The sequence below is a fragment of the Topomyia yanbarensis genome, chromosome 1 (genome assembly GCF_030247195.1).
Source record: "Topomyia yanbarensis strain Yona2022 chromosome 1, ASM3024719v1, whole genome shotgun sequence".
In the NCBI taxonomy this organism is placed as follows: Eukaryota; Metazoa; Arthropoda; class Insecta; order Diptera; family Culicidae; genus Topomyia; species Topomyia yanbarensis.
In genome coordinates, this window is record NC_080670.1 from 214,709,834 (window position 1) to 215,286,549 (window position 576,716).

At 40.4% G+C, this 576,716-nt stretch overlaps 12 protein-coding genes and 2 long non-coding RNA genes across 37 annotated transcripts in view; 4 read left to right on the top strand and 10 right to left on the bottom strand.

Moving 5' to 3' along the window:
• Positions 1-19,108: 19,108 nt before the first annotated feature.
• On the bottom strand, positions 19,109-32,472 carry LOC131692310 (uncharacterized). The gene is made up of 3 exons (XM_058979296.1): positions 32,083-32,472; positions 19,959-20,082; positions 19,109-19,894 (listed from the first exon to the last, which is right to left on the bottom strand). The coding sequence occupies exons 1-3, from the start codon at positions 32,122-32,124 to the stop codon at positions 19,680-19,682; spliced, it is 381 nt and encodes a 126-aa protein (XP_058835279.1). The 5' UTR covers positions 32,125-32,472; the 3' UTR covers positions 19,109-19,679.
• A 9,021-nt stretch (positions 32,473-41,493) lies between these two features.
• LOC131692321 (uncharacterized) lies at positions 41,494-43,889 on the bottom strand. The gene is made up of 4 exons (XR_009305958.1): positions 43,559-43,889; positions 43,251-43,495; positions 42,991-43,171; positions 41,494-42,935 (listed from the first exon to the last, which is right to left on the bottom strand). It is a non-coding gene; the product is annotated as an uncharacterized LOC131692321 (long non-coding RNA).
• Positions 43,890-68,815: 24,926 nt separating this feature from the next.
• LOC131676233 (uncharacterized) lies at positions 68,816-70,598 on the top strand. The gene is made up of 4 exons (XM_058955353.1): positions 68,816-68,978; positions 69,655-69,825; positions 69,900-70,170; positions 70,274-70,598. The coding sequence occupies exons 1-3, from the start codon at positions 68,816-68,818 to the stop codon at positions 70,118-70,120; spliced, it is 555 nt and encodes a 184-aa protein (XP_058811336.1). The 3' UTR covers positions 70,121-70,170; positions 70,274-70,598.
• Positions 70,599-102,459: 31,861 nt separating this feature from the next.
• On the top strand, positions 102,460-359,672 carry LOC131692291 (neuronal acetylcholine receptor subunit alpha-7-like). Its single transcript, XM_058979263.1, has 13 exons — positions 102,460-104,032; positions 104,389-105,138; positions 171,551-171,690; positions 206,236-206,280; positions 253,858-253,967; positions 270,699-270,879; positions 322,294-322,369; positions 322,933-323,127; positions 343,136-343,222; positions 345,030-345,139; positions 345,203-345,336; positions 345,401-345,716; positions 345,940-359,672. The coding sequence occupies exons 2-13, from the start codon at positions 104,904-104,906 to the stop codon at positions 346,090-346,092; spliced, it is 1,782 nt and encodes a 593-aa protein (XP_058835246.1). The 5' UTR covers positions 102,460-104,032; positions 104,389-104,903; the 3' UTR covers positions 346,093-359,672.
• Positions 315,284-316,412, bottom strand: LOC131692329 (uncharacterized). The gene is made up of 2 exons (XR_009305961.1): positions 316,165-316,412; positions 315,284-316,072 (listed from the first exon to the last, which is right to left on the bottom strand). It is a non-coding gene; the product is annotated as an uncharacterized LOC131692329 (long non-coding RNA).
• Positions 359,673-366,830: 7,158 nt separating the features above from the next.
• On the bottom strand, positions 366,831-399,331 carry LOC131692335 (uncharacterized). Its single transcript, XM_058979320.1, has 2 exons — positions 395,448-399,331; positions 366,831-381,257 (listed from the first exon to the last, which is right to left on the bottom strand). Exons 1-2 carry the CDS (start codon positions 397,613-397,615, stop codon positions 381,254-381,256), a joined length of 2,172 nt encoding a protein of 723 aa, XP_058835303.1. The 5' UTR covers positions 397,616-399,331; the 3' UTR covers positions 366,831-381,253.
• A 584-nt stretch (positions 399,332-399,915) lies between these two features.
• On the bottom strand, positions 399,916-412,482 carry LOC131692344 (uncharacterized). Of its 2 annotated transcripts, XR_009305964.1 has the most exons (6): positions 411,883-412,482; positions 409,820-411,826; positions 409,576-409,754; positions 400,767-400,934; positions 400,269-400,705; positions 399,916-400,209 (listed from the first exon to the last, which is right to left on the bottom strand). XR_009305964.1 is itself a non-coding variant. In XM_058979333.1 (5 exons), exons 1-5 carry the CDS (start codon positions 412,034-412,036, stop codon positions 400,340-400,342), a joined length of 2,874 nt encoding a protein of 957 aa, XP_058835316.1. In that variant the 5' UTR covers positions 412,037-412,482; the 3' UTR covers positions 399,916-400,339. The 2 variants fall into 2 exon arrangements, 1 of the variants encoding a protein (XP_058835316.1); XM_058979333.1 differs by having other exon boundaries at positions 399,916-400,705.
• Positions 412,483-421,352: 8,870 nt separating this feature from the next.
• Positions 421,353-423,751, top strand: LOC131692351 (T-complex protein 1 subunit beta). Its single transcript, XM_058979349.1, has 3 exons — positions 421,353-421,478; positions 421,872-422,669; positions 422,726-423,751. The coding sequence occupies exons 1-3, from the start codon at positions 421,476-421,478 to the stop codon at positions 423,527-423,529; spliced, it is 1,605 nt and encodes a 534-aa protein (XP_058835332.1). The 5' UTR covers positions 421,353-421,475; the 3' UTR covers positions 423,530-423,751.
• Positions 423,752-424,627: 876 nt separating this feature from the next.
• LOC131692358 (probable phosphorylase b kinase regulatory subunit alpha) lies at positions 424,628-435,033 on the bottom strand. 4 transcript variants are annotated; one of them, XM_058979382.1, is made up of 11 exons: positions 434,767-435,033; positions 434,528-434,687; positions 433,038-434,153; positions 432,660-432,983; positions 430,570-430,717; positions 428,660-428,824; positions 428,422-428,589; positions 428,164-428,367; positions 427,926-428,099; positions 426,142-426,314; positions 424,628-426,088 (listed from the first exon to the last, which is right to left on the bottom strand). In XM_058979382.1, the coding sequence occupies exons 2-11, from the start codon at positions 434,654-434,656 to the stop codon at positions 425,042-425,044; spliced, it is 3,648 nt and encodes a 1,215-aa protein (XP_058835365.1). In that variant the 5' UTR covers positions 434,657-434,687; positions 434,767-435,033; the 3' UTR covers positions 424,628-425,041. The 4 variants fall into 4 exon arrangements, with proteins under 4 accessions (XP_058835365.1, XP_058835352.1, XP_058835359.1 ...); XM_058979369.1 differs by having other exon boundaries at positions 426,142-426,356; positions 434,767-435,032; XM_058979376.1 differs by lacking the exon at positions 430,570-430,717 and adding an exon at positions 432,354-432,501 and having other exon boundaries at positions 434,767-435,031.
• A 4,662-nt stretch (positions 435,034-439,695) lies between these two features.
• On the top strand, positions 439,696-441,354 carry LOC131692381 (p21-activated protein kinase-interacting protein 1-like). The gene is made up of 2 exons (XM_058979393.1): positions 439,696-439,915; positions 439,981-441,354. Exons 1-2 carry the CDS (start codon positions 439,841-439,843, stop codon positions 441,190-441,192), a joined length of 1,287 nt encoding a protein of 428 aa, XP_058835376.1. The 5' UTR covers positions 439,696-439,840; the 3' UTR covers positions 441,193-441,354.
• A 1,610-nt stretch (positions 441,355-442,964) lies between these two features.
• Positions 442,965-475,638, bottom strand: LOC131692389 (cyclic AMP response element-binding protein B). Of its 13 annotated transcripts, none has more exons than XM_058979454.1 (6): positions 475,509-475,638; positions 463,353-463,866; positions 455,001-455,147; positions 454,667-454,829; positions 445,044-445,148; positions 442,965-444,635 (listed from the first exon to the last, which is right to left on the bottom strand). In XM_058979454.1, exons 2-6 carry the CDS (start codon positions 463,542-463,544, stop codon positions 444,403-444,405), a joined length of 840 nt encoding a protein of 279 aa, XP_058835437.1. In that variant the 5' UTR covers positions 463,545-463,866; positions 475,509-475,638; the 3' UTR covers positions 442,965-444,402. The 13 variants fall into 13 exon arrangements, with proteins under 13 accessions (XP_058835437.1, XP_058835421.1, XP_058835415.1 ...); XM_058979438.1 differs by lacking the exon at positions 475,509-475,638 and adding an exon at positions 475,291-475,479; XM_058979432.1 differs by lacking the exon at positions 475,509-475,638 and adding an exon at positions 473,918-474,210.
• Positions 475,639-486,667: 11,029 nt separating this feature from the next.
• LOC131692456 (histidine-rich glycoprotein-like) lies at positions 486,668-500,340 on the bottom strand. The gene is made up of 4 exons (XM_058979515.1): positions 500,068-500,340; positions 488,545-488,627; positions 488,254-488,478; positions 486,668-488,196 (listed from the first exon to the last, which is right to left on the bottom strand). Exons 2-4 carry the CDS (start codon positions 488,614-488,616, stop codon positions 487,177-487,179), a joined length of 1,317 nt encoding a protein of 438 aa, XP_058835498.1. The 5' UTR covers positions 488,617-488,627; positions 500,068-500,340; the 3' UTR covers positions 486,668-487,176.
• Positions 500,341-519,086: 18,746 nt separating this feature from the next.
• Positions 519,087-521,971, bottom strand: LOC131692465 (allantoinase). The gene is made up of 3 exons (XM_058979527.1): positions 521,698-521,971; positions 520,227-520,640; positions 519,087-520,168 (listed from the first exon to the last, which is right to left on the bottom strand). Exons 1-3 carry the CDS (start codon positions 521,857-521,859, stop codon positions 519,308-519,310), a joined length of 1,437 nt encoding a protein of 478 aa, XP_058835510.1. The 5' UTR covers positions 521,860-521,971; the 3' UTR covers positions 519,087-519,307.
• A 15,652-nt stretch (positions 521,972-537,623) lies between these two features.
• Positions 537,624-576,716, bottom strand: part of LOC131692473 (partitioning defective 3 homolog) — a 127,155-nt gene continuing 88,062 nt past the window's right edge. For 2 of the 8 annotated variants that reach the window (XM_058979550.1, XM_058979540.1), the window contains exons 2-9: positions 554,868-555,574; positions 546,098-546,870; positions 545,305-546,028; positions 544,608-545,238; positions 544,110-544,551; positions 543,485-544,011; positions 542,821-543,427; positions 537,624-538,747 (exon numbers count right to left, since the gene is read on the bottom strand). In XM_058979550.1, coding sequence (XP_058835533.1) covers positions 538,369-538,747; positions 542,821-543,427; positions 543,485-544,011; positions 544,110-544,551; positions 544,608-545,238; positions 545,305-546,028; positions 546,098-546,870; positions 554,868-555,047 — 4,263 coding nt within the window. In that variant the 5' untranslated portion in view covers positions 555,048-555,574 and the 3' untranslated portion in view covers positions 537,624-538,368. Of the gene's footprint in view, positions 538,748-539,061; positions 539,408-542,607; positions 542,666-542,820; positions 543,428-543,484; positions 544,012-544,109; positions 544,552-544,607; positions 545,239-545,304; positions 546,029-546,097; positions 546,871-554,867; positions 555,575-576,716 lie in introns of those variants that run through there. The other 6 variants (XM_058979558.1, XM_058979567.1, XM_058979581.1 and 3 more) reach the window with 5 other exon arrangements.

Here is a 576,716-nt window from a genome sequence, read left to right on the forward strand (position 1 = left end):
AGGGTCCAAAAAGGTGGTATAGGGAGGGACAGGAAACCAGTCACTCTAAATCATCGCGATAATGGCCTTTCACTACGTCATTCAAACAACACCATCAAGGCCTGCTCCGGTCGGTCAAGTCAGTATCAGCATCGGCAGCAGCAGCAGCATCTATCCGGGCTGCTGCGATTATGCACCCGAACTCGGGTATTTTTTTTTCGTAGGACGCAGGGTTAAAGTATGCCAGGCGGGCAACCTCCGAACTGCGCTGGACAGCCGCCATGCATAGCGCAGTTTACATGTATAGTATAGAACATACGGGAATAACTCGCGATGGAAGCTAGCTATGTACTGCGAAAGTACATGGTTTCTCGCGAAGAAAGAAAGTTAGGGGGTTCGAGTGTAGCTACCGGTCGAAATCAATTTGCATTTACGTTGTTCGCGTTGTTAGGTTGGTTTAGCTTTAGGTACAACTTCCCCCGACCTGCTGAACTAACAGCACACGCGAGAAGAGGTTATTCGTTTGTCGTAAGCAGAGATCCTGGCCGGTTGAAGAATAGGAATGTGGCCTGCTTTGTTCGGTGTAGTTCTGGTTCAACGGTGTAGGGATGATCAATCAAATTTTTTGACAATTCATTTGCTTCTTTTTGTATTTTCGTGGCGTAGTGGGATGCTTTTGTTGGAATTTTATACCCCCAATTCAGAGAAGATTTCATACCTAACTAACTCAGGACTTGTTCTCTTTTTTATGTAGTAGTTCTGTTTTAATTGACATCAGTATTATTTCGTCAATTTTTAGCGTCTTTCGAATCTTATTGCAGTCCTTTTTTGGTCTCGTATAGGTATACAGAAACCATAAGTTTCGAATTTTCCCAAGTAATCAAAAGATCTATATTGCAGGGGAAAAAGTGATTTTCATGTTCATAATAAGTCTATTTTAATTTCCACAGAAACTTTAAAGTTGAACAAAAGTTCGATTTGGATCATTTAGAAACTTCAAAGCAAGTTCCAATGGCAAACTTGTAATTACGGATAGATGCCATTTCTTAAATAATTGCAGATTTATGAAGTTGGTAATCGAATACTAGCGGACTGGAGCTGGTGTAATCAATTTGAGGATTTGAAAATGTTTATTGGGTATACCGTTATTTTGTGTTGGCATTGTATTGTTTAAGGCCACATTTTTTAAATTGGCTAGCCGATATTCTACTGTTTACTCATGCCTTATTTTTCCAATTTTTGACTGTGTTTTTGTCTTTGATTATAATAGCATAATTTTATAGTTCAACGATAGTTTAAAATAAAAGTCTTTCAATACAAAGGAAATCGTTTATGACTTGCCATAGGAAGACTGATAGACACGGAAATGCATTTTAATTCAGCATTCTTACAACTGTGTATTTTTCAACATTGTTCTACAATTTGAAGACTTGAAAAAATTGCGTTTACGGAAGCATCACAGAGATCGGATTAGATTTTTTCAAAGCAAATATTGGTTTAAACGCGATTTTCTGACGATGCCAAAGTGCATGTAATTTTTTTGATTCGAATATTTGGTGCATCGATCATCAACTAAAAATGTTGAATTCAAGTGGTATAAATTTGCTTCGATTAAATTCAGCAAAGCATAAATCACAATCACACTTCTTCGATATTTCTAGAGCTTTCATTCAAAACGACATATCTGCAATGAATGACTCTCTTTGTTTACTTTCTTTTTCGATTTTTACGGCGTCACTTATTTTACATTTTACAGTACAAATCGAAAAACGGTAGTTTTGACTAGCATATTATGCAAAGAGTTGAGACATAAATGTTATAGCGACCGAATTATTAACAGAAGAGAAAGTAAACAATGAGAGCCACTCATTGTAGATATGTCGTTTTGAATAAAATGTCTAGATTTCATCACGCCTTCCAGAACACCCGATTTCGCATGCTCATTTGTCACTTGAACACCGAAGCTCCCCATATTCCAAGGCACACTACGATTGCGATACGGCTTTCAAATTAATTTCAAGGTCATTTGCTTGCGTCTCGAATGCAGCAGCGTCTGGATGGGTGACGCAAAGCAACTCGCTAGAAAGAAGCAAATCGGTTTCACTAACACCAGTGCGCATCGCTATTCGATTCGAAAAACAAACAGATCCGGTTCGGTTCGGCTTGCGTGATGAGCGGGGTGCGTCAGTTTAGTTGAGATCGGTCGCTTATTGGGGAAAGTTTATCCGTGCGTCGCGTGCGTGTTGCAGTTCAACAAAATGGTGGCGATTCCAATAATATTATTGGATGAGTTCTTTTGCAGTGTTTTTATCCAATTATTAGATTGTGAGTGATGATTATATAAGTGAGAATTGTTGTTTTACGTAGGCGTCGTTTATTTTTGCCATCGTTCATTTTGTCAGAAGGCAAATGCGCTCCATTTAAATGATTTGGTTTGATAAGAAGATCTAAGGAAAATAGCAATCAGCGTTAAGTTTCCACGAGAAAAATATCCTGCGTAAATATTTTGTGATAAAAAAAAATGAAGTATTCTGTTTTGTATTTATAGAAAAAAGTGAAAATGGTGTCCGCTTAGCGTCACTTGAAGTTGTGCCGTGGTTTATTTATCACCAAGTGTATCACTCTGCTGTATGCGCGGCTAGACAAAAAGAAGCTTTCGGTGGCGCTGGCGAATGAGATGGTGGCGGTTAGGTGCTTTCTATGCACAAATATGTATATGGGTAGCGTGTGGAAAGTAATTTCGGTCAGTGTTGCTATGAGTGAAGTGATCAAAATAAGGTTTAAATGAATTGGTGTGTGTTTATAAGCTGTTTAGCTTGGCGTTATTAAACGCATTTAGTTTTGAAGAGAAGTGTGCTTTTAATGGAGAGAAATATTGATGTTTCGGCTATGATACGTTTAAAGGGGTATCAGTGAGTATGCTGTTAGAAGAATATTTTATCAGTAAAAGTTACAACATGACATGTTGTGTGCTATGGAAGGAATCAATGTTATTTATGTATAGTTCCTCATTCTAAACAACACAATATCTGGGGCGGGTATAGTGAAGTTGGTGTGTGGCGTGTAATTTCCGCATAAGATAGTGTAGCAGCTACCTAACTGTTAAGCTGCATGAACACTGTTTGGCGTCGACATAGCTGAGTCGACACTCACAGCGACTTCCGCGGAGAAAGAAGCAAACCGCTATTATTCGCGGCTATGGCTTCTTAACGCTGAAGAGGCAAGACGTGCAATTGGGGTCGCCACTGATCGTCACACTGGTTGATTTCCTTATGGCTTAGAAAACTACAGTTGGTAACTGGATTGGCACACAGGTTTTTATAATTCGAAAAAGAGGCTTCTGCACCATTCTAAATAATCTATATAAACAGAATGCCGAGTATCATAGTTTCTAAAATGAATAGAAAGTAAGGACTTCTTGCAAATAGTTGGCGGTTATAGTAGTTTCAATGTTTTGCTCATTCGGTACCTTTGGGTTTTCTTTGGTCTGTTCCAATTGGTTTTTTTTCATTTAGATAATTTTTTTCGTTGAACTTTTTTGACATCTCTTATAGGTTTTGTACTATATTTTTTTTGTTTTTCGGCATGTCTTACCCCTCAACCCCCTGAGTGTAAAACAAGAGTGCATGTAAATTGATGAAATTTTTTAGTATTAGAATGTAAAGCTTCGTGTTTAACGCCAGTTTACTCTGCTCTGCTTTTTGTTTTCAATAGTTTTATTGAGAGGGTTCTTGTCCTTGAACACCATTTGCACGTAGGCGGCATATCCCTCGGTTGCTGTTCCCCCAAAGGCAGAAAGCTTAATGCTGCCAAAACAACACGGAACAATTGTGTTACTTCAGGAAAGAAAGACGGTTTCCAAACACTCGCTCACGTAAATTTTTTGGTGGTGGTTGCAATAAATATATTGCTTTCCAAACCACAGGAACAGATAATCTGCCAAACCAAATATTTTTCAACGAACTCCGACAATTACATCTGCTTGAAAATGTCTATAACTTGCTTTTCATAATTCCAGCCTATGAATTCATAAAAGCATGCAACGATAGGTTGATACTTTGAATCCATCGTGATAGGTATCGAACATACGGTGACTGGCTTATCACAGCACTGGCTTATGTAGCACAACACTAGGTACGGCTTACGGCGAATTGGAAATTCTGCGTGCTTTTTCCATGAAATCGGTGTTATATTCATAACATGATGAAAACGGATAGAGAAACTTTCCATACAATAAATATTCCACTTCCCAAATAGAAGGACTTCATAATATTTAAAAAATACCTTTTCCTTGTGCAGTTTCCTTGGTTTATAGGTAATCGGGCATTTCAGACTTCAGAATAATGAAAAATCGGATTCTTTCACCAATATTTTAGGCGCGTCACAAGGAAGTATCCTGGGTCCCTTACCTGGGTTCGAGTCCCGACCCCGCACATATGGTTAGAAATTTTTCATAAAAGATTTTCCTAACCCGAAGCGGCGAACTACCTTAAGGTTAAAGCCTGTATAATCGAAATAAAAAAATGTTAGCCCTAAGCATCTACTCGGAATGTACTCTATCAGCTTGTTGAGATCTATTTATTCTGAAATCGGGGGTTAGATTCGAAAACTGGGTTACAAACGATTGAAGCGACTATATATAGACAGAAAACGAGATACCGGAAAACAGAACAAACATTATCCAGTTCTTGAAAAACGTCCCAAATGGACCGAAACGTCGAATGTCAGGCGAAATGGGTGTTTTTTATAACTTCATAATAACCCTAAAGTTCATAGAGTCAACTCCCATTCGAAAGCAGATAATTGCTACCAAATTATTTGCAGGTTGCAAGGGGTCCTCATTTGGAGTAATGATTCAGTAGTGGTTTGTTGAGCACGTTCTTGGATCTGCCATTATCACGGCGCAATATCAGTTGCCTCACCCCACTGTCTCGATCACTGACTGTCCGTAGATCGCCCACCCCAATTATCTTTTCAAAATCCGAACTCGATTTTCGACATACCGTGATCGTCCTTTGCAAATGTTGGATACGAGACGAACAATTATTTTCTTTGCAGAATTGGCATGTAAAAGATTGATTCTCTTAGGTTCAAAACGTGATTTGAGCAAAAGGAGTGCTATAGTTCAGAAACATGAAATATGGAGCATAAGATAAGTTTACTAGCTTTGTTTCCAATATCAGAAATCTTAACTAGTTACCAACTGTCAAAGCAGTGGCCTCCATTCAGTAGTTTTTGGACCATATTAAATAATGTGTATAAATATAATGGTTGCCGAATCGATATTCACATATTTTATTTCTTTATATACATACAGTAAGATTCCGTTTTAGGCAACATTGTTGTTGTACATGGAAAATCATTTAAAAATGCCCATTACACATTTTGTTGTAATAATTTATATCACTTTTGACTTTATTTCCAAACATGAGAGTCATATTTACTATATTTTATAGGGGTGGGTATAGCGAATAAAATTAAATTCGCTGATTTTTTTCAGAAATTAACAATATGTCATTGAACTCACAATCGGTTGCGATCAGCATTTAAATAATCAATTTATTTGTATTTTCTTCACCTAGAACACACAATTTCCGCATGTCCGTTTGTCACTTGAACACCGCAGCTCCCTATATTCCAAGGCACACTGCGACCGCGATACGACTTTCAAATTAAATTCAAGGTCGTTCGCTTGTTTCGAGCAATCGCGGCTGCATTGGTGACAAACGGTTGAAATCGAATTAAGTTGCTCGCTTTCACGAACACCACTGCGCATGGCTTTTCGAGACTCGCAAAATCAACTGAATCGGTTCGGCTTGCGTGAATAACGTGGTGCGTCTGCGTGTGTGTGTGTGTATAGTTCAGTTCAGATCGGTCGCTTACTGGTAAAAGTTCACACGTACGTCGCGTGCGTGTCGCTGTTCAACAAAATGGTGGTGATTCTGATTATTATTAATAGTTTTGTTGAAGTGCTTTTTTCGTGAAATTAAATTGCAAGTGATGATTTGTATTTGTAATTATTTTATTTTCAACGTCGTTCCGTCGTCGGTTTTCGCGATCGACGATTGTGGCCGGGAGGCATTAGAAAAGTGTTGATATGAAGAACAAGGAAAAGTGGCAATGAGTGTTGGGTTGCCTGAAAAATAAATCAAGTGTAAATGGTTTGCGATAGTGAAGTGTGGTGTTTTGTATTTGGAAATATAAGATGAAAATTGCGTTTGTTTAGCGTCAGTTCCACTTATGGTGGATGTACGGGTGAAGGTAGGAGCTGATTGCTGTCGAATTAGATGGTGATGATTGCAGGCTTTTGCACTAATGCGTGTACGGGCCGCGTGAGGAAAGGTGATTTCGGTCGCAGACTGCTCATTTTGCTTTTAGTGGGAAGAGTTCAAAATTGTTATAAGTGTTGGTAAACTACTACACAAGTTTTTTAGTTCGGCTTTATTAAATATATTTAGTTTTGAAGAAGTATTTTGTGACGGAAGTAAATATTGATGTTTCCCAGCGTTTCCTTTAATGATAATTTAGAAGAATATTGGTAAGTATGTTGTAACAAGAAAAATCTTAAACTCTAGACAAGTAAAACCTGTTACGTGATCCGATGGCGATCCATATAAATTATATTTTATTTCCCACTCAAAACAACAGAATAAAATCCCAAAATTTTAATTTTTCCTTATTTTGTTTTTCATTTTTTAACTCAGTTTTATTGCTACTCTTTTTACATTTGTCATTTGTGTCACATGAGAAAAGTTTCATACCTGGAAAAATAGGTGGAGTTGAGGTATTAGGACATTTAATGAAAAAAAATGTGGTTTGTAGAGTTAATGTCAAAAAATTTCATGTTTTTGAATTTTAACGCAAACGAATCTATTTTTGTTGTATTTTTAAGAATTTTTCACGTTTAGCAAGGTACAATTTATTAAAATTGAATGAAGAATAATAGAGATATATGCACGAGAAAATGATTAAATTTAACATAATTGACAAAAGGCCCTATAACCCCAACTTCTCGTATTCGGACAAAGGTCTAAAAGGTTCCTTCGATTTCTGAAATTTTTTCACATTAAAAAAAACTGCAAAATATGTATGGTTTGCACCACGGAGCAGAAAAATTAAAAAAAAATAGGGGATTTTGGGGCCAATATGACCCAATACCCCACAATCCCGTATTTTTCTAGGAACAGGAATATCTTCATTCCAATACTAAGGTTATTTCCTTTAAAAAGAGGTATAAATTGTAATTTTCTGATTGCTATTTCAAAAGTTATAGCATTTAATATATTTTTCCTCCACATTTTCCCATAGCACCAATTTCAAAAATTTCAAGCGAAGTGGGCGGGGGTCTAGAATTGTCCAAATGATGTGAAATTTGGCATCTGAGCTTACTTTGACATTTGTCACAATATGAGAGGGGGGGCCTTTAAGAATTCAAAAAATTTTTTTTTTTGCTATGCCCTATTTTGCATCCCTAGACACCCCTAAGATAACCTAGAGTCCATACGAGTAAGCTCGGTTGAAGTAAGATTTAGTTTTTCTCTAGAGAGTCTAAGCGGAACCGAAGAATACCCCTTGCAAGGGTCGTTGAAGGCGTTTTCGGAGATAGGTGGAAGAGCTCTTTTAAGAATTTCTGCATATGAGCATGACGGATCACCTCAGTTTATATGCACGCAATTTGTATGTTGGACATGTCAAAAGGGCATACGGCGGATTCTCCCACAGTATGCACACTTCTCAGCGGTCTTCCTGTAAACATCGTCCGCATGACTTCCCCAAATTTATTGCGGAACAAATCAAGACCCGCGGCACAAGCAAGCGTACAGGTGGACAAGCCCATTCACCTGAAACGTAGCTCGCTAGAGCAGATTCTGCAAAGGTTACGCGAAACGATTCTGAAGGGTGGAATTTCCCAGTTTCTTTAGATATTGAGCGCAAATGCTTGCACTCCGATTTTGAACTGATTGAAGGGCAAGATTCTTGAAGTGACCAATCACACCGTCGATCTTCACGTTGCTTGGAGGAATGCAGACGCGATATTCGTAAAGAAAATACTAGCAATATCGTTGGCTTGTTCTACTAGCCAAGTTTGATTTTTGTGTTTCAAATTCATCTCGTCAGTAACTAGCACCAACTAGGTGTCTAGTGATACGATTATCTAATTTAAGTTAGGTCTTGTGCATTTAATGCGTGAATTGGTTTATTCCAATTTTTCCTTTTGGGGATAAATATTGCATAACGCCAGGCGTCTGGTTCCGTAGCCAAAAAACAAGAGTTCGTTATCACTTTCTCGTCAGCAAACCAGAGATTCTGTATTTGCTTCCCGGGACATCACTCGAGGCAAGCCATTTGCCTTCAGGCGTTCACATGTGTCGTGTGAACTGTTTGGATTTTTCTCGTGTCTAACCAGTGCTATTTTGGGTATTAGTTTAGATACGTCGTCTAACTATACACCTAGTTGCTGCTAGTTACTGACGAGATGAATTCGAAGCACCTAATTCAATTTCTATCCCCTGTTAGCCTCTAGGCCAGAACCCGGTCTTTAGAAATCATTGTCAAAATTGTTCGCAGGTAGCTGGCATCTCTCATTTGGTGAAATTCAGCAATGGTTTCCCAGCTCGTGTTGTTGAACAGGTTTTTAACAACTAATGTTATGAAGGAGCCTCGGCTCTCGATCGCTGTTCGTAGAGATCTTAATTATTTTTTCTAAATCCGAACTGGATCATCAACTTCCCCAGGTACAATGCTGGGTTTGAGCATAAGGAGTGCTATGAGTCAGTATCACGAAAGATGGCTGAGATTGCATTTTCAGCTTACCAGCTTTGTTACCAACATAGGGAGGCTTTGGCAGAAGTATTAGCTTCTGTACCTACCATCTGTCGGGCCTTCATTTAGAAATTTTAGATTCGCCTTTCTGAATATATCCGACCATTCCTGAATTGCCGTTTTCAAAGTAACGCTTTTAATTGCTCCATTTCCATTCTTTTCTCCACTACCATCAGTTTTTCGTGTCCTTGACTTCGAATGACAAACTTATTCATAATTTTACAAAATTTTAGTATTCAACTGATGTTCCATATTGATGGCTCTGTCCGAGATAGGTTATGCGTTGCACTTGAAAATCCATGAAAATCAGTTTTTTCGTCTTTCATAGGTACCATACATATTTTTAAGTCTCATACGAAATTTTTGAGAATGATTAGTGAAAAAAATTGTGTAGTTTCGTTTTATACAATTACTTATGTTAAAAATTTTACACTTTTTCTGATACTTTGAAAAGAGGCCCCTTGTCGAAAGATTAATCGTTAGTAACAACAAAACAATCAAAACAGTTTTGTTTTCTTTTGGAGAAGCATTTCTTGTGCGTTAAAATTCTTTACAGAACAGAGTTAAACTTAAATTATTTCTAATTATTGTTGATTAGTTGTTCTAGATATGCTTTATAATAGTTACTATACTATCTCCTATTTTTCCTAAATTTATTTGAAATTTGACCTTCAAATATTTTAATCAACTCAAAGCTATCTGGTTTCGATTACCATCCTGGTATCGTACACGGATAGTAGCTCAAAGGCAACTTATTACCAAAAATCCTGTCACGTTAAAAAAACGAGGATATCCTAATTGAATTCAAATTTATTTCCATAAACATATTCATAGCTCCCGACCGGGTTGGGAAAAATTTATCGCCTTTCCAACCTCCCTCCCACCAAAAAAAGAGAAAAGAAAACGCCGAAATCCACCCCTTTCTGACAACCCACTCTGACGTCGAAACCTCTCGGCCTACTACCACATGATGTTCGCGTTCCACGCGTGGCGAATTAATCAGAACGTTAAACGATACACTGTGCTGCTGATGCAGGAAATCCTTTCCGTGCGGTTTCGGATTACAGCAGCCCTTGTCTAGTCTAGTGCTATACGTAGTATAGAGTAGGCTGTGAATTCCACGCACTGCTGCACTCACATAAGAGCGAGCGAACCCTCCTCTTCTGTCCATGTTTTTGCCCATCTTCTCATCCAGTGCATCACAGTTGCATCACCAAGCACCACGGACAGTGTTCCACCCGGACAACAGACGAACACGCATACACGCGCACCTTTCGAAAACAGACAGACTTCATACGTTCCGCAGGGATCAGGATGCTAGGAGTTTCTACTATAAACGGGGCACCCGGGCAGTTTTGGCTCTAATGTTTTGTGAAAGAATAATTGGATAGGACGGGGCGAGGGAAGGATGTTTTCCGACGCAAGTGCGTAGATTACGTTGACATTCGGATGGGAAGGGTCGGCGGTCGGCCGGGGGTTGTTTTCATTGTTCAGATATGCAATCTAACTCCACACCTGACCGCCTCTCGGACGGAAGCTTCGCGATATGACGGACAGTCGTCCGGGGATTGTTTTCGGACCGTCTAACACTAACAGAATGATGGAGAAATTTATTGATTTTTATGTGCGTCGTCCATATCTCTTCGCGGATGCAATTTGTGTAGAAACAAGATGGGAGATAATCGAAGACGGCCTTGGCTTGTTCACTTCTGTGCTCATGACAGCGAGGAACAGTCACTCAAGACGAAGGAAGAATTTTCCTAAGAAAGTTAGCGACTACCGAAAGCCTTTCGGTTCCCTGTCACAGGGAAGCTGCATCAACCAGAACAGAACTGTCCTTCAAAAAGCCTACAATCACTACCACTACTACTTCAACTACCAACATTGGGCGGTGCTGCGAATAGTAATCTTCTGTGCGTGCGGGAGTCCACGTGCAATTGTTCGCAGAAGCGAACCAGGCGCTCGCGCCCGGGATCCAAGTAGGCTACTAACGTGTGAATAGGGAAGAGTGCGTTTCAGGCGCGTATCGCGCCTACTCTCTTCACAATGATTACGTGTGTTTGTACGACTCCCACCCACTCACAAACGCAACACGCACACAGAAACGAACCCACCACCGTTGGAATCGAAAAATCACATTTGAAATGTTGCAAATGGAATAAAATAATTGATGAAAAGTTATTGTTGCTCAGTCCATCTCTGTCTCGCGCTTTTGTTCAGCCGGGATAAATTTTTCCACGCGCGCCTGTACTGTGCACCCCTGTGGCAGCGCGCTGGATGTGTCAGCGGTGAAGAGTACTATATACACACACGGCTGGAAGGGGGTCAGCGATAGGCGCGATTCCGCGCACCCGTGCATTTTTCAATAACAATTAAACGCCGTCAATAGATTTCGGCGTCCGGATCATGTTGCCCTGGTGAAAATTCGATTGTAAGACGGTCGTGCTTCTTATTGGCGCTCCGGTAGCTTCTTACGGCGAAGAAGAAAGTCTTGTTATGGTTTCGAAGAAAGTCTTTCCCGTAGGCCAACAGTGCAGAAATTGATTTTCCATACTGGCAAATTGCTATCATCATTGAAGGGAGAATCCTGCAGCAACCAAATAAAAAAAAAGGAAGTAGCTTTTCCTCTGAACAGTGTGTGAGTGAGCGCGTTGCATCCTGCGTTTGCTGCGGTCCTGGTCCAATTTCAAACTTCTTCACACACATTTTCGATCCACGGTTGCATTGGAAACAGGACATTTTTGGTATTTTACCAGAAGAGAGTTCCTCCCAATACTCGTCCTTTTTTTAGCCGAGGCAACCGTTCCAAGCGTAATCGAATGGATCCTATTCCAATTAGAAGAAAAAAGAGGAAGCCCTTTCACACCCATGCCAAATATCTGACATAACGTATGTGTGTGGAAACTTACTGCTTGGCATGGCCTCCTGGTTCGGTTATCATTTGTATACAAAAATTCAGTTTAAATTTTGCTCCCGCTGCGAGAGGTCGTCGATCGAGCAGCGGTTGTCGTTCCGAACCCGGGCGGCTGCGTGTTTATGGCAGGTGCCGAATCTGCAGTCGGGTTTTTGCATTTTTTTTACAATTTAATCCGGGATTGCTTGGATGCAGCATTTTAACTCGTCTCTCGTTTGATCCCAGTAAATTGTACACATTATTTCCAGGGCTTATTTTCTGCACGAGAAGGATTCGCTTCAATGTGTTTGTGGGGGTAATCGGGGAAGTGCTGCCAGTTTAAATGTTTCAACGGTTGTTTGCCATTTTTGACTGATATTTTCAAACACATAACAAATGAGTCGCTACGTTCATCACAGCGAATATTTTAACGTTAACAATTGTACGGCTCTACATCTGGCGATGTATTGAATCTGGGTTAAGAACCAAAAAATTGTTGCGATATTAGCAAGACTAGACAAAACTAGATGGGATAATAGCTGTGAAATGTCTTTTTCATTTGGTAAAAGATGACCAAGTTGATTTTTTATCATTTTTTACAGGCAGGCAGGTTATTCCACTAACTATAAGGGAGATTGATGACTACGTGGGCTTATACGATTGACATCGAAAATCTTGCAATTATTGATACTTTTCTTCGTTGCAACGTAATAAGGGTGCGTTTTGTTTGCACTGATTTTCACTGCTCGTTGAACGGTTGTGTAAATTATAGCAAATGGCTATAGATTACTAATTTATTTTTAGCTAAAGTAAAGTAAGCGATTCTGCCCTTGATTTTCCGACCCTTCGTAACCCGTCTGTATTAGATCAAATGTATTGGGTGGCAGCTGCAGATGTGTGATCTCGCTTTAGGGATAGGGTAGAATCACTGTCGCCAACGCGATAATAATGTGCTCTTTCCGGGACGACATCGTATCCCAGGGATAGCATCAAGGTTTGTGCATTTGGCCGGAGTCCCAAGGGTTGCAGGTTCGAATCCTGTCTCTGGGAAGCTTTTTCACATAATTATTTTCGCTTAACTAATCATATCGATCTGTTTTTCCCGTTGGATACCACCAAAAAACTTTTTGTATTGCTGTACAACAGTACAACGAAATATGCATCTGGAACTGATGTTTTGAATTGCCAGTTTTATTCGAATTGTAATGTAGAATGTAGTAAAGCTTTCAATACGCGAACTTCTGTTCAAAACTTAATTCGGATATGTAGTGTGCCATGTTAAACATTAATTATGCCTGTTTCGCTGAACGACTACTTTAAAAATTAACGTTCCAATTGATAGGAACTGTTCGCAATGGAATAGTTACGCTAGTCACGTCTTCATTGGGTTTGCTGACAGTTCATGGTCAACAAAAGAACAATAGTAGATCATTTTTTATGCTTGGCCAACTAGCGGAGCATACGGAGCGTTAGAGACAACTACGAAGAGCATTAAAAAAAGGATACAGAGGAGAAAAAATGAGAGATCGTGAAGAGAAGATCACTTTATAATTGATTCCGGTCCTACTTTATTTTTATCCCTAAACCAGCTCACATTTTTTGTTTTTGAGCTTAAGATCTAAAAGGCTTGTGCAACATGAGGCCAAACTATGTCGCTATTCGCCTCTGATACCCAACTCCTATCCCTTAGATCCCAGTGGTGTCAACCGGGTACGAGCAACCTTGTACCGTTTCTGCTTTTATCCGAGGCAGGATCGGGTTCTGTCTCCAACCGCTGTCAGTTCACACATTAGGACAGCGGTTCGGTTGGAGCCTAACTCAGTCCCGCTTCAGGCAGGAACTTTATTAGTGATGATATGTGGGCCGTAACGAACGATGCGCGTGTGAAACTGTGCATGTATTTATTATACAAAGTAAAGCTTTCGGTACAGTTAGTGCTCATTTTGGGCCGCTCAAAATTATTTCATATTCTTTTCATAAAAAATCGAGTGTTTTGTTGCAGATTTGGTTTGTTTACTAGCCTCGATTACTATTTTCGAGACAATTTCATTATTTTTTCTGCTAGTTTTGTACTGTTCCGGCCATTGGGAGGCTGCCCGGGTTTTAAGTTACTCGTTTAAAATTCACGGAAAATGATAGGAGGTGTTGCTGATATAATATTGGGTATACAAATCCTTTCCCGTGATGCTCGTAGAGATGCAGAGGTAGTCACGGTTTCTATTGAAAGCGAGTGTCGAATTAACATTCCTTTCCTTCCCTGGTAGAACAAATTTAATTATGGCCGCTGTAGCTATTGCACATTATATGAAAATGATGGATCAGTGAAATATGTACAGTCAGAATGCTCCTTCCTCCTCCTCCTCGTTCGTTGGGCATTTTCACACAGTTCTCACAGTCACTAACTGACGTGACTATAAGATTAGGTTCCCTCATGCCTTAACATAATCCTTTGTGTCCGTAGAAAAATTTGTTTAGGTTTAAAAATCAGCACAAAAATTGATGAGGTTTACAAACCAAAATCTGTAGGTCAGCCGCTACCGATGCAAGAATTTTTTACAGATCAATGATCTTGACTAAATATCAGTCATCCAATCGAGCTAAATTTTTGCCGATTTATTCGATTCCAAAATTTTAAATATTTAAGATGGAAGTCCCTCACAAGGCCCTACCTCACGCTTCCCCGGGTCATATGATTACAACGACCGCCAGCTAAGAGTTGTGTGCTCAGCTGGTAGTGCAGGCTGGGCACTGTTGTCCTTCTGACTTCAGCTAGATTGAGGAGGTACGTCCGAGCGTCTGTTCACCAAGGAGGTGCGGCTCAAACAGCGTCTGTTCTGGCATCCAGCAGCTGAGTATGAAATGCTGATCCACAAGTGATGAATACTACAGAACTTTTCTTCCTCACGATGTTATTACTACTCTTGTCAAAATATTTTTTATCCGTGTTTATTTTCTGTCGACCTCTGTCCGCACTGGGTGCCTATCACCGACTTCAGAGAGGCGACTTCATCTTCTGGACCGTAGATTGCAGATTATCACTTGAACCGGGACCAAACGGCTTCACTTTCTTCTCGAGAGAAGGTGTGACCAGTGCGATTTTTGTCAACATCTTTATTTGCTAATCAATTAGCCGGACAATTGCTGCTCATCTATCTTTCACAGGTTAAGCTAACGGTGAAGCAAGCTACCTATACCTGGAACAGAAGTTATAGGGTCAGTATGAATCCAAATTATAGGTATGTAGTCAGTCGATTATGTGACTGTTTTCTTTATGTTTGAACTTTGTATATTGGTTACTAAGTTTTTTATTTTCAGATTTTTCGGCAAGAGTTTGAATGAAAAAATATACCAGCCATCGATTGAATGTTACCTTCAGAACCATCGGGTAGGATCTTGAAATTATTGAGAAAATATTTGTTCGGAAATTACAACAGCAGTCTGTTGGTTGCTGGTACTACAGAGGTTAGTTGAGGTAAGTAAAATTTAAACAAACATAACTTCTATGTTACTATGTTTTAATTGCCGCAAGGTTCTACTGTCTCCATTTTGTTGGCTATTTTCGGCAAGTTTGAGACTGAAAGAAACGAAAGCAATGAAATTGAAAGACGGATAGGTATTCTAGAGCGAATCAGTTATAAACTTAGAACGGAAAATTAGAACTAGGCAGGCTCTTATGGGTATGATCGAAAGGAAATGTGAAGAATTCTTTGCCTTCTGCAGAGTAGGAGTTGGGCGTTGCACCCAACCACTGTCCTCATAATCCTTATCGATGCTGATATATAAAGATGGATGCTAGAGGAGGATGGTAATGTTCAGATAGCATGAGCTCTGCTGCTGCAACTAAGCCTCCCTTTTTGTCATTACCCTTGCGACTTCCTTAGTATTGTGGAACGATTACGCATTTTCAGCCTCCTTTGAATGTGACATTTTTGTGTGCATAACAACACTTCACTTAATTGCAGCAGTAGGTGCTCGTGTGATCCAGTTATTTGCGATTAGAGCAGCTCTTAATTTTAGGTATGTACACACCGGAAGTTGAAGCTTGCCCAGCAGTTTGTAGTTTGGTAAGGCTGCCCTTGGAATGTCACTATACATGATTTCGAAGGTGCGATAACTTTTGCGTCCCCTGTGCAGAGTGCTTCGATTAACTGTTTCACTTAAAGTATCTTGATCGACGGCAGATTTGGGGTTTCAAAATTGCCCACACTGTTCTTTAAGTCGTCGACAATTGAAGACTCTTCGGTTATTACACCATCTGTTTCGACTACGTTTGCCGAAATGTGCACGTGGTATTCTCTATTAAAGCGTGGATAACCTAAATATGCCAGTTGCGAACATGGAATGATAGAATGAACACAAATAATTTGCATCGTGCAGATTGAGGATCATTCTCAACATACCAACGGAAAAAAAGTATTGCATAAACGTAAACAAATGCTTATCAATAGGAAAGATAGGGTTAAACAAGGTTGCCTCGCCTGGCGTCTCAGTGTGAGGTGCAATGGCATATATTTCTGCTTGAAAAACTGTCGGCCAGTATCCCATGGGAATACTAGTGTTTATTCCTGGTCCTGTAACAGCAGATCCCGTCAAATGGTTCATTTTAGACCCATCTGTGTAGAAAATTACTAAGACTGGACGGAGAATAGGGCCACCTTGTTCCCAGGTTGACCGTTCACACTCATTAATTTTGTAGGGAGTTTCAAAATTCGGCATTACCTGTAGCCAATCTTCGTTTGTAATGACAAGGTTATTTATAGGGAAATCTTTCAGAACCGCAAGGTGTCCTGTTAAGTCTCCAGATAATAATTGTTTATGACGAGTTATTTTCAATGCGCTTTTTACTGCTTCTGATTTTATCGTCTGATGAAGCGGAAGGAGGTGCAGCATTGCATCTAGTGCCTTCGATGGAGTACTACTCATGGCACCGGTTATCGCTCCACAAGCAAGCTTTTGAAGTTTACCTAGCTTTTTTGAGTTGATGTCTCTTTTGTTTTAGGCCACCAAACTAGCGAGGCATATGTTATTCTTGGTTTGACAATTGTGGAGTATAACCAGTAAACCATACTAGGTCTGAGACCCCATTTTTTACCGAATGTTCTACTGCACACCCAAAGAGCACTAGTTGCCTTGCTTATAACCTGCTCAATGTGTGCATTCCAGATACTTTACCTCAGAGGACAATTCAATTACTGTTCCGTTGAGCAAAAGTGTTGATAAAGAATATTTCCTTTTTCGAGTAAATGGGATTATGATTGTTTTGGAGGGATTTATGTTGAGGCCCTCATTTTTACACCACTTCAAAGTGAAGTTCAGTTAATGATTTCAATAGTTCGTGTACAACCAATGACCACAATAAGGGCGATAGAACTCCGCCTTGAGGGCATCCCTTATTCGTTTGCATAGTCAGTGTCGTGTTTCCAAGCGTGCTAGATACTTCACGTTCTATAAGCATCGAGTTGATCCAATTTATTGTGTAGATATCGAACCCATGTTTCCTCATAGCATTCCGCGTTGAGCTGTGAGATGCATTGTCGAAAGCTCCCTCTATGTCGAGAAAGGCAGCCAGTGAAATTTCTTTTGTTTCGATAGAATTCTCCAGTTTTCCGACCAGCATGTGTAACACATCTACTGTTGATTTGTTATTTCGATATGCGAATTGAAACTTGCTCAGTGGAGATTGTATCAAATATTCTGATTTAATATGTTGGTCCATCATTTTCTCCATTATTTTTAGAAATGTGGAGGTCAAGCTGATTGGTCTAAAAGATTTTGGAAGTGATTTATCGCGCTTCCCAGCTCTTGGTATAAATATTACCCTTGTTTGTCTCCAGCTCGTAGGTGCAATGTTAGTAGGACTAAATGCTGGCGTCATAGTTCTTCTCTTTTCTTCTAATACAACAGAACAGTGTAGACTAGAACACTTGTCCGAACATTCCTTCATGTCCATCTAATGAGAGTTATTCAAATTTGTTAATTCTAACTTTCGTAGTAAAAATCTTATGAGTTGCGTTTTGAGTTCTGAAACTTATCAAACTCGTTGATCCTTCCACTTAAATATTCATAATTAGCTTCTGTTCTATACTCATTCCTCAGGGATTTTGCACGAAAGCAGCGGTTGTAATTGTCCAAGCTCGCGGTGATTTGTTCACTGTATGTCTGTGAAAAAGAGTGTCAGTCTCAACCCAAGGAGAGCCGATTTCTTCACGCGGCTGGGCTTAAAATAACTGATGTCTTGTTATTACGATCCTAGCCTTCAATAGTTCTCGCGTATCAAATTATTTCTCTTGTTCGATCTAGAAAAAAAGAAATGGAAAAGGAAAAACGAAAAGGTCCAAAAAATGGAATGGAAGAAGAAGCAGGCAAAAATAAGGGAAAACAAGAGCAAGGAAGCAAGGAAACAGAAAGGGTCAAAGGAAATAAAAGAAAAAGTAAACTCCCTAGATTCAACAGCTATTCTGACTGATAACGGCTGAAGATTTCATCCTCTGAAAGTACATAGCAACCGCGTCGATGTAAACTATTTGTATTGTCAGTGGCGGTTTTTCCCATTAGTTGGGTTCTGATTTACCTGCCTGGCAGACCCTAGATGACAGGGCGGCAAATGTGTTTCTAACTATAATTTTCGTAATACAACAAGCAAAGTTTATTTTCCATTCACAAACAAATTTAATTTTCCGTGTTTATTTTCCCCTTTTACACTCTGCTGTTGCTACTGTTAACCTTCTTTAAAATAATCATCACTTTTGGAAGAGTGAAGTTGTTGGTAATGTATAGCACATTGAAAGAAGATGATTTTCCCATGAAGAAAAATAAACAAATTCATCGGTTTATACAAAATGCGACATAATTAAATCCTTATTCTGGTTTCCAGAGGAAATTGACCTATAATAACTGAACTTAAAAAATCGGACAGGTAAAGACTAACTTAAAAAGATAGATATTCTTCAAACAAATTAAGGTTACTGATGTGTATTGAAATTTTCAATCAATTGTTTTTTACTCGTCCGAATTTTTAAAATTCAAACTAACAAAAATGTAGTTCAGTTTAAAATCTGACATCACCATCGATTCAACACAACTGGCAACGCACGGCCTACTCATCCAATGACGCCATAACACATCCAGACGTGCCCGTTCTCGAATATCCTTCCAAACGCAAGCATATTTTGTTTGTTACACCACACACACGCACACATACTCTCACTCAAACGATGACGCGTGCCAGCATAACTCGGTCCTCCCGTCGTGATGGAATGCGGTGTCCTCCTTATCGATCCTGAACTCCGGTTAACGGTATGAACTTTGAACAAATCTTGTTCGATACGGGTTAGTGTTGTCCCCTCCCCGCTCGTGTCGTTCCCACCCGTGGGTGGGTCGCGGGTGCTTTCTCTGACACATGAAACCATAAACTCTCGTTACATTAAATAAATGTTTATTAAAGTTTCAAAAAAAAAATATATATCTCAAAAATTCAATGATGTTGTACTTGGAAAATGACGAACTGGCGGGGTGGGGGAAGATGTCCTTTCGGTGTTGGATGTTCTCTTATTTTTCTCTGTTTTTTTTGCGCATCGAGAAGGTAAACAAAAGCTCACCAGAATATTGGTGCTGCCATCTGTGTGATTTTTTTATCGGTGGCGCCGGCTAGCGTCCGACACCCGGCAACTATACTCAAAGCTACCGCACATGTTGGTTTTTGTTTAAAAGCTATGACATAGATTTCACACTTAGTCCACTTACATAGTTTCGATTTCAAAGTTTAATTTTTAAAAAGACAAATATTTTTTTTTCTCTTGTGAGTTGTACATAAATATCAATCTTAACAATCTAGCGTCTTATCGTTTTTCTTCTTCTTCTTGTTGTCCTGTAGTTTATAGAAGTTATGAGATTACGACCTCTCTTTATCTCTCGCTGCTGCTCCAAATTTCGATTGTTCATAATGTTTTATTTGGCATTTTATATCGCTATCGCGCGAAACGATCTAATCTCGGAAGGTGAACACAGCATCGAAGAAGAACAGCACCCCATTGATGATGGCCAGCGAACCCTTGGAGATGGCCATTCGCCGGCGGTCGGTTTTGAAGCCACTTTCCCAGGCCTGCAGGATCAGCACACCGGAAGCGATGAACATGGCACAACCGAGCAGGCTGAAGAACAGGTCGATCTTCTTGTTGATCGGATTGCTCAGCAGGTAACCTAGCAGGGTTAGGAAAGGTCATGATCATAATTCGTCAGTTAGTAATTGTAGGTGGGGACTTACCAGCAAAGAGCCCGATTAGGATGATGCTATAGCCGACGAAGGTACCGGCGACCAGCAGGATCGTCAGCTCGTCGGTTTCGCCCAAGCTTTTGTAGTGCAGCACCACACAGCTGATGGTGAGGGCCTGTGGGTGGAAGGTAAATGGGAATGGTTAGATAATCTTATTAACATCCAGGGTTATAGGATTTCATAGCGTAATTTTTAATCGTTTTTGAGTCGTTATAATTCAGAAAGCCTGGCAATCTGACGACAATACGGATGTTCATTTTTGTTATCTCAGTTTCCAAAGTAAACAAATCAACCAATCTTTTATGTTTCTATTGGAAAAAAATAACATAAACAAATTCCCACGAAAAAAAATCGCCAGTTCAAAGCAACAACATAAACAAATCGTAAGGACAGCTATGCAAGGAATGCTTTACGATTTCGCACAAACTCTACTGCAAACGTTTTCCATTTCTTTTTCTTTTTTTTAATTCTGCAAACAAAATACCACATCATCCGTTCTGCATCGCCTACTTTGTTCCGCCGAGCTGCGGTGATGGATGACATCAGCGCTTTAAAATATAAACACATTGCTATGCCGTGAAGCCGTGCTGCCCTGCTGTGCTGAGGATCGGCCTGCCTCGATTAGTGTAATAAATCAATGAATGCGCCGCCGTCGTCGCCGCGGCAGGTGTGGAGCAGATTGGAAACCTAATAGTTTGACTATTAATAGTAAAATTATGACAATTCGAATTCCTCATTTCGCTTGCCACCCCCCGGGAAAATGATTAGTGCCAGCAATGAGGGAGGGGGTTGTGTAATTGTTGTTGTGTGATCATGATTCTTCCTGCTCGTTCAAGCCGGAATGAGATCACATCAATGGCCTCCGAGTCGCATCGGAATTACTCGCGCGCTTCGTTTGAAACATTCGAGCAATTCTACGAACCGGCCGACTGACTCGATGAAGTCATGAAATTGTTAAAATAACATAAACAAGTTGAACTATAACTTAATAAATGGCGAGAGATAAATCGTTCGAGATTAATTCGAAGCTGTCTGGTGTGTTGCTGGGCTGTGTTTGTGTTGCCCCGTCGAAGCCTTGACCTACTCGTAGGGCGGCACAGAGTTCGCTTATGGACATACACACTACTGCCTATTCGTGTAGCAGTTAATTGGTGATCCAGCTAGAAAAGGATCTGCACGATCACAATGCGTGGCACGTTCAGCGAGAATAAATTCCAACCGCAAATTTTCGAGCATTGTTTCGCGACGAAGACGAAGAGGACGTGATATCATCGAATGTGTGTAGCGTTTACATCCATTCGGTGACATCAGTGCAGTGTCTGGAGGCGGATAGCTATCCCCAGTGTGCCATGCCAATTGCTGTGGAATGTCGTGGGTTACTAAGCAGCGCACGTTTGCTGATTTAATTTTGACACATTTCTCGTCAATTGGTTTGTGGTCGTATTTAGCCAAGGGGATGCATGTTTGATTTCAATTATGAATTTCTATAAAATTCAGGTTATCGGATTCAAACAAGCGAATATTATAACTAATACTTCTTAATCCTGTTCTTTGTCTTCCTATAGATAGGAGCAAATTGGGCTTTTTGCATTTGTATTTTTTTTGTTTTTGTAAAAAGTTTATTCATCTAACATATGTCTCAATGAAATTTCCTAAAACTAGTGTGATTAAATTCGTCTTTTAAATCCAGATGCGGTGAGGTGAAACGTTTTTCGGAATTCATCTTTGATTCTTCTGAAGATGTTCATGTTTTATAAGCCCTTTTTCAAAATTTAGAAAAAGGATGTGATAGTTATTGAACATTAAAAACTGACATGGTACTGAACGGAATTGGGTCATTAAATGAAGAATAAAATTCTCCTTTTATTTCAAAAACTGATGGAGCTCATCCTTTCAGATCTAACAATATACATGTTGCACCTTTAAAACTTCAGAATGATTTTTAAACATGTCCTCGTTTGATACAATCGATCTTCCTTGACAGTGAATTTAGCCACATGGGGTAGCATTTTTGACAGTTATCCCAGCAAAAAGATAGGGATCAAGGTAGTGGTCCCGATAATTCAATATTGTAAACAAATTTGTAATTTTGCGTACAAAAAAGTTCGATTAGCGTATCTTTAACGTTAGCTGCATCGGAAAAAAAAATCGAAAACAGGATATGGTTAAACGACCCAATAGCACATTTTTTGAGCTGTTCTGTCGGAAAAAAAACCTTCACCAATTTTGTTTTAAACAGTCTTCCCATGAACATCGACAAGTTTGCACCCGTGTACAAAATTTCGTGCACGCGTTCAACCTCAAACGTGCTTTGCCTTTGTGTACAGGTTTGCATGTGCGTACACGAGAAAGGCATACACAAAACAGAATGCGTCAACGCTAGTGATGATGAGTGAGAGAAAGAGAAAACTAGGGTCAAGATCCTGTGTGTACGAACACCGCGTACGTACATGGGGTTCGGATGTGCAGACGAACATGTGCACGCGTTTTGGTACGCATTAGCGCGTTCGAGTTTGCACACGAAATGTGGGTATAAGATGAGCACAGAACTAGAGCGAACATGGTGTTCGATGTTCACTTGGGAAGACTGGTTTTAAATTATGAAGTAATTGACCCCCATAACTAAAGCAAGAACCAATTTTCGAAACATCTTTTTAAAGCAGCACGGAAAACCCCGAGTTTTTCACCATTCTAACATTTTTTGAAATTTTTAAAAATAAGTTCAGCTCAAATTTACCTGTGTTCTGAAGTGTTGGAAGATGGCAAAAGGAACATTCGTGTACAGCAGAAGACGATTATTAGCAGTAGTTGCAGACGGGCGAACCGATGCTGTATATAGTTTAATAAATTGGAAGCTAATCTCTGGCCCCAATCCGATTTTTTTTTGTCCTGTCAGGCAATTCATTCTAATCCAATTTCCAAAGCATCCGACTGAAGCACGTTCGTAATTGATTGTCGCACATTTCACGAAAACTCCTAACGGTCAGTATCTGCCTAATCAGTTAAGTCTAGGTGTTTGAAGGTGACGAATTTATTCAGGAGACTGTAGATGAAGATCGGTATACTGAGAAGACAATTATTAGGAGCTGTGATCTGGCTGGTACGATCAGTCACGGCACACAGGTTCGGGCCCAGATATTACCCATCCATCTGTTTTCTTGACATTGAAAATGTCTTACGGCACTATCTGGGTCTGGGATTCATTCTAAAATCTATTTCATCGTTAACAACTCTGTTAATTATGGATGGATTTCCTCTTTCTACCACCAAACAACTCGAAAACAACTAAAATTAAGTTTTGTTAGTATATGGTTTTTGTATTCCTTTAGTACACTTTTGAAACGTGAAAACTCCCCGAGTAGAGCCTAGCGACCCAATCAAATACGAAGAGGTTATAGGGTGATGAGCCTATTTTGGCACCATTAGGGAGAGGGTCGCACTATTTTTTGAACAATTTTAAAAGAAGCCATATTATCTATAACCTTTCTCAGCATAAAGTATCAGTGTACTGTTTCTTAAACATCTATATAATGCTTATTTAGCAGAATTGCCTCAATTTTCAGCATAAATGAAAATAAATGTTCCATTCTGTGCATCTATTCCCACCTCAACGATCCAATTATCGCCTCATGGGTGTGCCAATTTCCACCTCATCGAAAAACAATCTAGTTGAAACGCAATGCCTCATATGCCATTTGCGTCGATTCTAACTAGGTATCCAGATCATGGACGCCAACGTGTGATTTGTAAAACGAATCATTCTGCTTTTTTCAGCCGATCAAAACAAACGTAAACATCACGCACATCAATGAAACTCATCAGCTGTTAGTAGAAGAGCGCCCAGAATTGCGCACGCAGAAAAAAACCATTCGAAGGTTAGCAACTGCAATGACAAGTTTCACATCACATTGCTTTCTCCCGATCCGAATTGTATGTGCAGATGAAAATAAAATATCTGCAATCAACAATTAGTTGAATAACTTGAAGTAATTGATTACTTATACCTGAAATTGCATTACATTATATTTACAAGTTCATGTTTTGGTTTGGCCGCACTGGTGATTCTTTTCTGTATGATGGATACAAAAAGTTGGTTTTGATTGTGGTAGTGTATCAGCAAAACATGCCAATAATAGGAACCCCCGTATTTAGTTTTATCCTATTATAACACTAGGCCTATTCTAGTGTTTGACGAGTGATTTTAAAGTGAAATTATCATAAAAAGCTTCTCCAGCTAAAATAAAGGTATGTATCAGTGCAATGTTTAGTATATTTGTGCTGGAATAACGAGATATGAGGCGGTAAATGCTGGCTCGTAAGTGTTTATTTTGCTAAGCGCCGTTGCATCCAGTTTCGGTCCACTACGTGAGTGAGGCGGAATAGTAGATATTTCAATAAGGTGATTTTGTTTTAATTAAAAGTTGGATTTAGAGGATAGTTCTAAATACATATGTGCACAACAAATAAAGAATATAACTTGAGCTTATTTTTTCTCACCTGCTTTAGCCAAATCGATAGTGTCATTATCTCATATGCTTGATTCGAAACCAAGGGGTACGAAATAGGGTCACAATAGGCTCTACTGCCATAATAGGCACATCACCCTACATGGTTTATAAAGTGCGTATGAGCCGTGTCAGCAAAGTTCCATTTGTTTAATAGGATACTCGACCGCGTCACAAGACATAGTAACCGGTCTTATTAGTGCGAATTCATAATGGAAAAAGAATTATAAAAATTCTTCTATTAACTTAATTTACCTGTGTTAATGATCAGATCTATGCCTTTACCGGAAACTCATATATCAACGAATACAATTATATCAACGTTTTTAATTCGTTCAACATTAATTTTGTGCTGAATCGCAATACAAAATCAGTTGCATCAAAATGCGTATCATTGTAAAATTGTTTAATTCATTTGTTCCCTTCCACCGTACATTTTGCCACGCTGATATATGAGTTTCAGGTCAAACAATCTTTTATGTGTGTTAAAAGAACAACAATCCGCAAATATTTCAGATAATCTGGAAGTTTTTTCAAAATCTTTATTATCTGAGAACTCGCTCATGGGTAAGAGTAAAAAGAAGAAAGAGTACAAGAGAAACGGAAGCGGAATGAAGAAAGCCGAAAACAGTGAAAAAAGAGTGAAAAGGAATAACAAAAAGATAGACAGATATTTATCAATGATAAAGTAAAAAAAGCCAAATGAAAAAGTTAGAATAAAACAGGGAAAAGGAGAAAGGATAATCGCAAAGATACTAAAATGCAATGAAAGAAGAAATAAAGAAGGAGCAGAAAGGAAAACAAAAGAGAAAGGATGCTGGGAATCAGAAAGAGTTATAGGAAAAGAAGAAAAAGTAAACTAGTAAAAGGACAAGGAGAAAATTAAAATTAAGGAAAACAACGAAGAAAAACAATAATATAAAAAAAAAATGTTAAACGAAAAAAGAAGGAAAATTTAAACGAGAAAGAAGAGAATTAGAGGACAAAGAGAAAAAAATGACAAAAAAGGAACTATGAAAACGGAAAAAAATGAATAGAAAAGACGAAAACGAAAAGAGAAAAACGTAAAAAAGAAGACGAAAAAAGAAAAAAACTAAACAGAAAAGGACAAGAAAATTTAAAAAAATCCAACCTGAGAATCAAAACATGAAAATAAAGGGAAAATAAAAAAAGGTAAAATGGTAACAAACGAAAACGAAATTGAAAAATCAAGAACAGACGAGAATGGGAAAAACGACAAAAAACGAGTAAAAATGTGAAACGAAAAAGGGAAATTATAAAATTCAAAAAGAAAAAAAGATAAATGTAAAAGAAAACGAAGCAAAAAGGAAAAGAGTAAAGGACGAAAACAAACTTACAAAAAAGAAAAAGGCGGAAATTAAAAAATGAAACAATAAAAAGAGAAATGAACAATGAAAAACGAGAAGGACAATAAAAAAACAGGGGAGAAAGAAAACCAATAAGAACAGTATATATAAAAAATATAAAAACGGCAAAATTTGAGAAAAGGAAAATGGAAAACGGCACAAGGAATCATTAAAAAGAAGCCGTTAGATGAAAGACAGATGAAGAAAGAAGGAAGAACAAAATTGAAAAGCTACGAAAGAACGTGGTAGTCAAAAACGGAAGGAGAAAGAAAACCAATAAGATCAGTAAAAATATCAAAAAGCAAAATTTGAGAAAAGAGAAATGAAAAACGACACAAGCAATCATAAAAAAGAAGTCGTTAGATGAAAGACAGATGAAGAAATGAAGAAGAACAAAATTAAAAAGCGACGAAAGAATATAGTAGCTTAAAACGGAAGAAGACATTAGGAAGGGAACAAAAGTATGTGAGAAGATGTAAAACTAAATTGAGAAAGAAAAATGAAATTAGATGACATGAAGAAAGAAGGGAACGAAAAATATGAAGAGAAAAAAATAGATATAAAATGATGAAATAAAAATATTGAGTTGAAAAAAATACAAAACTAAAAAGTAAGAAAAGGAAAATCATCCAAAAAAAGAGTAAACAACGAAAAGTATGAAATTAATTGAGCACAGAAATAGTCAAAAAACAAATTAAATGAAAATAAATAACAAGTAAAAAAGAAAACAGAAAGAAGAGCATGGAAAATTACATCTAAAAATGAGTAAAATTGCATGCAATAAATAAAATTTACCGTTAAAAATAAAGTAGAAGTGCAAAAAGAAACAAAGATGAAGCGGAATAGAACAAGAAAAAAATTTTACGGACAAATAGAAAGATAAAGAAAACCGGAAAGAGAAGAAGAATAATTAGTAAGAGTAGACAGCAAAAAAATAAATAGGAGAAGATATCGAAAAAAGGAAAAAAAATAGTGAAAAAGGAAAAAATAAGAAGATGAAAATGAAGAACGTTGATGAAAAACCTTGAATCAAAGAGAAAACTACATACATATACATAAGGAAAATGGAAAGACTGACAAAATAATATAAATAACAGGAAAAGTGTACTAGACAAAAATGGCAACCCAACAAACAGAAAAAGATATGAAAAGTTAAATACTATAAAAACCAAAAAAATGTAAATAAAAAGGAAATTTATAAAGAAATCACCAAGGAAAATAAAAAAAGCATTCATAGAATTAAAAAAAAAACAAAAAGTGACAAAAATAAATATCACAAAGAAAGTGTACAACATGATTCGAGTGAAAATTAGAAAAGCGCCTGAAGAAAATGTGAATATAAAGCTGAAAAGTTAATAAGGAAAATGAAGCAAAGAAGAATAAATTAGAAACGAAGAAGAAAATAGAAAAAGCAAAAAAAACATAAAAAGAAAGAATAAAGAAATAGTAGAAAATCCGACGATTTTTATTTCTTTATTCTTTGATTTTTGTTTATATAATGTGTAAAATTCTTAAACTTTGTAAAAAAAAGTGAGAAAAGAAAGCTGTGTCAACAGATTAAATTTAAAAACAGAAGATAAGAGTAAAGAAGATAAAGCAAATTACCAACAAATAAGTGTTAGACAAAATTAAAAGATATGATGAAAATGTAAAAAATGAAGAAAAATTGAAAAAGAAACGGCAGACAGAATCAGGAAAAAGAGAGGGCTTAAGAAAAGAGGAAAAAACATGAAGAATAAAGGAAGAACGAATAAGAAAAAAAACAAGAAATGAAAGACCGGGCATGAAAGATGAAAAGCCAACAAAGAAGGTAAAGCAGAGAAGCCGAGTGGAAAAAGGAAAATGGAAAGTAACAAATGAAATCGACGAATTATGAGAAAAGTAAGTAGAAAAATGAGAAACGAAAACAGGAAAGGTAAGAAAACAAAAGAATGCGAGAATTAAATAAAGAAAAGGATTAATATGGAAGATGGAAAACTAAAGAAGGAAGAGACAAAAATTGAAAGCAGGAAAATGTTACACAAAAGAGAAAGAGGCAAGAGAAAACGGAATTTAAAAACATGTAAAAAGAAGGGAAAGAAAAGTATGAGAAGAAAAGAAAAAAAGGGAAAAATTCATCAACAAAAATATTTAATGGGAAAATAATGAAAACATACATGAAAAGCATAGCCTACTATGGGGAAGGTGGCAGTTTAGTATTTTGTGGTGATATATGACGAGTACGTAGCTCGAAGCATATACAACCGCTCATTCATACACTGTCGACGTCTAACTCATCTGCTGAAAATCACCATTTGAGGTAGTACTGTGCGGTAACCTTGCCTCTGGCTAGCATATCCAAAGCCACTCAATTACTATGAACTTCCTGCTACCTTCCTATCTTACATAGTATAAATGCCAAAACTATCAGAAAAGTAAGTGAACAATTGTATCTACCACTTTGTTGCTTATACACTGCACAAACAATTGGCTACGAAGTCAACAGCCAATAAAGGAACAGCCACAGAAAATAATAGTACCAATACAAGAGGAAAATACAATTTCGATTTACTCATATTAACCTAACAAGCTCACTAGTTGAAGCAGTTACTAAAAGTGAAAATTTATTTCAAGGGTACATAAAAGTCAGGAACACCTCGTTCATAACAGTGCACTAGTAACGTTGAGAAGTTTCGCCCAGGCAGAAAACCTCATTGCGAAATGTAACATTAAATCAAACATGACTAAGTTATAACCAAAATCCCTGTTTACATGGAAGGCGATAAAATCGAAGTACGTTTACGGGATTTAGCAACACTACCAAATAATGCCACTTTAAAAGATTCATGTCGGAACACGGAAATGTGGCACGAGCGATATTCGGATAAGCCTTTTAACAACGGCGTTTACGTGGCTGACCAAACATACGCCGTGAACATCAAGAAAATAGTAGCTACTACTTATAACTACATGGACGTGTGCGATGGCGCGAGAGAAGGCAGACCGATTGACCCAAATTGAAAAGTTTTATCTTTCAACCTAGGGGTTCCTCTTAAAAATTTCGAAGAAAAAGTCGTGTAAGCTTTGGAACGTTTATTGCTTTTTTCTACCTTACATGGAATGAATCAATTTCGTTGACATTTTGTCGAAAACATGCTCACCAATGTTGTATTAAAATTTGGCATGTGTATGACATGCATTAATTACGAAAAAACTGTGTTTTGAAAAATCTTTGGGGACCTACTCGGAAAATTTCAAGCCCATCTCCGTTATAGCCGTCAATATGGTGAACAAATGACGAAAAGTTTTAAATATTGGCCCGCTACAGATTTGATTCTATTATCATTCGTATGGAGCGGTTTGGAGCGAACGCAGCATCTGCTCAAAGGACTGCTCGGTACTGTACCGAGAAGGAAATATTTGTGAGTTGTACAGGAATTGTGGATTGCAATTAATATTGGACATTTTTTTCAGTTTCCGATGCTTTAAAATATCAGACCGAAGCTCGTTCGCTACTGGTTCCCGCCAATTTCACGCATTGAGGTGCAAATCTTGAACGGTAAGAATTGTGATTTCGGACGAATGTTGCTATTCAACCTTGTCAGGTGATCTCTGTTCGGGTCACTGCTTGTCAACATCGGAAGAGGAGATAATTATTAGCATGCGGCCTCCTTCGTTTCCGTGGACTGGCTGCATTATTTAGTTTGTACAGCTCCCCATTTCATTTTTAGGCTTCAATTATAGAGGTTTAAATCTTAGGGTCATTCGCCTCTTTTTTCGGGTTTGAAAAATCACTTTAGAAATATCTCTAGATCTTTGTGCGGGGTTGAAATGTTTAGAGGTAGAAGCTTGAACGAATAACAATAAGCGAACGAAAAAACAGAGTTTCAGCGAATTCGTGCGCTTAGTAAGGTTTGGTTTTAAAATTTGCCGACGCTTCAGCCGTATTTTATAACTAGAAATTTTATGGCGCTTCGTTTTCAAATTTAAAGTTTGCAATATATTTTTTTAAATTCAAAACAAATATTTTACGTTAAAAAAATTTTAGAGTATAAATATTTCCAAAAAATACATCTAAAAAAATTAAATTTTCAAAGGATTCTACTTTTTATTAAATTAGAGAATTCTTTAAATATAGGTCTTAAAGTTTCAAAAAATTAAAATGAACTGGCTGAGAATTTTCGATAATATATGCGGCCTCAAAATAAACCCAACTGTCAATTTCTGTCCACTTTTTCCCTACTTTTCGATCACTATGCTTCTTCCAAAAACAAAACAAAAACCATTTCGCATTTGAAGCCACAAGTGCCAACTAGATGCCGGTTGGTCCCCCTGTTAAACGACACACGCACACAAAAGACAAGCAAACATCTTCCTCGTTCCTATATTTTATGATCTACCATCTTAATTCAAACAATAAAAAATGCCATGGAAAACTGTTCTCCTTGGGGCGCGTCACTACGCATTATTCCCTGTCTGTCCGTCCGCATTTACTTATAATGACCCCCATTTGGATGGAAGCATAGAAGAGGGGGGGATTAGGTACGCGTCTTCTTGGCGCCAACTTTTCCCATCATTTTCTTCCGAAGTCGAATAATATTCCCTACTCCAATCCAATCTACACACAACAGATTGTCGCTTCCTTTGTCCTCGAACTGTTCGAGTTCTCCCCCTCATATATATGCACGTACAATCCATCAGCACTACTTTCGATTGCGAGGGGGGATCGTTTGATCGGAGACAGGAGCAGGAGAAGAAAATGCAATGGATCTCATATTTTCAAACATTGGCGTGGTTTTCGCCTCCCTCCGATGCTGTTGATTATTAGTCATCACGTCACTTACTAGGAACGAAAGAGTCCGTTGCGAGCTGGATGGCTTTTAAACTGAAAATCTCATAAAAATGGGTGTTCTTGATTCAATAATTTGATTGGGATTTTTTTTTGTTTTCATTTCTGCCGAAAACTGAAGACGTTTATTATCTCAGAGCCTGCTAAGTTACATCGGTTTTGGGCGGAGTGTGATGGGTGACTTTCATGCAAGTTGCATTGCGTTCAAGCGTTAGCATCATACACTGGGATAAATTAACACCCTGATTCTTCAAAAGGGTTCATGAAATTTTTTTGAACAAGCTTTTTTCGCTCCTTATTCCGCTGATAACTAAGTGTTAAGCCACTTGGTTTCTCTTCCCAATGGTAATTGAAGAAGTTTTTTTAGTTGGTTTACAGAATTTGTCAATCCTTTTGAAAATTTAGTGTGGAATTAAAGCGTTAACTTTTTTATTTTTCAATAATTTTTTGATCGTACAAAGAGTGTCAATTAGGTTCGTCATAGGTGAATTTCCCATCTCGATCTGAGATATTGACCCTTTAACGCATTAACCGGATCCAGCGGCTGTGCTTCCCTTCCGAAAGAAGACGCTTTCGATGAATAAAAATAATTAAATTAGCATTTTCGACCCATAATTTAAATTTTTTTGTCGTCATTTGCTAAGAATAGTCTTACAGAAAAAAACAACTGCACTGGTTTCTGTAGCAGGAATGATCAAGAGAACCTTGGGTGTAACAGTTGTTTTTGCTTCTTGACAAGAATAGGGGAGGGCAGGGTGAGTCACGGACCATGGGATTGTATGAATCAAAAGTGATATGTGCTTGAACAGAGAAAAATTCAAAACTGATCTTTTAATTTTTACTTGAAGCAATATTTAAAAATCCAGTGTTACGACTCAGTTGAAATTTTATGGCTCTTTTTGGTTGATTTTAATTCTACGTCCAATTACACTTTCGCTGAAAAGATTTTCACACTTTATTTGTATTAATTTAATTTCAACACCGAAATTAACTAATATTGTAACGAAGTGGTAATAATCTAGTAAGATTATTAGTTAACCACAGCTGCTCTATTGTCTTCTCATAAAGACAGAGCCAGCAGTTTCGCATCAATTCACAAAAAACAGTCGTCTTCCCCCGACCACCCAATTCAAGGTGTGTCGCGCTTTCCTATTAAATAACCGGGCAAATAATCCACCATTCTCGTTTTGTTTGTTTAAGGTCTCTATCAGCAGCGGTGGAAAGCCGAACCAGTCGATATATTTACTCAGTGGCTTATCAGCGATTAGAATATATGTCAGTTTCGGCACTTTACTGCTTTGCTATCAATGTAGCTAACCCCCGCCACACACACCTTCTTCCTTTGCGGTAAGCAAACCGCGAAACACAGTCCACATAAAAATGAGAAAAAAACAGCATTTCATTTTGATAATTACCAATTCAAGGAATTTGACGATCGACAATCGGCTAACGGCCATTTTGCGGGATGTGTCGTATGGATAAAAAAACAAACTGAATCAGCAAAAGAATAGACTCCAACAGCACACCCACGGTCTGAGTATGTCGAGATAGTATCTAATGCAACAGATGGCTGACTAAGTAGCGTCAGTAACAACACACAAACACACTATTCATACACTGGTAACAAACGAAACAACTTTATTATAAACCACTCGGAACTGAACTGAACGGATCAACGATTGGCGCGGAACTGAACGCGATGGATGGATTGCAATGCGGTGTCTACTAAAAATAACAAGACGGCGAAGCGACCGACAACGACGACGACGAAGACGGCGACGCTTCAAGTGCTCTGCTCTGTCGGAACTTGGTTGGAAGTCGCGAGATTTACGATTGAGGCACGACCAACCATCCGACCGACTGGTTGCCGCGTCGGTTCGCGGAGTTCTTGTCGTGTATGTGGTTGGAATTAATACGGCGATGAAGGAAGTACAGTGAGAGGGCAGATTTTTGACGCTGGTGGTGGGTGGTTTAGGTGTTATTGTTGATGAATAGAATTTGTTTTGCTATTCTTTTAACTTTGTTGTCATAATTTGAATGGAGCAAAGTTTATACTTTGTGCAACGAATGTATTGATTCGATTTCGGCAATGCGGGATGATTGTAGTGACCGGTTTTTTTTTCAAAACTAATTGTTATTTCGACTTCTATCGTTTGTTTCTCACATTTCCTGTATTCTTCATAACTTATCACTTATCTCCTTTCAATAGTTTTTCTCATTCTTTCTTCACATTCTATTTTGTTGCGTTTTCATTAGTCTTTTCTCCTTTTTGCCCATTTCGTTTTCTTTTAAATTTAATCTATTCTTTCTTTCCATTTTTGTATCACTAATACCTGCTCTTTATAATTTCATTTATGTTCCCAGTTTAGTTATTTTAATTTCAATTGTTTTGTCTAGTATTTCAATAATGTTTCTTGTCGTTTCCATTTATGTTCATATTTCTTATTACTGTAATTTATTCGTGTATTTTCGTTGATCAATTTTACGTTTTCTTCATTCCGCATATCTTCGTTCTTTTTCCAAAATTCTAATAATTGTAGATTTTAGATCTAGTGTATTTGTGACAGTTGGGTCAGGGGATGGATGCAGAACAGGCGTATTTTATTAGTATATCTCTAATATACTCTATCTATACTCATATAGGAACAAACGTACAAACGCTCGTGGCCTTTGCGATAGCACAAACCTGGTTACAAACGCGACCAGGCAATTGCAATCATCTACACATACTTACGCCCGCGATTTCACCAACATGTAAACACCCCGGTAGTTAAGTAAACGTAGCCCCTACAAACTTCCAAACGCGGTCACAAGCATTAACCCACCACTCGCGCGATCATGAAACGGTCACGTCCGGAAGTCTAAACTCTGTCCTAGCAGTCTAGATTATTGCCTTTAGTTGAACCAATCAAAAAAATGACGCTAATTTCCACTAGACAACACCTTCCATGGTGACATGACCTGGAACTGTAGTGATATGGAAGATCCCACTTTCTTCTAGCATCTAAACCGTACACAAAAAATTAAGCATTAGATTCACGGTCCACGCGTGATCATCCAAGAACACACACGAATATGTGAAAGGAGCACGGTTTTAATATAGAATTTATACACATACACGTTAGCACACGCGACATACAAACGCACACGCGATCGAACACGTTAACGTACAAATGCTCGAGTCCTTCGCGATAATACACGCGATCGCGAGTCCCTACGCCCACACATACCTGAACCGTACAATGAATATCGCATTCAGAATCACGGCCCGCTGCAATTACCCTGAAGCAGTGTTTTAGTGGGCGCCATTCGCCTGTCTCATCTGCAATTGTATTGTGTGATTCTGACGGGGAGCTCTTCCGAGAACCTAGCTCCTACAGCTTCAGTAGGACAACGCTCGAAAAAAATTCTAGCTTGCCTTTTCATTTTCTTTTCAGTATTGTTCACTTTTTCCTTGTAAGGTTTTTTTATTGGTTCCTTTTCTGTTTCTACCTTTTCGTTTTGCATTTTTACTTTTTCTTTTGCATGTTTCCTCTCTTCGGTTTGCTCTACTTCCCTTTCCATTTTTTCTTACTATTTCATTCTTCTATTTTAGTTATCATCTCAATTCCGTTATTTTTTTATTTGAGTATCGCTTTCTTTTTGGTGCCCTTGATCTCGCAAGTAAATCATCGTATTTTTTAAGCTGGAGCAGAAAAATTGTCGGAGTATTGAGTTAGCCGTTCTGCAATCTTTTTCATTTGTCTTTAACCATGATTCCTTTTAATGTAGAATACATTTAAGGTTTCAATATAGGGGTCCCGTTTCAAAATATCGGCTGCGGCGCCGCGTCAGATTTTGAACGTTAATAACTTTTATCATACTTAACAGAATGATTTGATTTTTAGACCAATTTGTTGCAAATATGTTCCTCTATGCTGTATTAAAATTTGAAGTATGTATAACATGTACTAATAACAAAAAAATGTGTTTTGAAAAATCTTTCGAAAACGACTCGGAAAAGTGAAAATTTTCAGCCCATCCCGCACAGAGCCGTCGTTATGGTAGACCAACCGAACAATAAAATAATGAAAAGTTTATATATAGGTCCATTACATGTTTGTTCGTATGGTTATTCGCATTGGGTTGCTTGACGAGAGCACTTGGTGGGGGAAAGACGGCATATTCCTTTGGTTAGGCCATTAGAAGCCGGACGGAAAGGAAAGGCTCATGCACGGCACGAGAACGAGCGAGAAAGCGATAGTAGTGCATATTAGCGCGATTATATAAATATCTGTCGGTCGGTTTTTCTCATCATTCGTATTCGTTCAAGCACTAGCAAGCAGCCAGTCCACCGAAGAAAAGCAGTCGGCGATGACGACGGCGGAAAAAGTGCCCCAGCTACTGGTGACTCATCGCAACCCGATCAGGAACTGTCGCCCTGCAAGAATTTCGCCCCAACTAAAGGGCAACAGAGTAGGCTATCGTTCCAGCGTCTGGGTCGTGAGATTGTGCAGGACTGCAAAGTCGAGCTACGCTTACAAAGCTCAGTCGTAATGATGCCCCGAGAAGCCAACGATGCCTACTTGGTCGGTTTGTTCGAGAATGCAAAATAGTGCTTTCTAGCTCACCGTGTCCGCGGGGAGTGCGTCTGAATTATGCTCCCGCAATAAAACAATAAACGGTTCTTTACAGGACCAATTAATTGTGTTCTAATAAGAGTTAAACTGAAATTTACATTTTATGGTGTATAACAAATAATTTTCAGAAAGCAATATAAGAAATACGATGTGTGGAAAGAAAGAAAGAGAATTTAAATTATCCTCTCGCTCGTTTTCGTGCACTGCTTTTCCATTCCTTTCTGCTGCTACTACCATCATAACTAAAACGAATGTGCGTGTTCCCCCACCATCTCATGGCCAGTGTTGCCACAATTGCATGTCGCTATAACAATTTGAATTATTTTATTGATCCTCTCTAGTATTGATAAAATATAGAACATGCAAAGTACACTAGTCGCATGCTTTTATTCGAACTTTTTGGCAGCCTCCGTTGATTAACTGCATAAATCGATTTGTTTGTGCAGCTCCTTGCTAGTAGCAAACTAAATAGCCTTTATCAGCGCTAACAAATAAAACAAAAGAATTTAAATTTGTGAAAATCTTCTCCTTCCTTCTTTTCAAATCTGCAACATTCTTTGAAAATATTGTTGGAATGTTGTTATTGAAAAACTGAACATGCAAGTTTGCTAGCACTGGCCACTAGATTGAAGGCGATGGAAAGACAGAATATTCGTTTTGGTTATGCTAGTATTGGTAGCCGAACGGAAAGGAAAGGCACAGGAATGGCACGAAAACGAGCGGGAGAGCGATAGTAGTGCTTTCTTGTGTTTTCATATATGAATATTGGTCGGTCGGTTTTTCTCATCATTCGTATTCGTTCAAGCACTAGCAAGCAGCCAGTCCACCGGAGGAAAGCAGTTGGCGATGATGACGGTCCGCAAAAGTGCCCCAGCTACTGGTGGCCCATCGCAACCAACTACCGATCAGGAACTGTCGCCATGCTAGTATTTCGCCCCAACTAAAGGGCAACGGAGCAACTAATCCGCTGGCTAACATTCCAGCGTCTGGTTCGTAAGGTTGTGTATTACTTCAAAGTCGAGCTACGCTTACAAAACTCAGCCGTAATGAAGCCACTGATGTCTACTTGGTCGGTTTGTGGGAGTGGGCGTAAATTACAATAAAAGCAACGGTTCTTTTCAGGACCAATCAATTGTGTTCTAGTGAGAGTTAAACTGAAACTTTTATTTTAAGGTGTGTAGCAAATTTTCAACAAGCAACATAATACGTTGGGTGGAAAGAAGTAGCTTGCACACGGAACAAAAATTTAAATTATCCTCTCGCTCGTTTCGTGCACTGCTTTTCCATTCCTTTCTACTGTTATTATCAGTATTACCAAAACGAATGTGTTGTTGCATGTGTTTAAGAGAAACGTTGAAGTCGCATGCTTCTATTCAAGCTTTTTGGCAGCCCCCGTGAACTAACTGCATTAAATGATTTTTTGTGCAGCTCCGTGCTAGTAGCAAACAAAATGGCCCTACCAGTGTCTGATTCGTGAGATTGTGCAGGATTTCAAAGTCGAGCTAAGCTTATAAAGTTCAGCCGTAATGGTACCCGAAGAAGCCAGTCTTGTCGTTTTGTTCGAGGCTACAAAACAGTTCGCCAGGCACGTAACTATCATGCCAAAAATATCCAACGATCCAGCGCATCACCATCAACACCAACGCCGATACCAAAGGTTCTTTTCAGAACCACCATTATTACCATAGAGAATTATTTGAAAATTTCCCATTCAAACGTGATTCTGTTGAATATTATTAGATTTAAATTAACGTCTCGAATTGAAATCACGACGCTCCGGTTCTGTGACAGACATTACCCACCCATCTTTTTTTATTGTGACCACGACACCCCATTTCAATATTTCTGAATGAACAGAAGGTCGAGTTTGGAAAGTTTGTAACTTTCATTGTACTTAACCAAATTACACAATGTTCGCACTAATGATTCAGAAATATGATCAGGAATCTTCTGTTAGATTTGTAAGTATGTATAATTTACATGAATAAAGAAAAATTGATTTTCAGGAATCAATTATTATCTGTTCTTCCATTGGCCAGTACTACGCGACTTCCTCATGCTAACAATTAATTTCATCGTTAGCCATCTCCCTCACCAAGGCCAACAACGCCAACAAAACCGGTCCTTTTCAGGACCACCATCATTTTTGTAAAGAATAATTTGAAATATTCCTCGCCCAAATCACCTTTTGTCCGAAAATTCCAATGAGTATCAACATATTTGAAGAACGTGTTCCTTATGTATTCTACATCTCTCCGGTTATGTCGCAGACATTACCCACCCATCTTTTTTTTATTAATTTTCAATTTTTGTTTTTATTTCTGTTTTTTTCTATTCCTTTTTCTGTTCTACTCTTTTCGTAATTCTTCCACTTATTTTCTTTTCTCTATTATTTTACTGTCATTTTCTTATATTTATTTTATTTTTTGGTTCCTTAAGCTTCCTTTTTTCTCATGTTCTTTTCCGAATTTTGGTTTATTTCTTCATCTGTTTGTTTTCATTCTTTTTATTTTCCTGTTTCTGTTGTCCTTTCCCTTCATTCCCATGTTTTATTTTTATGTTATTTTTTCATGTTGTTTTCTACAATACTTCCTTTCAACTTAAGTTTCTTTAATGGTTTTGGTTTTATTGCTATTTATTTATTGCTTTAACAATTATTTTCGGCTACTTTCCGCTTGTCGTTTTTCTTGTTCCTTTTAATTTTTCCATTTGTATTGTTCACTGTATTTCTTTTTATTTTTCATTCGTTGCGCCTTTTCTTATTCCATTTTGCCTTTTTACATTATTTAATTTATATTCATTTTAAGTTTACGTTTTTCATGTGCACCTTTATCTTCTGTTTGTTTCTTCATTTTTTTGTCATTCTTTCTCGCTTGTAATTTGTTTTTGTTTTTTTGTAGTCTTTTTTGTTATTTCCTTTCGACATTTTATCCATATTTTCACTTGATTTATCTATTTTTATGATTTCTTGACTCGTTTTACATTTCTTCTCGTGCCTCTCTGTTAACTTCCATCATCTTGTTTTTTTTCGATTTACTTTCTGCTTTATTTTTCACACGTTTTTCTTTTTCCTTCTTCTTTCTTTTGTTGGTTTTTGTCATGATTAGGCATTTTTGCCATTTGAACTGATCTTTTCATTATTTTTTTTTCTTTTCTACTCTTGCAATTAACGTTTTTGTCTTACCATTTTGGTTTGATTTTGTTTTTCAAATTTTTAAATACTTTTTGTTTTTAATTTTATCTTTTTCTTTAGTTTCTGCGTGTTTTTCGTTCTCCGTTGATAGAATTACTTTTTTTACTTTTGGAACCATTTCTCTCTCTCACACTCTCACACACACACTCTTTCTTTCTCTTTCTCTCCCCCCCCCCCCTCTCTCTCTCTCTCTTGCGATCTGTGTTCATCTGTGCGTTTTAATTGCGTTTTCTCTTCTTCGTTTTGCATATTTCTTTCTTAATTTTCGTTGTCTTATTCTGCATTTCTTTTAATTTACTTTTCTACAACATTTGCGCTATTTTGCGATCGTTCCGTCACTTCTTTATTTTTTCTTCTTTCCGCATTTTTCTTTTTTATCTTATATTCGTTATATTTTCTTTATCCATTGTTCGATTCAGTTCTTCTTATTTATTCTTTCAATTTTTTCTGTAATGTAAACTTTTTCAGTTTATTGCTTTTTTTTATTTCAATTATATAGGTTTCAACCTTAAGGTCATTCGCCTCGCTAAATCTCTTAGGAAAAATTTCTAACCCTATGTGCTGGGTCGGGACTCGAACCCAGGTGCGCTGCGTACAAGGCAATCGATTTACCAATACGCTACGCCCACTCCCCAGTTTTTTGTTTTAATTTTATCTGTGTCTTTCCTCTTCTGTTTTATTTTGTCGCTATTTTCATTTTTATTGTTGTTTCCGTTGTTTGTTCTATTTCCTGTTTTCTTCTGATTATTGTTTTTATTTGCATCTGTGGGGTTTCCCCTTTTTCTTCTGTTCTTACTTGTTCTTTAATTCCGCTATTATTTCCTCATTCTTTTTTTCTTTTAGCGTTTCTCTGTTTCCCTCGTTCATTTGTTTTATTCTCCTTCCATTTTTGCTTAACCTTTGCTCCTATCATGTACATTTTTTTCGATTTTCTTACTTCTCATTGTTTTTTTTTTTTTAATTTTTTTCTTCTCATGTTTTGGTGTTTCATTTCTTTTAGTTCTTTGTATTTGTTGCCATTTTTTCACATTGTTTTTTTGTTTGTCTGCTTTGATATTTTTTTTTCCTATTTTGAGGCTACTTCTTCATTCCTAGTGTTTGTTCTTTATTTTCGCGTGTTGCCGTCTAGTTTTTTTTATTTTTTTAGGCTTCGTCACGAATATTATTCAAGCCGTCTAGGTTGATGCTAGCTAACTCAACGTGATGGTCGAATTGGCTCAAAATAATATTTGGGCAGCGGTTTGTAGCAATAGCGTCACCTTCTCGTGGAGTTCAACGGGCAAAAGTGAACCACGGGATTCTGGCCGCAGAATGCTTTGCAGTCAACAGATGCACCTTAACTGCAGTAGAAGCATATCTCAAGCGCAGGAAACGAATTGTAGATGGGCTGATACCGGGTTAGGAAGCAGAATGTAACGGTCGAAGCGCAAATCGTACAACAGTAGGAGTTGCCAATGACAATTCCACAAGTATCCTCCGATGGTTAGCGGTAGTTTATTGTCCCAAATCGCAATATTGCCGTCGTCCTCTTTCAAGGTCCAGACAGTGTACATGAAGATTTTGGCAATTGTTTCGATGAGTACGGCAAGTTCAAGTGGATCAACCAAGATTGGGATGTATGACGATGCGAAGCGGATTTTCTTTATCGATGATGGTTTCCAGTGTAGCTCGATGTAGTTAAATAGATCTTTGTATCCCGAGCAGTCTTCCCATAAACATCGACAAGTTTGCACCCGTGTACAAAATTTCGAGCACGCGTTCAACCTCAAACATGCTTTGCCTTTGAGTACAGGTTTGCATCGAACACCAAACCCAAGTGAACGATGTGCAAACTTAGGTTTAAACACCGTGTACGTACACCGTGTGCGTACACAAGAAAAGCATGCACAAAACAGAATGCGTCAACGCTAGTGATGATGAGTGAGAGAAAGAGACAACTAGTGTGAAGATCCTGTGTGTACGAACACCGCGTACGTACATGGGGTTCGGATGTGCAGACGAACACGTGCACGTGTTTTGGTACGCATTAGCGCGTTCGAGTTTGCATACGAAATGTGGGTATAAGATGAGCACAGAACTAGAGCGAACATGGTGTTCGATGTTCATTTGGGAAGACTGATCTCGAGGAAACAAAAACCCCACCATGGTCATGGCCCTAATGCATTTCTATTTCACGATATTTTAGTAGTGTTTAAACCGAGACCAAGCATAAGTATAGTCCAGTAGATCCTATATAAAAACCCTATTTTGATGTATTTATGGCTTATTGAGATCATTTTATGGTGTTTCGATGGTTGTGAAGCATAGCGAGAACGAATATTTTTGGTCTTTTTAATAGAGCTGGTGAATGAGATCATGAGAATTTTCTCGGGTAGTGTACAATTTCCCGGCGAAACTTCCTTTAGTATTGTTGTCCTTTTAAAAACCACCCTTAGGATAACAGCACGTCGAACGGTTGTTTCTGCGTCCACAAGAGAACAGATCATCGACCTAAAAATCCCTACGTAGTACTTCAGCTACTTCCAGGTACTCGTTCCGTGCTTCGCCGGTCAGTTGCTGTAGAAATATCGATCGAGGATATGGTGCGTTGGCTGTACCATACGTCAAGGTCATCAGCTCGAGGGTATTCATGAAAGTGTCGAAGGAAACTCATCGAACGATTCGCTGAAGTGGAGTGTTCTGTTCGTCTACCTGGACTTGTCGGTTCACATCTGCTTGATGTCGGTGATCAACATGACTGGGCTTGTTGCAAGGTTCGTCCAACTAGAACGCTTGGATCCGTCGAAAACTGTCCTCAGTTTTGTCGTCGTGCTATCTTCCGGTACTACAGAGTATTACTGAAGTTGTATCTTTGGCGACGATACTGTCGATAAAAGTCAGGACTACGAGCTAAACAACCCTTCCGGTTGTAGCTTCTTCGGCGGAATAGCAAAAACAATTCCTTCTTCCTAAGACCAACATTGTTCCTTCAGATGATGCACGTCATTGACGGTGTTAACATTTGCTACGGCGATTGCAGTAATCGGCTGACCGCGAGAAGACCTTACCGACGCAGCTCAGCCAAGAACGGATTTCATGAGTACGGGAAGGGTGTCCCCAAACGGAATTAGAGCTTTGAACAAGTCGAAAAATATTTCTGCTCTCGAGATGAGATCAATCGGAACTGCAGAATGACGGATCAGTTAGCTGTATACTCGGCGAAATCTCCCAGGACGAACGATCAACGGGAGTCTACGGTGGGTAGATGGAAATTCTGCGAAGACCCACAAAATCCAAGCTGAATTAGTCAGTACCGGGCCTGTGTCGACGATTGACCAACGCCAGCGATCAAAAGATGGGCTTTCTTAGTTCTCTTTTCTTTTATGGTTCTTTTTCTATTTCCTTAATTTTTAGCTATTTTTTTCTTTTTATTAATTTAATTTTTTATTTTTACCACAATCCTTACCTGTTTCGTGTTATTCATACTTCTTTGTAAACGTTTCTTACTCCGTGTTACTGGTTTATTACTTCTGTTTTTCTTTTCAGTTTTCATAAATTTTCTTGTTCTATTTTCTCTTTCTCCGTTTCTTATTTACTGTTTCATTCATCATTAACACAAACGGCCTCGACTAACACTTCCGCATAGCCAAATCCATTTTGTCCAGATACTTCTTCACTAGTTTGTTCGATTGTTGCGACTTCCCGACTCAAAATGCGGAACGATGATGCCCGCTTTCCATCGGGCTTCTTCTCATCATGCTCGCGCAGCACCCGGCAGGTTTTCCTTCGATGCTCTCACCTTTTTCCAGAAGTGGCAGCATGTTGAAAATGTCGGATCTGTTATGTCCAAATTCTTCGCTTCGGGGTGGAGAAAACAATTCCATCGAGCGTAGTTGATTGACTGTTTTCATCAGGGCTGCTGTAAATCAATTGATAACGCTGTCAATTTTTTTTTCTGTACACAACAGGGTTGCTACGATTGGCGATGCATAGGTGGATTCACCAAGCAGGGTATTGTGCAAATCGGTTCTTTCTTTAATACATGCGTTTAATCCTAATGTTTTCGTGTTATCACCTTTAGAGGTTAGAGGCTACCTAGGGAGACATAGATTGGAGCCATCTAATAACAATTACTATTACCTCTGCTATTTGTGACCCGAAAGATGGTGTTTGAAGACAAAGAGACCATATCCTCTGCCAGCCGTGATCAGCGGGTGGGTGAATTCCATTCTTATAATCAAAGCTTGTTGTTGAACGAATTAATGACAAATCCTCTGTTTGTTAATCAGAATTGCAAAACATAAAAATAGAAGTGACTGACTACTGTACTCGCGTGCTCCTGACTTGGTCAAGGCAGTCAGATACCATACGGAGCGAAAAGTGCGTCAGTTTTTGCTTTAATCAACAGTTGATTGAATGTGCGAAGAATTTGAATAAGGCGTCTGTTAGCCGTATGCTTGAATGGAAACTTAGTTTTCTGTGAGAAAAAAAATGCTACAAGTTACAAAGTTACAAGAAACACAAGAGGTCACCTCCGGTTGTTAGTGAAACTGTTTATGCAGCGTTATAGTTCCGTTTTTTTATCTCATTCAACCATGGACTCAATCAACTGAACTTTCAAACACACCTAAGAATACGTTGACCTCCATAAATAAAATATGGAAGATATACATAATTATACGTAACGGAATTCATGGATGGATGAGGCTTCCCCTGGAAGAACAATTTCCTATTAGCATAATTTTTCTATCCGCAACGCGCGACCATTAAACGCAAAAAACATAAACCTTACCTCAATTCAACAGCGTACACTCTTTCTGCGCATTCTAGTTTCGCCGGAAGGTTACCGATTCTACCATATCTAGGTTACCTTCACACACACCGACAGCGACCGGGGAGAACATTGCGAGCATAATCGTCCGTGACCATGATACCTACATATCCCCTAGAGGCCTTTACTGTAGCGAACGCGAGAGCGTCGCTTGTTTGTTATTTCTGATCGAAATCGTAGCAGGCGTGTTCAAATCAATCCTAAATCTGACATATAAAACGGTTCCCATTATTTTACCAGAACAGATCACAAACACAGATTAAACTGACCTTCGCCGGCGATACAGGAACTAATCATAATCCGACCGAAGGAAGCAACAAAAGCTGACTCATCCAACTCTCCTCCTACCACCGGTGAGGTGAGCGTTCAACTTCCTAGCAAGTCCAAATACTGTAACCGATTCTCATTCAATGATGTCAGCAACCGAAGCCGGTACGAAGAAATCACGCTGACTCCGATTCTGATTGCGATTACGATGTGCGAGAGTCCGGAGGGCATTGATGCTGTCACCATTCGTAATAATAAACAGGTATCTACCTAATGTAGGTATACGTATATTGAAAGACAGTCGGTTGGGATCGTAGCAACCATTGTACTGTGTGGTGTATGGTAGAACCTGTTTTTTCTTTCAAGCCACGCCAAACACGAGCAGACCGCACAAAACGAGCAGTGCGAAAAAAAAAGTTGGTTCATCGTTCATGTAGTAAGCCGGTGATCGCACGCAAGGTAAACAATAACAAAGTGTACGGAAAACCATGACGACGAACGCGAAGCTGATTCGGTTTGAGAGGAATTGAATTCAGTTGTTTTGAACTGATGTTGTTTTCTGATTTTTGTTTTCAATTCAACAAACTTGAAACTTAACAGTATTTTAGTCTCGATTTTCTTTAAAAACATGCGATGGATTTTTTTGTATTACGACACTGCTCTTTCGTTGGTGTTAATCGGTGCTACATTCATTCAAACGAGTTCAATGATTTCATTTTTTATACAACACCAGTCTAATGTGATATTATAACGTGTGACAAAAAATTGGTTTTCTGAGACAACTATCTTCAATCTTCATCCTCATCTTTCCTCAGTCGAAGCTTGACGAAATAAATACATTATACCACTTTCACATTAATATAATTCCATCACCCTTCTATTCTATGTTCAGTCAGTTCTGTTTTTCTATTTCATTTTTTTCCACCACTTGCTTCGATGGGGGAAAAGAATGAAATAAAGTTACGACGCCATCACTCAGGGCGGCTGGTGGTGCACGCATCGGTGAACTGAATATATCGTACCAATATGGAATTATGGTTTGGCACTTTCAGCTCTGAGCAAGCTACATTGCACTACAGGGAAGGGACAGTTTTCATACCCTCGCAAGATTCGTGAAATTTGATAGGTCTTGCAAGGGAAAACCCAAAACGAAGACGAGATTTTTAATTAGAGACATGAAAGAATTTAAAATAATTATTCTTAGAATTATTTTCGCTGCTAAAATTTTCTGGTACTCAAATTTGAATGGCATTGATTGTATTAATCATGGTTTTTGTTGTTTCAGCTACCAGAATAGAGATTCAAATGATAATTATTTGCTGTTTAGAAGTTATTTGAGTTGAAAAGGGGTACATCCGAATCAAAAATAAAACTAACCTTTAGAATGTTTACAACGAAGGGCAAACACTTACAACCGAATCTAAGTTCTTTCCCAATTGGATAGAAGTTAATTGTTTATGTACTGTAAACTGTGTAATTGCATTTTATTGTGAGGGAAAATCTGGAACTGCTTACAAGTCGCGCTTCGAAAAAATTGCGCAAAATCCTGACATCAATAGCTTTAAGAGTACCAAAAATGGATCACAATGTCGAAATTTGCATCACTGTATCTTATTGGGCAGGCAATCTGTACCTGCGGAAAGGGAAGTAAAGTCGTCGTCTCAACAGGTATCATGAATGGTTGAATTTACATAACTAAATCCTCCTTAATTGTCTTATCATTTTAGAAGCGGCACAACGGAAAGAAAAACATTTTTTTAGCCAAGTGTATGGAGACACTAAACTACCCCGAGAAACGTTCAATCGAAAGCTATTCGACCAGGATGAAGCGGGAACTCGGAAAGGCGAATGAGTAAGTAGAGAAAGCAAACGGCATATTTAGGAAATGGAAAAAATTGAGAAAATGGTCCTGTTACGGAAACTTTTGGATTTCTTTTGACCGAAACTAGCGAGTTTTAGTGGATGTGGCTCAACCCTGTCATTGTAATTTTTGTTCATAATCAACGATAGTGATTGTTTTAATTTGTTGGATCATGGAACCTTCTGGCTCTATTATCGATGATGATGTGGGCATTCTGCCAAAATTTCCCCCCTGGATGGTGGTAAACTGTTAATCTTCTGCACCAATTGTTTACTTACTGTGCACGGTTTGAAAAACTAGGAGAGTTTACTATGCCGTAAAAATACGCATCGTTCGGTCTGAGCAGGATGTAAGCTAATGTTTCTTGTTAACCAATTAATGACCTCTGTCATTCGATACTAGCTCTGTGGCTTTCGACTGGCACGATCCATTTCGATGGTACGGACTGATTGGTTGGTGGATGTGATCGCTCGACGAGTCACTTCGACTATTGGAAATAATGAGTCGCTTGCTCAGACCGGTGTTAAAGGGTGCCCCACATCAAATTCGTAAAAATAACCCATTGGGTACTTGGTCTTGAAAATTTGGAAACCATGGCATTTGACTAATACACCAGGCTAGAAGTTGTTTAGAGTGTATTGTTTAGACCCAAAGGTAACAGTAAATTGGCGAAAAAATGGCGTCACGCGAAATGCAACGTTACGAATTGATTTTCCGCAAGCACCTCGAAAATCTTCAACTCTCTCATCGGGACATCGGAAAACAACTCGAAATCGTGCAGTCAACGGTGAATCGTATGATTAAACGTTACTACCAAACTCTGAGCATCGAACGGAAGGAGAATTACTGTCAAAATGGATGTTCTATTAGTGTGTAGTGAACGCGTTAAGGCGGAATCCGGATGGATCGGTCAGGGATGTGGCCAAGAAAGTGAATCTGTCCTAGTCTATGGTTCAGAGAGACAAGGACCGGGAGCGACTTCATACGTACAAAGTGCAGAGGGGTCCAAATTGTGACGAACAGAAAAATACGGTGGGAAAGTCACGGACCTGAAAACTACACCCAGATGATGACGAAGCCTCATTGTCGCATCATGGATGAGACTCACGTGAAGGTCGTCTACCGGCAGCTTCCGGGGCTACTGTTCTTCACCGCCCAGTACAAGCTTGATATTCCGGAGGAAATAAGAAAGCAGAAACTTTAAAAGTTTGCCAAGAAATACATGAATTGGCAAGCGTGTGGATGGTAAATGACTGAGCAATGCGTAATATAGACCCTGTGGTTCATATCCCTACCTCCCCGCGGTGCCAGCTGAGGTGCGAGTAACCGTAGGAAAGATCGGATAACTAACCCAGGTCGGACCATGTTCGCATGCTGACAGGGAAGAGGGGCTCCTCTTTCCGGAGGGTGAGTCCATCCGAGCGTCTGTTCCTCATGTTAGGAGCGGCTCAAAACAGCGTCTGTTCTCCATGTTAATGGGCGGCTGATATATCGTCCTCGTGTCAGCGTGGGACTCTAAACAGAGTTGACACGGTGGTCCTCCGGCGAGACAGGGGGTTGGGGAAGGCCCAACAAGCTGCCCGGGAAAACTAACCGTTACGAACAATGCAGAAGAAAATACGAATCGGAACTGTCGGCAAAGACCTACGCGACGAAATAAGGACTACGATTGGAAACTCGGAACATAGAACTGCAGGTCACTGCTTTCCAGCTTTCGATAGGACGAATCTACGACGAACTTCAACCACGCAACTTTGAAGTCGTAGTATTGCAGGAACTTTGCTTGACAGGACGAAAGGTATGGAAAAGCGGCTACTTTCTACCAGAGCTTTGGCACCACCAACGAGCTGGAAACCGGCTTTGTAGTGCTGGGTAGGATGCGTCAACGCGTAACTGGATGGACTCCGATCAACGCAAGGATGTGTAAGTTGGGGATCAAAGGCCGTTTCCTCAACTACAGCATCATCAACGTACACAGCCCACACGATGGGAGACCCGACGACGAGAAGGAAGCGTTCTATGCGAAGCTGGAGGAGGTGTACGGTGACTGTTCGCAACGGGACGTGAAAATAGTCATCGGTGATATGAGCGCCCAGGTTATATTTAGACCGGAAGTCGGGCCATACAGCTTGCAGACTCCCGTGGTATGGTAGTCCGAAGTACCTTCTTCCCTCGCAAAGATATCCACAAAGCCACCTGGAGATCACCTGACCAACGCACCGAAAACCAAATCGATCACGTTCTAATCGACGGGCGATTCTTCTCTGATATCACCAACGTTCGTACCCACCGCAGTGCGAATATAGATTCGGACCATTACCTAGTTGCAGTATGCATGCGCTCAAAACTCTCGACGGTATACAACACTCGTCGTAGTCGGACGTCAAGGCCCAAAATCGTGCAACTTCAGGACGCCAGGGTTGCCCAAGACTACGCACAGCGGCTGGAAGCAGCACTACCCACGGAAAAAGAGCTGGGCGCAGCTACTCTTGAAGATGGCTGGATGGAGATCCGTTTCGCCATAGGAAGTACTGCTATAGCGGCACTAGGTACAGCTATTCCGAATCGAGGAAACGATTGGTTCGATGATGAATGTAAGCAGTTTATAGAGGAGATGAATGCAGCACGAGCGAGGATGCTGCAGCACGGAACGAGACAGAATGTTGAGCGATACAAACAAGCACGGAAACTTTGGTCCTCCGGAGAAAGAAGCGGTAACAGGAGGAACGAGAAGCTGAACAGTTCGCGCAAAGGCTACGTTCCACAAGCCGATATGTGCAGGGACTTAGACTGCAGCCTTCTTACGAACGAGTAGGAGGTGATTGAGAGGTGGAAGCAGTACTATGACGAGCACCTCAGCGGTGAAGTAGCAGAGGACGAAGGTGGTATGGCAACGGATCTTGGAGTACGCGCGGAAGACGACAAGGCTGCCGGCCCCTGATCTCAAAAAAGTCAAGGAGGAGATCGGTCGGCTGAAAAGCAACAAAGCTACCGGTGTAGATCAACTACCCAACGAGCTATTAAAATACCGTGGTGAAACACTGGCTTGAGCGCTGCGCTGGGTAATCGCCAGAATTTGGGAGGAGGAGATTCTTCCGGAGGAGTGGATAGAGGGTGTCGTTTGCCCAATCTACCAAAAAGGTCTACAAGGTCCTATCCCAAAATCTTTACCGCCGATTGTCACCATTTGCAAGGGAGTTCGTGGGGCACTACCAAGCGGGATTCATGGGTTCCCGCGTCATCACGGACCAAATATTCGCGATTCGGCAGGTTCTGCAGAAGTGCCGCGAATACAACGTGCCCACACATCATCTGTTCATCGATTTCAAATCGGCGTATGACACAATCGATCGAGATCAACTATGGCAGATAATGCACGAGTACGATTTTCCGGATAAGCTAACACGATTAGTCAAAACGACGATGGATCGAGTGATGTGCGTTGTTTCGAGTATCAGGGACACTCTCGAGTCCCTTTGACTCTAGAAGAGGGTTACGGCAAGGTGATGGTCTATCGTGCCTGCTGTGCAACGTCGCGTTAGAAGGTGTAATAAGGAGAGCGGGGATAGACACGATCTTCAGGAAGTCCGTCCAGCTTCTTGGCTTCGCCGACGACATTGACATAATTGCACGGAACTTTGAGGCGATGTCAAAAACGTACATCAGACAGAAGGCTGAAGCTCTAGCAGGATCGGACTTGCCATCAACGTTTCGAAGACAAAATACATGAGAGGAAGAGGTTCTAGATACTACAATGTGGACCTCCCATCCCGAGTTCGGATTGACGGTGACGAAATCGAGATGGTCGACGAGCTCGTGTACTTGGTCTCACTGGTAACCGCCGACAATGATTCCAGCAGGGAAATTCAGAGACGGATCTTGGCGGGAAATCGTGCCTACTTTGGACTCCGGAGGACGCTCCGGTCGAACAAAATTCGCCGTCGCACGAAGTTGATTATCTACAAGACGCTGATTAGACCGGTGGTCCTCTACGTCCACGAGACCCTGGACTATGCCCGTGGAGGACCAACGTACCATCTATGGAGGCGTGCAGATGGAAGACGGAACGAGGCGCAAGCGAATGAACCATGAGTTGCATCAGCTGCTGGAAGAACCATCCATCGCACATGCCGCAAAAATAGGACGCTTGCGATGGGCTGGATACGTCGTAAGAATGTCGGATGACGACCCGGTGAAGATGGTTCTTGAGGGCGACCCTACAGGAACAAGAATACGGGGCACACAGCAAGCACAGTGAATCGACCAGATAGAGGACAACCGGCGGACCCTTTGAAGACTGCTAGGGTGGCAACAAGCAGCATTGGACCGAGTGGAGTGGAGACGACTTCTGCATACAGCAAGAGACAACAAGGCTTTAGCCTGAACGGTAAGGTAAGTAAGGCAAGCGATTTGCTTATGTGGCAAACGGAGTGCGCCGTTCGTGGCTACCGGGACTATAAACGGAGAGAACTACCTCAAGGAATGAACGGAAGCGTCTGCTTTCTCTGTTGAAACGCCATGAGGACTCTACGATCTTCTGGGTCGGATCAAGCTTCGTGCCACTATTCGAATTAAGCCCTGGACTGGTACGAAGCCAACGGGGTACTCTCGCACAGGAACTAAGGCCCATCGAGAAAAACTGGGCAATTATGAAGCAGACACTACGGAAGTATTCTAAGGAGGTCAAATCTGAGGAAGACATGAAGAAAAAGTGGGGTTCCGTACAGAAGAAGCTGAAGCAAGTTGTTGTACAGAACCTAATGAGTGGAGTTAAGCGTAAGGTGCGAGCGAACGGTTATGGTATTGAAGTTGAATGAAAGAAATATGCCAAAAGCTCTAATGGGATATATTTTATTGTCTAAAAGTTTGCAAAGGATCGGTCCACTAGTTAATTTTCTACAGCAATTTTTCAGTGATGCAATTTGATGTGGGACACTCTTTTTCGCAAAATAACCCAACTCTGAGGCGAGGTTAAATTTGACGTTAGTTAAAATGTTTGCCCATGGTGAAGGTACTGTATTATATTTTTTCAATCGAAATTGAAGGAAGAAAGATGGAAACGAAAACATTTTGTGTCAAGATTTATTTCATAATTTGGATGTTCACGACGGCAAAAAAATTAATATTAAAATATCGACAAATGTTCACACCTCTACCAACTCATGGTTTTCGCAGATGCCAATTCTAAATAACTGTCCAAATGTCAACATTTGAAATGAGTTACACTGTCGGTAGGTTTTACCATGTGGGCGAAAATGGCTTTCAAACTGTCGAATTTTAACTAAAAGTTAAAAAATTCGCCAAATCGTTCACAGCCTTAATAACTAACACTATGAAGTTAAATAGGCGACATAAAATAAAAGATTGTAACTTTTCCGTTCGTAATTTTTTTTTATCCAAAATGCGATAGAAGCATAGTCAATAAAGGAAACGACGCACCCACCTCTCCCAAGAGGCTCTCCTTCCAGAGACACACTTCACACTACACCACCCTGACTTGCCGCTTCGCGCCGCGTCGCTACCGGTGACCATAAAAATATGATTCGACGCGTGATTCCATTCGAACAACAAAAAATCGTATAATTACCTCAGTAGGCCATTTATAGTTAGTAGCAACAGTGACCTTGGAAGGCGGAATGCAAACATTCATCATCGTTCAAATCGTCATTCGCGAGCTAAATTAATTGCGGTTCCCTGGAGGGAAGTGATCAGTGCACGCGGCGAGTCCTCCTGCTGGTTTTATGTAAGTGTGAAAAATTAGGCGACAGCCGAAGTGCCGAATTGATTCAATTTTTCGGTTTCATGTACTGCGCTGACCTGACCGCTTCCAAAGATATTTCATTCATGAAAAGCGCTTGTTCTGGAAAGCCATTTTGCCCATCAGTGTTTGGTTTCCACGGATTCTACGGGGAAAGCCGCGGACTGCTGTGATTGATGGAATTATTTTCGTTGTTTCTGTTTTTAACTTGTATTTGTGTACCTATATGTATGGCATTTTTAATTGCTCTCGAAGAAAGTTCGCTTCTGCATTGAAGTTTCTTGAAGTTTACTTCTCGGACAATGAAAAATAACTACGTGAAAGACACCAAGACGTTTCAATGGAAAAGCCCCATCGGTTCGTTACAACAATTTTAATCATACTTCCGGCGCTATACTGAATTCAAAATAATAAGCTTTCTGGATAAAAATCAATCCAAACTTTACACTGCATGTGCGACATGATTTTCGTTATTGCAAACTAGTCGTCACCAGATGGTGCTGCGAGCGTTATTAAGCTTTCATGTTTTCATAGGTCTATGAAGAAAAGACTCGATAGTCGAAGCTTTCTCACTGAAGTACATACTACATAGGATTGAGACTGTACAAATTGTGGGAAGGAAAATCTTTGCAAACATGATTCAAATTGACAGAAATCAACTCTAAAATGTATTGTGCTGTGTTTCAAACATTTCAGCGCAATACTGTGCCGTTTTTCATTTAAGCTGAAACTGACTCAGTGACGGACTTAATTGCAGTCAAACCGTTAGATGAAACTTACCCGGATTTGTTCCTAGTTTCTCAAATGAAAGCGACGTTAGTTTAAAAGAATCCAGATTTTGAATATTTCGTAAATTTCTACAACGAACTGAAGCTTTAGAAACTTTTTTCTGGGTCCCTAAACAGCATCGCAGCAGCAGTCGCGTGAACAACAAACAATGCACCAAAAAAAACATCGCCCCATGCAACCGCGCCCTGTCATCCACCGCTCCAATAGTACTATAAATCTTCATTTTTCTGACGGGTGCCTCCGCCAAAAGACTCCCAAACTAAAACCGGCGGAACCTTGAGGCAATATGCGTTGGGAATCGTTTGACAGCAAATTGCATTACAACAACAGCAGCAGGAAGAATCCTCACAGAGATAGCTTCGGTTGGAAAGGGTTGGTGAAGTAGGCGGCGACCGAGTCGGTTCTGGTTGTCTTTGCTTCTGACAGGAATTTTAATTCGACTTCTTGTGGGAATAACTGGGGAGGAGGGTCCCGATTGGGCAATGTTTCATATTTATGTCGGTTTGTTTGCTTGTTTACAGTTGCTGAAGCTTTGAGCTTGTGGGAAATTGGGTTGCTACTCGCGTGTTTTGGGAGTGCATTGGAAAGCGTCGGGTGACGGGTTCTGCAACAGCATTTTTCGTTTGACATGATTTAATACTGTTTACTGTTCGTTCAGATTCGACGAACTTAAGTTGTTTACATGGATTTGGAGTTTTACATATCGGATGAGAGTCTCTAGACACTATTTACGAAGTTGAACTGCGAAACAAGCCGCAACAGATCGACAAAAAAAAAGTTCAGTGCCAGACGTATTTCCGCATCCGTTGGTGCTGACTTCCCTTTGAAATGCACCAGCAGTTCGACCGCAATATTTGAATTTGAAACAGTTTCTGCATTTGTGTGCATTTGATGCACATCCTATCTAAACACTCTCTGGCTTTGGGGCTTTCCGATGAAAACTTTTTCGGTTGCAAAACAACAACAACAACAACAAAAGTCGCCGCCTGCTCGGATGATGATGCCGCATCCGCTATGCTCTATTTTTCAGCCCCCCAAAGTAAGGCAGAACGAGGACAGAGCCTGCTACGTGACACACCGCAGAGCTATACCGCGTCTGCTTCTTGGGGAATTTATTAGTCACAATTCGCCGGGGGAAAAAGTTTGTTTTGCGCACTTTTGACTTTTGAAAGTGGACCGGTTGGATGATTTTTACCCTTTTATCTAATTGGAATCAAATCGTTTAATGTTTTGAAACACACTGTGCTAACTATTGAAAAACTAGCAACTGTCTGATGTGAGCCTGGATGTAATCTTGCGATCTATCGAATATTTTGAGGACTATGAATCGGAAGTAAGCGATTTTCTGCGAACAGCAAAGTGGAATACTGAGAGAGTTACTACTGAGGAAATGTTAGCTCATGTGTCTGGAGTTTAATAAATATAATCATATTTTGCACCTTTCAGATGGAATTAATTATTTAGCAAATCTTTTATTCATATCGTTATAATCGACGGCAATGGCTAACAAACCAACTTTCGCTTTCATTGTGAAAATGACTTTTTCGATGAATTACTTGACGATGGCTCCAACAAAATGTTTGAGGAAAGTGAACCGAAAAAAACTTGCAAATGAATCAAATAACAATTATGGCTCGCAGTATTCATTTCAATTATAAGCAGGTGAGATTTTGCATAGATTACTTGATATGTAGTGCAAAACTTGCATGTAATATATATTTTTTCAGATGGCGCGTTATTTTCTCGCCGGATCTTCTGTTGGAAGCAATAGACAAGGAGAAATTGTGATAGAAGCGGCACGGAATTTTCGCAGATATGGATTTCATCCTATACTTTTGATTTTGAACCAATACTCAACCCATTGATGACAACGTTACTGTTCACCTTGAGTTCATGTTGAGCACACGTAAAACGAAGTGTTTTTATCTCCTCTCTTCTAGGCACTAGATGAAGACGCGGAATTACCACGTTGCCAGAAATCAACGATTTTGTTGGATTAAGGTTCTTATACGCTTTCGAACAGACTTTTTTTTTCTAATTTCATAAACAAGACGAGTGAAATAGCGTCTCGAAGAATACATCTCATATGATCAGTATTGAGAGGTTGTGTGCAGTATTCTAAAAGCTCGTCAATCAAATTTTGAACTCACTGCTGGTGTGGCAGTTGGGAAAAATAAATTAAAATGGAAATCGTCGCTACACAACAGTATAACGTGGAACACGACGTAAGGCGAAGTGAAAGGGAATATACAGAGAACCACAACTATCATATTCAGCGAAGAAAATTGACCGAAATTGTATTGAGTTTCTAAATGATGAAAACATTTTTGCAGAAGATATTGTTCAGGAAAACAGGGGATATGACTGTCGACCCAGTTATAATCGATCGTTCCAAAAACTTATCCGCTCCCAGACCAACTGATCCACCTAATTGTAATGTATATAACATTTATTAAAACTAGCAACGTTAGTAATACAGTTCATGTTTCCAGGAATCTGGATGACCTTACAAATGAGAAGTTGGCCAGGACATACAAAGATTTTGCAACAGAATAGCTGATTTCGAGCCGAGCAGATCGAGCACGAATGACACGGTGACAACCCATCGTCCAGTGACAACATAAACGCTCTTACGAATTCTACCTGCAATTGCTGCTTCCTGGATCATCAGTGCAAGTAGTTAGAACAGTGGATATATGGAACAGGACTAGAAAATGATGGAATCACTGTGTATCCAGTGGACGAGCGGTATCAACAAAAATGTTGGGAACCCTACGAGAAAGTTTGGAGCCCAGGAGCGGAAAGTTGTTCAGCGTCATCTCGATGCACTGTGGATAACCTGAATAAACTCTGAAGCTCGGCGAGATGGAGAGACAGTGCGACCATCTGCGAGGTATGCCGGCTTCAAGTCAGCTGTTCCACGAAGAAACATCGAGTAACCAGGCTTCTTGATTGGTGCCACCGTATGAATCGTCTCGCCAACAACGAAACTGTCGTGAACGAAGTTAAGCAGCGATTCTATGTGCGAATGTTGAGCGTTCAAATTGACTGTAGAATATTTTGATTATGGCTATGGATAGCTATCGAGGTCGCCGAAATGCTACCGCAACGGCGGCGATAGCAGCCCAGGGAGGCCATACCGAGAACGAGCGGCGACAAACCAATACGGCGTCAAGGAAAGCTAAGGTTTCAGGTGCGCATGCCGAAATCGAGCATTATCCAAGAAGACCAGCAGTTTGAGTTACCTAAATTTGTCACTTTAGGCAAAGGCAAAAAATCGAAGAGCACTCCGAATTCGAAAAAAGTAAGGGCAACGTACACGGACAGATCAGGGATCTGGTGATTAGCATCAAATCCGTCGTAGCAGCAGCCGAACGCGAACAGATGGCGTTACTGGAGAAGGTTGAAAAGGCCGAAAAGACACTGTAGACCATGGAGAGTAAGGAGTAAGGGACACAGCCTATAAAGGTCGATGAAAGACAGTGAAAAAGCCGACAAATGAAGAGTGGATGGCGAACCGCAGAAACCGTAACAGGGAGGAGGAAAAAACAAAGAAAAGGATAAAAAAAAGAAGAAAAAAGACTCGGCCGCGACAGTAGAGGGGAATGCTCTAGTCGTCAAAGCAAACGACGGCGTGATGTACGATGCGATCGTGTGACAGAGGATCCCAAGCTGAAGGAGCTGGTGGAGAACGTAGTAATAACCAGCCGCACTCAGAAAGGTGAAATGCTGTTCGAGCTGAGGAAGGACCCATTGATCAAGAGCTCGACCTATCGGGAACGCACGGCAGAAGCGGTGGGAGTAGAAGCGAACGTGAGAGCTTTAGTTTAGGAAGCAGTGGTCAAGTGCAGAAATCTGGACGAGATCACAACGGAAGACGAAGTGGGGAACGCACTAATAGAGCAATGTACCCTGAAGAAAGAACAGATTTCAATCAGGTTGAGGAAGGCGTATAGTGGCACAGAGCCAGCAGCGATGCGCTTATTGCCAGCCACAGCCAATCAGCTTATGTTGACCGGTAAGATTTAAGTCGGATGGTTGGTGTACTGGTTACAATTGATCCTTAGAGCCACTAAACACAAGAAGGGACGGTATCATATCCTTCCCGATAACAGTAACTGGGTGGTGGATAGTGCAAGTATTGCGGCAGTCCAAGTGTCTCCCTATCCCTGGTGGATAGCCCACACGAAGGCTTCGTGATCGCCAGGATCAACTGCTTATTCGTACACTTTGTCCGTGGAGTGGGGTAGAAGGCTGGCCAACGCAAGAGGCTGCTGCCTATTGGAAGCCCTGGCGAAGCTGGATGTGAGGTTGTGCAACGAAGGTTCTGCTAGAATAGTCCGTGAAGATGATCGGGAACATCGACGTAACATTTTGCAGTGCGTCGCTGATGAACAATATAAATTGGCAGGTTAGTACGTAGCGACCAGTAGGTCATCCACAACATCATTGGTCGGCGGAATTGTACCGTAACGCAGAGAGTGAGAACTGGCAATAGGAAGTGAAAAATAAAGAACTTCGACAATAACGTTTTTGAGGAAGTACTTCGTGCTGATAACCTCGCTCCCATTCCATATGCCGATGAGCTGTTGGAAGCATTTGCGAGGGCGTGTGACGTGACTATACCGAATAAAATGAAGCCGAGGAACTACCAGCGTCCGGCATATTGGTGGAACGAAAGGCTCAGCAACCTCCATGCTGCCTGCCTAAAAGCCAGAAGAAGCGTTCAGAAAGCAAGTCTGAGGCAGTCAGAAAAGAGTCGGGCGCTAGCTCGAGTAAATTCTCAAGTGTACCAACAACATACAATCCCATAAAAATACTATCAAAGCACCATGCAGTGACGGTGAATTTGGACCATGAGCATGGGGACATTATGGGCTTTTCGTTTGCTCGGGAAGGCCGCTTCTAAACGCGAGATAGTGCTTGGTAAGTCCCCCTGGTACAAGGAGCTGTGCAGAGAAGTAGACGCTAACCCCCGAAGCAACGCTTACCGTGTCGTGATGTTTAGGATCAAAGGTTCAACGACGCCAGCTGAAATATGTGCTGACAAATTGAAATTTATACCGGAGGGTCTTTTCCAGAAGCACGACCCAACTGCATGACCGCCTACATCGCACGTTGATGCAGACGGTGGAAGTGCTGGTGACATTTGAGTTATGACGAATTATTTATAGTGGCGTTTCCAGACATGTTCAGGATAGTTCTACAGAAATGCCTGGACAAAGGTTACTTCCCGGATAGATGAAAGATCCAGAAGCTGGAGTGGCTGCCAAAACCGAGAAGATCCAACATCGTATCGGCCTATATGCCTGCTAAATGCTCTTGCTCTTGAAAGTGAGCAGTTTGAACTCCGGATAGGGGTCTCGACGGGGGACACCATCCGCACAGTCATCGCGAGTGCAAAGAAAGCATTGCCCAACGCTCTGGAACGTAATGTACAACGGAGTATAAACACTGCAACTGCCCATGGGAGTCGAGATCGTCGGCTTTGCTTTGGTTTTGACGTTGTTCCGACGATAACCGGCGATACCCTCGAGGAAATGAAGATGTTCACGGCAGAGACTACAGGCATCGTGGAAACCTGGATGGCTGATGTCAAGTTACAGCTGGCTCACTGCAACATGAAAGTTGTGCTGGTAAGCAAATGAAAAAAAAAATCCAACGTGTCGTGATCAGATCACATTGATGCGTGCGCTGAAGCACCTGGGAACGAAGTTGACAAACACGTTATGCGCTAAAATATCGGAACATTTTTTTTCAGAACAGCTGAAGACATAACACTTAGTCCTGCAGCAGAAGACGATTTCGTTCTCCGCATTGCAGAGAGATCCGATTGTTCTGAAATGATGTTATCTATCCACCGCATCAACGGGAACATCACGGGCCACTTTTTCGAGCTCGACGGCAGGTGGCGCATCAGCCGTGAAGACACTGGAGAAGTAGCTGGTAAATAGGGAGCATTTTGTAGCAGTCGTAGTCGCTACTTCGCTTTTGTAGACCATCCTAGACGGAAGAACCGTTTCCAATCTCTTCGAATAAACAAACGTTCAGAAGCCCTTCGGATTTCGTCGTAAATCTTGTTGGAATGCGGTTCAAATATCCTTTGTACAGCAATTTACAGTAACTGCGGTACTCATTACCGGCTTTTGCGAAAAAGCGCTTTAGAATAAGGCATCGATGAAATGTATAAAAGGTCGAACCATTTCATGGATAAAGCCAGGCTCCGAGTTAGCTTCAGAAAACTCGTTAACATAAGGGCTTCGAAATCGCCAAAATCAACGGCGTCGGTTACGCACCTACAAGGTGGATAGTGGAGCAGTTCAGCCTAATGTTGGAATAGTTACCAAAGCGGTTGATCGGCCGGAAGCCAGTAGTCATGTAGTCATGACTTCAATGTCTGGGCTGTGAAGTGGGTAGTAGAGGAAGCTCTAGTGAAGTTAGATATACGATTGTGCAATGAACGTCACATTCTATGGATTCCTTCACTGATGGCGTACATGGACTGGAGAGTGTGCGAGAAGTATACCTATAGCGACCACCAGATGATTCGCTATCACATCGGGCTCCTTGGCCGCTACCGCACGGAAAAGGACGACCAGCGAGCGGTAGTGGAAGGCCTCTTCGTTGAACCAATTCGATCGGACAGAGACTGAGCGCGTTGATGCCGCTGATCTAACAAAGATTGTGGAAACTTATGACGCCACAAGGCCGCGAAAACTGGAGCCACGCAGTAGACGGCGTTCTGATGGATTACCAAACGTGGCGCTGAAAGCTGTGATCCTGGTATATCCGGACATGTTCAGGATGGTGCTGCAGAGGTGTTTAGGTGACTGAAACTTCTCCGAAGTGTGGAAGGTACAGAAGCTGGTGATGCTGTTAAAGCTAGGGAAGTCATCGAACGATTCCGCCTCGTTTAGGACTATATGTCTACTGGCTACACCCTTAAAACTAATCGAGGAACAGTTGAGCTTCAACAACAACGTCGACTATGCCTGCGAAAGGTCGGCGAAGACGACGACCGGGATTGTGAGGATCATGCCAAAGGTCAACGGCACACAAGACGTCTGCTAGCTAGTGTTCCTCATCGATACTGTGATGTGGGGTTCCGGCCTGGAGTGCAGCGCTGAAAACCAAGCGGAACCGCGAAAAGAGTACATTCCGACTGAGATAATTAAAAGCAATCAGTGGTGTCGGTCGCAAAAAAATCAATCGAAGTTCGTTTTTATTTCGCGATATCCCAAGTTCCCTACAAACCCGTTATACTCGCGCGCGATCTCCAGCGGAAGGTGCAGTGGATGCAGAAGAAAGTCCTGATCCAGCAGGTGAAAATAGGAGAAAAGTGTTTCGGAAAGATCCAAAAGTGAGAAGAGTAGCGAAGTGCGTGAACATAAATTTGGTACGAGTCGCCCAGTTGATCTCCATCTGCATCGCCCTGCAGAGGATATCGAGTGCTACAATCGGAGAAACACAAGAAACGTGAGGAAGATGATGAGAATTGATTTAATGGCGGTGTGGCTGCAGGAATGAAACACTACGGAAAAAGTAAGGTGAACCTACCGGCTCAACTTCAACCTATTGACGTGGTTCAATAGAAATAACGCAGTGGTGTACTTCCACCTAACATAACTCCAATCGGGCTACGGCTGCATCAGGAAGTATCTTCATCGGTTTGGGTACGCCACGTCACTGTTGTGTCCGGAGTGTGATAATAGAGGAGACACTGGAGCCCGTGGTCTTGGAATGTCCGCAGTGCGAAGTGATACGAAGCGAGATGCTGGGAGAACCGGGGTCATCAGAGTTGTGCCGCAGATCATGACAGCCTTACAGCGGATATGGCGCAATGAGCTGCGAGCAATGGTTTTGGGAGATCAATCACCACTGGGAAACTCTGCCAGCGTAGGCTAGATCAACCAATTATGATTAGTAGACAGTGACAGAGCACCGGGTATGGGTCGTCGGTGTGCTAGGGAACCGGACTGATCATGACACCCTACCGGTAGCCCCGAGAGAAATATATCGAAAACAGAAGAATCGGTGTCGGGAGAACTTATCCCGCCGGGGAACTCTCTGTCGGCGTAAGCAAGATTCACCATCGGGGACTAGACTGAGTAGATCGCGACGAGACACCACCAGTTGCGGGCCGTCGGGACACCAGCGAATCGAACGCCTTGAAACACCAAAATCACAGGACCGACCTCGGAACCTGGCTGGTTGGCTCGGTTTTAGGAGAACTTCTCACGCGTGGGAATTTTTCGTCGGAATAAGCTAGGTCCATCGTCGAGTACTAGATGGAGTAGTTCGCGAACAAGTCAAGAGCTCAAAGAGAAAGTGGTGCTAAATGAAACAAGAAGGGAGCCAAAGGGCCTAAAGGAATCGCGATGCTAAATGGCACCGGATAGAGAGCCAAAGGGCTCACGAAGTTATGGCGATGAACGGCACAAGGGAGCCGAGGGGCTCAATAAATTAGACATTCTGGAATTTGCCGCCCGGGTTGTCCTCGTAGGGGAAAAGCACTAATTATCTACCCAAGCTAGCTTTCCTACTGCCACAAAGAAGTTGCCACGTTGTGTGTATGGTAAAAAACTGGTAGTGAAAGTCTTTTTCGGTCGTGCCAAAATTCTAGTTCAGCAAAGAACGAAAACTTTCCAATATACACTTGTAGGGTATTAAGAAAAGAATTGCAGAAAAAACAATTTGAGCGTAAAAAAATGGGAAGGAAAACCACTCACGACACGCTACTCGATCTCAGCAAAAAACTTGACGTACGAAATAAGCACAAAAATATGTCATCTGCAATGCTTTCAATAAAACTTCACGAAGTAATTTGAAGAGATAAATGACCGCCGCATCTTCATCATCACTCACATCCGCTGCAGCGTGCCTTCTCGCAAAATTATTCCTCACCGTAAAAGTGCATTTTTATTAGTACAAATTGCTGACAGCTTCCTTACAACCAGCCAACGCTTGCTAGGATTCCGTGATGGCACGTAAAAGTTTCTTCCTCCGTGTGTTAGTATATTAGCATCCCCCATTCGAAGGGCAGCTGCCCAAAGCATAAGCAATTCTAAAACAGTAGCACGCCCCGCACCGAGGTCGAGTCACGTTTGCCCCGATGGTAATGTGATGGTGTTAATTTAATCCTCGAACAATTTAATAGTAAACTTCTTCCCTAGAACCGTCTCTTGGTTGCTGTGTGGGTGTGTGTTCTGTCTTTATAGTCTTCTACATATAGTACGTAATTTACTCCTCCGCGTTCATGTTCTAGAGAGCGTGCTTCACTACCGGATGCAGTGTTACTCCCAGCCAGCCAGAAAGGGAAAGTAAAAATGGTAATGTTCTCCGGAGGCACCGTCTGCGGACGGTCGTGGCAGTATGGTAAGTACCCGGCGAGATAATTAAATTTGTGAACCATTCGCACTAAATCCTAAGCGATTCACTGGGTCCCTGCGTCGGTTCTGAAGATACTGCTGAAATAAGGATCACGGTTGGTAGTAATTATTAAACTGAACTTTACGATCTGATACTTCATCTACATTCCGATAGGGAAGAAAACGTTGTTTATACTAGTTGTGGAACATTTTTTTTCACAAAAAAGCAAGGCTTGCTACAATTTGGCCCATTTCGTAACAGTCCTTGGAGTGCAATAAAAATCGCAATCATGCGCCCCAATCACGAACAAATATACGAAACACGGAGAGATACATCAACCTGCAGAAAAGTTGTTTGCACAATAATTCTGTGCTTTGCTGCATAGCGGAAACTTGTCGAAGGTTGAATCCCACTCAAAAACTTCGCAGGTGCACTTGCTTCATGCAAGCAAGCACTTAGCGTATGTTAGTTTAAAACGAAAAAAAATATCAAAATCAGAACATTTATTTCATCCCGCGAAAAAAAAACCAAGCCTGGGAGGAATCCCCGAAGGGAGGAAGATTGATTTGCTCTGGAATTAAGCAGCGAGCAGCAGTGCCCAATCAAAGCAGGCCAGGCACGAGAAAATGTTGATGAAACAGCTACTACCTACATTGCCGAGCTAAAGATTCAATCCGTTCGAGAAAAAAAAAATCCCATCGCCTACTACGTCCCGAAACCTCGATTGAGAGGAGGCACGCCGTAAAACTGCACATACGTTTTCCACGGAAAGCACGTGTGAACTGCAATCCGGTTTTTTTCTCTCTCCCATTCGTTTGATCAGTTGGTTCCGGCTGGCGTTCCCCCATTTCCTATCCCCTATCGCCCCACAGCTAGTAGAAGCAGGTGTACTCTACTTTTTGCAGCAGCCTCCGGGTGCAAGATTTGAGAAATAGAAAGCATGTTGGAAGCCGTATTTGAGCAGAACAAGACGAACAAACCGAACATTCGTCTTTGAACTTGAGTTCGGGATTCGAGGAAATGGCTGCAGAAAGGCAGATGGAGAACTGGCAATAGTTGTGTGTTTTGGCGCAGGCGATGAATACTAATCAAGACTGGTGTCTTTTGGAGGAAATGTTTCAACAAGAAATGGGGGAAGTGAAAAGTAAGAAATTTCTTACGAACTATTAAATAAGGAAGACGGATGTGGGTGGTAGGCAATTAGCGCGTTTCCATGTTTTATGTTTCAATATTTGTTATAGTGTAACAAAATTTATCAATGCGTAATAAATGGGACTTCTCAATACAAATAGAAGATGAGTAGGATTTTTTTTAATGGCATGAATTAATAAACGAAGAAAGTGAGTCTTAGAGTGCTTCCCTGCGGTACAAAACTATTCCGATTTGCTATAAACCCAAGTAATGTTAAAATTTCAATCAGCGTTATATTTTCAAACATCCCGCGAAACCATCCGCTGATTTAAGCGAAATGTTGCGGTCTCCCCATTTGATCCCGCCAATTTATATTAATTTTTCACTTAATCCCACAATTTGACAAGCGAACATGTTCGAATTACGACATCCACACCGGCACTTATTATGCTACCGTGACCGAATCCGGTCGCTGACACGTCCCGTAACCGAGCCAGATTAATCGCACCCGGGTGAAATTAACGACTCGGCAAAACTACGTGGTCATACTGATATACCTGAACGAACAGCAACCGACAATTGGCTCCCATCACCTGGTCGATGTGGCAGCTCGGTTTCAGGAATATTAGTGACAATTCCTAGAGCTCCGGATCAGTAAAAAACCGGATGGAAACATTTGTCAGTCGAAATTTCTAGCTCATTTTCAGGCACCATTGAAACCCGATAATAATTAAGGGAATAACAACATGTATCGGCGAGTATAGTTTATCGCTTTTACAACAGTTGTCCAAACAAGTCTCGGGCCTGTTCCGGAGTCAGGTTGTTTCGAAAATAAATCTGTGGGTGGGGGAAGGTGGGTCAAACCAGTGGCGATGCCTCTCGTTAGTAGTGGTTTTTGCAGCAGATTTCAAATTGTTGACAGTGGTTTTTACCTCGTCCAAAACACCTATTCGATGAAATAATCAAAACAATTTCATTTTCACTTTTAGTCCACCTTGTGGAATGCAGATCGAATATAAGCACATTGAACGATTAACGATGCTGTATTGTTTGTGCAGTAAATAAGCATCAAAGTGGTAGTTAGAATTGTTCGCTTACTTTACTAATAACTTCTGCTTTTGTTCTGTATTAGATGGGAAGGTAGAATGATTTTTGCAGTTATTTGCTGGCCTTGGATATCCATTTGTACCCAAGTAACCAATAAGAATTATAACTTAGCCTAATATCTGCTTTAGATACACATATAATGCAGTCTTATAGAGCTGTGAAGCCCTAAATACTTATATAATGCTGGTATTATGCCAGAAAAGGCGAAATATAGTGCTATTACTGCGCAGAGATTGACAACTCGTTTCTGCAGTACTAATGCTATTATATAGCACCAGCGCACAAATGTCAAATTTTAAAGCCTTATATTAGCATTACTAATGCTATTAAAAGGGTTCAGCTGGCTGTCATTGTCCGCCATACTTTTAAAACCATTTCTTATATTTCCTTTCGGTATGATGAGCAAAAAGGAAAAAAAATAAAATGTTCTGTTTAAAATCGTAATTGTCTCTCTTCTAAAGCATTGTAATGAATATTCTTAATGGGTTTTCGTTCTGACATGATATGACAATTTTACGAAAATTACCTTTAGTAAGTCTCCAACTGAGGTACCTTACCTCGTCCTTCACGGTAAGTGCGCTGCGTTTGCTCCCAGGACTATATTGCATATGTTCGATTGAAATGAAATATGCCGAATATAATCTTCAAGAAGAGTTGCATAACAAATAAACCCACAGCATTACAATAGCATTATATCGGCTTATTATTGGCTCTATAATGGTATTAAATGCGCTTGTAAAGCTTACATGCTTTAAAGATCCTTGAAGCATGTACGCGTTATATCAGCTTTATATACGCATATAGAGCAAGCGATAATGCTATATGTCGGCTGTGCAGTTATGCATTATTGATGCTAATATAGAGTTTCATTGCATTGTTAATGCTGTAATGGAGTTTCAATGCAACATTAGTGCAAATGTATAGCCAATATAGTGCAATGACTCAATGCTTATGGTTACTTGGGTAGTTACGTGGCATGACATGAACCTCTCCCACCCCCTGTTTGTCGTCACATAACTACGCTGAGGACAAAATTTTCCCTCCTTCGTATGCTACCTCATTTGGGGATGGACCCTTATTTCAATCATTTTATTTATTTTATTTGGATCGTTTACTATTCTATTATCACCTTTAGGCTCTTATTGTGTTTTACATTTCACTTTGAACTTACATTTTTTTGAATCTCCCATATTATTTTTCCCCCTTTCGTCCATTTTCTTTTTTTATATTGAATTTTTTTCTTTCTCTTTTGCCCAATCTTCCTCTTTTCTTCTTTTTCTTCACCTTTTTCTGCTTTCTGTTTTCTTAATTTCTTTGTCACGTTTTTATGTTTCTTTTTTCTCTTTTTTCTCCATTTGCAATTTCATTTGTTAATTCAATTACCATGTTTCATTTTTCGTTCTATCTTTTCCTTTTTACGTTTTCTTTTTCTATTGTTTACTTTATTTTTTATTTGTTCTTTACTTTTTCCATTTTTCTTCCTCCTTTCTTATTTATAGTTTTTCCTTTCTGCTTTCTACTTGCCATTTTTCAGTTTAAATTATTCTTTTTTCCTCCTTTCGTTTTTGTTTTACTAATTTTATTTCGCTCTTTTCTATTTATTTCTATTTTCATTTATCGTTTTTATTTTTATTCTCTTTTCCTTTATTATTTTTTCTTTCCACTTTCATGTTCCTCCGTAAGTGCTTTCTCGTTATTCCTTTATCGTTTTCCTGTTTCCACTTTTCTCATTTACGATTTTTCTACTTCCTTTTTCCTTTTCTACGGTCGCCATTTTTTCCTTCTTTCTCCTTTACTTTTCTCGTTTCTCCTTCCTTAATTTTTCCATTTTCCTTTTATTTTTTTACTGCTTCCCTTTTCCGTTCTTTTCATTTTCTTCTCCGATTTTTCTATCTCTCCTTCCCTAATGCTTATTTTTTTACTTTTCTGCTTTTTTAAATTTTTTCATTTGTCATCTCTTATTTTCTACATTCTATTGTTCATTTCCATTTTCAATTTATTTTATTCAATTGTCTTTTTCATTTTCTTTCTTCTTATACCTTTACTCTATATTCCCCTTTATCGTATCACCTTACCCCTTTTACCTTTTCCGCTGCTTTTATCTTTTTTTATACTTTTATCATTATCACAATTCCCCTTATTGATTTCTAATTTTTCCTTTTTTTCTATTACGGTCCTCTTTTTCCCTGTGTTCCTTTTTTCTGTCCTCTATCGTTTTGCTTTTCTTCCTACTCTCCCCTGCTTTCTGCGCTATTGCTCTAATTTTTTCCCTTCTCTTTTTCATTCTCAATTTATCTTTTAATTTTATATTTTGTTTTTTTTCTTTAACTTTTTTTTTCTAATTCTTTATCGTCTTTCATTTCTTCTTTTTCTGCTGATTTCCGTTTTTGTTTATTAATTTGATTACAGAGGTTTTAACCTTGGGGTCATTCGCTTCTTTTTCTGGTTAGAAAAATTTCCTCAGGAAAATTGAAAACCCTATGTGCGTGATTGGGAATCGACCCCAGGTGAGCTGCGTACAAGGCAATCGATTTATCAACTACACTATGCCCGGCCCCTTTTGCTTTTATCTGTTTTCCTCGGTTTCCATATTCCATTTCTTATATTTAATTTTTCATTTTCGTTTTTCCTTATTTTTTGCCTTTGTTCGTTTTCGCGGTACGTTCTACGTTCTTTTTTTATGCTTTTCTCGCTTCTTTTCACTTTCCTCATTTCTTTCTCCTTCCTTTTTTCCTCTTTCTTTATCTCCTTTCTCCTCCTTTTTTTCTCCACTTTCTTTCCTTTTAATTTTTAATTTTTGTTATTCCATCTGCGATTTTCCATTTATATTTTTTTATTTCCCATTTTAATCCCCCTTTCCCGTTTTTGCTTTAATCTTTATTTTTTTGTTCATTCTTGCTCATTTCTTGTTCATCGTTCAGCTTGTTTGTCAGTTTTCTTCATTTTTACAGTGTTATTCACAATTTGTTGATATTTACTTTTCATGTTTTTTGTTCTTTTTTGTAAATTTTCTATTCATTTGCATAATTTTTTCTTGTTCACGTTTTTTATCGTGTCTGCTTTTACCCTCTTTTTAATTTTTTTTATTTTCTATTTTCTATGTTTCTGTCTCCATTTTTAATCCGCTATCTTTCATTTTAATTTTCAACTAATGGGAAATGGTATCACTTTTTGTTTTCCATTTTTCCCTTCACGTTGTTCTTATTCCTTTTTCCTTTTTTTTTTCTTTGCTGTGTTGTTTCTCTTTTCTCCTAACATTTTTCCTCTTCCTTTGTTCTCAGGTTTCCTTTTTATATTATCTCCTTTTTTCCAGTTTCCTTTTCCATTTTATATACACCGCATTCCATTTTTTTGCTTCCTTTATTTTTTTCCTTCCTTTTTCGTTCTCTTTTCTACGGTTTTCGTATTACCCTGTCATTTTCATTTTTTTTTCCTTGATCCGGCTCCATTCTCCATTTCTTTTCGCCACTCTCCTTTTTCTTTTTGCCGTTTCCAATTTTTTATTCTCCATTATCGTTTTTTACTATTTTTTATTTTATATATTTCATTTTTCTTTTATATTTTCTGTGTTTCTCCCATTTCTTTTTCGTCTACTTGGTCATTTATGTACCCTCTTTTTCGCTCTCCCTATCTTTTATCCTTTCTCTTTTTACCTTTTATACTCTCTTATACTTATGGCTCTTTTTTAATTTTTGATTTTCCAATTCTCATTTTCCATTTTTATAATTCATTTTTTAACTGGTTCTTTTTTAGCTTTTTTCTTGCTCTTTGCTTTCGCTCTTTTTTTACTTTGTGTTTTTCCTTTTATTAGTTTCTTTTTCCTCCCATCATTCTTCTTTTTATTGCCTATTTCATTTTTTCGGGTTCTTCATTTTCCTATATCCATTTCCCATTTAAAATTTCTTTCTGGTTATTAATTTTTCATTAAACTTTGTTGCTATTTCCTTTTTATATTTTTAACTTTCCATTCCATTCCTCCTTTTCTTTCTAGGTTCGTTCTGTTTTTTTCCTTGTTTATTTCTTTTCTTCTTTTTATTCTGTTCCAGGAATCCTGTTAATTTTCTTTTTTAGCTTTTCCCATTTTATTATTTATTCTCCATTCTCCTTGACATTGACTTCTTTCTCCTTCCTTTTTCCTATCTTTTCTCATTGCTTTCTTTTTCCCCTTTCCCTATTTTCCATCTTACTATTTTGCATTTTCCAAATTTTACCGTTAACTTGTTTACTGTTTATTTCTTACTTTTTCTTCTCATTTTTTATTCTGGGTGATTCCGCATTTCCCCCTTCTTCTTACTCCATCGAAAATTATGTCGTGGATATTTGACCTAATTTTCCTTGGATTACAAAGTTTTGGACGTAAAAGCTTTTTTGCACTGCTGTACAACAAAATGAAGTAACAATGAAAGTCTGAATGATAGCGAAGTCTAAGCTGCCCAAGAAATATTTGGTGTGGCAGGTTATCTGCAACAGTGGACGTATCAGCATAAATTAACGCGTCCGCCTACTGCGTTCGTAACCGCATTGATCGTCAAACAGGCAAAACACAGTACATATTCAATTTAGAAAATCGCGAGGATTCAAATCTTAAGTTAATTCTACAAAAATTCTAATTGTTTATAGTTATTAAAATATCCGGACACCGTTGCTACAAAACAGATTGCAGTTTCACTCAAAAGTAGAAGGTCAGTACGGCAAGCATTTCGTTTCCAAACTCGCACGTAGCGATCAATTTATTCCACGACCTTCAACATATCAGCAGCCCGCTGAAAATAGATCCACTTGAAAAACTAACAACTCACGTTGGTTAGAGAAAATGAGATGAAAAAAAAACAAGATAACAAAAATCGTTCAATCCGAAGCGAAAATTCCGATGAAGAGTCAAAATTCATATTCATTGAACCGTCATCATCATCATCATCATCGCCGAACTACTCAAGAGCATATAGACGAACCGCGCCTGCCAAAACGATGAAAACGGGTCTGGAAAGTTTCCCCCTAATTATGAAACCTCAAACTTAAAAAATAAATGTTGAGTCAGATCGGGAGCCTCTGCATCATCCGCTCGATCGGTCCGTCGTCAAACCAGCAGGCAATCGAACAACAAAAAAAAAGTCGTCGCTCAGTTCGAGTGAAAATTTGAATTAATTAAGACGTTTTTCTTTTCGCGCGGGTCGTCGGTTCGTTTGAGAAAACAGAAAAAACACAAATTTCCTGAATCGCCTGGTACTTTATAAGCTGCACGGAATGGTGGAACATAATAATAATAATGGCCCGACCGTCCTTCCAAGAAGCCACACTCTGCAGCAATCGCAGCAACTACCACAGCAGGCTGTGCTGACCTGCCCACACCTGGGCACTCTGTCGTCCATCGTTGGAAGTGCTGGACCCCCCGTCGCCATCACCAGTAGTAGGCCGCCGCTTTCGATAATCAAATTTCTTGAATTGGTACGCGATCTGATTAATTGATTTTGAATGAACTGACAGGCGACAGATGATGGATGTCGGATGCATGGAGCAGGGGGGGAAAGACAGGTTACGGGATTAAATTCCACCCGCATCGTCGTTTGCATTTTAATGTGTGCGACGATCATCCGGTTCGGTGCTGTGCTGTTCCGGGATATAAATTCCTGTTGAAGCGACAGCAGACAAGATTCGTTGGCCATTATCTCGTGGTTTGTGGAGGGATGGGGAGGGGAGGTGGTTTTCCGCAGAAATTGTGAGGTGGTAAAGTGACAAAGAGAGTATCACGTCGGTTTGATCTTAATTTTCACTAGGACAGGATGGGGAGGCGGTCATTTTTCGCCACGGACCACGAATTTCACTTTTGCTACGGTTTTGCTATTACGGCGGTGATAAAAGAGGGAATAGAGATTGCTGATTGCAGGAACTGTTTTGGTGGTGTGCTAAATGGGTTGCTGCGATGGGTGGTGACGTACGTTGAAGTACACTGTTGTGTTGAAAACTGTAATCCCTGAGTTGTAAATCAGTGGGTTGTAAAAAAGACACGTAATCGTAGCTGTTCGAGGTTCCACGCAGTAAACATTTTAAAAGTGCTGATTTTAAATTAATCCTTGACCCTTAAGTGAAGTTGTTGGACTGTCTGACCTTATCCACCTTTATTTTTTCCAAGTGCTTGGCCACAACCTGCACGGTTCTGCACTACTACAGCTTTGACGATGGCGACCTGGTCACAGGATTTCTCGCAACCGGTACATTCTGTGGATTCATCGTCATCCTGACCACAGTAATGATCGGTAAGTTCTAAACCCACATTTTCGCACCCCCCAATTGGTACTTGAACAACCCTTCGCCTCCATCATAACCACAGGCTACCTCATGAAGGCACACATCCACCGCCGATTGAACCTATTCTACAGCCTACTTGGATGCGGTCTGTTTCTTACCTCCGGAGTGTTCATCATCAAAGCCTGGGAGCACGCCTATCGGACGCGAACTCGGGACCTGGCAATCACCAAGGGTTCGGTGGCGCTCATCAACGGGGTTATCTTCCTGATGGATGCCATTTTTACCTTTCGCGACCGGAAGTGACCTGTGGAAAGGGACGGACGCCAACCGTAAATCGCATTAGTGGTTTGAACGTAATTAAAAAGTCCATTTGTCTCTGTCAGCAGAGCAATTAGTCAAAACTCATTTCGATTACAGTTTTAATTTTCCCTTCGCTCTCTCTCGTCTCTCCACTAGACCAGTGCCAAGTTACTAAAAAATTCTCAAACAAAGCCACCAGTTCAATGACCGGAAATCATCACACAGACACACTCTGAAACAATCGTTTTAAATTTAGTCCTCCGAAACAACAATTGGTTCAATTTTCATCGATTGCTCCATCGAAAAAAGATGGGCCACAGGGAGGAGGATGAAGGGATGCAGTAGCGAATCGAATCAAGCAAATTGCATTGGATTGAATTCATTACTTTGGCCCCGACCAACCGCAACCGAACGAGAGTCCCACAGTCATCATAGACAGACATAGGCCACGCTAAACACTGTTCCCAAAACATCAATTCTGTCCCCCGTCAATTTTCATTTTCATGTTAATAAATTTGATTATGTACAAACTATTTGGTTGAGTTATTTGCGGGAGAGGGTGTTTTTTGGCTTCCTACTATTTCACAGGAGTGCGGAAGGGGTTCAGCAAATCAGCGGAAATTTATTGCTATAATAACTACTTCCATGCCGCAAACGTACGCGATTCAATTTAGCTTGAAATACGTTTCAAATAGCGTAGGCTACCGTTTTGATTCGAATTTCGACCTGAATATTTAAATACCTATTTTGGGAAACATAAAATGAGGGGTAAAAGTGAAACAGTTTTTCTTATTGAATGACCCCTTACCAGTCTTCAACTAATTGTCAAAAGTGCTCGAATAATCAGATAGTAGGCTAGGGAAAATAAGTCACCCGGGCGACTAGCATTTTTCTTTCGTGTTTATCATTTTCTCGTGATTCTAGATGATCAATTTATATTAGTACAGTCAAGTGATTCAGATATCGAAAGGACTTATTGCTAAGTGGCATCGAAATCTACTGAATCTTGTGGAGAAAACTGTGTTTAATTGGTTTATTTCAGCACCAAAAAGCGTACGGAATCGAGTCATTGTAAAACAGTGTAAGTAATTTGAATCAGAACACAATTTAGCAGTTTATACACAAATTAATGAACACATTTATCTGGTCTTGGTCAGACCGTTGAAAGTGTTTACATGTAAACTAACTTAAAAAGAAATAAATCGACAAAAGTGTCCGGAATTCGAATGGAGAACGGTACCGAGCTAGGGGGTTTCGAAGTGCAAAACTCATTCATAAAACATTGAAGCCAGCAGCTTTGGCAGGTTGAGCAGCGAGTTTTCACAAATGAGACGCGTGGCGCTTGTGACGACTGAGTGTTGGGGGAAAGGCTTGTTGTCGTGCGGGAGGGGACTGGTTTGCACTGATTTGATCATCGCAATCATTTGGACGTTTGTGTTTAAAGTATTTGGCATTTGAATGAATTTTCTGTGAATTTTGAGGATGGTTTACTGCGGTCGTTCCAGCACCGAAAACTAGAAAAGTATGACATTTAGGAAGTAAAAACAAGAAAGCGAGTAAGTGAGAGAGAAAGATAGTAATAAAGTAAAAGAAAGGGTAACTACAATAATAAAAATGAACAAAAATACGAAAGGTTGAATGCAAAAAAGAAAGAAAAATACCAAAAATAAAAACGTAAAAGAAATAAAAGCACAATTAAATAGATAAGAAAAATAAAGAAAATAAGGCTCAAAAATGAAAAAAGAACATTAAAAGGTAACAATGAATAAATAAAGAGGTTAAAAATGTAAATCAGAAAATAAAATATCAGGAAAGTAGAAAAACTCAAATAAGTATTAAAGTTAAAATTCAAATATATAAAATGAGAAATAGGAAATTGAAAAAATTAAGAATGTAAAATAAAAATGAAATACTAATATGGGAAAGAGGAATAGGAGAAACCAAAAGTGGAACGAAGAAAGGAGAGAGAATTAAAGACACATTATGAAGGAGACAGTATAAAAAAAGAAGATAAAGGAGAAAGGGAGAAATAAAAGGAAAATGGAAAAGGAGGTAAACAGAAGCTGGAACATGGAAAATGTAAAAATGGCAAATGGTGGATGATGAATAGAAATAGAGAAATGAAAAAAATACAAATGGAAAGAGTAAAAAAGAAAAGAAGACAAATGAAATAAGAATAAAAAAGGGGAAAGGATAAAGAAACAAGGAAGAAATGATTAACGTATAATGTAAAGTATAGAAAACAGAAAAACAAAAACTGAAGAGTGTTTCCACTTTTCAGTTTTTGTTTGATATTTAAAGATAAAAAAGAAGAAAAAAATGCAAGTAAACGTTTTTCAAAAAAGAAAAAAAAAGAAAATGGTAGAAAAATATAAAATGATGAGATGAGAGAAAGAATAAAAGAAAAATGGAAAAGAAAAAGTAAGAAAAAAAAGTAAAGAAGAAAAGAAGTTCGTTTAAAAATTGGAAAATGAAAAATAAAATGAAAAGAAAGGAGAAAAAACAAGAAAAACAAAAGGAAAAGAACCGAGACGATAGAGAAATGAAAAATCACGAAGAAAAATAAAAAAATAAGAAAGAAAAGGAAAAAATAAAGAAAACTGTGGAATGAAAACTAGACGACAATCATAGAAAATTAGACAAGGAAATTAAAAAATTAGAAAAGTTAAAATAGACAAGAAAAAATGAAAATAGAGAGAAAAGAATGGAGAATGAGAAGGGGACATAAGAAAAAGCGAGAAGAATAGTAAAAAGAGAAGCAGAATGAATGCAGCAGTTAAGAAATGAACAGTAAAAGAGATAGTTGGAGTACTTTAAAATTTTAAACAATGTGTCAAATTGAAGAATGGAAAGTAAAAGCAAAAAATAAAAGGGACATAAGCAAAAAATAAAAAGAAAACGAATTGTAATGCAAAAAGTAGAAAGTAATAAAGTGACGTGAAAAACTGGAACACTGGAAATTGAGAAAAGTGAAATAAAAAAGGAAATTGAAAAGGCGTAAAAACGTAGAACGAAAAAAGGAGAAAATTGAAAGAAAAATAGAAAAAATGAATACGAACAGGGAAAAGAAAAATGGGAATAATGAAAAATGACAAATGGTGGATGATGAATAGAGAATAAAGACATGAAAAAATACAAATGGAAAGAGTAAAAAAGAAAAGAAGAAAAAAGAAATAAAGAAAAAGGAGAAAGGAACAAGGAAAAAATGATTAACGTAGAATGTAAAGTATAGAAAATAAAAAACAAAAACTGAAAAGTGTTTCCAAGAAGAAGAAAATAAAAACATGCAAGAAAAGGTCATACTAAAAGAAGAAAAAAATGGTTGGAAAATGCAAAATGAGATGAGAAAAGGAAGAAAAGAAAAATGGAAAAGAAAAAGTAAAAAGGAAGAAGTAAAAAAGAAGTTTATTTGAAAATTGGAAAAAGGAAAAAAAACGAAAGAAGGAGAAAAAACAAGAAAAACAAACGGAAGAAAGCCGAGACGATACAGTAAGAAAGAAAAGGAAAAAGTAAAGAAAACCGTGGAATGAAAACTAGACGACAATTATAAAAAATTAAACAAAGAAATTAAAAAATTAGAAAAGTTAAAATCGACAAGGTAAAATTAAAAAAGAGAGAAAAGAATGGAGAATTAGAAGGGGACACAGGAAAAAGCAAGAAGAATAGTAACAAGAGAAGCAGAATGTATGTTGCAAAAAGGGAGAACGGAAGAATGGGAAGTTAAGAAATGAACAGTAAAAACGGTAGGTGGAGCATTTTAAAATTTTAAACAATGTGTCAAATTGAAGAATGGAAAATAAAAGGAAAAAATAAAAGTGACATGGGAAATGAAAAAGAGAAAGAAATCGAATGATAATGCAAAAAGTAGAAAATAATAAAGTGACGTGGAAAGCGGGAACATCGAAAATTGAAAAAATTGAAATAAAAAAGGAAAATGAAAAGGCGTGAAACCGTAGAACGAAAAAAGGAGAAACGCGAAATAAAAATAGAAAAAAAACAAGAAATAGAAAAATGATTACGAACAGGGAAAAGAAAAATGGCAACAATGAATGGAAAAAATGAAGAATTAAAGAGAAGAAATGGAAGACAGGAGAAGAAACAAAAGTTAATGGGGAGAAAAGCAGCTCGGAGAATGAAGAAAAAAATATTTTAAAAATAAGAAAGTTAAAGAAAGAAATAGGAAAAATTGAAAAAGTGAAATAAAATAGAGAAAAACGAAAAAGGAAACAATGAACAAGAAAAAGGAAAAAAGCAAAAATAAACTGCAAAAGAGAAGGGTAAAGTGGAAAGTAAGCGATATGAGATGAAAACAGGAAATAGTAACAAAGTTAAATGAAAAATCAATAATGCGAAAAAAAAACAATTGAAATGGCGATCGGACAAGGCAAAAAAAAGGGAAAAATGGTAAAAATAGGAGAAAGGAAATACAAATTGGAACAAGAGTAAAAAGAAAGAGGGAGAAGGGAAAAAAGTGAATTGAAATAGGAAAAATGGAAAAGAAAAAAGGAAAAAAATGAACAAACAAAAATGAAATAAAGTATAAGAATTGAAAATAAATAATGGCAAATGGAAAATGGGTACAAAAGAGAGTAAAAAAGGAACATAGCGAAAAGCAGGAAAGATAAAGGAGATGGAAAAGGGGAAAGGTAAAATGACAAAGACAAAAAGAACAATAAAAACCACAAATAAAAGAAAAATTACAAATGAAAATAAAAAAAGAACAATGGAAAATAAAAAATTCAAAATGACAAAAAGAAAAGGAGATTGGCAAAAGAGAATGTACACAGGATCAAGGATAAAGGTAAATGGAAAAAAGGGGAAAAGAGAACGAAAAAGACACAAAAAAGGGAAAAGGAAACAAATATGGAATGCAATATATGCTAAATATAAATGGAAGCTGAAAAACAGAAGATATAAAAAAAATAAAGAGCAAAAAGAAAAAGGAAAGAAGAAACGATAGAGTAAACAAAAAATAAGAAAAAATTAAGGAAAAAAAATGGAAAACAAATAGTGATAACATTTCCCATTAAACGAGAATTAAGCATGAAAAATAAAGCATTAAAATGGAGACTGGGAAAATAAAGTATTAAAATGGAGGCATGCAAAATAGAAAATAAAAAAGAGAGAAAAAGAAATGTAAAAAGCAGGTACTATAAAAAAGACGATCAAAAATTATTACAATGCAGAAGATAAAAGCCAAAATTGAACAAGAAAGATGCATATAAATGGAAAATTTCCAAAAAATGGAAGCGAAAAATGGGGATAAGACCGTGAAAAAGAAGAAAACTAATAGATAAGCTAACAAACGAGTGAAAAATTGGAAAAACGGAAAATGCTAATAGGAAAAACAAGAAAAGGCGAAACGATAAAGAAGAAAGACCGAGAAGAAAGGAAAAATGGAAAATGAATACAGCGTAAACAGGAAAGAGATATGGAATATAAAAACTAAAAATGGAAAATCTCAACAGGAAAAATGAAAATGGCAAATAGAAAATTAAAAAGGAAAGGGGAAAAAGGAAAGAAAAAGGTGATACAAGAAAAAAGAAAGGAAGACAGGGGTGGACGTAGCGTAGTTGGTAAATCGATTGCCTTGTACGCAGCGCACCTGGGTTCGAGTCCCGACCCCGTACATAGGGTTAGAAATTTTTCATAAGAGATTTTTCTAACCCGAAGAGGCGAATGACCTTAAGGTTAAAACCTCTATAATCGAAATATAAAAAGAAGAAAGGAAATAAGAGAACGGAAAGTGGAAATCTCCGAAAAAAATTGAATATGGGAGACACGAGAAAATGAAAAAGAGAGTGTGGAACAAAGAAAGAAGAGAAAAAAATAAAGAATGCAAAATGGAAACTGAGGAAGGCAAATAAAGGAAGCAGATTTTGAAATGTTCCTTCACTCCACTCTTTGAGGTTTTTTTCAGTCCCTGCTTATATGGAATTAAGAACCGTCGTAGGTGACCAATGTGGTCAAAGCGACTTTGGTTAATCATTATTGATCTAAACTGCCAAATCAAAGTAATTTTGCGCTCATTTTAGCAAGTTTTGCATCAATTTGATAGCATGGTGGTACCAGTTTATATGGGAGTTTGCTGTGTGGCCGCACTCTTCAACCCGTAACTCCGGAATCGGAAGTCCGATCAATAATAAATTCAATACCAGCCGATGGGAAGGTTGTACCTTTCAGTTGAGATTGGGTTTGTGCAAATAAACTAGCAATTATAGTACGAACAGGCGTCTGGAAAAATCGGATTGATCGGTTTATTGGATGTGGAGATATCGTGATCTTCTCAAGCGCTTCAAAAATATGTTTCGGGCCACGAAAGTCGGAAAAATGATTTGATTCTTGCTTCTCTCTAGCTACGCTACGATGAATAATTCCACTAAAATACTTACAACAAAAAAATATATTCCTTTGTGTCAATTGTTACCCGTAGCTCCCCTATTTCAAGGCACACTACGATGGCTTCTCACAATTAAATTCAAGGTCGTGAACACACGCAGCAAACAGAAACAAGCTGCTCGCTTTCACTAACACACAAGCGCGTATCACTATTCGATTCGTAAAGAAAAGAACCGGTTCGTGCGTTTGTGTGCATAACGGGGCGCGTCTAGGTATATTGTATTCCGTTGAGATCTGACGCTTGCTGTTGGTGAAAGTTCATCCGTTTGTCGCGTGTGTGCCGCGGGTTTAGCAAAATGGGGGCGATTTCGATAATCGTCGGAGCGTTCTTTTGCAGTTGAATTGCAAGTGTGAATAACCGTATTATTTCGACGTGATTCCGTCGTCGGTTTTAGCTATTATCGATTGTGGCAGGAGGCAAATGCTCTCCATGTGGGAGTGTCAAAGTGAGGCTCTAGCATATGTGAACACAAGTGCTGAGTTGCCTGAAGCAATAAATCGAGCTTGGGATTGAGAAAAAATTAAGTGTGGTGTGGTGGCCTTTAGGCACCAATTGATGTGGTAACATTTTTTTTTCGATTTTCTTCAATATATTTCACGCCTTCCAAAACACTAACTTCGTAAGTTCATTTGTCAATCGAAAACCGCAGCTCCCCATATTATTGCACGGCACACTGTGATGAGTTGATGGCTTTCAAATCAATATTCAAGGTCGCTCACTCGCCTCCCGGATAGACGCAGCTAGATAGGCGACGAACGCTAGAAACAAGTGAAACAAGCTACTCGCTTTCACCAACACACAGATGCGCATCGCTATTCGATAGAAAATAACAGAACCGGTTCGGCTTGTGCGAAAAATGGGACGCGCCGTCTACATGCTTCAGTTGAGATCGGTCGCTTACTGGTGAAAGTTCACCCATTCGTCGCGTACGTGCGTTCAACAAAATGGTGATGATTTCGCCTTTGATTTGTAAAGTGTTTTCGGAGTGTATTTTTGCAATTAATTTGCAAGAGGCATGTTTCGGGAACGTGCGAAAATCGCGGCATTTTTTCGCGTCGCGTCGTTCCGCCGTCGGTTTTGTGCGAACACCGATTGTGTCCGGAGGTGAAAGTGTTTCATTTGTAAAGCGTTGATAGAATGATCGTCGCAAAGAGGGCAATGAGTGTTGAAGAAAATATGAAGCTTAAATGGCCTGCGATGAAGAAAAAATAAAGTGTAGTGTTATCTATCACAAAAGAAAAAGTTTGAAGGGGAAAAAATTAAGATGGCGTCCGTTTGGCGTCACTTGATGCGGCAGTGCTTTGGTGATCGTTCTTTGGATGCACTGGAATAGCGTGAAGCTATCGGTGCCCGTTGATTGCTGGCAAATGATATGGTGACGGTTGTGTGTTTTCTTTTTCACACTAATGTGAGTGTGGTCACGTGCGGAAAGCAATTTCGCTATTTAGATTTGCCTTCTTGAATGCATTTAGTTTTGAAGATGTGTGATATGATGAAAAGAAATGTTGTTTTCTAAAGTTGCTGATTATGACAGGTTATAAGGATGTTAGTGAGTACATTACATCATTACTATCATAATTTTGTCTTGAAATATTGATTTGATTTCATTTAAGCCATGGGTTTCTGTATATTTGCAGCATGCTCGATATAAAAAATCATCGCTTCCGCTTCTATCTGTTAAAACAGGTGATATTTGAGGCATAGTGTCGTTGGCAAGTCGATTGTTTTGTATTCAGGTGACCTGAAATCGCCTCCAGCCCCCACACATAGGCTTTGATTTTTTTTCTAACTTAATTATAAAGTCATAATATTTATTCTCACCTTCTGGAAACCCCGTGATGTGGGAGGGTAAGAGGTGGTAGTCCTGCAGAGCCATCAAATATTCCAACTGAGTTTTGCTTCATTCAATCATTTATCAATTTCTCCGATTCCCAAATGCCTTCTCGAAGCCTCTCTCTTCGCAATAAATGAAATTAATTACACACAAATTCCATCCTTATGTTTGAAACAATCGCATTTGCATTAATTAACACCGCGGTTAAATGTCCCAGAAGAGACCCCGCAACGACCGTTAAGCAGATTAAATATTCGATTGGATGGAATCATATGGGAAAACTGTGCATCGGCGGAAGGAAAGCCAGTCACCGATCATTTAAAAAAAGAATCATTGTTCAAGGCTCGGCAGTCGTTCCGAAGGCAGTTGAATAATTTGTCTGAATTATAAATATGTATTTGTTGCATCGGACGCGCTGCTAATGGGAAAAGGGGGGAACCAAGCCTTCGAAACTATAGCGATTCAAACAATAAAACATTTTCCAACACACAATTGTATCGAACCCAAACCAAACTCATAATTGATTGCATTTTTATCGATGTTTCTACTTTTCTGCTCTCCGAATCGTGAAACAACGCAGCAAGAAATTTGCATTCGTGGCAGATTTTTTTTATGGTCCCTCGTAGTTCCGTAGTAGTTTTCCGCGTTCCGACAAATGCACACGAGAGTGCATCAACATGCAAATGGAACGAAGTTAGGAAGGTGATTTATGCTGAGTTTTAGGGAGACCAGCAGGTGATTCCTACCTTCCCCATCTCACCGGGTTTGTTGAAGAAGCACAATACAGCAGTCCTTCATCCTATGTCTCTCCCCTTTCCATCAGACATGGACATGGGTATTGTAATTGACTGTTGTGGGGTTTGGGATGGTGTGGGAAATGGAACACAGGATCATCAACCGCGCACCAAACTGCACTGTTACAACGTGTTATGCTTTCCGACGTTTCGAGCCTCACTAGCGAATGCGCAACGAGCGACCATCCATCGCACGTGACACGGAACCACGACGGATACTCAGCCTGCCTCAACACGCGACGGAAAACGAACGATGCTGACACTCACCAGAGTGGTGAGTGGTGGACGGAGATAGACATGCGCTCTGGGTGCTTCCATTCATTGATTTGTTTTCGTTCTTTCCTTGAAATGGGCTTTTTTGTCGTGTCTCTTTTTGTTTTGTACTCTAGGCTGCGGATGCTGAACCAGGCTCGGTGTGTGCGTGTGTGTGTGTTCGTCCTTGCGTAGGCCGACAATTGTTTTTCAGGATGGATGCAGATTACTGCCGATGCATTGAACTTTGAACTTTGGCTGTCACTCGGATTGGGGTTCTGAATGCGTTTAGAAGGGAGCATCGTTATAAAAGGGATTTCGCTATGGTTGCTTCGATGTTTTGCTTTTTTTGCTTGCGTCAGTTGAGAGATGTATATAATAAGCTTGGTAAATTTCGCACAATTGCAATTCTTCCTGAAACTTAAGATTCAGATTTTGGAAATTAAGTTGCCAATTTCTTACTTCGGGTTTTCTATTATGAAATCCAATTTTCAGATTTATGGTTGAGAATGTCAGATCGTAGGTTTCAAATTAAAAATATCAGATTAAAAATTGTTTATGTGTTGATAATTCTTTCTGAAACATTTTATGCTTTCATTTTTTTTAAATATTCTATTGCAAGAAACAAGTCAAGATTTATATTCCTTTACATAATAAATTCCTTCGGCTATTTGGTCGGTGTTAGGTCGGACCGGACTAAGTGACAGTGCATTGAATTCGAGAAAAACGCGTTTAAAGTTTGAATCGCAGCATCCTTTACATTATAATAGGAAAATAATTTTTACCATAATTCTTGTTTATTGTTTCATATTTCAAATCTGGTAAAAGTAGAATGTAAGCGAAGAAATTCTTTATCCAGTGCTATCATTAACTCATTTTTTGATGTTTTGCGACATGGTCCGGTCTGACTTAACACCGACCATTTGTGAACTAGAGATTAGCGAGTAAAGTACGAATCTCTTTTTACTTTCTCTTTATTCGTTTTTCATTATTTTTAAAGTTCCACCTTTCTGTTTCCTCCTGTTTCTTTTCCTTTCTTTCCTTTGTTACTTTATTTATTTTTAGTTTTATTACGCCTGTTTCCCTCCATTCGTTCTGCAACCGTTCTGTTTTCATTGCTGAGCTCTAGGATAGAGGATCTTCAGCTTCCAGGATTAAATACCCCTAAGTGCCATGATCAGGATCCGTGCATTTTGGGATCCTTGAGTTTCAGCATTCATGATCTAAACTAATAATATCTAACAATGCATTAAACAATCATTGAATCGCTTCGGTCTCTTGTCCACCCGATTTTCTGTTTCGGAAGCTGTTATTTTTTGTATGATTTTTTGTATCGACTTAAGTAATCGACTATCACAAGCAAATAACTCGACTGACGTAATATACTTTCCTATTATTTCTGTTCAACTTTTCTGTAATGTTTTCTAATGTGTTTCATTTTTCGAGTGCTTGTTTCCTATTACTATCTCTTTATTTTTCTTCATTTTTTCGTTTTCTTTTTTTCTGGTTTTGCTTTTACATTTAATTTTGTTTCTGTTTTTTTTCCTTTTATCGTTTTATCTTTGTCTTGGTTCACATATCCTTTTTCCTTTCCACTTGTTGCAGTATCCTTCTATTTTCTTCTTTACCTTCCTCAGAACTTCCTTCTCACTTCTCCTTCTATTGTTTCATTTTGGTTGTTTTTTTTTCTTTGATCGGCTAATCTTTTAGCATGTTCCTCGTCGTTTCTAATTTTTCCATTGTTTTTCTCTTTTAGTTTTCTTTTCCTGTAGTTAATGTTTTTCCACTCCTCTTTTGCCTTTGCTTTTTTCATTTTTGCTTATTACATTAAATGTATATTTTTTTTCTCCCATTTCCTTCCTATTTCTACCATTGATTTTTTCCATTTCCATACGATTCTTCCGTTCTGTGTTTTATACTCTCTTTATAGGTCTTTCTTCGCCGTTCTCACTACTTTCGTAATTCTTTTCCATTTAACATCGCTATTGTTCCTTTTTCCCTCTTTCCTTTTTGATATTTTCTCTCTTTTTTATTGTTTCTAACTTTCTTATTTCGGTTGTACGGCTTTGTTTCGAACGATAATTCAATCGTGTTTGATATGATTAACTATAACGCGATGACTTAGAGTCATGTACCCGCGAATGATCTATCGTATTTCAAATTAAGTTGCATACAAAAACTGATTGCCAGAGTTATCAATATAGAAAATCGACGAAGACATTCGGGACCAACCCTTTATTTGGTCTTTTTTAAATACTTGAGCTGAGACTGGTGCAAAATACCGATCAAATTGACTATATTGTTGAAGGTTGCGGATGAATTTGAGCGGAGGATAGTTGGTAAGCTCATCTAATCATATTATTATTTAAACTGTAAGGTACGTGACCTAAGATTCCAAGAAAATGCAAACAAAACACTGTTGTTATTCGTAATAATACATGACAATATTATCAAGATACATACACATACTATTGACTTGGTAATAATATAAGTTGTATAATTTAGTGCAGCGATTCTCAACCTGGGGTCCGCGGACCCCCAGAAAACCTGGAAGTCTTTGCTGGGGGTCCGCGAAGAGGAAAATCTTTTCTGGGTGAATATTGAAATTTAAAGCTTTTTTTCGTATCAAACTGAAAATAATATATTGACAGCATATAAATCGATGTTAAACCGTGGGGGGTCCGCAACGGCCCAGGGTGGTTTAGAAAGGGGTCCGCGACCGCCCAGGATGATTTAGTTTGTTTTTACTTTAATTTTTGAACAGCATGAGTGATTCAAGCCAAATAAAATGATTTGAAGCGTAATGAATATTTTCGCCAGGGTCAACTTATTGAACGTTATCATGTTCGAACGAGATAAGGGCAACTTCCGTAAGCCTAAGCTCCATTTTCACCTTCGCTGTGTACTGGCTCGGGCAAACGCAGAAGCATACTGAGTATCGTGCCCGGTACCTTTTATGGTGGGAAATCGACGAAGTGTTCACAGCTGGCATTCATACCTTGGAGGACCTAATCTTCTTGGTCTTTTGAGTAATCTTCCAGGTGTAAAATGCCAATCAAATGCCCAAATGATTACTTTGAACCACGTCGCAAAACCGTCTAATATTATTTATTTCGTAGATTAGTCAAAACGCCGGCGAACGATTTATTGATTTTGTTATGCGCCTTCGAAAACAGATGGCAAGGTGTAGCTGTGACGTGATAGTCATCGATCAAGTTATTGATCGTATTATTCAAGAATGCAGCTCTGCAGAATTGCGTATGATATTATTACAGAAAGACAGATCATTGGAAGAGATTATTATTCTGGGAACAAGCATGGCAATCATTTGAGCAACCTAGAAACTTAAACAAGTGATATTTCGTCACGAAGGAGTATAAAGAAGTAAACAATATTTGTCGATTCACATTCTCAACGAGGTTAATTGCAACAATTGTCCAGTAAAATCGAATAAGTGCTAAATGTCACATTACTGGCCATTAGGCGAAAAATTGCTATAATCTAGGACCAAACCAAAAATGTACCTAAAACGCACCTTTTTTTGAACGGCTGGATAAAATGTACCAGGAAAAGGTGGTCCGAAAAATTGATCACCGCACGGTACGCTATCGCGCTCGTTTTGCCCAAATTCCCCTTTTTGTTTGAGTTTCTTTTCAAGAATGAAAACATAACTTGGAAGAATATTGAATGCGGCTGATCAAAGTTAGTATTACTTATATGAAAAAGTCCAGAAAATCGATTGAAGATAGCTATAATAATCTCATGAAACTTATGTACCAATTTTACCCCAATTCTTCGCACAAATTAAGTTTGCAGGTAATGCTGGCTCTATATTTCGGTAAAACACTAAATGCGAAATGATGAAAAATAATAATTTGTATGTAAAAGAGTTCCAGTTATCGTTTGAATACAGTTGGAATGACCGCACAGAACGTGTGCACCCATTTTACTACAATTCCTCTCGCATCTGAAGTATAAAATTAAACATGGCTTTACATTTCAGAAAAAATCTGAACGCGGCTGATAAAAGACATTAATTCTTAGACAATAAAGTCCAGAGGATCGATTGAAGATGGTTAGAATGACCGCATGAAACGTATGTATCCGTTTTACCCCACATCTTCCCATAATAAATGTGTGAAGTTGTACAGACTCAATATTTCAAGAAAGGCTGAAAACGGCTGATCAATAGCAAATTTTCTTATGTAAAGTAGTCCAGGGTATCTATTGAATATACTCAAAATGATCACACGAAGTGTGTGAACCCATTTTACCCCTATTCTTCCCATAATGTAAGTGTGAAGTTGTACCTTGTTAAAAACTTCTGATAAAGGGCTGAAAGTGAAATCAAATCTGAAATAATCTAAATCTTATGTGAAATAGTCTACGGAAGGTAGTTACAATGACCCCACATGAAACATGTGTGCCCGTTTTACCCCTATTCATCTCATAACTCAAGTGTGAAGTTAAATCTGGCTGGACTTCTCAGAAACAGGCTGAATGCGGCTGATCAAAAAACCTTTATGATTTAGCATAAGAATTACTTCTTTGGTTCAGCAGTATTTAACCTCTTCCCGATATGTAAAACCTGGTTTATCTTCAAAATTGAATTATGGAAAGAATAAGGATAAAACGGATTTTAAGAAGAATCGGGGTAGAACGGGTTCATGCGTTTCGTGCGATCATTCTATATATCTACAATCCATTCCTTGGGCTTCCTTTGTATAAGAAACATTACTTTTGATCAGCCGCATTGAGTTTACTTCCGAAATGTTGAGTAAAGCTTAACTAAAAAACCCAATTTTAGCGAGAATTGGGGTAAGACAGTAAAACATTTTATGGGTAAAATAATAACAAACATTTTATGGGTAATGGTTTTTTTACATTTTATGGGTAAAACATTTTATGCAGACAATTCTACTACATTCTATAGAATCTTTGAACTTTTTGCATAAGAAACACCAGATACGGTGGCCCCTATTTAACTTTCGCACAATTTGCATAGTTATTGAAAAATAAACACTAGGAAAAAAGGAATGGAGCGTGATAGCGTACTTTACGGTAATTTTAAATACCTGCAAGCAACTCTCCAGACATTTTACATAAGGAGTACGCATTTTCGATAACCACCCAGATAACCAATAGGCATGCAAAACGTATCTTAACGGCTTCCTGATAAGCATTTAAGTCGTACTAAATTCAATTTAAAAGTCTCCTTTGGCAAAATATACAGCTACATTACTGCTGTGCCATTATAATGCTTTTTCACTGCTGTTGTGCATTCAGAATGCTGCTTACTGACAGGAAGTTTTTAAACAGTTTTTCGAATACTGTTTAACAACAGTTATGCATAAAGAATGCTAATATACAGCAAGAAGCATTTGAAATGCAAATTATATGCTATTTCACTGCATACACTAATGCCTGTTGGTTACCTGGACACGCTTAGCCTTCTATCAAGCCATTGAATGAAGTTGCGTTTTTTCCCACTGTGCAACGGTTGACCATACTAAAGTGGGTTCAACAGAACAGTCAAAATCGTAACGTATTTGAGCAGTAATTCGATTCGAAGATTCGTGGAAGTTGGTCAAGTTATACTTTGCATGCTACGGATCGGAACGTTTCTGTTTTCAAAGTGGGCGGAATCGAAGTTCCGATAACTCGAATGCGAATGCCAAGGCGTATGGAATAAAATGAAGTACGTCAATTGAAATTTTTTCGAATGTTCAAAGCCAAAATCTCTGCCGGCGGGAACAAAGTTAAATTCGTTATGGAATTTGCGTTACGACTTCGTCTCATCAGTATCCGACACTAACTTAGTGACAAAACTTAGCTAGCACCGGATTGACGCTAGCTTCAAAGACGGAGATACAATTTGTGTTCCTGAGCAAACATCTAGTCCAGAATGATGTCCCGCAAGAGAAGATGTTATGTTTAAGCTGATGAGAACAAATGCAGTCGAAACTTGGTTTGGCATCCCGAGCAAATTCTCACGGGCTCAAACACCATACGACCCCTTAAAAAGATCATGAATATGGCCCGTTATAAATTTCACAACCATTAAAATACCATAAAATGGTCTCCATAACCCATGGCGTATTTTTCCTTACTATATACATGGCGTTACACTCGAATGTTTGGTTGGGTTACTGTTGTTTCCTAGACATGTTCAGTTTTTGTTATGATTCTTGTACCTCAAGGGAGCAATTTCGGATCGTTGCTTTTTTCTTTATTTGTCAATGACGTTTGCTATGTTATACTGATGAGAACAATTTCTCGTTGTGCGGTCTATAGAGGATTGTATCGAACTTCAGCGACATTCCAATGCATTCTGTAATTGGTGTAATAGCAGTTTACTGGCTCTCAGAGTGTACAAATGCTCTATCATATCATAATAGAGAAAGTGTCAGTTACCAGAGACCTTAGTGTATTATTTCACTCACAACTGACATTCGGAAACTATTACACTCACGTTATATCACGGGTAAATGCAAAGCTCAGCTTCATTATTCAATTCGCTAAAAAGTTGTGTACTGTTTGTGGGCGTTGTATTTTTCACTTGTTCGTTCTTTCCTGGAAGCTTTATCAGCCATTTGGTGTTCGTATAGGGGCACTTGGACTAACAGAGCTGAACCGGTGTAAGCAAGAATCGGTACATCGTTCATCACTGTCGTCTGTTCGATATGGCAACTCTGGCAAAATGGCGGAAAACATTCATCGTGGTATTGGTCGGGAAAATATTGACGCTTCAGATATTCTCTCACAAATCTGAGCTTTATTGTCACAGCGTTATTTGAAGTTAAAGAATGCCTTGTCTAAGAAAGAGGAAGGATGGAGTAAGGTGGGTTTTACGCTTACTCATAATTCGGTTACACATTTCGATCCAAGCAATGAGAGTTTTGCGAACCAAATTTTTGTTTGAATTTACCTTTGCGTGGATCGGGCGCATGATCCTACTTTGTAGTTTTCATGATACTGGGTGTTCAGAGGACTACCAGGAACCAAAAAGTAGTAGTACAACCCTAGAGCCATAATCAGAAACGGAGGCCGACAAACGATCTAGCAAGATGCTCGAGAAGACGACGCGAAGAGTTGACAATTCCAAAACAGCTATCATCGCCATTGAACCAGGTCTTCGAGAGCGAGTGAACGCACTGCTAACAGAATTCGAGTTGAAAGGGTATCCCCACCGAATTACACAGGAGAAGGCGAAGTCAACGAATATTTGAGATCATGGGAAACCCAGAGCAAATTCGCCCAACATGGAATACAACGAGTGAATGGTATTTCTTTCAATGATATGATTCTGAAGGGCCAGATATACGACTTCGCTATTCTAAGTACTGAGATGATCCAAATTTGGTCGAATATCTCGAATATTAAGTCGTAGGAGTTCGTGTATTAAGAATACGAATGCACGGAACATCGGATCATACTTCCCAAGAGCTACTGAAGGGATCATCAGACTCAGGACAACTGCATGGACAGCGTAGATACGATTGATGAAGCGGTTCAACAAGTGGAAAAAGGGAAGGAGAATTTTACATCCGGGCCCTCTTGTCCAATTCCGCTGAGGTCTTGCTATGACTGAGTGAAACTAAATCGACGATGCTGGAAAACTCGCGGTGAACGTTTTTATTTGCGACGTCCTCTTGAATCTTGTGAAAACGATCTTGTCGGATAGTCCCCGGCGATGAACTTACTCTACTCCGACTGAGAGCTTCCCGACGGAGGAATTTCTCCCGACATCGACACCCGCTTCCTTAGGCCATTTGGCATTATCGAGATTTGCTCGGATAGTATTCGGCGGAGAACTACCCTACCGCGACTGAGAGTTTTCGGGCAGCGGAATTTCTCTCGGTACTCGATACCGGCTGGAGTGGAGTGCTGAAAGCAGTGTAGCTGTTCCGAAAAGAGAACCAGCCAGAGCCGCTTAGTAGTGATGAATTGCACTTTGCGGAGGAGTGCAGAGTGGAGTTCAACAAGACGAATCAGAGCAGAATGTAATAAGAATGATTAGGGGATTTATCAGAAAATGAAAGCTCTCCTCGTCGACACTAATCATCGACGTTTCAAACGTCAAAACCATGATGGCCGAATCTTGTGTACCAATCGACTCAGCTCACTAAATGGGGTCAATGTCTTATCGAAAAAGAAATGTTCTAGACACCACGGATTTTTGCTGCAGTGGTTTGTTGTAGTTAAGCCTACCTAGACTAAGCCTAAACCTCTTGTTTCCAACGCCAACTTTCGCGGTATGCCTGACCAGAGAATGCTAATTTTTCCCTTCAAAACAGTGTATCTCAGGATGCGCTCGAATTATATTGAGATCATAAGTGTTTCTTATGTAAAAATGTCTGAGGAATACGATGGCATTAGAATTTTCAAAATTAAAATATATGTGTTGAGAGAAAAAATATTTTTTTACATTTAACTGAAAAATCTCATAGTTGGCAACACTGCCGCCAAAAATTAATATTTTTTCTAGACTCCTTGAATAATTTTCTTCAAAAACCATCTAGCGCTTTGACTCTAGAGTCAATTAAACCGGAGATATGATCAAAAGAAAATCAAGGGTTTTGGCAGGGGGGTTCAATTGACACAAAAATTTGGGTTTTTATATATTGGCCTTAGATGAACAATTCCTCCAAATTTGGTTCAAATCCGTGAAGGTCGATTTCAAGTTTGCATCTTGTTTTGATCACTTCACGTGGAATGACCCATATGTCGTTTTAATGGTTTTGAATAAAAGCTCTAGATTTCATGATATGAACAACGATTACACTCATATGCTTATGGTATACTAGCACCACTGTCAAATTAGTGGTACAGATAAAAAACAAGCACTTTCTGTCAGATTGTCCCGGGATGGGCCATTGTATGACCCGAATTCCTTCTGGAAAATACGTGAATTACCACGATCATAAGGAATGGATCGTAAAAATATAGTGTGTTATGTTCAAGCCATTAGCGAATTCGTAGATGTTTGGAGTCGTTCCAAGAACTCCTCTGGAGATGTCGAAGCACCTCTACTGACGCGCATGCTGCAATAAATAAATAAGTAAATAGTAATGTAACATCAAAAAACGCGTCAGAAAATTTTGATTGACACCCTTCGACACAAGTTTGACCGTACCAACCAATAACGCGGGTGACGTCGTGTTAACTGTCGAATACGAATTGCCAATTGCTATAGCTATAGATGTAATAAATTATACAAAACTGCTTTTGCAGAAATGGAGGAATGGTTATCGATGAAAAATTCTTAATTTTGGTTAAATACGACGGACAGGTTTGTTTGAAACTGTCATTAATGAGCTTTTTGTTTCCCCTTGAGTTAATCGCCGATTTATCCTGCTTTCTAGTTAAGATATCGACGATTTATCGTTTTCTCAGAACATTACAAATTCGACGTTCAATAACAGTAAATATAAATGCGAATCCCACTCGCCAGTGATTCGATTGTGCCATAGACAGATGCCACTGGACGCGTATTGTGGTACTTCAGGTTCGAGTGATTCTATCATTCTTAGATGAGCCTAGGATCCAGCTTGGGTGCCTAAAATTAGAAATCTATGGACTTTTTGGTTGATTCTCCGTATTAACAAGTTGGGTTCGGATCGGGTTTCCCGAATTTTAGATTTTCGGGCTCGGGTCGGGTTTCAAACTTTAAAATTCTCGGGTTCTAATTCTTCGGCTTTACAAAACTTTCATTCGCGGGTTCTGGTTTTTCAAGTTTAAATTGTTCGGGTTGGGGTCGGGTAAGGGTGTTTCAAATTTTATAATTTCGGATTCGAGTCGGGTTCGGGTTTGAAAAAAATTGAAACCCGACCATCTCTAACCCTAATGTCTCTGACCGATCAGTTATAGCTCTCGTTGTCGATATTAATATCACTAATTGCTTCACAGGTTCTATTCTCGCTCACTCTAGATGCATCAGAAAAGAGACACAGTTCACAGATATTTCGTGCGATTATACTGCCACCTGGATGTAAGTCCACCGGTGAATCGTCAATAAACATAAGTAGGCTATACGGAGAAAAAATTGACAGTTCTATGTGTTGGTTTCCGGCAGCCATGGTGAACACAGTGATGCAACTACGTTCAATTGTTTTTAATTAGTGCCCGTTCCACTTTGTGTTGACTGAAAATAATTAAGCGCCCAAATAAATTTAATATCCTGCCTTTATTGGAGAAAGGTGAGAGCATCTTGCGCAAGCCGGATTCCTGCCGTCTAAAGGTTTTGCGTGACCGGAAGGTGTAGCAAACACTGCAGTGGAAGCCGGACGGTAAAGTGGTCTCTGGCCGGGAGGTGAGTAAGATTGACCAGAGTGTCAAAAAGTATTCGGTTAACATAAATATCGTAATGAGAAAGCGCAAGTGGTCATCCCAATGCAGCGGCTAAAGGTGCTCTATATATAGAAAGGCGTCACTCTATTCGGCGTACTGTTTCCCTTTTTTATTATAATTATCGTAAATTAGATTTAAACGAACAATCACTAACACAATCAATTGCATATGCTCTCATATGCACTCACAATCGCTCATGCCGAACATACTACGAACGCTCGTAGCCTTCGCGATAACACATACCTGGTCACAAACGTGGACATGCAGTCATCCACACATACTTCCGCTCGTGATCTCGCCAACTTTAAAATACCCCAGTAATTAATTGAACGCTTTAGCCCCTATAAATTTACAAACGCGATCTCAAACATTAATCCACCACTCGCGTGATCATGATTCGGTTACGTTCGGAAATCTCTACCTTCAGTCATAGCAGCCAAGGAACATGCTTTCAGTGGGCCAATCAAAAAATGGCGTCAATATTGCGTGGCATGGGGACATGACCGGGAACTAGTGATATGTTAGAACTCACTCTCTTTTAGCATCTGATCCATACATTCAAGAATACAAATATGCGAATGGTCACACGGTTATAAAATCGAATTTATTCACATGAAATTGCATACACGCTAGCACACGCGACATATAAACGTTCACGCGACATACCAACACCCACACGATCGAACACGTTAACTTACAGACGCCCGAACCCTTCGCGATGATACACAAAGACGAACATCGTCAATCGCGATCATCCACGCACAACTACGTCCAAGATTTCGCAAACACACAAACGCCCCGATGATTTGGCGAACACTATAGCACTTATAATCTGACAAATCTGAACCATACATCCAACATCATCATTAGATGCACGGCCTGCTGCTATTTGCATTAAAAAATGTTTTAGTGGGTGACATTTACCGTCTCGTGTGCAATTGTAGTGAGTGATTCTGACGGAGAGCCGTTCTGAAAACCCAGCCTATCGTGAATCGCGCCTAACGTATAGTAGAATGGAGTGAAATAGGTATGCGGGTACAAAAGGTATAAGGCATTATCTTTGCTATGTTAATGCAGAGGTCGCTCATCATATTACCGTGGATCGGCTGTAGTAGCTACGGCGTCGTTTAATTTTGTTGTTCTGCGAAAATCCATTGTTTTTCGTCCTTAGTACACTGCCCATGATCGCATATCAGTCCCATAAAGATAGGAAATCCCATAGAAAACGGGACAACTATGCGATCATGGGTAGTACAGTACATTTAATCAATTTCAAAAAAAGTGAAACGAGTTTTCCTTACGTAAAAATTAATGCAGAACACGACTATTGCGATAGGTCACCCGTTTGGGGCCACGATAGAGCGACGTAAAGCTGCACTTTTCACTGATTTAGTGATGCTGGAGTCTTTATGAGATGAGCAAGCAATCACTGCACAAAAACCGCCTAAGCTAGAAAAAAATATCGCTGCTAAAGAAAATAAAAAGGAGAGGCAGCAAAACAGCAGAAACAGTTGGAAAAAGAACGAAAATTGATCGAAAAAGAAGAAAAAAGAATGGCATGAAGCGCAAACATGGTCGTCCCGCAGCTAAGCACCCACGTAAGCCGGAATGCACAACGTCTATTCCACACTCTGGCGACGACGAAGACATCGAAGAAGTTATTTGCAGAACCAGACGCAACTGCTGAAAAATGCAGATTTTCTTCAACATTTCTCTGCATATTTTCCAGATTTTTCACACCATTGCCACTTCCTCAATTTCTTACCTCAATTACGTCAATAAATGCCATTTATTATTTGTGTTATAAATTTTAAAATATCCGGTATTCATACTCTTCAAATAAAAGTAGAACTGCTGATTTTCTAGGCTTGTACGTTAGACTGGTTCAATTTTTGACTTTTAGCTCCACCAGGCTCTACTGATTCCTTTTATGGCCCTAAGTAATTGTGCAAATTTTGGTACCGATCGGTTGCGTCTACGAACTCAGGGGCACCCTTACGAGGAAGTCTAGGGGAGGCTAACTTTCTCCTCCTCCTGGATTACCCCGGGTTAACAAAAGATGTCCCCGCTTGTGGATCGTACGATTCTTACTCACCATGAGCCAAAAGAGCAAAGGAATTTTCGGAAGGGACAGATGACGAAGCCTTCTTTAGCATTTCTGCATAACAGTGCTTCGAGCGATCTTTAAAGGAGCGCCTAATTTTATCCCCGCACTGCTCATGATTTAAGACAATGCGGCCCCCGCAGTAAATACACTTTTCAGTTTCTCTACCGCAAGCATAATCCTCATGCCATCCCTCGCATTTGCCGCACCGTTTCTTATTGCCACAATAGGTGGCTGTGTGACCCAGCTGCTTGCAATTGCTGCAGTTCATTACCCGCGGTACAAACATGCGAACATGTAGACGAATCTTATCCAAGAGGACATAGTTGGGAAGAGAAGATCCGGAGAAAGTCACCCGAAGCGAGTCTGACAGAGAATAAGTTGTCTTATTATCTTCAGTTTTCGCTGAATACAATTGCTTGCATTCCAGAATCTTCACCTGTTGAGGTGAAGGATCCTTAAAGCAGTCAACCCCGTACTTCAACAGGTCATCGCACTTCAGACCCGGTTCGGCGACGACCCCATCGATCTCCACTGCCCTACAAGGCACATACACCCTGAATTGCTTCGTAAAACGCTCGCAGCGAACAATCTGGTTTGCCTGGTCAAGCACATTCACTATAACGCGTATCTTATTAGCTCGAACACGTGTTATCTGAGCTCCGGACGGGTATTTGGCAGTCACCTCCCGTGAGATCCCTAGAATATTAGGCGATTTCGTGTTGGACCGAAAATAGACCACCCAGGGTCCATTTGAACTGGCTGGGTAGGTTTTAATGCGAGGAGGATTGGGTGAATCAGGGAAAGGAGTAGTTTTGGGAAAAACCACTGGAATTTCAGGGGGTTCAGTGATAAGATTTTAATTATTTTCACCCTCGGCCATTTAGGCACGAGGTTATATAGGGAATGGGATCTATTATGTCGCAGTAACAAAGTGTAAACGTGAAAAAAAAATATAAAACAGAATACTCAGCTTCTCAAGCGACGTCCGTTCGTCTGCACCAGATCAATTCACTTTCACTAACCGGGCCACCGACAAACATAGGCTGTCTCAGGCAAAGGTCGACCTTCACTGTACTTGCACTTGCTATAACACCACTCACAGCGAGAGAAAACGATCTGCTTCGATCGAAAGCGCTGAAACGGGTTTAACGGTATTGCAAACATCAGCAAGCACATTACGTGCATCAGTTTTAAACAACCTCTGACAAACAATTGCTTTAAGATCGTTAATGCATTACGCCATGATAGTGGTGCACCGAGGAGACCGACAGGGTTTATGGGCCTTTTTTATTTTTTGTGTTTCCATGCTCTGCACCTCAGCCCAAGCTAACGTTCATTCAATAAAGATGTGTAAGAGTATAAGCCTATTAGTGTTAGTGTAGTAATAATTGTAGTTTTCAGTAATAGTTTACAATTGTTATGTGATAGTCGTACGTCTATCTGTGTGTATGGTTGTCTGAGTATTTGTGACAGCTGGGTCAGTGAATGGCAGAACTGGCGCATATGATGGAATTGTGGGTAATTGATTATTTCGCGTGCAATGCGAGTCATTTTTTCGGTTTTTTTGGGTTTCACACAAAATTTGGTTAAGCAGCAAATGGAGCTATTCGAGATTCATTCTATTACTGCCTGCCCGAACAGACTCTTCAAACTATTCTAAAACAAAAGGTAGTTATGGTTCTATGTGAAACTTCAACGGGAAAATTTTTGGGCTATGCCAATTTCTGTACATAAGGGCACAATACCTAGCATCGATGTTTTAGTTTTTTTGTGCGTCGCGCAAATACGTACCGAGAGTGTATTCGAAATCCATCATTCGATTAGAAATTAATTCCGAACAGGTCTCTCTATGGTAGGACGCTGTTAATTTCATTTTGATAAGATTGTCGTTTATAGATGTCATTTTCCGTAGCAAATTTCATATCACATCGATGATAGAGTAGACGGTATAAGGTCAGACTCTCCCTGCTGGAGCCAAACTAATAGGCTACTGAACAAATACTATGTTTCCTTTGTTCCTTCAGTTTTGATGTAATTAGCTAAAGACTGGAATCCGATTTGTTCAATATATCTAGTAAATACGCATTGTTTGGTAGAAGTGGAATAATTGTTGATGTTTCATGCTATCAACCAATGGATGATTTTTGATTACATGAGATCTGTAAAGAGTTGAAAACGAGAAGTCATACTTCCTCAAGCGGTATTTTCCCAATACTTGATAATGCGGGTTCATACTTGGCCTGTGGCCTTCGACTGGCGCTGCCCATTCTCATTAGTCCGAATATCATGACTGATGCGTAGATGTTTATTGATATATTTCTTCTTACAAGTGAATTCACCAGTGTTGGACTCTGAACCTTATGTGACATGTTTGGAAATTTGTTTATTAAACTTTTTTGTTCAGTACGACCGGAAGTTTATAACGAATAAAACGCTACTTTTCGGTCGAAATATTGAAAACCACGGAAGTTGGTCTGCACTTCTGCAGGATGCAAACGCATAGACGGCCACGGTTTTTAGTTCCACGATAACGCACACTGTAACGCGTTGTAACGTGCGTGCGAAATCGACCAGCGGACACTCAGACCGAACTCTGTTGTAGCATGTTCACCTTTTTCGTAGTTTTTGTCATTATTCGTTCACTACGCTCACTATGCCAAAACGCATCACATCAAGAAATATTCAGACGCTTGTGTACAAATATTCCCTTGCATGCAATTTTAGCCTATTTCGGATGAACTTTCAAAAAATATTCCGTCTCACCGAAACCCAAATGCGCATTAGAATGAAATGGATAGATACGAATGTGTTAAGAGGAAAGAGTATTCTTAAAATTCAAGCGAGAGAAATGATTGTCGAAAGAGTAGTATTTGTAAAAATACGTACTTCCGACTACGAATACTCGAATCACTTGACGCCTATCTGAGGATCTACAGAACTGCAACTCGTCCATTTCGATCCTGATCGTGGAAGAGGCAGCAGTGTGAAGTTCTTTTTTAGTATCGCGGTGTGTTTTAAAAGGTAGTTTGTCAAAAATGTGAGAAGTTCTTTTAGGATCAAATTTATTAAAAAAGTTCCTTTCCGATAGGCATAGCTAGTGCGGTCAGAGAATTGTGCGGTCAGAAATACAAATTTGAATTCGCTACATTTCGTGCGAACTTGTGTGTGAAAAGGAGGTAAGATTAAATAATTGAGTTGTGTGATAAAAAGCTTCAAAGCGTCGAATAGCCGATCGACGGCTTCTTTTCTTTTATTGCAAAAGTTTGGAGATTTTCCGCCATCCGCGTTCTAGCGACGCATACGCTCGGCACACCGTCCGTCTCGTTTGCCACCCTGCTGACCCCACGTTCCGGCTTCGAAAGTTCCCGACGCTTTTGGCAAAAGGTCGGAAGGAAGCTGCAAAATCATCAACGCGCTTCGTTAGAGCGACGGCCATCTTCATCGTCGGAAAGTTGGCCGAATTCAACACCCAGTAGGCAAAGGCCTAATTAGCGTCATCATTGCGACGCCATTGTAGACGCCGTTCGTCGCCATCGCTGAATAGGTTTGCGATAGGAAGTCGGTGCCGAAGCCACAATACTAGTCGGCACCCAGCTGAGATGCAGCTCTACTAGATCGATGCTGTTCCTGAAATAACACATGTGAGTAAAAATAGATCATTGATCCGTGCACGTAGATCCAACACCCATAAAACTCAAACCTTCGAAAGCTTTCTTTGTCGCTCGAAAGCTAAAGCCGGGCGCGCATTTGTACTGCTCAGCGCAGCTTTATCCGCTAGCAGAAATTTTGACCGCACTTAGGTAGAAGGAAAAGAGGAAAGCTAGAAAGAGAGGGAAGGAACCGGAAAAATGTACAGTTAAATGAATATATAAAACATAGGTTAAGAATAAAATGCCGTATTTTAATCCGTCCAATAAAATGTTTTCCTGTTAGTTAGTGTTACCTGAAATGTTTGTATTTTTTATGTTGATTAGCTTTCCCGTGTAGTGAATTTGGTTCGAGAAGATTTCTCACGTTTCGCGTCGTTTCCGTAGATTTGAATTTTCTTTGTGTTTGTTTTACTCCGATGGGCTATCGGGAATTAGTCCCCACTACTACTTACGAAGCGAGAGGGAAAGAGTGTTCGACTGAGTTCTGCCTGTGATGATAACTGATCGTTTTTTTTAGTGCATGAGCTTTCGAGTTGGTATAACGATCATTTCTCTTGCGTCTTTGCTAAACATAGTAGTGGCTCCATCTATACGCGAAACGGAGTGCATCTTTTCACATTTTGTGTTTACCTACCGTTCCTTTGCGCCATTTCGGGATCAATTTCTATAACCTGCCCTGAGGTTAGGTTTCATGCTGGGCAATTCTAACCTGACGAGTGGTCCTCTTCGGGGGTGGCGCTAAAGCTACTCGTTTAAAACGTCCTGAGGAGCGTTTTGGTAGACGGAAACCGTAAACGGCCATTTGGCCCGCTACATTTTGGCGCCCAACGTAAATTTTGGGGTAATTTTTTTTCCTGTTGCGCGTATCACATTTTGGCATCCAATTTTAAAAAAGGCTAAAATTTTGCGGACTCAGGTAATGCAATTTGCATCTTGAGTTAATCTAGTGTTGGATTTTTTTAGTTGTGTTTTTGGGAACTGCATTTTCTCAAAAAAATACATAACGATTTCGGGTAATTTTTTTTTCGGATTTGTTGAAATCAAAAGCAAAATTGGGCATTTTTATAACGTTTATACTTCTGTTTTTTTTTATATTTGTACATACGTCTTGAATATTGTTGGTCTATAAAAATTCATTTTCTCTAGTTTCTGTACATATATTCTTCCATTCTATGTTAAGCTTAGATTTATGGGTACACAGTTAATTTTTTAAACTTAATATAAACAAGGCATTGAACTAAGTGAGTGAACCTAATCTGAATTGCAAATTGGTTGAATTTAACTTTTGAATTTGGCAAAGAACAATGAAATTTCCAAATCCAAACCATTTACTAAATGTCGAAGTGGACTATGAGCTACTTCTGCGAAATCGTACGACAGACAGACAGAAGACAAGACAGTCGAAATTAAGACTTTTACGTCGACTATTTTTGCAAGATCAGAAGGAAAGCAAAACGTATATGCCTCCTTACAGATTTGAATATGAAATAGATGATATCCTTGATCAAGTTTATCTAATTGAGATGGAATTGCTGGCAGGAGCGAATGCGGAATTGATATCGCGGTTAAGGCATTATTATCTTAGAACCCTTAGGGGAGAACCAAGATATTTTGAAACTGAGAAATCGCGTAGGGAACTTTTGACGAGAATCTGCAAAATTCTTAGAAAAGCTTCCTATGAACTGCAAACTACGTCAGAGGAGGAATCCCAGTCTTCAGCAGACGAAGAGGTAGACAATGCTCAATTAACTAGATTATCTGGCTACGTCGATAAAGTAGAGGCAGTGGAACCTTCATATGAAGATTTGCTGCAGAGGATTATAGAACTCGAAGCTTTGATAAACCAGGTACAAATTAATAGTATTGAGGTCGAGCTAGAAACTAATTGTAGTGTCGAGCTAGAAGGTAGTCGTGAAGTCGAGCTAGAAGTTCGGCCTGACATCCCAGTCATTACGGAAAACTCGCCATGTAATCTTCCTAATGCACACAAAGTAGATGAACAAACCCAAAGTCTCTGCGACAATTATGATACCATGAATTCGGGTATGGAAACATTAGAAGATAGTAATCAAGTTGAAAGCCAACTAGAACATATCAGATGCGAGCAACCCAACCGCGACACTGCAGAAGGCATGTCAATTCTGAATGAAATCGGACATGGCATTAATAGTTTCGATCAAAAGCTTTTGAAAAATAACAGCGAGTCAATAAACTTGCCCAGAGGATTGTCTAATAACGCAATAGAGTTACTCAAAGTCAAAAAGCTGAACGATTCCCTTAAGGTCAAAAATGATTTTGGAAAAAATGATGAATATTATGAGGAAATGCAAAAGTTGCACCTTAACTACAATTGGGACAATTATTTCCGAAATCTAGCACGGTTGGTGTACCGTCCGCTTGATAGAGGAAAACCAATAAATATAAACCTTTCCCGTAAATTAAGATCTCACCGTAGTCAGGAAATTATATATACAAAACACTGCTACGAGCTTGAAGATTCTACTGGGAAGCGACTTGGCGTCTTCTACGGGAACCACCTGAAGAAGATCCACTTGCCCAAGAAGTAAAAGATTCTCAGCTATGAAACTTATCGGAGTGACAAAATGAACTCGTTTCATAATAAAACACCTTCGGGTCAATACTGAAACATTGTTATGAAGTAACAACACTCAATTCTCAGCTATGAAACTCTTCGGAGTGACAAAATGAATCCGTTTCATAACAAAATACCTCAAGGTCAATACTGAAACTGTGTTGTACAATAACAACACCCAACGATTTCCAGCTATGTAGCTCTACGGAGTGACCACATTACACTTCCAAAGAAAACACCTTCGGGTCAGTATTGAAATCGTGTTGTAAAATAAGACCCACTTCTTCCAGCTATGAAGCTCTACGGAGTAACTACATGCACGTCATAATAAAACACCTCCGGGGTCATTATTGAACAATAAAGAACAACACCACCCATTCATTTCCAAGCTATGTATCGTGAGAGACAAGAACTTCAAAAAACACTTCAAGAAAGGAAACCCACGAATACTACTTGAATCATTTGCTTTGAGATAGCCAAAGAGGAATCTGTGCGTTGATTTCAAGCAAGTAGTAGGATTGATGAATGATAAGAACGAGCCAAGGCGATGACCTGTCAACAGTAGTTAACAAACGAATGTTTAAAGTGAGCCTGGCGATGACTTCGAAAAACAAAAAAGTATATGTTTCCTATAAGAGCGAGAATGAGCACGACTCTGAAGCCATCAAAAGTCGATTCTTGGAGTCATTCTCTAGGAAACTTGCTGGCCTTCTTCGATCACAGTAAAACGTGATCAGACCTCACGAGATGGATTTCGAGCTATGTTTACTTCATCTGAAGCAACTAAGAAATTAAAAAAAAATCCATCAAAAAACCCAAGCGGAGAATAATCAATAAACAAAGAGGACTTACTTCCCCATGTAAATACTGTAAATTAGTGATTAGTACGCGCCTAAAGCCCTACGTTAAATGTATTGTTAGTTTAAGTTTCTGTTAGTTAATTGTTCAAAGACTCACGATTAATTCATTGTTTCTTCTAATTTTTTTTATCCAAATCATTTGCCTTCAATTTAGTATTCCCTCTCTTCAGTTTTTTTATCAATATTTTCTCTCCGTTGTATTTATTTTTGTCCATGATTATTTGGTTGCATGTTACGTTTTTTGTAGTAGATGTATTCGCATTTTAACCATCGGTAGAACAATTTCCGGCAAGTTACCTGAAAACACAGAGGAAAAATCGCCGGGTTCCTGGAAAATAATTGCTCAAATAAGCAAAACAACGACACGACACATAAATAAAAAAATACTTCCCTAAGCTTTCGGCTGGATTTTCCGGGGTTTTCCAAAGAAAATTTACGGAAAACCATTCCGCAACCGTCCGGGCACTACAAAAATAAACAAAGCCGCCATCACTGTATTTCATTTTGACATTTGTTTTTCATTTTTGTTCCGTTTGGTTGGCAATGCACTAGGAGTGAATGAGTTACGGGAGTGAGTGACGATTTGCTCCCAGTATGCGTGTGAGTGATTGAGAAGTAAATTGGTATTGTTAGTTTCGTCGAAAATATAATATTTTCGATTTGACGTTTTGTGTTTATGATAAACAGTTTTTCGGATTATTATTTCTGGAGGGTTTTCATAGCGCAAGACGAATTTATTGTGGAAAATGAATGCAATCAGAGTTTCGGAGTATACTCTGGAGGGATTGCCATTCAGGATTCACAGGTTTATTATTATTGTGGAGAGTGAATGCGATCAGTATTTCGGGATTAATTCTGGAGTGATCGTTATTCAGGATTCGCAGGTTTATTTTTATCATTTATAATGTGGAAAACGTATATGATCATTAATTCGGAATTTATTCTGGAGTAGATCATGATTCTGGATCCACAAGTCGCGGTTTATTTTACAGATTATTGTTTTCAGTGGTTCGGCTAATTCATTGCTGAAGTGAAAACAATGTTCTAGTATTGTTATTTTCTGGAATTTTCATAAATTTCAGTAAAGTAATGTTTTTATAATTGTTGAATGAATGTTTTTTGTTGCGTGTTGATGTTTGAATGAGTTTGCTTGTCATATTTATTTTGGAATTTCATTTCAATAGCCAAATTTTTCAATTCAGTAAAATTAAACCCTACGAAAATTTGATTGAATTTTGCAATTCAATCAAATTTTCGTACAATTAGTAGGGGATGATGTAGCATGTTCACCTTTTTCGTAGTTTTTGTCATTATTCGTTCACTACGCTCACTATGCCAAAACGCATCACATCAAGAAATATTCAGACGCTTGTGTACAAATATTCCCTTGCATGCAATTTTAGCCTATTTCGGATGAACTTTCAAAAAATATTCCGTCTCACCGAAACCCAAATGCGCATTAGAATGAAATGGATAGATACGAATGTGTTAAGAGGAAAGAGTATTCTTAAAATTCAAGCGAGAGAAATGATTGTCGAAAGAGTAGTATTTGTAAAAATACGTACTTCCGACTACGAATACTCGAATCACTTGACGCCTATCTGAGGATCTACAGAACTGCAACTCGTCCATTTCGATCCTGATCGTGGAAGAGGCAGCAGTGTGAAGTTCTTTTTTAGTATCGCGGTGTGTTTTAAAAGGTAGTTTGTCAAAAATGTGAGAAGTTCTTTTAGGATCAAATTTATTAAAAAAGTTCCTTTCCGATAGGCATAGCTAGTGCGGTCAGAGAATTGTGCGGTCAGAAATACAAATTTGAATTCGCTACATTTCGTGCGAACTTGTGTGTGAAAAGAAGGTAAGATTAAATAATTGAGTTGTGTGATAAAAAGCTTCAAAGCGTCGAATAGCCGATCGACGGCTTCTTTTCTTTTATTGCAAAAGTTTGGAGATTTTCCGCCATCCGCGTTCTAGCGACGCATACGCTCGGCACACCGTCCGTCTCGTTTGCCACCCTGCTGACCCCACGTTCCGGCTTCGAAAGTTCCCGACGCTTTTGGCAAAAGGTCGGAAGGAAGCTGCAAAATCATCAACGCGCTTCGTTAGAGCGACGGCCATCTTCATCGTCGGAAAGTTGGCCGAATTCAACACCCAGTAGGCAAAGGCCTAATTAGCGTCATCATTGCGACGCCATTGTAGACGCCGTTCGTCGCCATCGCTGAATAGGTTTGCGATAGGAAGTCGGTGCCGAAGCCACAATACTAGTCGGCACCCAGCTGAGATGCAGCTCTACTAGATCGATGCTGTTCCTGAAATAACACATGTGAGTAAAAATAGATCATTGATCCGTGCACGTAGATCCAACACCCATAAAACTCAAACCTTCGAAAGCTTTCTTTGTCGCTCGAAAGCTAAAGCCGGGCGCGCATTTGTACTGCTCAGCGCAGCTTTATCCGCTAGCAGAAATTTTGACCGCACTTAGGTAGAAGGAAAAGAGGAAAGCTAGAAAGAGAGGGAAGGAACCGGAAAAATGTACAGTTAAATGAATATATAAAACATAGGTTAAGAATAAAATGCCGTATTTTAATCCGTCCAATAAAATGTTTTCCTGTTAGTTAGTGTTACCTGAAATGTTTGTATTTTTTATGTTGATTAGCTTTCCCGTGTAGTGAATTTGGTTCGAGAAGATTTCTCACGTTTCGCGTCGTTTCCGTAGATTTGAATTTTCTTTGTGTTTGTTTTACTCCGATGGGCTATCGGGAATTAGTCCCCACTACTACTTACGAAGCGAGAGGGAAAGAGTGTTCGACTGAGTTCTGCCTGTGATGATAACTGATCGTTTTTTTTAGTGCATGAGCTTTCGAGTTGGTATAACGATCATTTCTCTTGCGTCTTTGCTAAACATAGTAGTGGCTCCATCTATACGCGAAACGGAGTGCATCTTTTCACATTTTGTGTTTACCTACCGTTCCTTTGCGCCATTTCGGGATCAATTTCTATAACCTGCCCTGAGGTTAGGTTTCATGCTGGGCAATTCTAACCTGACGAGTGGTCCTCTTCGGGGGTGGCGCTAAAGCTACTCGTTTAAAACGTCCTGAGGAGCGTTTTGGTAGACGGAAACCGTAAACGGCCATTTGGCCCGCTACACTGTAATGAACTCACAGTGCAGTAAATCACGTGTATTGGCCTGGCACTGCACCAAATAAGACGTCATCAATATATATGGGAATGTACGCGAGCGGCAGGCATATGTATCCCACATGCGGAACCATTTTTCATCATCATCCCATTCCGAACGTCATCAATTCCGTCATCATACCAGCAACAACAACAACAACAACAGCAACAAAAACAAACAACGCAGCGAGGAGCGATGAGTGCCCCGATTCTCCCCGCTTAAGTGAGTGTCCCCTTCCCGCACGATTTTCGGCAAGCGTTACGCGAGTGTCCTTTGCAGCATCCGGCAGCAGCATCGACGGATGGCAGGCAAACACCGGAGGACGTTCCAAACAGTTGCAGCTCGAGCATCGGCTCCTTTGCGTCAGTTAATCGTCGTGGTTCGATCCTGCCGGAGTGGTTCATCCTCCTGTTGAAAGCGGAAAGGAAAACAAAATGAAGGAATTCTAAGCCTGGGGAAACGGACGGGGAAGCACGGAACGTGGAACGTTGGGGACAGTGACAAAGTTTTGTGTATTGTTTTTAGTTTTGCAGACCCCCACAAGTAGGCAGTTTGCGCTGCGGTTCGAGGACAACCACCGAATCGATTCTCGAATATAGAAAAAAAAAAAAAGCGAACGTTTGGCCTACTTCGTGAGCGGAATGTGCGGTAGTAGAACAGTGTTGATGGGGCCCGGTTCGGTCGTTACGGTCGACCCCTCGATCCGGTTTAACGATTGGTCACTTTGGCAGGAAGGGTCCTTGACTCGTGCTACAATTCTGACGCAGTGAACAAGAAAACGAGAAAAAAAAAGTACGGCATTATTTTTCCTCATTTGCTCTGTGCGAGAGAGAGAGAGAAGATCGGTTCGGTTTCGGTGACGGGGGCAGCAGAGGACGAGTGGGAAAGGAGGATATTAATAAAAGAAAAATAACGGTGTTCACACATGTGATAAGAGAAAATGGAAAATGCATTCTAGGCTCGAGCAGTAGCAGCATTGGCAGCGATGGCCGGAGGAAGCTGAAGAAGGCAAAATGAGCCAGTGTTGCGGTGTGTATGGATGTTGTGTCATTTTGTGAATGAAAATCGATATCACTGTGTGTAGAGTATCCGCCAGCGGGTACATAGACAGACCGACCGACCGACAGACAGAAGACAGAGGCCGCGCGTTGAGTTCAGCAATCTCCCGGGGCAAAGCCTACTACTGATGAGAATGATGTTGCTGCTGTGGCCGATGTTGTCCGACAGGGTGATGGATATAATAAAATTTGAAGCCTGCTTCGATTGGATTCAAATTCAAGTGACGGCCTAGAGAAGCACATCGGGGATAAACAACAATAAAAAAAATTACAAACAGTGAAAAGTTTACATCCGCCTGACCGGAACTCGATGCCCTACAATCGTCTGCCTGTCTGCCAAGCGTACCGTGTGAATTATTCGTTGTTTCCCTCGATTTTCGTGAATCGTGGTGTAGGTTTTTTTTTGTTTCGTTAGCTGGTCCTCTGAATTATTGATGGTAGCGATTTCGTTTTTTCGTGTTTTCGGAAAATTATTGTGGCTTGAAAATACAATTGCTGGCTGCCCCCCCAAACAACAACACCCCGGATTGGATAACTGAAACGCGCACGTTTCTGTGGTTGTGTTTGTGAGTGCGTATGTGAGCGCGTTTGCGGAAAAGTTTTCTGCCAATTCTGTAACCGCGTATCCGCGTTGAAAGAATCTCTGCGGTCGCCATCGACCGAGGGCAGCAGCGGAATCAATCGAAGGAAGTGGAATTGTTGCAGAGCTGGAATTGGTTTCAAGCGAAAAAAAAAGTGTGGTTTTTGTTTTGTGGAATAAAAAAAAAAACTAGCTTCAAAACCGCGGAATGGCGCTGGGAACTGATCGACTCGTGCCGCTCTCGATCTATCGGCTTGAAAAAGTAAAGTTATGATGCAGTGTGAATTCTAATCTAGTTTAATTTCACGTCCTAAAAAAAACAGAACACAAGCAAACACCTGCCCTTTCAAGAAAACAATCGCACTCTATTCTCTTGCACCTGTCAGAAACTCTGACCGACAGACAGTAACAAACAGTACATCAAAGAAGGCGGCTCAAACTGGTCACCCTTCCCCAGCTGACAGTTTCTACTTACATAACTCTATCTCTTCAAACTTTCGATACAGAAAAAAAAATAAAGAAATATGTCGAATATGGACAGTATCTGTCAAAATTTCCCAGATCACAAAAACAAAACTCTGCTACTCTGTCTTCTGTCTCTTTCTATGTATATTCAAGCTTACAACTAACTATATACAATCACACCACCTCAATAAACAGTTGAGTGTACCGTTAAAGTTTGTTAAACACCAAATAAACAGATAACCACTAATCAAAAAAGCAGTTAAAAATCAAACTAAGCGGAATATTAAACCAAAATAAATACTAGTTACTACCACTATTATTACAATTAAAATCAAGTTGTTCGAAGTAAACAAAATATAGTTAAATCGTTAAACGAAATAAAATCGAATAATCGAAAATAGTTAAAGGAGAAAAAAAAACCGCCTCCAGGTGTAACAACTCAGTAAATCAAAACAAAACAAAGCAAGCCAAAATATTGAATAATATCAACAATCAATATCCAACTCCACCCCCACCTATCCACATCATACACGCACACAGATCGAGTCGGATCGACGCCGCTGCCGCAGCCGCCAACAGCCGCCATCGTATGACCGGTGTCGTACACCACTAGCCACTAGTGCCGCCGCTATAACAACAAAGGAACGACTTCGACGACGACGACTACGATGGAACTGGTCACAACGACAGCCACCCTAGCGCTGATGCTAACCCTGTTGGCCCTGATGCTGTTGCTACCATACCACGGAGTAGCCGCCGCACTAACCTCCGATCTGACCGCCTCGATCAACGGACTGCAGGTGCTGTACCGGTTCGGGGCACTGGCAAGCCGGCGACTGCTGCTAACCCTACCGTCGACGGTGCTGACACTTGCGGTCAGCTGGATGCTGGTACCACTGCCAGGTGAGTGCCAATTTGGTTAGCGTAGCGTTGGTGGGGTTGTTTCGGGTTTTCGAAGATGGGGTTTAGGTAGGATGGGAGTGTGTTCGCGAATGAATGATTCTATTTATGTTTTAGGTGAATTGTTTGGTGCAAAATCTACTCTTAACGGGAGTCTATTGATAGATGGTCAAATTATGATATCTTATTTAACCTTTTTCTGTGGTTTTTCAGGACAATATGTTGCACCTCGCTTTTTGGTCGAAAAATAGACTTTCATAAATTATTTAAATTCCTTCTATCTCAACTACTAAGGTTATCTAGTCTTTGTAGCATTGAACAGACCGGTGTTGTCTACAGATAGTCTCCTAATCCCAAAATGTTTATAATTTCAAGTTGTCCCATTATCTAGCGTCTATCTGGCGATTAACTCTGCCTACCACTATGTTGATGAGACGTGAGTTGAAACGCTAATTCTTAAAACTTCTTAAGAATTTCTGGAAAATTTCGACTTTTTCATTTAAAGAGACAAATCAAAACCACCTTCACTCAGTTGTTGTTGGACTTCGTCTCGTCAGAATCCGACACTAACTTAGTGACAGGACTAAGCTAGCGTCGGATTGACCCCAGCTCCAAAACACGGAGATTCAATTTGCGTTCCTGAGCGAACCCCTAGTCAAGCGTGCTGATTCCATCAGCTTAAATGAGCTCCTTTTATCGCCCGGAGCGAAGCTACATCAAGGGCAGCAGGTAGTACTGATTCGTATTGAATCAATTGTACTGTACCGATTGATGAAAGAGATGAAGATCTATGGCTTTATCGACAATAAATCGTAGCTAACGTTGTTGAATTTGACGTCTAAGGATCTAAGGCGCCGCTGTGCTTGAAATGGATTTGTTGAACGCGGTAGGTAGAACATAGTAATACTGTGTCTACGTGCCCGCACACAAAGTTGAGATCGACGGTGTGATCACCAACGTGAGTAAGATTTGCGTCGATTTGCTGAAGCGTGGATTTAGTTGTTTGTTGTACTGCTCCTATATATGTTGCTTTGAAGCAGTAAAGCTATTAGTTAACTATTATATGGTCGGTATTAAGTCAGACCGGACTAAGTTGCAAAACCCTAAAAAATGAGATAATCAAAATCATAGCGCTGGCTAAAGAATTTCTTCAGCTACATTTGCCTTTTACCAGATTTAAAATAAGTTACAATAGACAAGAATTATAGCAAAAAATAATTTAAAATTATACCGTAAAGGATGCTGCGATTGAAACTTTAAACTCGTTTTACTCGAAATCAATACAATGTCACTTAGTCCGGTCTGACTTAACACCGATCATAGCTTCAAAACCCGTTTCTTTGAGAGTATGGAATTTCCTAAGAAGCGTTTCAACGATATTTAAAGTGGATTTTTCTTAGAAATGATGACAAGATTTGTCTAGTTTTAAGAACCAAGGTCATCTTTCTGAAAGTGTGTTAGGAGCTCTGGGGTCACCAACAAATCTATCGGCTTTCATATCGTGCGACATATCAATCTTCATGGTTCTGAAGAAACAAAGTCGAAACGCAGACACCTGGACTAATTGTTCATGACTTTGCAAAATAAATGCATCGTAAGACAATCGGAGGCATTTTTGTGACCGTGGTGATCCTCTTGAGTAATCAGAGAAATTGGTTCCTACCATGATGAGAATACGTTTCGCCCCGCACTAGAATATTATTTTTACTAAGCAGACTGAACATTGAATGTAGCTAAAAAGATGGAAATGTTCAGACAATTGTCCCCGTCCTTACTCAATCCAGATCAAGGCAACTGATGTACATGGCTTTTCAAGATATTACCTCCCTGTAAAAACGGCTAGCTTCACGCATCTGCCACATCCTACCCGTTTTCTAAATAATAGACTAACAATCTCGTTATTTCCTATAGACTGCTATAAATACTACAAAAGTCGTAGTTGAAATACCAGTATCTGTTTTAAATAGTGAAATGTAAGTGCATTTTTATTATAAAAGGAAGACATCCATAATGAAGGAAATCGAATCGAATAAGCTTCAGGCGTTCTCAGGTGACGCTTAAAATGATCCATCTATTAACGCCGATGGATCCGAGCTAGCTCTGCTGGAACGGGGCCTGGCTAATGAATGTGGAATCTAAGGATCGTAAGAAGGCCCCGTGCTTAAAATGGACTGGTGAAAGGCGGTAAACAAAACGAAAGAATGTAGCGCTTACGTGCCCGCACACAAAGTTGAGATTGACGTCGTTGTCAACGGATCGAGGGTGGCACACATACCGATAATGATATCAAAATAGTGATGAGACGTCAATCTTAACACTAATGCCTCTACTTACGTAACATAAGCAGTCTTCATGACAGGCCCGTAGCTAGGATTTCATTTTGGGAGGGACTACGAAATTGAATGCTTCCTGGGCAGATAGATTTCAGCGTCAGGTTCAAGTTAACCGTTCCAGAGTAGGTTCGAGCGAAGAAAATGTAAATTTTGACCCGATCAGGCGTCCCGCAATTATAATTCGATGATCCTACGAGATTAAAACGCTACTTCAATTACACGTGTGCATGTAAAACTTGTTAAAATTAACTCGAATCTATAAATATGGATGAGCACATTTATTTCTTCATCACATGCTTTCGTCACATGGAAGAGAGCACATCGTGCCAACGTGGCTCTGGATTCTCGTTTGGGGAAAAGATTTGCTTGTTTTAAGATTGCTAATATTTATCGGATTTTTTTGAAACGTAAGGGGGCGTGTGGTCAGCTTTCTAGCTTTTTTTTTCTGGCAAGCATAATAATTCACTCACGCCGAGAAGATGCTTATTCGATGTCCAACTTTTGCAAGATAAGTTAACAATTCTCCGTCTCCACAAACAACGTGAGAATTATTTTTTCGATCTCATGTAATGAGCGTGATAATTTTTTGTCGTGGTAGAAATAAACATGTCAAACAGCCACTACATTAGCAAGAAACTCGAAAACAAAGTAGGATAGACTAGCTTTGTCATGTTTAAGATGGACGCATCAAAGCCAGCGAGCAAAAAAATTAAAGGGAGACGGGGATTAATTCATTCTCCAGTTGATTTATTTGTTCAGATAACATGTGTGGGTGATAATAATTTAGTACGTGAAATGTGAGTTTCATTCCTTTTTAGAAAAGTTTATTGGGAAATAGCACCAATCCAGATTGTTGCGCATAACGCATGGACGAATTACCAATAACGAAGACGTGTTATGTGCTGTCAAAAATGTTGTTTTCTGCTAACCAAAAGAGCTTAATTCCGAATGCTCTTCTATTGAGTGTAAGGAAAATAAGCCTCTTTAGTCGCTCATAATTGATCAATTGTTTTACCTCTATTTTCTCCCTGATTTTTATTATTTTATAACAAACACCAAAAAAAAGATGATATCGTGCGATGCGTTCAATCATCTAAACGTATCGTTGATTTTTAAGGCACGTCGGCTACCTCATACTAAAGAGATGCAATTAAAACGTTAATCTCAACTTGCTTAATTAAAGGTGCAACCAGTCACAACATTTTAGTCGCTTTGCGAATTTGATTGATTGATTGGTTTATCGGTTTTACACCTTCACCTGAACAGATTTGCAATTATAGAGAGCGGCTACAATGCTGTTGCTCCTGTGAACATAGTTTAAGAGCGAAATTTGAGAGCAATAATTAATTCTTTCTAGCTGATAAAAAATTCTTTTTTAGTCACTAGACATAGTCCCATAATCTTTTTGATTATTTAGTACAAATTTCTCTTATGGATTGCCATGTGAGGCTGACAAAATCGGGGGCTGATAAAATTGGATCTTCACTAAAATTGCCTCAGTGTAAAAATAAATTATTCATAATATGGAAGTCGTCGGGAAATACATAGATTGGTCATGTGATCCTATTCCATGTTTTTTTAATTTGATTTTTTTACCTCTACTCTACCTTGAGTACTGTGGCTTCTAATAATAAGAATGTTTCATATCGTCCAGTCCTTTACTAATTGAATATCGTTATAGCGTATGATTTGTATAAATAGTCCCAAAATTGCTTTTGAAGCGGAACATCAACATCACTCGAATGTATAAATAAATCCAGCACAACTCATTCTGGCGTCACTTTACGCGCAAGAAACAATTAGCTCATTGCAAACCAGCTTATCGTCTACTAGAAGCGAGTGCAGAGTTGTGAACAACGCATCAACTCAAATGACAGTGCGACAATAATTGAGGCATTTGGTTCGAATTTTTCTGGTTCACATTTGCTTTATGAGCAGGTGCCGAACGTTGTTGAATCTTTTATGGTCTGCAAACGCAAAGTTTTCTAAAGCAGTATTCAAAACATTTTCGCGATAAAAAAAGTCCCATTAATGTTGACACCAGACGCAATGAAAACAATTCGAGTGCCTCCATCGGTGGATGTTGCTATCATCAGTGCAAATTTGGCGTAGTTCACATAAGCAGTTTGAAATATGGTTAAAGCTGGCAAAACAATTTATATCAGCCACCCTGCAATATATCTTGGTTTTCTTTTCACACTCACCGTCTAAAATGAAAGAGATGTTCGGCTTCTTGAAGAAAGCTACCACATACTAAATAGATAAGATTGAATCGTAAATTCCGACTTACTAACTTAAAGATGCAACCAGTCGCAACATTTTAGTCGCTCTCCGAAATTGCTTTTCAGTCTCTCTTTGTTATTTCGTTGCGTCCTGCGTACACCTTCACCTGAACATAAATTTGCAATTAATGGGGAGCGATTACAATGCTGTTGCTGGTTGCAACATTAAGTGCCTCGTGTGAATATAGTCCTTATCAGCATTGACTCAGTGTCACAATGTAAAAATAATCATCATATGGGAAATTCTTGATAATACTGCATTTAGCAAGAGCGTTTTTAGGCATGACTATTTTGACCGTTCTAGTCTTTACGAATATTTGTGATTTATATATTTTTTGCATATCTTGAACAGTAAACGGTTATGTCGTCGTTGAAATTCCACGCTTTTAAAAATATTCTTTTCTTTGCCTTACCTTGAGTACTATGACTCTTAACAATAGAAATGTTTCATATCGTCCCATCCCTTGCTAATTGAATGTCGTTATAGCATACAGTTAGTGCAAGTAATCTGAAAATTGATTTTGAAACTAAACATCAAAATCATTCGAATCTATAAATGATACCGGCACAACTCATTTCAACGTCAATTGTATGTTACTACCATGGCTCAGGAAATAAGTTACTCATTACAAACCAGCTTATCCTCCACTGCAAGCGTGTGCAGTAGAGTGACAGGAAAAAATGACCACTATCGGCCCATGCCTGAGTCGATTTCTAGTTCCACCAGGAGTATTTGCTCCAAATTTGAAGCAAATCGGACAAGTGCTTGAATGTTGTATATCCCATTTTCGACAATTTACAACAATTGGAGAAAACCCACTAACTCGCATTTTCGCCGCTAGGTGGCACGGTATGCATCGTATTATCACTGTAAGTGAAAATAAGAAATATATTTTAATTGTCTACAACTTTGTCGAAGACTGCAGGTCAATCCGGCTGTGTTAAAAGAGGGCAGAGCGAAATTACCAGACTCTGATACTATCTGATCGATAATATGCGCAACGATTTGCTGTCTGCTTTACCTCTACTTTTCCACGTTTAATGTTTTTCCACGTTTGATGTTTTATCATGTGTTCATTGCTCTGGGCAACCGGTTGCCGAGAATTTGTGGTAGTTTTATCGTTGGTTGAATTCGTTTGAAAAACACATTTTTAATATCTTCTAATAAATTTAATCTATTTGGCAGTATTTTTTCATTTCCTTCGGTCCATGACCACTCGCAAGGGTGAAATATGGCCCCATCAAAGAGGAAGATGCTTGCAACAACACATTGCAAACAGATACTGTCTGACTTTACTGATAACTGAGAAAATAGTGCTCTCCGCGCTCAAATTCTTAAAGCTCCCGTAAGCAGAAACAATCATCTCATTTGCCGCATCTGAGGTTGTTATCGTTTTAAATATGTTGCGTAATTTGACTGATCTGAGAGTCTGTCTTTTGACTGTTCAGTAGTCAAAATCGGAACTGATAAAATTAATATCGTGTCTGTTATTTAGTTTCTGCGGATTCTACTTCTTGTGGCGACATGTGCTTTTTTATTGGTTCGCGGGTGGGCTTCGTCCTGTAGTCGTATCTCTATTTCGCCATCATCCATATATACGGGAATCTTAATACTATCGCTGTAATTTTCATCCACTTGTTTCGGGTTTTTTTTATCTGCAAATCGAAATTTCCTGTTTGGGCTCACGTTTGAATAATATCAGTACTAATTGGCAAATGAATATACGCGACTTCCGTAAGCCTGAGCTCCATTTCCATAATTAGAAAATATTCCACCTTATGAAGACTTGGTCGCATAGAATAAATTTGAAGTCTACGGTCGCGCTGCTGGGTTCATCAACTCAAGACTGCAAGAATTAAGATAATGATTTGTGGTTGTTATAGATACAATGCACACAAATGGTGATTCTAAAAACCATGCATTCATCGTACTGAATCATAGTTGATCCAGAGAAAAAAAATGCATTTTTTTGTTACTTTTAATTTTATTTCTGCACAGCACTTAGAATTATAAATTAGATAGCAAGTGTTGTTATGACTTCGTCTTCTTTCGACCCTAACCTTGAGCCAGGACTAAGCTAGCGCAGGATTTGAAAGCATAGCGCATTCTATGGAATCTTGCTGGAATGCTACCAATCATACCAGAATGTATAGCAGATTTTCAGGCTACTATCAACATTATGTCATTCAATTTTACTGTGTGAATTATTTGACTAGCACAAAGTGTGACAGATTCGGACTTTTCAGCTACGACTCCAAAAAAGGTAAAAAAGCACAAACACAGCAGTTCCCGAAGCTTCAATCAACATCGAAGGCAGTCGGCAGTACTCTACAGACCGGTGCCTTTATTGATGATGGGTCCGAGCAAACTCTGATGGAGCAAGGCCATCAGCAGGCTCTAGTAAGTCCTTGTAGGCCGATGGTACGCGGAAGGTAGCACGAAGGAATACCGTGTCTACGTGCCCGCACGCAAAGTTAAGATCGACGCTGTGGTTACCGGTTCGAGTGTGGCAAGCGTGGATCTGCTGGAGTACAGGCCAGTAAGTAAAACTGACACTGAGGTGATAGAAGTCTCCAATGGGTAACTCATAGCCGTGGTGGAATGTTTAACGGACAGTATCCCCAAAAGTGAGAACCTATGCTATTATCGACGATGGGTCCGAACTAACTATTATGGAGCAAAACCTGACTGATAAATTTTGTGCTGAAGGATCTAAGAAGCCCTTCTACTTAAAGGGGCCCGTTGACATACGAAAAATAGAACGAAGGTATACCGTGTCGACGTGCCCGCACACAAAATTGAGATCGACGGTGTTGTCACCGGTTCGATTGTGGCATGGTGGAAAAACGGGTTGGCAGTTTTAAAGACCGCTATCACAGTAATTGTAAACAGCTCTGATGTGATAGAAGTCAACAACAAGAAAATCGTGGCCGTGGCGAATTGTTTAAATGATATAGCTTTGAGAGCGGCAATCCAGAAATTCTCGGACATGTTAAGGAAGGTGCTCCAAAAATTTCACTCATTCATTCGGAGATCCACACTGTCTTTTCGTCGTAAATACGACCGCGGACATTACTGATCTCCAGCTTGCAGGCGAAATATACGTCGTTGACTGGACTCGAAGAATGCCGCATATCAAGATCAAGATAAACTGGCTAAGCCACTGTTAGAATCCCTAACTGTAACGAATCCGGTCTGCATCTAGAGATCCGATACAGTTCGATTACCGGACAGTGAAGCGTGGGCTTTTAGATGAAGTGTCTCGAAAATCGTATGCGCAAGGATTCAGCTCACGTCAGGAAGCGGATTCCAGAAGTGCTTCAAGCCGGTAAAACATCTCTGTTGTAGATGCTGACTGCTTCACGGAGTTCCGAGTGACATCAGCGAGATGCATCACACAGTGTGGTTAAGAGACGAAGATCAACATTTCCAGTGTTTCACTGGGTACGGAAAGGCGTGGTGGAACAGAACGATAGACCGATTCACTTTCAAAATATTCTACCGTTACGAAGAAAATCTACTGTCGATCGGCTGGCATGATCCTATAGCTGATACGCAATTCGAGAACTTGTTGAGGTGTTTCCGAAAGTGAAATCTGTGGAAGTTCCTAGAGGTTATCGATCGTCGATGATCGTGGAGGCTAAGTTGGCAATGAACACATTTGTATTTGTGGTCGCTATTGAGATCGCGATCGAATGCCCGTTGGTGAGAGCACCAAAAAAAAAAGAAGAGTAGCGCCATTGAAATTCGTTTTGCTTTTTTCCGGTCTAGAGATAAAGCGATTCTGAAGATTTCAGTAAACCAAACAGAAATAAATTTCGAAGGTCCACCCAGATACGCTTAGAAGCGTGGTCGCAAGTCTAAGGCAAGCAAATGACATTGCTGGAGAACAAAATTCTTACGAAGAAATACCGTATCTACGTGCCCGCATACAAAGTCGAGAACGACGATGCGATTACTGATTTGAGTTCGACAAATTTTGGGGCGTCTCTGATGAAATTCCTTTATCTTGAAAAAAGCTTAAGCAAGGAGAGTTAAACTTAGAACAAGTACTGCTATCTTCTAATCCTCCTTTTTATTTCGATTATAAAGATTAATCTTAGGTTCATTCACCTCTTTTTCGAGGACTAGAAAAATCTCTAACCCTACCTCCAAGCCTATCGTTTATCAACTACGCTATGCCCGCCTACTTCAAGCGCCGTTTAAAAATTTCGGTAGTACTAAACTTATTGCAAAAAAATGTTGTCATCCTGAAAAAGACGGTTTGCTTTCTAGTAACGGTGAATCACAGCGATAGATTCAAACTTTTTACTTGGTCTTCTTAGATAGCGGCATCGAACAAAGGCCAGGCATTTTGGTAGTCATTGTTGTTCAAGGATACCCTCAATTTTTATATTAGTGCATTGATAATCATGAAAACAACTGCTCTGTTTCCGATAATTTTGATGGGCCCCTTTGTCCTTTCCCCCTTTTAGTTCTATACGCTTTTTTTAAATCATGATTTTTCTACTTTCACAAATAAAATGCGTGGTAAAATACCCACAATTCGATTAGCGACCAAACGTTTAAATTATTTCCGCCCAGTACCATCATGTTTTCGAAGCTTCGCTGGAGCAGCATCTAAATTGGCTACCATTATTGCACAAACATTCTGCCAATTACTGAATGAGTGGTGCCCACCTAGATAAGCTCAGAATCGTGGCTGCCAAGCAAATGGCGTTGCTGGAGACAAAATTCGTACGAAGGAATGCCGTGGCTACGTACCCGTACACCATGGTGAGATCGACGGTGTGATTATCGACTCGAGTGTGATATTCGTGAATGTACTGAAGCACGGGTTTGGCTGTTTTAAGGATCCCTGTTTCAGTCAGTGATAGAAGTCTCCAGCGAGGAACTCGTAACCGTGGCGGAAAGTTTACAGATGAAGTGTAGGCGACAATCTAGTCATACCCGACAATTCCTGGAAAGTGCCCTAAGGAGGAGATAAACTAATTTTAGGTTCAGCCAATATCAGATTCCAACAGACGACATCTCGCAAGAAAATGGTGGCTTAAAAATTAGAAACAATAGACAGGTCTCCATTGCAAAAAAGTTGGTTTTCCGATTGATTGCATAAAATACTTCTATGAAATAAATTATATTTAAGTCAAATTTTCATTTTAAGAGAATTGAGGTTCTGAAAATATGGCAGCAAAACTTAGGACTTAGTCCATAAACATCTTAGAAGACATCATCATTCTACACATTGTCGGTTTTGTGTTTTTTCGACAAATAAAAATAAACACATCTAGCAAGCCGAGGAACTTTTCAAATGACACTTGTACACAACACGCTTTAAAACCAATGAACCGAGCAGTCGCGGGTGACATCAACTCGAACAATGAAAAACATTTTCTTGACTGGTTCGGAAGGGGGAGGCTAGATCCCATGAATTGAGATTGAAAGTCTACCCAATCTTGACAAATGGCAAATGTGAGGCGCGTCTTTGTAATGAAATTCCTTAACCATGCAAAAAACCTTATGCAAACGGTAACCAGACCAAAATCTTCGAAAATTTCCCCGACGAACTGTTTATTCATACTCGCTTCGTGCGGTTTGGCAAATACACGCTATCAAATCGACATCGTTTTGCTAAACAGCCGACGGTGCGCCAATTTGGGGAGATCAGTTATATTCCACCTTGATCCGCGCTGTCGAGACTAGTTGGGAAAAATCTTCCCACCAAGTCACCGGCAAAACGCGTGATAGCGCTTATCGCCCGCGTCCGGAAGTTGTGGTGACAGTTGGATGCGGAGGGAAGCAGCATCTGGCAACTGTTGGAAGTGAGTACAGCAGTCGTGCACGGTAACATGATTTCCGCACGACCGACGACGACGAGGACAAAAACGCACGCTGGTTGGTGTCGGAACGGGGTACCGCGGTAAACAAATTTCACCGTCGGATTATCGTGAATTGCCTCTACGGTGTGAAGGTGTGCGAGTGCGTGTAAAATGCAGATAGGATTTTAGCGCCTTAAATTCAAATTTTTTCTTCTCACAACAGGCGTAGCAAGCGTTGGATCTTTCAAGCGCACGTGTTTCGTAAAATCGTTAGCGTGGCAATTGGTGAGATGAGGAAATAAACTTAACGAAGAAATGGGTTGCTTGGATCGGAGCATGCGGTGAAATTACTCCTCCATTTGCGCTTTCATTTGCGAACGTGCAAGCAGGCATTCCACCGAATGAAACGCTAACTCACTGATTCTACCAAGCATCACCAATCGAGTGCGAGCGCTGGTACACCAATCGCTCGAATAATCCGAATTTGTTGAACCCGAAAACCCACATTAAAAATGCAGACTGCATCCGCCTGCTCGTCTGCGGGGCGAACCGCCTGCTGTGATGAAATTTGTTCTGCCTCTGCTTGCTTCACGTCGTCGTAGTCGTCATCGTCGTCGTCGGCTGTCATGGGGGGAAGGTGTAACAATCATTCTTATCACACGTGCATTCGGTGTCATAAACGAAGCAGACAAGTGCGCTGAGCGAGACACATTATGTGGTAATGGCAGTCGCTTTAGAGTTTTTCTTGTACGTTGCTTCTGTGAGGTTAGCTCGTTTGAGAAAAAAAATCAGATTTTATTCTCCGAAGTATGATACTGGGTTTCACCGAGAAAGGAACAACCTCCCAAAGGTAAAACGGAGATTATCCGTGGAGCGGCTGCTCCTCTCATGCGGTCCAATTTTCGAAAGTTCCCTTGCGGATTGCAAATTAGCGCTAACTGGAAGTGATGTTCTGTTTTAATAAATTTAAGGTAAACTTACTGCTCCTGGTACTGTTGGTTCGGGTAATAAGTTTGCGCAAGGGGCCAAAGTTGTTGCAAATGGGATTTGGCGTGTTTGGTCTTGTGTGTGTGTTCGCTTTTTCCTTTTGTGGTTCTCCGGTCGGAGGCAACGACGAAGCGATTGCCCCGAGCCGTGGGATTACATGGTAGCCAATTTTGATACTGCTCCAACGAAGTTTCGAGAACATGATGATGCGCGGAGGCGAAGATAATTCAAACTTTTGGTCGCCAATTGAATTGCGGGAGTCTTGGGTTTCCACTCGGGAAGAAGCATAAGGATAAGAGATCGCATGTGGTTGCTACTTCTTCATTGACCAGAATCAATTGAGATTGCAAAATGTGCGTTGGAACAACATGCTTAGAAATAACGTGATGAGCCACTTTGTTCAATCAATATTGCTAATCAATTCCGAAGCCACATTTGAGATCTTCTGGGAAAGGAAGGAATGTTAGTCCGATACATGCCAGCATCTCCACATGTATCACGCGAAGGCGAGATTTATTAGTATGTGTGTCAATAGCATTATCATATAATAATTGCTCTAGGTAGCCGGCTGCCGAGAATTTGGGTAATTTTTCATTTGTTGTATTAATACGACAAATCCATTAAGTGACTTGAACTCCTGATAGCCGACTATGAGGATAAATCGGTTTCATCCACTTTTCTAACACTAGACCGATTTGTGTGCGATTTACTTTTTGATTGTGCCAGGTACTGTATTTGTAATAGCTGTACTACAAGTGCTGATGATAAAATTATGATGAAACTATATTTCAATAAAGGAAGCTTCTATGTTGGAAAGCTACTTAACCCCGTCTTCGTAGCATTCAACGAAAATGGCATGACAAATCCACGTGAAATGCCTCGTGCAAGTATACTTACGAATAGAGCTATTGACGTATGTCTTATATCCGACCTCACAACTCGCGATATTTGTGCTGTCACTGTCCATATGACCGTTGATAACATAAACAAGAAATACGTCTATCGTGCGGTAGACTTGCCGCCTAATAAACCGTACCATTTTGATGATTTCAGAAGGGTTGTATTATCCTGGCGCAGAAATGGGTTTACTTTCATAATCGGCGGTGATGCAAATGCCCACCACATAATTTTAGGCAACATTTGCACGAGTTGGCAGAGAAGAGGTGTTAGATGTAACTCTCTGCTCTGACGATATTACGCATGGGTTGGCAAACTGGCTCGTACCAAACGAACTTGAACCGTCGTTGTCCGATCATAAGTACATCGCATATGATCATTTATCTACGAACTGGAACCTCCATCAAAAGGGTTTGGTGACTAGGTTTCAGGGGTATCTTCCGACGATTGAATCTCCAAGTGACTTCGATGAGGTCGTGGATGAAACAAACTCACTCATAGTGGCAGCATACCAAGAGGTTTGTCCGCTTCAGGTTATGCGTGGAATACTGAACTTGTTCGACTCATAAAGTTATGTAGAAGAGCTTGGAGTGCAATACGTACAGAAATGCCCTTCGATCCTCTGAACGAGGCGGTTGGAAAAGCCACTACACTAGTACAACTAAATAAGTTACTTTCGAAATCGAAATGCTTTCATGGTAGTTCGATTCGCATTGTTAATTTCACCATTCACCATACTCATCTGACGAAGATGTAGTACTTAACTGTCTTTTTGAAACACACTTTCCAGACTGTACACGGAAAAAAATCCGTTCGTGAACTGAACGATTTACGAAAACCGTGACCAAGTTCCTGAAATTATGAGTAATAAACCTCGTATTCCTGAAACTATTTGAGTTTTCTAAAAACCAGTTCGCCCCGAATATATACATGGCGTTACATTAGAATGTTTGGTTGGGTTTGGTGTTGTTCCCTGGACTTGTTTCTGTTTTTGTTGTAATTCTTGTTCATGATTTGGGAATACACAGTAGACAGCCAAACGTCGTTCATGATTTCAAGAGCTTATTCGCGATTCTTGTGATTTCTTATGACGTTAGCAGGATTAATGTTCATGATTTCAAGATCTTAGTCGCGATGTTCGTAATTTCCATTCACGTTATCGTGATATTTTAGTCATGAGTAGAGTGCTTCATGTTCATGATTTCAGGATCTTTGTCGCGATTTTAAATATTTTTGTCACGAGTTGTGTGATTTGTGTTCATGATTTCAGGATCTTAGTCACGATTTTCGTAATTTCTGTTCATGCTATCAGAACATTTTATTTTAGAGCTTACTTTCAAAGAGTAATGTAACTAATGTTCATGATATCAGCAGTTTTATCATTGTATTCGTAAATTCTCTTCGCCTTATCGTGATCTATTTCTTTTTGGTTACTAATGGGTTTTTTACTCGGAATAACATGACAATATGAACTGGATCATTATAATATTACTCATTCGCGATGTCTGGTTCTGTGAACTATATCACGCACACTATTTCGGGTTATCAGTGTACTTTTCGTTTTCTGTCCGGACATCACAATGAACCTTATCAGATAAATAACGATGTTCGAGGTGTTAATAGCTTTTTTATATCTACTGCTCGTACCTATTACTGGTCGCTAGCATATCTATTATTGGATATTTCATAAAAAAAGTGCATGGAACAAAAATGATTCCACGAACAATACTCCAACTTTTGTGATAGAGTTCACGTAAAAATTTCATTATCATGTTGCATGGAATTGTAAATGATTAGGGATATCTTCTAAATATCCACAAGCACGCAAATAGCTACTAGATAGATCGTAAATCATGTACTAGGAATCATGAACCAGTTCACGAATACATGAATAATATTTTATGATTTCGTGAACTTTTTCACGAAAACGAATTATAAGTTGTGACTATTAAACTTGGTATCATGAACCAGTTCACAAATACATGAATAATATTTCATGATTGCGTGAACTATTTCACGAGTACGGATATTGGATCGTGACTAGTATGTTAGGAATCATGAATTAGTTCACGAGGATGAATGGATTCATGAATAAAATTCCGAATTTCGTGTAATAGTTCACGAAAAATAGCCAGAATATTTTGATTTTGTGAACTATTGTTTCTATAGCTATGAAAAAAATTATGAGTCAACCTTTGGTTTTATAACTAATGTTCATAAAGTTGTGAATTAGTTCTCGGCGAAAACCGTGACTGAAGTTCACAAAACAAATCAAATATTTCCACTAATGAAAGCGTTATGCGAGCGTGTTACTGAAGGGAAATTGAACATAATTATAAAAGCCATGATTTTTGATCATGGTCCTGTTTTCGTAACGTAAAAATGTGATTGTTCCAGAATTCATGCCACTTTATTCACGATTTTGGGAACAATTTTTTTTTCGTGTAGTGACTGCCTCTGAGTTCTTGTCAGGTAATTCTAATTCTGGAGCATTGTGGTAACTGTATCGATCAAATGGGCTGTTGAAAGTTTTGCTCCCTACAAGTCTTCGGGAAAAGATGGAATCATTCTAGTTCCACTTCAAAGGGGAAGTGGAAAACAGTTTTTTCTTGTATCCTGTTGCAAACAGGATCAGTTCCATTAGCATGGTGAGAAATAACTGTAATATTTATTCCTAAAGTTGGTCGTGTCACTTATGAGGAGGCAAAGAGCTTTAGACTGATCAGCCTGACCTCCCTTCTTCTCAAAACGGTGGAACGCTTAATCGACCACTACATTCGAGATGTTAGCTTGGGTGAGCACCGTTGCATGCAATGTAACATACATCTAAGCGGGGGAAATCTACTATCGCCCTGTTCGGCAATGTTGTCTACCAGTTTTTTTTTGCTTTTTTGACATGGTTCTTTTGACAACTTGTCTTTCGAATCCGTTCTGGAAGCAGCTCGAGGTCATGGTGTTGAATTGGATACACGCAATGCTTAGCAACCGACATCTGTCAAGTAGGTCAGTTTTATTTGGCGGGCTCGTGCGATGGTACTTCTGCACTGATTTAGACAAACAAGCACTCGTTGGAAAGGTTATACATCTGGCAACGTTTTGGATATAATGAATATTTTTCAGACAATATAGATTGAGGCGAGGGTACTTTTTTTCGACGCTTTAAAAATCTGGGGGTACGATAGGTCACTTTATTCGAGGTTAAACAAAATGATGAACAAACCTAGAAAATCAGCAGTTCTACTTGTATTTAAAGAGTATGAATACTGCAGGCATTTTAAAAATTAGTAACACAAATAGGTATTTATTGACGTAATTCAGGTTAGAAATAGAGGAAGTGGCAAATGATGTGAACAATCATGAAACAAATGAAATTGCAAATGGAGAAAAAAGAGAAAAAAGAAACATAAAAACGTGACAAAGAAATTAAGAAAACAGAAAGCAGAAAAAGGTGAAGAAAAAGAAGAAAAGAGGAAGATTGGGCAAAAGAGAAAGAAAAAAATTCAATATAAAAAAAGAAAATGGACGAAAGGGGGAAAAATAATATGGGAGATTCAAAAAAATGTAAGTTCAAAGTGAAATGTAAAACACAATAAGAGCCTAAAGGTGATAATAGAATAGTAAACGATCCAAATAAAATAAATAAAATGATTGAAATAAGGGTCCATCCCCAAATGAGGTAGCATACGAAGGAGGGAAAATTTTGTCCTCAGCGTAGTTATGTGACGACAAACAGGGGGTGGGAGAGGTTCATGTCATGCCACGTAACTACCCAAGTAACCATAAGCATTAAGTCATTGCACTATATTGGCTATACATTTGCACTAATGTTGCATTGAAACTCCATTACAGCATTAACAACGCAATAAAGCTCTATATTAGCATCAATAATGCATAACTGCACAGCCGATATATAGCATTATCGCTTGCTCTATATGCGTATATAAAGCTGATATAACGCGTACATGCTTCAAGGATCTTTAAAGCATGTAAGCTTTACAAGTGCCTTTAATGCCATTATAGAGCAAATAAAAAGCTGATATAATGCTATTGTAATGCTGTGGGGTTATTTGTTATGCAACTCTTCTTCAAGATTATATTCGGCATATTTCATTTCAATCGAACATATGCAATATAGTCCAGGAAGCAAACGGAGCGCACTTGCCGTGAAGGACGAGGCAAGGTACCACCTCAGTTCGAGACTTACTAAAGGTAATATTAGTAAACATTCATATCATGTGAGAACCAAAACCCATTAAGGATATTCATTACAATGCATTAGAACAGAGTCAATTACGGTTTTAAACAGAACATTTTATTTTAATTTTTTTTCCTTTTTGCTCATCATACCGAAAGGAAACATAAGAAATGTTTTTAAAACCATGGCGGGCAATGACAGCCAACTGAAGCTTTTTAATAGCATTAGTAGTGCTATTATAAGGCTTTCAAATTTGACATCTGTACGCTGGTGCTATATAACAGCATTAGTACTGCAGAAAAGAGCTGTCAATCTCTGCACAGTAATAGCACTATATTTCGCCTTTTCTGGCATAATATCAGCATTATATAAGTATTTAGGGCTTCACGGCTTTTTAGGACAGCTTTATATGTGGATCTAAAGCAGATATTAGGCTACGTTATAATGCTTATTGGTTACTTGGGTAATGACTTCTTCGGTGTCCTCGTCGTCGCCAGAGTGTGGAATAAAAGTTGTGCATTCCGGTTCACGTGGTTGCTTAGCTGGGAGACGACCATGTTTGCGTTTCATAGCAGTTTTTGTTGGATCCTTTTTTCTCTTTTTCGATCAATTTTTGTTCTTTTGTCATCTGTTTCTGCCATTTTGCTGCCTCTCCTTATCCTTTTTTTCAGCGACTATTTCTTTTCTAGCTTCGGCGGTTGTTTTTTTAGCTGTAGCTGCTTGCTCAGCTCGTATAGCATCACTTTATCAGCGAGATGTGCAGCTTTATGTCGCTTTTGACTTCGGTTCGATGGTTTGCGCAGTGGAGTTTTGGAAAATGGCTGAAAGTCTTGAAAATAATTGCTTGACCTATAGTGCCCCCAAACGGATGACGGAAGAAAAAACTTACTCGATACATGTTTTAACATTGGTTAAATGGACTGTATTAAGGACGAAAGACAATGGGTTTTCGCAGAACAACAGCAAAGATAATGCCCTCTAACTATTGTACCCCCATACCCGTTTGACCCCATTCTACTATAGTGATAAGAAATCTGAATGTCTGCGGATCTCCTCAAGGTGGTGTGCTGTCACCACTTCTATGGAACTTTGTCGCTGATGAGCTTGGGTTTCCGACCTATGATTTCACCGATGACTAGACTGGCATACGAGTGCCTTGTTTGGTATCAGAAGGTAGAAGTCACGGAAATCTAATCAAAGGTGCTCTAGAGGCACTCTTGCACATAAAACCACTACATGTGTTTCTGAAAAAGAGGCACTTTTTTGTGCATGCCGTCTTAAAGTTACTTGGCTCTGGAACCAAATGAATCTAGTACTTCTGTGCAACTAGCCTCACAAAACTGTGGCCTCAACTGAGGATGCAGTTGTTCTCAGCGATATTACACCCACACGTAGTTTTCTTTTTAAAACATTAAATGTAAGAATTCCTCCTCGCGAGGAATTGCTGTCTGGCTGGATGGAGCGACTACTTCCAGAATACGTAGTTTGCTATAGTGACGGTTCTTTGTTCGAGGAACGAGCCGGTGCTGGTATCTACTGTCGTGAAATGAGATCAAACCAATCTCATTCGATTGGTAGATACTGTACCGTATTCCGAGCAGAAATCTTCGCGATTCTGTGTGGCGTACAATCGGCACTTCAACAGGAAATTTGCGGTAGAAGAATCCTTTTTTGCTCTGAGAGTCAGGCAGCCCTGAAAGCACTTAGTTCGAGCAAATTGGCATTTCAAATGCTATCTACCTGCTGTGATGGGTACCCAGTCATTCCGGTATTACTGGATAAAACAGAAGATTCGCTCTTGAGCTGCATCCGAACATGCCAACCGTTGGCGTAGCTTGCAAACTTGCGTTCAAACAAAGACTTTTCTGCCGGATGTGAGTCCGAAAATTTCAAGGAATTGGTTGCATTTTCCAAGCACAATTGCAGAATTCACTGACTGGACATTGCAAACTCAATTATCACATGACTACTATTCAGCGTGCTGAGTATTATGCGAGTGATCTTTGTGAATCCGAATACGAAGCTTCATACCATTTGTTCTGTAACTTCCCTGCAGTAATGCAAGGATATGCTATTGTTTTCAAGCCAATGGGATAAATAGTTATACTTTATGCTAATATCTCTTTAGGGGTGTTTTGACATATTCACTCACCGAGCAGTGTCTTTTATTGCCTTGGGTTTAAGGAATATTTCTGGATTGTCTATGTTCTTTATGTCATTATTTTCCTTATTTCTGACCTTGGCACTTCTTTAATCCTTCCCATCAGGAAAATGTGAAAGGACAAATCACGGCAAGTCACAAATCTCCGATCAACATGGGAAAAGTGCTATTTGAGTCAGTCGCTACTGATTCCTGATTGTTTTCAGAAAAGGACTCGGCTCAATATACAAACGAATGAAAATGCTGGCCACCAATTGTCATCTATTAGTATATGTGAAATGTATCATCAATTAAACCACCGAGTTCAATCTTTCTCACAACTTTCGGGTAAAAAAGAAGGGGTTAAAATAAATGTGCAAATCCCCACATAAATAACTCATTCTCCCGATTGCTTCCGACCTACATACACCAACCAGCATTCCACCGCGAATTCCACGAGTGTGCCTGTATCCGGTCCGATATCGAACTACCAGACAACTACCGCCTGCGCCCTTCCTAGCAGCAGCACGCTACAGATAAGGCAAATCGCACAAAAACATTCCAGGATTTATGTTTGTCTCGTACAACAGATTAAATTCCTTGTCAGCAATTCACCACCGCGTGCTCCTGAGGCGTCCGTCGTAGTCTTCGTTCTCGTCGTTGTAGTCATAGTAGGCGACCCCACCTTCAACCCATCAGCGTAATCGTCGCTTCGCCCCATATCGGACCGACATATCCAGTCGTCTGTTGACGATGGTTTTTCACTGGGGCAAGGCAGGTAGTAGGCGGCGGTGAAAACAAGCTTTGCTGAGGTTTTCTCGCAAAAAGGTAATCTATTATATTGTTTTAATTAATCGCTGGAAGTAACTCTTCTTCCGACAGACGCACGAATTTCGGTCAGTACACGGATTTGTGGTTTAGGTTTCTCGTTTTTCTTTCGGCAGATTGCAGGGATATTCAGCTGCGGTAGTCCGTAACTCGTAAATAACAGAAAAAATTCAACCACTTTCCGTGTCGTTGTCGTCGTCGACGACGGTTTTGTCTCGTAGGCCGTTGTGAAACGTGAACATACAGGACGCGCTGGATCCGACAGGCCGGCCGTTGCTGCGTCCCAGATTACATCATCGGTCCGAGGGCCGTTACATTTTCTTCCCGGAAAAGGACCATAATGATAAATTTAATTTTCTCGGTGATGAAGTTTATCCGGTTTTATTGTGGCTTCCCATTCTCGCGGATAGTTATGATGCGATGAATTCGTTTTCGCGAAGTTTTTAAGTTTGTGGCACGATTTTAAACTACCTCGCGTCTCCATAAGTTGAAAAATAATCGAAACATTAAAAGTTGAAGTTTCCTTCTACAAGTTTAGCATGACATACTACGACGATCAACGGGAACACGATTTTTTGCCATCACCAACTTTCGTGATTTTCATTTGTCATCCAGCTGCAATTAAGATGGAATCAGCCAAGTTTCTTGCATTCCGGCATAGGAAAAAGGTCATTCCTTTCCATCAAAGACGCCATCCCCGGTATGTGTTTGCCGTCGATTCTCCGAAATGTGTGCTGCTCACAGGAACATAGATTAAAGCACTTCCAAATGAAACTTTTGCTCATCCGACAAGAAAATCGACAAATAGAAAACTTTGCAATCGTCGACGGTGGATCAGAAACATCAGTCAGTCCCGACAGATAAGTTTATAATTACACTGCAGTCAAAGTGAGCCGTCTCATCAAATGTGCACAGGTAAGAGACTCGATACTTGTTTTGTTAGATTTGGGATAGTTACTCTCGAAAAAACAAAACACAGTCAACAAGTAGGCCATGTCCCACTTGGAGACGAAATGTCAGATAAGGAGGAAAAAAAACTCGGTAACCGACTCGTAGTAGTGGTTGAATTTTAAAGACTTTTCTTCAAATATTTACAGTCTCCCCTTTTTTTCTAAGCTTGTGTACGCTAAATGTTTGTTTGTTTTACGCTCTGATTCCAGGATTCGACAGTGTGTGAGGAAGAGAAAGAGAGAAAAAAATCCCCAGACGTGGTGACACTCAATGAAGCAAGGACTTTTGCCATTTTCCTAGCAGCTTAGTTTCCGCGTGTGGCAATAATTCGCGGGAATGGGGAAAAAAGTTGAGTTGAATATTCATCTCGCTCGGATGGGGCGAAGGTTTGGGAGGAAGCGGATTTCGGGTCGATATGATTTAAAGATGAGCTTCTGACTCCAAAAAGGCTGCTCTGCCTGTGAAGGGTGAAACTTTTTCGACGTTGTAGGAATAATCGAACAAGCCGATATGCCCTGGATTGATAACATATGGATCGGAATAAAAACAGTTGAGAAATTTTTTTGTCTTGCATGATTGATTAAGTTCAGGATTCGATGGTTCAGCAAAGTAAACTATTTTTTATTCATTTTTTACCCTTCGTCTACGGTGAGGTTAGTTTTTTTCAGCCAGACATTTGCGAAAAAAAGCTTTATTTATTATCACTTCATTAATTTTGTTTCCCACACAACAGATCCGAAAGAGATACCCTTTTTTCGGTTGTATACCTTTTTCCATTTTCTGCAATAATAACCCCTTTGTGTTAGAATCCATGATTTCTTTCCAATACACTGTACAGCGAGCTGAGCCATCCACATTCCACATCAACCGCAAATATCTACCGGACCGGTTTTCGGTAGGCTCAAAGTAGCAGATTCACGCTACACCCAAAGGGGATTTTCGATCCAATCATCTCTCGATCTAGGGATACAAATTCGGGAGAAAGTTCAACCCGACTCAATTTGGGCTCCCTTTGTGGTATTTTTTTTCTCTTTCAGCCTATCGAAATGTAATGCGTGCTGGTTTCAACAGGCCCGACAGCCTCCATCAGAACCACACCTGGTTGTGAGTGGGCTGCGTAGAAGAATGTGTAACTTTGCTCAAGAAGATAGAAGGAATTTGCGTGCATCAATCTATGGAAAAATTCAAATATGTTGTATAGTGATTTTTCAACCCTTAAATGCAATGCACCGCTTTCCAGAGCAATTAGAACTTTCTGGGCTTCTTTCCACTGTCATGAGAACGCTCGAGCGGGAAGGCAGTTTTGCATGTCGGAATAACAAAGGGATGTACTATTGAATGGAATACATTTATCCAAGCTAATTCCGAACTAATGATACTCCAAATCACGATTTACAGCAAGTGTTCTAAAAATCTAAGGATAGTTTCAAGTGATTCCTAGATCTAAACCCAACTTCCTGTGCTATAAAATCTATCTTGTGTCCAGGAATTTTGAATTGTCTTACCTACAAATGTCTCTGAATGGCAAGCTCCTCGGCATCTTTTGACAACCTAACGTAATTGAACGCTTTGGTCCTTTTTCTGGACACTAATCTACAAGTAATCTGGTGTCCGGGAAACTAAAATTCACAAATGACTGTAACCGGTTGTAAATGGATGTTTGGCGTGTTTGTTTGCACATTTTAGTGGTTTAACTAATGATTTTCGATTTCAGCCATCCTAGAGCACTAATGGCAATCAACAACATGATTTAGTACAATTGTACTAAAAATCGTATAACTGCTTTCAGTGATTCCTTAACAAGAATAAGCTTGTCCGAATGTGTTACAATGCTTGGAAGTATAAATCACTAGATTTCTCAACGTTCTGGGCTTCCCTCTAGGCTGTAGAAATTGTCTGAGTGACTGGAACCGTTAAAAAATACCTAGTTTCATGATCGCAAACACGTGGAAGTAGCACCGATGAGTCGTACTTCTCAAATAATTTTCCTCTCTGTTGCCTACTCACAGTGACTGTTCAGCATAGTAACCTGTGGGAGTCGGAAGCATGTTTTAGTACAATTGTACTAAAAATCGATAAAGTGCTTTCGGTGAATCTTAAACAATAATTGGCTCTTCCAAAGAAGGTCTAATAATCTTAAATTATCTGATGTTCGGGAAACTCGAATTCTTGAATGACTGGAACCGGTCAAAAACGACCTCATTTCTCCCGAAGTCTCTGAATGGGAAGCTGCTGGACATTCGACAAATTGTCGTGACTGATAGTTATTGTAGTTTTTTACGGTTTCAACCTCAACAGTTTATAGTATGTTTCGCTTAGCAGTGTTTTGGTTTATGAAAAATTCAGCCGACAACTTATTCTTAAATAGTGACTATTCTACAACCACTTTTTGTGTTTCAAGTTTATGAAAAATCATTTCTAAACGCATTATAGTTCAATGGAAAATCAAATGTTCCACTACAATGAGTGTTCTTTAATTGCAACCTTAGAGAAGCCAAATCATATTTTAGAACGACTGTACTAAACATCTTAGAAACACTTGCACCGATTCTTAACGCAAGAAATGCTTATTCGAGAATAGCTCAGGGATCTGGTCCTATGAAACTGAATTCCGGTTTGAAGAGAATAGTTAGATAATTTCTTTATAATGGCTGTCGTTATATCCACATTTTGGCTCCTTTGGAAATTAAATAAATATATATGAGCAATTATGTCAAAAAAACTGAAGTTTGCTGTGAAATCGAGTGCTAAAACACTTATACATCCTGAAATTTACTAATCGATTTTTGATTTTCGATTAGAGCATTACTGGAGATCGAAACCACATTTTAGTACAATTGTACTAAAAGTCGTAGAGCCGATTGCAGTGATGCAAAGGCACAAATCCCCGACTACGTACGGGGAACGTGCCATTCAAGCCAATATAGTCTGATTCCTGATAAACCAAATTCAGTTCGCAGCGGCAATTTTTCAAAACAGCCGTGTAGTCATCAAATTTAGAAACTGATATCTCAGTAAAGTGAGATTTGCTTACTTATTTTCGGTGAAATATGTTCCGAGTATCAGCTATCAAATGTAACTGCTGTTGAGATTTCGGCAAAAGATGCCAAAAAGCTGAGATTCGGCAGAAAAAATTAAGTGTATGGCGGTCTCGAGTGTTAAAACCTACTCATTCAAGCTGGAAACAACTATAACGAATGCATTTCGATTGCAACTACCTCAGGGAACTAATGGGAGCCTAAATAATTTTTAGTACAATTGTACTAAATTATAATATTTTAGTACAATTGTACTAAACACCGAATAACTGCTTACAGCAAAAGATAGGTTCATGTGAATACAACTGAATGACCTAAAAGTACGAATAACTCGCTGGACTCTAGTCTAAACTCCAAACGGAATCTGGTTCGAAGAAACCGTATTCGAATGGAGTGAAACAGTGGATCTAGTTATGTAGGGTATGCAATAGAGTGATAAGAAAAAATGACCTCCAACCCATTTGAAGTTGATGGAACGATGGCTTCAGAACACGGCTTTCTCTGTTTATTAAAATGGGTTATCGGAATCCAATAGAGCTAACACCTACCGAGATGCTTGAATCGCGTTATTTTCGTGAATTAATTAATGGAATCGTCGTTTACCTGTATACCGCAGCCAGATAGTGGGGGTTGGGGTGGTTAATAAACATACAATTAGATTGTTAGATTAGTTGTTACAAATTTGACCGCAACGAGGGCGTCCAAACTAACCTTCAAACGAAGGGAGATAGATAGTTGGTGCCTTCTACAAAGTAGTACATTAAGTATTCATCAGTGATTCTTCTGAAGACTTTAACATTATATATCGCTCCGGTAAAAAAGCCGGCGCTAATCTATTCCGACAAAAAGTTAGTGTCGGTTTCTGATGAGACGAAGTCGAAACGCACTCATGTAAAAAGTAGAGATTTGTGCCCTTCAAAGATAGGTTTTATCAAAAAAAATTTCGTCCTTGTGAGAAATTTTGGTGTTTCCCCAATTTTTCTCCTTAGGGTGAAATATAGCAAAGTACAAAGTTCAAATGGTGACAATTACGACAAAGCTAGCAGAATTTCAAAAAGGTTATTTGGCCTTCCTGGAAGTCTCTGTGCTTCAGAGATGTTCTACGAACTTCAGGAAAATTCTGCGAACTTTAGCGAAGCATTCAGAATGATCCGGCGGAGAACTGTAAAGACCTAGTAAAACGGGGTAATTCAATTCATACAATTCGTTTGAAACTTAAGGAACTCATTCAAACTTTTGCAAGTCATACAACATTCGAAAAAATTCTACATTCAAATGGAAGCCAAAAAAAAACTTCCACAACCCTTACAACCGTTCAGGAATCAGTTCACCTTGAAAAGTGTGATCAGCAACGTTTCAACGTTTCCGGATCAGTGCCTTCTTCAGGGTCTACTTTATAGAACATTTTGAAACTTTTATGTTTGACCCACCTCCTATTTTATGTTAAACAGTTTAATACATTTATGCGGTTCAATTGGTTAAATGTGTTAACGAATGGGAAGGTAGGCTAGGTTATCATAGTTCTTTGGTACATAATGAAGTATTAAAGGTTTAGAAAAAACCTCACGGAATATTTGAGTAATACCGTTTGGCTTCAGAATAGATTACAGAGTGGTACGTCGGTTTTTTAGTTTTCCGAATCCTTTGAATACTCTAAAATTAGTGGCTTCTAAAAACAAACATAATATAAAACCATTCGATTCTACTGATTACTATTTCAGTGGTGTCCACAATGAAATCAAACTAAAATCGTAATTTTTTTTTTGTAATTTTATTGTATTTTTTCTGTAAACTTGGGCCAATCAAATTTTTTTATGAATTTCTAATCAGTGACTGTTTTCTATGGAAATTCCAATCATTGAATTAATTACAATTGTGGAAGACACCGGAAATCCAGTTGATTCTTTTATACACGATATTATGGCGCTGAAAATGCAATTATCCTCTAAAGTCCCTCTCGAGCTAGAGCTTACTAAAGCAAATTAAAATCACTGTTTCCCTGCCAAAACGGATATCCTGCCTGACCCGTGTTAAACCAATCAATCACCCTCCGATGCCGCCATTGTCCGTAGTGAAAATTGAATTACGAGTTTTTCAGAGGAGGCGGTCTGCCGCGCTACCAACAAAACAGACATTTTCATTGATTTTTCCGACCGCCACCGGCGTCGGTGTCATTAAACTTTCGGTTCGAAATGGCTTTCCATGCAAAATGAAATATTGTTTTAATTGAAACCCGCTGTGAAACAAGCAAAACAAAGAGTCTGTCAAATCACGGGTTGGTGCCCCACTGAATTCCAAAGTGGACAAAATCGATACACAAATTGAACTGGTGAAACATAGCAGGCTGATTTTACGACGTCATACAGAAGGCTATAAAACTTTAAGCGAAACGAAATAAGGGTTCGCATTACTTCGACCGTGTAGGAGAAAACCACCGACCAACCAACCAACAAAGCATTCTACCAGACTGACCACTAACTGGAGCAAAATGCCATTCCAGAATTCGCCGGGAAAACAATGTTCCCCCTCATGCCTGACTCCAACTCGCAAACGAACTCAACTATGTTACGCCCAATGTTCAGGATTCTGGCAGTAACTAGTGCAGTAGGCGTTGAAGAAACTGACGTTTCTCACGACCGTTCCAGCCGTAGAATAGTGTGGAGAACTGAAACACGCCTCGTTTTAGGATCTAGGTAGGCATAGCTTCCGGAAAACAGAAAGAAATACACAAATAAGTGCTCTCGGTTCGGTACCAGTGGCTTTAGTAACACCGACACCAACAACAGCAGAGGCAGTATACAACAAACAAGTTGCCCTACAACATTTCTGGTGCGGCGGCGGCGAGGAACTGTACTGCGGATCTTTCCACCACAGTTGTCCTGACTTTTTTTTTGTTATTGTTGTTGTTTGGTTACCAATTCATTCCTAGCATTTCTTGTGCCTCCTGCGTCAACCAGTGAGCGAGCGAACCAGGATATGCAAATTTTTATTCCGCTTGTCTGTGGAGTATCTGGCTGAAGACGATGGCAGAATGCTCTCGAGCAAACGCTAATGGTTGAAATATGTTTCCCAAGGATGCTGCAACTCGCAGTGGTACTTCAACGAGTGGCTTGGGAGCACTCCGGCTCTGGCGAACTGACAGGCTGCGCAGGATAGAATGGAAACAATAAGTCTGCGACGAAGCTCCGTGTGGATGTTGACTGAGGAGTGGATATTTTTCCGACCTCATTGTGATGGGAACGAACGAACGAACGAGGGGTCTCATCCGAAGGGAATTCCCCCTAGGGGCCAATGTCGGCTTCATTGAGCTAGTCGTAAGTCGTTTCTGATGGAAAGAAATGTACCGGCACGTGGGGTTTGTAGGCTAATTAAATTTCACTCTGCTGGCAGTCGATTTAATTTACCACACAAACGCGAGAACGAACTGAACTGAATCGGAAAACCATCGCATGAATCAATCGTCGAGAGCACTGCTGCAAAACAGTCACCCAGGCGATTGCGCAGCCTACTGTGATCCACATGCCGATAATGAATAGCTTTTTGTGTGACCAACACAATAAACAGCAATTAATAATAGCTGACTGCAGCAGCCGTTGTTGTTCGGTCGTCGCCATTTTCTACATGGATGCGGGTTGTGTGCAGCTCTGGCCTGGAAATGAAAGCTTCTTGCTGGATCAGATCAGAGAGGATGCACCGTATCAAGGTTGTAATTATCCGTGAATGAAGGAAAAACGATGGCAAACTGATGGAGCGGGAAATTAGCCATTGCGATGCCGAGGGCGGTCCCGCAGTTCAGGGGGTAAGGCAATAAATGTAACAATGCGTATTAAGCCCGCCTGTTTAATTTGAATTATTCTCTTTACTGTAATAAATTTTAATTTCGAACGATTACGAACCTGTTTAGATGTTGGGCCATTTAATATCTATTTCTTATTAAGAGCGGCCCGAAACAAATTTTTGACCAGTCCATTTAACATTTCCAAATAAATTAACAATCCACTCGTAGAAAGTCTTCTTCCGAGCTTTATGTAATTTACGATTATTGCTCTTCCAACCGCCAGCACCGATCACCCTTCGGCCCTGCCCATAATTTACCCACAAAATGAGTGATTTTCATTACATTTTCTTACCCGAAAAATACCACCAAAATGGATTTGGTATGCGGAAATGAAAATCCTACTCCAGCCCCTGACTTTCCCGGGTATATCTTTCTGTGGCCGGAAAAAAGGACAACCAATTCCTGCTTCTTTCGTTCCACAACGAAAAAAAAACAGAGGTCATCTCGATTGCGAAGGGTGGTAGTTAGGAACTGGTGGCGCCAGCTGCGATGGCTGGTCACTGATACCCGGGATAGCTTACCGTTTTAATCAAGGAAGCAGAAAATTATATCCATAATTTCATGTTTTCGTGGGATTCCACAACGAGGGGCAGTCTCGGCGAGCTTCCAGGTGCCACACCGCAAACTGAGTCGCTGTTGTCTCACGCCGTATAGAAAGAAACACTGGATGGAAAAAGGGACACAATTTGAGCTAACCTCAAACAAGCCCATCTGGACGGTCGGTCGGACGGACGAACGAACGGGTAGAAAAGGGGTTAGAACCGACACAAAATTGAATTTTACATTATGACCCGACCAGACTCCATGACCGGGACCAGAACGGAAAGGTTTTTTTTGTTTGTGTCTCTGCCGACCGACTGCAGCCCCGAGTGCTTCTTCAAAGCCGTGAAAACCTGGACACCGGGACACAGGGACCATCCGCCAAACGGTGAAGCTGAAGGGGGCTCAACGGCAAGCATCAAAGTGGCAAATTCATGCCTCTACGACCGATGGTCCGTCGGTGGCGCATGGCGCTCTGGCACCGTCAAAAGATGCAACGAAGAAGGAATATGTAGGGCATCTGGGAAGCTCCCCCGGTTTTTTTTTTATATTTTATCCCTTATCCTACAGCTGACTCGCTTTGTAGGCACACTGTTCGCTACTTTCCAACGGTTGAGAGGAGCATGTCGTGACTTTACCGTGTTCTACTTAGCATAATTGAAGATTGTAGTACAGATAATGCCGGGAAATCTATGCTCCCCGGGGGTTTAGCTCTTTTGCACTGGGACTGACATCGAGCCGGTTGTTGTACAACGATGCTGTTGAAATTTAGTGGCTCATTTACATTTTCGGTGCGCTTGAAGGGTTGCACAGAGATGCAATCAGGCAGTGTGTTTGGGTGGGTAATTGCAGTTGTTGCAGTAAACGGGCACAGCTCTGATTAGAACGAGGATCTCTCGGATCTGACAGATTGGGCTGGGTTAACATTTTATAGAGAGAAATCTGATTTAAGATTTATGCGGGGGAAATGCGCATGACCATGTCAGGGTGGAAGAAGTGAAGTAATTTTCAACGAATGCATATTTCAAATGTTGATATCTGATGCTAATTGGTAACGCACGTTCGAGTTTAAGTACTGTCAATAAGACATGCGTGCCCCGACTCGAGCTTTTTATCATAGGCCAAAGACGTGCGATCTGTAGATAGCGCACCAGTGACTTCGCCGACATTTTTTTCCCTGTGAACTTTCACCTAAACAGCAACCTACCATACTATCAAATGACGGTATTTAAAATTACCCGCATTCTTTTACAGTATTTGTATTAAAGATACCGAAAGAATGTGTAATAACTGACTCACGAGACTATCGTTTATTTGACATTTGAACGAGCACTATATGTAGTCATCGTATGTCGTAGTTAAACATTTGTTGGTGGTTTAACAAGTGTTTTCAATCGCACCACAGTTTGTGATGGAAATCTCTGTAGTCGGTTTTGGATCACGCGCAATTTTTCGTTGTGGCACGTGGTAGACTGATTGTCATACGTACATAGCGTACCTTGAGCGCAAGCAGAACCAGCTTGCAGGGTCACAAAGGAAGAAATAAGGTGTTTCACCACTTCTAAAAACTAGACAACCATTTCGAATCATTATCGAAAAACAACTCTCCATAGTGCGACATGAATTGGCGGCCAGCACCATCATTTGTATGCGGAGTAAAAGCAAAGTTCTACATTATATTGCGGAGCTTCTATATCAACACACTTCGCTGAAATATATGCCCTTTGTCATAACTGAATTCAATTGCTTGCATTAAAGGATTGCAACCAACTGAAGCAAGAGATTTTCGAATCGGCCAATCCCGGTTCTCAGCAGATTCTCGTAAGTGTGATACTCGACTCGGAAACTACTCCAGCTATTTCCACATAATGAGCTGGAACATAGACGGGGATCTTTTTCATAAAGCGACTATCACAAGCGAGCTCGCTCGCTCCCCCGATGGGCTTAGTAAATATGATAATTACGTTTAATTTTCTTTGCGTCGTTTGTTATCCATGTCGGAGTCAGAAGGGACAAAATTTTCACACCCCCTCTGGGGGTTCAAGAACACTTCGGGCACAAATCAATCACTGACAAAGTGATTCGTACAGGGCGAACAGCTAAAAAACGCGAAATAATGAAAAACATGGCTAAAAAGTCGTATTCACTTCTACAGCTTGTTAAATAATTGTGAATTTTAAAAAATAATCTTGAATTTTGAAAAATAAAAATCAAAATAAAATGTTTAGGTTTTGTCCAAGTCAGAGACACTGTGCATTATCTTCGGTAGCATTTTTTGAGTGATTTTTAATACCCCCCTCCCCCACCGTAGCAATTCGTCGCAAACCTTTAAATACCCCCGTGGTAATTACGTTGCTTGTCACCGCAAAAAAATTAAAAAAAGCCAAAAATCGATTCGGCTTCGCCTCATCAGAAACCGACACTAACACAATATCGGAATAGATTGGCGCTAAGCCAAGACAAGTTTCGGCTTCACTTGTGTCTCATCGGCATAAACAGAACTTCTGCTCGAACGGGACATCACGTTTGATCAGTCGTTTGATTGAAACACATAGTGTGTTTTAGTTTTAAAGGATTTGCGTCAAGCCGGCGCTAATCTATTCCGATATTGTGTTAGTGTCGGTTTCTGATGAGGCGAAGCCGAAACGCAACATAGTATGAAATAAGGATTTGTGCCCTCCTGTACAAAGACTGGTTTTTACCAACAAATTTTTACCCTAGTGAGAAATTTTGGTTTTTACAAAATTTTCCTCCATAGGGTGAAATATAGCATAGCAAAAATCGATGTTATTTAAATGAAACGGGTAAGATTGTCGTGACATCAGGTCAATTCCTATTCCCCTGTCGTCACACATTGTCACAAAAAACAAAACTCCCCCTCCCTCATATAATGCTACGTCATTTATGGATGGACCCTTATACACCTGACTGATAGCTAATTCAAGTCCACAAAATCGGGACACAATTTCTTCTTTCTTTTTCCTAAATCGATGGTGCTAAAATATTGTTTTGTGATAAATCCTAATTAAAGGGGTCTTTTGCGCAAAATTAAAAAAAGAATGTAATTTTTATTTTTGATGTTTTTGTATCTATAAAATATGAAAAATATATTCAAGAAAAGATTTACTCCAATTCGGTTTGTTTCATCTGCTAGATACCATCAGACGGATTTGTTGTGGCGGACAAAATCGAGCCTTCACTTCTAATTAATCCTCTAGCATCCTCGGTTTGTTTCAGTAACTCGTCACAGTCCAAGTCCAAAATCCCCTCCCTCACAAAACAGACGGTCTTACTAGTTTTCACTCTGGTGAATTGATAAAAATCGGAAAAATATTAATTTAACGGAAAGTCACACAATTTTCCATTCTTTAATTCATGAGCTGTTCTTTAAGGCGAATTTTAATTTTCGGCAATAAACCCATCGAAATAATTTCCGTAAATACACAATAGAATTGACATCAATTTCGAAACAGAATAATTTTTGACACCCGTAAGTCGGTGCGTTGGCTTAAATCGTAGAACGAAAATTCAAGGGTTTGGGGTCGCTTTTACGTAAAAGTTGGCATTTTCACACCAATTTTGTATTTGTACTGTTTTTCTTGGGGTCGAAGCAAACATATTCATGGAAATATAGACAAACTGAGTTTCCTCATGCCAAGCATTTAAGCTGCTACTTTTTTATGCAAGGACTACCTTTAGTTTATGCGGTAGCCAGGGTTGCCATTTTTTTTAAAAGAATATCTGGCAGATCAACTAAAAATGTCTGGCAAAATCTGTTAATTGACAGCGACTTCGACGTCATCGAAATTTATCTATCGATTTTTGGTAAATTTGAGAAAATATTATTCAAATTTCCAAAACAACTTCTATGCTCCAAAAAATCTGGCAAAATGAGAGGTTTGTCTTTTTATCTGAAAGCATTCAAAATCTCTGGTTGTGCCAGATAAATCTGGCATAATGGCAGTAGCAGTAAATGTTGATCGTGTATGACCAGCGGAATACTTTACGATAAAAATTGGCAACTCCTACTTGCTTTTGTCGCTACGTTATCCCTCCTGGAAGTCGTTTGATGATGAGATGACGTTGCTGTGGAACGGTACACTCATTTTATAAAATACCTATTGGGTAAGAGAAGCTTTCACCCTACTGGTTTCAGGATAACGTCGCCTCAGTTGGCAGATGCAGTTAACGGGAGTGAGAAGACCATTCCTCTACATGAGTAATTTTTGATCGATGTTTTTTCAATGAAACCTTCAACAAACCGGTGCCAATATATGCATTTTTGGCCTTATAAGTTCATTTTGCAATTTCCATTCCTTCAGTTTATTTTTAAAAACCAAGGAATACTCCATTATTAAGATCAGATTTATTATATTTGTGGGGTTAAATTTGAACAAAAACAATTCAAGAGAACCTTCAAGTAGTATTAGAAACAAACCCATGACTAATTTGAACTAAGGCTATAATAATGGCGAGATAATTAAAAAAATGACACATTTATAAACCGCCAATGTAGCAATTTAAAACTGAAAAAATTACTATATTGTGATTATTAAAACACTATTACAAAAAGTTAATTGTGGTCAAGCCAGAGAAGACGATCATCGACACGAGTCAGATGGTGACGGTCACATCAGTATAAAAGAGACGTCTGGAATATATTTTGTTTTTATTCGGGATCGTTCCTCGACCACAGCAGTCGAATTAAATCCGTTGGAAAGTGTCGATCCGTAAAGTTCGGGCACTCTTGTGTATGGTGTTGGTTAAAAAAAACTCCTGTTGGAAATTTTAAACTGCTTGACTGTTAGACAAAACCGACTACACTAACTGAAAAAAGTTGTTCTCATATCTAAGTATGATTTAGATACGTATATTGGTCCAGTTTTTTGTCGATCTCCGGAGTTTTTTGGAAGTATTTTTTTAATATTTCAATCTGCTTATTATCTTTGTATCGATTGTCAAAAATCACAAATTTAGTACAAAAAATGCATTGTACTAAAATGACCTGCACTAAAAACAAGAGTTCAAAACCTTCATACAAATATTTGAAGTTCAAATTCATTGGAATTGGATTTCAGTACTAACAGTATATTGTACTAAAAATTCAATATGCTGTTCTGAAAAGCCCAAGATTTCCATAAAACTATCTAAAGATATACTTCACAGTAGCTTTTTAGTACAAACAATAGGTTGTACTAAAGAGTTCAATATACTGAACTAAAAATCCACTGCTGTTCAATTTTAGTACAAACAATATATTGTAGTAAAGAGTTCAATATACTGCATTGAAAATTCACTTCCGTTAAATTTTAGTACAAACAATATATTGTGCTAAAAGTGTAATATATTACTGTAAATAAGTGTGATGAATAAAACTCGTAATATTGTCTTAATTTTAATTTCACGAATTCAATTCTAGCACAAACAATATCATGTACTAAAAAGTTTAATAAACAGTTCTAGAAAACCGTTAATGCAAAATCTCCGTAGAACCATCTAACGTTAAAATTCTCTCGTTTCCTTTCTGTAATGGACTATACTAAATTGTACTAATATTTATAGTTCTAAAAATTCATAAAATTATCAAAAGTTTCAATTCACTGCAGTTTAGTTTTAGTACAAGCAACATGTTGGACTAAAACAAACAATAGGTCTCGAAGACTAAAAACCCAAATCTCTTTGACTACCGTGTGCAATTTTAGTACAATGGTTTGTACAAAAATATTTAACACTGTGTGAAAATGGTTTGAATCAAGACTATCTATCTAAACTAATTAATCATCATTCTTTGCACCAACGCTTTTCCACCTTATTCACGGCTACGTTAAGTTACCCAAGCGTCACGTTTTCAGTCCACAGCTGGAGATTGCTTGCCAAACGAGGAACTTACTTCAGGAATTTTAACCACTTTTTTATTTGGCATGGTCTTCTGGGCGCCGCCTTTTCGCCGATTGACTCAAACGTTTTCACCAGAAAGTTCTCACAGATTGCATTGCTGGTTTTCAAATTTGACTTCTCGTTTGCGAGTCCGGAGTTACAAGAATTAATGTTAGGATATATTAGAATGATTTAGACATGCACTAGAATAATTTCACGAGCAGTACAATAGTGTTAGGATTGTATTATAATGATGTAAGGAAAGTACTTGAATGGTTTCAGTTTTGCATTATGATGGCTTCAGGGGTGTACTGGCATGTGCAATAGAATTGTTCTTAAGGCGTGACGATTGATTTTGTGGTGTACTAAAATGGTCGCTCTATATGGTTAAAGATGTACTAGAATTGTTTTGGGAACACCACTGTGGTTTTAGTAGAATGGTTTTAACAGTGTACTTGAATAGTTTCAGATCGAGGTAAGAATGGCTTGAAGGATGTAATGAAGAACGTGCTCTTTTATGATTTTAGTGTGTACAGAGATTAGTCTATAGATGTACGGAATAATTGAGAGACGTACTAGAATGATTTTAAGAGCGCTGTTATGGTTCTAGGGATTTTAGGGATACTTGAATACTTTCAGATTTGTATCAGCATTGTTTCAGTGCTATACTAGAACTAAACAACGGGAATTTAGGCTTACGGAAGTTGCATTTATCCAGTTCCATCATCTACGATATACAGTGTTGAACTTAAACACCAAGTTTCAGTATACAAAACAACCTAAATCACGTGGTTGATTGAGTCAGCGTTGTAATCAAGATCACCGTGTGTATGAAAGGATACAATAGGGGTACCTTATCTTGTAGTAAAAAATGGGAATTGATCAACCTATTCCTATTTCAGTTCTGTTGTCAGACGACACATGAAATACTTCTCCTAAGTAAAATTCTCAAAGCAGATCCGCCGACTATTAGGAGCCTAATCGCCTGACGGGTTCAAACCATCAAACCATTGCTCAAATATCAATGACTGACAGACCAAAAGCAAGAAAAATCGCAAGTCAACCGGGGCCTCATGGATCTCCCAAAAAGTCCAAAGTCATTCGACTGGCAAATGAACTTTCGCTAATCGGTTATTGGTCTTGCCATCAACCCAATCCGCTTCATCGCAGATCATTTACGTTACCCATCGATTGGAGAGGACGTAGCATCACGGAAACTTTTCCCCAAAATTAAATTCCACCATTCCGTCATCGTCGGAGGCGAACGTGCCTCAATTCTGAAGCGACAAGCCCGGAACCGGACGAACGGAGAGTAGCAGGCCAAGGTCGTTTTGTTTGTACCCTCGACACATCGGAGTGGAGAGGGGAAAAGAAGCCACCTCCGTTCAGTAAACAATAGGCGTGGGGAAAAGAGAGATGCTTAGTCGGAAGCTTTATGATTACGGTTTTTTTCCAACGATGTTTTTTTATATCCGCATCCGCACAAGAATATTCGTCTTCAGCGATTTCACAACATACACACACACCCGCAAAACAAAACAAAAGCGGGTGTTCGAGTTACTGCAGACACAAGCGCCTACTAGATGAGACGAAACGACCGCAGCCAAAGAAAGTCAGTCGACGTCTTCTGTTCGCTCGGCTCGACCCGGGAGAAGACGGGAAACTAGAGCTAATAAAATCAGGTGAAATATGTTTATTTTTAATTAAAAATGATATTAAAGCAATTCGCCGGTTTCGTACGATACACGACATTTTGAAGGCGGAAGATGTTGATGGCCGGAACGCAGCTGGGATCCGCCGGTGCCGGAAGATAACGCGGGATTGAATTTTTTACAATGCTGAGAAAAGCTCGGGTAAGAGTGCAAATCATTGCGATCATCTTGATTTGGTTGTAAATGAACGTGTTTGATACTTTTTTTTTGGTAGGAAAAACCATCGGATTGAAGGGTCCGTTTTTCGAACGAAGATTGAAACCTGACAGCTGACGCAATCGAATCTACTTTTCATCGCCTACTGCGACCTGGATGGAAGGCGCAAAGTCCTACCATCGTTGTGCCGATTATCAGTTCATTGTGTTCGTTTTAATTATAATACAATTACAGTTTACGGGTGTTCCGCTCTCTGGTCCCTGTCGTCGGAATAATGTCAACGCAAAAGGACCGTGGAAAAAAATGTCGCCATTCGAGCAATCGCGCTGAGTTTGCGCTATTGTTTTCAAATGAGAGCAGCAGCCTCCGGTTTCTAGGGGGAAGTGGCAAGGAATTTAATTTTGCTGCCTCTGAAGGGAGGGAAGGAGGGAGATTCGCTACTGAGTCTGCATTCAGGCGCTGATTGCATTAATTGTTTCTCGACAGTGTGCCGAGTGGCTTCTGATGGTGAAACAATTCAATTCAATAATTTTGTTAGAATAGCGCAATTTTCCTGTTTGGTTGCGGAGCTAGGAAGCGCATTCCGAAAGCAACCTTTGTAGAGAAATGAACAATAACTGCGTTTCGGTTTACCGAGCTCGACGAAAACAAGCAAAACAATGCGGGTTACGAAATTCAAACCGAAAACACATGTTACATAACCTATACTCACTCCGGTTGTACTGCTCGAGGGGAATCGTAGTAGGCGCTGCGGGTAAGATAAAAGTATTCAAGGGAAAATTGGGAAGGAGAGTAATCGAAACAACACACTAGATCCGTTCGTTCTAGTTTTTTTTGAATCAAAGGAAAAATCGTCTCCTCGAAAAGGTACCTCGACAAAAGAACAAATCGAACGAGACCAACTTGCTGTTGGAAGTTGTACACAAGCTGTAACGGGTGTGCAGTATTGCCATTAATACAGTTTCCTCGGACATGTTCTTTGGGAAAATTTCATTTTGAATTCCACGCATTTCAACTGAGAAAGCATCAGGTAAGAAAACCCGCACTTGGATAAATTGAATAAATATCTTCTGGTTCATAATGCGTTTCTTTCCTTTTCCGACATGTTACACCTTCCCCCTTGTTCGACCATTTCCGTGGAAGACTATAGTGGGGTAGTAATCCGGATCGAACGCTGAAAGTTTCAATTGCTTTGGAGGCTGGTGTGTGGTTTAAATCCTTAACACGGTTCAATGACTATCGGCATCGATCCGATAGCCGATGAAATATAAAAACTAAACTTAAACAGTTGCCACCACTAGCAGTGGAATGGAGTTTAGAAACAATCCTAACCAGGAGGGAGAAAGGATCATTTTATTATTAATTGAATGAATAAATTCAAAGAGTCATGGTTGAAAGACACATAATTTATTTCAAGAAATGATACTTTCTCTTCAAAAAGGTCACAATTGATGACCGAAACGTCAGTGCCAGTTTTCACTTGATTCCACGTCCAATCGATCAACGGTGAAACTTGCTACCCCCTTCTCAATTTGGATAAAATTTTGTGCATATTTTCGGTATGGGAGCTGATATGAATTTCATCAATCGTGGGACCCTTTTGTATCAAGATTAACATTTGAAAAGGGGGTATGTGTTTTAAAACAATGCATTTTTTCCAAAAATCTTGGACTGAAATACGTTGGTTATAATCAATTTTCCTCTGAGAAGAGTCTGTAGAGAATCAACTAAAAGAGCAAAAGTTTTTGAGTTTCCACGGTGCGATGGGTTAAAGAGTTCTTGATTCTTGATGGAGGAATTTTGGATCTGTGGAACGCGGTACTTTTTCTAAAATAATGAGAGATTACAAGATTTGGGGACGCTGGTGTTCAGAGATTTAGGGTTTACGGGTTCCGCGACTCTTGGATACAGTGCTTCTCGATACTCGATTCAGATATCCAAGAATTTCTGGATTCTGGGATATTGGGATTGTGAACTATTATGGTTTTAGAATTAAAGGATTTTAGGGATTAAAATTTCTGGGACTCCATCAGTTGGAGACTTCCAAATCATAGATTGTTAATTATCTATTATTAAACTCTAGAGACATTTGGACTTTCGAGATCCATGAACCTGCACCCTGGGATTTTAGTATGCTCAATTCTCGATTCAGGTTTTCAGAAATTCAGCGATTGAAAGATATAAGGAATAATGGGATTCAAGTACTCCTTAAAAGTATAGAATTATGATTCCGGGGGCCTGGGATTCCAAGACCTCAGGATTATAGTGTTTAAATGGCTGTAACCATCCATTAGAACCGATATGATAGATCGGTTACAAACTGACATCAACACACGTGCACGTTGCTAAAGGAATTCGATTAGCATTTTAAAAGTAATAACTTTATTACTGGTTTTCTTCTCTCAAAGAAGGTTAACCAATCGGGTATCCTGATAATCCACTGTCTCGTCCAATTTTGTCGAGATCCTCACTTGTCAATGGAAGTCGTCAGTCAAAACGTGGATTTCTTTGAGACTTTCTCGCGTGAACTTTGGTATGTTGAACAGAGTATGGAGGGAAAAGTTTGTTGCCGTATCGTGTGCTTGATTACCCTTGATTTGCCAGATACTGGGTCTTTGAGTACCAGAATTAAGAATACTTGAGCTCAAGGATCCTTGAGTTCTTCGAATTCCAGAATCGAAGACCTTTGAGTTCCAGGAGCAAGGTATCTTGAGTTCCACGGTCAAGGATTTTTAAGTACCAGGATTAAGGATCCTTGACTTCCAGAATCCAAGATCTATGAATACAAGCTGCAAGATCAATAAAATCGGGGCCGTTATCCTCAAAGACGGGAGCGCCCAGCCTTCGCCAGAGGAACTACCCTATCACAGAAATACCTCACTATCTGTTATAGTTCCCTGGCGACCGACTGCCTTCTGGTCCGTCCTGTCGGAGCCCCCTTCGACCACTTCACAGTATAAAGAGGCCGATTGGACCTACTTTGGCGAAGTGTTTATCGACCAACAAAAGATCTACACGCTGGATGAGGTTGCGGGAACCATCCACCACACCACCAAGGCCAGTATCTCCCGGAGCATTGGCCACCGAAATCGACAACGTCGGATACTCACTTCTAAGGAACCTCCCACCGGCGCGTGCTACAACCGGATCTGTGGAAGAGTGGGTCTCTTCCGGAGTCGTGGCAAACGGCCCTCGTATTTCCGATCCTCAAAAGGGTTCAAGGGACCCGGACGGCCAAAGACTTTCAACTAATTAGTCTATTCCCCTGCGCCGAAAAGATCCTCGAAAGGATGGTCAACAGAAGTCTAACCACAATGAGAAACGCCAGCTACTGGACCACCGATAATACGCCTTGCGGAAAGGCAAGGGCATCCCTGGGAAAGCTCTAGACCTAGCAGAGCAGGACGGCCCACGCACCGACATCGCCGCATTAGATATAGACAGAACATACAACACCGTATGCCAGAAAAGTGTGCTCCGGCAGCTCGATCGCTGGAGAATCCGTGGAAACCTCGGCTCGTACATAAAACGTTTCTTTGGAAACCGCCGATTCCGGGTCGGAGTTAGCGGAGGCGAATCTGTAATATTCTTAGAGGCGAACGGAATACCACAGGGATCTGTCCTGACGGTCACTCTATTCCTCACTAGTATGGAGACGATATGGGCTGCCCTCCCCAAAGGGATCTTCATATTCATTTACGTGGATGACATCGTGCTGGTCGCGACCGGGAGGACCAAAGGCCATACTCGTATAAAGATGCAGTTGACCAACCTCCGTTGATTTCCGAATATCTACCTCCAAGCGCTGCTACACCCACATGCCCAAGCCACCATCAAGCCACCGACCGGCCGATCCAGATAGCGGATACCTCTGTTTTCTACAAAAGAAACCGAAGATTCTCGGGGTCATAGTGGACAGGAAAGCCTACTTCGCCAATTACTTTCGGAATCCACAGATCCCCGCTGATTGCCGCTGCCCCAGACGATCCGGGCCGGAGGAGTCCCTGAAGTCGCCCGGTCAGCCTACAATCAACTAGTGGAGCGGCGATTCTGGAGTCATACTCGGATCTACACCGAGGGATCCAGGATGGATGGCGAGGTCGGAGTCTCATACCTCCGACTCCCGACAAAGTGCTCGGTCCTTTCCGCCGAAACAGCAGCCCTGGCCCTGTCTCGAAAGCCAGAACACACAGTAACCACGATTTCCACCGACTCTTTCTCGGTACTCCGAGTGATTGTGAGCGGACAGTCCCGACACCCCTTTGTCTAGGCCATCGAGATGAACGCTAATCCGCTCACCAGAATATGTTGGATCTCCGGGCACTGCAGAGTACAGGGAAACACTGAAGCGGACTAGCTGGTAGCGCTGGGTTGGAAGGCCTAGAGGACCCTAACCAAGGAAGCGCCAGCCGTGGACATAATTCAGAATTTCGCCGAAGTCCTTAGCAATAACTTCATTGACCACTGGGCGTCCCAGGATATCTGCGGAGAATTAAGGACGACTGCCTGGACTAGAAGTAACAGAAAGTCCCGTCCCGATCGCGGACTGGACACACGAAGACTACGCGCGCCCACACAACCTCGAATGTTCCATCCCCTATCTGCATCACATGCTGGACCAAGACAACGGTGGACGATATCCTCTCCAACTACCTCGAGCTCCAGGTACTCCGGATACGACTCGACATCCCGCCCTCAATTCGCGACACTAAACTTCCTTAAATCCGCTGGTCTCTTCGACAACATTTAATCAGGAATCCACCACCTCCAAGCTAGCAATGGACACTGCTGAAGAGCTCGCTTTGGCACACCAGACAGCGAGAGTTCCAACCGAGGCACAGTATGGGCCCTCCGCCGCATCCCTGGGATGAGGAGGCCTCCTGAAGCCCCACTAATCCTACCTACATCAGCAACTGGACCCGATGGAATCCCACGAGGGCCCTCCTCCGAGCTTTGGGGAGGCTTCCTGCGGCCCAAGCAGTACGAATTTTAAAGAGCGAATGACCCATCGAGATTAAAGCCCCAATAAAAACACAATACAATACAATCAAAGAATCCTTTAGTTCAAGGATTGAGGATCATTTTTGCCCATTTACTCTCTATCGAAGAGTTTCTAGGGATGTGTCAAAGTGCCCTTTGGTTTCATAAAGGCACTAATCATTCCTCGTCATTTTGAAATGAAAAAAAATTAGTTTTTTCTATTGATGCCGTTCATCAGCCGACGTACAACTTTTTATAGTCACGGTCTCGGCTAGATGATTCCACCACTATTTCATCCGACTAATATATTGCTGGTGACAGTTTTTGCTTCTTTATTGCTTAATACTGTTCTATTGGAGGAAGGCGGGAACAACTTTGTGGATTCAGTTCTTTTGAACTGAACTGGATTTCATTTCCGTTGTTCTTTGCTATAACGGTAACTGGTTAGATCTGGCTAAAACGTAACTGAACCAGCATGGGACTTAATCATGGGTACGTTTCTCCAGGAACTCTGTTTTGTTCCTTTTCGATTTCGTAGTCTTACTCATCATCGGATGCGCTGGTTTTCTTACCACAAAAACAGATCGCTTGCCAAATCATAATGTTTTTTTGTGAGCTAATTTGCGAAAGCAAACTTGAATATGATAGAAACGTAGCGTCGAGCAGGAGTCTTGTAGAATTGGAGTTTGAAATTGATTTTAAGAAGGCACTAATCATTCCTCGTCAGTTTGAAAAAAAATCTCGCCCTTTTCTTTTGATGCCGTTCATCAGCCGGCGTACACCTTTTTACAGTCCCGGTCTTGGCTAGCTGATTCCACCAATTCTTCATCTGACTAATATAGCTGGTGATTATTCCCTTCTTTTTTCAATTTTTGCTTCTTTATCGCTTAGTACTGCTCTATTGGAGGAAGCTGGGAACAACATTGTGGAATCAGTTCTTTTAAACTGAACTGGATTTCATTTTCGTTGTTCCTCTTAGCTCAGTGTTTTTCAACCGGGGGTAAATTCACCCCCAGGGGTACGTCAGATTATGAATTATTCCCGGTAAATTTCGACTTATTTGCCTAATATTTCCATCGAATTATTATCTCTATATTATAGAGTCAATAATTCGATGGAAATATTAGGATAGCAAGTTTAAATTTACCCGGGAAAATTCATAATCTGACGTACCCCTGGGAGTGAATTCACCCCCGGTTGAAAAACATTGTCTTAGCTCTTAGCTCGTCTTTTACGGTAACTGGCTAGAACTGGCCAAAACGTAACTGGACGATCATAGGACTTAAACAAGGGTAAAATAAGTTTTTTTTCGGGAACTCTTGTTTGTTCCTTTTCATATTCGTAGTTTTATCCGTCACCGGATATGCTGATTTTCTTGCCTCAAGAACGGATCGCTTGCCAAATCATAATGTTTTTTTTGTGATCTAATTCGTGAGAGCAAACTTCAATATTAAAGGAACGTAGCGTCGAGCAGAAGTATTGTAGAATTTGAGCTAGAAATTGGATTTCACGTAGGTTTTATCATCGATCAAGAAACATCCACTTAGCTTTGTCAGTTTACCGGCCAAGGTTCTGTCAATTGTTTGTTGAGGTCTCGGTTGGGTTCTGTCATTGCTCGGTAGCTTTTCTCAGAACAGGATTCATCATGTAGTACAGCGGTTGGTATTCAGTTTTTTCATCAATAAATAATCTCAACCCGCAGTTGGCAATACACAGTGCCACTCCGACACTTTGGTTGAGCTTTGTGGAGAGTACGGTGAGATTTCTTCTCATTTTTTAGCACTAGAGCCTCAGTACTGTTAGGGTAATCCAACAGTTTTGCCATCCTCTGAGTTAAAACCGATGCACAGTGGTTTTTTTTCCCAAAATCGTGCGATCTACTAATTGACCTCTTCGGAGAAATTTGTCGACACTATAAGCCCTTTCATATGGTGTTGTTATTTTAATGATTAATCTCCCTGAAAGTGAGATATGTTTATCAACTTTCTTACAAGCGCATATACTAAAATTTGGTCTTCGGCAAAGTTGTACAGCAAGCCAAAGGACCAAAGGAGTGACATTAACCTTCTTAGCACAGTCACTCCCAACGATTTATTATACATATCCCCTTCAAATTGAAACGGTCGGTACGGTTGTCCTCGTTTCTTCCTCTTTTAAGATTCAAAACAATTCGTTAATTAAATTATTCATTAAATGAATAATTTTATTGCCGTCTATTTTTGAAACATCTTCAAACCCAATTCTGCACAGTAGGCCTGGCCGTTTTAATATTTAAGCATATGAAAATATGCTTCAAATATTAATATTGACAAGAAAAAAGAATAACTGAAGTGTTTTCCAGGATGCTTTTCAATACTGGCTGTGCAAGGATTAGAATAGAATAGAATAGAATGAGATTAAGTCAATAGTGTTTTCGGATTACTCATCAAAAATAGAAAGGTTTATCATTTGCTGCTATAATTTTCGTGATTAATCCTCCTATAAGTGATATTTTTCAAAAAAAAATTGGTAATAGAAATGATCTAATGTCTTTGGAAAAGTTGTGTAGATTGCTTTTACAAATATCTTTGCAGAATACAAGAAGTCTCTTTTGTAAATGCTTAAGAAGTTATAGCTCGTTATATTTGGATGTCCCCCAAAAATATTTTTACATTTCTTATAAAAGAAATGTATAGAATTCGCTCAAACTTTCAAGATGTTTTCCGAGGCCCGGAGGGCCGAGTCTTATATACCAATCGACTCAGCTTGACGATTTGGGACAATGTCTGTGTGTGTGTCTGTGTGTCTGTATGTAACGGACAAATTCTCATTCGTGTTTCTCAGCAATGGCTGAACCGATCTTATCCAAACCAATTTTAAATGAAAGAACTAAAAAACAGTATGAACGCTATTAATTTGTTCTTGATTCTGATGTTTAGTTTCCAAGATATGAATGTTTGAATGCGTAAAAATAGCGTTTTTTGCAGTTTTTTTAAATTATCTGCCGAAATTGACAATATAGATTAACAATTTATATGTTTTTAGATAGCTTCAACGAATACCTTTCGAACAAGCTATAGATTGTTGAAATCGGACTATTATCAAAAGAGATATTTAACATTAAATGCGGACGAAAGATTTTTATCATTTCCCATTGCCAGAAATATGACCAAAAACATGTAATCTATTATTAACGCCAAAACGGCTTATTTTAGGTCAATAGTATCTTCGGAGAATTTAATGGAGGCAATATGCCCTTTCCTTTGGCATTGTGCTTTTGCTGATTAGTCCCCCTACGAGTGAGATATTTTCACAAATTTTCTTGGAAGTGATTATATCGAAATGATGCCTTCAGCAAATTTGTAGCTCTTACTTTTGCGAATAACTTTACTGAAGACTTCAAATACCTATTTTGAATACTTTAAAAGTTATGGCTTGTTGTTTGTGTATTACTCTTTGTCGCCTTATTGTTCAATATAGTAATAATCCATTGAAATAAGCCAAACATAATTTCAATAAAACGAATTTTGTATTTCATTTTTCTATCTACAACCGCTAGAAATAATCACCGAACACTTCCAAGTTGTCTGGAAGGAACTTGATAACTTATCAGTGCAAAAATGTTCATTTGTACGAACCTTCTGACTGCAATTTTTCTAACTTATAACCATCGGATCGATCGGAAAAATATCGGAAAATGAAAAGCGAAATAAATAACTACAAGCGTAGCCAAGAGAAAGTTTTGGGGTTTACCACCATACAACACCCCCCCCCCCCCCCCCACCACACCCAACAAAAAATATTGGATTGAAGTTGAAAATTTATTGATGCTGACTGATTTAATTCAATATTAAAATAACAATTATCTTATCCGTAGATTGAAAACCTGTTGTTGTAAACATCATGAGGACTTTTGATAAATTGTCGGAATATGGTCCTGATATGTAACTGACCTATTGGTTTTGATTTCACAGTTGTCTAATTGCATCAATATCAAATTCCTGCCTGAAAACATTCCAATAGAAAATTCCAGAATTCTGTAATCAATCATAATCCTCAGATTTATTTTCAAATTGAGCTCGTTTTTGTAGAGATGCACTGTAATAAGGGTGTTTATTTAATAGGAAGCGAAGTTAAAATTGATTTAATGAAACATAGAACTGCTCACCAAAAAAAAATGCATAACTTTCAACATTTGCTAAAAATGTTCTTGCCTTTCTCATTCACTCTAAAATTCGTCAATCTAATCCCGACCCGGAGGGCCGAGTGTCATATGCCAATCGACTCAGTTCGTCGAGATCGGAAAATGTCTGTGTGTATGTATATGTCTGTATGCGTGTATGTGTATATGTGGAAAAAAAATTGACCTCTGTTTCTCAGAGATGGCTAGACCGATTTGCACAAAGTTAGTCTCAAATGAAAGGTACAACCTTCCCATCGGCTGCTATTAAATTTTCTATTGATTGGACTTCCGGTTCCGGAGTTACGAGTTGAAGAGTGCAATCACACAGCAAATTCCCATATAAACTGAAATGAAAATTTTTCAAAATCAAATTTGTATTTTGGATGCCAAATGACTTTAAAATGCATGAAACATTAAAATGCATGACAAAAATTGACTTTTTTGGACTTTGGATGATACCGGCCCGGAGAGAATATGCAGTGAGGGGTTGCTACTTAAAATTAAAACTAGTTTAAAATTTGTTAACAAGTTGAAAATTTTCGGCAGGACCCGGATCTCCCGGATCTTTCTCCATAATCCGCCGCTGGTTTCAAGCGATGTTTTAGTATCACATAGTTTCTCAAGATCGTGGCTGTCGATCCATTGTATGTATGTGCAAATCGTACTGAACATGTAATATTCATTTCCACCATTGTATTGAACATAACCAGCCATGGAATCGTAGTCTGGACAAATGAGAAAAGCACAATTGCACCACTAGGTGGATTAAAACAGGTTTATATTTTGTGAATGCGTCGAGTTGAGACGAAAACGTAATATGATTAATAACGAGGATAACACTTTCCGAATGTAGAGAGAAATTTATGAAAAATGACGATTTCCATTCGACTCTAGCAGGTTCTGATCGATTTTGATGAGCATTTGATTTTTGTTGTATGACCAATTGTATGTATAGGTCAAATGTTTAAAAACAGTAATTTAAGGTCAAGATAGCATCATTTTGAAACCGCCAATTTCGGAGGTTTAGTATCTTCAATGAGTTTTACAAACGTTAAACAGCGCATCATTTGATAAAATAATTTTGACGGTATATCGTCCAAAAAGTATTTACGGTGAATTTTCTCAGGTTAATATTCATGACTACAATAAAGTCTCAACAAATTCGCTAAAGACACGAACCTTGTTACTATTTTCTGGAAAATAATTCTGCATAATTTTAAAACTTTAAAAATTATGGTTTCGGAATTATGCCGTTTGGACAGTAAGATCGATTTTCACCAAACCCCCACCAAACCGAATTTCTGGCTACGCCGCTGACCGTAGAAACAAAGTCGTTCTACACTCGTTCACAAGAAACTTCTTCGAATGCTGAATATCTATTATAATACATTGACACCCCAATTTTATCAGCCAAATATGATTTTTTTATTGCATCGAACTACAACAACTTTTAGGTAGCTTTCAAGGAGTTATTTTATACACTTCTTCGAAAATTTGGCGAACCTATTCCAATTCGTATACCAATTAATTGGTATATTTAAGGGTTTATATGTTGCAGATAGAGAAAATACTGAAATTTTCAGCTTTTTTCTACACAATAAAGCTTATTAAACAATTTTTCCTAATAAGTTTGTGAAAATTATAAACTATTTGAAATTTTTAAATAGTTTAATTTTTTATTTAACCGTGATTTTTTAATAAATAGTGACCATCGCTTCACAACGTAGTGGCTCGCGGTGAGCACGATCTCTCGAATTGCTGAACTGAAAATTATGGAATAGAAATTAATTTTTAGTATTCTTTGCAGATTTAACTCGCCGCGCAGGTAGCTCTGAATTAGACCCGCTGGTGCCCTAAGACGATTTCGCTAGATTTTCGGAGCACTGTGAACCCAGTGCCTTAACGCAAGTGACGGAAGGCTATCGAAAAGTTTCGTGAAAATTAAAATTCCAGTAATGATGATGATTTCCCCAAACGGTTCGTTTTCGAGAGGTTTTTATTTGTTCTTTGGCATTAGGATTAGCGATAATAATTCAAATCAAGGATACTACTGGGAAGTCACCTTTAAAAATAGTCGATGTCGAAGTAAAATTTGGAACTATGCACGCATGCACTTCAGAGATAGCGTGATATCAGGAGCTGCGATTTCATTTCAACGCTTTTTTGTGAAAAGGGCGATACTCACAAATGTAAACATAAGGCTTTTTTCATACATGCGAATGATTAATAAATAACCCCTTTAGGAAAATTCAGTTTTCCCACCACAATTTAGATATTTCTAGAGAAAATTTGCAATAGGACGTAAGTAACAATGAGAGATTCTCTTTGGGGTCTTTCTCTTCTGTTCATTACTCAGCCCCTTCAACATTTACTATTCTACTCTTTGCATAATATTCTAGTAAAAACCGTCGGCTTTCGATATGTACTGTAAAATTAGTGCAAAGTGTTGTAGTGAGGTCGTAATAAACGAAAGAGAAAGTAAACAAAGAGAGGCTCTCAATGTTACTTACGTCCTATTGAAAATTTTCTCTAGATTTTATTAACAGAGCAATAACAATAATTCGATGGTATGTCTATTTTATGGGCCATTTTTTCGCTTTCCTATTGATTTGGTTTGAGATTTCTAGCACTGATATTGTCCTATGCTGATTTGAGCGATTCTCTGAGTCCTGCCACTATCCCATGTAGTATGTGTTATCAAAAACATCGCGAAGCATCAAGTTCTAAATGTTCTCAAACGATATAATATCCGAAGAGAGTGATAAGAGTTATAAGAAATGTCTCATCACACTGTTAGGTGGATTAAAAGCGTTTTTTAAAATATCTTTTCTATTGTTATTCCTACGGGTTTCATATATTCTACAAAGTTATTTCAATCGATAAAATACACAATTTTTATAAGCGCATAATATTTCTTATCTCGAGTATTTTCGAAGATATTTGACATTTTTTGAAAAACAATAGTTTTTTTTTCAAAACATTAATAACTCTACTACGGTAAATCGATTGCCTTGTACGCAGCGCACCTGGGTTCGAATGCCGACCCCGCACATAGGGTTAGAAATTTTTCATAGGAGATTTTTCTTACGCGAAGAGGCGAATGACCTTAAGGTTAAAACATCTATAATCGAAATAAAAAAATAACTGCTGGAGATAACGAGAGAAGTGATCTCTGGTGAATTTTATAGAGCTGATGTAGCATTTCTAATTGCAATTAGAGCTGGCTGCCCGTTCAAAAGTTATTGGTTTTAAAACTTTTACTAATTTATTTAAAAATTATCCAATAACTTCTAAGTCGCAAGAGATTGAGCAATGATATGTATCTTGTGGAAAGATATGTATCTTGATAAGGTGAACAACTTTCTTGAACATGCTGAAGCTTTATCTACGACACTCAAGAAGTTATGTTGAATAAAAGTTTTTAAGGGGTCATTCACAAACCACGGTTAATAACTTCGAGTGTACTATGAATAGAGATTTTTGGTTTTCAGTAAAGATGTTCGCCAAAACAAGTTCTTCGACATTTCTGAATGCTTTATTTTGTTTTTCCTATGGAAAAATTTGTAGCAAATATCTCACTTCAAGGGGGATTAATCTTGGATCATCATAAAACATCCCAGAAGATATAATTGCTGTACGTACGTTTTCTCGTGAAATTTTTTTCGAGCGTTTTTGGCGAAAATTTTTCGATAGTTTTTGATGAACATACCGGAACCACATTTATTCGAAACTGGGAAAAATAAATCGAACAGAGCTGTTTACAAACGCTCTCAAAAGCTTTTATACTCAACTACTGGGAGCGCTATCACTAAAATTAAGTGCCTCACTCTTATTGATCTAGCCTTTAGTTCTTCGTGATGTATCGAATGGATGGCGGAACTGAGTTAAAAGATTAAAATTCGCTCGATGTAAAGACCATGCAAGCAACTTAGTCCCGAGACGTAGTAGGTGTTAGCTCTAACGATTTTCCAATGGCCCATTACAGAACGACAAAGACCTAGTGGGTACACTCCGCGACTGTTTTCCTGTTGCAATCCCCACTTAGTTAGGATACTATTTAAAACAAAAAAATGAATCGTTCACACAATCTATCTGATAAAGCCAGCAATACACGTTTATAGAGTTCCTTTTACGTAGAAATGCCCGATTGGCAATCTAACGATAACATATTTCCCACAATAAATCACCCCCCAAAACAGCCGAATTGACTCCCGACAGGGCCCGTGTACCGATCTGCTATCAAGATCACTACGCATTCTTATAATTTATCACGTTATGCTCGAGCGAAAAAAATATAACAACTTGCCGTCGCTGGTATCAAAATATGACCCCCGAAACGTAGTCAACCCACTCGTCTATAAATCGCCAATCTATAGCTGATACATATTCATTTATTCAGTCCTTCATTCGGTCGGTCATTCATCCAAGCAACCATTCAAGCAAAAAGTAAAGGCAAGTGACAAGATAATAGCAACATCTGTATGTGTGTGTGTATATTTTTTCCATCAGAATTTAAGATAACCGAACAACCAAGGCGTACAAAGTTGAGACAAAAATAATCGATAGTATCGCTTCTTCACATCCAAGCCGCCCGTCACGGTCAGAAGTGGAAAAGTGCCTCTTCAGCGGTTAACGGCTGGTTAATTTCATTCCCCCCTATTCGCACGACACGACGGTTTTGAAACGATGGCGACGCGTGGTCGTTAGTTGCCAGCATTTCATCGGAATCTAGTTGGCCATTTGTTGAAGCTCGTCAAATCGATTGACAGTTCTAGCGAAGTAAAAAAAAACTTAATGTACAAATGTGAAGGCAGTTCTTATCAGTGCTCAACCGCACCACATCACAGCAATGGAGAAGCGACTAGTAGTGCCGCTTCTCCGCCCGGCAAGTGCTCTCTAGTCCGGTAATAGGAAGGAAGAAGCTGAAAGTGTGTAACGGGGTGGAAATGGTTCCGCAAGTGGATTGCCAGTGCTGTCAGTAGCAGGGTTGAATCGTGGTACGACTGAACGGTAACTATGTCACTAAATCAGTAAATTAGAATGAGCAGAAAAAAATAAGAAACAAGCGAACATAAAAGTAGGGGGTATGATCAGGAACATCAAACAAAACAAAAAAGAATGGAATAATAAAATAGTCTGAAAGCTTTCCGAAGCAGTTTAATGCAACAGAAATAAGCACAAAACATCGGGCACATCATAGGAGGCCGTCCGACCGCACTGACGTAGGAAGCAGCAGTACGCGGGGAAGGGAAAACTTTCAACCAAACAACAAAAAGACGTACAAAACATACGAGCTTCTTTCTGCGCCCAGAGTCTCGTCGGTCGGTCTCTTTAGCGCACCCATTAGTTGAATGTAAAGTGGCTTTCATTTTTATCTTTGTACACCATTTACACTCTCGTGTGTGCCAGCTAGAGTTGTTGCGGCGAAGAAGTGTCAAGTGTGAGGAGGGTGGGGGTTGGATTAAAGATAGATACGTCAGAACGTGGAAGGGCTTCTCATAAACAGTCACTCACAAGCACACCCACACACACACATGCTTTGAAAGGGTACCCTGCTGGGTTTGGTGTTTTTTTCGCTTCTCTCGTATTTCCTCTTGAGCATCATAGTAGGCACTTGTAGTGAAAGCCGGCCGATTGAAACCATTTTTGTTTTCAACTCAGCATTGGGAGAGAAAAAAAAATAGAGCTTTACCGACGGTGTCAATATTGTAGGTGTGGTTTCCGGGGCTGCGGATACTTCTGGGGGATGACAGTTTGGAAAAATACGATTGAACGGGGTGGAGATGAGTGGTTTAATTTTCAGGTGACAACCTGGAATGTTTTACGAATTTTAGAAAAATAGAAATTGTTGAGAAATGTTCAAAGATCTATTTTAAGATTGGTGAAAACTTCCATTAACTTGGAGTACTTTCTGAAGCTTCACCGAACTTTCCTGGGGTTCACTGAACTCTCCTTGTGTTTCGCCGAAATTCCCTGTAATTTACAGGATCATCCAAAATATGCCTACTTTTCCAGAAATTTACTAAACGTTCCTTAAATATTCATTAACATAATGTCACATACTGATGAGATGAAATAGATTGGATAGAGGCCATTCAATGTTATTTTGTAAATTAAAAGTCGAATTTATGAACTATGCCCATGCTTGTAAATCCACAATTTGATTTCTAAATTCTAGGGTTCCATTGAAGCTTCCATGGCACGACACAAATAAATAGCAGTGGCAGTAAAATTAAAATAAACGACCATCCAGTCCTTCTCCCCACACAATCCCAGATGATCCAAGCTGAGCAAACTTGCCCATCTCATCATAATCTGAAGATTTAATGAGACTTGTGGGACGGACAGAAATTTGACAAACCCGCCTCCCAATCCTCAGCATACACAAATCCACCCAAGTCTAGCTATAATTAATCTCCAAAGAATCGTCCCATAGCTTCACCAAGCAGTACAAGACCCCAAACCGCTCTCCGAATTTGCCCCTTACTCCCCCTCCAGTAGGTAGTGCTGCTAGTCGTATGTCACAAGAAGCTGACTCGCCTACTGCTGCTAATCACATTTGTCTTCATCTTCCGAGCAGTTTAGCAAACATCCCACGGTCGTCCTTGCAGTTCCGAAGTGGAGCCGCTTAAGTACTCAACCCGACTCAAGCACTCTTTCGGTCCAAGTAGCATCCTCTGCTGCCACCATCATCATCACCACCATCATCATCATCGTCCCCTGGACCATAATTTATTAAAATTCAATTGCATTCCGTCTCCGTCCGGTCCGGTGGTGGTGGTGAGCACACATACATGTGCTGGCTGACTGACTGCAGCTTTGAAGTGGTCACTCCAATTTGTCAATTTGTAGCACTTTTGTTCTTTTGCCCATGGCCGCGCACATTCTCGTTCGCCAAATCAAAGTTGGCTGTGCTTTGTGCTGTGTGACCACCAGGTGCGAATCGCTAGCGGGCTGACGTTGTGTTTGACCTGTGGGAGTGAAAGCTGCGTCGAACGTTGTGTGGGTTCCGATGGCAAGAAGATGGTCTTTCAATATTGATGGCTATTCAGCCTGACTCGGAGTCAGTTGCACAACGAAAGGATTCGGTCTGTTTGTGGTGTAATACAATATTGCATCCGAAAAGGCTGTCAGCTTGGTTGCCAAGGACGATTCATGGTTTGTTGATTTTTTTTTCCTAGACTACTAGATTACTTCTCGAGTGATAACCAGCTGTCACGGTTCATCCTAACCTAAAAACCAATTTTACTAACGACCGGATAAAGAAAACTTTGATTTTAATTTACTTCTAATGTTCACACCCATCAACCAGATCCCTATCACCATCAGGGCAAAGCCGGCAAAGGTCAGCATAAATTGATTCGAAATAGATTATCTTGCATTAATCAGTTTCTGGTGGGCGAAACTTTTTCCCACTTTCTTTCGACCCCCGGTCCCGATCCTGGTCGGGTCAATGAAGTGATCCCCGGAGCGGCAGCCAGCCAGCGTTCCAGGAAACCAGTACCCCCGATTGATTATATAATCAAGTTGGTTTTTGTTTCGCCCTTTTTTCGGGGTTGAAACATCGAAGAGGTGGAGCGAACGAAAACTGCCAGCGCGGATTTACACAGAAATTCGATTATCGAACACTTACTTACATTTTCCCCGGTACCGCCACTTCGGTTTTGACTCCAATCTGACTAAATCGATCTTGGAAGGCATCCACTTCCCATCGAGCCCTAATGCCCCTTTTATTTTTTCGCCCCTCTTCTAAACCACTCCAGCGCACATTCAACCCCCAGTAAGCAATTCATCACTCCAAACAAGCCCCCGTGCCGAGTTCAGTAACTCACTGCCGCCGATCAGGCGGGAAGATTGTGATGGGTAATCCTTACATCCTCTTGTCTAGCATCTTTTTTTGCAAAGGAAAGTTTTTGCCGGAAGACAAAAAGAAGTGTCTGAGATGGGTAGTAAATGATGGAAATTCTCATTTTCCAGCGAAATCCGTTTGTATATTTGCTTAGAGCTTGAAATCAATATTGGTTTTTGGGGTTGAAGAATTCAACAATTTGAATTTGTTTCCGAAAAAAAACAAAATTTGTTTCCGAGAAAAAACAAAAAAAAAGAGATTGAAAATAAAACATATCCAGCGTAAATATCGTAACAGTAAACTACAGTTAAAACTGTACGAAATTTTTCATCAGCTCATAGAGAGATACAATATCGTTAACGTATGGTTAAAACTGCAGCGGTTCAAGGTTGCTTCCTTGTGGATGATTGTGAAACTGGCCGTTATTCACGAGTTGTGGGTACAGATATGGTAGTTTGGGAGAATTTCGTCGACGGAATCAAGTTCGTGCATCTTCTTGGCAAAATGCTGCCGTTGTATGCGACGAACAAGATTAAGCAGAAAGTTATCAGTATCAAGGAATGTCAACGGACCGATAGCAATTGTCTGGTGATTCCGGCGGTGGTGACGAACCGTAGATTATGTGTCTAGTCTAGTCTAGTCTACACATACACAGCCAATGCACGTAGGGATTCTGGAAAATTGCAGGCGTTCACCTACAATTTTTCTTGTCAGTATTAATGTTTGCGGCACATATGGTACGGGACACAATCATTAAAGCGGCCAGGCCAACTGTGCAGCGTACAAAATGAAGATGGTCCAAAATTATGCGGAAATTAAATTATTCATTTAATGATGAATTCAACCAACGAATCATTTTGAACCCTGAATAAGGAAGAAACGTGGACAACCGTACCGACCGTTTCAATTTGATGCGGGTTTGATAAATCGTTGGAAGTGACTTGGCTAAGAGGGTTAATATCACTTCTTTGGTCCTAGGCTCCTGGGATGGGACAGAGGTATTTGGCTCTGTCCTGGCTAACAGGTCCAGGTTATAGTGCCTTTATTCGCTCTCTGAAATAATGATGGAGAAAATTGGCGAAAACGGTTAATGAGTATTAAACATAAAGCATAAATAAAAATCCAACAATGGATTTTTTTTCAATTTTTTAACACAATTGACGGGAGCGAAAAAATAACTCGTGTCAGACATCTATGGCTACTACGATCAAACTCGTTATATTTTTCATTAGTTGTCTTGGCGAACCGTCGAATAAGTGTGCCAATAAACAGCAGCTGAAGGACTGACATCTGGCGGTTTTTCACTTACAACCGGAAGGGCAATAGTTGACCTGAGTGTGGCTTGGCAACTACGATATACTACGCTCCGCTCCACCACAGAGCATTTGTGAGGAGTTCATCGAACTGCATTCCTCGTGAAGCAAGATTGGCGAGATTGTCTTCGGATGGGACATAATTTCAAACGATGTGAGAGGTTATCTCTTAGATTTTACCAATTATATTTCGATCAAATTATGGATATCCAGTCCCTAACGATAGAAGAATCTATCCACAGATACATGCAGGCGGCGATGTCCGTACTACCTTGAACATGTCGTTGAAGTCTGGACAGGATTTAAGCTGTGCATAGCTTGAGACATGGACTAGTTTGAGTCCCAAACAGAGCGACCTTGGGCTTGCAAATCAACAGCCGAGCTGTACAAGATCCATCGACAGGTATTGACCGTAGACAGATTCATACCCCATAGACAGACTCGGAAGTATCGTTGTACTCGCGATTCTCCAAACGTTCGTAACTCGTGGTGATCATGGAAACTCAAGAAAGTAGTACAAGAAATTGTGTTGAAACAGTTCGTCGATCCGCAGAGATTCGGAACAGATGGATCGGAAGAACAGGATGTAGGACATCGTTTAGCGTAGTACCGGACTTGGACTTTGAGCGACACAATGCAATCGAGGTTCACGATAGCATGCTGTGGAGAGAAATAGCTAATGCGGTTATATGTTTGCTTTATCGGGGTCCATCTCCCGCAATCGTTCCTATCTGACATACTCATGAATGGCATTATATCCGCCGTCTATCCTACGTGCACTGATTTCCGCTACTTGTGTGATTTTTTTCTCGGTAGAAAATCATTGTCTGCTTTGCCCTCAGCCGCTTGTTGAATATTCCGGCTGCCTTTTCCTTCGATTGTGTCGCTAGAGCAGCTTTGGTTTTCACTGTTGAATGTTTCATGCATTTTTGTGTTTCTGAGTGACTCTGGTATAGTTATCCTCTTTTTTGTTCATTTATTCCCTAGGTATGTCAGCTGTTCGTTTAAAGATACTGTGGAATGTTGTTTATATGGCAAATATTTTTCGCTATTATGTTTGCTTGTTTTTTGGGGCTGTGCTAACGTAAGTACTCGATTCACACTGGCTGTTTTATTAGAGTTGTAGTAGATGAATTTTCTTTAGTTGTTTTGGTGCAAGGTTTACCGTAGTGTGCCGTCTGGCTAAAGAACTGGCACGTGGGCTTCTGCTCAGGGTATGTGCACAGCTCTCCAAAGTCAGTAAAGTGGTTGGTTTAGCCACATTCTCATTTCACAAAAAACTGCTGATGTAATCTGTGCTAGTGGGTAGTGTTAAATGGTGTGGGCGAACTTCAGTCATACCGTTGTCCATATTTGACGCCATGTTACATGTTAATCTTCACCACGATACTTTTTGCCTTGGATAAACAATTCAACAATACTAGTAGGGGGGCTATTAAGACCGTGGGGTTAATTCGGATCACCTAGATTTCTCAGAAAATCATCAGACTTTGCGACATGTTCGGTGAAGCACCATTGCAAAACATTAATTTTGACAGATGAATCTCATTCTTCAGTTTTTTTTAGAAAGGAGATACAACGTGTTTCATTTGTTTGCTATTCTCAAAACAAAAATCATTATAAAGGTTAAACCGCGGTTAAAGTAACAACTAAAAGTGAAAATACAAACTGGTAAGTGTTTTGGAAAGCTTGATGCTCCTATTTTATGGAATGATTATTGTTTGGGTGAAAACACGGATATTTTCAACACTTTTGTGCGAAATGAGCGTACGGTAGCCGGACCGCCAATTCCATCAACCACCGTTCAGCGGCTTGCGTCGGGGCACACGATTGTCACACCACAGCAAAGAAAATATATGATGCACCAATTGACAACTGTGACTACTCAGACAGTTTTTTTATTTAAAACGATATGTTTTGCTTTTTGATCGGTTTCTTCAATAAAAAATTTCATAGTTTAACAAAATTCCCTTGTAAAAAAAATATTAAAATATTACGGCCTGAATTGCGCCTACATTGTAAAAGGACGGAAAGACGTAGAGTTGCAAATTGTCGCCATTCACTACCATGGAGTGGTGCAATTGAATGTGTATGGCTCCAAATGTAGTTGAGGTTTCAAACTAACAATTAGGTCCTTTAACCGACTTATTACTTCACATTTACCTACCTAAAAAGGCGATTTTTTTAGGTAGGTCTGAATAGCTCCGGGTTCTTTGTAATATTACGTGTATGATGTAGTTGTATGTGTGGCACTTCTTTAAGCAAAAGCTCCAATTTTATCTTCAGTAACTGTTCCACCAAGCGCACTGTAGGTCTGAGACGGGTCTGCGCAAAGTCAATCGCGATTGTGTTCTCCCATAGTAGGTGTACTTTATTTTGTGGTTTACTCATAGTAGAGGGTAACGGGATGTTGCTGTTTCTACGGTAAATACGCAGCCGATATTGAAGTAATCTTGGTGCACTTTAGAAAGTTTTGCGAAATTCATCTGAACTTCAGAAAATTTGAAAAAATCTACAAGGACGTTCAACTAGTGTAGGACAGTTAAGCAAACATCAAGAAAGATCAGCGAATTTTGAAATCAGGAAGCATTATCGAACTGTGCCGAAGTTCAATAAATTTCAACAATTTTTTATGAGTGTAAGTCGCACTCCAAAAACTTCAGGAAAACAGATATGTTTTGCGACTAACTACCTGGAAGTTTAGATTTGGAAAGTTATGTAAGCTTCTAAGGTCATCTGCAAACCTCTGTGATATTCTGCAGTCTTTGAGGAATTTCTACAAACTGCTGAACATTTCTCAAAACTTGAGAGAAGCACTGCCAACTGCTACGAGTTTTAGAGGAATTAGGTAAATTTGAGAAAAATTCTGCCATCTTCAGAAAAAATCTCCGAAGGTCAGGGAAGCTCTGATAACTACTGGGAAGTTTTGCGAGTCGTGGGAAGGCTTAGAAAATTGATGGACACTCCCAAAAATTTTATAGCGTTCTTCAATCACAATAAATTTCTCCAAAGTCAAGAAAGACCGAATAGATTGGCTCAGTCACTTTCTCACCACACCAAAAACCGTCGAAAATGGCAGGGAAAAAGTTTCTGCAAGTTTCATGTGACACGGATTCCACTTCTCCATATTTCGACCAGAATCTTTTAATATAATTCCTGCGCGGTGCCAAATTTTAGTCATATCGTTAAACGCTGTCATATTCGACGTCGTGTTGCATGTTGACGTTCATTACAAAACTTTATGCCTCCGCTAAACAATTGCACGCTATCAGTACAACATTACGTGCATGATGTAGTTGTACGCGTGACTCTTCTGCATGCATTTCTTTTCTGCCTACTTCGACTTGAATCTTTTAATCAAATCTGTGCAAGTACGCGGTGCTAAATCGTGCAAGAAAATTTCAGTCATATCGTTGTCCATATGCACGGGGATGTTAGTTTTATTCGACGTCGCGTTGCATACTAATCTTCACCACGAAGCTTTCTGCCTCGGTTAAACAATTGAACGTTATCAGTACAATATTACGTGTATGATGTAGTTGTATGTGTGACACTTCTGTAAGCAAAAGCTCCAGCTATTCAAGTTTTCAGATCAAGACTTGGATTACACGATCCTTGCGTTCGCCTACAATTTTTCTTATCATTATTAATGTTTGCGGCACATATGGTAGGTGACACAATCATTAAAGCGGCCAGGCCACCTGTGCAGCGTACAAAATGAAGATGGTTCAAAATTATGCGGCAATTAAATTATTCAGTTAATAATGGATTTAACCAACGAAACATTTTGAACCTTGAATAAGGAAGAAACGTGGACAATCGTACCGACGGTTTCAATTCGATGAGGGTTTGATAAATCGTTGGAAGTGACTTGGCTAAGAGGGTTAATATTACTTCTTTGGTCCTAGGCTCCTGGGATGGGATAGAGGTATTTGGCTCTGTCCTGGCTAACACGCCTAGGTTATAGCGCCTTTATTCGCTCTCTGAAATAATGATAGAGAAAATTGGCGAAAACGGTTAGTTAGTACTAAACATAAAGCATAAATAAAAATCCAACGAAAACGCTTCCATATAAATAATGGATTTTTTTTTCAATTTTTTAACACAATTGACGGGAGCTAAAAAATAGCTCGTGTCAGACATCTATGGCTACTACGATCTAACTCGTTATATTTTTCATTAGTTGTCTTGGCGAACCGTCGAATAAGTGTGCCGATAAACAGTAGCTGAAGGACTGACATCCCACGACCAGAAGGGCAATTCCTCGTGAAGCAAATTCGGTGAGATTGTCTTCGGATGGGGCATAATTTCAAACGATGTGAGAGGTTACTTATTCCGAACTGATGGATTCAAAAACGAAGATCGATCGTGACTAGATTATCCTGGATTGTGGGAACCGGATGTAGGACTTCGTTGAGCCTGGCACCGGACTTCGAGCGGCACGATGCATCGAATGATAATTTATATATCCGCTGTCTATCCTGGGTGCGCTGATTTCGGCTATGTGTGTGGATTTTTTTCTCGATGGAGAATCACTGTCAGCTTTGCCCTCTTCTGCTCCATCTGCCTTCTCCTTCGATCATGTGTCCGCACATGTCGTCGTCGCTAGAGCAGCTTTGGTTTTCACTGTTAAATGTGTAGTGCATTTTGTGGTTTCGAGTAACTCTAGTATACTCGTCTTCTTTTTCGTGTATTGTTTCCTTAACCCTCATAAAGGCAATGGGTCTCACAGGTCCGGCTAGTTACAGTTCTCTAGTTTCAGTGAACTTGTAATTTTAAATTCGAATACGAAGCGTTTTCGGGCTTTCGATTCTCGCACTGATAAATCTACAAAATAATCTACACGGGGATTTTGGTTTTAACGCTGTCATATTCGACGTCGTGTTGCATGTTAATCTTCACCACGAAGCTTTCTGCCTCGGCTATACAATTGAACGTTATCAGTACAATATTACGTGTATGATGTAGTTGTATGCAGGGCCGGCGGAACACTTTTTCCCGAGTTGGTAGTAACATTCGGAGTGATTTTTACCCGTAGTGATGAAAGGTCAGACATGGCGTGTGTAAGTGGAAATCAAAAATTCCGGATAATGGCTGGTGGCTATTTGGAAACACCCTTTGTTAACCCTTTCATGCCCAACTTTTTCTCGTGCATATAGGGTTCCAAAGTTACTTTTTCTTGAAAATATTGGGTTCAAGAAACAGGGAAAATCTTTTTCATACAGATAGGTGCTTCCCTTGCAGTGCTAGACGCTCAATTTTTACATTTCAACACTATACAATTTTCATAGAATTTTCACAGTAGTCCAATTGCGTGAAATACGTAGTCGAAGACAATCTACGTTGAGAGATTTTTCAATAATATTGCAAATTTTTTTCAATAATATTGCAAAATAACGAAGACGTACAAAAATTTCATTTTTCGTCGTCCATCGGTATCCAATCAGATTAATCGCAATAACTTCAGTTCTAGAGCTAATGCTGATAGTGCTTAAAAGAAAGCTAATAATAATTATTTAAAAACGTTGTTGTTCATAAACAACATGGGCATGGAGGGTTGAATGCGCTGTATGACCGACATATCAGCGAAAATGTGTTGATTACTGATGCTACAAATGTTCCACAGTTAAGTCCCAATTACTCCCAATTCTTCTAAATTTCGTTGCAATAATTTCTCGTTCCCTACGCTAAAACTTTCTTTTCGTGGGTACTAAAACCCGCATGATGTTGTTGACTAATGTCATGACTGACGATCGACATTCTCTCTGGCTCAACCAAGGTCGATTTCAATATTTCTCCGATGGCACAAATAATGCCCACATAAGTGTTTGTACATTGGGCCGGAGTCTCAAGGGTTGCAGGTTCGAATCTTGCCTCTGGAGGGATTTTTTCACATAATTGCTTTCGTTCAACTCACTATTTTGATCTGTTTTCCCCGTTGAATACCACCCTGGATGGTGTGCTTTCGAACCGAATATTAGCCATTTAACATCATCGATATATTGCGTGATCTAACGAATCAACACTCGGCCGAGTTTAAGGAAGTATCTTGTCTACGTACCCGCCTGAGAAGTAGAGATTGATGGTGTAGTCTCCAACAGGAGCCATAATTCCGAAGTATGGGGTAGTTTTCTTCTAGAACCCTTTGCATCAGTCGGTGAAAATACTGGTTTGCATGCAATGTGTTCAACAAAATCGAGGAGTATAAGAAAACAACTTATTTCATATCAGCCTCATTCCTCAGCTTTTCGACGGATTAGCTCTTCCAAACTTTTCTTTTCAGCAAGTCTCGTCTACCTGTCTACCTTCTTGTGCCGCGGGGCAGGCCGTCATTGTAAACAATCGGGTCATACAGCTACCCATTGTAGAAATAAGGCACGGTGGAAAATTCAGAGAGAATCATGAAAATTTTCCTACTATGAAGAGGCTCCGCATGAACTTTTGACATATCCCGCATATAAATTATGCGGATAAAATTGTGTATTCGATTCAACTTTCGGTCGGAATACGTGGAACTAAGAATCCTTTTTCGGCGACAACAGCATTCCATATAGACATTCAAACAATAGACGTTTTGCATTGAAAAAATACAATTATATTATAATATATAATCGTAATGATTGTTTCTTAAATACACAAATTTATCTGACAGCAAAGATGCTCGCGCTAAGCTTTGTAGCGCGTTTATCACCCCAACGTTCATCAGATGGTGACAGCTATGCATCGCATGTTTATGTTAACTTTTCTGGCTCCGCTAAACAATTGCACGCTATCAGTACAACATTACGTGCATGATGTAGTTGTACGCGTGACTCTTCTGTAAGCACAAGCTCTAATTTTACCGATTTTTTGCGATTGTAAGGAGCACCCTAAAAACTTCTGGCAAGCAGAGATATTCTGCCATCCAATCTACTGCAAAATTATTTAGACTTTTAGGGACATCTGCAAGCCTCGGCGATGTTTTATAATCTTTAAGGAATTTCTACAAACTGCTGGAAATTTCTGAAAATTTGAGGAGCATTACGTAACTATTGAGAATGCCAGGGAAAAAGTTTCTCCAAGTGTCAGTTGAAACACATTCCTCTTCTGTCTATTTTGACTTGAATTTTTTAATCAAATCTGTGCGCAGTACTAAATCGTGTAAGAGAATTTCAGTCATATCGTTGTCCATATACACGGGATTGTTGGTTTTAACACTGTTTTATTCGACATCGTGTTGCATACTAATCTTCACCACAAAGCTTTCTTCCTCGTTTAAACAATTGAACGTTATCAGTACAACATTGCGTGTATGATGTAGTTGTATGCGTGACACTTCTGTAAGAAAAAGCTCCAATTTCACGCTCATAAACTGTTCCACCTCGTGCACTATAGGCCTGAGATGGGTCTGCGTGAAGAAGTTAATCGTGATTGTGTTCTCCAGTAATCGGTGCGAAATTTATTTTGTGGTTTGTGGTTGCGGTGTTTTTTAGTACTCAAGGGATTTCTACGAATCACTGGACATTTCGGAATGCTTGAGGGAAGCACTGCGTACTGCGAACAAGTTTTAGAGAAATTATACAAATTTGAGAAAAAATCTGCGATCTCCAGGAAAAATTCTTCGAAGTTCAGAGAAGTTATGCGAATTGCAGGGAAGCTTTGCGTTGGAATTTGTCATGGGAAGGTTCAGAAAACTGAAGAACTTTCCCCAAAAAATATAGAGCTTTCGTACAGTACGCAGATCTTCCTGAGATTCGAAGCCTTTCTTATCTTCAGGTTACAGAGTTTACCCAAACTTCCCTCATGCTCACAAAACCTTCCTCAATCTTGTAGAATATCTTTCCAAAAGTTGTCAGAATTTCGTTGAAATTCAAGAATTTGAAATTTTACAGAATATTTCTCAAATTTTCAAAATTTTCCTGGATTTTATCAGTTCACAGATTTTCCCCAACGTTCGACAATTACGTTCCTGAAGTTCACAGATTTCAGAGGCAGTTCGTAGATCTACCTGAAGTTTTGTGGAACTTCTCTAATGGTGTGTAACTTGTGTGAAATTCTATTAAATATTATTTCTCCGAATTTTACAGAGCTTCCCTGAATTTACAACAAAAACATAATCTAGGATTCTTGATTTCAGAATCATAGACCATTGAGAACAAGTATTAAGGATTCTAGAGTCTGAGGACCTTGCGTGACAGGATCAAGAAGCCTTGAGTTCCAGGGTTGATAGCGTTACAAAGATTCCCAAGTTCCAAGGTCAAGATACTTTGAGTTCGCAGATCGAGAATCCTTAAGTTCTAGGATCAAGGATTTTTGAGCTCCATGACCAGATTCAAGGATCCTTGAATTCCATGATCAAGAACTTTCGAAGTTCTAGAAGCAAGGATTTTAAAGTACTAAAATCAAGGATCCGTGAGAATTAATGATCTTTGAGTTTCAGGCTCAGTGATCCTCGAGTCCAGGATTTTTAAGTTGCTAGGTCTAGGAAATTGTATTCCAGAATCAAGAATCTTCATATTTTTGGAGCCAGGAGTGACTAAGGGTTCTCGAGTTTCAGGATCAAACCATCTAGTGTTTAAAAATCAAGAAACCATGTGTGACAGGATCTGTGAGATTCAGAATTGATAGATCCTTGAATTACAAGATCAAGGATCTCAAAGCTGAGCTGAAAGGATAATGAAACTTTGAGTTCCTAGATCGAACATTTTTGAGTTCCATCATCAAGGATCCTTGAGTTCTATTATCAAGAATCCTCGAGTTCCAGAATCAAAAAATTTTTAAGCACTAAGATCAACGATACTTGATCTATAGGATAAATGATCATTGAGTTCAAAGATCAGAGATCTTTTCGATCTAGGATCCAAAATCATTGAATTTCAGGATCAGAGTGGCGCTAGTTCCAGAACCAACGATCCTTGAGAACTAGGATCAAGGATTTTTTAATTCCTGAATTCCTTAATTCCATGATCAAGGCTTCACGATTTCCAGGATCAAAGATCGTTTTTTTCCAGTATCAAAAATCCTTTGATTTCTGGATCAAAGTCCCTTGAATTCCAGGATCAAAGATGCTTGAGGTACAGGTTCAAGGATCTGCGAGTTTCAGAATCAAGGAAAGTTAGAAAGCATTAAGTTCCAGGATTGATTGATCCTTGAGTTACAAGATGAACGATTCCATTCCAGAGCTTGAGAATTCCTGAGTTTCAAGAACAAAGATCATTGAGTAACAAGATAAACGATCCATTAGTTCCAGAATCTAGGATTTTTAAGTTTCTTGATCGAGGGTCCTTGAGTTGACTTCAATGATCCTCGAATTTCATGAGCAAAATTTTTTAGTTACTACAATCAATGAGGAGTTTGAGTGCAAAGATCACAGATCTTTGAATTCTAGGATCGAAGATCCTTGAAGTTCAGGATCAGAGTGAACAAGGTTTTGTGAGCTTCAGGATCCTTCAATTCCATGATAAAGGATCCTCAAGTTTCGGGATCTTTGAGCTTCATAATCGTCGATTTTAAGATTCAAGGTTAACGATCGTTGAGTTTCTGGATCAACGCTTTTTGAATTACAGAACCAAGGAAATTCAAGTTTCCAGATCAAGACTCCTTGGATTACACGATCCTTGGGTCAGGAATCTTTTAATTGTGGAATAAGCGATCCTTGAGTTCCAGGATCAGATATGCTTGGATTTAAAGATTTTCACGATTAGAGATCACGGATCTTTGGGTGCCAGGATCATCTTTTACGAAGTGATTTTCTATTTTTGGAACGAAAAGGTGTCTTTTCGACCTTGCTCTCGTTCATACCTGCCCAGTTCGAATTGGATTCTATTTTTTTTTTTGGTTTTTATGATTAATTTATTTGACACGGTTCAATTCGTGAGCTTAACAGAGCCGCGTATCTTTTAAATATTGACAACAAATAATACAAATCCTCTATAATGTGCTTCCATCGAATTGTTCGCGATTTCTCAGTGCATGTGGAGATTATTTTTTGGTTCTTTTTTGGTATTCTAGCGCATGGTTTTCCGTAGTATGCAGATTGTCAGATTGCATTACCGACAAATCGGAGCCTGATTGTCATAAGTACACAGCGTGATCTGAGCACAGGTAGAACCAGATCGCAGGGTCACGAAGAAAAAAAAGCGAACAGCGTTGTTAAGACTTGGGAAGAAGTTCTTCTAAGAACTTTTCCGACATGAATGACATGAATTTACGAATAGTGCTATCGAGTGTATGCGGAGTTAGATCATGTTGTCATACCTCGATTGCGTTATCTTAATTATATACGAGGATCTTGACCCAAACATTGTCACACTCAACATAGTGACGCATGTTGTTAACGGAAATAAATTTTACGGCTAATAGTACATCATGACGTACATGGTGAAACTGAATAGAAATAACATCAATTTGCTTGAGACACATTTTTTCTTTCTGCCAACATTTCACTTCTGGTTTGGCTGATCTAACTTTAGAATCACAAAAATCCACTACTGTAGCACAAACACGTCGATAAAGGATCCCCTCAGGTGAAGGTCATCTTGATCGATACAATCCTCCCTGTCGGAAAGAGAGTAGCGGTACTTGACTTCTGTAGCTCAGAAATGAGATTTGAATTTCTATGCCACTGTGCTCATGTATCTAAAGCGGCGAATGGTTAACAGTATATTTCTTTCGGTTCGCTATTTGTGATCATTGATGGGGCAGGCATCACCAGGAAGCCACTTGGAGGCACATCTTTGCACATGCTTCATCAATCACGATGCTTTTCTTTTTAAATCGATCACACGAGTTCAGATCGTATTTAATTTCGATTAATGGCCTTTTCTTTCACGCTAGGAAGCTTTTTCTAGCGTTGTATTATTGGAATCCTTCAAAATGAAAATATTAATTTAGTTTAAGTGAAGCGGCAATCTTTCTGGATTTTTTTCTGTGATCTTGTAGATGCTTGTCTATAATTTTTCCTTGTGATTCTTTAACCATAAAATAAAAATTGTGGATTATTATTCTTCCAATCATGAAGGCTGCGATAGATAAACGGATATTGGAAAAAGGTTCCTACAATTTTGAATCAAAATCCATGAAAATGTTTCTTTTCCGATAATCAGATAATCCAAAATCGAACCGTAAATTTTGTCGCTAACTAACTCGAACGTACCGTAGAGCCTAACAGTACTTCATCCTTTATGGTTCCTGCAGGAACCTGTTTTCGGCCTAACCATTTTCGGTGCGGATGTGCTTATCTCCCTGCAGCACATAGCACCAGCCTTCGGTCCTGGTGTTTGTGACTGCGAGCACGGTAGTGTCCCCAAAAAAAACACGTGACTAACCAAAGCCCTCTCCATTATCACCCCGGATCACCATAAAATCCAGTTAAACGGTAGAAAAAGAAGGCATCCAAGCGACATCCAAACGGGTTCGTTTTTTGATGTGACGGTACATTTTTTTTCACAAACTACATTCCACTCAATTGATTGACCGACTAAAATGTGTGACGAAGCGATGCTTTTTCAATCTACTGTCCAAACGATTGAACGCCGATGAACCCTACTGTTCCAGTCCGAGTCGAACCCTTTGACATATTTTTCACTTTCATGTTTTATTGTTGCGGTACTGAAGCTGTGCGTTAACATACCGGCCCCCGTTTTCTACACCGACCGACATGTTTTCATTAGTCACATGCGGCCTATTTCAACCGGACAGATCAGGCCCAACGGACAGTCGCTCCTTTCTGCCCGTTGACGGCGACGATGATCACTATCACACAGTAATAATTACACTCCATATCAAAGCACTTCTGCGTCGTCGTCGTCGTCGGTCCAGTCAGTATCCGTCCTTTTTGCAACTAATGAGCTTGAGGAACGAACAATCAGTACGCTGACATCCTGTCGTGTCAATCGGCTCCGGCCACAAATCGAAGCAGGAGGGAGGTCAGCTTAACCGGCAGCCTAGCCCGTCGTCGTGATGTGAGTGTACATACGTGTATTTATCAGCTTTTGCGTTAGATTAAAACGATAAGCCTATGGCAAACAGATGGCCGGTGCTGGTGGTTCTCTCAATTGCCTCTCGATATCCGTTCGACGACTCCTACTGTGAATAGGCTTTCTATTGGCAGGCGGATAGAACGGACACATACACCCACACGGTAAGGCCGGGTAAGGCAAACATGTAAATATATTTTACATGGCTACACAATTGCTCTGGGATTTTGGGTGGGACCCGCGGGGTAGTCTTTGGATTAGTAACATGTGTGCGTTTGTGTATCACTTTGTCCGTTCGGTGGCAGTCAAATGGTTGTCTGGGTTCCGTTCAAGTGCCGTCCGGCACTGCAGTTGGCTTAAGCATCCGGACAAAGTGGTTCGTGAGTGAATGGGCAAAAGTTTATCCGTTGTTGTAATGGACTGTGTGGTTTGTGATTGTGAATTTCTCTGATGGGAACCTCTCAGTGCTAATCTGGTTGTAAATGGTCAAGCATCGTTTATATTTGTATTCCGCACTTCAATAGTCTAATTTTTTTTTTTTTTTCTCTCTCTATTTTCAGTGGTTCAGGGTGGTTACCACGAAAAGCGTCTACTGCACCATCTGCTGGATAGTTACAATGTACTGGAGCGGCCGGTGGTTAATGAGTCCGATCCACTGCAGCTCAGCTTCGGTTTGACGCTGATGCAGATTATCGATGTGGTGAGTTTTTTTTTGGATAAAAAATCCAAATTCATTATCCAACTGTGAAATCAGTATTATCAGTATCAGGGTTATTTTTGTCCTGGTCTGGGTACGACCAACTCCATTGTTTGCTATTATTGTCCTTATACTCAGACTACTCTAGTTACTTGTGAACATCAGGTCCCAATATGTTTTTATTCTACCACCATGCTTTGTTGGAAAGCAGCTCTTGAAAAAATCCACTTCCGCATGGGAAATAACTAACATAATTTTTTCCTTACGAAAATCACGAACTATATCACTTTCACTTTGTGAATTCTGTTGTAGTTTTTCGCCCTAACAAAAACTTAAATAAAAATGCCAAACACGGCAGCGCATAAAGATTGATTGTTTGTACATCTGAAACTAAAGCTTTTCAGCATTGCCCAGCTGGATCTCGGATAAAAGAAACACATTATCTTATTTACGCCTGACGTTTCGATAGGTTATGAGATCTTCTTTTGGGATTAAGATACATTTACAAATTAGTACAGCAAGGGAAAAAAATAAAACGCAGACTATGAGAGGCACAAACATCCGATCAATATGGGGATTGTGCCATTTCAGCCAGACGCTACTGATGTTCATTTTTCAAGAAAGCAGTGTCGTTTGAAAAAAAATTTTCTTTACATTTAAGAGGGGTAATACAATATACCGGTAACAAGCGAAACACTTTTGCTTCGGAAGGTTTCATTAAGTGCCAGGTTATGTCGTTGGTTCCAGTCAACTGCGACTAATTAGTTGAATGGCGAGTTATCTTTGCCTTGATGCCTATAACGTCAGTATAATTAATCTTTTTTTGTGGGCATGAATCTCAAATTGAAGGTTTATTGTCATTGTTTGTCATATGTTGCATGACAAAGATTGGACACGGATGGAACGTGTGTGAACGAAAGATATAAAATTTGAAAGACGAACTTGACATGTATAGTGGAACGATTCTGTTAAAGAACTAGAACACAAATTTCCGTTCGATCATGTCTAATATGAGCCAGCTCAGCTCTAGTTTACGGCCTGATTTTCATAACCGATTCACTCTAGAATACCTACCCGTCTTTCAATTATCATATTGTTGGTTTCTGTTAGTCACTAAACTATCGAAAATAGTCAACAACATCGATGCAGTTTCAATGAGTTATCAGAGGGTAATAAACAAAAACAGCTGTTTCTCGGCAGCCAGCTGCCAAGAGACAATAACTATCAAATTTTTAAAAAGTGTAACTTATGGGTCATGTATTATATCGATAAAGGATAATGGAACAAATGAATAAGATGGAATTAATTTTGTGAGCAGACTTCCCATGAACATTGACAATTTCAACCTCAAACATGCTTCATCTCGATGTACAGGTTCGCCTCGAACATCGAACCCAAGCGAACGGTATACAAACAAAGTTCAAACATCCGTGTACATAACACCGGGTGTATACACGAGAACGATTTGCGCAAGGCAAAAATTATCAACGTTAGCGATGATGAGAGTGAGAAAGAGAAAACTAGCTCCTCGAACCGACGTGTACACACACCGTGTACGTACATGGGGTTCGGTTGTACATGCGAACATATGCACGTAGTTAGGTACGATTTATCATATCCCTTTCAAACGAAAACGGTTGGTACGGTTGTCCTCGTTTCTTCCTCCTTTAAGATTCGATATGATTCGTTAATCAAATTATGTATTAATTGAATTATTTAATTGTCGTTTAATTTTGAAAGATCTTTAAACCCAACCCTGCACAGTAGGCCTGGCCGTTTTAATATTTGCGATATATGTAAATATATTAATATTGACAAGGAAAACACTAGAATAACTGTAGTGTTTTCCAGGATGTTTTTCAATACTGACTGTGTAAGGGTTAGAATAGAAATAGAATTTTTTTTACAAATCAATACTGTTGATACCAATTTTTCAATGCAGTTTGTTAAAATGCACTAAATTTAGTCCAACTTGAATTAAATTTTTTGCTAACATTGGTTTAAAAACACGTTATAGTCTTTGTACTAAAATTTGTTAATTTAGTACACACATTTGTAAATTTTGTGCTAAAATACTTCACCCTAAACTAAACTGAATCCGTAAAACTTCTGGAGCGAAATTTTGTAAAGATTAGAAAGATTATTATATTTGTGATTAAATTTGTATTAAAACTTGTTCTAATTCCTGTGCTAAAATTTGTTAAAAAATATTGCGAATTTTGCACCAAAAATTTAACAAAAATTGTTAATGTAACACTAAAATAAATTCGTAAATCTTGGTAGATTTTTCGATGTAATTTGTTAAAATGTATTTTATTTAGTACAACTTGTTAATACAAGTTGTACTAAGTTAGTACATTTTAACAAATTACATCGAAAAATCTACCAAGATTTTCGAATTTATTATAATCAATTTAATATTTATGTGAAATCTTATTAGAAAATTTGGTATTCAATTCACATTTGCAAAAAAGTTTAGAAATTTAGTACAAAAATTTGTGAATATTACACTAGATTGTTTTTTTAACCCATATTAAATCCGTAACATTTATGGAACTGAAATTTGTGTGTAGTTTGTAAATTTGTCATACTTGTACCTAAGTTAAGTTAGTAAGTTAGTGCTAAAATTTGTTCTAATATTTGCACTAAAATATGCAAATTTAGCTCAAAAATGTTTTTTTCAACTGAGCTGCTTTTTTGTGAAAAACTACAGTAAAACATACTTATAAAGAAAAAAACAAACAAAAAACAAATCTCGTCAGCCGGCTGCCCAGAGGCTACAACCAATGAAAAACTGGTTGCACAGTTGGTGTAGAAAGCCAACTATAAAGCAGAAATCATCACGGTTGAACAACAAATAGACCTAAAATTTGGTACTAAAGTTTTTTTATTCGTTCACAAAATTCTAAGCATTGCCGCGAATTAAATTAAGGATTAGTGGAATTTGTGCTAAATTCAGAACAAATTGAAATTTTACAGTCGTGCTAGAGTTGATATTAAAATTTGTCTAATCCTTGCCTTATGTTTGTAAATTTGGTGCTACGTTTTGTAAATATTGCACTAAAATTTATACTTAAAGCGTTAGTTCGGTATAGTCGTTGTAGTGTTTATAAATATTGCACATTACTTATTAAATTTTGTTCTAATATTTATTCTAAAATTAGCAATATTGTGTTAAATTAAATTCGTAAAACTTGTACTAAAATGCATAGAAATCATAAAATTTGTGGTACGTGTACTAAATTGAATTAATTTTTTTTAAATATTTGTACTAAAATTGTAAGTTAAAAATTTGTAGACAAGTTTTGCACTATAATTTTTAAAATCTGTACGATTAAATGTACTAAATTTAGTTAAAATTTTAACCATAATATGTGAATTTTACTACAATTTGCAGAACAGTTTGGCAATTTGTACTAAACTTTGTGAAATTCGTGCCTGAGCATTTCCTATTTTTAATGGGAACTCAAATTTTTGAAATTTGTTCTAATACTTATAGCCAAATGTATACTCAATGTTCAAACATTGTTCCTAAAATTTGTCAAATCTGTTAGTAATTTGCGCCGAATTTCGTAAACTTGTGCATGAAATAGTGTTAAAATTGTAAATATTTGTACTAAAATTCGCAGATTGCTCCAAAATAGTATTTTTTTATAATTGCTGTAGACGTCTGTTCTAAAATTAGTCGCACTAAAGTTGTTAATATTTCACGGAATTGAATTCGTGCAATTTGTGAAGATTATTTTTTGCTAAGCTTGATATTTACATTTGTTCTAATATTTATACTAAAGTTTGTAAATTTAGTGCCAACTTTTGTTAATGCTGCACTAAAATAAACATTAAAGTTGTTATTGCTTCACTAGATCGATTTCGTAAAACTTGTACTAAAATTTATAAACAATGCTGAAATTGACATTTAACATGTTTTTAATGTTAATCTAGTGCAACAAAATGTGCCAAATCAAATTCTTAAAACTTGTACACTGCGGAACTTTTACGCGGGGATGCGCACAGCACCATGAATCTGCGTTAGTTTAAAAATCAGCGCACGTTTTCTTTTCTCATTTATTAGGTAGAAAAATAGTTCCTACCGCTAGCATTGTTCACTTTGCAGGCTCTGACAGCCACCTTTTTGAACTTCAAAATGGCGTCAATCATCAATTTTCGTTATCTTCTGACCAGCCTCCTTTCCAGCGACATCCATATTGATGAAGGTTTTCAGTGTTTTGTGGCTACAGGAAACCGTCATCTCAGATTTTAAAATGTCGTTTATCATCAGTTTCCAAGGTAGTAGTTATGATTTGTTGGGCGTCCGGACGGTGTTAAATTAGTGAAATTTCACCACCCACTGTGGCTGTTTCATTTAACTACACACCCGAAAATTAAATTATATTGTTTGAACAGTGGATAAGTAACAAAGTGGTTTTGTTTGCTCACATTACGCATGTGTTTGTACTTTGCAAAATAATAGATAAAATAATCTCCATTTCATGCTACGCTAATTATGGTGCTTTGTAATAAAACTTAAGCTAGATTTTGTACTAAAAATTGGCAATAAAATTTCAAAGAAAATCTTTAAGCTGTTTGTAATAATTTAATTAAAGCTTTTCAATCTTTTTATATTTGATCTGAAGTTTGTAAAAAATGCACCAGAATTGGTTTAATTTATACTAAAAGTTGAACTATCCTGTACTAACGATTGTGTAATTTGTTTGGAAGTTTCTGAAATTTGTGAACTTGTGAAATTTGCACTAAAATCTGTAGTTTGCAGTACTAATTTTGTTATAGATTGTACTAAATTCTGTAAAAATGTAGAACAGACATTTGTAATTTATAAATTTTGCACCATTTTTTAAATCATGCTGTCATTTTAAAAATGCGCTTGTTTGTACTAAAACTTGAAACCTTAAATTGCTTCGAAAATAGGTGAAGTTTGTTATAAACTGTACTAAAATCTGTAAAAAGGGTGCTTAATTTTTTAAATTGTTATTTTTGCGAGACTTCAAACTTAGTTCTAAAATTGAACAAAATATTACTAAATTTGGAAATTTATTCCAAGATGTGTACGTTTGTTAAAAAAGGCGTTTTTTTACTAATCATGTGATTTATAAAATGTGCGCGTAAATTTTAAGAAATGTGCTAACTTTTGAAAAAAATGTAATGGACTTTGCTTTTACTTTGTCCTAAAATTTATAAAATTGGCATATATTGAATTTTTTTGTTCAAAAATTGCGTTAAATTTAGCTCAAAACTGATAAGTTTGGTAATGGAATTTGTAAAAGTTGAGAAGAAAATTTTAGTTTTGAACAAATGGTAGTTCTAGTGAAATTTGTACTAAACATTGTAAAACTGGTACCGAAATCTGTCAGACTTCAACACAAAATGGGAAATATGCACAACAGTCTGTATTTTTTTTAGAATTAGAACCGACATTAAACATTTGTTTTTAAATATATATTGGTCATTTCACGCGAAGTGATCAAAAAAAGATGCAAACTTGAAATCGACCTTCACGGATTTGAACAAAATTTGGAGGAATTGTTCATCTAGGGCCAACATATAAAAACCCAAATTTTTGTGTCAATTGAACCACCCCTCGGGTTATGGGAGCACCCCCGGTTTGGCAAATTGCCAAAACCCTTGATTTTCTTTTGATCATATCTCCGGTTCTATTTACTCTAGAATCAAACCACAAGATGGCTTTTGAAGAAAATTGTTCAAGGAATCTATAAAAAATATTATTTTTTGCCGACAATGTTGCCAACTATGCGATTTTTTCAGTTAAATATTAAAAGTTAATTTTTCTCTCAATACGTATATTTTAGTTTTGAAAATTTTTATACCATCGCGTTTGATACGTCAGGGTCCTACGCTTTGTTCCAGGTACGGAGTTTAATCGGGTGAGATGGACCAAGAACTTCTCTTATTTCAGATGGCGAATCCGTTCCGGTGCAAATATATGCAAACACAGTAAGTTCACAGAACCGAACAGGTGGGCGAAATAAAACAATTTTATTATAAATTTATCTAACACAGAGTAGCTTATAAACCAACCGCCTATGGCGGTGGTCGCGATTTGACTTAAACTATAGCTCAATACATCAACATAAAATCTTACATATAAAATATTCCAATACTGATGGCAACCCGGTTGATCACATTTGATTCTCTATCTCACTTTCCTTTATGGTTGCTCACTGCATGTGATAATCGATCGACGCAGAAAATAGAATACAACTAGAGGGAGCATCCAAAAATGTTGCTGTGCCGCAACAGCGTTCCTCAGACATTTTTACATAAAAAACACTTATCGTCCCAATATAATATGAGCGCATCCTGAGATATACCGTTTTGAAGGGAAAAACTCCGATTTTCTCATATAAAAATCCATTTTTATTGGCCAAAATTGATAAAATCTTCAAACTGTCATAAAAATCGACCCTGATCTGCTAGAAGCAAACCAAATACGTAGTTTTTCATCATTCCTCGTCTACTTCACGAAAAATTATGTTTGAACTCAGAATACTCAAGTTGGTTTTTTAGTGTTGTGCGCTTGCGATTTTATATGGGAAATTGCGGTTTTTTCTCTTCAAAACGGTGTATCTCAGGATGTGCTCATATTATATTGGGATGATAAGTGTTTTTTATGTAAAAATGTCTGAGGAACGCGATGGTATTAAAATTTTCAAAACTAAAATATACGTATTGAGAGAAAAATCAACTTTTAATATTTAACTAAAAAAATTGCATAGTTGGCAACACTGTCGGCAAAAAATAATATTTTTTATAGACCCCTCGAACAATTTTCTTCAAAAGCCATCTTGTGGTTTGATTCTAGAGTAAATAGAACCGGAGATATGATTAAAAAGAAAATCAAGGGTTTTGGCAATTTGCCAAAACGGGGGGTGCTCCCATGACCCGAGGGGTGGTCAATTGTCACAAAAATTTGGGTTTTTATATATTGGCCCTAGATGAACAATTCCTCTAAATTTTGTTCAAATCCGTGGAGGTCGATTACACGTGCCTTGATCACTTCGCATGGAATGACAATTTGTACTAAATTTTACAAATTTTAGAATTTGTGCAAAGTGAAATTTTTATTGAATTTTGAAAATATTTCTTATGTATTCAGCTTGATTATATTTGTTCTAATTTTTTTCTAATGTGAAAAATTTATAATTTTTAACTTAAATTAATGAAATTTGCCCTTGAATTCTTTGTAATATTTGAACCAATTCTCAAACATTCGCAATAAGATGTATAAAGTTCATAAATTTAGGGAATCAGTATTAAAACATTGGTATTAAAATTTGTACAAAAATGCAAAACATTTGCACCAAAAAATTTCCGCAATAAAATTTTTGCCAGAAAATGTACGAATTTTAGTAGAATTAGTACTAAACTAATTAAACTAGTAAAGTTAAAGTTCAAGCAATTTTTAAATTTCGTGAAACTGATAGTAAAATTAAAAACTGGTACTAAAAACTGTACTAAAATGCGTTAAATCTGCACCACCGTATGATTTATCATGTAGAACTTTAGTAAAATTTGTTCCAAGTATTGCACTACTGTTTAAAATATTAGTACACAAAATTGTAAATGTTTCATTAAAATTTTGAAATTTGAACTCAAAATTGTCAACATTTCAAATAAAATTATTACAAATCCTACAGGTTTGAATATTTGATAATATTTGCTCTAAAATTCTGTGTCAAAAATTTTGTACTAAAATTTTTAGAACCTATGGGTTAAAATATGTACTAGAATTTGTAAACCGAAATATATCAAATGTAAGCAATTTGTTCCGAATCTTGTCAATTTGTGCGTGAAATAGTCTTAAAATCGGAAATCTCTGTACTAATATTCACGAAGGTTTGCTTTGAAATAATCAAAAATTTTGTACTAAACTTTGTACTAAAAATAGTAAAATTTTATGAAATTCGCAATGTGCAAGAAAATTGAGAAATTTGAAACTGGCACTATCATCGGTACTAAAATGCGCACAACTTGTACTAAATGTCAAATTTAGTCAAATTTGTTCGTTTCGATGCACTAAATTTGGTGGATCTAAATCTAATTCTAAATGTTGTACTAAAATTATAACACAAATTTGAGAAGCTTATCAAAATTTTCTTCTAAAATTTGTACTAATCTTTGTGAAGTTTGCACCAAAATTTGAATTTGCTTTACAATTTGTATTATTTTTATTGGATTTTATATTATATTTTTTTGAGCAACTACAAAAGCTAACTCTGTTCTCAATAGTCTTGAACAATCCTTCCTACATCGGTCGTTGAAAGAAGGGCAAAGTAAAGCTTTCCCATCAGTCCGCTTCATCGCTTCCAGTTCGTTTTTTTTCTACCAGGGCCATTTCATCGTCCTGGTCCATCGTCGTCATCGTCGAAGGTGTATTTCCATCTTCTCCTTTTCGCTCCGTCGAGCAGGAGGCCAACTTCAGATCGCTTCCGGGCGAGGCAAGCAGAAGAAGAAAAAACGAAAAACCCCTGTGCACCGAAATGCATATTTGAATTGGGCTGTTGTGTAAATATACGGCAAACGAGTACTTTTTCAAGTCTCGCTCGATGCCTCCGAGCGGTAAGTGGCTAGCATTACGAAGCCAGCTTTCTCGAGGATGTTGCGGGTGAAAGAATAAAAAAAAATCGGTGAACCAGTCGAACCAGAATGTACCTTCAGGATCTCTACGATGAGATTACCTATACAATAGAACTGAACTTTCGTTCGTTTCTGGTGAGGTGATTACGTACAGCAGTTGAGGGCCAATTTAACAAAATAGGATTGCGACCTTGGAAATGGTCTGGAAAAGGTTGTCGATGTGGAATTGAGCAAACTATGATGCTAGTATGTTGGGGAAAATTGAGGTATTTCACTGTCAAAAGGCAAAAAAAATATTCTTTAAAAAAATATTCGGTTTGGCAAGCAATTTACACTTGAGCTTAGCTAATGACCCGTTTAGCAATGGTTCTCAATCCAATCAACACTTTCATCTGCTTAGTCTAAATATAATTCAATTTGGCTTAATACTTTCCAGCATCTGCCCGACAGAGAAATGAAAAATGATGCTTCCCGACCAAATCTAATAACAAGAGAATGCTTTCTGGTATTATCATTTCGAAACTTCCCGACCACAACTCGACCGACAACCAGCCGGTGGCGGCAGTGGGTAATCGCCCGCCATAAATATCAAAGGAAAAATTTTATTTAGTCGCTGAAAAATGAACATAAATATTAATAAAATTCCTTTCCGAGACTTCTTCAGTACTCCGACGACGTGGCAGGATTTTTTTGTATTTCGTTGGAAAAGCAAGGCGCATAATGCGGATTTTTGTGCCATATCTGCAACCGGTTCTTGCTACTTTCTCAAGCTGAAATGTCGCCCCCCTTCGAGAAGAAAGAAAGACAAAAAAACGACTGAAGGGTCACGTTTCGTCCGTTTGTTTCGGGAAAGTGTGCTTTCTGTTTTGGCTTTCGGAGCTACCCGCGGCGGGCGACTGCGACAGACCGTTTCCTTCAGGGATGACCATTTTTTTCTTCTAAAGTTTATCTTGAAGAAAGAGTAGGGTGCTTCTACCGAGAGTAATTCAGTCGATGTCGGAACATTTTTTTCCTTTGTTTACGTGTGATCTACTTCCAAGATCATAGCAGGCATGTTTTTTTTATTAAATCCAAAAGCAAAGCCTGCTTATCCACTGGATCAGACCATAATGAGTGCAGAGCGGATTTGGGTGAAAAGTTTCCTGCGAGAAAAGGTAGCCTAGCTCGCTCGCTCGCTTGCCGTTGCAGGTTCGGTTCGTGTCCTTAATTGACCAAGAAGTGGAAAAATGGGACTTTGCACTTCCCCAGTGTGGGAAACTTTTCCAACTCGCCGGCTTTCAAAGTGCTTGAGACTTTACAGGAGAAGAAAAAAAAACTTTCTCACCCCAAAAGAGACAGAGAAAGTGAGTGTATGGTCAGAGTGGATAAGATTTATGGTCGAATGTAACTAAATTAGAAAGATTTACAAGTTCCTTCTCGCTTTCTCGAGTGGTGGTGGTAAGGGCACAAAGGAAACATCCAACTGGGAGCAACTTTTTTGCCTTGAGCCCTAGTCAAGATGCAACTCTATACAGTAGCCATATTTCAAATGGTGTTTTTTTTATTGTTGCCCAAATCTTGTCCTCGCATTTCTTCGTTCTGGTCCTGGCACACAGAAACATGGTAAAACTTTGCACATTGCGGCTGAATCATGTCCCACCAAGATCCAGTCTCTCCAGTTGTCAGAAAAAGAAACAAAACTTATCCTTCCTTAATACTACCGACTGAAAACTAAGGAGGAACTTTACGGTACTTGATGTTGGATTCGCCTACCCTGGACGGGTGTTTGCACCTTTAAATACAGTAGCATGCTGCCTCCAAATGGTGCGATTTTGACAGCTAACGTGGAATTATATTCAATTCAACCCGAGCGTAAGTGTTTTTAAACCGATGCGATGAAGTAGGCGGCGATGGTAACTGCTTGGCACTGTCGGTGCTTAGAGATAACGGAAACAATACGTAACCAGCGTGTTGTTGTGTTGATGTGTTTGTGTGGGTTTGTGTCTTGTTGGTTCGGTAATTATTCCGCCATCTGTGATCTTTCCGACTGGTTTTGTGCTTGCGGAATGATTTCTAGAAGGGGCGAAAACACATGCAGAGTGACTCGCGACTGAGTACAATTGTGTTTTTTTTTAATTTTCTACTCAATTCGTGTCGAAGCAAATGCAATTAAAAACCTAGTCTAATCTGACTCGTTACCTTTGGTTACCTATTACCTAACATTTACAAGTTTAAACAGGGGAATACAAGAAAATCAATGTCACAAATAATCGAAAACAATGGTATTACACATTTTTTGTTTGGAATGGAGAATTCGTCCAAAACAAAACCTATCACGGTCGCCATATAAAAATGTGCCCCAGTGATTAGTGGCAGCTGGCCGGATTCAAAAGATCCGATGCAGCCAATCTGATTTTGTAACTGTTTTTTATCGTATTTTCAGTCGTGGAGTCTTTTTAGGATCTGTTAGAATTGCTATACACATTTTAGATAGAACTTATTCCCAAGAGAGAATGTCAAATGTCTGGTAAAATAGCATATAGCAATGTAATAGAATAGTCAAAATATTAAAAAGTGAAATAGAGAAATTAGATACACTTATTTAGCATTTATAAATTTTAGAACTTTTTCAAACATTAGTGCAAAAAATCAAGAATGTTTACTATTAAATAAATTCTTGCACCATTTTTGTGTTTAGTACAGCGTATTTAATATGTTTGTACTAAAATTACACATTTTAGTACAAATATTAGAACCAATTTTCAAAAATTCTGCACGAATTTTACACACACATCACAAATTTTACAACTTCTTCAAATTTTACCACAATTTTTACAAACTTCTCCAAATTTAGCCTAAAATAAAAAATATTTTCAAGCATTAGTACAATCTATACGAATCAATTCAGTGCAACATTTACAGTTCTTGCCCAATATTTTCAGCTACATTGAAAAAGTTAGTACAAAGATTAGAAAAAATACAAAGCCAATTTTAAAAATGTTTAGTAATTTTTTTAGTACAAATACAACTGATTTTAATCTTTAGTATATTATACAAATCCAAAAGGCAATATCCTAGAGCTTTTTTTTAATTTTTGATATATTTAGAATATATCATATTTCAAAGTTAAAGCACAAGTACTTCAACCCAACCTTCATTCATGGGTAGAGATTGTAAAAATAATAAAACTAGTTGAGAAGGGGAGGGTAGAGTGTAGTTAGTAAATTGATTGCCTTGTACGCAGCTCATCTGTGTTCAATTCCCAGCCCGCCCATATGGTTACATTTTCTTATAATTTTTCTAACCCTAAAAATGAATAACGTTAAGGTTGAAACATCTATAATCGCAATAAAATAAAAATTCGAATAAAAATAGTTGAATTGTAAAAGACTACAATTTTTTCAAATTTAGGTACAAATAAGGAAAAATCAACACTTTAAGATTTCAGTAACATTTTAACTATTACCGCATATTAGTACAGCATTGACAATTTGTTGTACTAAATAGATGAACTTATACTAACAAAGATTTAAAAAAATTTAATTCCTATTTTAACAAATTTCAGCATGTTAACATTTTTTGTTATATTAAAACATTTCTTCAAACTTCTAAGCAGAATTTTAAAAATTTACCGGAATTAATTACAATTTGTACAGAGTTTAGTGACAATGCTTTGAATTTTGGTAATTTTAGTAACAATAACTATTTTACAGCAGGTAAAAGGGGGCGGTTGTGTTTGATCTCGCTTTAGAGGCGGGGTACGATCATTGTCGCCAATGCGATAATCATGTGTTCTTTCTGGGACGTCATCCCAGGGATAGAACAATGGATTGTGCATTGGGCCGGAGTCCCAAGGGTTGCAGGTTCAAAACCTGCCTCTGGGGGGATTTTTTCACATAATTGCGTTAGCTTAAACCACCATTTAGAGCTGTTTCCCCGTTGGATAGCACTAAAAAGTTTTATCTACAGTTTTTTGTATGAATTGGCAAACTTTAGTACAAATATTACTATACAGTTTAGTACAACTTACACAAATTTTTCACATACTTTAAATTTATTTCACTATTTTGGATTTCAAAATTAATTTAAATAAATGGATTGAAAATATATTTGGCACATATTATATTTAGTACACTGTCACACTACCAAATCTAGCATGTTTTCATAGACAAAGTTGATCGATTTAAAAACAAAACTGGAAGCATTAATTGTACACCTTTCAGAAGAAGTTTTACAAAATTTACAAGCTTTCCTACATATTCTACCGAATTTGAATCAAATTTTACGACCAGTTGTAGTAAAAATTTTAGTAAACATTGTTAATATATTCGCAAATAAATTTAGAACAAATATGTTCGCCTAATTTAGTGTACATTTTACGAATTGACGAACAAACTTGACGTATTCTAGTAAATATGCATGAACATGAACGCAAAGCTTTTTCAAAAGTATATTACAAATTTTATGTATTTTAGCACATTCCTACAATTTTAGTATTTTAGTTTTTATTATACGCATTTTAGTACAAATGTATTATCATTTTCCAAATTTGCATAACAAGAAATTTTAGCTGTTTCTTTACCACAAGTCACTTGAAAATATTGCGATTTTCAATGTTTCATTGAATTAACAAAGTTTTATTTCGATAAAATGTATAAAAAAGTGTTATTTGTTGTTATTTTATTTCATTATTTAGACATTTATTTGATAACTTAGTTTATATTAATCAGCACAATGGTCAAAAGTGCCAAAAATGGTCCTGCTTTTTGAGTTCTTATCACAATTTTTTTCGGTCTGATGACCCATTCGGCTTAATGACCCATTCGGCCTATTGACCTATTCGGTCTAATTACATTCGGCCTAATGACCCATTCGGCCTAGTGATCTATTCGGCCTAATGATCTATTCGGCCTAGTGACCTATTCGGCCTAGTGACCTATTCGGCCTAGTGACCTATTCGGCCTAGTGACCTATTCGGCCTAGTGACCTATTCGGCCTAGTGACCTATTCGGCCTAGTGACCTATTCGGCCTAGTGACCTATTCGGCCTAGTGACCTATTCGGCCTAGTGACCTATTCGGCCTAGTGACCTATTCGGCCTAGTGACCTATTCGGCCTAGTGACCTATTCGGCCTAGTGACCTATTCGGCCTAGTGACCTATTCGGCCTAGTGACCTATTCGACCTAGTGACCTATTCGGCCTAGTGACCTATTCGGCCTAGTGACCTATTCGGCCTAGTGACCTATTCGGCCTAGTGACCTATTCGGCCTAGTGACCTATTCGGCCTAGTGACCTATTCGGCCTAGTGACCTATTCGGCCTAGTGACCTATTCGGCCTAGTGACCTATTCGGCCTAGTGACCTATTCGGCCTAGTGACCTATTCGGCCTAGTGACCTATTCGGCCTAGTGACCTATTCGGCCTAGTGACCTATTCGGCCTAGTGACCTATTCGGCCTAATGACCTATTCGGCCTAATGACCTATTCGGCCTAATAACCTATTCGGCCTAATGACCTATTCGGTCTGATGACCTATTCGGCCTAATGACCCATTCATTCTAATGACCCAAATGGCCTAATGACCGTTTCGGCTTAATGACATTCGGCCCAATGATCCATTCGGCCTAATGATCCATTCGACCTAATGGCCATTTTGGCCTAATGACCGTTTTGGCCTAATCCATTCTACCTAATGACTCATTCGGCCCTTGACCCATTTCGGCCTAATTCGTTCTAATGACCCAGCAACGTTTTGGCAAACCTAATGTATCTTTAGCAATTTAAAAAAAACTGCGAATTTCACAATTTTTAGTACAGTTTAGAACAAATTGTAAAACCATTTTAAAATTATCTATCTGGTGGTCAAGTATGTTCTGACAAGTATTTATGGTTCGTTTTAATTGTTTTACTCGACACAATGTGCTAGCTTAGCAGAGCCGTGGTTCTTTTAATCATAAATGCGCCGAAATTAATCGTTGCTAGCATCAAAAGTCAATGATTCGTGTCAAAACCTGAGCCGGAAACCTTCCTTTTCGCTACATTCTTAATAACCCCCCCCCCCCCCCCCCCGAAAATAGGCAAGATTTTGCAACATTTCCACCACCACAGAAACATCGACGTATGGCATCAACTATTCACCTACCCGAGGCCGAACATCATCGTGTTTCGGTTGGTCAAAAATGCCGCACTGCAGACGGAATCGCAATGCACCGCTGCTGCTGCCGCTGCTGGTCCTCTCTCATTTAATCTGGGATTTCCCATTAGAAATAAAAAAAGCTTTTGCGAGATTGAAAATCAAACATACGGACAAGGGAACGATGCAGCAGAATTTGTTCTAGAAGAGAAAAAACTACCACCAGCAGCAGCCCAAATATTTGCTAAACGAACCATGTCTTCCCGGTAGAAATTGCGGTTATGGTATTACGTTAATCTTGGAGAGATACCAAATAGACTGACTCATTACAATTATTGACTGTTTACTTTTTATTAACAATACTCATTGTTGGCCATAAATTTCCATTAGTATTAAGCTGGACAGTCCATGCCACTCAAATTTAAGCGATAAAACATTCAGTAGAATTATTGCTTATTGCTCCGGTACCCCCAGACGTTTAGGTTTAACAACACTTCGGGTAGCCTCTAACCGGCAATGGGATGTGCTCTACTAGCGATAAGACACCCGCCACCCCATTGTACCGGATTTCCAGGCCCGGTATATGCTGACTTTTGTGATGCTTTATTATGAGTTATGTCTTGTGAGCACTCTAACTCTAATCCCCGGTAAGACCACAGCAAACCCGGTCTAACTTGTCCCGAAGTAGGTGAAATAGCTCGGGTGAGCTATCGAGTTTGCAATGTGAACCAAAATAAATAGGGTGTTGCGGCAATGCTTACATACGGGGGCCGGAATGTTAGCCTAGGTTGGTATGCAGCTTGCTGCGTTGATTTCATTGTGAAGAGAAAGCTTGAATCAATTTTCCAAGACTGCATACCATCCTCTAAACTAGAACTATGTCGCTTGCTTTTCTCGAACAAAGCCCCCAACCTCCCCGCCCGTCAGCCCACTTTTGTTTGAAGCAAAGTACACAACATATTTGTACATGTTACCAATTTTGAGACGGTAGAATGAGTTCCACAGCATAAAAGAGCCCACATATTTCCACTGGTTGCCCGGCTGCTTACCTCCGAAATGCCCGAAGAACGTAGCCGGGGGTTGGGACATTGGGTGAAACCTCTTCGACCGGCTACGAAAATTGGGAAATTCTAAAGTTATGATTAAAAACGAGCTTTTACAGTTTTAGTCCGGCTCGTTCGGTGGTTAGGCGGTCTGTCGTTGTATAGTTGGTAGCTCTGTGTGGCTTTGGGGGCTCTATCGCATAGCGCACACCAAACAAACTCACAGCCTGCCTGGATGATTGAGGTTTTGTTCCGAGTGCCGTGTTTGTGGCAGGACGGTGACGCCGGGCAAGGGTTGCAATAAAAAAATTAAATCACCAATTTCTCCCTGTGTGAAACTTGTTTGCTGTGCACACAAGATTCCTGCTACTGAACAAGAGCTTGCTGCTCTATATTACTGAAACATTAAGTGCATTGTCATAATTTGAAAATATATCAACTTGCTCTTTCCGCACAGGCACTAAGTTTCCGGCTTTGTTTGGTGAATGTATACGAGCTCATAAACAATGTTTAGTGGGATGATAAGTTGAAATTTGTACATTGTTGGTTTTAAAGCAAAGAAAAGCGACTCTCAATCAATGCACCTTTTTTGTTTTTCCTCTTTACTTCCAACCTCTCAGTTTCAAATGTTTATAACAACGACAAACTTTATTATTCACTTCGGAATGCTTGAAAGAAAACCCCAACCCTAGCAGGCGATGTTTTTCGCACTTAGCACCGAAGTGTATCACAAACAACGCACTCTTCTTCAATTGCTTCGTGGTTCGTTATAATCCCACCGCTGGCAAGATCCGTTCTACTTTGCGAGAAAAATAAAAAACAATGCAACACCAGCGCAAACAATGCTACACTTCACCGAAGAAATATTGAAAAGTTTTGAAAGTTACGTTCTCCCCGCCTGCTTATCCTATTTTCTCCTTTTTTTTTTTTCAAATGAGCCCATTTCATTCCGGCTTCGCAGTAAAAACTTACTCCCCGGCTGCTATCATAAACAACAAAGGTTCTTCATTAAAATTTCATACTCCTCTCTGGGCAACCCCTTCCTCCGTTTTTTCATCCCCCATCCTGTCCATCGATCGAAGGAAGGTGGAGTGTAACTTTTAAACAAATTTAAGGTTTATGCGAGGGCGGGAAGAACTGCATGTTGCTGCGGCTGCTACCGCCGCTACTGTTGGCTTTGTGGCCGCTCATTTCCGCACCGGGTGCAAACTTGACCGAGTTGGACCAATCCCGGCAAGACAAACAACTTAAGCTGTATGCTCAACACTGTTACACCGTGGATGCTACGTCGCGGCGGTTCTTTTGACCGGATGAGAGAGAGGTTTGCTTTTTGCCTGGGAAAGTGATTTTTGTACCCTTCTGTTGAAAATTGGAAGAATGGGCGAGAAGTTGGTTTTATAGCTCGAGTTTTTAGTGAGAAGCGAGGTTTATCATATTTTCAGTAAACTTATCCTGCTTAGTAATAATTGACCCATCCGAGAGATTCATACTTTGGGTAATATAGAAAAGCCTTACCAGATTTTTATTAACAGTCGCTGCAGTCAGTAACTCTGCTTTCACTGAAAGGGATTCAGGTAGAGGACAAATAAATTCATACTGAGGGGGATACCCTGTTTTGTTTTTTTTTTCTAAATAGGATTTGGATTTCAAAGAATTTTTGTGGGGTAACGTAATACTATGTTCACACTACAGAGTTAAAATACGTTTCTAATAATTGGCAACAAGAAAAATCTCATCAAGATAGTGTATAGTGAAGTCCTAAAATTAAATCAAGTGTTTCACAGTAGAGGCAGTAAGGTAATATTGCGTTAGCATTGCAATGAAATGTTTTCACAAAAATCTATCTCGCGAATGGTATTTTTCTTGCCCAAACTAAAACCATTGTGTGGTTTTTACTTTGGGGCAGGTTTCGAACATAATTCCTCAATGTGGAAAAAGTTAGACCAAACAAAATGGGGGTGGTCGTGTAACCTGTATCCTAAAACAAGGGTACGCAAGTACCGATTCGGCGAGACGGTATCGCGGCTAAATTGCTTCTCATACCCGCAACGAAACGACACATACATTTGAAGGCATACAAAATTCCAAACCCACTGGCCATGGTCGAACTAATGTACAGACATTATAACACCCCGATGATAAAGTGAACCGGCTAGCACATATAAATTTGCAAACGCGGCCTCAAACGTAAACCTAGAAATGCCCGTGTTCGCGCGATCATGAATCGGTCACGTCCGGAAGTCTATACCATCGGTCTTAGAACCAATAAAAAATAACACTGATATCCACTAAACAACACATGGCGACATGACCGGGGAACTCTGATGATACTGGGGAACTCATTCTCTTCAGACATCGGTACCGCACACTGAAAATTAAGTATCATATTCACGGTCCACGCGATCATTCAAGAACACACGCAAATATACAAATGGTCACACGGTTACAAAAGCAAATTTACACACGCTAAATCACATACACGCGCCCTACAAAAGGCCACGCCATCGAGCACGTTAACATAGAAACGCTCGAGCCTTTCGCGACGATACACGCGATCCCTACGTCCGCACACCTGAACCGTACACTCAATATCACATTCAGAATCACGACCCGCTGCATTTGGCCTTAAGCAGTGTTTTAGTGAGTTATATTTCCCGTCTCGTCTGCCATTGTAGTGAGTGATTCTGATAGGGATCCCTTCCGAGAACCCAGCTCTACAGATCTAGTAGGACAACTCTAAAAAATTTGGTTTATATCAAAATTGCATTTATATGTCTGAATTTTAAATTCATATCTCTGACTTCATAATGCAAAAATGTTGATTTTTAAGCCACATTTGCTAAATCTCGGTAACAAAATTTCAGAATCCTAGAAAGTAGTATCTCAGATTCTGAATTAAATTAAATTTTGTGTGAATCTCATTTTTGGAATATTTTCCCCGAATTGTAGCAACATTGCTTTCGATTTTGATAAAATTTGACGACATAATCTAAGCATAAGAGATCGCCCGCGGTTGCTACTCCGTTATTGACCAGAACCAATGAGATTGAAAAATATTCATTGGAACAACACGCTTGGGAATAACACGTTGATCCACATTGTGCAATCAATGTTGATCCCTTACAAAATTTCACGACACAATCTAGTTCAAAACTCAAATTTGGTACAGCCTTAACAAGATTTACCAAATTTAGTGCATCGTTTAAATTTTTCATATTTGAAGAACAAATTTACATGCAAATGCAAATATTACAAATTTTAGTACAAACTTTAACAAATATCGAATATTTTTAGTACATTTTCACTGACATTAAGCCAGTGAAGATTGGCTTAAAAACATTGTTTTTAAGCCAATCTGACAAATTTTAAGCATAAATTTTACACATTTTAATACAAATTTTAGTACCAGCATATAGCAATTGCAAAGCCAATCCTATTGACCACCAAAAATCGTTCTTGGGCGGCCTTAGCCTTTGTACTAAATTTGTTATAATTTGTGCTTAAATTTATGAAAATGCACTTAATTTAGTAAAAATTGTACAGTAACTTGAGAACTTTTGTACTAGAATTAGAAAAATAATCAAAAAAAAAAAATTAGTTAAACTTATTTGTCCGTTTTTTAATTTTGATTATAGAGGTTTTAACCTTCGGGTCATTTGCCTCTTTTCGGGTTAGGGAAATCTCTTTTGGAAAAATCTCTAACCCTATGTGCGGGGTTGGGCATCGAACCCAGGTGAGCTGCGTACAAGGCAATCGATTTACCAACTACGCTATGCCCGTCCCCTTTATTTGTCCTAATATTTGCCAAATTTATGCTAACATTGCACTATTTTTTTGTATTATTATGAATTATGTGAGTTTTAAAATGGTTCAAAGTTGGAAAATTTGCAATGTGAAATGTGTAGTAAAAATTTACAAAATCTGTGCTCAAATTTGTCAAATTTGGCCTAAAGTTTGTTAATATATCTTAAGTTCAGTAGAACTTGTAATATAATTTGTACTAAATCATTTCTACTAAAATAGATAAAAATTGTAAAATGTGAAATCTACGCTGAAATTTTTAGTGTTTTCGAATTGGCATTAAAATTCACTCTAAACTGTACGAAAAAATATGTACTAAAAGCGCTTATATTGTAAACATTTGACAAAATGCATTAGATTTACAAGTGTACTAAAACTATTTTCCAAATTTGAAATGTGTACTAAACTTTTCTAAATGTGCTAAATTTTGTGAAATATTCACTAAAAGTTGTTAAATGTGTTCTAAATTTTTTGAAAGCCGTGCAGCAATATGTTAATTTTGTTCTATATAAATTTAAGAGGAAAATTTGTATCAAAATTGATTGATAAGTTTGCAAAATATGTGAAAATTCTCTATCAAATTTGTTCTATTTCTTAATTCGTTCTAAAATTTGTTCTCAATTGTAAGGTTTGTAAATTAGCACAATTATTTTAAAATTATCCTAGTTTTTATTATTCCTAGAAAATCGTCGGAAATAATATACTAAAGTTTAAATTTTTTATAAAATATTTCGTAAAATTGGTAGTAAAATTTTGGGTGTTTTGATTTGAACTAAATTGATTGGAGTAGTACTAAAATGTGTGAAATTTGTTTTAAAATTTGTGGAATTTATACTGAAAGTACTTACATCTGTAATGTTTGCAAATTTTCTATTTTAAATTGGTTCTAAAACAAGTCCTAAACTGTACTAAAATTGTAAAAATTGCATCAATTGCAAAAAATATTTGCACAACTTGAAAAATATATCTAAAACTGAAAATATTGGTACTAAAATTTGTAACTTTGTGCTGAAATCCAAATTCCTAAACAAATTAAAAATTTGTCAGATGTTCGCTGATTTTTCTTAAATTTGGTACATATTATTTCTAATAAAAAATTGAAAGATTGCAATAGTTGTGAAATTTACACTTAAAGCTGCACTGTGATAAAATTGGTACTAAATGTAAAAGTCGCTATAAAGTAATAAATGGGTGCAATTTGTATTAAAGTTTACCAATATTGTATTATTTTTTTGAAATTCCTGCATAATTTCGTGAAAAGGCACTCAATTCAGCACAAATTTAATTAAAATTTAAGTAGCTTTAGCACTAAAATTAGAAAAAAAGTACCAAAATAATTTAGTTAAAATTTGCCCAATTTGCATTAATATTTGAAAATTTCAGAGATTACCAATTTTGCCCCAAATTTGTACTAAATTTTTTGTATCGATTGATTTGTATTGAAACTAGTGAAATATTTTCTGATTTTTTGTAAATGTTTTCTAACTTTTTCAAAATAAGTACCGAAATAGAGGGGTGGGCGTAGCGTAGTTGGTAAATCAATTGCCTTGTACGCAGCGCACTTGGGATCGAGTCCCGATCCCGCACATAGGGTTAGAAATTTTTCATAAGAGATTTCTCTAACCCGAAGAGGCGAATGACCTAAGGTTAAAACCTCTATAATCGAAATAAAAAAAGTACCGAAATAAGTCAATTTTGTTTTAAATTTTGTGGAATTTATATGAAAATTTGCATCAAAATTTGCAAAGGTGCTAAAATTTTAAATTGGTTCAAAACTTTGTTCCAAATTTTAATAAAGTTTGCAAAGTTGAACTAGATTTTTTATTCCCACTGAATTTGCAAAATTTACTATCATTTAATGCCTGAACATATGAAAACTTGTACTAAAGCTTGAAAAAAATTGTGCAAATTTCTTTTATGTTTAAAAGTTTCAATTTGTACTAAAATTTATTCAATTTGTTCTAAAGTATACTAAACTTTGTACTGTGAAAATAAATATTGCCAAATGTGCGAAACTTTTTCCCAAAACGCATTATTATATTTCAAATTGGTTTTATGATTTTGTACTAAAGTTTGTTAAAGGCGTATTTTTTTTGAAACTCTCCGAAAATTATATTAAGTTTGCAAAAACAAATTTGAAACATTAGATCTAAAATTATAAACGTTAGTACTGTCAAATTGTCAATTTTATGTTGAAAATTATTAAAAAAATTTAATGCTATTTGTACTGGAATTTATACTAAAAATTGTAAAATTTGTGCTGATTGTAACATGTGTGAAATTAACACTAAAATCTGTACTGTTTTTGAATTGATACTAAAATTTGTAAACTTTGCTCTGTTAATATTGTACTAAATTTATGAAAATTATTAGTTTCGTGGACATGCACTTAATTTATTAAAATGTTAATTTGAAAACATTTTATTTTAAAAAATACTAGTTAAAATTTATTTAATTTGTACAAACATTTGCAAAATTTTGTGGAATGCGACAATTTTTGCTAAATTTGTACTAAACTTTTTGCATCAATCGATTGTGAAAACAGTTCTAAACTGTACTAAATCTTTTCATTTTTTTTTTAAATTTTGGACTGCGATTTGTGAAAGTTATACAAATGTTTGACGAATTTCAAAATAAAAAGGATTGGCTAATTTTTTTTTTTCAAATTTGCGGTGAGAATTTGTGAATGTTGTACTTAATTGTTAATTTGTTTATTGTTCGTATTCCATCTGGTAACTAGTGTTGATGAAATGAAATTATTCTATATTGGATTCAATCTCCTGACCCTATTTCGGAATAGGTAGTGGATACATCAAATTCGACTGCAGATTCCACTGATACATATGACGAACCATTCCGCCCATTGATGGGCTATAGTAAGAGGTGGAACATAGTTTTTGATCTAGTAGAACACAGTTGGTCCTCCATTTGGTTCACTCTGCTCAGAGCTGCATCAATAATATGGTAGACGAGTTTTGTCGAGTTTATGGAACGACGAATGCCTGCAGAAGAATACAGTCTTCCACTGAATGCACCACCACATAGACCTTCAGGTCATCGTAATATGCGAGCTCTCACATCTAAAACCCCAAAAAAAATTGCGACGTCGTTGAAAAATACAACAAACAGTAGAGGGCTTGAGTTGCTTCCCTGTGTGACGTCTGATGCGCTCTGTGCTGATCGCCCGAGATATAAGCTCTAATTTATAGAATTTGTTCTAAAATATGTGAAACAATTTTTAATTTCTTTAAATGTGTACTAAATTTGTAAAGTTGGTTTTTAACTAGTATAGTCCAGTTTGAAAAAATAGTACTAATTTTTTTCAAAGTTTAGTACAACCTTTGATAAAATTAGTACTATTTTTTCAAACGCGTACTAAAATTTGTTGAATTTGCGCAAGTAAATGAGACCTAAAATTCAAAACATTGGTACTAGAATTATTATAGATTTTTTTGAAGATCGTTATATTTATAAGTTGGAAAAATTTAAATGTGTACTATTTTATAAATTGGTATTAAAATTTGTAATGTTTAATCTAAACGATACGAAAGTTTTCAATTGTGAAACTATTAAATCTATACTAAAATTTGAAAGAACTGTAAATTTTGATTATAACAATGAGTTAAATTTAAAAAAATTGTATTATTTTAAAGTATTAAAATTTTTACAATATGCTCTAAACTTTTTATTAGATGAGTACTAAATTTGTGTAAATGGTACTACATTTTTTAAAACTACTAATATTTAAAAAATATCTTCCAAATTTGCTCCAAAAATTACTAAAGCCAAAATGATAAAACTTATAATTTTGATAACTTCCATTCCATCTTGATTTTTACCATGGATTCGACCCTACATTAGGCGTTCTCCTAAGAATACGCTTTGTCTAAAATGTATATAATTATATTAACAAATCCTTAAAAGAGTCGTAGATTCAAAAAATAGGAAAAGACAACGCTCCCGACATGCAGACTCGTTCGTAGGTCCAGCAAATCTTTTAAGTTTAAGTTCCATAATCAGTAAACCACATTGCCATATGGCGACCGTAACAGGAACCTAGAACCTCAAATTCATCTGATTCATTCTCAGAATCAGAATCCCAAAATGTCAAATTTTTAGTTTCAAAGCCAGATCCGCGTGTCCCAGGCTGAAAACATCACTCGGATAGTTCCCAAGTTCCCCTGATGATAATTCTCAACTTTCAAGTAGTAGTAATTCTTTTCTCAGCATTTTTGTAGAATTCTTTTTGAATCATGGCAGAAAAATCCTTCATTTTATCCATTGTATGTTCAAGCATGACGTATTTCACTGTAGCAGCAAATACAATTTAATGGATAAAACTTCAAAAGCTTTCACTTCAATTATCATATCCGTAATATCACAAGAAAAGCCGATAGAAATTCTTCAGATAATTACAGAGAAAATTTAATCCTTTTCTGTCAGCTTGCCAGCCACCTTGAAGGTAATCTCTCGTGACGACATATGAAAGAACAACAAAGCAAGCGCCTGAAAAACCCTTTGTTCTGTTTCGTATCTCAACGCAGAACCCCCTGGAAAAAAAACAAACCCCACGCCAACTGTGCCATCATCACCCGAGACTCTCTCGGGTTGTGCCTCCGGGGTCGGGTAATTACTGACTATGCCCATTCGCCTGCCGCCGTCGACACCTCTCTCCTGTGACATGTAAGTATGTCTGCCCAGCCCAGTGAAGCGGAAAATTACTGCGGGAAATGAGCTTTTCTTAGCTTCATCGGTGACGCGGTGAAAGTGCCCCGAAGCCATTTCGGTGCGGGTGTTGATGACGCGTGGCATGGCAACGGAAAAAAAACAAAATCAGGAGCGGATGCCCTCCAGTCTGTTGTTACTGTTACTGTTTCTCTCCACCGACAGGCAAGAAGCTGAAATTAGTTTGCTGTGTCTCGGAGAGAGCGCGACAGAATCGGTAATTCGATACGGCAGCCCGTTAGTGCAGTGCGCTGTCGAAATCGGTGATCCGTGTTTGAACGAGTTTTGGAGTTTTCCTTTTGCTTTTGCATGCGGAACCTGATCCGCGAGGGACTCCGAATTCCGAAAAGATCTTTGCTGTAGATTAAATTTCGCTTACCTACCGTTTGAATTTGAATTACGGATCCTTGAGAAACCCTTGAGTATTGAACACTAACAAATGAATAAAGTTTACGTTTATCTTACGGATTAATTTACCTGTGAGAATAATCATTTTCTGCCAATTTTCTTCGATTTAACAAGCACTTTTGAATACTATTTATGCACACAAATTAACTATTTTACTCACAGTCTCATTTACAGGATTTAAAAATATTTCAAGCTCTTTCTTTCGACTGTTTGAATCGCAAACCAAATAGTAAACACAAAGGAAAAATGCTAGTCGTCTCGATGACATTTTTTTCCCTAGCCTACTACCTGTTTGTTCGAGAGTCAATTGCACTTCTCGATAAACATATGATTACGACCTAAAAGCCAACTGTCAAAATCCACTTTGAATGGAAATTCCGGAAAAACCGTTACTAGTCGAACACAATTCACAAGAGTTTATGATAGAGAAAACTTTTCTCTTTCGTTTACTACCAACATTTGTGATTGGCGTGTAACGGTTTGTCCGGAATTTCCAATCAAAGTGGATTTTGACAGTTGGCTTTTAGGCCGTAATCATATGTTTGTCGAGACTTCATAGTGCGTTAAAGAATGACAAGGGGTCGTTCAGTACGCATTACAGTGTTATGGCATATTCGTTTTTGACAGTGCACTACACCGGTGTAGTCGGTGCTACACTCATTCAAACTTGGGTGTAATCAGTCTATCTCTTTCTTTGCACTACACCGGTGTAGCACCAAAAAAAAACGAAAACGCCATTAGTTTTACTACTCATCCTACGGTTTTCTATTTAGTATTTGGATCTAGCTATCTCTTAGACGGAATTGAATTTACCCTTCAGTTTTTCAAATTAAACATGATCAACCACGCGTCTCCATCGATTCACATTTGACGGAGACGTTCCGCAGTTTATTTCTTCTCGGGAAAACGATTCTCCTTTATTTGTATTTACATCCGTAACCCTTCGCTTCCTGCGCTATCCCTTTCACCCCATCCGCCCGTTCATTTCTTTGATTTATGACCCGCGGTTCATTCCCAACTTAAGCTAGTGTTTGAAAGTTTAAACCAGTCCTGTGTCACTTTCCATCATATAACCCAGTCGGGTGCGTAACCGGGGCTGGCAGCCGAGTGGCGTTTATTGAAAAAGTTTTCGCACATTCATTCGTCTGCGCTGCGACTTCCCAGGGGGAGGGGGGTCTTTCCCCGTGACACCAACCAACCCACAACCCGGCTGATCCTGACCGGGGGTCTCGGTAACGGTTAACAACTACTGTTTGTGTGTGGGTGGATGGGGGAGCAAACTTTATACTTTCCAGTCGCTGCGCTAGTGAGTACGCATAAATTCTCTAAAGTTGTTTGTTTATTTTTCTGAACTTGCGACGGCCTTCGGGGGAAAATCTAGCGGAAATTAGTCAAGGATTCGCGAACTGCTACACTGAATGTAAAGTAGAGGGAAACTTTGACTATCGTGGCACGAAATAACCAACCGCAGTTCTTTTGGGTAGAATTCTTTTCTGCTTGCAAGAAACCGGAATAAATGAGCAGTTGAATTCGTGAAATTTCTTTCAGTCAAACGTTCCTCGACCCCAGTTAAGGACGATAAAAATTCATATCGAATTAAAGAAAACCGAATCCTTTGGTAACGCTGCTGGTTGATGACGGAACTGGTGATTTTTTTATTAGCCGAACTGCGAGGTACTCCATCGCAGATGGTGACTAGTTCTTAATTAGTTTTCTTCTTCAGTGCCAATTTCAATGACAGCAATGATAACTGATTGTAGAAGGTGTAGAGTTCTATCGTAAAAATTTAGTACGAGAAAAGTACGCTTTGATTGTAGTTTTAAAAATAAACACAAGGCAGTCACTGAGGTAATCTAGTCTTTTGATTGTATATCAAACGCGTCAAGTTTAAATTAGCAGGATTCTAACGTTATGCGATGGTAATACGACACAGTAAAACAATAAGACTAGAAACCTGTCAAATTCACGTTTCATTTTCCATATTTCATTTTTCGCTTTTAATTTCCCTTTTTCATTCCTCGTTCTTCATTTTAACTCTTATTTTTTACATTATAAATTCAAATTTTCCATTTTTCTTTATTTTCATGTTTTATGTTCTTTTATTTCAACACGAAAAAATCATTCATGTCTCAGGTTCATGTTCAAACATGAATCATGCTTTCATGTTCAAACATTAATCATATTTTCATGTTCAAACATGAATCATGTTTTCATGTTCACATTATTCATGTTTGAACATGAAAACATGATTCACGTTTGAACATGAAAACACGATTCATGTTTGAACATGAAAACATGATTCATGTTTTCATGTTTGAACATGAAAACATGAAAACATGAATCATGTTCGAACATGAAAACATGATTCATGTTTGAACATGAAAACATGATTCATGTTTGAACATGAAAACATGATTCATGTTTGAACATGAAAACATGATTCATGTTTGAACATGAAAACATGATTCATGTTTGAACATGAAAACACGATTCATGTTTGAACATGAAAACATGATTCATGTTTGAACATGAAAACATGATTCATGTTTGAACATGAAAACATGATTCATGTTTTCATGTTTGAACATGAAAACATGATTCATGTTTTCATGTTTGAACATGAAAACATGAATCATGTTCGAACATGAAAACATGATTCATGTTTGAACATGAAAACATGATTCATGTTTGAACATGAAAACATGATTCATGTTTTCATGTTTGAACATGAAAACATGATTCATGTTTGAACATGAAAACATGATTCATGTTTGAACATGAAAACATGATTCATGTTTGAACATGAAAACATGATTCATGTTTGAACATGAAAACATGATTCATGTTTGAACATGAAAACATGATTCATGTTTGAACATGAAAACATGATTCATGTTTGAACATGAAAACATGATTCATGTTTTCATGTTTGAACATGAAAACATGATTCATGTTTGAACATGAAAACATGATTCATGTTTGAACATGAAAACATGATTCATGTTTGAACATGAAAACATGATTCATGTTTGAACATGAAAACATGATTCATGTTTGAACATGAAAACATGATTCATGTTTGAACATGAAAACATGATTCATGTTTGAACATGAAAACATGATTCATGTTTGAACATGAAAACATGATTCATGTTTGAACATGAAAACATGATTCATGTTTGAACATGAAAACATGATTCATGTTTGAACATGAAAACATGATTCATGTTTGAACATGAAAACATGATTCATGTTCGAACATGAAAACATGATTCATGTTTGAACATGAAAACATGATTCATGTTTGAACATGAAAACATGATTCATGTTTTCATGTTTGAACATGAAAACATGATTCATGTTCGAACATGAATCATGTTTTCATGTTCGAAGATGAAAACATGATTCATGTTTTCATGTTCAAACATGAATAATGTTTGAACATGAAAACATGATTCATGTTTGAACATGAAAACATGATTCATGTTTGAACATGAAAACATGATTCATGTTTGAACATGAAAACATGATTCATGTTTGAACATGAAAACATGATTCATGTTTGAACATGAAAACATGATTCATGTTTGAACATGAAAACATGATTCATGTTTGAACATGAAAACATGATTCATGTTTGAACATGAAAACATGATTCATGTTTGAACATGAAAACATGATTCATGTTTGAACATGAAAACATGATTCATGTTTGAACATGAAAACATGATTCATGTTTGAACATGAAAACATGATTCATGTTTGAACATGAAAACATGATTCATGTTTGAACATGAAAACACGATTCATGTTTGAACATGAAAACATGATTCATGTTTGAACATGAAAACATGATTCATGTCTGAACATGAAAACATGATTCATGTTTGAACATGAAAACATGATTCATGTTTTAACATGAAAACATGATTCATGTTTGAACATGAAAACATGATTCATGTTTGAACATGAAAACATGATTCATGTTTGAACATGAAAACATGTTTCATGTTTGAACATGAAAACATGATTCATGTTTGAACATGAAAACATGATTCATGTTTTCATGTTCGAACATGAAAACATGATTCATGTTTTCATGTTCGAACATGAAAACATGATTCATGTTTTCATGTTCGAACATGAAAACATGATTCATGTTCGAACATGAATCATGTTTTCATGTTCGAACATGAATCATGTTTTCATGTTCGAACATGAAAACATGATTCATGTTTTCATGTTCAAACATGAATAATGTTTGAACATGAAAACATGATTCATGTTTGAACATGAAAACATGATTCATGTTTGAACATGAAAACATGATTCATGTTTGAACATGAAAACATGATTCATGTTTGAACATGAAAACATGATTCATGTTTGAACATGAAAACATGATTCATGTTTGAACATGAAAACATGATTCATGTTTGAACATGAAAACATGATTCATGTTTGAACATGAAAACATGATTCATGTTTGAACATGAAAACATGATTCATGTTCGAACATGAAAACATGATTCATGTTCGAACATGAAAACATGATTCATGTTTGAACATGAAAACATGATTCATGTTTTCATGTTTGAACATGAAAACATGATTCATGTTTTCATGTTTGAACATGAAAACATGATTCATGTTTGAACATGAAAACATGATTCATGTTTGAACATGAAAACATGATTCATGTTCGAACATGAAAACATGATTCATGTTCGAACATGAAAACATGATTCATGTTCGAACATGCAAACATGATTCATGTTTGAACATGAAAACATGATTCATGTTTTCATGTTTGAACATGAAAACATGATTCATGTTTGAACATGAAAACATGATTCATGTTTTCATGTTTGAACATGAAAACATGATTCATGTTTGAACATGAAAACATGATTCATGTTTGAACATGAAAACATGATTCATGTTTTCATGTTTGAACATGAAAACATGATTCATGTTTGAACATGAAAACATGATTCATGTTTGAACATGAAAACATGATTCATGTTTGAACATGAAAACATGATTCATGTTTGAACATGAAAACATGATTCATGTTTTCATGTTTGAACATGAAAACATGATTCATGTTTGAACATGAAAACATGATTCATGTTTGAACATGAAAACATGATTCATGTTTGAACATGAAAACATGATTCATGTTTGATCATGAAAACATGATTCATGTTTGAACATGAAAACATGATTCATGTTTGAACATGAAAACATGATTCATGTTCGAACATGAAAACATGATTCATGTTCGAACATGAAAACATGATTCATGTTCGAACATGCAAACATGATTCATGTTTGAACATGAAAACATGATTCATGTTTTCATGTTTGAACATGAAAACATGATTCATGTTTGAACATGAAAACATGATTCATGTTTTCATGTTTGAACATGAAAACATGATTCATGTTCGAACATGAATCATGTTTTCATGTTCGAACATGAAAACATGATTCATGTTTGAACATGAAAACATGATTCATGTTTTCATGTTTGAACATGAAAACATGATTCATGTTCGAACATGAATCATGTTTTCATGTTCGAACATGAAAACATGATTCATGTTTGAACATGAAAACATGATTCATGTTTGAACATGAAAACATGATTCATGTCTGAACATGAAAACATGATTCATGTTTGAACATGAAAACATGATTCATGTTTGAACATGAAAACATGATTCATGTTTGAACATGAAAACATGATTCATGTTTGAACATGAAAACATGATTCATGTTTGAACATGAAAACATGATTCATGTTTGAACATGAAAACATGATTCATGTTTGAACATGAAAACATGATTCATGTTTGAACATGAAAACATGATTCATGTTTGAACATGAAAACATGATTCATGTTTGAACATGAAAACATGATTCATGTTTGAACATGAAAACATGATTCATGTTTGAACATGAAAACATGATTCATGTTTGAACATGAAAACATGATTCATGTTTGAACATGAAAACATGATTCATGTTTTCATGTTTGAACATGAAAACATGATTCATGTTTCAACATGAAAACATGATTCATGTTCGAACATGAAAACATGATTCATGTTTGAACATGAAAACATGATTCATGTTTGAACATGAAAACATGATTCATGTTTGAACATGAAAACATGATTCATGTTTGAACATGAAAACATGAAAACATGATTCATGTTCGAACATGAAAACATGATTCATGTTCGAACATGAAAACATGATTCATGTTTGAACATGAAAACATGATTCATGTTTGAACATGAAAACATGATTCATGTTCGAACATGAAAACATGATTCATGTTCGAACATGCAAACATGATTCATGTTTGAACATGAAAACATGATTCATGTTTTCATGTTTGAACATGAAAACATGATTCATGTTTGAACATGAAAACATGATTCATGTTTTCATGTTTGAACATGAAAACATGATTCATGTTCGAACATGAATCATGTTTTCATGTTCGAACATGAAAACATGATTCATGTTTGAACATGAAAACATGATTCATGTTTTCATGTTTGAACATGAAAACATGATTCATGTTCGAACATGAATCATGTTTTCATGTTCGAACATGAAAACATGATTCATGTTTGAACATGAAAACATGATTCATGTTTGAACATGAAAACATGATTCATGTCTGAACATGAAAACATGATTCATGTTTGAACATGAAAACATGATTCATGTTTGAACATGAAAACATGATTCATGTTTGAACATGAAAACATGATTCATGTTTGAACATGAAAACATGATTCATGTTTGAACATGAAAACATGAAAACATGATTCATGTTCGAACATGAAAACATGATTCATGTTCGAACATGAAAACATGATTCATGTTCGAACATGAAAACATGATTCATGTTTGAACATGAAAACATGATTCATGTTTGAACATGAAAACATGATTCATGTTTGAACATGAAAACATGATTCATGTTTGAACATGAAAACATGATTCATGTTTGAACATGAAAACATGATTCATGTTTGAACATGAAAACATGATTCATGTTTTCATGTTTGAACATGAAAACATGATTCATGTTTCAACATGAAAACATGATTCATGTTCGAACATGAAAACATGATTCATGTTTGAACATGAAAACATGATTCATGTTCGAACATGAAAACATGATTCATGTTTGAACATGAAAACATGAAAACATGATTCATGTTCGAACATGAAAACATGATTCATGTTCGAACATGAAAACATGATTCATGTTTGAACATGAAAACATGATTCATGTTTGAACATGAAAACATGATTCATGTTTGAACATGAAAACATGATTCATGTTTGAACATGAAAACATGATTCATGTTTGAACATGAAAACATGATTCATGTTTGAACATGAAAACATGATTCATGTTTGAACATGAAAACATGATTCATGTTTGAACATGAAAACATGATTCATGTTTGAACATGAAAACATGATTCATGTTTTCATGTTTGAACATGAAAACATGATTCATGTTTCAACATGAAAACATGATTCATGTTCGAACATGAAAACATGATTCATGTTTGAACATGAAAACATGATTCATGTTTGAACATGAAAACATGATTCATGTTTGAACATGAAAACATGATTCATGTTTTCATGTTTGAACATGAAAACATGATTCATGTTCGAACATGAATCATCTTTTCATGTTCGAACATGAAAACATGATTCATGTTTGAACATGAAAACATGATTCATGTTTTCATGTTTGAACATGAAAACATGATTCATGTTCGAACATGAATCATGTTTTCATGTTCGAACATGAAAACATGATTCATGTTTGAACATGAAAACATGATTCATGTTTGAACATGAAAACATGATTCATGTTTGAACATGAAAACATGATTCATGTTCGAACATGAAAACATGATTCATGTTTGAACATGAAAACATGATTCATGTTTGAACATGAAAACATGATTCATGTTTGAACATGAAAACATGATTCATGTTTGAACATGAAAACATGATTCATGTTCGAACATGAAAACATGATTCATGTTTGAACATGAAAACATGATTCATGTTTCAACATGAAAACATGATTCATGTTCGAACATGAAAACATGATTCATGTTTGAACATGAAAACATGATTCATGTTTGAACATGAAAACATGAATCATGTTTGAACATGAAAACATGATTCATGTTTTCATGTTTGAACATGAAAACATGATTCATGTTCGAACATGAATCATGTTTTCATGTTTGAACATGAAAACATGATTCATGTTTGAACATGAAAACATGATTCATGTTCGAACATGAAAACATGATTCATGTTTGAACATGAAAACATGATTCATGTTTGAACATGAAAACATGATTCATGTTTTCATGTTTGAACATGAAAACATGATTCATGTTCGAACATGAATCATGTTTTCATGTTCGAACATGAAAACATGATTCATGTTTGAACATGAAAACATGATTCATGTTTGAACATGAAAACATGATTCATGTTTGAACATGAAAACATGATTCATGTTTGATCATGAAAACATGATTCATGTTTGAACATGAAAACATGATTCATGTTTGAACATGAAAACATGATTCATGTTCGAACATGAAAACATGATTCATGTTTGAACATGAAAACATGATTCATGTTTGAACATGAAAACATGATTCATGTTTTCATGTTTGAACATGAAAACATGATTCATGTTCGAACATGAATCATGTTTTCATGTTCGAACATGAAAACATGATTCATGTTTGAACATGAAAACATGATTCATGTTTGAACATGAAAACATGGTTCATGTTTGAACATGAAAACATGATTCATGTTTGAACATGAAAACATGATTCATGTTTGAACATGAAAACATGAACATTTTCCCACTTTTCATTTGCCATTTCAAATCTCTGACCAATTTCCAATTTCAAGTACAGTTCCTAGCTACAAATTTCTTGTCTTCAATTTGCAGTTGCCTGTTCTCAATTTCTAGTTCCCAATTTCCAGGCTCCTTGGTTTTCACTTTTCAGTTTCTAGTCTCTGGTTTCCTGGTTTCAATTAATAGTTTTTCGAGTCCTGTTTCCAGCTCCCAATTTTCAGTTTCCAGTTTTCGATTCCCTGTTTACAGTCCCAGTTTTCAATTTTCTGTTTCCCGCTTCCAGTTTTTCAGTTTTCAACTTACAGTGTCCACCTTCCAGCTCCTAAAACTTGAGGACTTCAATTTGCTGTTCAGCACCTTCTTCACTCGTCTCTATTTTAATCAAAGTGAAACTTTATGTACAAAGAACTGTACTCGCAACATTTTCCTACTCACCAAACGCTACAAATCACTTCACTAGCAGCAAAAAGTGGTACTCAGCCAGCCAGCCAGTCAGTCACTGATTGAAGTACCGCTCCAAACCACTCACTCACTCGAGTGAACCGAATTCCACAGACAACCGACGGATGTCGGATTCTTGCCCACCAAAACTGAGCCTTGCTGTGGAATCCCAGTAAAAGCACAGAACGATTCGGCTACTGCAGCTTCTGCAAGAGCTTCTCATTAGGACCAAGCGAACAAGCACTTAATCTTCGTTGTTGGGCCCACGTCTAGTTTTTTCTTCATTTTTCTTCCGGCACAGCTCGCACCCTGCCGCCGAACAAGAGGAACAAGAGAAAAGAACGGACTCAAGAATGACGATGACTGTGGCATTTTTTGAAAAATCACTTTTAATTTACTATATTTCTCGGTCCCCCTTTCCATCAGCATTACTAATTCGCTGTTCTTTTTCTCTCGCTTCACAGGACGAAAAGAATCAACTGCTGATCACCAACATTTGGCTGAAATTGGTAAGTAATTTTTTTTTCATTTTCTGGAGTCGGACCTGGGTAAGGAAAAACTTTGACGTCTGCGAGCGAAAAAAAATGAAACTGTTTACTTCGGAAGGATAGCATAGTAAACTGCGCCCATGAACGATTGGGTGAAGCTGTCAAGTGATTGTTCGGTATTACAATGCCCATCGTAGCAAGCCATGCCGGATGGATGAGAAACTTTGATCGAGAGTAATTGGATGCGAATTTGTGAAATGTAAACAAACTCGTTTATTTCTCGGCCTACTATTTGAAGCAGATGAACTTTTTTTTTACCATTTCCCAACAATAATCTCGTTTCCAATTTAAACCTTCAAACAACGTTTCAAAGCTAATATTCGGCCATCCGGACAGCGCGACCGGCAGTGAAATGTATAATGCAATTCTTCCGTACTATCATGCAGGCAATATTTACAACAACCCACCTCGAGTCAAGTGCAGCGCAAATAGGCAACGCTCATAAATTGCAGACCTCGCGTCGTCCGTTCGTTCGGTCGTTCCCGAATGCAACCGCCATCAACGCACGCCATTCGCAGAACCAGAGTGTGCAGAGGACCATTCCCGGACGCTTATCATTTATGTGCGCTGCCTGAACCGGGAAATGAGCCGTTTTCGCCAGATGGCTATGCTTAACGGCACACATCCGAGGACGCATCGACGACTGTTCTGTTCTATTATGTGAATGTGTGTGTACATGTACGGTCTCAGCTCCAGATGCGAAGAGATCCTTCGCACGCACTTGATATAGTGCAGGATTGGTTATATTCATCTGGTGGATGGCGGTAGCATCTGCAGCAGCAGAAAATGACGGTCTGTTTTGCAAGTGACACGTGACGAAATGTGGCATGTGGGAATGGGTTCTTTTTGCATCTGAACGAATAGAGTTTTCAAACGGATTGAAGCTTTTTCGATAGATGAAATGAACTCTGTTGGTCGGATTGACCCATATTTGGAATTGCAACATCCATTTGGCTGCGATTCAAAACCACAAGGAAGTCAACTGCACCCTTATATTGTACCTTTCTATTTCAACGGCATCGATTTTGACATGGCTTAGACTATTTTCGATATTGTAGAATTCTCTCGCATCACTGCCCGATGTGGCGTAGCGAAACTCAGACGATCGATTATGGTATGCTCCCGAAAGGTTAATCAACTGGTTGAATTTAATATCCCGTTCCAGTAGAAACTTTCCACCTGCGGTGCGCTAACTTTGTTCCTGCTGAACGTCCTTCCCTCGCAAACTCCGTTCCACTATCCGACCAGAAACTCCTCTCGCAACATGAAAACCACATTTCGCGGTACATTAAATTCGAAACGAACGAACAGAACTTACCTGGCATGGTTTGTGAATGCCATCATCTCAAAACCACAACAAACAGCAATCTATTTCCAGCTGAGCTATAGATTTCACAACACAACGAAACTCGTGACTGTACACAACGCTCGGCTGTGTTGCTTTCTGCAGCCGATAGTTCCCTAAAACCATTATTATTGTCGCTGGCTGCCTGACTGGGTTGACTTCTGGCTGATGCGTTGTGTGCAGACAGAGACTGTGATGGGGGGAAGGTGTAACGCGCCAAACACACATTCCCAACATGTCAACCACAATTTTCAATTGTCTACCTATTCGATCCTGCCACTGCTCTGCTGGTTCTGGAATCATATCTATATTTCAGCGCGTTTGCATCCGGTGCAGTTGGAATGAATCGCACAGTCATAAATCCGATTCCGAACCAGCAGAGAAGCGGTAGAGCTGTCAAATGCTGGTACGGGATCTCGATCCAAGCAATCCTAGTAGTCGTCGTCGTCGTCGTTGTCGTTCTGCTCGCTCGTCATCATTATCGTCATCGCTTTATTGCAACTGCTGTTTCTGATGATGCTACTGCTGCTGCTGCTGCTACTGGTGTCGACGAGTTGCAATCGTAGTAGGTGCGCTGTCATTGTCATCCTCGCTTACTGGGTTCGGGAATGGATGGGGTAGCAGTCGGGGCGAAGCGGAGCGGTTCCATGACAGCAACAGCTGAACGAGGAAGGCTGCGTGCAATTTATTATCGAGACACGTCGAATTGAGAATGGGGTTTTTTGTGAAGGGTGATTTTTATTCATTTGATTCGAGCGTCATTTTTCCGTGACAGGTTAAATCATTCTTCGGTTCGCGAGCCGGGGAGCCGGAGGGGTTGTATCCTTTGAAGCTTTGTCGTGTAATCATGTAGTGAATGATTGATGCATTCGGTGTACCTGGAAACGAATGATGTAGGAGAATTTTGTTTTTTAGGCATTGTCATCAATTTTTTATTTAGTAAGTGGGTTGTTTATTATGCCGAATAAATTGTAGTAAACCCGAAAGCAAAAGAGAAGCAGAAGCAAAAGTAAATCCAATGATCTTTTCAGTATCCTTCCTCAATCTATGAAATTTTTCCTTCTTTTATGCATGAGCAGTTCTTTAAAATGAAAGTTAATTATTTTTTGAACGTTTTTAAACTTTATGTTTGATTGTGTCTCTTTTTGAACAATAGCCGATACTTGATTTGATGCTTTGAATTTATTGAATCTTTCAATACGCTAAAACATGCTTCCTTTCTAGGTAGTTTGACTCAAGGGTTTTCGCAATCTTTCCTTGAATAGTCGTTAGAAACCCTCAGGAATCTTCAAACAATTTCGGACGTCTTTAGAAGTCCTAAAAAACTATTAAAAATCTTCAGAAGTTCAGTAGTCTTAAAAGTATTCAGAAATCTCCAGACGTCTTCAGAAATGGCCTGAATTTTCAGAAATCTTCTTGAGTCTTCAGAAATTTTCATCGGTCTAAAAAAGTCTTGAGTCCTAAAAAGTTTTCAAAACGATTATTAATCTTCGGAAATCCTCAGAAATCCTCAAAACTAACCCGGAATATTCAGGCACTTTCAAAAGATACATACATCTTTTGAAATGTCTATACATGTTCTAAAGTTTCCATACATCTTCAGAAGACTTTGGAAAAGTTGTACACAGTCTCCAGAAGTCTTCTGAAATTTAAATAAATTATTCGAATCTTTACAAACTTTCATGCAACTTCAGAGGTCTTCAAAAATCTTCCGAAATCTTCAGAAGTCTCCGGAAATCTTTGGAAGTTTCCAAAAGACTTAAGAAGTCTTCAGAAACCCTAATAAGTTAGATAGAAGTCTTCAAAATTCTTCCGAAATCTTTAGAAGTCTCCCTTAACCTACAGACATCTTCAGAAGTCTGCGAAGTCTTTAAGTTCTAAAAAGTTTTCAGACATAAGTCTTCAGAAGTGTTCTCAGAAGTCCTAATAAGTCTTTAGATGTTTTAGAAGCCTACAGATTACTTCAGAAATCTTCGTAGGTCTACTAAAGTCTTTAGAATCCTTAATACATCTTCAGACGGATAAATATTCAAAAGTCCTTACAGACTCTAGAAGTCCTAAATTTTTTTAGAAGGGTTCGGAAGGATTTTGAAGTTTTCATTCGATTTAGGAAACGTTCGGAAATTCTCAGATGTCTCCATAAATCTTCAGAAGCCTTCAGAAGTTTTCGAAAATCGTCAGTGGTCTTGAAAGATTCTTCACAAGTCTTCAGAAGTCTTAATTGGACTTTATGAGTCTTAAGAAGTCTGCTGCAGTCTTTAGAACTTTTCACACATCTTCAGACGGATAAATAAAGTTTCCGTACATCTGCAGAAGACTTTGGAAAATTTGTACACCGCCTCCAGAAGTCCTATAGTCTTCAGAAGTCTTCAGAAATTTGAATAAATCCTCCGAATATTTACAAACTTCCATGAAACTTCAGAAATCTTTTAAAATCTTCAGAAATCTCCGGAAATCCAGAAATTTTCAAAAGTCTTCAGAAATCCTAATAAATCTTCAAAATTCTTCCGAAATTTTCAGAAGTATCCGGAAACCTACAGACATCTTCAGAAGTCTGCGAAGTCTCTAAATCCTAAAAAGTTTCCAGACATAAGTCTTCAGAAGTGTTCTCAGAAGTCCTAATAAGTCTTTAGATGTTTTAGAAGCCTACAGATTACTTCAGAAATCTTCAGAGGTCTGCTAAAGTCTTTAGAATGCTTTATACATCTTCAGACGGTCAAATATTCAGAAGTCTTAAAAGTCTCTAGAAGTCCTAAATTTTTTAAGAAGTGTTCAGAGAAGCATTTAGAAGTTTTCATTCGATTTAGGAAACGTTCGGAAATTCTCAGAAGTTTGCATAAATCTTCAGAAGCTTTCAGAAGATATCGGAAATCGGTGGTGGTCCTTAAAGATTCTTCACAAGTCTTCAGAAGTCTTAATAGGACTTTATGAGTCTTAAGAAATCTGCTGAAGTCTTTGGAACTCTTCACACATCTTCAGACGGATAAATAAAGTTTCCGTACATCTGCAGAAGACTTTGGAAAATTTGTGCACAGCCTCCAGAAGTCCTATAGTCTTCAGAAGTCTTCAGAAATTTGAATAAATCTTCCGAATCTTTACAAGCTTCCATGTAACTTCAGAAATCTTTTAAAATCTTCTGAAATCTTCTGAAATCTCCAGAAATCTTTGGAACTTTCCAGAAATTTTCAGAAGTCTTCAGAACCCCAAATAAATCTTCGGAAGTTTTCACAAGCTTCCATGCAACGTTAGAAGTCTTCAAAATTCTTCCGAAATCTTCAGAAGTATCTGGAAACCTACAGACTTCTTCAAAGGTCCGCGAAGTCTCTAAATCCTAAAAAGTTTTCAGACGTAAGTCTTCAGAAGTGTTCTCAGAAGTCTTAATAAGTCTTTAGATGTTTTAGAAGCCTACAGATTACTTCAGAAATCTTCAGAGGTCTGCTAAAGTCTTTGGAAACCTTCATACATCTTCTGACGGATAAATATTCAGAAGTCTTAAGAGACTCTAGAAGCCCTAATTTTTTTTAAAAGAGTTCATAAGTATTTAGAAGTTTCCATTCGATTTCGGAAACGTTCGAAAGTTCTCCATAAATCTTCAGAAGCCTTCAGAAGTTTTCGAAAATCGTCGGCGGTCTTTAAAGATCTTCACAAGTCTTCAGAAGTTTAAACAGGCTTTATAAGTCTTAAGAAGTCCGCTGAAGTCTTTAGAACTCTTCGTATATCTTCTGACGGATAAATCTCCAGAAGTCTTAAAAAGTCTCCAGAAGTGCTAAAGTCTTCAGAACCATTCAGAAGCCCTTAGAAGCCTTCATGCGACTTCGGAAATCTTCAGAAGTTCTCAGGAGTCCGTATTGGAAATCCAGCAGTTTTATTAGGTGTTCAGAAATCTTTCGAAACATCCAGGCATCTTCATAAAAGTACAAAACAAATTCAGAAGTCTAGGAAATCTCAAGTCCTAAAAAGCCTTTCTTAAGTCTAGAAATCCTCCTATCCCGAAATCTGCAGACATTTTCAAAGGGTACACATAAGTATTTACAAGCTTCCATTCAATTCCAAACATCTTAGAAAAATCTTCCAAAATATTCAGGAGTCTTCAGAAGTGTTCGGAAATCTTAAGAGGTCTTCAGAATTCTGCGAAGCCTTGAGAAGTTTTAAAAAGTTTTTAGACAAAAGTCTTCAGAAATTCAATCTTCAGAAGTCTTAAGAGTCTCTAGAAGTCCTAAAAATTCTTCAGTAGTCATCAGAAATTTTTAGAAGAGTTCAGAAGCCTTTAAAAGTTTCGATTTGATTTCGGGAACATTCGGAAACTCTCATAAGTCTCCATAAATCTTCAGAAGCCTTTAGCCGTTTTCAGAAATTGTCTGCGGTCTTTAAAAATTTTCACAAGTCTTCAGAAGTCTAAAAAGGGCTTTAAAAGTCTTAATCCTCAAAAAGGCTAGGTAAAATTCTTGTTTCAAGAAGCATCGCTCCATAGTCCCAATGAGGTCAAAAGCCTCTTTTTTTCGTTTTGTCAGTGAGAAAATCGACAGCCCGAAAACGCTTGATCATTTATATTTCAAATTACAAGCTCATTGAAACTAGAGAACTGCAACTAGCCGGTCTGAGACCGTTGCCTTTTTGAGGGTTAAAAAGTCTGCTGAAGTCTTTATAACTTTTCATACATCTTTAAACGGATAAATTTTCATAAATTTTCAGAAATCTTCAGAGGTCTTCGAAAGTCAAACAGAAGACGTCAGAAGTTCTAAAATGTTTTAAGAAAGCATTAGGTATATTAGGAGATCTTTAGAAATCTTCAGAGGCCTTCGGAAGTCTCCATGATTCCCAAGAAGTGCTCAGAAGCTTTCGGAAGCCTGCATACGTCTTTGGAAATCTGTAGAAGTCTTCAGAAGTTTTTAGAAGCCTCCAGGCCACTTCAGATATCTAAATAATCTAAAATAATTAGATATATTGACAATTCCTTGGAAATCTTCAGAGGCCTTCGGAAGTCTTCATGAGTCCCAAAAAGTGCTCAGAAGTTTTCGGAAGCCCCCATACATCTTTGGAAGACTTTGGAAATCTTCAGAAGTCTTCATTAGCAATGAAGTCTTCAGAAGTTTTTTGAGAGCCTCCAGGCGACTTCAAAAATCTTTAAACGTTTTCAGAAATGTTCAAAAGTCTTCAACAATCTTCTGAAGCCTTAAAAAGTCTCCAGAAGTGCCGAAATAACTTAAGTTGGCATCAGAAATCCTCAGAAGATTTCAGAATCCTTCAGAAGCCCTTAAATGTTTTAAGAAGTGATTTGAAATCTTCAGAAGTCTTCAAAGATCTTAATAGCTTTTCAGAAGTCTTTAGAACCCTCCAGGCGTCTTCAAAGGTCTTCAGAAATTTTCAAAAATCTTCGATAGTCTTCAGAAGACTTCTGGATTTAGAATATGTTCTAAGAAATCATTAGCCATACTAAGAAACCTTGAGAACTCTTCAGAGGCCTTCGGAAGTCTTCATGAGTACCAAGAAGTTCTGAGAAGATTTCGGCAGCCTGCAGACGTCTTTAGAAATCTTGAGAAGTCTTCACAAGCCATGATCGTCAGAACTTTTTAGGAGCCTCCAGGTGACTTTAGAAATCTTTAAAAGTTTTCAGAAATGTTCAAAAGTCCTCAGAAGCCTTCATACATCCTCAGAAGTCTTCAAAAATCCTCTGAATTTTAAAGTCTCCAGAAGTCCTGCAAAGACTTCAGTTCAGAAACTTTTATCACCAACATCGCCACTGATAATTCACCGGTTGTTCTCAACGAGTTGTCGTCAGACCAGTTTTTGGTTGGGCTGACGACAAAACTACCATCGTGCCAACGAGGAAGTGCTTCAGTGAGTCGTTGTGTATCAGCGACGATCTACCACTGCATTCTCTGGTGGAAATCGACCTGGCGCTTGAATCCATCGAAAGAGGAATTGTTGTTACCCGAGGCAGTGCGGTACTCATGCCGCAAAATCAGACGGATAAACTTATCCATCTCCGAAATATTCACCGAAGATAATATCAGAGAACTGGCGTCCGGAATAAATTTTGTTATGTACATTTTTCTAACTAGGGTTATCCAGGCGAGAATTATGCACCCCCGTAACAAGTATATTCACAAAATTGATTATTTTAGTCTTTGGAAGCCTTTAAAAATTTTTAGAAGATTTTTGGGGTCTCAACAGCTCTTTAGAGGTCTTCAGAAGTCTTCAGACGTCTTTAAACCATACATCTTCTGAAGTCTATGAGTTTTCAGAAACTCATTGGAAAACTTCTGACCTCAATGGAAATTCTTCGAGGTATTCAGAAGTTTGCTGAAGTCTTCAAAAAAATTCAGACCTAAGTCTCCAAGAGTCTTCAGAAATTTTCAGAAGTCTAAGCAGAGCTTTAGAAGTCTTAAAAAATCTGCTGAAGTCATTGAAACCCTTCATACATCCTCAGACGAATACATTTCCAGCAATCTGTAGAAGTCCTACAAAGTCTTCAGTAGTCATGAGAATTTTTTAGAAGTTTTCGGGAGTCTTTAGAAGTGTCCATACGACTTTGGTAAACTCCAGCAGTTCGCAGAAGTCACCGTAAATCTTCGGTAGCTTTCAGACGTCTTCGGAAATCGTCGGAGGTCTTCAGTAATCTACACAAGTCTCCAGAAGGCTTAATAAGTCTTCAAAAGTTTAAGAAGCCTCCAAAGTGCTTCAGAAATATTCAGAAGTCGTCAGACGGCTTCAGAAATCTTCAGAGTTCAATTGGAGGACAACCTCGAAGACGCTGAGGATAACTGGAATTCATCTAAACAACTGATGGAGATGCTGAAGGCTACCAGCTTCATGGCCAGAAAGTCGAACTCTCGACCGGAATCGGCTCCCTAGAATATTAGGTTTTTTGACGCGTCCAAGCAAGGGGACGGACTCGGTGTCTACGTTGTCTTGTCGTATTGAGCTGGAATACTTCACTCTCGATTACTTACTTTCAAAACTCGAGGAGAGACGACTCCTAGACTGGGACCATGCGTATCCAACTCATCAACTATTTTCGTAGAATAAACGAATATTCTAATCAAGTCACCTGCTAAACTGATTCAACGTGTTAGATCGTTGTCTCAAGTCATGTGGCGCAAATTCAGCGCTTGATCAACGGCTCGCAGTGACGGCATGTATCTCTTCTTAGACACAACATACCTTCAGTACTACTAAGGGTGTTTAGCGTTTCAGTCGGATATACCAGTCTGCTCCCGTTTCCATGTTTCTACCGATTGTATCCACATCGTCAGCAAAGAACACGAGCTGCCCGGACCTCGTTGGAGGCTTCCCTGTATATTGATCCTGGATCTTCCCGTCGAGTGCTATATTAAATAGCAGGCAGGACAACCCATCATTTTGTCTTAGTCCCCTACGAAATTCGAACGGGTTCAAGAAACCTCCCGAAATCTTGACACAAGACCACACTGTTCATCGTCGCCTTACTTAGTCTTCAGGTCACTTCCCGGAGAAGTCACTCTCGTTCAAGATTTATCATGGCATCACCATGTCATATGAAGTCTTCAGAAAATTCTAGGGACCTTCAGGAGTCTTCGAAGGTCATCTGAAGTCTTTAGATGTCTTCTGATACCTCCTGACGTCTTCGGGTGTCCTCATTAGTTTTCAGAGGTCTGCAGAATTGATTTTTGAGTTGTTCAGAAGCCTTAGGAGTTTTTAGAATACTTCAAAAGTCTTCAGAAATCTTTTGATGTAAAAGTGTTCAGAAGTCTTATCAAGTATGCAAAGTATTGAGAAATCTTCAGAAATCTACAGAAGTCTACAGAAGCCCTCAGGTGGCCCCAGAAGTCTTAAAAGTCTTCATAAGTATTTTACGATTTTCTGAAATCTTCAGAACTCAGAAGCGTTTTTGCGATGTTATGAGATTTTTAGGAAACTAAGGAGCCTTGGGTAGTTTTATCAAGTATGCAGAAGTCTTAATAAGTCTTTAGTCATCATACAGTCTTTGGAAGCCTCCACCTGTCTTCGAAAGTCTTCAGAAACCTCCAAACGTTTTCAAAGATCTTCAATAGTTTTCAGACGTCTCCAGAGGTCTTTTGAAGTCTACAGGAAGGAAGGCGTTGTCAAATTTTCTAAATATCCTTTAAATATAGAAGCTTAAAACTTATCTTAATACAACACCCTATTTAATATATCCACAAGTCGTCATTGAAACCATTCGCTAGCCTTCCATGTCGGTTCCCAACTTCAGCCGCAGAATCCCGCTCCCCCGCACCAAACCGGACAAACTCGCTGGCTAGTTTCAATTCGAGACACGGAGTACGTATGAATCGATCGTCCCAGCAGACCTGCATGCAGAAACTACTGTTCGCAATCGCGTCAGCTCAGCACTTTTTCCCCTCCTGCCTTTTCACATGAAAGTGGTAAAGGTAGGGAAGGTGATAGATTTTCCACGAGAAAACTCGGATCGCCTCGGCGTTATTCCTCGAACCCAAACCCGTTTATGCGAACTAGAAAGCATAAATTCTGCGGACAATAAACGAACGCTGTTGTCTCAATAGCTCACTACTGCTGGGGATTACAGGGTTGAAACGTTTCGTTCGGCGGAATTAATTTTGGTTGGAAAAAAGGAAGGAGGCATTTTGGGGGGTTTCATCTACTTATTATTGTTGGGTTATTGAAACTAGAAGGAAGTTTTTTTCAAGGGATCCACTGTTATTTCAACAAAAAAAGGAAATCGCAAGTGCAAATTGCTTGCCAAACCAAACATTTGTCTTCAATTTTAGAAATTCTAAAATTTTTGAGCGAGTGGTGTAGTTCACGTGAAATGGCTCGTGCATGCACCTTTGAGAACATTTCAAATATAGTAACTTGTTCGATAGAAACAACACAGTTTGAAAACCAAAAAATCGAAATGTTTTTGCCACCCCTTCAACACCCGGTTGGAGCTCTCGGCATCGATTTAACACTGTCCCGCATACAAAAGCGATGACGAGATGGCCTCTCTCTCTCTCTCTCTTTCTCGCCGTGGTCACACAGAATGCTCCGTTTCGGATGCCTTCCGGCGATCATCGTCAGCCAACCAACCGACTACCAGAAGCAAAAGGGATAAGCTTTCAGTGTCGCTTTCAGCCACTTCCTCCTCCTTCTCTCCTTCCTAACCAATCCCGCCCTCCCCCAGCCAAGAAGCAAGAGGGAAATGTAATCGAGTTTACAGCGTCGGTCGCTTTTCAAACAGTGTTTTTTTTTCTCAATCCCCGTTCCCAGGCCGTTTCTGTTCTCGTATGGTAGAGGCACACGGAGTCAGAATGACCGACCACCATCAGCACCAAATCGGGAGCGTGGGTCGAACCGGTTCTGAGATTTACGCCATCCCTGGGAGAAGCCAGATTTATTATCGAAAGTTAAATCGATAAGACCATTATTATGTTGACTTTTCGTTGGCTGACTGTCGCCTTCTGGCGGTTTCCGAGCACCGAACCAGTCAATTTTGCAGCTGCTTTCCGGATTCTCCCGCTTTCGCTCTAGGGTGAAACGCAGTATCAGCTTATCATTGTTATTGTTGTTGTTGCCATCGCCATTGGTGTGATAAATTTGCATTTTTATCGGTTCTCACAGCAGCAGCTATCGGGTGAAGTGAGTTACGGTTCTCTTTAGTGTCCTTTGTCACCGGATTGGGCATGTGTTGGCTAATCTGTCAGATGGCGATGAGATTCAAACGATTCACAACTACTGCTGGGATCATAGCAGGCGAGAGGGTATCAAGCTGTTGCGGATCTTGTGTTTATGTTTTATTTCTATGTTTAATCGTGAAAGTTTAAATGAGATTTAGAACCGAAAAAGAAACCTTTTCTTCTTAAAGTGAACTGGAAATTATCCACCCGTAGCGGAATTGAGTCACCCAGCGAAGCCATCCCGCGTCATTTAATCGATTACATCCCAGGTGATTTGACCTTTCATCCAACCTTTTCGTCTAATTTTCTCGCTTTTGTTCTTTTGTTTTCCATCTGGCAAATTTATACGGGCCAGCAATTTCGACAAAGGTCGTCTCAAACCAATGTTCAGCTTTGTTATGGAAAAAATTGGTAGCCCTTTTCCCTACAAGGTGCGACATCTAGACCCCCAGGTGAAACAGCGACCGGAAGATTGAAAATGTCACGGGAAACTTTGTTGTGTACTTCAAACCGCTTGCCATACCAACACTAGATTAAATTTCTCCGCTTGAATCGAGATGTCCACATCGTTTACATCTTCCTCTACGACGCTCTCGTGTAATATTGTGGACCTGGAAGGGTTGTTGAGCATCCTTTCACATTGTCGCATCGTCCATCAAAATACGTGCACCCGGGCCGGTTTTGTTCTGAACTTTGTTTGGCGACTTTCTGAATTTTTAAGGTTTTCAAGTTGTTCCGTTTCTTGATACGTTGGATCATTCCGTCACTCGTTCTCGCTTTATAGGCCAAATCACGTATCGAGATTGATTAATGCGTTCTAATTAGAAATACCGCTTTTTGAATCTATTCCGGGTTGAAAAATATGGTTTTCTGCTTCTTCCTGGCTTGTCCATCCAACAAACTTGTTAATAATAAACTTTATTCTCACATAATGAATTCCAAAGTGCTTCGGCACTGTTCAAAATCTTAATGTTCACTTCATTCTCAAATCGCGACATTTTGGAAGCGCCAATTCTAAACGGTACAAAAAAGTAAACAATCGAAGGATGATAGTCAAACGCACAGCATACTGCGATTAGCACTTTTAAATATCACAAATTCGTCCGTTCAATGTGTATGTGGAGTGTTTGTTTCCGTAACAGTTATTATTTGCGTTCGATCATTTGAAGGAACTTGTCGCTGACGATTCTGGGAAAATCAGCTGCTCTGCCGGAACCAGCCAGACTACTGTGCGATTGCATGGAGCGGGAGAATCAATGACTCTTCAATTTTCGGCGTTGGTTTTGAGCAGTAAATTCGATACAGTGGTTCCAGATTATCGATTAAACCCTCCCAATTGAAACTGGTTATCTCAAGGCCTTAGAACAGGCGTCGGTTGATGTTGGGTGCGGTTCGCATATTTCACCTCGGGCGACACGAACTGATGGTGCGGATCTCTTGACCAAGAATAATGTGACCCCTTACGGCACCGCATTCTCCCCGAAACAGGTTCGATTGGTTTTGGCCAGTCCCTACTCTGAGAGTTAGTCTGCTTGATACAGCTGCCAAGGTTTTCGCGAACACCTCATTGATACAGCTGGTGGAGCACTCCCTCACTCGTTATCGTGCTGTCGTATTATTCGTCGTTCCTTCCATCTTTCCAATGCAGTGGAGGGGACAGATGGGTCGGATGTTATTCGGGCTGCCTGGTTCCCTCGTATTCCCTTTAGGATGGGAATCGTGAGTGCGGTTGTCCAGTTGTCTGCGAAGTGTCTACTTCCCCAGATTCTGTCGAATCCGTCTAGTAGTGCTCGCCTACCAGCGGTTTCTTCGTTTGGTGAGGAGTCCCCAGAAAGAAGGGCGAAACCTTTTTGTCTTCTTTTGCTCGGTGAGGTGGTAAGTGAGTTGAAATGGAACCAGGAAACTATCTCGGGTATTGGCAGGGTCATGTCGATGGTGGTTTTAGAAGAGGGACTTTCAGATATTCGACGTTGGTGCGATGAACTTGCCTTCTAGGACTTTGTTCCCTTGTGGGAAGTTTCGTTAGGGTGACTGTTCTCCAAGGAGTGAAGGGCGACTTTTGGTGGAGCCCGGAGACGGCTTTGCGCAGTTTGGTCATTTCTGCCATGGGCACTTGCAGTTGTTTTTGTTGTTTAGTACAAAGTTCCTCCAGAATTTTTGGGGTTGCTAAATCTATTTGTAGATGAATCAGAGCTCTGCGTCTCTTGGAAAATTGTCCCTCCTCAGTAAATTTGGGACACTTCCTGCTACGAGTCGAGTATCCTTGTCCGTTGTTGATACAATGGTTTGGGTTATTGCAGGGGAACTTTGATGTCCCATGTTGATGGCGAAGCTGTATCATATGCAAGATAACACTCCATTATGTCATTATCCACCTCTGGCACAGAACTTCTATTTCCTGCTGGTTGGTGTACGAACAACCTTAGTAAAGATCAGGTTACCAATCGCGGTGGGATTTTTGGTTATGTGCCGATAGGACATCTGTCCTTCCTGTTAGGAGCGGCTCTAAACAGCGTGTGTTCCAGAACGGGCGGCTGAAGTAGAAATGCGGTTCCTATAGCTAAGCTTTGAAGGCTTATGAAGATAACTAAGAACTACTGAAGCCTTCTGACGGTTTTTGATGACCTGAAGACTGCTGAAATTTTTGTTCAGCCTTCTGTAGTTTGTAGAAGCTTCTGAAGATGCCCCAATTCCCCTGAAGACTTTTAAAGATATTTACGAAACCCCCTGTTAAGGGCTAAATATTTTCATGCGCTTCAGAGGCCTCTAAAGACTTCTGAATCCATCTGAAGACTTCTTAAGAATTATAAAGACTTCGGTAGATCACTTAGGGCTCCTGGAAACTCCTAGAAACTTCTGAAGATTTTTGAAAAGTTTGGAAGAATTTAAAAGCTTTCTGAAGAATTCTGAAGTCATTTTATGGTTTATGACGATTTTTTAGGATTAACCCGTTCATGCCCATGTTGTTTGTGGACAACAACTTGTTAAACAGCTGTAACTTTTGATTGAGGCAAGATTTGCTCACAAAAACAAATAAGGCTAATAAATGTGACTATTGTCTTTCATTTGAGTATTAGCAGTTACAAGGATCAGCTCTAGAACTGACATTATTGCAATTAGTCTGATTGGATTCCGTTGGAGCAGTGCTGCCAGGGACAGTTTACGTTGACGACGGGAAATGAATGTTAAATATATCTTTGTTATGTTGCACTATTATTGAAAACTGACTATCTTTGGCAATATTTTCCAAGCAATTGGACTATTGTAAATATTCTAGGAGAATTGTATTGAGCATTAGAAGGTAAAAATTGAGCAGCTTCTAGCACTGCCAGGGATGCACCTATCTTTATGAAAAAAGGCTTTTCGCGTTTCTTGACCCCAACGTTTTCAAGAAAAAAATAGTTTTGAAACCCTACATGCACAAGAAAAAAGTTGGGCATGAAAGGATTAATGATGTTTTCTAAAATCTTCTGATTACACCCATTCAGTTGTTTTATTTTGGATAAGCGTGTGAAATAATTTATTTTTGTCGAGTAGTTGATAAAAAAATTGAACATTCGGTAGAATATTTAAAAAAAATGCTTTTCCAAACCCATTTTGAGAATTTAACTCTTAAATTAATTAAGTCTTGCTGCTTCCTAGATTTTTGTTTGCAAAAGTAAGTCACAATCCATTTGCTTAATATAAATCTCACTTCAAGGATGCTGAATAATATATTCAAACATAGCCGATTGTCTGACGTCGCTACCGCTCCCTCTATGGACCCTATTTGCGAGTGGACCTAGGTATAATGCAGCATTGTTGGAAAAGGACAGGTAATGATTTCGGCAGTGCAGTCACCGAAAAATTGCATCGATTTTAATCTACCTTCATCGACGTTTCGATCCGTTGTTGGGTTCGACAATATTCGACCATGTCGAGCCGTGAAGAAGATCCCAACCGCGGGTCGAAACGTCAGCAAAGATAAATTAAAATCGACGCAATTTTTCCGTGACTGTGCTGCCGAAATGATTTACCGTTTTAAAATTTCCACAGCCGAAAAGAATCAATTTGTGTTATTAGAATTATTCAAGGTCGAAACGAACAGATCATGTTACAAAGAAGGAAATTATTTCTTCTTCTTTGTAACATGAGCTGTTATTTTTTCATAATGTTATTTAGAAACTTCCCACAATTACCCACCAAAACGGCCCATATAAGAGGGGTGAGGCCAGCTTCAGATGATGTGAACCCCAATTTTTGGACTTACATGTGTTCACTTCTTTTAACCAGTGCTTCTACCTTAGCAACGCTTGACGATTATTATTAAAATTAATCATCAGTCTTTTACTACTGCTTTTCGATGATTTTTTTCTTTCGCTATGCGAAGAAATCAAAATCCCTTTTTTGCAATGGAAGACATTTTCAGCCCAAACTAAAAGTCATGCTTGGATGAACAGAATATGAAAGGTTGGCAGATGCTTCCATGGGCACCATCAAAATTTGCTGTAATAAGTCGATAATCTTCGTACTTGGTCGACTTATTTTCAAATAAGTCAATCACATCACTTCGCGAGGCTGCCCTACTTTCCAGATCAGCTATTGGAGCACCACTACATTAGTCGTCTGTAGCATTTCCACCATGTCCCATTACCATTCAAAAGCGCTGACCGTGTACAGTTAACTTTCCACATCTAGTGATCGACTCGTTTAAAACGACTAGAGTCCAGATCAGTTCCTGGTACGGCGAACGAATGAGAAACTTTTATCCCACGACGTATGCATATTTTAAATTTTGCGGGAAGGGGTGTTTTATTCCGAGAGTTTGTTCCGTTGTACAATTTGCTACGGTCGGACGATTTGTTTTGTTGATAGCGGTGGTGGTTCCTATGACCGTGCATAAAGTTAAATTGTGTTCTCAAAATAGGGTTATCCTCATTCAAACTGACATGAACTTTCAAACGCGAAAATGTATGATGATTTAGTTGTCCAACGAAAGTTAAGCCATTCGCGAAAGAGAAGAAGACGTAAGGTTTAACGATGCCTCCCTGGGAGCTGCACTCAATGGGCGAATGAAAAATCTCGCCAAACTGCATCCGGGAAAAGTCTGTCCAAACAAAAAAAATCAATTCCACCCAAAAGGCTTACCACAAACTTTCCGCCTTGCATCAGCACTTTAAACTTTCTCCCTCTATATACATAATTGGATTTTACGGGATAAAAAAAAACGCGACTCAGTCATGGGTCTGCTTCCGGAATGAAATCCCTCACTTTGCCATTGTACTTTTCGCTTTTGATTCACGGGCTGCCCTCATGACACAAATACCAATATGAGTAAAACAAAGCTGCACTCTCCCGCTTTAACCCTGCTCCAATGCACTCCGATTGCCACGAGAGTGGCTCTTATTCAAACTTCTGCGGCTATTATTTGAAACTTTTATTTCACACTTCTGGCTGCCTTTCTCCTGTATGTGTGAATGTGTGTGTGAATTAGTGTGCATGCGAAAAAATAAAATCTGTTATAAAGCTTCGTCATGCCCCTGCGGGTCCAAAGCGTGTAAAATTTTCCACGGCTTGAAAAAGTTCTCAGATGCCCCTGGCCCTTCCAGTGGAAAGGGGTCGAAAAGCAGGAGAGAGGTCGACTCTATTCTCATTTTAGACTTTGAAACGATATGGCTTATCCGCAGAATCCACGCCGATGAAGAATGGGAGCAACGATAGTGAACCAGTGGAAAAAAATTGCCTTCTAAGCATGCAATATTGGGCGGAAGCAAACAGCCCGCTTCCGGTGGTAATAACCGAACTCGTGTGGCCACGTTTTGATGGTGGAATTTTGAATTAGAGCATTTGGCATTGGCATAGCTTTAGCAACGATTTGAAGCGGGTAATCGCAGCAGGCGGCGACATCAGCTGAAGCGTGTTACACGCTAAACATTTTTTTTTCAATCAAAGCTGTTCCTCGGATTTTAATATGAAACACGCTTGAAAGGTGGCAACAGATTCCAACTCGGAACTAATTAAATAGATAAAAGTTCGTCGGAACATTTGGTCCGTCATTTCGCCGCCTCAGAAGAACATCTTTAATCAATTTTGCAAAGCTTCCCGGTAGTCGAAAATATTTCCATCGTCGACGACGACGTCCTCGTGGTCATGGACAGGACGTGAAGCAAAGTGAAAAACTTTTACGCTAAAGAGGAAGTGATGATAACCACATCAGCAACCAACAGCAGCTGCAGTAGCACGACCGTGCACAAAGTGCCATTCTCCAGGGTGAAAAATGGAGCTCATCATAATAAATATTTAACCGAAAAAATAAAACTGCTGCTGATGTGAGGCGAAACTCAATCGTTTTTTTTTTCTCTCTCTCCCTTTCCTGTTCGTCACCTGCTCGCATCTTATAAAGTTCGGAATCAACAGAGTGAAACGGTGGCCGGGATGTTTGTGGGTGAAATGGCTTCAAATTTATATTATCGTTTTTGTGTGTCTGTGTATACGTGGAAGCGTGTGAAACTTTTCCCATTCTTCCCAAGAAAAACTAATCAATTTTCTATTTTTTGCCATTTAAGAAAAATAACTTTCAATAAATGACTTTGACCGTAAAACTTGGACCACTGGTCAAAGCCGGAGAGAAAGAGAAATGTTCACTCGTTTTTCAGGATTATAACGAACCTAAATTTAACTTTGATCACTTCAAATTTAATTCCATCAGATAATCAAAAAAAAAAAAACATTCCGGCCCCCTTCCATTACAAGCAATCCCGCGTAATTCAATTTCATCAATGACAGCAAATTTCCGAAACGAAATTCCGCGCTCTGATTGCGCTTCTAGGCTCCACGGGTGATGGCTGCAGGAGCAGTCCCGGGCCCAGCGTATGAATAAACCGATGAATCATAATCAGGTACAAGCGTACAACATCGAAATGGCATTAACCCGCTCCTGCTGCGCCTACATTTACCCAACTCGGATTCACAGTGTAGCGGAATGTTCTTGTGACCCTGTGTAGAATATGGAAGCAGGATTCCTATGCTGACGCGGGCGCCACGCACTTTTTCGCATACAACGGGAATCCATCATAGCATGTCATGTTATGCCAACATGCTACGTGAAAGAGAAGTTTCTTTTTTTTTCGCTTCCCATCGGTGACTGTGTGTCGAGGAATGGGTTCGCATGGTTTCGACTGGATCATTTGGGATTTCAACGCGGATCGAAGCTGTCTGTTACAACTCGTGCTAAGTCCGAAGGGTGGCTTTTCGTAGGTCTGCAGATTAACCTCGATATTAGCACCCGTAACTTGCGTGAGATTGGCAAGCGATTTGTACTTGTGGAACAACTTTTGAGTCATAGAAACTCTATTTTTTATCTATTTTAAACTGTTTTGTTAACTATTTGTTTGCGAATAATTTACTGTCAGAGTACCACTGACTTTTAAATCACTGACCATAACCTGTCTCTAGTTGCGTTCTTCTGGGGATGGAAAAGTTTGGAAACGAAAAAAAAGTAATATAATAAAAAGTAGAAACCAAGAACATCGCAGGAGTTCTCAGAACGTCGCTCAAGATTTTGGAACTTCACTGAAGTTCTCAGAACTTCGCTGAGATTCTGAGGACTTCGCTAAAATTTTGAGAACTTTGCTGAAGTTCTCAGAACTTAACTGAAGTTCTCGGAACTTCGCTGAAATTCTCAGAACTTCGCACGAAGTTCTCAGAACTTCGCACGAAGTTCTCAGAACTTCGCATGAAGTTCTCAGAACTTCGCATGAAGTTCTCAGAACTTCGCAAGGAGTTCTCAGAACTTCGCATGAAGTTCTCAGAACTTCTCAGAACTTTGTTGAAGTTCACAGAACTTCACTGAAGCTCTAAGAACTTTGCTCAAGTTCTCAGAACTTTGCTGAAGTTCTCAGAGCTTCCCTGAAGTTCTCAGAACTTGGCTAAAGTTCTCAGAACTTGGCTAAAGCTCTCAGAACTTGGCTAAAGCTCTCAGAACTTGGCTAAAGTTCTCAGAACAACACTGAAGTTCCCAGAATTTCCCTGAAGTTCCTAGAAATTCACTGAAGTTCCCAGAAATTCGCTAAAGTTCTCAGAACTTCGCTGGAGGTCTCGGACCTTCGCTGAAGTTCTCGGAACTTCGCTGAAGTTCTCGGAACTTCGCTGAAGTTTTCAGAGCTCCTCTGAAGTTCTCAGAACTTGGCTGAAGTTCTCAGAACTTCGCTGAAGTTCTCAGAACTTCGTTGAAGTTCTCTGAACTTCACTGAAGCTCTCGAAACCTTGCTCAAGTTCTCAGAACTTTGCTGAAGTTCCCAGAAAATCGCTGAAGTTCACAGAAATGCTGAAGTTTCCAGAAATTCGCTGAGCTTCTCAGAACTTCGCTGAAGTTCTCGGAAGTTCGCTGATGTTCTCAGAATTTCGCTAAAGTTCTCAGAACTTCTCTGGAGTTCTCAGAACTTCTCTGAAGTTCTCAGAACTTCTCTGAAGTTCTCAGAACTTCTGAAGTTCTCAGAACTTGGCGAAGTTCTCAGAACTTGGCTGAAGTTCTCAGGACTTGGCTGAAGTGCTCAGAACTTGGCTGAAGTTCTCAGAACTTCGCTGAAATTTCCAGAAATTCGCTAAAGTTTTCAGAACTTCGCTGAAGTTCTCAGAACTTCGTTGAGCTTCTCAGAACTTCGCTGAGCTTCTCAGAACTTCGCTGAAGTTGTCGGAACTTCTCTGAAGTTCTCAGAACTTCACATGAAATTCTCAGAACTTCGCTGAAGTTCTCAGAACTTTGCTGAAGTTCTCAGAATTTTACTGAAGCTCTCAGAACTTTGCTGAAGTTCTCAGAGCTTTCTTGAAGTTCTCAGAATTTGGCTAAAGTTCTCAGAACTTGGCTAAAGTTCTCAGAACTTCACTGTAGTTCCCAGAAATTCTCTGAAGTACTCAGAACTTCGCTGCAGTTCTCAGAAATTCGCTGAACTTCTCAGAACTTCGTTGAAGTTCTCGGAACTTCGCTGCAGTTCTCAGAAATTCGCTGAAGTTCTCAGAGCTTCGCTGTAGTTTTTAGAACTTCGCTGAAGTTCTCAGAATTTCGCTGAAGTTCTCAGAACTTCGCTGAAGTTCTCAAAACGTTTCACTGAAGTTCTCAGAATGTTTCGCTGATGTTCTCAGAACGTTTTGCTGAAGTTCTCAGAACGTTTCGCTGAAGCTTTATGAGAGATTTTTGCAGGGTGATTTTCCTTGGGAAATCCTTTCAAACACATGCTACGACAGTCCTCCGCAAAGGGTCAGCTAGACAGTGAAAGTGTACTGCAGAATCTAAAGGTTTCGACCGTAACGCGATCGAATGGATCACGGAAATGTCCTGTTGCCGGGCGGCGAGACTATAACAATGAGAACCACTAGAGGGTGTGCTGAAGGAGGAGTGCTTTTACCACTTCTGTGGTCGCTGGTAGTATGCGGACTCCTTAATGAACTCGAAGGTCTGGGATTTGAAGTAATGGGTTATATAAACGGCATTATCATTACTGTTAGAGACGAAGATGAATCTATGATTCAAGTTGACACGCCAACTGTGGGAAAGGAGGAATCTTAGTTAGATTACTGCCGTGAAATTTGTAAGAAACTACGAACTACGGAAATGCGTTAAAATGTACGATTGCTTGCCAAAGTCTCCTGCGGAAAAATAGGGCTTACAAACAAATATGACGCACTGGCTTCACGCTTCAGTCATCTGATCAATGGCTTCATATGCTTCAAAGTAGTACAAGTGAGTACAAAGAGTGGTTTGTCAAGCAATCAAAGAGGCGATACAATCGGCCCCTACAATAGGAAGCAGGTCCTTATTAAAAAGGAGGCAGCAGGAGTCTTACATAACCTCAAACGGTATCTAATGGGGAAATTTACAGGGACATAATTTAACAGCATAACGCCGCGGTTCGTGCTTTATTTCTGGTTTAAAGAAAACTTCTAAGAGTGTCTGACCTCAAATTTCTATGGTACCTGCGAGTTTATCAAGGTCCACTATCACCCTCCAATGTAGAATATCGCGTTTACATTCCAGCGAACGTCGTAGAGATAGATGGCGTAATTACAAAAGAGTCCTTGACAGTCGCTGATCTAAAGAACGCTGGGGGCATTTTGAAAACCTTCTGCAGGTCAAGATACTTGAAGTGAAACAGCTTTACTCGGTATCAAGCATTATTATCATCCCTTCGAAATTATTCCAAGTGAAATTTTAAGCTGCGGCCGACAAACCGGAGTCAGCCAAGCAAAATATGTCTCCTGAATTCGGAGCCAACTCAAAACTTCCTACCAATCAAAACTATTCCATCTAGAACCTAATAAAGCAGCCCAAATAGCACCTTTTATGATAAATTACATTCAATTCCAAGCCAATTAAAATACTCGTCAGCACCGGTTGGCGGGGACACACAGACAGACAGACAGATAGACAGACAGTCTGCTACAGCTTCCAATTCGTCTTCGTCAAGCAGCCCGTTAGCGTTTTTTTGTTCGCGGTTTTTTGGAGCACACCGTCGTCATCCGGCGCTAGATTTATGTACCTACTCACTTACACACCCGCAAACTCGCAATATGAAGTACCTTGTTGTCATTCCGTCGAACAATGGGCCCACAACCTTTGCAACAAATGGAAGTCGGACAGTCACTCTCAAACTCTCAAGCGATCACAGCAGGCTCTGCTTTGTTTGAACTGTTTTGTGTTTTTTTTTCACTCATTCTCCGGCATCATCCTGGTGGAAAGGGGGGAGTAGGACACGACAACTGCGAATGTAATTGTTCCGAAAGATGGATGTTTTGTTGTTTTCTGTGGTGAGGAGACAAACTTTTTTTTCAACCGCAACCCCCTCCGCCCGTCCGCGGCTATTCTTAATCAACTTTCGTCGTCAGACTAGACAGTGGAAGGTGTGTCACGGTGGTTGTTTCTCGTGTCGTCTTATTCCCAAGTTTCCCTGAAAAAAATACAATGCCCAAACAATGCGTTGCTTGGATCCCACCCCACTTCACTGGGATGCGGCTCGGTGAGTAAAAACACCAGAAAGAGGAAAAGCTGCACCGTGCGCACGACTGACTTTTCGGGGGACGATGAGAGAAGGCAGGCTGCAGAGGAGTAGGACAAAGCATCTCCGCAATATTCAAATTATTTTCAACGACGATCATAAATCATGTCAGTGAGTATTTTAATGAAAGTGAATGTTTTTTTTGTTTGTTCTCGAACCGAGTACTTGGAATATTGTGTGATCTCTTGGTTCGCGGGCGCCATTAAAAATGATGTGTTTGACGTTTTGGTACAATAGAGGGCGATAATGTGGAGTGTTGAAAAAAACTAACATGGACGTGTTATGCAATATAGAGTTTCGTGAAAGGTTCATTATTCGAAAGGGATGACAGCAGGAAAGATCACAGTAGGCGGATACGGTACACGAATTTATGGAATCATTTAAAAGCAGTGCCCCATCTTCGGATGTATAAAATCCGATTGTCACTTCAGCATTTCAGTAATTTTCCTATTCAAATGTAGTGATGCGGAGTAACACTTGTCGTCGCATCCTGCACACATGGCATGCTTTGTTTGTTTCATCGCACATCGGGGAAGGGAAATGTTTTGGAAAATCGGTCGAAATGAGTGTCGTTCTACGTGTTACGATAATTGTTATGACGATGGCGTTGGCATTTTGACACTCGCATCGAATGAGTATGAGTAGATGTAGGAACAGTCATTGGAAGTCATTGGTCCTTTTTGTTTTGTTTTCCATTCTGTTTATTTATGGGCACGTTTGAATCAACTTGTCGGTGTTAAGCTCATTGTTTTGAATTTGAAACATTTATTTTTTGGATAAAAACTAAGGGTAACAACTAATAAATTGTTGACAAAAGCATATTCATTACTCGCCATCAATCGATTAAGATTCCTTCGAAAATTCCTCTCTGACTAGGAGTACCAAAACGGGCATAAATAATGCATCATGGCGATTAATTAATTATGTATGGGAATACTTCAAGGTGCTGCTGAGGCAAGACAAACTTCTCTGCACAGAACACTGCTGTTGCTCCGCAAACATTAGTGTTCGCCTTTCAGCAGGATAATCCGCACAGCCGCAATTAATATTGGATGACGTGTTCTTTGTATTTTTGTTCGTGGAAAATTATCCACTGGGTAAAATTGCGCCAACGAGATACCTGTACTTTGAGTTAAGTCAAACAGTTTAAATAATGGTAAATCAAAAAGTATTTTAGATTTTTTTCCTTCTGCTTAACTCATTAATTGTGGGGCAGCGTAAGCGCCACTCTCATTGTGCATTGATTTGAGCTTCAATCTCAGTAGGCGGGAAAACAAACTGCTTTGCTCGTCGATGAATTGAAACGTAGTAAATGCACACGAAATTGAACGATGTATCTAGATCAATGTAGAGAAACGGAGAGCCTCTTCAGCAGCGATAACCCTAATGACCGCCATCATCAATTCCAAGCTGAAGTCCGCCTATCTACCTACTACTCTCGTGCCAGTCCGAAATGAGATTCAAAATCAGCCAGGCGGACCAAAATTAATATCTCATTTCCACCTGTCCCATAAACTGCGAGTGAAAGCCATTTTATCGTCTGCGTTCAGCCGATCGAAAAAAAAGAACACCTTTCCACACTGAAAGACAAACAGAGCAGGAAAGAGAGGCAAAATATAGGCTTCCTCCAGTTACAGTTCGGAAGCGGATCATAAATCCTGAAATTGAATTCGAATGCTGTACGACGCCGGGGAAGGACCAATTTGCTTTCGTACTTTTGTAAGTAGGACAGGACAAACTGGCAAAAATAATACGACGTTATTAATATTCTACCTAATAAAGATGATAATGATGAGGATGATGATGTAGACAACGGAGAAGATTGTTTGTGATTGTGATGCGAAATTAGGCAATTTAGAGTTAATTGGCGAGATTGGTATATTTTATTCCTAAGAAACTAGACGTTGCGAGTTCAAGTATTCACTGGGATCATCGTATGATTTGCACAGTTCCTTGTATGGTGCATTTGTGTCCTGTTTCGATTACGGAATAAGTTTAGTGTTGCTCTGTAGTTTTTCGCTCATTAAGATCCAATTTTTTAAATGGTTCCAAAGGTTTAGAATTTAATTTCAGTTCAAGCTCAAATATATTACACAAACTGCACTAACTATATTGCAGCTAAAGATTAACAGACGTCTGTTTTCTTGCTCTAAACTTTCTGTTACTGATAGAATGGTAAAAAAAACTCCTTTCCTAGCCGCACAACATGAGTCGAAAGCAATTCAATTTGCCGTTGGACAGCTGACAAACCCTGCAGCTTTTGAACTATTTCATGTGACGTTTTTTTAAATGCAAACTGGCAGAAACGAAAATTAATGCCGACCACCTCACTCTGCACTGGGGAAGACAAAATTGTTTTTACAGCACATCATTTAAGCGGGCCGGCCCTAGCTTCATACTGTCATATCCCATTTGCTTCCTGATTTGTTGCCAAATGGAAATGAATTTTCTTTTTGGCTCCTGGATGACGAAGTTTTGTTCTTGAATTTAATGTCAAACACGTGGGAGGGTTTGTTTTTAAATGTTGCATCTTTGAATCCTTGAAAGTCCGATTGTGAACGTTTGTTTTATTTGGAGCATTGTGAGAGTGGCGCTTACGCTGCCCCAATAAAGGAATTATACTAGTAAAAAGGTTCGATTGGCACAAATAGTATGTGTTCAGTTCTGGCAAAATGTGTTTTTTCGAACAGAAATTTCGACGATTCATATGCTTAATACTTTTCACCGATTTTCAAAATTCGCATGAGTTTTAAAACACTTAAAAAACTTGAATCTCGCAAATACGTTGAATACTTTTTTTATACGCGCCCGCAAGTTCCAAACACGCTGATTCAGGGAAAGGAACTGATTCCGGGTGACACCTGATAACGTTTTTTTAGTTCTGTAAACTTCGGGGAAGTTTAGAAAACGAGTTCGAGAACGTTCTTCAAACATTACGAAAATTCTGCAAATCTAAGACAAGTTCTGTGAACTTTAAGGATCTCTCACGGTGTTCTACAAATTTCAACAAAGTTTTGCAAACTTCAGCGAAGTTCTGCAAACTTTAGCAAAGTTCTGAACACTTCAGCAAAGTTCAACGAAGGTCTGCGAACTACAAGAAGTTCTGAAAACCCCAGAGAAACTCTGGAAACTTTAGGGAGGTTTTGAAAACATCAGAAAAGTTCCGTAAACTGTGGAGAAGCTCTGTCTTTTGTATTTGCGTCGTTTCGTGTTTTCGCATCTTCTTGTTTTCTTCTATTTTCGTCGATTCGAACTTTTATATTTTTGTCTTTTTTCTTTTTATGTCGTTTTGTCCTTTAACTTTTTGTATTTTCTTTGTCTCTTCGTCTTCTTGTCATCTTGTCTTCTTGTCCTCTTCTTCTCTTGTACTCTAGTTCTCTTGAACTCTTGTCCTCTTTTCCACTTTTCCTCTTTTCCTTTTTTTAGTCTTTTTCTCTTTTCTTTTCTTCCTCCTTTCCTGTTTTCCTTCTTTCCCTTTTTCCTCTTTTCCTCTTTTCCTCTTTTCCTCTATTCCTCTATTCCTCTTTTCCTCTTTTCCTCTTTTCCTCTTTTCTTCTTTTCCACTTTTCCTCTTTTCTTCTTTTCCTCATTTCCTCTTTTCCTCTTTTCCTCTTTTCCTCTTTTCATCTTTTCCTCTTTTCCTCTATTTCTCTTTTCCACTATTCCTCTTCTAGTCTTTTAGTCTTTTAGTCTTTTAGTCTTTTAGTCTTTTAGTCTTTTAGTCTTTTAGTCTTTTAGTCTTTTAGTCTTTTAGTCTTTTAGTCTTTTAGTCTTTTAGTCTTTTAGTCTTTTAGTCTTTTAGTCTTTTAGTCTTTCAGTCTTTTAGTCTTTTAGTCTTTTAGTCTTTTAGTCTTTTAGTCTTTTAGTCTTTTAGTCTTTTAATCTTTTAGTCTTTTAGTCTTTTAGTCTTTTAGTCTTTTAGTCTTTTAGTCTTTTAGTCTTTTAGTCTTTTAGTCTTTTAGTCTTTTAGTCTTTTAGTCTTTTAGTCTTTTAGTCTTTTAGTCTTTTAGTCTTTTAGTCTTTTAGTCTTTTAGTCTTTTAGTCTTTTAGTCTTTTAGTCTTTTAGTCTTTTAGTCTTTTAGTCTTTTAGTCTTTTAGTCTTTTAGTCTTTTAGTCTTTTAGTCTTTTAGTCTTTTAGTCTTTTAGTCTTTTAGTCTTTTAGTCTTTTAGTCTTTTAGTCTTTTAGTCTTTTAGTCTTTTAGTCTTTTAGTCTTTTAGTCTTTTAGTCTTTTAGTCTTTTAGTCTTTTAGTCTTTTAGTCTTTTAGTCTTTTAGTCTTTTAGTCTTTTAGTCTTTTAGTCTTTTAGTCTTTTAGTCTTTTAGTCTTTTAGTCTTTTAGTCTTTTAGTCTTTTAGTCTTTTAGTCTTTTAGTCTTTTAGTCTTTTAGTCTTTTAGTCTTTTAGTCTTTTAGTCTTTTAGTCTTTTAGTCTTTTAGTCTTTTAGTCTTTTAGTCTTTTAGTCTTTTAGTCTTTTAGTCTTTTAGTCTTTTAGTCTTTTAGTCTTTTAGTCTTTTAGTCTTTTAGTCTTTTAGTCTTTTAGTCTTTTAGTCTTTTAGTCTTTTAGTCTTTTAGTCTTTTAGTCTTTTAGTCTTTTAGTCTTTTAGTCTTTTAGTCTTTTAGTCTTTTAGTCTTTTAGTCTTTTAGTCTTTTAGTCTTTTAGTCTTTTAGTCTTTTAGTCTTTTAGTCTTTTAGTCTTTTAGTCTTTTAGTCTTTTAGTCTTTTAGTCTTTTAGTCTTTTAGTCTTTTAGTCTTTTAGTCTTTTAGTCTTTTAGTCTTTTAGTCTTTTAGTCTTTTAGTCTTTTAGTCTTTTAGTCTTTTAGTCTTTTAGTCTTTTAGTCTTTTAGTCTTTTAGTCTTTTAGTCTTTTAGTCTTTTAGTCTTTTAGTCTTTTAGTCTTTTAGTCTTTTAGTCTTTTAGTCTTTTAGTCTTTTAGTCTTTTAGTCTTTTAGTCTTTTAGTCTTTTAGTCTTTTAGTCTTTTAGTCTTTTAGTCTTTTAGTCTTTTAGTCTTTTAGTCTTTTAGTCTTTTAGTCTTTTAGTCTTTTAGTCTTTTAGTCTTTTAGTCTTTTAGTCTTTTAGTCTTTTAGTCTTTTAGTCTTTTAGTCTTTTAGTCTTTTAGTCTTTTAGTCTTTTAGTCTTTTAGTCTTTTAGTCTTTTAGTCTTTTAGTCTTTTAGTCTTTTAATCTTTTAGTCTTTTAGTCTTTTAGTCTTTTAGTCTTTTAGTCTTTTAGTCTTTTAGTCTTTTAGTCTTTTAGTCTTTTAGTCTTTTAGTCTTTTAGTCTTTTAGTCTTTTAGTCTTTTAGTCTTTTAGTCTTTTAGTCTTTTAGTCTCGTAGGTTGCGCACGTATTCTCAGCGTAAAATGCGACCTGTCAACTTCGAAAAGCTTTCCATTTGGGTGGTTGTTTTTAAAAACCAATCTGCTTTCTGACTGAAGACAGCGAAAAGTGATCTTGCCTCCTAAAAGACATCATCTCCTCTCATCTAATTTAATTTATGGGTCAATCACAATAAAGTTACCGGAAGAGCTGACGACGCCAGCAGATGAAGCTTCCCCGTCACTGAGATGATTTCTGTTTTTTCCGTCGACCCGTCCGTCCGGTTGTTGATACGCCGATCTGAGACGGAAATTGCCACTTTGCCCCGTTTAGTTGCCATCCGTGTGTACGTGTTCTGGTAGATGTGTCTTTTTTTTTGTTTTTTCACCCCTACCACGGGGAACTGGGAACGTAAGCAAAAGCCATTAATCCGACCAGCTTCGGTGATTTACATCCTCTCTCGAAGCGATAGTGGGGAGTGGGGAGAGGAAAATAACGGAATGCCACGTTGAAACGGAAGTCGGTAAAAGGGTGAAATTATATCACACGGCTTGATCCAATGGGGACGAAAGTAGCCGGCGGAAGTAGGAAACCGGGCTTGGACCGGTTGTTTCGCTTATAAAAGTTACCCGACAATCGCCCAGCGAATCAGCGGCTAAAGCGGCTTATACAATTTTCCGATTCCAGAGTCAGCAACTTTTTTTTCGTCCGAGCAACGAGACGGAACAGTTGCAAGTAATGGGGGACAAAAAAATGTGAATCAAGTTGTTCACTGCGGAGCTGTGTATAATCGTTTTTGGGCAACCCGTTCTGGATACATGGGGAACAGCAGGTGCAAAGGAAGTGAATAAACAAAAAAAAAATAACAAATGAGAGAAATCGTTTAAACGTGATTACGTTGAATTACCCATCCGGGAGCAAAATCCAAGCAGGATCCAATGTGGTACGTGTTGGAGTTGTAAATTCTAAAAGATCAATGGAGCTTGTGATTGAGATTCGTTCCAATTTGTTGCTAAGCTCTGATTACTCTTTTTGAAGGTAATAGTTGCTAGAGGAAAACGTCCAAGAGCGAATTGAACTCATTAAATTGAGTTCAGCTGAATTGTAAATTGGCTGGATAGCTACCAGTTGATTGCACTAGTCATTGTTAAAGAGTATGAAGATCGGAGGTGCAAGAGTGCTACCTTGTGGAACACTTTACTTTAAGGATTTTTATGACGAACTTCCAACAAAAAGGTTTCTTCAGTTCCAAGAGCAATGTCAATTTACTTCATACACCGAAGAAACGGTCGAGCAGAACAGAACACAGAAACTCAGCTGATGCGATTCCGTTTCTATCCGATCAAAGCATCCGTTGCTTGATTCTTGAAAAGAATGCTGACAGGTTTGGTGAACGTTGAAATCCGATTATTATTACTTGGTGAAACATAAGCCGATTTCAGACAAGCAAGCCATGATTCGGGGATGGTAGGAAATGTGAGTTACATTAGCATGTGTATAAAGCTCCATTCTGCCGGTAGACTTCAGCGGGTTCGACGACAATGGAGAGAAGTCTTTGTTAAAAGTTATTTGACTTTTCAGCGATTCTGCTAGCTTCATAAACGTCGAAACGTCACTCAGTGGCTTTCGGTTTTAGGATGATGAACTGTTGGCTTCTTGGTGAAATTAATTACTTTTCCATTCCGACATTAGATGAAGCGGATCAAATGAGATTTAGTGTGCTATCTTATTTACTCATTCATACAGTCGAGAACAACTTGCTTGAACTATAGTTATGCGTTGGGTACAAACGTAAATTCTAGTAAAATGAAACAAAATAATCCCTTAACCAATCATTTCCTTCAACAGGGCTCCCAGGAAACAAAAGGCGTTCAAAGCACATCAATTGAAACGATGCCACCCTTTAAAACCAAAGTCCTTTCTTGGAATCTCACCTCTGATGCCGTTCGTAATCTTTCTCATCTTTTATATTTTAGGCTTCTCAAGATAAAATGGTTAAATACACACACACACACCCTCATTTGTTCCGCGTAATTTTCGGTACTCTTTCACACCACACCGCGTGACATTTTTATTTCAGTACAATAAACGAACCGTGATACACCCGATTCCATCTTATGTCGAATTTTTTGTTGTCAGGAAAAAGAAATCTAAGCATGCCGCGCTTTGAGTTTGCTCCACCCTTTCATCTATCCACACCAAATGGAATGGTTGCTGTCTGTGGGAAGCTATTACCCAGTGTCAAAGCTTCCGAGAAGGGTAACTATCTGATACGTGTGTTGTTGCCTGGTGACAACAAACAGGTTACTTCGATTTGCGAATCTTTCAACCATAATCGTTCCCCTCAATAGACGACCGTTGTCACCCGAGACGAATAGCTGAAAGCATTAACGATCATTTGATGGTGTGTTTGGTTGATGATCACAAGCATTGTGTTGATAAGCGCCCGACTGGCCATTTGGGTACGTGTGCGTGTGTCAAACTGTCCGGCGAAACGAAAAGGTCCTATACAACCCCTTTTATCGTTTCAGCAAGTCTTTTAAATACGTCTCAAATGTCCGTATCCCAATCAAAGAATAGAAAGCATACAAGTAGCCGGTCTTTTACGGGGCCAGACAGGTAAAGGTTGAGACATACGAGTACACCTTCCCTCCTTTGAGAAAACTCCGTCGATCGGACAGAAGGGGGAAGGTGTTTCAATCCCTGTCTGAATGTTTATGCTAATGTCCTCTGGTGGAGCAACCGGCAACCGATTATCGTTTAGTACGTCTTTGCCCGCCACAGTCGTGGCCAGCAATAAAATCGGCTTAGATTCAGGATTTTTTTTTCACCGAGTGAAAGTCAGCATAAGCCGTAAAACGTTTGGTAAGCCGTAGATAGTCAATAAAAAAGTGGAGGTGGTCCGCTAATCGAAGGAGGCGCTGGTCACAATTGCTAGGTTGAAAAGGGAAAGGAGTGCTTTTATCAGGGCTGTGTTTTTTTTGATAGCTTCATCACTTTTTTATACAATTTCCAGTGATCAGGTGCGACAAAGTTATATCTGGGCTCTAGCTTATATTTTAAATCTGTTCTAGAAACAGTGACGCTCTATTTTTTACTATTCTTGAATTTTGATGTTGATTCAAACTTTATAATTTAAAAAAAACTCCTGAGCTAGCTAATATTAAACCAAAATTCAGGAGGACGCTTAAAGCTTAAAGTATCAAAAATGCTTTAACCCGATACCCTCTATTTCCCCTAAAATTAGCCAATGTGGCTGATAAATATCATCACTACAACCGAAGGGGTTGGTTGAGGTTAGGACGTTGGAACTTTTGACCGCACAACATGCGGTTTTATGAAACATGTAATCAGCAGAGAAGCAGATCGTACGGGTAAACGAAGAAGAAAGCAACAAACTGCCGTTCATCAAACAGGTCCAAGTAGGCTTGCGGTTCGTGGCTTCCCCGCCCTGAAGCTGTTGCAGCAGTGCAGGGTTGGGAAACTTTTGCTTGTCGTCTTCGGTGCATAATGCAGTGGTCGGTCAGCCGATAGTGACAGTTTCTTCTTAATTTAATGATTTTTTTCGAATTCGGATTTCACGGTTTTTCTCTCTTTTCTATATTTCCTACATTTTTTACGAAAAAAAGTATACAATTTGGTCAAAACTTTGAAACTTGAACAAATTGAATTTGAAATATGTCACAATTTCGTTTTGTAAACCAATCAAATTTCTCGTAAATTTGTTATGAATTTAACATGCAGTTATTTGAAATTTGTCATAATTTTGCTAAAAACATCAAATAACTGTGACGTAAATTGGTGGAAATTGTACGCCAAATTTTGCTTAAATATTCAATTCAAAAAATACCCCCCTGAAAAGCCACTCTGTTTCGAAGCTTAATCTTCAGGGGGACTTGCCAAGCTTTGCTATTTTATAAACATTTTTTCAACGTTTCGGCCTCACTTCCGCATTTCTTAGGGTTCCAATTTTAGAAAATGATGAAAAGATAAAACTGAATTAATGATTCCCAAAACCAATTAAATCCTCCACGCCACGTCAAATAAATTACCATTTCCATCCTCCTCAAACGGTAACCCATAATACACGACCACCGCTCGCCGCTCCGAGAATCACATTTCCCATTCATCAAATTCTATTACAATTAGTCACGAATCGTCTCACTCAGTCGGCCGCCAGCGCGCTGCTGAAAACGATCCGCTAAACATCAAGAACGAAAACCCAGTTTTCCCGATAATTACCGCCATTCACGCAGTAATATATCGTATCAATGAACCGCAAACCAACCCCAGCACCGCTCCCGTCAGCAGATGATTACTGCCGAAAGGCGTGGTGCTTGCGTTCCTTTTCTGTTGTTGGTTGATGTGTTCGAATATATGTGTTTGATATCACTGTTCGGCAGCTGTGTTCTCGTTGGCTTCGCCTACTCTGGTTCAATCACAGCTAGGACCGGGTAGACGCACGGGGGCCGGTATGTTGGACTGACTATGAGACTCATCTATCAAACGCAGCAGGCAGACAGTCACGGTGAAAATCTGCGATAGACGCGTCATTCGGTGTGTGTGTGTGTGAGAAAGGATTGCCGTCCATCATTTATCTTCATCATCGTCGTCGTCGTCGTCGTTGTCATTGGCCGTGTGCAAATCTCGTTTCGAAGGGTTTCTCAGAAGAAACTAATACCTCTTTCGTATGTCGTTGAATAAAGGTTGGTACTACTAATAGAGGTCCAAAGAGTGCTTTGGCGGATAGCCGCTGCTAGTACTTGAAGGATGCAAAGTGACCTGGACAGGTTAGGTTAATAGCTTACAACTTGTAGTTGATTGACGTGTACTTTGCTGAAGTTTGTTTCGATTGGGTGAGGTACTTTTTTCAGCGGGTCGATATTCGGTTAAAAAATGGCGGTACTTTCGCCATTAATGGTTTCCAATTTAGCATCCAAAAATTGTACCTTCTCGGAACAAATATTCAAAGTACCGGCTCGCTCTACCCAAACAAAAAACGATTCGAGGGAAATGGTAATTTTTCATTCGTTCTAGAGCGGCTTCTGAAACACGGGTTTGGTAAAATTTTACCCACCTGACGACGTGAAAGCTGCGTTGGACTAAATTATGTGTCGTTGTACCTTTTGTCGGCGATCAATTCAGAGTAGCCCGTTTTTTTAAATTGACCTGAAAAGGGTAGCTACAATCTTTTCCGGTGCTGAGTGGATTCAGAAGGGAGCAATTCTTATTACAAATGATTTAATTATATTTTAGATGGAGTATTTGCCCAAAAATTCCAAAATGTATCATCACTTTCGTGGGCAGCTCAAGTCCCACTTTTAATTAATATTCTTCTTTATTTTAGACAGAAACCAGTGAAATAATTTGCCGGTCCTATTGATTACGGGGCAAAATGATATCAAGATGCTAATAATGAATTAAAAATCGTCACAAACAAGTGTGGGCAGCTTAAACGCCTCGATGGACAAAACATTTCATCCAATCATCAGATTGTGATAAATCCAAGAGGGATTATATTCAATTGAATTAAGAGGAACTCGCTTACGAGTAGTATTAAGGTATCCACCAAAGAAAGAACATGCTCTTGACGCTGCTACTTGGCCGGAAGGAATTTTATTTCGTGAATTCGTCGACTATTCAAAAACGTAAGACACAAGACTACTTCATCCTGCCAACTACGTACGGCTTCTTTCTGCCGACGGTGTAGACTCTAGGATTTGCTTCATCCTTAATGATTATTCTTGGCGATTTTCTGTGGATGGTGGTATTCCTAGGTTTTCCAAAGGCGAGTATCTTTGTATTGTACCAAATATTTTCGACCCTAAAGCTTGCCCGTTGCAGCAGCCAACCCATGATGCGGGTATATTATCAAAATGTTGGTGGACTTCGCATAAAGATCAACGATTTTTATTGTAACACACTGGATTGCCACTTCGATGTCAATATTCTCGGCTTTGGACACGGCTATTAGTTCGTCACAATTTCCTTATTCGGTTACAACGAATCTTTTTGATTTCACTACTACCACCTTTGAACATTTGAAGCGGAGGGCACAAGTTAATGTCGCTTGCACCGATCTAAAAGCAGCGTTTGATTCTATTCGGAATGCTCTGTTCAACGGCAGAAATCTCATTTGACTGGTAAGACTCTTCGTGTCAAGTTCGAGTCGAGACCTTTGTCGTGTTTCACAAACTCTTCTGGAGTATCGCAGGGTAGTAATCTCGGCCCACTATTTTTCGTATTTTACCTTAATGCTGTCATGCTGTTACTTGCAATAGGGCGTAAACTCGCTGACGATGTAAAGCTGTATTTTATTGTGCGTGATACTGGATCTGTTCGTTGATTGTTTTGGTCGGAATAAGCTCACCGTAAGCGTTCCAAAGTGTAAGGTTATGTCCTATTACCGTTTCAAACAACTACTAAATTTCGATTACATTATCAATGGTGTGGTCCTACAAACAACGGTTCAGTGATCTGGGGGTGTTACTCGATCATAAACTTTTGTTTAGCCTACACTGCACAGCTGTTATTGTAAAAGCAAACCGGTAATTGGGATTCGATGCGATGCTCATAATCTTTCACCATATTCCGATCGCTACAAATTGCTGATGCGAAGATGCGGGCCCCTTACAGCATTTATCGTACCGTCCAGGGGCTTTTATTGCCAGTCAAGCAGTTACGAAGCTATTGACGCACCAGTTCGCAGATCTGGAGCCGCATACCTTACATTACCTCGACGACACCGTCGTCCTGTTCAGGGACTTTTGAAGAACACATGAAAGTGGGTGGCCAACGTGGCGTTAAGAGCAAAACAAGCAGACTAGGTGCAGTCAGACATCAAGCAGCAAGCAGCATCATTGAAGAACAGCACTACCAGTAATGGTCCCATGTTGCTACCTTGTGGGACTCTAACTTTGTTCGTGTGCTGAGAGAAAACGTAAGAAACTAGCTGCACACGTAGGACTCTGTCAACGGTGGTCAAGCAGGAGCCTACTAATACTTTCTGGTATGCCAGACGTAGAATTCGCCATTAAGTTACGCGGTGATGCACCGATAATGCTAAACCCCACTGGATTACAGCTCAAGAAATGGGCATCAACGTCTCCCGAAGTTCTCGAGGATGTAACACCTGATGATCTAGCAATTCTGCCGTTCCACAATCTTCAGGATTACCAAGCCGTCCCCACGCTCGGTCTCATTTGGGAACTGAAGACCAATATACTCCGATTTAAGGTTCAACTGCCATTACCCGCATCTGCCATGAAGAAACGTAAGGACCCACATATACGATCCACTTGGAATATCCAACGATCACCAACGTCAAACTCTTCATGCAGCGGCTCTAGGCAGAATAGAGAAGTATTTGAATTGAACACTCCGCTCCCATCACCACTCCAAGAAGAATGCTTCGCATTAGTTGATTCAGCTGTACATTTATGGACAGATTCCGGAACTGTTCTTTAATTCGTGAGAACCCGATTCTTTGGTAGACTTACCTTGAAAGCCGAGTCACGCCAGATTCAGCTATCAACCGATATCGACCACTGGTATTATGTTTCTGATGTCGCCAACCCAGCTATCGAGGACCAAGATCCACCATGGTAGACAGGGAAACCTTGGCTATCAATATCTCCCGAATTTTACCCCGAGCCCAGCCTCGCTTCTGCACCAGCCTTTTCATTCGTTATTTCAGCTATCCCTAGCTGTGCCAAGTGACAGCTTTCGTTCAGCGTTTTCTGCATGTGCTTCAGGAAGGAGCGTCGTAACCTCTTCCGGAACAGCTACTCCCAATCCAACCGCTTACCGCACAGGTGCTCAAACACGCCGCTCTGTCATCTCGGGCCGGGTAAACTGTTCGCTGAGAAGATTTCCGATCTCGCTAGTGGCGAACGTATCACACGGTCTTCCACGCTGAAGTCGTTGAACCCATTCGTCGATCTCGAAGACCGGCTTCGGAATGCCGCGTTTACCGATGCGAGGAAACATTCGACTGTCTCCACTTGTAAGCGTCCGCTTGCTGGTCTGTTGGCTAGCTTCTATAATTTGAAGTGAGGTCCTCAAGTCCTGCTAATCACTCTCAGCTAGAAGTTTTGGATTCTGGCTGTAGAAATCTAGTCAAATCCGTCTTTTACCGTTGACAGTTCATCAGAGCACAGCCGATCTTCCTACATCTAGAGTGTCTCCAACCTGACCGTTTTCCATCAACGAAATCAACTATTGCGGACCGCTATCCGTAGCCCTATGAAGGTGTGCGTGACCATATTCGTCTGCTTCTCTACCAAGGTAATTTACACCGAGCTACTGATCAAACTGTCTACTCTGGCCTTCCTAGCAGTACTCCTTCGTCTAGTCACCCGCGGAGGAAAAGTGGTAAACTTTTACACCGACAACTCTACTGCTTTCAAAGACATTCAACAGCATGCTGAAGGTCGGTAAGGCTGATCAGAATCAGATCTTCATGCTCCGGAAAGTCATTCCATCATGAGCATCATGGCGGTCTCCTATAGAATGCCGAAGTGAAGTCAGCGAAGATAAACTTGGGTTATTGTGGATTCTTGAATTCTTGGAATGTTCGATTCTTGGACTCTCGGATTCATGGATTGTTGAATTCTTGGATTCTCAGTTTCTTGGATTCATGGATTCTCGGATTCTCAGATTCTTGGATTCATGGATCCTTGAATTCTTGGATTATTGGATGCATGGATTCATGGATTCATGGATTCTCGGATTCTTGGATTCATGAAGTAGTGGATTTTTGGATTCATGGATTCTTTTGTTTTCTTTTGGATTCTTTTAGATTCTTGGATTCCTTTGGAGTCTTGGACTCTTTTGGATTCTTAGATTCTTTTGGATTCATGGATTCTTTGATTCTTGGATTCGTTTATATTCTTGGATTCTTTTAGAGTCTTGGATTCTTTTCGATTCTTGGACTCTTTGGGATTCTTGGATTCTTTTGGATTCATTTGAACTTTTACAGATTCCTGGATTCTTAAGTTCTTTCAAATTCATTTGGATTTTTTTTTTGGATACCCAATGCATCATGTTCAGCTAGAAATATTTCCCGAGATCAACGGCTGTCAGGTTTACATCATTATTATCAGCCCTCTCGAAAAAAAATAGTTTTGCTTGAACATCTAATAATTCGCGTATTAGATAAGAGCAGTACCTTTCAGAATCATTTGAAATATCCTTAAAATAATATAGTATCCAGTACATTTGACTGAATTGGATTTAAGAAGGGTGTCAATCATCTATTTATGATGTCTACTGCTCACCCCTTTCAAATGATACTTATATTGATGGTGTTCACTGTTTTGTGGTTAGCGGAAATCGTCATCTTGGATTTCCAAAATCATCACTTTCCGATATCCCTTTCAATTGTCTGATGGTTTTACTATTCTGTGGTAACCAGAAGTCATCCTGAATTTCAAAATGACGTTAATTTTCGATTTTCGATGTCTAATGACCACCCGCTTTTAAGTGACAATTTGTGATCCTGATCACTAATAAAACATCCATTCTGACCGCATACCTCCTTCCGTTCGATGCTCAGAGTTTGGTAGCAACGTTTAATCACATGACTCACCGCTGACTGCGCGATTCTGAGTTGTTTTCCGATGTTCCGAATAGAGAAAGTTGAGGATTTTCCAGGTCCTTGCGCAAAATTAATTCGCGACGTTGCTTTTCGCGTAACGCCATTTTTTCGCCGTTTTTCGAAAAACTGACAGCAATCAAATGTAAACAATACACTCTAAACTATTTCTACAGAAATTTTTAAGAGAAACTACCCACCTATATTTTTCTCATTTCTGCAATTTTTGTGCTTGAAAAAGAGTATTACTTTTGTATTTTTCGCTCTTTCCTCAATATTTGCTATTTTTAATCATCGACCGATTCGTTCAAATTGGCCTGGGCAGAGAGCGCTCTCTGCCCCAGAGCACAAGCAAACTAGTTCGTCTAGCATCCGATTATGGAGGATGATCTTTCAATAAAATATGTGACAGAGTCACTTTACTGCCAGACAGTTCCAGTGAACCAGTTGATAATATTTTTAGATGTAAAAGGTTTGGGTGATAAATCTCCTGTAGTAAAAGGAAAGTTCTCCTACTAGCAGAGCTTCCGAGTCATAAAAAACGAGGGGGTTCGCCTGGTGCCACTGCAATGCCTTAACATAAAATAGAAATCAAATTTCTAGCCTGGTGCCTACCATGAACGAAGAAGGTTCATATTTTTAATGACAAAATATTTTCTCTGGGTCATCTTTGACAGCTCGTTCACAAACCACCCGCATGGCCTCCTGTGCCATCAGCAGTTTATTTGAATTTCGAATGTTATGGTACTCGTACCAACCAGCCTGCTGCTAACGAAGCTTTTGACAGTCGTTGACAGAACGGACACAGTCATTTCATAATTGGACATTTTATCGGCACAGCTTTTGCGATCCGGCTCGATACTCTCGATGCACGCCATCCAGCACAGACTCGAGGACCAAAACATGGCATACTCACACAGTAGGCGGGAGGAGCGACAGCAACAAACTACCGATGAAATTGCTATTGGCTAAAATCGTCATCATCATCGGACGGACGAGGGGGCGGTCGTGTTTTTTTTCGTTCGGTTTCGGTTTTTACGATATCTTGTCTAATCCTCAAGCCGTCGTCGTCGGTCGAGACCGTGAACGGAAGGCATAAACTTATGTTTTTTTCACGACGTGATAGCGTGTGTGTGTATGAGAGACTGTACAAGCTTGTCTTTGACGGAATTTCGATAGTGCTTGAAGCGAGGATTAAGATTTTATGTAAGAAGACGCAAAGTCAGCATGAAAGGGGCACTTCGATCCCCGTGAAAGTATTAGACGAAACAACGAGCGAAGAAGCGCAGTGACCGAAGAATTGACTCTGACGTTTGATGGAGTAGACGGCAAATGCGTTCGGAGAAAAATTAGACGTAAGCCAATTTTATGGATCGGAGTTCTGCGGCGGTAGAAAAGTTGTCTGGGCACCAGGGACGAGCGGTGGTTGGTGATTGAAGAGGAAAAGCTACATCTTGAACCTAATTCTAGTAGATGGGTCGTAATGTTTTGCCGCTGCTGCGGCGGCGGCTAGCTTTTTACCCGGAAAGTTTCGCTTCAATTTGTCGTCAATTTCGAGTAATGGGATGGCAAATTGGGTTCAACGTGCGACGACACCGTATTTTGCCGAGTTTCGGCAAAGTTTTGTTGTTACTCATTAAGTTAATTGATGCTACTACGGTCGGAATCGAAATTGTGACGATCCAGGCAAAGTTTGTTTTTTTTTTTTCAGTAGCACGTGAAACGTCAATCTTTCCGAGTGCTAAACAGTGTGCCATGTAATTACCCGAACCTTTCCACGGTTAAATGTTTTTCCTCGGATATTAATTTTAACTCTCCTCATAAGCTGTTTCATTAATTTCATAATCCATTCAAATTGAATGGAATCATTAAAACAGAGTGAAATTTTTACGATCAAGCTTCCCTAATCATACCGGCAAGCTAGAATCTGATTCAGTTTATGAGAGTTATCAATTGTTCGGATTAACAGAGTTACAATAAACACTTTTTGATTACTTTTCAAAAGTCAGCCAGTAAACAGTTCTTGCCAGTGAATTAAATACGGTACGAATTGTTTTCCTGAATCACTTTAAAATTTATAAATTTCCAGCTGTTATTATTTGTACTTTCCCCTTCTTTTAATTTGATCTTCAAACCTACCACAGGGTAGTCAGCTAGGACTGTAACTCTTCACATGTTTCGTCCGAAATCCTCGGATGAGCTCAGAATGTTCTTCTGATGACTGGCAACCGCATCACCATCTCAATAACGAAGAAAATCATTTTCCCTAACAACGTTCATACCTCATTAGTTACCAGAAAAAAAAACAACCAAAACCTACGCGAGGATAGGCTACTCACTTGAAGGATGTGCTACAAGGAAGCCTTCAATTTATACCTCGCCTCTGCTCGTTGTGGAGGGCCGGCACAAAATCGAAACGGATGTTCCCGAAAATGGCAGCCACCCATCATCGGGTGTCTGACGGAATCGACGAGGCTTGCCGCGAAAACCAACCGGCACCTGTGCCGCCGCCGTTCGTAATGAAATATTGGCAAAGGCGAAGGCAAAACCCACGGCCAGAAATTCGTAACGTAATGGTGTGCTTGTGTTCCTGTCGGTCGGAGGCTGCAAGATGGTACCACGAACGTGAGTGGAAATAATTTGTAACTGCGATTGGCTGTTCCGCTGAGTCTCTGCGAACGGGAAGGGTGCCTTCTGTGAAAATCGGTGGTTTCACTTCAACCAAAACAAATAACCCATTTTCGTTTGGTCATCGGTTGTAGTAGGCCATGTAAATCCAAAGAAATTTTCAACAAATTTTTGTTAGCGATTTTTTTTCTCTATGACATGGCCTACTACTTGCAAATGTAAGCCTTTGACAGCTGTTAACGTAAACGATCACGTCTCCAACACTTTATTGAGCTGTCAAATTAACGAGACACTGATTGTAAGCTCCCATCCCTGAATTTTATAAACAAATTATGAGCACTTTAAATAAAAAATCCGTTCCCCTACGGTAGCTGCATCAAACCGGCAATACAAAACAAATTTATTGTGTCGTAAATTTGTTTACACGCCGACCCGCTGAAAAATGGAAACAAGTTATGGACTGTGTGGGTGTGAGTTTAAAATAAATGTTTTTTTTTCATTTTTTTTGGCCTAAAGCTTATCAACAGCATAAAATATGGAAACGAAACACTCGCTTTTTTCCCCCTCGGGGACGGTAAGGTGTGCTCGCTCCATTCGAAGCCAGGTTTCCCATGGAAGCTGTCACAAAAATATAGCCCGTGAAAGCAGAGATTTACCGACTTTTACGAGTACCTTCCGCCGAGAGAGAGAAAGAGACAAAAAAACATATACACACAGTATGCCATGCCCAATCTTAGACGGTACGTACTCGGTCGGTTCATGTTTGTCGGATGTGTGCTACGCCCCGTAAACATCAACTTTTATCAGACCAGCAAATCTTGTCAAATGTGTGTACCCTTTCGCACGTTTTCGCTACTCGTAAAATGAAATGCACGAATGTGACAATGGAAGTTTCGGTTTTTTTATGCAGCAGAAGGGGGGGGGGGGGTAAGTATCGACAAACGAAAATGCACTTGATTTTGAAGAATTTTTCCGTATCGAGTCTCCGGTTGCAAATTAAATAGAGACGGTTGGATACTCGTAACCCGTACATCCCTTAAAGCCGTGTCAACCGGAGCCGGAGTTCACCTTCCAAAAGTGAAAGAAGGAATCAAAGCAAACATTGGAATTGATTGTCATTCATGCGAAAATAGCTCATTTCATCACCATCCTTTGGCGAAACCAGCTCCTCTAGCAGATCAGCAGTTTCTGCTCGGCACTGGAGCCGGAGCATGTATTATTCAGGCCACAGATGCGATTAGAGCTTTTGAGATTGTTCAACTTCCCAGGAGGGGTTTTCTAGATCTTCAACTCGAATGCCGGCTGCCGCTCCCGTCGTCCACCGTATGTCGTTTCGGTTCGAATTGGTGTGGATGAATGTTAGATGAACGAGGTAGAGCGAATAGCGGAAACGGTACTAATTCATCCCTTGGGAGATTGTGTGAGTGAGGCACCAGTGGAATTAGCGGAAACGTAGCCGCTATCTGTCTTCGAAGACGAATCGAAGTTTAATGATTCTTGGAATCTTCTTTTGAAATTTTCTTTTGTGGCAAAAAAAAGACTCTTCGAACGTTAGAGTGGCGTTTAAGCTGCCAAGGATTCGAGCAAAAGAAAATACCGTAAGAGGTCAAAGCTCATGGTGTTTCAAATGGGTTAAACCCATGAAATTACCATCACCATATTTATTATTTATTCAGACCATTTATTTTGATGGTTGTTAAATTTAGCGCGGATCATATTTTGTGTTATCTAGGATTTTCATGACAAATAATCAATATTATGTTGTTAGTATAAATTTAAGCAATAAGTGTTGAAATGCTTCATTTGGATGTTTATTTTATAACCAGTCGTTTGAACGTGTTACCTGGTCAGAGAGTTTTGAAACTCTGTGATTTTCACTTCCAGGTCATTAGGCTGAACTCTAATGAGTATATCGTGGTCCAGGGAGGTTCTAAAATTTTTAGTACAATTGTACTAAAATGTGGTTCCGATTCCCATCAGCTTTCTAAGGTTGCTGCTATCTAAAATCAATCGTTATATAGTAAAGCACCGATGATATCGGCCCCCAAATTGTCTGCTTCTCAGTTAGATACACAATAAAATTCGTCTGTTGCTCTCTAACAAATTTCAGTAAATACTTTTTTGGCTATATTTTTATATTAAAAAAGCAAAATATTCACAAAAATATACCATTCAGTTTTAACTTTTCACTGGAAGACCTGCTTAGAGGAACGTTATACTAAATAATTTGAAAGGATTACGAGATTATGTCTGGGGACTAAAGAGGAATATATTACCAATTTCGATTTATTAAAAATAAATAGAAATGTTCTGACTTTGTCAGCCGAAAATACACCATGGGGTCTATAAAATCGAGTCATCACTGTAGTGGATTTCGGGTGGATAAATTATAGCACTCGAAACTACCACAAACTTCGGTTAATTCCAGTACAATTGTTCTAGTCCATTTATTTGAATTCCAATACGGATACAATTGAAACATTGCGCAGACTTTTCTTGTAAAATGTCTAACTTCTTTCGAAATTCCGGAATTTGGTTCCTCCGGAACGGATTTGTTCTAAAGAGTTTATGAGAGTTCAGGAAGTTAAAGAACTTCGTGTTGTTAACTTCCGGGTCATTGAGCTGAATTAGAATTAGCCTATCTTGACCAAGAGATCGCTGGAAGCAGTTCTACAATTTTAGTACAATTGTACTAAAATATTATTTTGATTTGTATCAGTTCTCTGCGGTAGTGCCAGTATAAAAGCATTCGTTATAATGGATTTCTGGTTAAATAAATAGATGATAACACTCGTTACCGTCTCAAACTTCTTCAAATTTTAGTACAATTGTTCTAACACATTTATTTGATTGGAATACGATTTGAACATTTTTTGTAGACTCGATAAGGGTACCAAAAAGTATGATATCTCCTCTGATCGTAGATTAACTATCCGATACACCATCACTGTTTTAGAATAATGATGGCTGAATGGAAAACAACTATTGAATCACCACAACTGTATATAAAACAAACAGTTAAATGAAACATTTAAATAATAGATAAAACCGTAGATTAAAACAACAATAATCATTTATCGATGCGTTGAATCAAGATAAATTGTCTAAGAAAGAGACTTGTGTAGAATGAGTTCATTTACGCTTGGTTCCAGCTATTAAAGAATTCGTGTTTTCCGAACGCAAGATATTTTCTAGAACCCAAACCGAGGCCCAGAAAGTTGTAAGATTTCGTGTTGTGTACGTCCAGACCCTTAAACCGACCTCGGGTGAGGTTAGGATTCACGGCCGGTAGTTTGTTGATTTTTAGTACATTTGTACTAAATCGCACTTTCGACTTCCACAGATGCTCCGAGGTTGCCGAAATCGAAATCCATTCGGTATACTTCTGAAATGTGCAAATTACAATGCATAAGGTTCCGTTAGTTCCAGTTTAGAGCCGATTCTCGTCTAGGACTCAACGAAAGCAACCTGTCGAATTTTAGTACAATTGAACTTAATCATGCCAAATGGACTCTCACAGGTTCCCCAATTTTACTGTAAGCGAAAGCCACTCGTTACGCCATTAACATGTGCAAACAAGCTGAACTGTCGCTCCCAGTCAAAAACAGTGAGGAGAATTACCGTGCAAGAAATTTAAAATATCGATGCTACTTCCACGTGTTTCCGATAGTATCTAGAAAGTAGGTTCCAGTCCCTCAAACTATTTCTAGAGCCAAAACAAAAGAACAGATAGCTCTAAAATCTCGTGATTTATACTCCCAGACACAATAGCGTACTCGGACAAGTCTATTTTGGTTTAAGAATCGCTGAAAGCAGTTATTCGATTTTTAGTACAATTGTACTCAATCATGTTGTTGATTTCCGTTAGCAAATCTCATGATTAGACCGTATCTGAACAGGGTTATCCTGGTGTGAGAATCACAGGAAGCGGTTCATCGATTTTTAGTACAATTATATTCCCATACCTTTCTGTAATCAAAGTAAAGAGCGTAAATTTATTCTCCCCAAGAGAATTGCTCTCTGGACTCTCTAGAAATGGGTGGCATGTTTCTTTTCGCTCGGGTGCTGCCAGTTCAATCAAAGATGGCGTCGAAACAGCAAGCACTCCGCGAGCGTGTTGCACGGTTTCTCGAAACGCTTGATTATCGTGGAAAAAAGTTTACGGTAGACACCTTTCGAGACGAAAACGTGCCCGTGAGTACATTTCGCCGGATCCTAGCATCTCTGAGCGTGAGCGGAAAGCCGATAGCGGCCGTCCGGCGAAGATAATAACGAGGAAGAAGAATTGAAGCATTGAAAAATTTGTTCGACAACAAGGACGGAACGAGTTTGCGTGACTCCAGCCGAAAATATCACTGCCCCCATACCTTAATTCACCGAACCCTCAAGATGGAGAACAACATCTGTCGGAAGAAGATTCGGTCCCCCGAGTACACGGACGAGCAGGTAGCGATCGTGAAATCGCAGTACCGGTGGATGACGAAGAACTACCGCGGGATGTCGTTCGTGCTGGACGACGAAAGTTACTTTCCGCTCTCGAAGACCCACATTCCAGAACATGACAGCTACTATTCCGCTCTAGTGTACCAAAAAAGTTGGCGGTTCAAGAATACGAAGCAGTTGACCATCAGGATCCGGAGTTGTTTCCGGAAGATGGACGTCAGTGCCGTCCAGCGCTCTTGTGAGAGCATCGCGACTAAATGGCGTCGAACGGCTGACCAGGGCCCCTTCTCCAATATTTTTTTTGAAGAATAAATATTGTTTTTAATAAAAATATACTAAATTCGCTGATTTTTTTTTGTTTTTTAACTACATGACTGAAAAAAATCTCATTTTTAATTGAACATCCGTTAGAATAATGAAGGCTGAATGGAAAACTAACTATTGGATCACTAGAACTGTTTATATAATCAAACCCAGTTATTTGAAATGGATTTTTTAACAGTTGAATCCGTAAATTAAAACAACAATTACCAACAGCACTGAGTCAAGTTAATTTGTCGACGAAAGAGACTAGTGTAGAATGAAGTCCAAAAATTTGTGTTTCCCAGACACAAGATTTTTTCCGAAGCCCACAAATTTGTAAGATCTCGTGGTTTGTACTTCCAGACCCTTAGACCAAATTCGGGTGAGTCTAGGATTCACTTCCGGCAGTTTATCGAGTTTTAGTACATTTGTACTAAATCGCATTTTCGACTCCCACAGATGCTCCGAGGTAGCTGAAATCGAAATCCATTCGTTTTGCCACAGGAATATGCAAATCACCATACTGAGCAATCACTAAGGGGGGGGGGGGGGCTAAAACCGCGAAATATAAGTCATTCATGCTAGTTCAATAATGTTCTTTTAGGTTCAATTTAGAGGCTATTCTCGCCTAGGATTCACGGAAAGCAGCCTGTCGAATTTTAGTACAATTACACTAAATCTTGCCAAATTGTCTCCCGGAGGTGCCCCACTTTTGTTGCTAACGAAAATCATTCGTTACGCCATTACAATGTGCAAATTAACAAGTTGAACTGTCACTGCCAGTGGAGAACAGAGAAGAGAATTACTGTGCGAGAAATATTAAACATTCCACGTGTTTCCAATTGTATCTAGAAAGTAGATTCCAGTCCCAAACAATTTATTGTGCCAAGACAAAAAAAGATAGTTCTAAAATCTCGTGAATCATACTCCTAGACATAATATTAGATTTTCCGTACAATTGTACTAAACTATATTGTCGATTTCATAGATGATCTCATGATTTGCATTTCCAGACCATTAGACCGTACCCGGGCAGGCTTATCCAGACCCTTAGACCAAACTGGGGCGAGTCTAGGATACACTGCAGACAATTTAGTACATATGTACTAAATGTACTAAATCGAACTCTCATTGATGCTAGTTTCATAAGGTAAAAGAACTTTAAATTTAGATGTTATTCTCTAGATAGTTTATCGAATTTAAGTACAATTGTACTAAATCATGCTTTCGACTCTCACAAGTGCCCAATGACTGTCACTGCCAGTGGAGAACAGAGAGCAGAATTACTGTAGGAGAAGTATAAAATATCGACAGTGCTTCTACGTGTTTCCGATAGTTCCAATCTAGAAAGTTGTTATTTTGTGTATGGAGGCAGTGTCTCCGACTATTTTAAGAACTAAGACTAACACACAGATAATTCTAAAATCTCGTGATTTATACTCCCTGGCAAATAACGTACTCGGACAAGTCTATTTTTGTTTATGAATCGCTGGAAGCAGTTATTCGTTTTTTAGTAAAATTGTACTAGACTATGTTGTCGATTTCCATCAGAAAATCTTATAATTTGCGTTTCCAGGCCATTAGACCGTACCCGGATAGGATTATCCTGTTGTAAGAATCACTGGAAGTGGTTGTTCGATTTTTAGTACAATTAGATTCCCATTCAGGCGCCCAGGAAGTTGCAACCGAAAAGCCTTGTTTAAACCACTAAAAATTGAAATAAACAGGTATATAGGTAATGGAATTAGGAAATAAAGAAAGCCCCACGTCGATGGGCACACCGTCGATCTCAACTACCCACGCTGGCACATTGGCAGGATACTCCAGTATCAAAAGCTTACAACAAGAAAAACGTATTCACCATTCACAGCCACTTTCTTTTTATCTGACCGTACCTTAGTTATACGGGAAACGGCCTAGTATCGCCGTTGCAGGGGGAACAATAAAGAAGCTCTATTTTGCGATCTTTTGAAAGTGAATGACGTTATGTATCCCCTAATTTGCCAGAAGAGCGCAGCACGTAATTCTTGTTACTAGACAATGATACCAACAAGATTTCCCATTCTCATGAGTATTTCTTCTATGTGATCCTAAAAAAACTGGAGAAGTTAAAGGAATCGTAGTTTTTTTTGGGGTCTTCAGGAAATTACGTATCCTCGGAATAAAATTGTGACTTTAACGTTCACTGAAAAATATTTCAATTCGGGTTTTAGTAATATTATGGGTCATGTCAAAGAAATTTTTTGTTCGAGGAGAACAAACCTTAATTAATGGTCAATTATTTTCTTTATTGTAGCCAAATTCGTAAAAAAAATAAATTGATCTCAGGACGGCGGTAAAACACTTCTGTGTACTGTCTAGTTAGATTACTTATTGAAAACAAAGTTCATGAAGTTTCTTAATTAGTCAGATTTCTCACCTAGAAAGTTCCATTACGTTCTAAGAAGCTCCGGTCAAATTAGCCCGAAATCAGTCAGAGAAAAAGCTGCAACACAATTTGCACTGGAAACAACATCCTAGTAGGCTTTTGCTATCTTCAAAACAAATCGCTCATATCTCTGCTGGTCAAAGGCTAACACCATGCACCTTTCACCGACGCCTACTGTTTTCTTTTCTCGAAGTCAATATGCATCTACCCGCATCAATGCATCAATCTTTTAAAGCCAAGTCAAATGAACGGAATTCTGGTCGAAGTAGCCAAAGCCTCGTATCCCATCGGATCGAATCGGAAATGTTTATTCGATCTTTGAACTTTGCTTGCCATTCAAAATCATCCCGTGTATTGTGCCTTCGAAATCACGATGAACCCGACTCGCCAGTTCCAGTGTAGTATCCCGAGGGGAACACTTGGTTGGCAGCACTGATCTCAGCATCGGTCCCCTTACATAACCGTTTCCGATGCTGAAGACGGCTTGTCGAATCCATATCAACTTCAACCACAAAAAAAATCAGAGAAAGAAAATACTGGAAGCCAATTTCGACAGGAAGACTCGGTCCTTAGCCCTGTCATGAATAATGAAATTTTCAATTTCCACTGTGATGCGATTCTTTGTATGTATGTGAAAGGGTATAGCGCCGATAGAGGAACATAATTTTCACTCGTTCCGTTTTATGCCCGCCTGCTGCTACATGTTCCGGCTGCCCTTTTCTTCCGGGCCGACTCCATCCTCTTTATTACGTAACTAATAAACCATTCGAAATCGAGTTGTAACGCGAATTTCCTCCCCCTCTCTATCTCTCTCTTTCAGGAATGGAACGACATGAACGTCCGGTGGAACTCGTCCGAGTACGGAGGCGTGCGGGATTTGCGGATACCACCGCACCGGCTGTGGAAGCCGGATGTTCTGATGTACAACAGGTAAGTTCAGTTTTCATTTCCCCGCGTCGTTGTTAGTTTGAACCCTCTTGTGTAAAGTTGCGCTATTCACGTGCATTGGCTCGGCTATCATCAAGTGCCGTTCAATCGCACAACACTCGACCAACCAATAACTTGAAAAATGTTCGAAACCAACTTTGCCACTCATTCAATTTTCCGTTGCTCATGCGGAACAGCACCACCGAAAGAGCTCTTCAATTTTTCTCGCACAGGTAAACCAATCGCTTGCCTGCTGACAGGAACTCTCAATGAAAGTTGAAGAGTTCACATCACTTGGCTGACTTATGGCGAGCAGAAACGTAGAAGCAACAAAACATCCAAGAAGGCGACGGCGGGAACGATCGGAAAACGGAAATCAACAATTTCCTCTATATTTCGGCCCCTTCCAAAAACTGTCCATCATCATCGTTATCATGATCATCATCATCATCATCATCATCAAGCAACGGTTGACTTTTGTACGTTTTTTGATGTGATTTGATGGTTCGTCTTTTTGTCTCTATCTAACTCAACCCGATGTCGAAGCGTGTGTACGAATGCCGATCGTTGTCACAAGATAACGTGTTCAATTTCCGGTTCGTGTTGAAATTGTTTTCCTTGTGACTTACGTCTAATGAGTTTTGGTTTCCATGGAGACGCACCGTACTTTGTTTGATGATGCAATCAAAGTCACCGGTTTTGAATTACGTACGTGTCACAGTACATAGTGTAAAAAGGAAAGGCCTACTAGATAGGCGACGACGCACAAAGAAGAATCTTGGAAATTGCGTCCATCTGTTGACAAAAGGTGTGAGGATGTAGGTCAGATAATAATGACAGAGCTAACAAACTAGTTTTTTTGTTCTCTCACTTCTACCAGGTGCAAAGTTCAACAATGTGGAAACTTCTAAGACTATTAAACGAAGAACTGATTGCTTCCTCTATTTGCTAATAGCTCTCACCGGAAGAGGTCGGTTTTGCAAGAGGGACGGCGGACCAGGTGTGACGCTATCTCTGTTACCGGGGCCAAATGCCTGCCTGATAACTGCGGTAGAAGCAGCTTAAATCTCAAAACTTTCACTATAAATTAGCCCAATCTGGAGGATTCGGTGGTAACCGAGCAGGATAAGAACTTTTCCCTAAACTAACTACTTGTGTGTGTGAGAGAGTTGGCTCACGTTTTCAATGCATTGCGGCGAAATGATGCTCAAAGTTTTCGCAGGTCAGGTTCAGCTATTTGCAATTTAGCTACATTGTTGATATATTAGATACGTTGCTCTATCTGCTGTGTTGGAAAGCAAAAGTCTTCACTGTGGGTTTGTGTATGTTTCCGATTTCCCTCGGGTGTTTGAGATAAAGGTCTGATTTCTCGTCGAAGCCTACTGTACTGAGCTTTCAGCTTTTAGTGTTGCGTATTCTAATGAACAAGCGTTCACGGTCTACTGCGATCTTTGCTGAGTTAATGTTGCACTGAAGCGAATTTGAAACAAGGGTATCCCTTGCACATGTATTTCGTCGTCTGGTACATGCATCCCATCTGGATATTAGATTCTACTAAATCGAGTTGTGTAAAGCTTCTGATCTCCTTTTTTGTTTACTGGATCGTCAGCACTTTTTACAAACATTCACTGGATGCCAGTAATCTACAGTCGAATCAATGCAGAAAACTTCATTCTATTATCTTGGCTCTGCGACTGTTTCCCAAATATCCAAATCGACGAAAGATTACTCCACCAATTCGACTGTCCCACATAACGTTAAGACTATCATGATTCGTGCTGAATTGCGCCATTACCTTTTATTACTCTGCTCGTCGTGGTCGACATCGTAAAGTGGTTGAAATCCAGAGATGTCTCCCACCGCTAAGCGAAGAGAAAAAAATCCATCCCGGATTCCATGATTGAACATTATTAAAACCATTATTATGTGGTGTTTTACCGGTCTCAGATCACGCTGTAAAACGCAGTCCTGCACTGAAAAAAATCAACTCACTGAACGAAAAACCGTTTCCCCGGGGGAGAATCGTTTAAGGTAGCAAAAAAAAATCCAAGGCTCTTCGCCGACGCAAAACCAAAACAACTCGGAAACTGAAAGACAACGCGCGAAATTCACCACAATTACATTGTGTGTAACTATTTAGTGTAGGCGGGCTAAATCCAACCAGAACACAGCCCGACGACGACGACGTCATCCGAATCCTGTCTGTCGCTGGTGCAGCTTCCTATTGTCTGGACTGGACGGGAAGGAGTCCCAGTTTTTCCGTACTTGCAAAGAAATTTTATCTAGCGGAAATTTGGCCATTCTCCAAATGACGTGATGTGCTTTCCGATTTTGTGGTTCCCCGTGTTGGATGGGGACAGAGCTGAATCCCCTTCGGTCGTCAGCTTCTTCCGCCCCGGGGCTGCTGGCTCGGGGTTGTGGAGTACTGCAGGTAATTGTACGCTAACGGGTTTTTCCTTCGGTCTTTATGGCGGCCGATTTCGAGGCGGGAAGATTGTGCGAGTGAAAAATTACTGAAATGTGAGAGTGTGTCCGTACCGAGTGAATGTTGGGGTTTTTATTTCTTCCTCGGAGACGGCTGGAGACACCGAGAAAGCTCGGCAGAAAGTTATTCGAGTACTTTCGGTTCTTCTTGAATTGTACTACCCTTTTTTATGGCGGCTGACAGTTCTAATTATAGACATGGGCGGCGGAATTTATGTTCTGGTATGAACGAATTTTCTTTCGAAGCAAGTATAAGGAAAGATAATGGTTCCGTAACCGTGAACCGGTGAACTTTAAAATAGCACGTATTTCCTATCCCTCCGCATAAAGCCCGATTAGCATAACTAAATGTGATTTTTTGATTCGCCCCGTCAATGACAAAGCATTCTGTTTGATCCATTAGTTTTGAGCCGTTTTGCTAACTAACCAACTATTTTCGGGGCTAAATAGCAGGGTGATAGTGTAAAAATGCGAGATCTCAGTAGGCGTATTTTAAACGTCAACAGGCGTCGAAGAATATTTTAAGGTGAAGATATGTGGAAGCCAGGAACGAACGCTTGTTGCTAGGCACCGGCTTGTCTGTTTACATTGAGATAAAATGGAATTCGAAGTGAAAATTTAAACGCACAAATGAGAGTTTTCGCATGTTTTTCTTCGGTCATCTGCACAGTGGCAGAACATTTTAAGTTTTGTTAGTAATCGATTAAAGTTTCGCGGGTGTTTTGTGCAGTGGTGTGTGATTAAAGTGTAATTGAAAAAGTGCAATGAAAATGAGAAAAAGATAAATAAGAGTGTTTCGAAAAGAAACCCCAAATGAAAAGTGCTTGTATAATATCCTTAACGCGTTGACTAGCTGCCACGGATACGAATCAAATGTTTTTGACGTTTTGTATCGATCAAGTTACTATTCATTCGAGTGTGTTTCAGTCCCGACATTTCAAACGATTTTTATCGTTTCCGTTCCGATTACACGACTGTCTAAATTCATATCGCATCAAAGGATCAACCATTTCCGTCACTTTGCTAACCTCCCTTTGCAGGAAGCAGTGGGAAACGAATTGAAACGGTACCGACGCCATTGCGGTTGTTTGTTCCTCAACGGTTGCTGTTCCATCTGGCGCGTCTAGAGATTCAGCCGAAGAAAAAAAAAATCCCGGAACAAAATTTCATTTCGTTTGTCTTTCCCCTTTTATCCTTCAACATTTTTTTTTCTTTCTAGCTATCTGGCTGCTTCCGCCAATGGGCAGTCCTTTTTCGGCATCAAACAAACCTGCTAGTCTGAGTCCCGCAGCCGCTAGGATGCGACGACATACGCCACAGGACGCAGTCAGGAATTGAATTTCAACGATTTATTTCCCCATCGAACGGCACCTGTTTTTTTCACTTTCCATCGACTAGTTCGTATCTTACTTTCGGGCTACGGTAACTACCCATACGTCGTGGTAGTTTCCTACTTATAAATATTTATTAGATCGTCTGCTTTTCTTTGAGCCGAAGCCTTCCGGCTGGAAATTGGTTGGATTGCCCATCGCAGACAGAATAGCAAGAGTGGGGTGAGAAAGAGCCCTTACTTGTTGTAAACAGATTCGTTTCTTTCAACAAGATGTGATACTAATTTAAATGTGTGTCATGTTCTGCAAAAATAGTACGTTCATTTCAAAGAACAGTATACTAAAAATACAAAAACAAACGAATCCACTACGACACAACAATGCGTATTTAGTCCGCAGTTTCAACATCCCAGATTCTATCAATTTCCAACAACCATGACAAAATAGGTTCATAACTTAGGTAATTTGGGGTTAATGTGTCGTGTTCCGCTCATCAGGGTCTTCACTGTATTATTGTGACGGTACATTGCTGTAAACTTTACACTCGTTGGGTCATTCCGTCCGCCTCGAGCAGTCATTTAACCATGCACTAGGGATGCCAGGTAATATTTTGTGAAATATGTGCGCAGCCTATTTAAAAATCTGTGCGAATCTGTGTTGAGAAAAACGTACCAAATTTATCTCAAAACAAGTGGAGATCTTTTTTTTTTTGGTTTTTGCGCGATGCAAAAATTGAGCGCACGGTCAAAAAGTGGGAAATCTGTGCTAGTCTGTGCATTATAGCAGAAAACTGGAAATCTGTGCATTTCTATAAATCTTTGCAGCATATTGGAAATCTGTGAAACACCGATCAATATGTGCACCTAGCATCCCTGCCTTGCACAAAAGCTGTGTGACATTTTTTTGGATTGTAGCCAGCGGCCAAGTCACTCCGTCAGCTATTGACGAGACGAAGTGGAAACTGTTACTGTTAAGTGCACGTGTAACGACGAAGTGATCGGGAAAACCCGATCACTTCGTCGTTACAAAGGGCTATTTCGAGTCCTTTAGCTGCGCATTGGACATGATTTAATCGTCCTTTAAGTTATAGTACAGAACGTTAATATGTTATCTGGGAATCCTTTACCAAAGATCGCGGAGCTTATTCTGCTTCTAGTGAGAGCTGGACAGTCGTTTAGGATGTGGCTGGATGTTTCCTCCGCTTGATGGCATTTTCAACAGGCACTATGTTGAGCCTTTCCTAACTTGACCAAATGAGCTTTGAGAGGGATAGGCTAAGATTCTTGCTTTTACACCTTTGCTATGTCATGATTAGAGCAGCCTGAGTACGATCTGAGATCGTAGATTAATCTTAACTGTGATGAGAATGTTATCTGCGCACCCATCTTCAAATCCCAGATCTTTCATTTCATTCATGAATTCGTCTACTACCAGGGACCACAGAAGGGGTGACAGCACTCTTCCTTGAGGACTGCCTCTAGTGATTTTCATGGATATAGCCACACTGTCACAGTCCAGCAACACAACATTTCAGTAATCCATTCGACGCTCTATCCCCTTTAATTCAGTAGCACGCTGAATCGATTCGAAAGCAGTATTTCCGAGGGCTCCCTCAATGTCGGTGAACAGTGCCGTCGAAAGCCGCGTTGGTAGCCCCTGGGCTAAAATTGCTGATGAGCTGCTTGAGTATGATCCGAGATTGTAGATTCAGCTTTGCCCATAGTAATGAAGACAATATCATCTGCGTAACCCGTCACTTCAAATTCAGGAATCCGTCTACTACCACCGAGACCACCGAATAGGTGACAGAACTCTTCCTTGAGGACAGCCTCTAGTGGTTCTCATGGCTATAGCGACGCTATCGCAGTCCGGCAAACAACATTTCAGTAATCCGTTCGACGCTCTATCCCTTTTGATTCAGTAGCACGCTGAATGGATTCGAAACATTGGACATTACTGATGAGCCCTTCGAAATATTGATCAGATCATTATTGTGCCAGTATATACTGATTTCATAGAAATAATCGAATTCAAGGAACAAAACCCTGTGACGGTGCAACATTTACTCAGCAGTGAGCGATTTCAATGGCCTGCCTATCGATCTCTCTTGGTATTAAAACCAAATATTGGTTTTGTACAGATTCAAGATGATCCAGGCAAGGACGCTAATTCCGTTTGGAGACATTCGTCCTTGTGGATTTGTACGTTGATAATCCCAGATATGATAAAGGGCCACATCCGCCGACTACTTTCCAGGTAGAAAAATTTTGACTGCTTCGTGTTCCATTGTATCCAAATCGGTTGAAAATCACTATAGTTGTGAGTTTTTCAATTTGCGGGTACCCGAATGCCCTGCCTGCTTGATAAAAGTTCATTTTTTGGACACATAACGGCTAACAACGTTATTAGAACTACGCGATGCCAAATCGTGTATTCGTACCTCGATTGTGTCTGCGCCTGTATATACAGCGATACTGACTTTACGTTGCCACATTAGATGAGAGCTGCTACAGCCCCCCTCTGAATATCTTGACCAAGCATAAGTCTCCGCTAAAAAAGTTCAAATTTGTATTCTGTATTCCTAGTTTTATGATAGTTGTAATTTTACCTCTTTGTTAAAACTATTGTCCCCCATCTTGTAAATAGAATTGTATCCCTAGTCTTAAAACACCTGCGAATTTTCTCATAAATATTTGTTCCCCCTTTTGTGTACCAAACTATATTGTTAGTTTTAAGATAACTGTAAATATTTCCTAAAAATTATTACTATTGAATTCCTTGTTTTAAAATTTTTTCATAAAAAAAATCTTTCGCCCCCTCTCTTGTATATAGAATCTTATTTCTAGTCTTAAGATAGCTGTAAAATTTTTCTTTTTTAAAAAAATATTTCAACATTGTAACCTCCTAGTTTTAAAATATACAAAATGTAAAAACAAAAGAATTTGGCACCGCCAAGCTAACGCATTTGTGCCTATCAAATAAACGAAATGAATAAAAAAAAATAGATGAGAGCTGCATTTCTTCCACGCTTGGATAATTTTCTGGAACAGAATCAGTACGCTAAGTCTAACATGATGCAATTGTAGGCTGTAAACTTGTGCCATCGTAAGCAACATTTGCACTGTTAATAACTGTTCTCTACCGGAATCGCTGATCTTAAGAAACATTTCGAAAAGTCTACAACAATACAGTAATACGCTGTTGTTGGTTGGGGGGGGCGGTAATCCTTCTCATCACCCGGTTCAGACGTGACGAGGGGCCCGTGGTTGTGGGAGGTTACCTTGCTGGGTGCTCCATGGTTCTAGCAGGATGCTTAGAGGCACTGTGGATTGCGCTGTCTTGGTTATGTAGGAGGGCCGCGGTGAACCCTCCAACCACCCGTTCCAGGGTTTGGCGAGGGGCCCGCGGTTGTAGGTGGTAAGATTGCTTGTTGGTCGTGTTGGGTGTTCGCTGTCTGAGTTTTCATCAGATACTATCGAAGAGGCCGGCGTCCTTGATGAAACCGATCATAATCTCCTCCCTGAACGGATCGCTGGAGAGAGCGTCTTGAATAGACAGCGGGAGATTGGGCCTTGTCCGGAGGTCCTGATATTCAATGCAGTTAATCAGAATATGCTCAACGGTATTAGAGCAATTGGGAGGAGGAGGGAACGTCGGAAACCGTGTGTCCATAGAACACTTTGGTGTGCCCAGTCCGCAGCCTGGAGAGTATTTTCTGGTCTCTCCAGTCCTGGCGGTCGTTCCATTTCGTAGGGATGCTCTTTATTTTTTGGAGATGCTCCCGGGAGGCCCACCGGTGACCCACAAAGTTCCGGTTGAGGATATCGGCGAAGTGTCTAATAATGTCGGCGCAGGTACTTCCTTTGTCGAGAGCTTTCTGGCCTTCCGTCCGCGCGCTGCCAAGGCGTCGGCCTCGGCGTTCCCCTGGATTCCACAATGTCCGGTATGCAACCATCCCGTTCCATGGCTTGTATAAACGGGAAACGATTGGTCGCTCTCATGTGCGCGGAGCACCGAAAGGGAGTCGGAGAATATGGTGATTGCTGAATCCTCTGGTTTTTGACCAGCGCCAGGACGATGGCTGCGGCTTCAGCCAAGAACCCCGAGCACTCGGGCGGAAGCCAGTTGGGTCGTTGCTAAACACCGACCCCTACCTCCCCGTCTTTCTTCGAGCCGTCGGTGAAGACGCGTGTGTGGTTGGAGAAACGTCGCTCTACCATTTGGCTGTACGTTGCCTGAGAAATTTCGGAAGCTCCTCCGGCCCGGAGAGACTTGGATAATGATGTTTCGATGAGGATGGGTTGGGCGTTCCACGTGAGGCCAAACCCAGTGCAACGGGTCCATTGAAGGACGGTGGGATCCAGCGAATTTCATATATATCACCCAGGCTGCTTGAAGCGGTGCGGAATCGTCGTTTCCGTAGGTTCTATCGAGTACTCCCAGTGCCCGCCGAAGAATGACGAGGGCGATTCTCCAGCCGAACGGCCTCCACGCAAGTGCTTTTTGCAACTGCTAGTGAGTTTGGAAGCGCTCCGGATAGATCCGTGTCACAGCGGTGCCAGGATATTGTTGATGACTTCAAAAAATTTCCCGGTTATCTCAATCCCGTAATAGATTCGACTGTGGATGAGGGCTACGCCAATTTGCAGTGCAGTGCCTCTGTTGCACTTAGCGTGCCTAGCAACTATTGCCTGCATCAGGCACCTACGGTTGGCGCACTCGACTTTCACCCTCCGGAAGTGGGGAGCGAAGGAGGCTTTTGCGATCTAGGGAATTCCGAGGATGGTCGCTTCCTTCCTGTACGCGAGCGGGGTATCTGCTATGCGGATAAGGCGGTCGGTGTCCAACCGATTCTTGATTGCGCGGTAATCGATTAGTTCGGATTACGGACCTGACTCGATGTTCCAACGGATAGTCTCACCTAAACGCCAGCTATATGGGAATACACATCTGCGAATCGTGCATTCTGTTTCGGCAGCACAAACTGACAGACATCGTTCGAGTGTTGAACAGCAGAAAGTTCTCCTTCGAACCGTTCGTCGATGCTATGAGTTGCACCTTCCTCGAATTGTACTCAATGCGTTTGACGTTGCCCGTCCACATCACTATCAACCTCAGCCTCTTGGCAACTAGATCATGCGCCAACGTGACAGAAAACCCTTCGACAACTACCGTTTGTCCACGTTAAGTGTCACTAATATTATGCGGATAATCATATCACTATCTGTCCTGTAGAAGTACACTCTACCTTCTGTAACCGCACCGATACTTCCACTAGACACAAAAGGAAATTTATGGCCTCGTCAGTTTTGCACCAAGCTTCGAAATACATTTACTGTTGCCGTGCCTGTTTAAGGTTCAAGTTACCTTTTTTGAGCATGTGTTAGTTTTGAACGCTGGGTAGTATGGGTAGGAAAAATTATGTTTAGCTTTGCCACCGGATTATACATTTAAACCTTTTCAAAACTCTAAAAGAAGAATATCAGCCGATTTATCAGATCACAACGATTCAAATCATACAAAATAGCTGCTGGAAAAACTATCGGTTTTGCTAAATGGTGCTTTTGAAAAAGTGGCTGTGATTTTTTGTCACACTACCACACTGTACTGGGGTACGCAACACAACTGCGCAATGAAAAAACCACAGCCTCTTTTTCAAAAGCACCATTCTGCTAAGCCGATAGTTTTTCCAGTAGGTATTTTGCATGAATTGAATCGTGATGATCTAATATATCGACTGATATTCTTCTTTTAGGGTTTTGGAAAGGTTTGAATGGATAATCTGGTGGCAAAGCTGAACACAATTTTTCTTACGCACACTACCAAGCCTTGAGGTAACTTGAGCCTTAAACGCAGACACTACGCAAGTTTCGCTGTTCAACCTCTCCGTTTATTCGCTTGAACTCATCACAGTACTAAAATGTGTCGTACTATTTTCATTTTGAAAAAAAATGCACTACTCCAGTTCCACTCATTCAAACATGTAATCAGTAGGCTGTGCACAGCAACCGTCTTCTAGAGCACAAATTTCGTACGTTCTTGTATGACTCGGAAACTGTCGTTATATTATTTCAAGGCACACTACGACGACTTTCAAATCACATTCAAGGTGGCTCACTTGCCTCTGGAATCAGTCGCGGTTAGATAGGTAAACGCTCACACGAGATACAAATTAAAAAAGTTACTCGCTTCCACCAACACAAACGCACATCACTATTCGATTCGAAATAAAACAGATCCGGTTCTGCTTGTATGAAGAACAGATAGCATTGACTGCGTCGTGTGTTCAGTGTTGCGATCGGTCGCGTGTGTTTCGCGGTTTAACAAAATGGCAACAATTGCAAGTGACATTTTTAAGTGTATATAAAATTCGCGGCACTTTTGCGCGTCCTTTCGGCATCGATTTTCGCGATCATTGATTGTGTCAAATGTATTTCGTTTGAAAAGTGGTAACGTAAAGTGGCATGCGTAAATAGCCAACAAGTGAATACGGCGTCCGTTTGGCGTTACTTGATGCGGGAGTGCAGTGTTTTCTTGTTCGCTGGCGAATGAGCAGAGGCAGTGATGGTTGCGTGTTCTTTTTCACACTAATGCGAGTATAGGAAGTGTGTAGGAAGCAATTTCGCTCGTCGCCTACTCATGTTACTTGCAGAGCACAATAGAAAAAAGGGGTGTGTGTGCCGAACAGATTTTTAGCTCGGCCTTATTTAACGTATTTAGTTTTGAAGAAGTGTAATATGATGAAAGGAAATATTGATGCCTCGCAACGTTACTGTCCATGTTATGTTTTAAGGATGTTGGTGAGTATCTTGTAACAGGAATATCTGTAACATGAAGTATGTATTCATTTAATTACATTTCATTTTTTATTATTTTGTTCGTTCCATTATTTTACTCGTTACAGTAATTTTATTCATACAATTAGTTTTTTTGTATTCGTCCTATTGAATTTGCTTTGATTGTTACTTAATTCATACTATCCATTTTATTCAAGTTATTCATTTCAATCATTCTGCAATTTCGAGAATTTATATAATTTTGTATATAGTATTTTTTAATTTGTTTATTTGATTTTTGCCACTAATGAAATTAAACTGACCCGCATTCGACAACTGGCTTTACCCTCTAGAACTTCACGAAATTTTTTGGTAAAAACGACTCTAGCAATCGAACACCGCATGCGTCACAAAGTGAAATCAACAGCTGTCGATCAGGATATTTCTGGCAACCCAAAACCGCAGTCCGATATATTTTATCGACTCGCACTAGGTTGTGGGCCAAGGAGACGAATCTCATCACCTTCCCGCTTTATCAGGTATTCTTCAAAGAAATAATTCAGTCATAAGCTGCCCTCAAAGCTAGAAATTTAACTGTGAAATTAAAGGTCCAATCATCGTATACTTTAATCGATAGAAAGCCATCAAATGCTATCGTTGAAACTAAAACTCCAAAACATGTCCGCAATGAGTTGACAAAGCAAATTTTCATTTTGGACCATCTTTCTTTCACGCAGAAATAAACGTGGAAGAATAGATGATTAGACATGCTGTTAGGAAGGCTGCCTCTGGCAATCAGCCTATGAATCACCGCTTAATTAAAGCAGAAGTAAGTCAGCAGGAAAAATACTTTGGAATGAATGTTTCCCGGACCAAAATTGACAAAAGTGGAAGTTCAAACAATAGCAATATGGCAAGATAGGGCAATCAATTTTTCGGACGTTTTTGCATAAGAAACTTTTACTTCTTTTTAAAAGACAGAAATGTCTCTTCCACTGCTCTGCGATCAACACCAGTGATGTCGATGTCATCCGCGAAGCCAAGAAGCATTAGAAATCTCGTGATGATAGTTCCGTTTCTTCGTATCCGTATTTGCGTTATGTTAAACAACAGATTAGAGAGTGCATCGTCCTGCTTCAATATATCTAAGTTGATCAGACGCATACAGCTTTCCTTCCAGTTATATAAGTAGTCTTGAAAATAAACTTCAACAAAAAGGAGGATCTAATTGCCTTCAATCGATTTTCTGGACACATTCACATAAGCAACAAATATTTTAGAGCACTTAGCCTTCCATCAAGCTATTGAGTAAAGTCAATAAATATGGCTACTCATTTTTGTAGGATGATGAATGATTAGACAAGTAATCCAGAAGGTTTTATGACTGTCTGAATAAAATATACCGGGCATCTAGGATATACTAGCCAAGTCCTCCTGTATTGGTGTGTTTGGTTGACGCTTCTTGTAAGTTTGGTGACTATTTAGTCGTTGTTCTCATGTCAGCAGAACGTATTTAATTAAGCATCAAGCTCCTCCCAAAACAGAATCCTGGATACCAACCTGATTTGTCTGCTCGCCACTTTTTTGCTGACAATGGCTTCTTTCCCTCATGCCTCACCGCGGTTTCCTTCCAGGCTACTGTCTATTCCACCTTCCAGCCAATCCCAAATCACACCCTTCGAAGCGATTCATGCAAATCCAAAATGATTAGGTACCAAATCGGTGTTCGTTCTTTTATAGAAAAAGATTTAACGGCAAGCCGAAATACAGACGTGGTGTAGATCACAACCTAATTACGTCAGCACACAGCGAATACTGGGAACTCATCTGAATGTCGCTTATGAATGATTCGCAAAAAATCTCATGTTTTCCGTTATGCACCGTAAATAGTTTGAATTAACAAGATCTATGTAATTATTACAATTTTAGTACCGGTACTACTGCTCCTAACAATCAGGATTATATCAGATTGAAACCAGTCATGATTCAACTGGGTTTTCCAATCAGAATGGTTACTGATTTTGGGACAATGCAGAATCGAACTGTATTAGCATAGGTTTTTCTTCGTGAAAAGGAGAGGAATTCTACAATTCTTTGCAAAATAATTGGCGGATAAAGTAGTTTTTTGCGTTCAATGCCCAATTTCAATTTCCCAATTCATTTTAAATTGCTTATTGGCGAATGTGTAATGCAGTGATGATGCTTGAGGATTACGTTCTTTCATTAGAATCGGCCAACTAGTTTTCAAATTTTATGCGGAAGGAATACGCATTGTTGTGCCAAAGTGGAAACACAGGTACGCTTTGTTTCAATCTTGTTCCATAATAACATGTATAACGAGAACTACCAACGTTAAACTTCTATTGTCGGCCTAACAATCGGGATTATATCAGATTGAAACCAGTCATGTCTCAACTAGGTTTTCCAATCGGAACAGTCCCGATTTCGGGACAATGCTGAATCGAACTGTATTCGCATAGGCATGAGGTTTTCTTCATGGAACGGAAAGGAATTCTGCAATTCTTTGCAAAATAATTGGCGGATAAAGTAGTTTTTTGCCTTCAATGCAAAAATATAATTTTTCTATTTCTAACCGGAAAGAAACCCTTACTAGAAGCTAAAAGGCCCATGTTGAAAAACGCGTGTTGCCCAATTCATTTTAAATTGCTTATTGGCGAATGTGTAATGCAGTGATGATGCTCAAGGATTACTTTCTTTTCTACTTTGGAATCGGCCAATTAGTTTTCAAATTTAATGCAGAATGAATACGCATTGTTGTGTTAAAGTGGAAATACAGGTAAGCTTCATTTCAATTTTGTTCCATTATGGTAGATGCAAAGCGTCTTAATTATATTCTATCTTTCTTCTATTGAATATCAAGATTTTTTGCTCAAATTGATACGATACATTCTCACATATTTCTTTTTTAAAATGTGGGACCCTAACATGATGACAAGAAGAATCCACTTCAAATCTCCCAGAAACCAAATTAACTTTAAACACATTCCGATGAAAAGAACATTTAGCAAGCGATCCTGATTCGGTTCGCTTAGATTGAATCCAGAGAATGAGTTCATAACAATTTTAACCCTCCGGGGAGTCAAAACTCTGCTAGCCAGGACCAAAATCGTACTAAAACACTGCAAAAGAAGTGAGCAACATCCTCCCTCTCCGTCTGATGAACCTACCCCCAGAGTAAAGCAGTGGTCTGTCTTTTCTGTTTCTGTGCCATTCCCACCCAATCCGAAGACAAACTGCTATTCGACACGGAATATGGGAGTGTGCAAATTCCACTTCCACTCACTACCCGACTTGAAGAACATGTGATGTTCGTAAATGTATTATTTTGTCTGCGTTAGTCATTTTGTTCCCCACTCCCATTCCCTGTGGGTAAACCAAGCGGAATTTGTTTCAGGATTTCTTCGTTCAAAGTCATTATCATCCGTATATCAGACGACTAATGGGTTGAAAGGAATGGGATCTTGAGTTGGGGCGCTTTGTAAATTTTCTTAACAAGATGAATGAATATTGTTGGAGTTCTCGGGACAATAGCTGCTCAGAATTGTATTGTCGTTGGTAATTGAAATTTGTTTGACAATAACTTACGGAACGTTTAAGTTGGATTGAGTTCTGTTCTGATATGGAAAAACTTTCAGTTCATGCAAAACCCTATTAATAAGAGTTTTAAAGTATTTAAATCATTAATTGACACAAAAAGTGAGGAATTCACGTTCCGACTTCGTCTCGTTAGTATCTTGGCAGACTAACTTGACGGCCAGGTAGACGCTAAATATAAAAGAGGAAAACACTACTTTCGTTCCTGACTGGTCACGAGTACCCTCTGTTTTGCTATCCACACCAGGTTTCAGTTTCTCTATGTTTCTCATCAGCAATAGGGATCTTCAATTTGGAAAAATTGTGCCAGTTTTTCATATGTATTGGTAGCGGGTGTCCTTATGAGTACACTCATATCATTCTTAAACCTTAATTATTCTTTTATGATTTTCAAATTTAAAAAAACCAAATTAAACTCAACCAGCAAACTGACAGTTGTCCTACTAAATGACGTATCTGCAAATATCTCGTTCGCCTCATTGTTAACCGGGACAGCACCCCACACAGCATGATCTGGTACTTTGTTAATCCGCTAGCAACCTGCCATCCCAAGTTTCATCTACAAACTATGGTAGATCTGATAAGGCAACCTATAGGGTCGTGCAAGTCGCATGGGTTTGGATGCGTTATTGTCCTAAAAGGAAACAAACTAAAAAATGTTTTTTTCAATAGTTTCGGGCCAAAAAATTGAAAAAGGACTGAGATATTAACTCACGGTACTAATCTGCATCAGAATATGCCTTAACCCTCACGCCCCTAAAGATCCCTATTGTGAGACGCGGTCATATTGACTCACTCAGAATTCCGCACCAGAAAATTCAAAAGCTCGCATACCCCCTAAAACTACCTGCTCGTTCACTTACAAGCAGAGAAAAAATTAGAATGAAAATTCTTGACAGCAGAACTACCTACCTACTGTGATCGCATTGAAGCGCTATCAGCCACCCCGATGAAAAAGAAACGTTGCACATGCGTCGGGTTAAAAACTAGGCACACTGTGATTGGGAGCAGCACGAGAAGCGCGAGAATAGAAAGAAATCGGGCAATTGAAAAGTATGTAGTGTGTTTCCGTAACCCTTCTTCAGGATTCCTCGCTCCTCGCACTTAACCTACAATACAATTTGAAATGATTACACGAATATTTTTTCCACCTGATTAGACAACCCGCCCGTCAGCTTGAATTCCTTTTTACGCCAATCCCATTTGCGGTAACCAGAAACGACCGGTCCAAATGGTCAGGAACCCCCATTCTCGAACACCCGAACAAAGTTTCAGATTTTTACGTTCGTCAGGCCGCTCGGAATCGTCTGCTGAATAAAACATCATTTCTGGTCCGACGCTCGTAAAAGGAAACAAATCAGCATAAATATTACCAGCATATGTACCTGTTCCCGGCTGGTTGAGGCTGGTCGGTTTGAAGGTAGTAGGTGGAAATCACAGGATCGGGAGGCTCGTAAAAAGCATGACGACGTTCTCGGGTTACTTAGCTTTACAGCATCCACCAACTGCCGACCGTCCGCCAACAGTTGGATTAATCTGCTATTCGAGATGATGTTTCCATCCTCGCCCGAAGCAGAAGTACTTTTTGGTGGTGGCTGGTGAGCTTGGAATTGAAATTTTATTGTCCCGCGGGGTACAGCCGGAATGGTAATGATGACAGGATGTATTGAATTGTTTGCTCGAATCAAGGTTAGTTTGTAACCTTGAACTGGAGGGAGGTTTTATCAATTGAGTAGCTAGCTTGTTTTTTGGTGATAATGCAAACAAAAAAGTGACTATTGGCACCAGTTTGTCGACGTTTTAAATGAGGGTAATTTTTCTTCGATTTTGCAACATCGCGCAGCTTTCTAAAGTCAAATTTTAATGGACCTTTCGGAAGTCGAGCAGTGCACTCAGTTCACGATTGTTTCGAAATATCAAGCGTAGAGCTTCGGATGGTCGCCTAAATGTAGATAATAGTACGGAAAGAATAGCTAATTATTAGAAATAATTGATTTAAATCCTGGCTTTTCAGAATATAAGTACAATTTGATGACATTGAAAAAGGATCACAGCTAACCTAATCCAGCAATCCGACCCAAAACTCCAATGAAGCAATCAACGAAATAACAGCAAAACTTTTTCCTTTTGGACCCCTCAAAGCCCCGCTCCTTTCCTTCAACCGCAGAATGAAAACAAAATACCATAATCTGCTGTAATTTATGTCATTTCTTCTTCCACTTATCGTAAGTGTTTTTCTTTGCTTCCATCCTTCCCGTTCCACCGCCGCCGCCTTTATCAACCAGATTGACCGGGATCCGTTCCGAGCACGAAGAATTCATCCCGTTTAGCGTTTATTATCGACAATTAACTCGAACGAAGAAACTTTTCCTTCTGGTCTCGGACCGGCCGGCCGGTCCGTGTCGGAATGTAACCAAAAGAGGGAACCCGAAACCGGGAACCGCAAATGGTGGTTCCACGCCTTTTCAAAATTCCTATACTGACGACGGCCTTTCAACTGATACTGGTTTTCTTCTTGCCAATTGCAGCGCCGACGAAGGCTTCGATGGAACCTACCCGACGAACGTGGTCGTCCGGAACAATGGTTCCTGTCTGTACGTGCCGCCCGGTATCTTCAAGTCGACCTGTAAAATCGACATCACCTGGTTCCCGTTCGATGACCAGCGGTGCGAGATGAAGTTTGGCTCGTGGACCTACGATGGTTTTCAGGTAGGTGGGTTTGTTTTAAATACGGATGACGAGGAAATAAGCCGGAACAGATGTGGTACTATACGAGGTGAGATAGTTTAATGTGTGGCAATTGATGGAAATGATGCAATTTTATAAGGGGAAAGGGGACCAGATGAACAATTCCAATTTACGTGGAATGGCATGCAACTGGGTTGTGTGATTTTGTGACAATAATGTGACATGAAAGGGAGGTTAGAAAAACATTGAAATGTGTTCTGGTTTATTATTAATTGATACTGTCGGAAATGATTATTGCTACCCAGCCCCCCGGCAAATGCATTCGGAGTCTATTAATAAATGTTGTTTGAATCTGTTTTATAAAAACTCAGCTCTGTTTGTTCAGCTGTATTATTTATTCATGATACGTCGTTTGTAATTTTACTGCGGAATGGATATCAATCCGCTGCTGTGCTTAATTTGAACTTGGAGCACAATGGAGCGCCTAGTTGGCTACCCTATTTTCAATTTTTAACATTCCAAATTCAATCTCTAACTTTCGATTCTAAACTCAAACCAAATCTCGAGAAATAAAGGGGGCATGCAGAGGCCTCATTTTATTTCCATGAACTGGGTGGACTGGTTCAATCCTCAATCATGAATGACCAATTTTCTATTTTCATACTTTTGCTTTCCATCTGCGATATTTTTTTTTTGTTTTGCGATACTCAATCTTCATCACTTAAAACCTAGATAAGTATAAGGGGCATGCAGCGACCCTATTTTTCCCATGAGTTCACTGGATTAATTTCATCTTCAATCATTGAGCTGTCATTTTAAATATTTAATTTTTAAGATGAGGTTCTCATTCAGAATTTCCAAAAAAATGATTGCTTTCTTCGCATTTTTTGAAAGGTATAAGTGTCTACTATATTGTGTTAAACGGGTTTTTCGATCCGCGCATCCAAAAAGTTTCTACGGGCCCTTGTACGAAGTGGTGTCCTGGCCGCCATGGAACGCTCTCGGCGTCTCAGGTAGAAACCTTTTCATGGCATTATGCACGTTCCTAGAATGCTTCCTGTTGCACTGCAAATGTGTACCAGTCTCGAGAACGTATTTCACGGCTTGATTTGTAGAGGCATAGCAGACTAATCAAACAACCAAAAACGGTGAAAAACCGGTAAATTTTGGTCAAAATTGATACTCGTATTGGAATCGCCATTTGTATTTTTTTATATTTTGATTCGTATTAACTCAAATTAGTATTTATAAATCACAAAACTTTTTTTATTTTGGCTGAAATGCCATTTATTTTTTAGTGGGAGTCCGCCATATTAGATCGGTCATTTTCGATTTCGAAAAAATGACTTCAGATTTGCAATCAGTGATGTGCAAAACCCATCATTCCATGTAATAGGATTTTGTTTAAGGAGGGGCTTTAAAAAATTATTGCATAAATCTTTTCATTCTGATGACTTGAGATAGTCACTAAAACTGAATGCAGTTTTGAAAAGTTCTTAATGAAAACAACTCCGAATCTAAGACAATAGAAACTAAAAATCCCAAAAACATGTTCCTTTTTACAATAAAGGCTGGTGAATTTGATTTTTATTATTTATTGTCCATAAAGTGTTCGAATGAAGAAAATGTCGAAATTTGCACTAAATCTTCTGATTTAGCAAGCGATTTGTAGATGCGCAGAAACGAATGAACTTCCATTTTCTTGAACTGGCGCCTCCAACTATTATTAGTTCTGTGGTATCAACAATTTTTTGGATGTATTCTAATTAAATGAAACTATTTTCAAGACCTTGGCCTTGGCCTAGCAGATCAGAGCCCCAACCAGGAAGGATTCTTTGTGATCAATAGGATCAAAATGTATATTTCAATGATTCAATCAACTAAAGAAAACTGCGCAAAATTTCCGCAATTCCGAAATCACTCGAGTTGAGTTTATAGAAAAAATAGAAGAAGTGCTCTTGAGTTGATTTCAATTGATTGACTCGTTTCTCCGTGATTTTTTCTCTCATTTTATTCCATAACGAATACAAAGAAAGCGAAAGACTCTCATAGACTGACAACACGAAATCGAAACAATAATCCAAACTTATTTTCTTATAGACTCAACTAGTTACAACATATTAGTCGCTCTCCATGATCCACTCAGTAGACACTGATGTCCATAAAAGCGACTAAAATGTTGCTGCTGGTAGCACTTCATTCACTTCATTATGATTGGTTGATTAATATGTGATTTGGCATCAATTGACATTCAATTGAAAGTAAGGACAAAATCACGACAGTTAGTTCTACCACTACTGTCTCCATATCAGCGAATACAGTAATATACGAGTATATATAATTCATGGGTATATGAATATCTCGGTGAAACCTCTGCTTTACTACTTTTCCCTTTACCTTTACGCATTTGTCTTTTTTATTGTTCGATTGTTAAATAAATCAAAGTTTTTCCGGATTAATAGTGTTTAGTACGGAATGCATTCCCCGTATAAAAATAAAATTGAAGACCTACAGAAATTCCATTGCATTAAAATGACGCGGAAATGAAAGTTGTTTTCTCCTCTGTACCAGCAAATTGAAATATTTTTGTCAAACACGCTTGAGTGAGGTGCCTGGTGTTTATACAAAGTGAACAGTGCACTAACTTACCCACTCCCATATTTTACTTTTAAACTTGGCAAATAAAGCTGGCTGGATAGATAAAGGGGACATGCTGAGATCACATTTTACTATCAACCATCTTAAATATACAGATCGAAAAACTAGAAGTGGCAGGGTCATTAGAAACAGGTTTAAAATCTTACTGATTAATCTTTTGTCTTCTACCGGTAGGAGTCAAGCCTAGCCATTACTACGAATCGCTAAAGTCTACCGGCATACCTCAACGGCAAAGACAGACTTGTCTCTTTTTACCGTGTCGGTTCTCACGGTAAAGAGGGACAAGTCTATCTTTGCCAGTAAGTCATATTGATAGACTTGAGCGATTCGTAGTAATGATGCCTTAGCTCGACTCCTACCAGCAGAAGACAAAAGATTAGTCAGTAAAATTTTAGGCCTGTTTCTAATGACCCTGCCCTTTTCTAGTTTGCCCGATCTATATATTTCACTTCCTTGCTCTCATTTGAGTACTATGGCTCTAGATGCTATCTTAAATTTCAAGCTTCATTCTATATACTCTCTAATTCAATCTTCAAATTTCATTAGTTAGGTAAATTAAGGGGGCATGCAGAGACCTTATTTGTCTCATGAACTCGATCAATCCTTTATCTTCAATCTTCGATCTTAAATCAGCAATCTCCAATCATTTTGTCGTCCTTCTTCCTTCTTTCATATTTAATTTTCAAATTTAAATCTTTGTGTAAAAAATGGTTTGCGTTTGACGTGTGAGCCTACTGCGATCCAATTTCGGAGCAGCAGTGCGGAGTGTCCGAGAAAGGGGACATGCATAAACCTCATTTTTGCTTTTTTAACTCGCTGGGCTTGTTTTGAAGTATGCTTTTGTGTTAGCTTTTCGCAAGCCTAAGTCTAGACTTCCAATTGCTTTTAGTAGGAAGTCATTCGAAAAAAAAATCTTTCAGTTTTATGAGCTTTATAAAAAGATTACATTTTTTACTGAACCGAATGTGAGTTTCAGTACAATGCCATTACCACCATCTCCTTCTTGTTTACAAATTATTTTCTCTACAATAAAACTATTTTACGTTTTATTACAATTAGAACTCGCCGAGAATTTTTTTTCCGCAGTGTAGAAAAATACCTAAATTTGATTATACACTCCGTAGAGTGTATTTTATCCAACATAACTCATCTCTTTTCAGTATGCTCGTTCAGGTTTTTGAGGAAAATTTTGTTTAATCAAGTCAAAGTTTGTATGTATATGATTTATAGACTCCCAAACGGCTTAACCGATTTCCGCAAAAATTTATACTCAGTAGGCATTTGTTATAAAGCGTGTTTGTGTGCGGATTATTTGCCCACCAGATGACGCTACAGAACAAATTGTGTTTTCCTCATATTTCGTTGAAAATCGCAGCAACGCGCGATGGGTATTAGCTAGTTTGTTATACAGGAATGTTGTTATTAGTGCAGATAGGAATAGAATTGGCATTTGCTGAAAAAAAGTGTGCTGGTTATACCTTACTTCGGCGATGACAGATGTGATGATGCTGGGAAGCAGCTATCGTGAAAAACTAACCTTCGAACCGTTTGTGTGCAGGTGATTTTTTTCACAGCGTGAACGATCCTTCGCTGAACGAATTCAGCCCGGAAAAATGCGCGTGTGTAGCGTGCGAAACGTTTTCCACAAAAGTTCCGGTCCGTGACTCAAGAATTTCGATTTGATGTTGAGTCGCCCGGTAGGGAAGCTAAGCTTCCCTGGTTAATTATAATGGAGAAGCCTTTTCGCTATCGCTGCGAAAGATCAGTCGAACGACCCAATTCTCCTTCACAGCTAACAGTTAGGAAGAGCGCAGAACGGAGGCTACAGTCGTGGTTTATTTTTGGGACATCTTACGGGGAGCGTGTAGATAATTCGCCACCGTCACTGGAGAGGTTCCACTAAAGGAGTCACTTTCCAAGCTAAACGCAAAAAACCACCGGTCGTAAAAAAAACCGCTCGCCTATCACCTTCAGCAGTATCCGGTGACATCAACAAATGGCAGCAGTACAATTGAATGATTATTTGTTTTAATTTTCTTTTGTTCGAGAATCCGTGAGTCTTGGTAAAAGCATCTAGGCCGCCCTGTCATTTAGGGTCTGGCGGGCAGGCAAAATAAAGAACCCAGGTAGTGGCCAACCTGTACTGATGCAATGTTCCCCAAATAGTGAAAGTGAATCTTCTTCTTTAAAATGTCTGTTTCTTGTCCAACAAACTACAGACGAAGCAAAATGAGTTGGCCCTTCGTGAAATCGCTAAATTTTCAGAGCAGCGTGCATTCAGCGCACTAGCGCGACTGCCGGAAGGTTCACACTATTTTGGCAGGACTTGGCATACTGACATTATACCCAGACTGTTTTGGACCAATTTTGTAGTTCTTCTAGCAAAAGATGTCAACTCTACAGACGCCTCGGAACTTCGACGATTTAAAAGGAAAACACCACGGCTAAAGTAAGGTGTACACAACATTGTAAACCAAATATGATTGCTTCGTAAAAGAGGATGGAACATAGGACAACCTGAAAAAGAAAAATTCAAGATAAGTTTGGGTAGAAACAGTTGTTAAAGTATTAGAAAAAATACTTGGTATGGCAGGCGATTTGCACAAGTGGGCTAAAAAGTGTTTTTGTAACGTGTGGCACTGACAATCATTCTATAATGATTAAAGTCACATCTAGGAGGTTTTTTCCCCAAAATTATTCTATCACAGACACTAAACCTCTAAAGTTGACGATTTCAAAATAATGGTCTCTTGACCGAAAGAAAAAAATTTTTGAATTTTTTTTGAATTTTTGAACAACCGCGTATACATGCCCGTTCATGTCGTTGAGATCGACGGTGTTGTCACCGATTCGAGTTAGTCATTCGGGGTTGGCTGTTTCAATCCACTTAACTAAGATTGCCTTCTTGCCAGGAGCGGATCCCGAAAAATATTTCGGGAGGGGTCCGAAATTTTGATTTTGGAATGAACATTATGCAATACGTTATACGTTAAAACCTCATTTAATGAAAATCAGTCTGGGTTGCCAATTTTGGTTTAAAATGATTTTAAGATTGAAACTAATATAAAATTAAAACAAATTTAACATTTATTAAAAAGTTAAACAATTTCGGAGGGGGCCGGACCCCCAGGACCCTTCCCCTGGATCCGCCACTGCTTCTTGGACAAGATTCAGCTACCTGTTCGGCTGTTCATATACCGCCCGTCATACATATTAGCATTGCACTACATAGAAGCAAATGGACCATTGTAGCAATAAAGCTTGGTGTGACAAGTACGCAAAGAATCATTAGTATGCCTCTTACATTAAGAATGCTGGGGGGAGTCCACATGGTATATGCTTTGCGTACAAACAGCTCACGAGGAATCTGAAGCAATCCCTGGAAGGACGTTCTAGACACTCTTTTTCAGAAATAATAAAAAGCGCTACACCACTCACCACTACTTTTGCTCTCTTGGCTCAGGACCACAGTGGTTTGAAACGCAAAAAAAGAGATTGTTTTGAATAACTACGAAATGGTTAGTTAAAGCGCCTTCGGAAGAATTTATGACAATGGTACGCTCCATCTTTATAAGCCAAAAGTTTGATGATTAATCTTCTTTACATTTTATTTCTCGTGTAATTAGAGATACCGTGTATTGTGCAAAGTTGTAGTAAATACTTCTACAAGAAACTTTACGTTCTACAAAACTGCCACGTCTTTATGTTGATGCTGCTTAACAATGTATCATCGCGCATACCCTCCGATCTGGCGAAAGTTTTCGCTCGGTTTAGAAAAACCGTTGAGCGAAGTGATGTTCTTCTCCTCTAGAAATTTGTAAAGCCAGTAAAGTTCATTTCCGATGCACTTTCTCTAGACGTCCGCCAACTCTTAGGTTTGATTCACATGAAATATCTATAATTTACCACTCAAACTTTAAAGATATAATCTCCCAGGAAGTGACTAGTCAATTCTATTGAAAAAAAAAGTTTTCAAGGGTACTGGAAAATTGTTATTTTTCAAAATCTATCTAATCTTAGAGTAACAGGCAGGGAAGAACCGGAACATGGCAGAGTCTACATTGAACCCGGAAATAATCGTTCAATCAAACCTAGTGAACGACCAGACAACATACTCTATGTTGTGGTAACCGTCGCCACAAGTGTTTTAAGCAAACCTAACAGGATAATTTGGTGAGATCTTTCAGCACTCAGTGGCTGATTCGATGCTGCACGGCACTCTACTAATTGAATGCATTTTCGAATGAATCATGGCAGGCACTACGTGCTCATTTTTCTCTCAAATTCTGGCAGCGTACTAGTCCTATCGGTGGTATAGTTGGTATTCTTAAAACGGTTTTGGCCAATGAAAGAATTGACTATCAAGGACAATTATTCCACTTACGAACACCATTGTGAGGCAAGGGTTGTGAGCAACCACGAAAAGGTTCGTTTTCTCAGAAAGCAAGCTGGTATGCTGGGCTAGTCGAAAACTAGCGGATTACGCCGATTCGAATATTTAGAGACAAACGTTTGGAACGAGACACTGATTTGAAGCAGGAGTATCACAAATTCCTGCAGAAATAGCTCAAACTTGGTTACATTCAGCTGGTCAAACTGAAAGATGCTGGCTGTTTTGTAGAATACTACCTACTCCATCATTCAGTGGACAAAGTAGTAGAATCCAGCACGAAGACAAAAATTCGTTGTTTTGGTTTCGTGCATAAACGCTAAATTCGGCCTAAACAGTACAGATGTTCTTATTTAAAGGCAGCAATTTCTGCAGACATCCAGATCCATAGATTTTCATATTCACAGTACCGGTAGTGTGTAAAAAATTGTAGCTTTCAAACTGCAGGAACATATTGCTTGCCATACAAGCAATTTCTACCAAATTTCGCCACTTGAATCACCCTATCCACATAGCTTGCATCTGACAGTGTCGAATTGTGGACCTGAAAGGGTTTTTAAATTCTCTTTTACATAGGTCTCGTCATCCATCAAAAAGGCATCTTGTTGCAGCACGCGTTGTTTTACTTCTACTTTTTGTATGGCGATTTTCTACTATTTTGTAGTCTTCAGGTTGTTTCGTTCTTTGATACGTTCGATCGGCCCTTCGCTTCATTGGCAAAATCACGTAAAATCATTGATTTTTTCGCCCTAACTAGAGATATCACGTTTTTGATTCAGTTTCGGGTTAGATAGTCCAGGTTTGCTGCTTCCTCCTGGCAGATCATCCAAAGAATAGTGTTGCCCAAACTTATTTATGATGTATTTTACACTCGCACGACGCTTTTCATTAAATTCACTTCATTTTCGATGCTCTACATTTTGGAAACGAAGAGTTTAAGTCGCACAAAAACAAACGAAAGTTGACAGCCAAACGCACAGCATGCTGTGATCGGTAACGCAAATGTATGTGGATAGCTTATTTCCGACTTTAGCAACGTGTATGGTTCGAAATTGGCAAACGACGACTTGAAGTGGACATCGAACTGGCTGGAGGTTCTACAAAGATTGAGCAACGACCAAATTGGGACGCAATCCTCATTGCAATTCACACCCAACAAAGCGAAAATGCGCTGGAAGGAGATGTTGATTCGCTTCTACCAAGCCATCCAGGTTGTCTTTTATTTGCAAAGTCATTGAACCCGCTTGACCTCATCGCTCCACATCCACATATATTATCGTTATCTTCTGGGTGGAATTATCCACGTCCTGGAAGCGTTTTCTGTACTAAAAAGAAAAGTATCGTGAGTTGCCAGGAATTTCTGTCCTCCAAAAAACCTGCTACGTGTCCTTTCGCAATCCATGAAATGCGGGTCCATTAGAATCTACTCACTGCCGGTCTCAAGTTCTTAAAGAAACCAAAAGCTGTCACGAATCCAGCGAAAAACCCTACGTAAAAACTCGAATTTGCAAAGAAACCCAACCCGTTTGTTTCCAGTGGCTGCATAGATACAGATTTTACTTAAGGCCAAATACAAAACAACAAATCCAGCGCGGTGGAAAGAACTCCCCAAAAACCGTTCCGCAGCTATTATCACGTGCAGTAAATAGGGTGACAACAGAAAGAACTAGGACAAAGCCCGTCCGAGTTAAAGAGAGCGACAAAAAAAACGACGACGACGACGTCGAAAGTAACAACGGCAGTAGGCCATTACCCGGAGCATGTTGCATAGTTGTTTCTTTTTCCGAAACGCCATCTAGACTCGCTCTACCCGGAACGGTGTGCGCAGTGCAGAGGCAGAATCAACGGTAAAGGCGGAAGATAAAATTGCGACCCATTTATTTCAATTACAGTGACCGTACTCCTTTTCAGTGTAATTTTTCCGTTAAATCCGGTACCAGTTTCAGTGCAAATTTGGTTTATTTAAAGGGATTCCGAAAGCAGGGCACTTGTTTCGAGCATAAACAACTACATTTGTGGGATGATGGTGGGATTATTCGGGATTGAAGATGGCACCCCGGCTTGAACTAAAAATGGCAGCGTCCGCGTTATAATGTTCGGGGCAGTTTCTGTTTCGGCTAGTCAAGCGCGAATGTGAAAATGACAGGGAAAATTTGGATTGTAATTGGTACTGACGTTATTTCATGGCCTACTAATTAATATCTGCGTAGTTCCGGTTGGTGTGTAACAGCAGTCCACCAACTGCAGTAAACTGACCATCACATGCTCGATGGCAGCGTAAACAACATGAGCAGCGTACGGTCGGGACTAATTAGAAATTCACCACAATTCGCTCAATTAAATGAAGTACAAAACAAACACTGGTGCAACTGTGCCAATCAAACTGCATTAAAAATCACTTTTCCTGGCGTCGGCGGCGTCCAAATGCCCATGAAACGCACCGAACGTGACTCCTCCGCAGACCGAACATAAACATACTCATTATACGGGCAGCGTCAGAGTGCAGAGTGTGTGCTCTATTAAAAGATTCCTATCGTGCAAAATCCAGCCGGGATTTAGTTCAGTACCCCGGTGCCGGTGGACACAACAAACCACTGCACTGCACTGACACCGACCAGCTGTTGAGCCATTTGAATCCAGTTGCGTCCGCGAGTTCCGATTGCTGGTACGACCAAACATCAATTAGGCATAAAGGTTCAAAATAACGACCTTCCTGAACAGCGCCACCCCATCCACGTCGAACCGAATGGGAAACAGCACAAATATTTCGTTTCTTTTGAAAACGATATTGATTTTAGCAAGCCATGGAATCAACATTTTGAAGTATCAATATATACGACAGCCGAAACATCAAATTTTCCGTGTACTGAATGCTGAATCGCACAGCCTACTATCCTACATTCCAAACCGTTTTCCCAAATTGTTACGCCACTACCACGGAAAATGGATTCTGCCATCGCACATCGGATCCACGGACAGACGGAAGGAGACAAGCTCAATTTACATACCGTGTGCCCCACGTCACAAACCGGCTTTCGGGTTGTGGATGTATGTGTGTGTGTGTGTGTAATAACGGGAACAGCTTCAGGCCCATTTGCATGTAGAGTGCTTCTAAGCCCTGTCTACCGGATGGGAACATTTTGGGAACCACCCGGCTCGACGAACGAGTAGATTTGGGCTGGTGAAATTCAAATTTATGATTAGTTAGGAGAAGTCAACGACTGCGACGGCAGATGATCACGGAAAAATTCGGGATCTCGTTTACGCTCTCTGTCAAATGAACGGAGCAAAATTTTGGGAACGAGTCAGCTTTGAAATTAGCTTGTAACTTAGTTAATTCAGTAGCAGCTAAAAAAAGGAGAAATTTTAACACAAACTTACAAATGAACACAATAATCAAGAACAGAAGTGCCAATTTGTGCGCAGGCATACAAACCCGTCATCGTTGGAACGAGAGGGCAATTATACAGAGCAGGCGTGGGGGTTTTCCCGAATAAGTTGTCCCGAATTTCGACAACGCCAGGCGACCGACGCCTGCTTTGCCAGTCTGGCGATAGTGCATATGTGCGGAATAATTGCATTTGAAGATTAGACACAGACGGGTAGCGAGAGAGAGAAAGAGATGAGCTCTGGTTTCAATGGAACGCGGGCAGGACGACGGTGGTTTGCATGAATTACTAAATATACAGATGGATCCCAGAAGTAAGCCATCCATTTGCAGGTTCTTCTGGCGAAGCAAGCGGATCGTTTGCGATAGGATTTTCCATTCGGTATCACATTTGCATAAATAACAGGCGGCGTTGTGGCGGACGGATGTTTCGGAAAGATGAATCATTCGAAGACGGGCGAGAGCAAAGTTGTCAAATGCTTACTGTTTGTTAGGGGTAATTTTAAATCGGCGTCAATAGGAAACAACGTGTAACAGATAAATTTTCGACCTAGTCTGTCTCATGTCATCTTCAATCTTTCTTTCCTACTGACCAAGGTGCTCCGTACCCTCAGAAAACGTTAGGAACCTATGGAAATCAGATTGTGATTTGTCAAAAACTTGTTTCGAATTTTATGAAAGATACAATAATTTAAATAAAACATACAAATACATTGCTTTAGCTTGTTAACCGAAATATGTTTCGATTTCGCTATGATTCAATTAGCAATCAGAACTTCTGTGCTTACGGGACATCATCCGCTACCAGTTGCTTGCGTGTGATCACAATTAGTGTGCCATTTTGGATTTACCATCAGTCTGATAGCCAAGCTACAGCATTTAATAAAAAAAACACATTTCAAAAATATATCCCAAATTCTAGTAAATTATTTTTTTCCGTAGGTCCTCTGTTCACAGTACATTCCAGACAGAATCCGCATGTTGGTCCTGGATATCAACCCCTTCAACACAAGGACACAGAAGGATGGGACCAGGAATTTGTATCTCATAAAATCATAACGAACTCGGCGAGGACTGAACCCATATCCCCTGATGAAAGGAGATGTCTCGTTTGTCACACAAACACCGGAATCGTTTCTAGTTAACTATCCAGTTATAGTTATCTAGCAATTATTCTAAAACGACATAATTTTGAAGAAATATTTTCACTGTTTATTGGTAGCTGATATCATCAACACGGCAGTTATGCGATCGGTAAGCGTGTTTAATATTATTATATTGTACATTTTAAATTTTTAATTTTTAATAGGTTAAATGGAATTAGTGTTTCAGGAAAGGCGGCAACCCGTTACCAGACTATTTTAAGAAGGTACATGGGGAAATGTTTCATGAAGTTTATGCAGGAATTTATTCAATAGTGTCCCCATTAAGAAAAGTACATTTTTCTTATTTTATCCGACATATTTCATGAAAAATGGAGATTTTTTTCTATCGATCATTGGGTTGATCATGATCGTTGTCAACTAAAATCCGAGAGGCTAGACATCTTCAATCTGAGGTGATCTTTTGGGTCTGAGTTACGCAGAAATCCTCAGAAACGCTCGTGATTTGCAATATGACGAGTTAAAGCAAGGTGGGAGAAATGTAGAAAATTGTTTTTACAAGGCCGCTTCATTGGAAATCCCATATCTGGCAGTTGACCTGACGATAGTAGAAAAAAAAAAGTTACATTATGATCGACGGATCGGAAAGAATTGTGCTTTTCGTTTTTAGATCAGAATCGCTCTAGGTTCGCTCGAAACTCATTTTTATATGGATTTTATAAACATTGGAGCAAACCCGTCAACATTTATTTCACTTCAGGTACAAAGATAAAGGCGCTTGACTTTGCCGGCAAAAGTGCATCCAGCTAAGCTAAGCGAAGTGTACATTGAGGAACAGGAAATGCTGGTTCCCAATACACGGTAAATGACGAATGGATCCCGATGAACAGTGCTCATCTAAGGCCGCTTCCATCACCATAGTCTCATATCCAAGATATCCAACGATTTGGAGGATGTTTTATTTAATAATAGGTGTGTAAACAATCACATCAGTAAGTTGAAAAGATTATAGTGAAGCGGAAGTGTTGAGAACGTCCATCATAATAGTTATTGGTGTTACCTGCAGTTTACATAGCCGTGGGCCAGTCACCCCAATAACTCCGTTAATTGCCACGTACATCGTTTGGGTAGCCAAGCCCAGTGTTCAGAAGCCAGTGATGGCGTCCTAGAGGAAGGAATAATAGAACTTACCGCCTGAAGGTTGGGTTAAACACATTTGCCCCTGAGCCTAAGTTGTCATCAGAGCTTTTGTGTATCTTCCGCAGCACCTAGGTCGGACTGACTCAGATGCCAGGGTCCATGTCACAGTCCAAAATCTAGAGTATAGAGTTTAGAAATAAAAAGCCGGAGTTCAGAGTCCAAAGTTTGGAGTGCAGAACTCAGTATAATATCCAGAGTTTAGATATAAGAATCCGGAGCCCCGAATCTAATGTTCGGAGGTTAGCGTCTACAGTTCAGATCTCAGACTGCAGAGTTCGTCGTTTGGAAATCAGATTCCGGAGTCTGGAACCCAGAGACCAAAGTATGGAGTCCAGAGTTCAATGTTTAGACTCCACATTTCAGAGATCAAAGTGTGAAGCTCAGAGTCCCCAGCAGAGTACAGAATCTAGAGTTTAGATATAAGAATCCGGAGCCTCGACACAAAAGTTCACAATGTGGAGAACTCTGACTCCAGAGGTCGTAGATTTGGATTAAGATTCTGAAACCTCAAGCCAAGAGACAATAGCTCGGAGTTTAAAGTCTAGAATGTGGATCACAGATTCAACAATTCAGAATTAGCGAAAAAATCCAGTCCTCCTAGAGTCTACAAAGTTCATAGCACACACCACAAAATTCAGAGCCTAAACTTCATTGTCAGCAGTTCAGAATTCAGAGATTAGAGACAATCCCCGGAGTCCAGAGTCGTTAGTTCGGGGTCTGAAGTATAGAATCCATTGCCCACTCCACAACTCAGAATATAGATTCCAAAGTTTCCAGATATGAGATTCCGGAACCACGAGTCTAGTGCCCCACTGTTCAGAGATCAGATCCCAGAGTTCACAGAATGGGAATAAGGTGCTGGAAAGCTGTGAAATCTTTAGCCTAGAACATCGAGTCCAGAGCTCACAATCCAGAGTTAATAAATGAAAGCCTGAGTCAAAGTCAAAACTTCGGAGTTCAGATATTAGAGTGTACAGCTTTATGTTCAGAATAAACAGTCCAGATCCAGAATCCAGAGTGTAGAAGTAAAAACCTGGAATTCAGAGTCCAATAATCGGTGTCCACAGTTTAGAGTTTAGACTCCATGGCTCAGAGTACAGAATCCAGAGTTCAGATGTATGATTCCGGAGCTCAGAGTCTAAAGCAGTTTAGAGTTCAATGTTCACAGTTCCGAGCCCAGAAATCGAAGACTGGGCTAAGTTTCGAGCTCAGAGACCCACGTTCGCAGTCTAAAGTCTACAGCTTGAATTCCAACGTTTGAAAGTAAAAATCTGGAGTCAAAGTTCAGGCTAGAAAGCTGACGCCAATATCCAGAGTCCAATGTCATAATCCAGAGTTCAAAACTAATCAGTAACAGCACTAAATCCAAGAGAGGGTCTCCAGAGCCGAGAGTCCAGAATTCACTACCCAAAGCACAACATCCAGCATTTGTAAATAGAATCTCTCAATTCGAAATTCCGCGTAGTTTGGCAGCCAACCCCAGAGCGGACTTCCGACTTTCGGTCTTCCGAAGTGCATACTTCATCATAGACCAATAGATTATGAATCGAACGGTTTTTGATGGTACGTACTGTCCAAAAACAGCAAAAGTTATTGGAGGTGTGGTACCTTTGGTCGCGAATAGTTCACTTCTTTTGCCACAAGTACGTATGGCTTGCCGAATGAGATATTTCGATGCGAATTTCGAGAACTTCTTCAGTTTGAAACAGGTCATCTATGGGAAACTTGAAATCCGCTTTGATATAGGTAACAATCCGACATCGCATCCCGAAGACCGTCCATCTAAGGCTAGTCACAGCTGGATAGGTTGCTTGCACTTAGTATCCTAACTGCCCTCGATGATTGGCTGCCTTCGCCAAAGTTGTTTGCTCGTGGCGCCCCGAGAGCCATTCTTGGCTGGCGGCATCCGCTTGAAACGCTTGCAGTGCTCTGATTGCTCTTCGTGACTGGTTATTTCTGCTCAGGCTACGAGCATCCTTTCATTTTGGATCCCATTTGTCTCAGTATCTCTGGAATCCGCAATATTACAGTGTTGGCCATCGCTTACATCTAAACTTTTATAGATTTTAAGTTAATGGTCTAGAAAATTTCATCATATCTCATGAATTTATAGTTTGCAAATATTTCAGAAGATGAATTTAGAAATTTTTATGATTGTTCTGTTAATCGCTGTAGAATATTTCTATATTTATTGCTCCCTCGTCACAGTAAAGCCAGAAAATTCTCCGAGTGCTAAATTCCGCGTAACTCCGCCTATAGATGCGTGCAGTGTACCAAACCTGTATGTGCTTGATTTCTTAACATTTGCCTCAAGTCAATCCAGAGGTGGTCTTTCTTTTGCCCACTATGCTGTAATTCACGTTAGTTTCCTTGTTGAATGTTTCGGTTGCAATGAAATTTAACTTTTTGAACCACAGGTGTCTGCCAAACCAAATATTTATCAGCAAACTTTAACAATTTGATTTGCTTGGAAATTACTGCCCCCTGTCAACAACTTTACATATTTTTTTACATTAAGCAGTGTAGTCCTACGTCAACAATTCGGACAACTCCATTGGTTTGTCCCTTGTAATCCCTCCATTTCAACGGAAATTTGCTTGGGTTAATCCATCAGAAAACTTAGATAAAGAATTGAAATGTTAGAGAAAATCACTCTTCTAATCCTTCAACCGCTTACGGATACCTCGAAGCATCTTCGGACAGGGCGTTCATATTATTCTCTGCCGAACGGTGTGATGGACATTTGTCACCCACAGAAGATCTCATAATGCGTCCCGTGAGATATCACGTTTTTCCTGCCTGCAACAGCTTGTCAGTCAGCGATGAATAATATCACTTCATGTTCCTGTCAAGGAGTATTATAAATAGTGCTGTAGGTAAACGTTCAGTAGAAATCATCCTCAGATTACAGTACCTCTTCGTCAGATTGGACGCATAACTCCGAGATATTTTTTTCGATTTACAATGTTAGAGAAGAAGACTAAATAGTTTGCATCAAAATTAATCGTTTTCATCGAAGCAAACGAACGACTTTGAGTTTTAAAAGGAGAGCGAAAAAGCATCATCTCAGTGTGCTTAGAAAAACGCCATCTATCTCAACAGAATCGATATATTCAAGCGACGAAAATCTATCACAGTGTCAAAAGCCAGGCGTCTCCATCAAACGAAAGCTTCCCATTAAATTACCGCAATAAAAATAAGTGGTTTCAGCGTTGCAGAACGGAACTCGCACCTGCGCTAATATTTGCATTGAATGCTTTTATCCCATTGCCATTGCGTCCGTTAGGTCCCAACGGTCCGAACCACATCATGGCCGAACCCCACAAGAGGAACGTGAAATTCAATATCCTCTCCATTGGACCGTAATTTATGGTAAAGTCAGTGAAACACGATTCCCCGTTAATAATTTATTGATTGAAGTCGTACCGTCATAAAAAAATAAATTATTACCTCCAAGTGTTTGTTCCGGAGCTGGGTCCGGTCGTTTCCAGTTTCAAAAAAAAAAACACTCATCATTTTAAAATCGTTAGTCCCTTTCACGTAATATTCCATTGCACCGTTTCTTTACTGTCAGTTGGAGGGAAGAAAAAACTGCAGAATAAATTGAAAATACGTGTTCGTTTCGATCGGCTCTGCACTATAAATCTCCCCTAACTTAGGATTAGGGCGTAACAGCCAGCTGTTAAAATTCACCCTTGAGGCAAAATTCCGGACGAGCCATTACGTAAACAACGAAAAAAAATTCTGTTTCGTTGACCACTAACTGTGCTGGACTAGCAACGGTTTCTCCGGAATGTCCCCGCGAAGTGAATTTTGACGGTTGGCTTTAACACCGAGCACGAGCACTTCACAACCATCCTCAATTTATTGTCTGTACTCTTCCTGAATTGCGGTGCCACTTACTTCCTTTCACACCACAGCAGAAATACCGACAGGACCCGGAACTCAAGTCAAAATTTAATCCTTCGCATCTGATTGCATGCAAATTAGCATGCCCGCCGACAGAGCGCACTCCAAAATGATGATCGCATGCAGCGATGCAATTTGTGCAGAATGTCTGTTACACCTTCCCCCCACCTCCTTCTGTCACGTCATCTACACTGCATGCCAGCAGGCGAACAAGAATAAATCAAAAATGTGTAATATTCCGATGCGATCCATCCAAGCAATCCAGCGCTCACTGCACTGACTGACGGCTCCCGAACGTCACGGTATCGCGATTAAGTAAAAGAGGAAGACAGTGAAGTTGAAAAGAAAACGATATTGTAATCTGCCATTTTTTTCTCTCTCTCTCTCCTTGCAACATAGAATGCCGTCGTTTTTGAGATGTATTTACCCGATACGGCCTGATTTCTCGCTTATCGCGCCTCTTTCGCTCGTTCGTGATGGCATGGCCTGCTGCTGCTGCTGCTGCTTTTGTACGGGTGGTGACTTTTTTCTCGAACTGCAACGATGCTGCCAGATCTACTTGAGAAGGGTAGCTGTGAGATTATAACGAGATTATTTGTGCATAGCAGCGAAAAATTAATTTTTCGCTGCAGTTTCTTTGTTGCAGCTTTCGGGGAGCTTTGTCGGGAAAGCGACCGGTATTTCTGTATCGTGTTCCACTCTATTGCACATTGCGATGGTGGGATTGGTGTCGCTTTATTCCGTACGAAACGGTGGGACCAATTAGGTGGAAAATTTGATTTTTATTTCCAGTGACAGCGGTTGGTCTAAAAGATTTTTAGCTTTTTGTGCACTCGAATGAATTGAGGACGTGTCTGAATATGGGTCATTCCACTCGAAGCGACAGAGGGAAAGTTTTTAACGTGTAAGTAACCTTGACGGATTTCAGAAAATTTTGGAAATTATTCATCCAGGGTTAAAATTTAAAATTTTTGTTTTTTTCGTCCCATCAAATTTCATGTATCGCATCTTTTTTTCGCTGTTGGCACATCAGGATCGACACCAGTAACATCCTGATTGTGACATACTGGTCATGGCGAACGTCAGCGGAAAGGAGACGTATCACGAATTGGACGACGACTTTGGGTTGACAGGCGTACTGTTCTATTCCCTGAGTAAGGAAGAATGAGACCGACTTGAAATGGCGAATGGACTAACAGCATGGCTGCCTCCGTCCCAACAAAACCCTGGCATGTCTCCGGGTACGTTCAAAACTCGTCATCATTTAGTTGGTGGTACTAGGTTCGGTTGGAGCATTCCTGATTTTACGCCGATCCGGCTGTGAACATTACTCCCCATGAAGGATAGTGTGAACTCTAGCATGACCTCCCTGCTGCTAAAATTTTAGTAGTATAGGTTAGGGGATCAGAAGAACCGACTATGTGCAATGAATGGAGATAGCGGCCCGGAGTTGGGACCTAATAAAATGGAGTAAAACAAAGCAACCGACAAAATCCGTTCGCTTGAGGTGGTTTGGTGAGGTCACCACCACCAATAGTAGCTGAAGTCATTCAGCAAGAGTAGGAGGAGGGGAAGTAGCAGTAGCGGCATCAGCAGCCAGAGCAGAGCGGTATGAGTTACACCTCACAAACGCCCAAAAGTAGTGACAGCGAAGTGCTTGGTGGAGGAGCTCCACAAGTTTGTGGACGCCAGAAACAATGTCCATAAGAAGATTAGAATCCGGAAGGCGCTATTATCTGCCGTGAAGGAGTACGACACGGAAACGCGGATGGTGGATGTAGCTGGGCGAGCATTGGCGTCGGCTAGGGCTACTATCCTCCTAGTCCCTCCGAAACCGGGTAAGGAGAATCAGATTAAAGTGCAGAAAATCCAGTTGCCATAACTCTAAAGAGGACAAGATCCTCGCCAGTAGACGAAAGACCAGGTGGGCCAAAGAGGCAGATACTCGAGAACGTTGTTGTTGCCGAAGGAAAGGACGCCACCCAACAGGGAGAAAGCTGGAGTACCGTTGTAGGTCGGAAGGAGAAACACGGGAAACAGCAAAAAACAAGGTTGAGCGAAAAGGAGAGCAGAAGAGGAAAGGAAAACCCTTGGCTCGTCAGCCAATGACGCGACGACGTATGCAGCGCTGCTCAAGAAGGTCAGAGAGGAGTCCCGGAGCTGAAGGACTTGGGGGAAAACGTGGTGAGTCCCGGAGCTGAAGGACTTGGGGGAAAACGTGGTAAGAGCCAGGCGTATCCAAAAAGGTGCAATGCTCCTTGAGCTGAAGAAGAACTGCACGACTTGCAGCTCGGTCTTGCAGGAGACTATTACGAAATCAATAGGCGAAAAGGTAGAAGTTAAAGCCTTAAATCCGGAGATGGTGATTGTGTGCAAGGACCTTGATGAAATCACGACAGAAGACGAGCTGAGAGGGGCACTAAAGCAGCAGTGTAACCTGGACGAGGCGCACATGTTAATCCGGTTAAGGAAGGGATACGGAGGTACTCAGACAGCGAAGATTCGTTTACCGGTACCCACTGCAGACAAGGCACTGGAGGTTGGCAAAGTTACGGTTGGATGGTTGAGATGCCTGTTGAAAGCCGCCCCACGAGTAAATAATCAAGCGGCGTAATGCTTCAAGTGTTTTGGATTTGGATATTTACGTGGGGCTAGGTCCGGACAGATCCGGGATGTGCTGGAAATGCAGGGAGCAGACGGAAACGACCACCAGCCGAGTGGCTTTAAATGCCCTGCCTACAAGAAGGCGACTGCAGGCCAACGGTAATGGAGATAACCCAGATAAACCTGAATCACTGTGACACCGCACAGCAACTGTTGTGGTAGTCTATGACAGAAACTGTGTGCGATGACGCATTGCTCGCAGAGCCTGATAACTGTAACTGGGTGGCGGATAGATCAGGAACGACTGTGATACAAGTTATGGGCAGATTCCCCATTCAAGAAGTGGTAGAACGCTCATATGAGGGCTTCGTGATCGCCAAAATCAACGACGTCTTCGTGTATAGCTGTTACGCTCCTCCAAGATGGACATTACAGCAGTTCAGTCTAATGTTGGAGCAGTTAATCGAGCAGTTCATCGGTCGGAAGCCGGTAGTCTTTTGTGATGACTTCAACGCCTGGGCTGTGGAATGGGGCAGTAGAGTAATGAACACAAGTAGGGTCTGGCGGAAGCTCTAGCGAAGTTGGAGGTACGTTGGCGCGATGAAGGTTCTGTTAGCACATTTTGGAGAGACGTCACATTCTGTAGTCCTTTATTGACGGCGTACATGGATTGGAGAGTATGCGAAACGTATACGCATAGTGACCACCAAGTGATTCGCTACCGTATCGGTCAACGGAACGCTGCTGCAGTATGGAGAAGGAAGACCAGTGAACGAAAGTGGAAGACGAAAGTCTTCAATAAAGACCTCATCGTTGAGGCACGCCGGTCGAACGGCGGGACCGAGAACGTGGAACACAAACGGCGTCCAGCTTATTGGTTGTATCACTTAGCACGCTACGCGCTGTTTGTATCAGAGCCAGACGGAAGACTCAGGGAGCAATATCGGAACCAGATAGAGAAGAGCGCAAGGTAGTGTTTTGGGAAGCTAGGGCCGCTTTAAAACGGGAGATCAGACTTAGCAAGTCAGATTGCCACAAGGAGCTGTGCCGAGATGTAGACGTCAATCTCTGGGGCGATGCGCACCAAGTGGTGATAGCGAAAATGAAGGGCTCGACGACGCCAGTCGAAATGTTCCCGAGTAAGCTGAAGATAATCGCCCAGAGTCTTTTCCTGAAACACAATCCAACTATCTGGCCACCAACACCGTACGGCGAAGAAGAAAGAGCAAACACGGACGATCAGCAAGTGACTAATGAGGAGCTCGCAGAAGAATCGCAGCGCCTGAAATCAAAGAAAGCCTCCGGTCCGGATGGAATACCAAACGTGGTTCTGAAAGCTGCACTCCTGGCATATCAGGATGATGCTGTAGAGGTGTTTTCCACGGAATATGGAAGGTTCAGAAGCAAGTGTTGCTGCCGAAGCCAGGGAAGCCACCAGGCGATCCGGTCTCGTACAGGCCCATATGTCTAATGGATACACTCGGAAATCTCCTGGAGAGGATTATTCTTAACAGGTTGGCGAAATGCACGGAAGGTGAGCGCGGACTGTCCAAGATGCAGTTAGAATTTCGCAAAGGAGCATCGACAGTGGATGCAATTCGGACAGTGCTCGAGAATACCAGGAAGGCATCTAAACCGAAGCGAAGAGAATATCGATGCTGCGCCGTAGTTACGATAGATTTGAAGAATCCGTTCAACAGCGCCGGCTGAGAAGCCGTTGCCGCAGCACTGCACAGAATGACCATGCCAGATCCTGAAGAGCTACTTCCAGAGTAGAGTGCTGCTGTACGAGACGAGCGAAGGGCAGAAGTCAATGTGAGTAACAGCGGGCGTTCCTCAGGGCTCCATTCTCGGTCCAACCCTTTGAAACGGGATGTACGATGAGGTCTTAACACTGCGGCAACCCAGGATGACGGTGATGGGTTAGACACTTGAAGATGTAGAGGGTTCGGTGACGGAGACCATAGGCGCGGTCGAGAGCTGAATAAACGGGGTCAAGCTGTAAATATCTCACCACAAGACGGAGGTGTTGTAGGTCAGCAACTGCAAAGCGGTTCAGCGGATCCAGATCGGCGTCGGAGGGCTCGTAATTGTATCGAATCGTACACTGAAGCAGACGACCGGTTGAGCTTCAACAACCACGTCGACTGTGCCTGCGAAAAGTCGGCCGAGGCAACGATAGCGAGAATCATGCCAAACATTGGCAGTCCGAGAAGCAGCACAAGACGTCTGCTATCTACTCATCGATACTCCGATATGGGTTTCGCTGCTCTGAAAATCAAGCGGAACCGTTAAAAGCTTAACGGGACATTCCGGCTGACGGCCGTACGTGTCGGAGTATGCGTTATCACCGGGATGATCCCCAACTGCATCCCTCTGGCCGAGGACGTGGAATGCTACCAGCAGAGAAATGCACGTAATGTAAGGAGACTGGTCCGAGCGGACTCGTTGGCTGAATGGCAGCAGGAGTGGGACAACGCGAAGAAAGGAAGGTGGACCCGTCGACTCATCCCAAATTTGTCAGCTTGGGTGCATAGGAAGCATGGAGAGATTACTTTCCATTTGACGCAGTTTTTGTCCGGCCACGGATGCTTCCGGAAGTACTTGCATCGGTTTGGACATGCTTCGTCACCCCTCTGCCCGGAGTGTGACACTGGAACACGTGGTCTTCGAATGCCCTAGGTTCGAAGAAGTTCGTAGGGGTATGTTTGGTGTGACAGTTGACAGTATCGTCAAGGAGACGAATATATCTAGGACGCTGTCAACAGCGTGGTTACGAGTATACTCTCCGAGCTGCAGAGGAAGTGGCGAAGCGACCAACAAAGCAGTGCCATTGGCCGCCGAGAACCAGTTGAGTAATATGCGAGGTAGCACCGGGTTTGGGTCGTCGGGAAACGGACGTCAGGCTTCACCGAGATCGCCGGACTGACCTCGGCACCCTACTGGGTAGCTCGTGAGTAGGCTGGTTCCACCGCCAGAGATTAGACCGAGTAGACCGCGTCGAGCTAGTAGTGGGTCGCTCGGGCGCCAGCAAAGCGGAAGCTACCCGGAATCGCTGGATGGACCTCAGCACCTACTGGCTGGCCATTGAGTAAGCTAGTTCCACCGCCGGACACTAGATCGAGTAGATCGGAACGAAACGGGATGCTAAGTGGCTCACGAAAATGAACATCGGTATCGGGAGTAATCTACCGCTCGCTTTCGGGAGAACCTCTCTCGTCGGGGAATTCTCCGTGTCGGAGTAGGCTAGATCCATTGTCGGGGACTAGACCGAGTAGTTCGCGAACAAGATTTTAGTCGTGTTTCCGTACCGGAGCCCTTTGGTTCCCTGCCCGGCACCATTTAGCACCGCAACTCCTGAGCTCCTCAGGACAGGGAGCCAAAGGGCACAGAAAGTCGTGGTGCTAAATCAAAGAAGAATCGGTTTCAGGAAAACTCCGTTAGCGTAAGCTAGATTCACAGACTGATTTGATCCGTGACGAGACACCGCCAGTCGCGAGTCGTCAGGGCATCAGCGAACCGGACGCCCTGATCCACCAAAATCGCTGAACTGACCTCGATGCCTGGTTGGTTGGCTCGGTTTCAGGAGAACTTCTCTCGCCGGGAAATTCTCCGTCGGAGAAGGCTAGGTCCATCGTCGGGGACTAGACCGAATAGTTCGGGAACATTTAAGGAGCTCGAAGAGTAAGTAGTGTTGAATAGTACGAGAAGGAAGTTGCGGTGCTGAATGGCACAAGGGAGCCGAAGGGCTCGGTTAATTAGACAATCTGAAGTTGCCGCCCAGATTGTCTTCGTTTTTAGCGGGTCTGGTGATGGCAAGCCCTAACACGTTCCCTGAAACGTTAGGGTTTTTGTACATTTTTTCCTGTAGTCTCAGGGCTTTTTTGAAAGTTTTTTAGTGCTCGTCAATTTTACCTCATCAAAAGTTATGCTTGGGGATGTTCTATGATACTAGCAAGTTCCAATTTTCCAATTACAGAAATATAACTGTAGGACACACCAGTTCAGAACAATAAAACTTTCAGCCTCGCCCAAACTATTGAACGTTATCTGTACAGACCTTATGAAGATGACGTCCATGAGCTGAAGCTTCATTTTCACCTTCAGCGAATGGAACGACGGATACAACAATTCTCAAAATCAAGAGCCACTGTGTCGAACCTTTAAGTCGAAGCTTAAACGATTGTCATATGAAACCGTACTCTCAGAACAGCCAAAGCAGCACTGGAAGCGTAATTAATTAGAATAATTTTGTAAAGTGGAGAGCACGACACAAGAAAATAAGTGCACCTGAATATTTCTTCCAAGATGTGAACATTTTCTGAATTTCTGATCAGACAATGGGAAACTTTCTGTGGCGGAACATGTTGCTGTTTGTTGGTTGCAGATTGATGATTAGCTCCGATTGCTTGTATGAAAAGTTCCATTTTATCTGGCAACTTTCTCACTCCCGTTCTGGAATTACTTGCTCAGATCGACCCAGATTTGCTCTCCGCGTATCAGCAACACTCTTCTGAATATTCGCCGCTCGTCGCTCGACAAACAGCCCCCTTTTGAGCGAGAGGACCTGAATTCGCCGGGAAATGTGCTTCAATGGGGGTCATGACATTTGAGAAGACGTCTTCCAGGCGGTTGCAGTCTTCCTGTGCTACTTCATGTTCTCCCGTATTTGTGTTTGATTATACCAACGACACAACGAGACACTTGATGATATATTGAGAAGAAAGTGACCGAGGAATTTACAACTGGCCCGTACACTGACTCGCCTTTAGGTAATGGTGACGAATTAAATTCCCGAGCAACACTGGTTTGATTTTGTCCATTTACTATACGTATCATGGAGATCAAGGATCCACAACAAACATTCTGATTATTATGTTCGGTCTTGTGTTCGATTGATATGATACTGACAGATAATTGGTGAACAAAAATTTTAGATTTCGGATTCATTTTGGAGATTCAGCATCGTTACTGCGAGTGAAAGTTTAGCACAAAAATTTAACATGCATGGAGAAAAATTACACACGAAAAAATTTGACGTATGTATTCAAGCTACGCCTACTTCGATCACCATGAAAATCAAATTTTAATATGGATCCAAGTCAGAACGTAGTTTTAACTATCCTACCACAGGTTCCCGGCCATAATTCGTTATAATCAACATATCTCAGTTTATAGTACTGCAACGTCGTATTTTGATGAAGCACCCGAATAACGTAACGTTCACGATGTTGACTTAAAGTCTTACCGATTAATGAATAATTCAACCGCGTTTAAGCAAATTCTGTCGACCTAAATTGTAATCCCGTCGGTAATCAATGCATTCCCGGGTGCACTTTCACCGCAAGACCCAGTCCGAAAACGAGTTCCCCGGATCGGTGATCACCCCTTGGATTCGTTTCCCAAACTATCGACCGTGATCCATCGAGTGTCTACCATGAAATATAAATTCTTTCCGCCATTGCTGTTTGCCCCCTCCCCCAGGGGGATGACAGGGAAGGCATGAATAAATATTATTGAATATCGACATTCCGGTTTGGTGTCCTGATTATCATGTTCGTTTCGCGTCCCATCCCGCCATCTGAACTCGACTCGGAACAAATTTTCATTCGCCATCATCACCATCATCGACATCGATAGGCACTACTATCGGAATACTACTCTATAGCGATGCAGTGCCGCTGGCGCTCGAATGGGAGTTATCATAAAGCTAGCACTTGTTCCATTCCCGGCAGCCAACAGATAAGGATAATTGTATTGATTCTGGTTGGTTGCTTGCATTTTCCATCCCGGATGGTCGTTGGATGGAAGCGGGGCAAAACCATAACACACAAGGGTTGTTTTTCTTCGAACTGATCCGATGGCGTAGTAGGCGGGGTGAGGACATCTTTGCAAACATTGACTCTCATTGGGGAGTAAGTATCGATGAAAATCGGATTCTGCTTTCTGCCTCCGGATACGAAGAGAGAGGATGGGGAGGTGAAAGAAGCCGTAAGGTGAGCTCTGTTGTTGGGAAACCCCGACGACAAACGGCTGACAGAGCTGAATCTGAATGGTGAAAGCAGGAATGATAAACAAACTCAGCTTTGTGTCTGAGTGGTGGCAAATTTAAATAATCTGTTTACCATTTCCTCTCCCACCCCGGAGGTGGGAAGGTTGTGATCCACTTAAGAATGATCCGAGTAGAAATTTGTATTCCAAGTGGGGCTCCGAATTTGATGGATTGCGGTTTGTGTTCGCCACTGAACTCGTAGTAGGCGACGAAAATTAATGTACCCTGCGTCTCCATAAATCGCATCAAATAAAAAATAAAGAAGAACTCTGAATAAGTAAAATAGCTGCTACCTGTGATAATTGAGTACCTTCAAAATAAGTAGCCGAAATCGCCCACACAAAGTCATTCATCACTTGCCACTGGCAGACGTCCAGCCCTTAGCCGAATAGACCACTCACCAATTACATTTGTCATTCTCCAGATTTTCCCGGAAGCGCCGCTTCGCCGCACAGGTAGCACCAGCCGCAGCTGGACTTGGCTAGCAGAGAAGCTAACCTCTACAACCTTCCGGGGGCTATCGTTGGTCAGTCAGTCTGCTTTTAGTGCCTGCCAGCACTCTACGTCTACGTCGCACTTGGCCGCACCAGGTCCCAGAGTACGGTCGTAAATCTTTCCCCGGTTCTCTCAGCTGGAAAATCGTCAAAAACTAGCACCGGTGATTGGGTGTGTGTAGGTGTGTGTATGTGTGAAGTTTACGACTTTTGTGTTGGGAATGTGCGATTTTGGAACTGATTGGTGCGGTGGGGGAAAATGTTTCGTTCCTGGGAATCATTTAGCTTTGGGGAGAAACAGATATACACTCTCTCGGACAAACCGAAATTATGGTGGTCAGTTACAGCGAATTGATGTTTTGATGGCGTCAGTGGTGTCGTTTCGCTTGATGTGTTTTGTTTTTTAGATCGGAACTTTTATTGGCGTGATAAAATGACTCCTGGTCCACTTAACTAATTTTTGTCGAATGGAATATATGATTTGAAAACGAACATTCAAGTATTAGTATCTTTAAATAACACAGTCTTATTGACTTTTTTTATTTAAAAACCACGCGTCTCGCTTTATTTTTCCGCTTTGTCAAACCTTGCCGACCAGCAAAACGGATGATAATTAACGAAGCAACCTATAATATACGAAAATGATCATGTTGGCCATGGCTTGTTTTGTGATTGAAAAAAAGGGTATAATTAAGGTGAAGATATGTGGAAGCCACGTTGCTAGGCATCGACTCGCTTGTTTACATTAGCAAAAACTGAACTCTGAAGTGAAAAATCAAACGCACAAATGAGCGTTTCCGAACATTTTCCTTTGGTCATCTGCACATTGGCAGAAAATTTGAAGTTTTGTTAGTAAACGATTAAAGTTTCGCGAGTATTTTTGCAGTAGTGTGTGAAAAAAGTGCATTTGCAAAAGTGCAATGAAAACGAGAAGAAGAGTGTTTCGAAAAGAAACCCCAAGTGAAGAGGGGTGATATTTTCGTACAAAATAGGAGCTACAGATCCGTTAAAAACTCGGATTGATTGTATAGGAAAATATTCTAGCTTCCGTAAGTAGCAGTTTCGTGGCACACCAGCAAGGTTAGTGTGTTGAAAAACTTATTTTTATATTTGCTCATGTCAGATACATGGTTAGGCAGGGGAGAGGTGTGTGTGTGGCGTAGGAGCTATGTTGTGGCTCGCATGTATAATGTCCTTAATTCAACTTTCAATCGTGGTAGTTCAGTTTGTACGAGAATAATTTCAACCAGGCCCGATGAGAGGGGGGGGGAGTAAGCCGGGGCAATTGCCCTGCGGCCCCGGTCATATTTGGGGGCCCTCGTTTTTACCTGGAAGATGGGTGAACACGTGCGGTATTCACAGAAGAGTGATAAAAATACTAATTGAAATTGTAATCGTTCGCCTTATTAAATTGTTATATGATGAAATCGCTTGACATTTGTTAAAAAAAACTTTCTAAAGGGAGTTGTACAAGATAAAAAAAACGAGTTTTACTGCTTGAATCGACGGAATACATTATATTGAGGAGTCAATTCAAAGTATTTTCGAAGAAAGCAATAGAGCGTCAAACAGAAATGCGAGCGCACAAATAAACGCATCCGTCCTCTTCTACGTGCGCTTCTTTGATGATGGTGCAGGTTGTTGGCTTGGAGACACTAGGCGCGATTGTTGTTGAGTGAATGCTTGTTCCTGTCAGATCCGTAGATATTTGTTTTGTAGCCGTTTTTGTTTACGATTATAGCAGGCGGGTTTTTCTTAGCTTCTTTTTCACAATGTTTTCCGTGGTGCATAACCAATGTTTCCTGATGAAACGTCCCATTTTCGGTTGATTTGCATAAAATGGTTACGTACGAAGGAGTTGGTTTCCTACGGAAGCATTCTCATCACAAGAACAACGTTAGAGATACACTTGACGGGAATGATGTTGTAAGCGTGGCAGCTTTCGTTGGTGCGCTGCACGTTGTTCCGCGAAACAAACGACTGTGCTTCTTAATGTTTGATATGGTGCATTTGCTGGGCGTAACTTCTCCCAGATTGAACACAATCAGCACGTTTAGTAATTGTTTCACTTCCCGAGTAGCTGGTCTTATAGGACATTTCAAAAAATCAATTGTAACACAATTCGTCTGCAATCATTTTCGCCATGTATCTATAGCGGATGGATTTTTAGCTTCTTGGCGAGATGAGAAGGTAGACTGGCTTTAATTAACCAGTGATTAAAATGGACATTTTTTGTATTTTTATAGCATGTTCAAGGAATTGTTACCCTAAAAGTGCATTGTCTTGAGATAGAACGGCCTCGCCAAAGAATCATGTGATGTCTAAAAGAACCCAATTATAATGTGCGAAATTAAGAAATCAAATCAGTTCAGCCAACATTCGTTCGACATTAAAAGTACAAATGGAACAAAATATGGCCAATTTTTACACCCTACAATTTCACCATGTTAGACATAGCGTGCTGATTATGTTTTAGACCATCAAGCAGAAGCGTTTGTTTCGTGAAACGAAATATATCGTTGGATGTGGCAACATGAAGTCAGTACGTTTGCATATAGAGGCGGTGACACAAACGAGGTACGAATACACGAATTAGTACCGTGCATCTCTAATTACGTTGTTAATCGTTATATACACCCTAGTACCCACAAATCGAAAAACTCGTAACTATGGCAATTTTACCCGATTTGGATACTACGGAATAATAAGCTGTCGAAATTCACCTGTCTGGCACGCTATCTGTGGATGTGGCAATATGAGTCAACCAGGGACTAATAGAAACCACGGACTCGCGAGTTTCCCTTGGCTGAAGTGGTACTAACTCATGCTGAACTAGAGGGCTTAGGTTTTAAAGGGCCCGTCAGTAATAGAAGCCTTGGGGCTCAACGATGGTTCTCGACGGCCCTGACTTCAACAAGACCTCGTTTGAAGTGGCATGTTAAACCGGTAGTTTTGCAGTTATAGGAAGGATCAGGAAGATTTCGATTCTACTTTTGAAAATGACCAATCAAATCACCATAACCTAAATAGAGATACAAAACTGTAATTAAATAGGAGCAGACGAGCTTCTTACATAGAAACATGCCGCGGCGAATTGGAAATGGATTATATATTACTAACTAATACCCGTCGCGCGTTGTTGCGACTTTCAACGAAATAGGAGGAAAAAACGCCATTGGGTGGGCAGATAATCCTCAACCAATAGCACACAAACACGCTCAATAACAAACGCCTACCATGTATAAATTTTGACGGCAATCGGTTAAGCCGTTCGAGAGTCCATAAATCAGTTTTATAGTTTGGTTTTCATAGGTAACGAAGATAATCTGGCTTGACCTGGGCTAGAAACAAAATTAATGAATGATGGGATTGCTTTTTACTTAGTTTCCTGTGGACCTGTCATGTCTTACTTCCCCATGTTTTTACTAAAGCTTTGTTTCTATTTATTTTTGAAATTCAATTAGTGTAAATTACATTTAAAACATTCAACCAAGTTTCCGAATCTAAATTGCTGCACCTTTCGTTCAACTCCTGTCATCAGATTCTGTATAGTCATTTAGTAGACATTGTTCACCACAGTACGCCAGTTAGCCCCCAAACTGCTTCTCGCTTCCAATGGGTTTTTTTTGAGACTGCTTTTAGGTTCCGCTTGAGGAAAATTCTCGGTTTGACGGTAGCTCTTGGGTATTGGGAGGGTTCTTGTCCTTGGCCAGCAACTGCACGTAGTATGTGGCATACCACTTCGTGGCATTTGTTTTTCGTAATGACAGAAATCAATTCCGGCCAACTTAGCACAGAACATTGACGGTCCCGGTTACATTGAAAGTACCGCTTTCAAGCTACAGGTACAGATAGCCTGCCAAACGAAATATTTCTTAGCTTAAAACTATTACCACTTTTCCTCCTCTGCGTGCCGTTTAAAACGCCTCCACAATAAGTTAAATTTGAAGTCTGTCTGAAGTAGGCTTCGTCGCCCCTTACCACGCAACCGAACTTTGTTAGCACTGTCGCCTATTGCTTCTGATCGGAATAGCGTTTTAACTGTCTTGTTTTGTTTATCGTCGCAATTTGGAGTAACTGGCTTCTTATAAGTGAACAGTTCGGCTCGTCTCACAGCTCCATGCACGGTTGTAGATGACACATCTCGGACTTGAACCCGCTGGCCACTCTTGTTTTCGTAGCTGCGATTTTTGGATTACGATTTTTGCCTGATCCAGACTGCCCAACTGTCGACATGCGTTTCCTGAAATTTTGTATAACGCTGGATGCATAAAATTAAGCTAGGGTTTCCCAGAACATGCCCTGGTTTTCAACTGGTTCTGGTATTCTGGGACTTCGAGAAAAATACTTGATTTGTCCTGGTTTTGTTCTTCTAACCAAAAAACTGTTTTTTACTTGATCCATTCTGGTTGCAAAAAAAATAAGCGAGACGTCAACAACTGTCGTGAATTAATTTCATTGAGTGCAGTCTCGATCGAGAGATAAAAAATTGCAAGGTACCCACATTTACTTCAAAGTCAACAAATACCCCAAGGATGGTACCTGGTACCGTTGATGTTTTTTGCTGTACTTCAACGATGTATATGTACGACTGTCCTTCGCGGATAATCTCAAGATATTTCATCCGATTCGCTCAATTGAAGATTGATGATTTATTAAACAGCATTTACCTATCTACATACATTAATTGAACGCGATATTTGTTCACAACTGAAAGCCTGGGAAAAAACCTAATTGGTAAGTGTCTTTTTAACAGTTAACAGTTTTATAGAGCTAAGAAGGAACACAAAAACATCATTGGAAATCTATGGAAAGTAATGTACCCTTTGTAAGGGATTCTACTTCTCTGTATTGCGGCATAAACGAATTATGGTTCACACACTTGCGCGTGATGCCTGTCGTACTCAACCAACAGTTTGTTATTCAAAATAAATATTTTTGTCATTCGAAAGCACCTACAAACGAGTTTATTCATCCCATATACAACCGCTCACGCGATCACACTCGTTAACATACAAACACTCGGGCCCCACCGCGATAACATAACCCTGCGCGTGTGAGCTCGCAAACACAACAGTGATTTCAATTTCGTTAACCAGATCCAATCTGGCAATACTGATCAGAATAGTTTATCTGAAAATATAGACCACGATGATTCGGAAGTCGCAGAACCTCTCTACACGTCGAATTTGTTTTCAAGGAACGTCGAAAGGAAGCTTGCCTAGCAACTGTGCAAATTCGATGTTGTTACTTATGATGTCAATAATTAAAAGCCGTTTGAAAGTTTTTCTATGGTCGGCTAACGTGGGTAGCTGAATCAGCTGATACCCATCTTCTTACATAGGTAACAAGGGCAATGTATAGCGGATAAAACATTTTTGAACGCTCTCGACTCTGCTGATTTGAACGCTGTGATAAGGCGCCCATATTGGTACCGCGAATTATTGAATTATCGAGTATTACGACGATTGAGAAAACTTTTGCGACGGTCACAGACACAGGTTCCGAAAACCACAGTCCATCCCGTTGATTTCGCTCCACTTCGCGAGCAGATCGACACCAAAATGAACTGCGTAGGAATCCAGGACCGAGAATGTGATCCGAAAAACTTTAGTAACTTGCAGAGGTCATTGATGAATAACATGAATATCAGTGGGCCTAAATGACTCCCTTTTGGCACACCCGACGATATGTCGAAAGATGTAGATATCGTATCTCCAAGCTGAACAAAAGCACTTCGACCTATCCGGTAACTCTAGATTCATTTTTTCGACAGCAAAACTATGAGGAACTTTATCGAAGGCTTTCGATAAATTGACGTAAATACCGGCGGATCAAATAATTCAAAACCCTAGTACCTCCCGATGTAGTTTGTTATATTATTAATTTGTTGCAGTCCGATTGACAGTGATTTTTCTACTAACATGATTTCATGTTCAGTCGATGCGTTGATTGATAAGAACGAGTCGGTATCTCCATCGAACTGCCAATTGCAATCGCCCAACACCAAAATAAAGTCCCGCACTGTGACTGTGGCGATTGAAAAGCTGCGACTTGCGTATCGAGCGTCAAATATTCACTGCTGAGTCGGAAGTTGGCGTAAATAGCTAGAGCAGAATGAAGAGAGAATCAATGCAATTTTATCCGGTTTATCGTTTGCTCCAGTGTTTCATTATTTTCTACTGAAAATGAAGTAGTGTGGATTTTTTTTCACTGCAATTGTCACTCGCCATTGCGTTGATATTTGCTGGTGACCGGATTACGATCGATACACACAATAGTTGTTCGTATGGTCGCTATTCAAAATATTATCAGTCAGCCTGATCTCAGTCAGTACCACAACATCTTTTTCACACGATACAACGGCTAACGGCAAATCATTTGCTTTGGTGCGAAGTCCTCGTACGTTTTGATAGTATACTGTGTGTGAAGATCGGTTGTTGATGAATTGGTAATGGACAAAATGTCTTCGGTGGTAATTCGTCGTGCATGGCAACACTGACTCAACATTCCCATAAAATAGTCAATAACGACGGCGGCCACGTCCAATTATGCCAAATAACTCAAAAACTATATGATCTCGATCCCAAGCCGATGAATATGCTGATCAGGTATCCAATGAGCAGTAAACGAAAACTCAGCGACATGAAATATAAGTAAAAATCGCAAAAATAGTACGTAGTAATTACGAACAGAACTAGTTCGTTTACCTAAACAACAACGAAATGACTTAATTATTGTGGAAAGTGTAGCAGGAGATAACACAAAATTGGTAAAAGAAAACATTGAAAGTAATCTGGGTGAAAGGCATAATACTGTCATCCCTGACACCCGGTTAACCTAAATTAAAAATGAGGATGAGTGAGTGATATTCCGCGGATGTCTCCATTAATTTATGTATGTTAAAATGAATAACTCGAATAACTCAAACGTAAAACCTGAACCTAACTTTCTACGGTATAGAAGAGCGATTTGAATAGATAAGATCTGAAAAAATGAACAGTTGTTTCGAACCTGGGGAAACAATATAGCCGATTATTATTATTATAATAAATTTAGATTTGATTGCTTTCACCCAATCACTTTCGAACCGTTCGAAACGATATATATATATATATATATATATATATATATATATATATATATATATATATATATATATATATATATATATATATATATATATATATATATATATATATATATATATATATATATATATATATTTCTTTGAATCTAATGTTAGTGAAACGGAAAGAGAAATCCGAGATTAAAGATTTATTCTTGAATTTGAAGCGCGCCTTTGAAACAATTTCCAAACTCTTACTCTTTAAAGCGGAGGAATTGTACACAAATGATTTGAAAAGAATTTTGGTGATAGAACAGATAATTGCTTTTAATGATTTTGTATCTAGTTCTCTCGGCAATTCACTAAGAGTGCCGAAAAGTAGTGTCTTAGGTTCTATCTTTATAAATAAATCTATATAAATGACATAAGGCGGGTTTTACGATTAACGATACCCGAAAAACAAATATTATATTATTTAGTTAGTATATTCAGAAAACTTAATTTCTGCATATTATTTTGGGTTTCGAATCCATTAATGCGACATACAAATACCCACTCGGTCAAACTCGCTGACATGCAAACGCTTGTTCTCTGCTCAATAATACAAACCCAATCACAAACGCAAACATCTGCGTACACCTCCGTGATCTCTCAAACGCTTGTTCACTAGACTAGCAATTTCTCAGTCGTTGCTCAGTTGGTAGAATTCTTATATCCTTCTGAATGATTACGAATGGTGGCTTATTTGGAATACCACTTGGTTTCACTCAAGGAAGTTATGTAGGACGACTGGTTTTAGGTTTATGGATCAACGATCTTTTTAAATGCGTCGGACATAAAATTGTCTCCTTGATGACGACCTGAATTGTTTATACTCAGACGTGCTCATGGCCCTGAGAAAAAAGAAAACGATTTATTGAATTGCAAATGCTGAAAAATCCTATACAAACTACAAGCACGTCGGTTTTATAGCTGGACTTCTCCGTTTTGGTTCAAATTGGAACTAGGAATCGATCAGGTATAGACCAATTGTGTTTTCAAAAAATTATCTCTCTTTGTGGGCAGTCTAATCTCTGCACTTCTCTACTGTGAACAGACCATGGATAGATTTACCCAGGTCTTTCTAAGAATCATCGGGTAAAATCACAACCAGTGCATGATTTGTATCCTGAAAACCTTATCAAAGAATCCGTTCGAAAGCTATTAGGCCAAATCTTGCAAAGATTATCAATTTGTCATGCTCCTCTCGAGACAGAGCGCACTCCTGCGGGCAGCCAGCGAACCTCAAAATATTTTTTTCCCTTCTCCGCCAACTTGGATCCCTAATCCCCACCGCAGAGAAAAAAAAAACGCCTAGAAGACGACAGTCCCAATTTGTTCGTCCAGATTCGGCTCGGCTGTTGTGCCTGTACCCTACATTGTGTGTGGATATCCATTCACCGCAGTAAATCATGGAGAAAATATTGAAAATAATGTCTAACTCACGACGCTATAAAATTGCTGCCAGCGGCTGTTGGCAACCGGCTCCAGTGGTGGCAGAAACCTCCCGGGAATTTATGACTTTAGAGTGCCTTTTTTTCGCCGCGCTACAAGAACCAAGCAGGCTGTGACAATTGTGCCGGCGACGAACGAGCGAGTGAGAAAGTGTGCGGAGCGGGGGAAAATGCCAGAGATATAGGAAAAAGCTTCAGCGCGGCTGCGTGTGCGATAACAATTTACGACACAATTAGCCCCAAAAGGGTCAACGAATTGTTTCCCATCATTATGTGGGACGGAACGGGCCGGATTGGCCTGCGGCTTGCGAGTTTTCTGCAATAAATGGGTGACCCAGTTGCATTCACCAGTGTGCACACCAGTAGTGTGCGGATGGGTATTTGTTTTCTCTCGCAAGGATTGTCTTTATCTGTCATATCCTAGGGGGCTGGGGTTTTTACCCGTTCGAAATGGGGATCCCTGACCCGGATTGGTACGATGGTGTGCCACGTGGTCGGAAGGGAGGGGAATAAAAGTCAATTTAATTCAATTAGTGCTTGTCAACATTTGAATTCGTCTAATAGAATAATATGGTTGCAAATGTCTCGCAAAAGCTTGCTTAATCAACAATTCGTACTCGGGCATGATTCGAGCCATTATCAAGTGAAATGTTTACACAATAATTAGTGAAAATTCGCAAACCGTGCACATACCACATAGCACACCGGTAAGACGAATGTGTTTAATTCATGGCAAAACAGTGTTGAAATTATTTTGAATTAGATGCCGCTGGAGTGGATCTTAGTTGGCGTGTTTAGTTTTGTACCAGCTGCCACAGGCAGATACGAAGCGTAACCACAGCCAAGAATGCTAGACCAGAGAAGGGAGGAGAGAATCTTGCAATTAAATCTCGAATGGAACCATTTATGTCATTTGTAGATGGATGGAAGCTATTAGCGAGAGAGAAATAGTTTATGATTCTATGGGAAGCAGAAGAACTAACCACAGTTTTAATTATTTCACGAAAATTTTGTTGTTTTATGTTATAGCTAACAATAAAAGGAGGTTTTTGGAGTTAGGCACTACACGCAGAATGAGGTTTGCTGTAATTTATGTAGATAAATTGATTTAGATGCCATGGTTTGCTGGAAATGGACTTGACCTTCTGTTTTAACAAACTTCGTAGCCGAATCTTAGTGTACTGGACAATGGCAGGCCAGTCCTTTTAATCGCTCAGAATCCTCCTATATTGCGATGGCCTTACTTTATATGCATTGTCAATTAAAGCAACCCTTTATCATTTTGTCATAAAACGACAAAATCCTACAAGTCATAAAGCCCCATCGTTTTTGAATTCCGCTTATTTTATTTTTTGCGCAAAGCTTCTCAGAGCACGACACAAACACTAACGAAGAGTGGCGCCTAAGCACCGGATCCCAGCAGCCTATGTGCCACTTTCAGATATCGTCAAGTCCAGCACCGAAACAAAAAAGAAATCCACCGTTAGGGCGGAAACCGAGTGCCGAATTACGAGGAAACAATTTATTCTCATGAATAAAAAAAACACACGACATATCTCCTTCGGCTATACAGAAGAACATTGCAGGATCAGAAATCAGTGTCAATAAAATCCTACCCTTTGGTCCACGGAAAACCGGGAATGGCATAATCCCGAAGGACTCGAACAGAGCGGCAAAAAACACACACACTTGAAAGACTACCAATCCGCAAACCACAAAGTACGAATTGACACAGATTCGGAGGCAACCGAGCTGCCGTTCAAACGACGAGTTGAGTGGGCTGGGTTCAAAGGACAAATATGAATTCACTGCGAATCAGCCCCGAGGGATGGCATTTTACCTACTAACCCCTCCGCCAGTTCGCCACCGTGGAGACACCACCGTTTTCGGCAATTTTCCAGCCCAGCGAAAACGACGAGTGTGACCTTTGGCAGCGTTAACATGTAAATTTCGTAACATCGCCATCGAACACAATACTTGCCGCCAACGCGCCCCCCGCTTGCGGGCGCTATTGAACCATTATATCAAAGGCAGAGGACAAGTGTCGCCAGAAAAATAAATTATATTTTATTTGTCAACTCATCCCCCACCGAACAACAACAGAAGGATGACGGTTATTTTACCGCGGAGATTTTGCAGATCCACGGTCATTTGGAGGATTGCATTTGTGCTGCCCCCCCCCCCGCTTTTGGGAGAGTCGAGTATTTGTGAATTATCTGATGGCCTAGGGTTTTATCATTATTGATGCTGAAGTCCGCGGTGACAATCCGCGGCTGAATAAAGGGAATTGTCCGAACTGCATTGCGGTGGGTTTTGAAGGTGGGATGGGACGGTGTGCATTCTGTTGTTCGTCGAATTTTGGCATCTCGTGCGGCGAGAATGGAAATAAATGGTTTGCCTGTTTATCTTGTAAATTGCTCCTATTGGAGGCGTTATTGGAATGTTTTTTGTTTGCGATTTATGGAATAAATACCGGTTGGCGAGTGTACCATCATAATCCAACACTAATTATCGAATCAAATATGGATGTTTGGAATCAGCCTGTGTATGTGCTAAAAAGCTTCTAATTAATCCAGTCTGTAAACAAGGAAATCCTCCCATAAATACTAACGGTAGCCAACATATTCCAATACTCGCCACGCTTCCTTTCCGGTAACATCATCCAATGAAGGATTGGCCAACAACTAGTTCGGCTGGCCAGCAATATGTGGGTTCTATTAATTTATATCGTCTTCATTTATCATTAGGCCTTTCAAGTCCCTTATCGAGTAGCTCTGTGCGTTTGTCTGTGATGCTCGTGTAGACTAAAGAGATTTAATATTACAACGTCTGAAGCAGTAGTAGGCCATGGCGTACACCAGTAAGCATGACGCCGGTGAGCTTTTGTGTGTACCTACAGCTGAAAATTAAAGCAATTTAAATGCAGCATTGTTCATCTTCCCGGATGGGTTTGAATCTGAAGAAAAGAAAATGTTTATATAAGCTAGCAGGTATATCGGAAAGTGACTCGAAAATTGCAAACCAGAAATGATTTCAAACACAATAAATGGATCTGTTGCAACTTACATGAACTGGCGATGGCGTGTGGTGAGGTGGGCAGTAATTCAGTAAACTAATTCGTCTAGATGATTATTAAATGTTGTTGTTAAGGACATTATACATGCGAGCCACAACATAGCTCCTACGCCACACACACCCCTCTCCCCTGCCTAACCATGTATCTGACATGAGCAAATATAAAAATACGTTTTTCAACACACTAACCTTGCTGGTGTGCCACGAAACTGCTACTTAAGGAAGCTAGAATATTGTCATATACAATCAACCCGAGTTTTTGACGGAATGCCATCTGTAGCTCCTATTTTGCGTGAAAATATCACCCCTCTTCACTTGGGGTTTCTTTTCGAAACACTCTTCTTCTCGTTTTCATTGCACTTTTTCAAATGCACTTTTTTCACACACCACTGCACTTTAATCGTTTACTAACAAAACTTCAAATCTTCTGCCAATGTGCAGATGACCAGTGGAACATGTTCGGAAATTCTCATTTGTGCGTTTGAATTTTCACTTCAGATTTCAGTTTTTCCTAATGTAAACAAGCGAGTCGGTGCCTAGCAACGTGACTTTCACATATCTTCACCTTAAATTTTGTTCCTATTTTTTCTTCTATGTTACATGCGGTCACACACAGCAACCATTTTGCCGAAAACTTTTCAAAATACGTGTAGGCATTTTCAAATATTAGAATTCGTTTGAAATTGGGTCACTAAATGAGAAAAAAATCTGTTTTTATTACATTCATCGATATGCCTGATTTTTGTGATTACAACAATGTTTTTTTCCAACTCAGGAAACGTGAGAATGAAATTTAAATCTGAAATAAAGAAATATGTTGACAGTCTAGATTTGACACTATCAGAAGCATTTGGTATATCGAATTTCACGACAAATGATGCCCTGTCAGAAAAAAATGAATACATGTTTTCCCGCAGGGTTATTTTTATTTGACATAAACACCATCCACTGCATATAGTTTTTTTGGGTTGTCTTGATAGGCCAGATGTAAACAACCACAGTTTTCCTATCTATGGTTGTCTATGTTTACATAAGATTTATTTTAAAAAAACAAAAAAATCGTTTTCACGTATTACAACGAATTTTTTTTTGAAATAATGTTATGTCATGTATATTGGACCTAAAATTTATCGAATGGAATGGAAAACTATATATAGCTTAATGACCCAATTTTCGTAATTAATTGTTTTGTGTTTGACAGGGTACCCGAACATACACCATTCACACTTCATGTGATATGTTCAAGTACTGAGTTACTATTTGTCAATCTTAATGGAATATAGAGCAATAAAGGCGTAAAAATTCTTTGAATTGCCTTCGAAGACTGCATGTTATGATTATTGGACCATTTGATGACTAGACTCAGAAACATTCATTACGGATCAGGCACTCGTGGGGCCCTGAACTCAGCACCCTAGCAATTCTGTTTCTCGTGAAGGGACAAATTTGATTGATTAAAATTATACCAAAAAGTATTGTCGCGCTTATAATAAAATCTCACATTGCGGGCGTCTGAAAGGCGCATCAAATATAGCCGCAGTTGCTCCGCAAGCAGATTTCAGTGGAGCTTTATTTTTCTGCCAGCTGTGTGCTTTTCGAAAGCTTCAAAGAAAAAGCTGCCTATACATTTATATGGGCGGCTGTCACGCGCCTATCTCAATTGAGCTTTCATATAATCGCATATCGTGCGATTATCCTGCAAGGCACAATAAAAAAAACAGCATTATATGCGTATAATTCAATCTAGATTTGACCCACCATTAGCCTGTATTTTGTACACGAACGCTCACTGATGGCGTTTTCGAGTGAGCCCTCTCAGATCACTCTGAAGGCGGTTTCAGATTCATTTCTGAGCAGCCATTATCGGCGAAATCCGCTCTAAGAGTGATCTGAGAGCATTCATTCAAAAATGGTATGATATTCACAAGCCGAGGATCACTAGGCCGAAGGTCATTCGGCCGAATGAACATTAGGCCGAATGCACAAACAGGCATTAGGCCGAAGGCCAAGAAAGAAGGAAAAAGAGGTTGAAGTTCTCGGTTATTGTTTGCTTTGCTTGCTTCTCAATTATTTGCTTATATCCTTCTTTTTATCGTGAGCTGTTCTTTCAAATTATATTAAATGTAAAAATTCTATCCAGCTCGCCCTATTGGATGATTACTAACCTTATTGTTTCAGGGTGTAACGAAGTTTTAAAAACGACAACTTATCAAATATATGTGCACTGCACATTGTGCAGTGTGCACGTACGGTTCCATCGGTTTCTACACTGCCCAAAGTTCTTGTGGCGTAGCCAGTGTGATGCGGCATTGTCGCATAATTGAGACCGAGGATAGGAAGCAGCGCAAAACCGGTGAGGGTCCACCAGGCGAAGAGGCCGCTGACCCGCCATAGGAAGCGGCGGTCCCTCGCAAGTAAACCTGTGATCCACCCGTTTGCCCGGATAACTCGATCACAGTGGCTGTAAATCAGTTTAAATTTGACGAAGCGACAGCGATATCAGGCAACACACGACTTCAAGCGATGTAATGTAGCCACATTAGGCGATAACTTTATTTATTTATTCCATTATGCCTGTAACACAGAATTCTTTTTTCTCTTTCTTCGTGAAAATTCACCCTTCATTTAAAACTGATTATTGTTTTAAATATTGTCTTCAGTTTCAACTACTCTATTTGGATCTCTTTTTGGCTCATTCGACCTATTGGACATTCGGCCTAATGTCGTTCGGTCGAATGACCTTCGGCTTCATGACACAGCTTCACTTTCACCGCCGCTAATTGTCACAATACAACGCACGAAATACTGCAGGCATACATACGTTAGATAAAAGTAAGTTTCGCATAAAATACGTTGGGCATAATGGATGATAGGTATAATTTACAAAAAAAAAATCGCACAGCTTTCTTTTATTGTAGAAATTTTTACCTCAGGCTCTTTTTACGGATTAGGAATCTCTATGCAATGTTACACCATCATCTTGTATCGCTTTAACGAGAGGTGAACAATACCATATCAATACTACACATTATTTAACCCTTCTAGGCCTAGATTATTCGCTTTTGTCATGTTATTGTCAAAGCAGGGATCTTCATTTAAGTTAATAGTTTTGGTTACATTGCATTTAAAGCCTAGTGGACAAATTCATTTAACAATAGTATCCAAATATTGATGAATTATTCACAATAATGAACCACACAAATTTTATTCTTGTATTTATTTAAGTTTTGCTTTATTTTTTGTGTTTCGAATTCACCTCGTCAGTAACTAGCACCAACTTGATTCATGTTAGGTCTTGTGCTCTTAATACGCGAAATGGTTTAATCCAATTTTTCGCTTTTGGGACTTTATTGCATAGTACCAGGCGTTTGGCTCTTCAACCAAAATACAAGAGTCTGTTTCGCTTTCTCGTCAGCAAACCAGAGCTTCTACATTTGCCTCCCGGGACACCACTCGGCACAAGTCAGTTGCTTTAGGAGTTCACATATGTCGTGTGAGCTGTTTGGAATTTGTTTGTATCTAACTAGTGCTAATTTAGGTACTAGTTACCCCCAGATGGTGCTAGTTACGGACGAAATGAATTCCCCTCTAGTATTTATCTCACATAATTTAATCTTTGATGGCCAAAAAATATAATCAGTGAGCTGAATAATATGGGGTAGAATTCTTTGAAGAGTCAATAATATTTGTATATACGTTGAATGAATAATAATAAAATATTCATTCTTCATTTCATGAGCTGTTCTTTGAGTCAAATATTTTCTTATCGGGCCTTTGCACCATGCATGTATACAGCCACTAATCAAATGTGTATTTTCTATATCATTACTCAAATATAAATGAGATTCACCATGCTCAGCGTTCGCTTCTTTTATTTGAGCAAATAATAAGTTTATGCAGCAGGATACAAGATCAAAAAAGTGCAAACATTCACGCTATTATCACCCGTCGCCGTCTAAAAATGAGTTTCCTTAAATTATACATCAACATGATAACTTATACCTAACATCCATTATGTCCCCTGTTGTAACCTTTTGATTCAGTGTATCACAGTATAGCACCAAGTGAGCCCCTCGCTTGAAAATCCAGTAACACTTCTCTGCCTTGAAAATCGGCAGCTGTTAGGTCAGTTTCCGGTGAAGCAGATAAGCAAAAGTTACACAAAAGGCACATCGGACGTTGCTTACGTGGCTTCGGAAGAGGAACACGTACATACCAAGAATTCAATCGAAACGGTTCGGCCTACGACACCAGTCTGGCAAGTGTGTTGCCATACGTTATCCTACCAGCAAATAACGTGCAGAAGTCGACCACTAGCATTGAACCTGGGAACAGTATGAGCAAATACAAATATGTTAATACGGAATGCTCTGATGATTTTTCGAGGACTCGTTTTACGCTACCCTGTACCTGGAAAGGTACAGTGTCAAAGTGACAGTGTACTTTGATGAATTATCATTGGAACTGGCAACGCAGAACGCCAAGCTGTTTATTATTGTATCCTAGTGATATTTATGTTATTATTTTTATTTACGTGGATTTGAAGTTTTTCATTCGCTGTAATTCGTTTGCATTTTCGACGTGAAATGTACAAAGGCACCGAGGTTGAGCTGACGTTGGGTTGCCTATCAGCGCTGGCCAGTTCCGCCCTGTGGCTGCTGGTAGCAACCTTCTTCAATCTGCCGATTTCCGGAATGCATAGCATCGTAGGTTCGACCAAAAACAAATATGTATTTGGTTCGACTGTCGGTTTCAGTCTGGTCGCAGTGGAATGCAGTGACTCAAGTGGAGCACACTCGGAACGATCGTCGGATCGTCGTTCATTTCACCCGTGCTCAGTGTTATGATGAGCGCGATGTTGTTCTGGTTCATTCGGAGATTCATTTTGAACGCCAGGAATCTGCTCTAGACTGGGCTGTTATCATTGCCGCTGTTTCACGGAGCCACACTGGCAGTTACATATTCAGTATTGTGCACGATGGACCGAAGCTTCTCTACATGGATAACATCCCAACTTGGATGGCGGTAGTTATTAGTGTTTCCGTAGGACTGTTGGTTTCTGTACTCGTGTAGTTGTTCGTCGTTCCTTGGCAGAAGAACAAGATTCCGAATCAGGACAAAGTCACACGCACTGAGTTCACTGTCGGTGATTCGGATTGTGATTCGTCGAGCAGACACAATCAAATGGAGAAGGAAAATAAGGAAGTGTCAGCCCTGTTTTCGTTCCTGCAAATATCGACTGCGACATTCGGAAGTTTTGCTCACGGTGGTAACGATGTGCGTAACGCGATAGGACCACTCATTGCTCTCTTTATGATCTATCGGGAAGGCTCAGTATTGCAAAAGTTTAAAACTCCGCTTGCATTACCACTGTACGGTGGCATCGATATCTCACTAGGCTATGGGGCGTCGTGTCATAGAGGCAATTGACAATGATCTCACTAAAATTACCCCATCAAAAGTCTTCACCATCGAAACTGGTGCTGCCTTCATGATACTGGTGGCATCCAAAATTGGTCTGCCGATTACCACTTACTGTAAAGTCGGCACTATCATGTTCGTCAAGCTAGCGCAGCTATGTGTCAAAACATTTTCAGATTTGAGATATTTGCTTTCGCTGTTTTCGATGTTAGTGCACCGGTGTAGTGGATTGCACTGGTTTTGCACTTTCTAGCAGAAGTGGCAATGGAACATACCCAGTTTTCTGCACTTCTGCTAGAAAGTGCAAAACCAGTGCACTCTACTACCCCGGTGCACTATCAATCGAAAAGCCCATGGGTATGTCCATTGACACTACTACTAGAAAGTGCAAAACCAGTGTAATCCACTACACTGGTGTCAATCAATCGAAAATCCCAATGGATTAGGTCGAACTGCGGCAGGAATTGAAAAAAAGTTGTCAATTTTGTTGTATGTCACGAAAATTAAACTACATTTACAAAAAAAAAATACAATCTCCCATTGCAATCCCAACAACTCAGTCGATGTAAACAAAACCAGGTTAGTATAATAGTCTCATTGTCTCAGAGATCCGTCCCGTGCACTACAGGTTTAACCAAAGAAAACACCAACAAAAGTGTACCTTGGTCCGCTCTTAATCATCAGCCGTGAACTGCATTCTGGGACATAAATGGGCGTTTATTTGATTGTAAATTCTCAACTAAAAATACGGATGATTACTCCTGACACATGTCACAAAATGGAAGCTGTATTGATTAAGTTGGCGGATTTGAGTGTCGTTTGTTCGCCCTGATTTGTGCGATCACGATGCCAAGGAGACATCAACGAATGTCTTTAGACACCAGGACCGCTAAGCTGCGTTCAACTTGTGAATGACTATCACTCCTGCGCTAGCTCACCTACCTGAATGGTAGTCTGTGTCGTCTAAAAAATGGGACCAATTTTCTGGGCACAATTCGAACCCATGCATCAACGGGTTATGTTAGATTGTGGAGGATTGTGGTTACCGTTGTGAATGTCCTCTGGGAGACAGTGGTATTATCTGAGATTGACATTTTGGACGAATGTAGCCCGAGCGCGGTGTCGCCTGTCAGAATAAACTGGGTGGTTTCTAGTGCTGCACTGTCCTTCTGCCCTCCAAAGTGGGCCTGTAATATGCATAACCCTTCTGACAATAGATGCTTTGAGAGTACCAGCAAGAAAGGTATTCTGAATACGTACGCGATTATTTAAAGTATCAGCGGGCGCAGTGCATTAAAAACGGTATTCGAGAGAAGTAGGATACCCATCTGTGCGACGAAAAATGCAACATTTACGCGTGTGATTTTCATGGCAATGACTATTCGTTGGGAGTCAATCCATGGCTGAATTGTACCGCTAGTATCAATGGTTGCGTGGTGTTTTTATTGATGGCTTCTGTAATAAACAGTGCAACAACGCGATGTTGAAAGTCTTTTATAGAAACCTCGAACTAATTTTATCAGATATCCCTGGAAGATTTAGGAAGTATACTCATAAATACAGATAAAATTCACGTAGTAAGCAAATCGTTAACTTTATTCCTAACATTTCATAAAGAAAACTATAGTTGACTCAGTCATACTGCGGGTTGTTAAGAAAAGGTGGCGACTTCGACCTTGGTTGCATTGAGTCGTCCGCAGCGGATGTTTCGTTAGCTGCTCGTTCAAAAAAGAATCGGCAGCTGACCTCGAAGCCACAGTTTCAAAAAGTTGTGCAAGTCGGTTGTTTTGTAATTTTTTTCCACCATTTGTCGATTTCCAAAAACCACTCGCTCCTATCAGGGCAGCTGTCTATTCTGACTGGAGAACCAGAGAAAGTACTGCAACTCATGCGTCGGGCGCAAAGTTTGCACAACCCGTTAGACTTTGAATAGTTTTACATTCTTGTGCACCGAATATGGAATACCGTTCATTCGTTCTACAAATATGTCCATCATCTTCCTGAATGCGCTTCCACAAAAGCTGAATTATTTATTTTCAGGTTATTGAGTGGATGTTTGTTACTTTCAATCGACAGTAACGCCAGTTTTGGTTCCACATTGTACAAGTGCACTCTTTCCCAACTTCCTGGAAATAACACCTTGTCCGTCTCACCCGGGTGCTACTTTGTGGGTTCTACTTGATACACCAGTGACCATCTGCGCAACCGCATTATCACCTTCTACATCACAGTTGAATGTACGCAAGATATAATCAGCACCTGCCGTACAATTGACTACCATTTTGGGTAGTTCTGCTACCGATGTCTCCGGTATAAATGCTATCGCACTCTTCGCAGATCCCATTCGAAGCACTTCTCCTGGAGTATGAAAAAGATTTTAACTTTACTTGGCTCAGTGATTAATAAAAAATGTTACTGGTAAGCTAAGTTCCTCAGCAAAGAAATCTTACCTTATATAAAATCATGAAAGCGATCTACAAAAATTTTACTTCAAAAACATAAACAAATTGTTAAAAAAAAAGATCTGAACATGACATGCTTGGATCGGATCTATCAAAACGCGTTGCCATTTCTAATCATTTTTCAGTATTTGTTACTTGTCAAGCAAAATTCGTGCATAGGGTTCTTTAAATCTAGTTTTCTGTGAGTCAAAAAACGATGACCCTTTTGTATGGGACCTTGGCGTATTTAATTTGTATTTGGTATGAGCATCTCTGCTCACTGTAAAATTATTGGAAAATTTGTTCGGTGAAACAGAACCAGTGAAGTTGGAAAAGTTGGACAGAAACCGGAAAAAACTCCAAACAAGATATTGTGACGAGTAACGAGAAGACTCTCGGAGGTCTGCCCAAGTTAACCAGCATTGTCGGCCCGAGATATACGTAACTCCGGATAAACCGTCCACCAAAATCGTTCCGGTGAACATTCAAGCGCACCCAGAATGACTAGAAGTAAAGAACCCGAACTTGGAGAACGTCTGCTGGAAAATACAAGAAAAGGCCCTCAATAAGAGGGTCCTTTGTGGAACTTTCCTCTTGGGAACTGTCCCTGTTGGAACTTCTTCTATTTGGAATTTCTTCTTGGGAATTTCCTGGCTGAAGTGGTTCTCTTTTCGAAGTTACTGTCGGACACACCAACAACACAGTTAAAGACAGACGAGAAGTACAGTGCAATCCCCGCTGACGGTGCAACTTGAGCATCGCATCGCTCTGCCTGAATTACCGTTCCGACGTCAAATCGTCATATGGTCGCGTAACGATAACAAAAAAAAGGACTGAGACAATTCCAAGAAGCGGAAGGTGCCTTTGACGGTGTATTTTACCGATGTTGTACGTTTAACACAGTCCATTCCTTCTTTCATTGTACTAGAACAAGGCAAGCCCAACGCTGAAACTACCGAATGTGCGTACGAAGGTGCCAATTCTGTAACCAAACAAAACACTACAGGATGCATTGCGTGGAAGTTGCTCTGAGAATCGTTAGATGAATCTAATGTTATTTTCTCAATATTTATATGTATCATTGTGTAGATACACATACGAAAAATTCAAAATAGAGAAAAGGAAGACGGTGCGGGTTCTTCGTTTATAATCCAGACTCATTATTTGACCTGTTGCAGCGCTTCCAATGGTCGGAATAGTAGTGATTTGACAGCAATTTGTTTGGAAAATGGACGTATTTTGAGGGGCGAAAATTTCGTCTCGATGTGCAAAGTATTAAAAAGTTGTGTTAGTTGGAAGACGAAGAGTTGGATTTCGCTGGAAATTTGATGATCTGGCAAGGCATTTGCAGTTACGGACTTAAAATCAATCTTTAATCGTTAATAAAATGATGGATTCGAAACTTTATAAGCAAAAGTTCCTGGAAAAATGCATACTACCTTTCATTAAGGCTCACAAAGGTCCAGGGACGTTCTAGTCAGATTTGATAACCTTCCACTGCATTCGGGAGATTCTAATTGTAGTGGTACCGTGACAATAAGATACATTTTATCCACATGGATACAACTACCCGTAACTCCGCTGAATCGAAATGAATTGGGCCATTACCAAACGGAAGTTATAGAAAACTGGAAAGACGACTTAGGAAGCTACACAAATGGCCGCTGATGTTGACCAGTCCAGTATCGGGTCTCGGTCAGATATCTTCCCCACAAAGCGCAACGTGATTGGATGACGACTGGCAGGGGACCGGCTATTTCACAACCTCCAGGAAGGAGGTGGCTGTGGCTAAAAATCAGTGAGAAGAGGATGTCAAAACCTGTCTTCTTTTCTTCGCAACTTACGGCTAATGACTTCGCAACTTACGGCTAATACAGCACGAAGTGCTTATCGGAAGTTGCGGCCTCCATTAAGAAACGCCACCCGATGTCGTGTTGTGGCCGAATCTGGCCTCGGCGCATTATGTCGAGCGGTCGTTGGGGGAAGATCCCAATCGTTCTCAAGAACGCCAGCCACTCCAACGTGCCTCAGTTGCTGGCAATTGAAAATTTCTGGACGAACCTGAAGCGGACGATCTATTGGAAATATTTCATAGCGAAAACCGGAAAGGACACAGAGTGTTGAAAAATTTGCCAGCATATTTCTTTTTAACGGCTATGGTCAATGCTCCGGCCAGCCTTACGGAACCCGCTCTGCTAGGCGTGAACGACAAGATCATTTTTGGTGTCCAGTCGCGGATCGCTGACGATTTGGATTTACGAGATCCACAGATTTGCTAAAAAAACTGTTGCTCCTGAAGAAGTTACAGTGTTAAACCGACAGTATGAAGCGAGCCGATTCCATGAACATGCATTCGTGACAAAGAATCGAAAGTTTGATTATAATACTGGTACAATTATGGTACACGTAAGATAATTCAGCAGGGCTGGATGGGTCATTGGAAACTCGTTAGAGCTAACACCTACCACATCTCGAGATTAAGTTGTTTGCGTGGGGTGATTGGATTATATGCAGAAAACTTTTTGTCGTCTTACCACTGCCAGTTGATTCAGAAGGTTAATACATACGCATATGACCAACATTCCAGTCAACCATTCCCCAGATCAAGTTGGAATCCTCCTCGGCGATTAGTGCACTGGTGGGGCCTGGAGGTCGCGAGATCAGGGCATGTCGAATTACGCTACGGGCACTTAAGAGCATTCCTGTGGACGATCCGCACCAAAGTCAGCGAACTCATGACTTCAGAAAGGCCACAAACGAGACCAGGAAAGATGTGGCAAAAACGCCAACTGGACGAAGTTTTTAAATGATATCTTCCCAGACTCCTTGATATCAGAGCTCAGGCGTAGGGCTAACGCCATAAACGAGACTGGCGCCACAGCGGCTATGCCTTTGCCGTGAACGGAACTACGACCATCTGCAATGAGCTAGGTACACACTTCGCTGCCACAGTCCACAGATCCCGTCATCCCGGATCCCGTTCCTGCGGATCTAGCTAAGAGTTGACAGAGCGCTCGTTCGATAGAATCCGACTCAGGCCAAGTGTACAACCAACTCTTTACTGGAAGTAAACTATGTACGGCATTGACCGCGGCACACGACGAGTCTGGCAGATTGAATGACGTTATCTATCCTTTACTGTGATACTCTCCGCCGGTATCTAACCGGACGATATTTGACAGCATTAGCCGCGTCTGGAGCTGCGAGGCGGTGGCCGCTTTATAGAAGGAGACACTGGTAATCCGCATCCCAAATCGACGCCAGGGAAACAGGACACCTGATGATTTCCGCCCCATTTGTCTGCTTTGCTTCTTAGCAAAGGCAATGAAGCGAATGGTCAACAGGAGACTCATTGATCTATACTGGAAGTGTGCAAACTCCTAGATCAACGATAGTACGCGTGTCGACGTGGAACTGAAATCGGCGCCTAGCTCGCCAGCTTTGGACAAATGGTATGTCAAACTGTAGCCGACAGCCTGCATGCTGAAATCGATATTCAACGTGGCGAAGACGTATAATGACGTGGAACTCATGAAATACAGCAACAGCTGGACAACCAGAAGATCACTGGAAAGCTGGGCCACTTCCTGAGCGACTAGTTATGCAATCAAACTTTCGGGAGGGAATCGAGGGCGTGGCCAGTCCGACGCCTGTTTGGAGATCAACGGGATCTGTCCTCGTCGTCACGCTGTTCTTGATGTTCATGAACTCTCTATTTGCGATCCTACTGTTTTCGTCTACACAAATCAAACTATCAGCTCCTGGCGTAATCGTTGTAACCGCCACACTATACTCAACATTAACCAAACGCTAGTCCACAGTAGTATGTTTTACGGGGTGCTGTTGACGTCCTGCAATACGGAAGGTCTTATCTCCTACGCCACAGAACCACCCGAACTGCTTCTGACCTGCTTCCCAGTATGCCTGCTGCGGTGACTTGCGTGGAGACCTCTTCGTTAGGTGGCCGCACTCACCATCGGTAGAGTAGCACTAGGTCGCACAGCCGGAGGGAACTGCTTCCTGCTAGAGACAGCCAGCGAGGTTCATCGGAAGTACAAGAAGGTATCGCTCGTCCACACCGAATCCATGACCGGTCCTAGCACGAACACTGGTCTAATCTGGACATGCTTGGTATTCTCTGTCGAGGCGCGCTCGCTACGGCTCCGAAAACCGGAGGACATGTCCATCATTGTCGACTGTCACGCTATTCCTGGTGACCAAATAACTCGCGAGCCTGCTGTTTTCGTCTACGTCGATCATGGACGCAATGAACCGAAGATCTTGATCGTGGACCGTCGCTTCTCACCGTGGCACTGGAATTTTTAGAACGTAGAACCGGATAAAACTGCTTCCTGCTACAGACGGCCAGTGAGATCTGTTGGAAGTATAAGGAGGTGAACCTACCGCCGATCGCCCGTCTTCGCCGAATCCGTGACCGGTCCCAGCACGACTGCGGGTCTAATCTGGATACAAGTCTGTCTTCAGCGCTCAAGGCCAACGCTGCTAGTAGCGTAGCCAGAGTCTAGTATGATCATTTGATGGCTACTAACAACAGCAATCACAGTAGGAGACAGCGGAATAGGCGCCATGCTTGGTATTCCCTGCAGAGGTTCCGCTATCGCGCTTGCTACGGCTCCGAAACCACAGGAAACACCCGTCATTGCGCTATCCGACTCTCTGGCAGTTATCTTCGCCATTGAGTCGGGAAAGTTACACCATTTCTTCATCGAGGTTATCGAGGCTGAGTATGATCACATGATCACAATTTGTTGAACCGCTCGGTCACTGCAGCATCGACGGCAACGAAAAGACCGATCGCGGCTGGCAGCCAGATGAAGAAAGACCCGTCGACGCCTGGCCCGATTTATGCTGGAAGCAGATATTTCGGGCCAGTTGAAGCCATTTGCTTGCGTGGCAGTATCGGACAGCTTCAGAGCGTTAAAGGCTTGTTCGATCTCTGGATAGAGCGGACCAATAGAAAAGAAGAAATTTTTTTGAAGCCTTCTAAGCATTGTGAAGCACTATCTTTTCTGAGAGATTCAGAAAATTACAGAACACTGTTAAAATACTTACGAAAATTTTCTCAAATTTTCTAAAGACTTCCGAAGAGTTCTGAAAACTCATGAGGATTACAAAGTATATCTAACAAACATTAAAATCTTTTCAAAATGTTTAAAGACTCTTGGAAACTTCTGCATATTTCGGAAGACTTCGAAAAGTTTCAAAAAATTCCAAAAAAGTTCTGAAGGTTTTTGATAGTTTTTCGAAGATTGCAAAAGCCATCTGAAGAGTTTCGCAAACTTTTCAAACAATTCTTAATTCAGAAAATTGCGTAGAATGTTTATTTATGTTACTTGGGGAAACATTGCCACTACGACCACTCTTCGAGCTACCTCGTTCTAAGTTGCCATCTTCACAATCAAAGCGCAAATTAAACCGGTAAACTTTCAAAAATTCTCGGCTATCAACACCTAAAAAAATCTGCTGTTAAAATTTCCCGGTCCACAACTCTTCATTCGCTCAACTGAAGACGAAAAAAACCTACACTCCACAAAAGTACCAAAATACCTTGCGAGACCACTCCGCCATCTTCATCAAAGTGGCACGACTTGAACAGTATGTAAAACAGTTTCATTTCCATTACTATCCGGAAAACGGAACGAGCAGCTTCCCACACATCCCCTCAGCACGTCGCGACGGTCGGTGGTGCTAGCTGCTACTACACACACACCGCGCACACCGATTCGGCGAGTGAAACGAAATGCATACTTGTCAGGGGCAGTTTGCACAGACGAGCTTTACGCGAATGCATAACTCTAAGGCGTCGTCCGCTCGTTCGTTACGTCTGTACGTACATACATATATACGAATGTTCAAGCCAAACCGACGCGATAATGGCGTCCCTTTCACGCCGGGGGATGATTTGGGGTTAACGCTGAGAGAAGGGGAAGTGACAGGAATGTGTAGAATTTACATTTGGCAAATAATTTTAATTTTGAATGTTATCGTGTACCACGTCGCTGGCGGGGTGCGGTTCTCAGCGTTCTCGACTTTCAAGCATTTTAACGTGTTTTACTTATTTTCTCTTTGTGATTTTTATCTTTTCTTCTTTCATTTGACACGTACGGCGGCTTACAGCTAGACTTGCAGCTCCAGGACGAAGCCGGTGGCGATATCAGCAGTTTCATAACGAACGGCGAGTGGGAACTGTTAGGTGAGTTGAGTTCTGTTGTGTCCGTTGGGGTAGGGGGAATTAGGTTTTGTTCCAGTTCCCAGTACAGTGGAAGTGAAATAAATCTATTGATACTGACATTCGATCATATTGGTCAAAATTGCCGGCCGTGTGCTGTAAATTTGGGACGTAATTAATAAGACTTTCCTTATTTATTTATTTTTTTCAATATTTTTATATTACTAATACATTCAAATGTGTCGCTCTTCTGCACCTGTTAAATGAAGCTCATTGCAACCGGTCAACTGTCAACTTCTAGTTTTTTTGACTACCATGGTTGCTTCGATCGAGTTGCCGCCGAGTGAGAACAGAGCTGATACCTGCTAATAACAAAACTTTCAGGAAAACAATTTCCTTTCTCATTTTCACACCGTGAAGAAAGTTAAAATTTTAATCTCGAAGCGATTAAAGTTATTTTCCTCCTGCCGCCAGCTGTCACCGAGCAACCAACCGGTCCGTTTTGATTTAATTTGAAGCTTCACTTTCGCAGCTGTAAACAAATGGAACTTTCAACAAGTAATTTGATATTTTCTTCTTCCGCTCAGGCGTCCCCGGTAAGCGAAACGAAATCTACTACAACTGCTGCCCGGAGCCGTACATCGACATTACGTTCGCGATTCTGATCCGGCGGAAGACGTTGTACTACTTCTTCAATCTGATCGTACCGTGCGTGCTGATCGCGTCGATGGCTCTCCTTGGTTTCACACTGCCACCGGACTCCGGCGAGAAGCTGTCGCTCGGTAAGTAACTCCATATTATCATCAATATTGGATATGGCACAAAAAGACTGTGCTTTTTTTAAATTCAAAAAAAAATTTCCAAGCTCAAGATTAAATTGGGAGAAGAGCACTTTTCGCTCACCCAGCTATCCGGTCACGTAAGACATTTTGCTAAATCCAATGATCCTGTCTGGTTGAATGGTGGAAATTAACTGTAATTAGCACTCATCCATCGGAGACCCCCCACTACAGAAATGTCTGTTTTCGCCTCTACCAACCATGATACCATTATCGGAAACAGAACGATAATGATAGTTTCCTGTATAGTTTTCAGCCTCACAGGCTATCAGACAGGCTCACACCCGAAAGCCTCCTTCCACGTTGGATACGTCAGCGATTTGGGGGAAAACCGAATTAATCGTCAGCAGTTTTGTCCTCGCTAACATTAACAATCTGGTTGAGTGAAAGTAATTTTCGGGTGTACGCTTTCATCCGTTCTTCGTTTGTTCAGCTAGCTGAGAAACGGGCGGAAAAGCAGCTCGGCTCAGCCAGTGGAGAACCGATTGAGCGGTAAATGGGTCCATTTATGTTTTAATTAAACTAATTGGTAGTGTTATTGGATTTTGGTACGGGCTGACCGGAAAGGTCGATAGTCGGTAGCTCAGAGCTCAAAGCTGTATTACATTAATCAGCAGAGTGTGCTTTCTTTGGCAAACAGCTGGAATGAACTGTAATGAAGGATAATCAAGAAAGTTGTCCTTTTTGAGGTACTTGTTTGCCACACGAAGTTGTGTTTAAGGTTCTTACTCCAATTTCTATCAAAATTTCAAAATGCATAATGACTCAGTTTCGGGGTCATGCAAACACGGCATCAGAGTTTCACGCGGAACTGTCTTTGATCTTCTAAGAATACGAAACGGAATTTCTTATCTGAAATTGTTAAGAGCACATAAACGGAACATCTTCACAAATGGAACTTGTTTCAAAATTTCAAGTAAATACTCAAATAGAACAAGTTTGCACCCTTTGATGGCATAGCAACACTCGAACAACTTTGATACTAGTAGAAGGCCATGGTAATTATGTGTTAAACTATTCAGTTACTGTTGTCTGCTTTTTCTAATCGATTAGCTTTTAATACTGCTCTCCACAGGCTATGAACCCAGAGGGGTAACCACAGCAACCGGCAATAAATTGAAAAAAAATCACTGAAATATATGTTTTCGTTCCGTCTGAAATAAAAATAGAGCGTATTCAATGGTTAAACGGAAGCAAATGTCAGCTGGAAATTGGAAGTTGATCTATTGTTTGTTCGAGAAGATTTATGACAATTTGCCGTTGGAATGAAACCAGCCGACAGTCGATTGAAGCATGTGAAAATTTTTAAACAAAATTACGGACGCACGACACTGACTTACAAAGTATCCTGAAGACACTGTGCGATATGCGGCATTCTGATGAAGAGGACATTCTGGAAATGGTAGAACTCTTCGAAAGGCTATTGGTGACAGAGACTAAGCACTGGATTGAAATTTGTTAGTGGCGATGATTTTGTGGATTCTTTCACCCGTTTACAACGACGTCGAAGGCTAAACCAGAAAACGATTTCACATTCTTCGAGATAGGCAAGCAAAGAAGCAGTTCAGGTGGTACACAATCGGTTCTGAAACTGCTACAAACCGGAACACAAATACAATGATTGTTAATAGATGTATTTAGAGAAATTCAGATATCTGATCAATCGATACTAGGAAAAGCAATATAGTGACAAGGGGCAAAACCGTTCATCGTCAAAACGATAAGTTTAACCATAAAATATGGTCGTCATCGGTGGAAAAGTGAATTCAAGAATAATCAATTTTGAAGAAAGATTTTTATCAAATCACTGGTTGAGTCCGTTATTGAGAACATGGTCATCACGAATAGAGGGATGACTGAAACCGGGTGGAAAAGGCCTTATTTTCTGTTAGAACGGCAAAGAAACGAAGTGCTATGATTATATTTGACGATGCAGGTTGTAAGATTTTCAGAGTTTTACAATTAGCAGAAGTTGGGTTGTGTTTATATCATTCGCGGACTCTACATTTGATATGCAAGAGTAATGCCTTGTCTCAGCATACGTCGTTGCATGGCTATTTAAAACCAGTAATTTGACAGTTGGTATCAAAATCGTTTCTGGAGAGCCTTCTTCATGCAGACCCAGTATTTTTCAATTGGCAACAATTCCGGTGTGTTCTTGGGATAAAGTTCCTTTGGCACGAAATTGACCTCCTTAGCCTTGAACCACTCCAGCACACCTTTCGCATAATAGAACGAGGTCAAAAAAGCGTTGAGCCATCGTGAGATCTCAGAACTGGAAGTAGACGCTTTTGGAGGGATTTTTTCAAGGACACCTGCCCATTGATTGTTCCAGTTATCACGAACGCAAATTGCCTGCGAAATCATGCATTTTTAGCAATCTTAGACATCCTCTATTTTCCAGCTTCCTCAGGAATGTCGAACCTATCACGAGCTGTAAAGAAAAGGAAGCTGTCTCGTCATCCATAACAAAGCAATGCGGTCTCATCGACAGTTGAGTTTCCGCGTACGTAGTTTCCTCACAATATCCTGTCGTTTTTCGTGATTAGGCGCTTTTTGAATATTGAACACAACAGATTTGGTTAAGGAAGTTTTTGCACCACATTACTCACTAACCCGCTTGAGATCCTTCTCACTCTGTACGGAGATCCATTTTGACCACTTCTTCCTTCGTATCGACGATTTAACGTTCGTTATACCATTTCACAGCACAACTTACCGTAGATTGAACCATTCCCGGCGTCTTGCTAATGGCACGGTGAGAGATATCCGGAGCTTCCAGCTGGGATGCCGGATTATATTTTTTGAAATCTGCGCGCAGCATACGCGAAAGTCTGTGAAATTCTGGATAAGGGTAAACGTAAAAGTTTGTCTCAAAACAAGAAGTTGTAACATATAAACTATATCTATGGTCCTCATTCGGGCCCTTTGTATTTTTTCCGCGCCGAAGAAAAAAATAAAAAAAATCGCTGGCATAACGAAATTCGACTGTGACAGAAATATCAAAGATTTCTCCCTAACCAACCCTTCTTGGTAACCAGTCTAAAACAAACAAATGACATCAGTAGCGCCAAATCCTTTTTCGAAGGTATACCGCAGTACCTACACAAGAAGTTGAAATCGACGGCGTTATCACCGAGACGAGTTGGATTTACGCGAATCTGCTTAAGCAAGCAGTTAGCTGTTTTAAAGACACCGTATTGCAGCCAGTGAAGACTGTAAACGATGTATTCCACATCAGTCACAGTTAACAGAATAAAAACCTATGTCAGCTCAAACTAACATCGGGTGACCTGCCTGGGTGGGTCTGCTTTACCTAACTATCTCCTCGTTGACAAGGTTCATCTACGTTTTTGTGCCACGAGTTCTAACTGGATTAATGACAAATGAGTGGGCCACGCAGCTACAGCAAATAAAAATTTGGAATGAGTGTCTTAGAAAATCAGGTAAAAATACGTTAATAAAATTAAGAACGTCCTAAATCAATTGTATTTAACAAGAATCGTTCTCTATTTTTTTAGTCAACCGTCCAGTTTTGGAAATGTCCACGTGGACTTTTCATTATTTTTTTGTCTTTTATAAGAAGAAGCTTTTCAAGTCATGACATACGTTGTTTATTTTACACCAGGTTGAATAAATTTGGTGTTAGGCTGCTTTGTTGAAGTACAGAGTGAATATTTGCGAGAAAAATATATCCAGAAAAGAACCGATTGAAATATTTCTGTTTTATTTTTCGGTCTTCAATTGCAGATAACATGAATTCTTCCCGTTGCTGCCACAAATCTCTACTCAAGTTCATTTCAAGGTGCCAAACGACAAGATAGAACGAAAAACCATATCTGCAGCCGATTAACCTTTACCGGCTCACCGAAGTGTACCACTGCAGATAAGCTGCCGGAGAGATATGGAACAGAGAAATTTCGGCAACTGTCAACCCTTCCTTATTTACGAGCTCGAGTAAGGATTCTTTTCGGTTGTCGTGCACCTTGCCAAAGCCAGGAAAAGTTACAACACCGCAAAAAAAAAAACTGGAGACCCTCATATGCAGTTGGAAGCACAATACAGCAGAACTATTCCAGCCATAAGGGAAATTGCATTTGCATCAAAGAAAATAAATCGCTACCGGTTCGTTTCTTCGGTCCGAGCAGGAACCAACACAATTTTTCTTCCCCAACAACAAAAAAACGTTCGGTGTCCCCATACGTTTTCACTGTACCCTCCGGAGAATGTGTGCGATGGCACATCGCCAATTTCTCACCAATGAGTCCAGCAGATTTTTTTCTTCCTCTCCCATAAGCATAAGGCGAACGAAGAATTCCAAACTCAAACGGTCCTCTTTTCCGTCGCCACCTGCGTGTCGCTTCCGCAGTCAACTGACCGATGTGCAACCGGAAAGCAAATTCGGGTCCGTCTTCTCCAGTTTGATGCTCCGGAATGCAATTGCAAGGCTCTGCCGTCCATCCCGAAGCCCTTTCGGAAGCATGTTCCAGTTTTGACGGGAAATTTACCAGAATAGAGCATACACTATCCGAGTTTTGGAATTTCTAATTTATCGATTCCCGGAGGAGAGGGGAAATCAGATCGGAGACAAACTTTCGATCTACGACGGCCCTTCAAAAGGGAAGGGAAAACTTATCCGGAACACATCTGTTCTGTCCTTACCATCGTGAGACGGAGACGGAGAAACGACGAACGCAAAAGCATTCTTCCCCAGGAATAATTCTGCGCAAATTTATTTCATTGGCCTTTGGGCTTTGCCCGTTACGAAATAGAACGAAGAGATGAACCGGAAACAGGGTAGAAATAGCGAACTGAAAACTTTTCAATTCAATGTTGTTTGTTGTGACAAAATGCCGCTGTCGTTGTCGGGAATAACTCGTTTCCGGAGCGTATTCAAATATTCAAATTTCTACTTATTGGAGGTTCTGTAGGGACAATAAATCTGGCGGTAGCCGGTTGCTGAGAGATTCTATGGATGGAATCTGTAGCGAATAGTGCAACAGTGAGGACCGATTTGGAAGAAAATGTAGAAATTCAAAAAATTCATTGACAATTAATCTGACCACAGTATTTAATTAGTATCAGTATACGGCATCTTCACTGTTTTGCTTAACAAACTGCCAACGAAACGGTGCCAATAGTCGCATTTTTCCACACGAATCAAGTTCTCAAACCCAGTTTTTATCAAAGTCACCGGACACCCACTCTCTCTTGAAATAAATTTCACGTCCCTTAAAAAAAACCTCTAGAACAAAAATAAAAGAAGACCGGCCTAGAATCCCGGCTTACCAGAGGGGCGCAAGACAATATACAAGCAAAAGTTCTTATCCAAGGTTGAACTCGGAAGGCAGCAAGCGACACTTTGCACCATCACCACCATACATCGTTCTATTGTTGGTTTGAAACTGTTCCAAAAATTTTAAATGAACATTTCTCTCGCTGCATAAATAAGCAAATATTGCGCTTCCTACTACATCGCTGTCGAAATGGGAATGCAATTTGTGTTCTGTTGTGTGAGGAAACTTTTTTTTTCTCTCTCTCTCCCTCTCGTTATAGTTTGAAGGGAAGTAAGCAGGCATTCCATCCAGTGTCTTTTACTACCATCCCATGGCAAGAAATTGTGCGCAGTCAAATTATTTGTTTTGAGACACTCCGGTGCCCTTCTCTCTCGTTGGTTGGCGGAAAACTTTCTTCTGGGAAATATTTCGAACGGGAGGATGCTAACGAGAAACTTGATCACTATTGCAGTAATGCCACCCTTACTATTCAGAACCCGATTCCGGGGGAGACTATTCATGTACGTGTAAATTATGCAATCTTCAGAGATATGCTGGTTATTGAATTTTCTGATGTGGATTATTGTTGTAAGTTAATGTCTTAGTCAGTCAGTCAGTTTTTTTACACCCTTCGCCCCTGCCCAACCAGGTATCTGACATGAGCAAACATAAAAATACGTTTTTCAATACACTAACCTTGCCGGTGTACCACGAAATTGCTACTGGAGGAAGCTAGAACATTTTCCTATACAATCAACCCGAGTTTTTGACGGAACTCCATCTGTAGCTCTTATTTTGTGCGAAAATATCATCCCTCTTCACTTGGGGTTTCTTTTCGAAACACTCTTATTTTTCTTCTTCTCAGTTTCATAACACTTTTTCAAATGCACTTTAATCACACCCCACTGAAAAAACGCCCGCGAAACTTTAAACGTTTACTAACTAAACTTCAAATTTTCTGCCAATGTGCAGATGACCGAAGGAGAATGTCCGAAAACTCTCATTTGTGCGTTTAAATTTTCACTTCGAATTCCATTTTCTTCTCAACGTAAACAAGCGTGTCGGTGCCTGGCAACAAGCGTGCGTTCCTGGCTTCCACATATCTTCACCTTAAACGGTAAAAACATCAATTTTTTACTCGGAGCACACTATACACTACTGAAACGCAGAAACTTTGGGAGAATTGTTTGTTTTTGGCGGAAGCTGTCAAAGCGTTAAACCCGGGTTGCTACGATTTTTACACTGATAAAATGTTTAAAATTAACAACACAGCTTGAATGGTTTCTCCCCGACTTTCTCCCTCTCAACCAACCAGGCATTTCTTCATCTATGGCTTCGTAGAAAGCACTACTCCTGTTCCATGACATGATTTGAAAGTGCAAACATCGACTACCGGTTGGCCGTCGATTACAGAATCCACACAGGCGACAATGTTTCTTAACTTGTTCGTTCACTCGTTCGTTCGATGTTCAATCGAAAGTTGTTTATGTCAACTTACATTAGACACACATGCTAACAAGAATATCGTTGGCAACCGTTGCTAAATAAATGAATCACCTATCAGCAAGCACTAGGGTAAACAACAATTTGTCCATCCGATCAGCCGGACTGCTTTGATGTACCTAGGTGGTGCATTTAATCCCACTCTACTTCCTTGTACGACACTCGTTGAACAAACGGAGAAATAGCCATCTGGTGGCGTGGGGAAACACTCAATCCGTGTGTTTTAACACGTTCGACAAACATCATCGCTCGACATGGTTTTGTGATATTTCTTATTCATTGGCAGCTGTTGCGAAACTTGTCTGATAGGTTGACAAGTGTTAACGCGGTTAGCTAGCTTCTCAGCAAGGCAAAAATCGCTAGAGATGGCAAACTGTTGCCATGATAAAGAAGACTTCGGAAGATGGTTAGGAAAACAATGTAATACGCAGTCAATCGATTTCTTGTTCGGTCACTTGAGGGACTTTGAAAATTTTTTTTCATTTCTGATACATGTACGAATTTTTGTACAGCCGAGCCGGAACGAGAAGAAAAAGAATCAAAACCACTATTTGCACTTCTAGCTAGGGGCGGTGCATGAAAATGTGAGACAGTTATTGCCAACAAACAACGTTCCATGGCAAACAAATTGCTTTATTTTGCTAAACGTTGCCAAACACAGTTCACAACAGTTTATGAAAGAGAAAACTTTTCTCTTTCGGTTACCAGAAACATCTGTGATTGGCGCGTAACGGTTTGTCCGGAATTTCCATTCAAAGTGGATTTTGACAGTTGGCTTTTAGGCCGTAATCATATGTTTGTCGAGAGTTATACCTATAGAATTTCGAAGCAATCGCAATACATCTATCCAATCTCAATCCAATTTCTCTCAAATTCCGACCAATTCGATGCACAATCTAAGTTCGAAGCTTTCAATAATTCTGGCAACAAAAGCAATGTTTTTGTTTTGATTTGTTCCTGCACGGAAAACCGATTCATCACAATTTCAACCAATAAATGTATTTGATTTGTTGATTTCGTCTACTTGATATTTGGGCGATTCTGAGTTTTTTTTGGAAAACAATAATCTGGCTCTGTTGTTTTGCTGTCAGCCTCAGTGTAGACACGAAAGGCAAGCACAATTCTCCGAATCGAGTCAATATATTCTGATACACTACCGTTTCAACCAGTACACAAACGACTGGAATTTAGCTGATCTCATTGTTGATTTAAAGTAGTTCATCGTTAAATACAACACAGCACATTTAAAATTTTGATTGCCGCTTTGTTTCCCCCATCCTGACGTCTCGTTGTGCTTTTGTTGCACTTCTTTTTTTTGCTCTATTTTGGAGCCTCACTTGGTCCATTAAATGGCTCGACCTTTGAGCTTTGATTTAACTCTCGACTCTTCTCATGCTTTTTGTCTCCATCTATTACGTCGCCATTTATCTCTCGTCCCAGTAAGTCATTTAGATGCTTATTCCATGAGCCATTTAGCTCCGTGAGTCATTCAGTTCCCAGCTTTATCACGATCCACTCGGATAGTCCCCGGCGGTGAACTCATCCTACTCCTACCGAGAGTTCTCCGATGCAGGAATTTCTCCCAACACCGATGCCCGCTTCCTTGAGCTATTTAGATCCTAGTTTTATCGAGATCTACTCGGATATTATCCGGCGGTGACCTACCCTACTCCGACTGAGAGTTCCCTGGCAGCGGAATTTCTCTCGGTATCGATGTGTGTTTCGTAAGTCTATTAGCTTCCATTTTTGTCACGATATAGTCGGATGGTGGACAACGGTGAATCTACCCTACTGTGAATTCCCCGACGGTAGATTCCTCCCGATACCGATGTTCGTTTTCGTGAGCCATTTAGCCCCCCGCTTCGTCCCGATCTACTCGATCAAATCCCCGGCGGTGGACCTAGCCTACTCAACGGGCCAGCTAATAGCCCAAGTAGCATTTCGAGTTTTATTGCACACTACAAGTGCATTCTAAGTTTTAAAAAGTACTTCTAGAGTGAAATAAAACTTCAATTGCTACTATGGAGGTGACGATGTCTATCCAGGAATCCGGGTGGAGCGTAGCTTTCGGTTCACTGGTGCCCCAAAGATCCGCTGCTGGCTATTCGACGTGATCTACTCAAACCCAATCCCCGGCGGTAGATCTAGTCTACTCACGAGCCTACCGGAATCTACCGGGTAAGTGTCGAGGCCAGTCCGGCGATTCAGGTGCAGCCTGACTCCGGTTCGCTGGCGCCCCGCTGACCCTGCGCCGCATACTACTCCACTGGTCCCTGCCGGTGGATCTAGTCTACACCGGCTGCGAGTTCCATGGCGGCGAAATTTTTCCCGAACTCACGGCGGCTCTCTAATAGACGGCACTGTTTTGTTGGTCCCTCCGCCACATTCTCTGCAGCTCGGAAAGTATACTCGTCACTACTCTGTTGAGGGCATTCGAAGCTGCAACTCGACATCAGCCATTAAGCCGTATGAATAAAAACTAGCATTTGCTCAAGACAAGTTTGCTCTGCTCGATTATTAGCAAAGTAAACTCTCGAAGCATTTACTCAACTTGGTATGAATAAAAGCTAACTTTACTCAACTTGGACTGAAGCAAGTTCGAAATTCGAACATAGCTTTTACTCAGTCATTCGTCTGTCAAAACCGCCGAAGAAAATACAGTCGTGGTGCAGTTGAAAATATATTTACGTGAACTCTAACTGTTTTAACCTTTAACATATATTTAAAGGTCGGTATTACAAATAATAACGTCTAACCTATGCAGAGTTTTCTGTGGTGACACAATCGGTCGTAGTGTAGTGACAGCCGTTCTAATAATTCGCTGTCGAAATTTTAACTTTCCGACGCTCTAGTAGTAGTGATTATTTCTACAAACCACGGCTGGGGTGTATAAAACTACTTGATCTAGTAGTAACCGTTCTTTTTGCCAGTGAATCCGCTATATTTTACCTTACGGTGGTTCTATCCGTATTGATTCTTTCACATCGAGAAGATGGAAACAACCTGAGACTATACAACCGCTCTGCATGTTGATGTTGCACAAGGAAAATATAACCATCGAGGGCCCAAGACAGTTCAATAGTAATTCTTCAAAAGGGCTAATGAGACTTTTGTAAACAAACTTATTTCGCTCATTTTTCCGCTACCGAGTTGAATTTTATGAAAAATACACATGAATCAACATCTTTACCCTTGGTAGAATCAATTTCAAATGTTTTCTCTGTTGAAATGATAACAAATTAAGAGAAATCAGCAAAACAAAAGTTTGTTTACAAATCTTATTAGCCCTATTCAAATGTTGATATGGAGTTCTGTAGAAAAAGTAACAACAAAAATGATAGGACAGGATTGTAAACTAGGAAATGTCGAAGAACAAAGAAAAGGTATGTACCACTATAAAGATATCAACGGAGGAAATTGTTTTGAATTTTTTTTTGTTTTAAATTGCACCCCAAGTGTTGGAATAACCTGCAGACTAAGCCAAATTTCGAAGGATGAAGACGTCCCTGCAAACCGCTAATCGTCCTCAGTCGTATCGTCATAGTGAAACAACGAGAAAATGATGTAACAGTAATGGGATAAGAGAGTCCCTCTATGAACATGTTTGTCCAAATACAGAAGATGAATGAGGACCAGCTACTATGTTACACGAGTAGTATACAATAACTATCAATAACTTCGACGCCGAATACTTCGGAATTCAGTCCATCTGTAGACCATATCGCCGATAAGAAATGAACAATGTGCTGGTCCAAACCAGAATTAAAATGCACCCGAACAAGACACCGATTGATAGTAACCGAAATTTCTTGTGACATTCTGGATGATCAATATAAATATGTACTGGTAACCTTTGCTATTTTTTTCAATTTGTAGACCTAGACTAATAATTTCATTTCAGGATCCAGCATATGTGCGTTCCTATGTCATATGTCTTTGATTTTTCTACAATCAATAAATTTACTCGGAACGGATTAAACAAACCACTACTGCTACTCCCCTCTTCACCAATTGGAAGCGGGTCGTGAGGACATGATAAAAATCAAATGCAGGAAAATCAGTAATCATAAGAAACTTTCAGCTTCAGGAGGTTACCCAAAAACATCGTGGGACCGATACGTACTGTACAAAGTTAGTAACTCGTCGCGAGATACCTGTCGCAATTGTTTACACAGTTTCTGTAGAATCATAATTATGTATATCCAAATGATACTGTGGAAATTGATTGCATGTATTTGCTTTTTGCGGATTAGTTGTTATGTACCACCGCGATACGCATAACAGTCCCATTTGCTCTGGATTTTTTATGCATATGGAACTGTTATGCGTATCACTGTAGTATATCAAAACCAAACGTGTATACTTGAATTCGCAAAACAAGTGCGATAAAATTCTGATGAGTTTTAAAATGTTTAGAAGACTATCAAGAAACGATAAAATTCTAATGGGATGTGACGTGTTAGGTGAAAACGAAAATTTCCCATAAGTATTATAAGTTAATAATAACATTTGAGCATGAAGATCTGAAAAACAATCGTCACTCTTATTGTCATAAGTCCCCCGCTGCCATACACTGGTCGTTTTGCTTTATAGGGTCTCAATGATCATGTTATTTTACTTAGCAGATAAGGCAGATAAGAAATGTAACAGTATCAATATAGTTAAACTAATAGGTTATGCACTTATTTTCAGTGCTAACCGCTATGGAATATTTCAAAATCAATTAATTCAACTACAAAAGGTTTGATTTTCAATTGGGCTCAATCAATAATTGAAACAATTTCCTTTTTATCGTGAACCTATATTAATTGTACATATAGTTGGAATGATAACTAAACTGGTGCATGTGCAATTCTGCACCTAGAGTGAGTCAATTAAAAAAAAAACAAGTTAAACGCTATTTAATGTGGAAACGTGCCTAAAATATTTTTACTGAGATATATCAATAACTTATAGATGTTTTCATCAAGGTTGTCATACCCAACAATATTATTAAAAGTTACCTTTAATGAATTGTCATTTTGAAATAAAAAGGCACATTAAAACGTTTTTGTTTAAGTAGTTTTTTGGCTATTTAGAATGTATGGACGACTTGTAGACAGCTGAAATAAATGTAATAAGAAAATTAACAATTTTTAAACTAACCATTTTTTGTTCTGACTGTACATATATTAATATACCGCATTTTTAGGATCGAACTCAAATCGACGGGGTACAAGGCGGCCGTCTTATCAACTAAGCTATGTCGTCCCAATGAAGACACCGATATTGAAATGTGTCAATCCCACACGCAGAAAAATAATTTGCATGTGTAATCAAATTATTGATTAAATTTAATAAAAAAAATAGTGATCGATGGAAAACATAACAACAAAATTCATTGTGTCAACAAGTATTGTCGTTCCCTTCTTTTATAATTATTGAAATTAAAACAATGAATAACAAATATTTTTCGACCAATGTTATTGTCGTTTGAAGCAATAAACAGTGAATAATTTAATTCAATAATACATATTTTAAATCCAAATATACTACATTTTTGTACATGGTGAATGGGCAATTGGGAGTCTAGCGGTGTAGTTATGCTGCGCTGGATCGTCGGTGCTTTTGGTGCAAGGCTGTACGTAATGTGCTGTCTGATCTCAGAGCTGGCACCTATTATTTTGTCAATGATGCATACAAAGAGTTATCTGTGTAATAGTACTACCGCATTGTGTTTTATACAGCCGGATCAGGTACAGGCTAGACTCGATTACCGGCAGTACTCAGAACAATTTCACTCCGGATAATCGAATCAAAAACAGTTTTTTTGTGCAATCCGCTTATTGTACATTTGAAAAATACTATTTAAGATACATTACTCCATGTTTGGCCTATGGAACTTCTTTTTGGTCAACCGTTTCACAGTGGTTTTTTGCTCAAAACCTGCGATGAATTATTCACGCGAAAACGGTAAAGTGTACGACAATAATATCTTCTAAGGTGTTTCAGACCTTCGTTTTGGTGAAATAGTTGCAGTGATGAAATGAAAAAAAAAATTGCAATTTTTTTAAGAAAAGCAAGGTAAAGTCTTAAGAAATGTTGAGATTGTTTTTGCGAATATCTTTACTTTAGACTGAAAATCTCTATTCGCAGTGGTGACTCGTGAACATTTTCTTCACCTGTGCACTGTTCAAAATTGCTCCCAGTAATTCAGATTACGGTCTACGAAACAAGATAGATTTGGATATTTTTTCAAAATCCAAATATTTTTTATTTGTTCGTTTAATTAATATGTCTATTAGCTCGTACTGCAAAAAGATCGATCACGTCGTCGCACAGTGAATTTTTTTAACATTTAAATGGTTTACTTGGTAAGGCACGTTTGCGTTAGATCAAAGGTGCCATTTTTTCTTTGTTTTACATTTTGAATTTCTTAAAACTAGGGGGTTACACATTTCAACATTATTTTGTTTTTATATAATGAAACTAAAAAAAATTATAGCTAACTTATACATATACATGAGGGGGTAATATAATATTCGTAATAGTAGGGGAAAGGTCATTTTGTGTGTTCTTTGTATAGTAATGCACTTTATGATTTTTAGAAGGGAGATTAACTAAGTGGAACACTTTTTTGTTTTCGAGTGTTGTCCTACTGGAGCTGTAGAGCTAGCTCCCCGTCAGAATCACATACTACAATTTGCAGACGAGACAGGCAATGTCGCCTACTAAAACACTGCATTAGGCCAATTGTTATGGGCCGTGATTCTAAATGCGATATTCATTGTACGGTTCAGGTATGTGCGGGCGTAGTGACTCGCAATCGCGTGTATCATCACGAAGAGCTCAGCATTTGTAGTTAACGTGTTCGATCGCGAGTGTGTTTGTATGTCGTGTGTGTTAACGTGTATGTAACTTCGCGTGTATAAATTCTATTTTATAACCGTGTGCCTTTCGCATATTCGCGTGTGTTCTTGGATAATCGCCCGCGGACCGTGAGTCTAATACTTTATTTTTTGGTGTACTGCTAAGATGCTAAAAGAGTGTGAGATCTTCATATATCACTAGAGTGCCCGGTGATGTCGCCATCGAACGTGTTGTCTAGTGGATATGAGCTTTATTTTTTGATTGGTCCTACTGAATGTATGGACCCAAATTATTAGGACAGAGAGTAATGGTTTCCGGACGTGACCGATTCATAAACGCGCGAAAACGGACGTTTGTAGGTTCGTGTTGGAGACAGCGTTTGAAACTTCGTGAGTGCTAAAACGTTCTCCTTATTACCGGGGTGTTATTAAGTTTGCGCGATCGCGAACGTAGGTGTGCGTTGTTAATCGCGAAGGGCTTAAGCGTTCGTACGTTAACGTGTTTGTCACGTGTGCTCGCGTTCATGTGACTTCACGTGCACAAGACTGGATTTTGTAACCGTGTAGCTTTTCCTATATACACGTGCGTTCTTGGATGGTCATGCGGACCTTTATTCTGATAGTTAGTTTTTGGAGTAAAATTCACATTCTGACAGGGAGTAAGTTACCCCATATCACTAGAGTCCTCGGTCATGTCGCCATGTAACGTGGTGTCCAGTGGATATGAGAGCTATCTTTTTTAATTGATCCAATTGAAGGCATGGACCTAGTCTGCTGATATCAAGGATGGAAACATCCGGAAGTGACCGATTCATGATCGTGCGAGTGCGGGAGTTTTTAGGTTCACGCTTGAGACTGCGTTTGAAAATTTATAGGAGCTGAGACATTCACTTTATCATCATTTATTTATGCCATCATGTTTACTAGATCGCGGGTGTAGATGCCGGGGATGATCGCGAAGGGCTCAAGCATTTGTATATTAACGTGTTTGTCACGTGTATGTGACTTCGCATGTATAACTTCGATTTTATAATGACGTAGTGTGTATTTTTGTTTGATCGCGCACGGGCCGTGAATCTGATGCTTAATTTTTAGTGTATGGTACAGATGGTAGTCCGATCCCTATAGGGAAACTTGAGTTACAGGTCATGTCACCATGGAACGTGTTATTTAGTGAATATGAGCGTCACTTTTTTGATTGGTTCAACTGAAGGCATTAGTCCAGACTGATAAAACTTTCGGACGTGACCGTTTCATGATCGCGCGAGTGGTGGGTTAATGTTTGAAACCGCGTTTGGAAGGTTAAAGATGTCACGTTTACTTAACTACCGGGGTGCTTTCATGTAAGCGAAATCGCGGGCGTAAGTATATGTGGATTATTGCAATTGCATGGTCACGTTTTGCCAGGTTTGTGTTATCGCGAATGCCACGAGCGTTTGTACCTATATGAGTATAGATAGCGCACAGTAGAGATATACTAATAAAAGGAATCATAACATGCCGAATAAAGAAAAAAGATGCGAAGAGCTTGACTAGAAGTGTATAAATTGAACAATACTATTTTGGTATACATAAATAATGGAAAAGCAAACTAATAGATGTACAAATAAAAACAGACTAATGAAGTAGAATAGAAAAACATATGTAACATGTAATCAAACTCGTATATTTATCATTAACGTAGCTAATGTTGTATATTTATCATTAACGACAATTGCATGCTGTTAGACTCTCATCATGCTACGCTGGCCGGGAATGGATGATTCGCGTGCGTCGGAAAATTTATTTTACCCTAATTTATCCAACCCGATTTTTCCGAACCAAATGCTCAGATTGCTCACCAGAAGTATTAGCCACTATTCTATCTTACACGCCAGTTCTGCATCCATTCCCTGACCCAACTGTCACAAATATTCAGACGAATACATACATAGATAGACATACGACTAGCACATAACAGTTGTACACTAGTACGAAAAACTATGATTATCACAAAGCTACAACTAATAGGTTTCTACTTTTTCTACTTTATTAAATGAATTTAATTATTAAATTAATTTAATTAGTATATGCATGATGACGAAGTCGACCGATAAATGGACACACAATGACTCCCTCCGTGAGCCCCGTCCACGAATACCACCAATAGAACAATATTTGCAAACATGGCACACAGCAAAAGTCCATCTACGTTGATCCGCCAGTCGGCCACGACACCGCGCATAGACCAGTGGTTTAGCGTTGGTATGCGCAGGTGCAGAGTACGAAGAAACATATAACATAAAAAAGACGCATAAGCCCTCTCGGTCTCCTCGATAAACCACTATCGAGGCGTAATGCAATATCCATCTTAAAGCAATTGATGCTTGATGATGTTTGCAATACCGTCAAACCCCTAAACCTTGGGGAGGGGTTCCTCCAGACGATTTCGCAGTACGGATCAGATGCGGATCCGCAACACATCGTTGCGCGTGTGATGTTGTGCTGTAGGTCTCGTGTTTGCTGGGTCCTTCGACAGAGATGTTTTGTGTCGTCTTGGAGTCGCATCAGACCATCGTTGGGGTACGGTAGGCGGAAGAGGGCACTTCTTGGGATGATAACAGAAATAATAGCGGCAGTTAAATTTGGATATTGATGGTTTTTAGGAACGTGTATATGAGGGACATGTAGAGGAGATCGTAACTTGCCAGTACATCTCGAACAAGGACATTGAGTAATCTTCCTCGGGCCCGAAGCTTGGTCATCAAATACATACATACGATCAATTTATTGCGCATTTGAATACGCTTTTAGCTGTTGTCATGACGGTACCAGTTCAAAAGGAAAATTGCTATGTAATCGTACTAAACATCCTGTAACTCTGGAACTACAAGTCAGATTGGAATGCAATTCAATAATTTGTGATGTCGGTTAAATAATTCATTGAGAAATCGGGTTATTAGCTCAAGAAGTTACAAGCTCTCCAGGTGCATCAAGAACCATCATAGATGGCCAATTGTTTAAAGTAACTTTGGTTGACCATCAGCCATCCAGACCCTGCAAATCCAAGCACTTTGATTAAGTTTTGCATCATACTGATATCATAGGAGATATAAGAATTTACTGGGTGATAGCACTCTTTAACCCGTAACTCCATAACAGGAACTCCAATAAAATAATGGTTATGCTCTCTCACTGGCAACAAGCAGAAGGTCGAAGATTCTTCACACTTCCTTCGACCATGCACATATGAACCTGTCTAGCTCTAGCTTTTCAATCTAAATTTATGGTTAATTCGCATTGGAATACTTATCCGTTTTTCAAGTTTTATGTCGTTTCTCTTAGTCAACGTAGCTCCGAAACCTTCAATAACAGTCTATAGAGCTTCCAGTATTAAAGGATTTCAAGTCGTGAAGTCCAGTAGATGTTGTTTGATCTGTTGCATGATATGGTTCGAGAATGAGAAATTTCAGTTCTTGGTGCCACAATCCGGAATCACCGGAGAACCGTTCCAGTGTTCCCATGGTCTCAATACGATTTGTTTGGGTTCTAAGATAAAGTTATTTGCGGCTTGCACTGACTTTGTTAGTTCTAGGGTCAATTTTCAATGCCTAACGAGCATTCATTGTATGTCTCTTTAGAACGGTTCACGTACCCACCGGAAACTTTGGCCAGATATCAAATTGTTTCAGAATGTGTTTTAACCAACCTTACAAGTCGTGGAACAATTTTAGCTTAGCTTTATACAGAATGTTTTACTTAAATACACAATCCGGAATAATACCGGTGTATTTGGGCCGAGGCAAAACCAGATTCGTAAATATGAACCAGAAAAATATGTAGTTATTTTGACTTCAAAATATTCCAAATGAGAAATCTTTCAAGAGTTAACATCAAAAACGAATAAAAATACTAAATCGTTCACCTTTAACAAATAAAAAAATATGTATTTTTATTCTAGCATGCTACCGAGCATGCTCAGAACAATCAATCTTTTGCTTAGCATTCTCTGAGCATTTACTCAAGATTCATCACTTTATTCATACGGAATCAGATGTTCGAAAAGCAAACGCTCAAATTGAGAAAGCAACTGTCAAAGCAAAGTTTTATTCATACCAACCTGAGCAAATGCTCAACGCGGCTGCTCGACTGCTCGAATCTCAAAAAGCTGAGCAAATGCTAGTTTTTATTCATACGGCTTATTGTCTCTGTTGTCAACATCTCACCTTTTTCGAGGGACTCACCGGTTATCATCAGGACAATGTCATCTGCAAAGCCAACGATCTCAGCTCCCCTGGGCAGTGTTAGTGCTAACATTCCGTTGCAATTTTATTCTAGAACGGTGGGCTAAGCATGGAGCTCGGAGGTACTCCCGCTGTGACCCTAACCGATCTCTGCCTAATGTTCGTCTCGTAGATCAGTACTTGGTTCTGAAAGTAACTTTACAAAACTTGCATAAACAGTCCGAGGCCCGCATTCTGTGCAGTGCTACGGCGATAGCCACCTAGCCATATTCTCTCATATCTTTACCTATAAAGGAACGAACACCGACTTAGTAGCACTACATGCACTGTAACATTCTTTCCTCCTATTACGAACATTTTGCGGGTTCGACTTGTCTTCAAAGTCGCTACGATAAATACAGAGACACATTGAGAAGTGAATTCAGTGCTCGGTTTTTCATAGTAAAAGTAGAATGTTGGCCTATCTGAACCGCAAAAAATATTCTTAATTAATTATCTGGACTTAAAATATTCACGTGAAATGTTAAAGATCATAAAGAAACGGTAGTAAGTCATAGTGCCACAATCTTCAACGCTGCGGTCAATGTGAACAAAGAAGGGTAATTTTCCACGGTCGAACTTTGAGAAATTGGGAGTGGTCGGCTGTACGAAGCAATCTGCTTCGTGATCGGGATGATCTTGGTGAAAGGAGTAGGATTGGTAAGATGATCTCATAAACAAAAAGGACCGAAAACTTGAGTGTGATAACTATGGAGGCATAACAATCATCTCCCGTGTTCTGTTTAGCAAACTGAACTGGTTAAATCTTTTTTCGTCAAAGGCGAAGCGGCTTTCAAGAAGGAGGATTAGCGACGGCCCAGATGTTTACCCTACGACAAATCTAGGATAAATTTCGGGAATGCCATTTGCAGACTAATAGTTCGTGAATTTCAAGTCGGTGTACGATTCAGTGAAACCAGACGAACTGTGGTAGCTAATGCTTGAACAATGCTTTCAGGCAACACTGATTATGCTGAAATTTGCTTTAAAATGGTCCAAAAATCATCGAATTTTTTACTCCAACTTGACTTGAATTAGTCGAAGTTGCTTCGAACTCATTTCAAATGAATTTAACATTATTCATCATTAATTTTTTTGTTTCTCAACCTCATTTAAATTTTACTATAAATGAAAAGAACGCGCAATGGATTTTTGAATTTATGTGCTTGGCCCTTTGACACTATCAGCCAGACCTCACTTCAAAAAATACCAATAACTTTTTTAGTTCAATTCATATTATCTTGAGTACGGCTACAAAGAAGCTCACCATACAATTTTCCATTAGAATCTCAGACTTGACATCCATATTTTTGACTCCCTGTTTTTTATTGTTTTATTCAAACTTGAACCTACCCCAAAAATTGGTAAATTTGTTTATCATGTTGACCGACATGGCTTAAATTAGGCACAGAGTCTCAGGACGGCATGCGAGGATTTGAAAATCTTGGGCCACTTACTGAAGATTTCGCCTGTTAAGTCAAGCAAAACTTTCGGGTTCGCTTGTGCTTGATCGCAGCAGTCGGTGAGCCGGCTAATTAACCTTCCCCTTTAATTTGATGATTGTGGTGCGGCAACCGCCTGCTGCGATGGAAGCCAAGATCGGTGGGATACTAATCTTTCCTGTTTTATTTGGTATGCAAAACCGACCAAAGTCACAAATCGCTCATTTAAAACATGCAACGGCACTGTTTCCCTTATCTCCACGGTATCGTATGCGGTGCAGAAAAAATAAACAACAGCAAACGAAACATAACCAGAATTAATTTCTGGTGTAATATCCCTAATTACTATTTCCCCATCGGCACTTAACTTGGAAGGTTCCGGAAACCGCAAAAAATGGAGAGCGGTTATTTTTTTTAGCTAACCTTCCCCGAAAAAAAGCTACAAACAGATAATGGTTATCGTTGTTTCCCGTACCCGAATCTCACGACCACGCAGGACTCGGTTCCGGTGAAGATGAGTGAGGTTTTTTCCGCGGTCAGCTCCGAGATAATTTATCATTTCCAGCGTTTGTTAGGATGTTGTGCTTCTAAACGGTGTACTGTTTTTTCCATCTTTCCAGGGGTCACCATTCTGCTGTCACTCACTGTCTTCCTTAACATGGTGGCGGAAACCATGCCGGCCACTTCGGATGCTGTGCCTCTGTTAGGTAAGTTTCCTTTTTCCGCTCAATCGTGAATTTTAATTTCAAATTTCACCCTGATTACAAACTGAAAAGCAATTCCAAACTTCGACACGTTTGCCAAAATTCAATCAAGTTTTCTCTGAACAACAACGATTGCATTGGAAAACTTTCAACGATCACTTGGTAAACTTTAGAATTCCACCAGCGTCGACGCGCTAGATTTGAGTCCTGAAATTTACCCGAACCACTTTACGGAAAGTAGAAGAAAGCTAAAATTAATTACCACCGCAACCCCAACAAAAACCATACAGCCACTTAACTTCGACCCTCCCCGATACTGGGGAAAAGTTCTAAGGTAAATGCAATAAACCCCCAATCAAGTTACCGATGATCGGATCAATTACCTGACACCTTGGTAGCAAATTTCCACCGCCTGCTGTGATTGAAGTGGGCGAACGTGTGCACAGAAAAAACACGTCCGCTATTAGCTCCCGTTCACGCGTGACGGCTTTTCGCCGTTTTTATTGGACAATAAAAACAACCGGTGAAAAGTTTAGCCGGACGATGATGGACCCCCCTCAAGGGAAAACCGATAGCCGATAGTGCTTTTCACATCTTCACATGTATCATGCTTATGCTGACAGGCTCTCTTAACGAAGCTGCGTGAAGATGACAGTTTGTTTTTTTTTTTCGTAAGGGGAGTTCGCCGCTTGCTCGGATCATTTTTTATTGCCCAAACAAAGCAGCCAGAAAGTATAGAAAGTGTCACCCCCGACATCATAATATCTGAAAAGCTTTCAATTAATTGCAGCTTGTTCCGAAACTTACCCTCGTTCGTTCGTTCGTTCGAGTAGTAAACAGTTGGAAAAGCAACCGGGGAATTAAAGTTGTAGCCGAGGGGAAATCCTCACTATGACACCCTGGCAAAAGTTAGTTGCGAAGGGTCGCTGCTGGATGCCTTTACGAAGGTGTCGAATACTCGTGCTACACGACCGACCGACCATCACCGGGCGGAAGAAGAGTCAACGCTTACTACGTTCCTTCAGTTTTTCGCCCGTTGGCTGGCTGCTTGTGCAAGCGAAAGATCGAACAAGTGTAACCAGGTACTATTTTGTAGGTAGGGTGTTTTTGCTTTGACTTTTGACACCTGGCTCGTACATAAAGGATAAAACAACTTTAATAGTTGGCACCAGGAAAATTGCATTGTTGGCATGCTTCCGGTGTTGGAGCGGGGAGAGATTTCGGGGGTTCGGGGTTCCTATTCATTCAACAAGTGCGAATCGGATAGGGTAAGATTCAATTACTGCAATTATTTCTTTCGATAAAAGTTGGCTCCGTGATCTAGAGGGGTGATTGAATTTAAGTTGATTGGGCTATTAAATCTTCCTCAACAAAAGTTAAGGGATAAGTTTTCCTATTCGTTTTAAGAATTTTAAATGGCTGCGGTTTAAGTTCAAACGTTATCCATAACGTTCAGCCCTCAAAATAGGTAAACTTCTTCAGAATTGTCGTAATTTCTTCTAGAAACACTTTTTTATAAATCGCCTTAATTTTGAATTGAGAAAACTTCGCTTTTCAGACCGCAGCTACAACTCGCTTGTTAAATAAAATGGTTTTTGGGATCTCGCACATAAAAAGTTTACGTTGTATAAGTCGTGGATTTTCATTTTGATTTCGTCTTATCAGTATCTGGCAAACCGATCATCCGGTGGCCCAATCGGTCTACCTGATACTGACGAGACGAAATCGAAGCACGAATACATGATGTTATTCACAAAAAAATATGTATATGCTATTTATTAATTGATTTTTCCGCCCCCTCACCAAACAGGAACCTATTTCAATTGCATCATGTTCATGGTGGCCTCATCGGTGGTGTCCACAATTCTTATCCTGAACTATCACCATCGGAACGCGGAAACGCACGTAATGTCGGACTGGGTAACTAAACAACCTTTAGTAATTCATCCATTCCAGAAACCTGTAATTCCCCTACTCTTTCAGATTCGGGTAGTGTTCCTATCCTGGCTGCCATGCATCCTGCGGATGACCCGACCCGGGGAACCCTTCCCGCATCCGTGCCGTCAGTCGGAGGATGAGAAGAACAAGCAACTGCAGGAGGTGGAAATGCGTGAAAGGTTCCTCCCGTCTTTTTCAATCAAATTTTCTCACCATTCCAAACTAATCAAACTTGTTCCGTAGATCCTCGAAATCGTTGCTCGCGAACGTACTGGACATTGACGACGACTACCGGTGCAATCACCGGTGCAATACACTGCCCCACAATCCGACCTACTACCGGACACTGTACCGCCAGGGGGACGACGGGAGTGTCGGCGTGTTGACGGGGGCTGGCGGCGGAACGGACACGATCGGTCGCAGCGGTGGCCTCGGAACGATCAGTGCCGCTGGGGGTGGCCGCCTGCACGAAACAGTGTCCTCGCATACCTGTCTCAGCTCCTCGGCCGAGTACGAGCTGGCGCTGATACTGAAGGAGTTGCGGTACATCACCGATCAGGTACGGCGAGGGGCTTGATTTTCTTTTTTGGATCAATTTTCTATTATTTTTAGTTGTTTTTTTGTTGTCAATCCGCGCACGTTTCAAGTTTCTTTTCATTTGTCAAAGTGAACAGTGCTTTTGTTATTTCTTCTGTTGTCATAGTGAAAACGTTGCTGCTTTTTGTTTACCTGTTTGGCAAACGTGACTTTATTTGACGGTTATTTTCCCCCGGGATATGCAGCTCCGCAAGGAGGACGAAAATGGCGAGGTGACCCGGGACTGGAAGTTTGCCGCCATGGTGGTCGACCGTTTGTGCCTTATCATCTTCACCCTGTTCACGCTCATCGCGACGCTGGCTGTACTCTTTTCAGCGCCTAATTTTATCTTCTCATAACAACCATCATCAACAACAACCGCAGCCACAGCAGCACCAGTTACGACAGCAGCCACATCCTTTCCAACAACAACAACGCCGACGACAACAAACCCAGCCTACGCCGGAGACAACAACGCTCACATTGAGATCGTTCCAATTCTGCGCTCGCCCGGAGATGGCGGTGGCGGCACGGTGGACGATCCGACCTCGTGGATTCTTCTCGGGGGAACACTGGCCCTGGTGGTTCTGGTGGTGACTTTGGCCTCCGTTGCACTCCTGCTGGCGGTTCTGGTGCTGCTGGGCAATGGGACACTCACTCAACTGTTTGCGGTGACTGATTATAAGTTAAGAAAATATGTTCAAATTTTCGTGAAAAGTTTTAAATTAATGAACGATGCGTAAACAAAACAACTTCGGACAACCGTAGGCGATCGGAGATAGAATGGGCGTTAGACGTAGGGCGAAAGTATGTAGAACATCAAAGCAGGCCGTTTTTTATCGAACAGAATAGTTTCCTCGGTAACGTCATGCAATGTGAGTAGTTTTCTCTACTTTTTAAAACGTTTCCTTTTTGTAAGTGGTTTAGACGAAACGTAGGACACGTGTAATTGACTGTTTATCAGTTTAGATAAGTTGACTTCGAACTAGAACAAAATGTGGAATGGGAAGCGATGAACGAAAATCATAGCAAGTTACTTGATTCAATCCGGTTTCTATATTTACATCAAAACTAACATTGAATGTACATAACTGATAGATTTTATTAGAGCACCCCGCATCAGCTCCCGGCGACGTACGGCTTGCAAAGGTTTGTCCGTGATCAACTGTCAAACTTCTCCAGGCCTGCTGAGACAGTGCAATTCTTCCGGTGGAATGTAAATAATTTTAAACCGTGCATTCACCATTCTCAAACTTCATACTTTCATAGCTTTGTTACGTTTCGACACTAGGCAAGTTCCCCCGTGCTAACTCACTACACGAGTAGTACTAAAATTCTACCGAAACTTTCGGAAACACTCTCGCGAAACTGCTTGTGAGAAAAAATAAAAGCAGTGGAGCGTTGAGAAAGAGAATAAAACACAAGAGTCGCAGCAAACTTATTGAAGACATTAGTTAATAATGACTAAACTAATTAGTGAAGTTTTATACGTAAGTGATCTTTTTTATACGAACAAGAAAAAATATGGCAAGTTAATCAAACTGTTGACGGATGGGCGACGATTAACGGAGTGAGGAAGAAGCAAAAAAAACTAGCTAATATGTAGGTTGTTGAATATTATGCCATAAGGTAAGGATAGTTTAGTTATGTTACGCTGAGAATTTGCTAGTCAAGTTGCATAGGAAATACTAGGAAGCTAAGAACGAAAGCATAGGGCAGAACGCTGCTCTACGATTAGCTGCTTGCAATCGAATCAAAACAGTCAATAAATCAAAAAATAGGGTTAAAAATTAATTGAGAATCGAACATGGAAACTGGGTTGTGGCCGGGTGGATCAGTGCTGTACTCGTTTCGAAAGCGAACGAGTATGCGCTAAAGCGAATAATTAAGAATTGTTTGAAATTTACAGTTGGGTTAAATCTGCGATATTTTTGTTTTTAAAACCGTGCGATGGATGAAAAACGTCTAATTTCGACAGAAGAATTATAATAGTAGAGAATGTTCTGAGACACATCCAAAGTAGCATTTGTAACAAGCAACGACTACGATTAGTTGCATAAGCATAAGCTTTTACACGTTCGCTTTTTTGGTTGCTAAACCACCTCAATAATCGTTGCCGTATACCTTTATGTGACGAATTATGTTGCTCAAACTGCTAGTCAACAACCGGTGTTTCTTGGGATAGACACGCCTGCAGACTTAACCCATTCTAATGAGTAGCCGCTACAAGCAAACGGCTCGTAGTCTGATTTTGTCGCTCTTTTGCACTTCGTATCACACGAACTACTGTTGTTATTTACATTGGGTAGTATCCTGTTTATTTTGCTTCATGGGTCTGCTGGATGCCTTACCTCCCACATTTCGCATCTTCATGTTGTGAGAAACCGTCTGCTACTTATTTTCAGATTGATTTTTGTTGAATCAACGTTTTTCGAACAAAATACCTCAATAAATATGCAAGCGAAAGCACATACGCTCTACTAAAACCTTACAACCAAGTCGAAATGGCTGTTCTAGCTGCTCCAAAGTATTGAAATAAGTAAACAAGGAAAGCCTTAGTTCTACAAGGCTATCTCGGTAAACCAAACTCGAGTTGAATCTGTTTCCGCCACCGATAAATTCATTCTACTATCTGTTGCAGATAAGGTTTTAGCCAGTACTTGGGCTCAGTTTTTATTTACTCGGCTGACCCTTTGTGCCAGGGCGGCACAATAGCGTCCTCCAATAAGTTCGAGGTTTTTACAAACAAACAATAAAAGTAAACAAAAATAATCACTTAACCGACTTATATTCACTGCACGCTGATCTACGGCTGCTGTTCAATGGGACGGCTGGGTGGTATCTTCCGACCGGCCAGAACAGCAACGATCGAATTCATCCCCGCATTATCGTTGATTGTTCCGAAAGCGGCCCTTTACTTCTTTTCAATGAAGTGGGTCAGACTCAGCTATTCGAACCTCGGATCCTAGCAACGGTGACGAAATATCGTGGGATCGACCTGATCGCAGCTAGCGATCCAAGAAGTCTTATTTGTCTCGCTGAGCGCTTATTCTCAACAACGAGAACAGATGGCGACCCAAGATCGAGCAATATGGAAATTTGGAATATATTCGGTCAAGAACACCTGGATAACTCGACCACGATGGTGGTGGTGATCATGATGACAACTGGTGGTACTTCGGGATACTTGATATTTAACCGGGAACGCATCGCATCCTATATTGTGGTTGGAAGTTGTCCTGAAACATCTTCTCTTCTGCCCTGAGCTTATCGCACAAATTTGACCAAGAGTTGAGTTGCATAGACGTCCTGAGACCTTACCAGAGTGACCCTGAACTTGACAATGAAAAGGTACACTGTTCAAGGTTCTTCAGCACAAATCGATGAAAATTGCAGACTCCAAAGTAACGTCGAACCCGTGAACCCGAACCCAAAGCCCGAATGTGAAACAAAACGTGAAATTCCAAAAAGCAGATGCTGATAGCTTCTGATTACTGCAATTTGTAAGCGAATCCGTTAGTCACAGGTCCTGCATAAGTGAGCCGGTGAATTGTTCGCAGCTAACGGAAACTGAAATAGTCAACATAGAAGTCGTGGCGTACAACGGTATCCGTCAGTGGAAAATTTTGCACTTCATTGTTGACAAGCTAGTTACCAGAAACGGAGAACTACATGTGCCGTAGAGGACGGTGCGGAATTGGTGATTCTTCAATCTTCACCAAATGCGCTGAGGCAGGTATAGAAGATATTCACCTTTTTATGCTCGTCAAGGTTTCTATTTTAGGCATCTACACTTAACCCACGTTGTCGCTGCAAGCACACAGCTCCTAACCCAATTCAGGGTGTCTGTGGTTCCTTAATATTCCACATCGAACCCAGCCGTCCCTAGACCCTCAAGATTCCTTGATAAGGTCAGGATGATTGCAATATCTACGGTGGAAAATACAGAAGACAGAAGGGGAAACTAAATAGTTCTAATACCGCTCAGCCCTATGCCGATTTTGTTGCCCGTTCTCGAGCCACCGGCATCGACGATCGATGAGTTTGTAGTAGGCTGTCTGTACCACTTAACGGACCTGCCTTCTGGTAAAGCATTTCGAGACCTCTGAACAACTCTGCTCTGATCTGTGCAGTCTAAACATGGTATCTTTGGAATCTGGTTCCGCAGCTATGAGTTAGGAACCATGAGCTCTGGGACTCTTGATGCAGTCTGTGTCACTTCCTAGCCGGACTGACTTGGTGACGGCGCGAACGATGATGGTAGCGGGGATCGCGAGTACTCTTGGTGAAAAGTCTTGGCTGTCTCTATCTCCGAGGGATCTCCACGAAAACTTCCCAAGAGAGCAACGGATGAAAGGCAAACAATTTGGTGCCCTACCATACAACCATCGACCTTAGCACTGATACTTCTTGCCAGTATGCTACGTAGCAGTTTAGCTGCGAAGTGAAAGAAATCGTGATTCAGCTCGGCGATAAAATCTAGATTAAGCCCTCGGTATTCTGGTCGATCAATTCTTTGTCGTCATAGATGGGGTTAAGTATTCAGACATCACCAATGTTCAAAACTTGCTACCGTGCACGGCTGACTACTATGGACTGAGATTGTAGTGCGAATGTGGGAATATCGACCCCCCAAAATTGTGTTCACTGACGATTCTGAAAGAGGTCGTCGACTTCGGGGGAGAGGAGTTCCGCAATATCAACGGAGTGCCGCGAGGCTCAGTGCTAGTCGTGACATTATTCCTCCTCAGGATAAACTCGCTCTTCGCAGCGCTCTCCGGAGGTATCCACGTGTCTGTTTACTCCGACGACACCATCCTGGTGGCCCTGGGGAAAACCATCATGCGTATCCAGATGTCAATACAGGCGGCCGTCAACGCCGTTGGCCGATGATCACTCGCAACAGAATTCAATATCTCCACCGAAAAATGCGCTATCACTCATTGCTGCGGCACTCACTGCCTAGCCAACTCCAGGCCACTCCGCCTGAACGACACTATTGTACCCTTTCGGAAGGAACCAGTCATCCTCGGAGTCACCATCGATAGGAAACTTACGTTGACACCCCATTTCCGTCGAATAAAAAAGGAAAAAACGGCTGGTCCGCTCTATCTGCTCCCAGCGCCCCAAAAATAATAGCAGGACAGCTAAATATTTTACGGGATCGAACTTACGTGCCGAAATTTAGACGGGCTCTCCACTATCCTCGGGCCACTATACGGAACGGTTAACCGCCGTATAGTAAAGCATCCCTTCCGAAGCAGGCTGCGTTAAGGCCGGAGTACATCCGTGACGCTGGGAAGCAGCCAGTGTAACTCTCAAACGGGCGCTAAACTTCCTCGAGCAGACAGCGGGCGACGAATGTGACCTTCTTACCATCGCAACCAAGATCCCCCAAGAGTTCCCCAATAAGCCCTTCTCAACCATCACCCGGCTGCATTGCGTAAGACCACGACCCTGGACCGAACATCGACGACAGCCTCACTTTCACAATAATGATCGATGAATCCCCCGAGTAGCATTATGTCAAAATACAGGACGTCAACCGAACGTACCAACAACACCTCAAAGTATATACTGACGGCTCCAAGGCGGACGATGGCGTTAGAGCGGGAATCAGCGGACTGGGTAGAGGGCTCTTCTTCCGCCTTCCCTCTCCTGCTCAGTTTTCAAGGCGGAACCGGCAGCCATTGCGGGGGCAATGGCCATAAGGAGCACAGACGAACCAACGGTTATTTTCGCTGACTCCTTGTCAATCTTGAGGGACATCGTATCCGGAACGACCACTCACACCTATGTAAAGCCCATCGAGCGCCACTGGTTACACTGTGCTGGATCCTTGGCCACAGCGGTATCATAGGGAACATAGATGCTGATCAGCTAGCACCACACGGGAAACGAACCCGAACCCGTCACCCCAACAGCCGACATCTACGGAGATTTCAACACGAACATTCACCAACCACTGGCCGAGATCCCAAAGCTACACACAGGACCGCCCGAGTAAACTCGAAGGAGCAAAGGATACTCTTCCGGCTCCTGGTGGAACACACTAGAGTAACCGACGCCCACACCAATACCGAATTGCGTCCCTTGTAGCACCCGACTCTCTTTCGGACACCTCCTCTGCAACTGCCGGGAAGACCTCCGACGACAATATAAACTGGTGGAATCAATACGGGACGTACTGGCCAACAACCCGGTGCGGGAGGAGGTACTTCTCCTATTTCCAAAGGACACCGGCCTGTACGACCGTATTTAAGGCAACACGACCGAACGTTTCCTGCGGTCTAGATCAGCCAAAAGCTATCAACTCCACTATCCGTGAAAACCCGACCAACTGTAGGTCCTCTGCCACAACCTCTACCGGGGGCTGGAGAGGTTCCCCACGACCCAGATCAGCCAAAACCGGTTTCTTCGAACATATCCAAGCAGGAACACACCATGACCGCATTACCAATAGGCCCTATACCACACCCTCCCGGTGCTGGAGAGGTCGCCCTTGGTCTGACGCAGTCACCAGAGAGAAAACTACAACCAAAGCGCGGCGCTGATCTCTGGATTCTGAACCTTTACCCCTCTAACACGGCAACTTTCTTCATATTTCATCCGTTGAGGAATGGAAGTAGATTAGACCACGATAGTCACTCCAACTAAACGAAGAGTCCGGATGGTTGAATTCAACGCCGGCCGTCGCGATTTCATCGGAGGGTCTATTTTATAGGTGACCTCGATCGGGTAGTGATCTAGAACAAATCGTTAGCTCTATGGGGGTTATTGTGCCTCTAGCGAAGGTTACTCTATGATCACATAAATTTCATTTCCGAGACAGTTGGGATGTCCGGACTGGTAAGGCTTTGTGGTGAGCGTTTATATCTTCCATGACGACGAACGGAGGTGGTTAGATCTTTCTTCCCAAAGATCACCGACCGGGGTTTGGTGACCATCAATGTATTCCTTTTCATGTTGTGGGAGGGGAACGAAGTTTTGTAGGAAGAGCTGTTCCAGTCGGTTCCAGCAAGAGGTCTCTCTGGACAGACCAAAGGTCCTTGGGCAGTAACCTCCCAGATTTTCATTTTGAACCACGAACTCTGCACATAGAAATCTCATCGCTGCACTTGGCACGTTGAATTCAGTATTCTAGTCTCTGACAGTAACCGTAGTCTCTGGACTATGGACACTGACCTTCCAATTCAGCATTTTCAACCGTGACTTTGAACTCTTGTCCCTGGAAATCGGGAAAATAAACTCTAAACTTTGAGCTTCGAAAGCTAATCCCTGGACTCCAAGGTTCTGGTCTCTGCAAGCTGACTTTAGGGCTACGAGGTCCGGAGATTTGCTACGACCTTGGGCGTCACGATCTGGAACACAGAACTAGACTTGAGTTTTAGGAACCCAGAACTTTCGACTTTGCATCTAGGCTCCGCATTCTTGACTAGAGTCTAGCGGTGATATCTGGGGTCAAGGAACTGATTTCAAATCCCTGGATACATTTTGAAGCGTAAACACTTTGGCTCGGTTCTTGTGTCCATACAACATACAACATTACCGTTCAGTTGTCGTCTACGGCCTTAAGAATCTGATTTCTACGACGGTTTGGAAGGAAATCTGTGCAGTGAACTATGATCTGTGGACTCCGATATCTTAACTCTGGACTATGAAACTTGAATATTGGGGCCTGAGCTCACATTTTTTTCTATGTCTTTTAGTCTCAGTACTTTGCATTCTGGACTCGAGACTTGGAAATTGAGACCCTTGGACTCTGCACACTGAGCTCTATATTTTAGACTCTAGAGTCCGTATTCGGGACTGGGATCTAGCATTCTGGCCCGATGGTCTGTGAATTCTAAACTCGGCACTCTAAAATCTGAACCATGGAATATAGACTCTACGCTCTGATGTCCGGACTTTGGTCTGCGGGTTATTATTTCTGGATTTTAGGAATCTGCTAGACTAGGATCTGATTTGACTCTGGACGGTTTCTACTGCAGTTTTCTTCTTCACCAACATGTCGGCCTTAAGAATCCCAATGCTACGGTGGTTGCGACGTCCTAACCCCAAGGCTGGGTATTGAATATTTTTAGCTCATTTTTAGGTTACATCTTCCTTCCCAAATATGGCAGCCCACTGGTGTTCAGAGTTCAAAGGAGGTCCTGGACGAACCACCAATACAATCAGAAGGCGCTGTTTCCAGTTCGCCGTGGGAGTACTCCTGATGCAGGACAAAATTTTGTGGAAACTTAGCTGTTCCAGTCCGCTTCTTAGTCGGTCGAACATCGGCAAAGCGTAGTCGTTGGGGATCGAGACTTCGTTCATATAATGGTCGCTGTTACGTAGTCCTCCGAGGACAGACCAAAGACAGTCGGCGACAAAGCTGGTCGAATCTTTTTCCCAAACATGGTTGCCGATCGGGGTTTTGTAGAGTCCAGAGGGTTCGAGGGTGTCTTGGCGGATCACCAAAGTAGTCCAAGCTATTCTATAAGGCCCCTTAGTAGATCCAAAACCGGCGTCACAATGTCGTCAAAGAATCGCTGTTGCAAAGGTCTCTAGGGCAAACCAAAGGCAGTTGGTGGTCATGGTTCTGAAACGTCTAGCGTAGCCGTAAGCGTATCCGTAATTCAATACTATCGCTCAGTACTTCTCAACGGCCTTAGGAATCTCATTGTCATGGCGGTTGGAGTGCTCTGACCCACTGGCTAGGTAGTGGGCGTTAATACCCTCCGTAATGAAGAAACGTGGGTGGAATTTGCGGCACTATAGTTTTTTTCACATTCAGTGTCACGTATTGTACACAAAAAGAGTAGCTTGATTCATCTAGACCTTCTACTCTGGTAACCAGTATCTAACCATTTGTAATTTATTAACTCACACTGGTATCGGCTCTCGAGTCACACAGACCAATCGACACTTTTTAATATCTGCGTGTCCTGGATAGCCAGGCCGACTGTACAATGACCTGGATGTTTTTTTAACCGTGGGCATTCAATTAGATGACCAGCGAGTTGAGGTTCGAACGATAGATTGCTGTTGATTCGGACTATCTACTAGTGACATTTGTCACGCCATTGTCGATGGTTTCTGAACACATGAATGCCTGATATTTACTCTATCCTTCCACGGTCGGGTTTGCCACTGGATGGTCCCTCCCAAGTGGCAACGAGTCATCTGCAAACTTTATAGCGAATATTGCGCCGTCCTTAGAGGTACACTCAAGTTCGCATTATTGGATCTATTTTATTTATTATTGAAGCACATGCGTTGTTTAGCATCCAAACTCTAGAATATTTTGTTTTGGTTTTAAGGACAACATACAAGCGAGCCACAACATATCTCCAACGCCACATACCCCTCTCCAGTGCCTACCCATGTATCTGACATGAGCAAATATAAAAATACGTTTTTCAACACACTAACCTTGCCACGAAACTGCTACTTGAGGAAGCTAGAACATTTTCCTACAAAATCAACCCGAGTTTTGGACGAAATGCCATCTGTAGTTCTTATTTTGTGCGAAAATATCACTCTTCTTCACTTGGGGTTTCTTTTCGAAACACTCTTATTTTTCTTCTCACTTTCATTGCACTTTTTCAAATGCACTTTAATCTCACACCACTGCAAAAAACACCCGCGAAACTTCAATCGTTTACTAACAAAACTTCAAATTTGCTGGCACTGTGCAGATGACCGCAGGAAAATGTCGGAAACTCTCATTTGCGCGCTTGAATTTTCACTTCGAATTCCATTTTTCCTCAATGTAAACAAGCGAGTCGGTGCCTAGCAACAAGCGTGCGTTCCTGGCTTCCACATATCTTCCCTAATGAAAAATTTCTTTTCCATACACTGCTTACTGCGATCTGTGTTTTTCGTACACTCAACGATGGCGACACGTTTGTAGCGCAATGCTCTCAGTTACCCGAGCAGAAACGTTTCAAATATTGGCAGCATCGCCAACAAAAATTGAAAAACTCACACTACTGAAATGCAAAGATTCAAATGGCACACTACAGTTTCGATGTTCGATCTATATCTGGCATAAGTTGTTGAATACAGAAATATTGTTGAAACGAAAACACAATAATCCAAACATTGCAAAATAGTCGCTTAATCAATAAAATCAATTCGCAAACACGTCGAACCGGGGTTCAATTTCGTAAATGTCAGCCGTGTAGGAAAGGGTAAAAACCGGCTCCTACGATGAATATAAAATATTCTTGAATAGCTTTTCAACATGGCCGACGTTTGTCCAACGGAAAGATGAATCCTAGATTGGCGTCACTCACAGACTGCCACTCGCACGACTACAATGAAGCTTCTTCCCAAAAAAAACCAAAAGAAGAACTTAAAGTTTGCAACAAAAAAACCAAAACGCAGACATACAACAAACGACTTAACCACGATCATAACGGTGGTGTTTGGGGTAAGAAAAATGCTGTGATAAAAAGTATCTTCGTACGCGAAACAATACAGAAAAAATTGTTATTCACCACAAGCAAACTTAATAACGAAATGAAGTAAAAAAAAAACTGGTTGTTAGAACTTCACACGGCAAATGATAACAGACAAGCAAATCACTAAAGAACCGTTCATCTTAAAAAAAACGATAACTAAGTACAGTAACCATCCCGTATAAAGGCAAGACCGATAACAGAAACGGAAATAAAATCTAAAAAGCATTAAGCAGCATAAAATCCAATCGACTAAAGATAATTGTGTAAATAAATTAATAGTTGAAAAAATACAAACGACGAGAGAAGCAGATCAAATCGTTATTTTTATACACACATATACCAAAGTGGAAATGTCAAATTGAACACTTTCCATGATAGAAATAAAAAAAAATCAGATTCTACAAAGTAACCAGTTCGATATGAGCGAAAAAAAAACAAAACCAGTAGGCGTATGTTTGAGCGCGATTAGTGACACTTCGAGCGACAAGACACTAACTCGAACTCATTTTTTGTACTCCCAGTATCAAAACAATAGGGTAATAAACAGTAAGGATTAAACTTTATAAATAAAACAGAAACTCATTGCGGGCGGCAGTCAGTCAATCTGCCGAGCGCCAATGAGATAAAAAGCGATCGATAAGAGTAACACTAACACTAATGTATAGGTGAGACTAGGCTGAAATAGGCACGGGTTTCGGTTTCAATTCATCCGAACGAGTTTTTGATTGTTATTTCTCTCATACACCACACGCTAAATTCCCCTTCATTGAGCTTGATTCTCTCTGTTTGCAGTAGCTGTGTAAAGTTGGTTACCAATTAGGAAAACGTCTGCCCGCCCTATTTATTTATGTATGCCACAGCTCATCAAATGCTGTTGTTAGGTTAGATTAGATAAACGAAACAAACAAGAAAAACTACTTTACAAAGAGAAACACGTTGTTACGTTTGTAGTGAACAGGTAACAAAAATGCAAGAACAAAAAAAAACAATTACACACGAAAAATCGTCTTCCTACATAAACAAAAAATAAATTGTTTAACCAAAAAATGAACTTTTTCACTCACATACTCATGCTCTAAGCGAGCAGCGCAATTTTTATAGCAAACGCTCTAATACTCGGCTTTTCTGACATTTTTTTCCGAATTTGGTTCTTACAATTCGATTGTTTCGCTATTTTGCCTGGTTTTGGCGATTTTCACCCCGAAAAAAAAATTTCGATGGTCAATTATTGTAAAGTATTCTACTTTCCTAATCAATTTTACTAGACATTTTTAATCTACAAGTACTGTATAGTTGAAGCGTAATTAATACAAACTAAATTGTAATTATAAACGAAAACAAAAAAAACGAGAAAAGAGTAAAGCATGAATATCTAAACAATTAAACAAAAATCAAGTGAACGCTGAAAACAAGCAAGACAAAACATCGTAGTGCCAAACATACATCCCACACACACAGACGTACACGTACACACAAAAACACACGACGCTGAGTCGTCGGTTTGTGATTCGGGCGCCCCCGTGTGTGAGTAAAAAAACGGTGATATTGTTAGAACATATTTACGCTAAAAGCTAGCTCTTAAGACGCAAACTAAACTAACTGCATCCGACACTGGACGCGCCAGTATCGGGCAATTGGTAGATTCTTATATATTAGGCTCTCTAAGCTAGAACGAGAAGCCGTAAGGTAAACAAAACAGAAACTCATAACCTACACTTCCGATAGCAGTGAAAAAAAACAAACAAGAACCCTACCTACAATCATTACACGCATACTACTACAGATCAAACACTCTCTTAACTACTTACTAGATCGTTGAAATTATACTTCTATATAACTGAAAACAAGCACACAGCGATCCAAGCAAGCTTGGATCACACACTCACAGGCACGTTCAAATATTAAAAACTGATTGCTTCAAAGTACACACCCGGCACACACACTCACTACGCAACCGCAGTAGGCTTTGAATTGTTTCGTTTCCGTTTTACTTAGGCTTTATGCAAACCACGTGCTCGCGAAAACTGAGCCGTACAAGGAATTGCTTCCCGTGTTAAAAAAAACTTTGTTTGTTCTTTAACCAATTGTTACACGCAACACACAAACAAACATACTCTATTTCTGAAACATACACAAAAACACACACACTGATACACACGTTCTAAAACGCAACTGAAAACGTTTCAGACAATATCAATTGAAGTCAGGCTTCGCACCTTTTTCCTACTAATACAATATGCAAACAATGCAAAAAAAATGCAGTTTAGGCGAATTCAGTCGTTGAATAGAGGAAATAAAAAATAAACAAAAGAAAATTGTTTACTCCACCTAGGTGAAAAAAAATGTTATAGGTATTTACTAATTATAGAGCTCGTTTTATACAAAAATAAAATAATGAAAAAATCTACTAAGGATAACTTTTAAAAAAAACAAGTAAACTTTCGATAAACAATGGGAACGGTATTCGTTCGGAGGCTGGCAACTAATACGATTGTGTGAAGTGAAATGTGATTGGCGTCGAGCGATGGTCACGTTGTAGCAGGCGCTGAATCTGGCGAATTGACAGGAGAATGCCGCGGAACGTGTCGTTGCCACTAGCAACAACTCTCTAGGATGATCTTTTAAAATAAAACACACACACATGCACTCGCCGCACTCCCACGCATATACACGCACACAGACACACTGTCACCTTTTTCCCCTATACATGCTCGCAACACGCTCTCACACGAAATAAAACACTCACACTAACTCTTTTAAACGGACACGAGAACATGGTCAGTTAACCTAAATAAATTGTAGCAGAATTAAGTAATCAATTTAATGAATTTGACTATTAAATCTAAAGAAGAAAAAAAAATCGCTAATGAAACGAATAATATTTAAAATAAACTAAAGAAAAACCACAGAAAAACTCTTCCCATTGACTTTTCAGAGTTTGATTATATAAATTACAAAACAAAACAACTAGATTGAAACGTGCAATACTCTTCCGCAAGGCGACCGCTCGGTCGCTAGGGGCGAAAACGAAAACAAAAACCTTCCCCCCCACCCCTAACCCTTTCAAAACCAATCAAATGTGGAATAAAGCAATTCTGTTCAATAATACCACAAATCCTAGCGAAACGGCGAATAAACTGAAAATCCATGGCACACTATAACCAAGAGCAAATAACAAAAAAAACAACAACAACAAAACATGAAACACGCAATTATCACCAATAATAATAATAACAAATAGAGCAACAAGATCAAACAAAACTATCAGAGGAAACCCCCTAAGAGACAGTAGCAGCAGCAGCCAAGCATCAAACGAAACGAGTGCGCAAAGTGGAACGTAGAAGAAACCTTTGAATGGGCAGTGAGGGAAGTGTTGTATACACTCGGAACAGAGGGCAGAGAACAGAACGATCAGCACGTGAAAACGCATTGCAGAGAACTCAAAATTACGATAATAAAATTCAATCATTACATTTTAAAATGTTCAAGAATGGTTGTAAGTATTTGTTAAAAAAATAATAAAAAATAATTATTTGAAAAAAAATAATCGGTGGAATGTGACGGAATGTCCGAATCCGAACGCAGCCATTTAACAGTGATGACTTCCCATGCTGCTGTAGCAGCGATTCGGCGTTTTATAGGGGGTTCGTTGGTTCACAGAGGATCGACCAAACCACGTGGTCGTTGTCGGGATCTTTACCCCGAACGAACGATGAACTTGATAATTCATTTAAGTTTATTTTGTCGGGATAGAAAAATCACGTTAAAAAAATTTTTTTTTTCGAACTTGAACCAGAAAGTAAGCTGTAATAATTTCCTTGAGAAGATGGTGCTTCGAAGGCTCGGTTGAATTTGAATTAGTATTTCCTTTTGTCTATGAGCAAATTTTGGAAAGCTGAAAAAGTTCGAATAGTTTTACACCTAATTACGTGTTCCTTGTAAATATGCAATTATAACCAATTGAGAAACTGAAACCTATAATCCTGACTCAACTCAAACACTCGAATATAAAATTGAAAAAAAAACCTGAACCACACCCGAGCCCACGACTTGGTTTTGTCTGTTCTAGAAATTTACACCTAACCCAAAACCTGAAAAATCGTTGCTTCCTAAGCCACTCGGTTAAATTTAAAACCCGAGATTTTTCATTTGGAGACGCCCTAATGTGACCAGAGCCCGTAGCAGGTAATCAACAGTAGCGTCTCTGAAGTGACAAAGCAAGCCTTGATTAACACAAACGTGAAAATATTTGCTCCTGTCATTTTTCCTCATTTCGAGATAAGTTTTGTGGTCGAAATTTAACCTGAAATACTTTGTGGCGGTAGATTTTCCTGCCTGGGGCAGCATCCTGATTATGATGCATGATTGCCTAGCGGACGATGGTCGGCACACCAGCCTTGACGGCGTGTAAACTGATCAGCAAATGGTGAACGAGTACGCATCCTTGTCGGTGGTGAAAACGTAACAAAAGTGTATTAACTAACGTATCAGGATTGTTATAGGTTCACCAGATCTCTATCTGGAACTCAGTTTTTCAAAGAAAGACCGAGACCTAATGCGAAAACAGCACTTTGCAGCAGCAACGGGACTCCGGTCGTAAGATTACACGGAGAAGCAACTTGGCGGCCATCGAGTGAGTTCTAAGATTAGTTTATTACTAATTATAAAAATGTAATTTGCTGGAAGCTCCAGAAAAATCCTATTTGTTCCACTTGGATCATGCGGTCAACAAATGTGTAAGCATACTCTACATAATGTCTGAAGAACTTCGACAGAAGAAATATGAACTCTTGAAACCGGGGGGTGTCACTCCTGTCATCCGCTATGGAGATATACAGACTTTGACAGTAGTCAACATATAGTGGGCCTAGCCGCCTCTAGGCCAATGTCGTCCGTGTAATAGCATTGGGTTGTTTTGATTTTAACAAAGGCTGTTGGCTAGAACAAAATGGCTGCCTAGCAGGGGGCTGCTTGAAACAGAACTAGATTAAGCAGTGGCAGTTGATGGAAGAAGCGTGCCAGTTGGATGGAAAACGAACCCGGTCAAAAAATGAGGACTAACATGGTCAGGCGATTTAAACAGTTTGACGTTCGACTCAACTCGCCTCTGCTAATTGCCCCTAGGAACAAATGCAATTTCAACACTTAGACATATTTTCCGGGGGCTGAAATGGACTTGGTTGTTTTTTGTGTTTTTCAAACATGGCGGTTCATGTATTATTTGTAATTTTCATATTAGGTAATTAAGGGCGATTAAATGGCGCATTCCCTGGGCGATTTGGGTGCGATTTAAGGGCGGGTAGTGCGGCAAAAATTGACAGCGGCAAATCGCCCAAATGTTGCATTTGAAATAGCTCCCTAATTGCCAGCAATTTGCTGGCAAATTGAACGGCAATTAGCCATCCGAGTTGGCAAATAGCCCTTCTTTAGCCAGCAACTTGCCCTTTTTGACTGGGAAAGCTTGCCTAAAAGGAGCGGCACGTGAGCACAAACTGAAGGAAAAGTTCGCACCAGAAAGGATGCAACAAAAACAAGGAAGGAATCCTTCAAAAAGCAGCAAGAAATCATGCGTCAGAAGGCGCAAACGCTATTCAAGTTATGTGATACAGCGGTCCCCAACAAATACTGGAGGCTGGAGGAAATCCAAGATGACAAGGACGACGATGATCAATCCGTCAATTCAGACCGCGAAGATATTCCTGAAGACCTAGCAGACGATTTTTGAGTTAGTCCAAAAGCATCAGTTCTTTCAATACGTCTAGAACTACCTATCCCCCTGCAGCATCCCCACCAAAAAACTTTCCGTAGCTGCAAAACTTACCGATTCCTCCCGTTCTTTCCCCTTTACCAAACCAAACGCTAACACAAGAGCAGATTGCCGCACGGCACCTCCTGGTGTATGGGGCTGGCCAACATTCAAAAGGAACTCGGAAGAATGACCGATATTTATTTCCACTCACCTGCGGACATTCGGATGCAGAAAATGTAGTCCACCTCGAACGATTCCTGAAGGGACGTACCCTAGCATTGGTATGAAGTTCTTTGATCATGTTTACCAGTGTTTATTTTAGGAGCAGAAGAAAGGCCTCCTGGAGCTGAGCTTCTTTCAAATTCGCTCTCCAGCAGGCATAAAACATCCTCGTCTTTTGTACCAACAGATGACAAATATCTTTCAATCAATGAACATCGACGAAATTTTTAGTAACACGACAAATGAATTCTAAAAGCTTTGAGACCTTGGAAATAACATATTCCATATGACTCCTAAAGCTGAGTTTGGGATCTAAAATAAGTCCTTCACAGAAGTTTCTCGCTTGAGAATAGTTTAAGAAATGTCGTAGTCGTAAATAATGAGCGTTTGCGGGTGAAAGAGATGACAGAACACTCTGAAGCATGTAATTCCATTCTATTTATCTTACACAAGTTTGAAAACAAATCTAACCGTTTCTGTAGGAATTCTGCATCTTGAAGGTTTTAAACTATGTGGTATAGTTTGAAGTCTTCGGCAATAGATAGTTTCAAACAGTCTATTGCAAAGTCTAAATCGTTAAGATAGAGCAAAAACATGAAAGGTCCTAGATGACTGCCCTGAGGAACTCCAGAGCTGACTGCGGCAGGAGATGTGTTCTGGTTTGGTCTCGACTTTTTACTGCCGTTTCGCGAAGAGTCAAATATGACTGAAGCCAATTCAGAAAAGAACCACTGAATCCGAGGTTATTCAGTTTTGATACAGTTATTTGATGGTTAACTTTGTCGAAGGCTGCGGTGAAATCGGTATAGAGCGAATTGTCCTGTACACGTGCTTGTAATGATCGAAAAATTAAAAATGTGTTCGATACTAGATTCGTGGTAGTTGATCGATTAGGCATAAAGCCGAGTTGAGTTTCTGATGTAATATGTAAATATCTGATTTAATCCCCTTTTTGAAGACTGGCATGATAAACGATCTTTTACACGAATTGAGGAAAGTTCTCGAGTGTAGAGAGATATTGAAAAGCATTGCTAACGGTACGCTAACGGTACGAGAATACTATTTGAACAGTTTTTCAGTACTACGGAAGGAACTCCATCGGGTCCAGCTTGGAACATGCAGTGTTTACCATGGTGGTTGTAATTGGAGGATGATAGCCAATAGGAGAACGAGGAGGGACGATGTTGGCAGCCTCGGAAATCGGTTCATTGGTTAAAGTTTTATCGAACAGAACACTGCTGACGTGTGTTCGGAACAAGTTGCATATATCGGGCAAGGATACTGATTCAACTCCTTCGAGTGACATATGAATTGCCAGTCCAGTTTCCTTTCTCTGTTCATTGACGTGGTTCCAGAAGCTTTTGGGGTCGGTTCTACGATTATTCTGGGCACGACATAGGCTGGCAGAGCGGAGTTAGCGGATGTTGAGGTGTAAATAATGGACTCTTAATTGGAGAGAGGGCCGCTTCGTAAGTTTCTTTAGGGCGCACCGTTTCGCATGTTTATAGACTTTCAAGGTTGCATTAGACCATGGTGGATGGATAGGCTCACGTCTCAAGTGTGTCAAGTCTTGTGCACGCTCTACGGAAGACCGGAGCCAATTATTCGATCGCTGATGAATTAAAGTTCAGCGCGTTTCGACCCCAGGGCATGACATGGAAACGCTTTCGGCCTCTCGATTCAGAACTTGGTGGGCCACCTGAAAGCAGCTGGCCCGAAAAACCACCTGTCAAATCCGACACTAACGCAGGATTTCGTACAGAAGCTACCACGTTCGATGCGACTGGACAGGGTCATCTACAAAAATAATAGCCAACCAGCCATCCTAGAAACGTTCGGGGAATTCATGTGTGTCATGGTCTTCGCTGCAAGCGAGGTTTCCTGGACTGGAGAGCACTCCTAGAATCTAAAAGTGAAAGCCACGAGACTCCGGTGTCATTCACACTCACTCCAATGAGCGAACAATCCCGTCGCAATTGAGGTGAGCAACTTCAAAGCCGTGTGGGTAATCGAATAACAGACTACCACCTGTTTAAGGGCGCCATGTAGTCAAGGAAAATGACAACGTAAATCATGAATGAGGATGAGGGATTCAAGGGTGCCGTCAGAAACACCGCACTCATCCCCTCCTACTGCAAACTTGGGTAAATCGGCTCGTCACGTGTTTTATGGTTCTAGTGGCCACTCTTTCGCATCGTAAGAACTCTTTGTTTACTCTATTAGAAGAATCTGTAAAATGTGCATGGAAGTGTGAAGTAGGTCGAATCAAAGTCGCAGCCTGTGCAGGCTGATATTTCCGGTAAGGAATGTGGCGTTCAGTACAAGCTCGCTGGCAGTCGTACAGTTAGCCGCCTGGTCCAACTTTCCCAAATACTGTGAAATATAGAAATTTGGCCAAAATCTTTCTCCGTCTACGTCCCGTGCTCGTCCGTTGCAGGACTATGAATTGGTCAAGCCAAAGCAACTGTTAAGCCTAGACAAATTGAGACCATGCGTTTCCCTGAAGTTGCGATAAAGAAGATTTAGCGCCCCAATAAGTTCAAAATGGCGGCTGGGATGGAGTATCTATTGATACTTATCTGGCCAATCGTCGTAAGGGCCAGTGATATATTCGCATGTCGTAGTAGTGTATGATCCGGACCGAGGATTGAACGAGCAACTCCACGATTTCTTCACGGTATTTCTCGTTTTTGCCAGGTCCCTGAATCCGATGATCGGATCCTCGACGATTGCACATGGTCAACGACGATGAAATCTACTAGAATCTAACTGCCAGCAACAACATTACTTGGTCTCTTTACCCGCATTCGCGCTACATGCTCAGAATGTCGTGTCCATTGTGCCACCGAATATTGGGCGCATAAATATAGAGCTACATAAAATGTCAGCGATTTGTAAAAAGCAAGTTTTGTGGGTATCTTTAAACTACGGGTCTTCAACTTACTATGCAAACCGTAGAAATGCCTATTCGCAGTCGATGAACTCCTTCCGTATCACATCAATCGCCACCTCGAAATCAACACCATTCGGACTACATGGCTCTCTACCAGCTACCGTGTATTTTGTCTTATCAGAGTTAATAGTCAGTCCAATTCCCGGAGCCTGCCTTTAAAAGGCAAAAATGCCTCTTCCGCTGCTCTGCGATCAACGCCAGTAATGTCGATGTTGTCCTCGTATTTTAGTCCACCAGATCGCCACTCCTGTACTATCTGTCAACAAATTCCTGTCTCGGCTGTTGACCATGGCAAGCTTACGCCGCTGAAGCTTTTTCTCGACTGTCCTCAGCTCACCAAAAAAAGGGTGAAAGGGTGAACAAAGAAATAAGTAAATAGAAAGTTGAAAAACTAGTCACATGAAAACCCGGCATGCAGAGAAAGCTGATGCCATTTTTCACTTGACCCCGAAACTGAGTCAGGCTGCAACCCCAACTGCTGTCATTTCATACATTTTGACAGCAGTTGGGCTTAGAACCTGACTTAGTTTCGCTTCAAGTAAAAACGACATAAGTAAAATGCCCCATTTGTTTCGGGTGGCCTTGATAGTGAAATTTCTATTTGCCCCACTAGTAGTGGCTGCGTCCTGTTTCGCGCGGTGATCCACCGGTTTTGGTGTGGGTAGTGATGGTGGTGATGAAAATTTTATTTGTTGGCTTTTTTCTGTTTGCCATTTCCCAGCAAAATTTACCTATTATATTTTAAAAGGAATCCGTTATCAAGAAAAGAATACTGTCATCAAAAAATTATATTCGTTTAATTTTAATATACTTTATTATTTATATACTTAGGTTCATGTATAGAATGTTATAATTGTAATAATAATAATAATTATAATAATAATAATAGTTATTTTTATTTTTTGTTTTGTTTACACGTCTTACCTGCTCGCGAATTTATTATATTATCAGCAATAATAGTCATAATATGATGTTATTCGCTAACAACAGCTGCTCTGTTCTCCACATAAAAAACACGCTACAGCTCTATTGTTTTTATTACCACCCACTCCCCAACGACACGTGGTACATTTTTTTTTGTTTTCCTTACACACAAAAATTTCCAGTAGTGTTCCATTATTTTGTTTTGCTTGTTCTGTAAAATCCCTTGCGGTCAGGTTGATTATTAACTTCATTTAAGGGGTACCCTTTCTAAAAAAATGCACTCGTTTTTTTTTTTTCTTGATTTCCTCCATTTCGAACCCACCCCGTCTCTGTTATCAGTAAATGCTACAAAATACCTGTCCCTGGACTGTAGTACTGTGGCGTCCTCGCTTTTTTGTTCTGCTTGTTCGCATCAGTTTATTTGACCGTTTGTCAGTTGCGCCAGTTCTTGTTCTCTCGTTTCTTTACTAGTGCCAGAAGAAGAAGAAAAAAATCACTGTCCAGTCTGTTTCAGTTGTTTCAATTTTATTACGGGGGACTGTATTTACTTTCCGGTATCTAAAAAGTTTCTCTACTTTCTCACATAGGTACTGGTAGGTGTAATGTGGTTTCGTGAGTTCCGTTTTTCTTTTTTCAAACTACCATGTTAACGGAAAAAACAAACTCTACGTGGAGCGAAAAGGGACACCGAACACGTTTTCTTCCACAAAAATGGAATCGGGGGCTTTCTTACAACAACGAACAAAAACTAAACTAACTAACACTAATGGAGAGTCCGTCAGACGTTTAAACCATGTATCGATAACTTGTATTGTTTTGTTTATTTTACGATTTACTTATCTGTTTTTTTTTTTTTTGATTTGCTTTATTGGTTTGCCATACAAAGTACATCCAACGCAGTTGACTTGCTCATGATTCTCGTTTATCTCGGTATCACCTAATCGTGAATCAAAGCACTAGGGGGTTCTGGATTCTTCCAATAAACAACTATAAATTGCTTCATTACCCAATGTTTTGTTATTTTTGTTTTTGTTCAAACTAAAAAACGAAAAGTTTTAACCTCAACCAATCCGATGCTGATGACGAAGGTGATGGTCAGGCTTTTTTTTCTTTGTAGAGGTCTGTTTAAAAAGTGTAGTTTAGGAATTGTTCAGCAAAAATTTTGCGTTTAAATTGTCTCTTTGTTTGTAAGCTTTTTTTCTGTTGCAAGGCAGCAATTAGTTGGAAAACTAGTGAGTTGAAAACCCGGCATATAGCAAGCTGGGTTTTTTCCTGTCCCATTTGTTGTGGGTTACTGTGATTGATGTGCGTGCTCTAACTGTTTGTTTTTGTCTCAACTGGAAGTGGCTGCATCCTGTTTCGGGCGGTGATCCGCCCGTTTTGTTGTGGGATGGTGATGGAAAATTAAAATGATTAGTTTTTTTTGTGTTTAGTTTTCTTTTCGGTGCCCGCAAGTTGGGACATAAAGATGCGTTAGTTTGTAAATCGTAAACTATTTCTGTCCGGTTCGAGGTTTGCCTTCTGTTTTCAGGTTTATCTGTTTCTATATGGGTGGAATCTATGACTGTTGTTTGTTTGTTTTTTCGTTATTCTCACTGCTGTTTTTTTCTGTATACGATTGAGCGACGAGCTAAAGGCGTGCGCGTTTTTCGGTCGGTGTGTGGTTTAATTTCACGGTTATTTTCACCGTTTTCTTTTCCAGCTGCATCTGGTTTCCGAGCAAAGGTCGTGCAAGTGGGAATCGTGGAAGGAGTTTGAAGAAGGTGATAACGTTTGTGTAAAGACACGTGCTGAATTTTTAAAAACAATTGCTTCACGTTTTCGTTGAACGGTGTTGTTGTAGTGGCGACAAATCAGAAAAAAGATCAATCTTAGTAGGCAGGTCTTTTTATTGGATGCTGAAAAAATGTCAAATTTCGCGGTAATCCCTACAAGTTATGATTGAATGATGAAAGTCAATTACATATTCTCTCATTTTTGTTTTATAATGCCAAAAGCCCAAAAAAAATAGGTAATGACCCAATTTGAACATAATCTCAGCTTAAAGTCTATTTTTTACGCGCATACTAAAACCTCTTAAAATGAGTTCTTTTGACCCAATTTTGGGGAATCGTTTAGTAGGGTAAATTTAAGTGAAATTTACCATGTTTGAGTTCACCTCAAATAACTCAAAAGTAACGTATTCAACGAGGTCGGAGTTGAGTCGAAAAGTCTTGAAAAATGAATAAAAAGGCAACGTGTTTTGATAGATCCGATCGAAGCATGCCGTTCTAAGATATAATTTTATTTTTGACAATTAGTATATCTATTCGAGGTTCGTTCTAGAGCTAAATCGAAGGTAATAGTAATCGGCATATACAGGGTGTTTGGTTCATGGTTAAGAATCTCTCGGGGGGTGATAGACTGCCATATTTGGAGAAAAAAATTGTTCTACACATACCATCAAATCTCAACCGTTATTGAACTTTTTGTGTAAAAAAAAAATATTTGTCTTGACATACCTCTAACTTTAAAAGTATACTGTGTATTTTAAATGTTTTAGTTTCATTCGAAAGGTGAGAAAATTTCGCATTGAGTGATGCCCTCATATGTTTCAGCTAATGGGTTTAAGTAGCCTTTTCAAAGTAATTTATTGAAAATTAAACAATTTTGAACGATTTTTCGTTCATTTCTTGAAAATCCTCATAGTTAACCTCATCTTTTTAATAATTCAGATTGTTAGTCTTGATGAGCTGCTTAATTCGTTCTTTGACATGATACACTTACCTTTTCTTATTTTCATGATTTTGGGTTATTCAACTTGGATATTTTTATCTCATTTTCACTAGTACCAGCTCTAATTGAAAAATTATGGCACTTATTGTACTTTTTTTCTTTTTGTTCGAAAGCCAGGAAAATTTTACAGTGAAAAATGTATTAATACCTTTCAGTTAAGTGAATTTAGTATTCTTTTAAAAGTAAATTAGTTTAAAGTTAGTGCTATTATTAGCATTTTCGTTTATTTTCTTAAAATAGTAAATAATAAACATCACCATTATTATCATGGAAATAATGCATCTCAACAAGTTCTACAGTTCTTTCTTTGACTCCATTCAATTATCTCTTTTGGTTTCGACGCAAAATCGTTTTTATCACATCGTTTCATATGGAAAAATAACGATTTCGAACCCACTACATTTGTGGTGAGCTCATGCTGTGTTAACTATTAAATAGCAGCAAAATGAAAAGAGATATAGACAAAGTGTCAAATAAAAAGTTATAGAGAACATTAAGGGGCATCAAATGAACAATAGTAACGATAAATTTTGTTGATTAATAATTAGAATAATTAAAAAACTCTCCAAAAAACACAAATTTTGAGTTATTTCGTTAGTAAAAAATCATTTAGTACACTTAACTAAAAGATATTTGTACATACACTGATAGGATATTTTCTCAGCTTTCCAATGAAATCTTGTAAATAACGATATAAAGCATATTTTTTAGATAAGAGTCTTTTAAGCACTTGCAAGTCGGTTACAGGAAAAGTATAGTAATGAAATTACAAAGAAATGAGAAGAGATAGAAATAATGGATAATGGATATTGCTATAATCATACTTCATTATTTCGAGAAAATTAGCAAAAACCTCCTCAAAAACACTAACTTTTAACTACTTTATAGCTAAAAGGTAATTAAAACTAATTACTTAAAAGATATGAGAACACCAGTCAATAGGAAATTTTCTCACCTTTCGAATGGAACTGAAATATTTAAAATACAAAGTATACTTAGAAAATTAGAGGTATTTTAAGACAAATAAGTTTTTTACACAAAAAGTTCAATAACTCTGTAACGGTTAAGATTTGATGGTATGTGTAGAACAATTTTTTGCTCCAAATATGGCAGTTTATCACCCCCCGAGAGATTCTTAACCATGAACCAAACACCCTGTATATGTGCTCCAATTATAAACTGCAACGAAACAATTGTTTGGCCATTCTCGAGAAAATTAATGAACGTAAGCAAGAACGCTAAATATGATAGGTGAAGAATAGGTTATGAGGTATTCAATTTTTTTAATTATGTGTACTATAAATTACGTTTGATGGTTCAATCTTTACTCAAATAAATGGTTCAATTTTTGCACAGACCACATCATTAACATTTCGGCCTTGTTCATAGAAATAATGTAAATATCTATTGTCACTATCATAAGATGTTTTTTTTTCTTTTCTAGGTCACAAACCAGTTGTAAAAGGGATATCGAGTACTATGGCATATTTAATGCGGCCGGAAATCGAATGTCGTACGACACGGAAGCAAATAATTCACCTATTTTTGTATCGTCTTGTTTTAAAAACAAAGATGTGTCTGAATTTGCTAGAAATTGAATGGTCCATTCGATCACGGGTCACGGAAATTTAACACATTCGTGCAACCGCAACTGATAGAATAGTAAAGCAACGAGGAAAACACCAAACGGACCAGCCCAAGAAACATGGAATTCGACAATTAAGCGGAGCTGCGAAGAAACGCTACAGGTGACTACTGTGAAATGGCCACAATCCCACCGACGCACTGGGGCTAACCAAAACCCCCATAGGAAAGACACCAGCCGAACAATAGTGACTGCAGTAATAAGCCTCAATATCAAGAGGTATGATTAACAGCGGCAAACCTACAACGAAATGGCCAAGCCAAGCTCAATAGCCATCATTACGTACATCCTCACTGTACAGACTACAGTGAAGTTGCCATAGTACACCAAGGTTTGAGTTGCAGTCCGTTGAAACTACTCGAACTCTGAAACAGGCGCATTGATTTGGGTATGTTTCCGACAGTATCGACAGGTCAGATGGAAACATTCTCCGCTATTATAAAGATACAGAATAACAATTTCTGCACAGGACACGCGAGGGTGTCGTGAAAAGAAGCACAGTCCTCAAAACTGTAGCGCCTGCTGGCAGTAGATGATGCTACAGTAAAACTGATAAACTTCCAGCATAACCGGCTGAACTAACTTTTTGGGAAAGCAAGTATGGTTTGGCAAGGCACCCGTGGGTGGCCAAATGCGGACACAACACCACACGTATCACACGCGGCTCGCGAACTGCTACGCGAGGTAAGGATCTGGAACTGTACCTAGGAAAAATATTGCAAGAGAGCTTCCAAATACTGAGCCGAAGAAGGACATTGGTGCGTCAGACAGTGACGAACCGTCCGCAACATGAAGCAACCGAAGAATTGGCTTCAAAGCTCGACAGTTAAGTGCAAGCAGGAGATGGTGATCCCTGATGATACGGATACAGCACCATCCTCCGAAATCGATGCCCTCTTAAGAATCTGCAGAAGCATAAGCAAGCTCTCTTCATCATAGGATGAGAAGCCAATGCTCATCAAACAACAGGAGCTTGCAAGGATATAAATAATAGAGGTGAGTACCTTCTTGAGTACCTTTCGTCATATGATGTCAATGTATGCAACAGTTGGCTTACTGGTCCTACACGGCCATCGCCAGACCACGACTAGCTTATTCTTCCATTGTATGGTAGCCCAAAGTTAAGCAAAAGACCGCCCAAGATAAACTAACTAAAGTTCAGAGTCTAGCCTGCCTCTCTATCACAGGCGCTATGAAATCAACACTACAGCTATGGAAGCCATCTACCTTCATTGCACAAACATGTTATGAGGGAGGCGATACTTGGCTCTCTGATAGTACTAAAGGGTAAACCACTATTTGATGGGGATTTAAATAGTCACCTGAAAATAATAAAGGAACTCAAACTAAACCCTGTCTTGACTACAATTCATGATACAATGGAGGCTAAACCGAACTTCGACAGGATCGTCAGATATAGGATGTAGGGGGTCCCATACTGCCTCAAGGTACAATATCATTCTATACGGATGGTTCTAACATGGGTGAGCTGACTGGTTCGGGAGTCTACGGACCAAGAATTGCTCGGACGTCTGTAGGAAACGAAACTGCAAGGCATGCAAAAATCGTAATCTTTCGGACAGCAAGGCAGCATTAAGGTCGTCGAAATGTGAATCCAAGCTAGTTTGGGAGTGTAGCACATCTTTACAACAACTGGCAACTCGAAATAAAGTAATGATATTCTGTGTACCTGTTCACCAAGAAATCGAGGGTAACGATGTGGCAGATGAATTAGCTAGACGTGGTTCATCAAACATGTTTGTTGGACCAGAACCATTTCTAGGTATATCTACCTGTGCCATTGAACTAGGCTTGGGCAAGAGACCAACTACTAAACGACTGGCGTAACGTTGAAGGCGCTCGACAAGCTAAGAAATTCATACATGCAGATACAACGAGAGTCTAAAAACTAATGGATCTAAACCGCAAAAATTTACAGGACATTGTCCTGCTAAGTATCATCTGAAAAAAATTGGCAAAAGTCAAGGTAACATTTGTCGATTCCGTAACTACGAGCCCGAGAGCTCGGAACATATTCTCTGCCAGTGTGCAGTACTATTTCTTCGAAGGGAGCGATGCTTCGGAAGGCATCTTATGACGCCTCACGAAGTATGGCATACCTGTCCCAAACGGATCCTTAGCTACACTAACAATGTACTACCCGGTTGGGACGACACATGTGGACAAACAAATAACTCGCCTCCATCTACATTGGATTCGGGTAGTTTGTAACATGTAGAGCAAACAGGAACAGTCACAAAAGACAACCTGAATAGTGGTCGCAGTGGCAAAGTTTCCCCTAACAAAAAAAAATGCAACCAGCGAAATGGACCTACATTTATTAACACAATTATGTGCGAAGTACTGGACCTTACGGCATGTAGTGCTCAAATAACTGGAATAATGGAGGACACGTTTCTGACGAACCTAGTCTGTCAGATCATAGACACATTGAAACAAAAAAATCCACAGTACTGAAACAGGGAAAAAAGTAGTATGCTTTCCACTCACACCTGGAACAGTCAATCGAGCGGGAAAGATTCAATCTCCAGATGGTCTGGACAATGCGCCAAACGACCTACAGCGACGAGAATCAAATCCGCTTACCGGGACAGCTGCCATCGAATGAAGAGGAATGTCCATCGCGAACTTCCGCTGTGGAACGCAAGTCTGGCAAAACTTAGGAAGGAAGCTAGGCACTTGTTCAATTATCAGATCACAGGATCGCTCTTGCCAAATACAACTCAAGGTTGAAGAAGGTAACTAAACTATCGATTCGCGAGCTCTGCGAAAACATTGGAAACTTCCCAGAGGCAGTTCGCCTCCAGAAATCAAAGAATCGCAGAAACGGCCTCGGGCAAGTGGAACAGATGGCTCTTTCACAACTGACAATGGGGAAAATAGATGTTCGAACAAACACCCACTTTTCTGGGTCAATTGCGAGAGACGAAATTTTGATAGGTTCGTCCTAACAAGACTTTTGAGACATCGCAAGAGCTGACCTGTCAGATTTTCACGCCATCTCTTAATAAATGGACTATCAACGCCTACGAACCCTACACATCGTCAGGTCCTGATACTATTCTTCGAATATTTCTTCAGTAATCAGTAGATATAATTCTACCGGAGATATCTCCCAAAGACAGACAAAAAAACTTGCTACTACCTAAGGCCTATTCGATACTAGTTCCATCAGAACTATTGGATTACTATATTCAAACGGAACACTTATCCAACGTTTCGCTCAAACCAGTTTTCTTACCAAAAGGGCAAATCTCTTGATTAGAAAGAAACGGCTATTTGACGTCGAGGCTGCACTTGTCAACACGTTCTAAATATCGATTCGAAAGGCCATGGGAAGAACGGGGAGTGGAAAACCTGACCCAGGTACTGGATTCTTGCACTGCTTGAAAGTCGAGAGTTTACAGCCACATTGGGCGATGCGAAAGCAACTAGATTAGCCAACAGAGACCGTCCCCAGAGTGGTGTATTACTACCTCTGCTCTGTACCTTAGTAATGAACGATCTTCCAAATAACCTGGCTGCAATGGGTTTCGAGATTTTTGGATATGTATATCAACAGTATCCTAATTGTGAGAGGGAAACACGAATCTGTAGTAAGCGATCGGATGCAATTAGCCCTGAACTTCACAATGACCAGGTGCTTCAAATAGGAAAACAGCGTAACCTAGACAACTTTAGGGTAGTGAATAATCGAGGCTCTTTTTTGACGGTTGAGAATGAACTTGATGCAACTCGTGAAGAATAGACAAAATATTCTTTCACAAATCTGTCAAGTTCACTGAATATAGCACAACAATATTCATTTCACCAAATGTCTAGAAAAATATTTTCAAATGTTGATAAACAATAATAAACAATGATTATCATCGCTTACTTTACGCCGATGCCTACTTTGATGCGGTCGCTTCGTGTAATCGAAGACGAATGAAAGCTTGCATCGAATGAAAGTTAGTTGGTTCGTTTGACGTTTTCGATAACAAAAGTCACTGAATAGTGAAGAGGAATACGTCTGAATATGCCTAATTTTTATTTAATTAATTCGAATATTTGTAACACTGCGACACTGTGAACAGGGATGTAGCGTGGCCTTCTGGAGCTTCCGCAAAACAAAGCATCAGGGCCACTATGAATTTTCAAAAATCAATTTCGCATTTTTGATGTGAGATGTTTTAGAATGCCGTGAACAATTTTTCATTTGGCATCAAAAATACGAACTCAATTTTTAACATTTCAAAGAGTTGGTGTTTTTTTTTACGAGTGAACAATTTTGAACTTTGATCGTTTTGCACGACCCTTAGTCATGTCCGATTAAGCTCAAGTTTTCCATAGAGCACCTTCCGTCGAGGCGCTAAAAAATTTTGAGGTGTGTCCAGTTTGAAAATTCAAGATAGCCATAAATATTGCCACCCTACTGTATGTGAAGACCAATGCACTGAGACAATTTTTGGGAGCTGTGATCTGGTTGGTGGACGGTGCATATAATTATATTTAAATTACAAGCCTAAGTGTCGTCACGATATTACGGTTATGACCTTTTTGCACACGTGAATGAAGCAAAGATGCTTTTGTGATCTATTGCTGTCAAAGGTTTTTATACATACGTTGAAAGAAATTGATAGCATTCAGTCATACATCGATTGAAGATAGTTAGATGCTTTACAATCATTTGTAAATTTCGCCTCGCCCATCACGTTCTTTAAATTATCTCGTTGAGCTGGGTTACCCGCACATGAATACCCTTGAAAAAACCCAGCGTACGGTAAGATGGATGCTGAACAAGATTCGTCATCAAAAACTTTGAATTCCCGTTTAGAATCATACATACTGAACTCGGTCGGAGCAAGCAGATTACGTTACTGGCGATAAACCTTTTATAAAGGACTACCGCGTCTACATACCTGCTTATAAGGTTGCGATCGACAGCGTAGTCACCGATTCGAGTTTGCCATGCGTAGGTCTACTGAAGCACGGAGTTGGCTGTTTCAAGTACCCCTTTGTTCCAATGAAATTTTAAATGGAAATTGCATTGGACGGGACAAAATGATGTGCTCCTTACCAAACAAATGGTGAACGGGACAAATGAAGTGTCGGATAAGCTTTGGCGGGATTGTGTTGCGATTTTGATGCAAGTAAATGTTCTGAAAGGTGTGCCTAGGTGGGGAATGTACACAGTAGGGTTCACAGTACCGACCCTTTTTGGCGAGAACCGGTACTACGGTACTGAAGCTCTCAGTACCGGTAAAGTACCGGTACTCGAATATTTTTTAAAAAATTCAAAAAAAGCTTCAAACTGAAATTGAATGCTCAAACTGATGATCTTATTCACAGATGATTGATTTGTGCTGATTAAAAAGCACGTTTATTGTTTTTAAATTGCTTCAGAATGGCAAGACTCATTTCACAGAAGATATTTTTCGTATAGGGCACCTTCTTTTATTTCGAAATCTAGGCCACCTTGAAATCAATAACTGTTAAGTGGTGCGACTTTCTTCGACTAGAACAGATGGTTAATGTATGAAACCCTATTAACAACAGTAAATCAAAGCGAAAATGGAAGTAAATCCGAGCAGGTTAATCGCATTTCCTTTCTTGCTTTTCTGAAAATTGGTTTCGACCTTTATGTCGGTTGCCTACTATTCTCTAATGCATATCAAGGTTCCTTGCTTTCCTGTAAACTATGGAGTTTTGCAGAATTTTCCGATCACTAATAATTACAAATCGCCCCATTTGAAGCAGTTCACCAAGTCTAAAACTGTTAGCTACTAAATCGCTGTTCGTTCTTTTATAGATAAAGGTTTAAAAGTAAACCAAATACAGACATGACTTAGACCATAGTCTTGTTACGCGCCACCCAGTGAATAATGGAAACCAATCAGAATGTCACTAATAAAACTTTAACTTCTAGAATTATTATGATGATGGCCCCACCTCATTCCCACACAAAGGTGTTATCTCAACGATGTATCTAGAAGGAAAATTAATATAAATAAACGCTATCTTGCAGACCGATATTTTGAAACAGATCCCCCTGCATAGTTAACATATTTGTCATAAAAAATTGTATAGTACCGAAAATACCGGTACTGGCTTTTGTTCAGTACCGGTATTACGGTACCAAAAATGGGTCGGTATTCCCGGGATTTTCGGTACCGGTATTACCGGTACCACAATCCTAGACCATACTCTTGGCACTCTTTTGCAAAAAGAAATCATTATACGTCCGCTCTCAGAAATTGTGTAACTTTAATGAGATTCCTTGCAAAAGCTTAAGCTGGTGGCATTGTGTCAAACAAAGAGCCGAAGCGAACAGCTCCTGATCTTAAAAATATGAGATCAAACAAGGAATTGGCAGCGCTTCCAAGAACACCAAAAATCTCATCTCTGACATTTTAACCAGAGATTTGCTTTAATGTAGGACTGATTCGGCCTAAGTTGGGCATCGGCAACTTTGTGATATCGTGGACGTCCCCCGACGAGTCGAGGAGACTTCACTTCTCGCGGTACGGTAAGGGGTCTCGAATTTAATTAATCTTTGCTACAGCTCCCTCAATAATTCACTTTCAAGTTGGCGGGACTTTCATAAAATCGAACGCTTTCATTTCTAAATTGATACTTCTTCATTCACCAACCAAAGCCATCATGTTTAGCATTTTCAAGAAGTATGCTCAGGGTATTCAAAAATCTAGTCAGTGAAGAGATATTCACAGGGGGCTATCAAATTGAAAACGAATGGAAAATGATTGAGCGGTTAGGCGAATGATGCTGCTAACAACTGCGTATTAAACATGTCAATCTAGCCAACCGCACGCTACGGGCCTGACTGTGAATAAATAAGGTAACACCAGCACTTTGAGCGTGCAGTAAGCTCTTCGGAAAAACCTGGGAGCTTAAACCGAGGTTAGGTTGGCTGGTTTTCGTCTGTTTAGCATTATATTCCAGAGCTGAATAAAACTCCAACCAAAAGATGCTAAACAATTTGTCGCGCAATTTTTAACTTCAATATTCATACAATCATTTAAAATTAAGCTGCTTTGAATGGTATTTTTAGCTACATCGATACCGATTAAGATAAAAAGACCCTTTCATCCGAATCTTCAGTTACCTGAATATTGGAAATCTTTGCTGAAATCCACATCTTAACTGTTCTGTCCAGAGCCACCAGATCGTGTATCGAATTAGATATGCATGAGTACGAGCAAAAAACGCTTTTATGTTTATTTTTGTTTCCAATTCGACGAAATGCTAAATTTTCTGGGGTTTCACAATCAACGCTATTCTGCGCTACGTGTGACGTGAGACGACTAATCTCATCTCACTCTACGTGACTTCTCGCCAAATTCTAAGACTCGAGTTGGGTGAGGTGAGATTTTCCATTAAATGGGGCTCACGTCACCCGGAGTGAGTCTTCCGAAGCGGGTGAGAAATGTCACGTAGAGTGCGATGAGATTGGTCGTCTCACATCACACGCTGCGTAGAATAAGGCCGAATCACTTCATACAATTATTCTGACTCCCAACATATTTCTTTGGCTACGCCTCCTGAAGAAAAAAATAAGTCAGTTTTTATTCATATTTTGCAAAAAAAAAATGAAATATTTCTGCAGTATAATTCAAAATGACTGCTCATGAAATAACAAATATTAAGGCCTTATTCTAGCTACACCGAGTTGTTGGCAAATAAAAATAGAAAGTTATAGATTGTTTCTAACAAAAGAACTAATTTCGAGTTAGACAGAAGAAACTATAGAGTTCGACTTACTCGTCAAGCATAAAATCCACCACCATAAATCGCCGTTGAGTGGCCACTCCATTTCTAGTGTGCTTTTGCAATACACATAAAAATCCAGCAAGTCAAAATTAAAAAGTGGCCAGCCTCTGCCTGATTCAATAGAACACTCATCTCCCAAAAGTTCATATCCATTTTGTACGCAACCGTAGAATTGCATCTGTCAAAACGAACGCGTTCTCGCATCTGCTAATGCTTCTACGATTAAATCATTCCACAAGCCATTGCCTGCTGCGATTATCTAGTATTTCGACAGAATAACAGAAATACTTTCCCCCGACTAAACCAAGCTGACCAATCCTATCTCTATTCGACCCCGTCCCTATCGTCACCAAAACCCGCCACGGTGAGTTAAACATTTTATAGCATCCGAACCTTTCATCAGCTCGTTCGATTATGCTTTCCCGACACACACGCACATGTGGTCATAAAAATAAAACAAAAATGAAGGAAACATCAAACCGTACCTACATTAAAAATATCTTGCACCCAAACGCGCGACCGACCTGCATCGCTATTTGTGGGCGATTCTTCGACCCCCTGTCAGTGTTCTGTCTTTTTTTTGTTTTTGATTTCTAAATCCTCTCACCCGCCGTTAATCATCGGGCGCGCACGCACCGGCTGCTTGGCGACTGGCTCTGCACCGCACATATGGTTGCACTTTGAAAAATCGGTTTTCCTTCCCCTCCTCCATCCACCCACACCATCTTACTTCACAACCGAACGAAACTCGTTCCGTGAAGCGATTTGTTCTTCCTGTTTCACCTCCGTCGTATCCAACGCAACCACATCGCATCGCGAGCACAGTGCGTGGCTTACTTGGATCGCGGACCATTTAGCTCATCGCCTTTCTATACCTATAGAGCACACTATTAGAGCCGACGCCTGCTGCTGCTGCTCGTTCCTAATTGTGTATAGGGAAATCTTTCTATGGCTTTTCGTCCCTTCTTCGAGTTCGTTTCGTTTTGCTACGCACACGTGTTCTCGCTTCTTCCGCCGAATGATGAATTTGTTTGTAAATAAACGAACGCAAAAGGCTACAAAATGTTGCTACGCGCTGGAGCGAGTTGGGAAAACTTCTAAAAATATATGTATGCGCTTTTTTGTTCACGTGTTCTATTAATATTAGTTAGTTATTGGAAATGCTTCGGTTCATAAATCTGGTACTAAACTGGTGTTTATGGGCGATTCGTTTTGTTGTTGTTTTTTGTTGCTGTTTCTTATTTTTCTTCTTCAGTGTACAAAAAAGTTGCTTTTCTATGCTGCTTGCACTATAAACATGGAAATATTCTCTGCCTGCAAAAAGTACTAGGAATGTCTGGTCGAATAATAATTACTGCTGCTCTGAAGGTATGTTCTTTCCTTTCGTTATACTATTTGGAAAATTTGCATCGGTTTTGCCTTGTGATTCGATTTCGATTGGAAATGCTTAAAACTATAGGACTGCGGCTGTACCTCATGTAAAAAAATGCAATACAAAAACTAGTTTTAAGTAAATAAATAGATCACACTTATTTCGTTTTGTGTATTTCGCTGGCAGAAAACAATAGCTATGGTTTCCAGCAGCAAGCATGATACCGCATCATTATCCACCGCAGCAGGCCATCAACGCGAGTGTCACTTCTTATTCTGCTAGCGCCACCCGAAGTTGAGAAACGAGTAAAAAACGAATACTACCGGGGGGCGTAATTTTTCTTGTTTGCCTATCTTTCGCTACTTCAGCCCATCAGCACCGATGAGGTCACGCGATTATAGTGTTTAAGAACTAAGTAAAAAAAAACGCGATGCTCCACTCACGCGGCCTGTTTATTATTTATGACACCCATAAATTGGTCCGTTGTTCAGTGTTTGTGTGGACTGGATTCTTTTTTGGCAAACCAAGCTGTTGAGCACTCTCCTATTTGACGGCAGCCAAAAAAAAAAAAATAGAGACAACACAGTGAATGACATTTGCCATCTCGCGGGTGGTATGGCTATATAGTAGCTGCGGTGGAGGCGCGCGGTTCGTTTAAAATGGTAATGCGTGATTTGTGTAAACACGCGCGCACGCCACGCCGACTGCCTGCTAAATTGTATTGACGGAGTGTTTGCACATTTGCTACGAAACGGCATCGAAGTGACCTGGTAGTGGCAATAATAATCTATAATTTATTTTCCAACGCGGGAAAAGGTAAACACACTGAATGATGCCACCATCAAGCAAGCAGGTGGCAGCAAACACTTGACAGCTGGTGTGGATTGGCCCCCGTTCTGAAATCTTTCCGTTTGCTAATTTTACGATCGATTATCATGCTTCCTGCTGGTTGTTTCTATCCATCCGTGAGCTTCAAACTTAGTTATAGTTTCTCGAACCCAATATCTAACCAAATTTGCTGTGTTGCTGCCGCACCGCAACCGCCACTACTTCCTCTAAATTTTCAGTCAGCCAGCCAATCAGAGCCGGTAGGTATATGCGCCTATGGTGCATGGTTTAATTCTGGATGAAGATTGGATTTTTCGTCTGGGCAATAGATCCAATCGTTCAATCTATAACTCAATTATTGCCTCCTTTCCCGGATGAGCGAAATAAACACACGACTCTAGACGTGCCTTCGTGGGTTCGGAGATCTGACATGGTTGCATTGTGGAAGTTGTGGCAGCAGAGGGAATAGCTAGATGGGAACACTTTTAAGTAGATTTGTGTTCAGTTTTAAACTATAATATACGAGCGTGGAGGGTAAGAACAAAAAAAAAGAACGGAATTTTGTTAAATCAGCCTATTGATGATGGATGCTACCGGGCTGCTGCTTCCGCTTCCAGCGTAATCCTCTTTGCGGCTTGAATCATTATCGGCTAGTATAAAAATGGGTTTTACCAGAGTTCTTGCTTTTATGGGACTATTTTTTGTGTTTTCCGTCGGTTTATAATCTTTGCCAACGGTTTCCGTTTCCAGCTTGGGTCATTTGGGTTGACCGTTTCCTCTTTGAATTTCTTCAGCGTCGCCGTAATTTTTTGTTTAGCTAAAAAATAAAAGGTTTCGTTAGTAGTTGCTGATTAAGGATTTTACATGCTGCTAGAAATTGTCTCAAAATAAAGTACAACACAGATAAGTCTCGCGATCAATTTGCCAAAAAAGATTCGCATAGAATGGCTTAATACGCTACAAAATTAATCGTCACGGTAATATTTTTCTATTCACCCCCATCAATTTCAAAAACGTCATCTAATGAAAATGTTCAGTATACGATTGCTTCGTTTTACCATATCATGTCATTGTCGCTGTCATTTCAATTGCCATGGTCATTTTTTCTTGTCTAGTCATGTAATTGTCAAAAGTTTGGTTGTTAGTGTTACGAATTCTCCTCATCAGTAACTGACACCAACTCAAAGCCCGTTAGATAAGTCCAAAACCCACACCAATTGAAGAAAGTTGGACACTAAACCCAAAGTCACACGTCTTGTGCCCTCATGCGTAAACTTTCGTCTAATTAAAAAAATCCTTTTGGTAAAATATTGTTTAGCCATTGCCATGTTATTGTGATTGTCTTGTCATGTAATTGGTAATAATTACAGGACAATTACGCCTTGGCTTGTCTTGTGACATGGCATGACGTGACGTTATATGACGTGACATGACATGACGTGACGTGACATGACATGACATGACATGACATGACGTGACGTGACATGACATGACGTGACATGACGTGACGTGACGTGACATGACATGACGTGACGTGACATGACGTGACATGACATGACGTGACGTGACGTGACATGACGTGACACGACGTAACGCGACGCGACGTGACGTGACGTGACATGACGTGACATAACGTTACGCGACAGTCCCTCAAAAATGTCGCGAATGCAATGTGCCCACTTATCACCTGTTCCAAGATTTCAAGCCGCGTATAATACAATCGATAGAGACCAGCTATGGCATATAATGCACGAACACGGGAAGAGATGCGGCAACGTGATGGGCTCTCTTCTCTACTGCTCAATAAGAAGAGCGAGGATTGACACGGGTGGTACGAATTTCCGAAAGTTTGTTCAGCTTTTTGTCTTCGTGTTAGTGTTGGCGCCCTCAATGCGGTCACAGGTGGAACTAAAATTTTCTAACCAAACTCGAATCATGTACTACAATTCTTCTGAACATACTATTCAGTTAAATCTAACCATTATCTCACAAAACTGTATAGTTGGTGGTAACCGAATACCTATACACAACCATGCACTGCTAGGCCCCATGCAAAACTGACTCAGACATCACTTCGTTAAAAGTTTAATAACTTCGGATTGACTAGCAGTCTTCGACAAAGTTGTAGACAGTTATACTATCTTTCTTATTTTCATTTACAGTGATAGTACGATACATGCAGTGCCATCTAGCGGCAAAAATGCCCACCAGTGGATTTTGTCCACGCAAACAGTCGAAAAATCCCATATAAACTTCAGGCGCGTTGCTTCAAATTTGTAGCAAGTACTCCTGGTGGGACTAGGAATCGACTCAGGAGTGGGCCAATAGGGGTAATTTTTTGTTGTCACTCTAGTAGAGACGTACATACGACTGAAGGTTCAAGCAAAACGAATTGATCAGAAATGCATCAAAAAAAAAAATACATAAGAGCAAGAGATTTCGAAGGAAGAAACATTACGCCTTCCACCGAGTATATCAATTGATGGAGACGATATGCTCTAGGAAGTTGATTTGTTCGTGTATTTGGACTAACTGGTGCTCATCGATAATGACATCAACAGTGACATTCAGAGACGTAACTGGTAATCGAGTTTCAGAAACCAGTAGCGTCTAGCTCAAATGCCACGTTCCCCATCTTGATTGGAGATTTGTGCCTTGCCAAGAATCGTATTGTTTATCATTTCCCTTATTGGAAAGGTTTGGGGAAGTGGTAAGGTTAGGGGTACAATAGCAGGAATTAGATTTCCAACCCCTGCACAACCCCTGTCTCAAAGAGCAAAAAAGGTTTTTTCTTAGATTGCGTCAAAACTGTTAACTTTACCAATATGGTGTCTTCGAGAAAGTTTCTTGGAATAGAACTCCCCGTCCTTCTGTCTTATTAGATTGATGATTAATCCCCCTAAAAATGAAATTTATTTTCTTCAATAATTCAGATAGGCAAATACTTCAGCACAGTAGTAGAAAAACTTGTTACTAATATTTTAGCTGAAGACTTCAACTCTTTATCTTTTAAGCTTTTTAAGATGCGGGGCATTATTTGTGAACGGCCCCTTTATAACAGTTTTTTCATCATAAGTCTTCTGCTAGATTTTTTCTGTTATATAAATGTTTTAGAACATTGTTTGGACTATTAAACGGCTAAAATTATAGCTCTCTGTACTCTGTAGGTTCTTCTATGTATGGAGAACCAAAAAATGAGTTACTACAGGGCAGTTGCATACCAAATGATATGTTGTTCCGTAATCGGATTCACAAAGATCACATGAATAATACTCAGCACGCTGAATAGTAGTCATGTGATAATTGAGTTTGCAGTATGTCCAGTCAGTGCCCTGATTAGAATACTGCAGTTGCGCTTGGAAAAATGCAACAAAGTCTTCGACATTTTTGGACTCACATCCGGCAGAAAAGTCTTTGTTTGAACGCAAGTTTACAAGCTACGGCAATGATTGGCATGTTCGAATGCAGCCCAAGAGCAAATCTTGTGCTTTATCCAACTTATCGACAGTGGTAGAACCGGTTCTGGACCAACGAAGTCAGTCGCAGCGCCACCATTTCCAGTAACACCGTAACGACCGGGTACCCATAGAAGGTAGATAGCATTGGAAATGCTAAGTTCTTCGATTTGAGTTCGACATGCGATTACTAATTTCGATTTCGAATCTGCCGAACTAAGTGCTTTCAGGGCAGCCAGACTGTCAGAGCATAAATAGATTCTTTTGCCGCAAATTCCCTGTCGAAGTGCCAATTGTACGCTACACAGAATCTCAAAGACTTCTGCTTGGAATATGGTACAGTCTCTATCAAGCAAGTGAGACTGGTTTAATGTCATTTCACGACAGTATACACCAGCATCGGCTCGGCTCTCCAACAAAGAACCGTCATTATAACAAACTACATAATCTTCAAGTTGTCGCTCCACCCAACCAGACAGTCATTCCTCGCGAAGAGGAATTCTTACATTGAAAGTTCTAAAAGGAAAACTACATGTGAGTGTAAGGTCACTGGGAGCAAATGTATATTCATCCCAAGTAATCATTTGGGACCACAGTCTTGTGTGGCTAGTTGAACGATCTATTGGGTTACTGTTCCAGAGCTCAGTAACCTTAAGATGGTATGCACAAGAAAGTGCTTCTTCTTTCAGAAACACATGTAGTGGTTTTATGTTCAAGAGTGCCTCTAGAGCAGCAGTCATCGCTATCAAGACCATCCTCTGCAGATGGTTTAACTTTGATTGGATTGTCATGACTTCTCCCTTCTGCCACCAAACAAAGCACCCGTATGCCAGTATTGGTCTAACAATTGTTGTGTACTTGGGTTTGAGTCCCCAAGATTTGCCGATAGCCCGTCTATATTCGCCGAAGGTCTTGAAAGCTTTCGATGTGAGCTGTCCAATTAAATTTTGAGTCAAGAATTATCTCAACGTACTTAACTAGATCTGCGATAATAATTTCAGAGTCAAAGAGCTGCAGTGGACTAGCTCCGGTTGTAATCCTTCGTTGCGTGAAAAGCACCATTGATGTTTTATTTGGATTAACTGATAGTCCAACATGAAGACACCATTGCTTAACAAATCAAAAAGTGTGTTAATGCAAATACCAGCGATCATTATATGATAATCATCGGCGAAACCATACGTCGGAAACCCAAGCTCAGTAAGCTTCCTCAACAAGCCATCGGCGACAAGGTTCCATAGAAGTGGTGACAGAACACCGCCTTGAGGACATCCTCAGACACTCAGTTTTTTATCTCTACTTGTCTTAACAATGAGCACAGATATCGGTTGCTAAGCATTGCGTGTATCCAGTTCGTGATATGTGATACTCCATGTAGTTTTACCTCGTGCTGCTTCTAAAATGGATTCGAAAAACACGTTGTCAAAGTCCTAGGAACTTGAATGCTTTTGTATGACTAATCTAACGACGTTGAACTCTTTCAGGAACCATTAGACGACCCGCTAAAGCTGACAATCCGTCGGTCTGAACGAACAACAGCAGCAAGAGCTAGAGATGGAACCCTAGGCTACGCAGAATCGCAAGACATTCGCCTAACCTAATGACATTTGAGAGATTGTTGAACTGCCACCAGAAAGTCGAGCGCTGGGAAGTAACTGGGACTCGGACGTAAATATAAGGCGCTTCAGAGCACGGCTTGTTGCTCAATACCTCAACCAGCGTTACGTAACTGAATAAGTGAATTTAACGAAATCTTTGCACCGGATTGGATTGGAGGATGATAGTTCAACAGTACGCTGTCAAGTCAGCTTTCCTCGACGGCAATCTTGAGGAGGAGATTCTCATTCGGCGGCATCCTGTATTTGCTGTAAAAGAAGCGGAAAGCAAGGTATGCTGTCTAAAGAAAGGTTTGTGCGAGTTGAAGCCAATTGCGCGATCCTGAAATAATCGGCTTCATGTACTTGTGTTGATGAAGTATTTCAAAGACGTTATTTACCCTTGGCTTGTGTTTGTTCTAGTTAGCGTTGACAATCTGATAATTTCGAACGACGACAGGGCTACTATAGAGTCTTTGGTAGAGACGCTGAAGAACAATTTCGTCGTCAACAGTTTAAGAGAAGTTCATTAGTATTTGGTTGTTGATGTCGAAAAGGATACAGGAGGAGCCAGCAGCAATATCTTATTGATGTCATCAAAACAACCGGCTCGGAGCATGTTAAGGTATTAATAATTCCTCTCGATACAAGATATGAAAAGATGCAACATTCCTACCAACCAACCAACCATGACTACCAATGTCTGGTTCATGTTAGTATATAGCAGTGAATTCACGGCTAGACATATCTACGTCCGTATCTATTCTTAGTCGGAGAATAAGCTCTTGGCGAGACTGGACTGAGTTTAAGCGAGTAAAACGCTATCTAAAATGCACCGCGGCTTCGGGTGAACAAAGATGACACAGGTTTAATCGACTAGGCGATGAACGCAAATTGAATAGAGGCTTCTTGTTTCAGTACAGTGGTGGAGCGATTTTTCGCCGCCTCCAAGAACATGGCCATTCGTAGCACCTTCTTCCAGCACAGCCTCCCTTATCGTTACACCTGGAGATCACCGCTACAGACGGAATCGCAAATCGACCACGTCCTGATCGATGGACGGCACTTCTCCGACATTATCGACGTCAGGACCTATCGGTGTGCTAACATCGACTCTGACCACTACCTGGTGATGCCTAAATTGTGCCCAAAACTATCCGTCATTAATCATTTACGGTACCGGCGGCCGCCTCGGTACGGTCTGGAGCGACTGAAGCAACCAGATGTCACCACTGCATACGCACAGCACCTCGAGGCAGCGTTGCCGGACGAGGGAGAGCTCGACGTGGCCCATCTAGAGGACTGCTGGAGAACAGTAAAAGCAGCCATCAACAACGTAACTGACGACATTGTCGGGTACGAGAAACGGAGACGACGGAACGATTGGTTCGACGAGGAGTGCGGAGCGGTTTTTGGAGGAGAAGAATGCAGCGCGAGCGGTCATGCTGCAGCATGGAACCCGACAGAATGTGAAACGATACAAACAGAAACGGAGGCAGCAGACACACCTCTTCCGGGAGAAAAAAGATGGGTGGGTAATGTCTGCGACATAACCGGAGAGATGTAGAATACATAAGGAACACGTTCTTCAAATATGTTGATACTCATTAGGATTTTCGGACAAAAGCTGATTTGGGCGAGGAATATTTCAAATTATTCTTTACAAAAATGATGGTGGTCCTGAAAAGGACCGGTTTTGTTGGCGTTGTTGGCCTTGGTGAGGGAGATGGCTAACGATGAAATTAATTGTTAGCATGAGGAAGTCGCGTAGTACTGGCCAATGGAAGAACAGATAATAATTGATTCCTGAAAATCAATTTTTCTTTATTCATGTAAATTATACATACTTACAAATCTAACAGAAGATTCCTGATCATATTTCTGAATCATTAGTGCGAACATTGTGTAATTTGGTTAAGTACAATGAAAGTTACAAACTTTCCAAACTCGACCTTCTGTTCATTCAGAAATATTGAAATGGGGTGTCGTGGTCACAATAAAAAAAGATGGGTGGGTAATGTCTGTCACAGAACCGGAGCGTCGTGATTTCAATTCGAGACGTTAATTTAAATCTAATAATATTCAACAGAATCACGTTTGAATGGGAAATTTTCAAATAATTCTCTATGGTAATAATGGTGGTTCTGAAAAGAACCTTTGGTATCGGCGTTTGTGTTGATGGTGATGCGCTGGATCGTTGGATATTTTTGGCATGATAGTTACGTGCCTGGCGAACTGTTTTGTAGCCTCGAACAAAACGACAAGACTGGCTTCTTCGGGTACCATTACGGCTGAACTTTATAAGCTTAGCTCGACTTTAAAATCCTGCACAATCTCACGAATCAGACACTGGTAGGGCCATTTTGTTTGCTACTAGCACGGAGCTGCACAAAAAATCATTTAATGCAGTTAGTTCACGGGGGCTGCCAAAAAGCTTGAATAGAAGCATGCGACTTCAACGTTTCTCTTAAACACATGCAACAACACATTCGTTTTGGTAATACTGATAATAACAGTAGAAAGGAATGGAAAAGCAGTGCACGAAACGAGCGAGAGGATAATTTAAATTTTTGTTCCGTGTGCAAGCTACTTCTTTCCACCCAACGTATTATGTTGCTTGTTGAAAATTTGCTACACACCTTAAAATAAAAGTTTCAGTTTAACTCTCACTAGAACACAATTGATTGGTCCTGAAAAGAACCGTTGCTTTTATTGTAATTTACGCCCACTCCCACAAACCGACCAAGTAGGCATCAGTGGCTTCATTACGGCTGAGTTTTGTAAGCGTAGCTCGACTTTGAAGTAATACACAACCTTACGAACCAGACGCTGGAATGTTAGCCAGCGGATTAGTTGCTCCGTTGCCCTTTAGTTGGGGCGAAATACTAGCATGGCGACAGTTCCTGATCGGTAGTTGGTTGCGATGGGCCACCAGTAGCTGGGGCACTTTTGCGGACCGTCATCATCGCCAACTGCTTTCCTCCGGTGGACTGGCTGCTTGCTAGTGCTTGAACGAATACGAATGATGAGAAAAACCGACCGACCAATATTCATATATGAAAACACGAGAAAGCACTACTATCGCTCTCCCGCTCGTTTTCGTGCCATTCCTGTGCCTTTCCTTTCCGTTCGGTTACCAATACTAGCATAACCAAAACGAATATTCTGTCTTTCCATCGCCTTCAATCTAGTGGCCAGTGCTAGCAAACTTGCATGTTCAGTTTTTCAATAACAACATTCCAACAATATTTTCAAAGAATGTTGCAGATTTGAAAAGAAGGAAGGAGAAGATTTTCACAAATTTAAATTCTTTTGTTTTATTTGTTAGCGCTGATAAAGGCTATTTAGTTTGCTACTAGCAAGGAGCTGCACAAACAAATCGATTTATGCAGTTAATCAACGGAGGCTGCCAAAAAGTTCGAATAAAAGCATGTGACTAGTGTACTTTGCATGTTCTATATTTTATCAATACTAGAGAGGATCAATAAAATAATTCAAATTGTTATAGCGACATGCAATTGTGGCAACACTGGCCATGAGATGGTGGGGGAACACGCACATTCGTTTTAGTTATGATGGTAGTAGCAGCAGAAAGGAATGGAAAAGCAGTGCACGAAAACGAGCGAGAGAAGATAATTTAAATTCTCTTTCTTTCTTTCCACACATCGTATTTCTTATATTGCTTTCTGAAAATTATTTGTTATACACCATAAAATGTAAATTTCAGTTTAACTCTTATTAGAACACAATTAATTGGTCCTGTAAAGAACCGTTTATTGTTTTATTGCGGGAGCATAATTCAGACGCACTCCCCGCGGACACGGTGAGCTAGAAAGCACTATTTTGCATTCTCGAACAAACCGACCAAGTAGGCATCGTTGGCTTCTCGGGGCATCATTACGACTGAGCTTTGTAAGCGTAGCTCGACTTTGCAGTCCTGCACAATCTCACGACCCAGACGCTGGAACGATAGCCTACTCTGTTGCCCTTTAGTTGGGGCGAAATTCTTGCAGGGCGACAGTTCCGATGAGTCACCAGTAGCTGGGGCACTTTTTCCGTCCGTCGCTATTGCCAACTGCTTTCCTTCGGTGGACTGGCTGCTTGCTAGTGCTTGAACGAATACGAATGATGAGAAAAACCGACCGACAGATATTTATATAATCGCGCTAATATGCACTACTATCGCTTTCTCGCTCGTTCTCGTGCCGTGCATGAGCCTTTCCTTTCCGTCCGGCTTCTAATGGCCTAACCAAAGGAATATGCCGTCTTTCCCCCACCAAGTGCTCTCGTCAAGCAACCCAATGCGAATAACCATACGAACAAACATGTAATGGACCTATATATAAACTTTTCATTATTTTATTGTTCGGTTGGTCTACCATAACGACGGCTCTGTGCGGGATGGGCTGAAAATTTTCACTTTTCCGAGTCGTTTTCGAAAGATTTTTCAAAACACATTTTTTTTGTTATTAGTACATGTTATACATACTTCAAATTTTAATACAGCATAGAGGAACATATTTGCAACAAATTGGTCTAAAAATCAAATCATTCTGTTAAGTATGATAAAAGTTATTAACGTTCAAAATCTGACGCGGCGCCGCAGCCGATATTTTGAAACGGGACCCCTATATTGAAACCTTAAATGTATTCTACATTAAAAACGCCGCCTGGAAGAAGCGGAGTGCGAGGAAATGGAACTGCTGTACCGTTCTCAAGATACACGGAAGTTCTACCAGAAGCTCAACGCATCCCGCAAAGGCTTCGTGCCGCAAGCCGAAATATGTAGGGATAAGGACGGGAGCCTGCTGACGGACAACCGTGAGGTGATCGAAAGGTGGAAGCAGCACTTCGACGAGCACCTGAATGATGACCAAGGCAACGAAGGATTTGACTACGTCAGTGCAGTTGAGGACGGGAATGAACCAACTCCCACGTTGAGGGAAGTTAAGGATGCCATCCAACAGCTCAAGAACAACAAAGCAGCTGGCAAAGATGGTATCGCAACAGAACTCATCAAGTTGGACCCGGAAAAGTTGGCCACTTGTCTGCACCGGTTAGTAGTCAGGATCTGGGAAACCGAACAGCTACCGGAGGAGTGGAAAGAAGAGGTGATTTTCCCCATTCACAAGAAAGGCGACCATTTGGAGTGTGAGAACTTCCGAGCGATCACCATTTTGAATGCCGCCCACAAAGTGCTATCCCAGATCATCTTCCGTCGTCTATCGCCTAAAGTAAATGAGTCCGTGGGAAGTTCTCAAGTCGGCTTCATCGATGGCCGGTCGACAACGGACCAGATCTTCACCGTACGGCAAATCCTCCAGAAACGCCGTGAATACCAGGTCATCATCTGTCCAACGACTTCAAGGCGGCATACGACAGTATCGACCACGTAGAGCTATGGAAAATCATGGACGAAAACAGCTTTCCCTTGAAACTGACTCGACTGATCAAAGCCACGTTGGACGGTGTACAAAACAGCGTAAGGATTTCGGGTGAACTTTCCAGCCCATTCGAATCTCGACGGGGACTGAGACAAGGTGATGGACGCTCGTGTCTACTATTCAACATCGCTCTGGAAGGTGTGATGCGACGAGCCGGGCTCAACAGCCGGGGCGCGATCTTCACGAAGTCCGGCCAATTTGTATTCTTCGCGGACGACATGGACACTATCGCCCGAGCATTTAGAACGGTCTGAAACGCGAAACAGCGAAGGTCGGACTGGTGGTAAATGCGTCCAAAACAAAGTATATGCTGGTAGGCGGAACCTAAAACGACATGATCCGGCTAGGAAACAGCGATTTTGTCTACCTAGTATCCTTATTAACGGCTGACAATAACGTGAGCCGTGAAATCCGAAGACGCATGATCAGTGGAAGTCGGACCTACTATGGACTCCAGAAGAAACTGCGGTCAAGAAAGATTCACCCCCGCACCAAATGCACCATGTACAAAACGCTTATAAGACCGGTGGTTCTCTACGGGCACGAGACTTGGACCATGCTCGAGGAGGACCTGCAAGCGCTAGGAGTTTTCAAGCGGGAGCGGGTGCTAAGGACGATCTTCGGCAGTGTGCAGGAGAACGGTGTGTGGCGGCGAAGGATGAACCACGAGCTCGCTGCACTCTATGGCAAGCCCAGTATCCAAAAGGTGGCCAAAGCTGGAAGGATACGGTGGGCAGGGCATGTTACAAGAATGCCGGACAACAATCATGCAGTGATGGTGTTCGCTAATGATCCGGTTGGTACAAGAAGGCGAGGAGCGCAGAGAGCACGATGGGCGGACCAGGTGGAACGTGATTTGGCGAGTGTTGGGCGTAACCGACGATGGAGAGCTGCAGCTACAAATCGAGTATTGTGGAGGCAAATTGTTGATTCAGTGTTATCAGGAAAATGATATTGAACTAAATAAATGAATGAATGGTGGAGCGATTTCTTGGACGTTTCGCAAACAGTCTAGCGTCTCACTTTCAACAGCCGAATTTGTGGCTCTTTTGAAGGCCATACCGGACGGCTTATGGCTTAAACGATCACTGGTCAACTTGGGAAAAAGTGTGACAACAGTTCAAATGGATGAAAATAAAGGAATTCACAAATTCAGCAATCACGACCACATTGATATGAAGTAAAATATTCTTAAATCTTAAAAAAAATAAGATTTCCTTCAAGGTCTTAAAATATTCATAAATTCCAGAGAACCTCTCTGACGTTTACAGAACTACCCTGATATTGGTAGAACATTCCGGAAGCTCGTACACTCAAAAAAAAGTAAACGTTATGCCTATTGATTTTACACATAGATTTTTGCAATTAACGGAGGCATATAGACACTATTTGCTGGCACATAAACCTAATGTGTGTATTTACAAGAAATATTAATCTTACATTCACATTTCATAACTATTGGGCACATAAAACCCCATTCTATAACAATATGCACATATAACTTATGTGTGTTCATACATAGTTTATACAGTTGACACATAGAAGATATGTGTGCACGAGATAACAATAGCATTTCTTCTTCATATGAATTTTAAGCGGTTTGAAGCAAATAGAATTAACGTTTGGATTTTTTTCAGTGTAGATATTCTGCATGCAAGATTTCCATGAATTCTACGCGACTTCCTAAAACTTCCTGCCCCAAAGTCCATGGTAATACTCGAAAGTTTGAGATCAATATATGAGCCAAAAAAAGTTATTCTACATTGCTAAGGTTGTGTGTCTTACCTTACATCCCAATTTTGTTTAATTGATAAAATTTATTTCTGCGTAAAAAATACAAAGTTTCTTTTCCCCTCAATAAAATTATCACATAATCGTAGATCTGACAACAAACTTTCGGTCACAACAGCTTCACAGTAACACATGCATTTCATAAGCATAAACAATTGGCAATCTGTTGGAAGCTGAAATATAAAATGGAGTGTCAGCCAAGCGATTTTGCTAAAAAAATACGGTGTACAGAATCTTTTCAAAACTGGACACAAAATCGTCAACAAGTTATCTGCAGTCTCTGACCACTAAGCTTCAGTCGCCAGTACAGGACGACGCAGTTAGTTGCATGCAGTTTCTATGGAAACGTTCACACACAACATGACGGCACGCAATGATTTGTTGTACGTAACGTGCAAATGCATTCAATGTATGCTGAGGGAACAATGACTGTACGTTTTTATATACTGACCCGTTGACGAACGTATCGTGTGAATCGCACGTTTAACTTACCATGTCGCTCTAACAGAAAAGTGATTTTGTACAAAGCTTACGCACGACCAATCCATTCGCACACAACAACAAACTATTATGAATAATAATTATAAATGATTGCTGTTCAAACATCCCCGCCTACTACCACTACTCAGTCGGTTCAATTGAAGGTCCAGCGACTGACAAGAAGCTGATAAATCTTGGAATTTGAACTGCCGACATTTATTACCAATGCCTACTGCGATAGAGAAAATTCCATCAGACTTTCAAATGCAATTGCCTTCGTTTTCTTCGAACGCTAATTACGTGCTGTCGGCGAACTGTCCTACAGCCTGAATTAGGCCCGTGCTGAGCTGTTGACGTGTTGACCGGCAAAGTACTACCAATGAGCTGTTCGTTGTTTAACCCCCTTATCTTAAATCGATTTGTACTTGGTCCGCGGGAAGTCACGTTGTTCCCGCTGAAACGCTCATCAACTCTATCTCACTCTCGTTAGCTCTGGGTAGCGATTAGATTCGAGGACGGGGTGTGTGAACATACTTAAAGGCTGAGCTGCTAGTCGAAGTGGAGCCACCAGTTCGGTTCTCGGTACAATTCAATTTTTTGTAAACGGCCAATAAGCATACTGTCAAATTTCACTTTGAGAGAATATTCTGGACAAACCGTAGCTCGCCAAGAGTGGACGTTGGCATTTTATAAAAGAGAAAAGTTTTCTCTTTCGTTTACTGCTGTCCTTATAATCGGCGATTGATGGTTTGGCCAGAATTTCCTCTCAAAGTAAATTTTGACAGTATGCTTATTGGCCCTTTTCAAAAAACACGCGTAAATTTTTCAATTATAATTGTAGCGGGAAGTCATTAGGTGACCAACACATTCGAATTGTGTCAGCAAGTTAGCTGTACAACGCGACACACATACATGTTCCCTTTGTTCAGGTCATGATGATCTTGGCATTCGATTCGTCAGGCGGTTGACTACGCGAAGTGGCGGCCTTATCAGCTCCATTTCCACTGTACGGTAAACAACATTTAAATCATTGTTCGGCACACGTTCCACACACGGGGAAAGAAAGAAAGAAAGACGTAGCAGGCGTGGTGCAGAGTCCACGGGGAACTGGTGTCATTGGACGGGTGTGTGGGGCGTGCTGATAAAAGTGTTTCTGACAGAAAATCAAACGGTGATGTTGTTCGAGTTTCACACTTTGTATACCATATAAAGAAATGAATGCGTCGACGTGGTTTCAAGTACAAACACTTTTTTACCTTGATTGGTTGGGCAGTCAGGTTGTGGCGTATGACACTGTCACCTGTGGTTGCGTAACATACAGCGAATTGACGCGGGTAGATAAGTGACGTTTATCCCCAGGAAAATTATTCGTATTATACGATACGATCCAGTAATCTTGGAACATAGTTACTTGTCCAGCGATCACTTCACGATCAGAATTCAAAATCGAAGACAAATTTTTATTATTTAAAACCTCGCAAGTCCTAGAATTTTTGAAATCTAAAATTCAGTTCGCGAAGCTAGCTAGGGAAGAGTTCAAGTATTATCCCGTTGTTTCCAAGAAGCAGATAGTCAACTAATCCAATTAAAAAAATAGCCTTTCTTTATATGAGAAAGGCAAAAAGAAATCCAAAACTATGAATTCCAAAACTCAATGAATCAAGAAGTAAGAAAAATTTACAGAATAAGGATTTGGATTATATGAAAACTTAGCACGTTTTCAGGTAAAAACTGCTTTATCTGAAAGAAGGCTTGAGAAAAGGATAAGGTTTTGTAAAATTTTGGAACAGAAGTTGGAAGTTTTTGGTTAAGAAATGAATCTCAAATACAAATGGATCAATGTTTGTTTTATCCGCTAACAGAAAAAAAAATCAAAATAGGAACAACCGGATCTAAAGCTGTCAGAATGCTTTTCCATTTTCCCATAAAAGTAAAGTCAGTTTCAGTCAGTTCAAAACAAGTCTAAATGTTTCTAGTGGGCCATGAAATGACTGTCAAACTTCTTCTGTCTTCTTATGTTTTAAATTGTTGTTCTTTGTTTCAGGCATCAACACGAAAAGTGACGAAACATTTTGTACCGCAGTCGCTGTCGGAGAGGGACCAACTCATCAATACCCTAAACAAAAACAAAAAAACTGACCTCTCGATGTAGGAACTAATGCAGCTCCAACAGGCTAGATTTTATCTAGCATCTAACGAATTAGACAATATAAATTATTGAGAAAAACGAAAATCTACTTACTCCCCATCGCTGATCCCGACGCGATTCTCCTCCTCCAGCATCGCGTCCAGCTCATCGGTCAGATTGGCCAGCATGTTGCCGATGTCGTTCAGTACGTTTGTTCCGACTACACCGATCTGGGCGGCGGCGGCAACCTGCGTCGGTGAAACGTTCGTCGATGCCGATCCGGACATGGCCATTGAGCAATTGGCCTGTTGCTGCTGCTGCTGTTGAGATCCCGGCTGCTGTGATTCCGACTGCGGCGGTGATAGCTGCTGTATGCAACCGGCTAGGGTCGTCGTGATCGAACCAGTCGACGACGAGGACGATGTTGAGGACGAAGAATGGGACAGCATGTGCAGGGGGTGGTGCTCTGCACGGTTCATCGAGCGCTGCTTGATCGTGCCGGCGTTTTCGTTAGCGAACGGAATCTGATCGATTGATTCCAGGCTGGAGTTGCTTTTGTTGTCGTGCTGGGTTTTGTGGATTTCGACTGTTGTTTGATGCGTTTGGCCGGCATAATTAGAGTAGAATTGTTGCTGTTGTTGTTGTTGCTGCTGCTGCTGTTGTTGTTGTTGCTGTTGAAGTATAATTTGATTGTGATAGATCGGCTGAGGCTGTTGGCTAGCGGGCGTGGGATTGTATTTAAGCGGATGATGATTGAAGGAAGAATAGTTTGAGAAGTGCATGGCATCTAGTGCGGCAGTGGCCATTTCGACATTTTCGATGTGACCAATCATCGGATTTGGATAGGGTGGGGCAGGACCACCATCCAGGGCGGGTGCCAGTTTAAGATTATTTGCTACAATTTTTGCTATTGGTCGTTGTCGTTGAGTAGTGCTGGGAGGGTTCTGGCACAATGTTAACCGAACACCGTAGTTGTTCCGCTGATGCTGCCTAGGAAGTGTTCCACCACCTTGGAAGTATTGCTGATGGGTTACAGTCCCGTGATGTTCGCTACTCATCAACGAGGATATTTCATTCGTCGGTGTGATGTCGCTATCGTCATACGAGCTGCGACGATAGATTGCTTGGTTGCCATCAAAGTGGACGTGAGGATAGGAAATCGGTTGCTGTTGCTGCTGCTGTTGTTGTAAATGCTGCTGACAGTAGTACTGTTCATTTCCGGCTGACGTTTGCCTCATGAATGTTGAGTAAGTCAGCTGTTTCGGTTCCAGCGATTCATCGAACGGTGCTCTCATCGGCTGACAGTGTAATGCTGCCGTGGTCGGTTGCAGCATCGGAATAGCCGCTGGACCAACATATGGAACACCAAGCTTTCCACTGATGATATCTTTCACGCGCTTAATCGCCAGCAAAATCTTTTTCTGATGACCTAGCTTCACTATTCCTATATCCTCTAAATCTTCCCACGTCAGTTGGGTTACATCGTTAACGGTTTCGTAACATTGGGCCAACAGTGGCTGGACGTACTCTTCCAGTCGGAGCAACCGTAGCCATTCTTCGATTGACCCCGGAACATAGTTAGGCAAAGCATCAGGTAATTTTAGCGCATCAATGTGTCGCTTCAGTCTTTCTCGATGGGTCGGCTGTTTGATGCCGATCGCTGTTAAATCCTCTGGCGTCATTCTCGCTATGGTCGGTAAATCGTAACCGGCCTCCAAGAACAAATAAGTATACTCATGAAAGTGGATCTCCATCAGCCATTCCGAGATGATGTCGTGATCGCTGCGATTCGAGTGATTGCTCAACCGATTGCCGCTTCCAATCGAGCATGAACTGACGGAACAGCGGGGAGATGATAGTGTCCCATATCCACCAGCGCTGCGATTGGAAGATGTTGAAGCTCCTGTCAGATAGGAAGAAGCTCGTCCCGAGTCTAAACTGGCCGTTGAATGACGCGAACCGGAACCAGCCGATCCGGACAAACTGATCGGGCTGTCTCGACCAGGCGATTGGGTGAGATCAATTCCTTGATCATCGGCAAAATCCGTATGATCGTAGCGTATCATCAGCGAAGAAGGTGTCTCCTGCTGGGTGCTGAACCCGTTATCGTCGACCGCACTGCCGGTTGTTGCGTAAGCTACCGCCTGTGTACTCCCTCCTCCACCAATCGCTGTTGTTCTTCCGTACACGTCCGGGACAGCCGGTGGCATCACCTTCTTCGCTTGAGGTGCTATTTTCGATTGTCGTGACATTCCTCCCGTGTTGACACTTAGCTTTCGCATTGTAGCAGAAACATGCGGCAGGAACTAAGGCACAAATAAAAGGGTAAAACCAAATGAAAACTAAGAAAATAATTGCCTCGCTGGCTGCTCATCCACATCGAAAGTTTCCGATAATCCGATGGAAGAAAAACTATCGAGCAAAGGAAAAGAACACTCGGATTCAGGTTGTTCACTTTTTTCCTCACACTTCACTCACTAAGACAACCACCAAAGCTACAAATCCACTTTACGATAACTCCACAAAACGGTGTGTCACTCTCAGCTCGATTATCTTACATCCAATAGCATTTTTTTTCTTATTCCCTCGTTTCTTATTAGTTTTCTCGTATGTTTTATCTTTCGAAGCACTTTCTTGTCGTGTTTTAATAGCAAGAAACACACTCACACAGCACGAACGGCCAGAAAAACAACACACAACTGGAAAGCAGCTAGCTGTGCGCTTTCGATCGACGTTGACACCGTGGGTTATGTAAATATTTTGATTCGTTCGTCACTTTTCTGACCAGCCGGACCTGTCAAAGGGTTTATTCGGGCCAAAGCTCACCCTAGCATGTCCGTCTGCCGCTGCTATCCCGCCGGAACTAGCCTTTTTACAGCTTTTTCCCGAGCAGATGGTGAACGTAGGTGTTATGGCTTCATTTTGTTCCGCCTGCGTCCCCTCCGGTTCACTCCCCGGATCTTCTAATGCTGTCCGGTGTGCGTGTATACGTGCATTTGGGCTCTGTGTCAATATAGCTATAGCCCACACGGCTCTGTACGTTTGCTGCTTGATCAGTCACCACCGTGTACGTATCAATTTTCTTTCTTGACTGCCTTGCGATCTAATAGGTTGCAATCGTTCTCAGAAAAAAATGACACCGTCCTCGAATGTAAATTGAATCTCGTACCCCGATCGGGGAACGCAATTGTGCTCAATTAATCGAACTTGGAAGACACTGCTGCCACTTCTGTCACTTTTGCACACTTCTTCTGCTCCATTTCACGACATTGGGAAAATTTCTCTCTCACTCCGATCGACTTTTGCCTCGACTGGTGATGCCGCTGCAACTTACTAGTACTCCGTAATGCTTGTGTCGCCGTCTTCGCCTACTTTGTGTCGTGGTTGTACTACCCGTAGTTTCTTTTTTTCCCTGCTGACGACCGTGCCTTGCGAGAGAATGCTTCTCTGCGGGCAGCTTGCTGCAGCGCGAAAGAGAAGGATAACCACAGAAAAAATGGAGTTTCACGTCTGGCGATAGAGCGCCTACTGATTTTTTTCCTTTGCCTTCTTTGCAGTCTGTTTCGTGATGGTTTCCTCCTGTACCTTTTCTTCTTCTTCTTCTTCTATTGGTGCCTGCCACAGCAACTTTGCCACTGTTCGACCGTTTTACTTCTGTCGACTGCACTTTTGACCTCAAAATGGGGCGATTTCTGCGTCACAGTACCGCGACTAAATGATAGCCACAAACAGGCTTATGGTTTGCACTATCACGAACCCCTCTACCGACTGTTGAAGAAATATTTTTCACTGCACTGCTCTTTTCCTACTGGAACAACAGACGGCACAACATTCGAATAATAAAGCACAAAATTGGAAGGAAAATCAGACAGTGGTCACTTCCATCCAGCCAAGAGTAATCGGTCCGAAAATACGACTTTTCTTTTTACACTACTGCTCTCTCGCTCTTTCTAGCTCGACTCTCCGATGGATACTACGGCTTACTATACCCATCAGCAAACCTCAGACCAACCGTACAGACTGGAACCGCAGATTGTGGCTTGATCTCGCCACTTTTCTCTCTGTCTCTCCAGCTCTCTCTCCCTCCTGAAAATGCTGTCGTCGAAGAGCGGCACGTTGATCGGAGTGCGAGTGACAAAGTGACAGATACTGCTGGCGACCTTGCGCAGTACCTGCGTTCGATGCAAATGCCACAGTAGAAGCTGCGATGACAGACGTCGATGCGATGGTGCTGTTGTTGATCGATTCTGGTTTCGGTAACGCGCTGGCCTCTGCCGGGAATAGTTGAAAGTGGGGTCAAGCTGAGACGCGAATCTCGACATTTGCAGCTGATTGGTATTTCGTCTCTGTAATGGAATATTAGCTTACAAAGATAAATTTTCGCGCTATTGGTAATTTTCAAAGATTTCAAATTAGTAACAGATTTTGATCAAATAGATTTTTTTAAGAAGACTTTCTGAGGATTTCATTATTTAAAAAAAGGTGAGGTAAATTGGGACAATAAAAGGTCAGAGTACAGCTGTACTGTGAAGTCTCAAAAAGGACTTTCGGATCATTTCAAGATAAATACCCTCCCGAAGCATAGTTGTAAATCATTTATTGATTAGTGTTGGTTGTTTTTTTTTGTAATTCTGTTGCGATTCGATTGGTTGTTAGCTTAGTAGTTAAACTATTAAAAAAAAAAATTTCTTACAAAACGCAGTTTCCAGAGCGAATGAGTTCTCGAATTCCGGTTTGGTGGTTGACTTTTTTCGCGCAAACAAAAAAAAACCGTTAGCCTAATTCACTAATCATTCCCTAAAATCACGTAGCATTTGTGTCCAATCTGTTTCTTTTAACTTTTTTACTGAGCTTTGCGCGCGCTGGCGTTCCGCCCCTAGTAGAGTTCAGTAGCTGTGTATCTGCGAGATATACATATAGAGTCAAATATCTTACCGTGTTCGATTTGTAGCGGTTGTCCCTTTCTTTTTCCTTATCACGAATCTTTACAAATACATAGTCAGATTTTATTCCGTCACCATTGCCACGGCACAATCAGCGGACACCTCGCAACCATCCTCCTTGGATCCGTTTTGTTCCATCGCCGTTGCAGTGGCAGCCGCCCTAATTTTTACCACCGTCGTAGGATGCTGTTCCAGCTTCAGCACTTTTTCGATATCGCCGAGATCCAGCCCGGCATCGACGGTTCGCAGCTGGCGAACGATTGCGGATAAACCGAAGGATAGTGCGACCAGCAACCGATCGCGGGATGCGTCTGGCAGTTTTACGATCAGCTTGACCAGCGATCTGACCAGCGCGGCACGTTGTTCGGCTGGACCGGGTTGACCCGGTGCAGCAGCTTCCGCGATCAGAAGGGGTGGTAAAAGATGTTTCTGAGGGTGCGGCAATTTGATTAAAAGAAAATTTTGATTATTTGTATTCTTAGGTACTTACCTGCACTACGTGCAGATAGTTGGAGAGGCAGTTCTTGAGGCACTCGTAGTGACGTTCCTGTTCCGTCAGAAGCACTAGAATGATGAGAACTGCGTCGCTGATATGTGGCAACAGAAGCGGGTCCCGGGCCAGTTTGTCTGCTTCGGCGTTTGTGCATTGAACCAGGGTCTGTAAAGGAAAAAGCAAATTGTTAGAAATTCGCAAATTTTGGAAAGTAATTGAAAATCTCGGTTTTTGCAGTAACTAGTATTAGAATTGGGGTTAATTTAGATACATCCATATCGAGCGATGCATTACTACCACAATATATTTCGCTCGTTTTCTCAGTTTCATAAAAACACAAGTGGAGCAGTTATCATAGACAGTAAAACGGGACACCCCCTTAAAAACCCAGGCCGTACCGTGGGAATTCAAGTATCCTCGATGTCGGGAGGAGTTCTGCAATATCCGTTGCCGATTACAAACCTAGGCCCAACCAGACTGTAATGTCACATGCGATTTTTGGTGTTCCTGAAAGCGTGGAAAACTCCTTGTTTCATCTCAAATTTCCAAAACCAATAGCTGTTTATTCTCAAGAGAGAAGCCTTTACAGGATCATCTGCCTATGGTTTTAGCAGCAGTACGTCCTGAGCCAAACGAGCATATTGATTTGTCGTGGTGAGGGACGAAGTTTTTTTACTGTTTCTGCCGAGGTACCAAGAGCGTCGTGTAAGGGAACGCTTCAAATCCCTCGGGCACTGTTTATGCGCGGGCATGGTATTGATTCATGTGAATTCTCCTTACAATAGCCACACCTAGCCTTGCTGCTTCGAAGGCCTATTTGCTTGTAGTTAGTACAATGCGCGATGCTCGATATAAAGAGTTGAACAGATAAACGATATTTGTGGAAGAAGACATAGCTAAACGAAAAGTAGTCCCTACAAAGGTCAACCGATACGAGTTTGAAGGGACACATAATTTTGTCCCGTTCAGTGCGATTGACATTAAAATCTTTAATCACTGGAGCATGGGGTCCTTTCAACAGTCAACCCCGTATTTCAGTCGATACACTAATGACAAAATCGAATCAGTGACAACACCATCGATCTCAACTTTGTGAGCGGGTATGTATGTGCGGTAGTTCTTCATAAAAGGTTATTCGCCGGTTACGTTATTTGCTTGCCTTAGACAGAATATCACAATTCAGAATGTCACAGCTGAAAATGTTTGCGTTTGTTCTTTAGAAATCTTTGGAGTATTTAACCTATGATATTCTTAACCCGTGGTGGAAAAATCTTATTCATCCCGATTTCACCTGTACGTATCTATACTAATCGTGCATAGTGGAATTTAAATGTGATAGTCATATTTGGCGCGAAACTTATGTAGAATGTTGTTACAGTACTGCTGATTGATTTTTATGAAGATCGAACACACGGTGTGGAAAAAAACTGCTTTTTTCGGTTTTCGATTTTTGCCCATTCTCTGTTCAACCTTAAATCGCCGGCCTTCGGAGATTTGTATGCCTGTGAAGCAGAGAATCGCAGAGTTGTATCGGTGTGCGCGTGTGAAGTGACTTGTACGAGTGTCGTGACGAAGCCTACCGACTAAAGCTTAGCTAACTGGCAGTGAGCAACCTCCCCCTCACAATCTTCCTTCTCAACACGCACAGAGCAAAAGCACGAAAAATCGCACGGCTATAGGCATGAATGAAGCAAGCAAACAATTTACCTGTCGCTTGTTCTTTATTCAGTGCACAAATACGTTGCCTGTACCTACCGTGTGAAATAGTGAAAATAGCGAAATAGTGCTGAGCAGACTTCCCATGAACATCGACAAGTTTGTACATGTGTACAAAATTTCGTGCACACGTTCAACTTCAAACATTCTTCATCTCGATGTGCAGATTCGCCTCGAACATCGAACCCAAGCGAACGATGTACAAACTCTACTAGTTCAAACATCCCGGGTGCGTACACGAGAACGATTCGCACAAGGCAAAAAGAGTCAACGCTAGTGATGATGGGAGTGAGAAAGAGAAAACTGGTGCCACAAACCTGTCTGTACGCACACCGTGTACGTAAATGGGGTTCATTTGTGCAAGTGAACATATGCACGTGTTTTGGTACGAAATAGCGTGTTCGAGTTCGCACACAAAATGTGGGTTTAATATGAGCACAGAACAAGAGCGAATATTGTATACGATGTGTATTTGGGAAGACTGAGTATCGACACACAGCAAAGCAAACCCCATTGCGGACTGTACAGTAAACGTCCCGTAAGACCAGCTATTCGGAGGCGGAACAATTATTAAAATTGCACGCAGTGCTCAAACTGCCCGACAACTGCTTCATATTTCACATGATGTGCTAATTATGTTCAAGGACATTACCCAAGCGGAGTCATTCGTTTCGCGAAACAATATGCAGCAGACCGCTGACTGCGGCAACGTTAATATTAGCACCCTCGTATATATTGATAATGATTCTACAGAAGCTCGATTACATGACTTATCCTCGTGCACACCTGACATCGTGATTAAAAACAAAAATACTTATTAAGATGCAGAGAAGTGAACTTCTTTCCGAGTGTTTCAAATGTTTTTCGTGTGGTGATAATGCGTCCGACGAAACCAGTTCCTTCATACGTGACCATTATATGCAGATCAACCGAAAATGAGACTTTTTATCAGAGTACGCTGGTCTCGTATCCAGGGCAGATTCCTATGTGCCAATTCTGTAATGAGACACTACACCACCGAAAACCTTGCGCAGAAGCAGCTAGAGAAATTCCACCTACTACAATGACAAAGAGCACGCGATCATCTTATGCTAAACCACAAACGGCTGCATACCCAATATCCACGGATCTGACAGGTACAAATGAAGACTTTTTTTCATTAGGTCCAATCTGCAAATGAGAGCCCTCTTTTTTCGCTTTCTCTTTCGTTTATTACTGCAAAACCATAAGACTTTTTAAACATTTATCAGTATGTTTCGAAAGACCATGGTTTTTACTGGCTTATTATGCAAACAGTTCAGGGGGAATCAGAAAAGTGACCAAGTCATTCGCGGAAGAGAAAGTAAACAAAGAGAGGCTCTCTTTTGTAGATTGTAGGGGACAGAATCACAATAGCAAGCGATAAACGCAAGAAACGAACAAGTATTATCGACCGTGAACATCAAGAAAGCAATACGGATGATGAAATGGACGTGAACAATAGCGCGAGAGGAGAAACCCTCCCACGATTGGGGCGGAGAACCCCTTCCTTAGTTGATCTCTTCCCAATTACATGAATTCCGAGGACGTAATAGCCCAGCAGGCGCTATTACTGCGTGCCATCAACAAGCCAGGAAACGAGAAACGCCTCCCAGCTAATTTCTTATTCATTATGACATTGGTATAGGCAGTGCTAGGAATCAACCCAAAAAACCTGGTTTTCGCAACGAAGGAGGCAAAGGAACCAGATGTGTGCTTAGAACCCGATCTAAGAAAGCCTTTGTCACTTCCTAAGCCGAACCAGCTTATAGGCGGCCAAAATGCGGACATTATCGCCCATCCAACCATTAACATAGCACATAGAGTTATCTACGACCCTGACACAAAAGACATCGAATAAGCTGAACTACAGGAAGAGCTCAAGGCTCAGGGGTCACGAATGTTTGACCTATAGCAAAAATGCTTGATGGTAAACCGATCAATACTACTGGTTATCCTGTCCTCTGGGTTCAATCTTCCGTAAAACGTGTTCATCGGCCTGCTGTGTACTAGCATATCCGCCCGTACTATCCATTGCCGATGATGTGCTGTCCATTCGGACACAGCAGCCATTTCTTCCCCAAATCCGCCGTCTGCTTGAACTGCAGCCAACAACACGAGACATCTAAGGAAAATCCTTACAGCAACCATAGACTCTGCATCAACTGTGGAAAAATACACTCGACCCGCAGCATAGTAGTGATGAGCCTTAAATTTGTCGAGGCGGAACAGATAACCAAGATCAGAATCGACAAAAACTTGACCTTCTCAGAGGCAACAGCTCTAGTAACTAAATGGCAGCTAGGCCCCAGCTACGTCAGCATTGCCAAAGGAAACACCAAGGATGACGAATGGGACAGACTAATAACTCATCTACAAAAGGAAAGAATAGCCCAAGAGAAAAATAAAGATCGGCCAAATAATCATCTGAGAGAGCACAGAACAGCAGCGGCCATGGCAGAAATAACCAAACTGCGTAATACCATCACCGAGCTCCATCAAAAACTTCTTTGTCCACTTCTAAGAGAACGCTCCCTCCGACGAAACTGCCCCTACACGAACAAAACCCAAGAAAGAGAAGTTCATCGAATTAGCTCCCGTTACCATAGCCCCGTTGACCTGTCCAACCAACCGGAGCTTAAGAGATCCAGCCGCCAGAAAGAAAGACACTAGGAAAACTGGCATGGAACAAATCAAGAAGCCCCAATTTCAAAGCTACCGCCGACATAACACTGCTTTCCCCGGTCATAGACTACCATATCCTGGTCTCGCTCCAGCTCAACTGCACACTCAACACGCTATGCAAAGAACTACTGGGTACCTTCGATGCACCACCGGTCAAAGAACTGGCGGCGAGGACCCGGGATTTACCCAGGCAAGTACCTCCAGACAAAATGCAACGTACAACAACCGAAACACAGAACAACCGTTGTTTTGGGTAAGAGTAAATAACCATCCTAGTACCGAAGAATCGACCCTCAAGCGACCGGGCCACAGACACAATAAACGTCGGTTCCGTAATCTAAGCCCTATCGCCGACTACCTTTAGCACCCAGTTTGGTTCCGCTACAGGAGCAGAGACACGAGTGCTGAAAGACGTAACAACTACACCGCATCTGCAGAATCCGTGCACTGGGAAGCTGAATGGAACCCAAAACTCGCGAAGTACCAGAGATACTCGATGAGTCCCCGACGGTTACCGGTGTGATGAATCTGGGGGCTTTCCCGGGTAATTTCCACTAATCCTGTAACCCGATCGGAACCGACTGTCGTACTTTACCTTTCCTCAGAGTCCCACGGTACAAACATCAAATCTCAAAATCTACGATGAAACCATCAGATCCAAAAATGTTCACAACAACACCTGCTCACAGTGCAGCTTTCCCGTGTCACTCTCGACATCCGATGGCTCCAAAACGGTACAGAAACACCAGCAACAGGCCAAAGACCCTCTGAACGCACACTAGGCGGCTTCCACATGACGCATCCAAATGGTATCCAGCAGTAGTCTGACCAGGAATAGCTCCAGCCCCAGTCCAACCTCGCTACCCGACAGAACAAACTGCACACTGGCCATCTAATGGAACACCAAAGGACTTGAGAGCAAACCTAGGAGACCTCATCATTGCCCGCTCTGCCTTGCCACCCTAGAAATACGGATCCATCACCTTGATTCAATCATCACTACACTTGGAAGTCAGGTAAAAGGTCGAACCTCTACTCGACGATCGACCTAGGAGACAGAGCTGACCTATCGTCTGATTCGGTGAAATTTAACAACAAGAAAAATCAAGCTTCCCATAATTTGCCCAGTAAAGCGTCTATTTACATCCCTCAGGAAGTCATTGACGTCGGAAATAAATTGCGGAATCTTCAAACAACTGCAGACTCCCTTCCTATTAATGGGTGACTTTGACAGATTAAACCACATGCTCCAGCTCCAGGAAACAGCGATCATTTACCTAGTTGGCTCCTATTATCGAGTGGATTGACCCACCTACGAAAATAACCTTTCGAAACCTGGCCAGGGAGGCGATCAAAAAAGTAAAGGAGTCCAGCTGGACTTCCTTTCTGGATGGGATCAGCCCCGATTCGGCGTCTGTGGATCTGTAGAGAAGAGTCAATGCCTTAAGCGGCAAAACGGCTTCGCATTATCGGTCAACGGTATCACTACAGTTGCCCTCTGAAAATGCTAATACAATCGGTCAACATTTTACCCTTCTTTCCGGGACTATCTTCCACAAAAAGAAGAGGATCTTAGAAGCCAACCCTACAAAATTCGTACCAGATGCTAGCCATGATTACAACAAACCTTTCTCTGGAGTGGAACTAGCCACTGCGCTGAGTACTGCAAAAGGCAATTCTGCCGGACTCAACAACGTTGACTATGTCCTGTTACAGCATTTACCCCCGGTTGGTAAGCGAGCACTCCTAGGCGGATTCAACAGGATACGGGAAGGCGGATCCTTTCCGGACAACGTGAAAACCGCTGTCACGATTTCCATTCCGAGAAATACGAGAGGAACCAGGAGCTCGAATGATTTCCGACCTATCAGTTTTATCCCCTGTCAGTGCTATGAAATTTCAAAATCAGTTACCTATTTCTGCTTGCATTTACCGAAACCGACATTCAGATTCAACGCCTCCCTCATTCATTCACTTTCCAACTGACTGAAATTTCATGCAGAATCGAATGCTTGAGTGCAGAGGAAATAAAAATTCATTCACCAACCAAAGCATTCATTTGTTATTATGTCGACAGTTTGAAGGCAGAAGTTAGCATCTTCTACATTTTCGAGCATAAGTGAACTGCGTAATCTACATTTGGTGCACTTTTGATCAATAGTCCCTCTCAGAGCTAGCATAGAAATAAAATTCACTTTGCTTCTGAAACCGAACATGTTCGTACCTGAAAGCGCTGCGTCGGGAGAACGAATGACGATGGAAACGAACCAAAAATTTCATTCATCGCTGCGGGCATGAATTGAATTTTGTTTTCTTTCAAGTTCATGCAGCGATGTCAATTTTTTTAAGCTCTGTCACCTGTATTGAGAAAACTACGGAAAGAATGCTAAACGGACGCCTGAGAGGGTCTTCTGAACCATTGATAGTTCGCGTTCCGTAAGGGATTTGGCACAGGCTTTCGCCTATGCTGCCTCCGTAAAATAATAAGTGATGCCATAGCCAACGACTTGCATGCAGACATCGTCATCCTAGATCTCGCCAAGTCCTACAACACGATATGACGTGAGGGAGTTCTTCACCAGCTGCACGAATGGGGTGTTCGCGGAAACCTTAGCTGTTTTATCAAGCAGTACCTCAGTGACCGAAATTTAAGGGTGGGCATTGGAAGAAAGCAATCGCTTCAGGAACCTAACGGGGTTCTGCAAGGGTCAGACTTAGTAGTCACATTATTCTTGGTCAGCATGAACTTCCTTTTCGTCACGCTCGCGAAAGGTATATACGTGTTTGTCTACGCCGACGATATAATACTTACAGCTATCGGATAAACGATTATTCGCTCAAGACTGAAGTTACAGGCAGCCGTTAATGCTGACGGCCGGTGGGCCAACACAGTCGGTTTCCGTATCTCAGCCCCAGAATGCGATATTGTGCACTGTTGCAATACCCATCATGTAGCCACCGGCAGGCCAGTCAAACTTGATGGAACCACGATTCCATACCAGAAGGAGTCTAAAATCCTTGGTGTGACAGTCGACCGGAAGATGACTTTTCTTCCGCACTTCCGACAGATGAAAAAGGACTGCGAAAGTAGAAAAGCTCGCGTCACCCAAAGTGGAATAAGCGAACCGCATTCAACATCAACCAGGTCCTCATCCATAGTCGCCTGTTCTACGGCCTCGAAATAACCAGTCGCAATTGGGAGGACTTAGTAGATATCATTTCACTAGTGAATCACGCAGCAGACTGGCTTCGAATCTACTGCCCAGAACCCCCGACGAAGCCGCCTGCGTTGAGACTAGCGTACTTCCCTACCGGTGGACACTGGCGGAAGCCGTCCTGAAACGAGCTGAGGGCTTCTCAGAAAACAGAAATTTAAGATGAATGTCACCTGCTACAGACAACCATAGACATCCATGCCATATTTACCAGAACAATTCCTTTCTACAATCGCAAAGGCTGCATCGGGTCCGCAACCGCAACCGTAGCCTAAACTTAAACAGAATTCTGGTTGTATCCGCCACAACAGGCGAACCTCCTAGTATTGTCCCAAATTTCTCCAAATGGTTGACGGCAAACACCCTAATCATCTGTATATTTACACTGACGGCTCGAAACTTAGCGAGAGCGTGGAGACGGGTGTAAACAGAATTGGAGTGCCTAGCCCGCTGCCCACTCTCGGTTTGCTCTGTTTTCTCCACCATCGCTATTACTATCAAGAAACCTGAAGATCGGAAATTTTCTCCGATTCCCTCTCGTTCATCAAAGCACTGGAGCAATTCTGCGATCCGTTGACCACCATATGCTGGGTTCTCAGGCACGGTAGAATCCGCGGTAGCGACGAAACTACACTCAGGCTCCTCAGAAGATAAAAATAGATCTCGGAAAGTGGACAGATCGCAAAAACTGGAGGGAACAAAGATCAATTTCGCACCTTCGGATAGGACACACGAAGATCACCCACACCATCAACCGCATTGACCCTCCAATCTGCCCGGTTTGCAATACAAGACTCACTCCCAAACTCACTAGCTCAAAGACCTGCGACGCTAGCGAACGACTCAGCACAGGAAGAAACACTACTCGCTTTCTTGAAGGATGCCTATATTTTTGAGGTCATCTAAGGCAGACCTCAAATAACCTTCATTCAGCGGGCCGCATCACCCAAAATGGGCACTGGGAAGGCTCTCTCGCGGCCCTTTCGACTACAATCTACCACCATCCATCAGCGGACCCTCTGCCACCCCCGGACTGGGATATCCTTCCGCGGCCGTCCCAAGGCGACTGACCCTTAATGGTTAAAGCCCTAATAAATATAACCTTGAATCCTAAGCAAAGAAACATTACGCCGGACATATTGACCAAGATTATGCCACAGAATGGTACTAACCTTAGATAGGAACAGACGAACGTGTATTTTCGGTGTATTCTCGTCGATGTCTCCCTGATACAGGAACTTTGCGAACTCCTGAACCGTTTTCCCGGCCGACAAATCCACGAACGACCGCTGGAAGTAGTACTTTGTGATCGGGGCAAACCGCTGCGTTTCCGCTTTGTACCGTTGCTTAGCTAAATAAAAATAGATAGAAGCTCATTAAATAAGAACCCTGTATTCCATTCACCATGCAACCTACATTCCTCCTTCATTGCTCGCAACATCCGCACCGGTCCGAGCATGATCTTCAACATCTTCTCCAACAGCACCACACGATCCACTCCCTGAGGATGTTCCGGTTGCAGCTTGGTCACATCGAAACGCAGCTGTTCGGAAAGTTCGGCCATCTTCAGCACCACCTGCTTCAGTGTGTCCAGCTTAAACCCGTTGAGATTCTTGTCCACGACCAGCTGCGTAATGCCGAGAATCTCCAGCAGGGCTCTAAAGTTAGACTTTTGGAAAGCTTCGTCGGCTCCCTGCAGCAAGTAGCCCTGTAGGAAATTGTTGCGCTCGAAAAGATCCCGTTCGTACAGTTTCAGAACGAATACGGACAGCGAGTTGGATTTGGTCACCTCGAACTCGTTCGACAGTAGGGAACGAACCTGTGCGCTCAAATACGGCACCGAGAGGGGTCTTGTGCTAGCGATGACTCTGGTGATGGCATAAATGTAGTTGGCATTGTTAAAGCTCGATTCATACAGCGAGCGAGTAAGGCGACTGTAGAACAACGAAGGACACTGGAAGATAAGACGCATCGGAACAAGCGATTCTTCATCGCCCAGTTGCATACTGTTGGAGTTAAATTTGTTCGTGTACTCCACGATCTGCTCAACTAAATCCGGTGTCTGATAGCGATCATACTCCAGTCCGTACGTAGCCATCATGTGTTTGATCAAAGTCGTTGCTTCCTCCATCAACAAATTATCGACTCCCTTCAGGATCAACTCTTTCAGTCTAATTGCCTCCTCCGAAAGACCATCCTCTTCCATTTCATCCTCATCCGTCGGTCGATTATCGTACTCTACCATCTTTCGGACATTATCGCCGGAAATGAGTTCCAAATTTTGTTCGATCAAGTTCAAACATTCGTTGTTGCCAAAAACCTGTGAACCACGTCGGATGAACTCGCTGAAAAACAGCCTCCGTTCAAAAACATCCTTGGTATTTTCAACTCTGTCCATTAGATCCCTCATCGACAGTTCCATAGCTTTCTCAGCTTGCGACTTTGGTCGCAACGATATCGAAGGCAGCTGCTTCAACACATTATGCTGGAACAACTTGTTCTCCTTCAACGTTTCCATCAATTTGTAAGCCGACTCTCCAATAATTTGCTGCAAAGTCAGTTGCTCAGCTCCATCGGCCACCACGTCGATCTCAACCCAATACATGAAACTGTCGATCGTGACTTCCATCACACAGGTCTGCAACGTATTCAACAGGCAGTTATTAATCTTCACCAGATGAGAATCCGTACCGGGTGAATACGCCTCCGGAATCTCCTTCCGAGTGACATGCTTTTCACCCATAATCTGATAAATGCTCATTTCATCTTCTACCTCGAACAAGCGCTGATTCAGATACAAATCGAAACAGTACAGTACTATCGCGAATATATGCTTCAGTGCAAACCCGTAGTACCGATGCATTCTCATTCGGGACCATCGCTCAAATTTGCTCATATCTGGGGTATTGAAAAACCGCAACAAATCCATCAGGAAATCGAACAACTTCGACAGAATCCGTTGCTGCTCGACGAATCGATTCCGATCGATCCGCTTCCAGTCGCAATCCGTCCGGCAGATGCTGTAGTAAATAGCTTTCACCATCGCCTCAACTCGTTCCAGGATTTCAAACGGCTTGGCAAACTTCATACTGGTCACCGCTTGCTCGATAAATTGCATCATGAACCACTGCGGGCTGTAGGAGAGCATCTCGTAGAAATATTTATCCAAACTGGCACCCCAAATGCAATTAACCAGCAGACACTTGGTCAGCTGTGGAACCGTATTCAGCACGTGACAAATTTTGGTATCCTTCATCAGATCAAACTTGAAACTAGCATCCGTATTCAAAATCATAAACAGTGTTATTTTACGCAACTGATTGTCACACTCGCGAATCGGTTTGTTGTCCTCGTTCAGGTACCGACGGATGCGCAGATACTTGACCAACCGGGCGACGATCTCAATGATGTACGGTTCATTCCCTATAAAATAAAATGTTTAGGTACCTAGTTGAATTGGAAGTCACTCCCAAACTCACCTCCATGGAACACGATCCGATCGAAGGTCCGCACAAACTGATTGGTATGGTTGAAAATTGTTTGCAGTTTGGCAAAGTCCTCGCAAAACTCCATCTTGTCCTCGTTTTCGGTGCACTGTTTAATCTCACGCAGCAGATCGGACAACTCTCTCATTATTGTTTGAAACCGCCCGCGATTCCTAGTTTTTTTTTTGTTAATCAGCGTACATGCGGGGGCGGAACGCTACCACAGGCTTCCCGGCTGTTTTGTTTTATTTATGTCTTACCTTTCCTGCTCTGTGTCTGTGTGTACTTCCCGTGATTCGTACACGCCTTTTGTTTACAACGCGGATCGGAAAAATTTTCCGCTTGGAAATTGAACCCACTCCAGCGGAACGGCAAATGGCTTCCGGCGTTGGAGTTCTCACCGGAAAAACGAAACACAACTATCACTGTCACGTTTGCGAGTATGACGGTGGGGAAAATCGATCGAGAAAAACGTCTAAACGTGAAGTTTAATCGAGAGCGCGTACTTTTGCGCCTACCGAAAATGCTTTTCTTTTGTCTCGCTTGATGTTAGGGCTGTCGTCGCATCAGCGAAGAGGCAAAATTTTGACGTTTCCTTTTCACTATACACGCTAAAGTGTGCGATGTGCGATTTCGGGTGCAGTCGTCAAGTGAAAAGGGCGTCGTGGGTCAAAAAATTGACGAAAGCTCATCGAAATTGCACGCTTATTCAAAATTACATAATATTTGAATTTCGTGTATTGCACAGTCCCCACCAAATCGAATTGCACAGCATGAAAGTGTGATGAATCAAAAGTGTGATCAAAAGTGCAACTCCTTCGACCTGACAAATTATTGACATAGAAAAGTGTCAAAAACAAACTTCTTACTTTTAGTAGCTGGAAGGTTAGCATGGCTGCCAGTATCCCGGTTTTTACAATAAATTAGATGGAAAAAGTTAATTTTTCGTCGATTTCATATCATTTCATTTGGCAATTGTGAAAAAAGTGTGATAGCGAAGTGCATCAAAAATCCAACTTTCAAAGCAATAAGCAATATTTAATTACAAAAACCTGTTTTAATCCACCTATAGGTGCAATTGTGCCTTTCTCATTTCGCCAAACTATGATTTAATAACTGGTTCGTACAATATAACATTATGGAAATGTCTTTCATTCTTATTACACTTTGTAAGTATATATAAGAGCACCTTTTTGCATTCATCAAGGTATCGGTTTGAATCGGAGTTTTCTATGTGATCGCACTCCACAACCCGTAACTCCGGAGCTGGAAGTCGGATGGAGATGGAATTTAATATCAGTTTCCGGGGACGCAACACCTTTCATTTGAGACTAAGTTGATCAAATCGTTCTAGCCATTTTCGAAAAACCAATATAACCGTTATTCTGAATTTGAATGCTTCCGGATCCGTCGATGGTGGCCAGTGTGGCCAAAGAGACTTTGAATGACTGTTGGTGACCTAGATCTACAAATTCAACAGTTGTGTTTATATTTTGGAAAAAAATCACCTCACCAATTCATCGCAGAATTCGTTAGAATCGGGATTTGCTGCGTGATCGTACGTATTACCCTGTAATTCAGGAACCAGAACTCGGATCCACACAAAATTCAACAGCAGCTGATGGACCTTTCATTTAAAATCAAGTTTGTCAAAATCGGTTCAGAAAATTCCGAGAAACCGATGTGGACAAATCAACAAATTTTGTTTTGTAACCATACTCTTCAACTCGTAATCCGGAACAAGATGTCGGTTGAAAATGAAATTTAATAGCAACCTATGGGAATATTATACCTTTCATTTGAATCTTAGTTTGTAAAAATCGGTTCAGCCATCTCCAAGAAACCGATGTGGACATTTTGTTAACAAATCCGCACATACACACATACATACATACATACATACATACATACATACATACATACATACATACATACATACATACATACATACATACATACATACATACATACATACATACATACATACATACATACATACATACATACATACATACATACATACATACATACATACATACATACATACATACATACATACATACACATATACATACACACATACATACACACAGATATTTTGCGATCTCGGCGAACTGAGTCGAATGTTATATGAGACTCGGCCCTCCGGGCCTCGGTTAGAAAATCGGTTTTTGAAGCAATTGCATAACCTTTCTATATGAGAAAGGCAAAAGAATAATATTTAATTAGCTTAATAAGCATGAGTTCAATGTTATCTTCATGTGATTATAATTTGGAAAGGTTGGTGGAATGGGTTTGAACGTGTAGGGAATGGGGGGTTAGTAGAGTGGGAATGGAGGATGCGTCAGAAATCCTTCATCTTATTTCGGTATACGGGATGGATGAAGGAAATGCGGGCGTGAAGGTGGTCCAAGAGGAGGGGAGTGATGAAGGAGGGACGTGTAAGGGCAAGGCGGGGGGGGGGGAGGGCGGCGACGTAATACTCAACTGCATATTTTGCCTACCATTTGAGACTTGGTTTGAGAAAATCGGTTCAGTCATCACCGATGAACCGATGTGACTTTAATTGTGGAATATGCCCGGAATTCCGGACTTCCGGAATCGTCGATAGTGGACAATATATTCAAAGAATGTTTGATTGGCAATCAGTGATCTATATGTGCGATTAGAAGTTATTTGGTGACCATTTCAATAGTTTTTAGCCTCTGAGGTATTACGATTGTACCGATTTATATGGGAAATTCCAGTGTATCCTTACTAACACCCCTGTAACTCCGGAAGCAAGAGTCAGAACCAAATGAAATTCAGCAGCAGTCAATGGCATTACTGTATCTTTCATTTGAAATCAAGTTTGTAAAAATCGGTAGAGAATTCGTTGGGAAATGGGTGTGATATTAGCTTAGGAACTTGGCGGGTTCCCCGGGGGCGTCATGAACCGTCATAGGTGGCCAATGTGGTCAAAGCTACTTTGATTGATCATTAGTGATCCAGACCCGCAAACTAGAGTAATGTTACATCAATTTTAATATGTTTTACATCATTTGAACATCATGGTGGTACCAGTTTATATGGGAATTTGCTGTGTGACCGCACTCTTCAACCCGTAACTCCGGAACCGGAAGTCGGATCAACTAAAAATTCAATAGCAGCTTATGGGAGCGTTATACCTTTCAGATGAAACTAAGTTTGCGAAAATCGGTTCAGCCATCTCTGAGAAAATTGTGTGAGTTTAAATGACACACACACACATACACACACACATACACACACACATACATACACACACACAGACATTTGCCGATCTCGACGAACTGAATCGAATGGTGTATGACACTCGGTCCTCCGGGCCTCGGTTAAAAAGTCGATTTTTACAGTGATTGCATAGCCTTTCTTTATATGAGAAAGGCAAAACGTGCGATCTAGCAAAACAGGTGTTAGGAAAACTAATTCAACTTATTAGTAAGTTCTCTTACTTTTGAGTTAAAATTTGACCTCAAACACAAGTGTACTGGGATGTCGACCATTCACAAAGCTACCATGTTTCTTCGATTTTTGATGCGATTTAAACCAATTTGATTTCAATGTCTTGTGCCTAAAACCAAATTCTGGTCTCTAAAATTGTTTTCTAAGCTATGCAAATCAAATTCAAAATTTCTAGTTTTATGGTTAGAAGTGCAGTTAACTCAATTAATATTTGAAAGTGCATATCTACCTCTAGCTAAGGTCTAGTAGTTTAATTTTGGAATTATTTATAATATTCGCGAATCACATAAAACATTATTCTAATCGTTAAGTGATTTGAACCCAACGGCTAGTTGATGCACAGGAATTCAAAAGCTAGGAATATGGTTTTACTTTCTTCTAACTTGATGCAAGCCAGTCTGCGATGGGTGAACAGTGTGCTGTTTTTGGTCCTTTTCACAAAGTTTCTTCAGACGTACTTCTAGGATCTTGTTACATCCTGACATACATGAAATAACCAGTTTTGAAATTTAGTATTTCAGAAACCATACTTTTCAGATTTACTTACCACTTGAAGAACCTTTTGCACAATGTAATTACAGGTCTATTTACAGGACATTGTCCTGTCAAGTATCATCTGAAAAATGGCAAAATGACATTAATTGATTCTGTAACTACGAGCGAGAGCTCGGAACATATTATCTGCCATTGTGCAGTATTGTTTCTTCGACAGAAGCGATACTTCGGAAGACATCTTATGACTCTTCGCGAGGTATGGCAAATTTGTCCCAAACGGAGCACATTAATAATGTACAACCCGGTTGGGACGACACATGTAGACAAACAACTCGCTTCTAACTACATTGGTTTCGGGCAATTTGTAATATGTAGAGCAAACAGGTGGAGCCACAAAAGATAACCTCAATATTGGTAGCCGTGGCAGTTTTCCCTGTCAACAAAACCTTTCACACTTCGTGGGTTGATCTACAACGTCCACCATCCCCAATCCCCACTCTGTTTGTGCTCCTTCCTTATCCGTTCGACAGCAACACAAAGTGCTTCTTCCACCTGACGACCACTCCTGTATGTTAGTTTTTACAAAACCCAAAAGTTCTATTTGAACGAAATTTTATGGAAATTAAATAGACAAATGCATATTTTTTGACATTACTGTCAGCAACATTCTTCTAGGTCTCAAGAGAAAATGTATCTTTATAGATTCTAACATTTTTTGCCTTTCTCAATAGAAAGGTATTGCAATTGCTCTGAAAACCGACTTTTTAACGGAGACCCGGAGGGCCGAGTGACATGTACCATTCGATTCAGCTCGACGAGTTCGGCAAATGTCTGTGTGTGTATGTATGTGTGTATGTATGTATGTGTGTGTATGTGACCAAAAATGTCACTCATTTTTCTCAGAGATGGCTGAACCGATTTTGACAAACTTAGTCTCAAATGAAAGGTGCAACCTTCCCATAGGCTGCTATTAAATTTCTAATGGATCCGACTTCCGGTTTCGGAATTACAGAGTGATAAGTACGATCACGCAGAAAATGTCGATTTTAATAAATTCTGCAATGAATGCATAATGGTGAAAATTTTTCCAAAATGTGACCACAACCACTGCTTCGATTTGTAGTACTAGGTCACTAACAGCCATACAAAATCTCTTTGGTCACATTGGCCACCATCATCGGTTCCGGAAGCCCCGGCGGAAGTATCCAAATTCAGAATAAGTCACATCGGTTTCTCGGAGATGGCTGGACCGAATCAACCAAACTTATTCTCAAATGAAAGATGTTGCATCCCCGTAAATGGCTATTAAATTTTATCCCGATCCGACTACCGGTTCCGGAGTTACGGGTTGTGGCATGGCAAATTGTGATTCAAACCGATACTGCGATGAAAGCAAAAAAGGTAAAAATTTCGCTAAAATGTCTCTCAAACAACTTAAATTTGCAGTTCTAAGTCACCGACGGCCAAACAAACTTTCGTTGACTACATTGACCACTATAGATGGTTCCGGAAGTGCCCGGGAAAAGCGGTCATTTTTCAAAACTATCAAACTCATATCAGTTTCCCGGAAATGGTTGGGCCGATTATAACGAACTTAGTCCCAAATGATAGCTGTATTATCCCTACAGATGTCTATAAAATCGCACGGATCGCTTATATGGTTCCGGAAATATAGACTGAACCGTCCGGTCACATATGAATTTCCCATATAAGCCGGAACTCAATTTTTTTTTCAAGGGAGACCTAATAATTTCAGAAATCTAATTCGTATTTTTGATGCCAAACATCTTTAAAATGCATGAAACTTCGAGATTTTATGTTACCTCGAATTTTTTTTTATAAAAATCGACTTTTTGGGACTTTGCAAATTTCGCACCTTTTTGCCTTTCTCATATAAAGAAAGGCTATGCAATCACTGTAAAAATCGACTTTTTAACCGAGGCCCGGAGGACCGAGTGTCATACACCATTCGATTCAGTTCGTCGAGATCGGCAAATGTCTGTGTGTGTGTATGTATGTGTGTGTGTATGTGTGTGTGTATGTGTGTGTGTGTCATTTAAACTCACACAATTTTCTCAGAGATGGCTGAACCGATTTTCGCAAACTTAGTTTCATCTGAAAGGTATAACGCTCCCATAAGCTGCTATTGAATTTTTAGTTGATCGGACTTCCGGTTCCGGAGTTACGGGTTGAAGAGTGCGGTCACACAGCAAATTCCCATATAAACTGGTACCACCATGATGTTCAAATGATGTAAAACATATTAAAATTGATGTAACATTACTCTAGTTTGCGGGTCTGGATCACTAATGATCAATCAAAGTAGCTTTGACCACATTGGCCACCTATGACGGTTCATGACGCCCCCGGGGAACCCGCCAAGTTCCTAAGCTAATATCACACCCATTCCCCAACGAATTCTCTACCGATGTTTACAAACTTGATTTCAAATGAAAGATACAGTAATGCCATTGACTGCTGCTGAATTTCATTCGGTTCTGACTCTTGCTTCCGGAGTTACAGGGGTGTTAGTAAGGATACACTGGAATTTCCCATATAAATCGGTACAATCGTAATACCTCAGAGGCTAAAAACTATTGAAATGGTCACCAAATTACTTCTAACCGCAGATCTAGATCACTGATTGCCAATCAAACATTCTTTGAATATATTGTCCACTATCGACGATTCCGGAAGTCCGGAATTCCGCGCATATTCCACAATTAAAGTCACATCGGTTCATCGGTGCTGACTGAACCGATTTTCTCAAACCAAGTCTCAAATGGTAGGCAAAATATGCAGTTGAGTATTGCGTCGCCGCCCTTCCCCGCCCCCCCCCCCCCGCCTTGCCCTTACACGTCCCTCCTTCATCACTCCCCTCCTCTTGGACCACCCTCAGGCCCGCATATCTTTCATCCATCCCGTATACCGAAATAAGATGAAGGATTTCTCACGCATCCTCCACTCCCACTCTACTAACCCCCCATTCCCTACACGTTCAAACCCATTCCACCAACCTTTCCAAATTATAATCACATGAAGATAACATTGAACTCATGCTTATTAAGCTAATTAAATATTATTCTTTTGCCTTTCTCATATAGAAAGGTTATGCAATTGCTTCAAAAACCGATTTACTAACCGAGGCCCGGAGGGCCGAGTCTCATATAACATTCGACTCAATTCGCCGAGATCGCAAAATATCTGTGTGTATGTATGTGTGTATGTATGTATGTATGTATGTATGTATGTATGTATGTATGTATGTATGTATGTATGTATGTGTGTATGTATGTATGTATGTATGTATGTATGTATGTATGTATGTATGTATGTATGTATGTATGTATGTATGTATGTATGTATGTATGTATGTATGTATGTATGTATGTATGTATGTATGTATGTATGTATGTGTGTATGTGCGGATTTGTTAACAAAATGTCCACATCGGTTTCTTGGAGATGGCTGAACCGATTTTTACTAACTAAGATTCAAATGAAAGGTATAATATTCCCATAGGTTGCTATTGAATTTCATTTTCAACCGACATCTTGTTCCGGATTACGAGTTGAAGAGTATGGTTACAAAACAAAATTTGTTGATTTGTCCACATCGGTTTCTCGGAATTTTCTGAACCGATTTTGACAAACTTGATTTTAAATGAAAGGTCCATCAGCTGCTGTTGAATTTTGTGTGGATCCGAGTTCTGGTTCCTGAATTACAGGGTGATACGTACGATCACGCAGCAAACCCCGATTCTAACGAATTCTGCGATCAATGTAAAAAGGTGAATTTTTTCCAAAATGTAAACACAACTGTTGAATTTGTAGATCTACGTCACCAACAGTCATTCAAAGTCTCTTTGGCCACACTGGCCACCATCGACGGATCCGAAAGCATCCAAATTCAGAATAACGGTTATATTGGTTTTTCGAAAATGGCTAGAACGATTTGATCAACTTAGTCTCAAATGAAAGGTGTTGCGTCCCCGGAAACTGATATTAAATTCCTTCTCCATCCGACTTCCAGCTCCGGAGTTACGGGTTGTGGAGTGCGATCACACAGAAAACTCCGATTCAAACCGATACCTCGATGAATGCAAAAAGGTGCTCTTACCAAGTGTAATAAGAATGAAAGACATTTCCATAATGTTATATTGTACGAACCAGTTATTAAATCATAGTTTGGAGAAATGAGAAAGGCACAATTGCACCTATAGGTGAATTAAAACAGGTTTTTTCAATTTAATATTGATGTTTTTTCTTTTACAAAGTTTTAGAACTCGAAGAATGATTAGTTTTCTTGTGTATAGTTGTCATGTCGTGTATAATAAAAATGTAATATATACATTTGGAAGCTTATAATGAATATAAACAACGTGTTCATGATTGAGAAAGGCGCAATTGCACCGCTAAGTGGATTAAAACAGTTTTCGTGTACCCCTTTCACTGAATATGTCCGTTTTCCCAAAGGCGTTAGTATAAAGGTATCCAGCCTTTTACATGCCATAATGGCGGTCCAAATTGTTCAGTTCATAATACGTTTAATTGCCCTTTTTGATACGTAAAGAGTGTGTAGTCTTACGTAAAGAGTGTGTAGTCTTTGCTTTGGTATCAAAGACGGATTCGAATTGGCTCGAGAAGTAGACTTTTTTGACTTTTCGTTGCGTAACTGTTCTCTATAAACTCTCGACAAACATATAATTACAGCGTAAAAGCCAACTGTCAAAACTCTCTTTATAGGGAAATTCCGGACTAACCGTTTCTGGCCAAACACAGTTCGCAGCACTAAATGTAAGAGAAAACTTTTCTCTTTTGTTTACTATCAGAATCTGTGATTGGCAACCTGGATAGAATTTTACAATAGCAGTTACCCTACAAACAACCATAAAGCAATAAATATTATAGTTATTACTGTTTCAACATTGTTCGATGCCAAATTCTCACAGTAGATTTACAATAAAATTTCATGCAACAAAAAATTTCACTGTTCAGCAAAAACCTGATACAGTGGATTCACATTAAGTTTTACTGTTTTCGAGAAAAAAATGTATAGAGAAAAATTGATTTTTTTAATGTTAAGATACATAACCACCCCCCTTTTTCACTGTAAAAGTTTGTTTTACATTGACATTTGCTGTAAAAACGTTAAAGTTTATTGTTTTTGTATTGTAGCATAACACTAAAACTTACTGTAAATTATTGTAAAATTACTGCACTGTCACAGTGAAAATCATTGTTTTGTTACTGTACATTTCTATGCGGGAAGTGACCGTTTGTCCGGAATTTTCATTCAAAGTGAATTTTGACAGTTGGCTTCTGCGCCGTAATCATACGTTTGTCGAGAACTGTGCGTTTATTGAAAAAAATGATCAATATGTGTACATGCCTTTGAAATGTTATACACCAAGCCTAACACTTGACGAAACAGGAGCAAAACCAATCAAATAATACGCACCAACCCTGAAAAAGCTGAAATTTCATCGAATTTCTATGTTTTGTAGGGAAAAGGAGACTGTCATTGTGAGAAAAAACGAAAAAAGATACCATTTCTTCGGTGCAAAGTGCTTGTGTTGTGCGTGAATCTTTATAGAAATATCCACGAAAATGGTTAGTAAATTGTCCAGAAACATTCAAAATCGCTAGATTTTTCCGCTAGTTCTCACATACAATCAAATTGGTCCGAAATACAAGAATTCCCGGATCAATAAATTCAATTTTTTAAACCGGCTGCCGTCGGGCAATGGAAACCACACGTGAGAATGTTCCATCTTGTGCCGCATCGACCCACGATTTTTAAGCCCAATCTAAATACGAAAATTGCATCTATTTGTAGAAACACATTCAAAGTTATAAAAACCGCATTGAAAAAAGATCTTTCCCGTACAAGATCACTACAAAAAGCTTATCTGCTTCGACCTAGCGAGAAGCATTAAGCTTGTTTACACCCAGTGAGGTTATGTTGAACCGATGACTAATCTTTCTCCGTTTCTTATTTTCCAGGTCTCACTGAATCCGGTCCGCATACTGAAGAATGAAGCCGAAGAGGAACGGGCGGAAATCGCTCGGTTGTCCTCTTTCGTGGGAGCGATTGCCATCGGTGATCTGGTAAAGAGCACACTGGGACCAAAGGGAATGGACAAAATTCTCGTTTCGCACGGTCGCAGTGCCGGTCAGATTCAGGTCACCAACGATGGGGCCACGATTCTGAAGGCTGTCGGGGTAGATAATCCGGCTGCCAAGATTCTGGTCGACATGAGTCGCGTTCAGGACGATGAAGTTGGTGACGGAACTACCTCGGTTACGGTACTGGCATCGGAATTGCTTCGGGAGGCGGAGAAGCTGATTGAGAAGAAGCTGCACCCGCAAACGATTATTGCTGGATGGAGAGAAGCGACGAAAGCGGCCAGGAACACTTTGATTGCCGCTGCTCAGGACAATTCCGATGATGCTGAGAAATTCCGAGAGGATCTGATGAATATTGCTAGGACTACGCTGAGTTCGAAAATTCTTTCACAGCACAAGGAGCACTTTACCAAATTGGCTGTGGATGCTGTTCTGCGGTTGAAGGGATCGGGCGAAATGACTGCCATTCAGCTGATCAAGAAAACTGGAGGTTGTTTGGAAGATTCCTTCCTTGATGAGGGTTTCTTGCTGGACAAAAAACCCGGAGTGCACCAGCCGAAGCGCGTTGAGAATGCAAAAATTTTAATTGCTAACACGCCGATGGACACGGATAAGATTAAGGTGTTCGGATCGAGTATCAAGGTTGACTCGATGGCGAAAATTGCGGAGTTGGAGGTAAAAAAAGTTTTTTTGTTAATCAAACTAATTCTAATTAGTCTAATCCACCGTAGGTTGCCGAGAAGGAGAAAATGAAGGATAAAGTCAATAAAATTCTCGGTCACAATTGCAATGTTTTCATCAATCGTCAACTGATTTACAACTATCCGGAGCAACTGTTTGCCGATGCTGGTGTGATGGCTATTGAACACGCTGATTTCGATGGTATTGAACGTTTGGCGTTGGTCACGGGTGGTGAGATTGTGTCCACATTCGACAATCCGACCAGTGTCAAAATGGGTCGCTGCGATCTGATTGAGCAGGTTATGATTGGTGAGGATACGCTGTTGCGTTTCAGCGGAGTACCACTGGGAGAAGCCTGCACCATTGTGATCCGTGGTGCCACGCAGCAGATTATTGACGAGGCAGAACGTTCACTGCACGACGCTTTGTGCGTGTTGACTGCAACAGTTAAGGAGACACGAATCGTCTACGGAGGAGGCTGTTCGGAAACGTTGATGGCTACGGCTGTATTCAAAGTAGCAGCTGAGACACCTGGAAAGGAAGCTATGGCTATTGAATCGTTTGGGAGAGCATTGCTACAGCTACCGATCACGATTGCCGACAATGCCGGCTATGATTCGGCTCAGTTGATCTCGGAACTTCGTGCAGCACATTCACAGGGCAAAGCTACTATGGGATTGAACATGTACGAGGGTAAAGTGGGTTGCATGAAGGAACTAGGAATCACCGAATCGTTTGCCGTCAAGCGGCAGGTGTTGATGTCTGCTGCTGAAGCCGCGGAGATGATCCTGCGTGTGGACAATATTATTAAGTGCGCGCCAAGAAAGCGTGTGCAGGATCGTGGTCACTGCTAAATGTACTTCAGCACATTTCCGCGTTTTTTTGTGTGTAACCGATTAGTTTTTAGCTGTCACTGAATGACCGAATCGAAGACCGATTTTTGTTCACGAACACATACATTTTCTCACATTAACTTATCATAGCCACTTAATCAATATTGCCTTCATTTTAAACTGAAGAGCTGCTGCACACTAACCTTGTTATAAACAATTAATAAAGGTTCTACATACTCACCAGCCTGTGAAGTTCTGATATGTTAACTGAAAGAAATTTTTCCATGTGCTTCTAACCCAAATGCCCAGGAACGAGTTCCAAATCTGTAAGTTTGAACAGTTGTTCAAAGTGCATAGTAAAACATATTTTATCATTGCATACTGTACTTGAGGAATTTAGGCAAATTACAAAGGAAAACAAGAATTTGAAACATGTATTAGTCATTAAATTATGTTCATAAATGTAATTTACAAGTGATTTGTATCTTGGACTCATTTTCCAACCTAATGCAATAGGGAGTTTTTATCTGGCACGTGAGTTTGAACACCAACAATTTTTGAAATTTAAAGAACGCTGTATTTTTGAAACTTGCAACAAAAAAATTAAAAAACATTTTTTAGCTTGTGTACAAGTTATTGTTGAAGCATCGAAGCAACCTATGGATAATGTAACATCATTCCGTTGCTATGTACCACCTCTAAATCGGAATGATCGAGAAGAATGTTTTCATTAGTAGTTCTTCTCAATTGAACAAGTTATTTCTTTTCCAAAAGTGTCCCCATGCTGAAAACCTGAAAACCATCCTATATATTTTTTTAAATGCCTCGTTATTCACCAAGTTTAAATAATGTAATAGAATACAGGACGCCGTTATTCTGCGCGTCGCGCAACCACTGATTTCAAGTCACCACAAACGACTTTTCTCACCACACGTGAGACATTCGTTTAATGTCATTGGGTAATCTCACCTCATCCGTGATTTGTCATTGGTCTGGTTAGGGAAAGTGGAAGTATTATGGGAACCAGTAACACAAAACTGATCTTAAAAACCTTGAAGCACACAGCGGTGGATCGTAAAAAGGACTTCCAATTTCCATTGATGAAAAAAAACAAAAGTATTTTCATGAGAATGGTGTTTTATATATCCAGTTACATGTTCAATTGCTTGTATGCTAATTCAGTAATAGCTATAACATCTAATTTATTAATCTTGCTATTCACTATTCATGTAAAGGTGGAAACGTGATCTACTATAAATGGTTAGACAATACTTAGACTGAAAGGTATTTAAAAAGCGAAACCAAACTAAACACCAACTCAAAGAACTGACTGCTACATAACGAATTCTATCTTTCTCCGGCGAACTGCATTCTAAGCCATACCTGAACAGCAACTTCACTGAATTCCTTTACCTACACACTAGAACATTGTAACTACATAATGTTTGCAAATAGTAGATAAATTTTTAAGCACATTTGGATACTTATTGAAACAATAACATTAAACTTAATCCACTAGAAGAGCCTTCCGCTTTAGGAGATTGTGCAATCCATGTCGCCATGTTTCGGCAGAGCCTCGAGCACTGAAGCAACAGCCCTCGCGATGTAAGTCATGGTTCCGAAAGTTCCACTAGGGGCACTATCGTACAGATGCTGACAAATGTACGCTGCCCCTCCGCAAAGCAGCATTCCCGAAGTGGTGGTTTCACGAATGTCCTTGTTCTTCGCACAACATAGCATGGCATCTCCATGAACCTGACGTTGATCCTCGAGGAACAGTTGGTTCGCCTTGTGAACCAGATGTTCCACGTAGATAATATCGCCCAATGATGCAACGATGTTGTGCTCGGTGACAAGAGTTAGAACCATCAGTGCTTCGACCACCAGCTGGCGATACTCCGGCTGTGGAATACTGTTCAGGGCCGTTTCCACTTCCAAAGCAAATTTAAGCTCGTTAGGTGTCATTTCTTGAGTAAGACTTTGCGGTAGAACGCGACCCTCGATGGCCAATCCCTGACAGCGCTCAAGTACTGTCCAAACCCTAGGATAGAAATCCCTAGGCACACGGTTCAATGCTCCATCCAATCGGCGACGTCTCAACCATTGGCCCTGCCGATCATCGATCGCGGAAGCTTCAACTTCCTCTGCTTCTTTACCGAAACCAATTTGACTCTTCTTACTGACGCGACTCGATTTGCAACTTACGATCGATATATTTCCTCTGGCGACACTGTTCACCGCAAACTCCTTACCACTGAGAATGTGGTGTAGCAAATTTTTCATCTCGAAGGGTGACAGGTTTAGCAAATGTTCCGAAGCCTGCTCTCCGTCACAGTTGAGCGTTCTGGACAGCTCTTTAGCCATAACTTGAATTATGAGACCAACACGAAGTCGTAGCATCTCGTGGAACAACTGTGGCTCCGTACGAATAAACATAGCCAGATAAACCAGCAGCTCCTGGGTTAACATCGCCGTACTTTCGTCGTCACCATACGCCTCGTGGATCAGTGTGCGAAGCTCTACCTCCGGCAACGGAGCTGTGATTGTATATTCGCTGTTCGGTGGCATTCCGACTGTGACCTAAAACAACAATGCGTTGAGGATAATTATTTTAATGACTTATTCATACTGACCTGTTTCTGTCGGACGAGCAAATCCGTTACGGCCTTGGCCAAATCCTCGACTCGTTTACCCAGCATCCCGGCCGTGTGACGCACCAGTCCCCACATCTTCTGCTGGCAAGCCTTCTCGTACAGTCCCTTGAGCAGACCCCGGACAGTGACGACGCGACCCTCCTCCAGCATGCCTTGAGATTGGGAATCATCATTAGCACCGCCGCCTACGACTTCTGCCGTTAGGTCAGCAAACCAACCAATTCCATGCGAGGCACAGTTTCATCATCGGGCCACATCAGCACAAGCAAGTTGCCGCGACGAGTGCACAAAAGCATGTAGTTGTATAGTTGTGGGTGAGTGGGTGGGTGTGTGATTGGTTGTTGGTACAACAGTAGATGCACGAGTTTGACTCGGATGATGTTGAGCAGAAATGGCAGCACAGTCAAAGATAAAACATTCACAAGTGTGCGAGTGTAGATGTTGTGTGTGTGTGAGTGACATTTTGTTTGTGTAAGTGTGTTCGAAACGAGAAACCATGTTAATGAGAATGCAATAAAAGATTGTTCCTAAAATCGACTCGGAAAATAATCCGCACGTGCATAGTTGTATCAAATTTTAGAATTTTTACTTCTCAATGCTCTTTTCCTTACTCGATTTTGACGTTAAATGTACCATGATTCATCAACTTAAGGCACGTCTGACGTCTCTGAAAGATAGAATAATCAAATAAGGTGAAGAGCATTGCCCCTGTTTAATTTTAAATACAAACAAAACCCAAACATACGTGGTTAACGCCAATTTTCTCTATCAAGCCAAATGATTGCGAACACGAAGTACTAAACAAATCAAGCGGATCTTTTACCGTTAGCATAAGCAAAATCGTTTTGGTCAAATAGATTCCTTTCTATTATTTACCCGTACTCTTGTTTATGCGATGAATACTAGATTCGTAATTCGTATTCTTGTTTACGACAGCAACAAGAATAGGGGTGATGGATTATATAACATACCTACCCTCGAGACTTTTAGCGCTACTAACAAACTTTATAACCATTCTGATAGTCCTTTAGCACAACCTGGTTTGACACCCTATTCAATATACTATCAGCATTCAGAAACGACCGTAATACCGATTAAGGCTGCACGAGTTCTCTGAATGCATAGGTATTTTAACAAGATTTTTTAATGTGAGTGAGAATAAACGCAACGATTGACGTGAGAAGAAAAAATTTACTTATTTTGTTCTTCCGGTTGCTCACATCGAGAAATGTTATTAGAATACCTATGCATTGAGAAATAGCGCAATCCTAATCAATATTACAACCGTTTCTGTATGCTGGTGTCAAACGAGGTTTTGATGATCTTCACGCGCCTCGCACTCCTAGGCGTTAGAGCCCTGAGAATGTTAGTACTCTCTAATCAGTTAGCTACTGAATCTTTCTTTGTAACTTTGGTCTGGCGGTTCAGAGGATAGACGGTTACTAGAATCATATCACTAGCTCTGCAATTGTCCTGTACACTAAGAATCGGCCAAGAAGTTTGTTGAAACGTTCGTCTTGAAGACTATTCCGTACACCTACCAGCTTGCTTTAACGGTACCAAACGATTTGTGATATTCTCGCTACAACACACAATTTTCGATAAACATCCATAACAAATACCGACATCGGCACTGAAAGTTATGAACAAGTTCAAAATTTCATATTCTGTTCGCTTTTCCTGTCCTATTCAGTTTCTCTCAAAACGATTTTGCCATACTATCTTTCAGCAACGGAACCCTATTTCAGTTTCCATCATGTCACCTGTATTGAAATCCAATCCCTGTGTATCCACCAGATGCTGCAGAATATCACCCTGCTCTTCCAGACTCTCGGTTTCGCGAAGCATCGCAATTAGCTCCTCGACCTCGGCATTCTCGAAATTTGTCTCCGTTGCCGCACGATGTCTTGGCAACGGTTGAATCTGAATCTTAGGTGCTACGAAATAGGAAAGATCGTCAATATATACCGTTAAAATTATTTTCTTCGTAAATCGTCTTACTAGCAGTGGTGGCCGACGTTTGAATGAGTAGTTTCTTAGTTTCATCAATAGAAACTCGCTGTTCACCGAAACGTGTGGGCTGATTCGGTGAAGGATCCCGGGAGGCTGCCACATTGCCATCCTGATTAGGTTCCAGCCACTGGGGAGTAATCGAATGCGATAAACGTCGCTCGGTTATGCTGCCCTCCATGCCGAGGGTTTCCGCTGTGAACAGACAATATTTAATTTACGGTATACTGATTACTAAAGTTAACTTACAATCAACATTGATGGATCGTGTTTTCTTGATAGCACCCTTGACGGACATCCGACGACGTAGGTTCCTCGGTCTCAGTCCGGACGATCGAATCGAAGTAGTTGAAGCGCGATGGCTGAACGAACGAAGCAGATGTTCATCCAGATAGGATTGCACTGCCGGGTTGAGTTCTTAAAATTTTAAGAAATTTAAATAATTGATGAATCATTTCACTATCAATGGTAGGCAATTGTAACTTACTATCCGGATAACCATCCTCCTGACTGCCTAGGAAACTCAGATCGGTGATGGCCGACGTATTGATGAAGTCTCCTAGATTGCCCAAAATGACTCGGGTGCCGTTGATGTAACCGGACTTTAGCTTCTTCATCGTTTGCATCATCGCCAGCGGAACCTTATTGTTGTCTGAGTACGATAAAGGATCGATTAGTGGGTTGTATAAAATCTTCAAAAAGCTAGGGTTTTTCGTAGGATAGGAGCACACAACATGAAACACATAGTACTAAGGGGGAAACCAACAGAAATATTAATCCACAACTAGGAGGACGTTATCTCGTTAGGTATCTGCTAAGCTAAAGCTACTTGTTAGCAACCAGATTACTCCCACCAAATTTTGATCACCACCAATTTCAACATTTAGGAGGGTAGATTCGATTGAATAAATGTATTTGACGTGATTCAACTTTTAAGCACCTTCAACAGTTTTTCAAAAACATTTACAGAATCAAAATTAACCTTTTTCAAGCTAACAGATACACAGCGAAATCGGTTGCTGCCTAAAAACAAAATGTGAACTCTCCGTTTGCTACTAAGATCAAACATCACCAAAGTCGTTTAAGATGAGTGGTCAAAGCAAACCAAGTGTCTCATTTTGTCTTGGATCTACAAGAGATTCAACTGTGCATAGTAGTCCACCACCAATTAGATCCCAATTTTGTTAACAGATCTACTTGAACCTCTACATTTATTAGAAGGGAAATTCAACTACGATTAGTTACATACTTTATGTTAGCAACATCTTTGACCAACCGCTCATCGTCGCTAGTACCGTTAATCTGACAGATTGGAAAAATCGCTAGTTGTCCAACTATAATCGTTTCAAAATGGAATGGTAAAATAAACTCTACGAGAAAGGTGGGACAATACATTTTCCGTTTTTTTTTTTTTCAAATTTATACCATTTGTAACAGGAGTGTTAAATATGAGGAAATTCAAGATTCATCCAATGCTGACTTATGTTTGACTTATGTTATGTTTTTGTTGAAATAGATGAATTAGAATGATTTCATGATAAATTGCACACACAAATGGAAGGAATCCAGTACGCCATAAATACTGAAAAACGGACGGGTACTATAAATGTGAGTGAACCCTATACACAACTAACCGCACAAGGAGTTGTTCAATAAACAGTCTTGCATAAACTTAAAATAATCCTAAATGTAGCAACATCGATTTTGGAAAAGAAAAACAGAGTTTTGGAGTTACAATTTCATATTGTTTTGCTTAAGGACATACTTGGGAAAAAAAATTGTCTTCTAAATAAAAAGGAAGCCATTCGTTCCAGCTAGATCTCTTTGTTATCACCATAAATTAGTTAAGCTATGAACCATTCGTCACCGAATCAGTTCGAGGAGGACAACAGAGCTTTTTGTCTCCACCAATAATTAAATGACAAAAGAAACGAGTTATTCTAACGATAGTCTCTTCTAGAATGTTTGTTCTTCCTCTCAACTCTGAGCCATGTGTACTGCCCATAATCGCACGTTTGTCCCATATCCATATAGGACTGGCTTGCGATTATGGGCAGCAAAATCGATACCCTACCGTGTGAAACTGATCACATTCGACAAGGCAATCAGCGGCTATTGTTTAACGCTCAAGCAAGCACAAATACAATAAATACGACACATAAATATAAAGAATACCAACAAAAAAATAAATTTGCAGCACCAAGACGAAACTAAAACGAGAGATGCTCAACAATTCGACAACACAAAAGAAAGAAATTGACTCAAATAATGGAAGATGAAATGAGATGCGGTTTCAACGGACATCCCTGCGGCGTACGATTGATGACGATATGACAATGGATGAAGTTCGAGTAAAAATTGACTAGTAGTGATGACAGAAGTAGTAGTTGTAATTACCTATAAGCCAATGTGTGGCAGTCAGTGTTATCGTCGGACGGCCAAGCAGATGGTGCCAGCTTATGCTGAGGAACGCAAGAACGTCCATGAAATTACTGACCAGCAGTGCCGGATCGCGGGACGTGTAATACTCGTCATAGTCGAATATCTATCCACGCATTCGTCGATGATGGCAATTCATGAGCGACACGTGTTGAACGACGACACCAGTCACCAATTGTTTATGTGTGAGTGCGTGTGAGCGCGTGCGTTCAAATGGGGTCGATTACAGTGTAGCCCGCCAGATGGCCGAGACGACGTGAAATGGTTTGAATTTTGAGCGCAGCCAATATTGATCAAGAGTGAAATGAAATAAAAAAAAGAAGAGAAATACTGCCAATTAAAGCTGCCCGAGAATGATACGCCAATTCGTTTCGTTTTGTTTCGATGACGCTGCGTCCAGCGGGAGCCCGGTAAGATTCGTAGGGTTGACGACGGCAACGAAGAGCGTTAATTGGTGAAAGACGAGTATCCTAACTCTAGGAAGGGGGATATCTAGCTGGAGATACTACATCAAGGTTGCAATGCTGATCAAGAACTAGTTCAGCTACTAGCAATAGATTTATAGAATAAGGAAAGCATAGTTTAAAGGAAGATAGCACAGAACTTTGATCCGGATCACGTCTAAAGCTTTGTACAGCATGAGCTCTACTATAAACATAAACCGGTTGGCTGCAGAAAACTTAAAAAATATATGATGCATGTTGTAAGGAGATGTCAAGCGAAGTTGTTCCGATGATTCTGTTCGTCAAAAACATGATTTAACATAATCGAGTTCTGTCTCAATTTTATGTACTCAGATCAAGCCGCTATTCGAGGGGGATGATGATTCCCATAAATTCGACTATGACCGTAATACTCAATGGAATGGAACTTCGCTTGACTTCATCATACATCAAAGGAAAAAGTGCAACAGAAATACTACAGAAAACGTGAACAGGAGGGGGAAAATCTACACTTACATACGAGTACAGACTGCTCCGAAAAGTGATAATACTTGCTTAATGTTTAAACGAAAACAATCGTTCTGGGCAGAATGTTACATCCCGTAGCTAGAGAAGGACCCTTCATTACCACTTTCATTTTTTGAATAAACACTTATCTTTACGTTCTTGAGGATTTTTGCACAATAAACTAACATCAATTTTCACTTCTGGGTCACAAAAACGTCTACTTCATGACGACGATGGGTTACTAATGAAAATTTTATTTATCTCTACAAACAGTTAACCGTTGCTATAGGAACAAGTAGTTAACCGCTCCTATAGGAAATCATGGCTTACTTCAAATCTATTTCTGTCTATGATGTACGAATCACACGATACGTTAGCTTCCCTCAACGGAACAGAACATCAAGGTTACGTTGTCGTTCCGTCAGCATAAGTTGAAAGTTTTTCGTGTGCGCGTTCACACGTTTCGCACATCAAAACTTTCCGTGTCATTTGGTGCACGAATGTTTCTACGAGCTGCACATAACAAAATTTGACGTGCTATTGATGTGCTTACAGAGACTGAGATTTCCCTTGTTTACGTTATACTAAATAGGCCATAAAAGCATATGCATCGGATCGTTCCGGTCTTATCGAAAAGGCATAAAAATATGTTTATAAATCATACTAAAAAACTTTATGGCTAAATTGCTTTTCAGCTAAGCTACAATACATTTTTGCGCAAATCTAGAGTACGATTACTTTTCGGGACAGTCTATACTCAAGGGAAAAAATGCCAGATATAACCCAACCGACCTAGATGTACGGTTTTCAGCACCAACGTCAGCAACGGACGACCGAGCAGATTCTGCCAGGCAGATTTCAGAAAGTTTATTTCCCCCTTCAGGAGGTCAATCATCAGTTCGTTGTCGGAGGCAATGTAGAATCGGTTTACGTCGGAGAACTAGGTATACAACAACAACAAGTAGTGAGTAAATATTTCCCAGTGAAAGAATTCAAATCAGCTGCCTTCCTATAGATCGCTGGAAGCAAAATTGACTCTCCGCAAAGAGCTTATAGAGAGCATTCAGTCTGTACGCAAAACAATCCAACGGAACATACCTGAGGCGTAAAGGCGAAGATGCGATCCTTCAACGAGTACAGCTTACTGGTGCTAAGAATACCAACGTCGCGAGATTTACGACCACTGAGACCAAGCTTCTTGTTGCGGCCCAGATACGTGTAGAGATGGCTAAGCACGCGAGCCGGCTGAACTTCAATCGGAGCTACGTCGCCAATAGTTTGCACGTGAATTCCGTGCTCGGCCAGCTTGTCACGAATGTCGTTGTCTTCGGCAAGGATGACGACCTGTACAACCACATCAGGCTTCTTCTGAGCTCCCAAACGACGATTCAGTGGATCCAGTTCACCGACCGCGAGAAATCCCTAAAAGTTATCCTGTTTATAGCAGCAATTCAAACTAACTTTATCCACACTAACCTCTTGAAGCAGTTTGCCCAAAATATACAACGACTGCCCCCAGAGAAACGGACATCGGCCAACAACCATCCGCTGTTGGGAGCCCGGATTTTGATATTCAGCAGCCATAACGTCTTTCGAAACGGCATACAACTCCGGCACAAGACGCATACCCTCCTCTGTTTTAACCAATATATCTTCCAACTTCTGCGCGTATTCCGCAACGTCCACCTTTTCATTTTGAAACGCCTTGTTCAGAATCAGATAGCAAAAGAACAACGGCCACTCGCTCTCAACCTTCTCGAACATTCGCAGCTCCCAGGGTTCGTAGTAAAGCCGCGAGACATCCTCGTTCGGGGTTTTGTAGCCATCACGGAGAAATCTCTTACAACCATAGCGACCCTGAAGTCGACTAACGATCGCCTCCTGGGTGGATTCTATCAGCTGAGGATCATCGCAAGCAAAAGCTGGAAATCCGATTACCGAAAGTAATCCGGCATCCAGCTCCTTGCTGTTCGATTCCCTCGGAAGCATCGACTGCAGCACGGCTTGACATTTGTGAGCCTCATCGGCCAACACGTGAATTACGCTGCCGGAACCACCCCGAGCTCCAAACAAATCCAGTTCGTTCATCGCTTCCAATGCAGCTTTGGCCATTCCAATAGAGCTGGCATTAAGCTCTGTCTGACCGTGGTTCGATTTGTCTCCCCGTTCCCAGATGCCGTAATCCGGAATGCAGTAAGCAGATTCAATGTAAAAAACCAGATTCTGAACAAAGGACACTTCATCCAGTGAAAAAACGATCTGCAACCCGGATGCAGTCATCTGTGCCAAGATCAACAGGTACAGCGAGATGGCATCGATCTGCAAGTGACCCCATTCACCATCGCCGACCACGGTTTGGCCATTTTTGCTGTTGTATTTGGCATGAAGTGAATCATACGGGTTCTGCGATATCTTGAACCGTTCAACCTTATCCTTCTGATTCATCATCGCCATCAGTAGTCCTCGCATTAGCTTCACACAGCACTGCTCCAGTTCGTACGCTTTGGCACGATCCTCATCCTGATCGGCGATCTTCTTGTAAGCCATCGAAAGCCCCCAAACGGCCAGAATGCAATACACGTTGTCTCGAACCTGGAAACAAGTGCACAATAATTATGAAGGGTTTTTAAATCGATATGACCTTGAGTCGGAATAAAACCGCGAAAGCAGTGCTGCCAAGTGCAAAACAATTTCTACCCAAACTTCCGCTCATGCTGACCCGTGTGGCAACAAATAAAGCGATTTTCTAAATTCTTGACAATTACCCTAAATAAAGTGCCGATGGTACATAGGAATTTGCGAACCACAATTCTTAATATTAGTCTAAACTCTTACGGTTTGTCCCGCAACTCCTCTGCCCGTTTGGCAGCGCTGCACGGATATAACAAACAAATTATAGCAACTAAGACCGATCGTCAAACGAAGCCTGCCTTACAGGAATTCAATTCGAAAAACGAGATAGTTACCCAGGCATGCGGATTCGTAGGGCTGGCCGGGAACAATCCGGTAACTGGCTGCTGGTGGGCCATAATCAAACGATGGACGATCCGTTGGTAGTAATCCAACCGGACTCCGGAATTACTGCGACTCCTCATTTCGGTTCCTGCTGTCCGTTGGTATGATCAACTAGAAATCGAAAATTGAATGAAAAACACACGTTCACAGGAAATGACTCAATTTCACACATAGCTTACGAAACCCTTACCTTTAGACTTCGCTTTTCGAATGGGGAAGAAAAAACTATCCAAAAAAGAAACGATCTTTTCGGGCTGGTTCTCGTTCCGATCGGGACGGATTTTGCGTGCTTCAGCAGCGGAATAGCGTTACACCACCAGGGAAACTGTTTTCGTTTGGTTCTAGAACATTTTTCCTAGCTAAATACCTGCTTAAAAACTTATTCTACTGTGCGATGTTGTCTTTTTTCGGTGGATGCAAAAAGGCGACAGCAGAATGTCACTTGAATGTCAATTCAATCATCTGCTGGCAGCGAAGAAGAAGCAAGCCGACGGTGAAGTGAAAAAAACAACGCGAATGAGCAGTTTGCATTGTTTGTCTGTTTGTTTTGCTCGCTGTTTATCCAGATTTCACTCTTTATACTTCATGCGCGAAACGTGCTCCTTCGCTGCGAGGGGTAGGAATGGTTCGTTGAGTTGTATGTTCAGTCTGGGTTACACAAAATTGAAGCTGCACAGCAAAGTTCAGCCGGAAAAGCTGAGCTGTAACGCTGACTGATTCTAGTTCTAGGGCCAGATCACTCTAGAAATGTATAACAAATTTGCATCAAATTAGAAAAAATGCATTTAATTTCCATTTTTGCACCAACTTTGAAAAGTTTGTTTAACAAACGTCCTACTCTGATTCATTTTGTTCGATGTTTTGATGAATGTAGGGCAAAGCCCTACAAAAAATTATTTTGTATAGAGTACTTGACAATCTGTAACTGTATTAGTGTGTTCAACGATTTGTTTTCCTCCACCTGTCATAATTTCTGATAGGTGAAGGAAAAGAAATCGAAAATAACTTTTCGATCAGATTATTTGTATTGTAGATTCATACCAGCCGGTATTGTACGTCTCCGAAATAAGTTTCAACGTGATACAGAGCGTTTAAACACTGTCATAAATACTTTTGGCCAGCAATTTCAAACGTTTAAATTGACTGACAGTTTTACATATGACAACTGGAGGAAAACAAACCCCCAAGTAGTGTGAGTGAAATCATTTGCATAGAACTCTATAGGGTTTTGACGTCTTACACGCAACTCAAAATACATTATGAATTTCTATTTTGATGGAAGGAAATGTATTTAATAAAAGCAGAAAACGAGGTGGAATTATCCAGCGAAAGCACTTAAATGTGAGAAACCGGGTGTGCTCGTCACCATACTTAAGTGCTGAACCTTCCGCAAACTGTTGTGTGAGAAACCGGGTGGGGTATTCACCACACTACTGTTTGATACCGAATCTGAAAACCATAAAATGTTTGTCATCAATGCCGTTTCCGGCAATCAAAAAAGAGCGTTTTAGTTAGCCAAATAAATTGCCCCGAAGGCATACTTTATTACGCCAAACCTGCTCTATCAAAAAGGTGATTTACTCTACCACCGCCCTGGCTACCTAACTGCTGAGAGGCATTCTACTCTAGCGATACATATGTTTATGTGTATATATGAGAAGTGAGCAACGTAGGTATGAGAAGTGGCAACATCTGATTCATTCATTCTGTTTGTACTGTCCCGAGTGGCAAGAGATACTACGTCCTATAAATAATATTGGTAAATTGCGTATAAAATATTCTCAATATTTCAACATTTAATTTAGCTGATTTTTAAAAATGCATCACAAGTAATTTGCCCCTAGTTCTAGTTCGTATTCCAACTTCAGTGACACAACCGGTTGTAGTTAGAACTGGAACACTAATTAGAACCAGTCGGATACCAGCTCATTTGCGGCTTAACTTTACCGGGTGATCGCATCTGCAATAGGAAGTTACCGCAAGAGAACCACAAAGTTTATAGTATTGCTTGTTACACTAAAAACTGGATTCTAACCGCAATACGCATACATGTGTTTTGACAGTTCGCAGTTTTAAGCACAATCGCACATTGAAAGTTCGGAGTCCGGGTTAGTGGGAAGTACGCAATAGTAGTACAAAGTCATGCGTGGTCGGTCGATGCATGTTTTATTTTTTTTTGTAGCACCGTGTAGTTTCGAAATACAAAAAATATTTTCAAGTAATTTTATCACAAGATGGCGAAATTTTACCATCGGCAGGTTTATTTTTTATGGCGGATAGATTGGCACGGCCGGAATCTATTTGCAGTATTTTTGACATAGAACCAAACATCCAAATGGTACAATAGCATAGCACGAACGTAAGCTTTTTCCGATTAGAAATTTTTCTCGTGAAATGGCACAATTTTTGACAAAAAAACACTGGAAGAGCCATAAAAATCGACAGTAGGTGGTTTATTATAAAAAATTAAACCCTGAAGAAAACCGCAAGACTTTCTGAACACTTCAGATAGAGAGAATTGCTCTAGTTTTTCATTTGAACGAATTGGATCTATTCTTTACGGTGCTCACATTGCCAAAACAGGAGTACAGTACGGTATTATCACTAGATGAACGATGTTCCTTTCAGGGAGGAAGCAATAATACATAGAAATTGTCGAAGTAAAAATTTATAGCCTTACTGTTTCCGACTGGTGCCTATCTGGAGGTTGGAAAGTTTTCCGCTCATGTCTCGACAAACATATGATTACGGCTTAAAAACCAACTGTCAAAATCCTCTTTGGAAGGAAATTCCGAACAAACCATTACTCGCCAATCACAGATGCGGGTAGTAAACGAAAGAGAAAAGTTTTATCTTTCAATAATTGCTATGAACTGTGTTTAGCCAGTAACGGTATGTCCGGAATTTCCTATCAAAGAGAATTTTGACAGTTGGCTTTTAAGCTGTAATCATATGTTTGTCGAGATGTCAAGAAATGAACACATTCTTTACCGAGAAGAAAGAAGACCACCATCTACAAGTTCAACTTTCTTTTCGTCATATCAATCGGTTGAAATTCCTTTCGGAAATACACCTCAGTACAAGCATGCTTTCGATTCTTGAAAATTCGAAATGCTGTCCGATGCAGTTTTTTCAAATGAAAATTTACATTCTTACAACGTGAAAAATATTCTCGATCATAACGTAAATCCTCTTGTAGAAATGCACCCCAAGTGAATGAGAATAACAAATGATTCAACGTTAAGCCCGACCATCTTGTATTTGTTCTCGCGTCATGAATTGGGTCATTAAATGAAGAATAAAATTCTTCTTTTATTCCATGAACCGATAAAGCTCATTTTTCTACATAACATGAACATAACAATATATATGTTCAACCTTTAAAACTTCAGAATGATTTTTAATTGATTTTCTAAAAGAATGTAAACACGTACTAGTTTGACACTATCGGTTTTCCTTTACAGTGCATTTAGCCACATGGGTTAGCATTATTGACAGTTATCCCAGCAAAAGGATAGGGATCAAGGCAGTTCAAAGGAAGGTGTGGTCGTAAAAATGCAGTTTTATAAAATAATTTTTATTTGATATTATACGTACAAAAAAGTGAAAAAAAAATCGTTTTCGTGTCAGTATACGTGAATAAGAGTTACTTGTTCAGCTCTGGGATGGGACACGAAGATATGAAAAAACTTGCCAGATAGACAATGGTTCAACTAGCGAAGGTCTAACTAAAAAGCGGTCCAGTTGAAAAGTGTCCAATCAGCGGATCACAACTGTATTAATTAATGTCTCCCGAACAGAAAGCAATATCGAAATTGATCGTAGAAACGTTGAATTTACAACAGTTTTATTTGTTAACAACAACTTTTCTTGTAACATCATTGTACTTATGATGAAGTCCTTCATGCCTCCAAAATCTACAACGGAAAAACAATGTAAATCGATGTTTTTGATTTCAGAATGTATGAGAAAAGATAAATTTTTTCATTGTTACATCCCTTAACGACCCCCCTTTTTCCATGTAAAAATCGGGTTTACAATGAAATTGGATGTAGAAACAACAAATCTTGAGCGTTTTTTCAAAACGTCATATCTGCAATGAGTTACTCTCTTTGTTTACTTTCTCTTCTGTTAATAATTCGGTCACTTTAACATTTATCCCTCAACTCTTTGCATAATATGCTAGTTAAAACCACCGTCTTTCGATCTGTACTGTAAAATAAGTGAAAAGTATTATAGTGACACCGTAAAAATCGAAAGAGAAAGTAAACAAAGAGAGTAACTCATTGCAGATATGACGTTTTGAAAAAACGCTCAAGAAATGTGATTAAATTTCCATTGTAAATTTTCCAGAATAACATGGTTTTTCGTTGTAATGTAACAATAAAAAATGCTGTAATACTGTAGTGCATTTCTATTCGGGATTGCACCCCGAATATTACCGAATACCAATGTAGATAATGTACCGAGCGTTTTGGCTTTCGGTGTCGATGGCAATCATATCTTTGATTCGTTTTGGTATTTTTTCATAACCCCTGATTTTCGTTTAATTCTTTGGCAGCCCTATCAGATGTAAACACCTTTTATGAAATGTCATAACCAGCCCTCTTGCAACCCTATTAGGCAATCCATGAGACGTTTCGGATCAGCTGATTATTTCTTGTTTACTTATTCTGACGTTACTCCGAGGGGTGCGACGTCCGACAATATCGTTGATTCGATCCAACATCAAACGAGTCGGACTAACAAAGTTGTTTGTCGGACGAGTTTTTCTGTTCGCAGGAGTAGACTTGTTGACAGAACCCACCGCTGAATTGTCAAACAAACGTCTAATGGATTGCCTAATACCATCATATGGAGTTTGACAGCGACCTACATATGTGGGGCGTTATAGCTATAAAGCCCCAAACAAAGAATTATGTTCGGCACTATACACGATATTCAAGCATTTCACACGACGTTTTGCATCTTGTGGGATGATTTAACACCATATTATTCAGAAAAACAACATTTATTAACTAATTACAGCTTTTAATCATTCGTTTCAAAATTCATGTTTTGATTTCCATGGTAGTGATGCTGGCTGTACAGAGACGTCGTCCTTGACAGGGGGCTGGTCATAACAGAAAACGTGTTTAGTTCGGTTCAGCTTTAGGAGTTCAGTTTATTGATAATTTTGAATCGAATTGAACGGTTTCGAACCCGTTCCCAAATTACGAGAACCCTTGGTTTGGTGTCGCCGGGCTTTAGGGATCAGCCTTTCAATGGCCGGATTAGAGCTGATTATCGGTACGTACGAGGAGTACACGGTCGGATACAAAGTGGAACCATTCAAAACGGTATGTGCCGATTTATAGCTTACCTCGTGGTACTGACACAGTGGCTGTTGTCTGTTAATTTGCAGGATCCCTCCCGGCAGTATTTAAAGGAAAATTTCTCTACCCACAATCACACGGCATCGGTTAGGGTGCTGGCGAGCTACGATAAATATCTTGCTTCCGGGGGAGCGGACGACAGGATCTGTGTGTTTGATTTGGAGAACGGTACGTTGAAGGATGAATTGCTTCATCATAACGGAACGATCAACTGTTTGACTTTTTCACCCGATGGAAGCTATCTGTTCAGCGGAAGCCACGATGGAACTATTTCAGCTATCAATATGAAGAAATTGATGGTGGATAAAACGTGGAAGAATGCCCACAGCAGCGCGGTTCTGTGCATCACTATTCATCCGTTGGGTAAATTGGCACTTTCGCTGGGAGCAGATATGACTCTGCGAACATGGGATTTGGTGACTGGGAGGACGATATACACGCGAGGTCTACGCAGTGACCCCAAATACGGTGGAAGCCTATCCTTGGTCGAGTGGGGCCCTGATGGAAAACATTTCGTTCTGGTCGGAAATCGAGTGGTGGATGTCGTCTCGGTGGAAACAACCAAGTCAGCCCGCACGGTTACTTGCACGAGCCGACCGGCTTCACTCTGCTGGATTTCCGAATCGGAGCTCGCAGTCGGATTGGATGACGGTCATCTAGTGATGTTTAACATATTTAGCGAGGAAGAACCGGAAAAGTTCCGAGCATACGAATCGCGACTGAAAGCGATTGCGTGTGTGGGTGGCAGTCACCTGGCAGCGGCTTCCAGTGCCGGAGATATCAGTCTGTGGCAAATAGATGGCAGTAATTTTCACGAGCTGTGCACCACAAACATCGGATGTCGGCCGACCTGTCTGGTGCTGGTGGAAGCTGATCGACTCGGATTGCATCGGTATTTGAAGCAGCAGACTGACAACAAGGACGAACTGCGACAGCAACTGAAGAAGATTCACTCGATTGGGAAGGTAACGGTTGAACATGAGGATGATTCGGCACAGGAAGCGACTAAGACGGGGAAGAAGAAAAAGAAACAGCCATTGGGGCAAAAGCAGGCACGCTTTACTAGTACTCCGGTTGTGAAGCCAAAGCAGAAGTTGTCAGCTGTGGACGAGGCGGAGTCATCAATTCAACCGGCGAAGGGTACGTCGGTGAAGAAGATGAAAAGGAAATCGGCGAGCCACGCCATGAGTTGGGTGGAGGAAGATGTTTCGCCGGGTGTAGCAGGAGCAGGAAAGGAATAGATAACCACGAAGAGGTTTTGCAAAGGAATCGAAGGAACTTTGAGTAAAGCCTATATTGAAATCGAGAAAAAGAGCAACAAGTGTTCATTACGTTCATTACCATGTTTCAGTTTGTTAGGCTTGAAATGTTAGAATTTCCAATAAACCATTTTTTTTTGTTTTATCGGATATGTATTTACGTTGTTGGTCACAACTTTGTAAAAAAGTCCTTTTAAGGATATTATACATACGAGCCACAATATAGCTTCTACGCCGCACACACCCCTCTCCCCTGCCTAACCGTGTATCTGACATCAGCAAATATAAAAATACGTCTTACAATACACTAACCTTGCCGGTGTACCACGAAACTGCTACTTGAGGAAGCTAGAACATTTTCCTATACAATCAACCCGAGTTTTGAACAGAATTCCATATGGAGCTTTTATATTGTGCGAAAATATCACCTCTCTCCACTTGGGGTTTCTTTTCGAAGCACTCTTATTTTTCTTCTCATTTTCAGAACACTTTTTCAAATAAACTTTAATCACACATCACTGAAAAAACACCCGCGAAACTTTAATCGTTTACTAACTAAACTTCAAATTTTCTACCAATGTGTAGGTGACCGAAGGAAAATGTCCGAAAACTCTCATTTGTGCGTTTGAATTTTCACCTCGAACTCCATTTTTTTCTCAATGTAAACAAGCGCGTCGGTGCCTAGCAACAAGCGTGCGCTCCTGCCCAGTTAACCGCATTCCGGAACCGGTTCGGAATCCTGAATGGAGTCAGTATGGATTCCAAATCAAATGCAACAACCGATTCTGAGTCGGAATCGGTTGTTGAATTTGATTTGGAATCCATACTGACTCCATTCAGGATTCCGAATCAAATTCCGAATGGTTTGACCGGGTGGCTTTCACATATCTTCACTTTAATTCGCATGTCGTTTTGACGTTGCGATGCAGCGGTTGAAGACCAGACAAAAATGTTTCGGTACTGACACTGCGTTAGGTTCATATTGAAGAAGGTTAGATTTGTTGGGACATCTCTTTGTTGGATACAGAAATTCACGGGTAAATAGAATTTCAACTCGAACTACGAAGAGCCGTTATAGATGAGCCTCAACACGTCTTATTCTCTGTTTTTTCGTGCAGAACCGCCTCGGAAACGATTGAAAATTTAATTTTACTGTCAGCATTTAAAAAAAAACCAGGACAACTAGATAGCACGTAGGTTACTTTGATCGAAATTGACACCTAACTGCTAACATATTGGATATACGGTTCTGAGAGGTTCTCGCAATGTTGACAGATGTCCGATTTGTTTAAATATAGCAAATCCAAATCTATTGTGTGTTCATTCGGCAAAGCAAAAACGGCATTAGTTTATCGGCAGCTCGACGATGATGATATAGGAACTCACCATCAGTGCATGGAATACTCCGGCGGCTGAAGATGGTTTTAACAGTAAGGATAAAATTATGTTATCAACCGACATTCACATTAACGCTGTATGAGGGGCCAAAATGGGGCGGATCCATAAACAGAGTCATTTATGCGCAATCCGAAGGGACCGAGAATCTCCTTCCAACGAAAAGATCCAGCCAGTTGCATAACTCAATTTTTAATACTTTTTAAAGCACTACCCGATGGTTTGTGTGAGAAGGGCATTAGTTTATCGGCAGCTCGAGTACAAAAAAGCTGCTAAACAAAGTCAATCTGATCCCTCTCATTCCGCTAAAGATTTCTTTTGCCGTTCTTATTGCATAGCATCCGATAGCATTATTGTCGTTTGTTTTTTCATGAATTTATTTTTTCTTCTTTAATTAACAGTTTCTTCCTTTGTTTGTTGGAATTTAGCTACTTGACGTCAAATAATTGTATTATTTTCTGTTACATCTTCTGCCTGGTATTTTGGTACGACTGTTCCAAAAAGGTGCTCTACTCTCTCTCTCTCTTTAATTTTGAGAGGCACAGTTTCCAGATCTGAACCGTTAAACCCAAGAGCAGCGCAAATGCTGCTAGATTGATTTGAATACCATGCAGAGAAAAATAAACAGAATCTTAAAGATCAAGATTTTTCGATACCTTCGTACTTCTACCACATTCGTAAAGCCGTTCTCAATTCAGTTTAGTTTCATAGTAAAAATTCTCTTCCTAGAGTGTTTTACTTCACTTGCTTCTTACGTCGTTACATTTAATATATAGGTATTCTTGTGTATAAGTAAAAATGGTTTCCTCTTAAATTAGATCTCTTCCTCTTGTTTTCTCTAAATGTACAGTACTGCCATTAGCAGCATTCTTTATCAATAGGATTTACTTTTTACTAAGTGTTTTTCCTCGCTAAATTTCCACCCCTACTTGCTTCTTTAAAGTTTACTTTACAATGCAACAATGTGTGCTCGTATTTTTCTTCGTTCTAGGTAATCTTTTTCAAAAACAGAAAACAGACAAAGCTTTGAAGTGTTACTCGCTTGTTTTTTTTTATCGTCCGATGATCACCAAATTTGTTGACCTTTGCACAAAAATGATCAAACACATCGAATATATGACTGCTGCACTATTGGCTAGCTAATCTTCTTCTCCACATTTATTAATTCATCCAAAAAAATTTTGGATGGCGCCACTCAACGCTCAAAGAGCTACTACAGCGCCATCTATCTCTGTACAACTATAAAGAAATACAACAAACATTGTTTTTTTTAATTGTTATTTTAATCCACTGTACAAGAATATGTTTTCTTCCTAAGCCTACCAACAGAAAAATAAAGAATAGAAACATGGACACTCGTTTGGAGACCCCTTCCTCGTATCCCGGAGACTAAAAAAACACCGCATTGCATAGCCTACTGCCGTGAGCTAAGACACGTTCCTCTCTCCCACACTGTCTCTTATGGCGGTCGAACCGGAAGGGTCCTTTTGAAAAATACGTGGTTTCCTTCCTGTGTCTGTGTATTTTGTTTATGTATATGTTTCTTGGATGGATCTTAAAATGTGTGTACTGTCCCGGATGGGGAACAAACGGGGGAGAAAATTCCCCCACTCCCCCTTCTCTGCTCTGTTTCTCTCACTACCAAAAACTCTGCTTGGTACTAATTAGACTGACATAATCCTATTCGATGGTGGTGTGTCTCTACCTCGAGGGACCGGGAGAGGCCCCCCGGTCGGCAGAAGCAACAACAACAATAATAGCAGAAGTGGCAGGTTTGTCGTCATCCGCGAACTGTCCTCAATCGTTCTTCTGCTGGCAGTAGAGCTCTTTCAGCGATTTCAGCTCCTCGATCAGGGCCTTGTTCTGATTTTCCAGCACGGCCACTCGATTCTCCAGGCACTTGATGTATTCCTTCTTCTTGCGTCGGCATTCGCGGGCCGCTTCCCGATTCTTCTGCAGGCGCATCTCCCGCTTGCGAGACTGATCCTCCAGCTGCACATTTCCGCCCATTACTGCATTGGGAAAGAGATCTATTGTTGCGTTTGGTGGTGTTGGACGAATGGTTTGTTTTGTTGATTTTTTTTGTTTTATTGTGCACGTGCATACAAACACCATGTCGAAATAGAAGAGGAAATCGAACGTGCAAAACAACCGGGAAACAATAGGTGTTTGGTTTGTTTCCGAAACGAAGCACAACAGAATGAAAGAGAAAGAACAAAAAAAAGAAAACTAATCAGAATCTACCTTTCTCGAACAAAAGGTTCAAAAGCCTACTACGATCTATCGCAGAAAAAAAATCAATGCTACCATTCAAATACATATTTCATAGAAAAGCGCATAGAAACGTTTGAAGAAAAAAAAACAGTATGCAGAGCGGGGTGTGGGCTTTTGTTTGCGAATTCGAGAAGGGAGGGGCTCGCCAAACTGGAAATACTTACGAGGTACGTAAATTTGACCATCCTGGGCCTGGGTATATTGCACTACGCCACCGCCGGTTGCTGCTATCGCATGCAGTCCTGGGCCGTCTGGGCATTGGGCATTTGCTGTGTGAGTGGTAGGTTTTTTTTTTGGTAAGGGGTCTTGATTTCGATCGATCATTGTAAACGTCAAATTTGGGTTCGGGAACTGTGTGTGAGTGAGTGAGTGGGGGATTTGAGGGGGAAGGTGTAGTATGTTGTCTACCGATAACTCGGGCTGATTCTGGAGATGGCGAGGGTTGATTTTGTTCAGCAATCAATGATGGCGCGATGGAGTTAGAGTTCGATGATGTGCGCGTGATTTGTTTGTTTGTGAATGGTCAAATTTTCGATTTCGAGAGGGGGGCGGCTTTGGGTGAGGTGAATTTGATAGAGGGCCGTTTGGGAAATTTGAACAAAAGAGCAGCTTTAATTCACTCAGCGGAAGCAAGGTTTATATAATAGGAAGCCTATTCAATTAGCAACAGCGGCGAATTCAGAGGTGGCAAAAATTGGTCTATACAGTTTTAGGAACCTTGTCGTAACAAACTTATTATTTTAAATCTCAGTTGAGAATGTGATATACGCAGGGCTCTTTGTGGGGTATATGTTTCAGAGAACTGATGAGCAATCCGAGCAAACGAAAGCCTTGACACCTCCATTCTCATGGTGTGAAATCACACCCCAAAATATGGGATGAACCCATTAAACACGATGATATTGGTTGGGAACAGAGTTAAAAATAATCGAAGCTCTTTTTTGACGGCTGAAAATGACCCTGTTGCGACTCGCGGTGAATAGAAAAAATATTCATTCAAATATCCATCTTATTCATTCAGTTGAATATCGTACAATATATTCATTACACTAATTATCTAGGAAAATGTTTTCAAATGCCGATAAAGCATATGAAACCACAATCATCGCTTACATTGTGCCAGGGCCTACTTTGATGCGTTTGATTCGTTGCTGCACGGTCGTTTCGTGTAATAATCGGAGCCGACTGAAAATCTGCATGGATGAATGGGCGTTTTGTTCGTTTGACGTTTTCAGCTGCGTCACTGAATATTGAAAATGAATGCGGCTGAATATGATCAATTTTCATTCAATGAATTTGAATATTTTGCTTTATATTTTCACACAATCGTGTAATGTCTTCAAAATGAGAACGACCACTTCAATTCAATCACATTACATCCAGGTTTTTTTACGCGGTTTTTTGCGCGGATTTTTTACGCGGATTTTCCAATTAACGCGGTTTTTTTACGCGGATTTTCCAATTAACGCGGTTTTTGCAAAAATATTCTAAGTCCTTTTGAATGCAAAAAACTTAGAAGATTTTCGGAAAGATGGAAGATACGGGTCTGGAAGATTCTTTAAGGCCCGCACCCCAACAATATGGGTATTTTCAGAATGGTCTTGAAGAGTAGGTTCCAGAAATTGACTTTGATGCCATTTTGAAATCAATGATGGCGACTTCCGGTTTAGCGAAATTCGCTGTAACCCAATTAATATGGGTATTTTCGGAATGGTATTGACAAGTAGGTGCTAGAAATTTATGTTTGACTTAGAATATTTTTTGCAAAAACCGTGTTAATTGTGAAATTCGCGCAAAAAAAACTTCCAAAAATAGTCTTTTGCTGAGTTTTTTTTTGCGTGGATTTTCGAATTACGCGGTTTTTTTACGCGGATTTTCCAATTAACGCGGTTTTTTTACGCGGATTTTCCAATTAACGCGGTTTTTTTACGCGGTTTTTTACGCGGTACGTATCCCCCGCGTAAAAAAACCTGGGTGTATTGTTGTAATCCAGTAGTACAGATGTCGGTGGAAAAAAGTGCTCACTTTATCAGTTCACCGGCATCGAGAATGGAATTTCATTGGAAACGATTTTGTTCCATGTTCTGGGCGAGGTTCTGGGCATGTCTCAAGCAATCATTTATCACATTTGAAAATTGGTAAGACAAAAAAAGACGCACTGCTAAAAATACAAGCCCTCTGGCAACCCTATACCAACATATGGAGTTTGACAGCGACCTACATACAGGGTGTTTGGTTCATGATTAAGAACCTCTCGAGGAGTGATTGACTGTCATATTTAGAGAAAAAAATCGTTTTACACATACCATTAAATCTCAACCGTTACAGAGTTATTGATTTTTTTGTGAAAAAAACTTATTTATCTTAAAATACCTCTAACTCAAAAAGTATACTTTGTATTTTAAATCTTTTAGTGCCATTGGAAAGGTGAGAAAATTTCCTATTGAATAATATTCTCATATCTTTCAGTTAATTAGTTTTAATTACTTTTTAACTGTAAAGTAGGTAAAAGTTGGTGCTTTTTATGAGGTTTTTGTTAATTTTCTCAAAATAATGTATTATGGTTATAGCAATATCTATTCTCCAAAAGTTGAATTTTAGAACGATTCACAATGTGTTCTTAAACATCATATTCCTATGTCTTCTCATTTCTTTGTAATTTCATTACTAAACTTTTCCTGCAATCGACTTGCGAGTGCCTAAAAGACTAATCTCAAAAATATGCTTTATATCGTTATTTTTCAGGTTTCATTGGAAAGCTGAGAAAATTTCCTTTCGATGTATGTACAAATATCTTTTAGTTAAGTGCGCTAAATAACTTTTTACTATAAAATAACTCAAAATTAATGTTTTTTGAGTTTTGTAATTATTCTAATTATCAAATAAATTTGTCGTTACTATTGTTTATTTGGTGCCCCTTAACATTCTCTACAACTTGTTATTTGACACTTTATCCCTATCGCTTTTCATTTCGCTGCAATTTAATAGCTAACCTCACCACAAACTTAGTGGGTTCAAAATCATTGTTTTTGCATATGAAACGAGGTGATAAAAATGATTTTGCTTCGTAACTAAAAGAGATAATTGAATGGCGTCAAAGAAAAAGTTGTAGAACTTGCTGAGATGCATTTATTCCATGATAGTAATTGAGATGTTATTATTTACTATTTTATGAAAATAACGAAAATGCTAATAATATCATTAATTTTAAACTAATTAACTTCTTAAAGAAAACTAAATTCACTTAACTGAAAAGTATTAATACATTTTTCTCTGCAAAATTATCCTAGCTTTTGAATAAAAATAAGAAAAGGTACAATAAGTGCCTTACTTTTTCAATAAGAGCTAGTATTAGTGAAAATGAGATAAAAAGATCCAAGGTCAATAACCCAAACACATGAAAACAAGAAAAGATAAGTGTATTATGTCAAAGAATAAATTATGCAGCTCTTCAAGCCTAACAATCTGAATTATTAAAATGGTGATGTTAACTATTAAAATTTTCGCGAAATGAACGAAAAATCGATTAAAATGGATAAATTTTAAATAAATCACAATTAAAAGATTACTTAACCTCATTAGCTGAAACATGTGAGGACATCATTCAATGGGAAATTTTCTCGCCAATCTAATGGATCTAGTAGATTTCAAATACAAAGTAAACTTTTTGAGCTAGAGCTATTTTAAGACAATTAAGTTTTTAATACAAAAAGTTCAATATCTAAGAAACGGTTGAGATTTGATGGTATCTGCAGAACGATTTTTTTCTCCAAATATGACAGTCAATCATCCCTCGGGAGGTTCTTAACCATGAACCAAACACCCTGTATATGGGGCGTTCTAGCTATAAAGCCCCAAACAAAGAATTATGTGCAGCGCTATGCATAATATTCAAGCATTCCACGCGACGTTTTGCATCTTGCGGGATGATTATATATCATATCATGCAGAAAATCGACACTTAGTAACCAAAGGCAGCATTTAATGATTCGATCTAAAATACTGAAAAATACTTCATCAATGTAATTAGAACATTCGCTTACCCCTCGGTTCAAATATTTTGACAGTAGCGAGAAGACATCGTTTTCATAATTTTGATTATTTTATTGTTCATAATTTTTCGTCATTCGGGATTAAAATATTAACCCGTACAAATGAAAAATTGTACTCTTGGAATTTTTGTGAAAATACGTTTCGGAAATTTTTGTTTTCGGTTAAATTTTTGGCTCCACATACTGATAGTGTAGTAACACACAGTTCTTGGTGGATCACAAGAGGCGATTTCGGTGTGAAAAAAATCACTTTTACTCCGCAAGGATATCGGCCTCGATCAGCCAAATTGAGTATAGAAATCAAATAAGACTTGTAGACTTGCCCCAGGTTATATAGAGAAAAGTGGGCCCCGAAAGAAGGCAGAGGTAAATAAGAATAATTATTCTGAATTGTAACCTTTCCAAAATAATCTTTACAGCATCTGTGGAACTTTGTACAGCAAGCACGATTCGTGGAAAGCCGAAAGACTGCACAAGAATAACCGAAAAGAGGTCGAGCCAACCCAGAGCGCCCTAAGCTAGAAGAGGTTTCGTCTCTAGGAGCGTTGTTGTGGAGCTTATTACCACTAATACTTAGCGCTTAGACCATCCGTAAGCATGTAGGGAAGAACCCCAGAGATGTTCTTATTCGTCCAAGAGATACTACAAAGAAAAATACTCTTAAAGACTTCTGCTTCTGTGACATGACAAAACTTGTTCAGAAAGAAGATTCCAATGAAAATGTACGAAACGGAGGGATGAAGTTGGATGAGATAAATCTCTGCAGCATGAATCTAAAACCGAAGAATGAAATTATTGTGTTTGACGAGTTGACAGCCACAACAGAAACGAAGTACGACGTTGCAATTATTGCAGAACCGTATCGTGTCCCTCCCGCCAACGATAACTGGGTGGTGGATAGTGCAGGGATGGCGGCAATCCAAGTGATGGGTGGTTCCCCTGTTCAAGAGGTGGTGGATAGCACACACGATGGTTTCATGATCGCCAGGATCAACGGCGTATTCGTGTGTAGCTGTTATGCTCCTTCACGGTGGACACCAGAGTAGTACAACCGGATGTTGGACGCATTACCCGTGTCGTTAGTCGGGCGAACGCCGTTTGTTATAGGAGATTTTAACGCTTGGGTCGTGAAGTGGGATAGCAGGCTGACCGAGGCAAGAGGTTACAGCCTGTTGGAAGCACTGGCGAAGCTGGACGTAAAGCTGTGCAACGAAGGTTCCGCTAGTACAGTCCGTAAAGGCGGCCGGGAATCTATCATCGACGTAACATTCTGCAGTGCGCCACTGATGGATAACATGAATTGGCGTGTTAGTGAGCAGTACACACATAGTGACCACCAAGCGATCCACTACATCATTGGTCGGCGAAATTGTACGGTAACGCCGAGAGTGAGGACTGATGAGCGGAAGTAGAAAATATAGGACTGCGACAAGGACATTTTTGTGGGAGCACTTCGTGCTGCCAGCGTCGCTCCAATTCCGACAGCCGATGAGATGTCGGAAACAGTAGCTAGGGCATGCGATGAAACAAAGCCGAGGAAAATGGAGCCGAGGAGCATCCTCCTGGCTGCCTGCCTAAAAGCCAGAAGACGCGTTCAGAGAGCAATATCTGAGGCAGTCAGAGAAGAGTGTGAGGTGACATTTCGGGGCGACCAGGGCCGCTTTTAAACGCGAGATAGTGCTAAGCAAAGCCACCTGCTACAAGGAGTCGTGCAGAGAAATAGACGCTCACCACTAGGGCAATGCTTGCCGTGTCGTTATGGTCAGGATCAAGGGTCCAATGACACCAGTTGAAATGTGCACCGACAAGATGAAAATTATCGTGGAGGGCCTTTTCCCGAAGTACGCATGGCCGCCTATGCCGTACGTTGATGCAAACGGTGGAAATGCAGGTGGCAATCGAGTTTCCAACGACGAGCTCTTTATAGTGGCAAAAGGGCTGAAAGCTCCCGGACCGGATGGTATCTCCAACGTGGCACTGAAGACAGCGATCCGGGCGTTTCTGGACATGTTCAGGATAGTCCTACCGTCTACGAGTGTCGGGTGCAGATACCGTAGCTTGGATTTACGGTTTACTTTTCCGACGGTTTCAAGCTGACGAAGATTGGAATCGCTCACGACCGGAAGGGCAATAGTCTGTCGGACCTCCGGTTGGTCTGAGTTTGAGTTCGCTATGACGACGTACTTCGCTGGCCAAGGAGCGAATATTGGTTTTAGCCACTGCGGTCCGTTCCACCACAGTGCACTAGCGAGGAGTTCATCGAGGTCCATTCGTCGAGAAACGAGATCGGCGGGATTGTCTTCGGATGGCACATGATTCCAAACAGCGTGCGATGTCAGCTCTATGATTTCAGCCACTCGGTTGGCTACGAACGTCTTCCATGTCGATGGAGTTGCGGATATCCAGTTCAAGACGATGGAAGAATCGATCCACAGTGTTCCCGAATAGATGGAAGATCCAGAAGTTGGTGTTACTGCGAAAACCAGGGAAACCTTCAGGAAATCCAGCATCGTATCGGCCCATATGCCTTCTGGATACTCTCGGTAAACTCCTGGAAAGAGTCATCCTCAACAGGCTGACGAACTACGCTGAAAGTGAGAACGAACTATCGCAGAGACAGTCCGGGTTCCGGAAAGGGATATCGACGATGGATGCCATTCACACAGTCGTCGCGAACGCAGACAAAGCATCGAAGCAAAAGAGAAGGGGTAATCGTTACTGCGCCGTGGTAACGATAGACGTGAAGAACGCGTTCAACAGTGCTAGCTGCACAGAATGCAGGTTCCGAACTATCTGTGCAAGGTTATGAAAAGTTACTTCCGTACTGGTCTACGAAACGAACATGGGGCACAGGTCGATTAGGGTCACGGCGGGAGTACCTCAGGGCTCCATACTCGACCCAACGCTCTGGAATATAATTTACAATGGAGTTTTAACACTGGAACTGCCCAGGGGAGGGGTGATCGTTGGTTTTGCAGATGATGTCCTAACTACAACAAGCGAGACCCTTGAGGAGCTGGAGATGTTGACAATAGGCATCGTGGGGGGGGGGGTTTCGCCTAATGGCTGTTCGTGTCGCCGAGTGCCTACATATCTCGTCGGAGGTGGTATGCGTAATTGCCGGGATGATCCCCATCTGCATCACTCTGGCTGACGACTCATCCCAAATGTGTCTACTTGGGTACATAGGACGCATGGAGAGGTGAACTTCTATTTGACGCAGTTTTTGTCCGGGCATGGATGCTTCCGGAAATACCGGCTTGGACACGCTTCGTCACCCCTTTGTCCGGAGTGTGTGAACGTGCAAGAGACACCGGAACACGTGGTCTTCGAATGCCCTAGGTTCGAAGAAGTCCGAAGGGGTATGCTTGATATAACAGTGGACAATATCGTCGAAGAGATGGGGGGGTGTTCCTTAGAGCTCCATTAGAGAAGAACATTTTGGAACGGGACGTACGATGGGGTCTTAACGTTGCGGCAAGCAGCACGAGACGTCTGCTATCTAGTGTTTCATCATAGATACTGCGATATGAGGTTCCTGCCTGAGGTGCAGAAATGAAAACCAAGCGGAACCGCGAAAAGCTGAACAGCACATTCCGGCCGGTAGACCTACTGGCTCATCCCAAACTTGTCGGCGTGGGTCAATAGAAAGTATGGAGAGATGAACTTCCTCCTGACACGGCTCCTCTCGGGCCATGACTGCTTCAGGAAGTATCTTCATCGATTCGGGTACGCAACGTCACCATTGTGCCCGGAGTGTGAGAACGAGACACCGGACCATCAACCCGTTTAATATCGCCTACAGAATGACAAGCGACGTAAACACGTGAAACGCGATCAACAGAGTGGTGATGCAGATCATGAACAGTGAAAATGGCGCGATGAGCAGCGAGCAACGGCTTCGGGAGAGCAAACATACAAAGCTAGCTTTCCTGCTGCCATACAGGAAAAGGCCACGTCAGCAATGTTTCAACAGCAGACCAAATCTCACTCCCTAGCTAACAGCCAAGGACAAGTAGGAAAACAGAGTCGTTGTTGTCTCGGACTGCCCCGAAATCGAAACAGCAGCAGGTGAACGTAGCAGTGTAATGCGCTGCAGAAGAGATTTGAGAAGATTTAAATGTTGCGCCAAGTCCGAAATTTTTGATGGACACGCCATAGCCGCCCTGTAACAAAGGGTCAGTAGGGCAAACTCGACTAAGCTCGAGTAGACATTTCAACCTATTATCGAGTCATTTAAACCTTAAATCGGCCGAATCGTCTTTATTCGTTAGGAAGTATGACTACTAGCTGATAACTTGTTGGTAATATAGCGAAGGTTTCAGGATTTTTCTTCGCTTTCAATAGAATATTTGAACATTCAATTAATTTCAGTATAATTGATTGATCGTAACCGTGCTCCCTAAATTAACAAAATGGTTGGAACCAATTTGTACCAACCCAGCTTAGAAAAGTTAGAAAGGGTGTATCGAATCCATCTCGTCAGTAATAACACTCTTTCGAAGAAGGCTGTGCATCATTTTTACTTCCTCTGCATTTTCAAAAATGGAAACGTTCACCTAATTTGTCTAGAGACACTAGTAGTAAAATTAGTGTGATTCAATTCACACCTAACATGGTGCCCTACTAGGCTGTTTGTCAATGATGTTAAATTCAAATTGCTAATTTTTTCGAGTCGGATAATTGTGACGTAGGTGTTACGATGAAGCGATATTTGTTCATCACGATCGAAATGTTTACTGATGCAAAGATCCAGAACGAGAATGCAAAGTTCTTCCATACTATCTTCTAACAGGATTAAAGATAAAAAGACAAGAAGGATCTCACCAAATTCCTCTGTGGATCCTTCGGATAGCGGATAATTTCTCGGATCACAAAATAAAGCAGCAATTCCGATACATTCTCTTCGGTAATTTTGTTCCTTCAAAGACGATGTGGAACTAATTTTTAAATCATTTTCAGACCTATTAAATAGAACAAGACACGCAATAACGGACTCAACCTGGCGTACGAAAAGAGAACTTTAACGTCAATGAAAATAGACTTAGACAAACAGAAAAAACTTAGGGAAAGCGCTATTACATTATGCTTAGGTATGTTTTGTTTTCCGACTAGCAATTTCCTAATAAAGTTATGTTAGTAATAAATCTAACGGCATGCAAACTCAAATCTACGTGCACTTGTTTCTTCATCCCGGCGACGCCATCCAATCGAAACCGTTCGCCGAGACAAAAAAATCTTGTAACTAGTGTAAAAAATCGCTTACTTGGTAGGTATTATATTTTAATATAAAAGTAATGAATGATAATAAAAAATTGGGACCCCGGCAGATTCTGTGAGAACGGTACGGTTTTTTGTTTCCTACGAACAGAAAAAAAACTTAGACAAAAAAGGAGGAAGTGGGAAGTACAAAAACGAAAAACTGAGAAAACTACATCCCAAAAGCCATTACCATTACGCGCAATAGTTCAATACCGCTTGGCAGTTTACTCTAGTTTAGAAGAAAATTGCATGCACGAAGATATAGGAACAGAACTGAAGAACAGAACAGAACGGAAAATAATGGGATATGAACTGAAAAAATCGGGACGTTTGGATGGTACGATGAATGTTTGGGAAAATGATTTGTTGATGATTTTCTTGGAGGTGGTTGGGGGGGGGGGGGTCTATGGAGAGGTGTGGTTACCAGGTTGAGGTGGGGATCAGAGGAAGAGAACGGAACAACCAAAACATACCAATTTCCGCTCCGCCGAGGTCGCTCAGAATCTTACGATAGGATGGTCGGCGGGTTAGTAAATCTCTTCGCTTTTTGGGCGTCTCGTCGTCCGACAATGTGTCGTCGCTGTTGGTGTCGGTCATTATACTGCCACCGCTGCCGACGTTCGGCTCTGGTTTAATCTGCATACGTCGTCGTCGTTGCCGCGATGGATGTGAAAGGGGGAAGAAGGTAGCAATAGTTATAATTTTTTGTTTGTTGCCACTGCTTGCCGGAGAATACTTGGACCATACTCACAGTGAGTTGGTCGGTGCCGATAAAACTATAAGAAGAAGAAGAAGCGAACAACTCACCTGTATAGCCTGCAAACTGCCTTGCGTGGTGTGAATTACTGAGTTGGGTTTGTTACACACTAATAATACGCCTCGGGGTAACGTCGGTATCTGACCGGCCGCCGTCTGTATGACCGACTGCTGGTTCTGTTGTATCACTGAATGTGCCTAAAAAAAGAAATGCGTTTAGTACTGATAGGTAAGAATTTGTGTTTAATGCAAAAAAGAAAAAAAACCGACGAACATCGTCCGTAGTTCCTATTTGATAGGCCAAGCTCGCATGACGTCAAAAAGCACGTGGCTTTCACTAATACCACGGTGGAAAAGAGTAAACACGGTGGAGGTTTGTCAAATTTGTCATCGCTTGTCTATTACTGGCATTCCTGTGAGATTATGTTTTCTCATCAAGCTGGGATTTGGGTTCAAAAGAAAAAGAAATGATTTTTCATCATGTTTTAGTTATGTAGTTGTTTTTTTTTCTGCGACATTGTTCGATGCATTGCATGGAACCGATTGCCCCACAAGTATACACACAGTAGGCCTTGACTAGTGCAGACGTGAAAAGTTCCTCCTGTCAATTTTTCTTCTGTGAACTGTTTTGTTTCATTCAAACAACTAATCGCTACAAATTGGCACGAAAGTAGCGTACAACTTCGGAGTTATCACTGCTGCTTCTGGAAAGTAGCTGTTCGAAGCAACGGACGGAATGCAAATAAAAATGCTTTCCTTCGGTCGTCGCGCGTTTTATCTGTAGTGATTTGTGTAGGGGCTACAAGACAAGGCGAGCCAAAGCGTATACAATCGTTATGGAGTCGAACTCAGGCGAGATGTTTGTGGTCAATCAAATCTACACGGAACCCGTCCGATCTACTTCCTGCCGTTATGCGGGCAAAGACCTATCCATAAGGATTACCTTGTCTATGGGAGGCTTTCTTTCGGCCCAGATTCTTGTCGCCAGAGTTACCTGTCTAAAATAAAGAGAAGAGGCAACAATCGCGAGCTAATTTGATTTAGTCCTAACCTCAATATTGAACAAACTTCCGATTAGACGTTTTTGTTGGCCTGGTACCAAGGACAAAAACTAGATTCATATTCCGAGCAATTTCTTATAAAAATCACACATCGATTTGTTTCTAGGAGGTAACAAGAATTATGTTGGAAAAGTCGGTTTCCCCATACGAAATCACACATCAACTTTAAACTGGGGACGCAAAAATATAATTTCATCATAAAAATTAGCTTAAAATTTTTGGAACCCAAATGGAACACAGGAAGTAGAAAATTGAAGCGGTGAGAAAAGCGTTGCATGACATACTTATCGCTACAGCATAGCGTTAAATGCACTTTTTGCCAAACTTCAAATTGGTTTTGGTTATAGTTTGCTGCTCATCAAAAAAAAAAACCGAAGGCGAGATGGAAAATTCTACCATATATACCAGGATCATCGAAAATAAGTTTCGTAGCTATACCAGACTCAATATGGGAACATTCGATTTAGGCATGGTGAAGAATGCAATAAAGGACCCATCCTTCCTTGTGAACGATTGATAGTTACTGTAAGGTACGAAATGTTTCTTTTTACTGTAAAGCAGTTTCATCATAAAATTGATCTACAGGTATCTTGCAACTGGATCATCATAGAGATTGAGATTTTCCTTTCGTATGGGTCGATCAACAGTTGCTGTTGCTTCTATAGTTCGCGAAAGGTGTGAGGTTTTGTAGGAAGTTCTTCAACCGATTTATATTTCAGTACCAACGGAGCAAATGTTTAGCCCTGTAGCTGACAAGTATTCGAAAAAATGGAACTGTCCAAACTCGGTTGGTTCCATTGATGGAAAACATATCCGTGTAAGGTGCCCGCCCGGTGTAGGATCGATGTACTTCAACTGCAAAGGATATCGTTCGACAGTGCTACAGGCAGTGGCAGATGAAAATTCAAAATTCTTGATTGTAGAGGATATGGTAAACATGGATGGAGGAACATTCAGTGCCTCCGATATGTACAAATTAGTAAATGAAGAAAAACTGAACATTCTTGCAGATATTCCATTCCGTTTTGAATGTTCAAATGGAAGTTGAATCGACACCCAAGACCTATGCTGACCTTGCTGGTAAACCCCGAATTAAACGATACCGATAACTGTCAACCGGTCAATGAAGACCAAAAATAAATCTTTAAATTTATTACAATTTACCTGCCGAAACACTTCTCTCCAGTGACCGAAATTTCAAAAACCTGCCCGGACAAGATCAGTGTCGTGTTAACCAATTTAAAGCAACCGAATGAAATAGCTTCCTCCCAGTGTTTTACGAAGGAATGTTTTGTCTATTTATCAGCTAGCAAAGTAGAAATAGAAGGCGTGCTCAACGATAAAACTTTGATATGCGAACATTTGCTGGAATATTGCGTTGGTTGTTTTAAGGACCCCTTAATTCAGCCGATGAAAATGCTAAATTGGAAGCACTTGCATTCGATATAAATCGCGCTAGATGGAAAAAATATACCCACAATCAAATTCTTATGAAGTAACCTTCGCTGGATACGCTTTGCCAAGCTACATCACCTTGCACAAAATTAACCCGTTTGCCCGTATGTTTGTACCGTAGGTCCTGAGCTGCCTCAATTGTAGCAACAAGGCCTGGTGTGGAAAATGCGGCGAGAATGACAATGATTATTCTTACAGTGGGAGTCCTGAAAAGTGTTTTTACTGTGGGGAGAATCTGCACGATCGCTCAACATGTCCCGCATTCAAAGTACATGGTGACTAATTGAAACGTTTCCTTATTGACGTTTAATTAAGTGAAATGAGCCTATTTGCTCTCTTGTTTTCTGACGAGGGCGACATTGATGTTTCACAAGAAGGAACATCTATTGGAGCAGACAGAAGTTATAGGAAGAGGAGAAACATTTCTTCTCCTAACTTCCCATGCGCGGAAAAAAATCCATTCATGAACAAAAAATCACGAATTCTTGATGTGAAAGTTTTACGAAAATCGTAACCAGGTCCTGAAATCATGGATGATAATCCTCGTGAAATCATGAATAATAATCCTCGTATTCATGTGTTTTCAAAAAACTAGTTCGCGCACTAGTTGCAATCTTTGGTTGGGTTACTGTGGTTGGTCCCTGGACATGTTCAGTTTTTGTTAGGATTCTTGTTTATACTATGAGAATACACTGGTTTGTAGTATATCAATCAGAACGATGTTCATGATTTCAGGAGCTTAGTCCCGATATTTGTAATTTCTCATCACGTTGCTGTGATATTTCATTAATGAGTATACCATCGAAATTTTCTGGTAGAGTAGCATGCTTTATGTTCATGTTTTACCATGATTTTACTTATTTTATACAAACGTTATCGTGATATTTTATTCACGGACGCTAAGCAGTGTGATTTATGTTCATGATTCCACTACCTTAGCCACGCTTTTCGCGATTTATATTCACGTTATCGTAATATTTTATTCATGAGTTTCGCATCGAATTTTTTGGCAGAATGGTGTGAATTCATGATTTCAGTATCTCAGTCACAATTTTCGTAATTTTTACTCACGTTTTCGTGATATTTTAGTCACAAGTAGTGATTTGTGTTCATGGTTTCAAGATCATAGTCAAGATTTTTGATATTTTATTCACGAGTAATTTATGTTCATGATTTCAGGGCCTTTTTTCGATTTTCGTCACGATTTTCGTAATATATCTTGATAACGTTTATAAAAGCGTAACAGATTCGCGATGTCTTGTTTTGTGAACAAACACGATTTTTGACGCTATAATATATTTTTGAGGAACAGCGTAGTTTTCGTTTTCTGTACAGATATCACAATACACCTTATCAAATGAGCAACGATGATCGAGGTCCTAATAATATTCTTATATCTGCTGCTCGCATCTATTACTAGTCACTGGAAGTTGGACCTAATTATGATATTTCATAAAAAAAATTGAAGACCATCTGCAGAGTTGCATGAAATTAAAAATGATTACGGATGTCTTCTAAATATCACAACCACTCAAGATGGATCGTGAATTATGTACTACGAATCATGAACCAGTTCACGCATCCATGAATATTTTATGATTTCGTGTAATATTTCACGAGTACGAATGATCGGTCGTTAAAATTATACTAGGAATGTTGAGCTAGTGCACGAAAACATGAACAATACTTTAAATCTGTGAACTATTTCACGAGCACACATGGTCAGGAATCATGAATCAGTTTACGTTTCCATGAACAAGACTTTGTGAACTTCTTCACGAGCACGAATGGTCAGTGGTTAGTAATCATGAATCAGTTCACTTATACATAACAATATTTTTGATTTTTGAACTATTACACGAGCTCGAATGGTAAGCCGTGATTTTTATCTAGGAATCATGAACTAGTTCACGAATATATGAACATTATTTCATGGTTTTGTGAACTATGTCATGCGCATAAATGGTGAGTTGGGATTAATTCGCTAGTAATCATGAATCAATTCACGTATATATGAATAACATTTTTTGATTTTGTGCACTATTTCACGAAAAGGGATATTGAATCGTGACTAATTAATTAGAAATCATGAACTAGTTCATAATCATTGAAAGGATTCATGAAATAGATCACGGGAAAAATTCGTTTTGATTTTGTGAAGAGCTTCACCGCCACAAAAACCAAATCATTTTCAAGATGTACCAAATCATGAATCAGTTCACGCCGTATAGTGGGACTCTGAATAATATTCCAAAAGCTATGAATAAAATCACGATTCAACATTTGGTTTTATGAATAATTTTCATAATGTTGTGATCTAGTTCACGTATAGAAGATCGATTTGGTAATGGTATGGCGCGGAAACCGTGACTGAAGTTCACAAAACACTGTGAATCGGATAATACGAAAAATCGATATAACTGATCCTTTTAAACATCTGTTGAAAGTTTGCTTGTCTACACTAAGAGCTTTTTCAAAGCAGTTGACTATTAAATGGTTCCTCCTTCGTATCCTTCGATAGTTAATTCATCAAACGAGGTCACAAATATAATCACCGTCCACGCTGAAATAAGAAGAAGTATAATCTCGAAAATCGATTCTCAATCAACAACGGCTCAAAGCCCTCGGAAACAATCTATGTTTCGTTTGACATCACACGAAACATTTATTGGAAGAACTACGCTGCCACGATATCCGAAACTATCGACTCGACACAGGTACTTCCTCCGGAGAAAGAGTAGAAATTTTTATCTGAACTGATTCTCGATGCCGCGATTCATGTTCAGACGAAATGAGTACCCTGCGTGAGCACCCAAATATGTTCCCCTAATACGTGGTGGGACAAAGACTGCTCTGGCGTATAAGCGGAGAAGGCTGCCGCGTCTATGACGGGACATCCACTAGTTACCGACAGTACGTTACATTAAAAACGCGATCGAAGACTTTGAAGAAAGTCAAGAAACCTGTTACTGGCGACGGTTCGTCGACGAGTTCGCGTGGGAAACATCGACGAGCACTCTTCGGGGCACGGCCCGATGCATACGAAAGTGTAGCAGTACAAACGAGAGCGTGGAATAGTCAAAACCGTTTGATATTCGATTTCACCAAGAAAGTTTATCCGGATTTCGCCCAGGCAGGGAGGAGCTGGTGCGCCGCGTGATCAAACCCCCCCCCCCCCCCCCCCCCCCGCCCAATGCCATGAAAAAAAATTCGATTGGTCCCGAAGGTATCGACGAAATCTTGGTTCAAGGGTATGGATTCATGTAGTCATTTATTTTGTGTGATGTGCATATCCATGTCAAATCATTACGCACTGGAAACGAATCTCCGACGTACTGGATAAGTGGATAGTGGTATTTGCGGTCGTCGTGACTGCTGTCACGATATCGAGCATATTGCCTGGACGTGCACCGAGTATAGTTGCGCAGTTTCGGTGACTAGATTCCCTTCGGACTCGAGGAAGATCACCCAGTGTTCCGATAAGGGATACTTTGGCATGTCATGTGGTTCTTTATAAATCCATTGTCTACCTGTTCTTGAAATAAGTTGGTGTCTAAAATTTGTTCTCTTTGCTCTATCTTGATTTTCTTTTCAGTCGTTTCAAAACGTGCGCTAACCTCAAAGCAAATATCCCTACAACGAGATTGTCTGGAAAACTAATGCTAACAGCGCCTGGCTCCAGAAAGGACTCTCTGTGGCTCCAAGAAGTAGGGTGGCGTACTCAAATTGGATTGATTCGTCTGCTAGAGACCTACAAAACGGACAAAATCGGATCTTCTGCGTATAAAAGTTCTTTGGCCAACTAAAATTTGAAGAATTACTTCATGGACTTTCACAACGGTATCATGTCAGTTTTGTAGACAGACTACACATTGTTGAAATATCTTAACGAAAACTGTTAAGTATAATACATTGACTGCAACCGAAGCAACTTCACATAAACTACGAACTAGTCTCCGATCAGCAACAAAAGTTCAACTATTAAAACTACAGTCGTGATTCGCTGGTTGGGCCACACCTTCTGTCCAACTAATGAATTTGATTCGCTAGTTGGACCGAAATTGCATCTGCTCACATCTTTAATTAATATCAGTTTGTCAAAGTGAATTTTACACGAGATTTTGACATGGAGATGTTTTTTAGTCGGCTAATGGAGGGCCAACTAAAAAGCGGTTCAGTTAAAAAGTGACCAACCAGCGAATTACGACTGTATATCTAACGCTTCCGTCGAAAAAGATAATTATAATGGAACTCGAAATTGTTGACCACAAGACGATAAAACAAAAGGCAACCGAATGTAAACACCGAGACACCAGCAGCGATAATAGTACGGATGAAAGTGTCACGAGTGAAAGTGGATTAATTGATCCCCTCTCCGGGTGTTTGCGTGCGTACTGGTAAAATACTTTGCAAAGAATTACTTGAGAATAACGATAGCAGGCGCTGCTCAAAATAATGTGTCCAAATGGGTGGAATGAATAGAGGTGCTGCTGATTCATATTAGAATCAGAGCACAGTAATCCTATTTTAGAATTTCTAATGTCCAAAAATTTCGTCCGACTATTGCAAAGTTGGGCACTGTGTAAAATTTCCACCAATAAAATGGAAATATCCCCCGCCGAGATTTGCACACTGTGACGCTAATGACAGGTGCGTCGAGACTTAATTTATGTGATTTGCGTCATTCTGAAGCTGACGTATAAAAGCAATAGAAATACAACCGAATCAACCACAAAGCAACCTACGAAACTATGTCTGCCTTTGGCAACAGAGGTGTCACAAAACATATACAAGACGCTTGCTTCATATTTCAAACACTGCTTGCAAAGAAGTCCCATCCCACGCCACCCTGTCCCATCCCACGCCACCCTGTTCCATATGTTGAGCAGACAAGCCCGGGGAAAATCCCAACAACACCAAATCTTCGAGAAACGAACAACCCGAAACATCAAGCGCGACTGATGGAAAATCCGCAATTATTAATCAGTAATTACAATTTATCTTACAGCTCACCTGAAAAAAAAATCAATCCAGGCGCAACGAGCAATACGCCACGCTCCGAAAATTGACCGAAGAGCAATAAACTCTTACACATGTCTACACTTGCGGGGTTTACTCTACCACAAGCGATTCACACACTCACGCATACACACCACACCACCTCTCAGTTCAGCCAGCGAACAGCAGAACCGCTCTTTTCGTTCGAGCTGCAAAGATTAGAATCAATTAGAAACCAACTGCTAATGTACTCCTCATTCGAAATTAGTCTAATTACTGCAGTGTAAAGCGAGAGAGAGAGAAAACACAACACTCGAAAATGCACAAAGGAAAAGCGAACGAAAGTTTGAACCGATCGCTGAAAGAATTCAGTATAGATAATAATATAAACAACAATAAATAATAAAATATGCAAAACGTTTTTCCCCCGACGTCTGTCGGACGCGGAATGACGTCATTCGACCGCGAACGACTCTCCATCCTTCTCCAAAATACCGTGTTGCTACTAGCAACTATTTATTTATGTGTCTTCCCTTCCTCGGTTGGGTGAAGAGCGACCGACTATACGACACAAAAGCAGAAAACTGTCCTCAAGAGATTTCATTTATCGTTTCGACTTTTTTTTTTGTTCCAAAGCATAAAAAAACAACTCGAGAGAAAGAACTACCGCTCGGATGACGACATCCTCGACCGGCGGTCGCATGCGTTCCATATTGTATTGAGGCAAATATGACTAAGGTTTATCATCACGAATGCTTGTACAATGAAGTCAAGCCCCCTGGCGGCCGGCGGCAACCAGCCAACTACGATTGAGTCATGCTCGTCAGCCACTTGGAGCTCTATTACAAAAACATCAACAACAACAAAAAACCAATGCTCAACGACTCACCTGTACGCCGCCGCCCGTGGTTTGCGATGCCGGCAGGATTTGTACGTTTGCGGGCGAGTTGATACTTTCTGAGCTGGCGGCACTGTTGGCCGGACCGGGTCCGCCGCCTGAGCTGGAACTGCTATTGTGCTGCTCCGTATTGGCCAGTGGGTCGAGCGAGGAGGATCCGTTCTCCTCGACCATATTGTCCATCGCCTCCTGCTTCAGCTGCCAGAGCCCTCGTGAGTTTCCCGCCAGTTTGAAATTTTGCTGCGGCTTTTAGCCTTCGGAGGGGGTGGGGTGGGGGGTTTGATTATCCGTTTCCTACCACGCCGCAAGAGGCTACTACTGCTCAACAAATGCACCCTCGCACCTAGAGACACGCGCGCGCACACACACAAACGCACGCACTCACGCACGTAGAGACACAGGGTGCGATAACTCAGTCGCTTTTCACTGCGCTGGTACACACCTCAGGCGAACAGAAGAGTGACCTTCAAATTGGTCGTCGTCGGGTCCACTAATTGCCTCGTTTCTGGAACAGTTATGAGAGAGAGATGGAAAAAATAGGTTAGATTTTTTCTGCTTACTAACGAAGAAAACGCTCTCAGGATGCTCTTCGATGCAAATATTGTTATCTTTCTGTTTTTATAGGGGCTCGATAAGGCGTGTGTTTTTTTGGTATTGATAAGGTTAAGTAATACCGAAAATACATCCAGCTCCAGCGTACCGTTTTAGATCTGTTCGTCCGAGCTACTTTTGTAAGACACAAATGTCGTAATCTATAAAGTTCGAATTCGATTGTTACCTATTTTGAAGTGTGAAAAGTCATTAAATCACAAATAAAACAAAAACACGTTTCACCACCACCCCGGACAACATTTGTAAACATTACTAGTAGCTTGATAGGGTTGCTATCTTTCCATGACATCCTTATGGCATTTTTAATTTTGACAGTACACCAACGTCGGTGTAGTCGGTGATAAACTTATTCTTATGCTGATTTCGTTTTTAGATTCGAATCGATCTAGGTTTGCTCTAATGTTTACACTTTCCATATTAAAATGACAGTTTTTAACGAACCTAGGGCAACTCTGATCTAAAACCGAAATCAGCATTACTTAAGTGTAATCAGTTTATTTTTTGCACTACACTGGTGTAGCAGCAGGTAAAAACAAAACACTATTGGTCAACGCTTCAATTTGAAGAAAAACTAATGATTCTCACAGCGGCTATGGAGTAAACCAAACTACTTCTGACCATGGACATTCTCAGCAATTTGAAAAGGGGAAGCACTCCTTCCTAACAAAATATGTCTTAACCGCAATGTAGGGAATGTTTTTTTTTCTATTTTAGTAACGCATTTTTTCGTATCATCGCAAGATTATTTCGGAAACGTATCTCGTAAACTTGGTTCTTTCGTTGTTAAAGATGAGTGTTTTTTGGGTATATCTTAGAGAGAAATCTGTTTTAAGGCTACGACACAAAGAAAAAAAATATTGGTAAAAGTAGAAGTGTTCCGCTCTTAGCAAAAAACAACCAACGCCTACTATTAGATTGAAAATAATTTTTTTTAAATTAATCAAGAATAATAATCAAAATAAAAGTTTTCCTTTTAAGCTAATGAGGAATAGTAATCAAAATAAAAGTTTTATTTTAAAACTTAGAGTACGCGAGTGAAAAACTCTTATTTTTACCAACATTTTGTTCTGTGCATGGAAAAAAACAAGCAACGCCTACTATTAGGTTGAAAGTGAAACTTTTAAATTAATCAAGAATAATAACCGAAATAAAAGTTTTCCTGTTAAGCTAATGAAAAATAGCTATTAAAATAAAAGTTCTATTTCAAACTAAGCGTATGCGTTGTTTTTTTGCTAAGATTGAAAAACTCTTATTTTTACATTTTTTCTGTGTGGGCCTATTTATGTAACAAACCTTCAAGCCTTCATTTTTTTCTGAAAGGTGCCAAAACTTCAGTATGGTTATCAGAGTTCCTGTGATTGCATATCAAAATCGCTGGTCAGTATGAAACGTGTGAATGCTTCTAGAAGAGCCGTTACAAGTAACGGTTTTTACATAAATTCGATAAAACCGATACAAGAGCACTTGAAAGTTAAATGTTTACTAAGCCATAGAAACGTCTAAAACTAGTGGTTATTATTAAAAGCACAGAGAACAGAGATATAAGCTAGAACAAACTTTCCCAAAAAAACTTGTGTAAACATTTAAATGAAAATACGTTGAAAATCACCATCGCATACAAGTTCGCATGCGTGAGTCACCATTGTGTCCAAGTTTGCACACAAGTCCCGCATAGCGATTGCTGGCCCATCGCAGCGCCGGCCAGTGGCAAGTTGCTACTTGCTGTTGTCATTTCAAAACGACAGTTTTATTTCTTACACAAGTTGAAAACTTTACTTGTATGTCAGTTCTCAGTGTTAAAAGCAATATGGGTTACTATGCAGACCACGCACTCAACTAAATTTGATAATTTCCGCACTGACCGAATAGTCAGCAATCTTGAAATTTACATCTTAGTAAAGTGACATTAAAAGATTTAAAATAACTTCAGAAGGTTTTAGAAGACTTGGCAAAATTTCTTAAAGCTATGCGAGACGTTTGAAAATTTCTTAAATCATCTACAGGCATTCAAAGATTTCTGAAAGCTTCTCAATAATTTTTAAACTTCGGAATACTTTTTAAAAGTTTTGAAGATTTTAGAAAATTACAAAAGAATTCTGAAGACTTCTAATGATTTTTTCGATTTTCTTCAATGCATTCTAGATTTCGTATGTTATTTGTCAATCGGACACCGCAGCTCAATGTGCTGTATCTAAAATATTACATTCCATATTATGGAAGAATCTCATATTTGAATTTAAGTAATAAAGTTACAAAAATCGAACGAGAGAGTATGCCGCACCTATGTAGATTCCACCACATTGATCGCAGCGCTCTATACTATATTAAGGCACACTACGATGACTTTCAAACCAAATTCAAGGTCATGCACTGGCCACTCGAATCAATCACGGCTGGGCTGGATGGACACCGACCGAACGCTAGAAACAAAAGAAGCAAGCTTCCACCAACACAAACGTGCATCGCTGTTCGATTCGAAAATTCTTGAGCGTTTTTTCAAAACGTCATATCTGCAATGAGTTGCTCTCTTTGTTTACTTTCTCTTCTGTTAATAATTCGGTCACTTTAACATTTATCCCTCAACTCTTTGCATAATATGCTAGTTAAAACCACCGTCTTTCGATCTGTACTGTAAAATAAGTGAAAAGTGTTATAGTGACGCCGTAAAAATCGAAAGAGAAAGTAAACAAAGAGAGTAACTCATTGCAGATATGACGTTTTGAAAAAACGCTCAAGAATTATAGGTCCGGTTCGGATATGTGAAGAATACAGTTCGTCTTCGTGTTCAGTTTAGTTGAGATAGGTCGCGTGCTGGTGAAAGTTGAAACATTCGTCGCGGGTGTGTCGCTGTCGACGGTTTCGGGAATGATTGGTTGGCGGCATTAATTCGACGTCGATTTTCGCGATCACCGATTGTGTCGGGTGATAAAGGTGTTCCTCTTGAAAAGTGTTGACGTGAAGTTCGCGGTAAAGCGACAATAAGCTGAAGAAAATATCGAGCGTCAGTAGTTTGTGATGGTAGAAAAAGAAAGTGTAGTGTTGTGTGTCTAAAATAAGTGAAAATGGCGCTCGTGTGGAATCACTAGATGCGGCAGTGCAGTGTTTTGCTGATCATTTTCTGGATGTGTCGGAAGAAATGATGGCTATCGGTGCCCAATGATTGCTGGCGAAGAATGCTACTTCGCTCGCCGCCTACTCATGCTGCTTGCGGAAAATAAGTTCAAAATTGTTCTGAATTGGGGTGCTGAGTGTAGAAGTTTTTTTAGCTCTGCCTTATTGAACGCATTTAGTTTTGAAGAAGTGTAATGTGATGGAAGGAAACAATGTTTTATTACGCTATCGCTAATTATATGTTTTAATGATGTTATCGTTGATTTTTGATTGTTCGTGTTGTCACTGTCACTGAAATAGTGTCGATCCATTTTTCTATTCTTCCTGAATATATTTTAGTGTGATTGTTACGTAAAAAAGTGGCAGATAACCTGCAGCTATAAAGCTTTGGTGTAAAAGGGTAAGTAGGGTTTATTAATTGAAATTTTTTGTCTATAAATACCCCCGACTTATGGATTTTTTTCAGAGATATAAATACTATATAGCACTTCTGACACATTATTAATAACTTACCCCTACCCGTGATACATGTGGAAATGCAGAAATAAATCCATGTTTTCTCACACTCAAATAGCGTTTTAATGGAGCATCCTGTGTTCTATAAGAAAACCGATTAAACCTTTTCTTGGGAAATTCAACTTTTCTCTATGAAAAAGTCTGATTTACTGTTGTTCACATTGACTCGAAGGTTGTTTTTTCAGAATTTGTTACTTCTTGTCGTCAAACGGTGTTAGAGGCCTTGTTTGTGTCAAACACCGCGATATACGTACGAATTCCTTTATTGTATAGCCAAGAATCATGCCCAGAAATCCGAGAAATAATTCGGTCTCCATTCCCTTGTGAAAGAGCTTTAGTCGATTTCGATGGTTTTCCTTCGCCGCCGCTTTGGAACATTAGTTCACTTCCCTTCGAAGTAGGGTTGGTTTTTGTTCTAGCTGGGATTCAGTGAAAAGAGGTTGTAAGTGGCTTCAGGGTCCTTTTGTACTTCAGAAATTCCGGTATTGGTATTGGTAAAGCGGTTACCGATAGCGTAGCAACGTATCGATCATCGGTGTCAATCCCTAATCTCACCTGTTCTGAAAAAGATTCTTGCTGGATTTTATCCAAAAACTTTTCCCACGAGTATGAGGTACCTGTTCAGATATCAATCTTCGGAAGTGCAGTGTTCTTTCCCAGGTAGAACACTGATAGTGACATATTACACTATCACGCATTGTTTTTAGTAGAATAAAATGGATGATACAGTAAGCAGGGGCCTCAGTAAGTTTCTAATTTTGTTTATCCCGTAACAAGTCGACAGAGTACTCAGGTACTCGGAAAACTGAAATACTCATTACTATGGCATTTTTAACCGATTTTAACACTTTTGGATTCAGGAAATCATCCATTTTTAGATTTTTTGAAAATGAGCCGGATTAATTTATTTGGTTCCCGCGAATCCGGAGGTATGTTTCAGTACTGGGATGCTATTTCTGAAGTACAATGCAATGCTGGCAATGTAGTTATTAAAATTCTTGAACTTGCCTCAGAACACTGCATTTTGTGGTTACGGGACTATTTGAAATCGAGCACTGGAACTCCTGTTCGTAAATGAAAAAACTTCAATGAACTGAGCCGTTTTAGATGCTCTTGAGCCGATAGTGTGTATGTGACGTACATCATCCTCCCCTTCTAGTAACGCAAATTTGTTCCCAGTTAGTTATCTATGACGAGATACAGGATGTCAGATAGTTGAAGTTTTCGACTGATGACTGATTTCTAGGTATCAAAATTCACTGCAAGCAATCGATGTGGCCTGTAGAAAAACTCACTAGTTCTGAAACAGCTTTTCAGACTACATATTCACGCACCCCGTCCACTACTAAACCCAGCCAGATGCGCAAGCGCATTTCGTACAGTTCCAAGGTTAATTTTCAAACAATCACTATCGCAATCTGCGTTTCTCGTGTATTGGCAAAAGATCAGTTGTTTTCAAACTTTAAAAAATGTGATAAGCATATCGTAACATAACCACGTTCTGCGTTGGATCAAAGCTTTCAAAGATGTTCGTAGGAAAAATGCGTTTTCACGAGACCAAAACATATATATCGAAGGATCAACATGGCTTTTTTTAGACAGATCGACCACTAATCTAGCCCAATTCGCTTCACCATGTATTTCAAATATTGAAGCTGGATCTCAGGTAGACACTGTATATAAGGATTTTAAAGCAAAGCAAAGATAGAGCGGCTTCTTCAAACTTTATAGGGTGGCTTAAATCCTATCAACTATATATCATATAGCCTTATCAACTTATCAGGTGTGCCTCAAGGGAGCAATCACTAACCATTGCTTTTTTTTGTGCTTCAATGATTGTTTTTTGTATTATAGCCACAAGGTATACAGGTTGGCTTCATAAAACGGCCCTCTGAAAATTTTAAAAATTTTCTTTGTATCATAAAAAAACGGAAACTTTAGTGGAATATTTCTTGCATAGTTCAGATTTATTTACTTCAAAATCATTCGAAATGGACTCCCATTTCTCGATTTAATTGTTTGCGATAGTCTTCTAGGAACACTGAAATAGCTGACTAGTACGGTTTCTTCTGAAATATCGTTTCATTCTTTTTCAATTGCAGTCATTAGAGTAACCTTATTACGTTTTGATTTATCGTTGGTGACTTGACAATACTCCACATTGCAAAGTCGAGTAGGGTGATACCCGGAAACGAAGGAGTCTACATTTCCTTGTTCTGAAAATGCTTAAAATTATGGTGGCATTATGTTAATAGGCTTTTTTGTCACGTGTTGTGGTGCCGAAAATTAGGTCCGAATTCAACGTCTGAAAATTCATTTTCCATTTTCCTGTCAACACTTTCTGCTGTAAAAACTCCATGTAGTCGTACTGGTAATTTTCACGGCATCCGGAATCCGAAAAACAGAAAAAATACAATTTGAAACTATTACAGCTCAAATCATAACCGAATCCGGTTTTTCTTGCCTATATGCACATTTACCGCTTAGATTAATGGAGTCAAGATTTCTACCGAGTATCCTATAATTTTGATGGTTAAATTAGTGGCTTACATCGAATAATTTCTCATCCGAATAGATAACGACGACATCAGGATGATCTGCGAACCAACTTTGCAGTCTCTTTTTTCGTTGCCTCAGAAGCTGGTATTTTTTCACCACACCTTGAAGTCCTTAGCCGACTGGACCGAATTGCGACGTATTTTGTTGGCCGCAGATTTAATCAATGCGTTTGTCCTTAAAAAACGAGACTTTTTTAAGTTTGGTCGTCTATAGAGAATCCAACTTCCATCTTGCAATCGTTTCTTGCATCGCCAATTAAATTTTTAATTCACACCGATCAGCTTCGTTATGTCTTCAACGGACTTCTGTTTCCTTAACAATTTCAAAACTGCGCAGCACTTGGATTCCTATTTCATAGCTCTGAAATTTCGCAATATCACTAAACAATTATTACATTAATTGTACCCTAGAAGAAAATATTTTCAAATACACTTGACTTTGATTTGTACCCAGTGGATTGCAATTGAATTGTGACAGATCAAAACAATGGGACCGTTTTAAAAAGCCACCCTGTAAACTTATGTACGCTGACAATCTCAAACTGTTTCTAATTGAGCTGTAAAAAGAGGATTGCATTGAACTACAGCGACACTTGGATGTCTTTTGAAATTGATGTAATCGCAACTAGTGACTTTTACGGGTAGAAAAATCTAATACTCTGAAGCACCATCTCCGGGGAATCGCTAGAGAGAGTGAAAGTTATTAGAGACCTCGGAGTACTCCTAAAGTCAATTGACAATCCGGAATCTGATGTTTTGTGTTCCGGATTCTACTTGTCAGTACCTAACAGCTTACTGGGCTGCTAGGTAGACACATAATCAATCATAATCTGATGAAGATCAAACTGATTCGAAACTTTTTTGGCTCTCATGCCAATGTAGCGATATACTTATACACCCTAAAGGAGCTAAATTGGAATGCACTCCCGAATTTATGCAATTGGTCCACAAACCAGCTCAAATTTAAATATCATGTTTTGTGTTTCGCATTCTCCTCGTTAGTACCAAACAGTTTACTGGGTCACTAGCAAGACACTAAATCCAAAAATGCAAGCCAGCCGTTGTTGCTCCGAAATTCCGGATTACCGGGAAACAACTTGTTGAGGGAGTACTCCTGATGGGGACCGATGTTGTTCAAGAAGCTTGCTTCCAAGCTCTTTGAGTCCTCGTATATGCTATACGTGTCCTTGTACATCCAGCTTGCCAGATTCTCGTTGCGATTTTTGAGCAGCACCTATATTCAGCAAATACCGATAGCATGGAATGAATCTGGCAACAATAGTCGCTTGTTGTTAAATTTTACCAAAGCCTTGTAGAGAAAATTAAGATGCGTGTAGCCTCCTCCTTTCGCAGTTCAGCACAGTTAGTTCGATAAGATCCGGTGGTGACAATTGGAAACGAATTCTTTTCTATGATTTTTTTTTATAAGTTTAGTCTAGTAATGATTGGGCCACGACTTGCAGCTTACAAAAAATGAAGTCAATTTTGAGCATTGTATCAGCTGTCGACTTAGCTGTCTTGATGTTGATTGTCGATAAATCCCATACAAACTTTAAGCATGTTAGCTTTGGTCGCTTATACTTATATTCGAAGCAGGATTTCCTAGTGAATCGAATCGACGGCGGTAATGTCACTCTAGTGGTGAATCGTGTAATCGTCACTGATTTGTTATTCGTAGAACCCAAATAAAATGAAAGAGCATCTCCGATTAAATTCGTTAAATTACATTGTCTGTAGGCGTTGTGCAAAGCTAGGCCCAATTCCAATCAATATCCTTTATAGACAGCAAAATACCTAATTATCTGCCGGTATTTTCAACCCGCACACACTCCAGCAGTTCCACAGATACCCCACTCTTCTTTCATGATAACAGCGAACTTTTAAAAACTCTTATTCTCACAGAAAATATTACCGAAAACACAATTAATTCACAATTTCTTCACACTTGAATCAAAACCGCGACAACCCGCACTGTGCAATGACAACGAAAAACAAATCTTCCACAGCCTACTCCGTTGCTCAGTTGCACCGCTGCTGCTTGCTATGATGAAAGGCGTCCAATTGGGAGTCGCCCATGTAACGCACTCTCCGGAACATCGACCTTGACAATTTTGGGTGGATGGGTCGGTTCCGTTCGGTGGGTGGTGAATTGGTTGCTTGCATCATCACCATCGCATCATCACTGTCGCCGCTCGCCACCTCGTTCCTTTTTTGGGGGGTGTGACACTGGTGCGAGAAAATCAAAACATTACACGTAGCCACCATCACCTAAGCCAGGCCCTGGTCCCAACACCACCACCTCTACTAGCTAGCCTGCCGGTAACCTTTCGTTACACGCGCATGCAAGGACTCTCGTTTTCCAAGTAATTTTCCACTGGCTCCCGGAAAAAGGGGCAGCACAAGAGAAAGAGAATGGCACTCGATTGGGAGAGCGTGGGGCGGGATGGGTAAATAACCTTGAAATTATCCAGGAATTAAGGTGTTGGCAGCAGCTCCGTTCGCCCTGTAAGCGAGCAGCAAATGCACACCAGAAGAAAATAAAAAGTTATGCGCTAGCGCTGTTTACCGATGTTAGAGAGCTTGTTTTCATGCCATCATCGATATTATTGTATGATTCATCCAAACAACAACCAGTTTTGCGGTTTTGTGGCGAACGGGCAATCGAGAAAAAGATAGTCTTTTAGCTTTTTTTGTCAGCTCATGCAAAAACTAAGTACAATGTTATCGTTCGGTACGTAATCGCAAACACCGGGGAGGACGGTCACGCGTGTTCCTGCCAGGCGCTCGTGATAGCGCCATATTTATCATCTTAGATCAGAACGATGCAATTAATTTTTTATCAACACGGACCGTGCTTACGAATGGTACAACCACAGTTTCACCAATCAGGTTTATTACGTAGTTACATTTTATAGGTCCTAGTAGTAGGCTGTACATATGGCCAAACCAGATATGTTGTCACGGTGACACCAGCGAGCATACACGATCGTTTGACGTTTAGATATCATAACATATTTTGCTGTCGTCAAATCAAATTGTCTGTTCTGTGACGAATCACCACACTTGGAACTTTTATCACAACAGTCCATTCAAATGTGTCCATTTCAACTTTCTGTCAAAAAACGGCACCGATTTCAAAGAGAGCGAGCGAATGCTGACCAATTTCGTCCTGCATTGGCTACCTTTGCTTTCCTATCGCGCTCTTCAACGACGACTAGTATCTGCTTGTTGGTCCGACTCTTTTTTTTTCATTCGGAGCTGCTTTTCACGGGGCACTATGCTTCCAATACACACCAGGAACCAAATAAAGGTGCCAAAAATAAAGACTATTATCAAAGCATCTGAGTTGAGTCTGTTAGCTACCACTTTAAGCAATATCACACAAAAACAATCCACAGGAACATAACAAATTAAATTTAAAACTAAAAGCAGAGTTTCCGCACGAAAAAGTTTACAAAAATTACATACCTCTTACGTATACTGCTCCGTCACTACGAACAGAGCGATCTACAGAAAAAATAGCTCTATAATCGCAATAATGTAGGTAGAGTGGTACACACGTCAACAATTTCTACCAGTACACTGAGCCAACCATCTACGGAAAACAAATACACCCTACGAAACAGTCAGTGCCTACTCGTTCAGGCATCTCCTTTGCGGCAAACCACACGGGCACGATAGAGATGGTTAACCCGCTCGTCACACACTGTCAGTATTGGTGCAGTGAGTCCATCAAGGGGTATACGTAACCAGATTTACCTCGCACTCTCTCGCTTTGGCCACCAGAGGTGTCTACCAGAGACTTGGTGCTTTCTCCGTCACTCCTCCACTGCTCTATAAGCACTACTATACGTCGTTTCACACTTTGGGTACTTGAATGTTTGAAGCGACACCAGCAGAAGCACCAACAGCAACAGCAACAACAACAACCAGAGCAGTAGACCTTTGAGAATCAGCGGACAAGTTCGTCATATTCGTAGCGAGCACAGAAACGAAACTAGCGAGAGCTTGTTTTTGACAGAATAAGTGAACGTCATCGCAACGTGAATACGATGGCACGAGTGCAAGAGAAAGAGAGGATTCTCGCGACGTTTTGCTGAGAGCACCGCGAAACGAACCAAACGAACACACGAACGAATTCATGCTCGTGTGAAGTTTCCTAAATACGGGAAATTCATCGATCGAGGGGACCTACTGATGAAAATTTTCATCCGAACATCATAAATTGTTAACTTTATTTTTATGTTGATTATCTCTAATTATGAAGCTCTATGGTGAAAATTTTACCTTCACCACACCCACCATCGGGCAACCCCTCGGCAGCGCAGTCATTGTACAATGTAGCGGTATGCTTACGTATCCATATCGTTTGCAGAGCATACCCACTTGACGATTGAGCAGCATAAAAACAACGGGCTGGAATGCTCGAACGAACGAGTCGAATTTCACCCTACACCTAACCTACGAGCATGATGGCGTCTGTGAATTTGCCTTTTGCTATATGCTACGCTATGGATGGTGGTGATGTGTTATACGTAATCAGGGGTGACGTCACCGCCCTGCTGCTGATGCTGCCATTGTAGAGCAGTCATTTTTTTTTTACTACATACCCTACCACCGAGTGAAAACTGTTGTTGGGTGGCGGAAAATTTTGCCAACTGTTCAGACCACACGACCACCCCTCCCAGCGCAGCATGCGGTGGGTGGGTGGTTGACTGTCAGCTAGCTATGCACGTAGGCCTGCTAAGATGGGAGCAGAAGAAGCTTCTCGCCTCACCTAACTAATGTAAAGGGCATCAATTGACATTGAAAAGTGTGTATTTTTAAGACGACGGATGGGCATTACGTCATCAAAATACGGCGCGCGCGTGAGATGATGTGTAAATTTGATCTTGAAAAGCAGGATTTCATTATCGGCTGATCATTTGCGTAAAAACGACCGAACCGACGGATCTCTCGACTTAATTATTGGGCGAAAACAAGCAATATCCGACTCGAATAGCAATACTAGTTTAGTGCAGGCCGCAATTCGCATGGTTATCAAATGAAATTATAAACTACCCTAGACATTCGAAATATCGATTATATTGACTAACTGCTGTTATACACACAATAGCCGTATTGTTACATACTTCAGTAGAGAAAGAGGAACAGTGAAGCCCCGTTGAATCAACATTGGCCAAATTATCACTTGCCGTTCTAATAAAATCACACCTCGTGTGGATTCACTGTGCGAAAAAAAAACAAATACACTCCACTACACAGCCTACTATTTGGTTACATTCGGTCGCTTCCCCACACATCACGTATTGCGGGTTCGCGTTCGTTTCAAAACTTTGAGCTCACTCACCAATACTGCACAATACCGCGGTAACTAGTAATAATAACAAACTCGACGACGACGACAAACGACGACTGCACGCCACACAGTGAAGCTCTCTCGCTCTGCCAGTTCTATACGCTGGCTAGTTGAACGGATGACGTAATGTTTATGTTATTTTTAAATTTTTCGCTCGACTCGGTTAGTTTTCGCGAGTTGGACGATTTTCTACTTGGTTGCCATAAAAAAATGATTGTGAAAATTTACGATCCTTTTAAAATACAGTTTCAATTGGTCTGAATATTCGCCTGTCCCTTTAGCCACCCATCGATTGGTTACTGAGATAAATCATTTCAACAGCTGAAAAATACTCCCAGCCATGTGCTATAAAAGATGGAAGTCTGATGTCATACAGCGTTATTGCGTTTCGATTTTGTTCCCATACAACCGTACCGGGAGTCTGATGTGCGTGTTGATGAAAACCATCGAATACTGCGACTGTGTGCGAGTGTTGGTAAATAGCCTGCATTACAGTTTCATACCCCTCGCGAGTAACCATTCAGGAACTGACGGGTATAGTTTGGTCATTCGAAAAAGCGTGTTTATTGAAATTTATACACGATAACATAAAATAGTATAGCTTTTTTCGAGAGCGTACAATATAATTCGCAAATCTAGAAAAAATCTATTGACATGTTTCGATTATAATTAGCAGGTGTAGCGGATTTTATAGTTATAGTCAAAATTATAAATTTAAAATTGAACCAGTACATAGAAAAATTCTAGAAAGAGAACTCCGGTGACTCCATTTTGGATCGATTGGATTCGATTTTTGCTGTCAAGAAACGAATCCAATTGAACATTGCCTATCCTTATAACATTGGACGTGTTGCCACACAATGCCGGGGCATACGTTGCCAAAAATGCAAAAAAAAAAATTCTCTCCGCAGTTCTCTTTCTAGAGTTTTTCTACCAGTACAGAACGTGTCCTTAAGTCGTTACTTGACTCGAAATAATTTTCTCCAATCTATCGAACCTGCGTGTATGTGCTGATTACTCTTTATAAATTCAAAACACTGTTCTAAACGTGATTCGGATTAAGCAATAGAAAGAAAGGCAGCATACACCAGTTCTAAAGCTCGAAACAAATCTGTTCCGAAATAATAAATCAAAACCCTCTGCTGGTGATGTGGTTGTTTCTGTTTTCAAACTTATTAAGTACCACGCTGCTAAATATACCCTAAGAAATTTCATTGATATAAAATACTAATACTTGAAAACCTGTAACAACAATGAAAATCAATCAAAGATTTTGATCAGATAGCATTGCTTTTGAGTTGACTACCAAAAATCAAACTGAAACTACTCTAACTCTATTTCCTCGCTCACCAAAATCTCCAAATAACATCCGTCTTTCAGTAGGCGCAAATTCAATTCAGTCCGCCCGTGCTTTAGAAATACTTACAACAGCATGTTGTTAGATGCCTTAATGATAAAAAGCACCACGTATATTCGAAATATGAAAACTATTTGTGTTAACAGGTTCAGCACACTACGCACAGTGGTCGGAAACGCCAAAAATGTGAACTTAATTCACTAAAGGCCACACCATCGAATATATTCACAGGGTGTCTTTGGAGGAATTGTTCGTATGGATATTCCCCACAATCTGATAACAATTGAAATTAGGCATGGCTTACTATGATCGAATTAAAAAAATACTTTTTGTACTGACGAGGTAGAAAGTTGGTGTCTTCGACAGTTTTAAAAATGCTCATAGGGAAGAATTTTGTTGAAGGTTGAAGGAGATTAAAGGTTACTGATTTATAAGGCGTTTTCTATGGCAACCCCCTTAAATCTAGTTTTTTTAACATAACTTTTTTCATTGTGACTTTTCGTGCAAACTATGTTCAAAACAAATGTGTAGATATCAAAGTTACATAATTTTGTCGAAGACTGTATGTAAAAATACTCATTCGTTTCAAAGTTATTGAGGATTTTTACATTTTTTTATACCAACTTCAACTACGTATCAGAAAGAAAGGAGCAAAACAAAATGCACGAACAGACACTTTTTTATATGTCTAAACTATGCACAATAAAGCTAAGAAGGTTTGGTGCATGGCACTCTATAACCCTATGAATAGGGTAAGCTTACATTATCATGTTTTTTTACTTTTTCCATAAAAAAATCAGCAAAAATTTTTTTTTGGGTTTTTGTGCCCCAAATTTTTGAAATTCTTGGTTTGATATTCAATTACTTTATTTTCACTTATACCTGAATATTTCAGATTTTATAAACGTGGGAGCAAAAATGTGAAGTTTTTAATATCATTGGAGATTCCAAACTACTATATACTCAAATTTACATGTCATAATAAATTTAATGCTTACAAAAGAATGTCATACCCTTAATTACTAAATTTTACGGAAAAAATCAAAAAAAATTTTTTTTGCTGATTTTTTTTATGGAAAAAGTAAAAAAACATGATAAAGTAAGCTTACCCTACTCATAGGGTTAGAAAATGCCTTATAAATCGATAACCTTTAATCCTACAAGCCAAAGTTCTTCAACAAAATTTTTCACAATGAGCATTTCTAAAACTTTGTCGAAGACACCAACTTTCTACCTCGTCAGTATAAAAAGTTATTTTTTTAGTTTGATCATAGTAAGCCATGCCTAATTTTAATTGTTATCAGATTGTGGGGAACATTCATACGAAAAATTCCTCCAAAGACACCCTGTGAATATATTCGATGGCTTGGCCTCTAGTGAATTAAGTTCACGCTTTTGGCGTTTCCGACCACTGTGCTACGTACCTACAAACCGAAACTATTTGGTCATGAGAATTTCGCCCGTATCAGCACAACGCACACGCAAACAGAAAAAAAAATAATTTATCCCAACGCAACTCACACACGTGTTGAACGCAATCCGAAGCCACCCTACCCACCCACTTTGCATATCATCGTATCTACATGACTCGAACCTATCGCATTTCCATACGCGCAAGGTGAAGAGCGTACGATAAACTTTGCACACAGCAAGGAAACGGGTGCAAGTTTTACAGAGTATAACTGTGTGCGAGTTAATGCCACCACTGCCGAAAATCCATAGCATCTACTGCGGATTTTCGGCAGTGTTGGCATTAACTTGCACATAATTAAACCATCTAAAACTTGCACCCGTTTCCTTGCTGTGTGCAAAATTTATTGCACAATCTTCACCCTGCTCAATTTGAAACTTTATATGAACATGGAAGATGGTACCGCCTGGATTGTATAGCTATCATGTTGCTCGTTTGGCAAGCGAGCGACGAATTATTGAAACGGACACGCGGCACCTCTAGTTATAAACTACCCGTGTTTGATTTAGTCACTTAGGTGCGAGTGTGTGTGCTGATGCCAACGTAACCCCATAACCTTTACCGCTTATTATACCGTCCGGACATTATAGTCACGATGTTGCTTGTTTGACATAAGAGCAACAATTGATTCAAATGGCCACAAGGCACTCCTATTTATAACAGTTCGTGTTTGATTGAACTACTTAGGTGCTTTCTATTGACGGATCTGCCTGAAAAATTTGCCTCACTGACGGCATTTTTTTACTTTTCTCGTGAACTTTTCAAGTATTTTCAAGACAAGAGGGCAGCTGAGCAGCATTTTCCCATAAGCGAGATTTTTGGCAAATTTAGGACTAAGAGAAACGAGAACAATTGAAAGACTACGACTAGGCAGGCTCATATGGACATGATCGAAAGCAAATATGGAGAATCCTTTGCCTTCTGCTGGTAGAAGTTAAGCTTTCCACCAAATTCTACGTTTTGGCCGTAACATAACTCATCATCATGTTTTACCGCTGACACCGGCCGATCATGTCCATATGAGCCTACCTAGTCCTAGTTTTTCGTTAAAAGTTTATAACGGATTCCCTTTAGAATACCTATCCGTCTTTCAATTTCATTGCTTTCGTTTCTCTTAGTTCTAAATTTGCCGAAAATAGCCAACAAAATAGATACAGTAGCACACTTATTTGCAGATGATTTAGCTTCGGCTAGACCGTCACAACTTATCCCCTCTGCAATAGGGCATTGCAAAAAAATTTTTTGAATTCTCAAAGCCTCATATTGTGATAAATGTCAAAGTAAGCTCAGATGCCAAATTTCACATCATTTGGACAATTCTAGACTCCCACCCACTTCGCTTGAAATTTTTGAAATAGGTGCTATGGGAAAATATTGAGGAAAAATAAATGAAATGCTATAACTTTTGAAGTAGCAATCAGAAAATTACAATTTACACCTCTTGTTGAAGGAAGATATTCCTGTTTCTTCGAAAATACGGGAAAGTAAGGTACTGGGTCATTTTGGTCCTAAAATCCCCTATTTTTAATAATAGTTTCTGCACCGTGATGCAAATCATACAAATTTTGGAGTTTTTGTAATGTGAAAAAATCTCACAAATCGAACGGAACCTTTTCGACCTTTGCCCGAATATGAGAAGTTGGGGTTATAGGGCCTTTTGTCATTCATATTAAATGTTATCATTTTCTCGTGCATATATCTCCATTATTCTTCACTCAATTGTAATAAATTGTACCTTGTTAAACGTATAAAATCCTTAAGAAAAAAATAAAAATAGATTCGTTACCGGTAAAATTCAGAAACATCAGATTATCTGACATATAGTCTCGATTTCATATTTTTATCATAAAATATGAATGCACATGCACATATGAACTCCATTTAACATCAACGTTCTTATTCAATTTACTACTTTTAGTGTAAAATACGCTTGGGGATCGCATGAGAAAAGTTTCCATCCTGGAAAAATAGGGGAAGTTGAGATATTAGAACATTTAATGAAAAAATGTGATTTTCAGAGTTAATGTCCAAAAAATTGATGTTTCTGAATTTACCGGTAACGAATCTATTTTTGTTGTATTCATAAGAATTTTCCGCATTCAACAAGCTACATTTTATGAAAATTGATTGAAGAATAATAGAGATATATGCACGAGAAAATGATAAAATTTAATATGAATGACAAAAGGCCCTATAATCCCAACTTCCCGTATTCGGACAAAGATAAAAAAGGTTCCGTTCGATTTCTGAGATTTTCTCACATCAGAAAAACTCCAAAATGTGTATGATTTGCATCACGAAGCAGAAACATTATTAAAAAATAGGGGATTTAGGGACCAAAATGACCCAGTACCCCACCTTCCCGTATTTTTCTAGAAAGAGGAATGTCTTCCTTCAAAGACTAAGGTTATTTCCTTTAAAAAAATATAAATTGTAATTTTCTGATTGCTACTTCAAAAGTTATAGCATTTAATATATTTTTCCTCTATATTTTCCCATGGCACCAATTTCAAAAATTTCAAGCGAAGTGGGCGGGAGTCTAAAATTGTCCAAATGTTGTGACATTTGGAGAACTCAAAAAAAAATTTTGCATGCCCTACTCTGCAACCATACAAGACATACGTATTGGTCGTACAATTGTGGTGTAAATCCAATGGATGTATTTGGGTTTGAGACCCCACGTCTTTCCAAAAGTTCGTTTGCCCTGCCCGAAGGCCAGGCGCATTCTCAATGTGAGCAGAACAGCTCAATTTGGAATCCAATACTTGACTTGATCCGCACATAGTAGTTCAGTGTCAAAGAACTGCAATTAATTTCCAAATATTTTGCCGATGCAAAGTCCAGTAATTGGTATTAGGTATTCCTCAGTAAACCCGTACTCCAAGCTCATTGAGTTCCTCAACAATCCGTTGGAAACCAGATTCTATAGGTGAGGACTGCCGCAAATACTCAACTTCTTCATCTCTACATGTCTCAGTGACGAGCAAAAAATGCGCTTACTAAGCATTGCGTTTATCCAACCCGAGATACATACAGATGCTCCATGAACGCGCGTCGCTTCCAGAATATATTGGAAAGACATATTGCCAAAAGCACCATTAAATTTAGGAATACACCCAAGCTAGATTGCTAGAGAGAGAGACCTTTTCAATGTTGTAAACAACATTGTGAAGCAGAGTGATCGTGTCCCACACTGATATGCATTATGAATTTTACGCAGTGTATACCAACCTTGCACCTTTTTGGCTACAGCGTCATCTCACCAATACCGGGCGTATCGTAGAGCTCCATCTTTGTCGGTCTTGGGCGGCGTCCTTCTAGTTCCCCCGTTCGTTCACGGATCTCAGGTCCTCTTCCACTGCGTATAGCCAACGTTTGGTAGAATTAATAGATGATTTCAAACAGGTTAATAAATGTTTCATCCTATCTTATACAGAAGAAGGAATAATTCTCGGTGTAAAAAATAAGATTCTACATTGGATAATTCGAATCATAACATGACTTACGAGTATTCAATAATGCCTTTAGACATGGTTGTTGAAATGTAAGTTGAGAAATCTTTTTCAATACGAAGTAAGTGGTTGCCTATACGGATGTAATATATCTTTTTGCTTTTTTTCTGCGGGACTCTCTTGAATTAGATTTTGGGGTATTGAACAGGTTGACGGTGGAACCACGCGTCGCCTCTGCTGTTTACCAATACTCGCAGATTTTATATACTTGGTACAACTCATGATTCATGCGTCTGCGCCATACACCGTTTTCGCATATCCCGCCGAGTATTGTCCGAGGCAACTTTACGCTCGCAGACCCTGAATGCTCTCCTATCTGCCTCCCTCAACGTCCACGCCTCGTGGCAATAAAGAGCGACAGGGAGGATCAGTGTCTTGTACAAGGCAAATTTTGTTGACGTTTGCAGATTGCAGGACCTAAGCTGATTACGTAGACTGTAAAACCCTGTTGGAAGCTGCAATACGCCTTTTTACCTCGCGGGAAGATAAACGAATTCTTCGACCACCTCAAACACGTCACCATCAAGCACTACCTCGGAACCAACACCACTAGACCTACCTCTCTCTTTACCTCCGACCATGTACTTTGTCTTGGCTGAGTTGATGACTGAACCTATCCTCCCTGTATCCCTCTTAAAAGGCATGAATGCCTCTCCCCCTTGCTCTACGATCGATTTCAATTACATCAATATCGTCCGCAAAACCGAGGATCATATGCGACCCTGTGATTATAGTTCCTTTGCACGCCAACTCTCCTGATAGCTCTTTCAAGAGCAATATTGAACAGCAAATTCGAACGTTCATCGCCTTGCTTCGGTTCATCTAAGGTCACAAATGAGGTTGAGATCTGACCTGCAATCCGAATACTTGATTTTGAAACATGCAACGTCGTACGTATCAGTCTAATCAGTTTCACCGGAAAACCATGTTTTGAGATAATCTTCCACAGCTCATTTCTTTTCACTGAGTCGTTCGCCGCCTTAAAATCAATGAACAAATGGTTGGTCTGCAAGTTGTACTCCCGGAATTTGTCTACGATCATCCGCAGACTGAACATCTGATCCGTCGTTGAGTGGTTCTCACGAAAATATTGGCCGACGGAGGATTCCTCGAGCGGTCTCTGTCTGCTAAACAGGATACGCGACAGTACTTTGTACGCCGAGTTCAGGAGAGATATCCCCCTGTAATTAGCGCACTCCAGCTTGTGCCTTTTCTTATAAACGGGGCAAATGAGTCTATCCAGCCAACTAGCAGGTAGTGTATATTCAACTAACATAACGTTCCTGATGTTGTTAGGTTAGATTCTCGTTCAGCTTAAAGAACACGGCATAAATAGCGGTTCTAATTTGAGGTCCGAAAATCTAACCTAACAAGCTTCAAGAGTTTGCTATCGAGTTACCTCTTGAGGAAAAGATGCCGGAAACGGATAAATTCGACTGCAAAGTCTGTCGCCGGTCAAACAACCTGGACGATATGGTGTTTTGCCCGGGATGTGAGGAATGGATCCACTACCAGTGCGCTGGTGTCGATAGTACCGTAGCAGACAAAAGTTGGCTGTGCGAAAAATGTTCAGCTCGTGCATCGGAACACATGACATCGGCGGCAGAAATTCCCGCAATTAACTTTCCCGCTATACCGTCCGGCTTGCCGACGATCGCGACAACAACCGATACGACAAATTCCAGTCGTTCGCTATTAACTGAGCAGGCAAGGGCAAACCTCCAATGGATCCAAGAGCAGAGAAGTACACTTGAGCGGGAGATAGAGGAGAATCTTATAATTGAAACTTAGCGGAAGAAGTTGGAGCTGCATCGGCTAGCCAACAAAGCCATTATGGGGATATTTGATCAGACGAGGGAAGAGCCTTCGACGGGCATGAATGGACCTGCTACGATCGGCGTCGTTAGTGTAGGGAACTGGATGCAAAAAATGGTTGATGAGATAAAGAATCTATCGATTGTTCAGGGGAGCAAGGCGACAGGGGCGGTCAAGTCCACGTACGGCCATAGTTCCACACTGACGACCACAGGGGCTGTTAATATAAGTGCTTTTGATCCGTCTCTTTCGCCGCCACTGCTGGGTGCTGGAGCTCTCCCGCGTTTCCGAATCGTTTCAATCACCTCGTCGACCCACTCGGCTTTGCTGCGCCAAGTGTCTTGGATAATCGTTCGACCTTGAATGGAAATGTGTGATAGCAGTCCTTGGGAGTCAAACAAGCTCATAACACTGCGCAAGATATTCCGCTTCGTCGGAGAGATTCCGTCCAATTGCAGCTCGGCTGTGAAAGCCAGGACATCTTCTTCGGGCAGCCACAGTAGACCCAGTACTCTTCCCGCTTCGCTTTCCACGGCGACGCTTATAACCTTCGCTTGTAGTTGATTTGATTCTCCGACCCGTTGCAGCAGGGTTTTCGAAGTCGAATGCCAATTCCTTATCTCGAATCCTGCACGTGTGTGTATCTCCTTAACTTCTAAAGCAACCTTAATTGCCTCTTCTTCCGTGTCGAAACTGTCGAGGTAATCATCTACATAGTGTTTCCTCAGTACGGCCATCGCAGCCCAGGGGAAAGCGGCTTCGTGCTCTCTAGCATTCAGGTTCTTTATATACTGCGCTTGACATGGAGAGCATGTGGCTCCAAAGCTACCAAAGTCGAAGCGCTGGCTGTGTACATCTTGTTGGCGTATTCTGAACTGGTGAAACATTTGTTTCAAATCTCCACAAACTACTACCGAACGCTCCCTAAAACCGCAGAGCACCGCTGCGAGGAATTCTAGTAGATCCGGACCTTTGAGAAGCATGGCGTTCAATGAAACATCTCCGACTTTCGCCGCGGCATCCCACACCAGTCTGATTTTGCCCGGCTTCTTGGCGTTTCTCACTGCCCCCAGTGGTAGATGCCACACTTTTCCTGGGTCAGTAGACTTCAGCTCCCAGGGAGTAACTTCGTGGATGTAGTTGCTCTTCAGATACTCGCCAATTTGGCGCTGTACGCTTTCTCGTGATTCAGGATCGTTGTTCATTTTCCTCTCGAAACATTCCAGGCGGTGCATGACCATAGGAAAACTATTGGGAAATTGCACTCCTTAAAGCTTGTTAGGTTAGTTTTTCGGACCTCTAATTAGAACCGCTATTTATGCCGTGTTCTTTAAGCTGAACGAGAAAAAATATATTTGGAGTTTTCATCAATTATAATATTTCATTTACTTACAGTTTGGCTTTCTAAGTAATTAACCCAATAATTCAATAAAAAAAATGCTGCTTCTAACCACCGAAGGTGACTTGCATTAAATGCTTATTTCCCTGTCGATGACTTCATTCGAACGCAGACTAGCGGTATCCGACCGGGGGGGTTCGCTATGTGCTTTGCCGTCAGTGCTGCCAGGTTTGGTAACAGATGCGATGAGCGATTATCCGTTCCAAAGCTTTTAGAAGAAAAGAACTTGAGCTGAAACTCTTGGCTTCATCAAATCTCGGGCATCTACCTTTGGGAATAAATCTTACATTGTTTCTAGCACAGCCCTCTTCCAAAGGGTTCTCCTAGTCCCCACGACGTTATCCAAATCATCTAGTTGACTAATTGTTGGAAAATGTCCATGAAATTTAGTCGTCAAGTTTTCCAAAAATAGGTTTCGATTTGTAGATTTAAGATGACGATGTGGCCAAATTTAGGGTAAAATTAAAATAATCGAAAAATGTATATTTATGATTGGATAGACGGCTTAGTTTTATTTGGAACCTGCCAATTTCCCAGTTCATGCGAATTTCGTTTAGAGCAAAGCATTCTGTCTAACACCTCCTCTCTTCCAGACCTCGCAATAGTCTGTTTCCTACATTCAGTACATGTAGATTTGTACTACTTATGTACTCCATCAGTTCAAATCAACTCAGTTTGATGTCTGAGCTGCGCCAACTGCGGGAAAGCCCATATCAGCTACAATACAACGCTTTTGAAATCATCAGATGGTGATGATTCCCTATGCGGCAGACATGCCGAACAATATATATACTTTTTATCTATGTTACCGACAGTCAGAGTAAATGTGACAGCACAAATACTGTGAGTTGTGAGCTCCGATATGAGACACGCATCAATAGCTTTATTTGCAGAATGCATGCACGAGGCATTTCATGTGGATTAGTCATGCCTGTCTTGTAGCAATTAAGTAACTCTTCAATATACAAGTTTCCTTTATGGAAGAACGGTTCACCTTCCTGCGTAAATATTCAAAGTCGCTGTACGTTTATGCTGGAGATTGATTTGTGATTTTAAACCATTGTTGATTAGAAAGCTACAACATATATTGCACAACAACTAAAGGACACCAAGCAAATTGGGATAAAACGCATTAGCGAGCCATATCAGGTGGGACATGACAATTTGCTTGTCGCGATTTGCGAAAAAAATAACGGTCCATTGTGTCAGAGATTCGCATACCACAGTAAGGGTAATCCCCAAAATGCTCCGTGCGCGACCGGATTATTTGTGACCCTCCAACCATTAAGGCTTCGGCAAGGAACTAAACCTTGACTTAGGGACTCCTGTATGCAGTCGCCTCCTACGACATAGGAGCAGGAAACTAGTGACTTAATTCTTGACCGGATGCCACACGGCTTCTCTGGGCAGGTTCGTTTACTAATCCTTTTAAAATCAGCTACTTCTTGCTTTGGATAAATCTTCCTATTCTTGGATACCAGTTCAATTCCTTTTTCCTTATCATCGAAAAACCTCCAAGAACTTCTCATTATTTCCTATCGGAACTACCACTAGCACACGCGTCGCTTCCCCGTTTAAATGCTATCTCTCAGGAAATCCTTTTAGGTCATTAAATTTATTTTCTGAAAATGTCTGCGTAACTTTCTTATCTTATTTTCCCGACGTCGAACTCCCACAATGCTCAACATGATACCGTACAAAAATTTTGTGTATCTTTCAATTCAAATCACTTCTGCGTAGACCAGCTTCCGAACAGAAAAAATAATAAATACTAAACATTAAGAAATAAAACATCATCCATGATGGAGAGTAAATACGTTGGCTAAATACAACACCTTTCTCAAAGTGTTAATAATAAGAAAAACCACTGCCACACGTGTGTCGGTGTGTGTGCGCGTCATCATCATAATGGACAGCATACCGCATAGAACCGGCTTGCAAACAGTTAAAACTCTAAAGGCTAAAACCGTCCGATTGTCAACTAGCAGTTGGTTGATGATAAAACAAGCAAGATTAGAGCCAAGGTAAGAATCGAAAACAAAGATCACTAACGACTAGAAACCGAAAAAAAAACAATAAAAAACTTAGCTCGCGCTTCTTGCAACTCAATTCGACTCCACTCGGCTGTCGTCGTGGTGACGAGCGGCGCCATTATGATGATGCTGATGATGGTGATGATGATGGGTGCCATCATTTCCACTCGGATGCTCACTGTGGTGATTATCATAGGTCAGGATAGCCCCGACATGATTCGGTTTCAGCTCGTGCGGATGAATGTTAATCTTTTCCTTAATTTCGTGCCCGTGGTTCATCCTGGAAACGGCATCCTCCTCGTCCGAGCTGATAACCAGTGCTCCGTGTGGTCCTCGTTCCAGGTGATGATGCTGATCGATCTTCTCACCCACCACGTGATGATGCTGCAACGGTGGTTGATGATGTGGATGCTGCTCGCCACTGGAATGGTGATTCAGGATGTCGAATTGATGTTTGAGCAGACGCTCGTGATCTTCCTGTTCGGGTGTTTTCGGTTGCGGGTGGAATTCTGGATCCTCTTCAACTTCCAGCTCGTTTCGAAGCCGCTCGAAATCTAGGATCGTGTTTTCCGTTTGAAGGGATTCCACCAGTGCGTCCCAGTTGCGATCGCTGGAACCCTTGATGAGCTTGATCATTTCTACCAACTGTTCGCGGTCCTGCTTTGAGTTGTTTTCTTCGATGCTCTTAAGCAGACCGGCGATTTTTTGATGCAGTAATTTCTTTACATTGTCGGTGTGGCTGTGGTGTTCGTAGTGATTCAATTGGTGCTGCTGAAGATAGGTCGTACCGTGGGATCCACTCTGGTGAGAGTGAACCGGTGAGTGGTGAATCGGTTCGGTATCATTTTCGCTATAGGGAACTACTTCCAACAGTTCCGGAATGTCGTTCTGGATCAGGGAAGCTGCCGTTGATGTAACTTGCACCACCTGGTTGGGTTCTTGATGGTGGTGATGCTGATGCTTTTTGTGAGCTTGCTTCTCACATGAAGTGCACGAACAGTTTTTGATAATTTGGACACGTTTCACCAGGACAGTTGGTTTCGTTTCCTCGTCACCGTTGGAGATGGAATTTTCCGAACAATCTAACGTGACCTAAAAAAAGATACATTTATTGCAAAAGTTTTGTGGAAAAGCATGACTTTGTCTCACATGATGCCATGAGGTTTCCGATGGCTGACAGCTGTCACAGTATGGACCAATGACTTCCCCGGGATCCGAAGGTTCCGTATGTGGAATCGAGTAACTGAAGCAAGCTCCCACACACACATTGTTATCAATCGTTACCTGTTTGCAACCAGGGTAACTAATCACTTGGCTAATGTTTCGTGTTGTACACCAAGAATGCTTATCAGGATATAGCACAATGTTGTGAACCTACAAACAAGGGAGTTGCTTATAATGCGGCACACCAGGCGTCTCCATTTCATTCCATCTACTTACTTTGTGTTCCCGATTTCCACTGGACAACACTGCCAGTGTCAGAATGGTAAACAAATATAACCAGTTTCCCATTTTACATGAATCTGAAAAAAAAAAAAACAAACGACTTGTTCAATTTCACATAAACGAGTATGAATCACGCCGCGACCGGAGGAACACTTGCTTGGAATGAAAGGAAGGAATATGCATGAGAAGAGTACACTAAACAAAGTTCGTCGCGTAAACAGTCGTTCAAGTCTTTTAAACTGCTGCAGTCGTCGCCTACTGCCAAGGCTCCTACGCATAATGCAGCATGGTTCCACAATGTCTCGTCGTCTCTTTTTCGAGTGGTGGGTTGCGGTTGATTCGTGGGTGAAAGACGTCACCGATGTGCTACTTGACCGTAGCTAGCTTTCGACGGATCGTTCCTCAACGGGTGACGCGTGTTCCTGGTGTCGTTCGAATTTCGCTAACAGCTGTGGTCTATTTGCTTACTAACCTACCCCTTTCGAAATGTACCACACCGGCCTGGTCGTAGGTAAATAAGTGTAGGCAGGCGGCAATCCATCACAATGGGTATTTCCAGGGCGAGACGCAATTTAGCGAACCGATGGCCAATGACGATGATTTTTTTTTTTCGATTCTATTGCACGCGCGGGAGCTTGTTTTGTATTGATACCGGGCGGGGTGTACTGAAGGAGCAGGTTTTGTGTTTGCGCAAACAGAACTCACTACTTTTTTTTTTTCTTAAATGCCGAGCATTCTGGTTTGAGGTGATGGGGCAATTATCGCTAGTCGCGACTAATCTCATGAACTTTCAATGTTAGCCGTTCTAGCATTGTTTTCTTACAATTAGTAAATTGGAAATCAGCGCAATCTGATAAAATATTTAAATTTAGGTTGGTTACTATGCACGAAAAAAAACTTTTTTCTCCTGAATTGATAGAAAGTTGGTTTCTTCGACAAATTTTTAGAGATACCCGTTGTAAAGAATTTTACTGAAGAACATGAATTTTCTGGACTTGTGTGGTTTTACTACCTCCACATTTGCCTCGAACTTTTTTGTATAAAAACTCACAATGAAAAGTTGTAGGCGGTGGTCAGCTATTTTCGTCCGCGTCCCTTATCACCAATTTTTATACAGTGATTCATCAGCAGTGCTATCTTTGAAAGTGAACCACCTTGGTTATGCAACTATTTTTTTCCGATCTTTTTTTAAATGCAAATAAATAAACAATCTTCATTTCGTTATATTCTGAATTGCACATATTTTGTCGTATGTAATTTTAAATGTACTTTCATATGATGGCATTGTAATTGGTTTATGCCAATCGAGCTGACATTTCTTTAGACTGAACAAACTAATTCATTTGTTTGTTTAGTGTTTATTTGACCAACTAGGAAACGAATCCACTGGGTCTTTAATGCGGGTGGGAAATACGCATGGTCTTGTCTGAGTGAATGACTTTTGAATTATGTATGAGGGTGGAGAATTGACAATTCGCTAGGCCAATTTAAATCCAATTACCAATTTGCGGCAATCAGTTCAGCACGAGAAACAAATGTTTTATGGTCATATTTAATGCTTTAATTTTAGTCCATTTACTCATCAGTCAATTATACTGAGTTAAGAATAAGTACGTACTATTTGGAAACGAGGGGTGTTTGATTCGTGCATGATGTTAATATCGTTTAGGAACGCAGTATTTATATTTTTTCTGTTTCGCGTCTTCATTGTAATATCGGAACGTTTACTCGAACGAGGTGGAAAACTTCAAGTTACGGGATCTCAATATGTTTGTGATTATACCAATAAGGACCATTTATAAATTCTGCCACGCTATTAGGAGGAAGAGATATGACTAATTGTGATATAAATGGGAGGGGGGCACGTCATGTTCTTTGACGCAATCGGCCGTTTTACGCACGATTGCGCCATGTATATAGGAAATTCCATAAAACATGAACACTTTTGCGGGTAGCGGCATAAAAGTGCCACTACAAAATGAAGGAAAAAATAAAAGAATTTGATTCGTATTAGACCAAGGGGAAAAATAGCGTGGTAATATGACAGAGAATGAGTTAGTATTGGGTAATCTTTGCGTGACATAATTTTTGAATGTTCCACCATACCACTTTTAAACTCATTGTTTATGGTTCATTTTACATTGTCGACAACACTCCCGACAGCCGGCTGTCCGGAGTTCAAGTTGTTTTCGATGAAACAATCTCGATAAACGATTAGCCAGAGTTTAAGGTTGGACAGAGAATGCGCAAAAATCGAAAACGAAAAAAGCAGTTTTTTTACACACCGTTTGTTAGATCTTCATAAAAAGCTTATGTAGAATGTTGATACAGTACTGCTGATTGATTCTTATGAAGATCTAACAAACGGTGTGGAAAAAAAACTGCTTTTTTCGTTTCCGATTTTTGCGCATTCTCTGTCCAACCTTAAACGCCTAGAAGATTCACGTATCCTACAGTCAATAAACTATTCAAACATGCACAAACATATAGTCTCAGTCGCATCGCTTGCTTGATGCGAATCCTGACTAACAACCCACCCACTACCCAATCCGTGGTACTTATGGGAGTATCACTGAGTCGGGGCCTTCCGTTAAGTAAGTACCACATCAACACTTCCTTTCTCATCCCAAGTTACTTTAAAGATGGTCGTGGCCCGCAATGGTGGCTCTCAGGCGAAACTCTCGCTTGGACTGGATCAATTGTTATTCCCAAACAATGCTCCTCAAGTAGTTTGGCTGAAAATGAGAGCCATCAGTCTGCAATCTACGAAAAGTTGTATTAAAAATAACTAAGCTTCAATGAAGCATTACCATAGAATTGTCTAGCATGTTTTTATTATCTTAAAAACTATGTCGAGAAAACCGACTTTCTATCAGTTCATGAAAAAAGCTATTTTTCAGTTTAATCACAGAGTCATGTTAAATTTTAATTTTCGTTCGATTGTTGGGAATATCCATATGAACAATTTCTCCAATATAATATGTATGAATATATTCGAGGGTTAAGCCACTAGTGAATTAAGTTGACGTTTTTGGCGTTTCCGATCATTGTGGATAGTAAACATACATACTTCAATCAAAAATTTGATTGTAGATCAGGTCAAAATCGATGCAACTCTTTACAGCACCAAAAAGTATGGTTCTTGCGTTCCTCTCAGTTAACGAGCAAATCTGGAGTCCCACAAGGTAGCAACATGAGACCACTGATGTTTGTGCTGTTCTTCAATGATGTTGTTTTGCTGCTTGGTATGCCTGGTAAGCCGCTCTATCGATGACTGCGCTCGTCTTCAAGGGCTTTTGGATTTATTCGTTGGCTGGTATCGATGATACTGGCTCATAGTCGGCATTTCGAAGCGTCAAGTGATTACTTTCCTGCTCATAACTAGTCCGATAGGTTACCACTACAAATTCGATGGCCGAGAAGGCTCAATAGAGTTGATCACGTTAGCGACCTCGACGTCTTGTTAGATGCTAAGCCAACGTTCAATCCGCGTCGATCAGCTTTAATCTCAAAAGCAAACCGGACCGTCGGTGTATTTCCAAAATCGGTTAGGACTTTAAGGATCCTCACTGTTTGAAGGCGTTTTATTACTCGCTGGTACGCACAGTAAGGACCATTAATAAATTACGTAACGCGAAAATTGCCAAAAATTGATTCCCCCCTCCCCCATGTAACAAAATTGTCACAAATTTCTCTATCCCCGCTCCCCTATTACGTAAATTCTTCGAATTTTTTTTTGCCCAGTAAAAACATGCTGCGTAACGATCTAGCTTACTTCCCCTCCCTTATATGTCACAACATGTCACAACTTTTCATACCCCCTACCTCCCCCCCTCCTAAACACGTTATGTGATTTATGAATGGTCCCTTACTCGATAATACATGCCTAATTTGAGTTCCTCATCAGCTTATGTAGATCCTCAGGATTGAATGCAGGGAGAAAAGATTTTTTTCCACTCGTACACGAAAAAAAAATTGTTCCCAAAATCGTGAATAAAGTGCCATGAATTCTGGAACAATCGCGTTTTTACGTTACGAAAACAGGACCATGACCAAAAATCATGACTATTATAATTATGTTCAATTTCCCTTCAGTAACGCCCGCATAACGCTTTCATTAGTGGAAATATTTAATTTTGTTTTGTGAACTTCAGTCACGGTTTCCGCCAAGAACTAGTTCACAACTTTATGAACATTATTCATAAAATCAAAGGTTGACTCATGATTTTTTTCATAGTTATAGGAACAATAGTTCACAAAATGAAAATATTCTGGCTATTTTTTCGTGAACTATTTCACGAAATTCGGAATTTTATTCATGAATCCATTCAATCCTCGAGAACTAATTCATGATCCCTAATATATTAGTCACGATCAAATATCCGTTACCAAAATCATCAAATATTATTCATGCATTCGTGAACTGGTTCATGATTTTTAATATATTAGTTACGATCCAATATCCATGCTCGTAAAATAGTTGACATCATGAAATATTATTCATGTATTTGTGAACCGGTTCATGATACCTAGTATAATAGTCACAACTTACCATTCGTTTTCGTGAAATAGATCACGAAATTATAAAATAATATTCATGAATTCGTGAACTGGTTCATGATTCCTAACATACTAGTCACGATCCAATATCCGTACTCGTGAAATAGTTTACGAAATCATGAAATATTATTCTTTTTTTGGGGAACTAATTCATGATACCAAATTTAATAGTCACAACTTATCATTCGTTTTCGTGAAAAAGTTCACGAAATCATAAAATATTCATGTATTCGTGAACTGGTTCATGGTTCCTAGTACATGATTTACGATCTATCTAGTATCTATTGGTGTGCTTGTGATATTTAGAAGATATCCCTAATCATTTACAATTTCATGCATTCCCTAATCATTCAATTTGGTGATGAAATTTTTACGTGAACTCTATCACAAAAGTTGGAGTATTATTCGCGGAATCATTTTTGTTCCGTGCACTTTTTTTTATGAAATATCCAGCTACTAGCGACCAGTAATAGGTACGAGTAGTAGATATAAAAAAACTTTAAGAACCTCGAACATCGTTATTTATTTGATAAGGTTCATTGTGATGTCCGGACAGAAAACGAAAACTGCACTGAGAACCCAAAATAGTATGCGTGATATAGTTCACAGAACCAGATATCGCGAATGAGTCTTATTGTAATGATCCAGTTCATATTGTCACGTTATTCCGAGTAAAAAACCCATTAGTAACCAAAAAGTAATAGATCACGATAAGGCTAAGAGAATTTACGAATACCATGATAAAACTGCAGATATCATGAACATTAGTTACACCACTCTTTGAAAGTAAACTTTAAAATATCATGATAACATGAACAGAAATTACGAAAATCGTGACTAAGATCTTGAAATCATGAACTTAAATCACACAACTCGTGACGCAAATATTTAAAATCATGACAAAGATCCTGAAATCGTGAACAGGAAGCACTCTACTCATGACTAAAATATCACGATAACGTAAATGGAAATTACGAATATCGCGACTAAGATCTTGAAATCATGAACTTTAATTCCGCTAACGTCATTCACAAGAATCGCGAAGAAGCTCTTGAAATCATGAACAACGTTTGACTGTCGACTGTGTAGTCCCAAATCATGAACAAGAATCACAACAAAAACTAAACATGTCCAAGGAACAACAACAGTAACCCAACCAACCATTCTAATGTAACGCCATGTATATATTATTTTAGAAAACACAAATAGTTTCATGAATACGAGGTTTATTATTCATAATTTCAGGAACTTGGTCACGGTTTTCGTAAATCGTTCAGTTCACGAAATCGTGACCTTTTGTTTACGAATTTATGAACGGTTTTTTTTCATGTACTGAGATACCTTTCCTGACGGAATCATCTGGAACTACCATCGTACCAGGATCCTTGTCGTTTGGTCGGTCTTGACACACTGGAACGACACAGGAAAACTCAACAAGCAATATTTGTGGGTGTGTGATTATATAATCCATCTCCCACTGAACGGCAGTGCTATTTATAAAAGAAACTTGTCTGCATCTATTTATTGATAAATTTTGTATTATCCATAGATGGACAGTGTACATTGTACACATGTTTAGCCCTGGAGATGAAAGGCGATAGATCTACTGTACATCCAACGACCCATTTCCAGCATGTCTGTTCAACGTACATTCTGAGGTCGCCTTCATATACAATGAGCCCCACGCGAATACATCCCCGTACCAATTTAATGTTTTTGATTTTGGCACGTATTTACGATAAGGTAAAATTTATAAAGATTGAAGAACAACACAAAACGATCTCACCGGCGTGTTGCTCTGAATTCTTTAATTGATGGCACTACTGCGAGTTTGAGTCTAGTAATCGAACTTCTCCATGAAGTTCCTCTAGAAGAGCATGCAAAGCTCGAAGGGGACAGGCCTCTTGGAATGCTGCTGCTATGAGTTAGGTGGTTATGATCCACGAACTCATCCTTGTAGATTCAATCGTTGGAAAATACCCACGGAACCTAGTTGCCAAGACCTCTTCGAGACGTTTAAATCATCAAAGATGATTTATTTTGTGATGAGATAACGACGGTTCGACCTCGTTCGGTACAAACCAGTTTGTTAGCTCATGCGTAATATTGTCGGAGCAGAGAGTTACATCTAACACATCATCTCTGCCAGATTGTGCCAATGTTGGACGATTTTCTATTTTAAGTGTATGCAGATTGGTGTATTTTAAGTATTAAGCATTAATTTCTCAATGTTAATTTGAGCTGCTCCAAATTATGTGATGGGCATTTGCATCACTGCCTATTGCTGCTACTCTTTTGAAATTATCAGAGGGTTAGACGTGTTTCCTGTCTATATTATAGCGTCACGTTGACTGTGACGGCACAAATATCGCGAGGTCGGACATAAACGCAGTCGAATTTAAAAAAAAAATAAAACGCAAAATCAAACGTACTGTGGAATCGTGATCGTAGTAAGCCAGATGAGTGTAGAGATCGTTGCGAGGTGCGAAAATCAAAAAGGGACAGAATATGCCGAGAGTCAATTTTGGCGTTTATTAAAAGAAAGGTCCCCTGTTACTGCTTTGAGTGACACCAAATTTGTTCACAAATTGAGAAGAGAGGCAAAAGCCAAGCCAAGTGTGACTCTGTCACACAAGTAAGAACTCAGCCATTCAATGAAAATCCGGGGTACGCCCAGTCGTGCGTGACATTTTGTCGTGACTAATGACTTACCTTTTAATATAGGGGCCCCTTTTCAAAATTTCGGAAGTAAAATGATGTAAGATTTTGAACGCTTATATCTTTTGTTCTACTGATGGGATTTAATCAATTTCTTCGGCATTTTGTCGAAAATATTTGTACCAATGTTGTATTAATTTTTGAAATATGTAGTACATTCACTATCAACGGAAAAATAGTGCATTGAAAAATCTTTCGAAAACAACTCGGAAAAGTGAAAATTTTCAGTCCATCCCACACAGAGCCGTCAATAAGGTGCACCAACCGAACAATAAAATGATGAAAAGTTTTAAATATAGGTCCACTATATGTTTGTTCCTATGATTATTTGTATTGAGTTGCTTGGCGAGAGTAGTTGGTGGGGGAAAGCCGGCATATTCGTTTTGGTTAAGCCATTAGAAGCCGGACGGAAAGGAAAGACTCATGCACGGCACGAGAACGAGCGAGAACGCGATAGTACATTTTGAACCTTAATAACTTTCCTTCTACTAAACGGATTGCTAATCTTGTTTCATAAATCGGAAGGAAAACATTCGACGCTTGCTACCGCTACGTTGTTTGCTACATAAAATTTGTTTAAATAGTTCAAAAACTACTTTAAATGAGAATCAACATTAATGATAAAACCTATAAATAGGGGTGACGCAAGTTCATAACGGCTTTTCTCAAAGCCAGACGTGTGTATGACGCAGTGCAAAACGGACGTGCGTGCTAGGTGTTAGGTCGTCCATTGAGAAGCTGCATCGAACGACCAATCAAATCAGCTACCGCCGGGGGGAAGAAGAAAAACGTAGGTGGAGCTGGTGGCGGTGAAAAGGCCAAAAAGCCAAAGGTTAAGAAACGCAGTAACTGAAAAGGCGGTAGCAACTGCCACTAAAAATGCCACCAAAAATATCGAAGGCTGCAGCGAACAAGCCGAAGACTCCAAAGCCAAAGAAGGCCGCCAAACCTGCCAAGAAGGCTGCCCGAAGAAGATAAGTAAATTCACGCGTCTCTAATGTTGCCAATAGTCCTATCCAGGACTAGCAAAATTCTTGTAAAGAATTAGTGGTGCTTATTTTCCGTTAGCGCTGTTAATTGTGGATGGATTTGTGTCATAGTTATATGCAAACCGTCCTTAGGATGAATATATAATGGAAATGGAATTTTATTAGGAAGTTCCTTTTATTAATTTGTATAATTAAAAATAATTATCATATAAGAAAATATTTTTCAAATTAATCTACAAACCCGAAGGTTTTTGTACCACTAAGCGAAAGCTACACCAAAACGAATGATGAAAATATTTTCATTTATCGCACAAAAGGATGGCCTTCCACATGCACCGAAAAATTAATAAATAGGAACGCCTTGATGCAAAGCGTGCTCATTCGGTATGAGCTGCGAAAGGGGAATGTTCGTATGTGTGTACGCAGTAGAAACAAATCATCGGCAAGGTTTGAATCGTTTCAAAAGATTCTCGTCTTGTATCACCATACCATCACCGTCCTTATTAGGACGAATGCATAATGGAAAAGATGGGTTGGTAATGTATATGACATATGTCGTGACCACACTTCGAAGTTATTTCAAATCTTGCAACGCATAAATTGACATAATTTCAATTATTGTTCCTATATGAATGAAATGACAAATTTTCAGGTTAACACGGCAATAACTTTGCAATTTATAGAACATTTTTATATTTTTAGTTATCATATAATAACTATCATCTCTCCAAACAACTTAACCCTCTGCTGCCAACCCCGTGGTTTTGCGGGGTTAAGGAAAATCATTGTAAAATGTCCAATACACGATTTTATGTTGTTACCTCCACTAAAACCACTTCAAAACACTCCCACCTGTCATACAAGTACATTGTCTGCTTGTTGAAATCATATGAAGAAGTTGTGCTTATGGTCGTCCGGGCATAAACCCCTGTTGATCGATGCAGATGTAACTTTTCGAGCGTGAGAGTACGAAAATGCTTACAATTTCAAATATCTTGGTTGCAGATAAGCTAGTTATGTCTCTGTTGTCTCCTACATTTCGACGATCACCGCTCTTATGAACTGAGAGCATGAACTCAATATTTTGAAATGACAGTTTATCTTCGAAGTACCTTTTATACACAATTCTGTCCCTCGTGTACTAGCCCATACGTTATTATTAAGATTTTCAAAGAAGCAAAAATCACAAGAAATACAGTAATTGATTTTACTTTACGATCAAAAAGTTCACAGCACTGAAATTTTGATGTAATATTTTTATTAGTTCACATAGCGCAGACAATCATCGACATTCCATCCCTGAAGCGAACGCCTTTACCGGTGCGATGATGCTCTCAAATCGTACTGCAGAAACAAGCAGGCCAAGAGCCCCAAAAGGGTTGCAAACGCTCCCGGCATGGGCAGCGCGACGGTGGCAAGCGAATGCAAAGCCTGCCTTTTAGCGTCGCGTCATAACTAAGCCCATATCTAGGAGTGAATGTGGTATGTGCGGCTAGATCGCTGAACGTTAATACGAATAATTGCATGTGCACCACACAAGGCCCCGGCGCGGCACCACAAGTGAGTTCACGAAAGAAAACGGCAAATATTGCAATATATGCGCGCTCGGTACCGGAGAGGGACTCCCAGACCGTGCCGAGTTGAACGAAAATAGGGGAAAAGGCTACACACAACACACACAGCTCGAAGAAAAATAAGCTGGACACCAATTTAGAGGGACGTGGAATGTGGAAAAGTTGTTTGCGTTTCTCGTCTAATTACAATATGCAAACAAAACACTCGACTGATGAAGTTTGCTTTAGCGCAGTGAGTAAAACTTTTGTACTAAGGGACGACCCTTTCCTCAAGTGGGTCTCAATTGTCTTCGCTTCATTAGGTGACCATTAGTCCGGGGAGGGAGGCGATGTAATGGAGTGGCTGGTTAATGATTTAGACAAGTAGAAAACCAGTCTTTTGTTTCGATTACTTGAAGATTTTTAACTGACCACAGTTCCTATCGTTTTTGTCACTTGATAGATTCAACAATTCATGTACAACACCTACTCAACAGTTTCTTTTTTTTGTCATTTGAGAAATGCTTTGCAATCACTTTCAAAAACTAGATCCATTTCCTTGCGCAGTTTCATTCCTGGCGAACTGATTGCGTATTAAATCTCGCGGGAGAACAACCCAACTGCTGATCAACTCTGTTCGCTATATATGTACATACATAGAGCAGATATTTGCTGCAGTAAACCCGCAGAAATCTGATAGCACAGCTCACAACGCTCTTCGCCACTGGCTGTATGTGGGGAGCTGTTAATCAACTAGTTTTACATACGAAGGTGTTGGTTAGTGCAGTCTTGATGCAGCGGGAAGCTAGTTTGCAAATCCGTTCGTTGCTTTGACAACCTGGCCTGCTGCCGTTGCTACTACTGCTTTACGATCTTCCACGCAAAATTGGCAAATAGAAAAAGGTAACACATGAGAAGATATAGCAGTCGAGGTTCATTATATGCAAAAATTAAAAATCTGTTAACACCGTTCCGCCAGCTCAGTCGGTCTCCTGTGCCTGGGCTACCCAGGAAGATGGTTGGCAGCGAAAGGGTGGGCGTGTATAGAAGAGTGAATGAGGAACATACGAAGAGAATCCGTGCAACAAAAAAAACTGCTGAGAAGAGGTTCAAGAAAAAATGCCGCGACATACACGGCAAAGAGCGAAAAATCGAAAAGCGATATCACTACCTCTTCCGTCAACCAACAGTTCCCAACCCCATCTCCTGTTGCCATGCAAAAAGCTGTACTCTCGTACGACCACTCGTTGACCAGTGTTTCTGCGCCTGCTTCCCCAGCTCCTCTGCCCAGTGACTACCGCAGCACTCAATCGTCGCTTGAAGCGAGTATCTATTTTAGGAGATTATTCCTTACTTAGAAAACCAGCTAGTCCCGTAAAACGATCACCAGTATTCCTTCTATGTCGAACTTCCAACGACCAACCCCGTGAAAGACTCCCCATATCGCACAGCTGTGACCTCAGTCGTTCCGCAAAACCGCCCCAAACACTTCCGTACACTTATTATATTCGCATATTTATCTTCTTTATCTCAAGCGGTTGCTCTTTAACCGAACTTCTCTTCCATAGCAAGCAAGCACCACCAATCCTGTGCCGTCGTGTGGCAAACAAAAAAAATACGCTTCACGCGCATAAGCGCGTTGTTCCGCTGAGGCGGATCGCATCTGGCACCTTTCGATGACCAATTTTCACACTCACTCAATGTTAAGTACCAGTGTCATACACCAGTTGGCCCTTTCTGGTCGTCCTCCCGCGATTTCACCAACAAACCGCCACTCGATGATTATCCTTTATCCGCCCGTTGACTTTGCACTAATTAGATACCGCGCGGAACGGCAGCGAACAAAAAAGCACACTTTCCTTCTCCACCGCGTACTTCTCAATGAGGATCGCGCTGCAATCGGCACACGGCAAAGGAGCGCTTATTCTCGCTCCGCGACCAACGACGACGACGACGACGACGACGTTGACACATGGGCCGCCGCCAATAGGTGGCACTCCGTCGTCGCTCTGTGTATATACTATTCGCTCTCCGGCGGTCGACTACCGCCATTGATTTTGTTGCTGCTGTTGTTATTTTTGCTGCTACTGCTGCGGCTGCTGTGGTTATTTATTTCTCACAGGTTCTCGCGGTAAGTCGATCTTGTGTCCCACAGCATCCACGACACAACCACGGCGGCGGTGTATGAGCAATCGCGCCGATGCGATCGTGTCATAAACACGGATTCTCGTTTTCTTTTTATCTCTCTTTCTATAGTTCATTCAGTGTTGCTCTCGCGTACGATGAGGTAAGATTCGCTAAATCTGTCGGTGTTCAAGCTGGGCGATGGTTTGCTCCAACAGTGGTTAGCTTCTTTATTAGACCGTTTGGGGATTCTTAGTAAAATTAAAATAAAGAATGGCTGATGGTGGTGATGGCTTAATGCTCAATGAGCTAAAAAGATTCGTGGTACAAAGGTAGGAAACTGAAAATAAAAGTGAAATTAATTATTTGCTGCTTGTAATTGTGTTATAGAAGTAAAGTACCTTCAGCAAGGCATTGTCCTAAAACACATATTTAGACAAATATCAAAGTAAGCTTAGATGCCAATTTTCACATCTTTTACAAAATTTTGGCCCACTTCGATCGAAGTTTTTAGCATTGTCGCTGTGAGTGAAAAACACATTAAATCCTATAACTTTTGAACTACTCTTCACAAAATTATGGTTTATATCTATTTTAAAAACTTACTATGATTGGAAATAACCTCGTTTCTTTGAAAAATATGGCTACTTGGAGTTTAGGGATATGTTGTTTCCAAAATCCTTTATGTTAAATAATATTTCTGCTCTATGCCGCAAATCATACATTTTTTGCAGTTTTTTAATGTTAAAAAATCTCAGGAATCAAACAGAACTTTTGTGATCTTAATCAGAATACGAGAAGTTGGAGTTCCACGGTATTTTGTCAACCATTTCAAATTTTACCAATGCGCATTATACGCTATAATATCTCTATTCAATTAAAATCGTACCTTATTGAACGTGGAATATCCTCAGAAAACAGATGAAAAAGGTTTGATTTTAAAATTACCGTAAGCTCAAATCCTAAAAAAATTGAGCCAGGTAAGCTGCACACAAGATGGGCTTTGGCCGCCCTCGTCGGGATAATTGGTTTGGATATATTCGTTTCATTCGATTCGAGCACGAAATCCGTAAAGAAACAACATAGAGCTTTCTTTTATAACGTGGAAGAATTTGTCCGTTTGGGTAGAATGGTCGTTAACTAATAGAAACGAGCAAAACATTGAGTCGTGTATTTTCTAGAGCGGCCAAGACACGCCATCGCTGCTTCGACGCGATCTTCTTGATCTAGTTCCCGGTGTTGGATTATTTCATTCAACTTCAATACCATAACCGAACGCGCGCACCTTACTTATTTGATTCTATCTTCTATACAATTTATGGCTACAGCTTCTTCCGTACGGAAACCCATTTTTTCGTCGTATCAGATTTGATCTCCTTTGGATACTTCTGTAGTGTCTGATTCATGATTCATGCCCAGGATTTTCGATGCGTCTTAGTTCCGGTGCGTTGTGGGGCGGGGGGAGGGTTCATGTCCTTGGGTACGAAAGTCACTACGTTGGCTTCGTATCACTCCAGCACAACATTTAAATAGTGGCATGAAGCCAAGTCCGACCAGAAGTTCGTAGAGCCCTCCTGTTGCTTCAACAGAGGAAGCAGACGCTTCTGTAGAGACTCTTTGAGGTAGCTCTCCCTGCTTACAGTCCCGGTAGTCCGTTTGCCACATTCGCAATCCGCTTGCCAAATCATGTATTTATTTACAAACTTTGAAAAGTTCTGCTTCCTCACGTCCTCTGGAACATCGAACTTGTGCTGGGGGGAGAAGAACAGTTGCTGGAGATCCGAGTTGACGTAAGCCTCATCATCCATTAAGAGACAATATGGATTCGTCAGCATCTGGGTATATAGTGTCGGACATGTAACTTTCCCACCGTATTTCGCCGTTCGTCATGATTTAAAGCCTTCTGCATTGTGTACGTAAGCAGTCTCTCCAGATCCTTGGCTTTCTGAACGAAAGACTTGGAGAGATTCCATTTTTGGCCGCATCCCTCACTGAAGCATTGGGATTCCGCTTAAACGCTTTCACTGCAAGCTTGTGATCCTGATCACTAATAGAACATCCATTTTGACTACATTTCTCCTTCTGTTCGATGCTCAGAGTTTGATAGTTTCGCTGACTGCGCGATTCCGAATTGTTTTTCAAATTCCCAATGAGAGTTGAGGATTTTCCAGGTGCTTGCGCAAAATCCATTCGCGACGTTGTTTTTCGAGTGACGCATTTTTTCAAACTTTCGAAAAAACACCCAGTGGGTTATTTCATGCAGTTTTTCAGCGATGCAATTTGATACACCGAAGTGCCGAAATCAATCAGTCCGACGATTTCCAATAGAGCATAGCTTTCAATTCGCTGGCACTTCAATAAACCGCGCCTGGCACTTTGACACTACATACTCGATCTAGTGTCCAGTAGTGGACTATATTCACTGACATCCCGGTAGGGTGCCAAAGTTGGACCGGCGATTCCAAGTGATGCGTGGCCTTCAGCACAGTGGCGCCTGGGCGATCCGAGCGCGAGATACTCCCAATGGTAGATCTAGCCTACTCCGATACGGTTGATATCTTCTTAAGTTCTTCTGTTACTTCAATAGTACTCTAATGAATGTATTCTATGCCCTTTCGTCTTTGTACAACTCTTCTACGAATCTGGGACAATCTAATACCACGTACTCCAAAGTCCTCCACACACTTTCATTCCGGACAGTGGAGTGAAGACCTGTAACCGAACCGATATTGTATACTTCCCGAAGCAGTCGGGGCCTGATCGAAACTGCATTAGATGAAAGAATGCCGTAGCCGGTGAGTCCACCTTCCGTTCTCTACATTGTCCCAATCTCGTTGCCACTTTGCCATCGAGTCGGCTCTCGTCATGCTTCTCGAATCTCTCATTTCCTGTCATTGGTCGATCTAGAAATCCCAAATTATGAAGCTGAAGGCGCATACTGTCTCGGACGAAAAGGTTCTGTACGAACTCGTTCATCTTATCTCTATTTCGCTTGGTCTTCAGCGCAGCGCCCTCCAGTCGGAACGTCGTATCTCGATATAGAAGATGCTAAACCAGCCAAAAGTTGTTTCTTACTGCTGCTTGAGCCATCAGGGTTCGCCATAATCCAAACCACTAGCCAGTTTTTTCGATTATGTTGGTGGTCTCCATCGTCAGCATTTCCACCTCTTCCAGGGTTCCAGAGGTTATTGATAGAACGACATTATCTGCGGATGCGTCTATTCCGACTCCTATAAGCAGTTTTAGCATTAGAACGATTCAAAGCCTAAGCATCTTAGAGCCTGTGCCACTCCCGTCGTGACCCTCAGATAGGTTTTAAGAATATTGCACGTGTATTTGGGGGACTCGTATTTTGTGAAACTATGCTGCTATATCACGCTGACATTATTAAACGCTTTTTTGACCCCCATCGTTAGTACGACGCAGTAGCCATTTCCTTTACTCTTGTGTTTGGACGACTTCTCTGCTTTCTCTATGACCATTCGAATTAATATCACCGTCGATCTTCCTTTCCGACCTACAAATGGCAAATAGAAATGAAACCAAAGTTTTACAGTAGTTCACTAGTTGCATTAATTTCAACTTACGTCGGTTCAATTTTAGGATGAGTTTGAATACAATACTCGACATTTGTGATTGACGTCCTCTATCAGGGCCTGTGCAGTCGACTCTAATATGTTTTTCTCAGTTCTTCCAAATTCTAATTCATTTTTTTTTTCGTCCATCTTCTGTGGTCTTCCGAAGTTCGAGTTTCATCATTGCCTAATAGGTTTTGAGGGATTGCGCTGTACCTGCAAATGTGAAAAAGAGAAAGGATTGCTCGGGCTGTTTGTTGCGTGACAAAGAAACTGGAGATTTTGAGAATATCTGGAAAAGGTTTGGAATGGGACGAAAAATGGATAAGCAAGTATCAGTCACTCGCGTAAGTAGGAGATGGGGAAGGAAATAGAAAAACTGGTATATTTTTCTACAGACAAATTCTAATTTATATATACAAAAATCAAATAAATACACTAAATATGCGTCGATTTCTTACCTCATGTAAGGAATCGAAAGTCTTATTGTAATGTTATAATCCATTTGATACAAACATTGCAGTAAGGCGGGGCTGGTTGATGGAACGATGACCTCGGAACATGTCTGGCGCTGTACACGAAATGGGTCATCGGAAAGTCAATTGAGCGAACACCTACCTAAATCCTTGAACCAAGTAATTTGCATGGATATGTTAAAATACATGCAAGCATCTTTTTCTGTAAATCACTACAAGCTAGTGGGAGTTAGGATGATTAACACACACACACACAGTTTAGTAAATCGCACCGTTTATAGTGCTTTTGGTCACGAATGGTTCACTACATTTTCCATAAGTGCGCACATGGCACATCAAATCAGGTACTTCGAAGCGAATGTAGACAGCTTCTTTCGTTTAAAACGATCACCCACAGCAAACTTCTAGTTGACCGTGAAACATTCCTCTCCAGACAACTTAAAATACACTCCAAGGTTGGTTTCATCATTAATAGCGTATCACTGGCAATTCAGAGGCAGCGTCATGTAGCGTTTCCGGGCGCACGTTTAGGTCGCACAATCTACTGGCGTTCATCCCATTTTTTTGCCATGTCCCGCATCGAAATGTTCGAATTCCGCTTGAAATAGGCAATCAGCCTTCTTTGCGTTTTACTGGATTACCTTTGAGACGGTCCTATGATGTATATTCATCAACATTCTAAAGGTGCGATGCGACAACCCGGGATTTTGAATATGTTTGTTTTTCGTACAAGATCTTTTCGCGAACAGGTTGCTGATGAACTTACATTTCGACCAGAATCTGACAACTCTCGGATGTAAACAATACACTATAAACAATACACTATAAAGGAGAATTAGAAAAAAAAATTGGTTCTTTCAGTTCTATGGCTTGTTGTCATCTTCCAGACATCACCGTCCTGAACAAGTTCAACATTGGAGACCTGCATATCTTTGGCGACCTTGACGTACGATGACGACGGTCAATTCGTTGGTTAGTGCTTCGGGAAAAGCACGATTACATTCAACTTATCCGGGCATGTTTCAACCGACGTCGATGGGCCTTTGATCGCTGTCATCACTACTCGATAAGCGTTACCCCAAGGATTAGCAGCACCTTATCGGCACATCTATTTACAGCAGTTTGATTTGCTCACCTGTATCACCCGTTTTGAAGTGGATCTGACCGCTGGGCTACTGGTTCTAAGGCAAGTAGCCTGGAGAGTGCTTAGTATGTCGTTCCACCAGTACAATGGACTCCAATTGTTTCTTGGCTCCAATTTTCTAGGCATTGTTGTATCACATGCCTTCGTTAGTTTCCGTCAGCTTGTCTGCCTCGAAGAAATATTCCTTGTAGAAGTCTTTTGTCTTCCAGATTTTGTCCACCATATTGCCGTATGGTTCTGGTAGCAAAAGCTGTAATGAATCGTCGGATATCTTCTGTGGTTGTACATCGATGTCAGAATCCTGACCATCGTTGCAAAATGTACTAACCGTATCTTCGTTACACAGCTTTGCCAGAGCTTCTCGTTGGATGGATCCTCCTTGCGTTGGTTAGTCTGTTACCCAACTCCACTGCCCAGTCTATGATATCTCCTCCCAACAACAATCGTCCTGTGTCTAATCAGCTTGCCGGCTGGTACATTCGGCATCGCTGTCCATCTTGGCGGTGCAGAACAGCTGACAACAAAAAAAACTTGTTTTTGGCGTTCACGAATCCTTCAAATGGGCACTCGATTTTTTCTTGGATGTGGAATCTACTCATAACTTGTATCGCAGCCATACCTGCACTATCTGCCACCCAGTTTCTGTTATCAGGAGGAGCTCGATACGACTTTGCAATAATCACAGCGTGACATATGTCCCTTTACGCTGCATTTCCTGCGCAGGGCGGATCTGTCGGGACACTTGCTATTGTTTGCCTGATGACCGAAACACAAGCACCTGAAACGCCTCTCCATTTGTTTAGGGGTTCTGGGGATCAATCGTAACGAGCACACCGTCTGTCCGACTTGGCTTTTGCAAGTTACCATCAGCTGGATACAGGCGTATGCTTCCTAAACCTGATTGATATCGACCCTTTTTTCTAGGTTATATTGCCATTGTGATCTCATCCAGATTTCTACATTCCACCACCGCTTCCTGAGCTAAATCTCGTATGTTCGATTCTTCTACAACTTCTTCTACCTATGTCTATGTCGTCGATAGATCGAGCTCTTGATCGATGGATCCTTCAAATCGAACAACATCACACCTTTCTAAGCGCTCCTGGTTTTACCACGGGCTTCCCCAGCTTCTTCAGCTTAGGCTCACTTTTTTGAGGATCTCTTCTATACCTTCCTTGGCCCCTCCGATGGTCTTCTTGTTTTTCCTTTTCTTCTATTTCTATTCTATTCCTCTCTTCTTGAAATTTTAAGGTTAGCTACGCTACGTGTTAGTTTGGAGATATCGTCTAACTGGCAGCGAGTTGGTGTCAGTTACTGACGAGTGGAACACGAAACAGTCAAATCCAACTTCCCAAAATTAGGTTTCGTGCATTTATGCGCAAATTGATGCATCCATTTTTTAGGAAAAAATAAATATTGTATTATTGGCATCCTTGAAGTTTATTGCCGCTCGTGCTCGATGTGACCTCCCGAGGCTGTACTCACTGCTGCTGACGTTGCGGTTTTATTTGCTGTTGCACTTGGTCGTTTTGTTGTGTCGGGGACATCGCTAGCACACCTTTGATAAATGGAATCATCATATTTGTTCCATTTTTGCTTACTTTTTATAATAATTGGGTCCCAACTCCAAGTTTTTCCGCGTTCAGAGATGGATCGGAGAGAAACAGGCTACTTCGGGTGTCGAATGTACTTTGATACTAACCAAAGTTTTATCAACATGGGTCATCGCCAGCCCAAGGACCCAATGTCATCAATCGACAGAGGCTGGTGTGGAGTGCATGAGGCATGAGTGAGCACTACGTTATATCACCGTTTTGACGACTATGGCTCCACGTTTGCTAGTATCTAACCTTATATACACCGACATATCAGTCAAAGACCGAGGGATAGTGGTTGTCATTGGAGATTGCCTGGTACCCATATTTAATTCTACGCTATGGATTCCTCAAGGAAGCCACTTAGGATTGTTGATGTTTCTGCTTTATTTCAATGGCGTGCATCTTGTATTGTACTGTACAGTACCGTTCAATTAGCATTTTGATGATCTCATTTTCACGGAAGAAAGAGTCGATTTGTTTAAACTGCCGTCTGCTAGAAGTAGAAATTGCATATGTTAACCATATAAAAGATATACAGAGTTATTTTTTGGATTCTTAAGTTACGTGCAAACAAAATTCCTTCTATGTAGTTGGTAAGGCATCTCGAGTGCTATATTGCATGTTTATGGTAGCCATAAACTTTATGAAAGTTTTATTTCTATTTGTGAACAGCATTCACACGTACTTGATATTAAATTTTGTGTACATTAGACAAAAACGATGCTTGAGTTTCAATAGCTTCACAGAATCCTGGATCATAGTTAGCATGATTTGACTTGTCTGGGTGAGGGAGCGCTTTATGAATTACCTGGCTTAAACATAAAACTATAACAGTTAAATAAATGCAATCTTCTAGCTAATCTGGGAAAGCTATGTTTTATTTTTGGGGTTCCATTTATTTTTATCAGCTTAATACGAGCTCTTTGTCTGGCAGGACATCACAGGATTTGCTCAGAAACACAAAAAGTGTTGCAATTTTTTTGAGATAGCTGCGCTAATTTAGTTCTGTCACTAAGTTAGTATCGGATTCTGATGAGAGAAACTCAAAACGCATAAAAAAAAAATTACGGACGTAAAGTTGAATGCATATGTATAAAAAATTGAAACAATGACTAAACAATACTTACCAACCAGCAACATCCATTATCCCAACTTTTACAATACTTCCCGCAGCAGTACGTCACGGCAAAATCAACTCGCTCTTCGTTGGACCGCGAGAAATTAGTATTTTTCCGTTTCTCGCACACTGCTGCTGATTCTCAACCCGAACAAAGCTAGACCACAGTCAGGGGAACCTCCCGTACGGTGGCGCGCGTGCACCTTTCCGCTCTTGTGTTACAGATAATCATACCTTTACGACTGCTCGTGGGCTGGGTGACCGCAAACTGCAAACGAAACAGCGGCGATGTAAAATTAGCAACGGAATAAATGATAGAAATTTTATACGACTTGTTATTAACAAAATCGACACTTTTAATGTGGAGGTAGCTAATCTTGTTTTAAAATCGATCGATTTCATCATTTATTCGAAGGATAACTTCACGCGATAGTATTAAACTAATACGCAGGCATGGTCATGTCCGAGCGCGAAAATTCTTGTTCACATTTTCATAATCAAGATAGCGACTGAACGATTGACCGACCGACCACGGCGATCCGAGGTGCGTCAAAGCAAAACCATCGCTACATTAATTATCATACATCCATTTAGAAGCGTAACTTGATACTTGATAAAGATTTTAATCGACCAAAGGTGGTTCAATTCCTTTCATTTCTTCTGTCGCTGCTGCTGGATCGAGCCGGTCAGCTGCGCGAAACTTGCTAATTTAAAATTTAAATTTTGCACCCGTCTCTCGACTGGAAGGAAAGTTCAACAGGTAGAAAACAAGCGCGATCTAACACATTGTATGTGGTGGCTAACATGAACAAGTTTGATGTATGGCACATTTGGCAGCGAGAAAAGTGTCCACGACCGACACGTCGTTATAAAAGGGAACCATGATCTCAGCATTCGCCTAATCAAATCTGCATAAAAACAAATTAGCATATTCATCAGGTGTCCAGCTTTTAGGTTCAGACTTTTATAACCCGTCCCTATCGCCGTCGGTCGGTTCAACGCCGAAACAATGAATGAAACTCCGCTCAGCTCGGGGAGTTGAAGATGGCGTTCTGGTGAATGGTTCCGTGAACAAACAAACACGCGTAGGCGAACGGGTTACAGATTTGCGTGGGCCGCAATCAAAAAGTTCAAGAGCTTGTGCGAGGAGTGAGCGCGAAGCTCGAAAGAAAATGCAAAATTCATTGATAAAAATGCTCACGAAAACAACACGACCGCGGGGTGGTGTTTGCGTCCCGTGCGTACTCATTTGCAGCCTAGTTGAAGCGATAACCCGTGGGCGATTGGTTTTCCGATCCTCCGCGTCCGCCTGCGGTTACTAGATGATAGGTCAGCCAGCGTCACCTAGTGGTTCGAGAAAAAAAACTGTTTAATAGGTCGGTTACATGCAATATTGGATCCAAGCAAGGATTTTAGAAAGATCGTAACAATGTTGGAGGAGTTTCTTATTCTACCTACTAGATTGTCATTTTCCAATCGGAATAGGTCAAGTGTGAGACGTACCTTCTTTTTGCCGTTATCGGGGGTCCAGTCAGCCATTCGCGGTCACCTTTTGGACGTGATACGCAAAAAATATACGATTATTTACAACTGAAGAGGCATGGTTCCGGCGTTTTAATTTATGTTTGGCGTTATCAACACGGCTCACATGCATGGCAGGATCTGTTGGCCCCTGTAGTCTGGGGGTGAAATTGGTCGTTGCCTGAAATGATAATAAATAAACAATTAATTTCTTTAGCTAAAGGTCTTGTGAAGATATTTTGTTTTTATTTTTTCTTTCTATTTATGGAGTTGAATCGAGTGGTAAAACTTTGTTTACATTTTGAATCAAATTTCGTCTAGTTTTTTTTTCTGAACAGCCAGTGACAGACTAAAAGGCGATGACTTGCGCGATTCCAGCTGATAATGCACATTGGAACATTATAAACAACCGCAGTGATGAAAGTAAAACCCAGCATGATAGGGTAACTGTGCCTAATTCATCTTAGCTCCTGTATTCATTTCATCCTCTTGGAATACATTTATTAGAACAGTGTCTGCTATCTCTATTCAGCGCATTAGGTCAAACAGTAGGATGAATAAGGGTGCCTTGTACTGGACTTTTTGTTTCACTCAAACGCAAGTATTTTACATTTTCCAAACCAGATTCGTACTGCTTCTTAGGAGCGAAGCAAAGGATGCTGATATCTATTTAAGCGATTTTTTTAAAATTATTATAGAGGTTTTAACCTTATGGTTATTCACCTCTATTTTTAACAGTAATCAAATTAGTATTTTCATTGACATTTTCCTGAGGATATTCAGTGATGCAACTACTCAGCTACGAAGAACATAAATTTAATAACTCATAACCACGCACCACCGTTTGACAGTCTACGATCCAATCTCTCTGGTTTAGCCTTGGGTTTAGCGTTAAGATCATCCAAGTTGGACCTGTGTGCCAATTTCGGAAATGCATACGAGACGGACCGTTAAACCTCAGCCGTTCAATCCAACACAAAATGCGCTGAATGTTAGCCAAATCTAAATAACGATTGAGCAGAAACCATCAGTGATTCACGATATCCCCTCGGTGACGGCGTAGTACTAGCGAATAAACAGGACACCGTCGTTCGTTTTTCTTCTAGGTCATCCGAAAGCCAGTAATGCGGCGAATTACTCCGAGCGAGCAACTCCACATATAGACATAAAAACAGCCCAATAAGCTGAAGCTACTCCAGTCTTGACCGTGCATAGAAGACTGTACGCAGCTATGTTCCAGACTGTAGAACTCATCTATTGATCCAAATCCTTTTAATGTTAGCGATTCTTTTGTAATTCACTTTCACAGATATTGGAGAAATGTCTTCATTCGTATGATAACTGCTGCGATTCAGTCGAACAGATCGAAGACATTCAACGAGTCAGACAGCAGTTGACGTTGTTGTTGATGTCGAACGGGACTTTTGAACCGAATGTGACCTCTTGAAGTCCATCTGATCTCTAGAATCAACTTCTTCTAATATCGTTAATGAAACAGGTTCATCTGACATAGCAACGCACTCCAAAAGCTGCGGCACGTTGGATCATCACTTTAGCAGAACAAAACCATTACTTGCCAAGACTTCGCTGCAAAGAAAGTTTGCCTTGTCGATACAATCCTGCCCGCAGCGCACCTCATCCACATGGAATATTTTCGGAATCTTCTCGACTATCAGCGATGTGATTTCTTATTGTCCTCAGCAACCTGTTGTAAGATCGGCACGGCATGCTACGCTGCGCCCTTCCTACCGTAGGAAACGATCAGCAAATGATAATGTTCCAGTGGTTGTTCCGGATTGTCGCACCACTCCATTCGTTGAAGATTGGCATCGTCTGTGGCAACAAAAGCTTGTCGATATATCGTTTCTATGTCGATACGAACGTAAGGCAGGGTTACCATATTCACAGATTTTTCTGTAATGTAACAGATTTTTTTCACATTTTTTGATCAAAAATTCTTTTTCACATATGACACATATAACATTTTTCATAGATTTTTTGGAAATTTAACATAGATTTTCACAGATTCATATCTGTTCCAGCCATCACAGATGGCAAAAAGATTTTGTTTTGGCCGAAACACAGATTTCAATGTGGTATCCTTGGCGTAAGGTTGTTCGTACGTAGGTGGTAGAGTATGCTGAAGAATGGCTTCGGCTTTTGATGTTTTATTCGTTATTTATCGACAATTAGAAAATGATTTTTTTTTTTGAAAACTCGAAATGGCGGCTTCAAAATGGTGGATCTCGTCGACCTGTGCGTGCGAAACATCTTCCTGCTTTGTCAAATGTAGTTAACTGAAATGAGAAATGAATATTATGTATTAAAATATATAAAATTTCCTATGCAATACCTAATTTCAAGAAATTTTTATTAAAAAACCTATAAAAAGTGAAATTAGTTTACTGCAATCTCGTTTAAAAATTATAAATAAATTTTTCTTGCAAATGTTAGTTATAGGTCAGACTAAAAAGTATACTTCCAAACATTTTTTGAATAAAGGAAATCAGATCAATAGAACAAGACCTATCCCTGATGTTAGCAAATAAAACATGCTTTCGAGAAAAACGCTATTTTGAATTTCATAAAAAAATAAATCATTTTCTAAATATCGATAAATAACGAATTCAATTTGAATTCAACTGACATTGAGCTTTAATGAACTAAGCTAAAAAAAATTGGTAACAAACGGCTTTGAAATTGTCTTAAGCTCTTAAGTCGAAGATGACGGTTAAATGTTCGCAATGTTCGAGGACGAAAAACACGGGTTGGTGCGTTAATTTGTGATAGGAATGTTAAAATGCGTTCCTGCGATTTTCTAATGTATGCAGTCCTAATAATCGGCAATGGTCTTCCTACGGTAGCAGGTTCAGCGGGTCATTCCAAGATAATTAATACAACACATATCGTATGAATCTGTGTTGAAAAGCTTCAACTCTTCGACTCCAAGTTACATGGTAGGCATTCCAGATGACGTTTGCGAATTCCAACTGTGAGCACACCAGTATAATGCTTTGAAACACACAGGTTCCAGGAATTTGTTTAAAAATTTTTAACGGCCGCGTGCGTTAATCTTTCATTCAGAATGACGCCTAGATCTTTACATGACCAAGTCGTTGCATCTGAGTTCCAACAATGGTATAGTTGAAAGTAAACATGCTCCTCGTGCGATGATAGCTGATAATTAAACATTTCGCAACACTAAGAGCCATCATATTTTTTTTCACACCTATTGTAAAAAGTATCCACGGGATTCTCTAGCTCACGGCAATTGGCTTCTTTCCTTGTCACTAGCAATATTTTCAAATCGTCGACGAAGTACAGTTTTCCTCCACGCTTTAAAATGAAGACCACATCATTCACGAACAATAAAAACAGTAGCGGACCAAGCGTACTTCCTTGAGGAACTCCATTAGGTTCAGTCGATGCTTTTGGGTGATGCTCCTTTCGGTCACGTAAAATTCTCAGACGGTCGGAATTCGCCTTGAGCTTGATGCTCTCACCTTTCTCTAAGGGTGCAAGGATCTTGTGCGGTATCTGGCCGACACAAAGTGCGCCACACTGACGGACTTCGTCGCTCCGGGGTGACGTCGACGATAATTTCAAACCATCGAATGTAGTTGCTTCACTATTTTCACCATGGCTGTCTCAAACGAACTGATAGAGCTGTCAATTTTTTTTCTGTGTATAATCTACTTATAATATGGTCAATTCAACGGTGAACCTACCACCAGATGGCAGTAAAATCACATGAAATATCGGTGAGCCTCGTACCTTTTTAATGCAAGCGCTAACACCTCTTAATCTAAAAAATTACACCTCCGTTGGGGGAATCTTGGTCAAGACGAATGATATTAAAATCGTGGAAGTTGGGGTTAATGTTTAAAGTAAGCCTTGTTCCACAAAGGGTCACATTTACTCTGATGTATAAAATATTTAAATTTATAAATTTGGAATGGAATGATTCCTATGCAATTCCTCTGTAGAACATGATTAGCTTCCTGACCTCGAACGATGAATAAACCATCGAAGAATACAATCGCTGCAATGAGGGGCACAGTTGGCACAGTTATTTGTTTCAAGAAGAATCTTAACTTTAAGAGATATCCGGTAAGAAGTGATCTAAGGGCTCAGAAATATGGAAAGTTTGGGAATTGTTGTAGATCCCGCTTTCTTCAATAGAACCGGGAGTTCCGGTATGGATCCTTTACTAGGAAATTAAGCACGCGATAAATTCTTTCATTTCATAGAACTCTCATGTTTCGCAAAAGAAGGTCCATTGTAGGAGTCTTCAGAGTCTGTATCACTAGACGATAAAGTAACAAAGACATTATTATGGATATTATTATGGACAAGTGACACAGCCATAGCTCTTGTAGCCATTTCTGCATAAGATCTTTTAAATATCGTTTGATTTTATCCTCGCGCAGTTTATACGCGGGGCAGGTCGAGAGATCATGTAAAATCCGTCCACAAGACTTTTTTCACTTACCACACCGTGCCTTATTGCACCAGTAGGTGACCGTATGACTCAATCTCCCGGGTAGAAAAAGGCGAAGAGAACCAATCTTGTCACTACAGAAGTGGCTTGAAAGAGCAAATCTGTCGAAAGTCATTAGAAATAAGTCTGGTGGCAATAAAGTCTGCATTCCATCTACGAACAATACTAAACGCTGCAGCAAGTATTCGACGGTCAGAGTCGGTCAGCTTGGTGACTACACCGTCAATCTCCACATCCCGTGAAGACACATATACATTAGTGACAGGAAAAAAAATTACCCCTATCGGCCCACCTCTGAGTCGATTCCTAGTCCCACCAGGAGTACTTCTACCAAATTTGAAGCAAATCGGACAAGTCTAACTACTGGACCAACGTGCCTGAAGTTTGTATGGGAATTTTCAACAATTTACATGGAGAAAACCCACCAGCTCGCATTTTCGCCGCTAGGTGGCACTGTATGCATCGTATTATCACTGTAAGTGAAAATAAGAAAGATAATTTAATTATCTACAACTTTGTCGAAGACTGCTAGTACATCCGGCTTTGTTAAAAAAGGTAATAAACTTTTAACGAAGTGATGTCTGAGTCAGTTTTGCATGGGGCCTAACAGTGCATGGTTGTGTATCAGTACTCGATTCACACGAACTAAACATTTTCGTGAAATAATCGTTAGGTTTAGCTTACTGGTAAGTCCAGAAGAATTATAGTAAATAATACGAGTCATGTTTTGATTAGAAAATTTTAGTTCCACCCGTTACCGCATAGAGGGCGCCAATACTAACTTTTTAACGGACAGAGATAGAAATTTGGTGTCTTCTACAAAGTTATAGCACAGGCATTTTTCAGTTTTTCTTTCGAACATCTTGATACTCTATCTCTCTTCTATGAAAAGTTAGTGGTGGCGCCCTCTATGCGGTCACAGGCGGAACTAAAATTTTCTAACCAAAACATAACTTGTCTTAGTTACTACACTTCTTGTAAACATACTATTCAGCTAAATCTAACCATTATTTCACAAAAATGTATAGTTCGCGGGACTCGAGTACTGATACACAACCATGCACTGCTAGGCCCCTTGCAAAACTGACTCAGACATCACTTCGTTAAAAGTTTAATAACTTCTTTTAACAAAGCCGAATTTACTAGCAGTCTTCGACAAAGTTGTAGACAATGAAATTATCTTTCTTATTTTCACTTACAGTGATAATATCATGCAAACAGTGCCACCTAGCGGCGAAAATACGAACTAGTGAGCTTTCTCCATGTAAATTATTGAAATATCCCATGCAAACTTCAGGCACGTTGGTCCAGTAGTTAGATATGTCCGATTTGCTTTAAATTTGGTGCAAGTACTCCTGGTGGGACTAGGAACCGACTCAGGGGTGGGCCGATTGAGTTTTCAAAAATTCATCATTTTTCTGGGCAGTCTAATATACATGCTATTCCTATGTGAAAAGCGTATCGCAGGTATACGTGTTTTCTTGCGTCAGATCTTACAAAACAACGGGAACCTTGCTTGTTCTAATCTTTATAATTTCGGTTACGTCTGAATAGCGTTTTGTCAGGTCGTTCCCATTTTGTAACATATCTTTGAACCGGAAGATCACCCAATATCGAAAGAAAAATATTTGTCTGGGAGGCACTCTGTACTATGAGGCAAGATGGCTTCCTCTTCGGGGAGATAATTTTAGTCATCCATTCCTACTCTTTTAGTACGACCTAAGTCGGCTATAGAATTTGTCTTAAGTAAAAAAAAACCTTGTGCCGTTCCGAAGGGTTTCACAAAACGACGTGCATTGTAGGTGCTGCTTTTTTATTAGTAATCCGAAGGTGTTGGCTCTGTGATCACAGCCAAGTGGCCTTTGGTTCAGCTATTAGGACGAGAATTGATGTTCGACAGTGCTTTTAAGAAAATAGGAGATTACAGTATCTTTAACTTTAGTGGGAGCTTCTGTAAAGTATTCAGTGGTTTCATAGGAACTGGAATTTATAGTAATTCCATTGAACTTTGAAGGGTCTGTTCAATTTTTTAGCGAGCTGAAAAGCTGCCGCCTATGGCTTAGTGGCTTGTGGTCCATCCCGCGAGACAAATCTTGCAAAATCGGACGAAGTAGCGACCCCGGTCCTAGGGAGCAGGACAAAATTGGGCACCTGTTTGCCTGTATGATTTCGTGTCCTCTATAGCGACCTATAAAATGTTCTCCTGCCACCGCGTGAGTCGTCGTCAGCCTTCTCAAATAAACATCGTACACAATGTTCGCTCTGGTTCTGTGCTCATATTAAACCCACAATTCGTGTACGAACTCAAACACTCTATTTCGTACCAAAACACGTGCACATGTTCGCCTGCACAACCGAACCCAACGTACGTACCCAGTGTGCGTACACATATGTTCGTGGCACCAATTTTCTCTTTCTCACTCTCATCATCACTAGCGTTGACTCTTTTTGCTTGTGCGAATCGTTCTCGTGTACGCACCCGGTGTACGTACACGGATGTTTGAACTAGAGTTTGCACATCGTTCGCTTGAGCTCGATGTTCGAGGCGAACCTGTACATCGAGACGAAGCATGTTTGAGGTTGCGCGTGCGCACGAAATTTTGTACACAGATACAAACTTGTCGATGTTCATGGGAAGTCTGGTCGTCGTTATCCACACTAAAATCGAATTGAAATCGCTTCTGTCTTGTCCCTATTTTCCTCTTTCGTCTCCTTAGGTCTGAAGCAAATCAATCTACTATAGAGTTTGATAATCCCTGTTGTTATGTGGTGGACGCAAAAAATAGGCTAGATTAGGAACGGTATTGTAAATTCCACATAAACAATCTCACTTCATTAGGGACAATCCACAAATGACGTAGCATTATAAAAGGGAGGGGGAGTTTTATATTTTGTGATGATGTATGACGACAGGGGGGTAGGGGGTCATGTCATGCTAAGTAGCTTTTTAAAGGGGAATAGGGGTTGACCTGATGTTACGACTACCTTACCCGTTTCATCTAACATCGTTTTTTTATTTTTCTTTAAATTTTTTACGGTGACAAGGAGGGAGGGTTACCGCAAGCTACGTAATTACCAGGGGGCTATTTAGAGTTTTGTGACGAAATGCTACGGTGGGGGAGGGGGGTGTTACGTCTACTCTCGTAGACTACCAATCCTCCGAACGACTCAATCTGTCTATTTGAAGCACTGAGCATTCAACTCACACAAACCACACCGATCTGGGTCGAGTGAAACAATCAACATTCTCTCAGGTGCCAGTCTTGCACTCCTTTCATAAATCAGCCAACATACCCAAGGTCAAAAGAGTCGATAGCTGGCAGGATTCACATGGATCCCCACCCAAGCGAAGTGATCAATTGCTACAGGTTGATTGTCGAATCACTTGTAAGTAGGAACACACATCAACCAACCAGTCATGAAGACATCTTTACCAACGAGCATGAACCAGACGAAGGCCACAGGTCAGCCTGTCCCTAACTCTTTAAAAGCCCCATATAATCTGAGATCAATTATTGGTTGATAACAAGAAAAAACGGCCATCATCCTACTCAGACCAAACAATACATATTTCCCCTGCATATTGACCTCCCCAGGTATCCGTTCCTAGCTTATCAAACTGCCCAAAGCAAAAATATATTTTATTCAGTAGGTAATAAGTTTAGCACTATCCAGAGGGAACTTGACTGTATACACACCGCTCTATCGCCGAAGCGATGTGATATCTCAACCAGAATATAGCATCTAAAGAGCACGCAATCCTATAAAAAGGAGGACTGTCAGGTAATCAAGTGTCACATCTAATGCATAGTTATACAATTTATATATACCTATGATTTGATGCGATGGCCGGAAGAGTAGATAAGCGACTACCTCCCCCAAGGGTCTGCTCAAAATTCGAAGACATTCCACCAAGTTTGTGGGATACTTCCGATCATAGAAATTATCTGCAAATTTTAAGGACTTCCCAGTATATTATAGGACATACCTTGCGTTCAACAGATATGCCACGATCTCTCTGAAGTTAGTTAGGCTTGTGTCAAGTTCATGGACATTTCTTGGCGTTTTGGAGATTCCTTCAAATGGACAGAACAGTCTTAAAATTCGCCGCAAAAGTGTGTAGTCCTTAAAGGCTTATCCAAAAACTTCGGTGGAATTCGTACAACTGATTTAGGTTACGTAGAACTACTTTCCAGTAACACCCTTGAAATCAGTAAGACTTTCTAAATCTTCCTTAAAATTTGCAGAATCAATTGAAATTGTTTTTTCTCGTATGCTTACATTCTTTCGAGGCAAAATTGAACATATGATTTAAACATCTGACTCGTGTGAACCTGAAAAAATGTAAGCCGATAGCTAGGCCTAAAATATGTCATGATTGATGAGAACTGTTCAGAGGGTTGTTTGAAGAACATGTATAAAACATAGTCATATTTCACATGTTTAATATCATTTTCCGAATAACTAGCGTGTTGCATCATTAAAAATTATCCCTCCCACATCAAATTGGATTATGATTTGAATTGATACCAAAAATCAAGGGTAATCATCATGCACCAAAATCCCTTACAAGCAATAGATGTCCGAACAATCTGAGAAGATGCAATTTATTCGCTCTTGAATAGCACAACACGCTGCCTGTTCTACCCCTATAAGTGAATACATAAAACAGTATTTATTACATCATAATCAAACTTATATAGATATATAAAAATAAAAATACTCCAAACATATGAACTATCAATAAATTTCTGAACTTAGGTTAAACTCTTCACATCGCCTGTAAACGATCTGCATAATATACGCAATAAACTTTAACAATTAAACAGTCTGCAATACTTTCAAGTCCATCGTACCTAAACATCTAAGCTGCAGCAAAGCTCACTCAAACTTCACCGCCTTGGACCCTCGTCGGGCAACCTTCTTCAGCAGAATGTTCCCCACCGGTGCAGCAAACTTCTCTGTCGCCTTATAAACGGGTGTACCACGAATAAAGCTAGCATGGACTACACCTCGCAACTTCCGATCCATGTAGGGGTTTGCCTTGTTCTGGAACTCGATAATATCCTGCGTGACCGTGAAACTATCCTCCGGATCCCAAACGCAAATGTCCCCATGGTAGCCAACCTCCAGCTTGCCCTTCACCTTATCGATACCGCACATCTTTGCCGGTTCCGTGCAAAGCAATCGCACCAGATCTGGAATCTTCAACCCATACCGTTGACAATTGGTCCAGAAAAGTGGCAAACCGAACTGAACCGATGAGATGCCACCCCAAGCTTTCATGAAATCGCCACGATTCTTACCGGAGTTGAGCAACTTCATACCCGGTGTGCTTGGCGAGTGATCCGAAACGACCATATTAATGTCCCCGTCAAAAACAGCCTGCCACAGCTGTTCCTGATTGCTCTTACCGCGAATTGGTGGACAGCACTTGTACTCGGTATGCGCATCCGGAATGTCCTCAGCAACAATCGACAGATAATGGTGACATGTTTCGACGGTCAGCTTGGCTCCGTTGGCTCTGGCTCCACGAATCAAAGGTAATGCCCGAGCAGCCGACAGGTGAACGATGTGACACGGAACGTCATAACGCTGTGAGAGTTTCGCCACCAACTCGATAGCTTCCGCTTCCATTTCATCCGGGCGGCTGTCCAAGAATGTTTCGTACTTTTTCGGATTGCACTTCTTCTCCACGGGGTGGTGCTGTTGATGGGACTTGCATTCGACCTCGGCATGAAACTGAAAATTTATTCGATATTGAGCTTTTATCTAGTGATTGACAGATGGCAGCACTTACAGCTAGCACCGAACCGGTTCCTTCCATCTTCTGCAGCGCCTGACGCAGATCCTCCTCTCCAACGTGTTGAAATTCGTCCACCCCACTAGGGCACAGGAAGCATTTGAAACCGACGACACCGGCATAGATCATTTTCTGCAGTTCGTCTGCATTCCCTGGTACTACACCGCCCCAGAATGCGACATCGACGAAGATCTTTCCACGCGCGGCGTTGATTTTGGTGCGTAGATTCGCTAGCGACGTTGTCGGTGGAATCGAATTCAGCGGCATATCGCAAATGGTTGTGAAACCGCCGGCAGCGGCTGCCTTAGTGGCCGTGTGAAAACCCTCCCATTCCGTCCGACCCGGTTCGTTGATGTGCACATGCGAATCGATCAGCCCCGGCATCAGCACGAGATCTCCGAAATCGTTAACCTGCAATTGTTCGGTGAGGTGAGCTTTATAAAGTAGGCGCGTAGTTTTGTTTTGTTATCCTCGAAAAACATGACAGTTGCTTACGCAACTTATCCCGAAGCACTGTGTCAATACGTGATTTAATCTTATCTGGCTTTGTTTTGGAAGATGTCTGGCATATTCCCAGGGGGTCAATTCATGGCGCTATTAAAAATTGGCTTATCATCGCACAAGAGAGGCTGGACAGTGAAAGGAACAATGGCGATTAAAAATTACTCCCCGCAAGCTATGGGTTATCGGTCGGGGTCTCGCTGTGTCAGATTTGAACTTGCAGCGTAAGTAGGCAGGGGTGGCAGGGGATACGTTCCGAGAAAGTGGCCAAAATTCTGCAACGATGGTTAAGTTCATTATTTATTAGGGGGTGCGGCTCTTATCAGCAGTTTATGGTCCCACTAAAGCAAGTGACAACAATCTCGCGTGGGCCGGTGACAGGTATGATATCTATCGGCTGAGTGCCGTTCGTTTGACTAGTAAAAATAGAAGGATGCTTGTCCGACCATTCTTATCTCGTTGCTGTCGGGAGAAATGGTCGGCAAGATTGTTTGAACGGGGCAAATCTTGTATGTGCGAAACTCGACCCGGAACGCGGTCTCAGCGGAAAATTTTGGAGCAATAAATGTTGCAGTGTATTTAGTATGAACCTGAGGCTCGAATCGGGAGGTGATAAGGTGACAACGGTTGTTGAGAAATGTGAGACAGTAGAGCCAATTAAGCCATTAGGTCATTAGTGAAAATGCACTTTAAAATTCACAATAGCAACGTTGCAGTGGCTGTAAAATTTGTTCTATACGAACACAACCGCAGAATTTCATAAGGAAACATGGGAATAATTCGGAACATGTACCGATTGAAGTAAATTTCAATGCACTACGTTCGTTCGATTAACTAGTTGGATGAATTTCAAATTTAGATTATTGCTTTAACACATAACGTCTTTCTCTAGAACGAAAGGAGCGTCAGGTCCCCTAACCAACAGCGGATCTTAAACTACACTCGACAATTTCCCACCGATGTATACCTCAACATCGTGCTTCTCCTGATAGGACTTCACATCCGCGGGTCGGTCAAAAATTCTAGAAACTTTTCCATCCACACTCGACACCAGAATCCCACCGGCGAAAATGTCTGGATAGTGATCCGAGTTCAGAAAAATTCTATTACTAACAAATAGCGAGTCCATAATTCAATTTTTTCAACTTTATTCCAAGCGCTTTCACTGACACTTTTCAAACGAACCAAACTTGGAATATTGACTTGGCTTTGGCAAGAATTGGAACCGCTCCGTTCAACGTTGGCCGGTACACTAAGGATTCCGAGCCGCGAGTCGCTTCTTTTAATCCCGCAGGAGACCTCGCCTCGAGCGGTAAACTTCCATACAAACATATACAAACCCATGTTTGCTGCAGGAGTAGAGCTACTATGGTCCTGTTGTTAGTACACTTAAGTACCTACTATCAGTCAGCACAGTGAATGTAATCAACGCGTGCACACACAGAGCAAGAGCGAAAGAAAGAGAGAAGACACACATTGATGAGGATCCGTTGACTGATCGGTGGCAAATCGCTCACCCTCATGTAAACACAAAACAAGCCATGTCCTGCCTGCGATTAACTATGGTGGTCTAGTCTGTTGAGGTAAGATGGGTCACTAATGAACCGATTGCAGGCTCTTATTTCGCGTTATTTTAGCCTCGATTGCAATTTTCGCAAGGTATAAAAATAGGACACGCTTTAGTCGCCCAGATTGGAATATTTCTTAGCTGATATTCGTTATGTTATCCCTAACAGATCTATGTAAATAAATCTATGTAAATAAAAAAGACAGAACTTGGGAAAATCAGAAGAATATATTTCTTCAAGACTCGGGTTGCACAGAAAATTTGTCTCATAAACCGGTCGCCATATGTTCGAGTGCTGACTCGGAAAGATTCTTAATGTCAGTAGAGTCGTTGCAATTGTCCCATATGCTAAAAATTGACCGAAAAATCGGTTGAAACAAGCGGTCGACATTACGCAACGAATTTGTAGTATTAACGCGCATTTCTTCTGACATTCTTCTAACAGAACGTAGTAAACAATTGCACCCGGCTGTGACCCACCATAATTGAGCTTATCTCCTGCGCGAATTAGTAATAAAAATTGGATTTTTTTTAAAACGGTCGAGTTCACAATTTGAGATTATTTCGCGTAATTCGAAAGTCTGCCTTTTGACCACCATATGACTGCGTGTTGATTGAGTATATGTACTTTGAATTTGAGGTGGTAAAATGTTGTAATTTCCGAATGCACTCTTTTTTATATGTATCGATAGTGGGTGTTACGTCACGTCACGTTACGTGTTTGGGTGTTATCCCAAATTGCCAAGCAGTTTACTTAGTATGTATATGTTATATGACTCGTACGACTTTTTAATTGGGAGTTACGATACTTTTAGTCTTGATGACGAGGCAATCCAATCCCCTTTTTAATCTTGGATATTTCGTTGTTATATAGAGGATGTGATCAGCACCTCTACTCTACCCAAACACAGTGTCGGACAAAACAAAATGACCTGGTTTCTCTTCCAGCATTCGCGCTACATGTCCAGCATCCTGTAGTCTGTCGCGTTTTATCAGCCTTCCAATGTCTGCGTGCCTATTTTTTTCTTTATTTTTGTAGAGGAAACTCTGCCATTGCGATCACTATTCAGGTTATCTTTTGTGGCTGCCCTTGTTTGCTTTACAAATTATGGAATTATTGCTTCCTTCGAGAGAATAATGCTGCACAATTGCAGAAAATAGGTTCCGAGCTCTCGGACTCTTAACTTTTGCCAATTTTTTTCAGGCAAAACAATGTCCTGTAAACAAACCTGTGATTATACGTAAGTCTTTGCGTTTTAGATCCATTGTTTTTTTTTTTGGTTCTCTTTGTAGCTGGATTCTGAATGTATGGATTTCTCTGCTTGCCGAACGCCTAATTTGTTACACCACTCATTTAATAGTTGGTCTCTAGACCAAGCTTAAAGTTTGTTTCATGGTACCGGTAGATATGGTTCTGGTCCAACGAACGTGTTTGATGAACCACATCTGGCTCATTGGTCTGACCACTTACCAGTAATCTTCTCTTTATTGAACAGGCACCTAGCTTCCTTCCTCAGTGTTGCTAGATTTTTGTTCCACCAAGGAACAGACCTCGTTACTAGAGGGCAACTGTCATTATAGGCGGATATGATCCTCTTTTATAGATCGTTTTGACGCATTATCCAGATCTGCTGGAGATTGGTTTTTTCTCCTCGTTCTATTCGCCTCTTCCTGGTGTAAGCGGAATACCCACCCATTTGTTTTCCTTATTTTCCTGTGTTTTTGCACTATGAGTTTATTGGCTTCTATGGCTAACATTATGTGTTTGTGATCCGACAGACTAGGTTTGTCAGAATCTTATCAACTCTTTTCCGTTATTTGAGCACTGCATAACTTGCAGTCGAGTTCTTCGCTCCTAGCTACGTTCGAAGAAGTCGCTTCAACTCCTTTGTTACAATCATTAACATCATTTGACGAAAAGTATTCCTAGTAGGTAGTCACCTCTGGTATTTATATTCGTGCTACCCCATATTATGTGACGTGCATTGGCATCACATCCAATGATAAAGGGCTTGTTTATGCTTCTGCAGTACTTTGTGAGGGCATCGATTTCAGAAGGTTGTGCTGTATCCGTATCGCCCCTGCTTTCGTCTAGCCGTTGGTACCTGCACTGTTATTGCAAAGACGTCTCGTTGAATGAATCCTGTAATTGAAGAGAACTTTATTGCTCTGTTCATCAAAGCTACAGCTTTTTGAGATGGCTGATCTTTGCAATATACTAACTTGTGAGCTAAGAAATTTAAGCCAAAGATTTTGTGTTTATTTAGTTATTTATCATCAGACATTATAGTCTAAATGATTTGGGTAGGAAAAAATCCGTTTGCCTCCGACCAGGCGCCACCCTCAATGAGACCTAAAACCACAATCTTTTCGTAAGGTTAGATTTACAAAATCACATAAAATTACACGTCAGGTTGCATATTACCACAGGTAACAGATGTTTAGGCTAGAACAAGATTTCTTCAAAAATCTGTGTAAACTTTCAAATAGACAAACGTTGGAAATCCGTGTTTCACTATTGCCATCTGCGCAACTGTTTGCTACACGTGTTTGACAGCTGCACTCTAGCTGCATTGTACCGATCACTGCGCCATCTACAAACGTTTTCTAAAAGTGTTTCAGACGTCTGATTTATTCGGAATTTCAGTAGCGGGCATTTACACACGATTGAAATCGAGCCTAAACGTGTTATCTGTGACATTACTAATACACATAATCAGTCTTCCCATATGCACATCGCACACAATGTTCGCTCTGGTTCTGTGCTCATATTAAACCCACACTTCATGTACGAACTCAAACATGCTATTTCGTACCTAAACACGTGCACATGTTCGCCTGCACAACTGAGCCCCATGTGCGTACACGGTGTGCGTACACATCGGCTCGTGGCACCAGTTTTCTCTTTCTCACTCTCATCGTCACTAGCGCTGACACTTTTTGCCATGTGCGAGTCGTTCTCGTGTACACACCCGGTGTACGTACACGGATGTTTGAACTAGAGTTTGCAATCGTTTGCTTGAGTTCGATGTTCGAGGCGAACTTGTACATCGTGATGAAGCATGTTTGAAGTTGAACGCGTGCACGAAATTTTCTACACAGGTACAAAATTGTCCATCTTCATGGGAAGTCTGCACATAATTATCATAGTAATCATTCTCATTCTGCTTGCAAATATTTACGAGGAGTCATCAAAGGCACAAGCACTGTAAGCCCGAGAAAAGGTTCGAATCATTGGAATCCAAAAGATGTGTGACTCGGTAATAATAATGATACCCTTCTCGCTACTCGAAAGTTGAACCAGGTCTTCTCAAATGGCTCGATTCATATTTAACTAACCGTCATCAAATAGTTAGATTCAAAGGGAAGAAATCGAATCCTATTCAAGTCACATCAGGAGTTCCTCAAGGCTCCCATCTAGGCCCTCTTTTGTTAATTTTATTCGTGAACGACATTTCATTAATTCATTCATTCAAAAACATAAAAATTCTTATCTATTCAGACGACATGAAGCTCTTTTTAGAAATAAGGAACCAACAAAACATAAAGATGTTACAGGAAGAAATGCATATGTTTAATCTCTGGTGTAAAAAAAGCCTTCTGTAACTAAACGTAAAAAATGTAATGCAATAACTTTTAGTAGGAAAGGAAATACACCTGACATTTCAATCACTCTAGGAAATCAAGTGCGAAAAAGTTAAAGATTTGGGAGTCATTCTAGATTCAAAATAACATTCATTTATCATTATAACACAATCATCGATAGAGCAAATAACATGCTTGGATTTATAAAGAGTTTTAATTACAATTTTAATGATCCATGTACAATTAAAACATTATACATCTCGTATGTAAGGTCAATACTGGGATATTGTAGCATAGTTTGGAAGGAATAGAATCAGTACAAAGGCAATAGTAAATTTTGTGGATCATTGCAAGGCATGTTCCTAAGAGCTAAGCGTATGAACTTTTTCTGTACTCTTTCCAATTTTGAACATCCAGTTAGGTGATGAGGATTACAACCCAGCGAGATGAACTCGAGGATTGGTCTGACCAATGCGCAGTACAATATAGACAGTACGGATCCGTAAATTCCGATTGGCTTTCGCAATTATGTTGGTCATATGTGAATTGAAGAACAGATTTTGGTCAAGAATTACACCCACGTCACCGACTTCATTGACTCCCTGTAGTGCAACCCCATCGATACTGCAATCGAAGATTGACGGTTAGTTCTTCCTGTGGAACGTCATCAGGAAGCATTTGGTAATGTTTACAGTAAGCTGATTCATTCGACACCACTACACAAAGCGATCCAATAGTGCTTGAAGTCGGCGGCAGTCCTCGACTGACTGGATGACTAAACCAAGCTTAACCCTTCGGACGTCGCGCAAATGGTTCACCGAACGAGCACCCGCTGGTGCCCTCAGATGATTTCGCTAGATTTTGAAAGCAGCCGGAAGGTTAAGGTCGTCGGCAAATATCATTAACTCAATCATTGGAAAAACAGTGAACAGTGAAAAGCAGTGGGCCCAGATTGCTACCCTGCGGTACACCTTATCTATTGGTAAATGGAGTCGATATACAAGAGTCCAACAACTTCACACAAAGCTTTCTCTGCGTACGATAGGTGCATAGCAACAACGTCAGCTTGTCGGACGCTCCTAACTTGTACAGCTTCCCATGGGCGATTCGGTCAATTTAAAACAACTTAGATCCAGCTGAGAGATTCGTTATTCTGCGGCTTTGAACAACGCAAACACGTAGGATTACTTCCAAACGTCGAGGTACTTAGCTTGGTCAAATGATTGATTGTAGATGCGAGACAAAGGTTCAGCCAAAGCGACGGCATAGTGGCAGTAGACAGCAGCTGATCTAGGCGAGAAAGAGTCTTTTAGTTTTCTTGCAGCTGCAATTGCAATGTCGGGAGAAACAAATCAGTGATATCTTGTGGAGCAAGATCTGATCGGTCGCCTGATCAGATGCTGAACTGGTAGCAAAAACGAATGCGGAATGATTGGCAAATTGCAGTGGACGACACTGCCTCTTTGTTGATTAGGACGAACGCTGAAATTTTTCCTTTTAGGAATTACAAAGTTCCAAAATCCTTTGAAATTACTTCGTAAGCCTACTTGAACTCGTTATTTTCCCACGCTTCATGTAGAAGAGTTATATCTGGGCCCTCCTTGGTGAACCTCCGGGCAAGGCCGTTTGTGGTATCCTTTGCGTGATCCAGCAAACGCTGCTCATTTTTTGGTGCTTTTCTGCCGTCGATTTTGGTGCCAATGCTTCGTCCCCTTCATTGTGCCGACGGCTAGTCGCAGGCTGTTTGCTGTTCGACAGTCCAGTGGCCTGTATTTCCTACCCTATTTCCGTTTTCGCACCTTCATCTGCGATCTTCGCCTTGCGTAACAATTCGGGAGCCGCATACGGTAGGGTGCTTTTATGTATAGCTTGTAAGACAGGCTGCCACCGATGCACTCGTTACCGCTGCTGCAGGCTTGCTATGATCAGTCCGTCGTGAGGTATTCCGTGTTGATATATGAAACTTCATCTACCGTCAACAGGAGCTCTACCGCTATGACTGCGCTTCTCTTCACGACCCTCCAGCGTTATGAGCAGAAATTGTCATTCTGATTCTGCACCAGGCTGAGAATGTTCCCATCGGACCTGTCGATACTGTCGGGAAAATATCCGATGAAAAGCCCTGGTTGAGGAATCTGCGACACTTCAACGGTTTCCAATGAAGCGCCTTCCCGGGGTTTGATCGCATCTGTGGCAATCTGCAGCCCCTTGCGGTATTTTTTGTTGTCTGCACAAGCGATTTCGTGATATCCTTGTTTGTAGGTGCACTACCTAAACTTGCGTCTCGTATTACTAGAGATCTGCTCCGTGGCGGTTTTCCGGATAAGCTAACACGATCAGTCAAAGCGACGATGGATCGGGTGATGTGCGTTGTTCGAGTATCAGGGCACTCTCGAATCCCTTTGAATCTCGAAGAGGGTTACGGCAAGGTAATGGTCTATCGTGCTGTTCAACGTTGCGTTAGAAGGTGTAATAAGGCGAGCGGGGATAGACACGAGTGGCACGATCTTCAGGAAGTCCGTCCAGCTTCTTGGCTTCGTCGACGACATTGACATAATAGCACGGAACTTTGAGGCGATGTCGAAAACGTACATCAGACTGAAGGCAGAAACCCTAGCAGGATTGGACTTGCCATCAACGTTTCGAAGACAAAATACATGAGAGGAAGAGGTTCTAGAGACGACAACGTGAACCTCCCATCCCGAGTTCGGATTGACGGTGACGAAATCGAGATGGTCGACGAATACGTGTATTTGGGCTCACTGATAACCGCCGACAACGATACCTGCAGAGAAATTCAGAAACGGATCTTGGCGGGAAATCGTGCCTACTTAGAACTCCGGAGGGACTCCGGTCGAACAAAATTCGCCGCCGCACGAAGTTGATTATCTACAAGACGCTGATTAGACCGATAGTCCTCTACGGCCACGAGACCTGGACTATGCTCGTGGAGGACCACGAGCAAACGAAAAGCCCATAATACACCCATGCTCATGGGGTTTGACATGGGTATTTGAAATGGGTTCAACCCATGAAAATACCATCATCATGGCCAGGTAGATCCCATCTAAAATAACGCGCCAGGTAACTTATTCAGCATCTGAAAGTAGACTGTATTAAAAGGTTATATCTGAACTTTTACATAGTATCGAAAATACCGGTACAAATTTTTATTCAGTACCGGTATTTTGGAGCACCAGCTTTATAATCTGGTTATTTGAAGCATCTCATCTGATACTTAATATAAATGTAAGTCAATTTTTATTAAATAAAATCAGATTCAAGATATGAAATCTTGTATTAGTAGGTCTGATCTGTGATACCACAATGGATCTAAATACTGGTCGCAGTGGTTCGTCTCCAACAAAAAAAGGTCTGATTCCAAGATAGTTTGTTTTTTTTTAAATTCATCATGAAGTAGGATACAGTGCTTAACCGAAACGTCAAATTCCGCAGAAAAAAAGTTTCAAATTGATAGCCAAAAACTAATACTACGAGGCTTACCATTTCTTCGAAAATCATTCAATTAACCTTTTTCACACTCATGACTTAACCCACCTTATCTCATACACGAAATTGCAATTAAGTTGAATCGTTTTCAAGTGTTCTTCGCAACGAGTTCAGATTATTATGGCGCCTTGCCGTCGAGCCTAAGCAGGAGAAATGTTTTTTTTCAGTAAAATGCACTAAGTACCTTTGGAGCTACGGTTACGGTCATGATTGTTCAAAAGTTAAACTTCGATTTTAATTGGCATTGTGCGTGTGTTTGATGATATTTTCTGTTGTTTTACGACAATGCCACCTATCTATCCCCGGTAAATGACTAGATTACTTCTAGTGTCGCGAAAAGAAATACGATTTATTGAAGAAGAGCCTTATCTACATCTCTAATAGCGTCGTCTTAGTGCGCTGATCGAGGCTCATAGGGATAATCAAGCGGGAATAATAAGCATTGTCCACGACTCATCATTAAGCTGTAAAAACAGACAATTATCGAAAATGGTTTTTTTCCGCAATCGACAACGAATTTCAATGTAACAGACCAAACTCAATACATACGCGTTAGCTTCTGCGTCAGATTTTACTCGACTAAAAGCTAGATTAGCATTTCTAGAATGAGTTTTGCGAATGGAATCACAGAATGGCCACAGATCTTCAAATATGTCCTGAGGCTGGATCAACAGATCGCTGATTGGCAAATTGTTCCTCTAATTTTAATTTTTGAAGAATAACAGAAGTGCCATAAAACCTCAGAAAATAAGGTTTTAAATCTTATTTATATTACTATCTACAGTAGCGTTGGACGTTGTTTACCCATTTATTCACCGAGCCTGGTCGTAAAACTTCGAAATCCTATTTTCTTCTGATAAACACTATCCTTAATTGCGTCACCAGAATCTCAAACAGATCTCACCCCATATAGCTCTAAAAATAGATAACAATCAACAACACAGTTCGAAAATAGCTGCCCTCTGGCTCGAGAGGAACTGAACCGGCATACAACCAAAGCTCGCTCTTCCGGGTGTGCAAGCTAATTCACTTGCCACGAAAAGCATTCACAGCCGCCTAATGTTTACAGAAGGTTCATTATAAAGGTCGAAACGGCGGCGCCAACAGATTAAGAATATTAATAGCCAACCCCCGAATCAGCAAAACCACACAACACACAAAGAAAGCTCTCGACGTTCCCCCCTGATAATTGTTTTCGTTTGACCACACACCAACTTTCGCTATGGAAAATTACTGTGTGCCGAGAGATGTTTATATAATGTGTGCTTTTATTCTTGATCCTGGCTGAGTCAGTCAGGCGCGGCTTCGAACATATTTTTTTTGTTCATTAAATTTGTTGCGCCTAAGTCTTCCCTGACCGTCGTCACGTGATGGATGGAAGGATGGACGTCTAGTGCAAAGGCGCGGTTATCTCGGTCAATCGTGGAAAACTAGTTCCAACCGGTACCGGATCCGATGCGGAGTGTGCGGAGGCGCATTTTCTCAATGGTTATCACACTAAAGTCAGTCAATCGGTCAAGTAGCAATTTTAATTATTCATAATAAATTTATGTAATTGATAATGCGCTAAAACGGAGTAAAATCTAGTCGAGTATGTGGAATGCTCGGCTGATAATCGAATGGCTGCTGCGAATCTTGGTTTGAACCAGATGCACTGGTTCCACGGGTTGACCCCACTCAGATGGCCTCTTGCGATAGTGAGAGGGAGTTGAAATAGATCCTACGATAGACGGCACGGGTATTACATTGTTGTAGATCCAGTCTTTACTGAAACGGAAAGCTGGTAAAGTATCGGATTCCAGTCTACTACAAAAAACAGAATCAACTACACATTCGCACGTATTTCATCTAATGCCACTTCCGGAGAGTCTACAAACAATGACGATGGCTGACTGACAAACAGTCGGTAGAGTTGAGAAAATAAGCGTTCTGCTAAGATGCTAGTTAAAAATATTTATCGCGCGTGCCCACCCGGTGACGGTAATGGGACGTTATCAGGCATTCTAATCTAAAAGCCATACAAGTGAGTTACGATGCACACACTTCATTAACCCGTAGATGCCAATGTTTTTGACAAACAACAACAAACCGTTAGGGAACGATCAAAACACTTGCTGAACGAAGTTGATCGCGGAAAAACAATCAATAAATGAATTAATTTAATTTACGCGTAATATTGATGGAAGCCTATAGTATTTTTGTATTGAAATAGCTAAGCATTACCTGTCTCAGTATATTGTTTTGCAGAGATTTTTATAGCCCATTGAGTTTTGGTTAGGTGTTTTGCTTTTCTTTATCTCCAAAAGGATTTTTGTCTGATTGGTGTCATTCCCTCATTACAGAGAGATATAGTAAAGTTGGTATTGGCTTGCTAATCGAATTATATTTCGATTTCGCAATGATCTCATCAGCAATCAGATCTTTTGTTCTTACGGGACTTCATCCGTGGCCTGGCTAGTCATTTGTTTGTGAACATACGTAATGTTGGTCTTTGGATTCAACATCTATGTAATGATCAAATCGGTTTCTATACAACTCTCGGTTAATGCTGGATTAGGATTTAGCCACATGTTCACTCATATGTTGTACACTTAAAATATACAGCCTCTTCATTTGAGAAAATATAACATGAAATACATTAATTCATATCCATTCAAATGTCTTTATCTTAAAAATAAATATGTGTGCATGCAAACCTACCCTCAATTAGGTTATTACAAAAGGCTATAACGTTTCCAATATTGTCATTTTTTCAAGGTAAAGTAAGAACGAGTTTCATTGTATCAATTACCAATCAAAAAGGTAGATACATCCTATTTTTTACCTTTCCTAAGCTCCTTCCAGAAAAATTAAACAGAAGTAGATTCCATCAAGTTAAACCAGAGTTAGATATGTTAAAATGTCGCCCTATTTCTACGGACTAATTTACAATGCCCGTTTTATACCACTTCTCCTCATTATATTTGACTGAAGTCCATATACACAAACAAGCGCTGAAATTTTCATCAAAATCCGAGAAGATGTATAGGACCAGCGACAAAATAAAAAAAAAACTAGCTCTTAATTACTGGGTCGCTTTCATATTTATCCCTCAGCTCTGTACAATACACTAGTCCAAATCGCCATCTGATCTGTACTCAAAAATTAGAGGATTGCCCTAAGACCACAAAATAAACTAAACCTAAGACATTAAAATAATCTAAGCGCCAGTGTAAATAATGAAATTTGAGTGAATACTTACAGAATCTATTACAGAATGGATTTCTTATCACACTTTTTCTTCACTGAGCCTCTTTGTCAGCTTTGAGTTTTGTTTTGATTTGTCGTTCGGTTTTCTTTCTTTCCTTTTCCTTCAACTCAGTCATTTTTATGTTCTCAATATTTTCCAAGTACTCATCGTAAACAAAATTGGCTGCGACCGCGGATGGATGTGGCTTCGATCTTGGTTTTGATTTAGATTTCTGTAACATTTTAGGAGGGTAAAACACCTCACCCAATACGTTCGGATGCTCGGCTGGACGATGAGATTGATCTAATGGTGTCGTTTCAACAAGCGATTCTGGAAAAAATGGATTTTATTAGATTATCAAAATTTACAGTTAAAAATTTATCACCTCACTCGTGGTAGCCGATCCCCTGCATGTTCAATTCGCCAATCGACTAGGAGTTGGTTTCAGTTCCAGTGTTTGGGCGGTCTAAACGAACAGAATCACCTTTCGTCGCACCATCCACTGCTTTGTATAGTTGCTCGTGCTCCAGATGGTACAGCATACGTTTTTTGGGAGTCATCATAACTAAAATTCAGCCACGGTATTACGCATGAATTAGTGTTGTGAAGCCCGAATTTCGTGACAATTTATCTACCTGTAAAAAGAACCAAATAATTAAAAATGTTGGAAATTCGATGATTACCTAACAATTCTTACATGTGAGAATGAATAAAATGCAGTATAGCCTTGAATTTACTGAAAAAATAGAAGAAAAGTCACTTTGAAATATTCACGCCATTTTGCTAAATGGAGGGCTAAGTTTGACAGATCGGAGCATGCGTTGTTGTTTATGTTTTTTCATTGCGCAATGTGCACCAAACTGTCCAACTAGTTATACCCCAAGGGGTGAGTCGCTAAGCACAAATCGGATTGTACTCACAAACAAACAGCGTGGTAGTTTGTAGCGCAATGTGCCATGGTATTTAGTAAAACAAGAGCAATGGTTGCTATGATTATTCAACTACACTTTGTTGACAAAGTGGCGCTGGCACTGACATTAGAATGTGCTGCAAAGCAAAGGAATGATGTCAGAGTGAAAGCGGAGCGGATCTGCGCCGACTACCTGCTTTTACTCTGACAGGCTCCGTTTGATATGATGCAAGTAGGTTTCTCGCATATCGCATCCTAATGTCAGTGCCAGCGCCAGCTCAGCTTCTCGCCGCCAGTCTGCATGGGCTGACAGTACAATTATCAATGTCATTCACGTAAAAATTATAGAGAAGGAGGCTTAGGCAAGAGCTTTGTGGCAGGCACATGTAACTTGAATGTCGCCAAAGACCACATTGATGTAGTTCCTCCGAGAAAACATCAATGGAGATTGAGTCGAATGCTCCTTTTATGTTTAAGAACACATACGTCATTTGTTCTTTTTTTGCGTAAGCGAGTTGGATTTCTGAAGAATGTAGCGCCAGGCAATCATTCGTTCCCTTTTCTCTCCGAAAACCGAACTGGCTATCTGAGAGCAAGCTGTTCGCCTCAACCCAATTGTCGAGACGTCGAAGGATTTTTTTTCCAACAATTTCCTGATGCAGGCTAGCATTGAAATCGGTCGATACGAGTTATGATCGGAGACTGGTTTTCCCGGTTTTGGAACTCTCACTTGTCTCCAGTCACGCGGGACAATGTTCTGCTCAAGAAACTTGTTGAATAAATTCAACAAGCGTCGTTTTGCCTTGTCAGGCAGATACTTCACCAAGTTGAATTTAATTCTGTCTGATCTCGGAGCATTATTGTTTTGCATGAAAGGAGTGCAATTGAAAATTTCATCATTTTCATGGGCGAATCTAGGGAATCGGAACTTGTAGGAGCATCGCGAATGATTTTCTGCGCAGGAGCAGAATCTGGACAAACTTTCTTGGCAAAACTAAATATCCAGCGATTCGAAAAATCTTCGCTTTCATTTCGATTCCTCATTCCTCTGGCTAGGTTCCAAAGAGTACTCATTGATGTTTCTCTTAACAAGCCATCAACGTAGCGTCTCCAATAACTAGATTTTTTTGACACGACGTAGAAATCATTTAACTTGAAATTAATGTTGCTCTAAGTGTTCTAATTATTGGAAGGAACGCTGAGAGTATACTCTTTAGTGGTTCAGAAATATTGAATGCTTTGAAAATCCAATCAACAATTTCAGAAAATTTCAATTCCCTGATTAAGGCTCAGAGGAAGTCGAAATTTTATTATTTCCAGTTATGGTGTTTTGTTTGGTTTGTACATTACCAAAACCGGGCAAAAATGACTTCGGTTTTGAATTGAATTTTTTTGGCTTTGGGCGCAGTTTATCTATTGGAGGAGAAAGTTTACGACCATTCCTTGGCAGTTTAGGAAAAGAAGACTTTTTTCTTTTCCTAGAACCCCCAGGTAAAACAAATGATATGCCTTCGCACGCTCCGTCAGAGTCAGACTGTTCCGAAAAAAAGAGATGTTTGTTTTCTAGGAAGATGGGTTCAGGAGTAGCATTTCTGCACATCGTGCTTTATTGGAACAGTACGTGGCTGTGTGGCCAAGCTGTTTACAATTAAGGCAATTCATCACACGAGGGATAAAAAGGCGAATAGGGAGACGAATTTTATCGATAATGACGCAGATGGGCAGCGCAGACGTAGCGAAATTCATTCGAAACGAATCTGACTGTCGATAAACTTTTTTATCGCCTTCTTGTGATACTGAATGCAATTGCTTGCATTCAAGTATCTTTACGTCTTTAAGTAAGGTGTCTTTGAAACGACCAATCCCATGCTTAATTAAGTCATCAACAGTCAAACTCGATTCTGTGATGATCCCATCAATTTCAATTTCCTTTGAAGGTATATACGCTCTATATTCACGCGTAGAAAGCTCGCAAGAAGCAATCGCATTGGCTTGTTTGAGACTGCCAACGACAGTGCGAATTTTGTCTTTATTACCTTTGACAATCTCTTTTTTATCCGAGAATCGCGAAGTCAAATCTTTTGATATTTGGATAATATTTAGCGCCGTTACTTTACGCGTAAAAAATATAACCCATGGTCCCGTTGACGACTCCGGGTAAATTTTAATTCTAGTGGGGTTAACATTTTCAGCAGAAGGCTTAGGAGGAGGGTCAGTTACTCGTTCTCCCATCACGTCATCCATTTTAGCTAACAAGAAAAACTATCGCAAAAAAAAGAATGAAAAATATACTTGTTATCTGATGTGAAGGTCAGCACCGGTAGAACACACCTCGTGTTCGTGTGTGTGTGTCGTTGTAAACTCGGTGCCCGTTGTTTGACAATAGGACACTTGCTGTCCTTCTTCGTCGCGTTGCTTCTTCAGTATAAAAATGGGCCTACCTGCGACACTTCCAATCTCTTCCCGCTGAGCTGCCCGTCGGAGCCACCACAAGCGCGCTCTCTTCGTTTCCACCCCCGTGGTAGACAAATGTGGCTACCTGTGAAAACTCCACTGTCGATGCGACACTTTTCGGTGCTACTTGTTGTCCTTCTTCGCGCTGCCGCTTCTGCGGTAGCCAAATAGAACAAATGGGTCTACGTTTGACGCTTCCCCTCTCGTCGATTAAAATTGCCCGACAACATCAATACTACAGGCACGATCAGTGTCGATTTCTGCCACCGCGGTAGGGAAATTGGTCTACCCGCGGTTTACTGTCAAAACACCACTTGTCGAGGATGCCGTTGGCCACGCCTCCGAGGTCTCAACTGTCGACTCACACATGACGAACTCGCCTCTCTTTCCCACTTCACAAACGCGTAGAATTTGAATTAAGAATTTGTTTAAGGGGGGGGGGGTAAAAGGTTTCAGCGTGGAAAAAAATATTTTTTCCGCTATTTTTTCAGAACTTTGCGTGAATCGAATTGATCAAAACTTTCGTACATTATAGTGTATCATTTCAATTATTTAAAATGAGTAAAACACCTTAATTGAAAAATTGTCTCAAAAACTCAACATAGGGGCTAGGTATTGTTTAGAATGTGTATTCAAAGTTTGAAAGAAATCGGTTGAGAAGTTTTGGAATGGCAGGTAACACCGCAAATTATGTTTTTCCAGAGACGTTTTACAAAAAGCTTCGCCACCGAGTTGTTTGCCGATATTTTTGCATAGAAAAATTACAGTGTACTATTGAAATGATATACTATAATGTACAAAAGTTTTTATTCGAATTCTTCACGCAAAATTCTAAAAAAATCGCAAAAAAAACATTTTTTTCCGCCCTGAAACCTTTACTTCCCTCAATATCTCTTGAATTACTGCATTATTGATTACCAAAATTGTTTTAAAAAATACACTTCTCATGAGCGTGTAACATCATGCGTGTGTCTGGTACTGAAAAGACTATAACTTTAATTTTTTTGCTGTGAACGTGAAGGAAATGTATTATCTCATAGCTGAGTTACCCGTCGTGACAAGACACGAAATGCAAGAGGAGGCTTGCAGTTGCACGCAATACGTAAGCGACGTACACTGTGAACGTTGATTGCCGCAAAATTCTACTTTATCGATTTTGTTTATTTTTGCAAAATGATGATTAAGAGAAACAAATTACAGAATGACAGTCCCAATATTTTTTTAAACCAAATTAATATTAAACTTAGGCTGGAAAAACTATGATTTCACCTAACAGCCTAAAGATTTATCTAGAAGATAAATAGCAAAAACTAGCTGTTTACACGTAGACGTGAATTTTCCTTCAAACAAACGTTAACAAATAACGAGATTATATCCTAAAACAACCAGAGTACATCAAGAATATCTTCGACTCGGGAAAACCAAACATCTCCCTTATATTTACTAGACAGATTCATATAAGTTTGATAGAAATTTTTGTTTGATATCGATCGTTTTTCTTAGTCGTCAAGTAGCCGAAAATAACCAACATTGAGAAAATAAAACTCATACCAAGCAAGCGTGGGAACACATTCTTTTTAATTTCATTTCTTAACGGCAATTCTTTTAGTTCTTCCACATATAGAAAATCCACCCATATTATCTGTAATAGCGCTTGATTTTTTTTCTCACTATTTCACCCACCGACTCTGAGACCATCTATCCATATAACATATATTCCTGTCTCTTTTCACGTATTTAAGATATTATATTTCTGTTTGATAGAACATATTTTTCTCTCATGTAAGTAGTAAATATAAGTACTTTGAGGCGTGCTTAGTTATAAACTAACGCTCTTTATCTACTGTTGAAGGCAATGAAAAAAAATCGCGAAGGCCATTCGTTTCATTTACTCTAATATATGTACAGCGGTTTTTTTTCAACAAATAGCAAAATAGGCTTGCTTCCTAGCGATTTTCAACTCTTCTTTCATTAACGATTTTTAAATGTTCGATAAATATATACACAATATAATTTGAGTGTAGTACAGTACAATAATTTACAAACTTTAACGTTAGTTACCTTAATCATTCGTAAGTACACTTTAAGTAAAGATAGTTTCTTAATAGTCTACAAAATACAGGCAACAAAGCGTTGCTTCGATATGATTGAGTCAAGTAGTACTTTAAAAAAAATAGTTTCATTACTAAAAACACAGTTAAGCGGAGAGAAAAGTGTCTAAGATTAATGGTAACTAAAAAAGTGATATAAAACATCACTTTTTTAATCGTGAAAATTATACTCGAGACGTGGACAGATTAGTTATTCGATTTCGACTGTGTTTTTTTTCGCCATTTCATCAGGATGGAAACGCTTATTGTTCGCATCACAGGTTCCGATAGGGTCACTGATAGGGCATCGGGTTTTGAATTTGCACTTGGGTCACGAAAGGACCCCGACTTCGTATGGAACCGTGATTTTGATAACCAGCACCCAAACTGCCACTGGTTGACGACGACACGGTACCGTTCCAAGAACTCTGTTGTTGGTGTTGCTGTTGTTGTTGTTGCTGTTTCGATGGAGACGATGGATGGCTGGATTTTCGCTGGGAACCACCTCCGTTGTGGTGGATGGTTTCATAGCCGCCGTCATAGTAGGTGGACACTGGACGGGATTGTTTCAGTTTATGCTGGGCTAGCTGCTGCTGGTGCTGATGAATGGCAAGTTCCACCGGCGGTGTATTCCGGGCCGATCTTTGGGAATGATAATGATGATGACGCCGACTAGGAGTTTCGGATTTGGCGGATCGATTGTGTGGTTGTGATTTTTTTTTCGGAGTGACAGACGAAAAGCAGAAAGAGAGAGAAGGTTCGAATTTTGAAATTAAGCATGTTATTTGCTCAGCAATTTCGCTGAATCTTGACCCAGCTGAAATCTACTACTATTACTTCTACTACTAGGTACAACATTCGCCTACAGGTAGGCAATCATGCATTAAAGCAGTTAAAGCTACGGCAAAACAAAACTTTTTAGCTACTGCAAGCAACGTCGGCAATCTTATCATTAGCACTAAGCACTAAAAGCAAGCGGGGGTTACCTTTCCTCCTCCACCTTTTCCCGCTGGCGGCGCACCTGATGGCGCATCTGTTCCAGCGTGGATTCCGATAGGAAATCCACCGGACTAGGGCCACCGCTGGCACCGGACAGCGTCGTCGTAGTAGGAGATCGATCCCCAAAAAGGGTTCGGCTCACGTACCGACAATAGTCGCTGCTTAGCTGTCGCTGGTGGGCCGTGGTATTTATGGTATGATGCTGCTGCTGCTGCTGCGGCGGCGCCAGCATTCGATATCGGGCGGCGGCACTGGAGATGAGTTCTTCCACCGGCACCGGTGGTGAGGTCGATTGTGCCCTGACCCTTGTCGGCATTGGCATGTGCCCAGCTGCTGCGGCATTGTTAGCGGTATTATTAGCGATACTACGGCTGATTAGGGCGTATATATGATTAGCGGAACTACCACCATTAGCGAGATCACCGTAGGATGAGGCACGCGATGCCAGCGTTAGTCTGTTACTGCAAAGGGGGTTTTTGAGAAAGGGTAGGAAGGGGAGTTTTTATACAAAGTTTCTTTTTTTGAGATATGTACATAAATAGTAACAGGTGGTACGTGTGTTCTTCCTGTGCTTTTGACGCTGATTTATTGCAAGTTCGGTACTCCACACGGTGTGAGCGGTTGAATGCTTGCTTGTCACAGCCAAACATCCTTGAAATAAATTTTGTGCTAAACGATGTTAAATTAATGATCAAGATCAGTGAATCTAAAAGTAGTTCAATTCACCAACTGTTGGAAATATGGTATAGAATAAGTTCGGAATTAAACCCTTTACAAATGAATTGACTAAATGTGCAAGGATTTAGGGTTACATAAGTTTCAAACCAGACACTAGTTTATTTCTAGAGAAAATTTTCAATAAGACGTAAGTAACAATGAGAGCCTCTCTTTGTTTACTTTCTCTTTCGTTTATTACGACGTCATTACAACACTTTGTGCTAATTTTCCAGTACATATCGAAAGCCGACGGTTTTTACTACAATATTATGCAAAGAGTAGAGTAGTAAACGTTGAAATGGCCGAGTAATGAACAGAAGAGAAAGACCTCAAAGAGAATCTCTCATTGTTACTTACGTCCTATTGAAAATTTTCTCTAGATTTAATCATTATGCAGCCAACGTAAAACCAATGCCATCATTGAAATGATGACTTCTGCCTTTGAAAAGGAATGTTTGTGCGATCCTCTGTTAGTGATCATATTGGCGATCGTCTGAGTGATTATTTGTACTATCAGGATCGTTTAAGTGCGATGGTGATCATCTGTAAGTCCTTATATGATCATCTATGTGATCCATCGTGATCATTTAAGCGTGATGGTGATCGCCTGTGTAATTGCGATCGTCTGTGTGTTATCATGAACTTTTGTTCGATCATATATGCATATGATCGCCTGTGTATGTTTGTGTTCGTCTGAGTGATCATCGATATGAATCTATGTGGGATTGCACGTAGATAAAAATCTGCGAGTTATCGTCTGTGTGATCGTTATTGTTTGTTATCTTAATAGGCTGCGTGAGCCGATCGTCTTGGTGTGATCGTGATTATCTCCATGAGATCGTACGTGTGATCGTGATATATTGGACGTTTATGTTTCATTATCCATTCCTGTGATCGTGAACGTGTGTCATCGTGATCGCCTGAGTGGCTGTGTGACAGAATGCATGTTTTTGCCTAGAAATGGTCCCCTGTGTGATCGTGATCGTTTAATATGAGTGAACATTTAAGTGTGAATATGCTCGCCTAGGCGGGATTATGATCGTCTGAGTGTGCATGATAGTCTGTGTGCATGATCATTTTTGTGTGTGATCATCTCCCTATATGTATGATTCTTTGTGTATACGACCAGCTGTGTGTGACCATTATCGTTTGAGTACAATTGTGATCATGCTCGTCTGTGTGTGATCATTATCGTCTAATATCGCGAAGGATAGCCTGCGATCGTGTGCATGAAACTGAGAAGTTTTAGCTTAGCCTCAATTTATTTAATATTGCATGTTGTAGTGTGTGATCGTCTGCGTAATCATCGTTTAAGCGCTATCACGATAGGCTGTGATTGTCAATCTGATCATATATGTGTGTGATCGTCTGTGTGTACGTATGTGTTGGGTTTGTATATTTGTGATCGCTGGAATGTGTCTGGGAATGATCATTTGTAATCGTGATCATTTAAAAATAATTATCTGTGTGAACGAATCGTCTGTCTTAATGGCAATGTGTGATCGTGATCATCTGTGTGATCATTATCATCTGATTGTATGTCTGTCTGTAATGGCAATGTGTGATCGTGATCATCTGTGTGTGATCATTGTCATCTGATTGTATGTGTGGAATCATGATCACTTCGCTTGAGCGACATCTTGTCATCTGTGTGATCGACTGTGATATTGTGATCAACTGAGTGAACAAATGAGTGCGTCTGGGTAGCATTGAATGTGTGTGGTCATCCATGAGATCATGAATGTATGTGATCATCTCTATATATTGTTTGTGTATGGGATCACCCGTTTGCGGGTATCATGTGGGTTTAAATGTGATCCTGTGTGTGATTCTATAGTGATCATCTGTGATAATTCATCGTCTGCGAGAGATCATGTTATAATCATTCAAATGTGATGACAATCGTCTATATGGAGTTGAACTTCAGTGTGATCTCATGTGTATGTTAGTGATCATTGAATTTTCAAATAAAGCAATGATCATCTGAGTTCGTTTAGAAGTGATCATATTTGTCTGTATGTGATCGTGATCGTCGGTGATTGTCTGTGATCGTTTGAATGGAATTTGATTGTATGATTATCAATGTGTGATTGCGATCATCTGCCATCGTGATAGTCTATGAGTAAGTGTCTTTGATAGTCTGTGTAGGGTTGAATGTGTGTGATCGTCTGTGAGTGACCATTTGCGTGATCGTTCAAGCGTGATCATGATCGTCAGTGTGATTATCTCGTTGTGTATAATTGTCTATGCATGCGATCATCTGTATTTGATCATGATCGTTTGAATGTGATAATGATCTATGAATGAATAAAATTGCATGTGATAATCTGCGAGTGATCATCTGTGATCGTGTGATTGTGATCGACTGCGTATGATCGTATGCGTCAAACTGTTAGACATTTGCAGATGAAAAAAATTTCTGAGTGAAAAAACTCAGTTTTCGGTGTACTAAGTTCGACAGCAATAATTACGACAACAATGAAACGACATTAAGTAGGTGCACAAGAACAGCATAGTAATAACTGTGTATGTATGAAAAATGTGCAAATCCGTGCTACAGCATTGTAGTGTTGTCTGGGATATTCATGATTCTAATATTGGATTCATTGAAACAGATTCTAGTGTACGATCTGTGGAAAGTTACGTCAAAATTCGACTCGCAGTTTAGAGGACAGTTCCAGAACATATTAATACGATAAGAGATGGACCAGTTCGGACAATACTTTCCTAGCATAAAATATAAACATTAGCCAACGTTCGAGCTCATCTGCCGAAGCACCAAGGGTTAACACCTATCGTAAAACTAAAACAAATACCAGTTCCCAGTTTGACGATTAGAAGTTAAGAGACGACAGAATTTTGTTAATTTGTAGGCTGCACATCCGGAAGGGAAGAATTAGATACACGAAACGTTATTAGCACACATCCCGTCACATGAAACCACCATCAAACATAACAGAGGAGAAACAAAACAGCTCCGACCCCGCTACCAAACCTGGAAGCGACGCCGAATAGCCGGAGACTCTTACCTTATCTGCTGCTGCAGTTCCTCGTAGTTGACGTAGTGCGAATAGCGATGATTGAACACGTCCGTGTGGTGAATCGAGGTTGGCATCGTACTGCCATTCTGGTGCGGAGGCGGTGGCGGCGGTTGATACAGGGGCGGTTGACTTACTACCACCCCGGAGCTGGCAGATCGTTCGATTGAATTTGTGTTAGTCTTGTTCGAGTCTTTGTTAGCACCACCGCTGCTACCACCGCCTGCGGATCCAATTCCGTTGGGTAAACCTGCGATAGACGTTGCCCCATTGGAGCTTGCCGCTTTCGAGCTGGTGTTCTTCACTGTCAGTGTTTGTGTTTTATGCTGAGCGCTGACCGCACCGTTACTCATCGGAACATCACCCCAGCTAGCAGTGTAATCGGCCGGGACGTTATCACTGGCGGGCGCTATTCCATCTTTTCGATGCTTACCGAACCGGAACATGTGACCAATACCTCGGAAAAGACCGTTTTTCTTGTGACGAATTTTACTCTTACCGTCATTTAGAGACGACTGGAATGGGCTTCCACGGGACCCGAAACCACCCGAGTCAACATCCGGTGCAGCATCTTCCAGCAACCAATGTTTTTTGGCTTCTAAAAAAATCATAGCATTAAACGCCTTAAAGAACTGATAAAATTGAACAAACTTACGCGTCTCCGGTGGTCGTTCCACGGCAGCCCTCAAGATCTCCTCCCGCCCACGTCCACGCGGTGTTCGCAACGCCGTCGGTCCCCGTGGTTCATCAGCCATTTGAATCTCCTGCACCATCGTTTGCAGTGACTCCAAGCTGGAAGATTTTTTCATACCAAGCGAAGGGCCCAACTCTCCCAATCGGTCCAAAGCTTCCGCCCGCAGATCCGATTTTGCCTTCAAACTACTCATTCGACCCATCTGAGTTACGGACTCAACGGATCCCGATCCAACTCCATTACCGATCTTTTTATCACGTTCTCGTTCCTCGCGAAGTTTCTTATTCCGCTGGTAGGTTCCAGTTTCCCGTGCATCCAGGGCGGCGTGATGCTTCTCGGACATAGAGCGCCTTCCGATGGCATCCCTGCTGAATGCATCCGCCGCCGGTGGGTTAGTATCCAGTGAAAGTTGACTTGCGTACGTGACGTCCCCGTTCGGGGTGGACGTGGAGTTGTTTTCGTCCGAAGGCCGTGCCAAGTGGAAGGTTCTAAAATTAACAAGAGGAATAGAATTGTTATCGTCGTTCAGATTGATTAAAATTGATTATCAAAATCGGAAAACAATGGTGACAATGTGGTGACTCACGGTGAGGTCGGTTCCGGATCTTCTTCGATCAGTACCGCATGGCTACCGTTGAGATTCGCTGCCGGACTCCAGTTGTCGTTAGTGGCCATGTAGTAACTTTCGTTGCGCAGTCCGTGACTCGACAGTGGCGAGGGTCTTTGGTTACTGGTACTGCCGCTGGCACTTGAGGGATTGAGGTTATTGTTACTGTTGCTGCCGGATTGACCACCGGTTAGCCGATCGAGTACCGGGTTGCTGTAGCGTTTGTGCTGCTGCTGCTGCTGTTGCTTCTCACCGGAAGCTGGTTGCTGTTGCTTGTCCGGACTAAGATAGATCACAGTCGCTCCGGATTGATCACTAGAGTTGGAATTATCGATTGTTTCCAACAGCTCACCGGTACTTACTGGTCGACCTATTCGACGGGCCACAGTAAGAATGATCTTTCCCGGATGATTGCTTCCACCTATGGACGAAAGGTCAATTACTGGTTCACAGTTCTATTCACAAAACTGTACTTACCCGTCTGTATTGCCCGCCGGAGAGTATCCATCGCTTCGGCATTTGATTGCCCAAGCAGAGACACTCCGTTCACACTCAGCAACTGATCGTTCATCTTCAGCCTCCCATCTCGACTGGCAGCACCACCATGAAGAACACTCTTCACAAAAATACCCAAATCGCCATCGTGTTTACTACTTCCAGCGCTACCACTGCTACTATTGCCAGAACCGGTTTTACCTTTCACACTGACACCGAGACCGGCCTTTTCCGTATCATGTACCGGAATGTGTAGCGTTAGAATCTCTCGATTCTTCCACTGGAACCCGGCCGGATTAGTCGTAGCAGACTGTTGCTGCTGTTGAGATTGTTCTTGGAAAAGTTCCGACACCTGATTAGTTGACGCGGATTTCAGAATCGACGCCAAGGGTTTCTTCTGAACAGCCGGCATCCCAGAAGATGAATTACTGCCGTTAGTTTGATTGGATGGATTTAGCTTAGGACCCATAGATCGCACATTGTGACCGGAATCGTGTGTGTCCAGAATTTCCTCTGATTTGGCACGCGTGTTATGCTTGAGTGACGATTTGGGTAGCACCGGAGGTGGTGGCTTGGGTGGGGTACTTTTTTGTTCGCTCTCCACTCCACATCCCTAAAGAAAGAAAATGTTTGGTTTATTTTCATCTCACAAAGTTTACCGAAATCGTGAAATACTTACAATTTCTCTCTCTTCCACCTCAGCAAGTTCCTGCTGTCGGGAAACAACAATTTCAACAGTCGCCCCATATTCTGTTGCCCTAAGAATGGACACAACCTCGCTCTGAGATTTGCCCGTCATTGGAACACCATCCACCTCCAGCAGTCTATCACCCGGCTTCAGTCTACCGTCCTCGACGGCGGCACCTTTCGACAGTATATTTTTGATATAGATCGGACACTGTCTGCCCGCTTGATTGTCCCGGGTGGTAACCGAAAATCCCAACCCATTGATACCCTTCTTGAGTGAAATCTCGATCCGTTTGCCGGGCTTTCTTGTGTTCGCCGTCTGCAAACTGATCCCCGACGGGGCACCGGGAATCTTTCTCGTTGGCGAAACCGTTGCCACTTTGGCACCCGTCGTCGTTGGTTTCTCCTCCGCTTCGATCATCTGCGAGACGCGATTGTCCCGCTTGTGTTTAGCACCAACTGCCGCTCGGATCACCCTTAACCTTAGCTCCGGCGATGAGAGACTCTTCTTGAGATGTTCCTGAACGGAACTCTCCGAGAGACCTATCAGCTTGATGTTGTTGATTTCGAGAATGCGATCGCCGCGGCGTACCCGGCCTCGATCGGCCCGCCCGCCCGGTTCCACACTCTGCACCAGCAGTCCTCCGTTGTCCGGGTCTGGGATCGCCGTTAGACCCAGGGGACCACCGTTTTCGTTCACCACCAGGAGCATTTCGCTGAGAAGGAAAAGAGATAAATACCAATCTATACTTTTTCACGAAAATTTGCTTTTAAGCGAAACTTACCCATCTTTCTCCCGTATCGATTCGTAGAAGGAGGCATTTGCCTGCCCAAGCGGTTCCTTTCGCTTCGATTCCCGCGGTAGAGATTTCGAGTTGAAGCTACTGTTAGCGCTGGCCCCGTTGTACGGGGCAACGTTGGCCGCAGCTCGTTCCGCAGCATCGATCCAGCGGTAGCCATTCGCGGCTTCGGCTCCGAGGAACTGCATCGAGAGTCTCCCGGAACGGGAAAACTGCTGCGGTAGACTATCGTGAGATTCTTCCTCTGGCAGCACATTCCACTCGGGTGCCATATAGGGAACGCCGCCGTTTGCTGGTGACAGTAACCTCTCAGGTGGATCCGTATCAATTCGGCAGACTGGAGCTGCCGACCATCGTTTCGTGTCCTGATGTGCATTTGGGCTGACATTATACAACGGACTTCGTTGATCCGTTACGCCCAGCTGATGCAGGGAGGGTTCACTGCCACGTCTGACTTGCAGTCCAAGCCCTCCCGGAGGTTGTTCGTTCGAGGTAACCTCAATGTGAGGTGTTGAGCTTTCCGGACCGTACTTGCCCGGTTCGGGACGAAAAATGTCGGGACTACCGGTTCCAACCGAACTACCACTAGCGCCATCTCCTCCACCCTGTGGAACGCCCGGATCAGGTCCACCGGGACAGTCCTCGTAGCTGGCGATTATCTCCTCCCGGTCATCGGCTACATCGCTTATGTGATCATCCGGATCTAGTATGCCGGATTGTGACTGCAAGTGGTGCACTACGACCCACGATTCGGGATTCTGTGCGGGAAGAGAAAGAAAATAAAGTAATTAGTTTTCTCGCTTTTCACTTTCGGTTCCGTTTCTCTACCAGCACTGATAATTAGAGCAGAAATTGCAAATCGGTGCTGATCGAGCGATTCGGGGCGGGTGCTGTTGTTGAACATATCCCACTGAACTAGATGCAGAAGAGCGGATCTTTGTAAAACACAAAAAACCAAAGAACCGCGCGTGCCACACGCATCTGCTTCATGTATCGCCGTAATTGATTGCTTGATTGAATATTTATCAGGGTTTGGCTTCGTTCGTTGCGTGAAAAAAACCGAGCCTTGTCGGGATCGTTGGGACACGGCTGATAACAGAATTCAATTGGACTCGGAGGGGGGTGTTACACAATTACGTTAGCCATGCCCTCGTTAGCGACTTAAGCTGCAACTGGATTAGTTGGAATGGTTGTTTATTTGACACGATACATACGGATTGATAGCGATCAAGAAAGAAAAAAACACCTTTGTTATAATCGAAAAATCCAAGAAAGCACTTGCTGTTTAGTAAAGACACAGACCTACAATCGTAATGATAAAATCAAACAAGATAATTGTTGATACTCGTGCGGGGGTGGTTCACGATAAGATAAGAGCGATGAATTATTTTCTATAATTGTTTGCCCACTCGTTCATGTGTTCAGTACCTCGTCACTGTAGACAAAAGTGCTTTAGATGCCGCAGTACGGACGTGATTTATTTATCTTTATTGCATTTCGGTCGAGCCGGGCGAAGTGCTGTCATGTTTTGCAGTTGATATTGTTGTCAGAATGAATGGCGCTTTTGTCGGTAGAGACGGGAACCGGGCATGTGTCGAAATTCGTTGCGGTTGCATTGATGTTTGATGCTAGAAAAAAAATCCAGGAATTCCGCTAGTTATCACAATAACTAGGCGTGGGTTTTACTCGAAAAAAAAACTTGAGCCGATGGTTTCCGAAGAAGATTATCTAGTTGCACAATTTCACACGTTTGAACGTTCCCGTTCGGTACGGTACATTTGATACGATCACGTAGCAAAACGGAAAGGGGTTCTTGAAGTACTTAAACTGTACGAAATCAATTCCATTGCAAATTTCACAGATGTAGCAGCTATTTATTTTTCAGTGTGTCCCAAACAAAAATTCAAAAAAAAAATATGGGTTAATTCATTTTATAAGGGTTCTTATCGTCCATTAACCCCTTTTTCTACGGCATACAGGGTTTTGGAACTATTATTGCTTCTAACCTTGCGATCAAGAAACAAAAAATAACCAGGACACAACGGGTTTAAAATCCATATGGGATGGGAAGGAATGTTACTTTTTGCTATTAGTGACCCATAAACTGACAGTGATTGATCTCACGTTACAAACGTTTAAAAATACCAATTCTTACTTAACTCTAGACACTAGGACCGTACATGAATGGCCCCTTTCGATGGTGGTGATGCATAAATGGATGTCGAACAATTCAAAAGACCTGTCGGAACGATATTCGGTCGCGAGTGAAATTAAAAAAAAATCCAGCCAGGTAAGGTGTGGTTTCCAATCTTATGCAAGGAAATAACATTGCTGCAGACAAACGCTTACGGGGGAGTATCGTGTTTACATACCCGCCTACAAAGTAAAGATGAACGGCGTCGTCTCCGATTCGCGCTTGATATGCGTCGATCTGCTGAAGCACGAGGTTGGCTGGATCAAGACACATTTTTTCCCAAATTTGACTTTTTTACATTTTGTTATAGTTCTAAGTAATCAACACATACATGACTTTGAGAAAATTGAATATTTTTATTTATTTATTTGCAAAGTTGGCCTTTTTATAGGTTTATTTGGTACGGTTCAATGCATTAGCACAACTGAGCCATGGATCTTTCAAGTTTTTACAATAAGTAAAACTAAAAAATACTAGGAATGCCTATCTGCCAGATCTTTTTGACGCAGTTTGCTGCTGCGTGTTGAAATCCTTTTCCTTGGCGGTGAAGCATTAGTTGCCTTAGCCGTCGCAGTTTGGTGGTCTTCAGTCTGCTTTCTCCCGCGTTATCGTTCACGTCCAGGTTCTTATCGGTACTGCTTTCCTGCAGTTCACGGTCAGAGGTTCCTATTTGTTTCTTTATTGGTGATGCTATTTAGTTGTTGGTTTGGGAGTGGTTGTCGGGGTCATTGTCCCTTCATTATTGATTAATAGAGTCGATGTTTTTGGTTAATCTGTAAGTGTCGGTGGCTGCTTGTTAGAGTTGGAATTGACATGTTGGGCTCTGCCCGGGATATGTGATCAGCCATCCTTTGGTGATTTGCATTCGATAGTCTTGTAAGAAACTATTGATTTAGTCACCCTCACGATACGAACTCCGTTGGGAATATCATTCAACAAACTCCAAGCATGTAATAGATTTCACTTCTCCGTATTGCGACATAACTCGTTTGATATAATTTTCCTGAGCGCGCGGGGCCAGATCATGGATACGAACGTCCACCAAGTCAGTTTCCATATACATTTTCCAAATCTTAATTCTGATGTTATTAATTTGGACCTCGTGTTGCATGTTGTTCTTTGTAATGAAGTTTTCTCCCTGTGCTCAACTTCCAAATGTAATCAAAACATAATGTTCGATGCGGTGTACATAACTTCCGCGAGATTAAGCTCCATTTTAACTTTACCTGGTTGTTCCATTTCCTGAACTGTGGGTCTAACACGACTTTTCCTAAAGTCGATTGAAAACGTGTCCACTGCGCAGCCGGGGGCAACGGTACAGTACCGTTTGCGCATTGGATGTAGAACAAAGCGCTGCCTTGCTTCACCGGTGCTCATAGCATAGCGATTTTTTCTTCTGCTTTATGCGAAGTCAGAAGATAGACTGGGTAAAGTTGTTGAGATTCATTTTCGACTAATATGTAGTTATATTTTTATCCTTTTTTCGACAATCAATTAGCTAGAGATTACTGAGCAGAGAACGTTATAAAACCTTCCTGGAGCATACTTTTCTTGTATGCTTGATGCAAATTACGCAAAAATAAAGATTTTTTTTAATTTTACACTGAAATACCCCCTTAAGAAACATTTATACCAAATAATCAGAAAGGGCTATGGGGCTACATCTAGCCACTATAGAAGAATATTTTAACATTTTACATTTTTTTGGATAATTAAACAGAAAGAAAAAGACGTGTCCCGGTTTTGCCAATATCCCCATTTTGTCAGCCTACATTAATCAAAGAGTCTTCGCTGTAAAATGCGAAATAATGCGATCTTCACCGTAAAAAAACTGTTCCTGGGCATTTAATTCATAATTTTTTACTTTAAAAGTGTATAACTTGAAAACAAGATATTTTAATTCAACTGGCGCTGTAGAGCTTGGTTCTCGGAGGGACTCCGTGTCAGAGTCACTCACTGTAATTGCAGACGTGACGGAAAATGTCACTAACTAAAACGATACTTAAGACCAATTACAGCGGGCCTTGATTCTTATTGTGATATAGGGAACGTTTCAGTTGTAGGGAGATAGGGATTACACGATCGCATGGGAATTAATCACTTAATCTTCGGGTGGTTTTCATGTTTTCGAGATCGCGGGCCTACGTCCGCGAGGATGATCGTGAAGGATTCGAGCATTTGTATGTAAACGTGTTCGATCGCGTGGTCGGTTATGTGTCGCGTGTGCTGGCTAGTTTCGCATGTGTAAATTTGATTCTATCTCTGTGTGGACATTTGCATATTCTTGTGGGTTCTTGAATGTTCGCAAGGACCGCGAGTTTGATGTTTATGTTTGAGTATACAGTTCAAATGTTAGAAGAAAGTGAATTCCCCTATATTACTGGAGCTCCTGGCCACGTTGTCCTGAAACTTATTGTCTAGTGTATAAAGACGTCATTTTTTTGGGAATGGAGACATGCACCTAGGCTGGTAGGACCAAGGCTAGGGCCTTCCGGACGTGACTGATTTATGATCGCGGGAGAATGTGCGCACTTGAAACCGCGTTCATAGGTATTGAAACGTTCACTGGGGATGTTTTTTTGCGAGATCGCAGATGAAGGTGAAGTGAAGGTTTGAGTGAATGATCGCAATTGCGCGTTCATGATCAGGGTTCTAAAATCGCGCAGAGCTCGAGCGTTTGCATATTAACAAGTTTGATCGTATATGCGTGTCACTAGCGAGTGCGTCACTCCGCGTGTATAAATTCGTTTGAATAGCTGTGTAACAGCTTGCATATTTGTGTGGAGTATTGAGAGTTCTCGCAAACCGCAATTTTGAGTGTATGGTTCAGATCTAGAAAGAAGTATTATCGCGAAGAGCACAAGTGTTTCTATGTTAAGGTGTTTGATCGCGTGGGCGTTTTTATACCACATATACTAGGGTGTGTATACCTTTGCGCGTTTGATTTCGTTTACATAACCGTGTATTCCTTTGCATATTCCCATGGGGTTTAATTGTCCTTGCGGGCTGTCATTCTGACATTTAATTTGAGGTGTATAGTTCAGATAAAGGGAGACAGAAACCTCCCTGTTCTCACTGGCGTCTCCTACTGTGGCGCTTGCAGCTTGTTGTCTAGTTTGCGTAAGATACGCATTTCAGAGCGGCAGCTCCCGGACGAATATGATCCACGATCGCGTGAGTTCGGACGCTCATATTTTGGTGCTTGAAAACGCGTTTATAATTTAGTAAGTACTAACACAATGACTTAATCGTCAGGACGTTTATATGATTGCGAGATTGTAGGATAGAGTGACAGAAAAAAAATGACCCCCATCGGCCCACCCCTGAGCCGATTCCTAGTCCCACCAGGAGTGTCTGCTCCAAATTTGAGCCAAATCGAACAAGTCTAGCTAACGGGCCAACGTGCTTGAAGTTTGTATGGGATTTTTCGACAATCTACATGGAGAAAACCCACTTGCTCACATTTTCGCCGCTAGGTGGCACTGTATACATCAGATTATCACCAAAAGTGAAACTTAGGAAGATAATTTTATTATCTACAACTTTGTTGAAGACTGTAAAGCGATCTGACTCCAATAGGAAAAGTTATTAAACTTTTAACGAAGTGATGTCTGAGTCAGTTTTGCATGGGGCCTAGCAGTGCATGGTAGTGTATCAGTACTAGGTTCTAACAAACAAAACAGTTTTATGGAATAATGGTTAGATTTAGCTGAATAGTATGTTCGGAAGAATTGTAGTACATAATACGAGTTATGTTTTGGTTAGAAAATTGTAGTTCCACATCTGACCGCATAGATGGCGCCAACACTAACTTTTCAACGAAGAGAGATAGAAATTAAGTGTCTTCTACAAAGTTGTAGAACAAGAATATTGCAGTAATTCTTCCAAACACCTCGATATTCTATCTCTCTCCGTTGAAAAGTTAGTGTTGGCGCCATCTATGCGGTCACAGATTGAACTAAAATTTTCTAACCAAAACATAACTCGTATTATGTACTGCAATTCTTCCGAACATACTATTCAGCTAAATCTAACCATTAATCCACAAAAATGTTTTGTTTGTTAGAACCTAGTACTAATACACTATCATGCACTGCTAGGCCCCATGCAAAACTGACTCAGACATCATTTCGTTAAAAGTTTATTAACTTTTCCTATTGGAGTCGGATCTCTTTGCAGTCTTCAACAAAGTTGTAGATAATAAAAATATCTTCTTAAGTTTCACTCTTGGTGATAACCTGATGTATACAGTGCCACCTAGCGGCAAAAATGTGAGCAAGTGGGTTTTCTCCATGTAGATTGTCGAAAAATCCCATACAAACTTCAAGCACGTTGGTCCGGTAGCTAGACTTGTTCGATTTGCTTCAAATTTGGAGCAAGCACTCCTGGTGGGGCTAGGAATCGACTCAGGGGTGGGCCGATTGAGTTTTCAAAAATTCATTATTTTTCTGGGCAGTCTATTTAGGCGTAAGAATGCGTGAAAGATCAAGTTTGCGAACGAATTTATATTATCGCGAATCACTCGAGCGTTTGCATGTTATTGTGCCCGTTATTTTTATCGTTTGAGAGTTTGTCGCATATGCTGATGCATTCGCTGTCGAAGAAAATACTTGAATGAACAGTTCATTGAATGAAAACTGGAAAATTATTATTTATTGAACGAATTTATGTGCAACTTATTACTATATTTCGTAGATTTCCTAAAAATAAACGGTAGCCATGGTAACCCTACGAAAGGCGTCATTTTATCGCTCTGTTATATCTCTAAAACATTGACGTTTCTCTGTTTTCATGTCTCTTCGCTAGGGGCACATTGTGTTTTGTATGTCAAATAGCTGGATTATTGTTAGTGACAATAATTAATTAATTAAATGTATTAACATGTTTGTAGATCTACTGTCCTGCTTTGGGTGAGTCTATCAACCACCTAATCGGTACGTGAATTATGTAATTTGGTCCAATTCGGATTCTTTTGCCCATAGACGAGATCGTGAAAAAATTAACTGACTGACTGATTAACTCTTAAGGAAAGTTTTTGCCAATTCGTTGAGACATATTGGCCATTCCTCGTGAAGTTTCACGTGTAAATGGCCTTCACGGATTTGAACTAATTTTGAAAGAAATGTGCATACATATAAGGTCAATATATAGAAATCCCATTTTTGTGTCAATGGGAGCCATAGGGCCATAGGAGTACCCGCCGTTTTGACAAATTACCAAAACTTTTGATAGATTCTCCGATTCTATTTTCTCTAGAATCAAACCGCTAGATATTTTTTACAGAAATTGTTCAAGGAGTCTAGAAAAAAATTGTTTTAGCGACAGTGCTGCCAACTATGCGATTTTCGCAAATAAAATTAAAACCTCATTTTTCTCGCAATGCATATATTTACATTTTAAAAATTCTAATGCCATCGGGTCTCTCATACATTTTTACGTGAAAAACACTTATAATCTCAATATAATTTGAGTTTGTCCCGAGATGCACCGATTTGAAGCAAAAAACTACAATTTCTCATATAAAATCGCAAGCGCAAAAAACGACAAAAAAACAACTTAAGTATACTAATTACATACATAATTTATCATGAAATGGACGCGAAATGATGAAAAACTACGCTTTTGGTTTGCCTGTAGCAGACCATGGTCAGTTTTTATGATCATTTGAACGTTGGCCTTTAAAAGTGGAATCTTATATGAGAAAATGCAGGTTATTATCTTTAGAACGGTGTATCTTGGGATTCGTTCGAGTTTTGTCTGAAGAACACGATGACATTAGAGTTTTCAAAATGCGTATTACGAGAGCAAAAAACTTTTAATTTTTAACTGAAAAAATCCCATAGTTGGCTGCCCGCCACAAAAAAATAATATTTTTTCTTGCCTCCTTGAACAATTTCGTTCAAAAAACATCTCGCGGTTTGATATTACAGTAAATAGAACCGGAGATACAATCGAAAGAAAATGAAGGGTTTGTCGAAATTGACACAAAACTTTGGATTTTTATATATTGGCCCTAGATGAACCATTCCCCTAAAATTGGTTCAAATCCGTGAAGGTCGATTACAAGTTTGCATGTTTTTTATAACTTCGTGCGGAATGACCCATATCAATTTTATAGCCCAGTACCTCTTTTCTGTATCGAGTTCGACCAGATCTTAGTTGACATAGTTCATTAAGATTTATATACATCGAAGAAGAAATAGGTGGTCCAAATTGGACAAGGATTGGATTAATTCGGGTAATTGATGTACTTTAAGTGTTTATAGATAGTATGGTAAGAGATCAAAAAAGCCGGGAAAAATTTGTGCAATTGATTAGGATATCGGAAAAAATAAGTATTCAAATCGGTTGACACATTACAAGTCTATAGCTCATAATGCCATACTAGCTCCAAATTGGGCCAGGTCCCCTATACATGTTTTGCTAATCAAGCAATAAGAGGCAGAGAGTACTAGCAAATTATAAATCGGCTTCAAATAATAAATAAATGCATCACTTGAAACACTCAAAAAATTGAAATGCAACAAATAAACCTCAACTAATTTCGCGTAACATCCTTACCGTCTTCCTGGGCAGATTCAGCGAATAGGTCTTGTGCAGATACTGCTGACAGTGGGGAATGCCCTTCTGCTTCTGCGATACCCGGTACGTGTGCCGCCAGCCAAAGATGCCGGTAATTTTGTCCGCCAGTGCTGGACATTTTGGTGGCAGCTCGAACACGCTGGTTTTCTTCTTCATCATACCGTTCGGTTTTTCCTTCCTCTGCACGTCTCCGGAAGTTGCAGTTTATCCACCTGCCCAAGCTGGGTGCGACTTCTCACGCAATCGAGGAAGTCACGCACATTCTCTGTCGACACAACAAACACATCCACACACTGTTTGTACGGTTGATTATGACACCATCACCCAACGGGTGCATCGAATTAATTTTCACTGCTTTGCTTCTTCGACTTTCGTCACCTTTTTGCTGCGGTGCATCCGATGTACGATCCCAGTTGCAGTCGCGCAATCACTTCCTCGAATCACATGCCACTCATTACGTTTTTTTTTGTTGTGCCGCACACTCACTACCCTTCAGTAATACGGATTGCTGACTGGACCGGTTTTTTGACCGACCAGCTGATTGTTCATGGAAGCAATTCCCGCCGGGTCTGCCCCCACCGATCATCAGAGGAAAACATTTCCTTCGTCGTCCACCAGGCCAGACAGACAGTGTGGTCACTTATTACTTTTGTCACGTCAACTATCTACTAACTAGTTACGACGAACTACCGGGACAGAGAGAAAGAAAATACAATCATGAAACCACAACCCTCCTTTCAAATTTTGCGAATCGATCATCTCCTATGGGGACGGGTGGATGATGAGAGGGGATTGTTGTACTACAAATGACTGAGTTGAGGGAAAGTGATCGTTGCATAGCCTGGTTTTCCTCTCGGGTTTGACGCATGCCACACTTTCCTCGCTCGCTCGCTCGCCATACAAAACCTCTAAAACTGCAGGCGGGCTCAGATTAAATTACGTTTGCGAAAAGCCGTGTTACTCTGCGAGGCTCGTGTGTTTGTGAACGAACATGTTTTTGCTTCATTGACTACTCTCTCACTGATCCGCACTGTGAGGAACTTGTTCCGCCGTACATCGAAAAGAGAAATATTGAGGAAGTACAAACCGAAACATGCTTGCATGCTGATACGTAACAAGATTTTTCGAGCTAGTGAAAACCATTGTTGCTGCTGCTGTTGATGTTTATACCTGGAAACAACTGTCACTGATACCGCCCTTCCGAAGGCATTAAAACGCATTAAGACTAGAGGGCATGCAAAACTGGTGTTTAAGCCTTTTGAAATTTACTTCGCACGAATCGAAAGTTACACTGATTTCCCTTGTTACTCATACCGAGTGCCGTGTGGTCTGGCGTCAGCTGCATTCAAACAATAACCACCAGCACACTTTGCTAGAGCAAACGCCCAACAAAGGCAACATGGCTCCCCATTTGATGAATGATCATACAAAAATCACCCAACAGCTGTTTGGCGCGGTACACAGCAAACCAATCGCATACCGATCTCAGCAATCCAATCGAACGAACTACAACCTGGGAACAAACAATGTGGCGAATTGACAGTACCGTCTGGGGTGAGTAGAGTGGGGTACGAGAGGGTACAATGTGCAACCGAGTTCGCGCAGACATTTTATAACTCTCTCGATGAGCGGGACCTCCGCACAGGAGGCGGCAGTAGCAAGCAGAGATACATTGAACTACTATGATGTAAGAGTGATCTCCAACTGGTCAACTGAGTAATGCTGACTGACGGGGGGGCACTGTTCAAAAATATTCGTTAAGTCACATCTGCTGTGACGTGATCGTTTGCGGAGCGAAAGATTATTCGGCAAATTTGTTTTGTATGGTAATCAAAACAGAACATAAAAGTTTTGCTTTACGATTCATTAGGTAGTGCAGTTGAATTGCTGTCCAAGTTGTTTTTTTTCATTGCAATGTCTGTCGCTTGCATCAGCTCAAAATTTACGCAAAGTTGACTATTGGTTGAAGCATTTGATGACGGAATCGACATATTCTCAAATGTAGTACTGTTGCAAATGTTCAATGATAATGATTATTAAAGGACCATCAGCTCAAGTATGAGATGCCATATTGTCGCTGTTGAGTTATCTTGGAACGGTTTCAGGTCAATAGGCCGAACGTCATTTGACCGAATGAGTCATTAAACAGAAGGGCCATGGTCAAATGCCATTTGACCGTTTTCCATTTGGCCGGATGACAACCGAATGCAATTTAATCGAAAGGTAACATTCGGTCTAATGTTGATCATTTGTCGGCCCAATTTGGTCCAACATTTAGCTTTAGCTTGTCCGACCACCCCTGGCTGCTACTCAGTTATCGCTCTGGACTAGCTGAAATTGCACAGGGATAATATGCTTAGGAGTCGCGATGTGCAACTCCTGGTAATCCAAAAGTGTTTATTGATCAATACTGGCGGCGGCCAGGCCCGAACGTAGATCGCGGAAGGAAACGGAAGGAATGTTAGTCCGATAATTGCTTTTTGCTAGAGGCCGTAAGGGAACATGGGGAGACTTGACCAAGCGCAGAATTATATTATTGGCTATGGCGTGTTCTATTAGGATCTTAAATTTTTTTCAAAAATCTCCCCGTAGTGGGGTGACTTTACCAAAAAAAACGATTACAGAAAAACTTTTAAACTTTTGAAAAAGTAAATTAAAAATTGTACAAAAAATCATGAACATGCACAATGCCTTGGCCCATAACATCTCAATGATTTTGGAAGGATTGAAAACTTCTTTAGAGACTTATGTTCAGCTGAAAACCTGGTCAAGTCTCCCCATGTTCCCTATATACTACTGCGCACTCCACAAGTATCATGGGAGAAGGATATTTGTTAGCAAGTTATAGGGGTGCGCCTATTTGGTCCAACATTGATGAAGTATCAAAGTAAATTTGAAAGAAACCCACCATTTCGTTATCAAAAAAAAATTTAAAAATGAATAATTTTTAAGTAATAAAATAGAATTGAAATTTATTTTGAAATTTGAATCCGATTTTATGGAGCTCTATAAAAAATACTAAAATTAATGCACAATTGTCTTGTAGACTAGAAAAACTCTAGAAAGAGAACTGCGGAGACTCCATTTTGGATCGATTCGATTCGCGTTTAGCTGTAAAAAAACGAATCCAATCGAACATTGCCTATCCTTATAACATTGGACGTGTTGCCGTACACTGCCAGGGCATACGTTGCCAAAAATGCTGTTTTTCTCTCCGCAGTTCTCTTACTAGTTTTTTATTGTAGACATATTTTAGATAAAGCTACAGAACTGCTCATGTTAAAAAGAAGGAAAATTATTACAAAATACTTAGATTAACCCATTCTCTGCGCGTGATGCCACTTGCCTGAAAATATTCAAACTGGTTCTTGTACTTAATGAACATAGCATATAATAGACTGGTTTTATGTATAATACATCACAGTACGTTTAGCTGTCGTAATAATGAAAATGCTGAGAAAAAGCCATGATTTTTAATTTGCCTCTTGCGGGTAATGGTTTAACAACTTCATATATTGAAATCACCAGAATTCAATGCCATACTTATACCTAAGAAGAGAATGGAATTAAATTTTTTTGTGCAGGATTACTACGCCAAACTTTGACAAATCACAGAATTTCTGTTTTGACTTCATCTCATCTGTATCTGGCACTTGCACCATTCCAGAGCCGTCCGACGAGCGGACTTTTGACGAACAGAACTACAAATGGTCTGGGTATGTATTTTATTGTTGTATTCTCGGTAAAGTCCGAACACATACATCGTACCGCTTACGCATAGCATAAAAATAAAAAAAATTCTATCCGTAGTGCCATTACCCCTGTGAATGAAATGAGTTAACCACAAAATAAATTTGACTGACTTTTCGCAGACCCGTCTTAGACCTACAATGCGCGAGGTGGAACAATTGATCAAGGTGAAAATCGAACTTGCTCTTACAGAGGTTTCACACATACAACTACATCATACGAGACAAGTAGGACTAATAACGTTCAACTCCTTAGCCGAGACAGAAAGCTTCTTAGCGAAGAACAACATGCAACACGACGTCGAATATGGAAACGTCAAAACCAAAATCCCCGTGTATATGAACCTTGATCTAACGGAAATTCGCCTACACGAATTGGCACCTTGAACTAGCACGAATTAAATCAAATGATTTGCGTCGAAGTATGGAGAAGTGGAATCCGTCTCAAACGGCGCTTGGAGAAACGTTTTCCCTGGTAGTCTCAACGGTGTTCGGGTGGTACGACTGCGGCTGAATCAACCTATACCGTCTTACTTGACTTTCGAGGGATGATCGTCACGTACCTTGGGCAGACTACGGCACACTACGGTTAGCCATGCGCCAAAACAACCAAAGCAAATCCATCTAATACAATCAACATCATCAAATAGCCTTCGACATCTGCTGCACCACAGACAACTGGCCAAAAAACAAATGCAGGAAGAACAATATTCCACGGTATCCCATAGCCGATAGTTAATATAGCTAGCGAATAAATAATCAAGAAAGGTTATATCAGAGTCACTCGTAAGCACAAAAAGCACCAAACATGTAACAACGAAAATCAAAGCTCTAGTGACGACGACATGAACACAAACACAAGCAAGGGACAAAGCAGACGGAATGATTAACAAGCGGCAGAGAGTAAGTCTGATCATTGCTCACCTCCAAGAAAGAACATTAACACAAGAAGCTGAAAGCAGTGCGTCCAGGATAGTCGAAAGAAATAATATTGGATTATTTTTCATTTTGTTATCTTTAATTTTGTAAATTGAATTGTATTATTGTTTTCAAAAAAGGCGAATGGCGACGATTTTGGTTTTGATATAGATAACTTGAAACTAACCTAGATCAGTCGACGAATATACCTCCGATAAGATTACATTTCTACAAGATTTTTGTCTCACGGAAAGGTTATTGGTAGATCGAATATTATTTTCAAGATTACGTGCGCGAAGAAGATCATGATTTTAAGCTAGTTAAGACCGCGATTGAAGAAGAAAGGACTGATGAATGAACGGCACCAACAGAAAAGCACGAGAGTTTCTTAGAAGTAACGATGAATGATTTATTCCAGTTATTTTCATGAAATAAAATCTTATTACCTTAGAAAGTTTTTTGATTAAATGAAAGGTAAAAATATGAAAATGTTCCATTTCTAAATGACGCAGCCTTTAACACCCAGAACTATATCACTTCACCTCTAACTTTACCCATTAATTTTTTGTTTACACGTTGTAAATGCATTAATTGCCGCCAAGTTCTACTTTATGGATTTGTTGGCTTTTTCCCTCAAATGGACGACTAAGATAAATGATAGACGTGAAGATTAAAGACGGATAGATATTCTAGCCTTGGATGCTTACTTTTCGACCATGCTGTTAGGCTCGGGTTAAACGCTTGGCACACAGCAAGCAGAAAGTCGTTTTTTCTTATTACTCAAATTTACGATCTTGAAACCCAAAGCAGTTCCGTCACGTTCTAATATATACAAACAGAATGAGAAAAATCCTATTTTCGCATGAATTTCAAGAAATCTAAAAAAAAAGAATTAATGCAGAATTTTTTCCTCCATTCGAGTGTAACGAACAGATGCGACATTTGTAAGTTATTGTATTATTCATGGATCATGCATACTTTGGAAAAGACCCTCAACCATTTCTGATGAAACAGATTCAGTATCTTCCATTATAATGGATTTGTGCTGTGATCTAGTATCAACTAGTAAAATGAAATTTCCTCGCACACGTTGCGTGTTGAAATTTAAATTTATTCCTCATCTTCTTATGGAAATAAGTAACACAATAACTTAGCTAAGCTAATTATTAATAAAAGTTGGATGATTCCGGTATATGGTTAACGAGGATATGACGGAAATCGATGTTTGAAGCCATTTTGAATTCTAAGATGGCAACTTCCGGTTTAGCTAAATTCACTGTAAGGGTTATAGAGAATTTACCCATATCCCTACCCATATCACTAGGGTAGTGATATAGGTAGTTTCGGAATGGGGTTGACGATTACATGACGAAAATCAATGTTTGAAACCTTTTTTAAATCCAAGATGGCGACTTCAGGTTTATATAAATTTACTATAATCCCACTGAGATCCAATCTCAATTTAACCTCAGCAATGTAGGTATTTCTAAAATGAAATTGAAGAGTAGATGACGATATCGATGCCTGAAGCCGTTTTGAAATCCAATATGGCGGATTCTGGTGTAGATAAAGAAGAACCTCAACAATATGGGTATTTTCGGGATAGAACAATTTATGTATAAGATTTAATAAAAACCCAATTTCATCAGTCAACTTTTTGGCCCGATTTCGTCAGCCTCATATGAAATTCTATTTGATGGGCCCTAGCGCATGAACCAAGCCAAATTCGAATAAATCCTTTCTTGAGCATGAATTTATACTAAATAAGCAGAAAGGAATTTTGAGACTGTCAGGGAACTAAACCAATTTTAACAACATCGTTTTATTAAAAAGAATGAAAAATTGTCGATTTTGTGAATATGTTTGGTTTCTCTAAGCCTAAAATTGACTAAAAACGGGTCTTCACTGTATGTAGGGATAGATATAGTGATGATATGGTTATAGAAAATGTTGCTCAATCGGAAGACGCCACCTTGGCCTTCAAAATTACGTTACTCATCGATTTCCGCCATCTACTCGCTAAGCCCGTTCCATAAATACCTATATTGTTAGCGTTCTCGATAATATTGCTCGATGGAAATCGCCATGCTGGATTTCAAAAAGGTTCCAAACATCCATTTCCATCATCTACTCGTCAAGGTGGTTCCAAGAATAATTTTTACATTTTAACGACATTCAATTAGTTAGAGATTACTGGGTAGGGAAAGTTTTTAAAATTTAGAGCCATAGTACTCAAGTGAGAGCAAAGATGTGACGTATACAGATCGGACAACTAGAAGTGGCAGGGTCATTGGCCCCGGCCTTATATATCAAGGGCTTAACTTTTGTCTTCTGTTGATGGGGGTCGAGCTTAGGCAGCGTAACTACGAATCACTCAACCAACATGCCTTCTGGTAGACAGACTTATCCCTCCTTACCGTGAGAACCGACCTCATACATAGTAATCATTAAATTTTCTGGACTGCTTTGACGAAACGAACTTTAATAAGAATGTGAAGCGAACTTTTTTACGAACTAAATCCCAAATAACGAACACTTTTTTTGCGAACTAATTCAATTTACAAACCCCTCGGTTTTGGTTCATAATTGAAGCTTCCAATGTATTTATTTGTGCAGTGTACATATACCCTTCAGACAACGGTACCAAATCAATATCTGACATACCGTGGAAATACGCATTGTGGTGTCTGAGTGAAAGGGTTATTTCTGCAAGTAATTTGTATCTTCCATGTAAATATTTCAACTCGTCTTTGAGAAAGTTTTCATAAAATTTCATCAATCATAGCAAGAAGGCAAAATTAAGACCGCTTCGCTTATATTGTGTTAACATGTAAAACTCGAGCGCATTCTCAGGGTGTGGATCGAAGCAGAAGGCACCCCGCCCCAGCCAACTAACCTCCACATACCATCACGATCATTCAAGAGTGCACTTCGTCCGCCAACGGAACAACACTAATTTCACAATTGCAACCTTTCGCTCATAAGTCCATTAACGCATCATTAGCATTCAATCGAAGGGGCTTTCATGAACGCATTGCAAACGGATTGTATGTTTGTGAGTTTGTGCAAAACCCAGCGTGGGGTCTATCGAGTATTGAGGCGAGATTCTTGGATTCCTCATCGGTGTATGATGTTCAATAGGACGGGAGGTGTTATTTTACATCACGGAATAATCATTTTGATCCGAGAAGCTTGGAACGAATTGTAATTGCTTCAGATGAATTATAATGGATTGTTTGTCATTTGACAACCGGTCCGTAGAGTTCCATCACGTGTGTTCCGCATGTTTTGACACCAATCATTCATCTTTGATTCGTTCGCTGGAAATCGTCGCACGTCTCCAAACTGATACTTCATTGACATCTACGTCGGTATCTGTTCAGAAAATCGCCAATAGTCGGAGGCGATGAAGGCACGAAGCAAAACAGGTTTTGCACACACACCTTACCCCGCGCGCATTCCGAAGTTTCATTAATTCTAAATGCATCCATTTTTATGGCCCTGTGTGTTTATAAATTTTATCGCTTAGCGCTTAGAATCAGTCGCTTGTCGATTCGGAGGAGACTGCGCACCGAATGGCCATATCCCGCATGCCGAACGGATATTGGCCATACGCGACGGCTGACCAGCCAGTGCTGCCCATTTGCAGTGTCGCGGGTTGGATCGAAACCGGAATGCTTAAGTGGCTTATTAGAATAAATAATCGCTTACCGGGGAGGGCGGGGGAGATTTCTCGACTTGGTTCGTCGTCTGTTCTGGAGTGTCTGAGCGTGATAAAAATCGGGAAATATCGAGAATCGGCATCGAAAATGATTTTTTTCATGCTTCAGAATAAGTGTCTTTAAAATTTATTAATTGTTTTCGATAAAAATTTAAATTTTAGTTCCAACTTTGTCGAATTGGTTCCCCCAACTCACACCTCAATAAAAACCTTTCAACACATAACTGAAAAAATGCTGTCAGGGAGCAGCAAAATGGGAACTCACTCACCCGCGACCCGAGAGAACCAGTTTCGGTAAGTTGGCCAGCAACCTGCTGGGTCGGCCAACCTTCGGAAGGTCACAACCGTGCACAGCAAAGGCGCGGGCTTGCCTTTCTACACTTTTTATTCACCGATCGTAAACTCGAGTACCATTCTCCCCCCCCCCCCCCCCCCCCCATCTCCTGCCCACATCGTTGGAGTACGGTCAGGGCCCAATTGACTTACTTACTAAAAATAAATCCTCACTGGTCCGCCCGGCGTTCGTGACAGCATCCAATTTCTCCCGAATCTCAAATTGCCCATGATCCACTGCTACGCTACGACGAAGGAGATACAAAAAGAAACAAATTTCACCTGAAAATTTATTCATCTACTGGCCCCTCCTCCGGTTTGTGGCTATTAGCTAGGAGAAGTTTTAATAGAGCACAAAAAACGCAGATTTGCGGATATTAACAACCGCCCGATACCGCGAATCGGTGCATCATCGCCGCGTGCCGGCATATTAGTGTGTAGCACGAATAGTGCCTCACTTCACTTCTTAATGGAAAACAGGGAAAGAAATGAAACGAAACGAAATTAGCAAAACCGATTTCTTCTAGGTGGAGCCCGGGGGAAAGTGAGGAGGGTCTGTGTATAAAACCCCCTCGGATGGCTATACCGTGCGGACTTGAGCGGCCGGCGGGGAAAGCAGACCACCAAAATGGTGTAAGAAAAGAAATTTTACAAATTCATGGACGTAACGGAAAAGCACACTTCTACTACTCCCGGCTGAGTTCGATTGCTTCTTCTTCTTTTTTTTGGGCTGTCCGGTCGTTCGTTTGTTCGTCGCTGTGGTGGATGTCCACTCGGCAAAATAACGCCAGTAATAATAATAATAAAAATAATAATAATAAAAAGGCACGATACGATGCTCAACAGGGTTCGCGTTTACGGTAATCAAAAGGGGCTTGTATCTTTTTTTGTATAGTTTTGGAAATTGGTGCCACGCTTTCATATTATACAAAGCCATACAAAACGCAACGGGTGCGAGGAAATTGCAGTTTTACTGCAGCGTTAATACTAGCTGACAGCGCAAGATTATTATGCTGGGACAGTTACAAAACGACGACTCCACTTGCTGAATCAATTCCATCAAAAAAGGTTAAGGATCTTATCAGAAGTATGACATGATACATACATGACTTCTGACAGCGTGTAAAGCAAAGCATATATGTGCAGTTACGATGAATACTCGAATAATGTCGATGGATTTCGGAACCTGTAGCATTTTTTCTCTGAATAGGAAGCTAAACTTGAATGGTCAAAATATGTATAGCCCATCGTTGATTACCCTTGTTTATAGCACTTTTAGTACTCAAACAACGCGTTGTAGCTATGAAAATCAGATAACATACAATTCCATTTAATTTATCAGGAACAATTCTAACGGAGTTACCAAGGTATACGATTTGTATTTGTCGTCACTACACTAGGAAATATTTCCGGTTCTTTTTAACGGTTAATTCGGCAGTGGAAATTCAGTCCACCGTTTCAGTTTTTCGAGCTTAGTTATGCAATCGCAAAATGTCTTTGTTAAAGTAAATAGCTCCGCGTTTTTTTAAACTTTACCGTATTCTGTTATCTTTCTTTTTGATAGGATTTGATTTATGGAAAAAATTAATTATAATTCGACAGAACTGCTCATAATGCAAAGAAGGACAATTATCAGATAATTGACTTTAACTATATTCTCCAGGGAGACAGTTTAGTGGTAAAGCCACCACGAGCATCTGAAAAACACAATTTTAGAAATCTTCCTAGGAGTATTGTGAAAATAGTCAAGTTTTAAGTACTTAATCAACTGATTTTCAATGCATAAAGAAAAAAATATTTTGAGATTTTTTGAGAAAAAAATAAGTTCCATTACAGGATCCAGTTTCCACGTTAAGTTTGCTGTAGCTCCAAAATTTAAAAAAATCTTGAATGTATATAATACATTAGTTAACGACACACAGTGAGGTAGGATGCCATTTTGGACGAACAAAACATCTAACGCTCTGGATATGTATCCAGGAGGTATGACGTCTTCAGAAAATTGATATATTAGGTGAAATTGAGCAATGTTTCGATAACTTTTGTTTTTATCTAAATAAGTGGAAACTGCTCTAGATCAGTTCTATCTTTTTACGGAGAAAATCTCAAAAACTCAACGTAGGGGTTAGGTATTTTTACATAGAGTATGCAAAGTTTGAAATAAATCGGTTAGTAGTTTTTTAATGGCAGTTAACACTGCAAATCGTGTTTTTTTTTTCAGAGACGTTTACAAAAAGCTTCGTCATCGAGCTTGTCGATATTGTTGCATAAAAAACTTTTTTTTCATGCTAAAACCCTTACTGCTTCAGCAACATTGCCGGATCTCGCCGTATAATGTAACTTTTTAATCATTCATTTGGCGCAGAGGTTATACAAATAGTTGTGTCCAACTACGTTTATTATAATATTGTCTTATTTAATATAGTTATCATCGCCAGAAATCCCCTTTAGCAATTTATGCCATACTCTTTATTTTGTCACATTATGCAATATGCGTTTAGGCATGTAAAAAAATATAATTGAACAATAAAACGGAAAAAATGTTTTGGTTATTGGCCAGGAATTTGTTCTAACGGGTGTTCAATAAAAATGAGAAAGATATCAATACATTTCTGTAAATAAAGTAAAGAGCGTATCTTTTTTCTTTCCAAGAGAATTGCTTTCTGGACTCCCTAGAAATGGATGCTGTTAGTTTAATCGAAGATGGCGTCGCGAGCGTGTTGTACGGTTTTACGAAACGCATCGTCATCATGAAAAAATAGCTTACGGTACACCACTTTCGAGACGAAAACGTGCCCGTGAGTAAAGTTTACCGGATCCTAGCATCCTTGCGCGTGCATCGGAAGGCCGGTAGCGCCCGTCCGGGAAAGATAACGACGAAGAAGAAAAAAGAAGCGTTGAAAAAGCTGTTCGACAACAAGGACGGAACGAGTTTGCGTGATATCGGCCGAAAATATCACGGCTGCCATCCCTTGATTCACCGAACCCTCAAGATGGAGGGCATCATCTGTCGGAAGAAGACTCGGTCCCCCGAGTACACGAACGAGCAGATAGCGATCGTGAAATCGCAGCACCGGTGGATTACGAAGAACTACCTCGTGCTGGACGACGAAAGTTACTTTCCGCTCTCGAAGATCTACATTACAGGAAATGACAGCTAATATTCCAGCGACAAGTCGGCTACACCCCCGAAGTAAAATATAAGTTTAAGTATAAATTTGAAAAAAAAGAAGTTTTGCTGTACTACGTCATATCGGACAGAGTGATTTCAAAACCGTGGCTCAAACCGAGCGGTCTGGCCATCAATCAACAAGTGTACCAGGAGGAGTGTCTTGAGAAAATGCTTCTGCCGTTCTTAAAGGAGAATCATGCAGATGAGAAGTACGTCTTCTGGCCGGACAAGGCGTCTACCCATTACGCCAAGAAGACGCTGGAGTATCTTGAGCAAAAAAGATACCGTACGTGCCGAAAGAAAGGATGGTCGGGTTCCTTGCCCCATTGGGGATTTTTTCGGCTCCCTCCGTGCCCTGGTGTACTGGATAATTGGCGGGCCAAGCATACGAAGCAATTGACCACAGGGATCCGGAATTGTAACCGGAAGATGGACGTCAGTGCCGTCCAGGGCCCCTTGTCGAGTATTCGTTGACGTTTTTTGAAGAATAAACTATGTTTTTAATAAAAAATACGGAATTCGTTGAAATTTTGTTTTTGTTTTTCAACTACATGACTGAAGAAATTCTCATTTTTTATTGAACACCCGTTAGTTACTCCTCTGTGCGGCGATGGCATCATGTGTTAGTGCGAGGATGTTTGCACGTTTACTGATCTTGTAGAAATACGCTGAAAGCTGATCATTATCGATGAACATAAAAGAAGCGAACGCTTAGTATGGGAAAATTCATTTGTTTTTTAAGTAGAGTAAATACACATATAATTTGAATAATGGTTACATATATGCATGATGCAATTGTTCAATAATAAAATATTTGACTTGAAGAACAGCTCATGAAATAAAGAATGACCAATTTCATTACAAAAAATAAATATGGCTGCTTCTACAATGATTTATTTATATATTATTATTTTCACTGAATACATTCTTAATTTTTGTCATCAAAGATAATACTGCGTAAAATGTCTGATGCGACAGATCGAGAGATAGAGAGAGAGAGAGAGAGAGAGAGAAATTTTCATGTACTGTGACGAGTTATCGAAACAAACAAGCTGTCGCCGCGAACGTAACATCCGCAGCCCATTGCTTAGCCTATCCTTAACACTGAGTCCCAAGGGTTGCAGGTTTAAATCCTACCTCTGAGGGGAATTTTTTTCACATTACTTTCGTTTCCAAAAAATGAATTAATTGTTTAATTTGCATAGAATTGTACTTTTTACAGGCCTCTCGTTGAAGCTATACAAGAGTATGGTGTAGGCTAGCATAAATATTTCTACCCCGAAAAAACGAGTCTAAGGTTAAAATTCCTACAATCAAAAAGTGCGATTTTTTGTAAATTATTACTATTGCACATTACGCCGAACGTCCATTATGTCTAATCGTTCATTATGCCTGAAGTACTTATGCTTAACGTTTGTCTGTCTAACGTATTTAGGTTCAACGCCGCCCCCCTCCCCCCCTTCCGCTGTTGTCATTTTTTATGCTGGAGGATATAAGCTTTAGGTTGTTCAAAAATCGCCATGTGTTCTTAAACATTAACGAAATAATGAGCAATGCATCTAGTGAAGCCACAGATATTCATCTAAGACCGAAACGTACTGCAAGCTCCAAAGATAGATTAATATTACGATTTTTGCGTTTCGAATTCATCTCGTCAGTAACTAGCATTAACTTGAGGACAAGTTAGACGATGTATTGTAAGTAGTACCCAAATTAGTATGTATTAGTTAGCCACAATAATCCAAACAGTCACACGACACATCAGAACACCTTAAGCAACTGACTTGTCCCGAGTGATGTCCCTGGAAGCAAAGACAGAAGCACTGGTTTGTCGATGAGAAAGAGAAAACTAATGGTTATCCTTTGGCTAGGGAACCAAAAGCCGGGCACTATGCAATATATAATATCCCAAAAGACAAAAACATTGGATAAAACCATTTTGCGTTTTACGGGACCTAACTTAAATTAAGTTTGATTTTAGTGTATCGAATTCATCTCGTCAGTAATTAGCACCAACTTAGAGCCAAGTGTCATCTCACACATATCCAAACTAGTACCTGCGATAACGTTCTCAGCGCGCAAACATCACCGAACGACCATTATGAAAGAGTAAAAAATCTACCTGGGCACTTCGATAAATGTTCACTTTCATTTACCTAATTACCTAATCATCCTAATGGCCTGTCAAAAGATCAGTTCAATTTCAGCACCAAAATTCATTACAAAAGCTCTGCTTGAGCTTGTGTGACCACCCTTGGCTGCTACCCGTTATCGATCAGGACTAGCTGAAGTTGCACAGTAGATAATTATGCTCGGGAGTAGCGAAACATCTTTGAATGTGCAACTCCTGGTAATCGTAAAGTGTTTATTGATCAATACCGGCGCCGGCCAGGCCCGAACGTAGATCGCGGAAGGAAAGCGTAGGATATTGCTTTTTGCTAGAGGTCGTATATACTACTGCGCACTCCACAAGTATCACGGCTTTACTTCCCTTCCGAAGGAAGACGTGACCACAGAATTTTTCACCTCAGAAAAATTTCAACAAACTCGGCTGGGATTGAACCTAGACCAACTGGGATGGGTGGCGGTCACGCTTACGACTTAACCACTGGCGCCGTTAAAAATTCAGTACAGAAGCTCTGTTTTCATTAAAGTTAACTTCATCGGAAACAGCTAACTTTAAGGTGGCCATTTCTCTTTTAATTCAAATTGTGAATGTATATATAAAAGATCAATTTTATATAATTTTAGTTCTAAATTATATCTTTCCTTCTTTGCAACATGAGTTGTTCTTCATGCAATCCTTGATCTGGTAATGAGATATTAAATTCAATGTGATTGTATTGCGTTACCACCAGTTTTTCGAATCAAATCAACCGTTCTCTCCGAAATCAGTAATAACATTTTTAAAACAAGCACACAAGATCTTGATTCCGCTTTCTCACCACCAAAGCCATTCATCGTATGATCGAGCCCCAGCCAGAGAGGGTTTTTAGTATCAGTAGGCTCATAGTATTAGCACTGTTATTGTCATGTGCACTAAGAATTTGCTGCGAAGTTTGTTCAAATGGAAGTTCAACTTCCGCAACAGAATGTAATATGGAGGCTTTGCTTGGGTTTTGACTAACTGGTAGTCATGATGGTGTCAGTTACTTCTGAGGTGAATCCGAATAGCAAAATCCAACTTTATTTATTTAGGTTGAATTTGGTCTAATTAAAACTTTAGCTTTAAATTTTTTTAATGTTTTTGCACCACATAACATTCGTCCAAACGACCATCTCGGCGGCTTTTGGCCCATCGAAGGCTCAAATTCGAGTAACTAAATTTATAAACTGAAAACTGCTTAGCAGAACATCTTGACAGGCGGTCAAGCCAATCTGCTACGGTACTGATGATACAAAGCCGAAACGCAAAATCTGACTGAATTTAATCAAATTTGATTGTATTATCATTAAAAGTACAGTGTTCAGTGTACTTCTCACACACTAAATCATGTAAGCATGTTGACCATTTGTAGCCATTGTCTCCTTAACATTTTATCGACTAATATAAGACCAACTGCTCTTTCTTTATTGCTGATCAACCATTACAGAGTGTTCGACTGCATCACAAGCATATTGGAACCACCACGGAACCCTTACCTGCAAGAAGGTATGTAATTGACGTATAACAAGAAAAATAACGGACCGAAGTGGCTACCTAGTAATAGTTCAAAACAGGGCTGAAATAAGATTTGAAATATATTCGTTAAGCTTAGCACCAGGAATTAATAGTACTGGCTTACAATAAATATTTTAATGGGAATGAATAGAGTAATACAAAAACATAGTTTACACTTTCTACAAAGCTATTGCAAAACCACAACGAAAACAAGTTTGCGGGACAAAAGTGCTTAGAAAGCGATACATCTAAAACGCCCGAAGTTGAGATAATTAACGAGAGTTAGGCCATTGTCTTTCTGAACCCGAGAAACTCCCTCCCACAAATTGTGAATTGTGAATAATACCGAGGCAAGACTTAAGGCCCAAAAAATAACCGTTCTTTCGTTATCGTATCACTACAGTTCCCTTCAGCGGTGGTTCAAAAAAGCCACCACCTTTAAAGATTGCCAAAAGCTAACGATGAAAACATGTATATCCTCTCCCATTATCAAGAGACGACATTCCCGCAATTAGACCGGAAGAAAGGCACCATCGACTAGCCCACCGACACACCCCAGCCTAGTTGTGTGCAAATGAAGCAACTCGCTTCTCTGGTTTTTAGTGGTGTTTACGACTTCGGGCTACAGAGCGCAACGAATTCTAATCTATGCGAGAAATCAGTATAATTAGTCATTTTCTTAGGTTCGTTTGTTTCTGACTTTTGAAATTTAAAACCTACCGTGTTTCGGGCAGCAGAGCGAATGGAAATAATTGCTTTCGACCTGGCATTTCCAGGTCTAGATCTTTGCCTGGGAAACACCGTGTGCAATCGTTCAACGAAAAGCTGCCGCACTCAACTTCTGCTGGCGATGCTTTCGTGAACCCTAATGCGGAATGTTTAAATGCTATCAACCACAGAATTCGATCAGAAAATCGAAACCCATTCAAAGTGCAACCGAGAGAAAAAAAAATGACCACCGTTTTCCGATCCGGTTGGCTATATATTGCGGTTGCGGAGCTTTATTACGTCGATTGCGAAAAGTGCAGTGCAGCAACACAGCGCAGCAGCACGCACAAGAAAATTCGTTTCTATTGCGAAAATGGTTGCACTTTACGATGCGATGGGGAAGCTTTCTTATTTCGGAGTGCGGTTAGCTGACCACCATCCCCCAGATGCGTTTTTTGCGGTGGTGGTGTACGCCGGTGGTAATTGGTCTGTCTGTTCGAGACTCTCGGACGTAATCATTAAGACGGGGTCATTGGCTTGAAGATGGAGGTCCTAAATTGGAGTTGGCCCTGGTGGAAGATTTTCGACCAACGCGTCGGTTTGCAAGAGGACTGAGTTGGTTTCGTGCGAAATTGCGGTATTGTGAGTGTTTTGGGCGGTTGGTTCGGATGAAGCTATTAAAACGAGCGTAATTTTTTATAACTCACAAATGTGGCATCCGATGCGTTGCGTTGCGTTGCGTTGTGACGATGATTTTGGCGGATTGCACACTGACTTCATCATGTTTGACTGCTGATTATCTAATAAGAGTTGCTTAGGAAGTGGTAAGTAGGAATTCATACCAATCCGACCCATATTAAAACCTCAACAGCATGATAGCCATCATTGCCGGCCGCCCCCATCTCCATCGTTCACGGGGAAGGATAAAGGATAAGGTAGACGGGAAGTGTTGATGCTCCACCTACTTAACGGAAGGACGACGATTCATCAGACTCTTCCATAGGTGTCGCGGAGTTGGTGGTTTGGAAGGGTATCAGGTCTAGGATTCGCTCCAAGCAAACGATGCGACCTGTAAAGCATGTTTTATTAGGTAGTTGTTTAGTTAGTCTTCGAGTGCACGATCACTCGAAAAAGAGATGATCTTGTTTAGTTTTTGGTTATTTTTAAACTCTGGGCAGCCGGCTACCGAGAGTATACTATGTTCCCTAAACAAAAGCAATTTGAACTCCACACGGCCGACCGTGGGAGTATTGCATAGAAAAGCTAATCTTATCCGCGTAATGGGCCGGATCACTATTTATTGCAACAGTATTTGGACAGAATTCGCTACTTCTTCTCTACGATATATTTATTGGCTTGAAAACTACCGAGTGATAACACATTATACAGGCAAAAATAGCGAGAGATGTTATAAATCAAGGAAAGTATTTCTTATTTTCCATATCGGATTGTTTGTGGAATACAAGTATACGAGCGATAATACCGAACACTGAAGGGAAATATAAAGGATTGTTAACCTGATGCACGGGCTTGTTAGCAATAACGGAGCTTTAAATTAGGTTCATAAAAACAGACGCGGCGAATTTTCAATACGTATTGACCCGTGTTCATAGATACTAGTCAGATTAGTCGTATTGGGGCTAATTTCCGATCAACTATTCATTTTTACGGCAATGTTTTCTCGACTAGATCTGTTCGCACCCTCTCATTCTGTTCGCACCCTCTCATTCTGCGGTTTAAGGACCAAATGTCATCAATAGACTTAGAATCGCGTGGAGGCATGAGATAGGAAACTTGTAAGAATTTTGCTATCCCACCGTTTGACTACCAGAATGGATGGGAGAACAGTAATACTAGCAAATACCGACTACCATAAGAGCGGTGCAAATTTGAACGAGTGACGTAGAGTACTGCACTGAAAAAAGGACCAGGAGTGCGATTTTACGAAGTTTTAGCTTCCGATGGCCCTACATTTTCTGACAAAGTGAAGTTCTTGAATGTTGAGATTTTTATTACTGTTTTGAAAAGCAAAAGTATCATAAAGCTAGTGTCAGGCCTTCATGAGACCTCAAGGAGTCACTTTTGGAGGTATTCGTAAATGTAGATTTGTCGGTAGACGGTTCCAAATATAATAGAAAAATACCTAATTTAACACAACTACAGATCACTTGCAACATAAAAAGCTTTTTGTGAAATTCGACAGCTCCATCTTAGGCCAATTCAATAAATTTCCTACATGAAAGTTTCCATTTTTTAAAAACGGTTTTTAAACCAAAGCTTTGGAAGTTAAACCTTGGCGTGGAAGTGCCGGTATATTAATATATTCTGTTACTTAGTGTAGAATTAGATTTCGTCATTTACGGCTAATATACAACCGCCAGAAGAAACTTAAAACGTTGGTACACAATCAAGAAAGGCGAATCAGAAAAGGAGCAGTATATGTCAGTGATTCACTAAATACAGACTGGAAAGAGGGTAATATGGAAAACCTTAAGGTCCGTCCAGATTAAGTCTTCGGTACGGAGCAAAACGTCGGCCTAGGAACTCCTAGCATGTTGTTAGTCGCCTCTTACGACATGGGAGCAGTTCCCAGAGGTTCTATTCTTGGTTGAAATAGTGCAAAAAGATTTCAGCCCGCCGGACACCACACGGCTTAACTATTAAAACGAGCGTAATTTTTTATAACTCACAAATGTGGCATCCGATGAAATCAAGCGCAAAAAAAAGATTGAAATAAGAAGGAGGAATTGGAGACGAGCTCGTGGACGACAAATGAAATAGTAGAAAAACTTTATCTCACCCGTTTTGTGTGCTTTTTATTCTGACGTAATACCAGCAGTGTAACTCGGTAGAGTGCGGAGTACAAAGCCTTTCGCTTTAGAAATGGATTACGTAGGTTGGTAAAATCGCGTCACTATTCACGGGATTCTCAAGGAGGAGGTGCAGTCTACAAAAGTTAAGCAGGCAGAAAGTAAACAAAATTGTATGGTACTCATAGGAAGCCTTTCAATGTTTAGCAAGTTGAACTCCAGAGTCCTAATTTTCAAAAGAAGATGCTAAGCCAAACCAAATGTTTCGATTTCATTAGTTGTCATCAGCTTAAAATTAATTCTTTTTTTTTACGGAACATCACGCTTCACTAGGGGTTTGCTCAGGAAAGCAGCGGATTCTGATCAGACGAAGTCGAAACGCAAATTCCATAACTAATTTAAGATCTCGATGTTGAGTTCTCTACACTAAAATTTGTTGAAAACTAGAGTTCTAATTTCAGGAATCAAATGACTGATTTTGACTCAACATTTCTTTTATGTCGATTTAATCAGTGAGTTCCCGAGGTTTTCAAGAGCTATAATAGAGCTTATAAACGAAAATGATAAAAAAGAAATAGATATTCTCTTTATTATTTTGAATTTAACAGATTTTTTTATTTTTAATGCATTTTTGTCTTCGTTAAAATTTTAATTCATTTCAATTATTTTGCTTATATTCTTCATTTTAAGAGTTTTTGGTTCTATCCAACGAAGAAACAGATCGCAATGGTAAGTTAAACGAAAGCAAATATGTGAAGAAAATCTCCCACAAGCAGGATTCGAACTTACAACTCTTGGGACTCCAGCTCAATCAAAAAAAAAACCCCTATGCTATCCCCCTTATGGTGGTAGCGACGGTTGTGTGATCTCTCTCTACAGGCAGTGGTACGATCACTGTCGCTAATGCGATAATCATGTGTTCTTCCAGGGATAGCATAAGGGTTTGTGTCTTGAATTGGAGTCCCGAGGGTTGCAGGTTCGAATCCTGCCTATGGTGGAAATTTTTCCACATAATTGGTTTCGTTTATCTCACCATTTCGATCTGTATTCCCCGTTGGATATTACTAAAAAAGTATCAAATAAGGTATTGGCACTTACGTCAAAAATTAATTAATAGTTCTTCAGTTTGTTTATCTCATTTATTATATTTAATTGCTATATTTTTTTAATATTAATTTTATTTTATTTGTCTATTTTATATATGGGTTCCTTTTTTATTTTATTAATATTCATTATTTAATCTTTTTTTGCGAAATAAAATATTTTATTTAGATTAGTTAGTCTTTTTTTTAAACCTTTTTCTTTATTTTAAAATATAGCAAAGATATGTAATATTTCAAAAGAGTTTTGAAGACTTCTGAAGAAGTCAGAAGACTTTTAAACGCTTCAACTTTTGCAATCTTCTGAAGACTCATGAAAACTTGTAAACCTGAGAAAAATTCTGCGACAATTTAGAAAGTCTATTGTTTATTTATTTAACACATCAACAGACCTATCAAAGCCTTAATATTTATCTGCATTCTTCAATTGCACGAATTAGGCGAAACATCTTGAGATCATCCGCGAAGGACAATCGCGGAGTCTACAGAACTAGATGTACATCATTGAAGTATAGCAGAAACATCAACGGTCTCAAGTGGTTTCCTTGAGGTATTCATGACGTAGAAGTGAAAGTGAGGGCCTGACAACCTCTAATGACATGGTATCTGAAGATTTCTTATAATACAGAAAATGGTAGAAGTTTTCTGAAGTCTTTTGAAATTTCTGAGGACCTCAGAAGGTTTCTTAAAACTTTTCGAAATTTCAGAGAACTGAAGAAGGCTCTGGAGACATCAAAGAAATTCCATAAAATTTCAAATATTAGACAAAATAAGTGGAATTAAATAGACTCCTTAAGACTTTCAAAGACTTCTGCAGAATACTGGAGACAGCTGAGCACTTCTGAAGATTCAAACTTAATGGCTTCGTGGTGGTTTCTAAAGACTGCTGAAAACATGAAACACGCTGAAACTATTAGAAAAAAACGCTTTAAGACTTCTAAAAAATTCTGAAGATTTTTGAAGATCTCCGAAAACTTTTGCACGCTATATTCGAACACATAATTGAGTGCCTGACTATCCCGACAGCATTTATCGAAACTAGAAATCCACCGGGTCATTTGGGCCAGGTTCGTATTATATTAGGTGGACCCGGGGCTATTAAGACCGTGAGGGTAATTCGAACCACCTCGATTTCTCAGAAAATCGCAAGACTTTCTGACAAATTAATTTTGATAGCTGAATCTTATTCTGCACTTTTTTAAGAAAGGAGATACAACGTGTTGCATTTTTTCGCCATCCTCAAAACAAAAATCATAATAATAGTAAAGCCGTAATTAAAACAACAAATAAAAGTGAAAAAAGGTAACTGTTTTGGAAGGGTTGAGACTCCTATTTAATAGAATGATTTTTGTTTGAGTAAAAACAGAGATATTTTCAAGACGCTAACCACTTTTGTGTGAAATGAGCGTACGGGGCTATTCGGATCCCCTATTCCATCAACCACCGTTCAGCGGATTGAGGCTGCGCACACTATTGCACACGTCACAGCAAAGAAAATACATGATGCGCCAATCGACAGCTGTCACGATCTGAATTGTCCCGTAGGCAGGTCCAAATTACCCCTACAATGAAGCTGAGGTTGCAAACTAACAATTAGGACGTTTGACCGGTAATTTTTTTCACATCTATCCACCTAAAAGGGTGATTTGCTTGGGT

Excerpts from the sequence above, each read along its gene's own strand:
- LOC131692335 (XM_058979320.1), bottom strand. The coding sequence starts at position 397,615 with ATGCGAAAGCTAAGTGTCAACACGGGAGGAATGTCACGACAATCGAAA.
- LOC131692381 (XM_058979393.1), top strand. The coding sequence starts at position 439,841 with ATGGCCGGATTAGAGCTGATTATCGGTACGTACGAGGAGTACACGGTC. Across the intron at positions 439,916-439,980 it reads AAGTGGAACCATTCAAAACG|GATCCCTCCCGGCAGTATTT; the intron begins GTATGTGCCGAT and ends GTTAATTTGCAG.
- LOC131692291 (XM_058979263.1), top strand. The coding sequence starts at position 104,904 with ATGGAACTGGTCACAACGACAGCCACCCTAGCGCTGATGCTAACCCTG. Across the intron at positions 345,140-345,202 it reads CGCACGTAATGTCGGACTGG|ATTCGGGTAGTGTTCCTATC; the intron begins GTAACTAAACAA and ends CTACTCTTTCAG. Across the intron at positions 345,717-345,939 it reads TGCGGTACATCACCGATCAG|CTCCGCAAGGAGGACGAAAA; the intron begins GTACGGCGAGGG and ends CGGGATATGCAG.
- LOC131692389 (XM_058979454.1), bottom strand. The coding sequence starts at position 463,544 with ATGGACAATATGGTCGAGGAGAACGGATCCTCCTCGCTCGACCCACTG. Across the intron at positions 445,149-454,666 it reads CCTCGGCGGAGCGGAAATTG|CAAATGCCCAATGCCCAGAC; the intron begins GTATGTTTTGGT and ends CCACTCACACAG. Across the intron at positions 444,636-445,043 it reads TGGTCAAATTTACGTACCTC|ATCTCTTTCCCAATGCAGTA; the intron begins GTAAGTATTTCC and ends ACGCAACAATAG.
- LOC131692456 (XM_058979515.1), bottom strand. The coding sequence starts at position 488,616 with ATGGGAAACTGGTTATATTTGTTTACCATTCTGACACTGGCAGTGTTG. Across the intron at positions 488,479-488,544 it reads GTGGAAATCGGGAACACAAA|GTTCACAACATTGTGCTATA; the intron begins GTAAGTAGATGG and ends CCTTGTTTGTAG. Across the intron at positions 488,197-488,253 it reads CGGAAACCTCATGGCATCAT|GTCACGTTAGATTGTTCGGA; the intron begins GTGAGACAAAGT and ends ATCTTTTTTTAG.
- LOC131692465 (XM_058979527.1), bottom strand. The coding sequence starts at position 521,859 with ATGGACTCGCTATTTGTTAGTAATAGAATTTTTCTGAACTCGGATCAC. Across the intron at positions 520,641-521,697 it reads AGGAGAAGCACGATGTTGAG|GTTAACGATTTCGGAGATCT; the intron begins GTATACATCGGT and ends GAACAATTGCAG. Across the intron at positions 520,169-520,226 it reads GAACCGGTTCGGTGCTAGCT|TTTCATGCCGAGGTCGAATG; the intron begins GTAAGTGCTGCC and ends ATAAATTTTCAG.
- LOC131692344 (XM_058979333.1), bottom strand. The coding sequence starts at position 412,036 with ATGAGAGAGTTGTCCGATCTGCTGCGTGAGATTAAACAGTGCACCGAA. Across the intron at positions 409,755-409,819 it reads GCGAGCAATGAAGGAGGAAT|CTAAGCAACGGTACAAAGCG; the intron begins GTAGGTTGCATG and ends ATTTTTATTTAG. Across the intron at positions 400,935-409,575 it reads TTCGTCTGTTCCTATCTAAG|ACCCTGGTTCAATGCACAAA; the intron begins GTTAGTACCATT and ends TTTCCTTTACAG.
- LOC131692358 (XM_058979369.1), bottom strand. The coding sequence starts at position 434,656 with ATGAGGAGTCGCAGTAATTCCGGAGTCCGGTTGGATTACTACCAACGG. Across the intron at positions 430,718-432,659 it reads TCTTCGCCTTTACGCCTCAG|ATATTCGACTATGACGAGTA; the intron begins GTATGTTCCGTT and ends ATGCGTGGATAG. Across the intron at positions 428,825-430,569 it reads TGCCACACATTGGCTTATAG|ACAACAATAAGGTTCCGCTG; the intron begins GTAATTACAACT and ends TATCGTACTCAG.
- LOC131692310 (XM_058979296.1), bottom strand. The coding sequence starts at position 32,124 with ATGGCCGTTAGCCGATTGTCGATCGTCAAATTCCTTGAATTG. Across the intron at positions 20,083-32,082 it reads TCGTCAAATTCCTTGAATTG|GCCCTCACCATCAGCTGTGT; the intron begins GTAATTATCAAA and ends TTCCACCCACAG. Across the intron at positions 19,895-19,958 it reads CCTAATCGGGCTCTTTGCTG|GTTACCTGCTGAGCAATCCG; the intron begins GTAAGTCCCCAC and ends TAACCCTGCTAG.
- LOC131676233 (XM_058955353.1), top strand. The coding sequence starts at position 68,816 with ATGGTGGAACATAATAATAATAATGGCCCGACCGTCCTTCCAAGAAGC. Across the intron at positions 68,979-69,654 it reads CCCCGTCGCCATCACCAGTA|TGAAGTTGTTGGACTGTCTG; the intron begins GTAGGCCGCCGC and ends TTGACCCTTAAG. Across the intron at positions 69,826-69,899 it reads CCTGACCACAGTAATGATCG|GCTACCTCATGAAGGCACAC; the intron begins GTAAGTTCTAAA and ends TCATAACCACAG.
- LOC131692351 (XM_058979349.1), top strand. Across the intron at positions 422,670-422,725 it reads CGAAAATTGCGGAGTTGGAG|GTTGCCGAGAAGGAGAAAAT; the intron begins GTAAAAAAAGTT and ends AATCCACCGTAG.